Genomic DNA, 576,716 nt, shown 5'->3' with positions numbered 1-576,716 from the left:
AACTTATATCTGTGTCCATGCCCTCGAACGAAAAAGCAAAATAAATTTCACACAATGTTGGCGCGACGGAATCTCCCTGAAATATTTAGCTTTGTTGTTTTAATAACTACGCTATGTAGATAGCATCTGGTACTGAGTACTGACTAACTTGATATGTAGAGTTTAGGGGGGTGGCTATACCGGTTGCGATCATGATGTTGACGATGGCGACACCAACAGGTTGTGACACGTAGTGAGTAGAGACGTTAGGACGAGAACAAAGGTGCCTATAGCCAAATGACATTATTGACGTAAGCGTTTTAAACGATAAATAAATAATACAAGCAGTAGTTATTAAAAGAAGGAAAGCATGTGATTGACCAGCAATGCGCACGTGAATTAATTTTGCGGGAATAAACAGCAGTATAGAAAAATACAAATAATTAAGATCCAATGCATATGACGGAATCCGCGTTATGCGAAGGTGGTGCGAAGGTTATTCAGGTGGTGCGCATTAAGTGCAGTACAGCTAACGCCGACTACTACAGTGTTGTCTACATTCAATTTAGGCAACACACGATCTCACGCAATATTTATGTTTATCCAGCATTCGCACGGGGCTCCCAACAATTAGGTTAGAGAGGATTCGTTCGCTGCAGAATCAGCGATAAAATAGTGGAAACTTCGAATACATGTAGGTGAGTGTTACGCCGATCGATGTTACATAGCCTTGCAACGGTATAGAGAAGAAAAACGAGTGACCGAGAAAAGAAGATCAACAGTTTGTGGATGCTCCAAAATTAAACGGAGCAAGCAAGCGGTGGCCGAACTGTCGCCTTGTGCTACAGGCAGCAGCGCGTACTACAGGGCATGCGCAAAAGTAATCGGCCATGGCCCCATGGGATATGCTTTTGACCACTGCCTCATCGACGGCTCACGCGAAGGAGCTCCAAGGGTCGACTCCAGATCAGCTAGATGGATGGATGTTATGAGCGTCCCCTTTGGAACGGGGTGGTGGGTTGCGCCACCAAGCTCTTGCTATTATACTGCCTAATGTCCTACATAAGTTAAACAATGAAAAAAGAGAACAAAATACTATGAACTACCACGCCCAAATTTTTTGATCGCCTATTGCGATGTGTGTTTTTGTACGTCTCCGTCTTTTGTTGTTTCCTTATTGCGCTTACACCCACCACCTATCGGCGGGAAGCAACAGTTGCCACAATCATTTGCCCCCTGCTAGCCCAAGCACGGTTAAAGAAATACGACTTGGTGTACTAGAAGCACTGCAATGACTCCTCGTGTGACAAACGATCCGCGTTCCAGGCGATTAAGATACTAGGCAAGAGCAATGCCCAGATTGCACGCGAAATAATTCAAGCGTATCATATAAATAAGACCGGTGGATACTGTATCAGTGACAATTCCAATAAGTTTTACTATACGGAGACGAGTCGTGCTTGACAAGCGGTTGGCCCGTTAGGTTATATGCACTTGTGAACTCATTGTTGCGTCCTGCTCCTGTGAAATCTTCGTCTTTATACATAACTGGTATTTGTCCTGAGTAACATAGCTGGAAGTTACCGCACGGGTTGAGGTTACGGTTTCTTTCGTTGACTTCGTTATTCGTTAGTTGTATACATGTTATTATACGGAAGCTATGTTATACATCAACACAGTCAGTCAGTCAGTCGCTCGGTCGGTCTACGCCAACACAGTGACCCAAGTGATCAGCTTTGTACACCAGTGACCCAAGTTGCCGAATATTCTGTGCCGCTGAGAGTGTGTTGGTGGTCGTGATGCCGTCGCGGTCATTGCACCGTCGTCATTACAGCGTTGTCTTCCGATTCTCGTCACACCATCGCCGTCGTGCACTCGTTGTCATACCATCGTCGTCACGCCATCGCCGCCATATCATTGTTCTCATACCGTTGTCATTCCATCCCCGTCATCGCATAGTCGTCATAGAGTCATCATCATGCGTCCGTTGTCATACCGTCATCCTGATGCCCTTGCGATCCTTCCATCGATAATTCGATGGTCTCCAAGTTCGTCATTCAACACTTGCCGCGCCGTCGTCGTCACACAGTTGTCGCCGTGCTATAATCGTCATTCCGTCACCGTCACGCTGACCTTTGTTATGCGAAGCATACTACTAGAGCTCAACCCAGCTCCTCAAGCGCGGCGGTGTCGCCTTCAATGACCTTTGACCCCATGCCATATCACGTGACACCGTGACGTCACGACAGAGGAGAAACGGGGCTCCAACTCGCGCCGTCGCTCGCGGCGTCGCCTTCAAGGCTGACCACGTGACACCGTGACGTCGCGACAGAGGAGAAACGGGGCTCCAACTCGCGCCGTCGCTCGCGGCGTCGCGGCGGTATATAAGCAGCTGCGCTTGTTTCTAGGTGGCTTTGGCTCAACTCTTCCAAGATGGGCTGGGTGGGAATCGAACCAGGGTCTCCGGAGTGTGAGACGGAGACGCTACCATTGAGCCACGAGTACGATGCTTCAAAGCGGTACAAAAGCGCCTCTAGTGAATGCGGTGTTGCCTTAGAAACGAGCTGTTTCTAAGGCTCAGGCGTGCGTCGTTTGCTCAGGAGCACATTTCGCTGCCGCGCCGATCGCTGCGTTGCTCGACGCTCACCGCGTCCAATGCGGGGCGTGTAGTTGCTGCGCCGTAGCCCATTGTCTTACACCCCTTGGCGGGTCGACGGGAACGCTGTCGCGTTCCACTCTTGAAGGCGAAGCAGAGTAACGCATGAGTTGTTTCTTCGTCTAGCCGAACCAAATGCAGCCAAGCAACAGCAGTTCACCAGGCTAAACAGTGGTTCAACAACTAAAATAAAGGCTAGTATGCTTCGCATCCTGGGCTTAACCTTAGCTAAGCCACAGCCATTTTATGCGAAGCATATTACGAGGGCTCAACCCAGCTCCTCAGGCGCGGCGGTGACCATGAAATCACGTGACACCGTGACGTCACGACAGAGGAGAAGTGGCTTTGGCTCAACTCTTGCAAGACGGGCTGGGTGGGAATCGAACCAGGGTCTCCGGAGTGTGGGACGGAGACGCTACCACTGAGCCACGAGTACAACGCTTCAAAGCGGTACAAAAGCGCCTCTAGTGAATGCGGTGTTGCCTTAGAAACGCGCTGTTTCTAAGGCGTGCGTCTCTTGCTCAGGCGCACATTTCGTTGCCGCGCCGAACGCTGCTTTGCTCGACGCTCACCGCGTCCAATGCGGGGCGCGTAGTCGCTGCCCTGTAGCCCATTGTCTTACACCCCTTGGCGGGTCGACGGGAACGCTGTCGCGTTCCACTCTTGAAGGCGAAGAAGTAATGCATGAGTTGTTTCTTCGTCTAGCCGAACCAAATATAGCCAAGCAACAGCAGTTCACCAGGCTAAACAGTGGTTCAACAACTAAAATAAAGGCTAGTATGCTTCGCATCCTGGGCTTAACATTACCTAAACCACAGCCATTTTTTTACCATCGTCATCACTTCAGACACATCGCCCCATGATATTCATACGGCCTTCTTTGTTCTATCGACGTCATTCATTCTTCGTCGTGTTATAGTGATCATAACCAGAGTCATGGAATCTTGCATATGACGCCATCGTGATGGCGTTCTCTTCATTGCGTCACCGTCAGGCAGTCGCTGTCAAGCATCCGGTGTCATACCGCAGTCTTCGCGCTGTCCTCTTCGTATACTCGTCATCATTCCATGGTCCCGAACGCGGTCATCGTCACGCTATGGTCGTTTTACCATCGTCGCCATTTAGAATCGTAATTTCATTGACCCCGTGCGTCGTCGTCATACGGCCCTTCTTGTTACATGGATGTCATTTCTTCTTCGCCATTTTATTGTCGGCGCTAGGTCGTTGCCACACAGTCATCATCATGTCGTCATGCTCTAGGGTGATCTAGGGAAGTGAGTGTCGTAGTAAAATGAGTTCATATAAATCAAGCAATGCAAGTCTTAGAATGACGATTATTGATTTATGATAAACTTCCCTTCCGTGAAACGGTGTGTCGGTACATTGCTTGAAGGGTAATTGCGTTAGCATTGACAGTCGTCGTCAATGTTAACTTTTTTTATTAGAGGCGTTTTTCTTTGATTGTATGCGTGGATTTTCATTTATTGGGTGCATATTCTACGGCTATGGTCACTTTCTGTGCATTTTATTTGAGTGTTAGCTCCCACCACTGTTATAATCCCAGTAAGGGATTGACAGCATCTTCAAATACAAGTAAAAGAGAAAAAATGCTTGCTTTGCGTCTTCATTTTAATTACGTGCCACTTTTGTTTAAAACACTGAACGAAAGCTTATGGGCCTTATAGTTACGCAGAAATCGCCGCAAAGTTCTCCGAACATCTGGAAATAGTGTTAGAACTCATTTTCCGGCTTAAACTTCGAACAACGCGGTAAACGTTTTTCCTCCCACCAACTAAAACCTTTGAGGCCGAACGTTTGCCCAGCCTTCTTAAGGCACAGCGCGGGTAAACCCATTGCCGCTTTCGAAGCTCCTCCTAATTAGCACTGTACTCGAAGTCTACATAACGATGGCCTTTCGTCGAATGCGTATAACGGCCACCGACCAACCTACGAATGTTTTACGCGGACTCCTTGATAATTGGTTCATAACAAGTCGGCAACTGGGGTTTCGAAACACGTCAAATATTTGTTGGATGGATGGATGGATACAACTTTCTTGTACGTCCGGCAAGGTTTAACGCGACCCGGGCTCAGGTCTCCCATGGAGGAACGTCAAGGCCCTGCCTCAACGCCGCCTCACGGGCTTGCTGGACTGCCCACGTCTGGATTCCGAGGTCTGAGCTGCGCAGAGCGGCGGCCCACCTCGACGACAGGGTCTCCGGAGTAACTGCCATCCCTCCTATAACTACATTGCACTCCCACAGCATGTGTTTGAGTGTTGCTGGTCCTTCCTGGCACAATTTGCACGTGTCGTCCTGATGCTTATCTGGGAAGATGCGTTTGAGACGGAATGGATTAGGGAACGTGTTTGTCTGGAGTTGTCGCCAGGCGACGGCCTGCCTCCTGTTCAATTTGGGACTCGGCGGGGGGTATATCCTTCTGGCGTTCAAATATGCACTGGTGATGTCGTTGTATCTTGTGAGCCTGTCCCGTTCTGCTCGAGAAGCGTTCGCTATCGTGCGAGAGGCGTTTCCCTGTTCGGCGCGGCGGGTCATGTCTCGCGCCGTCCGGTGCGCCGTCTCGTTTAGGTTCGGGAGCGCGTCGCCTTCCGTGGTGACGTGCGCGGGGAACCATATGATCCTCGAGTTCGCGGTTTTGGATCTGCCCGCTTTGGCCAGAATGGACATGGCTTCCTTGGAAATTCGACCTTTGGCATAATTCCTTACTGCCGTTTGCGAGTCACTTAGTACGACTTCGCATTCCTGTTCTGTGAGGGCTAGCGCAATCGCTACTTCCTCCGCTATTTCTGAGTGTTTGGTGTATACACTACATGTGGTTCTGAATTTTGATTCTGCGTCTATGACTACGGCGGCGTATGTTTGGCCGTTCGCATATTCGGCTGCGTCGACAAAGCGCGCGTTTCTGTCCCTGCCGAATGAACGGAGCAGAGCCTCGGCTCTTGCCTTTCGTCTACCTCGGTTGTAATCGGGGTGCACGTTTCTTGGGATGGTTGCCACCGTAATGGTCTCTCTGATTTTGTTGGGGATTGGCATTTTCTGGCCGTGCTGGTTGTGGTACGTTATGCCGAGCGTGTTCATAATGTGTCTTCCCGTCGTGGTGGTCGACAGGCGTTCGAGCTGCGAGATGCGTTGTGCTTCGGCTATTTCTTCTATGGTGTTGTATATGCCCAGCTGAGTCAGGAGCTCGGTGCTCGTCGATTCCGGTAGGCCCAGGGCTATCTTGTACGTTTTCCTTATGAGCGTGTTAATCTTGTTCTTTTCCGCGACGTGCCAGTTGTGGTAGGCGGCTACATAGGCGATGTGGCTGACAACGAATGAGTGGATCAGTCGAATGACGTTGTCTTCCTTCATGCCCGCGTGTCTATTGGTTATTCTCTTTATGAGTCTCGTGGCGCTGATGACTTTGCCTTCGATCTTCCTCACGGTTTCACCGTTAGCTCCGTTGGCCTCAATGATCATTCCGAGGATTTTGATCTTGTTCACTTTGGGGATTGCGTTTCCGTCTTGGGTGTACAGGCGGATTTCCTCGTACTCCCGGGGTCCTGTGTAGCTCTTTGGTGGCATGCCTCTGCGCGTGGGCCGGTAAAGGAGTAGTTCGGACTTGCTCGGGGAGCATTTGAGGCCCGTTCCTTGGAGGTACTCTTCCACTTTGTTAATGGCCGTTTGTAGTGCGTGTTCAATTTGCCCATCACTGCCGCGGTCTGCCCATATCGTTATATCGTCTGCATATATAGCGTGGTGGATTCCTTCGATTTCGCGTAGTTTGCTGGGGAGACCCAGCATGACTAAGTTGAAAAGGAGCGGAGATATAACTGAGCCCTGGGGGGTACCTCCACTTCCCTGGGCTCGTTCTTCGGACTCGAGGTCGCCAACCGTAAGGGTGGCTTTGCGATCGTTCAGAAAGTCCCTCACGTAGTTGTAGGACCTTTCCCCCAGGTTCAGATTAGACACTTGTTTAAGGATCGACTCGTGAGCGACGTTGTCGAATGCTTTCTCCAGGTCTAGTCCTAGGATGGCTCTGGTGTTTCTTGTCTTGTCGTCAAGGATCTGGTTCTTTAGTTGTAACATGACGTCCTGCGTGGACAGGCGGGATCGGAAGCCTATCATGGTGTGGGGGTAGGCTTCCGTCTCTTCTAGATGGCTGTTGATACGGTTCAGGAAGGCGTGTTCCAAGACCTTACCCACGCACGACGTGAGAGAGATTGGGCGTAGGTTCTCCAAACTCAACGGCTTTCCGTGCTTGGGTATGAAGATAGCCTTGGACCTCTTCCACTGCTCCGGGATGCGGCCTTCTCTCCAGCACTTGTTCATATAGCCCGTGAGTTTGGTAACAGATTTGTCGTCCAGGTTTTTGAGCGTTTTGTTGTTAACCCTGTCCGGTCCTGGGGCTGACTTGCTGTTGAGTCCTTGGAGTGCCGTTCTGATTTCCGCCTCACTATTTGTGAGCATCATTTGTTTCTTCTCCAACAAGCTGGCTGCATTGCTCTCTTTTTTTTTTGCTTTGCCCCCCATAAACTGTTTCCGTGTGGGTGTTTCAATTAACATATTTCATCGGAAGGCAAGAGGGAGCTTGAAAGCTTTGCCGGGAGCGGTCTACATTAAATCGTATGCACAAAGCCCACGTGAACTCCAGCCATCGTACAAGTGGACGGGTTCGCAGTTTCACACGTAAGCTGTTCTGCGCGATATAATTTTTTTACAACAATTGAAGCGTCTAAGTTCTTTAATAACGGCGCTTGAGTTGAAGCTCTACCTCTGAGTCAACTCCAATCTCTCTGTTCAGATACACATTAAACGTAGAGATGCTCAAGGAAGACAACCACTGAACGAACGTGAATGAGTAACGCCACATTAAAGACTACGCTAAGCACTAGCCAAAGCGCGAAGCCGGCTTTTAATTTAGACTTCTATTTCCTTGTTTCTTTCAAAATAATGGCCAGCAATTGACGAGTCTAAGAAAAATGTAAAAACAGAGCGCAGGAATTTATAACACGGTTTCGGAAATTAAAAGCGCAAAACACACAAGGATGAAGGAAAAGAAGAAGACGACAGCACCAGTGTCGTGTTCTTATTCTCCTTCGTACTCGTCTGTTTTGCGCGGTTAATTTCCGAAACCTGAATCGCCACCAACTCGCCCAGTTTTCTCATCTAGTTTCATAACACTGAAATAAAATCAAACAGCACATTTTCGTCGACTGCATTTGTTCGAGCCCCTGAAGCGATTAAATTCGCTCCATAGGAGTTGAGAGGTTGCGTGAAATTGATGCAACGTCCATGGTCCTGCAAAAAGTCCTACGCACCAATTCGCAATCGATTTTAGAGCGGTGTAGAATCGATCACATTTGCTCGTTTTAGGTGGTCGTTTCCTTTTTCTTAGACGGAATTAAACGCAGGAGGAGTCACCTTTTGCTGGCGATAGGTAAACGTTAGCGCTTGGATTATAATACACGATGTAAAGTTGTAATTGTGTGAACACTGCCACACTTGTAATACATAATTAAAACCGAAGAACGCGTATCAACACTAAGACCCTTAACTGTCATCAGAAGTTTCGAAAAATTGACAAAAAGTGTGGATTTTTAATAAACCGACATTTACTACGCCATTCTTTTTCTAAAAAGATATGATACCTGGAATACTTATAGCGCGTTTTCTGCTCTAGTTGAAAAAAAAGTTGCAAATTGTATTGTGTATTTTTTTACTTGTGTGCGCAAACTACAAGGTCGTGTAACCTTTGTAATGACGAGTTTTACTCGTCATCCGCTGTTAAGGAGCTGAACGTATCTCTCGGAAAGTTGCCGTTGCAAGAAAGCAAGCGGATATGTTTGGGGCAAGCAAGTTCGTTGCAGATACACTAATGCGACAATTATCACCCTAATTGATGCAGCCAGTAATTATCGAAAATTCCAGCACCTTCGAATGAGCCTTGAACGACTTTCCTTGGTTTGTGGTGAAGTACTTTTGGTGGCCATAAGTATAACACTTTGACGAGTATAAAAATTTGATGTGCATCAAGAAAACAGTATCCTTGGTCAAGGGGTCAGGAAGAGTATTCATTCGCGGTGAGTGAGTGAGTGAGTGAAACAACTTTATTTTGTCCACTATAGACGCAAGTAAACTCCACGCCACCTGGCTAGGCCCACTCGGGGACCATCAGGTGGAACCTGACGGCCCTGTCGCGAGTTTTTCACATTACTATTTTTTTTTCACTCAGCCTCATACTGGGTGAACTTCTGCACTCTTACGATATTACTTCCAGATGATGGGCATCGGCCCTGTTTGAACGGTCACGCGACGGTTACAGTGGCTACATTTGACGATACAGAAGGCACATGGTGCCGCGCAAAGGGAACACTTTTATTCCAACTGTTGCAGCACGTTGGAATCAACTGGACACTTCTACAAATTTGTTGCAATTGCGTATTGGTGCGGCGCATTGTACGCCCGATCGCGCGAGGAATCGTACCATTGGTCGTCTGCTCGACTCTGCCGTAGGCGTAGTCATCTGCTCGACTCGGCCGTAGGCGTAGTAGTCTGCTCGACTCGGCCGTAGGCATAGTCGTCTGCTCGACTCTGCCGTAGGCGTAGTCATCTGCTCGAGTCTGCCGTAGGCGTAGTCATCTGCTCAACTCGGCCGTAGGCGTAGTAGTCTGCTCGACTCGGCCTACGGCATAGTCGTCTGCTCGACTCTGCCGTAGGCGGTCGAGATCGCTTTCGTACCTACGCGGTTGGCGTGAAAAGAGGGCGAAATCGCGGGCCTGACGTGATTGCGCGTGAATTCCAGTGGTACGCAAGACCATTTGGACGACAGCCATGGTATGCATACGGACAGAAACAATGCTGACAACTCTTATCTAAGTTTTACTTGAGGTAACGTTGCATCTGTCCTTTATTTGACGCACTATTACTCACACACAATAGCGCAATAGCATAATTGCCCAATAGCGTTTGTGCAAGCGCTATTAATGCCGCATATCATCTGTCTACGCGGCCCGCGAAACGACTGCGGGGTTTGACAATGGAGCAGGTTACGACAAAGCCGTGACGAGCGAACGCTGGGGGTAAAGCATGGCGTCTGGTCGGCCATTCGTTCTGCCGGTTGCCGCAATCGACGGCAAAAAGTGCAAATGCTAAGTGTGCGTCGGATTACTGGTGCTAATTACTCACACAAATTACGCCTTTGTCCGCGTGCTGTAATGTAATCTCCGTCTACCACTTGTGGCGTTTTCTGTCATTGCGCAGTCCAACAAACCGCGTTAGCGTACAAAGAACGACTGACGGGGTTCCCGACACCGGCGTAAAAAGCAATCGATAAACACCTTACATGGTGAACGCGTCATTTTGGAAGGCCCGGCGAAGTTGCGACAGACGTTTCCTGATGCACAGATTCCAGCCTCGTTTCCGTGATGTTATCAGAGGCACTCACTCCCAAACTCAATATGAAGGCACTCCATTAGACAAAACCTGCTAGAACTGGGGCGGAGGGCATCTCTCCTTTCCTTTTTTTTATAGCGAAGCTGTAGACTTCCACCGTCCAAGGAAATTTTCGTGTCGTTGTAGGCTTGGTAAGCAAAAAACTCCCCGTACGTGGGCCAATCTTGGAGATAGTGCAATGCCGTGCCGGTCCGTGGCGGAGGTGAAGCAGGCGTTAAGCAGACCCCATACGTGAGCCGATCCCGAAGACAGTGCAATGCCGGGCCGACCCGCGGCGGAGCTGCAGTTCCCCATTAAGGGGACCACATATACAGCTTCGTTGGTCATCCTTATACACAGAGTGAAAGGGTACTGAGGTTTTTTTTGACAACACTGAATTATCGTGTTTTCCCTGGATCAGACCGTTGGTTACTGCAATTAACCGCAGCAGATCGTGAATGACCGCGGAAGCGTATACTGTTTGTTTCCTAATAGCATTGTACGCAACATGTTATGGTCATTGTTCAGTATACCTGACTCTGTGCACTTACTTGGTTGTTCAAAAGTCAAAGTAAGAAGTAATGTTACAACTTTACTACCACCATCACAAACAACGGAGGACGACACAGACAGCAATAAAGAAAAAAAATATATTCAGTTACACTTATTGGCAGTAATGCTGAATTATTAATGATAAGTTTTTGAGAAGCTAGACGTTGCTTCCCGACCACTTAACCTTTTTTGCTCGCTCGCTCGCTCACTCACTCACTCACTCACTCACTCACTCACTCACTCACTCACTCACTCACTCACTCACTCACTCACTCACTCACTCACTCACTCACTCACTCACTCACTCACTCACTCACTCACTCACTCACTCACTCACTCACTCACTCACTCACTCACTCACTCACTCACTCACTCACTCACTCACTCACTCACTCACTCACTCACTCACTCACTCACTCACTCACTCACTCACTCACTCACTCACTCACTCACTCACTCACTCACTCACTCACTCACTCACTCACTCACTCACTCACTCACTCACTCACTCACTCACTCACTCACTCACTCACTCACTCACTCACTCACTCACTCACTCACTCACTCACTCACTCACTCACTCACCGACCGACCGACCGACCGACCGACTCACTCATTCACTCACTCACTCACTCACTCACTCACTCACTCACTCACTCACTCACTCACTCACTCACTCACTCACTCACTCACTCACTCACTCACTCACTCACTCACTCACTCACTCACTCACTCACTGGAGAAACCCTGGAGGTTAATCACCATTTCGCTTGCTCGCTTCGATGGAAACAAACTCCATAGAAAGCCAGAAACTTAATGGACTGGCACACACCTCGCTTATGTACACTCTGAAGGACGTAACTGTCACTCTGGCGCTATAGAAATTATTATACGAGGTTACTATTTATGAACTCCATATTTTGTTTCTCTCTAGGTATGGCTTTTTAAATCTTGTATGTAGCCCTGATGCGCAAAGTTTTATTTTACCTGCTGTATTTTTTTCCTTTCTTTCTTTCTTTCTTTTTCCTTTTTTGCACGTTCGATTGTGGCCGCTATGTTGCGTTGTAGCGCTTGAATTGCAAACTTTCTGCTTCTTATAAAACATAATGAATCCTCCCAGCTGCTTACTTTGATTTAGTGGTTTTGGAACTGCCCTAAACGGCCCCAACGTATTTTTTTTTTCACGCATCGCCTTCACAGTGCTGAATTTCGCTTTCCCTAAATAAACCTCACCATACCGTATCATTCTCAGTAGCAGCAGCACTCAAACTACTGGAGAACTCGGTAACGTTGGTGGTTGCGTCCCATTTCGTATTGATCTCAAGCAACCTTCATGCGATAGTCAAAAAGAAGACATGAAGAGACCCCGATTTTCCGGCCCCAAGGTTAGATTGTCGCAATAACCTCTCACTTACCAGCTTCACCTGAGTTCACGCAAAACAGAAAGAAAAAAAAATAAGAAAGCAAACCGAAACCTAAACGTCCAGCTTTGAAGTGGTCATAGCAGTGCGAGGATAAGCTTCACCGAATGACATATTTTCATCGCAAATCCTTTGAGCAAGAGAGACCTACAAAGACGGTCCTGGAGGAACGGACTTAAGCGAGTGTGCTAGAAAGAAAAGAAAAGCCTCAAGAAGAACACGACTGAAGGGACACCGGACGCAACAATCCTGCGTTTTTTTTTTGTTCATTCCGGGTTCTTATGCTTTAAGCTCTTGCTGCTTCTCTTCCTGTTCACTCCATTTTGTAAGACCGTCTTTTCAGCATTTTGATTTCGCAGCTGGGACCTGCATCAAGTTTTTTGTGCGTTTTTTGTGCGTCTTTTGTGCACCATTCACCTTGAAGAAGATCTTGGGACCATGGCCTCACATGTCGCAGCTGCAAAAGGCCACAAAGGCTCTGCTGCGATATTTGAAGGCTACTGGACTGAGTCTGTCATCCGGACTGAGTGACCGAACGATATCCCCAGTAGACTTTCTCTTCTTCTTCTAATCTTTTTGTCCCCTTTTCCCTTTCCCCAGTGTAGGGTAGCCAACCGGGCTCAGTCCTGGTTAACCTCCCTACCTTTCCTTTATCATTTGCTCTCTCTCTTTGTGCGTGTTTTCCACTATCGTTTCCGTCCTTGAGAGCATGTCTGAGACGTTCTCTTTACGCCTTTTGCTGAATTTGTTAGACCAGCATCCCGTATTTCGCCCGAAACTTCGCAAACGAGCCTGATTACACTAGATGATTTGAGCATCACGTGTAATATGTTTATTTTATGTTACTGCGTTAACTTTTGCTGCTTTCTACCCGTCCGCGTTGCAATCATTCCTTGACTTTACACCAGAATGCGGAAAGACGTGCAAAGCAGCGTAGCTACGAGTGGACAAGGAGGGTCCCATGCGGCTGAGTGATTGATTGATTGATTCATTGATTGATTGATTGATTGGCGCACTCGTCCATTGATTGATTGTTGCTTTGATTGATTTGTGCATTCCTTATTTGTTTCATGGTTTCCAAATACCTGAAGTTGCACACGGCCAAGGAGGAATTTAGGGGAAATTTGTTTTCATAGATGAAAAAAAAAACTAACTACGCAGATCTTACGCACATTTCTGGGATCTCTGTGACAAGACGCTTTCTTTGAAGCGGTAAATAAATGCTCGAATACTGTTCCTACTACGCTGCTCGTTCTGCAGAAAAACGTTTCAGCGCCCGCCCCGCAAATCAGCAAGAGGCGCAAAGGCCACGCTCATAGGGGGTCGGCATTCTGACTCATCAACACACTCGCGCTTACACACTCATCTCTTTCAATACACGAAGCTCGGTGCGAGTGAGTGGAGAAGGCCGTAAGTAGACGCGACTGTGGTTACGAGAACCCACGAGTGCGAGCTAACCTGAGTACCAACGTTAGTTAGTGCCGCTCAGTGTGATTGTACGTGAGTATTAACGTGATGGAGAAGGTACGTGTGAGTATGCGCTGACCTGAGTATCGAGGTGAATGAGTGCCTCTGAGCGGGACTGGACTTTAATATGATCACGTGCGTGTACCAATGCCCCCCTCGACTCCACCCCCCATCCCCTCCCTCCCACGCAACCAATAAACACGACCGCTCATTGCACCGTCTCTGGGATCATCAATATAATACAAAATTGGTCGAGTTGTTGTTGGTTTCATTATCCTCACACTGTGAAAAAAAGTGAAGTGAAAGAGAGAGACAAGACAGCGCCATCAACTAAATCTTTCCAACTTTATTGATAGAAAATACTGATAAGAAAGTATTTCTCACTAGCCGAAGCAACCGAAGTCTTGGGTTCACCCCTACTTTTGTTGAATAAACATGAGATCAGGAATACGGCGTATCAGATAATTCCTAAATGCTAACCGCACCGTAATGTTTTGTCACTGTAGCATAATACGAAAGTTGACATTGAAGCAAAATGTATGAAACAAAACGCTTGAGATTTTGAAACTTTCGCTCCGGCAGTCGTGTTTGGCGTCCTAAGGGAACTTCGTTGGCGTTTTCTCACATGCTTACTAAAGATTGTTGCTTTTGGTGGGGTGTTCTTGAAGACATAGCGCACAGGGCTATTGGTAGCATTTTTCAGAAGTCATACAATCGAAAGTTTTCAAGAGGCGCGAGGGATCTGGGGATCAACCTTCTGTGGTTGCTTAGTGGCTCTGGTGTTGGGCTAATAAGCACGAGGTCTCGGGATCGAATCAGCTGACATAAGGATATATATAATGGACAGAACTGAACATACTATCAGGAACGGAGGAAGCTTAAAAGCAGTGAAGAAGAAAGAAGGAATAGGCAAGCATCAGACGTATGCGTTAAGCGACAAAGCCGGCAATATCATTACTAATATGGATGAGATATTTCAAGTGGCTGAGGACTTCTATAGACATTTATACAGTACCAGTGGCACCCACGGAGATAATGGAAGAGAGAATAGTCTAGAGAAATTCGAAATCTTACAAGTAACGCCGGAAGAAGTAAAGAAAACCTTGGAATCTATGCAAAGGGGGAAGGCAGCTGGGGAGGATCACGTAACAGCAGATTTGTTGACGGATGGTGGGCAGATTGTTCTAGAGAAACTGGCTACCCTGTATAGGCAATGCCTCATGACCGCGAGCGTAGTGGCATCTTGGAAAAACGCTAACATAATCCTAATCCATAAGAAAGGGGAAACCAATGACTTGACAAATTATAGACCGATCAGCTTACTGTCCGCTGCCTACAGAGTATTTACTAAGGCAATCGCAAATAGAATCAGGAGCACCTTTGACTTCTGTCAACCAAAGGACCAGTCAGGATTCCGTAAAGGCTACTTAACAACAAACCATATCCACAATACCGATCAGGTGATAGAGAAATGTTCGGAATAAAACCAATCCTTGTATATAGCTTTCATTTATTACGAGAAAGCCTTTGATTCAGTCGAAACCTCAGCAGTCACGGAGGAATTATAGAATCAGGGTGTAGAGCCGTATGTAATAATACTGAAAGATATCAATAGTGGCTCAACAGCCACCGTAGTTCTACATAAAGAAAGCAACAAAATCCCAATGAAGAAAGACATGAGGCAGGGAGATACAATCTCTTCAATGCTATTCACAGCGTGTTTACAGGAGGTATTCGGAGACCTGGATTGGGAAGAATTGGGGAGACGAGTTAAGGGAGAATATCTTAGTAACTTGCGACTCGCTGATGATGTTGCCTTGTTTAGTAACTCAGGGGACCAATTGCAATGCACGCTCACTGATCTGGAGAGACAAAGCAGAAGGGTGGGTCTAAACATTAATCGGCTGAAAACTAAAGTAGTGTTTAAGTGTCTCGAAAGAGAACAGCAGTTTATGATAGGTAGCGAGGCACTGGAAGTGGTAAGGAAATACGTCTACTTAGGGCAGGTTGTGACCGCGGATGCGGATCATGAGACTGAAATAATCAGAAGAATAAGAATGGGCAGGGGTGTGTTCGGCAGACATTCTCAGTTCATGAACAGCAGGTTGCCATTATCCCTCAAGAGAAAAGTGTATAACAGCTGTGTGTTACCAGTACTCACATACGGGGCAGAAACCTGGAGCCTTACGAAAAGGGTTCCACTTAAATTGAGGATGACGCAACGAGCTGTGGAAAGAAGAATGATGGGTGTAACCTTAATGGACAAGAAAAGAGTAGATTGGGTGAGGGAACAAATGCGAGGTATTGACATCCGTGCTGAAATCAAGAAAAAAAATGGGCATGGGCAGGACATGTAATGAGGAGGGAAGATAACCGATGACCGTGAAGGGTTACGGACTGGATTCCAAGGGACGGGAAGCGTAGCAGGGGGCGGCAGAAAGTTAGGTGGGCGGATCAGATTAAGAGGTTTGCAGGTAGAACATGGCCATGATTAGTATATGACCGGGGTAGATGGAGAAGTAAGGGAGAGGCCTTTGCCCTGCAGTGGGCGAAACCAGGCTGATTACATATATATATATATATATATATATATATATATATATATATATATATATATATGTATATATATATATATATGTATTGTCGCGAAGCACTTTGAGCAGTAAGCGTTCGCAACTAGAACGTTGGAGCAGCGAGAGGTAGTGTAGCCGACCGAGCACCGAAACAAGGTTGTTCTTTCTCGTCGTCGTTGTCTCTCTCCTAGCCACAGCCCCACTGCTCCCTATTTTACAGTACAATTATCTCCCCCGCGGAAAAGGAAGCCGTCCCGGCGACCTACGGGTAGGACAGCACAGGCGGATCATAGTAGGGCTTGAGGCGCTGGGCATGCACAATTTCGCGTCCACGGCGGCGATGATCCAAAGGTAGCTCGAGGGGTTCCACAATATAGTTGACTGGAGACGTTTGTTTGATCCAAGGAGGTTATATAAAAACTGCTGGAGTGGAGGTCTCCTATACTGGCCAATGGGCTCAGGTGAAGCCGGTGGCGGCCATCTTGCGGGGGGCAAGAAGCGGCTTGCCAAGCGCATCGCAGCGTTGTTCTCCGCCTTTTCCAGTGGTTTTTATTTGTTTAACGGATTTTAAAGTTCCAGTGAAACACTGTGGGCTATGAGGAGAGCTGCATTGGAGGTCTGGGGATCGATTTAGACCTCCTGAATTTTTTTAACGCTCACTAATATCCGAGTATAAGGGCGTTTTTCCATTTCATCGGCACCAACATGCGGCTGCTGCAACCGGGATAGAGCCCGTGACCTGGGGATCAGGATATGTCTTAGCCAAGACCCACTGCAGCATGTTTTACAGGCCGTAAAGTAAAATGAATTCGTACAGTATTTAGCGTTTATTCATCCTCTTTATGCACTCTCTTGAAATGTAGAAATTGAACAATCTTGAAAGTTTTCATAAAGAAATGCAATTCAAAGCACAAGAAATAGCAACGCATGCAACAAATCTAAGTCACTAATAAGTGCAGCATTTTGAGAAGGCAAAATGAGAAACAGAACTTCCAGTGCTATTGAAAATAAGAACATATACTGCATTAAATAAGAAACCTGACTTTCACACTGATACAGGGAACTTATGTTCATCAAAGCAACAGACACCATTAAGTTCGTAGTGTTTGTGTCCAGCTAACACATAAAGAGCAAAGGATCGAAGGACCAACATTAATTCTGGTGAGTTACACAATGAGGTTACACAACATCACCAGCAACATGAAATTCGAAGATCAAACCATTTGTATTTTGGCAAACATATAGTGTTTTTTGGCTGAAAGAAGGCAAGACATGATTTAATAGCAAATTAATATAACACACGCGCAAGTAGCAAAACAAAAGAAAGTAGTAGAATTCGTGAAGTGCTATACTGAGCTGGAGACTAAACAGCACATCATTACCCCTTCAGAAGGCACAGTTATGCATGGCTTGCATGAAGCCACATATCCAAATGACACAACCTCGTCACAAACATTTGTTTGGCAAATACAAACAGTGGTACTATTCGCTGTTAATGCCATGACTGATGCTAAATACTGAATTTTCCTTGATTCTTAAATGTGATTAGCCTTGAAAGTACAGATCTCACTTTGTCCTTTGTAATACACCTATTCCTCTCTTTTGTTATGTGATGAATCCTGATCTTAATGTACAGCTCCAGTACATCTTTGCACAGGCTGTAGACATGATTGTCCAATGGATCGTAGTCCATGAGATGCTGATTCAACTGAGAAAACCAATTTTTCTCTGGCGACAAGCTCAACACTTCCAGTACTAGGTGCTTTGTTTTCAAATGAATTGTCTGAATGCTTTCAGATTCCGCTTGCAACCGACGGAGCCCCTTCTTTGCATTTCACAAAGTGAGATCACATCCTTTGAAGGTGACGCAAGCCCACCTCGGTTCTTTTGTTTCACCAGCGCTGGTTGTTCTTCAGCATAAACAGCTGTAATACACTGATCACAGGTACTTTTTGCAGCAACTTTTCGAGCGACAAACCCTGCAATGTAGGGTACCACTGAACTCACAAATGGAGAGAGGCTTTCAGGGTAGTCAACTCGATGCGTGTAGTCATGGTCCTCAGCTTGTAGTATGGAATGCCTTTGAATCCCAGTGACATCTGTAGTTGCATTGTCCTGATATGCAATAACAGACGCGCCCAAGACAGACACAACGTCTTGTGAACATTTTCCAGATTCGGAGGACTTCACTTCCGTCTGCAGAAGAAGACGCTTGTAGGAAGCCATAAACTGGGCTGCTGTCGGATTATTATTGAAGCCGCCTCGCCCTCTGATACAGCCAAAAAAGGTCTCTGCATGATCTTGGCTCATCTTGTGAGTCAGCAAGTACTTCAAAGGGCCTCTATGAATAAACTCATCAAAAATGTTCTCGGTGCTTTGCATGCATATTAGAAAGCCCAGAAATCCTGTTTTCTTAACACCTTCTAGAACATGCCGTCCTGCTGGGTCCTTGAGAGCGCCAATATACGCTCGAGCATCGGAAAAAAATGCCTTCCAACAGGATTCATTTTGAGTTCTCAAAGGCGCCTTGTAGGACTTCGCCAAGGGATTCCTGGAATTCAGAATGTCAAACAAATGGTCGAACAACCTCACAAACCTAGCTGTAGCAGCGGCACCTCTGAACTGCGGGAGCTTCAGTACCTGCTCACAAAAGTCTAGAGCGTCGGCGACCGAAGCACTCAGCGCTTGGACAGCCAGACGCACCTTCATTTTTTGTTTCGCCCACTCGAGGTGCATTCTTGTTAGCTTATTGCCCAGCCTCAGGCCTTCTTCCCGTTGCAAGGCGTCTAGAGCTTTTATATAAGCCCACTTCACAAACTGCCCTTCATCATCGACAAGATGGCTCACAGTTGCTAACGAGTTTCTGATTAACTTGATCATATGGCATGCGTCTAACATGATATGCACTTTTTTAGAAGAACCATTAGGGCCTTCAAAGCATGTGGAAAAGTGCTCACCACCAAGGCGAAGCGTAGCGCCCAAACTTGCAGCCATGCTAAAATTAGATGATGCACCATCAAATGTCAGAGAGATGACCTCAACCCCAACAGAAGACAATTTTTCAATGCACTGTTTTGTGAGTTCAGCTCTCTCCGAGCCTGTGAGAGAGTCAATCAGAAAATACCCTACAGGTATCTTAAGCCGCATGTTAACTCCAACGAGCACATGGACACAAGCATTCCGTGCTTCAGGAAGGCTGTCATCTTCGAAACCCGTGCCGAAATCGACGTACCCTACCACTCGGTCACCGACCAACTCAACATGCTTTCGTAGCGCCATATCGTCCACAATGAGTGCACAGTAGAGGACTTCAGATCTGGTTCGCACAAGATTCTCTAGAAAAGAGAATGCTTCAGCTGTGAAGCCCGGTTGTCCATCAACAGATCGATACCACTCGCGGAGTGTGCGTTGCGATGGTAGAGCATTATTGAACTTTGATCGGACGTATTCGTAAGCTGCTCGTGAGTAAAAATGCAGAGTAAGGGCAAATGTGCGCAATGCTGGAGGGAATTTCCCTTTCTTTTCGACTCCTGCTCTGTACAGGAGTTGTTGTATGTCACTTGAGAATGCGGCGCCAAATACTTCAGCCCCTTCATCAGATAGAAGTTTTCTTTCTTTGATTGTTCTTATAATCTCCAGGGCTGTCTCATTTCTTTTCTGTAATCTTCGTTTGGTTTGCTGCAGAAGTTTGATCTTTTTCTTTAGGTGCACTGTTTCTTCTTCAGAGGCATATAATCTACCCTTAAGCCATTCCTTGCTAGGCGAAGGTAGAGCAGCCCCTTCATCTTCATCAGGTGCTGCAGGTTCTTTCTCATCCTCATTGCATGGAGGGTCTCGGGACTTTGGTGGTGGCCGTTTCCTTTTAACCTGGAATATGAAATTTCGCTTTATTCTAGTTCAAGGCAATGCAAATCTGCAGTCTTGTTAAATGCAATCGGAGTTAAATGGGAAGGATAGTGCTAACATGCAGTGTCACTGACAAGTACCTTGTAGGCAATGACTACATAAACAAAACAGTTTTACTGTGACGCCAACAGAAATCACATTCTAATATTTTTTTTCGCGAATTCGCATCCCGCAAACTTTTGTCTACGACTGTACTGCTTGCACATCAACTTTTCGAGAAACACTCGCACGCTAACATACCTTGGCATCAGTAGCGCCATGCACGGCAAGATACAATGACCTGGAACACATAGGCTAACGACACTGAACAACTATCGGGATCTTCGCGCCAAGCACAAAGAGCCGAGGCACAAGTTCACTAAAGACACAAGTTCACTAACGGTCAACATGCATCTCCTAGCGTCGTTTGGATTCTCTGACAATAATATTCACGCGCGGCTCCGACAGCCCACTATGTTTTAATAGAAAGCAGCAACTGTCTTGAGCATTTATCATGCTTACCGGCGCCTGTAGTCGCTCCGGGAACGCGGGAAACACTGCCGGTACTGTGCCTGGGCGCAGCCGCGTCGTTTGTCCGGTCCGGTCAAAGCATTCCGGAGTAAAATGAACCGAACACAAGCGGTCTACGTCTTTTGATTTCCAGCCTTCACGACGAACAGCACGTTCCCAAAGTGCACGCACCTCAGCATCCTTTGGAAACCTAGCAGTAAAGACATTAACGGTTAAGGGCGCGCCTTTGGGCGCTCGCATGCGCGCCGCAATGCAAGGAGCACGGCAGCACGACAGGTCAGAATCAGCTTTCACGTGCGCAACTTACTTGTGAAATGTGACTCCTGGCGTTATCTTCACACGGTTTGTGCAACCGTAAGCCACGCATGGGCCAACCATGCTTGTTCCGGTGGTGTTGCGTGCTGTGCATGTGAATAAGCAGCACTTCTTCGTGTACACATGTACCAACACATCCACACACTGGGCGCGCGCTGCCGAGAATGGCTCGCTTTCTGCCCCCCGCAAGATGGCGTCGCGGCGGCTTCACTTGACGGGCGCCCCCTCCACTCCAGCAATTTTCTTTAACCTCCTTGGTTTGATCACGCGGTATGGGCCTTGGTACTTCGACGCGAGTTTCGGTGACAGTCCGGTGGTAGAGGCTGGAACCCAAAGCCACACTAGCGAGCCAGGAGCATAGGATACAGGAGCATTGGAACTATCTCGATGGTGCTTCTGGCGTTGCTGGTCTGCTGATGTAAATATACGGGAAAGCTTGCGACACTCTTCTGCGTGTGCAGCAGCTTCGGATAGGGTAGTTGTTTCCGTGGAGTCAGGGCGGTACGGAAGGATAGTATCCATTGTGGAAAAAGGTTCGCGTCCGTACAGGAGAAAGAAGGGCGAAAATCCTGTGGTAGTCTGCGTGGCGGTGTTGTAAGCGTAGGTCAGAAAAGGTAGAACATGGTCCCATTTGGTTTGGTTGGATGCAACGTACATGGCCAGCATGTCACCAAGAGTGCGATTAAAGCGCTCGGTCATGCCATTAGTCTGCGGATGATACGCAGTAGTGGTGCGATGAATGATGCGGCATTCTTTGAGGAGAGCCTCGATGACGTCGGAGAGGAAGACGCGGCCTCTGTCACTGAGTAATTCCCTGGGAGCTCCGTGGCGAAGGATGATGTGGCGCAGGAGAAACCAGGCGACGTCACGTGCAGAAGCGCTGGACAAAGGGGAAGTTTCCGCATAGCGCGTAAGATGGTCGATGGCCACGATTACCCAGTGATTGCCATCTGATGTGGTTGGCAGAGGTCCGTAAATGTCGATGCCTACTCGATCAAAAGCACGTGCTGGGCAAGGCAAAGGCTGCAATGGGGCGGTTGAACGACGAGGAGGATCTTTACGGCGTTGGCAAACCAAACAGGAGCGGACATAATGATGGATGAATCGATACATCCCCCGCCAGTAGTAACGAAGGCGTAGACGCGCGTATGTCTTCAGTACCCCTGCATGTGCGCACTGGGGATCGTCGTGGAACGCTGCGCAAATATCCGAACGCAGGTGTCGCGGGATGACAAGCAACCATTTGCGGCCGTCCGGGAGGTAGTTGCGACGGTACAGGAGCCCGTCGCGAATGGAGAAGTGATGTGCTTGGCGACGTAATGCGCGATTGTTAGTGGGTGTTGATGGGCTGGACAAAAAACGCAGCATGGACACAATCCATGGGTCTTTCTTCTGCTCCAGAAGAATGTCCGTGGCAGCAAGGGAAGACTCGGACAATGAGGCTTTCGGGAAGCGAGCCTCGTATGTTAGTGGCGAACGAGACAAGGCATCCGCATCCGAATGTTTTCGGCCAGAACGATACAGTACGCGAATGTCATACTCCTGCAGTCGAAGGGCCCATCGAGCAAGACGACCGGACGGTTCTTTTAAGGATGACAGCCAGCACAGCGAATGGTGATCAGTTATGACGTCAAACGGGCGGCCATAAAGATACGGACGGAATTTGGTTATGGCCCAAATTATAGCGAGGCATTCCTTTTCTGTGACAGAATAGTTCGATTCAGGTTTAGTGAGTGCACGACTGGCGAAGGCAACGACGTACTCATCGAAGCCGGCCTTTCTCTGAGCGAGAACGGCCCCAAGGCCAACGCCACTGGCATCCGTGTGTATTTCAGTTGGAGCGCTGGGGTCGAAGTGGCGCAGGATTGGTGGTGACGTCAAGAGACGACGCAGCTTTGTGAAGGCGGCATCGCAATCCCGTGACCAGGTTGAAAGGTTGTGGCCACCATGAAGAAGCCGCGTTAAAGGTGCAATTATAGTGGCAAAATTGCGGATGAAACGGCGAAAGTAGGACGCTAATCCAATGAAGCTGCGCAGTTCTTTCAAAGTCGTTGGTCGGGGAAACTGGGCAACAGCTTGTAGTTTCGCCGGATCAGGAAGTACACCTTCTTTCGACACGACATGGCCGAGGATGACCAGCTGCCGGGCAGCGAAGTGGCACTTCTTCAAGTTAAGCTGGAGGCCAGCATCGGCGATGCACTTTAGGACGCGTTCAAGTCGAAGTAAGTGGGAAGGAAAGTCCGGTGAAAAGATAACGATGTCGTCCAGATAACACAGGCATATCTGCCATTTGAGGCCGCGCAAGATGTTGTCCATCATTCTTTCAAATGTGGCAGGCGCATTACACAGGCCAAATGGCATCACGGTGAATTCAAATAAACCCTCAGGTGTGATGAAGGCCGTTTTCGGACGGTCTGACTCAGCCACTCGCACTTGCCAGTACCCGGATCGTAAGTCTAAGGATGAGTAGAATTCAGCGCCTTGGAGACAGTCTAGCGCATCGTCAATGCGGGGTAGCGGATAAACGTCCTTGCGAGTGATCTTATTAAGTCGCCGGTAGTCCACGCAAAAGCGAATTGTGCCATCTTTCTTTTTTTACCAGCACTACAGGAGAAGCCCAGGGACTGTGCGAAGGTTGTATGACACCGCGTTGGAGCATGTCTGCAACTTGCTCAGCGATCACGCTACGCTCCGTGGCGGATACACGATACGGTCTGTGGCGTAAAGGCGCATGGTTGCCGGTGTCGATGTGATGGACAACAGTGGAAGTACGGCCTAAGCGAGATTGTTGTAGGTCGAATGACGTGCGAAAGCGGTCAAGAAGATGGACGATCTGGGCGTGCTGCGCTGGAGTGAGGTTGGGATCAATACTCTGGTAAAATGTTGGGTCACACGGCGGCGTGGGAGGAGAAACTTGAAGGGCCAGAGCGTCAACCGGAGGAGAAGCCGGGTCGTCAGGCACATCGTAAAGGAAGCGTGGTTCGATTTCGTCGGCATAACCAAGACACTCATTGTGGAGCAGCCTGGCAGGGCAAGGGAACAGGTTCGATACATAAAGTGCGCTCGAACCTTGTCGAATGGCAAGAAGGGCAAAAGGAAGCAAGAAAGGATGGCGGCGAGCAACAAGCGGAGACGGCGTGAAAAGAACTGTGGAGTCGGAAAACCCAATGCAGGAAACGGGTACAAGTGCGGCAGAGTATGGAGGAATCTCGGTGTCGGCGGTGACGAACACACGACTGGAAGTGTCATCAGTATCTTCAAAAACGTTGGTGCTGAATGGCGACAGCGCGAGTTCAGCACGGGCACAATCTATAACGGCATGATGAGAGGACAGAAAGTCCCATCCTAAAATCATGGCATGGGAGCAGCGAGGCAGAACAACGAACTCAATATGGTATAAAGCGCCGCTAATAACAACACGCACGGTACACTTCCCTAAGGGTTCAATCGGCGCAGCGCTAGCTGTACGTAATGAAATGGCTGAATAAGTCGTCGCGACTTTTCTAAGGGTAACACGAAGCTGGTCCGAAATCACTGATATTGCTGCTCCCGTGTCTACAAGCGCATGAACGGCAATGTCTTCTGCATAAACTTCAAGGACGTTCGCAGGAAATAAATGAGGGCTTGAGGAGTTCGCTGAGATCGCAGTTCTTGCCTCTGGAACTGCGGTCCTTAGTTTTCCTCTCGGATAGCTTCAGGACGACGGATAAGCGGCGACAGAGAACGCCGACGGGGAGACGGAGACCGACGGGTATTGAAGGGTCGGGAAAGAGGAGACGAGGCTTCGAAGGGCTGAGCGGCAGTAGCAGAACGGGACGGAGAGCCGAAACCGTTACTTTGTGCCCTCGGAGAATCCGAAGGATACCATCCACGCCGGCGGCAAAGCCGTGCTACATGCCCAGGTAGGCCACACGAATAACAGATAGGCCGATTGTCATGGGTGCGCCATGGATTGAGAACAGCGGGCGTAGACTGTTGGAAATATTGGCGAGGTGGGCGCACGGGCTGCTGTGGCGGCCAGTAGCTGCTTGGGGGGGCAGGAGAATATGTTGCAGCTGCTTGCGGAGGTGAGGGAAAGGCGCTGGTAAGTCTGGATTGATTACCTGCAGAAGGAGGCCTTGGATTGGCGACAACGGCAGCGTACGTAAGTGGCACAGGCGTACGAGGCGGCTGATGAGCAAGTGGTACTGCGTTAGCGACTTGCTCCTGTATCAGGTGACGGAGATCTGGAGACAAGCGCGGCTCTGAGGCTGAAGCGACTGGCAGAAGAGAGAGTTGGCGCGCCACCTCTTCTCGGACAAATTGCTTGATGCTGTCGAAAAGGTCTGAAGTGCAAGGAGTAGAAGTGACGCCATCACTCAGAGCTGAAAGCGCGACGTCCGGAGCAAGAGCTCGGCGCGTAGAAAGCCGCTGTTTGCGCAGCTCCTCATAGCTCTGGCAAAGCGTTATGATGTAGTTGACCGTCTGAGGATTCCTTGCCAAGAGCATTTGGAAGGCGTCGTCTTCTATGCCTTTCAAGATGTTCTTGACCTTGCCATCTTCGGTCATATCAGGGTCTATACGCCGGCAGATGTCAACTACATCTTCAATGTAGCTCGTAAAGGTTTCGCCTTTTTGTTGGGCACGACAGCGAAGCTGCTGTTCAGCCCGAAGTTTGCGCACAGCAGGGCGACCGAATACCTCTTGAAGTGCCGTTCGGAATGCTGACCAGGTGGAAAAGTCAGCCTCATGGTTGCGGAACCAAAGATGGGCGACCCCGGAAAGGTAGAAAGGGACGTAGCCAAGCTTGTCTGCATCAGACCATTTGTTGTGGGCACTCACTCGGTTGTATGATGACAGCCAGTCCTCTACGTCATGATCGTCAGTTCCATTGAATATGGGTGGATCCCGTTGGCGTGGCGCACCAGGACAGATGACTGGAGGCGGTGCCATGGGTGGCGCGGTAGTGCTAGTCTCCTCAGGCATGGGAGATGTGACAGGGATCGTCCGGCTTCGGAGTTCCAGGTTGGCAAGAAGTCCAGCACCTTCCACCAAATGTCGCGAAGCACTTTGAGCAGTAAGCGTTCGCAACTAGAACGTTGGAGCAGCGAGAGGTAGTGTAGCCGACCGAGCACCGAAACAAGGTTGTTCTTTCTCGTCGTCGTTGTCTCTCTCCTAGCCACAGCCCCACTGCTCCCTATTTTACAGTACAATATATATATATATATATATATATATATATATATATATATATATATATATATATATATATATATATATATATTAGGCGTAATGGGTTTGCGTATTGAATATCTCCCACCTTTCTTTCCATGCAAAAGTTCATGTAAGAGGCACCGTGTTTTGTCATTTTGTCACCGCACCGGTGTTTCCCGCATAATAGCATGCCCCTATTAACTGTACACGGATGCTGCTTTAAATTTTCAGTTAATTTTGCAAATATGCATGCGAAAATATGTATTCAGTTGTCTTCTTCCAGATAGTATTTTTATATTCTGTAAACTGTGGAAAGTGTAATCTTTACTTTCTTCACAATGATCTAACAGTTTTGTCAATACTTATTTGTCAGAAGTAAACAGTTTGACCTGTTTCAAGGTACGCACGCTCATTTTATTTGCAAGTAAGCAGAATGTGTTTGCCCAAGCTACGATTTGCCAAATTGTTGTGTATTTGTAGAAGAGTCCAAGACCCCGCCAGGTATTGCTCGCCTGTTGTGTCGTCCTCCCCTTGGACCATCTCGGAAGAAAGAAATAATAAATAACGTTAAACATATGTATGAAGCGACATTGTTTGTACATTATTTATGCTGCGATTGATTGTTTCATTACGGAAGGCATATTTTCACTCACTCGCGCTAAAGCCCCTGCATCCACGCGCCACCGCCGCTTTCTTAAGTAGCGACAACCTTTGTTGTGCGCCGCCTTTTCTCCTCACACCAAATCCGGTTCCGGTATTTCCGGTTCCGGCATTTCCGGCTTAGAGATTTCCGGTTTCGGTGTTTCCGCTTCCTGGAGTTCCGCTGCGGGAATTTCCGCTTCGGCTGCTGTTAGACGATGGTGAGACGCCTGCGCGTGCTTAGTAGAGCTGTGGCAGTAACCATAAGAATAATGGAAAGGGGACAAGCTGTTGTATTCTGCTGAAGTAGTAGTTCGCGGTCGCTGTTTTCCAAATGCACGAAAAACGGCAGTGGTCTCCAAGCGCCCAGGCACAACATTCCATTGTACGTTTCTCGCTCATGCCGCAACCGGTCGTAGGTTGACGCGAAGCAGCGAACACGAGCAGATCGCTGGTTACAATTGGCGGTGGTTCTTGGATGGAACCGCATTCACAGTTTCAACCGCAGCTGGTGCAATTAAAACCTCTCCAGCGACGCGAAAGTAAACTACGCTAAAAAACAAAACGTCACTTCCACTCGGAACAGTTCCGCTTGGCACCGGAAGCGAAGGGGGTGAGTGGGAGAGGAGCGTGGAGGAGGAGGGCAGGTTGGCGGTACTTAACCTGGTCGGCGGAAACGTGTATGGAGGGGCTTTAACTGGCGCTACCTCTGTCGGTCAAAATAAACCAAAATGCCCCGACCAACGCACAAAGTACCCCTGGAATTCTTCAAACCAAGGCTAAGCTTTATGAATGACCAAGAAAGAGAGGAATATTACAGTGGTGTTGATGAATCGCAAGTTTCCGGTTTGTTGCCCTGCACTGCGGTCGGATAAAGGGGTTTGAATGGAGTGAGAAGGAGAAAAAGAAGGAAGCACTGCAAATCTTCACAGTCCAATGAATGGCAAAAAAATAATATTTTCACTGGACTCCGGGATTTCCCCGTTTGGATACCGTGTAACGTTTATGTTCTAGGATTATCTCTTCCAACAGAGCTCACTGGTCCAGCTTGTTTAGCACAGCGCTGAGTCAGCGTCACAGCAGAAAATACTGCGGAAACTGGCACAAAATGTGACTGATAGTTTCCGCTTCACCGCAATACTCCCATGCTGCGGTGTCGGTTATTCTCATGCGTAATTCGCAGGCTTTGGTGAATGCCAGCCCAAACCATAGTTTGAATATAAAGGTCACGTCTCTTTGGTGAAAATCCCGACCGTAGGCAAAGATCAGGAATGGGGTCGGGTATATCTAAAGTTGAACGTATTTCATGCAGTCAAATAGCGTGCTCTGGTATGCAAATACACGAAGTTTTCGTGCAGCGTTTGTCCTTAAGAGGAAGCTTTAGCTCGGGCCCAACTTTGAGGAATGTGAAATCGTGACGATCGCAAGCAAGGCGAACGTACCATGTCGGCTCCTTCGCACCGAACTGCATTTGACTCGCTGGCATGTGAGACGCCTAATGACTTGCCCAATTAGGCCGTCGCAAAATTTTGCAACATCCAAGTAGGCACCGGTTCCTGCAGCGCAAGGTCATTCACATTCAAAGCTCAGATCGATGTTGCTGCGACGTCGTTATAGGACCGACGCAAATGACTGGCGGACTCACTGTTGCTTGCCGTTATCGCTTCCGCCGCAGCTGCAGCTTTTACAGCAACTCGTTCAGGGGTAGGGAGCACCGCTGACCTCTGCGGGAGCTGCTGAGAATAGCGTCACGTGATCCGACGGGTAGTACGTTGCATCGCGGGAAATAAATTAATCGGATAGTACTACGACGCGATCTGAAGAGCTGGTCATGTGTTAAGTAAAGATTTATTTGTGCACTTAGAGATCTCGTGGTTGATTACATGTCACACTATAAATACAGAAACAAGAAAACTTGTGAAACTTCAATAAATTTATTCAACCATTGACTAAGTGTATATCGAGGAACCGTAACCAGATGAAACAGAATTCTGTAGAGTGAATTTCGCAATGTAGTCATATTGCAGAGCCGGTTCGTGATAAATCACAACCTAGAATTCGTATTTGCCGATTTGCCCGCGTTTGGTGACGCTATTCCCAACATTGCATTATCTCTCTTCATTCACGAAGCGGCCGACAGGTACTCCCTGTCGGCCCCAACTTGGGAGACGCCCGCTGCGTGCCAAGGGCGTCCTGAAGGACCATGATAAAGTTTTCCAGTCCAGTCTGGTCTCTTCATTTTTAAGTCACATAGCTGTGAATAGGATGCGTCCGTAGTTTAAGACTGTTCAGTGTTCATCAGTGTCTGTGAAACGAAAGATGGAAGACATTATAAAAAAAACAGAAAAAGAAACTCAGTTCCTCATTCCGCCCTCTCGTGACTCTAAAGCGAGAGCATTACGGTATTCCATAAATAAATGAATAACTACTGACGTCTGTTATACGTTTCTTGTACCTCATGTTCGTGCAAGAGCTTTTATGAAATAACGTACACCTGGCTGTCTACAAGCCAGCGAAGTGCCCTAAAGTAAACCGAAGCTGAGGAGCACGACTGCATTTAGTTCGTTGCTTCTCACCATGATGTATATACGCCACACATATGGCATTACAGGTGAAACTCGATTTAACGAAGTGATGACCGCATTCGTGTTGTTTCGGTAAATCGGGAAGTTCGGAAAATCGAGTAAGAGATTTTTCGGTCCTCCGAAATCTAAAATTGTAACGTAGCGACACCCAAAAGGCACCACCGCATTGTATTTGCCGCTAACCGACGTCTGTGCGTGTAAAAAGTACGCGAGGACGGCTCAAATACCACCGCCTCCAGCGCCATCTGGTGCGCAAGAGCGCTAGTACCCGCCGTGGTTGCTCAGAGGCTATGGTGTTAGGCTGCTGAGCACGAGGTCGCGGGATCGAATCCTGGCCACGGCGGCCGCATTTCGATGGGGGCGAAATGCGACAACACCTGTGTACTTAGATTTAGGTGCACGTTAAGGAACCCCAGGTGGTCAAAATTTCCGGAGTCCTCCACTACGGCGTGCCTCATAATCAGAAAGTGGTTTTGGCACGTAAAACCCCATATATTATTATTATTTAGAACGCTAGTGATGGCGGAGTCCGTTGCTCCATGCATGGGCACGGCATTTAGCTTCGTCAAAATAAAGCTAGGGCCGTGACCTGGGTGCATAGATGTCTTAACGCGACAGCGTTAGAGTGCACGCTAGAAGAAAAAAACCCGTCTGCGTGAAAATTAGAAATCACAGCTTTTTTTACACTAATTTATTTCTGGAAAAGCTTCGTTGAACCCGGTTTGATGCGAGATAGTTTCGTTAATTCGGGTTGACGACAACGTAGAAGCCTATGGGTACTTTCCGGGGAATGGATATTCCTTCGTTAGATAGGGAACTTTGTAAAATCGAATTTCGTTAGATCGAGCTTTCACTGTATAATAATCCTTACAGCCATCACCCTAAAACTAACTGCATCCTGACAATACCCAGCGTTACATGGGAGTTTTTCGAGTCTTCAGACTTGCTTTAATTAAAGCAGTATAATTCACCGTGACGTTTTCTTTATCGTTCGAGTGCGCAGTCTGAAGATAACTAGGTCCGCAAATTACGGCTTCGGGAAAATGCTCGTCATACTCTCGATTACCTAGGTGAAAACACTCCCGCCTAAATTCAGTGGTATATTAAATATTATTCCATCCAAACCCTATGCTTCGGTAATATCGAATCAGCTCAAAGCTCGGAGCCTTGATACCTGCTGCCTTGTCATTCGTGTTTTCTGATGCCGTTGGTAAGCTATGAGAAATCATTTTTCGCCCAACAACACGTTTCAAGGAGCTGTAAAAAAAATGACTGTGGCTTAGCTAAGGTTAAGCCCAGGATGCGAAGCATACTAGCCTTTATTTTAACGCGACAGCGTTAAGGAGCCCGTGTCGCAGAAAAGCCGGTGTCGTCGGCGTCGGCTCAGGCGTGCGTCGCTTGCTCAGGCGCACATTTCGTTGTCGCGCCGAACGCTGCGTTGCTCGACGCTCACCGCGTCCGATGCGGGGCGCGTAGTCGCTGCGCCGTAGCAAAGCCACCTAGAAACGGTCTCTGTAGCACGCCGCAACCTTCGCTTCTCATTCCAACGAGCAGCTCTGTCTCCAGGAGGCATCTCACCTCGTGAGTGTCTAGCAGAGGCAAGCGCAGCTGCTTATATACCGCCGCGACGCCGCGAGCGACGGCGCGAGTTGGAGCTCCGTTTCTCTTCTGTCGTGACGTCACGGTGTCACGTGGTCAGCCTTGAAGGCGACGCCGCGAGCGACGGCTCGAGTTGGAGCCCCGTTTCTCCTCTGTCGTGACGTCACGGTGTCACGTGGTATTGAAGGCGACACCGCCGCGCCTGAGGAGCTGGGTTGAGCTCTAGTAATATGCTACGCATAATAAAGGTGACCACGTAGCAGATAGGAGTGAGAGGATGAAAGTGCAGAGGTGGAGATGACAGGGTTGTGGTTATGCGCCACGAAGTTGAGGGGGCGTTACCGCTTGACGTTGCAAGGAGGACAGGCACGGTTTGGGGGACATTGGCGGCGTCAGCATTAGTTGGAGGTGCCTCCCGAAAAAGCGTTCAACGCAAACGAGTGAAGAAGAGAAGCAAGGCGCACGGCAAAGAACATCAGGTGGTCAAAATTATTCCACATGCTCTCCGAGATATTAAGCACATGTTCGATATGTCGGAAGCCATGAAGCAACTTATTTGGTTACGGTGCGCATATTTGCATGCAGTGGATTCAGTCCTACCCAGTTCAGTCGGGCAGTGGCAAGGAAAGAAACCAGGTGAAATGGCCTTTCGGTAAAGTGAGACGACCTATTAGCGGTTTCATTACACTTCATTGTGCTGAGAGTAGTAACAGATGGTCATTTTGCTGAAAGCAGCATTATCCTTGATAGGTTCGCATGTTCCACCAGAGGAGCGGTTTTTCTGTGCTTCTGATGCCCCCAGCCAATGTTTAACTTCCGCGTGTGCATTCTGCACGTTATGCAAGTGTCTTCATAAAAAGAAAGATCTGGGAATTTCGACTGTAGGCAAAGGCAATATTTATTTATTTTGTGATCATGTTCAATCACAAAGAGAATGCTGCATTTTTTGTTTAATTCCCGAAGCCGACACTTCGAGCGTAGTGCTCCTGCATGTTACTTTTACGAAAATTGCCTACACAAATGTTTCAGTCTGACTTCAAGGCGAAGTGAAGCTGCAAGAGTACTGCTCAATGGGCAATTCGAATTTTCGCCAGAGTCAATTCATTAGGTGATTGACATTATTTTGCTGCTATTCCCCTTTTGATGCCGGTCCTTCTGTCTTTCTATTTCTTCACGTTTCCTTTCGCCAGACAGGGTAACAATTCAGATATTATTAATGCGATAGAATTATGTGCCCCATCATGCGAAAATCCGTCGGCGTATCTGGCGAGAACGAAAGATGGCACAAAAAATGGCCGATGGCACAAAGAGCAAAATCAGGTCGCGAAATGCTCGGATTGAAGTCAGAATTCTCAGGGAGGGTTCTGTAAACCAAGTAAACTAATGGCTTCAAAAGAGAAAATCTGGTAAACTTCAACCAGGCTGGGGAATCGAGCACGGGCCTCCTGGTGCGAGACTATAGCACGATTCTATATAGCACCATTCTCGTTGACGAAACGCGTGCCTAGTGCGTGCGTCATTGGACACGTGGCCACGCAGCCAATGGGAAGCAGGTGGCGCCACGTCACGAGCTTGTAAAATCAGCGTACAAATCAGAAAGCATTAACCTGCAATTGAACGGCGCAGAGCAGTCCTTCAGGTTATGAACTCCTCGCGGGAAAAGCGAGCGCATTGAGAGACTTGGCGTGTTTTGATTTGTCCTTAGCGAGGGGGGCGTTAAAAGGCATGCGAGAGCTTGCGCGGACAAGAAATGCACGGAAAAAAATTGTTCTGCTAAGCGTTGGGTCCGGCTATTAGACCGGCGCTGTGACCAGAGCAAGTGGTTTTACTGAGAACAGTTCATTACAATTTTGTAATTTAATGCGCATGGTCGTTCTCTAATGACCTTCTATTTTGTGTACGTCGGCTGCGATTATTGCATTTCTGCATGGCCAACATCCCATATGGACCCGTCATATTCGGTAGTATTGACCTTAAATGTGCGGAGTAATTATTTTCTTTCATTTTCAATCCTCTACATGAATAATCGACCTAGAATATATTTGTTACAACTAAATATTTATTTATGCCAGAGGGGGATTTAAACACGCTCGTAAAAATTGGTAAACCTTTACAGCCGTAGGAAGTACGTGATAGAAAATGCCGCACAGCCTGGCGAGCTCAAAGTAGTGGTCGATTCTTTCGGTGCACTTTGGTTATCATGGCAAGTAAAAAGTTTCAACAATCGAACACGCTCTTTGATCTCATAAAGGGGAAGAATGTCGATATATCCAAGCTGTGCGTTGTTTCATTGGCCATGTCTAATCTTCAGCAAAACTTACTTTTCAGAGCGTGCCGCAATAAACGATTCCGCCTCAGAATATTATCTCGCCCCTTGTACACCATGCCTATCCGGCCTGCACAGTTCGAAGCTACGTAGTAATTAGGGGGAGATATAGCTCTAAGCAAAAGACAAGTATACAACGTCACAGACGATGACTCAATTTGGTTTTGCTAATTAGGACATACTAGCCCAAACCGCTACCCATTTACACCATAAATTATCTATGGGCTGGAAATATCAATTACGTAAGCGCTGGGAAGTTAAATGAAATATTCAGGATTAACTGAAAAATGAAATTTCTTGGAATTACATTTGATCGCGTTCGGTTTACTGGTATTCTTTTCTTGCGTTGCAACAAATGTTATCATGTTTTCTTGTGCCAACCTATTATAAGAGAACGCATATGCAAGCCAAATACCGATTCTTTTTGTACAATACTTTAGTATCATGAATCACGCTAAATAATAGCTCTGCTGAAAGCAATGCTCTCATGACACAATCTCGCAGCACTTTTGATCTTTTGCAAGTTGTTTTTGAAATACTTGAAATACTTTTGAAATGAGATACTGCTTGTTTCTTTTGTGGTCACGCATGCTTTCTTTCGGATGCGGGAAAGAAATAAGAATGCGGGGCTTCAATCGCTTACACTTAGTCGCTAAAATTACGTTTTTATTCGCAAGTCAAACAAGATTTATTGCTTTGAAACACGAAAGTCTGTTCCGAAGGCATCGCGAGAGACTTAATTCCTGTCATTGTGAAGGATTATTGCGATTGCCGGTGCGCAAATTGTGCTGCAGTGCCTAATGCGAACAAGGGCTTCAGACAAAAGCTGAGCTCTTTTGCCGAATGAATAAGTCACGAAAACCTCGCGGGCTTAAGCGTCGTGAAAGCTCGGTAACAAACGAAGTGCTCTTTACAGGCGGGAACGGTTCCATCAGACACCGGTCAAGGTCGCCCAAACGCGAGGGCTCACAATCCTCGCTGGGCTCGGAAGGCACGTTCAAAAACGTTGTTTGCGTTGTCTTTTTCTCTATCGCTTCGTCCTTGTTTGTGCATGTCAACTTGGACTCGAAGAAAGCTCAGTACTGTGCCTTCGTGCAAGAGCTATGCGTGCCTCTGGTGCAGGCCTCGTTAGCCGAGCATCTCTCTAGCTTTCCTGGAGCGACCGAGTTAGCTCTTCGTTCGCAGTTCGGAGTAAAAGAAGAAGAGAAACAGGGGAGCTTTGTAGAAAGCGAACGAGTTCTTAGTGAAGCGAGATTACTTTGTAGAGTAGTTCTTCTTGCGCATAAAAAAGAAAGAAGAGAATGCAATAACGAACACAGCTACACACACTGCAGATAGAGGAACAGGAAAAGGGAGCGTAATTGGATATGCCTCGTGGAATAGGAAAAGGTCGAAAGATCACACATCGGGCCGGATCCAGACGGCAAAAATGGCGATCTCTTAGGGTAGGCGTCGGGACGCGTAACGCGCAATGGTAGATGGGCAGACGAACGATTGCCGAGACAGACGAGTGCGGATGGAACAGAAGGCAACGAAACGAGTAAACACGAGAAGAATTCGGCTTGAGGGCGAGGGATCGGAGCTGGTGGGGGCTTGCCTTCGCGGAACTGATTGCCTCAAGCTGCCGCATGTAAACGACGGTGCTGGGCAAGTTAAGGCCAGATGGGGGCACCACTTCTTCCTGGATTACTGCCACCTGGGGGCAATATGCGCGTCGTCGTGGCCATTGGGGTGCGAGTGATCGACATAAGGACCGCACACGTAATTCACAGAATCGAACCTCGTTCGGCGGACAGCGTCGCAGCTTCGCTACTTGTCAGGAATAAAACGTTATGCAAATCTGTGCCAATGTTCCTCTCGTTATTGCTTTGTTTTCTGAGAGGTGGCGCCTTCTGTGACTCATGTCCTCCTGTTTTTTTTTATTGAAATGAACATTAGGAGAGGTTGGCGCCTTTATGGCGGTACCGGCTGCTCCTTGTCACTTGCCAAAGGAAACAAATTTGCGCAAAAAGGGAGAACAGTGACACAAAATATGACACTCAGCAGAACACCAGATGAATAAAAAAATATGCAGTTCTTGCATGGATGAATCGCGAAGTTTTGTCCGCGAGCTTAGTACACATACGTATATATAAAGTCAGATATTTTGAACAGCCGAAACACACAACACACGTAATTACACCGCAAGCACAGAGTAGAATTATACGTATTGCGTAAAAAATAGCTATCGCCGCATAATTCAATTTTGAACCCAGAACAACATTTATGTTACTAATTTAGCGTATTAGGATCACTTGAAAGTTAATATTTCCCCAAAATGTTGGTGTCGTATTAAAAGCTTTTTCAGAGCAAGAAGCCTCTCTTTTTTGAAGGGCCGCAGTTGGCCATGGGCCAAGTATCTTTTTTAGAGTGAATGGTCTTCTGTCTAAAAGCAGCAAATTTGCTTGCAGTACCCTTCTTTGTGGATAGTATTTATTGCACTCGAGGAGGAGATGATGCACATCTTAGTCTGAATGGCCACAACAATACTGCGGACTAGAGGCACGTTTTTATCCTGTATAAAAAGTGTTTCGTAAATACAGTAGCAAGCCGCAGGTGGTGCACCGATGTTTCAAATTTTATGCTGTCTCTTAGATTTTCCGGCATTGATAGGTTTATACTTGGGTCTATAAAGTATAACTCCGAGTTCTTACATTGCTGAACTCGGAGTTTACTGAACTCGGAGTTTACTCCGAGTTCTTACATTGCTGGGAAGAAGAAGACGACGAATCTGCTGCTAGCCTGTCTGAGTAGCTCTGCCTACATTTATCGTTATTTTCTGGTAATATTACTGGTCAGAACGGTTCAAGACGTCTGTCGACTCGAAAAGGTACCTTCCGTATCGGAGACCGACGGGTGCTGCCCCACCCGCCGCCTCACAAGGTGCTAGAAGGAACCAAGCTGGCACCGACGAGCACCCCGCCATGACCTCCCAAGGGCCGACACCGGGTCAGAAACGCCAGCTGGTTTGTACAAGCCAGCCTGACTGCAAGCGACAAGACACTGGTGAATCTGAGGACGAGTCAACTATCATCGACGACGACAACGTGGCAAACCCTTCAGACCTGGACATGGACGAGGGTGGTTTCCGAATTGTGCGCCATCGTAAAGACAGGGCGGAGGGCATTCCAGTGTTAATCACTGCAGCATCCGAAAGAGATGATTTAAGGCAAGTAAACCCTATTGTCCTGTATTCTGAGCTTGAAAGGATTCTCGGTGGAGCACCAGTGAAGAGCCACTTCACAGCACAGGGTGCATTGCTCTTAGATGTAGAGACAGAAGGACAAGCCAACGTCCTTCTAGAGACCAAGAAAATCGGCGGCATAGTCATATCTGCCCGTGTCCCACACAGTTACATGAAAAATACGTGCATTGTTAGAGGAGTCCCTAAATGGTACTCGGATGAAGCGCTACTCACCTACCTGAGACCTCAGGGCGTGTTCCATGCAAGAAGAATCATCCGTCGGGTCCAAACCTCGTCATGTGAGTGGGAGTCAAGGCGCACTAACACGGTGGTTCTCACATTTGCTCCAAATACTGAACGCCCGGAGAAGATCAACCTTGGTTTCACAAGACACGAGCTTGTCGACTACGTGGAGACACCACCACGCTGTTTTAAGTGTCAGCGCTTCGGACATATCGCTAAGTACTGTCGTGGGGAACAGAGGTGCAAGCGCTGTGGGGGACCTCATGACTTTAAGACGTGTGCTAGTAAAGACAACTTTGTGTGTGCAAATTGCGGCGGTGATCATCCTGCTAGCTACGGTCGATGCCCTGCGCGGACAGCTGCTCAGCGAAGAAATAAGTTGTTTGTTCTGGGTCCAAAGAGTGCAAGCGCGCCATCGAACACGAAGAAGACATCCAGAGCGCCACAACTGCCTGGTTTGGAAACAGAATACGCATCCCACTTCCCGCGTCTCACACCGATAAATGAAGTTACTGAGCCAACGCAAACGGTCTCAGCGGCTGAGAAACCTGTTCGAAAAGAGCCCGAAAAACGCACCTATGCGGCCGCAGTAAACCGACCTCAAGTTCCACTTGGCAACAGTCAGCAGGAAAACTGCCAGCATGTGATACGCGCTTTGTTCACGGCACTACGTTCCCACGTTGCGAAGATGCCTGCTAGTTCGACAAAGGATATGCTGGAAGCAGTGCTGGCTCTTGAGTCAGTAATACTCTGCTCTACTTCCACATACACTCAGTAGCATAATGGCAATGTCTCGCCCACTTGGTCCATTCCGTCGTCCAAAAGTGCCCTTAATAATGCAATGGAACTGCGCCGGTATTCTACAGCGTCTTTCTGAACTCAGCCTTTTCCTTCGAGACATACCTATACCGATTCTAGCACTCTCGGAGGCCGGTCTCCCAAATGGAAGGACGATCCCAGGGTACATCAGACATGGAAATCCGAGTATACTATCATTTGCGAATGGAAGTGCGATGATATACATCAGGCGAGAAATACCTCACGTCACCTTACCAGTGCAAGACCTTTGTTCTACCTTCTTGGAAGTCGCCGCTGTGCAAGTGTGCCTAGGAAAACGAAAACTCAGTGTGGTGTCGGTGTACATAAGTCCGCGCAGGAAGGTCTCCATGGAGGCGTTCATAAAGGACCTTTGCATTCGTTGCCCCTCTCCTATAATAATCTGTGGCGACTTTAACGCACATCATTCGCTTTGGGGAGATAAGACTGCAGATTCCCGAGGCAAGGAACTTGTCACAGCCGCGGATGCTGCTGACTTATGTATCGCGAACGATGGCAAACCGACTTTCTTCAGGCCACCAGATTCATGGAGTGCCATAGACCTCGTTATCCATTCTCCAGACCTTGTCGTATCGTCAACAACGGCCCCAGACAGGATGGGCAGTGACCACTTTCCGATCTTCACGAACATCACCGGATTTCACACTGCTGGACGACAATTCTGTGCTGTGACGCGCTGGGACACATACAGAGAAGCATTGGACGAATCCCCTGGTGAGCTGTTCGCAGATATGCTGCGGAGCAAAAGAGTGGCTACCTCAATGTTGAAACTGCCAGATCATTTCCCTACTCCTGATTTGAAACTAAAGAACCTCTGCGCAGCGCGTAGGAGAGTGGAGCGGAAACTAATGAGAAACACAGGCAATCCATCTGCGAAAACTGAATTCAACAGGATAAACGCTGTCATCCGTCGTCACACAAAAAGGTTAAGACGAGTTCAATGGGCTGCTTTCTGTGAGAGTTTATCGGCGTTTACTCCCATGACAAGGATATGGGGAGTAATGAATAGCCTATCCGGAAAGATTCGCCTGCCCAGGCCATTCGAAGCACTGGCTTTAAAGCAAGGAAAAGATTTGCAAACCCTTGCAGAAGATTTTGCAGACGTCTACACATCTGGCAGATCAGCAGGAGTATCGAACCCTCTATTGTCTGAAGCATCGCATACCATGGATACGCCGTTCACCTTTCGTGAGTTGAATTTGGCGCTTAGCAAATTAAGAAGACGCTGTGCTGTGGGTCCCGATTCGATCAGCAATCAGATGCTGACAAATCTGCCATATGAGCGAAAACAAGCACTTCTGGACATATTTAATCACGTCTGGAGCACAGGAGAGATCCCAGAAGCATGGAAGACAGCATGGGTGGTGCCAGTGCTCAAGTCGGGAAAGGATCCTGCAAACCTCACCTCATACCGGCCAGTATCACTAACATCATGCGCATCAAAGTTGATGGAAAGACTAATATGTACGAGGTTAACATGGTATCTCGAGCAAGGAAATAGACTGCCATCATGTATGATTGGATTTCGTCCACGGTTGAGTGCCCAGGACAGTGTCTTGGATCTACTGAGCCATATCGAGCACCATCGCGCAGACGGCCTTTCCACACTCGCCATCTTTATGGACGTTGCCAAGGCATACGACTGTGTGCTTCATACAGGCATCATCAACGGACTCCGAGCCATGGGCGTCTCGGGAAATGCTCTTCGATTCGTCCATGAATTTCTCAGGGATCGATGTGTCCAAGTTAAGCTCGGAAGTATGATGAGTGACAAGCGAAGAATTTCCCTCGGCGTCCCACAAGGAAGTGTCCTATCCCCCTTGCTTTTTAACGTTGCCATGGCCAGCCTTCCAAATGCCCTGAAAGTAGGTCGGACGGCAGTTAAAATGTCCATCTACGCAGATGACATCTGCATTTGGATCTCGGGGTACCAGCACAAACGTTTGGCCCGAATAGCCCAGGCCGCAATCTCCACTATCGATCGCCACTTATCGACGCTTGGCCTATCTTTATCAGCAGAAAAATCGGCCTTCATGCTTTTCCCGGGAGTGAGACGCAAGTCGACACGTCTGACGCTGAATATCAGAGGGCATTCAATTCTTCGTGCAACTCATGTTCGATTCCTGGGCGTCACCATCGACAACAAGCTGCTATGGCGTGGTGCGGTCGAAAGTGTTGTGGCTGCATCAGTGCAAAGAATCAACGCACTTCGTCGATTGGCAGGTATACGTTGGGGTAACAATCCTATATCCATGCTTAAACTGAACGCCGCACTGATAACAAGCCGCATTCTCTATCAGCTCCCTCTGATATCACCGTCATCGAGTCAATTCGAGCGCTTGGAGGCAGTGCACAGAAAGGGACTTCGCTTGGCGATGGGAGTTCCAACGGCGGCTTCAAACAAGAAAGTCACTAATGAGGCAGAGTCTCTTCCACTCCGCCTCTTGGCATCTCAGGCCTTGCTGACGCAGCTATTAAGGCTGGGCGAGTCACGGGCAGGCACGGCGCTTCTCCGGCGGCTAAGAGCAAGAACTCGCTCACATTTCCATGCGGCGCTGAACACCTTCCGATTTTTAGGATTGGAATGGCCTAAACGAAGTCGCCTTGACCCGCCATGGTCTTTTCCGGACGTTACCTGCAGCCTCAATGTACCCCACCTACCGACGAAACGCACCATTTCAACTGCCGAAGCCAAGTTCACTGTGCTGGACCACTTGAGCACTGTGTTTCAAAGCCATCTACAAGTGTACACAGACGGTTCGGTGCGCGCACAAACAGATAGCTGTGCAGCGGCATTCTGCATACCATCCCTTGATGTGTCATGGTCTGGCCGACTGGATCGCGTAGTTTCCTCTACAACAGTCGAAAGTGCCGCAATCACCGCGGCTTTGCGGAAACTACGGGCCTTTTCTGCACGAGATGTCGTGGTGCTGACGGATTCCAAGTCAGCATTGCAGAGATTACATCGGGGCCTACCTCTAGAGAAATTTACAAGGCAGTCTCTGGCACTGATCGACGACCTAACGAGCAAAGGATTTAACATAAGGTTTCAGTGGATTCCATCACACGTAGGAATTGATGGGAACGAGGAAGCTGACGCTCTGGCACGCCTAGCGCTGACATCTGTCCCAAAAGTGAAAGCTCCAAAAGCTTTTCGAAACCCTAAGGGTGCAATCCGCCTTCACTTTAGAGAGATGTTCAAGAATCCACACGAATCCTGTGTGACTCATGGATTTACACGTGAACAAGCGACGCTTTTATACCGCATCAGGACCGACTCCGCGTACACCCCAGCTTGGTTATTCAAGACTGGGCTTCGCGCTTCCCCACTCTGTGTTTTCTGTGGTGACATTGGCGACATCGAACATTTCATTTGGCTGTGCCCTCAGTTTGACACGGAACGAAAAGTAATGGTCGACAACCTACAAAAAAGCGGTCTCACGCACAGGACCTTTGAAGATGTTGTTTTCCCCGGAGGGCCCGCGGCATTGAGGAAGAGAGCGCAACGACTTCTGATAGCCTTCCTGCGAGACACGGGGCTCATCGACACCTGGTGACACACCACTGATCTGAACTCGAAGGAGGATCAGGCGGAACAATTGCCGGCTATGTATGCCAGGCTAACCCCGCCTGCTTCAACATCACCACCACCACCACCACCACCTTCTTACATTGCTGGTCAAACCAGTTACCTTTGCTGAGACGACAGGAAATCTGTCTCAGGATCAGACAGGCTTCACTACGCCATAGGGGAAGATTGGTTGTCTCTGCGTTATTGTGCACTCGATTCGCAGCTGCGTCCACTGCAGTATTACCAGGAATATGGCAATGTCCAGGTATCCACTCAAATGCAATCACGTCGTTCATTGTGCTTGCTTTTGTATATTTTTGGGCGCCTCATACACTAGCAAAGTGTTCAAAGGAATTTTCTTATTGCTCTGTAGTAATGTGAGAGCGGCTTGCAAATCGCTAAAGATAACCCATTTTTGCGAATGCTTTTCTGAGGTTATGAAACGCATGAGGCGCAGAATTGCAAACAGTTCTGCCATGGTGGAAGATGTCTCTCGGGATAATTTAAATGTTTACTCCAGCGCTAAATGGGGAATGACGAATGCTGAAGTCAAGGAATTCGCGTCATGAACCATCTGTATAAACGTGGATGTACGGAGGATATAATGAGTAAATTTGGAAGAGTGCCAGTTGCGGTGCGGCTACCATGAACATGTCTCTATTAGATATAATCCAGTCGACTGATAATTATATATTAAGACTTGTTAACATCCAAGTAGGGAAACTAACATCGACTTTGCAAAATTCGAATCTCTGTAATGATATTTTATGTTCTTGAACAACATCGTGAATTTTGCTTTTGTTTCTTTCGGTAAGCGCGAGGTTTAATGGATGCTCTTCGTGTTGGGTTAAGATGCAACAAATATGTCGGCATGTTTCAGCCATTCGTATGACTGGGAATGGTGGGAGACGGGCTTTAGCCATTACTAGATAACTCGAGCTAGCCTGCGGAACACCAGCTTCTTATATCACTGTGTTTGTGGGAAGTGGTGCTTTCAATCTGAGCACCGGGTCGTGGCTTCGACACCTGGCTGCTGTCGCACTTGAGCTGGGGGGAAATGCAAAGAAGAAAGTCTGGTCTAGTAAAACTACGAGTGAAAGTAAATACGTGTCTGCCAGATAATTACCAGCCGGAGAGGGCATAATTTTCACAAGTTATCGAATAAAAACACAGGATGCAAACTTTTCCAAGAGTGTGTCTCATGCGGCCCATCGTAAAAGATTAGATTATGGGGTTTTACGTGCCAAAACCACTTTATGATCATGAGGCACGCCGTAGTGGAGGACTCCGGAAATTTCGACCACCTGGGGTTCTTTAACGTGCGCCTAAATCTAAGCACACGTGTGTTTTAGCATTTCGCCCCCATCAAAATGCGGCCGCCGTTGCCGGGATTCGATCCCGCGACCTCGTGCTCAGCAGCCCAACACCATAGCCACTGAGCAACTACGGCGGGTCCAATGTAGAAGGGCGAAGTGTGCGGCACGACTGCCTCGCGCGCCGGGAGATCTCGAGAGGCGGAGCTTGGGGGACGCGTGGCCGCGTATCACAGCACCCACCGCAGACAGACCTCCGCTCATGTAGCGCTTTGTTTCCAATATGGCAATGGTTGACGCGCCTGCCGCAAGCCTCATCGATGGCGACATCGTTGAACAGACGATGGCGCTCTACTCTGGCACCATATCGTAGTGGTCGCCGCCGCAAAGCACGTGTAGCACGGCACTACGTTTTACAGCGAAGCTGTTAGCTTCTACTTAGAGGAGGTTGTCGTGTCCGTCAGCAAGAAAAAAAAGGAAAAAAAAACAGCAACAACAACAACTTGAATCGAAAAAAGTCCATACCTTTTTTTTGGAATCAGCCATACGACACGCAGCTCAGTATTCATTTCAATAAGGAAAAGCACAAAACAAGCGTAAAAACCGCGTGACCGATGATAAGGCGCCTGTGAAGAAAGCGAAGCCCGGTGCTTTTCCCCGCATGTGTTTTCCGCTAAAGATTACGGTTGCATAAGCTGCTTTTGTGGGAAAGAGGCCACAGCGGCATACGAGTCAGTGAGTGACGTCACCAAACCTCATAAATAAATGGGAGACCTGCCTAGCCACTCATTCAGTTCATTACAAGACAGCCATGGGCAGACCACGCAAATACTGCCGGAGAGCAGCGTCGATACGATGAGCATCGAAGAGCTCAAAATCGTAATGCTCAATAACGGCAAATGCTATAGGCAGAAAAATAAAAACGTTCCATATCCCCATCGACGACGTTTGAGATGTTTTCAAGCAGCTTCGTTGGCCATCCACCTTCGCAGGGTCGGGATGGCGAGCCAGTTTTTTTTTTCTTACGTTCTCGCCATACCCTCCTCCCACGCTTTCCGCCCCATGGTTCCACTGCTTCCTCCTCCTCCGCGTTTATGCGTTGCATATTGCAATCACTCAGTTCAGCCCTTGGGCGCGACCGGGCAGCCACCATTGAGGGTATGAGCCATTTTTCATTGCTGCGCGTCTCATATGTGGGTCTATTCTCTTTTAAGTTTGCTATGTTTGTTATTAAGTTGCTTCTATTTTTATGCGTTGCATACTGCAATCACTCAGTTCAGCCCTTGGGCGCAGCCGGGCAGCCACCACTGACCTTCAGCGCAACCACGTGACGTGACGTCACGACAGCCGAAGGAAAAGCTGGGCCCCAACTCGAGGAATATGCAACGCATTCTTGGCTTAACCAAGCTAAGCCTGGCCATTTTTTCTCCTTGCGCTGTCTTCGCTATCGCCACCTTTCATCTCCTGCAGCAATCCGCATTCGCTCCTTAATGTTTCGCTGTGCTCGTTCCCTCGGTTACCGCGAGGACGCTGATGCTCAAAGCTAGAACGTGCACCCTGAAAGCTACGCTCTAAAAATGCACTACAGCAACATTTCTTTCATTTGCCAAGCACAATAATGGTAGTAAAGATGAGTTTGCTGGGGATATCGTCAGAGTGCGCGCGGTTTTCTTTGCAGTTGCTTATCTCTTAAGACAGGAAAGTCTTGGTTTCACGGGCACCAGTATAGGCGTCACAAATAATGACAACCAAGAATTCTGTTTTATATGAAAATTACCCAGTGGGCAGCTTTCGCACTAACTATACTTATTTATTTCCACAGTATCGTAACATTAAAATAAGAACAACGAAATGCGATAGGCTGCTTTGTGTTCTACTGTGAAAAAACAAAAGAAATTATACCATTCCGATACCACTAGAAGATAGCTCTAATGTCCGTTTCGCAACACATGGCCCTTCCACTGCTCGACTTACCGGGGGAAAGAATATGCGTAAATTAGCATCAGATAGCGCTTTCCATGTCTCGAGCTTACGGTAGCCCGGACACCCATCCACGAAGCGCGAGCACCGTTACCTTCTAAGTAATACCACGCTACTCGACCACCCGGATACCGAGGGTGTGGTATACGGTTATCTGGGGAAGCCGGTCGGTGTCCTGTGAACGCATTCCTGAGCATGTGAGACACTCGGCAGCTGTCGCGTCTCATTCAACGCTGATTTGCGCAGACCTTTCGCTCTTCACGCCAACTATCCTGTGAACACAGGAAGGGAATGAAACAAAATAAAAAAGAGACAAGAACAATACGCTCTTCCGGAAGAAACGCGGAATCCAGCAACGGGTCACGAGAGAAACGTTTATTAGACGAAACAGTGTCCCGAGCGAGGCTGGGTATCACCCTAAGGTGGGAGGGCTCCTTAGTCCAGGAACCCTCTGGCTTCGACTGCCCTCTTAGCCCTGGCGACGAGTTGTCGTTGGTCTTCCAGGTCCCCGAGGGTTAGCTAAGAAGGAAAAAAAAAATGGCGCGGGGTGTCCCGAGACAAAGCACGCGGAATCCGAGATTCCGCGGGAATGAGTCAGCACGTGAACAACGAGGAACGAGCGCGCGCGAGGCTTGGGCCCCAAGACGGAAAAGACAAATGAAAACAAACGCGCGCAAACACACAAAGCACGGTACCTGACACCCGATATACCGGCGTTTCGCCACATCACACGTCACGTCTCTTGATGTAGAGTTATGCGACGGTTCGTCCTCGCGCAGGCGTGAAAGTTCGAACGAAGGCAGGGGCCAATCATGAGGCGACGAAAACGTTGCGTAACGGGGATTCCCGCAACGTCACGTGTTGTCCGGCTAGGGTTTCAAGTGACGCGTCGCGGGATGCCGCAGCCGAGTCGGTCAGCGGCCTCGAATTTGCCTAATCCGGCGCGTGGTCATCCCTCCCACACTTCCAGTGACCTTCGTTACCTTTAATGCATAACGAAAAATATAGATTAAAAATAAAGTCAGGAGAACAGTGAACGGCATTTCGCGCAATTTTTTTTTCTGAACAGAACCGAAACAAGAATTCTTGGTTATAGTGGAGGCGCGCTAGCGTGCGAGTTAATGAAAGCTTTATGCATCACAAAGAATGAGGGGTCTTGTATTCTGTGACATCTGTAATGCTGCGCTGCACAGTGGTAAAAGCTTGTAGGAAAAGGAATATCCAGTAGATCGAACGGCTTGCAATATAAATACAGCGCAGCTTTGTGTGAGTGCGTAAATTGTTATTATTTGCTTCGAAAACACGTATGCGCTAGACAGGAAAAGGAAAGCGAGGAGCAGCCTGGCAACTGCCACCTGAAGGGACGTAGCACCGGCCTAGTCTTAAGAAAGAAGTAGAAAGAAACACTAGAAATGGAAGATAGGAATAGGGCAAGGGAAGAGGAAAGAAAGGTCGAGTCGACAAACAAATATCAATCAGGCAGAACACGCACAGTCTATAAGGAGTCGAACTACGCGTGTGCACACACACGCGCACACAAGCGCGGACGCACATAAATCATGCCAAGCCGTTTGTTAAGCGGAGTGGCTGACTACGTGCACCGGGTAGGACGAACGCCCTGAAGGTATTATAGTTTCAGAGGCCGCATGCGCATAGGTACGTAGCGCTGTTCGATTCAATTCTATCCACAAAAAGAGTCGAGGCATGGTATATTAATAATGATGGAAGTGCGTGTGTGAGTCAGCCTTCGATTACCTTACATAAGGAAGAGATCAATTGCCTTAACAGTTGTCTCTCACGTAGACCGGCACGTGTACCCGACTGACAAGTGGTGCTACCATTCCAGAGCATACGCAGATGAGTTTTGTGTCTTCTTTCTGTTTTTTGCCTCAGTGATACCTTCAGTTGATAGTCGGCGTCCGTGTTGTCCCCTCTCTTGTGACCGTGTCTGCACGCTTTACCCTTTTTTTTCATTATGAAAATGTGCGCCGCTTCTAGTGTACTCTTGATGAAATGAGCGCTACGAATACGCGGACGAAAGAACACATGTACGACAGACAAGGAAATTTCATTCTTTCATTCATTCTTTCATTCTTTCGTCCGCGTATTCGTAGCGCTCATTTCATCAAGTATGCATAACCAACTCACCCACATCAAGCTTCTACTAGTGTACTCTTATGGAAGCGCACTCGTAAAACAGGCGGCATCCCTGTGGCAGTAACCAGAGAGCAGCTCCTTGTCAATTTTTTTTATCATCTCTCTGTTGCCGACTTCTTTACTCCTTGCCGTGGGGGATGGGTAACGGACATGTGTTTCCTCGCCAAAACAGCAACACCCACAATGTGGGTGAGACGGAAAAAAAAACAAAGCTTCACTTTAAAGCGGTCCTCAGCAAATCGTATAAAATTCTATGAGTGGTAATATAAACATTACGCTACCATGGCCAATTGCCTCCCGAGTAGCCGACAGCGGACGGCGATCAACTTGAGAGCCGTAGCTCAGCCAACTGCGCCTTTAACTTCAATGCGGTATCTTTGGTTAGCAAGAAGCCCTTGTTTTCAGTTTTATTTATGAGATGTATCAGTTTCATTAGGAAGAGAAGGAGTGAAGTCTGGCTGTGCTCCTAATTAGCGTAAATAAAGAAATATCACTTGAAAACAACACACTGATTGTTCATTTCTCCAACTGTAATTTTGCAAAACGAAAAATCAAAGCAACCTGTATTTCGATATGATTTGCTAAAAGATTAACTAGTGAGCACATGGTTAAAGGCCTCCAGGATGATAAACAGTAAGCAGGTGTCCTCCACACTAGCGTTTCTCACATTCCATATGTTGCTTTGGCGTTATTAAGCCACATAAATATATAAATATCAAGCAAGTCAGTCTTTAAGCAACATGAATCCACGATTTTTTTCACTTGGGAGTATTCACCCTCTATTTTTCTACCTAATTAATTAAGATGTCTGCTAATGAATCATTCATCAATCGTTCAGTGAATGTCGAGTTTGTGAGCGATTATGAAGACGCTTGTAAGAGGCATATATTTATGAAGTTTTTTCATTCTCTCGTCCGCGCAATCAATCAATACATCTCTCACAAATCTAGATAGGAATGTCAAATCTAGAAATGTCAACGTCAACGAATCCCCACCCCCCCTCCACCCGGTAGCATCCCTTGCATTTCAATGATGAGTTCACTTCTTGCGTCGTGCATTCTTTGCGAACAGCGAGAAAGATATACAAAGACAACTGCTGCAGCTCCTCCAAAACAATCCTAAACAACTTGAAGCCTCGAGCCTTCCCTTCCATTGCAACTCTAAATAGAACCTCGATAAAGTCTGGCGTTCATCGTTGCGTGTACCGTAGGCGCCAACGTTATGGTCTGTATGTAGGAAGTTCCTGATGAATAAATTACGACGAGCACCGTATCGGACCATCGATTCCAAACGGGAATTCCCCGAAAGCGAATTAAAATGCACACGTCGCGGCCTAGCGTATGAAGCAGCCGACGAGCCGCAATCAGCCAAGAAACAAAGCATTAAAAAAAAACAAGGAAAGAAAGAAAGAAAGAAGAAAAAAAGGATGAAGGTGCCACAAGGAGTTACACTGAACTTCGCTAGTCACGCTATACTAGATGCACTCATTTGAAACCCGTTTGTTAGTCTTGCAGTACAAATTGCCTTTCGACAACTCTACCTAATGAGAAAAAAAAGAAGAGGAAGACAGAGACGCAATTCCGATTGTCAGCGACGCTGGAATGCACGTCCCCAGCCGGTGCGCGAGTTTTAGGCATCTTGCTCCGTGATTATGCATATTATTTCAAATTAAGCCATTCGTGCGAACATCAGGACACATAATAAAGCAATGAAGGGGGCTAGTTGGTGAACGTTCATGGTTATATTGCGCTCAGTCTTACAAACACGATATTAAGGAAGGACAGGACGTGGACGGACGTAGCGCAAACTACCAACTGTCTAATACTGTTAAAGAACGCGCTTATATACGCTTGTACATGCGCTTGTATATAAGCGCTCTCTTTAACAGTGTTAAACAGTTGGTAGTTTGCGCTACGTCCGTCCACGTCCTGTCCTTCCTTAATATCGTGTTTGTAAGACTGAGTGCAGTATAACCATGAATGCGGACATAGTGCAGCCGGCCTTGATTCGCAACACGCATTATATACGCTCGTATATGCGCTTGTATATGAGCGCTCTCTTTAACAGTATTAAACAGTTGGTAATTTGCGCTACGTCCGTCCCCGTCCTGTCCTTCCTTAATATCACATTTGTAAAACTGAGTGCAGTATAACCATGAATGCGGACATAGTGCAGCCGGCCTTGATTCGCAACACGCATTATATACGCTCGTATATGCGCTTGTATATGAGCGCTCTCTTTAACAGTATTAAACAGTTGGTAATTTGCGCTACGTCCGTCCCCGTCCTGTCCTTCCTTAATATCACATTTGTAAAACTGAGTGCAGTATAACCATGAATGCGGACATAGTGCAGCCGGCCTTGATTCGCAACACGCATTATATACGCTCGTATATGCGCTTGTATATGAGCGCTCTCTTTAACAGTATTAAACAGTTGGTAGTTTGCGCTACGTCCGTCCCCGTCCTGTCCTTCCTTAATATCACATTTGTAAAACTGAGTGCAGTATAACCATGAATGCGGACATAGTGCAGCCGGCCTTGATTCGCAACACGCATTATATACGCTCGTATATGCGCTTGTATATGAGCGCTCTCTTTAACAGTATTAAACAGTTGGTAATTTGCGCTACGTCCGTCCCCGTCCTGTCCTTCCTTAATATCACATTTGTAAAACTGAGTGCAGTATAACCATGAATGCGGACATAGTGCAGCCGGCCTTGATTCGCAACACGCATTATATACGCTCGTATATGCGCTTGTATATGAGCGCTCTCTTTAACAGTATTAAACAGTTGGTAATTTGCGCTACGTCCGTCCCCGTCCTGTCCTTCCTTAATATCGTGTTTGTAAGACTGAGTGCAGTATAACCATGAATGCGGACATAGTGCAGCCGGCCTTGATTCGCAACACGCATTATATACGCTCGTATATGCGCTTGTATATGAGCGCTCTCTTTAACAGTATTAAACAGTTGGTAATTTGCGCTACGTCCGTCCACGTCCTGTCCTTCCTTAATATCGTGTTTGTAAGACTGAGTGCAGTATAACCATGAATGCGGACATAGTGCAGCCGGCCTTGATTCGCAACACGCATTATATACGCTCGTATATGCGCTTGTATATGAGCGCTCTCTTTAACAGTATTAAACAGTTGGTAATTTGCGCTACGTCCGTCCCCGTCCTGTCCTTCCTTAATATCACATTTGTAAAACTGAGTGCAGTATAACCATGAATGCGGACATAGTGCAGCCGGCCTTGATTCGCAACACGCATTATATACGCTCGTATATGCGCTTGTATATGAGCGCTCTCTTTAACAGTATTAAACAGTTGGTAATTTGCGCTACGTCCGTCCCCGTCCTGTCCTTCCTTGATATCGCGTTTGTAAAACTGAGCGCAATATGACCCATGAAAGCGGACATAGTGCAGCCGGCCTTGATTCGCAACACGCATTATATACGCTCGTATATGCGCTTGTATATGAGCGCTCTCTTTAACAGTATTAAACAGTTGGTAATTTGCGCTACGTCCGTCCCCGTCCTGTCCTTCCTTAATATCACATTTGTAAAACTGAGTGCAGTATAACCATGAATGCGGACATAGTGCAGCCGGCCTTGATTCGCAACACGCATTATATACGCTCGTATATGCGCTTGTATATGAGCGCTCTCTTTAACAGTATTAAACAGTTGGTAATTTGCGCTACGTCCGTCCCCGTCCTGTCCTTCCTTGATATCGCGTTTGTAAAACTGAGCGCAATATGACCCATGAAAGCGGACATAGTGCAGCCGGCCTTGATTCGCAACACGCATTATATACGCTCGTATATGCGCTTGTATATGAGCGCTCTCTTTAACAGTATTAAACAGTTGGTAATTTGCGCTACGTCCGTCCCCGTCCTGTCCTTCCTTGATATCGCGTTTGTAAAACTGAGCGCAATATGACCCATGAAAGCGGACATAGTGCAGCCGGCCTTGATTCGCAACACGCATTATATACGCTCGTATATGCGCTTGTATATGAGCGCTCTCTTTAACAGTATTAAACAGTTGGTAATTTGCGCTACGTCCGTCCCCGTCCTGTCCTTCCTTGATATCGCGTTTGTAAAACTGAGCGCAATATGACCCATGAAAGCGGACATAGTGCAGCCGGCCTTGATTCGCAACACGCATTATATACGCTCGTATATGCGCTTGTATATGAGCGCTCTCTTTAACAGTATTAAACAGTTGGTAATTTGCGCTACGTCCGTCCCCGTCCTGTCCTTCCTTGATATCGCGTTTGTAAAACTGAGCGCAATATGACCCATGAAAGCGGACATAGTGCAGCCGGCCTTGATTCGCAACACGCATTATATACGCTCGTATATGCGCTTGTATATGAGCGCTCTCTTTAACAGTATTAAACAGTTGGTAATTTGCGCTACGTCCGTCCCCGTCCTGTCCTTCCTTGATATCGCGTTTGTAAAACTGAGCGCAATATGACCCATGAAAGCGGACATAGTGCAGCCGGCCTTGATTCGCAACACGCATTATATACGCTCGTATATGCGCTTGTATATGAGCGCTCTCTTTAACAGTATTAAACAGTTGGTAATTTGCGCTACGTCCGTCCCCGTCCTGTCCTTCCTTGATATCGCGTTTGTAAAACTGAGCGCAATATGACCCATGAAAGCGGACATAGTGCAGCCGGCCTTGATTCGCAACACGCATTATATACGCTCGTATATGCGCTTGTATATGAGCGCTCTCTTTAACAGTATTAAACAGTTGGTAATTTGCGCTACGTCCGTCCCCGTCCTGTCCTTCCTTGATATCGCGTTTGTAAAACTGAGCGCAATATGACCCATGAAAGCGGACATAGTGCAGCCGGCCTTGATTCGCAACACGCATTATATACGCTCGTATATGCGCTTGTATATGAGCGCTCTCTTTAACAGTATTAAACAGTTGGTAATTTGCGCTACGTCCGTCCCCGTCCTGTCCTTCCTTGATATCGCGTTTGTAAAACTGAGCGCAATATGACCCATGAAAGCGGACATAGTGCAGCCGGCCTTGATTCGCAACACGCATTATATACGCTCGTATATGCGCTTGTATATGAGCGCTCTCTTTAACAGTATTAAACAGTTGGTAATTTGCGCTACGTCCGTCCCCGTCCTGTCCTTCCTTGATATCGCGTTTGTAAAACTGAGCGCAATATGACCCATGAAAGCGGACATAGTGCAGCCGGCCTTGATTCGCAACACGCATTATATACGCTCGTATATGCGCTTGTATATGAGCGCTCTCTTTAACAGTATTAAACAGTTGGTAATTTGCGCTACGTCCGTCCCCGTCCTGTCCTTCCTTGATATCGCGTTTGTAAAACTGAGCGCAATATGACCCATGAAAGCGGACATAGTGCAGCCGGCCTTGATTCGCAACACGCATTATATACGCTCGTATATGCGCTTGTATATGAGCGCTCTCTTTAACAGTATTAAACAGTTGGTAATTTGCGCTACGTCCGTCCCCGTCCTGTCCTTCCTTGATATCGCGTTTGTAAAACTGAGCGCAATATGACCCATGAAAGCGGACATAGTGCAGCCGGCCTTGATTCGCAACACGCATTATATACGCTCGTATATGCGCTTGTATATGAGCGCTCTCTTTAACAGTATTAAACAGTTGGTAATTTGCGCTACGTCCGTCCCCGTCCTGTCCTTCCTTGATATCGCGTTTGTAAAACTGAGCGCAATATGACCCATGAAAGCGGACATAGTGCAGCCGGCCTTGATTCGCAACACGCATTATATACGCTCGTATATGCGCTTGTATATGAGCGCTCTCTTTAACAGTATTAAACAGTTGGTAATTTGCGCTACGTCCGTCCCCGTCCTGTCCTTCCTTGATATCGCGTTTGTAAAACTGAGCGCAATATGACCCATGAAAGCGGACATAGTGCAGCCGGCCTTGATTCGCAACACGCATTATATACGCTCGTATATGCGCTTGTATATGAGCGCTCTCTTTAACAGTATTAAACAGTTGGTAATTTGCGCTACGTCCGTCCCCGTCCTGTCCTTCCTTGATATCGCGTTTGTAAAACTGAGCGCAATATGACCCATGAAAGCGGACATAGTGCAGCCGGCCTTAATTCGCAACACGCAGCAGGCGCTCGCACCGTTCCTCGCGAGCGCGAGACCTCGACAAACTCTGTCGTTCGTTTTGCATAATCCGACGTGCAGCCTCTCTTCTCGCGTGCCGCTTCCTGCCCCGATGTTCTCGGCTGCACTTCGTTTGACGTCGGTACACGACGATGGCCAATATTCTGCCGGAACTTCACTCAGTTTTGTAAGAACGGCGCGGGGCGATCGACGCCGCAACGGTCTGTCGGCACGTGCAGACAGCGTGGGCGCGGGCTCGTACATTTCGTGGGAGCTTGTACGGTGCACTGCATCACGGTAGGAACGCCTTTGCGGGCTGCGTGACAGTGCCCACAGAAACAGTTTGTGTGTACGCGCGTGTGTGTGTAGTTTCTTTTTTTTTAATCCTTCTCCCTCTCACCTATCGCTTCCCCTTTCCCCTCCCCCAGTACAGGGTAGCCAACCAGAGATATAACCTCCCTGTCTTTCCTTTGCCTTTCTCTCTCTCTCTCTTTCACTATTCGACATGTTGCGCGTGACGTCGAAGCTTCGGCGGAGAGAAAACCGAGGCCTGCGATTGCGTTTCACGTTGCGCAAGGTGAGGGTTGGCGTGTAGTTGCCTTGTGGGCGAAACGGACACGTGACGGAAGCAGGAGGCGAAGGGAGAAGGATCGTGATTAGAGAGAGCGTGCTGGAGGCATAGGTGAACACGCTACTGGTTGCTTAGCACCAGGTTGATTAAAATTGAAGCACGTGCCTTCGTGTCGCCGTTTTATTTCTTTTTTTTTCAGCACGCGTCGACATCGCGCACGCGCGTTCCTGTCGTTCACGTGCAGCCGTAATTGCCAGGTAAGTAGCGCCTGAATAAAAGGGAACAAAGAATTTCTTCATATCCCTTCCGGTCAGGACTACTGATAGGCGGTCGATAAATTTACTAAATTTACATACCTCATTTGAAGGAGCAGTGGACTCAATTACAAGAAAGTCGGGGCGCCAGGGTGGTTTCGTGTGCATTTTCCATTACAGAGGGTTTAGACAGCTGTCGCAATTGCGGCGCGAATGGATGTTGTTGAGCAGTTAGTCATGCCGCGTTTCTTTTCACAGAAAAAAAGTTGAGACCCCATCTTGAAGCTCGAGCGCAAGTTAAGCAGTGGAAGCAAGCGTTACGAGAGAGAAAGGAAGATTATTTCGCCACTGATGACAGAACGAACGCGTGTAGGAAATTCCATCAAACATGGTACAGTTTCTTCAGCAAAGAAATCATCCGAAACTGTACGTAGGGCACTGAAGTGAAATTAAAGGCCAAGTGCGCATCAAGTTTCTCTTCGACAAAATTTGTTATTAATGAGCAGTATGTTGCTCTGAGGCAATCTTGTCAAAGCTGCAGACACGATAATTCCATTGTTTTCTTGTTGACGGCATTTAAACAACACCTAAGACGACGACGCATGCCCCTCCATGGTAGTTGTCGGTATATGACCTACGTACCAGCATGGGACCTCCGAGAGTTTTCAGCGCGCCGCGGGCGCCGCCTCTTCTCGGAGGCCACGCCAAGAAGCCGCACTTTCTGGGTCATGCGTCATTTCCGGTGAGCGGAGTCTGCACCACCTTCCGACAAATGCTGCGGCTTTGAGACGTTCGCCGAGCGTCCGTTGTAATTTGTGACCAAAAGAGATACGTGAATAAAGCCAGTGAGAGGTCGGCATTTCGTACGAGCATTTCAATTGCTCGGGGCTGCCGTATTCCGTGCTCTTTCGTGAAGTTTTGCCGTTTTACTTGTAGTGCTCAAACGTCGCGATTAGGGCCATTTGCAGTATGGAAGTATCGAGGAAGTAGCGAAGGCACTCACCTCGGTAACTTAGTGGCTACGGCGTCACATTGCTGTGTGTCTCTCGGGATTGATCCGGTCCGCGGCGGCCGCATTTGGCTGGGGGTGAAAAGAAAAAAAAAAACACTCCTGTATTTGCATTTCAGCGCACCGTAAAGAACCGAAAGTGGCTAAACTAATCCTAATTTCACCGCTACAACCGGCTTCCTATTCAGATCATGGTCTCGGCACGTGAAACCTGAAAATGTAATTATATTTAGTAGTGAAAACTGGCTCACATAGCCGGTACCATCGCAGATACTGGACACAACACCACAGGGCAGACGCAGGCCCTTGGGATACCTTCACACACTCTCGCATATCTTGCGCCCCAGTTGCCGTCGCCCGAACAAGGCCAACTGTTGACGTTGTACCCGTCCGTCATATGTACCGCGAATCCCATTGTATTTCTGTGCGTTGCGTTTCTCGTCAGCGTTGTGACTTTGAATGCGGCGTTATTGGACCCTTACTAGGCGGGACAGATCGCATAGCGTTTTGAAAGACAAAAACCGTTGGGCCCTGTAACATCATGCATCCATGATTTACAAAGCAAAGCAGGCGTTACTTTGTGAAATGTACTTGCCTTAGCGTCCGATTAAGGGCGGGATGGGTATCCCGCGTGTTCGCACTGCTTATGCTTGACTCCTCTGCCTTTCTTTATTTTATTTTATTTATCCGCGCTTGTTCTGCGTAGGGTAAAAAAAAACTAACTGGACATTTGCTGCACTATCAGTCAAATAGCGCTTATTTCAAGATAATAGGTTGAAAATAGGTTCAAAATAATGACGCTTACTATGCGGCCCGATTATGTGCGGCTCACAGCGTAACCGGCCCCTAGTTAGGCCACCCGCGACTATGCGGCCCGTTCTGTTAGCTGGGCTTTCCTATGCGGTACAAAAGCTTTAAAAACAGGGCCGTGTGAATTTGAGACTCTGCATTGGTCCCACTTGCGCATGCAGTGTAAATAGAACAATAATATGTGATGGAAAAATTCATAATAGCGATGCGTACCACGTGAACCGCCGTGTGAAGAGGTCATTTTTGTGCGGTGGAAATGTCGAATACATCGGCCCGTGCCCAAAGACCCGCTTATAAGCTGCACTTCGTATAAGCGGCTACTTCCGCTCCCCCTCCCCTCGTTTTCTTAAGTGAAACAAATATTTCTGCTCGATTCTTTTCTATGCCACTCTTATCGTTCACTCTTTCCTTATCCTCTTTCCTTATCGGAATGGCCAACAGCCCACTTTGTGACTTCTGCGGGTGCAATGAAACAATCGAGCATCTTTTTTGTGAGTGCTCTCGTTTTAACCCACAAAGAGCAGTCCTGTCAGCCACCCTAGGTAAACTGGACAAGCACCCAATGTCAGCAAACAAGACCCTTGGAAACTGGCCTATACGCGAACATCAGAGCGATCTGCTGTGAAGGCGCTGCTGCGATACTTGAAAGACACGGGACTTTCTGACAAATTGTGACTGTACACTGTGTGACCTAGGACTGTACCGTGACACTGCGTAAGACTAGAAACGCCTTTGCCGGCTGCGTGACAGTGCCCACAGAGACAGTTCATGTGTACGTGCGTGTGTGTGTTTAGGTTTTTCTTTTTTTATCCGTCTCTCTCTCACCTCTTGCATCCCCTTGCCCCTCCCCCAGTACAGGGTAGCCAACCGGAGGTAATCTCGTGTTAACCTCCCCGTCTCTGCTTTGTCTTTCTGTCTCTCTTATCGTTTCCGCGAGGTGGAGACACCATATCTCAAATGCATTCCGTGAGCGCTCAAACATTCAACTTCCTCTGAGTCTTTCGCAATACCCGGTCCTATATTCGGTTGCAGCCACCGGTTACTGACGGTGGTTAATGACGCTTACTATGCGGTCCGATTACGTGCGGCTCACAGTGTAACGGGGCCCTAGTTAGGCCACCCGCGACTATGCGGCCCGTTCTGTTAGCGGTTCTGTTCGGTTGAGCGGAATGCCCTGCGCATTCCGCTCATAATGCGGGTGGAGCTTCACTCTGACTGCTGAATGAGCGCGAAAAGTTTAAAAAGGAATGGCATCCGAAAAAAAGAAAAGAAGCACCCATACAAAATCGTGGCCCTGCAGTCGACAGGCTTCTGCGGCTGTTTTGCATGGACTAGGTGTTCATCTTCCCGGAAACGCATTCCCGTGAATTCACGTGAATTCACGGTCATTTATCCCGATCTCCGCGCGCGCACTCTACGAAAGTAGATGCGCGGCTGCGCTCTGATAAAAAAAAAGAAAAAAAAGCTTGCAACCTTCTGGAACTTAGCTTGTCTCTCAACTATAGAACCATTATCCGTATTGTACGAGTTTACAGGTCCGCACGAAAGTAATTGGAACGTAAGAGCTCTGGCTGAAATGCGCCCAGTTGTCGTCGAGCAGCATCATGGCTGCCAGAGGGCATTGAGACGCAGCTGCTATGATCTCCGGCCTCCACACATGCGCAATAGAATTGCCTGCTTCGCCTCCGATGCTGTAGGACGGCTTTCAGAGTAATGTTTGGCCGCAGCTACCGTGTTCCAATTACTTTTGACCGCGTCTGTCTTTTCCGTACGGCATATGTGCCTTTTTTTTTGGGGGGGGGGGGGGGGGGCGTGACATGTATTTGTCTTGAAAGAAAAGAAGCTATGGCAGAACGTTGAATGAAGGAAGTGTATGCGAGATTCGTCGTGACTATTCTTTGAGGGAAAGGTAAAGACTCGAAGCGTGTAGAAATTCTAGTGGCGTTAGTTAAACTCCATGCCTTCCGCGTTTTTTTTTTTCATTGTTAAGCATATGTGGACCTTTAAGAGAGTTTTAAATAGGTTTTCGTAACTGTATTACTACTCATTTAGGACAGCACGTAATTATTAACATTCTTCAGTATGTTTCCGAGCCGTTGAATAGCGATCCTAAAGAGAACCACAGCATTTATTTACTGTATTATTTTGTGCGTATTTACTAATTTCTCATTCAAACATAAACGCCACAGAATATTTAAAGTGCGTTGTACTCAGGCCACTGTGACTAACGAAATATGCGCATGCGTAGTGACTTAAAAAAAAAAGAAGCCTTGCAGTTGGGACGCCCGCTGGCTAAGCACGATGTTGGTGCAACTGGGACTCCGCACCTGAAAATTTCACAAATGCTGCAAAATACGAGACGGGCTGTGTCTGGCGGATTCATCCCTTCGCACGATGCCATTTGCGTAACGCATTATAAGCCATCCGTCGGCACAGAGGGGAGAAAAAGAACTTCAGCAGGGCCTGCCTCTTTCCATAATTCAGAGAAACTTAGAACCCCAACCACTTCGTGCAGCGTTTTTAAGCTAAATGAAAAGCACTAAGTGTGCTAACTTCAACGTACGCCCACTCCGCTTTGGAAATGTGCTTCTTTTGAGCCGAAACAACAATCGTCGAATTAGCACCGCGTGCTTGCATCCGCGCTCATGCATTATAGGAGTGACGTTTTTTTTTTCTTTTTTTTAAAGAGACGCTTCACCGGTAGCAATTCTGAAACTTACCCAGGGCATGGGGTTGGGTTACGCAATGACACCGTGACAACGATGGGGCGGTGACGAAGTCACTGACAAACAGGTTTTTGTCACAGTCCTCCTTTCTGTATCTTTGACATAATGACAAAAAAAAATAAAGATTGATTTATACCCCTTACGTGAACGAAAAATTAGGCGCGTCGCCCGCGCCAGCTCGGAATATAGGACCGGGCATTGCGAAAGACTGAGAGGAAGTTGACTGTTTGAGTGCTTACGGAATGCATTTGAAATATGGTGTGATCACCTTGCGTAAACAGCGAAAGCAAACTCCGCTGGCAGGTTACGCAATAAGGGTGCAACTCGGCGCCTGTTGGCGCAGCATTTATTCGAATCAATGTAGATTAAGTACACGAGCCTCTACATACGGACATGCCAGACAGAAGCTTACGAGGAAGCTTTAGCTCGGCTGCTCCTATATAAATACATGTAAAAGGAGAATTCGTTTTTCTCGGCAACCACTGCACCAAATTTGGTGAGGTTTGTTACATTTAAAAGAAAAGCTTAAAATCTGGTGACTGTTGGTTTCTAATTTACAATTTAAGTCCTCAATTTTTTATAAAAATTGTCAAAAAATGATAATTTTCAACAAAGGAAACTATAACGTTTACAACTCTGTAGCTCAGCAAGGAATAACGGTGATGCAATTCTGTGAGTTGCATCTGGTAGCACATCTAAATCGGACAAAAGTAATGTGTTACACATGAATATCAAGGGAAAACGCGGGGAATGCGGGAGATGGAAATTCAAGACGATGAGCAAAACGTGAACAAAGTGAATGCAGGAGCCAACGTTTCGACAAGTGGACTTGTCTTCTTCAAGGCAATGAATATCAAGAAATTTAGTAATATCGAAATACAGCTATTGCAGAGCCCTTGTAAACAACGTAACAAAATCACGTAAGATATAAAATGACGTATTGAAATTGTCCGCTTTGAATGATCTAATGGATGTCGTTTACAGAACTGCGATATCTGTTCTTGATGCAGAGCTATGAATTTGCAAACTTCGTGCTTCTATTTTTTTCGAACTTCCGAATTTTCGAAAAAGACATTTAACAATATTCAGGACCTAGATAGAAATTAAGCTTGTAACAGTCACTAGAATTTAACTCTCTCTCTCAAATGCAACAAATTTAATTGAAATCGGTCCAAGGGTTATCTCAGAAAAACGTTCTTGCGTTTTACATGTATTTGAATGGGCCACGTCGGAGTTGGGTCCGAGCTAGAGCTTCCTCCCAAGGGGAAGCTTTAGCTCCGCCTCCACAGCAACCGGGCGCCGCAGCCAATCGGCAACTTTAGCAGCAGACGAAGTGCACGCGACCACTAGGTGGACTCTCGCAGAATACCTGCCCTGGCTTGTGGACGGCCAGCTGCTCGGCGGAACCCATCTTTCTTCCAGATGGCTTGAAACTCGTCTTCACTACAAAATATGCGTATTTGTCCGTATCCATACTAACAAATTGCCGTGTGTGCCTGCTGGGCTTCGCCACGCAGACACCAAGCTTCTGTCTCTGATAAACAAGTTGTTGAGCGCAAGGGGGCGCCATACCTTGGTGGATACGCTTTATAAGCATCTGTCAGTGCTTGACTTTGCGCAGCCGGTTCTCGATTCTCGATGTTCTTGATCCTCGAGTCTCGATTACGCCATACTATCCATAGGAGATCTGCGCGCCCGATAAGACAATAGCCTTATCGCGTCTCGCCTAACGAGCACTATGTAATCGGGAAAGAAGTGAGTGACATGGTGAAAAATGGAATAATACAAGAGTCCGCATGTCCTTTGTATACTACGTTCATACTAGTCCGAAAGAAAGATGATAACTGGAGATTCTGCGTCGACTATCGCCGATTAAAAGCCATGACCACGAAGGATGACTATCCACTTCCTGGGATTGATGATGCAATTCATTACCATCATTCGGGCTCTTATTTTTCTTCAATGGACGTACGCTTAGTATATTCGCAAATCTCAATGGACCACGCAGACAAAGAAAACAGTCTTCATAACCCCGGATACATTATTTGAATTCAATCTGATGCCATTGGGGTTGTGAAACGCTCCAGCAAACTTGGAAAGGTGCATTCACACCATTCTGCATGGGTTAAAGAGAAATATCTGCATATCTGTATGTGCTATCTTGTTGACGTCGTTATGTTCGGGCGCTCATTCAATGAGTGCAATGCGCACATGGATATTGTTTTAGACAGCAGTAAAAACGCTGGCCTGGTTCTTAACTCCAAGAAATGTGACTCTGGTGACCATGAAACCCTTGCGCTGGGTCATCTTGTTGACAAGGATGGTAGCCGGTCTGATGCCCTCAAGACGGTAGATGTTGAGGCATTCATTGCACCGCAATCAGGGAAACAACTTCGTAGTTTTCTGCGCCTTTGCTCTTACTTTCGCCGATTCATTCCTGACTTTGCTGGTGCCGCCTGTCCTCTGATAAGACATCTGCATAGAGGCGTGTGGTTTGAGTGGACACCTGAGTGCCATTCTGTATTTCGCCAGTTGAAGCACAGAGGCGGCGAAGGCGCTTTTGTGCTTCTTGGGGACGACAGGCATGTGTGAACGTCTGCGACTATTAATGCAATGTCTATTCGACCACACGCGTCAGCAATCACCGCTAATTTCCTTCCCTCTTCTCTCTATCCCTGTCATCTTTGTTTTCCCCTTTCCCATTCCCTCGGTGTAGGGTAGCCAACCGGACGTTATTCTGATTACCCTCCCTGCCTTCTGCTTTTCTCTTTCCTCCCCTGAAGTTCCTGTTTTCCTGTCGACCTATCCATCGCCACTCCAATCCTACAGCACCGACATAAATCCACACAGATGCTAGTGGCGTTGATCTGGGTGCCGTTTTGGTCCAATGCTATGACTACGGTAAGCACGTGATTGCTTATCCAAGCCGTTCGTGAAGCAAACCTGAATGCAATCACACGGTGACAGAGCATGGATGGCTCGTTGTAATATTTGAGGTATATTGATCGCCTTCTCATTTGTACAGACCCCCATTCGTAGTCGTCAGAAACCACCAATTCATGCGCTGGCTCGTGAACATTCGCGACTCTTGTGGTCGCCTTGCGGGCTGGGCTTTGAGGGTGTAGGAATATAACTTGACTGTTTCCGGCAAGAGTGGCCGAAAACAAGCTGCCGCAGACTGTCTTTCCTGTATGCCGCTTACCACGACGGAGTGCGACGCAGGCAATTTTAATCATCTCGTTGCCTCTGTGGCACCCGATTATTCAGATATCGATGTGCTCAATAGTGAACAACGGACCGATAACAAGCTGGAGACCCTCTTCACTTCAATTTGTTCTGTTGCAACAAGCAGCTACTGTGTACCAGATGCTCTCATGTACAAAATGGACTCCTCAAACACGGGTGCATACTTCTTTCTAGTGGTGCCGGAGCGTCCACGGCCAGAAATTGTTCGGGCTATGCACAATGACTCTACCTCCGGCCACTTCGGCATTTATCGCATTCGAGATTGCTTTGACTGGTCTCGGATGCGACATTCAGTAGAGTTGAATGTGGCCAGCTGCAAGCACTGCCAACGTCTGAAAAGTCCAACCACTGCGTCACCTGTTTCTCCTACAACTTGTGGCCCCTCCCACCTTGCCCATTCAGCAAGTTGGAATTGATATTTTATGCGCTTTTCCTCAGTCATCTCAGGGGAACCACTGGATAATTGTCTGCGCCGACTACGTCATGCGCTACTGGGAGACAGCAGCCATACCATCAGCCACTACCACCGTAAGTATAGCTCTTTGTACCTCACGTTATTGTTCTGCGACATGGACCGACCTTGCGGTATTATAAGTGACCGGGCACGCAGATTCACAGGGGATATCATGGAAGAGTTTGCACGTTTGTGTAACTCGCACCTCCGATACTCGATGCCGTATCATCCACAAACAAATGGCCTCACTGAGCACACTAATCAAACGATCACCAATATGCTTTCTATGTATGTTGCGTCCGATCCCAAGAATTGGGTTGAATTTCTGCCGTTCCTCACTTGCGCATACAACACATATAGAATGAGGAAAGGGCCACAGCCCTTTCCTCCTTCTATATGCTCGCCTGCTTGGTATACGCTTGACACTGTCCTCCCTTTTTACCGCCACGACAATCGCACTGTAGCCAACATACTATGGCTCGCTGAAGAGGCTCGGCAACTTGCGCGTCTGCGGTCTTTGGCTTTGCAAGAAATCTCTAAAGCACGCTACGAAGTACGACATCGGCCTGTTGTAAATCACTGTGGTGATCTCCTTTAGCTTTGGACCCCCCCAAGGAAGCGCGGTTAGAGTCAAAAGCAGCTGGTAAACTACGATGGACCGTAAATTGTCGTCGGCAAACAGATAGAGAGATGGAGAGAGAAAGAGAGAGCAAATGATAAATGAAAGGTAGGGAGGTTAACCAGGACTGAGCCCAGTTGGTCACCCTACACTGGGGAAAGAGAAAAGGGGACGGAAAGATTAAAAGAAGAAAAGAAAGTCCTCTCGGGATATCATTCGGTCACTCAGTCCGGGTCACAGACGCTGACTCAATGCGGTAGCTTTCAAATATCACAGCAGCGCTTTTGTATCCTTTTGTAGCTGCGATGTGCGAGGCCAGGGTCCCAAGATCTTGTTCAAGGTGAACGGTTTTCTAGCTAACTATTTCAGAGCTGTGCAGAGGCCATGTTTTTCATTTTCAAAACATGGGCAGTCTTTTGAAATTTTGTTTTGAAGAGCCCTTTGAAGATCTCTCATCTTGTCGTCGACAAGATCGGCGAAGTGAACTATACTGTCGCGCGCCTCCCGGACACTGATAGACGCTCTGCTGGGACACAAGTCGCGCATATTCCCAGGCCGAAATCGCACACGTCACCACAAGTCAGTTGACTCGCCCAGTGAATTTTGTCGGTGAGAAGAGGTATGTAGAGTCTAGTATGTAGGTATGTAGGGACGTGAAGGTCGGCAGGAAAATAAGAGGAGAAGGACGACTGTACCATGGCCATTCCCGCTTTTCGAAACCTGCAGTTCCTGCTGTTCAAGGCCTAAATAGGCCTGTTTTCCGAGCACAAGACAGCGCTAAACAGCGGGACGAAAAGAGGGACACAGACCACAGCGCTGAACAACAGGAAGAATGCGCACACAGGCCTGTGGTCTGTGTACCTCTCTTCGTCCTTTTGTTTAGCGCTATTTTCTGCTCGTAATCATGAACCAGCCAGCCCAAATGACTACTCTTGTGAAGCATTTGAACCTCGTGCTCGTTACGCTATTACTGGCGGCTACTCTGCTCGACTGTAATCAATACGGGATTGGTTATATTCGCATGGCATAGCCCACCTTTTTTCTTTATAAACACGGTGCATAATAGCTAGATGCATGATAGATGCATGATACAACGGCGCCTATGATTCTCATGAGTGTGTGTGTGTGTGTGTGTGTGTGTGTGCGTGTGTGTGTGTTTGTGTGTGTGTGTGTGTTTGTGTGTGTGTGCGGGCGTGCGTGTGTGCGAGCGTGTGTGCGTGTGCAAGCGTGTGTGCGTGTGTGCGTGCGTGCGTACATTAAATCAGCTTCGCAACGAGCCCAAGAGCAACGGGTTCCGCACAAGACAATAAAAAACCCGAAAAAAATGTGGTGCCTTTCGGTTGCGCCTAGCAACAGTTTTATAAGTAACTACACAGCCTTGGATTGTTACTGTTGCATTATAATTGCATGTGCGCAGATGCAGCAAAAATTTAGAATTGACTTCAATGCAAAACATACGCAGCTGCAGGGAAGTTAGCCGCTATGAGACATTTTCTACGAAATTCGTTCACTGACATGAAGACAACGAAAAGGGACAAAAAATGGAAGGTGCGGAATAGAATCCAAGCCTGACCATAGGAATTTCATCAGAATTTGTTTCCACAGAGCTTCCGTGAAGTCTTTTTCATGCGTGATAATAGGAAAAACCTCGAAGAGAAGCCACCGAAAAAGGAGCCCAAGGTGATATTTAAATTAAATGCGCCGTCCGCTAAGGCACCAGAATATCTGAAAAGACAGCTTCACAAGTAAATGTCCCTCTAATGAACATACCATTAACTGCCCTGCATTGAAAAGGACGAGTGAACAAAGATGTGCGGTATTCGAGTCCCTAGCAACTGCTCCGACTAAGAAAAATATATCAATTGGAAGACGCAGCTTGAGCTGCCTTAAAACATAAAACAAGAGAAAGATAATTATCGAAGGCGTTAAGGTCCGCAAGGAAATAACGGACGTTGAAGAAAGTCGAACGGGAGGTGCGCGGAAAAACTGATTGTAGGAAAAAAGTGACGGTCGATTCGAGTTTTGCGACAGCAAGGGCAGCGCGAAGCAAGCCAGCCTCTATCTCGAAGATTTAGAAGATAGGGACAGCTTCGTTCGTACTTGACAGGTCTTGTCTTTCCGCTGGTTCGTTTAATTACTTTCGAAAGCCGCAGCTTCAAAAAAAAGAAGACAAACGAAAGAAAAAACGAGTAAGATAGATAGAGCGAAAACATTCTCGATAGCTCATGAAAAAGAAAAAGAAAAGGAAGAACTGCCAGAGCATGCTACAAGGATGCGCCTGGTGAATGACAATTAAGGAAGAGAAATAACATACCAAGCAAAGGAAGGACAACACACAAGGTCGATTCAAATAGGTCGCGAAGCTTCGGATGAAAAGCGGTTCAGTACAGATTGTCATCGACATCAGCATGGGGGGTTATGGGAGCAGCGATTGAAGTGCGACTATGTTTGGAGGGAGCAAACATTGGGAAAGAAAAACACGTTTTTTATTCAAACGAGACGCAGTTAGATTCATTCAACGAAAATAAAATTCCTAGCCAATTTTATATATTCGTGATGAGTTAAGAAAATACGTTTAATTTTATTATTATTAATAAATGCATTTCTTTTCAGCGCCCATCGCTACAGGGGGCGTTGACGCCACTATCACTCGCAGTGCAATGCACGTCTTGAAATGGGCAGAAAGGCGCACTCGTATCACCTGTTGAAATACGCCCCCTTCACGATTTGTGCTTTCTTGCTTGTCGAAGTTTGTCTGAATTTGGTGACGCGGGTAGCTTCATTGCTTCTTAATCTGTTCAGTCAAAAGTAGTGAGTTACGACCGCCAGATAATTGTGTAGTTGTTTTCGTGCGACTGCGCTGGCCGACGGGCTTGGTATCCGACAATAGGATCAGCACTCTACACCTAAAGCTTTCATCGGCCTCCAAAGAAAGTATGTTCTGTGCAGGGATGCAATTTCGACAGCCGTACGGCTGGCCTTTTCCTGCATCGCTTTCCACGTTGAAATCTCGAAACGCACATCAAGTCTAATGGCGGGGCATTTGAATATATAGCTCCAAAGGAAGAACAACAAAACAAATTTCGCGCCTTCGAAAACAAAATGACGTCACTTCTGCTTTTAACGGACATGGCGTCACGTTATTTTTTCTTCCACCGGAAGTGTTCCCACCACATACAGATGGCGCTAAGCCTTATGAACCGGCGATGGACCGCCATGTATTGAACGTATGGGCTCCTATGGAAGCTTCGCTACCAGGTAAATATACCTTGCAACACAGATAAACCGCGTGACACGAATAGATAAAAGGAAACAGGGAGAACGAACCATAATGCTCAGAGACGACTATAGGCAAGCTCCTCGAGGTCATCTACGCAGCAATAATCGCGATTCGGAGGGCAGCGCAAGATTATCTAAAATCCTAGCAGAAAGGAAAGGGAAGTTTATGTTGTCTGCTTCTATGGCTATCGAGATTGCTTGGATATTGTGAAGCAGCCAGATGGTGATACGCCCTTTTATCGCGGATAAATAAAAATGAAAACCTCGACAAGATAAACCCGGAATAAAAGAAACAAAAATGTAGCAGAGGTACCGGAGTCCACAATTATAAAAGCAAAGCCACCCGGACAAAAACAATGCCAAAGAAAAAAAATGAATTTAACAGAAATGATGGCACTACGACCAAGCTAACAATTCTTATTGCAAAATCTTGATAAAAAAAGAAGGGTTGTGGAAGTAGGGTGTCTTTGTTCCTGAATTTCGGAAGACGAGAAGGGGTGCGGTTCCGGCAGGGGACCACGGAGGAAACAAAAGCGCGTTGTTTCCATTACGTCGTTCATTCGTAGATTGCAACCCTGTGTGTCTGGGGTGACTTTTTCTATCCCACCCCCACGTGGTGCACTGTTCTTTTGTTTTCTCTCTCTCCCTCTCTCACTTTCTCCTTTTTTTCTTACTGCGTGATTCTCGCGATGACCGCAGCTCTGTTTTCAAGAAAACTACTTTAGCTGAGAAGCTTCTATCTAAATACGAGGTAACGAAGGAACTGTAGTTCTCGGGAACTACAACACCGAAATAGATGACATTTGTTGCATTTAAGAGGAAACGCTGGCATGCAGTCACTGTAGACCGGATTTGATCAATTTAGCCATACAGTTTTATACGAGAATTGAATTTGCAAAACTGAAAAAAATTTCTAGTACCAAGTTTCCAACTTTGCAGCAGCTCATGAGAATGTGCACAGCGCAAGCACGGACAGAGGACGGAAATGCACGATAAACATTCCGTGCACAAAGATTATAGAAAGACTCAAAGATTATAGATGCTCTTTTTGTTTTGGCAAATATGTTTCAGTAGCTACAATTTTGATTACGTGAGTCTATGTATGTGCACGTGGTGTTACCCGAAAAGAAAGATCCGATGGAAGCTGGCGCTTGTATCAGTCGTGCCCTTCCATTCCTCGTCCGCTTTCCCGCACTGCGGCTCCTCATAGAGAACCAGCTGGCCCGGTCCCACACCTTGCTTCGGTAATTTAGTGAAAAACTCGGCATTAAGAGTCTTTCACGAACCTGTCAAGGGTTCGTGCCTTCTTCCAAACCGATACATTTGCACGCTTCAGATATCCGGTGGGAGGATGCGAGTCCAGGTGCAACCAAATCAGGAACGCTCGCTGAGCTTCAGCGAGAAACTCTCGCACCCGAAAACGCATTGCACTTCCTGGTACTGCATTTACCTACCACATGACTCTTGCAATGAACCATTGGCTCTTTGTCTCAGCGGCTGCAAAGACTAAGTCGGGGGTCAGTGAGTAACACCGCAGAGGGTGCAAAGAATGTCTGGATCTAGACAGTCCGCCACTGGAAACTGAACCTGGTAGCGTTTCACAAGCGTACCCGCTCGATTGAGGATGCCCAAGAAGGGTTCTTTGAGGAATTATCAGCCATTGTCAGATATATCATTTGCCTCAGTGAGGTTACAGAACTGATGAGGCTTGTGAAGTGCTTACTAACACATCTACTAAGGGCCTATTACTGGCGCTACTGCTACAGAGGTCTTCCATATAATAGGGAATACGGGTAAGATTTCTAATTCGCAACATGGACGAACTTTAAAGCAATAATGAAAAGGCATCAGCCAATGTAACGAAGCTACATATGAGATATAGGTTAAAGGTAGTCAAGGCTACGCTCCAAGGCTTTGTCATGGTGATGATGAAATAGAACAGGTTTATCAGGATGCTGAATTAGCAATGACTAAGCCGAAAATAGTATTCTGGAGTCATGGGTGACTTCAATACGAATGTGGGTAAAAAGCAGGCTGGACTACAAGCAATCATCAATTACGGCATGTACTCTAAGAATAGTAGCGGAGAGATGTTGGTACAGTTAGAGGAAGGAAATCGGCTCCGAATAATGAATGCCTTCTCTCGGAAGTGCAATAGCAGGAAGTGAGCCTGTAAAAGTCATAATGGGGAAGCAAGAAATGAAATAGATTTGATACTCTGTGCAGACCCCAGCAGAGTACAGGATGCAGAAGTGTTAGGTAGGGTAAAGGGAAGTGATCACAGGTTAGTTAAGTCTATAATTGTCCTCAATTTGAAACGGGACAGTCACGATTTGTAAAGAAAGCCAACCGAGACGAGGTCAATCTAAAAGCTGATAAATTCAGGCTAGTGCTCGCAAACAAATGTCCAACTTTACAGCAGGAAGATGAAGATAGCATACAGACATTTAATGAAACCATATCCAGGAGGACTTCAGAATCAGCCATTGAACTTGCAGGTAATGCACCAAGGCAGCAAGTAGACAAGTTCTCTCAAGTAACAATGGGCCTAGTAAAGAAACGACCAAGCATGAAAGTGTGTAGATGAAGAGATCAGATAGAATTCGCTGAAATGTCAAAGATGATTAATATAACAAAGGAAGGTATATTTGAAAGCATAACGTCAGAAACATATAGAAGGCAGTAAAAAAATCCACGCAGAATCTCCTCTGGAAGTTGTGTAAGTGATGGGTAAGCATTGCACAGTACTGACATGGTGTTTCGCGGTAGAAGGCTGGTGTGTTTCGTATAGTTGCGACAACGACCGCGAAAGAACCGTGAAACGGAGAAACGCGGTTGCAACACCAAAGTGTTAAATGAGGCCTGCACGAGACGATGTAGAAGAGGCGAGTAGAAGCAATGTTCACTGGTGTTACCGATAGACCACAGCGGATCTGGACCTGGGATGAAATGACGAGGGAGATGGAGCAACTGAAGGGAGTATATGCAAAGTTTATTTGGTGCACTGAACCGCTATGAATCGTGATCAACCGTGTTCCGGGGGCGGCCACGCCTGGAGGGGCCTGTCGGCCCGTATCTTGAAAGCGATGGGCGATGCCGACAGATAGTGCCCACTGCCGATAGGTCTTCGCGCTGTCTTCTCGCCGCTTGCTTAGCGTTGAGGAGAGACGTGTGGGCCGGAATCTTGAAAGCGATCGACGAAGGCGGCAGAGTGCGGCATGTGCTGAAAGCACCGTGAGCGCTGTGTTCTCACCGTTTTGTTGGCGTTTAAGCTCGAGGCCGCACACTGGTGGATTCACTCGCTACTGCTAAGTTGAAAGCGATCGTCTTACGAAACGGGCGGACGGTTTTTCTGTTTGGTAAGCATAGAAATGCTCGTGCATTTAAACCCGTGACATGAAATCCGTGACAAGGAAACTTGCAATGGGACAGCACAAGATGTATGCAGTGAATTATAAGCAGGGTACTGTCGTAAGCAAATTTGATTATATATTAAAAGTACCAGAACGCTCATAAAGTCAAATGCAGAGTACCCACAGCAGCCACGCATGCTTATTAGGAAGTAGTGTATAACAGGATACTAAAACCTAATGTGTAACTAGCGATGAGGTTAAAAGGGCTTTGCAACACATGTCCCGGTGCAAAGCGGTAGGAGAAGATGGAGCAACAGTGAAAATAATAAAAGATGGAGGAGAAACTATGCTCGAAAACCCTCCGGACATTTATACGCAATGCCTCACGACTACGAGTGTATCAGAGAATTGGAAGAATGCCAACATTATAATAATGCATAAGACTGGAGACGTTAATCATTTAAAGAATTGTAGGCTAATTAGCTTGCGCTCACACCATTGTATTAAACATTCATCAAGGTAACTTGAAATAGAATCAGGGCAATATTTGACTTCAGTCAACCAAGGGAGCAGGCTGGCTTTAGGAAGGGTTTATCTACAATGGATCGCATCTATGTCATAAATCAGGTAATTGAGAAATCAGCGGACCACAACCAGTACGTCCATATGGCTTTCATAAATTACGAAAAGCCATTTAATTCAGTAGAGATACCAGCAATCATGGAGGCATGGCGTAATCAATGAGCACAGGAAGCATACCTAATATTTGAGGAAACATGTATAAAGACTGCACAGCTAACTAATTCTCCACAGGAAAAGAAGAAAAATATTGATCAAGAAACGAGCCAGGAAAGGAGACGCAACCTCACCAATGCCATTCACTGCACGATTCGTAGAGTTATTCAAGCCTTTAGACTGTGAAGGCTTAGGTGTGAGGATCAATAGTGACTACCTCAACAACCGTCCGCGTTCCGAAGACACTGCCCTACTCAGCAAAGATAAGGATGAATTGCCGCAGGCTATTGACGAATTTAGCCCAAAAAGTGCAAGAGTCGGATTACAGATTATTATGCAGAAGGGGACAAAAGTAGTGTTCAATAGGCTAGGAGGAGACCTAGCATTCTTTATTGATAGTCAGCTGCACAAAATTACGTTTATCTAGGCCGATTACCCAATGGCGACCCGGACCGTGAGAAGGAAACCTACAGAAGAAAGAAAGATGGGTTCAAGCACATTCGGCTGCCCTTGCGAAATCATGACTGGCAATTAACTGCTATGCTAGACAACAAGGATGTCCAATCTTTGTATTTAACTACTTCAAACACATGGGGCCGAAACTTGGAGGTTAACAAGGAAGCTTAGAAGTTAGAGACTGTACAACGAAGATAGGAAATTAAAATGGCAGGCGTAACTTTATGAGACAAGAAGGTAGCGGTGCGGATTAGAGATTAAGAAGCGGTGGCCGATATACTAATTGACATATCCAAAAAAAAGAAATGTAGCTGGCCAGGCCATGCAAGGCATAGGACACATGGCCGATTAGGACACCCGATAGCCGGAGAAATGTTCTGTCAAGGATAAAGAATGGATACCAAGGGTGCCAGAAGGGGGCATGTATGTATGTATGTATGTATGTATGTATGTATGTATGTATGTATGTATGTATGTATGTATGTATGTATGTATGTATGTATGTATGTATGTATGTATGTATGTATGTATGTATGTATGTATGTATGTATGTATGTATGTATGCATGCATGCATGCATGTATGTATGTATGTATGCATGTATGCATGTATGTATGTATGTATGTATGCATGTATGTATGTATGTATGTATGTATGTATGTATGTATGCATGTATGCATGCATGCATGCATGCATGCATGCATGTATGTATGCATGTATGTATGTATGTATGTATGTATGTATGATCTCAACACTGTATATTACTCGCCTGACCTCAACAATGCCACATTGCCATTTGTTGGGCGTGTTGGTAAACTTAAAGCATATTTAGCGCCAGCAAACAAGGACGGAAGGGAGACGACATGGAACAACCTTAACAACATGGAATTCGAATTCAAACTTCAAGCATCTCCTAGCAACGCGCTTCGTGAAGGCAGCGCTCACTCTCCCAGTTGCGCAGCGAATCAGCTCTCCCGCTGAAAGCGACGATCCACGAAAACTGATCCTTCGACGGCGCAAATAACGGGCGTGTCGGCCGCTATAGGTTAAGCACGCAAGTCATATACAGGGGGATCTTTCGCAAAGTTAACTTCTAGAAAGTTCAGGGTAGTGCATTCCTCCACCCTTGGCCAAGATTCTCGCGTTGTGAAACGGTGCTCGGAACGCATGCCTCGAGCAATGAATTGCAGGGTTCCCTGCTATGTTCAGGCGCGGCCAGCGAGCACCGAGAACTTCGGCTTACTGCAATAAAGATCGACGTGACGTTCAACAGACAAGCCTATTCCGATGACGTAATGGCGCGATAGATGTCATTACGGCATTCCAATAAAGATTAAAATCAACCTACGGCAACTATATTTGCTGTTTTCCCATTGGTGTATCTTCGCATTTGCGTACAGCATAGCAGTAGCGTACAAGCGAACAGCGAAGGCCTGACGACGCAATCGGAGCCGAAACGCAAGATCCGCAGGACGATTGGTGGCCGTCCTGAGTGCGAAAGAGCATAAAGTTGCATCAGCTATATGGGACATTGCTTTGCAATCTCGGGGCAAATGTATTTAAGTTATGCAACCATGTCTGGAATGCAAAGGGCAGTGCTTCTGGGAAGCGCGCAATTTTGGCCGCTACCCAGAAACCACATTCTCGAATTCAGTGAGAAGCATGGCCTACATTATTGTGCAAGGCACGCTGATGCCACGCCAATATAGACAGCCCAGTTCAAACGGACTGCGAAAGTGAGAATTGCGATGGTTTGGTGCTTCGCGGTCTCGGTGCTGAGAATTCTTGCTGGAGATTTCGAGTAAGGTGCGCATCATAACAACATCTTAGCTCCAACAGCGGTGGCTGTATCTGCAACCATTTCTTTTGTAGATGGAAGGTTCGCCCTAAAACACGAATCCCATAAAGAAACAGGTCGGATGGTGAACTCTGTTGTCCGTTGCCTTATTTTCAGTGACTGGGGATGTTACGTCGTTTCATTGTGCAGTCGGTATCAAACGTTTTGATATTACGGGATCTGAGAAAGCATTGAATTTCGGAGCGGTTTTCCACCATGCGTTAAGTGCAACTGTGTGTTCGTGTGCGCGTGAAATCGTACACCATGTTAAGCTAGTTAAGGCATTCAACTGGTTGAGGCCTCACCTAGCCTAAGGTGTTCATTCCAGGCATATTTCTGCACGTTGTGTGGTGCGGGACATGGGACACGAGAAAAAAAAAATGAGGACAAGCGCTTTCTGTGTCGCCTGCCACGCTTAGCCTTGTCCCACACAGCCTCATGGAAAACCACTAGCCCAAACCATAAGCCTTCTAAATTTTGTGCAAACTTCTGCAAAAAAAAAAATGGAGGACGCTTAAGTTTCACCTTTAAGAGTGGAACGCGAAAACATTCAAAGATCCCTGACTGCTTCTCACGCTTCCCGGCAACTGCAGCGTATGTATATGCACGAAGGCGGGCTTTCGGGTAGAAACGCGGCCACTTGCGTGCACCGCGATGCGGCGAAGGCGAGCATTTCAAGGCAAGTGTTTCAAGGAAACAGGATTGCCGCTCCGTGGCCCCCGACATATTCACGCGCCGGCGCGCGCAAATGGTGGATGCCGTGGCCGGTCTATGATAGTAGAAACGCTGGAAAAAGGATTTTGAGTTTTTGCGAAACAGAATTATGTTTTCTCGTATATTCAAATTACAGTCCGACGCTATCATGTCTGTAGGTTGTGTGTAAGCCATACTTTACAATTTTTCTGCCGCATTTTAGCTTGAGAAATTCAATTAGTTCAGTAACTTCCTTGCGCCACATGGATGGTCTGGGTATGGGTGGTTCGAAAATCTGGACACCGGACGCCGGACTTTCTGCGACACGCGGCCTTTAACGCTGTCGCGTTAAAATTGTGCATTGGTTTATTCGAGCCATTAAATATTCAAGTTTCCATTGGAACCCGAGTTCTGAACACATTTGAAGCCGACGTTGCAACATAAACGTAGATAGTTTTATACTGTATCACTGTATAGATGACCGTGCTTGCAGCTGCTGCGTCCCTGTACGTACACAGTGACTCCGCGAGCTCTTATTGACGTTTCTGAAGAAGAATCATATTAAAGCTTCTAGAAAAATTTCAAGAGTGTCGAAGTCGGAAATTAGGTTCACAATTCAGCAAAGATTATAGGGTCCGGTTCAAACACGTAATCTTGGCTGGGAAGGAAGCAAAGAGAAAAGCAGAACGCAGGGAAGCTAATCAGAATAACTTTTGGTTGGATGCCCTACATCGGGGAAATGGGAAAGGGGAAAACAAAGGGGACAGGGAAAGAGAGGATGGAAGGAGAGAACGAAATTAGCGGTGAGTTCGCTGACGCGTGTGGTCTAATAGTAATTGCACTGTCACAGACGTTCACACAAGCCCGTCGTCCTGAAGAAGCACAAGAGTGCCTTCACCGCTTTATGGGCCGACGCTCAGACGACGAAGCGCAGACGTTTTGGTGTTGGTGAACTCGAACGGGAATCTACCTGGCTGGGCGTCCTTTTCTTCATTTCGTTATGTCGCCAAGGCCATGGATATACACCGAGGGTAGGTTGCCCTTCACGCGGCTTATGTTACCCCCCGTATTCTCAATGTGCCATGACTCCAGCAGTAGCCTTTTCCACGAGTTCGTCTCTGTTCGAAGGATTTGGGTTTCCTGGAAAGCAATATTGTGGTCGGCTTCTTCAGAGTATTTGGCGATGCGATGCGTATACGGTTGAATGTTCTGACGCGTTCTGGTGTTGTCTGATTCTTTCTTTTGGATTTTTGGTTTCCCCGACGTACGGCACTGGACAGTCGGCACAGCTGATTTTGTATTCGACGCCTTGAGGTTTTTCTTTTGGTGAACGATCTTTTGGTTTAGGGAAGAGGATATTGAAAGTGGTTATTGGTTTGTGCGCCACCATGAGGCCTTTTTTTTTCAACACTCGGCTGAGCGCTTCGCTTGTACCTCTGACGTACGGCATGGACACTCGTTTCTGGGGTTGGGGAGAAGCGACGGCTGAAGGTCCCGTAGTGTGTTTCTTGTTTTTTCTTGTCGGCTTGTTTTTCGAATGAAGTAATCTGTGTAGCCATTCCTTTTAGGTTCGTTGAAAACCGTTCTCATTTCTTTCTTTTGATCCGATTCTGATGAGGAATGAGTTTCGGCTCTTTTGAATGAAGAATTTACAACAGACGCCTTGCACTTTGTCGGATGGTCGGATTGGAAGCGAAGATAACGGACCGTGTGGATTAGTTTTTGGTAGATTCAAAATTTTAAAATGCCGTATGTTCGTGTAACTTGTACATCTAAGAATGGGAGCGATCCGTTCTGTTCGCGCTCATACGTGAACTGTATATCCGGGTCTATGGAGTTTAAGTGACTCTGCAGGTTTTCGACTTGGTCCGTCTTCACGATGCAGGAGCAACCAACCACGTACCAGAGGAAGACTTTCGGTTTCGGGGAAAAAGTACTTAGAGCTCTCTCCTCGATACTCTCCATATTCAAGTTAGCCATGGCAACGGAAATTGAGGCCCCTATAGGAGTTCCTTTAACCTGTCTGTAGTAGCTGCCTCGGAACGTAAAATAGGTACTGGGCAGGCACAGTCCGAGAAGGCGGCAGATCTCGTCTGCACTAGGGGGGGGTCTCTTGCTGAGTGTATCATCGCGTTCCATGGCATACGTAGTTGCGGAAATAACCAACCTGATGGGTACTCTGGTGAACAGAGAGATTATATCAAAAGAGACTAGTAATTCATCATCATCTTCGATACGTACCTTTGATGTGAGTTTGATGAAATTATCGGAGTCATGCACGTGGGATGCTTCCTTCCGGTCAGCGGTGATTAATCTGGTGCAAGTAAGTGGATAGTGATCACAGTGGGGAATCCAAAATGTCTACGATTGGTCGTAAGGGGATTCCGGGTTTATGAAGCTTTGGCAAGCCATAGAAAGCTGGGGTGCATCCATTCGTACACATTAATTTTTGGTAGAGATTTGGAGAATTTAGATGGCTGCGGAATATTTCAACCAGCACCTTATTCAGCACCGATTGGGTTCTCGTAGTTGGGTCCTTCTTTAGTTTCTCGTAATCTTGGCTGTCAAGTAGGGCGGACGCCTTTTCCTGTATGTTCGAAACAACGGTTGAGTTTAACAATGATTGTATTTTCTTTTAGTGTTCTCAGTGCGCTTATTTCATCGGAAGATAAGTTGCGTTCTGTTCTGCGGTTGTTATTGGACCTTATTATGCCGATTGCTTTTAGTCTGACCTGTTCCAGCACTTTGGGGTCCAGTTGCTGCATGCCGCTCTCAAGGACGGCGATCATCTTGGGGAGGGGTGGGTTGTCTGTGGTAACATTGAATTTGGGACCTTCTGCCAGGATTGAAGTTTCTTCCATCGTGAGCTTCCTCGAGGATAAATTGGTTACTGTGTGTTTGTTTAACACTCCTGATTTCTCGGTTTCGTCGATCAGGGAAAATAATTTCTTATGATTAGGGAAGAGAATTGGGCAGACAAATTCACTTATTTGGTTAGAGTCAGTCTGAAACTCCTAATCAATTTCCCAGCCAAACAGGCAACTCTGTCGAAATGTTTAGCTCAAACCAGTGGTGTACGATCTGTTGTAATCTTTCACAGAGGCCTACAGGCAGCACTTTCCACCACCTGCAAAGTCTGGATCGTAGGCTATACACGTTCATGCAGTGTTTGACGTCTCCTACGGCACATGCGGCTAGATCGTTTGCTGCTTCGTGGTATGGAGAAGAATACTTGATCCTTATTCTGTGCTCTTGTGCCCGTTTTAATAACCTGGCACTCCGGAAATCCAGCCCATTTTCACAGACTAGTGTCTTCGTGTGTTTAAAACATTCAGCCTTGACGAGATCGATAATGCCGTTTGTGCCTTCCTTACCAGATTTAGCCGCGATCGTCCTTGTGCACTCATTAATGGAAATAAGGAAAGCTTGCGTTCGTTTGACTCATCCTTCCACCTTCTTGCACTCTGCGAAACCCAAAATAAGTTACTTCTAACGGGATGCTTGAATATTCGGGGTTTGTCATAACGTCTGTGGATTGCTTGAATTAAACTTTACTCACCTGGAAGAAGTGGCGTGTGCGTATATAATTGCTGACATCGTTTATCGTGCCAAGCAATGTGGACCACACGAGGAATTTCTTATATGCGTTGCAGAAACCGTCATCTTCGCCTGATCCAGGAGTGTCGTGGTACAGATGAAGAATCCTTTGAACAATAGTTGGTGGTGCATGATGCTTTCCATTGATAGACTGGAGATCTTCTGTACCTTCCTACAGCTTAATATGATTGATTACTGCTGGATTCCTGCTTGATTCGTGTACACGTAATCTTGATAGTGCATCAGCATCAGTGACGAGAAGGCAAGGACGGCGCGAAATTACCGGTGCGAGATAGTTGACCCATCTGGAAATGCGGACTCTTGCCTGAATCATGCTAAGAAGTTCAGTCAGTTCTTGACGGTCAGTGAAAAGCATAAATTTGGCACATTCCAAGTAAGTACAAAAGTACTGACAGCTTTTAAGAGGGACAGAGCTTCCTTTTCTGAGGTAGAGTAATTGATTTCAGCGGGATTCAGCGTATAGCTATAGTAACCACTCAACGTAATGTTTCATTTGATCAGCTTGTTTTGAGGGTTTCCGGTATAGAACTACACTGGTAGCACAGTGTGATGCGTCAGCGTTCAGCACGAAAGGGAGAGAAAAATCGGGTGTTCGCAAGATGGGCTGCGACAATATTAGTTTTACCAGCCCAGAATTGGCCCAATCGCACTACTCTACCCTTGAATAGACACATCTTTCTGGGTTAAATAAGTGAGGCACCTTGTTCTCAGTGCACCGTCTTTGATAAACGCCCTGAAGTGCCCTACTAGGCCAAGGAAAACACACAGGAATGCACGGTATAAGATAATACCAGCTTGGAGATTCTCTCTACCGATTATTGCTTGGTGCTTTTAGTGTGTCTGTTAAGAACCCCGCAATGAAATACTACTTTATCTTGAAAGAACGCACTTTTCTTGAAGTTGACTACTTCAGTCGGGCAAGGTTGAGAGTGCGAAGAACTTTTCAAAGATGGCTACGGTGCTCCCCCTTTGTCTTTGAGTAGATGATGATGTCCATGCAAACATTGCAAAACGTGCCCATGTAAGGCTTCAGAACTTCGGCCACAATCTTCTGAAATCACGCAGGGGAGTTTTTTTCTTTAACCAAATGGTTGGCGGTTGTACACAAACAAGTCACATGGGGTTATGAATGCGATGTAGTTTTTCTCTTGTTCACTTAGTGGAAGCTGCCAAAGGCCCTTGCAGAGATGTATTCGTGAAAAAAAAAGGGCAACCACCAGTTTTATCAATGATGGCATCAATTCGCGTGTTGAATAAGATATCAATTCAGTTTGACGAGTGCGACTCCGGTAGTCAGTACAGAGACGGAATATTCCCGTCTTCTTTTGGTGCAGTAGTTATAGGAGAAGCAAATGCGGATGCAGAAGGCCGGGTGAGACCTGTATTTGATCGCTGGAAGATAGCTGCCAATGTATGCAAGCTCTGGGTACTTTGCCTTGATGTCTTCCTGGTTGAAAATCTGCCTTGACACGCTAGTATCAATCGTCACTTACAGCGCATACATAGACGGAGGACAAAAAGGACGACGAAGACAAGCGCTTGTCTTCGTCGTCCTTTTTGTGACATGCACAAGACATGCTTTTTGAGACATGCACAACGCTTCAGCGCTGTGCATGTCTCGGTTGGCCAACGGCCAGAGTTAGCTCGGTTACAGTGTTCTAGAAGCCTGTAGCATAGAAAAAGGATTTCTATATGCCTGTAGCTCGGTCATATGCTCGGTCGCTCTGTTCAGCAGGCTCCGTAATCCGCATTTCATCGCTACCCATCATACGTCACCTTTTTTGTGCTAGTGTGCTATGACGCCAATATTTTTGTTCCTCCGCAGTCGCGTCATGTAACAGCCGCGATAGCGATGGGTCTCGACCACGAGAAGGAGCTTTTAGTGACTTTTTGGAGCTGAATTAAAATTATTTTCGAATGTTTGCAGCGTCCAATACCTCGTTGTGGGTGTCCTTGCCTACAGAAGCAGCCTACAACAAGCGTTTTATAGCCTCAAATTTTGGTCAAATTTCAACCCTTTTAACCCTCAACCCTTTTAACAACCACTTCAATTCACACGTCCGCGTCAAGAGCACTAAGATTACGCATGCATTTACCGACACCTAAAAATGTTATAAAAGCCTTACATACTTGTCCATGTTTGTAGAAAATGCGTTATTTCAACCACACGGTATTTAGTTGCTATCTTTCCGCTTGCCATGCACGCAACTATAAATTTTCCCAGGAGCACTAGCCTTCTATGACATTTCGTCGATTGCAGACAGATGTAGCCGCAATCTGCGGTAAAGTGCGTGGATTTGTGTAAACAGTCATCGTAATGCAACGTGTTGCAACCGTAAATCTGGTGAACGTTCTAAGTTCTGCTTTGCTTTCAGCCAGATATGCAGTGCTTCGATGACGGCTGATAATGCGCTGCGGTGTTTGCACTTTAATGTTTCGAGCCGTAATTGCATTCGCACAGCAAAGCACCGGCCGTTAAACCTCCCGAATGAATTGATTTACTAATGGTGTGTAAAAGTAAGCTCTAGCTGGCATCAACTGTCACTTTCAGATTGAAATACACGTGAAACGCATAGGCAACGACTCGGTGAGACAGCCACGATGAAAGAACCGCCGGTCCGATTTGAATAAAAAATTGCCGCATTCGAGAAAAAAAAAGGCAAATTTTAGCGACTTCGAAAAGTAAATTTTTCAATTAGCGTCCGAGTTCTTTTTACAGAAGTTCGCTAAAATCAGAGTCCAAAAAAATTGTAGTACGAAATGTATAATTTCGTATCTATGCAGCAGAAACAGATATCGCGGATCTGTGAACTGCCTACGTTAGAGCAACTCAAGCAAGTAAGCGTGGCATATAATTTAAGGTTTACGTGAAACTGTTGAAATGTTAACAAGGGTTTTTCAAAATTCCTACTCCTGAAATGGTGGCAAGTTTCACAGCGGCGAATAATATAACAATTCTCTCTGCCTTATTTGTATTATCAGGTTCAGTTGATAGAATTGTGCTGTTTTTTTTTATTGTCATGTTGAGGTGTTTGCAATATCGCACATTGAAAATAATGATCCAAAATATAAGAAGTAAATTGAAAAACCCTGCTTTCAAGAGGTACTATATTCGCGTTTCCTTATTTTATCGCAACAAACCTCACTCAACTTGGGTCAGTCTTTTCCGAGAAAAACAATTTATGCCTTCGCATCTACTGCACTAAGGTAAAGTACCGCCCCAACTTCCCAAAAGGGCAGAGTGGTTATACACACGTCGCAGTCTATGGCCTCGAATTAATTTTAACCGCCTGTGGTTCCTTGACGTGAACTAAATCTGAATACAGGAGCGTTTTCTCATTTTTTAGCCCCATCAAAACGCGTCCCCCACGACATGGAATTACAACGCACGATCACGTGTTTTGCAGAAGAAATGCCGCAGCCAGTAAGCCACCACTATGGATGGGTCCCCTCCGAATTGGGTACCGAAGCCAGCGCAATAAAAAAAAAAAGCTCTAGTGTAAGCATTGCGCAATAACTCATCACAACTCGAGCCCACAAGCGTTGCCGTTACAACATCGTGCTGCTCTAGATCTTCTCGTGTTCCATCCGCTGCGACGCAACAGTAAGGCGAAAGTAAGCCGCTCGTATCGGCACATTAGTTTCGCCATATCTGTTGCAAGACTCTATTACCATACTATTTTCCGTACATACCTCCGATATGCAAGTTTGCCTTTGAGACAAAAAATAAAAATAAAATTGGGATTGTTAGCAACTGAAAAATTTATCCATAAGCTATAAGCAAGCAAAACACTCTAATGCGGTCGCAATGCAAAGCGTAATGACGGCCCAACAGCCACATTCGCTCAGCCAATTGTTGCGTGCTGACGTACAAATGGCGGTGGAATCAAAGAAGGACAGCCGGAATACATTCAGTCGCAACTCTCTTCATCATATTATGGAGTACATCTGAGAACCCCATTCTTTCGAATGTGAACCACTAATGAGACATGTTTCCGAGTTTCTTGGTACGTCGGTCCGGTGGCATGATTTAATCTGGACGATTGTAATTGAAGTGTCAGTGAGCGCAACTCTTGTTCGTAATTAAACGATCAATCGCGAAATAAAACCTTCACGCGAAACGTTGCCTCATAGGTATCCCTAATCCCAACGTGCCTTTTAACTGAATAGAACATCTTTTAGTGTTTACATATTTATGTTGATATCGTTAAGAACGTGAAGCAATAGGGTAGGAATTTTAGACAGCGCCAAAGAAGTTGGAGAGGCAACTTCTTATTCCCTCTACTAGAATTACGCACTCAATATACCAGGTACGTTCGAAAAGTTAGTCTCGTCATTTTTTTTTTTTTTTGAGGAGAAGATGGTGCACCATGGGCCGGTATATTGTAGCGATGCCTTTTCCGATTCTATGCTTTTTCAGGCTTTCCGCGCTTGGCCAGTGGTCAGAGCGACGATCTGCCCACATTATCACCGGGATCAGGCGGCCGTGTGTGGTGGACGATAAGAATAGCATAGAATAAGGCATAAGGCATCGCTACAAAATAGCAGGTGGAACAAACAATCGCCATAAGAATCCACGCCCGTTGCTGGTTCAACGACGGAACTAGCATCGGCGGAGGAGGAATGACGCATGCGCAGAGCACCAAAGAAGAGAGAGAGAATAGCAGCAGACCTGTGGTGCCCCAGGTTATTCGAGTACAAGTCACGATGGCAGAGAGATGTGTGCTGACAACGTGGTTGCCAACGGAAGTGCGTGCTGTTATCCGATATGAATGGGCGCCTGCTGCCTGCATTGAAGGCCGTACTCTTGGGACGTCACTTCCGAAACGACGCTGGGGGTGGAGCAGGCCGCGCGACGATTCCTTGCATCGCAGGGCATGGAGTTTTACCAGAGTGGTTTCTTCAAACTGATTGAAAGCTAAAAACAAATGTCTCAACGTCTGTGTCGACTATGTGGAAAAATAGTGCGAGTTGTATAGTTCGTGATGCCATGGCGATTTTCTTTTTTTGGCAGGAAAGCTTTTTTCTGAAACCCGCCGTGGTTGCTCAGTCCCTATGGTGTTGGGCTGCTGAGCCCAACACCATAGCGACTGATCAATCATGGCGGTTTCAAAAAGCAGCTTTCTTGCCAAAAAAAAAAAAAAAATTCGCCATGGCATCACGAATTATGCAACTCGCACCATAGATATAGGTTGCGGGATCGAATCCCGGCCACGGTCGCCGCATTTTGATGGGGGCGAAATGCGAAAACACCCGTGGTACTTAGATTTAAGTGCACGTTAAAAAACCCCAGGTTGTCGAAATTTCCGGAGTCCTCCACTACGGCGTGCCTCATAATCAAAAAGTGGTTTTGGCACGTAAAACACCCTAATTAGGTAAATTCAATTAATTCCTTCTTAATATGAATGACAAAACTTAATTTCGGAACGTCCCTCGTACAAAACCAAACCAAATACATTTTTCAAGGAATCAAATGTGCAACGGCCAGCACACAGTCACAGTATAGCCACCATATGCGAAACTATTTCCCAGCGTCTTTGAAACTTTCACGATACCGTGCGACAACGTGCATTCATATCTAAAAGTTATCACAGAAGACAGCGTTGCTGCATCATATTACCATTCAGAAAACATTTCAACCTACTATTTTTGCTGCCTGTAGGTCAGGCAGACCCTGTATGATGTAGAGCGAGTGACCATAGCGCGACTTCGCCGCACTTGTCGTCACAAGAAGCGACGCGACCGATGCAGCAGCGTGAACATGCATGGTGACCAAACAAATCTGCACTCACAGCTTTCGCCAAGGGATCCCGTCTGCTGGCTCAGTCAAAATTTGAAGTGACGCGCACACCACACCTCGGACAAACGCGCAAGGAAATAAGAGAACTCGCAAAGAACCACTGCGCTCAAGTGAGTAACGCCGTTCCGCACGACACCTTAGAAGTGCAGAGACTTGCTCAGGCTGGCTATCTCGTGCGCTAAAAGCACTGGCCGGTAGACGTCATCAAGACAGCTACACCTGGTAGCGAAGCTTCCAGAGAAGCCCACACCAAGGTCTATCAAAACAGGTCGCGTAGCTTCGGGTGAAAAGTGGTTCAAAACGAATGGTCACAGGCATCAGCAAGAGTGGCTGTGGGAGGAGCGATTGAAGCGCGACTGTGTTTGGAGGCAACGAACAGGAAAGAAAAAAAAAACGTTTTTTTGATTGAAGTGAAACACAGAATCATTCAACGAAATTAAAATTCCGATCGATTTTATATATGCGTGACGAGTAACGAAGAAAGTACAACTCTATTTTGTTTTATTATTATCAACAAATACCTTTTTACAGCTCCAATCGTAAGAGGGCGTTGACGCCGCTGTCACTTGCAATGCAATGCGACACTTCAAGTGTGCGGAAAGGCACGCTCCCGAAGTTCACCTGTCACAATACGCCCCCCCCCCCTTCACACACACACACACATGTGCTGTTTTGCTTGTCGACGTTTCTCTGAATTTGAGGACGCGGGTAGATTCATCGTTTCTTAGGCTGTTCAGTCAAAAGTAAGGAGATACGAGCACCAGATAATGGTTTCCTGTAGTTGCTATAAAGTTTTATTTAAAGTGTTAAAGTAGATGTTTAGTTAAAAACAGAAGTGACGAAATTTTGTTCTAGAAGGCGCGAAATTTGTTTTGGTGGCGTGTCATGAGAGCTGTACATTCAAATGCCTCGCCATTCGACCTGATGGGCGTTTCTAGGTTTTAGCGCGGAAACCAATGCGGAAAATGCCACCTGTACGGGTGTCGAAATCGGCACCCTGCACAGAACATACTTTCTTTGGAGGCGTACGAAAGATTTAGGTGTAGAGGGCTGGTCCTATCGTCGGACGCCAAGCCCGTCGGTCTGCGCAATCGCACGAAAAAAAAAGTAAACAATTACTTGGTGGTCGTAATTCAGTAATTTTCACTGAACAGGTTAAGAAACGATGAAACAACCCTCACCACCAAATTCAGACAAAAGTCGACAAGCAAAACAGCACAACCCCTCAAGGCCACGAGAGCCCTTGAATAAATAAAATTGGAGGCTTATCAAGGTTTATCAACCTTAGCGTATTTTTAGCGTTTGGAGGCATCTTGACCGCATACACGCCCGGCGCAAAGACGCTGGCGTGGTTGCGGGCACAGAGACTGACGCGACGGCGGGTGCGCGCCGCTTCATCCCTGGCATGACGTCACATATCACGTGATGCAGCGATGGTGGCGCCGCCGCCGCGTCGCGCGCGACAGCGCGAACCGAAGCGTGGAGGCCTCCACCGGGCGACGTCCGACGGTGCGATATGAGGCCCCATCTGCAGCCGGTGTGACGTCATCACGTGACGTCACATCATGTGATCTCACTTCAGGGTCAATGGTGGCCACCGCCGGGAGGTGACCGACGGCGCGATATGAGGCCCCATCTGCAGCCGGTGTGACGTCATCACGTGACGTCATGTCACGTGACCTACTTGAAGGTCACTTGAAGGTCAATGGTGGCCACCGCCGGGCGTCGCGCGAAGGCCCGAAACCTACGTTAATATGCTTCGCATAAAATTAAAAAAATGAAACGTGGAACAGGGGGCGTATTGTAACAGGCGAACTTTGCGAACGCTTCTTCCTGCACACTTCGAGAGCTGCCTTACATTCATGCTGCAATACATGATGTCTCTGGCAATAAATTTTGACACACTTTTCCTTCCAATCTTTCGACCAATTTGAATCGACCTTGGCTGCAGCTTGTAACCTGTTACCAAACATAAAGTCATTTGCTTGATATGCTCTTTATCAGCTTTGCCGAAGCCAGCTTCATTCCCTCAACTGCGATAGGAACATTCGGCCAAAATTGTTTACGAAGCGCAGGTTCTACAAGAAACTCAAATTGTGTCTTCGCTAAGGCATTGCGTTTCCAATGTACTGCATCGGTGCTCAAACGCTTCACTACGCACCGAAACATTGAGTTCGAGGCGGCTAACAGTGCTATTTGAGACGACTGCGACAGCGAGGCAACCCCAGAACGCGTCATCTGTCACGGTGCCCGCTACAGCTACCACGGAGAGTGGGTCGTGATAGCGTTGGTGTGCGTTGACCACCGGCCGCTTCCTGATCGGAGATTAATGGAATACCGGCCAATAACGCTACTCCCACCACAAGGCTAACTAGGTGCAACGGAAGTTTCTTGGTTCAAATTACCCAGTCGAGCGACTTTTGACAATTTCTTGTTCTCTTTTGGTGTTTGTGTGTGTGTGCCTGTTAATTAATAATGATGTTTTACGTGCCAAAGCCACTTCTTGATTATGAGGCAAGCCGTAGTGGAGGACTCCGGAAATTTCGACCACCTGGGGTTCTTTTAACGTGCACCTAAATCTAAGTACACGGGTGTTTTCGCATTTCGTCGCCATCGAAATGCGGCCGCCGTGGCCGGGATTCGATCCCGCGACCTCGTGCTCAGGAGCCCAACACCATAGCCACTGAGCAACCACGGCGGGTGCGTGTGTGCGTGTGTGTGCATGTGTGTTTTTGTGCGTGCATGTATGTGCGTGTGTGCGTGTGTGTGCGCGTGCGTGTGCGTGCGTATGTGTGTGTGTTTGGGCGAGCGCGTATGTGCGTGTGTGTGAAATACTTATTTCCGAATGTAATTTCTTCCTAATTATTCGATAATCATATGTGCGAAAGCCGCCGACTAAAGTGGGCATTTGCGACATCATCGAGTAAATGGGCGCTATATCTATCTCTGTCTGCGATTTAAATATTTGTCTTTCTGTCTCCATTTACCCCTCCTCTAGTGTAGGAGAGAAAATTAGATGTTCGGCTTTCTGTAAACCTACCTGTCCTTTCGCATCTCAGTTATCTCTCTCTCTCTCTGATTTCGAGGCCACATGGGCCCAAGCTTCGCTGGAAATAAGTTCTCTTTTATTTTATCGCAAACACCACGCCTGTACAGTTTTTTGCGTCGATATGACACGAGAGTTACTATGAAAAAGACGATTAATAAGCTTACGCTTTATAGCCGAGCGTAAGCCGTAATTTACCGTGCCAATAACGTCCACCGCCTCCTCGAGCAATCCGCCGGCCCTAACCATCGAAATCGCGCCATCTGCTACTGATGTGAAGTCGCGTGAACATTACCTTTCTTCCCTAGACAGGCATCGCACATCATTTCGTCCTCGTAATGAAGACATCCCACAGCTGCTGGGAGACGCGGCCTTGCTCATGTCATCCGCCACTCCTTACACTCGTCTAAACTCATACGAGCTTCGCGTCAAATAAATTCCGATGTTTCATTGAATGTGCGTATTGTTCCTTTCTCTCTCTCTCTCTATCTATCTATCTATCTATCTATCTATCTATCTATCTATCTATCTATCTATCTATCTATCTATCTATCTATCTATCTATCTATCTATCTATCTATCTATCTATCTATCTGTCTGTCTGTCTGTCTGTCTGTCTGTCTGTCTGTCTGTCTGTCTGTCTGTCTGTCTGTCTGTCTGTCTGTCTGTCTGTCTATCTATCTATCTATCTATCTATCTATCTATCTATCTATCTATCTATCTATCTATCTATCTATCTATCTATCTATCTAGCTATCTATCTATCTTCTTGCTTGGTGTCCATAATATGCGTTCCCAGTATTACCGACTAACAAGGGGGCTTTCGTCCAGGTTTGTCACCGGTGCACCGTCATGTCGGGATAATGCTGACATCTCCTTCAAGTCACTGTCCTCTTGTGTAACAAGTCTCGCGCAGGCGGCATTCCAACGGAAGAAAGCCGCTGGTCTCGCTCACTTAAGAGCGCACGCCACTTCCAGAGCCGCATTCTCCATCGATCGATTTCCTGGAACGCGTGTATACTCTTGCTTGACGCAGGCCTCCAGCCCGGCGCGTCACTGCGGAGATGCGCATGCGCACATGAGAAACACGTTACGATGAAGCTTAACAATATTCAATGGTATCATACGAGCACTCACCTACGGGTCAGAAACCTGGAGGCTTACGAAAAGGGTTCTACTCAAATTGAGGATGGCGCAACGAGCTATGGAAAGAAGAATGATAGGTGTAACGTTAAGGGATAAGGAAAGAGCAGATTGGGTGAGGCAACAAACGCGAGTTAATGACATCTTAGTTGAAATCAAGAAGAATAAATGGGCATGGGCAGGACATGTAATGAGGAGGGAAGATAACCGATGGTCATTAAGGGTTACGGACTGGATTCCAAGGGAAGGGAAGCGTAGCAGGGGACGGCAGAAAGTTAGGTGGGCGGATGAGATTAAGAAGTTTGCAGGGACGACATGGCCACAATTAGTACATGACCGGGGTTGTTGGAGAAATATGGGAGAGGCCTTTGCCCTGCAGTGGGCGTAACCAGGCTGATGATGATGATGATGATGATGATGATGATGATGATCATACGAGGGCGTATGAGAGCACGTCCCCATGCTGCATGGGAACATACGCGTCATTTTATGGGATACCACAAGCTCATGTAATCGTAGAGGGGTTGCCCATATATTATGTGGGTACACACGGGTTCTTATGTGGGACTCCGTTACGCGCACATGAGAACATTGGACGTGGGGCTTACGGGTTTTCATTGCGATAGAAAATATGCGGACGCTTGAGGCACATTCGTGCCGTCACCGCTGGTGCCACCACTGTCGCGTTGTGTCGCTTTCGATTGCGCATGCGCTGATTGCGCGCGGAAGGTTAGAGAGCCTCCGGAGACAAAAAGTACATTTGGCTGCTAAAACGACGAAGAGATGCGATCGCACCGTCAACGACGCTACGCTCCATCGGCTCCGCCTTCCGCTGTTAATATAGCCGCACTTGAACGTACTCTGATTGATGTGTGGCCGTGATTCGAGTTTCATATACCATTTATATCATTATACATCATTGTGTCCTTGGGCCGGTCTAGTGGTAGTGGTGGTTGCGCAGTAGCAGGCTGGCATGCTCGGCCAGCGAATGTTCCACCGGTCTTCTTGATATTTACTGTTCGATTAACCAGGAAGAAATTGAGGACGCTTAGGAGGAAGCTTTAGCTCGGGCCCAACTCCGACGCGGCCTATTCAAACACATGTTAAATGCAGAAACGTTTTTCTGAGATAACCCCTGGACCGATATTAAGGAAATGTGTTGCATTTCAAAGAGAAAGCTAACTTATAGTGAGTGACTTTTGGAAGTGGTATTTTGATTTAGGACCTGAATTTTGTCAAAATATTTTTCAAAAGTTCGAAAGTTTGAAAAAAACATAGAAGCACGAAGTTTAGAAAATAATATCTCTGCAACTAAAACAGGTATCACCATTATGTAAACGCCACCCATTAGAGCATTCAAGCTGGACAAAATTGATATGCTAATTTATACCTTACGTGAATTTTTTTACGTTGTGTACAAGGATTCTGCAGATACTGCATTTCCATTTACTAAATTTTTTTACATTCATGTGTAACATATATATTCTGTCCGGTTTAGATTTACTATTAGACGGGATTCAGAGAATTATGATACCTTTTATCATTGCAAAGTTAACGAGTTGTAAACGTGATTGTTTAGGTTTCTGAAAATTTGCAATTTTGCCCATTTTTATAAAGAATTGACAACTTAAATAAAGAAGAATCCAAGAAACCATCACTAGACATTACGTTCTTTGTTTTAAGTGGAACAAACCTCGTCAAATTCGGCGCGCCGGTTGCCGAGAAAAATGAATTCTCCATTTACCTGTATTCAGATAGGAGCACCCGCGCTAGAGCTTTCTCTTAAGCTTCACCTTAAAGAGTCGAACTCGATGTCATTCACATATTCCTGACTGTTTCTTCCACTTCCCGACGGCTGCAGCGTATGTAACCGTAACCTTTGCGGACAAACGCTGGCGGCGAACGCTGCGCACCAAGGCTATAGCGGGTGAGTTTCTGGTAGAAACGCGGCCTCTTGCGACGACCGCGCATGCGCGGAGGCGAGCGTCACCTGGACGGTGTTATTGCATGGAACCGAGCGCAGCGCGCCGCTCCACGATTGGTAGAAGCGCTGGAAAGGCCGTCTACGTTTGAGATTCCGCGTAGCAGAATTACGCTTTCTAGTATATTCAAATTACAATCCGACGCTATCGCGTCAGTAGAGACATTTAGCTTGTACGCTATCCCGGTAAACGGGAGCGGTTTGGGCGGTTTACCGGATGGTCGGGGCGTAAACGTGAGCGGTGAAGCCGCCTGGTGTTGTAGAGCTCAACCGGACAAACGCATAGCTAAAACTGCAGTAACTCACCATATCCTGCTTCGCCACTCGTGCAAATTTTTGGCAGTGGCGTAATTGGGAACACGATTACGCCACTGTCGAAAATTTACGCCAGCAGCTAAGCAGAATACAGTAATTAACTCTGTGTATGTGTGGTTGAGCTTTGCGCCACCAGCTGGCGCCACCGATCGGGCCGCTCACCTTGACGCCCCCGCTAAACCGGAAAACCGCCCGCGCTTGCCCGAATACCGGACACGCTAAAGGTCTCTAATAGGTTGCGTTTAGGTTCGGTTTTGCGTGAATGAGACGATGCAAACACGTATTTCTCTCATCAATCAATCTCCATGCGACCTGCATATTTAATTACTTTGTTTAACGCAAAACGACAGACGCAAGAAAGACGACAGGACAGGAGAGCCTCGTGCTGTCGTCCTTCTTGTGTCCGTTGTTTTGCGCTACACAAAGTAATTATGGATTCGCACCAAGTAGCCCGCTAATGCATTGTGTTGCATATTTAACTTTGTTTGAAAGCGAAGAAGTGTTTCCTATTCGATGTTAGTTTCATTTCTCCAATGTTAGTGCGCGATTCTGTTCGGATAGCGGACTGGAAAATTTTATTGGGGTCCTGGAGGACGCACTCGGCGCGCAGAGGGCGTCTCCCACTTAGGGACTGACAGGGAGTTCCTGGCGGCCACTTCGCGGGCCTGCTGGACGGCCCATTGCTGGTGGGCCAGTAGTGAGCTTCTGAGGGAGTTCTCCCACTTCTCCGAGGTAGTAGAGTCGGGAAGAGCGCCTCTACACTTCCGGATAATATGTGCTAGAGTGTCACCGCGTCTCCGCACGAGGGCCACGTGTCGCTGGGGTCCTCGTCGGGATGGAAAACGTGTAATTTGGCGGTGTTTGGATACATGTGCGTCGGTAGTAAGCATAGTGTTAGCGCCTACAGCCTGTTAAGTTTGGGGTGTGGTGGCGGAAAATTGTCATCACAACTTCCTTAAAGAAAGGGAAGACATTATGCAGAATCTATCGAGGATAATTGTTAATGTAAGCAAGTAACCGAATGCTTCTACGTAGTTGTCAGATTTTTTTTATGGGTTATACGGTTTGAGGCCGTGTACATGTAGCAGTGACGATATGTAAGTAGCGCTTGTTCACTTTATTGCGTAATTCCGCAGAGAACGGAGCAGTTGAATATAGCGTACCTTCAGCGGCAGTATAGGTGACTATACATATGAAGCGATCGTTCATAGCGCAATCGCTCTTCCAAGGCGAAACGAGCCCTGCGACTCGGCTGCGCGACAGAGCTCGTGCCCTTGCCATCGGTGCCTCTGTGTCGGCCGTGAACAAGTGCGTATGGCTGCTGGGCCGGTTTTGGTTCCGTCGGTGTTCCGTCGCGGTTTTCCCGCGTGACCTAGTGAAGTTGTCGAAAGTTGTAATACTTGGCCATTTCGTCTGAACCTGCAAAATAATACAGTAGAATGACGTGATCTCGCGAAGAAACAAATGGTTTCTTCCCCTAATTGGTGTTGCTTTTTGGTATAATTTTCTCTGATCGCTTGAACCACTTCAGCTGGCATTCCGTTCCTTTTCTGCCGGAATTCGCTGCAAGCGCACACGCCATTCCCGTGCACAGTGCGCTGCGAGGTTTTGTTTCTGCACCAGATAGCGTTGCGACAGCGTAAAGTACGATCAATCAGGTTATCCAACACTGCTGCTGACTACACCTTCTGGACGAAAAACGTGCGACGACACGCGCCTTCCTTCGTGAGCACCAAGTGGGAAGTGGCAAAGCGGCAACACAATGCAATTTTTTTCTTCCAATACATGGGAAGGGGTCAACAGCACGTCCGAAGGGAGCAACACCTCTCCAACAAATCACATGTGATCTCGTTCAATGAGTTGGCACGATGTACGGATCTTTGCGACAATCAGCTGTGTTTTTCATGGCAGTCGCTTCTGGCTGTTTGTGGATCTTGGACGACGTCTGCTGAACACGCCCTTTTTAAGAGTTTTCTCGTGGGAGTTCTAGGAACGTCGTTGTCGTCACGATCACGCACCAGCGTCTGGTGAAGACACCCTCCTTTGCAGCAAGTCTCCGAAAAAAAAATGCAATGATGTTGACACCGGCTAGCTGCTGTAGAAGACTAGGCATTTGCGGCTTTCGCAATGAAGACGCGCCCTTATGCTGGAATGTCGTACTTGCCAGATCATAAAATACTTACGCTGGCAGGCAGCTTCATTAGAATCCTGTTCCTGTCACTAATAGAATGTTACGTAATAGTTGGCTGCACGGCCTGGAATATCTCCTCTGGCCATTGCTGCCGACCATTTGGCAGGGAGGGATTGGATGACGACTAGACTGATGGCTCGGTTTGCCGCAACCAACTGAGAGCTCCAAACACTTCCAACCGTCTCTCCACAACTGACGCAGACGAGTCCAGTCGTTCTCGGCAACAAAGAACCAGCGGCGCTTTTAAATTCAAGTGACTCGCAATAAGGAAGCGACAATAGACACAACAAAAATCACTCGAGCATTCACAACGAGTACAACAAGGCGAAGTAGCAGTTTTCTTTCTATAATGTCTGTGATAAAAAAGAAATTGTAGCGGCGTTCGCTAACAGCAAAAAGATGTTGAAAACGTTGGCTTCGCAGATTGTAGGCTTATAGAAAGGACAAGTCGCACGAATAGCGCGACAACGCAGCCATATTCTTCTGCGTGGGATGTCGAGGTGACTATCTCGTTTCGCCACCCGAGAGTCAGCAGGAAAGTAATGTATGCATACTGCTTGCGAGCTCAGTAAACAAGCGTGGGCGCCCTGAAGACGTTGTCACTGTACATTCGCCTTCGCCACATCCAAACTCGGAAAAGCCGACGCCACACAAAGAAACTCTGCGCGCTGTCGCAACTGTCGCGCCGCATATGCGAAACGCACGCAAGAGACAGCTGCGACAATCTGGCCCGTATTCAAGTTCCGCAGCGACAGTTTGACGGAGCCGGCGAAGCTTCACCGATCCGGTTGCGTTCGAGGGAATCTCGCAGACTCTCCTTGCCATGAATGGAAAGGATCTCCGCAACGATTTGCTGCGCGAACCGGGTTGCAACATTTGGAATATTTTCTCAAACTCTGTCAGCTTCGTGATGGGGTTACTGCCGAGTACCGGCGATTCATCGTTTCGCAAAATATAGGGCTATTTACTCTCCGAGGCAATCTTTTTCGAACCGACCGCTAGATGATTCCGCCGCACCAACCACACCTACATAGTTTTGCTTTCTTATGTTTTTCTTCTTTTCTTTCCTCGTTGCATTTTATTTTTCGCTCTCTACTCCGAAACTCAACATCAGTTCTGTACAAAGTACATTCGTTATTTCGAAAGGAGAGAGAGAGAGAGAGAAAATAATGCAGAGAAAGGCAGGGAGGTTAACCAGAGGTAGTTCCGGTTGGCTACCCAGCGCAGGGGGAAGGGTTAAGGGGGATAAAAAGAGAAACAGAGTGGAAGGGGGAGATAGAAAGAAAGGGAGACAAGCACGAACAAAGCGCGTACACTACATAGCGGTAGGGGGCGGCATTCTTAGAGTCTGTCGTGAAGCCCCGTAGACCGCAAGAACCTTAATAGCGCGAGTAAGGCCTTCAACGCGGATGTTCTTTGGGAGCATTGGCCTAAAGCTTTTAGTTATGAAAGTGAGCGATTGTCCAACTGGTCCAGCACTCTGCACATCACTTGTCTCTCAGCACAGCATCGCGAAAGGAGGTGTTTCGAAAGAAGGTATACAAAAGACAGTGCAGATTGCTGCAAGGATGGCGATTATGCAACTAAACCACCACCCGCATCACAGATTTCACTTGCCTACTTCCTTCTTTATGCACTTTGTATCTTCAGGCCAGTATCTCCTCATCCTACTTTTTTTTAACTGGTACAGTGAGCATCATCCTTACGTAGGGGATGAGAACGGCGGCCTCCGGGGTGCGCCTGAGTGAGCCAGCGACGTCTAAGGGTATAATTGCTGGGCAAAAAAAAAAAAAAAAAAATTGGCATACTTCTCTTTTGTGCGTGAATTATTTTAACACTGTGTAATTCCTCATCTGTTTATATGCTCGCCGAAGTCTACATCACGGCCATTTGTATGCGTTTGTGACTTTTTTTACGAACTCGTTCTGGTGCAAATTGCATTTGACTTTTGTACTGTTATGTCCACGGGCGTATGCTGTGGATTTCTGACCGTATGAAACGATTTCGCTTCGTTTTCCTACACATTTTTTATATTGTTGTTTCCGTTATGAGTAAAGGAGTAGCCGTCGCCATTATAAGGTGACTACGTCTCTTTCCTTTATATTCATTTGTATAAAGAAATTGCTGGGCCCGAGATTAGATGCGCCTGGGAATGTGTGGCCACCCTTACCGACAAGCCTTGCTCTCTGATCGCCCGCGGAAGTGGACGATCAGCCGAGCGTCAGTGAGAAGGCACATTTCTTGAACGTAACCGCAGTGTCTGCTCGCGTTGCGTCGCTTCACGCGAAAGCGAAGCTGCGGCGGAAGCAGGCATACCAGTGGCTAGACCTAATCTTTCGCTCCAGCGGGCGGTGAAAGGGCAAGGGTTGTTGGTAAGTGTGGACAAGCGTGCCCAGACGGATCGAATCCCGGGCCCCAGCAACTACCGTTACACGTCGCTGACTGGTTCCGCAGCGCCCTGGCGGGCGCCCATCACGCGCTCCACACAGGTGTGTCGCGCGCTGTACATTGATTCTCTCCCGTATGACGGACGCCTTTGCAAGCTAGAATCTTATTACCGTCCACTTCAATATACGGGAGGAATCCGTTCCGGTCCAGCAATAACTCTGGCAAAAAGCAAATTGCGATGTGGTTATTCAGAGTGTAAGGAGGGCCGGTTCCTGTTTGCATTGAAAGAGTCCGTTTTGTGCAAGAACAGTGGCCTTTCGGAAAAAACCTGCATGATGTTCAATGACGCGTTTGGAAAGTTCGAAATGAAATGTACGTCGCGATCGACGAACATGTTCCTTTTTTCTTTGTTTATTGTTATTACCGACATACTTGCTGTTGCAACAGTCGAAAATACGATCAAGCTATCCGGCAAGCTTGATGGACTTTTTTTGAGGACCAGCGCCATCCGCCGAGCCTGGTGGCGAGTTCCTCTTCACAGTGATTCGCGGTCGAAGGTGCTTACACGGAAACAAAGAGGCGAGCTTGCGCAAAAAAAAAAGAAGCGGAAAAGCGCCAGAAGGAGCAGCAATGTATAGGCATACAGAGAAGTAGCGAAGAGGTTGGAATAAAGTAAATATAGTTCGCGATGATTCCATGGGCGCTGCCATCTTGGGGTACTAGCGCGTCTTGGAGCTGCGCAAGCAGGAAACGTGACAGCACGATAGGAGCGTTTAGCACTTAGCGAAAAATCGATAACGGCGGTATACAGTACGCAGCTATTATTATTACTATTATTACTGTTTCTTTCTTTGTTTTTTTTTGCTTTGTTTGTGCACTGTACTTTATCGCTCTTTACCTTAGGTTTCAATGTCATTTTTACTTATTTCGAAGAAAGTAAGTTTTTGTGGCTGAGCCTTGTTATTATTATTATTATTATTATTATTATTATTATTATCATTACGACTATTATTATTATTTGTTTTGAAAGACACAGGAAGCGCAAGGAGAAGCAACTTTGTCCTGCCAGGAATTGATTGCAGACTCACGGACAAATGAAAAACTTATCATCATGTCAAAATAAACAAAGAATAAAACTAGGGCACCTAAGCCCTTCTTAGGAGTTGTGAATCGCGAAAGCGTTATGGTACAGTTCAAATGGCAATGCGAGTTCATGTGCCGTTTGCAGACGCCGGCTTTCTCGCTCAATGAGAAATTTGGCGCCTTCGCATCGAAAAAGCAATATTCGTACTCATGGCACTGTAAGATAAAGCAGTTCACGTCAGACTGCCCCGTCAAGTGCATGTACAGGGAACGTTCTTTAAAACTGTAAATGTTCCACCGACTTAAGTACCAATACTTTTATGAAATTGTGTCCATATATTTTCATTCGTCGTTCAGTTCGCATACGGGTTCGAGTATGGCAAAGGAGTCGAGCGAATAATTATCGAGGCAGACCATGGAACTTCATAATGAATTTCCGCATTGCTGCGTCAATATTTTGCTTCCTGCAAAACACAAGCAGCAAATTTATAGAGGACGAGGGCCGTGAATTCGTGGCTTAGGACAAGGCTAGCGCAGAATAAAGGGGCTTTGTGAGGCGGTGCTCCTTCGAGACAAAGCCATTTTGATAGTTTCCGGCTAACTCTATTATCTTCACAGCTTGCACCGAGGGTACGTTGAGCGAATACTGGACACGCGTGCCACTACAGGGCGCATATCTGCAGATAATCCGCGCATTGTACGGATCCGAGGGTCCTTGGGCGCGGGGAAGGATTAGCCGGCTTAATTAACCGCTCCGCCGCCCCGAGCGGACGATGCGAGAGCCCCTCTTATCACTTGAGCCCATACCCGCACCTGACACCCGCAAACACTTCGGAGTTTAATGCTAGTGTGGAGAACGAAAAACAAACCGGATGTGCGAAAGTGTCATGCTCTAAACGGCACAAGTGGCCTCATGTTTAGCGTTCACGCGTTCATTCATTGCAAATGTCAGTCAGGCGAATCGTGGGATTGGTGGCGTGTTGTAAATGGCGCATTTTGGCTAATGTTGAGTGTTCGGACGTTTACTCTTTGTTAGTAGTTGGCTGACTGACTGGCTAATTAATTGACTGATTGATTGATTGATACATTGATTGATTGATTCCATAATTCATTGCTGAGATCGACAGGAGATTGGTATCCAAAGTCATGTGTTATTAACGGCACATTTCAGGTCATATTCAACGCTTCTTAATTCATTAGTTCTTTTAACCTAACGACGGGAACCCCCCTCTCGTATCTGCGGATTATGGAGAGTTACAGGCTCCAAACGGCCCATTATGGCTCTTGTTCAGCGTTCTTGTATAGTTCATTTTTTGATTGAATATTTCACCTAATGCCGAGCCATTGAAGGCCTAGAGATGGACACCTAGAATTTAACATGTATGCAGCAGTCGTGCATCATTGGCGATGCAACCAAGAGGTCGAGTCCTTGCCCTGCGGATTATGCCGATGACAATTCAGTTATGTTATATCGACGTTGAAGCAGCCTTTATTTAGGCGACACAGAAATTTCAGAGGGGAGCAGCGGTTTGGTGGTGGTGAAGGCGGTGGGAGTGTTGCAGCAGGCACGGTTAGCCTGGCACACATGACAGGCAATTCTTCCGCCTGAGCCTCCTATGAGTATGACTATGCGTGTCACCAGGCATCGAAGAGCGCCGTGTCTCGCACGAAGTCAATCAGCCGTTGCACTCGCTTCTTGATTGCCGTGGGCCCTCCGGGGAAAACAACCTCTTCCCCGGTCCCGTACGAAAGACCACTCTTTTGCAGGCTGTCGAGCGTCGCTTTTCTTTCTGTGTCGAACTGCGGCCATAGCCAAATGGAAAGTTCAATGCCGCTGCTGCTCTTGCATGCATCTCTCTGACACCACCTTGGCAAACTGGGTGTGTGCAACTGGCTATGTGCCACCGGTTGTGCGCCACTCTACAATCACAGACACGACCCTTTGAATTTCTTCGACGCTCAGCGGAATTGAACCCGCACCATGCATGATCCCTGCGGCACCGCCGCTAGGTGGCGCAAAGTGTGCAGTGGAAGGTACGAGAGAAGAGCCTAGCTGCATACATGTTTCGGTGTCGGCAATGCTGGCTGTAACTACGTTGCTTCAATGCAAACTGAATTAACGTCGACATTCATCGTGAGAAGGCTGTTGCAGTAACTTGAATTTATATACTTCCATTGTGGCTTCTCTTCTTGACGTAGGTCTATTCCACGACATTAAGGCATGCAGGTTGACTTGATCATATTGAGATCAAATATTGATACACTCAGAAAGAAAGGACACATTTTGTTAGTTGACTGGTAAACCTGTTCAGTTCAGCTCAATAAAGCAATGGCGTCCTCATTTTGTCACATGCATTTTCTTCGTTGAGTCCATGAGCTCCCCTGATAACGGTAAATTTAGAGGTTGCATAGATTGTAAAACCTTAGACTGTGAAGGTTATACAGCAGCGTGCGTACAGCAGCTTGCCTCATAGCTATGTAAACCCTATTTTCTTTATAGGGCTCATGACGTTAACAGATAGTTTTAGATTTGCGCCTCCGAAGTTACTGTACGCAAACTGTCGGTAGCACAAAAGAACGCCAAAGCTCCCCAAGAGAACGCAAGTGGAGAGTGGGGCTATGCGTGCGAAAAAAAAAACGCTTGGGTGTGCCAAACCGAACATTTCATAACTCCCTTCGGTCTGTTGCGGAAAATAGATTGTGGACGGGTTATTTCCAAAAGTCTTCAGACATCGGTCCACCAACAATAGAAGACCCGGGCCTATGCCTGACGGCTATCTATGAACTTGGCAGATAGGCTTGCATTGCTTTTGCATTGATTGTGTCATGATGCATATGACAAAACACTATACGAAAAGTATATCACCTCTCTCTGTCATCCTTGTTTTCCCGTTTCCCATTCTTGCATTGTAGGGTAGCCAACCGGACATTATTTTGGTTAGCCTCCCTTCCTTCTGCTTTTCTCTTTCCTTCCTTCCTTCTACAGAGCTCACTTTCTGAGTTTTTTAAGATACAGTCTACCTGTACTGAACAACACCTGCAAAACAAATATTCGTGTTCTGCAGGCAGCACAAGCCCAAGCACTCAGAGTTTGTCTTGGTTTGCCCAGATGCACGTCAACTGAGGCAACTATTGCGATTGCTCGGGACCAGCCAATGCATACTCACATCATGGTGGAAGCCCTGAGAACGCATATCAGACATTTTGCACGTGCCCCCTATCACCACCTTGCAACACTACCTTCAGACAGGCACCAAGCATCATTCTCTAAAGCTATCGTCAAGTACAACGACAAACTTCCCTCGGGCTTCACCGCTGCATCTAAACCATCGATAGCCCCTTGGTGCCATGTCAGCCCCACAGTCCATCTCAGCGTACCAGGAATTGGGAAAAAGTCTGAGCTGTCGTCGCCTGTGCTGAAACAACTGTCTCTGCTTCTTCTGCACGAGAGGTACGCGGACAGTGCACATATTTATACAGATGGTTCCACAAACATCCAGTGTTCGTCCGGTGCTGTGATAGTCCCAGCAAGAGGTATTACCATAAGCTTTAGGACTGACCACCCAATGACATCTACACCTGCGGAACTAGCTGCTCTTCGCGCTGCACTTTGTTTCGTCAATCGGGAACCACCTCGACAACGGTCAATTTTCAGTGACTCAAAGGCAGCCCTACAATCTGTGCTATCAGCTCTGCGTCGTGGGCCATTCGGACAGCTCGTGTTCGCTATTAGATGCCTGCTTCATACATCACATGAGAAAGGACATTACGTGACGTTTCAGTGGCTGCCAAGTCACTGCGGCGTCATAGGAAATGAAGACGCCGATGAAGCCGCTCGGACAGCTCTTGAAGACTTTCACGGTCCGACACTTTCACGGTCCACTTTCACGGTCCGACGCAGCCAGCAGACTTCAAGTGATTGCACGGGAGATCACGCTCTCTCCGTGGTGCACACCAAGCAGCCAGACCAACCGCAGCAATCATCAACCCGACCTGCCCTCATTGATGCATCTCTGTATGCCAACTGGACTCCGCCGAAGTGAGGCCACCCTGCTTTATCGCTTATGGCTAGGGGCGGCCTTCACGAAATCCTGCTCGTTTCGCATTGGAATGGCCGACAACGCTATCTGCAATGCCTGTCTTTGCGAGGAGACGCTGGAACACATTCTGTGCGACTCTCCTGAATATAATGTTCAGAGACAGTCCATGGCGTCCGTTCTAGCGCACCTGGACAATAGACCATGGTCAGTTGCAACCATTTTCACATATCGCCGGCAGAAGACATCGCAGCTGAAGGCGACGAAGGGACTACTTCGGCTTATGAAGGATACGGGCTTGGACAAGCGGCTGGGACATTGATGTCACGTACCGCGCAGGAGTGACGGACTGTAACTGATGATGTGTTTGCTGTGTTATGTGCTCTCTCTCTCTCCTCCCATCTTTCATCCCCCCCATCCCGCTCCCATGTGTAGGGTAGCAAACCGGTTAGGCTGAACCGGTTAACCTCCCTGCCTTCCTTCTCCACTTTTTCTTTCCTTCCTTTCATTTCTTCCTGTATTGACTGTGTAAATTCTTATTGTGAGGTGTCAAACTGCTTCATTTGAGAAAAAGAAATAAACATGACCACTTCCTTACAGTCGAACAGCCTTTATTTATGTATGGAAGCAGCGTATTTTTTTTTATTCATAGCAATGTAGTCGCGGGCGGGGTCATTTTCACTGAAGCGACACACAAGTTCAACAAGAGTCTGCCAAGAACACATGAGCAAGGAAGAAACTGTGGCTTCACGACATCAAAAAAGAAAGCAAGAAAAACGTCGATGCAAGCTCGTCAAGACACAAAGATCACCTCGAAACCACAAAATCACAGATGTCGCACATTGAAAAAATGTCTAGCCTATATTTTACAACATCCAACAGCGTCCTTTTGTATCGACGCACCATTAAAGTAAGCAGAACAAAGAGCTTAATTGAGGAACCAGGGATATAGAGTGTTCCATTCATAGATGAAAACAAACCCTCGGCTTTTGTGTTTATGTGAGTACAGATTACATTCGGAAATACATTTGTTCTGAAGAAGTCTGACGACATGACGACATGTTGAAGAGCGCGCCTGCATGACGTGAAATCCTGAAGCGCGTTGACTAGCTTTACAGGGAGCTGACTAGCTTTGTGTCGGGACAACTGGCCAGTTGCACGCGAATTTCGCACCGAAATTTCGCTGATTTCCGCCATATTGTGGGCCGTTCAAGTAGAATTTTTCCATGTGGCCTAGTCACGTGGGTTGGTAACTCCATGAAACCTAGTACTACGAATTCATGGCGCAGTTAGGAACGAGAAATTCGAGGTGATTATACCAACCCCAAAACGCTCTTCCTTTTTTATAAAAAAAAAGAATTCCTTGCAAGCATTTTTTTTACTGAGGTGACCACTGCACTTCTTTTTTTTGTCAGACATCGAGTTCCTAAGTTCCTACATTCTTTGAAAGAGCTGACTGGGAATAACAAAGCATCTCTTAACATCTGGAGAGAAAAATATATATATTGGGAGATCAAACGAAAGCTTTGCGTCATGCATATGATAAAACACTACGTGAAAAGCATATCACCTTCATTTGTAGTTACGGGGCGAATAATGCATACAAACGACTCCTTGACGGCTATGTTTGCATTTCAAAAATAAATGTCCCTGAGAGCCGAACGGAAACGGAGATTCGGATGACACATGACGCCAATCCTTAGTAATCCGTAAACCATCCTTCTTGGGAGCCAGCTCACGTGTTTATTTGTCAAATGGTGCGCTGGTCAAGATGCGTCGTTTCGGTGGCAGGGAACCGTACGACTTTCGTTCAGCGAAATTTCAGACCTCAGTAAACAAAATAAACAGGGTACTAGGAGGCTGCAAAGGCCAACCAAGACGCTCGCCCAAATATGTCTGTGTATTCGAGTGACACGAAGACCTCAGTTTGCGGTGAAACTTTATTTTGATTACTACGCTTCAGGAATCTTACGTCACGCTTTCCACGACGCCATTCGTCAGCCCCTGGCTCTTCAACCTTAGGTGTCGTCAACGCATCTGTCGCATTAGGCGTCTCTCTTCCTTTCGTTTTCGTGATCGTGCTTTGAGATTGTCTCACGAGCGTCTCATCCACGAATACTGCTTTGTTATTTGGAAAAGAACTGTCCATCGTGTGGTCATGCCACCGCCTCCCGCCTATGCGCCAAGGTGCATTAATGAACAGACGATGTGTTCGCAATCGTATTTGGTGCCACGTGGAGCCGAAACTTCATCGAAGTTTTGTCAAAACTTCGCAGCCGACCGCACGAAGCCACACAGGTAACCGTAATTCGACAAGAGGACCGTTCTTGATTGGCAAAGAATCACAAATAGTGCTCTTCAACTCCACCAATGGGAAAAATTTATACCAATTTCGCGGTCGGACGAGATATACAAGTTTATAAGCCGAAAAACTCATCTGCACTGGTGCCACCTCATCTGTTGTAGAAAAAAGCTTGAAGTATGCAGTTGCTTCTGTTCACCACTTTCAGTCTACGGTTTCTCGCTAACATTGTTAGCACGTATTTTGGCTCGAAGCTTAAAACTGGTTAAGGGAATGATCAGTGTGTTATTGAAATTTTTGCAACTGGTGTGGTTAAAGAGCTTCATGGGCACGTTCACAGCCTGGGTAAAAGAGTTACGGAAAGAGCTGACGTTCAGAACAAATAACGCTTAAAGACACAGCCAAGCAGACATGAACATCAAGCATTTACAGAGAGTGAAGAAAATGCCAGAAAAATCACATTGAAAGCTCGATAGATGGCGGTCATTCCACAGTCAAGAACACAGGAGTTGCATCAGGGGGACTAGTTAAAGAGTTCGTATGCATCACCATCGGCACAAACGTCACCTCACTGATTTACGCCACAAATTCCGAAGAGTGCATACGAATAATATTAAGCTGGATGGGAGCCTCAGTCACACCTAAAGATCGAACCTCACCGCATTCTCATCGAACTAGTTCAGTTAAGTGTCCTTATTTGACGTTGTACCTCAGTTTATGCATTTCCCTCGCCTACTGAGCTGCAGCTGAACATGTAGATATAATATCGTATCAGAACAACATTTAGATGAGAGCAATTTCTCGGTATCTCACTGATTCTGTTCCAGGGCTTTTAATGAGTACTTTCTTTCTAAATGCTTCTTTCTACGCCTCCATTCCCTTGCCTCAGCGTAGGGAAGCCCATTCTCCCTTCTTTTCAAGGTCCACTGCGATTCTAATTGCTTACGTTCCCACTAGGGTGACTACTGAAGTGTTATCTACTTGTAGATACTATTATGACGCTAAGATATTTAATTAACGACTTGATAGCCAAATTATCTTTCGAACTCGATTTCGAAACTTGAGACAAGGTTCTGCCTAGTTACAGAGATTTGATACCACCACGATAGTGTGACTGTGTTGTCTCAGTACCTATGGCACTTTCCGGTTGCGCGCAAAGTCCCAAATTCAAGTCCAGGCTGGGGAGGCCGGATGTCAGTTGAGAATGAATGCATAAAACAAATTTCGAATGCGTAGGTTTATGTGCTCGTTAGTAAGTGGCAGGTGGTCAAAAATTTTTTTTCCATAGACCTTTCCGGTGACATCTGCAACGACATCAGTGTTGCTTAGGGACGAGACACCTAAGTATTCAATCAATAAATAAATTATCGACCTGCCTGTTATCTTTAATATAGAAGCTGTGGTTCTGGTTTACGTGCGACTGAGGAAAGCAGTGAGGTCAGAGAAATAACAGTAAAAAAAAAGGAAACGAAGCATTTCGCGTAGGCACGTTGTGAAAGCGTTGTCGGTTTCGTTTGGCACCAGTATTTGCAGTAACGCCCGCAAAATGTTGCTTAAGCTGGCAAGGTGCCCGTCCGCCACTCTATCAGCACTCAGTCCCAAGTGTCCAACGAACAGCGTTAGAAGTAATCCATCCGCAGTGCCCTAAACAAGTTTAGCGATACCGGTTGCATGGACACCTCCAATCGCTCGGCACAATTTTTTTCCCCTTCGTGACAGTCTTTTTAACTGCGTAGAGTATGGTACGATGTGTCGGAGCTCGTTTAGCTGTGATTTTCATTACCTTGATCTCACGCAGAACCACAAGTATCTAAAAAGCCCCTGGGTGCAATGGCTTTATAACGAAATTCCTTAGATGAATCGTCATTGATAACTATAGTTTCACGGAGACGGCATGGGCGAAGCATTACGTGCTGGCGCTTTCCAGGGCTTGTGTGGGGCAAAAATTAGGGTCGTTACTAACTTACGTTGCTTGCAGATGCGGACAAGAAATAACTCGGACACAAAAACGAAGCGGGTGCGTATACAGCAGAAAAATGCGCTAGGAGGGCACGGTAGAAAAAAAAACATACCAACGTCAGTTATTCGGTAAGGTTAGTTCTTTCGGCACTGATCACGCAGATATTTCGGAAATGCGGTGGTTATACGGATAAGAACGCCTTCTGACGCTGAGAAATGCGCCTCCGGGCGCCAGGTATGCTAAGCAGGAAGAAAGCGTAATGACAGACGTGGTTAGAAAAGTGCGTAGTACTTCATTACATTCTACTTCAATATGAGGATAAGTATAATAAATGGTGTGTTTGCTAGGTGGCAGATTGTGTTGTTGGCATTAATTAAAGGATGTAACTAGCTTGGGCAAGCACATAGGTGTGACAACGAAAGCAAAAAAAAAGGAATTGCGCAGATGTGGTTAGGCAGTGTTGAACGCTAATCTATACTTGTGATAGCAAAACTTTTCGCGGTTTACGGCATTTAGTTGTCTGTTTCCAAACATACGTTCGTACGAAATTCCTAAATTACCACGCGTGCCTCAATGTTCATACCGGAGCCAATGTTTCTACGCTGCTTTCGTGGCTGCTGAGTTTGCTTCAGCGTGCGTGCTCAAAAAAGCCGTCTATTAAAGCGGTAGACTGATTCTGCATTAAAACTGCTACCTTGTATTGGCCTCCCAAAGTATACAATTAGTACCACTATGTCTCACTTTCGGGCATATCATGCATAATTAGCTGCGGCGTCGAGACGAATCTCAAGGCTGGTCCATGCTGCGCCATCAGACATCCACTAGGAATACGATGTTTCATTCCTTACGCGCACTGGCAAATTTTATTATGCCGGCGAAATACGACGCCTGAGTGGAAATTCAGGTGTTCCGACGGAGAAAGCTACGTCGCAAATGCCGAAAAACACAATGCAGCAGTGCTAGCATTGTGTTTGAAATTGAAACCAGACGCTGACCAGACTGTGGTCTCGCGTCTGTTCCCGTTCTCATTAACAATTGCACAATTCATCATCTTGAGCACGGGCACAGTGCGACGGTCCTCTGGGTTAGAATGTCCCTGACACGAGAGGGCATTGCGCGACACAGGAACTGTCAGCGTTCGTGAACGGCACTGCTGGATCCCAGGTCAGGGTTGTGTCGCAGTCATCGCTCTATCTGCACCGTCACACTGGCGGTAGGGTGCTTGTTCTTCGCTTGCGCTGAGCTTCTTAGGTTGCGACCACAAGAAACTTGTAACACCGCCTTTCTCGAGTGCAAGTCCGTCACAATGGAACTGCTCGGCATAAAGTACACGTAGGCGATTACCTGCTGAATCGCCATGCTCAAACAGTAAACGTGGTCAGACCTTGTAGACGGCATAGACTAAGACAACGAGTTACTCGAACTCCGTAGTTTATGTTAGTCTTATCGTCGGGGAAACATGAGTCCAGGATCCCAGCTTGCTCCAGACACAGCACCGAATCAGAGACATATATGGAACTTTACGGCTCTAATCAACTGCATGATGCAGCCATCTTGGTGATGCAGAGCCGCCAGTGTTCATGAAGCGAGTCTTTATTCCCTTTGGCTTTCCATAGGCTGCGGATTCGAACCGACGACGTCATTACGAGTTGAATGCTCACGTCGCTGCGCCGACCGTCATTGTTAGACTACTGTATTGCACGGGGGTGCGGCAGTTCCTGCCTCTTGTGCAACCCACGGTTTGCTGAATTGTTCAAGGCTTTGCCATGACGTCGTTTTGGCGGCCTCGGAGTCTCCTGAAGCCGGACGGCAGTTCGTCGGCATTCATCCTGGTCAAAGCGTTCCCCTTGATGACAGAGATGCGGATGCTTCGCTTCCCTGCAAATCTATGTACAGTTCCGAACAACTGCACCGGCAGCGAAATGTCACAGTCACTGCACTCAAGCGCCAGTCCAGAAGATGAGTTCACGCAGAGAAACACTAGCGACGACCTCCACGTAGCTATGACACCGCGCAGCTGTTCCTCTTGAGCAGCGTCTTGTCCTTGATGGTCGGGCTGGTCGGGTAGACGGGGAGAGAGCGACGCCTCTTGTTCACGGCGGCCGGGTTCAGGTCGTAGGGGATCTTGGCCTGGACCAGGAGTTCCTTGAAGATGGCCAACACGTTGATGTTCTCCTTGGCCGAGGACTCGACGAAGCCGTGCTCCCAGTCGATGGAGATGATGGTCTCGGCCACCTCTCGCCTGACGCGGCGCATGGTGGCGGGCAGGTCGCACTTGTTGCCCACCACGACCACGGGCGCCTTGGCAGACCGCAGCTCGACGATCTGGTCGTGGATGCGGCGCGCCTCTTCGAACGACTCCGGGTCGTCGATGGCGTAAACGAGCACGAACGCGTCGGCCGTGGTAATGGCCAGCCGCCTCATGGCCGGGAACGGGTAGCTGCCGCTCGTGTCCACGATATCTAGCGTGAGGGAGGCCCCGTTCAGCTCGTATTCGCCCGTGTGGAACTGCGCCAGGGAAAAAGAAGAAAACAAACAAAGAAACAAATGAAGTAGTTAAGCTTGGATCAAGCTGGCTTGTTCGTGCAGGTTCGAACACCTGCATGAAACACCTTGCATTTGGAACACGGAGCCTTAAAGGATCAGTGATAATATCAACAATCAGTTCTTCGAACATTCCCAAGATTGATAACAGTTTGAAAAATAGTATTTGGTCTTACACGCGACGAAATCATTTATTTAAAAACGCCACAGGGTGTGAAAATGTGTCTTTGCAGGAAACGTCACAGTTGAACGACGTCAACACTTTCTTGGAAAGTAATTTCTTGTTTTCCCAAGAGCCCCTAACGATAGCTCTGTGTAGGATTCGGTTACACAAGATGTGTGACAATTTTTTCCTTTCGTAACAAAAAACTCCAACTATGCGCAGGCAACTTCGAGACTCAACACTAGCATGTCGAAACGAAACAAACGCACGCAAGCACAACACTGACTAGCAAGTTAAACATTTATCGACGTCCGCCCTCTTTGGGCTCATTGAAATGGACGGACAACTCGTGTGATGGCCACACTTTACTCAGTATAGGGGAAGTGGTGCATCAATGATTGTTTAGGTTGTGCCTTGCGGATCTGCCCTTGCTTTGTACGAGTGTCCAGGATCGATCCTTGATCGCAAACTGACCTATGTTTCTGTAAGTGCAAGCTTCGCAAGCCATCCAGTCCGAATGACCGCACTGAATAGTCCCGGGCAGACAAGTGTATAAATGGCGGTCAGTTCACGGTGCTAGTGATGCCAGTCAAGAACATATTGAATTACTTTCAATCTTCACATCCTGCGCGGTGTCATTTAGGGGTGGTATTACCATACGTAATTAATGTCATTCTTATGTCACTCCACAGCTCTGATTCAATGCCGAAGTTGAGACTCGTCACGGCCAAATGATGGAAATAACACTGGGCAGCAAAGAGGTGCGTCAGAAAGTAGGCATAGATGTTCGGCAGTGAGCCTGAACACTTAAGATTCAAGAATATAAATCACACTCCCACACTTTAAGCCTTCCACTTTAACCGAGTGCACTTCAGTGACGCGATAACCACTAAAGGGGTACAAGAGAAGAACGCTGATTTCAACTCTGTTATTAAATAACTTCTACTATAGTAAATCAATCACGAAGAGAAGACCTTTCAAGCCCGCATGAGCGCAAGTCGAAAGGCGGAAGGCCAACGCACCACGAAGCTCGCTCAAAAAGTACCCCGTGACGCCAACAAATTTGGTTGCGTCTGTCCAGGCATTGTTAACCTCCTATCACTAATTACTGATCGCGTTGTAGTATAGAGAATCCATAAGCTGAACTGGGTAAGCTTCCAGAACTTTTGCTACCCCCCTATGACACAAAAAGGGCAAATAGATTGACATCCATGACGTCATCTTGACGTGCCGGCGCTCAGAAGTCGACCCAAACTTCATAAAAAAGAAATGCACTAGAAATACACACATACACACACACACACATACATACATACATACATACATACATACATACATACATACATACATACATACATACATACATACATACATACATACATACATACATACATACATACATACATACATACATACATACATACATACATACATACATACATACATACATACATACATACATACATACATACATACATACATACATACATACATACATACATACATACATACATACATACATACATACATACATACATACATACATACACGCATATTGTTACGGGGAGTATTCATTCAATAGTAAACGGCTAGCACTTGGCTAGTGGAGACTGAAGAGGACATACAGGTTTTAGCAGCTCTTGCAGTCCGACATGACCGACTCTGACCCACACCCACTACAACGTCCTTGTCTGCGTGACAGTTCGTGAGAATATTGTCGCGATGCCGAACAGGATGTGCAGACAAGAGACGATGACGAAGAAGTGTTGTTGCTGGGGCGTTTCAGCCGCCATGTTCTAGCGTCAGCTGGTGCGTTCAGCATTAGCCTTGCGTAAACAACAGTCGTCCTTGTATCCGCCTCGCAATTACATATATATATATATATATATATATATATATATATATATATATATATATATATATATATATACGCAGGAAAGAGACGACGAACTTTTTGGAAGACTTCTTTTACTTAACGTTTTCGGCTGGTGGACCAGCCTTCGTCAGAGTACAGTAACGCATGTACAACACATACACAGCTTTAAAGGCACCGTATCACGAGCAGAGGGCGCGCTATCTACACTGACTAGACCATACACTGCGCATCATAAATCATTATCATTGCACATTATAAATGATTATCGATGACACGCATTATGGAATATACAAAAAATGAAATGCAGATGTGTTCACGATACAATACATACAAACATGACTCTCAAATAAGTGCCAGTGGTTACAATGGTTATGTGTAGTGAAAACAGAATGACTTACACATGCAGATACAAAGGCGTGATGTTTAGCGCATGGCATTTCTAAGTGCAACCTCGAATTATCTAAAAATTGATATGTTAACGTACAACTTCGAGCCACAGCGACATACGTCAAAAAGCCACATGTAAAATAGGAGACAGAAAAAAGCGCTGAAATCATGTGTGTACACTGCGTGGGAAGTGTATGTTTGTGCTCAATCTAAAGTTAGACAGGTTAGTTTTCCTTTGTTTTCATTTATTCCAGACGAGACAGTGTTAAATTTGTGAATCAGGTAAGATTCGCGAAGCTCGCGGTCATGGTTGGTGCGGAATCCAGATTCGAGTATTGTTACTTTGAGATTATTAAATGAGTGGCCCGGCATGTTAACATGTTTCGAGAGTGGTAGATTTGGTTGGGATTTGGCATGTGACCTGTGGTTGTTAAAACGGATCCTGAAAGGTGTTTCAGTCTGGCCTATGTATTGCATGTGGCAAGTGCCGCACTCGAGCAAGTAAACTACGTTATATGAATCACAGTTGAAACTGCCTTTAATAGTGAACATGAATTGGCTGGCTGTACTGGTGGCAGTCAATGTAGGCGTTATATGAGCGCAGACTTTGCAACGTGGTTTATTGCAGCGGCTGCAACCGGTCGGGTTAGAAGTGGCGATTTTTGAGGACGTTAGTATGTCACCTATGTTTTTAGAACGTCTATACACGACACGAGGTGGCTCAGGAAAAATGGCTTTTAACCTGTCGCTTTGGGTAAGAATGTTATAGTGTTTGCGGAGTATGCCTGAGACCTTAGGGTTAGATGCGGAATGTGTGAGTATCAAATTAGCCGACTGGGAGCCACTGGGCTTGTTTCTGCCTTTAAGAAAGTCCATCCGGTCATATCCTGCCGCTCGGTGTATCGCGTCATCGATCATCTTCTCTGGATATTTACGGTTGAGAAGTTTCTTTTTGAGTTCCTGGCAACAAGAGTTAAAATCGCCTTCTTCGGAACATATGCGCTTAAAGCGCTGTGCCTGGCTATATGGAATCGCAGTCTTACAATGACGCACGTGGCTGCTTTCAAAATGAAGAAATTGATGATTATCAGTTGGCTTTTTGTAGAGTTTTGTGATTAGGCGTCCATCGGCAATGGTAATCGTGACGTCAAGGAAGTCTACAGATGACAGTGAGTAATGATGTGTGAATTTGATAGCGGGGTGTGCCTGGTTGAATGACGCAATGAAGTTTAGGAGTTCCGTTTCGCTATGCGTCCAAATACAAAATATATCGTCGATGTAGCGCTTAAAGTAATAATCTCAAAGTAACAATACTCGAATCTGGATTCCGCACCAACCATGACCGCGAGCTTCGCGAATCTTACCTGATTCACAAATTTAACACTGTCTCGTCTGGAATAAATGAAAACAAAGGAAAACTAACCTGTCTAACTTTAGATTGAGCACAAACATACACTTCCCACGCAGTGTACACACATGATTTCAGCGCTTTTTTCTGTCTCCTATTTTACATGTGGCTTTTTGACGTATGTCGCTGTGGGTCGAAGTTGTACGTTAACATATCAATTTTTAGATAATTCGAGGTTGCACTTAGAAATGCCATGCGCTAAACATCACGCCTTTGTATCTGCATGTGTAAGTCATTCTGTTTTCACTACACATAACCATTGTAACCACTGGCACTTATTTGAGAGTCATGTTTGTATGTATTGTATCGTGAACACATCTGCATTTCATTTTTTGTATATTCCATAATGCGTGTCATCGATAATCATTTATAATGTGCAATGATAATGATTTATGATGCGCAGTGTATGGTCTAGTCAGTGTAGATAGCGCGCCCTCTGCTCGTGATACGGTGCCTTTAAAGCTGTGTATGTGTTGTACATGCGTTACTGTACTCTGACGAAGGCTGGTCCACCAGCCGAAAACGTTAAGTAAAAGAAGTCTTCCAAAAAGTTCGTCGTCTCTTTCCTGCGTATGCTACGTCGGGTCCTGCGTGCTGAACTTTGAAGAAAACCCCTATATATATATATATATATATATATATATATATATATATATATATATATATATATATATATATATATATATATATATATATATAGATAGATAGATAGATAGATAGATAGATAGATAGATAGATAGATAGATAGATAGATAGATAGATAGATAGATAGAGAGAGAGAGAAAGAGATAAGTTTTCCCGTCATTTCCTCCACTACTAATAACTCCTATGCATGGGAATTATGTTTTGAAAAACATACTTTGCAAGTGGACATAGTCCGTCGCGCTGCTGCTCAATTATACAGCGTCCCGAAGCGCTGTAGACGTGAGCAAACGTACCTGGCGATTCATTCGTCGCACGCCTGTGCTCCCCCTCAAAGTCAGGAGTGCAGTCAAAACACAGCGAACTTTCCAAGCAAACACGGCGATTCACTGGGATGATTCACATCGCGCCGACGTGTCGGTCGGCCGACGTTCGGCCGTTACTCATCCACATCAGGTGGCCCGGCAACAGCTGTGCCCCGTCGGCGCCCTTCGATAAGCCTGTTGCATCAGGACAAGGCAGGGAGGCACCGAAATATCTCATCCAGGACAGTGATTCGCTTGGAAAGCGACAGGTCGAACAGTCGTAACGCGCGACAGAATACATATTTACGCATCACCGGCGACAGCGTGGGGAAGTTTCGGGGCGACGGCGTAAATACGCGACTGAGGGGTTGAACTGAAAGCTGGACGTGGACTAAACGTGACTCGGCATTTACTTGCACGCATACTGTACGTGTTACGTCATTTCTCGGGATCTATTCCTAGGTTATCATGCTTGATATGTTCTGCTCTGCTTTGTGTGCGTAGGTATTAGATTTTTCAGTTGCATATGCGCTTTCGTCAGCCCATATAACCGCCTCGTATCTGTCTTTCGGTGCGTCCGTCACAATATATATACGCGAAGGAAAGGAAGCGTGGACGACCATGTTCTACGTTTAAAATAAGGGAAGTACCAACTTTAATACCGCATTGCTTATGAAAGGCATCGCTAATTTATGCTTTGGTACTGCGGAACCACAGACTCTGCTTGAATCCATTATCTACACGAGAGAATGGGTGCCAATTCAAGTCACCGTCATTAAAAAACCGTCGCCGGTTGAACATTAACCATTCGATTACGACGTCTTTTATGTTAGTGTACTGGGTTCACCTTTTATGGATAAGAGAAAGGCCCGAGTGGAACAGCGCTCTGGAATAATGGTGTGCCCCGTGGAGTCTTTATATGTCCCCGAAGCTCCATAGATGAGCTGATTCATTCCTACTTGCGCAAGAAAGTTTCGTCTGTATTTGTACTGGTCGTCAGTCATCTTGTCTGAAGCCTCTTGCGCGTAATGTGGGCCTCAGAGATGGCTGGTCGAAACCATCGCTTGTTTTACCACGCTATGCATAGACACTGACCTTGCGAATGTGCCTTTCTCTGAAGCGTCTTGTATGTTGCGTCTCATCGGGCAAAATAATTTTTCAAAACGACAAAACGATTGCAACGTGTACGCGGAGATCTCCGAGGCAATAAACGTCACTAGGCGATTGCAGGCTAGGTGGAGCTAAGTACCGCGCAGCAGCGTCTTCGCCAAAGCTGGTGACAACTATGCACCACTAGTGGAAGCTGCTACGCATGCGCATAAAGCGGCTATTCATGAGCGGGCGAACGTAGATCAGCAGCACCGTGTGCAGCTGAGACTTTTAACTCGCAATCGCTTCTGCTTTCAGTCTCAATTATGTGCGGATAGCTTTTACATCGCCGTGTTTAGCTCGCACCAAAATTCGCGCGCAGCACGCAAGTACTCGAACCCGTCGTCTCCCGCGGAGAAGAACGCCGCAGACGTTTAGCCGAAGCGTGGGGAAATGGCTCACGGGAAATTTCGACACCTCGCAAACTAGGTCAATGAAAGAAAACACACGCAGAGACAAGCGCGACTTGTTTCAGCCTAGCTGATAACAAAGCTGCCCGTGCGCCTGTAGTATCGAGCCAATTCTTGGAATTACATGAACCCATAGTGCGTGTCACAATCAGTTTGACCCGATGGTGTTGACGACACAAGATAGACCCCGGCCATTATTCGGGAAGAGGTGATTCCTTCTCGACTTTCGCAATGCAACGTCTCGTCGATGTTTCGGAGAAGCACCGTCGTTGCAACGCTGCAGCTGTCAACTCAATCACTTCCGCGAAGGAAAACCCTGTAGCCATCGACGCCTCGTCTGCGTCCCGACATATGTTTGTTTGTTTGTTTGTTTGTTTGCTTTACTGTTTCTTTAATCCTTCTTGGCCACTCGTCTGCCTCGGCAACCATTCGTCTAGAACTCGATCTGTTCCTATTCGTCACGACTCCTTTTTTATTACACATTGATCAATCTTCGCTGACTAGATCAGCGAGAACTTGTGATCTTTCGACCTTTTCCGATTCCTAAAGCCATATCTAATTAGCTTCTTTTTTGTGTCTACATTTAGTACGTCGCTTGCTTTTTTTTGTTCTCGCTTTTCTTAGCTTTTCTCGCGCAAAAAGAGCGTCTCGATATTTCTCGGTTCATCCCAATGTCTTCAACACGTTCTTTCATCTCGCCGGCTTTATGTGGGAAAAGCGTAAGCGTTCAACCTTTCTAGATTGAGAGAGCGATATCGAATTATCTTGCCCCTTTGTTATCTGATATACATTCAGTCTCCCTCACATTTCGCCTTGTTAATTTTTGTTTTCATGATAAGGAAGACGCTCTCGACAAAGTAGACACTCACTACATTAGACAGGCGATCGCACTCTATAAAACTCTGTTTTTTTTTCTCGTTAAGCAAAGAAAGAGTAAAGTGGCTCGGTCGCTTGAGAAAAACCAAAGGAAAAGCTCGGCTAACAAGGCCCGCATCAGAGGCACGCGACGTTCCCCTTGCGCGACTGCGTATGAGAGAGGCGTTGTCCGCCCAAGTTTCTAAATACCAAAGTGCAAAAAGCCAATGTAACCGACACCCTCCACATTGTTTGAACGTGCCTTTGGAAGCGATAGAGGATCGTCCACTGTAACCGTTGCGCGGCCTTGACCGGTATCTTATGGAAGCCCGCTCAGGGAGCTTCGTTTGCTATTCAGCTATCGCGATGCCTAAGCCCTCGCCATTTTCATTACTCATTCATTTCGCAGAGGCGCTCGGGAAAGCACTTATTTATTTTCACTTACCCTTTTGCTCGTACGAAACGGTGCACATCATTCCCAAGGAATATCGATAATCCTTGACAAGGACAGAAAATAGCGAAATATAGAGGGCCCCGGCTTAGCCTTCGAATTTCGAGTTGATGGATCTTTTTGCGTGACAAGAAGAGCGAAACAAAAGGCGTGTAATGAAATATAAATAAGTATAACCCCGTCATCCTATTGTGTTTTATACGCACGAAAATGACCACGAAGGCTATGAAAGAAAAGATGGCATGGCATATTGTTTCGTGGGAAGAACTTCTCTACAGGTGGCCAAGGTAGTTACCCGACAGTGTAACATGACAGCAGTTTTTAATTCTACGGGCCCAACTATTGAGCCCTATTGATGTGTATAGCCAAAACCGGCGTGAACTTGTGCATCTTATCCCTTATGGTCATTACGCAAACGTGAGCAAAGCAAAACAAGAGATATCAATATTTGTCGTCATTGCATTTCCTCAGGTAAATCAGCCCAAGACGAAATTAAAGAGTCTGTAGCTACCCGGCAAAAGCAGCCAAAAAAGAAAAGAAAACACGCACAAACAAACGTAGCCTCTACGAATGGACCCTCAATAGCTCATTTCACTTCGCAGCGCTTGCTAAATCAAGCTCCGCTAGCGAGGTATACGCTGACTGAAATGTCATTTTAACGTATCTCCAGCCAGAAGGTCGTTTATTACGTAACACCGCATCATACAGCTTACGTACGTGGGCGCCAGAAAGTGAGAGGGCGCACACGCAATGCGAGTTGTTTGTTTCTAGGCGCTTCTTGAAGTTTAACCTCACCAAACCTTGGCTAATGAAAGCGACCGAAGCTTAGATGTAGTAGTGCCTTAGTCCCCCTAGAATGAAGAGGGTCCAACACCGCAGAAGTTTTTGACTGCTCGAGATTACGAAACTTAACTAAGAGGACCTACAGACACTGACAGCGCAAAAAAAAGGAAATGTACCACATATTCTGCGAACTGTTGCCATAGCTGAAAGGCTGGTTGGTTTCCCCAAGGTCTCGTTTTAGATTTCTCCCATTGCTTACTCTTGTGATCCTTTAATTCATGGCGCTAACGCGTTGCCTAACAATGTCTTTCTCGTTCTTCTGCCTACCTCATCAAGCCTTTCGAACCGAATCTTTCGATGACACTTTGTTAAATTAATTTTGTATTCGCTCATAAAGCTCTCTGAGCTCCGCACTTGGCCAAATATTTTTAGTCTGCCCTCATGAAGAATTGTGTTCGACCAACATTTTGGCTTCTCCCTCGGCATTCTGGTCCTGATCGTTTACGAAGTAAAAAAAGACAAAAAACTATTGCCCAGCTTCGAAAAGAGGAACGTCGAATAAACATGTTCATTTGAGTGCTGTAGTGCTTCGGTATTGGAAACGAATGCCCATCAAATGTAAATAAATAAAGTCATAAAATAATATAAAAGGATAAGGAAAGCCTGAAAACACACTATGCTTTCTTGCTCCATTGCCCGGTGCCTCCTCTACATAACCGTTATTTGATTTCACACCTCAAGGACATGTACTCAAATCATGAAGCTTATGTTTGCGCGCTGGCTTATTATTATTTTTTTTCGGCCCCGGCATTGTTCTTTGCAAACACCGAGACGCGCACCCACAAACACACACTCTCTCATACTGAGACACCCACTAACGCATATCGCAGAAAGCGCAGTGCGCTCTTCAAAGCAACACGTAACTAGTATTCAAGCAAACATAACTTGTGCATTGGAGCTGCACTGGCGATAATGTGACCGCAGCGGTGACTGGTCAGGCAGAAAAACCTTTCAGGCTCTGTATAAAAACTGAGCTGAAATCAGCGCTTACGGTGTAAGTTGGCGTTTTATTTAATAGCACACAATTCCGTACAATAGGTCACAAAAACTGACCATACTCTAGAGCTTCGACCATCTAGTACACACATAACGTACGACACGGTCCATTCTGTACGCATGCTTGATACCACATTTGGGACGTAAACGTACAGTTTGGTCCACTGCAGCGCCCACTGGCCGAAAGGTCGCATACTGTTCCACTGGAGCCACACTGGTCCAGTATACCGTGTCATACCCCTCTCGTCTGTACACTGTAGTGCACGTACACCTCTGTTCGTTATTGTGTGTGTACGCGACTTCGTGTTGCATCTACCTCGACGCCCGCATCCTTTCCTAAGCGTGGCCGCAACGTAAACCGATGTGCCCCGAGAGAGACTGAGGCGTCTGTTTAGGCATGTTCGTAGAGCATGAATGGTGGTGGTGGTGATGGTAAGAACTTTATTAACAATCCGGCAAATTCGTGGCCTGGGCCTAGGCCGACCCCGAGGAGGTCCGGAGATCCTGTCTCCTCGCCGCCTCAGGGACTTGCTGGATAGTTGATTTTCGAGGTTTCAGCTGCGCAACGCGGCCGTCAATCGCGCCGCAGCTTCATCGGGGGAAACTGCATTTTCTTTGCATATAATTTCACATTCCCAGAGAATGTGTCTAAGAGATGCGTGAGCCCTGCCGCATAGTTTGCAGTTATCATCTGAGTAGATGTTCGGATGTATCCTTCTGAGATGGACGGGGTTGGGGAAGGTCTTTGTTTGTAGCTGCCTCCAGCCTACTTGAGAAATCCAGCAACCTAAGAGCATGAATGCAGCTTTTTTTTTGCGCACAAGAGAAGGACGAACGAGAGGCCGAGACACACGAGCACTCACGTGCCTCAGCCTCTTCATCGTCCTCGTCTTGTGCGCGAAAAAACTGCACCCGAGAAAGACACGTGCCGTCCATCCTCTTGCCGCTCACCGCGCGCCAGCCACGCGCCAATCGGATTAAAGCGCAAGCACGAGACATTTACGAGATTCGCATGACAGCTTGTTTGTTTGGCCCGCCCGCCTCTTCTCGAACAGTTTTTTTTTCCCATCCTGCGCCGGCCTTTTTTTCATTTTCCCCGCGTTTCATCCCTAATACGCGCAGGCCGGGGCGAAATCCCCCTTAAATTTATTTCGGCACTTTCGTTCACCCTGACCTAAACGTCACGCAGAGTTGTCACAGAAATGCAAAAGTAACATAGAGAGCGGGCACCTAAGTGTTTTGTTTGCCTCGGCCGTAGAGCGACAAATTACAGAGGGGGAGGGGAGGCAGTCGCTAGAATAAAACGTCAGCGCCTTTCGTTCGGCGCCCCGATGTACAGCCAGAGCCGTGCCTGGGTACGAGGACATAACTCGTACGCTGCCGCACAAACACGACACGCCGAAACCACTGACCCAGTTTTCACGCAGCTGTGCAGTCCCCTCCTGGGGCTTTTGTTTGCCTCCCTTCCACGGCACGTGGCGCGATCATTCGCTTGCAGAAAAAACTGCGATAAGAGATGGGGGGGGGGGGGGGGGGGACACGCAGCGATGACGCCAACAGTCGTACAGCCCTAGAGTCGAGAGCGCGCTAGGACGGTAGACGTCGAGAAGAAGGCGAACGACGTCGGCAGAAGAGTGTCGCACGAACGTCCCCAAGAGCACTCTATTTAACCACGTCGCTGAGGCGAAGAAGTTTGAGTGCTTTCTTTCTTCCCCCTCCCCCCCCCCCCCCCCCCTTTCGGGTGCTCGGTAAACTTGCGCGGGGCGCATTTCGTGAAAAGCACACGTGGTCGCTGACGTTTCTGTGACACTGGAAACGAAGACAAGCGAACGCACAAGAGAGAGAGAGAGAGAGAGGAAAGGGGAAAGGCAGGGAGGTTAACCAGAGGGGAAGATCCTGTTTGTTACCCTACGCTAGGGAGAGAGGGGAGCGGGAGGCAAAGTGATAACAAAGTAGCGATAAAGAAAGCGAGGAGCATAGACATACAATTACAGTCGGTCACTGTCGCAGGAAGCAGCTTGTGGAATGCTAGAGGGGCCGGTGGGAACACGGGCTGTGAGCTGGTTATTGCTGAGTGCATCTACGCGTCTATTAGACCCTGTAAAGCACACTTTGTTTTTCGTCACCCAGAAGCGGGTTTCGTGTAGCAGGGGCCGACGACCGAAGACGACGGGTGGGAGTGAAAGAGCTGCAAATGGCGTTAACGCAGCGGTGAAAGATGGGGGGGGGGGGGGGGGGGAAACCACCGAATCACCTTTACGTGTCGTTCGAGTTCCTTAATTCGTCGGTATAACCGCTGGGGAGGAGGTGTGCTATATAAGGCTTGCATACAGGCCCCAGTTGCGTGCACACAACACACGACGCACTCGTTCGCTCGCACGCACTGACGCACGCACATAACACATGCGTGCGCGGCCACACCGCTCACGGCATGTACGGTACTCGGCGATTGAAATTAAATTAGATTATCGGGTTTTACGTGCCAAAACCACTTTCTGATAATGAGGCAAGGCGTAGTGGGGGACTCCGGGAATTTCGACCACCCGGGTTTCTCTAACGTGCACCTGAATCTAAGTACACGGGTGTTTTCGCATTTCGCCCCCATCGAAATGCGGCCGCCGTGCCCGGGATTCAATCCCGCGACCTCGTGCTTAGCAGCCAGTACTCGGCCAAGGAAACGCGACAGTCGGGGGAAGTCGCTTACGATGGCGATTTCTATAGGCGCACGTGGAAGCCAGGTGTTGCATTGTGGTATACCGCGAGGGTGAGCGTAACTAACTTTTTTTGCTTTTTTTTTAGCAGTATAGGGGGTGTCTGAGACCCGACGTCTATGACGTATTTCCTGCACCCGACGAGATCGCTCCCCACGCGTTAAACAGGCCAACGCGTCGCCATTCAAGATCGGCATTTTAAATCCAGTGAAATCTGCACACCGGGCACCCATTACTGCTTCTGGTTGCAGGTGTAGGGTAGCCAACCGGGCACGCACTTAGTTAACCTCCATACCTTTCCCTCTTCGTTTCTTCCTTCGTTTCTTTCTTTCTTTCTTTCTTTCTTTCTTTCTTTCTTTCTTTCTTTCTTTCTTTCTTTCTTTCTTTCTTTCTGGATGCAGGCGAAAGGGTTGTGGCCGTCGCAACCACAGGCTGCGATTGTCGCGACTTTGCCACTGTCGCGTTTCGTTCTGCCAGCACTCTGCCTGTTCACCTTTCGTACAATGGATCTGAAGCAAGAGGGAATTTTTTAGGGAGTGCTCCCACAGCACGCTTCCCGTTACGAAGGGACATCGGGACGTGGGCTGTCCGCAAGTAGTGAGTAGAATTTGATCAGGAAGTATCCCCGGGGGAAAACGAGAAAGATGCAATGAAAGCAATGTCTGCTTGTTCTCTTTTTTTGCAAATACACGTATCGCGTTAGGCACTCACGCGGTCAACGTCATTATCATTCCATCTCGCTCTTCTACGTACCTCCAACCCCGCTTCCCCACCCTCCGGCCTTTTCTACCTTTATGTTTTTTGCCCCTCAATATTATTGCGCTATATCTACCCGAGCGAAATGATTACACTATAGGCACTCGCATCCGTCGGCCGACCCTCAGGCCTGCGATATGTAATTCAAGGATAATAATGACAGCTGGCACTTGTGGCGGTAGTCGAAGGACCTTTCGGTCCCGCAGAGCCATTACCGCACTGTCAGCGAGCACACTCGAACGTAACCCGCGTTACTTAGCGTTAGAAACGTTCCGCGAGGTTATCAGCAACGGCCAATCCACCCGATCAGGTCACGGCGCAATCTCGCAGTACCACACGTTAAGTGGCAGGCAAACAGCTCCACTTACCCGCCGAGGTTGCTGAGTGGCTATGGTGTTGGGCTGCTGAGCATGAGGTCGCGGGATCGAATCCCGGCCACGGCAGCCGCATTTCGATGGGGGCGAAATGCGAAAACACCCGTGTGCTTAGATTTAGGTGCACGTTAAAGAACCCCAGGTGGTCAAAATTTCCGGAGTCCTCCACTACGGCGTGCCTCATAATCAGAAAGTAGTTTTGGCACGTAAAACCCCAAATATTATTATTATTATACAGCGCCACTTATGCCTGTAGGCTACGCGGTATTCTGGGCGTATTTTCTGGGCTACAGCACCTCGCCGAGAATCATAAAGGGAGCACACACTGAGGGGGCAAGGAAGGGAGACGGTGACCTTGCCTTTATTATTTACGCGAGTATCCGGACACGGAGTTGCGTGCGTGTGCTGCGGGTCGTGCTATACTGACTCGCTCGTCGGTCTCGAATCACGCATGAGAGGCGGAGTTCCGTCTGTGACTCACTTCACGGAGCGTCGGCAAACGTGCCTGCAATAACATGTTCACCTTCACTTGATGCCGCAATAAGAGGAGCCCGGTTCGGTTGCGTGACGGCGGCAGTCCGGCCTTTTGAGAATGGAAAAAATATGTTTGCCACCAGAAAAGAAAATAGAGAGGTTGTGGGCGATAGGTAGCGAAGTGCACATAAGAGTGACCTAGCTGTATAGAAAGAAAATACAGTAGACGGCTTTTGTTAGGAACTTTACAGTTGGAAGCCCTCTACTGTCTCTATCTATCTATCTATCTATCTATCTATCTATCTATCTATCTATCTATCTATCTATCTATCTATCTATCTATCTATCTATCTATCTATCTATCTATCTATCTATCTATCTATCTATCTATCTATCTATCTATCTGTCTGTCTGTCTGTCTGTCTGTCTGTCTGTCTGTCTGTCTGTCTGTCTGTCTGTCTGTCTGTCTGTCTGTCTGTCTGTCTGTCTGTCTGTCTGTCTGTCTGTCTGTCTGTCTATCTATCTATCTATCTATCTATCTATCTATCTATCTATCTATCTATCTATCTATCTATCTATCTATCTATCTATCTATCTATCTATCTATCTATCCATCCATCCATCCATCCATCCATCCATCCATCCATCCATCCATCCATCCATCCATCCATCCATCCATCCATCCATCCATCCATCTATCTATCTATCTATCTATCTATCTATCTATCTATCTATCTATCTATCTATCTATCTATCTATCTATCTATCTATCTATCTATCTATCTATCTATCTATCTATCTATCTATCTATCTATCTATCTATCTATCTATCTATCTATCTATCTATTTTTCTCTCTGTGTTTGTCTGTCTATCTGTGTTTGTTTGTGCGTCTGTGTTTGTGCGCTTCTCAAAACGCACTATGCGCCAATAACACACGTGGCACCGAGCTAGAAATAACGTACTCAGTTGGATAATCCACCCGCCCTGTTTCCAAGGGAATGCTCATACCGTCCGTCCATCCACATCCGTCTATCGCGCACGGCTCGTGCTCGTGGGAGAGCAGGCGAGGAGAGACAGAGAGGCCACTCGGAGCGCTCACCTCTTCGACGGTGGCGAAGTAGTCGACGGGGAACTCGTCGTACAGGAACTGGTGCACGATGGCCGTCTTGCCCACTCGGGCGGCTCCGAGCACCACGACCCGGTACTGGTCCTTGGCCGGGTGGTGGTGGTGGTGGTGGCTGTGCGCGTCTTCGTGCGGGGGCTGCAGCGCCGATAGCGACGGTACCTGGCCCGTGCTCGGCATGGCGATTCTGGGCCGCCGGTGAGCCCGATTACCAGCGACGGGGAGGACGACGACGGGGTCGGCAAGTGCCGGATTAGGCGGACTCCTTGTCAGACGCGGCCTCGAGGACAGTTAGGTGCACCTGCGTAGAAGCGTCGAAGGGAAATGGCGAGATTAACGGGATGTTGGGTACGTACGGTGCGTGCCCAGAATGGGCTCACAAAGCATTCTTGATTCTCCACAAGGGGAACATAGTGCGCTGCGCGATACGCAAGACCAACAGCACAGTACGTACGAAGAAGAAGAAGAAACTTTAGTAAAGAACAGTCCGGCAGCTCTTGATATGGTGGCCTCAGGTGACGGCTCGAAACTATTTTTTTTTGCTGTAGAAAATAGACCAATGCGCAAGATGAGGCACTGTCTAGCTCAATCTCTCCAGGGCAATTACATGAATGTAGTTACGGGAATTGTCACGCAGTTTATTTTTGTGTTAACGTTGAGAGAAAAACGTGGCGGACGATGCCTGAAATTAACGATTAGGCAAATCCATAAGGAACCTTTAAAGCTAAGTCCAAAGACAGCAAAAACAGGGTGTTCGACGTTGCCACGACGGATGGCACCCCGGTACCCTTGCAGTAGAATTCCCGACATGCCTTTTTTTCTTTTGGCGTTGTCGCAGACAATACCCGATTTGGTTTTCATTGTGTACGAAACTGGCAAACAACCGCGATCGCTGTATTAAACTCATGAAAAATGCTGCTTCGCTGCAAACTTTAGGCGCGAACGAGCCTGTGATTTTTTCGAGAGGGACTAATCTGCATTTGGCGCTTATGTTTATTCAACGCTGAGCAGTGCATCTCAGCCATCCGCCGCGGTTTCGTAGTAGCTATGGCGCTGCACTGCCGGTCTAGACGTCTTGGGTTCAATCGCGGCCACGCCCTCTGCATTTAACTTGGCGAAATGCAATGAAACAAATTTAAGTGCACTTAGGCGCACGCTGTACAAACCTAGGTAGTCATAATTGAATAAACAAATTAATTATTGATCAATAAATTATTTACCTATTCTTAATTAATTAATTAATTATTTAATCATTACTTCGTGCATGAATAAGGTTATTATTAATAATAGACAAGATACAGTACAAGCGAAAACTATTCAGGAGGATGTCCCGAGGTCAAAGACTGTAATGGCACCTCCTGTACAGCGTATAAGTAAAAATATAAACAACAGTTGCAACGAAAAGTGTAAAATATTTTTAAAATATAGCAAACATAGTATTGGTTTAGGTTTGGCAGTGCTAATACAAATCAGCTGTAGACATGCTAGTACAAAAGTGTGATAATTATTATTACATGCGACTAATTACAGAACTATAACGCTATTATGAAAGTAAATGGATAATCAGACATAACCAAATGAACCATTAAGGCGTGCCTCGTAATTACACAATTATTACACTATTAAATTACACGATTAAAATTATATATTAGTGATGTTTAGCTGATAATTAGCGACTAATGATACCAGAGTTCATACGGTCAAAACCCTTGAGGTGAAGGCTAACCGGTTGCCTTGGCTTCAAACTACGCTCAAGCTTAAAGGCGGTGAACCCACTCATTCGCTCCCCCCTCCCCCCCCCTCCCCTTTTTTAGCGCCCTTTCTGGTTCTGCAAGCCTCCGGTCACGGTAGGCGCGGTCGTCCCACTAGTGAATAGGCGTAATTTACTAATCCCCAGCTTCGCATGGAAATTTCTCCTCCGTGTTCGTAGGAGGCACCCGGGAGTAAACACCCTCTGTCGGAGATTCACGCTAGGTTATAAAGAAAATAAAAAAAAGCAAAAGGAGAGCAAAAAAAAAACTTCACAATCATTCTTCAATCATTGGCTAAGCGGGAAGCGACAAATCGAATTTTTTTCACGACTTTCTTTTTTGTTCCTTCTTTTAAGCACTCGTGACTGTCTCACGTCTTCTAGCGAACTGCTTGCCCGAACGGATTCACCCGCCGTGGTTGCTCAGTGGCTATGGTGTTGGGCTGCTGAGCACGAGGCCGCGGGATCGAATCCCGGCCACGGCGGCCGCATTTCGATGGGGGCGAAATGCGAAAACACCCGTGTGCTTAGATTTAGGTGCACGTTAACCCATTGAGGGTCGACGCCGTAAATATACGGCGCCGCGAACAGGTCCGAAAATGGTCGATGCCGTATATTTACGGCGCCGTCTGTACGTTTAAAACGCGCGCTAATTTCCTCACTTTTTCTTGCCTGGCATGTGGTGCTACTATGTGGGAATACATGAAATTTTTTTCTCGCGTCTCTCTCTTTCAGTTTTCGTTCTATACTTCTTTCTTGCTCCGGCGCGTCTGCTACCGCTCGCGCATTGGCGCGCTCGCGGGCGCGCGGCGGTTAGTTTCGGTTTTGTTCCGCACGCGGTTTCGGCTTCTTTTGCTCGCAAAACTGATGGCTATCTCGTTCTTGTCACTCAAAGCGTGACCGCCTGTTACTCGCTCGGTTGTTGCTCACAGGGGTCTGCATACGAAGGATGCCGCCGTGCATGCGTTTCCTTTTTTGGCCCTTTATTCCGAAGTTGCCTCCCACGTCTGCTCAAGGAAGCAGTACCCAGAGGAGGTGCCATGTCTGCGCCAACACCACTCGGCAGCAAAAATATCGCTAGGACAGACTGATCCCTCAGGACCTAAATAAAGTCCTTCATACCATACAAGGTACATGCGCGCTGAGTGCAACAAACCGCTCTGCGTGGAGCCATGCTTCAAGAACTACCACACGCTGAAGAAGTATTAGTGCAAAAGGAACATTTGAGACTTGCAATAAATTTCGTGTGCGCATTCTTCTTGTGTATTTTTCTCGTGTGCACATTGTGTATAACAATGCGCCAATTTTTTGAAAATCTTATAACTTTATTTGCTATTTTTATTGTTTTTCTTGAATAAACAGTCCATATATGCTAACGCCAAACATTTTTTTCTCACTTAACGGTCACCCTAGAAAAATTACAGTAATTTTTTTTAGAAATAGCTCCCTCTGAAGAATTTAAATGTGCAATAAAAAAAATCGACCCTGAGTGGTCGCATGTGGCGAAAAAAATCGACCCTCAAAGGCTTAAAGAACCCCAGGTGGTCAAAATTTCCGGAGTCCTCCACTACGGCGTGGCTCGTAATCAGAAAGTGGTTTTGGCACGTAAAACCCCAAATATTATTATTATTATTATTATCACTTCTCCCGTCGTCGTCCTCCACTAATACAAGCACATCGCGGCGCGGAGGAGCCAGCGAGAGACGCGGTCCTCGTTTGGCAACACTTGGAACCACATAACAAACAAAACGAACAAAACAGTGAACGAAGCTGAGAGACTTGGCCTTCGTAGACTGCCACAGCTCAAGGTTCTTATCGCGTAGCGCATCGGCGCCTGTAGCGGGAGGCGAGGGAATACCCTCGCGTTCCTAATGACCCACTTTCAGCGCAGCCGGTGAAAGACAAAAAAAAAAAAAAAAAGAAAAGACAGCAACGCCGCTTTCCCACCTGGCAAGGGCATTGCAGTGTAGCCATACCCCGCTTACGCAGCGGAAACGGCTCGAGGCTATCGTATTTCATTGACTTCGCTTGCGCGTTGTCGAAGGGAAACGGCTGCTCCCAACACCTGCCGAACTTGCAACGTTGGATTCAGACTGGGATGCATAGCGCAAAAAATTACGCAGGGACAAGCAGAACACAGGACGACTTGACGACAGGCTTGTCCCTGCGCAATTTTTTTGCGCTATGTATCCCAGTCTGAATGCATCCCACCAACACGCCCAAACTTCTTTCCCTGCTAAAGTGCAACGTTGGCTCACCGAGTCGTTTCGGGCCGCGTTCTTTGCCGAGGCTCGAATTATTTATGCGCTTTCGGTTCGCGCGTGCTCGTTCCATGTGGCACGTGCAGGGCGTGATGGGGTGCGAGAACGTTCGAGACTTTGGAATAACGAATCCAAAGTTGCCGCCCCATTCGATTCGGTCTTCGAAGATTTAATGGTCGCCATTCGGTAAATGAGGATATCTTTTTTTTTTCGAATACTTTCCGAATGTTCGAGATCGTCACACGCACGCGCGATGAAACACAAAAAATCAGTGGTTTTTACAAACGTACGAAAAAAAAAAATTGCGTCCCTGCACCCTATAAACAGTAGACATAAAACACGAGAAGTTCGTTACGTAAGTCCTGGAGGCTACGTTTCTGTGAGAGTCACAATTACGCGTCTATAAAGCGATCATTAGCATTTCCCGAAAAAGCTTTTGTGTATGCGAAGAAGCTTCTTATTTTTTTTTATAGTGTTCTTTCTTAGGGGGTTACGATGAACAACGCATCACACCGCGCAAATGTTGGAACGGAAACGTGCTAACGTTGTGGTCATACTAGGATGCGAAGATAATTTTATAATAAATGTGGAAAGCCGCCTGCTCATTATTTTTAAAACTTAAAAAAAATCTGTTCCATATTCGGTTTCATTCGACGCGGTGGCCTGCACTATTCGATTAGTCTTTGATTCGGTCTCGAGAATCACTATACGCACACTTTTATAAGAGTGGTCTATATGTGCGCCCTAGATTACTGGAATAAGTAGCAAAAGCACGGGGGGGGGGGGGGGGGGGAGAGGACGTTCACAAAGACGTGATTAATCATTGCTACTTGATAAACTCTAAACGCATCACATAGCTAAGCTGACCCTCCCCCATCACCTATTCCTCCCCTATCATCCCCGTTCTACGAAGACGAGAGGGCGATTTATGACATTTCCATTTTTTCTGTCACCATTTCTCATTTTCTTCGGAAAAGCCATGTTAAAAGCGCTGTTTACAGAATGTAATATTTTTTTTGCCGACATTCTTTCTCTGGGGGCTTCCTCACTTGGGCACTACCACAGGGATTTGTGCTTGGTCGCGTAGAAATTACGGCTTGCTTCAATAAGATTTTCGTGATAACTTGTTGGTATATAAAGTCACCAGACATTTTGCTTGGCGCAAATATCTGTTTTCTTAAGCAATATTTACGCGTTGTTTCTTATTCCACGCGACTCTTGGCCGATTCGCCAAAGTGGGTATGGCCCATGTGTGAAGGAAAGCGAAACCAAACGAAACCTAACAGAATTGTGATTTGCTCGTGTTGATTAGCTCCGACAAAAAAAGAAGAAAAAAGAAGAAAAGAGGTTGTGTCCTAAAAATTTTGTCATGCCGAAACGAAAAGAAAAAAAATTTCCTACGCAATAGTGAATATATGGTGAAACATAGTGAACGTTACTTAATCATAGCTAAAATCTGTCACACTGAATAAATAACCGACTGGAACTACACAATCAAGAAATACAATACATTTCGCACTAGCATTAAAAACAGTTCGATAATAGATGCGCTATATATGCGGGGAATATGAACAGAGTCTAAGACGGCAACGTATGCACAACGCTCAATGCAGAATCGGCCAACGAATGAGCAAGAGCGAAAAGGCAAAGGTAAGACATAGAGGTCAACAAGAGACACATCCAGTTTGTTACCCTATGTAGAGGTATTTAAGTTGAGGGATGGAAAAGCAAAAAGAAAAAGAAAAGATGGAGATAACATGGAGGGTGCCACTTCGTACGGAAGTGCACCCCTAAACTACAGTAACTCACGTTGGCCTTTTGGACTGCAGGAACTGGAGTTACTGGCCGTATCGCTACCAGGGCACGTGCGCCATGTGGCCCCCGTGCAAGTAGGTTTCTAACCGAGGACGACTACGAATACGGGGGGATCTCTACGTGGTGGGGATGCAAAAGACGCCGGCCACCGTAGCGAGGCACAGATGTAGAGGAAAGGTATAACAAATACACATAACAGTACGAATGGCCTCGAGGCCATAACCCGACAGCGCTGACGCAATGGTGCGTCGAGCGCCATCTTGGGGGTGGGCTTTGAAAGAGATAGATAGATAGATAGATAGATAGATAGATAGATAGATAGATAGATAGATAGATAGATAGATAGATAGATAGATAGATAGATAGATAGATAGATAGATAGATAGATAGATAGATAGATAGATAGATAGATAGATAGACAGACAGACAGACAGATAGATAGATAGATAGATAGATAGATAGATAGATAGATAGATAGATAGATAGATAGATAGATAGATAGATAGATAGATAGATAGATAGATAGATAGATAGATAGATAGATAGATAGATAGATAGATAGATAGATAGATAGACAGACAGATAGATAGATAGATAGATAGATAGATAGATAGATAGATAGATAGATAGATAGATAGATAGATAGATAGATAGATAGATAGATAGATAGATAGATAGATAGATAGATAGATAGATAGATAGATAGATAGATAGATAGACAGATAGATAGATAGATAGATAGATAGATAGATAGATAGATAGATAGATAGATAGATAGATAGATAGATAGATAGATAGATAGATAGATAGATAGATCAAATGATAAATGGAACGTAGGGAGGTTAACCAGGACTGAGCCCTGTTGGCTACCCTACACTGGGGAAAGGAAAAAGGTGGTCGAAAAGTTTAAAAGAAGAAGAGAAAGTCCACTGGGGATATCATTCAGTCCGGATCACAGATGGTGACTCAATCCGGTAGCTTTCAAATATCGCAGCAGCACTTTTGTTGCTTTTTGTAGCTGCGATATGCGAGGCCATGGTCTCAAGATCTCGTTCAAGGTGAACGGTTTTCTATCTAACTGATTGAGAGCTGTGCAGAGGTCGTGTCTTTCATGAATCTAGCCTGGGGATGAGGAAACATGCACGTCGATTCCCCCGTGTGTGTCTGCTCTCTTTTCCCGTAACCTCACCCGGGCGCAGGAAGTAACTCTTCGGAGCCTTGGGTCTGTAGTAGCCCTAAGATCATCGGTCATCTGTGCTTGGCGGTGACCGAGGGTGTCAGGGCTACTGCACCATCGATTCCCGCAAGAACGTCAGACACTCGATCGACACCGGCCTTTGGATGTGTCCCGCCACGGCCGCTGGGACACAAAGGCTGGACTGAATCCAGATCCCACAGTAAAAAATTACGACCGTTGGGTGAGGGACAACAAGTTTGCAAATACGCTGCTGCAGTTCTTGCACAATGCATGCAGACCTGGAAGCTTTCATTTAACTTTCTGTATGCCTCGCGGCTAATCCTCTCGAATGAAAAAAAAAAGGAAAGGAATTACGAACCTAGAAGGGAACGAAAGAAACTAACGTCATACAAGTTGCGGAGAACGATTCACAGGGGAAACCATTGGCGTCAATGCACGCAAGAAGATCGCGTGTGGCGCTGGAAACTGGTTACTGTTTTGGGGGAGACTCTTTCCTTAAGGTCGCGCTAATCGACGATTTCTTGAAGGTGATTTCTAGTTTGTGCAGAACAAGGACGCAGCAAACAACCTACAACCCAAATGTTGTTTGCGCTGGTCAAGAGTATTGGCCTGTTCCGCTAGAGCTAAAGGTCATCGCGTACTTTCGAATATACTGAAGCTATCAGGTGTCTATTGTACCCCGTGAATCATCTGCGTATGAACATAGGGGAAAGAGCAAGGACAATGATATTTCTTGAACTTTACAAAGCCGTAAATACAATTCTGTTTTTATTGGCTTGAGATACAGGCACTCCGTGTAAAGCTTGCTTTACAAGGTGTAGAAAAGTGGGTATCGTAAAGTGCACTCTTAGAGCAAACGTCTCCTTTGTGATACGCGACTGTGTCCTAAGCGTCGCATTTCTGGCACATTGTCCAGAAAAAAGAAATGAAAACTGTTTACACGAAGAATTAAACAGACACTTAAGAATGAAAAAGTGGTCTAAAGCTTCATGTCATACCTGAAATATGATCTACGATAGAATTTTGATTTTGTGTTGTAGTTAGCCATCAACCGGTGCTGTTAACGCAGTGCTGTTATTGCGTGATCACCCAGAAATATACGAATGAACAACTTATCAACCATCGCTTTACAATATTATCGCCTCTACGTGGTTACGGCAGGCAAGATCAAAAAAAAAAAGAACGCGCGCTTGCTGTTAACACTAACCTATGGCATGTGGGTGGACAAGAGGTGATCATCATCATCAGCAGCAGCAGCAGCAACACCTTATTTTATGTCCACTGCAGGGCGAAGGCCTCTCCCTGCGATCTCCAATTACCCCTGTCCTGCGCTAACGGATTCCAACTGGCACCGGCAAATTTCCAAATTTCGTCGTACTACCTAGTCTTCTGCCGTCCTCTACTGAGCTTCCCTTCTCTTGGTACCCATTCTGTCACCCTAATAGTCCAACAATTATCTAATCTGCGCATTACATGACCTGCCTAGCGCTATCTTTTTCCCTTGGTGTCTATTAGAATATCGTCTAAGAGGTGATGTGGTCAGAATATAGAATATCGTCATAAGAGCTGATATCTGTCGGCAACTAGGACTGCCAACTGAAACCTCCGACGAAACCATCGCTTACTGCTAGATTGCATTCCATAACCACAGCTTATCAGGACAGGCCGGCATGCAGAATGTAACGGCACACTTGCATGAGGACCCTCTCCGATCAATACCCCCGTTCCAACCTTATCGGCGACAACTGTAGCAAAAAGCGATGCCCTAACCGGCAGAGCTAAATCTGCGGTCTGTTCTTGTTCGACGAACAGGGCTGCAGAATAACCTGACGGACGCATTAAGACACTGCTCACTTGCTTGCTCTGAGCGTCGGCACCGACCTTCCCTAGAGCAAGATGCGGCAGCCGTACAATATAGGTCACCGCCTCCGCCACAGATGTGCGATCGCAAGTGGCGACCTTCCGAGCTTCGTTCGCGCTCAAGCGCATGAATAAGCAAAATAATAATAATGCTTTCACTACACATTACCTGTTCTTTTGCTTAACCAAGGAAGCGTCGGCGATGGTGGCAAACGAATAGATGTCGTGCTCTGTCCGCGAGTTGTTCGCTGCGCGTTATTTGGCTTCCTGCCCACGCGAGAAGGTCGCGTACGGCCGAGCGCCTAACTGACCGCGCGTTATTTTTGTATCTTCCTCGCTCTAACTAAATCGTCGATCGTTGTAGCTATTGGAACGTCGATATTACGCCGCTCTGTTAAAATACTAAAGGGCGCTGTTGCATTAGAAGCACTGCGCGTGAAGCCGCAGTCGAGTGCTAAGGGAAACATAAGATCAACGTTCCGTCCTACATTACATTTGCGATATGACACGAGGGCTTAGATAGACTAACTTCCAGGCCACATGGTGTCCGTTTAACGTGTCGGGTGGACGACTTCTATTTTTTTTTTCACTTTCTCGGTGAAGTTTAAAAAGCACCCGCCGTGGTTGCTCAGTGGCTATGGTGTTGGGCTGCTGAGCACGAGGTCGCGGGATCGAATCCCGGCCACGGCGGCCGCATTTCAATGGGGGCGAAATGCGAAAACACCCGTGTGCTTAGATTTAGGTGCACGTTAAAGAACCCCAGGTGGTCGAAATTTCCGTAGTTCTCCACTACGGCGTGCCTCATAATCAGAAAGTGGTTTTGGCACGTTAAACCCCATAATTTTTTAAGTTTAAAAAGCGTGACACTTAGGAGACTAAACTGTTACCACTTACAATCCAGACGGGAACATCGCTAAGTACGATGTTTACAAAGACACACTAAAAACGACGTGTAGGGCTGGCGTCGATTTTTACGTGCCTTTGTCTTTGTACTTAGCATTGTTTCAGCTTTAATGTGAATAACCAACTTGCCGATACCTTCACGATACGGGACGTGCAAGTAAGGGGACGTGAATGTATGGAGACGTGTCTGTCACGGGACCTGCCTGACTAGACGCGCTAACTACGGAGTTCATTATAGGCGATATGCAAGAGAACGAGAACACCAGCGACGAACAAGGAAGCAACGTGTGGCTTCGCAAGTGTATTCGTTCTGTTGCGCAATGTGCAGTGAATCCGAGTCGCCGCGCCTCCATTCCCACTTTTCAACCCGCGCCCAGTATTGCGAGCAACACAGACTCGGAGATTGGCGGCGCGTACTTGCGCGCATCTCGGAAGACGCAGAAAGTAAACGGGGCAGCGGATGAAGAGGGCCTTGCGTGAAAACATGAAGTGGTCCGTGAACAGATGGCGCTGTTATTAAAGGATCAAGCAAGCGATATCGTGGTTTGCGCTGTGATAGTAGGCTGCCGTCTCTCGTAGTAGGCTCTCATAAAGGCTAGTAGGCATAGTAGGCTCTCTAGTAGGCATACGCATAGTAGGCTCTCTGCCGTCCCTCATAGCTCAAGCCATACGGAACATCAAGACTCTTGCAATCCTTCTGATTAGGACGAAATTACTGTTTCGGCTTGTATAGATATAAAAAAAAAGTGTTCTGAACACGATGGAAAACAACTTCGGATAAAAGAAAACAGCAAGCTGTCTATTTTTTTTTAGCCTTTCTCAATGCGGCTACCTAGGTTGCACGGAAGGCGGTCTTGTAGTTGAGCAGGGTTGGGCCAATATAGCGCCACACTCACCGGACATTGGCCATACTTATAAAAGTACAACGACCATACACTAGCCGTCAATGGCCATCATATAGACGGCCGTACATTGTGCTGCCCATACAAATAGTCAGTAAAACGACGACACATTAGCCACAATAGCGCCTAAAAGGCTTGGACGTATCCAGGACAAACATGAACGCTGCGCTGCTTTCTGACTGTACCGACCAACTAAACCAAAAAGACTGCATCCAGGAGTCCACATGGGTCTGTTCACCATGCATCACCCCATATATATTGCCAGTACGCCGCCCACACGATAACCATATATTGAATATTATCGGTTCCGTTAACGTTGGGCCAACATTGGTCTACCTTTTCCATGCTGCTAGAGTGTATATTCCTTGGATTGCGAACACATCCTCTGATCCATGACGCTCGTTTATGCTAGCCTACAATCAGCGGCGCAATTCTACGCCCAAAGCCTTCTCTATCTCACACGAGCAGCTGTCACTGTGGTTCATTAAAACGCGAAATGCTCAAAAAAAAGAGAGAGAAAAAAAAAAGATCAACGCTGCGCGCGCTCTAACACCTGTTGTGGGGTGCACACACCGTTCCGCAGAGGCATCGGTGTAGTTGGCACAGTGCGTAGAGCCCTGTGCTCGTCGTTTGTGGTGCGCACTGGGGCGGATTTGGCCTCAGCCTGTGCCACAAAGTACGGTGCACATTTCGCCACAAAATAGAAAACTAACAGACCCCCCCCCCCCCCCCCCCCCTGCCCCCGCCCTTCGGTTAAACAGTTTTCGATACTGGCTAGATAAGGCCTCCCACATGGCGGAAAGGAGCTTCATCTATAAGGCTCGTTTAATAAACTATGGCATCACAATGCGCGTTCTCTTCGTTCTGTCACAGATCGGTTGCTGCGCACAGACTTGCGCGGCAAATTCCTCGCCTGCTCCACCTATACCTGTTTCTTAGCGAAATTAAAGTTAAGTAAATGAATAAACTATCAAACCATTCGGTCCTGGAGAAAATTGCATTAATGAAGACATGGGAGAGACAGATTTAAATCAATATTCGACTCTTTTTTTTTCACCTATACGTAAATTTTAGATGCACTCAGCGGTCTTGAAGTATACACGTAGAGGAAAGGGCACACATAGGAACGTGAATCGCAGGTACTTATTAAGATTCACAGCTTAGTTGACCTCTTCCCTCAGAAAGGGGTAAGCTAATCTCGCTCCTCGTTACATGTCAGACTGTGTGCTTGCCCGATACCTTTCTTTTATGTTTTGTTTGCCTATTGAACATAAATAAAGGAAGAGACTTAGTGAGCGTAATTTGTGGCGACTACTCCTTTTCACATAGTAATAACATTGGAAATAAGAATACTGTAAGCTAAAGACAAACATCCCAGGTTCATCAAGCTGGAGCAAAGTGAACTAAATATAGTAAACGGAATGCGCATTTAGTCCGAGACAGGTTGCCTCACACGCCGACAAAACGCGGGGAGAAGTTGCATCACACGCGATATAGAGCACCGAACAGACACAGGAGCCCGCAATACAGTCCCACAACTATTGTTTGTTTGTTTTTGTGCATGTCTTTAATAATAGCGACAGTATGAAAAGTCTGGCTACTTAAGAGAGAACCATACTGAAATTGTAGCTAAATGCAAAAAGAGAAAGCATGCACACTAAACGAGACGGCAACAAAGATGAAAAAAAAAGTCAGTCTCTGACATGCACTTGGAGTAAATTAAACTCCCACCACTGAATAAGTGCATGACACCAATTTATAACCATCGTTACATATATGCCCAATTCCCAATCGGAGCGTTACATGCGCGGAAACTCAACATACTCGCTGCCCACGAAGAAAGATCCGTGTTCACAACAACGGGCGTAGGAAGCGGATAACTCAGCGCGATATCAAATTGATCTCCGGAGACAACCAGCATTTCGAAGCCCACTCCACCGTTCCGCACCCTTCTTCCCAAGCTTCACTTAATAATAATAATATATGGGGTTTTACGTGCCAAAACCACTTTCTGATTATGAGGCACGCCGTAGTGGAGGACTCCGGAAATTTAGACCACATGGGATTCTTTAACGTGCGCCTAAATCTAAGCACACGGGTGTTTTCGCATTTCGCCCCCATCGAAATGCGGCCGCCGTGGCCGAGATTCGATCCCGCGACCAAGCTTCACTTACCCGCGCAACCTCCGAAGGCGACTTGCTACTGTGCACTTAGCAGGTTGCTGCTCCTCAGACGCTGTGAGAAGAAGGCAGGGCCAGAACGAAACGAACCACGCTCAGAGAGCCCCAGGAGCCCCCGCCGACATCGACTGCAGTGCTTCAGCCGATCGCCCTTCGCTGCTGCCCGATGACACCGACTACTGCGACTTCAACGCGCGCGTGCGAAAAGTACGGCGGCACACAGCAGCGGGCCCCCTCCCCCTCTTCGCACTCTCCCTCTTCCTCCTTCCTCTCTTCCCCGGGGCCAGGCGTCGAACGCAGGCGCCGAGCACGTGGCTCGGGACCGAGGGCCGGTGACGTAGGTCGGCCGCGCCGGGTCAACAGCAGCAGCAGTAGCTGCAGCTGCGCCGACAAAGACGGGTAAGAGAAAAGAAAAAAAAGAGAAAAGAAGGGTGTGGAGGGGAAAGACACAATGGAGGCTGTGAGAAAACGGACAGCTTCTGGTATAAGCGCGTGTAACAGTGCCGACGCGCATAAATAAGCTGATCCTGGCTTTTTTTCTTCTTCTTTTTTTCTCCCTCCTTTTTTTATAGCGCGAGAAAGGAAATGAAGATGATAACAAATGCAGAGAGGGAGGGCGACGAAGGGAAAGACAGGACATCGAGCCAAGATAACGAAGGAGCAAAATGTTCGCTGTGAATACGAGATAGATATGTGTGCGAGAGCGGGGGCATGCACCGCTGAACTAGGCCAGACCATACTAATGTTTGTGTATTCGTGCCTTCTCCAATCTATCTATCTATCTATCTATCTATCTATCTATCTATCTATCTATCTATCTATCTATCTATCTATCTATCTATCTATCTATCTATCTATCTATCTATCTATCTATCTATCTATCTATCTATCTATCTATCTATCTATCTATCTGCCTGCCTGCCTGCCTGCCTGCCTGCCTGCCTGCCTGTCTGTCTGTCTGTCTGGCTGGCTGGCTGGCTGGCTGGCTACCGATTACCTACCCACCTATCTAGGCATCTTTCTAGCTGCCTGGCTATGTTGCTGTCCATCTGATAAACAAAAGATGTTCAAAAAAGGTGCAAAGAGAAAGGGAGAAGAAGAAAGAAAGAAGAAGCCAAGCAATTCTGAGTGCGCCATAGCGAGATACAGAGAAACAACGGTAGAGAGAGAGAGAGAGAGAATCGGAAACAGTCCGCATCTGAGCACCGCTTTCGAGTCGCATATAGAGGCCACGAAAACAGCCAGCTGCGCAGGCGTCTCAGCTGCTTCTATCATCGACGGCTTTTCTTTCCTTCTCGTTCCTTTGCCGACTCTCTTTCTTAACATTTGCCTTCCTTTTGAAACATTTCGGCGTTATTTCACTGTTCCCTTTTTCGCTTTTTCTTCTTTCTTTTCTTGCTGTCTTTTTTTTTTTCATTCTTCGTCGATCGCAGCTGCGGCAGCCGCAGGGCGTTGTTTCTCGCCCTTCCCTCCTCGCCTCCGCTTCGTCCTCGCTGGCTTCTAGAAAAAAAAAAGGGACTTACGATTCGTCGCCGCACTTGGCCTTACCGGGTGGCTCGAGGAGCGCTGGCTCCTCCGTCTCTATACTAACACGCTACTGTGCCCGGCAGTACTAGAGTACGTTAACCCTGCTTTCTCTGGGAAGTGCCCACTGTGTGGTTACGCGTTCTCGGACGTTTTCCATGTGGTGTGGGCTTGCCCTTCTAACCCGGCTTACCCTCCCCCCCTCCACCCCCCACCCACTTGAGAGAGCTGGGAGGCTGCCCTGCTCGGCTGCTCTACCTTAGAGAGCCAAAAAGAGCTCTTGTGGCTTGAGCCTGAGCTACCGCGGAGGTCACAGGGGCCCCGGACTAGGGACCCCTCCTAGATTTTGTAAGTGGCCGGTCCTTAAGATAGTCCTCAACTCCGTCTATAAATAAGTCAAACAAATGTTTACCACGACCACCCACAGCTGAAAGAGTCGTACGCATATGAAACGCGCGTCCTCCTCAAGCTGGGTTCGGATCTCCACAAACGAAGCGCAATTTCGACACAGCAATCGCGTGCTTATTTATACTTCCTGCTTCTTTTTTTCTTTCAGCACAGACGCGGGTAAGAACAATGTTCTCGAAGAGCAGGTAGAAGGGTCGCGTTGGCACAGCGGCTTCCACCCGAAACTCCGTATGGCACTGGGCGTACGGCATTCCCGCCGCTCTTCCTTAAAATAGCGAATTACCTTGCACACGTGCTCGTTCCTATGCCTGACGTCGCCTGACCTCAGAAGCCCACACAAGTAGTCCTGTTTCACTTTCATTCTCTCTTTGGCTTTCGTTCTTTTGTTCATTCTTTAGATCTTTTTTATGCGAATAATGGAGAAGCGGGACTGTCGGCAGGTGGGCATGTGTTGTTTGTTTGAAACTCCCCCACTCAGGAAAGAACAAAATACGTAAAATGACGACGCTATAAAGCGAAATTCTCTTGTATCGTGGAAGCTGTGCTCGTTGTGACGTCAAAGAAGGGTACGACTTGTGCGCTTTTAGGTGGAGGACTGCGCATAGAAAAACCGCTCCCTCGAACTTATTTTTCTTCTAAAGTTTTCAGCGAAGACAGCTGAATAAGGACCGGCCAATTCTTCTTTGTGCTCTGGAGTCAGGTATACGTAACGACTCTCGTCAATCCTCGCATTGACGTCACAAGTGGAATAACACTCGGTATTGCGCATAATATAGGTTCCCGGTCGCTATTCTGGACATTCCGCCATTTTCTTCGCTGCGTGACGTAGACACGACGCGAATAAAATGGCGCTGATGGCCCCATTTTGCTTTCGTGACAAGACGCCAACTTGACGTTATGCCTAAAAAACTGAAATGAAGGGACTGAACGTAAGGTTCTCGGTAAAGCAAAACAGTTTTCCTCCGCAGTAAAAACAAAGCAGCTATATCAAAGCGCATGATTATTCCGTCGAAAAACGCTTCTCGCTTCCGTCGTCTGCTGTGTACAAGCAGTCGTCTGCTTCATTAGTTAGGATGGGTGTACCCGGGAAACGGAATGAGTAATCGTATGTTGGCAACACGCTTGTTTTGTTCTTTGAGTCAAGATACGAGACCTACCAGTGGTGATGCGCGCATGTTCTATGCCACGTTATCGCTATGTCGCGCAACGCAAGTGACTCAGCCCGACTCGCCTGGCTGAGAAACGGCCGAATATCACCGATAGCGTTGTGCGCGCCAGAAATATCCGCTAGCGCGATGCAAGCGCCGGCGCTGCCATCTCTTGTTCAGTTCGCTGGTTATTCGCATCGCGGGAGGAAACTTCAAGGCGCCGCCTTGCGTACATCCCTTTCTATGAATTAAAAAGACACCGTTGTCATAACTTCTGATTGTGCGAAAAGGCATTAATCTTCATTACAATGCAAACGCAGCAGTGAAAAGTGGACAACACTGCAGAAAGTTTGCTATGTTGAAACAATATCATTTCGTATAGATGCGTTCTTTTAAAAAATGATGGACCAAAACACACATGCCAACACCACCCGAGAGCGATGCTAATACTATGAGCGCGCGTTATGAACAAAAGGTTTTCGGGGAAAATGTGGCGATACGCATTCCTCTCGGCCGCCATTGCATATGGCTGCTCATTAGCATATTTCGAGCAGCTCGTCACACCACAAATTATGGCGGAAGATCTCTGCAATGGCTGCCCAGCGTAACGTCACGCAACGTCAAATTGACGTTTATGAAACGGTCCTTCCTGTGACAATCCCCACAGCATATTCCTCCAGCCAATCAGCAAGCTCGGATAGCAGCTGTCTTGGATTGCCACCACATATTCGCGAAATTGCAGTTGCATTGCACTGGCTTCTGTACGCTACGGCTCACTTTCTTTTTGAAGCGTTAATGTCGCAATATAGCTGCCAAGGACCCAAAAAACAAATGTATTAGTCGATAAAATTTGCAGCTCCACGTCACGTTTCGTCATCTTGATGAAAAGGCAAAATTGCATTTCGCAACACTTCCGTTTCCCGGCACAAATTTCAAGGCACGTGAGCTCTCCACAGCCAATCAGAGAGTCAACATGGCGGATAATGGTGGCCGTGCAGCCGCCATGCGTGTCGAGAATAGCGCCCCGGCCACGATGACAAAAACAAGTCAAACATTTGAATTCATCTTAGTTTCGTCATGGAATCATTTCGTGTATCTATGGCGGTAGGGGATACAATAGAACTTGGGTAATCTTCGGTTCTCACAGTTAAGGTTTTTCGATTTCAGTTGCAATCGTTCTCTTTCTCTGTATACCTTAATTATTTAAACATGGAGCTTTCGGATTGAAAGCAATGGTTCGATGTCGAAAGTCGTATTCGATGTTCTTCTTTTCGTTTGATATCAACTCTTTCATGACTGCGAACGGTTATACCAGGGCCTGGTGCATGGTAGTTGTGAAAAACTAGTTGTTGAAGCAGTGGTAGGCTAAAGTTATTCGGGAATCCAACGGTAAAGTTGGAAAGAAGCATGGCCCCGGTTATTACGACGCACTTATAGAGAACGCCAGAATCCCAAGTGAAAAAGTAAGACATCAACAGGGATAATTACAAGAAAAGTGCACTTATGACGCGCAAGCGCTACCCTCAGCTCAGAGAGTGTCCCCGCGGTGGTACACCGATTTAGGTCTTTGCGATAGACCGCACAGAGTGAGAAAGAGTCTAATAGTCTTGAGGCCAAATATAGTTTAAAGTGCCGACGAATAGGCAAGTGTAAGTGTTGCTCAATCAAGACCTATACGCCAGGTTTTGAGTGAGTTTAACGATATACATGACAGTTCTGTCGTCACGACCACAAAAATGTCTCCTACTGATGGATCACTCGCTTCTTCTCGTCCATTTCCCGCCACCCGGGGCCGTAGTTTGTAAAAACATCGTGACGTGTGCATGTATGTGTGTGCGTGTGTGTGTGCGCGTGCGTGTGTGTTTGGGGCAGAATAAAGTAACGAAGTTAGGTGGCTTCACCTTCAACCCTCTGCTCGACCTGATCAGCCAGATCAAGGGAAGCGCTCATGATGCCATTGTTAGCACGAGTTCGCTACGCGCATGCGCATTGGAGTTCTCGCTCTGTAGATTGCGCGCATACCACGACTTAGTGCGCACACACCTGATCTGAGCGGAACGTACAGTTGAACGGGAAACTTAAACCTACTCTAATTCGTTGATTGGACGCCGACCGAAGACGACGACGGTCTCGTCTCCTTGCGTCATCGCGGTGCGACCACTGTCGCCCTGCGGTCGGGGCGTTCCCTCAATGGCGGCAGCGTTTTGAGACGCCTGGTTCCAGCCGGGGCGCTGTTTCTCCAACGGCGCAACCACGAGCGATTGTGTCGCGCCCGCTTCGCCGTGCCACGTCGCCCGCGGGTATTGTTAGAAACACAACGCGAGGAGCTGTGTATCTTTGTATCGCGTACGCGACTTCGTCATTTAGCGCCGCGACATAAGTACACGTTACTTAGCACGTACAATGTGTTCTTGGAAAGTTTATATGCCTTGAATAAATTGCTGCGTCGCATGCAAGTAGCACATCCGGAACTGTTCTTTCTTCCTTTCTTTATTTCTTACATTTTCTTTCTTTTTCTAGATAATAAAATAAGCATGATGATAGACAACATTTTATGCGCGTTAGTCATCGTCCCTTTACGACCCCTTTTGGGCATGACTTTTTACTCCGCACCAAAGGCTCCGCAAAAAGGTTGAATCGTGTGCAAAGGCAAAGCGGAAGGCCAAAGCTGATATTCAAAAGTTCTCATCGTCGACCGTGTCGACGACGCTTCTTATTAGGCTCAGCTTTTAGGGCATCACTTGCGTCTTTCGATGTGCAATCTCCTTGAGCTGCGCCCACAACATCCGTGTTTGACGTCATTAAATGGCATCTTAAAAAAGAAAGAAACGAGTCATTTGCTCGCCAGTAGAAATGCACATAAAATGTTAGTGATATTTTTTATACCGAATACGAAAAGTCTTTTTCGCGAAAGCTTCAGAAGGTGCGAAGGGTATAATGTTGATAGGCGATTTGACAATCAAAACAATGACTGCCCTCAGACGGAGCCCGTATTATTCAATAACTCTTGAAATTGCAGAGTGTCTCGACCATGCAAGTAGAAGTGCCCGCACTATCACTTTGCAGTGGACACCTGCACACTGTGACGTCATAAGGAAGGAATAGGCAGAGGAAGAAGCGAAAACTGTTTTAAATAACACTTATTAGGTACTCTGCGTTCTCACGAACAGGTACAAACGCCCTACTTCGTTGCGCAATACGCAATTCTACGTTAGAGCACTGGAACCAAGCAGATCGACGACACAAGCGAGTGCATAAGCTGGACCCAGAAATGAAATTCCGCATGCCTCACAAGCTCAAAAGAAGCTAAACATGTATGATGCACCGGATTTCACCTCGGTGTCGCATTCACCAAGAGTTATAGACACCTGACAGGTCGCAGTAATACCAGCCCAAACTGTGAACACTGTCAGGTGCCAGAAGCACCTGATCACGTATTCTGAGTTTATCCCACGGGCGCGCACGAACGACAGCGACTGCTCTCTTCCATGCAAATGTCTGTAAGAGGTCGCTATCAGACGAGTTTCTTTTGGGTCCTTGGCCTGATGCAGACAACGCAGCTTTGATTACAAGTGCCGGTATAGGTTTTCTCTATGCCACCAGGCTCGATTCACGGCTTTAGAGATACCACCACGTTGTGAAATTGTGTGCACCCGCCTCCTCCTCATATAATAATAATAATAATAATAATAATAATAATAATAATAATAATAATAATAATAATAATAATAATAATAATAATAATAATAATTCCTCAGCCCGCTCTGTCAGCCAGACCTAAACCGTTAACAGTGACGAGTAACCATAATATGAAAAGCTTAACTGTATATGAAGCTCATGAACTTGGCTGGTACGCAGTCATAAACGCAAGCCCGCTCAAGAACTACAATACCTAAGCGCTCTAAGCGCCGAACAGCCGCTGACTAGGTACTGCTCTTGAGTGAGTGAGGCGAGTCAGTGAATTGAGTGAGAGAGGTAACTGAGTGTGTCCATTGAATGGATGAGATGACCGAGTGATGTGACCGAGTGAGGTGACTGAGTGATGTGACTGAGTGAGGTGACCAAGTGAGAAGACCGAGTGATGTGACCGAGTGATGTGACTGAGTGAGGTGACTGAGTGAGGTGACCGAGTGATGTGACTGAGTGATGTGACTGAGTCAGGTGACTGAGTGAGGTGACCAAGTGAGAAGACCGAGTGATGTGATCGAATGAGGTAACTGAGTGAGGTGACTGAGCTAGGTGACCGAGTGAGATTACTGAGTGATGTGACTGAGTGATGTGACTGAGTCAGGTAACTGAGTGAGGTGACCAAGTGAGAAGACCGAGTGATGTCATCGAGTGAGGTAACTGAGTGAGGTGATTAAGCGAGGTGACCGAGCGAGATGACTGAGTGATGTGACTGAGTGATGTGACTGAGTGAGGTGACCGAGTGATGTGACTAAGTGATGTGAAATCTCGTGGGTAATCGATCAGTGAGCCACGACAATCATTTCTAATCCCTCAAACAAGTAGGGACATGTTTATTGTTTCATTTAACTGACAGCAATGACTTTGATGATGATGACGATGACGACGATGATGATGATGACGGTGATGAATGATTTTGAACCAGCCTGCAATTCGAGTGCTGCCGCAGGTTTTCTTTGTGCCGTGGAGGCAGCTGATGACGTCATGGCAATCCACCACCATTATCATCATCATCATCAGCCTGGCTACGGCCACTGCAGGTTAAAGGCCTCTCCCATACTTCTCCAACTACCCCGGTCATGCACTAATTGTGGCCATGTTGCCCCTGCAAACTTCTTAATCTCATCCGCCCACCTAACTTTCTGACACCCCCTGCTACACTTCCATTCTCTTGGAATCCAGTCCGTAACCCTTAATGGCCATAGGTTATCTTCCATCCTCATTAAATTCCCTGCCCATGCCCATTTAATTTTCTTGATTTCAACTAAGATGTCATTAACTCGCGTTTGTTCCCTCACCCAATCTGCTCTCTTCCTATCCCTTAACGTTACAACCACCATTCTTATTTCCATAGCTCGTTGCGTCGTCCTCAATTTAAGTAGAACCCTATTCGTAAGCCTCCAGGTTTCTGCCCCGTACGTGAGTACTGGTAAGACACAGCTGTTACACACTTTTCTCTTGAGGGATAATGGCAAGCTGCTGTTCATGATCTGAGAATGCCTGCCAAACGCATCATATAAACTATATGGCGGTTATATAGGTTTATACAGATTATATGACGATCCATAAAAACAGTGCTGTAGATACAGGTGTTGATTAATGGCGGACACCTGCTTTCGTAGTTTGATTAAAAAATGCAATGGCCGTGTTGCAGCGAAGTCGGAAAGACTGCTGCGACAGGTCGCAAACGATGAATGCAAACGAAAGACTGCAGACTGGGTCGTAAGATACGCCGTTCTGCAAAACTTCTAAAGAAAATGTCCATGCACCCTAAACATAAGTATACGAATGGAAGGAAGGAAAAAGTGGAGAAGGAAAGGCAGGGAGGTTAACCAGTTTAGCTTAACCGGTTTGCTACCCTACACATGGGAGCGGGATGGGGGGGGATGAAAGAACGATTTTGCATATCTGTATGGACCTTCGGTGGGAAAAGCTTGTGCGTAAATTGAAACGTAGCTTTGAAAGTGGAGGGCCTGTGTAGAAGGGCTGGAGATGCAAGCTCCGACGTAGTCATCGTCATCACTGCAATTAACTGCACTGCAGGACTGGAGGCGCTCGCAATGCTTTTGTTCGTACCAGTCTTCTGTACAAACGCTGTCATGGGTAGTTGCATTCATAATCTTTCCCAGCCAACTTAATAAATAACAATTACAGGAGGCGGGTTCTAATAGCTGAATATAGGTGAGTCGTACTCGAAGCATAACCACTTTGCTAAAAAAATATACTTGGTGTGTTCTACCACCTACAAAAAAGATGCAAACTCTCTATGTGCCGCGAATTGAGCCGATGTTGCAGGGAAAAAAATATTTCGTTCTGTATTCGTATACACTGTCAGAAACACGGAATACATGACTGCGACAGCAATACAATCTGGCTGAAACTTTTTAGCGTACAGCTCGGAAATGGAGCACGCCAGAGTTTTCTGTGAAAGGGGTATCTTGATGCTTTCGGAGCACTTGCTGACTTCCATTCTGCGATTGCAACAGTCCTCCTGAAGTCAATGGTTCAAATTTAATTTGAAATGTTTTCACAATATATATATATATATATATATATATATATATATATATATATATATATATATATATATATATATATATATATATATATATATATATAAACACACACACACACACACACATATATATATATATATGTATATATATATATATATATATATATATATATATATATGTATGTATGCATGTATGTATGTATGTATGTATGTATGTATTACTCCATAAACGTCTGCGCGTTGTTTAAGACCAACACCCATATATTCTATCCGGCAATTAAAAAGGTAGATCTTTCCTGTTTTCTTCAAATTGAGGCAGCAAAATAAAGTGCTCCATCGGCGGCACCTTCCAGCTCCACCTACAACGCCTCTGCCGCATACGCTACCCTTTCTAAATGCTTTCCCAAAGTTTGCGGAAAAAAGCTTTCTCTCGTTCTGAAAGGCTGACGACCTTCCGCGCCTCTTGGAACGAGAGGGGACTAAGGAAACGGCACCCAGCAGAAACGCTACGAGAATAACTTCCAAGGAAAGTGTTATTTGCTAGCCCTGTGTTTGTTTTTCAAGCTGTGTTTGTTTTTCAATCCCCGTTTCTTAACGGGGATTGTTCTAGTGCCCCTCCCCCATCCCCCATCCCCCTTTTTTTTCGCTCTGCAATGTTCAACTCGACATTGGCCGCACCTGTTACACCGCCGCGGAGAAGGCACCAAACTGCAGCCTGCTTTGAGAGCAACCGTTACTAGCACTTTTGTTTTCACGCTCCCCTGCAAGGGAAGGATGCCCTCTAGAAATGGGTTATTCGAAACCTTTGTGACAAGCCATGACACGACTATGCGCGCAGTGTGAATCGGACCGCGAGGAAGAAAAAAGGAAGACGTTGAGAGATTCGCAATGCACTCGGAGATATAACTTTAGGGAGACAGATGTGGGGAAGAAGGGCGTAGAGAAAGAGAACCTTATGGGAGTGAGATCTATAGAAAGGGAGGTGCACGGGCCGAGAAATTTAGGAAGATGCAGGGCACATGAATGACAATTTAGGGAGACTAGCATAAAAACGAGGAGACATGCACACAGAGAGAAAACCAGTGAAGCGAACACGACAGATGCTTGTTTCTTGCAGACAACAGGAAATGAGGGTGGAAGACAGTGCTGTCCCTTTTGGGGAGGTCTCGTTCCCTAAAATAGAACGGGTGGCAATGCTAGTGAAAAAGTGAAAGGAAAAACGAAAGCTCGACCGGTCGCAAAAAAAGAAGGGAAGCTGAATGTACCCTCTTTTCCTTCTCTTTGAAGGGAAGCACTGAGGAAATTATGCTTCTGCCTCTTTACGGAAAAGAAAAAGAGTTTCCGAGAGCGTAAAAACTGCTGCAGGGTAGAAACGGGGAGAGCAGAAATGGGCAAGCTACAGGGAGGCCGGGGCGCTTGAGAAGCCGAGACAATACATGTCGATAGCCTAGACACTCCAGAGAGAAACCGGTGGGAGGAACGGCAGAAATGGGGAGGAGACTCTAAGGAAAAAGAGGGATTGGGCGTGGAAGGAAAATCCCAGAGATAGTGCAAGCGCTGCCAGACAGTGCCGCTGTGGACCACGATAAACGTCTTTTCCCTGCTTCCCGTAAGGGAAAGGTTGCCTACCTCCTTTCTTGCCTTCTGGGGGAATTTTTTCCCCTTCTTAGACGGTGCGGTTCCTGGGCAGGAGTCAGCAGACGCGCGAGACGCGTAAATTACGTGGCCTCCCTCGAGAGCGAAAGGAAGCGACGAAGCAGGTGGGTGCAGTGCGCCACCTGGCCGCAGTGCGTCTTGACAGGATTGACGGCCAGAGGTATTAATAGCTGCTGGTAGCGGCGTCAAGCTGTCCTGCGGGTTGTGCGCAATTAGTATGCACGCGGACGTTGAGCAAAGCGAGAGCAAGGAAAATAATAGTTTTGCGGAGTGTGTGCGTGTGTGTGTGGCGCCGAACCGGAAGGTCGAGAAGGGCCTCTGCTCGGAAGGGCGGGTTGTTTTTCCTTAACCTCGGTCGGGCAGACCGGCGAGACGGAATCGAGCGATATAGCGCCGTCAATTTCGCGAGCGATGCCGCTAATGGAAATTGAGTGGTAGACGCACCGCTTGGGGTGAGGGGGTGTATACACGGGAGGACTCCCCGGATCTGTGTTTGAACGCACACTTCCTCGCTTTGTCTGAGGTGGGGGAGGGGAGTTCCCGCGGGGAATCCACTTGTCCCTCCTCACCGCTGTCCAGACACGTATCCCGTGGCGGGCGGGTATCGACTGAGAGAAGTGGTTCTTGAGGGGAAGGAGAAAAGGCTAGCGCTATTTTGTGCAACCCATGCGAGAGCACGGCTCAGCGCCAACAGGGTGGAGGGGATGGGGTTGAAAGAGGAAGAGGGTAGGAGGGAGAAAGGTAAAGTTACCGGCGCTAAATGTGATTTAGGATTGCGAGACGACAAGCTGCGATGGGTGCGCTTAGCTTCGACTCTAATAAAAAAGAACATTGTGCTAGCTGCTACCTCTGGGGGAATATAAGTGCGTGACCAGTTGGTGACTACATTCCCGGTAGCATTTGTGCATCCCCAACGAAAGGCGCTCTCTCTAATCAGGCGGAAGCGGGATATGTCTGCTGGACTGCTCCGTCGAGGGGCATAAGTACCCTCCCAGGTGGAGTCTTAAATGTAGCGCAAGAACTTTTAAAATGCCGCTCTTCTGTCGGGGCTACGTTGGCTAACGTTTGTCTTGAGTAAGCCAGCTGGATTGTATTTTAGTAAAGACTAGTGCCACGACACTGTCATTACCGTCGTCTGCTCCAGTTGCGCCTCCTGTTCGGTGAGTTTGTGAGCGTGTGTGTTTGTGTGCGTCGTCATGTATGAGGGCACGCGTAAGTGCATGTGTGTGTGTATGTACGAGTGGTTCCGCTTAGACTCCAGTGCTCCAAGAACAGGAACTGATGTTTGCCTCTTGCCTCCCTGATTTCACTTCTTTCTTTTTCTCGTCACCACCAGAAGACCTCGATCGCACTACCGCAAAATAGCGCGTCTTTATTACATTTGGCATATCAGCACATTTCTTCAAACGTGAGTGTGCAAGCTTAAATATAGCCCGGCGCTTTATTCCCCCCCCCCCCCCCCCCTTTTTGAAAAACATTTCTGGCACGCTCAAGTTTTGTGCACGTAGAAAGGAAGCGGGAACCGGAGCCGCATTATGTAAATGAAGCCCGCGCCGCTTGCTCACTTCAACCTTGCACGCTATCTCGTGTTTCCACGCTGCGCGCCAAACTGAGGGATCGTTTCGAGAGTCGTGCTACCCCTGATTGAGCAGCCTGGCGAGTAATGCCACAATATTTCACTGCGGACGGGTTAGGATGCGAGAAACGTACAAGAAAACTTTCCGCTCAGTTGAAGAGTCCAGTCATTACGCCAAAAAAGAAAAAGCCTCTTTAAAGTTTGCAACGCCTTTCACTGCAGCGACAGACCAAACTCCTTCGTCCCGTTTTCCGGGCTTTCAAATCCACTCTCATAAAAACACGCTTAGAAAAATCAATGAAACATTTTGAATAGATAGAGTAGCGTTTCAATACACTTATTTTCTTTAATTGTGCGGCAACAAGCATGTCGCCTAGACGATAAAATGAAGGTCGTATTCCCGTTTATTGAATGCCAAGCGAAAAGCTCCTGCGCCGGACTGAAACGTCTGTGTGACGTGACGTCACTGATTACAAAGTGCTGCCACCTATATGTGCTATTTTGCCTCTGTATACGTGAATCTTGCGAAGTTCAGTTTGTGGTCTCTTTTGAATGGTAGCGTAGTTCCTCGTTATCTATGAGACAATATCTAGCCCTGGCAAACGCCATAAAAGAAACCGTGACATGAAGGGCAGCTTGTATAGGAATGCCAAGGCGGTGTCGTCCCTTGTCTTTCATTCTTGCGATTCTTCTCTTTCAGAAATACTTCTTTTTCGGTAAAGTGAATGGCCTTTTTTCTTTTGCTGCAAAAGAGTACTTTTTTATAATATGGCTCAACTCATTTCTTGCTGTAGTATACCTTTGAGAATGGCATTGTGCGTCGCTTTTCTTTGTAATTTCTTTTTAAGCTATCGCTTCAAGTTGGAGGTAGTTTATCACCTCTAGCAAAAGAAACACCACGGAAAGTACATTACAGGCGCAGTGCTCACACAAGAAAGAATAACTCGGCAGGTACATCGCATCGTTCCAGCACACTATCACGACGGAACATGAAAGGAAGGCCTGTACAGCAGAAATCGAAAAAATATATATAAATTCTCGTACGATAGACCAGCATCCTTTCGGTATAGCGAAAAAATAATCTGACGTGAAAAGCAGTTGAAATGCTTTTACCGATTCTGAACAAAAGCTTCGAATACGCTGCAATTGACCGCAGCATTATTAATTTTAATTATGGGGTTTTACGTGCCAAAATCACTTTCTGATTATGAGGCACGCCGTAGTGGAGGACTCCGGAAATTTCGACCACGTGAGGTTCTTTAACGTGCACCTAAATCTAAGTACACGGGTGTTTTCGCATTTCGCCCCCATCAAAATGCGGTTGCCGTGGCCGGGATTCGATCCCGCGACCTCGTGCTCAGCAGCCAAACACCATAGCCACTGAGCAACCACGGCGGGTAAGCAGCATTATTGTTTGGCACAATTCCAGCTGGACACTGACGCCATTCTTACGGTAAACGTCCGCAGTGTTTCTAATGGCGATCCACAATTTGACCTTCAAAAGGAACGGTTGAGGCTCTGAGAGAGAGAGAGAGGGGCCTCGATTCGTGACATCAATTTCCAATTCGGCCTCTCCTCACTGCCGATGACAGCACTGGACGTACGCCTCTAACGATTAGGGCACAACGACGATGTGGGTAATTTCGACTGTCAGTAGGCGATAGCTGTCTCGACTCGAAGCCGAAACTGAAGAAAATGCCTTTACAGAGACAGACGTCTTCTATTCTTCGCCTCAACAATCGCTGCTGCGTATCCGTGCGCCCAGTGGTCGAGCAGGCCTTACCGGTTTATGGCAAATGTTCGTATTACTTTCCTTCGGCCCTTCCCCCTCCCCTGCTCCATTACTACGCATTTCCCCCCTTATCCTGAGCCGGAAGGAAGTCATTTGCAATAGCACTCTGTGCAGTGTCGTCTCCTTCTCCAGCAGTGCCGCTACTAATGGCGTGGGCGGAAACCTTAATGTCAAGCGTAAGTGACGTTCTGTGCTCGAAAAACTTTCTTCTTTATTTTCCCCCCGCTCCTTTCGGAGTCGCACCCGTCTCTGTCCAGCTACTACGAGTAAACCGTAATGCACTGGAATCGTCGCCCACTGCCGTGAAGCCTACAGTTCTCCCCTAATATCGGGGTAAGACCGATGTTTGGGTGCCTAGGCAAAGTTCTCGCACCAATACGCACAGATGCCACTGATTCCTGACAAACGGAAGGAGTGACAGAAAGCGTCATTAGCATCGGCATCAACAGTCGCTTGCCTTCAGGCGGTACGGTATCCCATCGGCTGGCGTCGATAAGTCTGACCTAGAAAACTGATAAAGACGTAGCACCGATTGTGTTTTTTTTTAAATCACAAGCCGTAGTCCCTTGAAGCCCGTGTAGATATGAATGCCTCTTCCCGAAAACTTCTATTGGCCGTGTAATGCCCAAAGCCGCCACCACCATCATCCACCTACTTCGTTGTGTTCCTGCAAATTTACTAACTTCACATCACCTATCGTCGGCTGTCACTCATTTGCGATTCTTTTTTTTTTTGCATCCAGTCCCTTATACCGCTGATCACAGATTAAGCGTCCTGCGTTGGCCACCCAACCTTGTGTCAACGCTGGACATCACATTCAACTTTCCTTTTCGCGCCGTTTAACACTAAAGAGAGACACCGAGTCAGCCTTGGCACAAGTTACAAAACTCTTATTTTCCTTAATTTGGAGCAAGTGTTTTGGTTGCCAGGGGAGCAAGGGAAGGGATAATTTGACTTTGTTGAACTTCAAGCCAGTGTGTCAGACGGAAATCGTAAGTTTGTTAAGGAAACGAGATCCGGCGGTAAGTTTGCAAGACACCCACGTGTAGACGAGAAGGAAAAAAAATTCTAAGCTGATTACCCCGTGCTACCGACGTCAGCGTGCATTTCGTGTAACAGCCAATAAAGTAATCCAAATAAGTGCAGCAAAGCAAATTAGTTTTTTTTTTGCTGGGTAATATGGTGCCTTTATTTAGACATCCAACCCTAATTCTGCTAACATAGGTAATTGCAACCCTATTGCTTTCCGGCATGCCTTGTAATTTGGCCACCTTGTTTTCATCGCAAGACACATTAGCCTGGGCACGTAAACACCCGAAGCTAGATCTATGTTTGCCTGTCCAGTACGCTCTCCCCGACTGCCTTGTTGTCCTCCCGGCAATCACGACAGCAGCCTTCTGGCGACACTGACGCAAACGCCTTTCTCTCTTTCGATAACAGTCCGTGTCCCTCAGTAACCTTCGCGGTATCGTTCTACCATGGGCTGCAAGCAAGTCTTCGTGCACTACTGAGGGACAAAATTGCTGGCACCAGTGACCCATAGATAGCAATCACGAAGCATTTGCCACGTCAGAATGAGTTATTAACTGCGGCTCCAGCCACGTACTGAGAAGGAATATTCAGTGTAAACGCTGCTCGGACTCCAAGATGGATGAGTGCCCGGACAAAATGCGTGCGTACGATACGACTTGTACCGACACATCACGCGCTGTACAGTCTCTTTGTTATTGTTCAGATTGTACGGCAAAGGCACATTGTACGCTCTCTCCAGGTCAACCTATACCCTGCCTCGTGCGTGTGCATATTTATAGAGGTACCTTTAATTGGAAAGGAATCATTTCTCAGTTTGCTATGTTGGAATCAATCCGCAACAATTTATTTGCTTGATTAAACTTATGGAACGGAAAAAGAAGTCTACTCGTGATCGAAACGATGCTTCGAAATTTTTATTTTTATTCTATTTTTGATTCACAACTCTTCTTTAATTCTACGGATTTGCTTCAAACCCGCCATTAAAAAGCATATTAAATTTATAAAAAAACGATCAATTATATTGTTCACATTCGGGAACCATGCATCCGTAAAGGTGTTGGTTATCAACCAACAGGATGAACAGACGTGAGGTTTAGGGAGCTCATATTCTGGTCTATCTAATAAGCACGATCACGGAAACACGCGGTCTCAATTCAGAGCTCACCCCCAAAGGAAGCAAGAACGCTGTTGTTCATTTATAAACATTACCGCGATAAGACCGCACAAAGTCTGGCTTGATGTATGCGTCCCTCTGAATAGCCACCGCCGTCTCTTTAGCTTGCAGAACACCCGGTCTGGATTTAGTCGAGAACGAGGACAAAAAAGAAAGACGTTCAAAAAGATAAGCGTGCTCCAAAGGCGGCGCCAATCACGCTGATCCCCGGGAAAATGGGGAGCGAAGGCGGGTACGAGAGAACCTCTTGTTCCGGGGTCTATTTCGGGAAAGCCTCCTCCTTTCCTTTCGTAGTTGTATGCATTCCCTATTTCTCTCCACACGTGTTTGCCCAGATCCAGGAATAGCGCCGGAGGCGTCGTGCCTTCGACTCCGGCGCTTGGGTGACGTGTGCGCGTGCAGAGAGAAGGCTCAGCTCCGGGGGAGGTGGCGCTGGGAGAGGGAGGAGCAGAGGGTCGTGAAACGGGGAGGGTGGGGAAGGAGGGGGAGCTCGGGAGAAGTTAATTGATTCCGGCCACGTGGTAGAGGAGGTCGCACAGGTTCAAGCTGCTTCGAGAGCGGGTTGACCGTTCGCCACGTCTTCTTTAATCACATTCTCTGGCTCCACGAAAGAAAGGTGCGAAAGAGGGAACACGGGAGGAAAGAGGGAACGCGGGAGCCAGAAACAGTCGGCGAACTTCTGTTTTTGTGTTTTGTTTTGTCGACAGAGTTTGCGCGAGCAAAGTTTGGACATGTAGGCGTGCAAGAACTGCCGAAGCTATAGCGAATGAACCTCTGGCGTCCGTGTGCTACCCCGCGCGCGACCTATAAGCACCATTGTTGACGCTCGTACGAATGCTGGTGTTAACAGCGCAATTAGACGGAGCAGACGAGACGAGCAGACGATACCACGAGCGCTGAAAGCCAGCGCTCGTGGTGCCGTCTGCTCGTCTCGTTGTCCCCGGTCTAGTTCCCCTGTTAAAACCAGATTGGAGAACCAACAAGCCGAAGCTACTGTTCTAGCATAGGAATGGTCGCGTAGAACTAGCGTTCCGTTAGATATTCGACCGAAGAAGACAACTCGTGGTTAGTCATATGTGCTCCTGGTTAACTATTTCGTAAACTTGCACGAACCGATAGGTAAAAGAAGTTTGGACATTGTTGGACAAGAAGTTTGGACATTGTTGAAGGTTCTTTGTATAGTGACGATAGCGGGACATGACGATGATTTTCGATCGTATCTGAACGCTGGTCCTGTAATTGTTGGCTAGATTTAGCAGTGAAATCTAACGCAACTAATCATCACCTAAAGCTGCGCCACGTTTTTTTTTACATATTAGAACGGTAGAATTGGAAGCCGTGCGAATCGGTGCCCGTTCATCTTCGGAAGAACTCAGGCATCGCGATCACCAAGCACGGAAGATAATTGATGCTAATTATGCGGAAAAGTCCAGACATCAAATTATTCAGACAATATCTGTCACCTGTCGTCGGGCTACGACCATGCTGAAAGTACGCGCGCTCATCGACCATCTCCTGACAGATTATACGTTCACCGAGACGTCTCATGACGGCGGTCATTCACAGCTGTCTCTGACATTGCTGTGGAGCCTAAAATAAATGTTTTATTTTTTTAATTGTCACCGTGTGATGGGTTCATCTTCAGTGCGTTGTGATCGGTGTGAAGACGAACAGTTGTACGGCAATAAATCACGCGCTTCACGTAGAATCTAAAACATGCCTTGAATCTGTATAACCGTCTTTTGTTGTGCTGTATAACCGCTGCGCGCACTTACGCCACCACCTCGAGTAGCATTAAATTACCCGCTTCACGGAGAATCCAAGGTATGCGTTGAAACTGCATAACTTTCCTCTGGTTTCGAGTTAGCGGAGCCACTCGAGCAATAAAAAAAAACAGAAATAAAAACGAGGAGGAATGAGTAAAGCGAGAGAACTTGCTCCGCAAGGCTGCAAGCAGCACGTGCTTTAGTGCCGCTCACGTGATTCCATTCACGCGTGTGGTCAATTCGGCTTAGAGCAGCCTCGAACGGCCGTGAACGATTCCATACGGCTTCAGCAAATGGTTACGAAAGGAAAAAAGAATTGTTACGTCAACCATACCGCGTTTCGCTCTCTCCCTTGGAGGGCCGCACGAATCAGCGGCACAGAAAGCCGGCGAAAAGCACGTGGACGCCAGAGAGAGAGAAAGGGAGAGAAAGAAGGGAAGAAGGAAAGACAGGGAGGTTAACCAGAGTGAGTCCAGTTTGCAACCCTACACGTGGCGAGGGGAATGGGGAGTGAAAGAGAGAGAGAGAAAACGTGAGTCCATACCGCACTTTCAGATGCAGTAAGTTATGCGTAGGATGTCTATGGTCGGGCACTCGAGTGTGTTGCCTTCAGGTAGTGGAGAGAGAGAGAGAATGAAGAGTAAAGGCAGGGAGGTTAACCAGATATGAGTCTCCGGTTTGCTACCCTACACTGGGGATGGGGGATAGGGGTTAAAAAGATGACAGAGAGGAAAACGCTGAAAAAAGGAAAAAAAATACGCACACATGGAGACACACACACAAACGGCGTTCCAGTTAAAGTCGTTCGCACAGGCCGTGAGGTAGTGAAGAAGCGCTCGAACTGCTTTCCGGGCTAATCAACGGTGAGGCCAGGCTCCCAAGATCCTTGGTTCTGTAAATGGCCTCTCGTACAGTCTATTTCATCGAAGTGGATCCGAGGCCGTAGCAACGCGGTATGTTTTAACAAATTTTACGCGCCTCGTCGGGAAGGACGCGACCGTTACTGGTCTTTCAAAAAAAAAAACCGCAAAGAGTGACGTTCATTTCGCGGAGCACTTTTTTATTTTGCCGTTTTTAAGGAAAGCTTAGAGATTAGCCTGTGTCATTCAACGTGTCAACCATTGTCGATAAACCGGTAAACCAAATCAGATGTCGACGACAGAAGCAACGCCAGTAGCCACATAGCCTAACACTCTTTTTCAACTGCCTTCACTCGTCAGAAAAATTGAACATGTGGAACAGAGGAAGACAGGACGAAAAAAGCAGACAGGACGACAGTGCTGGTGCCCTGCATTCTGTGTTCATTCATCATTTATCACCAACTAGCGAAAGAAGATAGAGAGAAAAAGAACTTCAACTGCACTCAAACGATTGTCGCAGCTTGTGTTGTTACACCGTCATATAGCCAGGACGTAAACTGTCTTCGCAATTCTAGTTTGCGTTCGTTAAAGCTTTCTAATAACGTTCATTAAAAACTCATTACAAGCCGCATTAGGAGTGCGTACCGCCGATGTCGAGGGTGAATTTCAGCGGCGTTCGAAACGGGATAACACTTGTCGTTTCTGGAGTGGGCTAGGAAAGAGAGAAAGATCTTTAGCGAAACATAATTTTTTTTTCACTCGCGGGCGACCCAATAGGCAAAGATGTCGACCTTCGGCGTAAGGGAATAAAATGCCATACGTAAATAAATGTTCACGTCACTGATGTCAAACTTCCGAGTTGGACGGAAAGGCCGGAAACTGCGTGTTGTCCCTCGATTTCTGAAGTGAAGCAATGCGAACACACAGCTAGGCTAAGCTCGACAATTACCGCTATCGTTATCCGCTCGTATACGAGAACATTCTTTATGCCCTCTGCGTTACGACACTAATGCTTACTTTTAAGCACTCCAACCGTACGAGCAATAACGCCGAGTCAAATTCAAAATAAACCATAATATCACCTTGGTGGCACAGTCAAATTTCCACGGATGACCAATGCCCGAAGTGAGATGCGATCAGGAGAGAATAACAGTTCCTAGTGAATGCGCCAGTTAAAGTTTACTGCGACAACTACTTCACTCAATAACGACTTGATTAAAAAGTTATAGTTTTGGCACTGTTCGATTCTTTGCCCTCGCTACAACATGACAGCGTTTCACAGAAAACGGGGATTGCGGCGAGCTGAGAAGGGTGGTAACCTTTTGTCGCGTTTCATAAAAATTATGCTTCTATACTGCAGCTGTAATCGGAGAGAAAGAGCAAGTATTGGTGGGCTATGCGCTCAAACGTGCGGCGCATCGTGGACACGGTCTTCTCATATACATGTAGTCTTGTCCTCCTAGCTCATCTTATTCTTACTTCCTCCGAACTGGTGGGCAAACTGGAAGAAGGAAATCTCGAGCAGTGGTTTGTTAGTGTCTCTTTCTCCCTCTCTTTATTTTCACATTTAGGTATTTCCGGTTCAGAATGTCGGTACAATACTGTCTAAATGTAAAAGCCGTCTGTCGCCTTCACTGCCGTCTGCTTCTCTATCCCGCTCCCGTAGGCTCTTCCACGAGCCGCCTTCTGCAGACTACTCCAAAATAAAACGAAGCGAAATAAATAAACAATAAAAAAGCACTGGAAGAAAGGGCGCAAGAAATCTCTGTGAATTCCTTTCTAACTTTAGGTGCAGTGCGTGCACTACCTTGGAGTTCTCGAGACTAGAAGACCCTGAATAAATATCGTGAGACATTAAGAATTCCGACTGCCAGAAGAGATGGTGGAAGCTCCGCCGCAAAGCTTGTTTCCCGAAACGGCCCCACAGCGCTTCCGCCATGTGGCGTCGTGTGAGACCGGACTCTTAAAGTGCTACCGCGGAAGGCATGCTTCAGGGTATCTTGATTTCCTCTTGTTTTGCTTTTTCCCCGTTATTTCCCCGACTTCTAAGGCACTCTTTTCCAACCTGAAGGGATCCTTCATCCTGGTAGCTGCCGTTCATTCCAGTATGCTCTTTTTTTCAGTATCGCCGCTACAGCGAAGAACGGAAGTATAATCTCAATATCTGCCTATGACCGAAATACTCTTGCTGTCTATTACTCAATATTTCTTAAGTGCATTAAGGGCACTTCAGCAGTGAGTAAAACGCCCCCTGTTCGGCGCGTGGTTTTAGGAAAACACGTGTACGACTTGACGACATTTATTATACTTTAGCCTGCTCTTGATTAGTTCTTTGATATGCAACTGGGAGTTGTCTCTTGTTTTAGGCATTGATATGGAGAAATTTCTTTTCGAATCCGACGAGCTGTATTGAACTCCAGTCGATCCCTCAGGTGGTTTTAAAGACTGCCACCGACAGCGAGATCCCACGACTGTACACAGAGGAACGACGTATACTGTGGATACCACTTTGACATGGTAATTCCGAATACCGATCATTCCATTTCGATATATTAACCTATATTTGTTTCGTTGAGAATGCAGGATTTCCGCATTACTGGGACGAATGCCGCCGCAAGCAACTGCAACATTTTCCAGCGGTAGGAGCTTCTTTTTTTATGTAATGAGTGCGCTTCATGAACTACGCCAGGGCACTCTTTCCTTTAGCTAAGCAAAGAAAAGGAAAAAGATAGTCTAATTTGTTTACAGTAACAAACAAGATAACATAATCGAAAACAAAATAATAGACCATCCAGTAGTGCAGCAGATTTGCTACTATACATCGCACAGTGTTAAGGCGTACACATTGTGCAGCGAGAAATATGCAGACACTCTAAAACTGTTAACAGAAACACGTGATGGGACGCTGTGATCGTGACGCTTATTCTTTTTTTTCCTCTCTCTCTCTCTCTCGTGCATGAATAAATTAGGAGATATTCGCACCAAGATCTGTTATGTCAGCTGCTCCTTTTTCGAGTCGAAAACGCGCGCATATATCATAAATGAAAGAGCGCAACAAACTTAAAAAAATAAAAATAAAACATGGTAAAATTAAATAACCAGAAGTGTTCTTAAGACCAAACTTAGCAGTTAAAAAAATCGCAGTCCAAACCACCGCGAACTCTACAAGCGTACTCACAACGCACAATCCGCAAGAAATAAACGCACTGTTCGAACTTGCACATTGTGAAAAAAAAAATGTAGACAGCCTAAAATTTTTAACAAGGACACGTCGTGGGGCATTGTCGCCTTAATGGTTTCTCCCCTGTGCATGACTCAATTAGGAGATATTTGCACCCAGAGCTATTATGTCAGCTGCTCCTTCTCGTGTCAGAAAAGTGCATGTATATCACAAATCAAAGAACACACCACAAGCAAAAAGAGAAAGAAAAATATTGTAAAATTAAATAAGCAAATGTTTTCTAAGGACAAAAATTATACAGTTAAAAATAAACATAATCCAAACCCCCGTAAGCGCTGCAAATGCACCCCGAACGCAAAATCCACAAGAAATGATAAATGTTTCATATACTATTTTCATGTGCGCTTGTATCTAGTGAGCGTGAAAATCGTGACCGGGTAAACCTTCATATGCAAATCATATCTCAACGCTGGCTGACGGCACGATTTGCCTGCAGTAGTTATTTTGGACGAACAAGTACGTTGAATTCTGAACAGCCGCGAGTCACAAACGCGCTTCTTCTGGAATTCGTTTTACTGGCTTCATGGACATTGCGGTCCCTAAAGAATGACGGATTGTTATCATCATGGAGTTGAACGTACGCACGAAAGATTCACCTTTGCTAATGTCGTACATAATATTCAGATGCATATAAGCAAAAAAAAGGAACAGAAAAGCAACAGTGTAGGCGTTTGTATCTGCATATCTGTATCTGTATATTATCATAATCATTATCCTACATTGATCGATGCTCATCTTCAGTGCGTGGGATTATCACTCATCGGGTGTGTAACTTTGGTGGTTCGTTGCCGAGTTACTCGGGCCAGATAAACGTCGTTCCAACAGAGACGTCATAACAGAATCTTTACAGGGACCTTTGTAAGGCTACGAGAGACGCCGCAGCGGAGGTCTCCGTATTAGTTATAACTACCTGGGATTCTTTAACGACCATATATAAATATAAGAACCCGATTGTGTTTGCACATCACCGCCATCGATATGTGAAAAGCATGGCCAGGAATCGAATTCGTGCACTGGCACTAGAAGTCCCTAGAAGATGACTCATCGGCAGCGGATGGGGAAAAATATACAGCATAGGGAGTGTTCCCCATATCGGGAGGGAGAGCTAGTGACTCAGCTAAAGGAACACCAAAACAAAGAAACAAAAGAAAACCTAAAAGCTTGATCAGTAAATTACGCTTAGGCGATAAAAAGCGGCTACACCTATCACACCCAGTGGCTTCGTTTCTTTTGAGTGTGACTGCGCTTGTAACACTAAACCTTATAACGCGATCCCGTGTAGCATGCACATACGGGCGGTCTATGCACATCGGTATCTGCTAGATATACGGGATCCCACCCCTCCACTTTATGCATTTTATACCGATTTTCCTTGTTTTTGTAACATCTCTTTTCTAATATCTTTTATTTCCCTTACCCCCTTTCCCCAGTACGGGGTAGCCAGCCGGGCTGAAAACTGGCTAACCTCCCTGTCTCTCCATCTATTTCTCCTCCTCCTCTTCAACCGATAGCTTTCCACAATTCTAGAGCTTAAGTTAGTTGTGAACGCCTTTGTCAGTATTGCTTTTAACGAGAGTGAGGAAACTCATACGTTTAGTCCCAAAAACGAACAAATGCATATGCATCAAAATTTCGTTAAGTCGTCCGCACTACAGCTACTAGACTAAACAGGCCACGATATAGAAATATATTTTGAAGCTTCCATGCTAGTTATGTGTAGTGTTTGCGCTGAATATTGCGAGCAAATTGAACGGACGCACAATGGATGAGGATATATGCGCATTGTCGTCCCGCTCGCACGCATATTTCTTCACATGTCGTCTGCACTGGCCACTACGTTGAACGAAAACAGCATACCCGGGCATGGAACTCGTTTGTTTATTTGTTCATTGTTTGCTTGTTTGTGTATGCGGTCGTAGCTAACCCTGATCAACAAATTCTGAAAAAAAAAGAAATTGTTTCTCTCATTGAGTTGTTCGCATGTGTATTGACCAACCTAATACTTTTCGACTGTCACGATACAAGAAGCCCTATGTCGTCCTAAATTTGCAGTTTTCCTGATAGCACACGACTGGCAGTCCTAAACACGAGACGGCAGTTTTTCGTTGAAGAGCCCTTTCAGACGGTATACCGGGATCTGTAGAGGCGCAATGCACGGCTACGCCGCTCTGCTTCCAACAAGTCGTAATTACACTCCGCTTCTGAATACATTATTTGCCCACCGTGGGGCTTCATTGAAAAGGCCCTTCCAGCACTTCGACAAAGACGTCCGCACAACCATGCATAACGCGCAGGGATACAGGCGCTTATTCGCTTTTCTTTAAATCCGATATAGCTATCTCTACTAGCGCTTTTCTTTGGGAATTCGTCTGACAAGCTTTCGAAATTCTTGTTGCTAGGAGACCTCAAAAGAAATGAGAAACTATACGGGTGATCGAAATGAGGTCCTTCTTACGTATTCGGTTGAACAGTGGTATTGTCCAGCAGCGTTCCATTTCTTTTGAGGAGCCGTTGCGCGTTTTGGTTTACGAGATGGCAGGGGCATTTTCGAAAGCTAAGGCTAACAGTGAAAGTAATGTTTGGTACGGAAACTCGCAAAAACGCGTTCACTCGCAATGTGGAACGCAGCGTTCGAGTACGCAGACTGTCGGCTTCTTCGTAAACGCCGTCGTCTGCTATTCGTCTGGAATTCGTTTGCTACGGCGAAGCCCCAGCGTTTCCAAAACGAAGCCCACCTCGAGTACACGTAGTGAGAAGCCAAAGCGCAATCCCCGCGCGAGGCGACCTTTGTGGGAAAGAAATGAAAGCATCGTTAACCTTGCGTTTCTCCCTGCACAAGACGCCGTCTCCTTATTAATTTTTTTTTAACAGGTTCGCGTCCACTTCTTTCGTTTTCCTTCCGACAACTCCGGAATCTGTGAACACGGCTATTGAGAAAGGAAGCGAAAAAAAAAAGAAGAACCAGCAGACGAGGCGATCGATTTGTGAGACGTGCTGGAAGTTTGAATGGAACAGACGGCACCTAGAGCAAACTTTGTGGTGCGTCTGCTCAGCACCGACTACACCACACTCTTACTTTTTTGCAAAAACTCGCCGGCCCAAGGAAACGCGTCATTTTCTGGTTATTTTCTTTCCCGAAACTTATAACCGAGACCACGTTAACGAGCGAGTCGAAGTCTAAACACTCGAAATGAGTCGCCCGAACAAAAGCAGAATGAGCCGGTCGGTGCTCGTGAGAAACATAAACCAACAAAAAATAAACACCAAACCCGATTCAAGCACACTTCGTCTCACCCTGTGTTCTTCGTGAAAAGGACAATTACAGAAACTCGGGAGAGGTCATAGTTCAACACCATTCGACCATGTACTGGCAAATGCAAGCGCTACTCCTTTTCTATGGAGTGCTGAGCCGACACGATTAAGCGTAACTCACGCACAAAGAACCAATCAAGCAGAATGAAATTTTCTTTCTTGGAAGAGGCGCTGTAATAAAGGCAGCTTGGAGACCTTCACGTCGTCACTATTGAAGAAAGCAATGCTTCAAGACTGTAGGTTTATCGCCATTTTTTTCCCCTTACTTTAGAGTGAGGCGTGATGGATTCTTCGATCTCGCATTATAAATGAATTGAATGAAAGGTTAAAGGACGGATCTGCAGCTATATTTTCAAACAATAAATAAATGGATGAGTACTCGCAAGCAAGAACACTGGTTACGAAATTAAAAAAGAAAGATTGTTTAATTTTCGGTTTGTTATTGTTTTTGTAACATCGCACTTTAGACGCGCACGTGCCCCCACCGATAGATTAGAATCTTCGAGTCGGCGTCTTTCAATGCAAATAACAGAAGCGACGACAGCAGACTACGCAATCGAGCGTCTGCAGAGTGTACGCAAAAATCGTCGCGAACGTTACGAGGTCGCTTACCTCGGCCAGTTCGATCTGGCGTTAGAAAAAAAAAAAAAACTTGCGTCATTTGCGTCAAAGACAGAACATGTCTGCTGTCCGGTGCCCTCTCTCCGAGGTTATTTTCCCCGCAGGAAAAAAAAAGAAAGAAAGTAAACCATTTGGCATCGCTACAAGAAAGACGAGAGAGGAAAAATGTAAAATAAAACCCGACTAGCGCAACAAAGTCGGAACGTTGACTAAGGAGGTCAAACCTGTTAGGCCACACATGGATCTGATGCTCTGTCTACATGATTAGGGTTCCCAGCTTCATCTCCTATGTGACACTAGGCAGTTCTCGCCGGTTGTCTGTTTTAGACGTCTGCTGCACAATACGTTCAAAAGACGATGCCGTCTGGCGGAGTCAACGACTCATCACGAATCCTGGAGTGCTTGGATTCACGCCTCTTTCTTTGGGGTGCGGCTTTCTCTCAGAGATCGCTCTCATCGTCATTAGTTTGGCGCCCTACCAAAGTTAATTTGTGTGTTTTTTTCTTTTCATTAGGCCGCCGGATATTTTTCTGGTGTTTACGTCCTTGCTCATGCGTCACAAACGCGTCAGGAAGGTGACAAATGTTTTATGCTGCCTCCCCTACCGTGGCCAGGACTCCGTGCAGGCCGTCGGTACGCTCTTATCTGGGGCAACATTATCAATTTACATTCAACCCTAACCGCCGTGGTTGGTTAGCGCCTATAGTGTTGCGCTGCTGAACACGATGTCACGGCATCGAATCTCGGCCACGGCGGCCGCATTTCGATTGGGGCTAAAACACCCGTGTACTGAGATTTAGGTGCACGTTGATGAACCCCAGGTAGCCGAAATTTCCGGAGTCCTCCACTACGGCACGCCTCATAATCAGAAAGTGGTAGTGGCACGCAAAACCCCATAATTTTTTTTTACATTCAACCATGTGCAACGTTCCTTTTTCCTTCCTTTCTGTACTTGCCTGTCTCGCGGGAAGCTAGAAGAACTCCACGTGGCTGTCTTTGGTGTTTTGTTGTAATAAACTGCCTTGCGTCTGTCAATATCTTCTTTATTAAGCTTGCTCTCAGTTTACCATGCCATACCTGAGCTAACGTGAGTTGACGGCGGTCCTTACTTCTAGCTTGCTGGTAGATAAAAAAGTAACATCTGCGCGAAAGGATTTGCGTCGTCTGTTAGGAAACTCGTAGCAGACGACAGTATGCTAATGGCATACTTTGTTTTTTGCACTTGATTTGCCACGTGGCATAACGTTATAATGGAGCTCAATTTATGCATGCAGGCCCGTGTCGTGGAGGTACTGCAACAAATACTTGTAGAATGTGTTGTCCATACTTAATCTTTCATAGTCTTCAGCTTGATCCCTGTCACTATGACATACTCATCACCCATGATTTCTAGGAGGCAGCATTTGTATGTGCGGTTAGTGGCTATCGCATGCGGTGAATGTGTGTGGTGGTGCGAGTGCTTTTCAGTTGTGAGGAATGCCAACGACCCGGTCATTTCTTATAAATACGGGTCACTTCGGAATGACGCTTGGGGTCAGTGATTTTCTTGTACAGTTGCAGAAACTACTCTCCATGGGCAGTACGGATCTCTACGCAAACGCAGCAACAGCGACAGTTTTACTCGCAAATTACTCCTTTACGCGGTAATTCAGAGGCGCTGAAATTGCCCCTAATGTGGGAAAGAACCGATACGAAAAAAGCGTTTCGATTGTTTTCGCTGCTTTTCTTTTCAAGCTTATGCATCAATTGTTGCCTCAGGAGGTTATACGCAATCAATCAACCACCTTCCTCGGCGCATGTCGTTATCTCCCGAATATTTATGTAGACGAATTGCGTAAATGTTGGCATCCGACAATTCAGCGTTCAGATAAAAAAAAAAACTACTTCGCCATCTTTACGCTGAGAACTTTGCATTATAAACACACGCACAGCTGAATCTCACTTATGACGATATTTACTTCAATTTTCCTAGATTCCGCAAAGAAATAGCGAACTATAAACATTGAGTATTGGGCACATGTAAATTAGAATGACAAAACTACGATGAAAAACACAGCAATCATTCGTGCCTCAGCATGCAGGCAGTAATGTCCGGAATGAATAAATAAAATAGATACCAGAAACCGAAACACCTGCAAGAACATACGCGCTCAGCGCTAGGGTTCCTAAGATAAGTCTCAAAGCGGCTGCACTTTTACAACATCATCGTATTATACAGGCGAATAAATCTTCACACCTTGCGACAGCGACAATTGTAGTTCACACCGGGGACTTCTGTCCTACAGCAAAGCCGCGGACTCGCCGTATTCTTTAACCGTGCACCAGAGCTATGTTTGGACATCTAGTGCCGTTGTTTGCCTTTCGGGCAGCCTTTGTCCAAGCCCCTGCGATTGTGGCCAGGGTATCGACCCTAGGCAAGTATAGCACCCGCACTGCTCAGGCACCGCCGAAGTCAGCGAATTCCGGCGAAAGAACTGCTATTTGCCAACCGTCGGCGTACATATGCATGCCTCCCCCCCCCCCCCCTTCCAGCTCTCACCCTACTTAGTTCGACCGTTCGTCGACTTACCCGGTAGCCATGTCCTGCAGTTTCTGAAAACCCAAACGTGTGTCCTGCGTCAACTTAAGAACCAGCGGTCAAGCTTCGTCGACTCTCCCCGAAGGTATACAGCGTACACGAGCATTGGGTGTCTCGAAACAGCAAAGCCGTTGACGGTTCCGCTGGCAGAGCCATGTTGCGCCATGTTTAGGGATTTAAAAGGGGGAGAGGAGTGAAAGAAGAGTGAAGCAACTAGTCTCGAGCTAGCGAATGCACGTGACGCTGAGGCCCGGTGCAACCCCTTTTGGGGAGCCTACCCAAGTGGCGCAATCCCTAAACGGCCATTGGGCAAGGGAATAAAAGGAGATAGGGGAGACAGGCAATGTCGGCGCCAAGCCAAACCTGAAGTGTCTTTGCGGCTCAATAAAAGTGGTCTTAGGAACCAGAAGGGAGTGAACGTGTCCCCAAGAAGAAGGTGCAGCCGTTGCCTTCTGAACATTTTTGAGGAAGTTGCGTAGCACGGGTACTCTTTAGGGAATAGGCGGTGAAGGAGGAAGGGGATGCCGCTTAGACTTCGCGGCAGTTAAGCTTGGAATCACCGAGTCAAGATAAGAAGGCAGCCTCTGCGTGACTAAAGGCTTAGGGGTTTAAATGGCGGAGGCAGTTTAGGTCTCCTCAACATATACAGGGTGCGTTGGAGAGGAGATTCCTTCCCTAAATTGGTAAGAGTACGACGCTGCAGCAGAAGGGAAATGGAGTGTGAAGAACTCGATGACAGCGCTACTTGTTGAATCCTGCGAGTAAAAAAAGGGGTAGACGAGAAATCACGGTTCTTTCTCTTTCGTTTCATTTACTGATTAATTTGCGTTTGAACGAACCATAGACTAACGTGAGCCTACTAACTGCCGTCTAAAAAAAAGAGAGACTTAGAGCGTCTTAGGAAATATCACGTGTTATTATTCTTGATTTTACCTATTTTATATTGACAATGTGCGAAGTTACTACCAGATACTCTTTAGCGACTCATGCTCATAGACAATCCCCAAACAATCCATTTGAAAGTTTGTAGAGCATGACTGAATAAAGCTCGTAGCTTTGTTAACGACATCTTCTGATAGCCAGCGTGTACGCCTTATGTAAACAACGGCCCGTTTATAATGACATAATTTTTATTTCAGAAATTATTATAATGATGATGACGAACGTGATCAACTATTTTGAAACGGAGTTGGGACATATGCCGTGAGGCTCGTCCCCTACGGCAACACCGTGTCCCCAACTTTATAGATATATAAAAATGTAAAGCGATCTGCAAAAGTTCCTAGTGAAGCTATCATTTGTCATATTCATATTTATAAAAGTATCTTCGGGAAAGTGCGATCACTGCTTTTCTGCATTGTGTTGTGTATTCAGAATCAATAACTTATCAAGGGGCATTTATGTGAATACCGAGCGCCACTAAGGAGCTTTCCCTCGTAGTTTCCCTAGTATTTGTGGAGAGCAACGTTACATTATTGCATTCGAAAAGGGTTCATCAAACGCTGCCACATTCATCTCGTCTCCCAGACTTCAAGTCCTTGTCGAAATGCTTGCTTCGAATTCACGAGTCAAAATGATTGTCATTCGAGGCATTGACGGCTTCCGCAGCAGACCTCGCCATGTCTTTCTGAACAATAGACTTATCGGTATTTCTTCTTTTTATATATCTAGGCTCATATTTCCACGGGCGCATCAGATATCAAGGGAAATCGATATCATGCGGGATAAAAAAAGAATAATAAAAGAGAGCCCGTTCCGCGAAGGCTAAGAAAAACATACCGAGACGAATTATATCGGCTCGTGCCGGTAAAGCAAATCTGACGGTGCGGAAATAGCACGTCTTGATATGCGAAGCGGACAGGCCGAGACACCTCCCGAAAGTAGTAGGCGTAACAGGACAGCAAGAATAACAAGACATTAAGAGCAACCTCACTGCACCATGACGTGGCAAAACACGTTTATAGGTCACGGTCTCCTTACTCCCGGAGCTGCCGTTGTTTATTTTTTTTTATCCCATCGCGGGCGTAGCCGGACGATGTCAGAGTTCCTGCCTAGATTCCGCCCATCCTAGAATTCTTAGTACCTGCTTGCTATGCAGCGAAAGCTTAGCAACGAGCTCGATGGTGACGTCACCGGGGGTATCGATCTGCACGCAACGTTGGACCTCGGCTCAAAGTTGTACAATTGTCTCTTGGCCAGACTGTGTATTTCCAATTCTTTCTTTTTTGCATTTTTCGTCGCCGTAGGGTTTCATCTTGCGTCATTCCGCCGCGAAGCAACAAAGCGCCGGTGTTATTTGCCGGCCGCATACTACGGGTGCTCAGAGCAGCTCGAGGTTCACCGACGACGATTGCGTCAACAATGCTCGACGTCCACGCAACAGAGGCAGCGACACGAGAGACTCTAGAATTCGCGTCTCGTTATCCGGCTTCTTCGGTTGCAGTGTTATGTCGCGCACGTGGGCGATCTGCTCCTTGCACTGTTGGAAAAAAATAAAAAAAACCAGACCATCGGTTAGCTATAGCACTGAAAGCGGATACACCGTAGAGTGAAGGTTCCTCGACGCTTGCTGTTCCTTAACAAAATAACAGTGCCGTTATGTCTGACGCACGTGGCGATCTTTGCGCTAACACTTGCGAAATAAGGAGATTTCGAGCCGAAAATTTTTTTCTTTTCTTCTTCCTCTTCTCTCCTGCATGTTTTAGAGGTAAGGAATAGGCCTGTCGAGGCCACGCGTGAGTGGGGCCTAATTACTTTCGTTAGTGAAGTCTTCGCGGGTTTCCGGATTCCGGCACAGTATAAACAACCAGACGGAGTGCGCCAAGAATGTGAGCCGCATTCTTGGTGGAGAGGAGAATCAGAGGTGAGCTGCCGCGTGAACTACAAGCTCACATCGAGGAATGTTGCTCGACCTAATTAGCATAGTGCAAAGCATCGGAATTAACGACGTTCTTTTTTACAAATTAGTCGTTCGATCCATAGCGTTCTTTTGGGTTTTAACGAATTCCGGGACATCTAGGGGTGGTAAGGCGACATTCGTCCACAAAGCAAGCGCTCATGAGAGAATGCTTTGATGAACGCTACTGAAAAAAATTGCCACCCGGTAAACCAACCCGAGTGATCATAATAACTGGTACGAACTTTTGGAACTAGAAAAACAATGCGCAACAGCACTCTCAGTTCCACTACTTAACATAAACATAAAGAACATAATGTAATGACATCCACCTTACCGCGGCTCAAATACTGAACAAATGCGAATGCGGCAAAAAAAAAAAAGGTAATTGGATGTCCCGACAATGTTATAATGACTCGGCGTGCTTGTTCTGACTCACTGCATTTTGTATATTCTCCCTTTCGCTTGCTCAAGCACCCCTAACATGCCAGATACGTGACAGGCACACTAAGCTTCGCAGCCAATAAGAAATATATATTTATATTATATATAAGCATACATCCGAGGCCGATAAGAGGAACACTATTCCCGAAGAAATTGCGCCCCTTACATTCCTAACTCGATTTGGTCTTGTTCGCACCAACGACCTTCGCGGTCGGTACAAGAATTCACCGAGCACAAACAAGCAAACGAACAATATATGTAAATGAGAAAGGGCACGAGAAAGATCCGCGAGGATGCGGCAAAACGTTAATGCGCCCTTCAAAGTCCGAATGCAGAAACGGCGGCCGGCATACGTGACAACGAAGATTTTACACGGTCACTGGAATTTTCGTAGCCACTGTGTTTCTATTTTTTTCTTTTTTTCCCTTTGTCTCTACTCTTGTGTTGTGCTGCGGTGGTAGGAAACTGCTTATCCGTGCATATATCCCACACCGTTCGGGGCTGGAAGCGGAGAGAAACACATCTTGCGGCGAGGAAAAGGACAGGAGGGATCAACGCAAAAGCCGGAAAGAACAATGACCCGCGAAGGTTTTTTCTTCCTTTCGTTATTTATCTATTTGTTTCCCTCTTTCAGGTATCGCAGAAAGACCTTCGAACATCGCCACAACACCATTTCCTCCAAGTTGCTGTTGTTTGTTTTGTGAGACATTTTATATCTTCTTGCACATTTTGTGTTTTCTTTTATGCCTTTTTTTGCATGTCCCCCTGGAGCGCTCTTTCGATTGGAAATGCGTGGCTTCTTGGCCTTGAAAAAGCGTGGTTTTGTTGTAAACAGTGGAACTCATACAGGTGCTTCTGAAAAGCGTTGAAAGTGCAAGAAAGAAAGAAAGAAAGAAAGAAAGAAAGAAAGAAAGAAAGAAAGAAAGAAAGAAAGGAAGAAAGAAAGAAAGAAAGAAAGAAAGAAAGAAAGAAAGAAAGAAAGAAAGAAAGAAAGAAAGAAACGTGCGGCAAACATGCTATCAATGATGACCCCGAGAAAGCCGACAACCTTCGAGGTCGGAAGGACGCTTACATGGGTCATGTGCGAGCGCCATTTCTAGATTATTTCCTTGGGCGAAGTGAGAACGCGGCAAATGGAGTGAGTGTCTGAAAATAACAGGATTCCAATGTGCTAAAATTTTCGTTTTGCCGTTGATTTTTTTTTTTACCCTGATTGTTCGGAGAACCGTCTAACACCATCTTCGAGTGGGAAGGACGGGCGGAGGCTGGGTGCGGTGTTTCGGTAAATGACAGAGGCCTGAAGGACATCAAGCGTTGTTGGTTCTTGCTGAGATATTGTTCCGGTCGTGGGACGCTAAGAGTGCGCGACAATGAAACGGCGCGGCCGTTCACTGTTCAATTATGAATTAAAAGAGCGATAAGCGCGTGACAGACAAACGTAAGTTGTACAAGAGAAAATTAGGCAGGTTAACCAGGTTGAGCCCAGTTAGTCAATTCCGCACTGGGAAAAGATTGACTCGTACTCGGACATTCTTGCGCCTTTCATGTTATGTACTGCGTAAAGGCAAATAAAAAATGGTTTCATCACGTAATAAACTTATTCTGCGTAAAACGCATAATAGTTATAGAAAATTAGGATTACGTTTTCTCGAATTCCCGACGACATTTACTCATTTCAGAAAATGAAAAGAAAATAATTAAGCACGTGTAGGGCTAAAGCTAAAATTATATTTCTTGAAGTAATTAACACGCCATGTTCAAAAACTCAACAATATTGAAAGGAATTGAAGGCTTGCCGTGTTAATTTCGTCAGCTTCTTTAAGAGCACGTGTATTATGACGATCTTCGTGATAAGGCTCTGAATATTCTAATGCTGTTTTTGTGACGGCTGGCGGTCTTAAGCAAGCTCTAATTTTTCTTCGATACACCAGATTTTAGTATTGCGCTAATACAGCAGGTACAAGCTGCGGTTTGCACCCGCTAGACATCGTTCTTCATATTCGGCTATGTATCACTGCTGTTGTATTCATAACACGTACTAATTGATTGATTGATTGATTGATTGATTGATTGATTAACTGAGTTATTGATTAATTGATTGATTGACTGATTGAATTACTGATTTACTGATAGAAAAAAATATATGGAGGAGCAACGAAGAAAACTTGAGCACTGTCGTGCCCACACCTGCCAAATCGTACATTGTTCAAAAGATCCACCAGCCGACGTGTGAGGCAAAAACGTGCCACTTTAATCGGCCACAGTTACGCAGAGAAAGATGAACTCGCCAACAATTCAACAGAGGGCAGCACACTTCAGGCGCACCTGTCATCGTGGCTTAGTGGTTAAGACGTGGCCGTGCTAAACACGGCGTCTCAGGTTCGGATGCCAGCCTCGGCTACAGCATTTTCACGGGATGAAATGAAAAAGAAAAAGGGGAACACCCCTGCACCTAAAGTTAGGCACACCGTAAGATAAAAAGATCACCTGTATGTCAAAATAATTTGGAATCCCCCATCTACGGTACGGCGTCCTATCTCAACGTGGTCTCCGCAAACTGCATTATGTAATTTATTACCCTGCTTGAAGTAAATTCGTTCGAAGCGTCCGGAAGAACAAGCTACTCGATTTGCGTATACGTCCAGTCGAAATTGCCTTGTCCTCATGTTGCCTTAATCGATGGTTTCCTTCTTTTACGTGTCCTCGCCAAGTGTTCATCACGTGACTTTAGCCTAGCCGATTCTCGTCGCGGGTATGAGCTTACGTTTTGTGGCGCACAGCAGCATAAACTGCGACGGTGACGCGTGAAGGATGTCACGCGTACACTCTAAGAAACGTTTACACCCTTTGAGTCGTATCATTGCCACACAACGATAACCGTCATCTGTCTTGCTTGAGTTTCCTTTCTTTAACGCTGCCAGTCCGGCACTTCCGAGTCACGAACGGCATGCGCGTTATCAGCATGACAGAGCATTCTCGACAGGAAAGTAGCGAGCGCAGCGTTTTCAAGAAAGTAAACGCAAGCAAGACAGATGACGATTATCGTTGTGCGGAAAATATGCACTACACAGGCTGCACATTTGTTTAAGAGTGTAGCCTGGCGCCTAAAAGCCATGCATGCGACCCGAGGGACACACAGACACAGAAAGAGACCCGCAGCTAAAAGAGAAAACAAAACAAAACAAAAAAATGGCTGTGGCTTAGGTAAGGTTAAGCCCAGGATGCGAAGCATACTAGCCTTTATTTTAGTTGTTGAACCACTGTTTAGCCTGGTGAACTGCTGTTGCTTGGCTATATTTGGTTCGGCTAGACGAAGAAACAACTCATGCATTACTCTGCTTCGCCTTGGACGCCCCGCATTGGACGCGGTGAGCGTCGAGCACCGCAGCGTTCGGCGCGGCAACGAAATGTGCGCCTGAGCAAGAGACGCACGCCTTAGAAACAGCTCGTTTCTAAGGCAACACCGCATTCACTAGAGGCGCTTTTGTACCGCTTTGAAGCATCGTACTCGTGGCTCAGTGGTAGCGTCTCCGTCTCACACTCCGGAGACCCTGGTTCAATTCCCACCCAGCCCATCTTGCAAGAGTTGAGCCAAAGCCACTTCTCCTCTGTCGTGACGTCACGGTGTCACGTGGTATTCAAGGCGACACCGCCGCGCCTGAGGAGCTGGGTTGAGCCCTCGTAATATGCTTCGCATAAAAAAAGAACACACGCAGAACGGATGCGAAAAACCGAATGAGCGGCAAGGGGCGTGTCGGTGAGTTGGACACAGTAAAAGGATTCGCGGAGAGCGGCAGGTACAGAACGGAGAAAATGACACTACACGACGAAGGACGTAAGGATTGAAATAAGCGTTGATAGAAAAACGAGTTCGGAAAGAAAAATCAGGAATGGCCAGTGAGGGGAGTACAAGAGAAAGTGAGAAGAGAAAAAGAGGCAGAGTGAAGCAAAATGAGGAAGGACGGAACAGATGCAAAAAATTAGCAAAATGACTGACCGAAGAAAGAAAGAGACAAAAAAGAAATGACGGATTAGGGAAGGAAGGAAAGGACAAGCAAAGAATGAACAAGAAGGAACGAAGGAAATAGAACTGAATGGAGGAAGAAGTAAACAAAAGACAATTACTCGGCAAACACAAAAGGGAGGATGAACGGGGCGGTAAATAAAGGAAAGCAGATAGAAAAAGTGAAATAGCATGGAAGAAAGAAAGAGCCTCTATACATACTCTTCTGTCGACTGGCAGTCTTCACGCCTGACTCGTCAAAAGACGGGAGAGCAGTGGAGAGGGGCGAAAGAAAAACAGGAGGGATCCCGTATCCTCGCCGGCTGTCGTCTGCTTGCGTGACGACGCCGCAGACGGGTGCCGTAATGGTTTTGTCTCGGCTAGTGATGGCTCTTTCTTTCTTTCTTTTTTCGCGCGCCACGCTTTTCCAACTGACAGACGGACCGTGCACGCACAAACACGCTTGCAGGAGCGTCACCGCGAGATGACCGGATACTTTCGCGTGATTAGGTAAGGGCAGGAAAGTGACCTCCGGCGTCTGTTACCGGGAGAGCGGGGGGGGGGGGGAGGGGGGGGACAAGCACTCTCAGCCCTACTTAGATAGATAGATAGATAGATAGTACTTTTATTCATGTCAATTCTCGTACACCAAAATCAGGCCTACCAAAGCCTCACCAAAGGCTTGAGTGGCAGCGCCTGGCAGACAGCGAACGTTAGCAAAACAAACGAAAGTAGAGATGTTGCAACGAACTCGACAAACAAACAAACAAAAAGAACAATTTAACAACTCATAGAGACAGATATTGAAACATAACAATTACAACAGCAAAAGGATGACAGTAATGCGAAATTAAGAGAGTAACACTCGATTAAATCATTATGGGGCAGGAAGTAATGCGGAGACATACCGCAAAATTTTTTTCAGGGTGTAATTTGTTCTCATGCGGAATACACTAGGTGGCATACTATTGAAACAGGCAGGTGCGTAGTATTGACGTGTGCGCTTTCCGTATCGGGTTGAGGAGCGAGGAATGCAGTAACGGTATTTTGGTCTTAAATCACGTGCAGGAACATATGGAGTGGTGAACTGACTGCACCAGAAATGTTTAAGCACAATAGTTTCTGTTTAAATAGTTTCTGTCGCTTCGAACGGCGAGTACCTGTACTTAAATTAAATTATGGGGTTTTACGTGCCAAAACCACTTTCTGATTATGAGGCACGACGTAGTGGAGGACTCCGGAAATTTCGACCACCTGGAGATCTTTCACGTGCACCTAAATCTAAGTACACGGGTGTTTCCGCATTTCGCCTCCATCGACATGCGGCCACCATGGCCGGGATTCAATCCCGCGACCTCATGCTCAGCAGCCTAAGACCATAGCCACTGAGCAACCACGGCGGCTGTACCTGTACTCCTGGAACACACTGCGAAGTCAGATAGGATTCGACCACGTGATTGGTTGGCATCATTCGTTCATTCTTCATTCAATGGATGAAGTACCTTTGAAAGGTAGCACTAACACCCAGAGAGAACACAAAAAAAAACAGACTCATATATACCCTGTATACCTGTGCGATACTTGAATCACACCTGAAAAACCCTTCATACTTGAATCAGCACAAAATTTTTGAAGATTACTAGTCTCGTCAGTGATTGAACTACTATTTTCGTTGATTCATTCACTAAGTAGTTCACACATTCGGTTGATTCACTATTTGTAGACTCGTTCGTTCGAGCATAGCTTGATTGATAGATTTACTGATACGTTCATATAGCGATCATTCAAGCGTTACGGTAAGCGGACCAGACATTGCACCGATTAAGTCCTTCGCACATATACTTAAATATTCACTTCTCTCGTTCGTTTACTAAACTCATTCGGTCCTTCGGTTGCTCAACTGATTTGTAATCTATTATTCAATCAGAGTACACTAGAATGCATAGTTCATTATTTATTGCTTTACTAACGGATTCTAACATCACTTTGAACTACGTTCATTAAATTGTGTGATAAATTATTTACTTTATTACCTCGGACTCCGCGTGCAACTTTGTGATGTGTAGTTCGCTCCCTGCTCCTTTTATTTCTCCTCCGTTATCTTTTCTTCTCTATCTTTACTTAGTCCGCAAGCTAGCCAATCGCCAGCCCACTTCTCTTAAACAAGCGAGACTTCCTTCTCATTAGCAAACTGCATTACTGCTTGCTACGGAAATTCAAGACTCCGTAATGAGCAGGGAAAGCCCGTCTCCTGAGAGACTTTCATTCGTCAACCTACAAACCCCAGTAGAGAAAGCTTCAAAGTTGGCCATTCTCCTGCCAGAATAAATAGATAAGTTCTATTTAAAAATTATAAAAATCAGTTTATTATCGTCCCGCTTGTGAAAGCCGTCTCGAACGACTCATGCCGCTAACCTCACTTCCTTGGCTTTTACCGAAAACCACGCACGGTTATGATAGTTCGGAGGTTTTCTCGATACCCAGCGTGCCTGGAAACCAATCCACAACCATCTGGTCAGCTGACCTCTTCTTTTTTTATTTCTTCGTTCCCTATTTCCTTCCCCATCTCCCCATTTGTCTTACTTCACTTTTCTCCCTTTGTACTCTATCTACTTCGCGTTATTGCTCCTTTCACTTCATTCTTTATCCATTCTCTTTCTGCATCCGTTTTTTTCCTCCATTCACTTCATTTATTTCCCTTGCTTTGTTATTAGATTTTTGTCTCTTTCCTTGCCTCCTTCTTCCCTTTATTTCTCTCTCGGTCGCAATACTTGTGCACATGCGCATGAGTGAATGGCCCCCTGCTCCGCAGGGAAAAGGTCATCTGCGGTTCGCTCGACTGAACTGTGCAATAGAAGTCCATCTCCGGCCCGGCGCTTCTGCTTATTTTTTTCGTGGCCATTTTTCGTTTACAGCCCTCCGCGCGGCAGTCTTCCTCTCCGGCCAATTTCGAAACCACCGGCCGACCGATCGACTCTCCACCGGGGACCTCACGAGAGAACCCCCGCGGACCGTGAGCGTTCGAGCGAACTTCGGATGCTACTCCCCCGCCCCCTCCCCCTCCCCATTCACTTCCGCTCTGTCGAACTGAGAGCTCTGCGAGGTGTGTAGTACGACGTGCTGTTAATGAGCGCCGTTGCCCCGTCACCATTGCGTCATTCGTGAGCCCAGGCTCGCCACCATTGTCTCGCCTGTGCACAATCCGTGATGACATGTAGGGCGCATTGAAAACGTCTACAGCTTTTCTTTTATGCGTTGCATATTGCAATCACTCAGTTCAGCCCTTGGGCGCGGCCGGGCAGCCACCATTCACCTTTAGCGCAACCACGTGACGTGACGTCACGACAGCCGGAGGAAAAGCTGGGCCCCAACTCGCGCAATGTGCAACGTATTCTTCGCTTAACCAAGCTAAGCCTGGCCATTTTTTTCTTTCTTCTTTACCGCGGCGAGTGAATTACAAAAAGAAAGTGAATCAAAAATGCAAAAAAGTGTTTTATTTCGAGCAGTTTCGGAGTGTCGCGAGGCCGTTCTGCGGGGAGTAATATTATAGCGTGTCGTCTGCTCAGTCGCCAGCGGACGAGAAACTCTGAGTGTCAGGCTAAGTGTAACCCCGGTTTTGCAAGCACTAATCTTTTTTTTGTTGTACTGTTCTTTTTGTATCTGTGTGTGACAACACTTACAACTCGAAATGGGAGTCGGCGACTGTAGCGAAGTTGGCTTGTCGGGCAATCATTAAACTTGCCTAACGCAACCTTTGGACAAGCGAGAAGAAAGCACTGACTGAAAGACAGCGCGTACTGTAAAAAGGGAAAAAAAGTTTATTTCGGGATCAGCTGCACCTTTTCTCTGTGTGTGTGTATATTCGGTACCCTCGCTCGAAGTGTGTATTGACTTCTCGTTTAATTGCGACGCCCGCGGTTATGTTATAATTGGATGGCCGGCCCCGAAACCGGATTTCGTTGCGGAAGGGAAGCAGTGCGCGTCTGTCATTTCTTCTCGAAAGGTCAAAAATTGTCATCCACCCGAATGTAGCAAGGAGCTGCAAAGCAAACCGGGTTTTCTCAGGGAGAAAGTTTCACAGTTGAAGCAATATCCTTGATGGTCCGATAATTTTCTTGGGAATGTTTCTTCAAACCGCGAGGACTCCTTTCTGCGAGATGCTTATTTCTTTGCAGCTTCACGTGGATTCGGATGAATGGAAACTTTCACCTTGTCTGAACTTTCCTCCACCTTGCAGGTTTCCGCACAACTTTTTCTGTGTCCATGTCCTGGCGTTGCGCTACGCTTGATTCAATGACTCCAAGCTGTGTTTGCAACTGTTCCTCCGTCTATCCTTTGCGTTAGTCCAACCATGGCAGACGCCATTGCTGTCGTCAAGGGCACGTCATCACCGAGTTGACACCCGCCGCGGTTGCTCAGTGGCTATGGTGATAGGCTGCAGAGCACGAGGTCGCGGGATTGAATCCCGGCCACGGCTGCCGCATTTCGATGGGGGCGAAATGCGAATACACCCGTGTACTTAGCTTTAGGTGCACGTTAAAGAACGCCAGGTGGTCGAAATTTCCGGAGTCCTCCACCACGTCGTGCCTCATAATCAGAAAGTGGTTTTGGCACGTAAAACCCCCATAATTAAATTTTTTTTCACCGAGTTGACGTCGCCAGGCGACCGTTTGTCGTCCTCAATTTCATGTTTGTTGCAGGTCGAAGGAAAGCGAAAAATGCTGATCGACACCTATAGTTAGGTACAGAGTGACTTCCTGTGGCGATGATGCAATCGGTGTTTAGTGACCGGGCGTATAGCAAGGGGATTTGAAGGCATCCAGCGAGGATTCTGCTTGCCACGATGGCTCTGAAGGCGGCGGGGGCGTCCATTCCTGAATTTCTGAGGCTACAAATTTTTTTTATTAGGGCAAGGGCATGATGGCGGTATCTTGTGAACCGAAAATAAAAAGTTGGCCTTGGCAACGTGTCGCCGTGTCCTGCAAGAGGTGATCATTGTGGCAGTCACTCAATAATTTGGTAATTGCTGCTCATTTTACGATGTTGGTGCAACCGATTAGAGCTAACCCATAACTCATAAAGACAACAATAACTCATAAGGATAAACCATTAAGGCTATCCTAAGGAGAAGCCATAATAGGATAACCCATTAGGGTTAACTTATAACGCGTAAGGATAAATCATACCCGATAAAGACAACACATATCGACTAACTCATAACGAAAAAGAAGGATAACCCATAGGAGATACGAGTTAACCCACAACGTATGCGCTAACCCACAATATGGGCAAGTTAACGCAAGTTAACCCACAATATGCGCCTCGGCGCTTCTCTCGCCTTTTGGATCGTCGTGGCTCGGCTCGACCGCGTGCCCTTGGCACTGACCTGGAAGAGCTGAGGAGGCGTGTCACGGACAACATCGAAGGGTGGTATCACTTCGTTCGGTCTGGCGCGCAAGAAGACTAGCTAGACTGACACCTTTTTTTTTTCTTTCACCATCGCCGTCAGGCGTCGTTCTCGTCTGCGTTGTTTCCACATCTCCGCCTCGCAACGGAGAATATCCGAGACGACGATTTCGCACGGTCGAATCGGCGATACAGGCGACATCACGTCTGACAGGCGCCGCGTATCATTAGCGGGTGTTGTTTGGCGTTTCCCCACGTGTGGCGATCTGACCTTGGCAGCCTCGCTAGAGGACGCTCAGTTTCGACTCTGGGCCACAATCGCGTCCGTAAGAACGACTTACTTATATACCTCGCAAGTGCAGCTTGTATGAACCACATGTACAGGAGCCAAGGGCCATATATGGCGGGGCCATATTTGCTCACCAACATATTATGTAAAAAAAAAAGTGACCACATGCAGTAGTGCTCTTCTTAACTTTGTTGTATTGATATACTATCTATCTATCTATCTATCTATCTATCTATCTATCTATCTATCTATCTATCTATCTATCTATCTATCTATCTATCTATCTATCTATCTATCTATCTATCTATCTATCTATCTATCTATCTATCTATCTATCTATCTATCTATCTATCTATCTATCTATCTATCTATCTATCTATCTGTCTATCTATCTATCTAGCTATCTATCTATCTATCTATCTATCTATCTATCTATCTATCTATCTATCTATCTATCTGTCTATCTATCTATCTATCTATCTATCTATCTATCTATCTATCTATCTATCTATCTATCTATCTATCTATCTATCTGTCTATCTATCTATCTGTCTGTCTATCTATCTATCTATCTATCTATCTATCTATCTATCTATCTATCTATCTATCTATCTATCTGTCTGTCTGTCTGCCTGCCTGCCTGCCTGCCTGCCTGCCTGCCTGCCTGCCTGCCTGCCTGCCTGCCTGTCTGCCTGCCTGCCTGCCTGCCTGCCTGCCTGCCTGCCTGTCTGCCTGCCTGCCTGCCTGCCTGCCTGTCTGCCTGCCTGCCTGCCTGCCTGTCTGTCTGTCTGTCTGTCTGTCTGTCTGTCTGTCTGTCTGTCTGTCTGTCTGTCTGTCTGTCTGTCTGTCTGTCTGTCTGTCTATCTAATTCTTACCATGCAGCTCACACTACCTGCGAAAAATGAAAGCGGCTTAAGGAACCCAAACTTTGATGTCCTGAAGGCAAAAGTGAATGACTAAGGTGCAGCAACATTATTACTACGCCACTGTGCTGCTTTCCGAAGGTCAAGAACGTTAAGCGCGTGACAGATCTCTGTTGTAACACGAAAGACAGTCAGTTATGGTAGATATAGCTGTTCGCTTGTCAAACTTTATCGTTAAATGCAAGCTTATGGCTCTACACTGCAGGCGGGTGCAGTACCGTCGTTATTTCTGTCTGCATGATTAACCTGCTTTTTCGTGTCAGAACACCGCATCACGCGTGAAAATCTCGCCGAAATCACCGATTTCAAATAATGCGTCAGTATATTCAGCAACATTTGGCGTTGCTATTTAGTGTGACCTATTCAACCTTCTTCTAGTCACATAACGACGGTGGTCTTTAGGAGGCGACAGTAATTATCCGCCAACCTTCCGCGGTACTGCTTAACATTGAAAAATGGCTTATCCTGTGGATAGACGTGCATCACCGTGAAGAGTCCTGGCATGTGGCAATCCTCCCTCTTCATTTAATACCTTCTTTAATTTAATACACTGGACTTTCTGACAGATTATGACTTCACTGTGTGACTCAGGATTGTACGGTGCACTGCATCACAGTAGGAACACCTTTGCGGGCTGCGTGACAGGGCCCACAGAAACAGTTTGTGTGTACGTGCGTGTGTGTGCAGTTTCTTTTTTTTTTCTTTAATCCATCTCCCTCTCACCTATCGCTTCCCCTTTCCCCTCCCCCAGTACAGGGTAGCCAACCGGAGATAATCTCTGGTTAACCTCCCTGTCTTTCCATTGCCTTTCTCTCTCTTCTTTGCTGCATTGCTCCACATACTGGAAACTTGCGCAAGCCCTACCTTCTACATTCTAAAATAGATAGATATCAGTCCATCCGGTTAAAATAATAAGGTTACGCTAGAATCCCCACAGCAGCAACCCCACTCTATTGACGGGTGAGAGAACTAATAGACTGTGGATAATGTTTCCATCTGTTCTCGAAAGGACAGCAAGAAAGGATCATGCCCGATGGCGGATGACCCCGAAGGGAAGCTTTCTACTGTTACTGCATGATTATGCCTCCTTAATGCTTTCTGCTGATTCAAGCAAGACCTTTACGGCCGTTAGTACGCTTACCTCATTGCTGACGCACATCCTACCCGGCTGCTTTGACCCCGTTTCCCTTATGCAAGGATCTAACAGGATTATCGGACCGTGAAGGAGACTCTAACACGTACGTGCGTGTGTCTCTGCACGCGTGGGTGACGCACGTCTGTGCCTACCTCAAAAGCAGTCTACGCCCGCTCATTCAACTTCCGTTCAAAGGCCTGTCAAAGGCAACTTTCCAGCGACCAGTACACGGCTGTTGCGCTTAATGCCATCGATACCGTAAGGGTAAAAAAGCAAACAAAAAGATTCGGCTCCACATTTTCGCAACGAAAAGCTTTTATCGCACGCTGCTTTGGAAAACTGACTACCGGAACCACGTGTCACTATAGGACGTAACCAACGGCAAAAAAAAAAGAAGGAAAGAAAGAGACTGCGAGGACTCAAAATGGCGGAGAGATTTGCCCCTATTTCAGCCACTCTTGCACCCTTAGCTGAAGTTGCAGACGACATTCCAAGTCGCAGTCGACGCGACCGAACGTCGTCTGCAACAACCAATCGGGACACTGCCTTGAGCGTGTCGCACTGCATGGTGCAACAAACGTGATCCGGCACTGCCACCGACAAAATTCAGTGCAGAAAAATTAAGGGGCAACAGGGGAGAGGAGGCTTCCTACCGACACTATCGACGTGAAACTTCTCCGAAGGGGACATTGGTATTTGGTGACCCAGTTTTGAATATGTCCTCTACCAACATTAGTGTTGAAAGTGAAACGCAGCGAAGCAGAGGCAAACTGTGAGTTTAGTCGTCTGCTTCTGCTGCCTGTACTATGCATGGTTTTCTTTATTTTGTTACACGCAGTTTGCGTATGGGAGCAAGAGCTTCCCCGCATTTTAGCTCGTAACCCCTCGAACTGGGTTAGCATGTACAAACTTTATTGCACCACTTTGGTCAAGAAAACAACATCGTGCTGTTTATTTCATGCATTTTCGCGTTGCCTTTCAAGTCTTCTGTCACTCCTCCCCACGTAGTCCAGACGTAAACATCATCCTCAACGCATTTCGAAAGAGAAGATACTATGAAAGAGACTCCTAACCTAAACTAGACGCCAGTCATACGCGATACGGCCTATGCGCCCCTAGGTTAACAAAGCAATGTTGGTAGCTCAAACATACCCGATCAATGAACGTGAATGTGGCTCTCTAAGTTCCCCATGCGAGGCCCACTCATACGGGAACGCGAATCCTGAAGATCCACGAAGAGCGTCCCATTTTTATTTTTTTAAAGCAACAGAACAGGTTGCGTCAAACATGCCCTCTGGGTTTCGACTGCAACTGCTTTCTTCCATACCGTACGAAGCCCGCTGTTGATCAAAACTCCGTGGTCTAAAATGCTGGAGTCGGAAAAGACAGGCCGATGTAACTTTAACCACACGTTGGATTCGCATTGAGATTGAGACATGCTTCGTGGCCCAAAAGCCATGCTGCACAGGTATGCTGGAGGTAAGGGAGAGATGAAGCTAGCATTCGTGTTTCTTTTATCAATATTGTTCTTCATGTCACTGTTTTTAAGCGAGGGCGTCGCTTGCGGCACCAAGATGATTTTTTTAGCGGCGGAATTACACGAAGAGTAGACGTTTTCATCAATTCGTTTGATATCCTAACGATGTCAACATCAGTGCGTACAAGTGCAGCAGTGGGAAGAAGAATCGATCCGACTTTAAGAGCTTCGAAAACACGTGGATCCTTTCTTATTATTTCCCTTTCTTATTATTTCTCTTCCTTATATGACAAGTGGACATGGGCAGGTAAAAAAAAAAGAAGTTCTTTACTTTTCTCTATCACGATTTTTCTTCTCTTTTTGTTGTCACTGCAAGGATCTTTCGAGGTGAGCTCTGCGAGAAACTACGCCATCCACGCAGCGCCTGAAAGTCCGAACCTAGCCAATACTGTCTCCCACTAAACAAACAGACGTCAGAAGCGTCCCGTGAGGACAATCCAGCAGGTAGCGCTACTCAAAACACACGTGTACAATGGTGGTCGTGTCCAAGCAAGCCTGCTTTCTCTCCCATCTTACCAGACATTCCTCTCTCTCCCACTTTCTCTTTATTTCACTCTGCTTTCTCTGTTTGCTACCTCTATCCCCCACTCCCTATATATTTCCGGAGCTTCCTATATATATCTCCCCGCGACCGTCCATCCATTCATTCTCTTCCTCCCATGTGAGTTCTATTTCCCAGAACTTCAGGCATCTTTCTCTTTTGGCTATCATCACTCCATCTTTCTCATTTTCCCATTCTGCTATCTCCATTGCATCTATCTATCTATCTATCTATCTATCTATCTATCTATCTATCTATCTATCTATCTATCTATCTATCTATCTATCTATCTATCTATCTATCTATCTATCTATCTATCTATCTATCTGTCTGTCTATCTGTCTATCTATCTGTCTATCTATCTGTCTATCTTTTTGCTGATAGATAGATAGATAGATAGATAGATAGATAGATAGATAGATAGATAGATAGATAGATAGATAGATAGATAGATAGATAGATAGATAGATAGATACACAGATACACAGAACACAGTATCTATCTATCTATCTATCTATCTATCTATCTATCTATCTATCTATCTATCTATCTATCTATCTATCTATCTATCTATCTATCTATCTATCTATCTATCTATCTATCTATCTATCTATCTGTCTGTCTGTCTGTCTGTCTGTCTGTCTGTCTGTCTGTCTGTCTGTCTGTCTGTCTGTCTGTCTGTCTGTCTGTCTGTCTGTCTGTCTGTCTGTCCGTCCGTCCGTCCGTCTGTCTGTCTCTGCCCCGATATAGACCTTTTTTATATTGCCACGTTGTAGTGGCGATGAAGAACACAGTAAGCGAAAAATATGAATCCTGAAACTAACTTATTTTTTTGTTATTGGGTGAACCAGTGCCCACAAAAGTCAGGTTACACTCGAACCACAACGATAGCGGTGAGCACAATCGGCGATCGTCGAAAAGCTGACCTGCGGGTCAAGCGCCCCGGTATCCGTGCACGACTCGTCGGAAGGTTCCAGCATAGTCGCTACTTCTCGCTTACCATCAAGAAAATACAACATTATTAGTGTCGCACAGGCAATCTGATTAGAACACGCACGACAAATAGAAGCAACGACACCGTTTCTCCGTCCCTCCATACATCTGTCTGTGACTGGTTATCTCCTCCCTTTCTCCTTTCCCTCCCAGTCCCTCTATCCAACTCTCCATGACTCGCTCTCTCCTCTACATGGCCTTTGTATCCCAGCTGTCTCTCCCTACATTCCTTGCCTTACTCTCTATCCCTCTGGCCTTCTCGCTCTCAGCTTTGTCACCTCTGTTCACCTTTCTACATATTGCCCTTTCTACATACTGCCCTCTCCTTTCTTGCACTCCCTGTCATCTCTCTTCTATCCCTCTACATATCTAGCCCCATGTGTCACTCATTTTCACTCTCCCTCTCACAATTCCTCTCGCCCCTTTCCTCTCCTCTCTCTTTTCTCTCTCACCCCTCTCTTGTTGACGTGGAAATGCGCGAGGAAGTATCTTTCGTTTTCTCTTTTCTTCCTGGGCTCCATGCATTTCGTCTTTTATACGTATTATAGTTATTTTTTTTTACTATTCTTACTCCTCTTGTTTGCGTGTTTACACGGGCAGGTGATGGGCGAACGATGTCATATTGACATCCCCCCCGCGTACGCTTGGCCGGATACACGAAGCGCGAGAAAGTCTCAAGGGCAATCTCGGTTCCTTCTCTCTTACCTCGCATTGACGTATAGTCTGGCACCTTTCGTGCACTTCGTCTTCGTTACCGACCTTTTTCTTTTCTTTTTTTCTTCGCGCTTCTCAAAGAGTGTAATGTCTAACGCCTCCGGGGTAAACAAATCAGGTGCCTGCGCTTCTAAGTGCTTCACGTTCGCCGACCTTCAGAAACCCGAGGTGTTTTGAACACCTCACCGCGCACGTGGACTTGACGTGTCTCTCTTACTACGGTAATCTTACTTTACTTCTATTTCATTCGCACTTCAGCTGACAGGCATTCACTTTCAAAAAAAAAAAACCGCCGTCAAGGCGCCTTGAAAACAACGTAAAGAAAGAATCTAAACGGTGACTCACCTTAACTGGATGTTTCTTTTTTTTAAATAAAAGCGTTTAAGAACTACGCACGGTAACAGCCTCAGGTTGCCGCATACTTCGTCGCCCGAGTGGAGCGTGCAATATGTAAAAGAATAGAACGTGTCATTGTTTCCTGTGGGTGTGTGTGTTTTTTTTATGTGGTCCCCTGTCGCAAGCTGAGGACAGATGTTCGAAACATCTGCAGTGCACGCAGCTACACGCGACTTGCAAGACCATTCCGGTGCCTTCCTCTTCTTTAATATATAGTTTTTAAATTGGTGTACGTTCGCCATTTTCGTTGCTGCGAAGTCAACGCTCGTCGATTGACCGTTGTCATGGATACGGTCGTATCCTAGGGCATCTGCCACGTCTGGCTAGCGTGCGAAGGAACAGGCTTAAAAAAAACCGAAGCTAACGTTAACGTAAAGAAAAAAAAAATGCAAGATGCAAAATACAAAACTTCATACAGACGTAAGCGCTTTGCTTCCAAATTTAGCACCCCTCCACCTGTTTCATGGTCCGCCCTTTATTACTCCCATCAACTCCCATATTCTATTTTTTGGATTAATTGTATTGTGCATGTCGGGCCGCTTATAGCAGGCTGAAATTACCTGTTTTAATGAGACACTCAATCTTCGCTTGCGGGAAACTAAGCCTAATTCCCGTGAAGCTAGGCGACGGTCACGGCGGCGTAATGGATATTTGTGTTCGTCTGCTGGCCTTCTGGCAGGAAAAAAGTGATCAAGTGTTATGGCTTCTTTTTCTATTGCTTCGTCTGTTCCATAACCTGGCATCAGCAAAACCACCTTTTACCCGTTGTATTTACTGTTCTTTAATTAAATGCTTATAACAGTGACTAAATAGTTTTTCGCTTTCCCCCCCCCCCCTTTTTTTTAGTGCTTGCGTATCTGCTGACCAAGGAAATAAGAGAAGTCCATGTTTATAAGGGAACGCCACAATTAACACTGTTTGAAAAACTGCGGTATGAATGAACTCTTCCATGCTTAGTTTTTGGCGGAACCTGTCAATATTGCTAATACACTATTAACATTGCGGGTGCACTAGACATTTGTGTATCAGAGAACAATAACTACGCGCAATCAATGCTGCTCTCATCCTTCCTCCCCCTCCTGCATATATTACGAGGCTTTTTCGAATATTTTTACGACGGAAAAGTAGCTTGCTGTTGGTAAGTGGTAAACATTCGACATTATCAAGAATCACCTCCTCGTGGGGCGCTCTCCTAGGACCGCAAAACTTTACTCAGGATATTCGTAGTTAAATACCTACTCGCCTCACTTAAACCGATCTGATAGATACAATAAAGAACGAAAAGCTACATTTTTATTGAATGTCTGTTGTGTGCATGTTGCTTATGCCTGCCTTAAAATAAGAACTTCGTAAAAAAAAAAAACTAGCTCTGTTCTTACACTTTCGTAATATTGAAGATACCTCGCAATTTTTTTTAGTTTCATCTATTACAACGTCTAAAGAAAAGAGACTTCAGAATTTCCTTCGCCTTTAAATTGTAATATTTTTGTTGCCTTTTCTGTACAGCTAGTTACAAAGAGAAAGAAAAATATGCAGTTAGTTGTCGCTCTAAGTTGGATAATATGCAAATCACATTTTTTCAGAACTGCCGAATACAAGCCGGTTCATTTAGAGAGACCTCAAAATAATACCGTTATGCTCGTCCACCTTAGATGTTTAAATAGATGCACATGACATCAATGTTATCTCCGCTATTTTTGTGTGTAGAAATATATATACTTCTAAGACATGTTTCGGGGAAAAGCGGCCGGGCAAGAAAGAACAACAATCGACTTAATTAAAGATGAAGGAGATGTTATGCTTCAAAAGCTTGCGGCTTTTTATATGGAATGCCTCACAAGCTTCCCAACTATCAGCTAGCTGGTAAACATTACACTAATTCATAAGAAGGGAGACGTTAAACAACTGCAGAACTACAAGGCATTTAGAATGCTTTCAGTATTGTATAAAATATTCACCAAGATAATTTGCATTAGGATCAGGGCGACACTTGACTCCAACCGACCAAGAGAACAGGCTGGCTTAAGGGAGAGATATTCTGCGATCTAGAGTATCCATGACATCAAACAGGTAAATGAGATATATGAAAAGTGCAATCAACCTCTCTATATGGTTTTGATAGATTATGAAAAGGGCATTTTCTTCAGTAGAAACACCACCAGTTATGAAGGCATTGCGTAATCAGCAAGTGCAGGAGGCATATGTGAATGTCTTGGGAAGAATCACGAAAAATGCGACAGCTAACTTTTGGTTCTTCACAAAAAAAGTAGAACATTACCTATCAAGAAATGGGTAAGGCAACGAGATACATTCTATCCAATGCTATTGACCACATTCCTAGAAGAAGTGTTAGAGCTATTAGGCTGGGAAGGCTTAGGTGAGGATCAACGGTGAATGTCTCGACACCCTTCGGTTTGCAGATGACATTGTCCTGCTCAGCAATACTGGAGTAGAAGCTTAGAGGTTAACAACGAAGCTCGAGAACTAGCTAAGTATGGACAGCGCAAAGAGAGAAGGCACGAGAAAATGTTCTGCGTAATGTTAAGATACATAAAAAATGGGTCTGGATAAGAGAGCAAGTGGAGGTAGTGAATAGTCCTGTCGACATTAAGAAAAAAAACATTATGGCTGGGCCGGCCAGCTAATACGTAGGCAGATAACCGGTGGACACTTACAGTTACGGAATGGGTGCCAAGGAAAGGGAAACGCAGTCGAGGACAGCAGAAAACAAAGTGGGGTGATAAATTTAGGCAATATGCAGGCGCAAATTGGAATGAGCAAGCGCAATACAGGGTTAATTGGAGATCGCTGGGATATGTCTTCGTCTTGCAGGGGCTATAAGAAGAGACTGATGATGAGGATGACATAATTGTAAACTTGATGAATAATTTAGCTGTTTGCTGTATTATTTACCGTTTGTTGTAAATCAAATGCAAAGACTTAATTCCCGAATTCAAGTTTCCGCTCCTAACTGTCACCACAATCTGTATCTTACTTCTAAATGTAATGTTTTCATTGAAGAATCATTCCGGCGTATGCCTAAATACAGTTTTCATATGCTTCGCATGGTGTTTGATTGGGAAGTCAAAGTCCGGGGCTGTCATACCTCGTTAAACTAGCCATTACATTTTGTCTGTTTGGTCTCGTAGCAGACGGACAATACTATTTGCTCCTGGATGCGGCATCGTCTGCTACTACACTTCGTCTGTTGTAAGATTAGCTCTTGCGCAACAAAGCATTATGTGTCTTTTTTGTCAGCCATTTCCCTCCTGGTACATTTACTCCAAAGAAATATTCTTAATGGGAACTACAGTTGCACTAGCTCATAATGATTTAACTTATATAACCTACATTCTCTAGTGGAATCTCACGTAGTAAACTCGCCAGACAATACTATCAAGTCAATTGCCGAAGCTGACGCAGTCTTCTGACGGTTTCCATTACGCCGGAGTAATGGACCTGCAATCTTCGTCCTATGACTTACGAAATAACGTACTGGCGATGGTGGTATTTTTCCCCCCTATGCATACTGTACTGGTGCGCGTTGCAAAGGTGGTAACGGTCTAAACGGGAATTGCACAAATGCTCTTTGAGTTACTGTATGCACTGTGTTGTGCATTCATCAGATACTATACAGAACATAAATCTTTCGAAAACTCTATTGTCCCGTCACGCATGTTTCAGATGTTCTCAACGCTTTCCGTTTCCAAGACACCGCTTTCGCGACAGATATAATTGGGCCATTCCATCTCAAGTGTACTCGGTGTTTTATCGACCATCTGCGATTCTGCTGAAAAAAATCATACTGTTTTACCTCAAAGTGCGAAGTAATTATTCAAGCGATTTTTCTTGAAAAAAAATTTCTAATGCCCTGAGGACGCTTTGAAGATTGCGCACACAAGTGAAACTATGCCAGGTAAAAAAATTTCTACAAAGTTATTGCTTTGACCTGTTACTGCGAATATTTTTTGAAATAGTCGCCAGACGGTGCTCTTTCGTGACTATTGTCGTTTATTACTTTTTGTTTTAACTTACATAATTTTTAGCCGTAAGGAAAAGTCGACAATTGCCCCTTTTTTAATATTTTTTATAAAAGAAAGTAACGTTTCCACGAGGAATATATTCACAATAGGGGCTTGGTATGTGTGTATACTAGATGATAAAAATATTCGTATAAGAAATAAAGCCTAAGCTTTTGCTTAATGTCATGGTAAATATGAAAAAAATTACGTTCTGACTCAATTTGTGGCTTCATTTTCGCAATGTAGCGTTCCAAGTAAAAATATGGCATAGTCGGCATCGGATAGTACGGTTTTCTGTCTATCCATGTACAAAGATTCAAAAGATTAAATTTTGTTTTAAGCGAGAAAAAAATTTTTGAACTGCACAATCACAAGGTTGCGCGGAGCATCTCTTTGCTTCGCCTTCACTGCATAGCACGTCGGCCGGTGTTTCAGTCTCGCTCATTTTACGCGCTTCTTCCTTTTCTTTTTGAAGACGAGGTCTTTTTTGGCGACTTCAGGTTGATTTTCGGTTCGTGGGGACTGAGTTTCTGGCCATTGTCATCTTGTAAGATTATGTATTTGCAGGCCTTCTAGTGCACGTAGGACAAAAAATAGGCGTCTGAGTTGAACTTGGAACGAAAAAGATGCAGAAAGTTAGTGCGCTACTATATACGGAGAAGTTACAATGCCTAATGGCGAAATAACTTTACATGTGCCCGTTCGCACAGCATGCGCCTAAAACCGGTACCGGTAGTGTGGCTCTACGAAAGATATGGGCCAATCCCGGAGAGATTGCTGTCTAAAATTTTTGGCTGATCCCAAAGGCAGTACACTATAGACAACAAACCACATGGTGCCCTAATGCGCCATGGAGGACACTTTCTTCGATGACCACCTCTAGATGTTGAGTCGTGTTCTTTTCTTTTTTTACCCAGCGCTTCGTTTGCAAATATTTACGATTCCCAAAATAAAACATCACAAATAGAAAATACGTTCTCATGGCGGCTTTATTTCGCACGGCATTATTTCAAACTTACTTTGATATAACTTATATACCTGCCCGTCTTGTCTCCGTTCGCGTGTAGCCTTCCACTGTAAGCACAGTTCACTTCGATACTCGAATTATTTCTGTGGTTGAATAGGATGTAACCCCAGCGAGAATTGAAGTCGGTGAGAAGGGCTTAAAGTGATGAAACTTCCGTGTGCCTTTTATAGTAGTCACTTTGCTGAATTGCGGGGACAGCACAATTTTTCTTTTTTGAACAGTTTCCTTCGAAACCCAAAGAATAGTTATTAGTTAGTTATCCCTTGGATACTCTCCTTCGCCCACGTGAACAGCTGGTGTGGGGTCATGATTTGGTCACGAATTGGCCTCTGAAGACTTGCTCGGGCTGCTAGCCGTTTCACGGTGCCGCCAAGACCGTCACAGGCACTCTTGCCATGAGCTGTAGCATAAAAATTCCATTCTGCACCAATTCCGAAGTCATCTTCGTGATTGCAGAGGTTCACAAGGTTCCTTTTGTTTTTGTACTGTGCTGGAACTGCGTCAGAAAAGTAGAGGATTTTTCGTAGATGTGGCAACTGTTGCTTAAGTACTGTCACAACTTCTGCCTAGAACGCGGACACTACAACGGCGTCGTGCTCTGTACAGTCAGAAATGACAACGTAATCAAGCCGGCCAGTGGCCTTTTTCGTTGTTTTAGGTTTAGCAGAACGCAACAAATCGCCTGTTCGTTGAATAAAGCCACAGTTCTGGTTCCTGTTCTGGCGCGTTTGTAGTGACTGGTGGCATGTTGATCGAATTTATTTCACCGTATTTTTTAAAAATTACACGTTATAACTTCTCCGTATATAGTAGCGCACTAACTTTCTGCATCTTTTTCCTTCCAAGTTCAACTCAGACGCCTATTTTTTGTCCTACGTGCACTAGAAGGCCTGCAAATACATAATCTTACAAGATGACAATGGCCAGAAACTCAGTCCCCACGAACCGCAAATCAACCTGAAGTCGCCAAAAAAGACCTCGTCTTCAAAAAGAAAAGGAAGAAGCGCGTAAAATGAGCGAGACTGAAACACCGGCCGACGTGCTATGCAGTGAAGGCGAAGCAAAGAGATGCTCCGCGCAACCTTGTGATTGTGCAGTTCAAAAATTTTTTTCTCGCTTAAAACAAAATTTAATCTTTTGAATCTTTGTACATAGATAGACAGAAAACCATACTATCCGATGCCGACTATGGCATATTTTTACTTGGAACGCTACATTGCGAAAATGAAGCCACAAATTGAGTCAGAACGTAATTTTTTTCATATTTACCATGACATTAAGCAAAAGCTTAGGCTTTATTTCTTATACGAATATTTTTATCATCTAGTATACACACATACCAAGCCCCTATTGTGAATATATTCCTCGTGGAAACGTTACTTTGTTTTATAAAAAATGTTAAAAAAGGGGCAATTGTCGACTTTTCCTTACGGCTAAAAATTATGTAAGTTAAAACAAAAAGTAATAAACGACAATAGTCACGAAAGAGCACCGTCTGGCGACTATTTCAAAAAATATTCGCAGTAACAGGTCAAAGCAACAACTTTGTAGAAATTTTTCTACCTGGCATAGTTTCACTTGTGTGCGCAATCTTCAAAGCGTCCTCAGGGCATTAGAAATTTTTTTTTCAAGAAAAATCGCTTGAATAATTACTTCGCACTTTGAGGTAAAACAGTATGATTTTTTTCAGCAGAATCGCAGATGGTCGATAAAACACCGAGTACACTTGAGATGGAATGACCCAATTACTTTGTGACATCTGAATAAAGCACAAGCATATTTAAACATTTCGAATATCAAGCGAGAAACATACGCATGGGCAAGCTCGTATATGCAGTAGTCGCCTTATAAAAACTGCCAAGCCAACCTGCAGCTGTCTGTAACAGCTGCTCTTCTAGAATCGTCGGTTCATGCATTCTCAAAGAAAATAGTTGTGCCACTGAGAATATTATGAGCGATATAGTATTTTATTCTACGTCAAGCTTCGGTAATATTCCCATACATTAGACGAGGAAGATATGTGACAAGAAGGTGGCCTTTAAACGCTAAAGGTTAGACCGGCAGTGACGTTTAAGTGAAAGTGCAAGGAGAAAAATAATATCACAATAATTTCCAAAATCAGTCTAACGGGAAGGAACCAGCGCGCACGCCTAACGTGTCACTCTTTGTTTGGAGTCACACTTAGAAGATCAATTTGATTAACTGGAGTAGTTACCTATAATAGAGGGCTCTGGAGGCTCCTTCGCACTTGCAGGGAAGACGTTGTTGCAGGAATGGTGACGTACACCGCGGAATTTCATTCCGAAGTTACAGGACGATGTCCGTGCGGCATTCCACTTGCTCCAACATACGGGTGCCCGACAACGTTTTCTTGCCTTTTCAAGCAAGGGCTTTTAATGTGCTCGGAGTCGCCATGTTTCTCTCTTCATCTTCGGCCATATCAATTTACCGCAAAAGTAAAAGAAAAAAGGTTTTTCCTTTGTTTCCTAATCCAACACAACGCAAAATTTCTTTAACTTCTTCAAGCACGCAAGTTCATCTAGCAACTTTGCCCACTGTGGGGGGGCTACGCCTCATACCTTCCTAAAACTACGAATGTGCGCCACACTTTGAGTGAAGTTGTCTCGAAATTGCGCTTGCCCTGTCACAGATATCACGAATGAACGTTTAAGTTAGCCACCTAAATTACCACTGATAATGTACTCGTGAACGTCTTTCATCATCATCATCATCATCATCATATTCCTAATTACGCCCACTGCAGGACAAAGGCCTTTCCCATATTTCTCCAACTACCCCGATCATGTGCTAATTGTGGCCATGTTGTCCCTGCGAACTTCTCAATCTCAGTCGCCCACCTAACTTTCTGCCGCCCTCTGCCGCCCGCCCTGTTTCATCACTGCGGATCAACCCAAAGCAACAACAACAACAACAAAAAAAGCCATCTATTTTTTTTTCACTACAACATTTGAACGTCTTCAATAGCATGAGTCCTTTAACAAACAGAATAGCTTTCTCGAGGAGTGCAATTATTCGCTCACTCTGGCAATCGTTGTCGATGGTTTCCGATACATTTATTTTGCTCCATGTAACTGGTAAGAGACACGTCGCGCAGCTTTATTGAAACAAAAATTTTGACTCGCTATCCAGGCCCTGTGAATGAGGATGTCCAACGAAGCTGTTGCAAAACCACGTCTACACCTGCTGAGGGAATTATGCAATGCTTTAGCAATGGTTCGGGTGAAAGTGGAAATGTGTGCTGGTCTGTGGGTTGTATGGGTGGTTTCATTGAACCTATGCATTGTTCGCTTCACTTCGCTGGGCGCTTCCAACCTCTGGCTTCCGGGGTACTATACATTGCATTTTTTGCTTGCTCACCGGGGTACGAGCCATTGCCTTTTTGCTTGCTCACGAGGGGTACGAGCCATTGCTGATGCTGATAGATGCTTGTTCCGAGCTCGTTCTTTATTGGAACGTGCGCTGTTTTGTACTTTGTATGCGTGATTACAATGAACGTATGCGCAGTTCGCCTCCCTTTGCTGAGTGCTAGTGCCATCTGCATTACGAGGGAGGATGAGCCATTGTATTTTTGAGGGGGCGGGGGTGGGGGACGGGTATGAGTCATTGCTGATGGCGATAATTTCTGCGATTCCGAGAGGGCAACAGCTTCGCTATAAAAGAAACGCGCACGAGATTGGAGGCGGCGACTATCGTGATGCAAAATTACAGCCCAGATATTGAGTACCGCACCGTTCAACGCTGTCTCCATCGGTCGGCTTCACAAAAATGCGCTTTGAACGAGAAGCAGTCTTCTTGCGCTCAAGGCGTCATTTAAGGGAGACTGACGCAATGTAATTGCGTCAGTCTGATGTAATTACCCGGCATCCAGCTGAAGTGACGAAAGATTACGAAACAAAATGACGCGCACGATCTGAACTAACAAAGAAAAAAAACTGTTCATTTTCTCCAGACCTGTTCAGGCGGAAAGCTGAGGCGACGTTGGCATTATCTCTCGCTCGGTATCTCTTCGCCTCGCCTAGCGCTAACGTACTCGGATAGACTTCATCGGTTGACGTGCAATTTAGCCACCAGAAGCCATTCATCTTTGGCGGACTGTCAGGTGACGAATACACAATGCGGCGCCGTAAAAAAGGTCCCCCCCCCCCCCGCCTCGCGACCAAGTAGGTAGTGAATAATAATTGCTTAACATGATCCTGCATTTACTCGAGGCGCGGTTGCGAAAGAGAGAGACCTCTAAAACAAAAAGAGGCAGCCATTTTATGAAAGGCTTCGGGAACTATGATGACGAAAAAAAAAAACGAAAAGACTTCAATATGGCTAGACTTACTATAACATGCGCTGTCCCGAAATGATTTCTATTTGAGCACTCCTCATAGTAGGAGTTTCGAAATATGGTATCACTGACGGTGAATCTGTATGCTTAACAAGGAAAGAAACCTTACTTCAGCAAAAAAAAGAGAGATAACTACTACACTCACTAGGTTTATATAAAGCAACACGAGCAGTCTTTCGGGCAAACGCCTTCCATACTACTGCAAAAAAAGAATATAGAAAAAAGACAGCAACAAATTATGGATTTCCAGATGGAATAGGGTTTATATTACGACACGCGAGACTGATAAAAAAGCCATCTTTTTTTGCGTGTGCTCTTCCATCTGGAAACTTGTAAGGAAATAATTCCTCTTCGCAGAAGCTCTATAATATAGATTAAGAAAGGAGATTCGCGAAGCATTGCGTTTCCCGGGCTAACTTTCAGACCTAGCTCTAAAGTTAGCCTCCCAGGTTAGCTTTATAGTGGCCTCTAAGAAGCCTAAATTTTTCAAGCATTTGTAAGAAAAAGAGGGCATTTCCGCGATTGTTTTTTAATGCGATCATCATCATTTGACCTATTGAGGTACCTTGAACCTATCTATCTATCTATCTATCTATCTATCTATCTATCTATCTATCTATCTATCTATCTATCTATCTATCTATCTATCTATCTATCTATCTATCTATCTATCTATCTATCTATCTATCTATCTATCTATCTATCTATCTATCTATCTATCTATCTATCTATCTATCTATCTATCTATCTATCTATCTATCTATCTATCTATCTATCTATATATCTATCTATCTATCTATCTATCTATCTATCTATCTATCTATCTATTGATCCATTCATCCATCCATCCATCCATCCTGTTTGCATCTATGTGCCTATCAAAAGCTTTCCAAAAACTGGACAATCGGCCGCTTTCTGTGGGAGTGCTGCTGGAACACCGCCGCCATCGCCCGTCGGCCCATAAAGTGGTGAAGGCGCTTTTGTGCTCCTTAAGGACGACGGGTTTGTGCGACCATCTGTGACTATTAATGCAATTTCCGCAAGACCACACACGTCAGCGAACTCACCGCAATTTCCTTCTTTTCTTCCCTCCTCTCTCTCCCTGTTATCTTTATTTTTCTCCTCTCCCATTCCCCCGGTGTAGGGTAGCCAACCGGACGTCACTATGGTTAACCTCTCTGCCATCTACTTATCTCTTTCCCTCCCCTCCTCCATTTCTTTTTTTACCTACCCGTTTTCCCGTCTCTCCTTGGGTTCTCGGTTACTGGATAATCAATGGTCGAATACGTAACGCATCGTGCTGCTGCCATGCTGATGTAACGGGGTTTGAAACCAATCATGGGACCAAATTGAATCATTGAGCATGTGGCAACGTTCATACGCGTACCCCTGTAGACGCGGGGCCGGTTACGTACCGCTGTTTGAAGAAACTCTTTTGGCGCCAACTTGGTGTACCGAGCATGCGGCGCTCGGTCTGTTCTGGTGTCGAACGACCCTCTCTGAGGCCAGCTTGGGTCTACGGCACCTAATGTTTCTTGCCTTGAAAAAAAAAAAGATCCACTCGTCGCAACGTGGGCTCATGCTTTTACCGCGTTCTCGTTTTGCTCATCGTCTCTGATTTCCATCTCCCGTCTTCACCTTGTTTTTCCAACTTTTTTTTTCTGTAGTCGTTCCACAAAACTTTGCGTAAGCACGTAGAATTCGCGGCAGGTCACCCGATAGCTCGAAATCAGTGATGACATTTTGATAAGCGTGTGATGTTTACGAGATGTCGGGACCTTTAATATACTCCTTTCTCCAAATAAACGCGTCAAAGTAAACACACACATGCGAAAAAAATCACATATGAAACACACCGTAGGATAAACTAAGCGTATAAGTAAAAACACAATCTAAGTGCATAAGTAAAAAACACAATCTTAAAAATAATCCACCGTGCTATAGGTTATAGACCGCTCGCAAAAAAAGTGTCACATGGGCTAATTCTGCGAAAACGGCTATCGAGGTGCTTGCAGCGCAGAAGGGGAGAAAATGGTCTCGCTCGCAACAGCATTTCTGCGTCCCGTTTTATCGGCGCTCCAACGGGCTTTTATAATTTTTCTTCCCCTTTTTTATGCCCGGAATGTAGTGAGCCATCGCCTCATTGACTTCAGCATAGTGCACTGAACTATACTGCCTAAGGGAAAGCCTGGTCTGCCCCGTTTCCGGCGTCTACCTGTGCTTGATTGAAATCGTCTGCTCGAAAGAAAATGGGCAGCTGAGCCGCCATTTTGTAACGCGACCCTTGCAGACCCACACTCCTATTTCTGGTTAAGGTAGAGTGTTAGCAATTATAGTTTTTTTTTTAGTTGTCCGTCGTACAACTTGCCTCGCAGATGCAATGCATTTCATTGAAAAGAAAGTTCTTTCTTTTATTTTGAGAAGGGCAAATTGTGACTGCACATATTGTTAGACATCAAATTTTCCTTTACGCTGCATTTTATTTACTAATTCTTCGGAGGCCGGTGGCCACCATTACCACAAAACAGGCCGAGGTTATGCTCCTATAGTCCTACGTGCGTGTAACGGTTGGCACGCCAAGTGTATTAACCTCCCTATACACACTAACATGCCGGTCAGTGCAAAGTCTAAAGCGTTTTCATTAATGAATCAAGTGTTCATGGCAACCTATGCAAGGGTACATCACACAGCCCCAGTATTCTGTGTGAAACGAGAGAGAAAAAAACGGGCTGCGGCCTTTACGTTCGGGTTTCCTCGAAGTTTTAGCGATTGCATCATTATCTAATTACATGACCCCCCCAAAAAAAATTTACGCACCGTCTGTCGTCGTATACGTATAAACTAGTGCGAAAAGAGATCCCGTCTGGTTACTAGGCAACTGCAGTGGGAGCTGGAGCCACCTTCTGCTCGACAACGTACCAGAAGTATAGTGCTCTCTTCCAGAAGTAATCTATGTGGCTGTAGCAGACTAGCAGACGATAAAAGAAAGAATGAAAAGCATATTAAACAAAGCGTGACATGCAGGTCTTAAGATGCTTCAGGGTCATCCACAATAGAATTTAAGTTACACTAAAGACATCTCCGTCATAATAAACAGGACTCCATTTTCTGCTACGCAAATACGTGCAGATACACCACGAAAACTGAATTGCCCCGGTCAAGAATGTTTTGCATTTAAAGAATTTAAATAACGGTATAACAAGAGGGTACGAAGGCCGCGGTTCCCTCGAAGTCGCACATCCATAGTGCCATTCTGATTTAAAGAAAATTTACCCTGATCAATACTTTTCTCTTTGGGCTCTAATCCCTCCGTTTACGTTAATGAACATGTCATGCACCACTTTTATTTGTTTTATTCGCATTTTATTCTTGCACTACAGCGCAATTCTATTATCCAAGCTTTTTCGGCCTCCGAACGGTTCGATGGCTAGAGAAGCTTCATCATCAGGGTATTCCACCCAGTGAGCGTCAGTTGACCAGCGTCAACTTTGCATCCACTAGCGAAATCCAACGCAACGCCTCAATGGAGCAGCCAGCGTCCTTTCAATGCGACTGAAAGAGTACGCGACATCAAAATAATACTGACCAGAGAAACGACGACCCTTGCCATCACATGCTGTTCCGCTAGCTTAGCCCCTCAGCGCTCACAGGAAATGACGTCAACTAGCGTGTTAGGACAAGGATACATCCGAATTTCGTTTTTTAACTTCGATCTTATTTTTATTTACAGCCGTCGTACTTGGCGGTCTATTACGCTACCATATTATTTGTCAACTTAATATAACCACTTATATTATGGTGTTGGTATCATAATGTTGGTATTATAGCATAGGCATCCGGAAAGTTCCGCTTGTTGCGGTACCACCTCTCTTCAGGCTGGCCTGGCTACTTGTCGCTTCCAACCTCGACTTTTTTTCGCGTTATTTACCAAGTATCTTTCTCTATTCTGACCGTGCGACCAAGCCACACCAAGTTGCGCTGTCAATTCTCCGCTGAAGTGTCAACGCGACCACCGACACCTTTCGTGTGTGACCCTCTTGACCGTTTCGTCATTCGAAGTCAGCGACACCATTGAGAGAAAAACCAACAACGGAGCGCGTGACGAAACCGTATCCTGCGTCGAACTTATGCGCCGAAGTCGACAGCCTGCCGACGCACTTCTGCAAACCCTGGACGATAGTTCGACGCGCTCTAGTACCGTCCTACGACTTCCGGCGTGTCTGTTCTTGACCAACTGGCGTTAGTGATGTGACAGGATTACTGGACCGCTGTGAATCGGACGTGGAACCCCGCGGCCACGTCGGCAGCCCCGAGCGGCCGACGATGTTTCCCGAAAGACAGACACAAATAATTCGCTTCCAGCCCACTGACCGTTCCGAATTCAGTCAGGTGAGGACGAGAGCCTGCACGACCAGTGCAAGTTTTACATTAGATCAATTAGGTTAGATAGAAGATAAGATGAATAGATTGTATTGCATAGACAGATAAATCACATTAGATAAATACATTATATTATATAGACAGATAAATCAGATTAGATAAATAGATTGAATAAATTAAATTAAGAGATAGATAGATAGATAGATAGATAGATAGATAGATAGATAGATAGATAGATAGATAGATAGATAGATAGATAGATAGATAGATAGATAGATAGATAGATAGATAGATAGATAGATAGATAGATAGATAGATAGATAGATAGATAGATAGATAGATAGATAGATAGATAGATAGCGAAATGTCAATGAGTGCCTGACAGGTAACCAGCTCCCCTTATTTACGTCTCTCTCCTTCAGCAAACGAATTCGTGACTGACTTCGTCATCAGCCGCGTCGTCTATGCGGCACCGTACCCAACGTTCGGCAAAAAAAAAAAAAATGCCATGTATTATCCCACGAGCGCTCGAACAGGATATCGGCGTGCCATTCCCAACACCCAACGAAAAACTCTTAGAGTTTGGGCTACACAACACGCTTGACAAACTAATCGAGGCGCACACCACGGCCCAAATACGAAAGACTCGGACGGGGCGACACATTCTACGTGAACTAGACGCTCACTACGACGCGCAGCAGGGCACCAAACTCAGCGTTCCACTAGAGGCGAGGAGGAAACCTTCAAACTCCTCCACTGTCAAGGAACATGTACGCGGAGCACCACGAGGAGTGACGAGAGGCATGGCCGCGCCACATTGAACGCAAATACCGTGAACGTAGAGCGCGCGGCCTACGTTAGACGCCGCGGGATATGGAGTACGCAGAGAGATGGCCGTCGCAGAGGTAAACGCTTACGGAGAACCACCCCTCGCGAGCCGAATCGCTAAAACGAACAACCCCCGAAGTTGCGGATGAATCGGCCATAGCATTAGAGGTGGCCTCTCCGCCAAAGCTAGACTTCCTGGGGGGAGAAAACGTAAGCTAAATCGCTTCAACAGTCAAAGATTTGAAAAAGAGAGAGTGCCAAGAGAAAGTGTTCGAGACAAGAGGATTTGAAGCACGGCGTACGTGCTTATGAAAGCGAAGACTAATAAAAAAAATTATACTGGCATTGCACTTTTGCCTCCAACCACTTTACGCACGTGGACAAGAGAGAGAGAGAGAGAGAGAGAGAGACTCTTCAGTGCTACTGCGTGAACAACACGTGCGCCTCAGGTGAAGCTGAGCAATGGAACAGGGCGCGTGCGAAGGCAGACCCGGAGCGAAAGAGCAGTTTATTCTCGAGCACGGCGACATTCCGAGTTATCCAGTTAAAAGTAAAGACGAAACAAAACGAAACAAAACAAAAACACGACAGTCGCGTCTTAAATGCAATTTCGAGGCAGGAGGCTTGCCAGAAGGTCTCGACCTATATGTACACGTCCACCTTTCCTAGCAATAAGGCAACGCTCTGGACATCGTTTGCGACTGAGTTTTTCTTCTTTAACGTTCTTTTTTTTTCTAACGTGGCACGATTGTTTCCGGCGACGGAAACACCATCACCAAGGAGGAAGTTTTCGCAGCAGTTAAGGCATCGACCCGGAACACAGCAGCAGGCGCGGACAAGATTAGAAACGCCCTAATCCGAAACCTAAGTGATGAGGCGGTCACACAGCTGACGAACTTCCTCAATACACATTGGGAAGCGGGGACACTGCCAGAGGAATGGAAACATGCAGAAGTAGTTATGATCCCCAAGCCAGGGAAAAAGCTACTAGTAGAAAACCTACGGCCGATATCACTCACTTCGTGCCTTGGCAAGTTGTACGAGCGAATCGTGACAAGGAGGCTACAACAATACATGGAAGATGAAGATCTGTATCCCCACAGTATGTTCGGCTTTCGCACCAAATTATCAACCCAAGACGTCCTACTACAAATTAAAGAGGGGGTTCTAAGCAACATCCCCTACAACGGAGAAAACATAATAATGGCACTCGATGTCAAAGGGGCGTTCGACAACGTCAGCCACGCGTCCATCCTCAAGGGACTGGATGATCTCAACAGCGGAAGAAGAATCCACGGCTACGTGACAGCATTCCTATCAAACAGAACAGCCACGGTGGGGTTAGGAGACCTGCGGACAGACAAGTTCCACACGCCTAACAAAGGAACCCCGCAGGGATCCGTGATCTCACCGATCCTTTTCAACATTGCCATGATAGGGATAGCCCGGAAGCTGGAAGAAATCGACGGCATACATCACGCCATTTATGCCGACGATATCACCGTCTGGACTAACCAAGGCTCGCTCAGCCAAAAAGAAGAACGACTACAAGCCGCAGCAACATGCGTGGAAGAATGTGTTAGGGAAAGAGGCCTCGCCTGCTCCACGGAGAAATCAGAGCTCCTGAGAGTCAGAAGAGGAAAACGCTCGGAAGAACAAATCAGCGTCACCCTACAAGGACAACAGATACCAGAAAAAGAAGCCGTCAGGATTCTGGGAATGTGGGTGCAGAGCAATCAACGCTGCACACACACCATAAACCTACTCAAGCAAGCGACGGCACAGGTGGCACGTATGATCACCCGCGTCTCGCAAAAAAGAAGCGGCATGAAGGAGGAAGATACAGTCAAGCTGGTTAAGAGCCTCATAATCAGCCGGATTACGTACGCCCTCCCATATTACAACACAAAAAAAGGCGAACGGGACCAGGCCGACGCCATCATAAGAAAAGCGTTCAAAACAGCGCTTCACCTGCCGGCCAACACCTCGACAGAGAAGCTCCTGGCCCTCGGACTCCACAACACGTTCGAGGAGCTCAGAGAAGCACAATTAGGGTCGCAGCTACTCAGACTCCAGCAGACTACCACGGGCAGAAAGCTCCTAAAAAAACTGGGGCACAAAGAAATTGAAAGGCAAGAACAAAGAACGGCAAACCTACCCGATGTGTATCGCAGCACCATCAAGGTAGGGTCCCTACCAAGAAACATGGACCCAAATTTACACACAGCCAGGCGGAACGCTAGGGCAGAATATGTGGAAAAATACCTAGCAACAAAAGCGAACACGGTATACACGGACGCCGCGGTGTATCCTCGAGAACGACGGGAAACACAACAAAGAGTTGTCGCGGCAGTAATAGACTCGGACTATAGGGAAATCGCTTGCGCGTCGGCACGGGATTGTACGGTAACCGAGGGAGAGGAAATGGCTGTTGCTCTAGCAGCTGTGGAGGGCTACCGCACAAATAGATCCCTTATAATTCTAACCGACTCCAAGGAAGCATGCCGAAACTACATTAATGGCAGAATCGGTCAAAAAGCGCTCCAAATCTTCCTCCGCGCTGGCCAACAGAATAAACGCATCAGACACACCATCTTTTGGGTACCTGGGCACACTGAGATTGAGGGCAACCAAAGGGTTGATAGGATCGCTCGCGAGCATGCAAACCGAGCGGACCTAAATAGAGATCCTGAGGACTTCATGACAGTGATCCCAACGTACTCTGACATACTAAATTACCATAGAGGGACGAGAATCAGATATCCCCCGCCCCACAATACACTCACTCAACAACAGGCAGTTTACTGGCGAAAGCTGCAGACAGGAACTTTCCCAAATTTACATATACTATGCAAAATGTTCCCAAGTCAATACAGGGACACATGCCCATGGTGTGGTGCAATACCCACACTTTATCACATCACATGGGAGTGCAATACAAATAAGGAATTCCACAAAATAGAAAATCCGAGTGCGGAGCAGTGGGAGAGCGTGCTCTTCAGCGGCGACCCTAGCATCCAACGGAAGCTGGTGGATCATGCCCGACGAGCAGCCACGCTCAGTGGTGCCCTGGAATAGGGGCGCCAACCATGCAGGCCGGAGATCTTCATCAACCAATAGAAGATCAAGACATCCGGCACGACCGCTTAATTACTCTTTCTAGAGTAATAAAGTTTGCTTCCTTCCGGCGACGCGCGCGCGATATCATTTTTGCGCGCGTTTATGTCTCTACAAACAAGGCGACAGCATTCGCGTTTTGAATCTTGCAGCGTTATCTATTCATGCGCAGCGGCTAAGTGGACTGCCGGACGTTGAGAGGGAACACCATTTCGTTGCTGTTTCATATTTTCTTTGAGTGTGTTTTTAATCTTGCGCACGCGTGGCAACTGAGTGATAGAGAGAGAAAGATAATAAAATGCAGAGGATATGGTAGGGACAGTGAACTGAAAAATTCGTACAGTTGGCTACCCTACACAGAGCGAGGTCACGTGAAAAAAAAAAAGAAATATAAGAGACAGAAACAAAAGTTCGTCCGAACACATCATTTGAAGCGAATTATAGTACGCGTTCTCTGCCTTTCTGCATTGTGAGATTTAAAAAATACGTTATTTACAGTTCAAACAAAGAATCGCGCAATCGTAAATGGCGCAAAAAAAAAATAAAGCGAACAAGAGCAACGACACAAAACCGGACAGTCAATATCACCGTGTCTGGTCGCTCTGCGCGTATCGCGCCATTCCCCCCCCCTGCCCCCCCCCCCCTGCCCCCTCCCCCCCCCAAATTACAGCATCCAAAAGCAAACTCGCCCAGTTCGGCTTCTCTAAAAAGCGAACTGCCATTCTGGATTATGTGAATCGTCATCGAGATTTGCAACGAGGTGCGACAGCTCGTGATTATAACGACGAACGCTTCGTCGAATGTGTGGCAGTGCTTACTGGGACCCCCTCTCCTCCTCTTCTAGTCGATGTCACGCCGCAGCAGATCTGGCGTAATGTCGCTGAAGTGGAATCAGTGGGTTCGGTCCAGACCGCGGCTGATGCATTTCGGTGAGGTCGAAACGCAAAGAGAAAAATAATATTAATAAACGACCACGTACTTCGATTGAAGTGCGCGTTAATTAAAAAAAAGACTGGAAAGAAAAACGAAAGTGTTGAAAATTATTCGGAGATTCCCCCGAACGGCCAGCCTCATTCTCGTATTTTAGTTATCTGGCACGTAAAACTTGCAGAATTTATTTTTAAACAATTTCGCCCTTCACTGTGTAGCGGTCACCGCTACGCGGTGGCCCACGATAAGAGAGCGTACACGATAAAGACAATATTTAAGTGAACAGGCCGTGATAATATTAAAAAAAATATTGGGGAACCATCCCCCCTTGAGAAGGCGGTTGACCAGAGAAGGTGCTATGGGGGTATAAATTATGCTAGCACAGAGTTTTGTCGGTATGCAAGTGTACATTTAATTATGTACGTGTCATTCATTCGAAATGCAAAGAAATACGCAATCACTTGTTGTCTTGTCTCCTTTCTCTTTATCTTTATCTTGTCGCGCCAGTGACGACGGCCTTGTGGTCGCTGTGACACACCGCCAACGGCTGTGTGACAACGCCGGCTGGGTTCTCGGCTAGCGTCAAACCTACACGCGACCGTTGACGTCTCGTTCAAGCCCGAAGGCACGGAAGCCTAAAGACGCCCCAAAGACTCCGGTGTTGTCGACGCAGCTGCGACGGAGTGTCGTTTAGACGCAGGTGGTCATTAAGCCGAGCCCCGACGCCTGCGACCACATGCCGATTGACCGGGGCGCAGTCCATAGCAGTGCACGAAACAAAACACGTCTGTTCTTTGCTTCCAAAGCGAAAGCTTTACTGGCCGCGAACTAGCGATTTCGCCCTGGCGGTGCTCCGAGGAGGCACATGACGTCACAACGCGCACCTCGCCACAGATATTTCTCTCTCTCTCTCCCCAGTCACTACTGCGCATGCGCCACTAGTAGCACCGAGCCACAGGTGTTCCGCCACTGCGCAGCGCTCCGCCTTTCCACCGTCGCCGTTTGGTATGACGTCACTATGCGTTCCTCGTCCTTGCGCTCGCCTCCACTCGCTTCGACAGCTGAGTCGCATGCCTGATAACGTGTAGGAGTATTTAAAACAAGAGCTCGCGTGCGCCGCAACCACAGTTGAAGCAGCAGTATGGACGGCGACAATGCCGATAAGCAGGAGGAGGTCTGGAATCGACATCCGAACGAGATGAAGAGGAAACGAATCGCCCAGGAAATAGACGAACAGCGCGCCGAACGACTGGCTAAACGCCGCAATATAGCTAGACAACCAGACTAACCTGGACTTGCAACCAAGATTAACCAAGGCCAACTATGCTATGCCTTAGCTTTTGCTACGTATATCCTGGCATAGCCGAGCTAAGCCACTGCCATTTTTGTTTGGTAATTTGCGACAGAACATACTTCCTAGTTAATTAGCAGAATGAAACTTGGAAGGACTGGAGTTTTATTCTAGCGGACAAGCACGGGGCGTTCCGTTCCACACACCCTCCCCCCCCCCCCTTCCCGTAGAAGCCCATGTATACTGACAGCCGACGGGAATTCCTTAATATTTACTGTTTCACTGTGAACTACGCAATTATGAAAAGTGAATGAAACTCGGCGGAATGTTAGAGACCGACATTTTTTCATGGCATACACGACCAGATATGAATTCTCAATGTTCGAGAGCGCCAGTTAGTATTACTTTTTTTTTTTTTGCTCCGGAACGAATACCGGAAAATCCAGGCCCGCATAGCTTGGCGAAGTAACCTGTACGGTGTGAATTCCCGATGTGTAACACGCCTCAGAGCCATATAAAAATTCATGACGGCGGGAAGTACCCGGTTAAGTGAAACCAGACCTGCGGCAATCCTGCAATGCCACGTCGAAAGCAGACGCTGCAATAAATAATCGAATCCGGCCTCCTCGTGTGAATAACCCATAACCCCAGTTGCTGCATTGCGGCTAAACGCTCTTTAGGAGCGCAGTATCATATTACTTCATTTTGGGCATAGTACCTTACATTAAGATAATCAAACAGCGTTCGTTTCGTGTCACCTATTCGAAGAAATTTTCTCGTTTTCACAACGCCTCGAGGGGCATGACTTTTTAAATTAACAACTGCAATTGTGCGGAGAAGTCGCAGTAACGGTCCCGAAATAGTCTTTTTTTTTTGCAAGCACATGCTCATTCTATTTTTATAATTTATCTCCGTTTTCCAGGTACTGAAACCAACTCGTTTCCGCCGGATTTATGAAGGTGAGCGCTTCAGTCCTAAGCGAAATGGCATGAGTGGCCGCAAGACTGCACACATATTAATCAGATGGAGGAAACGAAACGGTTCAGGTTGAGCGTATAACCATTTCTTGGCATACGGAGAGGCAGACTTGCAAAAACGCGGACATGAGAAGGACGACCAGGATACAACACTTGTCCAGCACCTAACACATTACCTAACTAGTTATCACTTCACACAGCTTATCCTGCACCGAAACCTTAGGTCATGTCCGAAGCTTCCTTTTACCAGTAAGGAGCCAAGAACACGTCGTCTTAGCACGCTGACGATCACTTTTGTATCGCCGGTGACTTCATGCCTGAGAGCTCTTGAAAGCCACCCCTGTCGAAATTAGGGTTAACGGCGGAATAAAACAAAAATTGCCAGGCTTAGCTTGGTTAAGCCAAGAATGCGTTGCATATTGCGCGAGTTGCGGCCGAGCATTTCCTCCGGCTGTCGTGACGTCACGTCACGTGGTTGCGCTAAAGGTCAATGGTGGCTGCCCGGCCGCGCCTTAGGGCTGAACTGAGTGATTGCAATATGCAACGCATAAAAATAGAAGCAACTTAATAACAAACATAGCAAACTTAAAAGAGAATAGACCCACATATGAGACGCGCAGCAATGAACAATGGCTCATACCCTCAATGGTGGCTGCCCGGCCGCGCCCAAGGGCTAAACTGAGTGATTGCAATATGCAACGCATAAAAAATGGCTCATACCCTCAATGGTGGCTGCCCGGCCGCGCCCAAGGGCTGAACTGAGTGATTGCAATATGCAACGCATAAAACAGGAACAGCGCTACACAGGACGAGGTAGTAACGAGCACAGGACAGAGCTCTGTCTGCGCTCAGCGCTATTCAGCGTTATTTTCAGCGTTAGCTCAGCGTTACATCATCAGCGTTTCACCAGCTCAGCGTCATTTTCAGCGTTATTCTAAAGGTGAACCAACCAGCCCCATTGAATACACACTGCTAAGGGTTACCGGCCGTGGTCGGGAGTCGAACCGCGGACATCAAGCTCATCAGGGTTGAAAACGTCCTTTTTCTTCTCCCAGGCAGCAACGTGGCATCGAAATTATCTCTCTTCGATGACAATGACGGAAACACATACGCGTACCTACGCGTACTGTGATATATCAAGAGAGCCGCAGACATGTCCACCTGGCATTTAATCGAGAGAGCCACGAAATACGAGCTCTCCTTCGACCTGTCATTAAGGAGGTCCGTGCCGCAGACACCGGCAAACGCTGTCTTTACGACTCCATGCGGAGTGATCTTTTGTAACCGCAGCATCTGCGTCTGTGTGCTCTTTCTTTCTAGTTTTTTTTTAATAGGCCAGAGCTGTGTTGACGAAAACGCAGGGCGTCTTTTTTGAATGACACCCAGCACTGCCCCCTTCACTGGGACCATTTCGAAACACTTCAACGTTGTGACAGCTAGGCATCAGGTCATTACAGATAACGCTGCCAGAGAAAAAAAAAATTGAAAAAGAAAATTGAAACGTGCATTGTACACTGTAGAACGCTCAGTCTTTTAGTGCCCCCTAGATTCTCGGAAACCTGATAAGCTTACGTGAACGGTATAGCGGTTTTCTTAAAGTTGTTTAGAGAATTTTATTACAAGCTTGTGATTTCCGCCCGAGAAGATGTGTTTTTCTACGTTAACGATACAGAACTAGGTCATCCAGAACAAGCTTCCCCCGCTCTTTGATATTTCGCTTCAGCGAACTGCTACCGAGCGATGCGAAATCCATCTGTCAGTTTTATAACGCGAAATGGACCGACGTATCGCTTTCAGAATATGCGAGACGCATTCACAAGTGCCCGCGACGTGAAATAGGGGCAACAATAAGTACCTCTTCCAAACAGCTCTAAAACGTCTTCCCAGTTCTAAAAAAAAAGAAAATAAAGAAGGAAAGAAAATAAGTTACAGTGTTTCGGTGCGATCGAGCTTCAGAGAGGACCGAACGTCTCTCTTGTAAAGTGCAAAAGGGAGCAAATGGTTTGGGGCGCGAATGTCGATTTTTTTTTTCGCGCGCGACGCGGTCAGACCAGACAACGCCTCCGACGTCACTTGCCAAAGTTCGCGCAATACGTCACGGCTCACTGTCAGCTATAACACGTCATCGCACGCGAAGTGGGCAGCTACAGCTTCAAGCGCAAAGTTCGCTTCGACATTATTAACCGCCTTCCGGACATTTCCCTGTTCCGCGACGCTCCAAGTGGTCGACCTAAAGTGCTCTTCACACATTTATTTTTTTTTTGCTGATTTCTCTGCGCGTACTTTTTTGCGTTTCATTTCATCTCCCGAATTAACATTGCTGCGCGCCTTGGCCAGCCTGCAAAATCGTAACGACCACCCGCGAAAAAAAAGAAGAAAACAGAATGGGTCGCAGTTTATTTCGTGGCGTCATTAAAAAAAACTGCTTTTCTTTTTGTTTCATTGTTTTTCTTCTTTGCTCTGTTGTGGTCGCCGTCTGCACTTCTGTGAGCTGTCTGGTGGCGCCGCCTGTGTCGGGGCAGGCTTTGCGACGGGACAACAAAGCCATTTGATGGTGCGACGCCCGACGGGGTGGACGCGTCCCTTCTTCGACATTCGACCTCCTCTCCCCATTACTCCTTCCCCTTTCCCAAACAAACAAACACACACGCATGTCTTTTACGAAACTTCTGGCAAGCGCTCTCGCAGCATGTCGATGTTCAGGGCCGGCCTCCCTAACAACCTACTCACACACAAACTGCCGGCCTGGCAGTTTTACGACATCGCCCCTCACCCGTTTCTTTCGCTCGTGGATTTACGTTCGGTTTTACGTTTTATGCAGCTAAGCGCGGGGGTAGAGCAGCGTCGTCGAAACAGCGTCGCCAGCTGAGGTGCGGGTGCGTTTGCTCCTGTTGACACGGACACTGTAGCGAGAGCGTAAGCTCGCCAATCAGTCTCGGCGCTTCCGTAATGAGCCCCCCCGTAACTTTCGACGTCATCAGCACCACGCCTTTTTTTTTGTTCGATACATTGTTTCACGAACAAGCGAGAAAGGAGGGGTAATATACAAAAACTGTTGCCAGAGAAAAAAAAAAGACCGTGTTTTTCATGAAAGCAAACTCCCGAAATACGCAGCCCTTTCCGAACGACGCTAGTCTTCAACCCATACAAAAAAAAGGAGGCGAAGCGGATTTGGCGAGGCCAGTGGAAAAAATGAGCTCCTGGAAATAAAAGGACGCTGACATCGCACGGTGCCCAGGATTCGCCATACACGCAACAAAAACAAGCATTTTGACAGACGTAGCACGGCGCTATGATCTGGAAGGTAAATGTTCGATGGCGCGAAGCCGAACCCGCAGCCGGATTGTGCAAAGTAAAAAGCGCTTGCGTTGCCCGTAGCCTTAAATTTCGAGACAAGACAAAAAAAATGTTCACTTGTCGGCGATATATGTAATGCAATTTTTATATTTGTGCAACTGAGGATTCGACAGCACCTATGTCAACCGTGTGAGCGGATTGTTTACGGGGAGGACGTTGCACTGAACGACACGCTCGACTTTTTGGGTTGCAGTAAAAATTTGTGCGCCCGTCGGCAGCAAGCATGCATTGTAAAGAAGAATTTACATCCTTAAGGGTGTTTACCTGTCGCACTGGTGAACGCCGTTATCGTTAGGGCCTTGCAAAAAATTTATAGAGGACGACAACGGAGCTCTGACTAGAGGTGCCATGACAAAGAGTCGTAGTTGCAAAGTATGTATGTAAGTATGTAAGTATGCAAAGCCTGTCATGTGAGTGTGTATGTGTGTTTTTTTTTCACTGTTGTTTAATAACGAGTTACTGATGGCTCTGTCGCTGTCTGCCAGGCACTGCCGTTCAAGCCCACTGTGGCTTTGGCAGGCCCGATTCTTGCACTGTATGTTTCTGAAGTCATCAATAAAGTATTATTATTATTATTATTATTATTCTGACAGCCTTGGGCGCACAGAAATCTCCGACAGGAGAGTTTCAGGTCTCTCCCTCTGAAATTCTCTTGTAAGATATTTATGTGCGCCCAAGGCTGTAAGAATGATTACATTGAAACTACGTGTTTTTGTCACCGCACGTCTAGTTAGCGCTCCATTGTGGGCCTCTATAATTTTTTTTTCAAGGTCCTAACGCTAAGGCGACATAGGTGCGACATTAAAACATCCCCAAAGGCGCACACATTTTTACGCTGTGCTGGGATTATCGGCGTCTATAAAGACTGTAACGGGGCCTCCTTCGAAAGCACTTTGTCTAATCAAAAGCAGTCGCTGAAATCAAAAGATGCAGCATTGAATTCTCAGAAAAGAAGTATCTTTTGTGCAAAAGAGAAAAGAGAGCTAAGTACCACCACCTCTCTGCAAAAAAAAAATATACTTTCACGATCTGCTTACGTAATTCGTTTCGCTAAACTGGCATTTCCATGGAACGAAACACCAAAAACCGCAGAGATGAGAACAAGAGAAGGGTGTGCATTGCATCGATACTCACCAAGTGTATCGACAGTCAGATGAAGTCCTGCCCAAGAGTGATCCCAACAGCCGATGCACGTAGATGCAAAGCGGCCGCCTCAGGAAAGCAGTAGAGTTTTTCCAAGTTCACGGCTTCACACGTGCACGGGGAGCGAAAATTCTAGCGCCACAGCACCAGCAGACGACGAAGTGCTTCGGAAGCAGTGCGTTGCAGAAGACGCCGAAAGTCCTATACGTCTGCAGACACTCTCGATGCAGACGACATGAACGACATTGCGTGCTCGTGTTACGAGCTCACGCGAACAGCGTTCGGCAGAGCGCGCACGCAGCAAGCGCACACCGTGACCGTTGCGCGTCGCAGACCGATATCAAGTCGCTCACGCAGGCGCTGGCGCTTTTCTATCCGCCGCCATGCGCTCCCGGGAGCCGCTGGGAAAGCCCTGGAGAAAGGGAATCGTCTGGGCCACCGGGGGAGGGAAGCAGACGACGTGGCTCGGAATCAGATGGAGAGATACGCGGAGTGACCGAAGGAAGGGAGGGACTGAAGCCCGCAGTTATCCGAGAGGAGGAAGAAGGTGCGGCGAGGGCATCGCGTAGTCAGCAGCGGCCGGGGTTTGAGCGCGAGTCTTCAGTAGACGACTGGCGCCTCCCAGCGGCAATCGAGCGAAACCGCGACGGGCTTCCGCTGGCCTTCTCTTTACTAACCGTTTCTCACTGTCTCTCCTCTTCCTTATCTTTCTCGAACAAGACGTCCAGACGGCTGTTGCTCTCCCGGAGATTTGCACGCGTCACGTGACCTTTCACCGCGCTTTGTGGAGTGGGTGCGGGGCGGCGAAGGCGTGAAGGAGCAGTTGTTTGGCCTTGGCCTCTGGCGCGCCTCTTCGCTACGCAGGTGTGGCCGTTAGGTGTTCCCTCAGCTCGCCTGCAAACCGAAGCCCGTCGCATAGGTAGAGAGTGCGCGTTCCAGAACGAAGGCTGGAAGGAGAGGGTGTTGCACATAGCAATGGGAAAGGGAACTGGAAAGACAGTAGGTAGAGCTGTTGCCGGGGAAGCTCAGGTACCGGACTTAGTGTTTGGTCATTTTGCTCCACTGCGAAGTTTGGCGCCGGCCACATTTGCATTGTCTCCGGCGCTTTCGCACTGCAGCACATTTGTTCGGCAAATTAAGATGATTGCGCTCTACAGATCGTGTCAGAGCAAGTAAAAGCACGCCTTACGATTATTGCCTTCAGAAAGCGAGTGCGTTTCATCTTGTTCCTTTGGCGATGCCTTGACGGTGTAAAGCCCGCAATGCGGTCACCATGCAGAGAATTCGCTGGTGACGCACCCTTGTAAGGGTGCATTCCTGCAAGCAGCATCATGTTGCGGCGAAACCACTGCCACGTGAGGTAACAACCGTTGTTCGTCTGGATCGTCGAGAAAAATACAAAATGCCCTGAAATGCTCGGTAGCGATAATGTTAGAACGTAGCAATGAGATTAAGTTCCACAACCAGAAACGCTGCTAAGCATTTGAAGGAACGTAAATCGTGGCCATTATTAAAAAAAATTCCTACGGAACTCCAAAAGGTGACAATGCAGGTTCCCTGCTGAGTCAAAGCAGAATATCAGTTCTTGAAAATTGAACGATGATTAAATGCGTAAACAATCCTTCGGTTAGTGCGTCTGTAACTCGGTGAAGTTGCAACTTTTAAACTAAATTATAAAGAACCTTGCAGATTTTTTTTAGTTTCTATGCGTCTACTAATAAACTCTTCTGAGCTGTTTCAAAAAATTTGTTTTCTTGCTAAATACGTCCCATTATTTCATTTCATTTCGCACCTCTACGAAGACGCATTTGTCTTCTTGATTAGCTTCTACTGGAAATTAAGAACGTGAAATGTGCCTATAGGAGTTGTGGTCGTCAGGAGAGCTTGTAATTTGGATTAATGTTATAAAGAGACCCACTGCGTGTTATACTGGCCAATTTATAAAGTGTTTGTATATACAACCTGTACTGAATAATAATCAATAAATGCCTTGTATTTATTGGGGCTTGCAAGAATTTTGGAACACATTCATTGTGTTATAATATATTTAATCGCTGTCCCTTCTTGTGTGTGTCACACCAATGTTTAGTATCGCTTGTTGTATAAAGCCCAAGTATGCTCTTTCCGCGCGATTACCCGAAGAGAGAGACATTACTTCCACAAATCAAAGTGCACATTTCACAAATGAAAAAAAAATTCCCGCACATCCTGAACGTGTAACCATCCTCCTAATTTGTTCAATGTGGATCTGCCTGGAGAACTCGGCGGCTGCAATTGGTAAATTGCAATGTGTAACGTAAATTAACTAATTCAAAACGAATTTGCCAAAGTATGTAATTCCACAAGTACCTATTTTCATTTATCTACAAATTATTTTCGTCTGTGGCTTAGTAATGCAACTAAAGCTGTGGAACCATCTCACACGTCAAAGGCGACATTTACAAGTTCTCCTAACTCTCGTAAAAAAAGAAAGCTCATACAGCAGCAAACCATGCTCCTACTACAAGGGACGCTTGTCTTATCTTGAGTCCCAGAGAGGGGCGCGTACCACTATGGGGGATTGGCCAAGAAGCAGGCGGTTTTCCGTAAGGTTAGAAGTATAGAGAAACTATATTTGAATAGTAAAGCGGGGGACGATAGAACTGTAATTTAGATTTGCAATGAAAATATTGTTAAGAATCTTTATAAAATAATTAAGCAAGGCAGGCGCACAGAATTAGAAGACGAAGCGTGGCAGACAAAACGAAGCCTCCGCCTCTGGCGTGCGTCACCATTGCCGCTGGCAACGCACTTTGCCGTGCTACATTCCTTAAAAATTTTCACGATCTTCTCGCCCGGGCCAGTGTTTCTCCTTGAAAATAAGCTTTTCACTCGAAAACTCGGCGTTGAATATGCGCGGTCTTCTACAAACAGGCACCCTTGTCCTGAAGAAACGGCAACAACGATACCCGAGAAGCCTTACAAGAGCTTTTCGCGTATGCTTCGACGACACGAAAGCTGTTCCACAAGCGCCTTCCTGTGGCTTCGTCTAATTAGCATACAACGCTCGCTTCCAAGAAACACCTGCGCTGAAGAACATTTGTGGCTGAACAACTTTCCTTTTAAGCACATTGTGGTTTGAAACTTCTTCGCTTCTGAGCTCGTCTTGGAAGCGGAGCTCACGCTTCTATTTTTTGTGGCTACGCTCGAGGCAAAGCGCATTGCATTCAAACCTGGCTCAGGCACGCCGGTTCCTGCGCCCATTTCAACGCAAAGGTCTTTTCAGCGCACAAAGGTCACATTCGTTTTTCCTGGAGACCTTGAAAGAATTACTTGGATTGTCAAAATTAAACGCGCAAGCGTAATGTCGCTCAACTAAAACGGCTCACTTTCGTTTTCACCTCGCACACGAGGCCGTGGCAACAGTGTAATTCTGCTGCTTGCATTTGTTTCTCTTTCCTAACTTTTCCGCGTCTGTGTAGTCAGTGCCGATGCGAACGCAAAACGCATTCAAGGCACCCGGGTACGATACGAAAGCTGGAGTTCCTTATTGCTTCGCAACCCATACCGCGGGCTCGCCGAGAGTGAGTGAGTGAGTGAGTGACGAAACTTTGTTCTGAACGCCTGCAGAACGGTTAGCCTTCCCCTGATAGGGAGGCGTTACCGTGACGCGGCCATGACGTCTTCGCGGCGTGTGGCGCCTCTACTTCGACCGCGGCCGCACTATTCCCTTTGGTCGACCGCGCCTGCCCCTCCTTTGGGGTGGCAGCCTCCCTCCGGTTTCGCTCGGTCGTTGCCTTTCGAGGGCCGCCGAGATCTGCTGGACGGCCTGGGTTTGAACATCTTGGTCATAGCATCTCGTTGCGGCCTCGAGCCGCGGCGGGATCGTTGTTAGTGTTGCAGCTTCATGCGGATTCTTAGCACAGTCCCAAAGGATGTGAGCTGCAGTGGCTCTTTCCTTTCGGCACACACAACACAGATCACTTTCATAAACACTTGGACACACGTGCCTCATCAGCACCGGGGTGAATAACGACCCCGTTTGAAGTTGTCGGTATAAAACCGCCTCCTTACGGGTCAAGCCCGGATGAGGTGGCGGCATAGTCCTGCGCTCTAGTCGGTACCATTTCACAATTTCATTGTACGAAGTCATTTTGTCCTTGGTTTCCCACCACCACGACGGGTCGGCTGTAGTAGCAGCGGCACGGTTGGTTAGTCCTCGCGCCGCCGCGTTCGCCGTCTCGTTGTGGTTAGCGTTGCCGCGATCCGACACATCACTGCCCATGTGGGCCGGAAACCACTTTATCACCACACACCGACTTTCACTGGCGAGATCGACCACACGCAGCACACGCGCGGCTTCACCACACACCCTTGCTCTGGCGTAATTTTTCACTGCCGTCCTAGAATCACAGAGCACAGTCGTGCACTCGGGGTCGGCGATGGCCAAAGCAATGGCCACCTCCTCGGCTTGATGCGCCCCTCGAGTCCGCACACTCGCCGCTGTTCTAGTTGCACCGGTCGATGCCCCGACGACTGCAGCGGCGAATGCCTTTCTGTCATGGGGATACTCTGCCGCGTCCACAAACACGGCACCCCTGTCTTTGGCATGGAGATCGATGAGCGCCTTGGCCCTCGCCGCCCGCCGCTCTTTGTGGAACTCAGGGTTCATATTTCTTGGCACCGGACATACCCGTAGCCGTCTACTAATTGCGTCCGGTACAGGCACCTCTGTATTTTCGGGTCCCATTTCCTTTGGTCCCAGGCCTAGGTTACGCAGCACTTGTCTGCCCGTTCTTGTTTCTGATAGCCGCGCGAGCTGAGCGGTCCTCTGCGCCTCGGCGATTTCCTCCAGGGTGTTATGCACTCCCAAGGCCAGGAACTTGTCGGTGCTTGTGCAGTCGAGAAGTCCGAGTGCAGCCTTGTACGCTTTGCGTATGAGCGCATTTATCTTATTGCGTTCGCACTGCCTCCAGTTGTGGAAAGCAGCAACGTATCTAATGTGGCTTATAGCGAAGGATTCCACTAGCCGGGTGAGGCTTTCTTCCTTCATGCCTGCTGTTCTGTGCGACACCCTCTTAATGAGGCGGATGGCCGTGGTGACTTTGGCCGCCAGACGGTTGACCGTCTCGCCGTTGACTCGTTTGCGCTCAATCAGCATCCCCAGCACTCGGATCTTCTCGACAGCCGGGATCATGTGACCACCGCTCGTCTTGATCTTTATTGTGTCTTGCTCTCTCGCAGGCTCGTTGCCTTTCGTCTTCCTAGCTGTCCTTTTCGGAGGAACCACCAACAGCTCAGACTTGCTTGGGGAGCAGACGAGCCCAGACCCGTCCAGCTGCTCCTCGATAGCGTCAACCGCCTCTTGCAATGTATTCTCGATGTGTCCGTCGCTTCCTCCTGGGACCCAGAGCGTTATGTCGTCGGCATAGATGGTGTGTCGGACCCGCGCGACTCGTGAGAGGCGCTCGGCCACCCCTATCATTACGAGAGCGATTTTTATGCGAAGCATACTAGCCGCACAACCACGCTCTTCCTTGCTGCGCCGCGCGCGGCCGCGTAGCTACCATATGACGTCATAACAGCTGCAAAAGCGCAGGCTCAACTCGTGCGCTCGCTTGCGGCCGCGCAGCTACATAGCCGGGTCTCAGCTCGTGCGCTCGCCTGCATGAGTTGTTTCTTCGTCTAGCCGAACCAAATATAGCCGAGCAACAGCAGTTCACCAGGCTAAACAGTGGTTCAACAACTAAAATAAAGGCTAGTATGCTTCGCATCCTGGGCTTAACCTTAGCTAAGCCACAGCCATTTTTTTTCACGGCCTTTCTTCTGAACAGCGGGTATAATGTGTTTAGCCCCTCAGTGCGGCTTTGCAGCTGCGATTTCAAAACCTCCCCACCCCCAATTTTCTCTCTTTCTTCTTTTTTTTTGACAGGCTGGCGGCCACAACTCTCTCACCATATTTTATCTGCTCCGTTGCCCACAGGAACACTTTATACCGCTAGTTGCATATCTTTTAGGACTACAGTCTGGCGACTATACTACGTTAAGCGCTCAATGAACACAGCTGTGCTACGCAAAAAAGAAAAAAAGACTGCGAGGTGTAGGGAGCCCAATAATATGGAAAGGGCAACAAATATTCGAAAAATGTAGAATGCAAAGTGAAGAAACCTAAATTTAGGGAGGGTGTCTTACGTAAATTGTAGCGTTTCCACAATGGAAGCACTTGTCACTCCTCACTCTCTCTCTCCTCCCTCCCCCCCCCCACCCCTGTCTTCGCTTTCCAGCGTCCTGCTATCACGATTTAAGCTCTGGTGTTTTCAGTACCACGACCAGGATCTGAACTTGAGGCACTTTGCACTCGTTCCGACCACCCGTGGTATTTCATCGTCCAACCAAAGCGCGCTATTCGTCAGTATTTCATTTTCTTTTCTTTTTTTCGCATTACGCTTCCGTTCTAATGCGGCAGCCGTAGCGGAGATTCGCAGCCCCGACTCGGAGCTCAGCAGTGGAGCACAATAGTGACGGAGCTACCGCTAAGGGTCGAAGCATGTGTCTGCCGCAGCAAAAAAAAAAAAAAGAAAGAAAAAACATTGAGGACTCAGCGCATTGTAAATGGACTATTTGCGCAAACGGAGCAGGCAACAGATGAAGCCGCTGCCAGCTTCAGGTGCAGGTTACATTGTAAAGTAAAGTAAAGAAAGGGAAAAATTTGGAAGACCCCTCATAGTCGTCTTTAAGAGTGTAGTGCGGTAGCATTCAAAGATCCCCGACTGCTTCTCATGTTTCCCTGCTACTGCAGCTTGGGTGACCGCAATGCTTACCGGGAAACGCTGGCGGTGGACGCGGGGCACGAAGAAGAGCTTTCTGGTAGAAACGCCACCTCTTGTGTGGACCGATCCCGGAGGCTGTGCACAGCCGCACCAAAAAAACAAAACAGAAAAACCCACACACACACACCATTTTCAGGGTTCTGTTATTCTTTTGCACATTTAATAATTCAGTCTGACAAGAAAGAAGAAGTGGTTTAATGATTGGAAAATGTAGAGAGGTCGGCCGGAAAATGGAGCATCTGGCCTGCTACTCTACGTAAGGGATGGGGAAGAGGGGAAGAAAAAGGATCAGAATGGGGGATGATAATGGGGGATTTAACACAAAAGGCACGCGCTGTCGGTGCTTCGTTTCATGACATTTGTACGTGGGCTGTCATTCTTGAAATTCGGAGTACTAACTGTCAAGAATGCAAGACAAGGTATGAGCCACTTTGGTGATAGAATTCTGCGGCAACATATTCGCACATCATCATCGTCATCATCATCATCACCACCCTCACCATCATCATCATAATCACCCTGGTTACGCCCACTGCAGGGCAAAGGCCTCTCCCATACTTCTCCAACTACCCCGGTCATGTACTAATTGTGGCCATGTTGTCCCTGCAAACTTCTTGCATCTCATCCGCCCTCCTAACTTTCTGCCGCCCCCCTGCTACGCTTCCCTTCCCTTGGAATGCAGTCCGTAACCCTTAATGACCATCGGTTATCTTCCCTCCTAATTACATGTCCTGCCAATGTCCATTTCTTTTTCTTCATTTCAACTAAGATGTCATTAACTCGCGTTTGTTCCCTCACTCAATCTGCTCTTTCCTTATCCCTTAACGTTACACCTATCATTCTTCTTTCCATAACTCGTTGCGTCGTCCTCAATTTTTTTTTTTTTTTGGGTTTTACGTGCCAAAACCACTTTCTGATTATGAGGCACGCCGTAGTGGAGGACTCCGGAAATTTTGACCACCTGGGGTTCTTTAACGTGCACCTAAATCTAAGCACACGGGTGTTTTCGCATTTCGCCTCCATCGAAATGCGGCCGCCGTGGCCGGGATTCGATCCCGCGACCTCGTGCTCAGCAGCCCAACACCATAGCCACTGAGCAACCACGGCGGGTGTCCTCAATTTGAGTAGAACCCTTTTCGTAAGCCTCCAGGTTTCTGCCCCGTAGGTGAGTACTGGTAAGACACAGCTATTATACACTTTTCTCTTGAGGGATAATGGCAACCTGCTGTTCATGATCTGGGAATGCCTGCCAAACACGCCCCAGCCCATTCTTATGATTCTGATTATTTCAGTCTCATGATCCGGATCCGCGGTCACTACCTGTCCTAAGTAAATGTATTCCCTTACCACTTCCAGTACCTCGCTACCTATCGTAAATGGCTGTTCTCTTCCGAGACTATTAAACGTTACTTTAGTTTTCTGCAGATTCATTTTTAGCCCCACCCTACTGCTTTGTCTCTGTCGCACAGGCTGTGTGTCTCTAGTTGTCCTCACCTCGTTTCAACGGAACACGGCTAGAAATCGCCAGTCATCGCAAAAAACTCGTGTGGGATCTCCTTCGTGACATGGCGCTGGTTTCGTGGGAACGATAACTTTCACTTTCCCGTTTATAAGATTAAAACGAAATTATGTCCTTTGAGTTTAACGTCCTAAGGCAACACGCGGTCTACGAGAAACGCTATAGCAAGGAGGACTTCGAGTTGCGTCTAAATAAATTAACATCTTGAGCATCACGTCCTTGAACCTCGACCTGATCAGTATAGGCACGCCGTAGCGGCTGACTGAAGACCAAGTTTTGACCACCCGGGTGTTTAATATAACGGTGCACCTAAATCGAAGTGCTAGAGCGTTTCCACACGTCAATGAATCCACAGCGGGCATCGACACTTGGCGTTACTTGATTATATCAATTTTTTCGTTATCCTCTGGCGCCGTTCGAACGTCTGATACACCGAAGGGTTAACCTCGCGTGTCTGGATGAGCTATCGAAAACTTGTTCACTCGCTCTCAGTAGGACGTCCCGGCACCTCTCTTTACAGACCGCACTGAGCCGGCTGGACTCTAGTAGAACATTTGCTTCTAACGAAAACTTCTTCGAACCTTTGCACGTCGGACACTGGCACCGCAAGTCATTCGCGAACTAATAATGCAGGTCCCGAAGTCTGATTAACCGTTTCCCTGCTTACGCGCATCTCCCCGCTCCCTGTACACGGTGTTCCCCCTCTCTCTCTCTCTCTTTTCCTCCACCCCCTGTGTAGAGTAGGAGACGGGCTGCTATTCTGGTCGACCTTCGTACCTTTCCTCTCCTTGCTTTGTCTCTCTATATCTCTCTATCTTTAAATTTTTCCTTCCCTTTTCATTATTGCCGGGCAGTGCACCCTAGATTGGCCTTTCTGCCTTTCATTTTTCATTGTCTCGATGTGGTATGCTCGTCAGTGCTATTGGTTATAGAAAGCTTTACCCCAGGGTCAACTATGAACTTTATATTGAAATACATTTAAGCCACCTAAATGTCCTCATGAGACAGCCGCTAGACAGCGATCTGGAGAAACGTTCACTGCGTTCAAGAAAGAACGTTAAGGTATAACAACTGTAGAAAGCATCTTGACGATTTATGGCCGCATTCGTTTCACAGAAGTGATTTAAAATCGAAGAGCTGGCAAAAAAAAATAAACATGAAGCACGAAGTTTACAAATACGTAGCTCCGCACGAAAAGCAACCATCCCGGTTCTGGAAGCTGCACCGGTTGGCGCATCTAAAAAGGACAAACTGCGTACATCATATTACAACTTGAAAGTCCTAGAAAGCTTACGGGGGTTTTAGAAATATTTCTGCTCACATATTAGTGGTATATCTATGAGTGCACCAAATAAAATTTCTCAGCTTTAGACGTCACAATGGTAACAGTTTTCACAATATTTGCTAAAAGAGTTACTACCTCTTTTCTTTCTTCCACGTTTTGAGTTGTTAAAAGTGTTTGCAAATGTATATATATATATATATAATGACATCAAACAAAGGTTGGTCTGCTTACTAGAGTGACTAGATTTTAACTCTTCTCTTTTAAAAAAAGAATAAAAGCCTGATGCAATATTGTGAAGCGTATTCTAACAAAAACCTATTTCTAAGTTACGTGGGCACTCCAGAGCTAAGGCTTCCTCGCAATGCCCAATTACGAGCCTCTAATATGAAATTAACAAAGAAAAATGATGTTGAAACTGAACCAAGGTGCCGTTTTGTTGTTGTCCTTTTTACTTCATGTAATATAGAAGCACGTTTGATAAAGCCGATTCTTGCTCTTTTTTATTTTCTATTCCTTCACGTTATCATATTTTAATTATTTTTCAACGCACAGTTGAGAAGCCGGCAAAATGTTAGTTTCAAGCATTTTCAACAACACTGCAACGAATCAAATAAAATTCGTAAAACAGTGAGAAAAACAATGTCGAGCATTCTGTCGATTCCTGACTGAGAGAATTCTATTTTTTTTTTAACCTCATAGCGCCAGGTGATGCTATAGCGGATATTGAGGGTGAAGAATTGCACTGCAGTAGCCATTGCTTGGTCTGGTTCGGTTATTAATTTTTTTTTCTCCACGGACGACGGCATTGGTCGATGGAAAGTACTCAACATACTATCATAAATTTGACACATGTTTTGTTATTTCTAACCCAAGTTAATTTCAGAGCACATTACACCAATCGAAGGCAGTAGTTGAAAGAACTTAGGGTTTATCACTGTTCGCCGTCCGAATTCATTCTCGGTACGGTGGGGACATTCGTTTCCAATTCACCGCTTTCTTCCTTTTCCCCAGCGAATCTTAGACTGCCTCTAAATGCATCGCCGCCAAGAGGTTTCTTCCCTAATGTGGAATATTTTGCGTGACCGAAGAAGCGCGCTGTGCGATTGCATAATATGGGGAATACTTACAGCTACGCGTGGACGCACAAGTGCTGCACACTGAATATTTCTGGCCGCCTATCGTTTCTAAACTTCTTTTATGCTCATACTAGTGCGCGGAATCGTGAATGACTGGGGAAGAAAATCCGCGAGTTATGGTCTTTTCTTGGCACAAACGCACGGCGCTCGCAAGCCAGACGACTTAGCATTGCACTTGCTTTTATAATAATATTCAGAGTGTCACAACAATATTACGCAACGGGCCGACCTGCGACGGCACTTCTACATTTGAATATCTCAATATTCTACTCTCGAGTCATATATTCATTTGCATGTAAAGTTTTATTGCTGGCTCATATGTCGCTTTTTTTACTTGATATTATGCAAACCAGTGCCGTCGCCGGGGTTTTTCGTATTTAATGCCAGTCGTCTGCTATCTTGCTTCCGTAGCAGACGACGGAGAGCTAAGACCAATCTTTCTCAAGAGTGCGATCGTCTGTACCACGCGTACGTCGCTAGAGGAAGGCTTTTCTTTTTTTTTCAGAAAGATTTGGAATAAATTTGTTGCAGGCAGACGCCAGAGGCGAGAAAAACGGTTTAACGAGAATTCGATCATTATCTGCTCGAACAGTGCTTTGTTACACGTGCCAACGAACTCGGTAAATTGAGCTTATAGTTTTTTTGGACGTCTGTCGCGAGAAATCAAGCCACTTGAGGGCTTTTACTGTATCTTTCGTTGGAGAATACGTAGGAGATAGTTTGACAGGAAGTGACACTTTCTTGCTTTTTGAAGTAGCCCGCTATATACGGTTTCTGTTTCTTATCTAGGCCTTCGGAGCCTTACAAAACTACTTAGGATCTTCACAAAACTATTCTTTTACTACATCTTTCGTTGGGGAATACATAGGAGATAGTTTGAGAGGAAGTGACACTTTCTTCCTTTATGAAGTGGCCCGCCATCTACGGATTCTGTTTCTTATCTAGGCCTTCGGAGCCTTACAAAACTACTTAGGATCTTCACGGAATTATTAACCTGCTTTGATTCTCGCTTTTCGCAGATCACGTTATTTATTCTTATTCGCTGTTAGGACTGCGGATGGAGAAACTCATTACTGCAAAGAGAATGCAACAGTTCTCTATATTAAAGTTTAGCAGCGCGGACACCATCTGCATCCCCATATTCAACGTCTTCTCCATTATTTCTTTCAACACCCTTTCTCCTTCCCCCAACGCCTAGTAGCAGGTCAGAACATTGATTCAGGCCGACCTTCCAGCTTTTCTATCATAATAAATGCCTCTCTCTTTCTCTCTCTGGGCACATAAGAAGTTTCTATTGCGCAAGCACCTTCTTGTAAAGTCTTCAGAAGCCTTTCACTTTTTTTTTTTGAAAAATAAACTACTGAAAAAATCCTCTTGTGCCAATATTTAGCTGAAAGATATTGCACAAGTGACAATTGTTCAATCACCTGGGTCTCCAACGTCTACAGCAATTGACCAATCCCGCTCGTATGAGCCTGTGCCTATTCGATCTTACTAGGGCGTCTCACCTCCGTGAACGTCACTTCGCTAGTTCCGCATAGCTGCTGAACATTCCTTTTCGCGTATTGACGATGGCGTTGTCTCCGTCGCCAGGGTGTTCCGTTACTGAGAACATGGTGGCGGGTTTCGTACGACGCCACGGTTGCTTAAGAAGGTTGCTTAAGAAGGTGCCGCGCTGGGCTAGTTGACGCTTTACAGCATACCAGAGAAGAATCTCGCACTAACCCCCCCCCCCAAAAAAAAAAAGAAAAAATGAATACCCACATAGACGAGACAGGCATTGTTGCGGCCACTTTCCGATATAGCAGGCGTTTGCGTGAAAATTCTCGCGTAACGTGCTCATTGATAGTCACGTCGAAGAACCGTATTTCGTCAAAATTGATCGGGAGCATCTCCGCTGCGACGTCTATCACTTACGTCGCCGGGCCTACATCAATCATTTGTCGTTGTTGTTTTGTTTTTTTTGATGGGGGGAGAGGGGGAATTGCGTCTATGCAAAGCGTAAGCAGCACCCCCGAAAAATTGTGCAACGCGTAAAACGAGCAAATAAGAAAGCACGATGATCTTGCGAAATCGAGGCACGTGCAGACGATGTTTGACTTTCCAGTTGCTTCTCTCTTCGACTGCCATCTTACCTCCCTCCGCAAAAGTTAAAGAACCCGTCGTGTCAAGTACGTGGAGTGTGCACTTACTATGGAGTAATATAGGGGTGAAAATAGGGCAGGAGTTCGGGGAAAATATGCAAAATGCGCGCCCTCTGTTCGCGGAACTAGTCCACGCGTTGTCGAAATTGCGAATGTCTTGATTAGACAATTCACTGACGCGCGTCAAGGAAGTGCCTTCTTCTGAAAAGCGAAATTCCGCAAGCATTCTTAGGGTGACACTAGAATGAAGCAAGCAATAGAAAGAAAGTCGGTAGGAAAGGCAGACAGACAGGAAGAAGACAAAAATATCGGGCAGAAACCCATCTTACGCTAACTGTCGACGTCAATGCGATTGGCATTCAAGAAATGCTGCGAGATATCGCAGTGTTGAAGAGACCTTTCTTGGGCACCTGAAGTGGCAATTCTGAAAATCCCGTTCCTTCGACCTGGCTTTACTTTCCTCTCTCAATTGTCTCGACTGTAGAACCTTTTGACGACCCGCCGTGGTTCCTCAGTGGCTATGGTGTTACGCTGCTGAGCACGAGGTCGCGGGATTGAATCCCGGCCACGGCGGCCGCATTTCGATGGGGGCGAAATGCGAAAACACCCGTGTACTAAGATTTAGGTGCACGGTAAAGAACCCTAGGTGGTCGAAATTTCCGGAGTCCTCCACTACGGCGTCCCTCATAATCAGAAAGTGGTTTTGGCACGTAAAACCCCATAATGTAATTTTTAACCTTTTGACGGTGATTCCGTGGGCGCCGCCATGTTTAATCACGTGCTTGACGCCTCCAGTGGTTGCCTCGGCTGCCTCCGTTGCCTCTGCGTTTACAATGGGTGCGCATAACGCTAGTGCGGCTCCGCAGAACATTTGTTTTATGCGAAGCATATTACGAGGGCTCAACCCAGCTCCTCAGGCGCGGCGGTGACCATGAAATCACGTGACACCGTGACGTCACGACAGAGGAGAAGTGGCTTTGGCTCAACTCTTGCAAGACGGGCTGGGTGGGAATCGAACCAGGGTCTCCGGAGTGTGGGACGGAGACGCTACCACTGAGCCACGAGTACAACGCTTCAAAGCGGTACAAAAGCGCCTCTAGTGAATGCGGTGTTGCCTTAGAAACGCGCTGTTTCTAAGGCGTGCGTCTCTTGCTCAGGCGCACATTTCGTTGCCGCGCCGAACGCTGCTTTGCTCGACGCTCACCGCGTCCAATGCGGGGCGCGTAGTCGCTGCCCTGTAGCCCATTGTCTTACACCCCTTGGCGGGTCGACGGGAACGCTGTCGCGTTCCACTCTTGAAGGCGAAGAAGTAATGCATGAGTTGTTTCTTCGTCTAGCCGAACCAAATATAGCCAAGCAACAGCAGTTCACCAGGCTAAACAGTGGTTCAACAACTAAAATAAAGGCTAGTATGCTTCGCATCCTGGGCTTAACCTTACCTAAGCCACAGCCATTTTTTTGCGGTTATCATCGACAGTGACTGTGTGGACGACATGATGCCTTGGCCAGAGCTTCAGTGGATATGTAACCGCTGTCGTAGCTCACTACGTCTTGTGCAAAAGATGCAAGCCGAGTATACGGTGCTTGTACTAGAAGCGGGGCTGGAAATGTATGCCAGACGGTTTAAATTCGCTGCTTGCGAAGTAAATGAAGATCATTGTCTTTTGCTCTTCGTTTTTTTTTTCATTTGCCAATAACTTTGAAGCAGCGGCTTGCCGTTTATTTTTTTTTATTGGGAACGCTTCTTGGTGGAGTTACTATCCGATTCTTTATTTTCCGCCCAATCAATCCCGGGTGCGCTGAGTTTCGATAGATCTGTTCATGCTGCGCACAAGGCTCGGAGTGTAGCTGTACTTGACAATAGCTTGCAGCAAATAAGTATTATCGCTAGTCATTTGCTTACTTCTGCGGACCGTCGCGAAGTGTGCAGCGTCATGTGCTTTCGGTGTAGTCCGTCAACCAAGCTTCGGCGTATTGATTCGAGAGCGTACCCATGGACTTATTTTCAAGAATGATTAAGCAAAACAGTATGGTATGGTATGAGGAACTTTATTTGGTCCTAAAGGTCAACCATAGGCTGACGCGGGCCGCTCCCACGTTGGGACTGTCAGGCCGAGCCCTTCAGCCACATCGCGGGCCTTCTGGACTGCCCGTAATTGGTCAGAGAGTGATTCGCTATGTAGCATTTGCCGCCACCATTCTTCTTCCTTGTCGCAGTCTGTGAAGACCGCGGGGCACTGCCAAAGCATGTGGTCAAGAGTAATGATGCCATTGCACTTATTACAGTTGATTTGAGTTTCCCTCTCAGGATAGATCCTGTTAATAAAATATGGACTTGGGTATGTTCTAGTCTGTAGCAAACGTAATGTGACCGCTTGGGCTCTGCAAAGCTTACCGTGTGGCAATGGGTACTCCCTTCTGCTTAAATAATAATGCTTCGTGATTTCGTTATATGTTAATAATCGATCCCTGTGTTCCCCGGGTGAAGCGTAAGTTGCTCGGTCTTGAAGAGCACGGCTAGAAAGTCCTCGTGCTGCTTCATTTGCTACCTCATTGAGGTTGCACTTTTCTAAATTGAAGAAAGCTTTTATGCGCTACTGTGGTCCTTATTATAATGCGTTTAGCGGGAGTACATTCTTGTTTTGTACCTGTAGGTACCCGACGGCAGCACTTGCCTGCCTCGCACAGCGGCGACGGACGCTCGACTGTTTCACCAAAGCCGTGGCTGGGACGAGAGGTGCCCAGAGACCTGCGCAAATATCTGCAGGGCCCCATTTTGAGATGGGAACCCATACGAACAATCCAGGACGGGGTCGCGGTACATCTCTATGCTCATTAGAAGACCCAGTGAATTTGCGGCGGCACCGGGATTGGAAGTCAGGCAGCAGCAGCGGCAGCAGCAGCATCCAGACGTGCCACCAGTCGCGCGATGAGACATGCGCGCCGCGTAGAATCGACACATGCAAACTTTGCATTGTGATTGCGTTGTATTACGGCAGGTGTCCCTACATGTGGTAGTTGCATGCAGCTGGACGTGGTTAACTCAACTGGGCTAGGCGACTATTTGTCACGTACCCGTATACAAGTGGAAGTCAATAAATCATCATCGTCCTCATCCTCATCATCATCATCATCATCATAATCAACAGTGTCGTATCGTGTTATGGGTCATGGAATGTGATAATTCCACCACGTAGCCTCGATACCTGTGTTTACACTTCGGTGCACATTATTACCCTCGCAAGCTACGGACCGCTGCTGAAGACGCGAATCGCAGAATCGAAGAAAAACGTGCGGGTACAACCAGGCAACCTCAGGCTCAGCGAACCGCAGTGCAGAGAGCAGCATAAGCCGTAGCGCGACGTCGACGCCGGACGGACAGTTCAGACCGTTCTCGCGAAAGAGGACACGAAGAAAGACTTCGCCGCAAAGATGTGTGTGTGTGAGTGGTTTTAAAGGGGAAAAGGAAGAGATAAGTACAGCGCTGTTACTGCCTCGCGTGCGAGGGCACCTCCATGGCGCTGTACGGGTGAGGGGAAAGGGATAAAAAGGGTAGTGAAGAAAACAGAGTATAGAAGTGCACCGTAAAGATCCTCTAGTGCGTGCGCTTCCGAAAACGGAGCCCCTGTGCCGCCGCTCCTCCGGCTTTCGACGCTGTGACAGCGCTGGGTGCAAGCCGCGCAGTCTTGCGACAAATTTTCTTTCTTCCTCTTTTGTGAATGCCGTGTCGTCCTGTCGGCTTAGGCCAGCCCGAAGAGTTCGTGATTGTTCATCGAACGATCACAACCCAGCCGGTACAATGGTATTATAGTTCAACGTCGCCACTCTTTCGGTCGTGACGAGACTGCACACACCTGGGCTATACCGCCGGCAAAGAGCGAGATAGGACAACGGCAAGGCAGGTGGGCATGCCCGATTCTCGGAGGCGCTTAGCCATGCGTGACCGTATCTTTCGGTAGTGAGTGAGTGAGTGAGTGAGTGAGTGAGTGAGTGAGTGAGTGAGTGAGTGAGTGAGTGAGTGAGTGAGTGAGTGAGTGAGTGAGTGAGGTAACTTTATTTCGGTCCAGAGAATACGCAGGGGAGACCCCGCGCCACCCGGCTAGTCCCACGTAGGGACCGCCAAGCCGAGCTTGACGGCCCGATCGCGGGCACTCTGGACGGCCAGGTTTTGGTCGTTGAGTTCGGGGCTGCCCACGAGCGCAGCCCACCTATCCTCGCTGAGGGAGTAGCCGATGGCTTTACACTCCCACAACACATGTCAAGGATTTACTCTAGCACAATCCGCTCTTCAGCTTTAGAAACAGCGGGTGGAGTATCCGTTCGTTCACATCGCCAAGATAGCTAATATTGTGCCGTGCCCCAATATACTACACCTGGCTGCTTTAAAGGAACGATACAGTAAAATAGCAAATAATTTCTTTTTTTCGTAACTGATTGACCATTCCTTAAGTGGAAAGGGTTTGATTATTGCGAGCGGAAACGGGGAGTAAATGTTTCATGTTTTCTTTTTCCAGTTTCACGTCGGAATCAAAGCACCGGTCGGTCAGTGTGACGTCACGCATTTTAAGCTAATAATAATAATATATGGGGTTTTATGTGCCAAAACCACTTTCTGATTATGAGGCACGCCGTAGTGGGGGACTCCGGAAATTTTCACCACCTGGTGTTCTTTAACGTGCACCTAAATCTAAGAACACGGGTGTTTTCGCATTTCGCCCCCACCGAAATGCGGCCGCCGTGGCCAGGATTCGATCCCGCGACCTCGTGCTCAGCAGCCTAACACCATAGCCACTGTGCAACCACGGCGGGTGCGCATTTTAAGCTGGCGGAGGCTGTGGTTTTGTTGATGACGATTGTGACAGAGAGCAAGGTATGCATAATAGTGATGATAAATTAGCGACAAAGAAATGCAAAATGACTGTTTTTGTTCTTTCGGCAGTCCAGGACAATTGGAGTTTTATTTATGTTATAATGAAGATTCGTGCGAATCGTCGAGGAACACATATGTTTTTATGCTTTATTGTTGCGATTTAACTCCCCCTCCCCCCTCCTCGCCCTTTTTTGTATTGCAGTGTTGGCGCTGAGGGTGACGTAAATATAAATACCACACTAAATAATTTTTTTTTGTTCAAGCAACATCAGTGAATTGTCACAACAATTTACTCGAAGCAATAAAAAATACTTGCTGGGCTCATGATGGGCCACTATAAAAAGAAAACAACAAGAGTGTAATGGCTACATTCCTGAAAGAAAAGAAGAAGTTGAGAGAGAAAGAGAGAGAGAGAAACACGGGAACGCACAATACCTAGCTGCGAACCGATTTGCTGCTGTCATACGCGCAGATCGCACATTCTATGCGGGCTGCCCGGCTGAAGTAGAAAAGCGCCCAAAATAGAAGCTCTACGTAAAGCTCCCATCGTTTATTTCGCCTGAACTGACAGGCGTGACATTCACGCAGTTCAATTCTATCTTCGACTGCCCTCAGTTGAGCCAACGCGCTGATGCAGGTTGCTGCGTTCCTAGCACAATACGGGCCCGCGGCTTCAATTATCTCTCTCGCTGTTATACCTCTACACATGCGTATACAGTTACGCCGCTCTACAAAAAATTTGCCGCCAGAAAAGAAGATGCAGAACGGCGACTGAAATCGTCGAGTCAGCAAAGACGGTGCGATGCGGTATAGTGAAGTGCGTGCCTTCAGGTTTTCTTTTTTTTTTGCCCCTCCACTTTTGAGAAAGCAACTGAACTTCCAGACAGCCAAAAAGTGAGTCCAGTGACGTCAGCAACGTCTTTCTTCTGGTCCTTCGATTCGCCTACTTCTTTGTGTACTTCTCTAGCAGAGCTAGCGAGCGTGCTATGATCTCCCCTTCCCCCGGCTTCCATTGTAGCCCCTCGGGAGATTGGCAAACCTCCCACTCGTGCACAAATCTCGGGCATGAGAGCGCGGAATAGTTTCCCGATATCGTTTGCCCGGAACGTCGTGAAAGGTGTAGTTCTCAAAGGTTGAACGTTCCTCCGTACTGCGTTTGGCAGCTATTTTGGTCGGTGACGTGACCTTTAAGAATTTCGTGGTGTGGATATACTGTAAGTCTAAATACAAGTCAACTACATTCTGTTGGCCGCTTCTGCTAGTCGTTTAGGGGTCTAGTCGATGGCAGCGTGTATTATAGAGGTGAGTTTACCGTTTGCCTCCCCTAAAAAGAAGAAAAGAAAAACAGAATGCTTGGGTTCAAGTGGCATTGAAACGGGAAAATCGAGCTGCCGGGGTGTCAAAGACGTCGTGACGTCGCATTGCTAAACTCGAGGTTTGTGCTTTGTTCCCGGCCATGGCGGCCGCATTCCGACGAGGGCGAAATAAAATGAATGTTGGACGATGAAACGCACAATACTGCCAGTTCTTTTCCTTCGTTTATTTTCTTTATGCATAGCATTGTCGGTCTCATATAGCAGGCATATTTCCGTACGTTCCTGACTCGCATCCGCTCGGGCTTCTTGAATGAAAAAAAAATAATAATAAAAAACAAGAGTAGGTGATCATGCTGGGATTATAACTAGGGTCCCCACAATCACCAATGCCCGATGTGTTCTAACCACTAAGTTATAAATTCAGAGGCACGCGTATTTCTCTCTAGGCAACACGAACGAGCGCTTTGAAACGACTTGCGCGCGCTTCGCGCCACAAGACCAAAATTTGCTTACAGAATCGAGAGCACGTGCACAAAAAACACTTGCACGTGCTGTGCACGTGCTCTCATTATCTCGATCGCACATGCTGTCAAGGCAATGAGAGGACGTGGTTGTTTTTGGGAGGCCCGTACAAAACGTAGTGAAGGCGCGATACAAACGTCAAGCGAAAGCAAAGGGCCGAGTTGAGACACTAGAACTAGTTCGCATTAAATATACATGAAGGAACAAATAATCGCAGCGGATGCTCGGTATTGAACTCTAGCTACCCAGCACAGAGACTCGACGCTAAAACTGTTATACCACAAATGTACGCATGTCTGAACGGGTGCAACAAATTCGTGAAATTCAGCGCTTGAGATGAATAGCAAACATTTATTAATTTAAGTAACTGAACGCACGCATATTGTATACGATGACGAACAAAGAACTTACGGGACGCGTTCATCCGCAAAATTGCATTCCTAAATGTTAGGCATTGACATGACATGACAAGGACTTTATTTGAGTCTTGAGGGACTGAGATCTTGGGGAGCCAAAGCCGAAGGCTCCCGAAGATCAAGCCGGTGGCTCCGCCCATGACGGGACTGGGAGATGAAGTCCCGCCGCAATGTCGTGGGCCCTCTGGACATCCTGTGGTTGAATGTGAAGATTGCTGCTCTTGAGAGATTCCTGCCATTGTTATTTCGTGATGGGTGGAGAGGGGTTAAGGGCTGGGCACAGCCAGCGCATGTGTTGAAAAGAGCATGAGTCATAACCACATTTGGGGCCCGACTGTGAGTGGTCAGGATCTATCCTGTTAAGGGAACGAGGAGTGGGATACGAACGGGTTTGCAGAAGTCTAAGTGTGCTTGCCTGAGGTTTGTTCAGTTTGGGGTGAGGGGGTGGAAGTGTCCTCCTGCCCAGTCGATAATGGGAAACAATTTCGCGGAAAGTTCATAATGGATCTTTGTGGGTGTTGACATCGGTCCAAGCCTGGCTACCCGCGACAGTGCGGTACGTGAATTCGCGTGCTCCCTGATGGGCCTGCTCGTTAGGATTACATCCAAGCGGGTTAACTGAGCCGTCTAGATGGGCTGGGAACCACGAGAGCGGATATCCTCCTTCACTGCTTTCCCTAGTCCTTTGAAGTGCTTTAATCACAATACTGTTCACCTGTTCAGACACGCGGACGGACGAGAAGGACCTAACCGCCATGCGCGAGTCTGAGAAGACGACAGCGGGAACTTTTGAGCGGTGAAAAGCCCGAACGATAGCTGCTTGCTCCTCCACATGGGCAAACTTCGTATAAACAGTGGCTGCATTGACCAGGTTGGCCCCGGCATCTACCACCGAGACAGCGATCCTTTCCCCACTGTCATATCTGGTAGCATCGACAAAGAGGGCATATACTTTCTGCCGATTGATCTTTTTAAGGATGAACTTGGCTCTCGCGAATCTTCTACCCTTGTTATACACTGGATGGATGTCTCGCTGGACGGGTCAACCGTTAGGCGAGTTCTGGTTTCCCGGGTGAAGCTAACTTTGGTCGCCGGTTCATGTCGGGGTTGTATTCCCGCTTCTTCTAAAATCTTGATCCCTGGCTTAGTGGATGAAAGTCTTATTGTTTGAGCCGCTGTGTGAGATTCTATTAGCTTATCTATAATGCTATGGAATCCTAGCTCCAGCAGCTTCTCAATGCTTGTGGAATGTGGAACGCCGAGCATGCGCTTGAGGCCGGTTCTGATTAGGGAGCCTAGCATAATCTTTTCCGCTTTACCCCAAATAAGGTACGGCGCGACGTAGATAACATTACTCAGGAAGAAACCTGATAAGCTCTAAGCAAATTGTCCTTTTGAGACCACCTCTTTGATTTGAAACGCGGGTTACAAGTCTTAGGACATAACAAGCCTGTCCAGTGAGCCTGTTGAGGGCCGTCGAGTTACAGCCCTTGGCATCAATGAGGAGACCTAGAATCTTGACCGAGTCCGTCGTCGGTATGGGATGCTCATTTTCAGCTCGAATTTCTATCGGCAGAGTTTCCAGAGGCGCAAGCTTCCTGACCCCTTTTCTGGACTTGCGGTGTAACAGTAGCTCTGATTTAGCGCGGGAGAGTTCAAGGCCCGTGTTTGAAAGAAAGTCTTCGGTAGGCTCCAACGTGCTTTGTAAAGAGTTTTCGAGCATGGCTAGCGAACCGCCCGGCGCCCAGATCGTGCTATCGTCCACATAAATGGCGGGACCGACGTTCGGGACTGCAGCGAGGCGAGTGGAGAGTTTGTTCATGGCTATATTGAATAAGAGTGGGGAGAGGGCCGATTCCTGGGGGGTGCCGAAGGTGCCTAGTTTGGAGGGTCCTCCCGTGACAGTGCCTAGTCGGAGGTATGCCTTGCGATTCGCGAGGAGAGATCTGATGTAATCATGAAACCGCTGACACAAGTTAAGAGAGGAAATCTCCGTCAGGATGTGTTTATACGCACACTTGTCGAAGGCCTTGGTGAGGTTCAGTGCGAGGATCCCTCTCACATCGCGAGTAGGGTTATGAAAGATTGCTCTCTTAAGCAAAAGCATAGCGTCCTGTGTGGACAACGCCTGTCTAAAGCCGATTAGGTTGTGTCTAAAGAGCTCCTTGTTTTCAATATGTTCAGTGATCCTGATATGTATCGCGTGCTCCGCAACCTCGGCGATACATGATGTAAGGGAAACAGGCCGCAGATTATTTGTGTGTGGGGGTTTTCCTGGTTTGGGCATGAGTACAACTTTTGCGGTACGCCAGTCTACCGGGACCTGTCCAGTTTTCCCATACCTCATTGATTTCGGCCGTGACTATCTCGATTGCCCTATCGTCTAAGTTCCTGGGGAGTTTGTTCGTGATTCCATCAGGTGCCGGGTCTGATCTGCCATTTAGCTTGAAGAGAACGTGTCTAATCTCTGACACGGTGAAAGGTTCGTCTAGATTAGGTGCCGAGAATCCCGTGTAGGTTACTCGCTCTACCGGGCGATCCGCGTCTTTGGGGAGGGGGAGATAAGTATGTGCTAAGTTGTTGGCTAATTCCTCTGTCGGTGAGACCGATTGCGATTTGCTTCTTTATGAGCCTATATGTTGCAAGGCTAAGCGTGTCCTTAGACTGTTTATGATGGAGGAGACTTTTCAATAAGCTCCATTTGTTACCTCTTCGCGTACGCCCGTCCGTTTGGGTACACGTCAATCTCCTTTTTAAGAAGCGCGATTTTCGATCTGAGTCTACGATTAGGCTTTTGGGTCTTCTACCTGTCTGAGAGGGCGTGTTTGGCATCCAGAAGGTGAGCGAGTCGCGAATCCATTTTAGGAACTTCAAGATCCGTAATGATTTCTTTGGTTGCTCCTTTAACAGCCATGTTCAGATTGTCTTGCAGATCTGGACTGTTTCATTTCTGATTTTTCGAAAGAGGTCCCAGTCCACATACTCATTTCTAGCGGGTGGTCTGGGTTTGACACGAAACAGAATTTCAAGTATGTAATGGTCACTGCCTAGCCCCTCCTGGAGGTTGTCTCACGTGCCTTGGATACCTCGGAGAAAGGTGAGATCCGGGGTCGTATCTAGACTGACCGAATAACCGGATCCGGTGGAGAGCATTGGGTCTGTGACGAGTGTTAAGCCGAGCTCTGCAGCGTTGAAGGCCAAGTTCATTCCTTTTGTACTTTATTAACTACACCCCCATTCCGTATTGGGTGCGTTAAGGTCACCCGCAACAACGAGAAGCACGCTTCTCGCCGCTCTAGACACTGTGCCTAGTAATGTTTTGAAGACCCCTTTCCTGTCGGATGGTGCGCTGTAAACGTTGAGAATGAAAATGTTAGATTTGATTGTTCTGCTGGGTACGATCTCTATTAACTGGGCCCCTAGGCCCGCTTTGTACGCGCGGACCTCGTGCTCAACGAACGAGTTGTTTTTTCTTCTGATTAGGGTAGCGATACTTCTGCCCTTTTCTCTCGTGCATGCTATAGTGCGGTACACCGAGAAGGAAATTTCTGCTGTACATGGCGTTTCCTGTTACAATATAACTTGCGGCTTGTCCGCAATAGACTTCGTAAGCCGTCCCAATGGGGCCTTGCGCCTCTAGAAAAACTTGCGCAGTTCCAGTGCCAGATTTTGAGATTGCTGATATTCGCGTTCGTCACTTTGCCTACTGAGAATCATCAATTAGCCCTTTAGCCCCACTTTCGCGATTCGGGTTTGCCTGATTCTGCACTGTCGACACCATGAGCCTGGCTTTGGCTTGGGCCTTGGGTCTCTCTAGTTGAGTTAATCTGGTCTCCATCCCGCAGAGCATTTCCATCACGCGTCCTAGGGTCTTTTCTATGGAAGCTACCTTGCCTCTGCTGTTTATTTTGGCAGCGAGGATCGGTGGCGGTAGCTGTTAGGTGTTATTTCTGTTTGAATTCCTATGCGAACGGGCGCGAACGCGCGACCTTCATGGATTAATCTAGCGTTGTGGGAATGAGCCAATCCTCCCAAAATCAAGGCTCCAAAGAGTAATCAAGTGCGAAAATCTGACATTCGAAATCACTTTGCGTCGCTTTGGGTTCCACCGCATATGCCCTGCGTAACCAAGAGATTGCACCGAGAGGAAGCCACACTTCTATATAGACTAAGGACAGGATCCGCTAATACAGCGGCCTGGTTATTTAAAACGGGGCGAATCAATTCTCCGAACTGTACGGCATGCAACGAGACAGGAGACGTTAGGCACTTTTTGTGGTCCTGCCAACAATTCCAAGATGAAAGGGACACTCTCCTGAAAAATCTGCAAAACAAGGACCTTCCGCATGCGCGCCTGCAACACCTTATATTTCCCGAGGGATCAGTTATAGCCCGTAAAGAAACTTCACGTCTCCTCATCGAATTCTTAAGAGAGACTGGTTTGATGGACACACGGTGAAACCCTTCAGCGGTATTGTGCGAGATGCTCGGGCGGAGCAATTGCCGGCCTTGTTCGCCAGGCTAAACCCGCCTGTTGCTACAATTCACCACCACCACCACCACCACATTCTCTAGCAACAAGGAGAAATGTGCCGCGCGCCTCTCAACACACAGTTTAGCTGGTGCGCGTTTCTGTGGGCTTGAGCATGCGGTGCAGTCTAATTGAACATGTCTCCATGCTGACTATGAGTACTATTTTCTCTCCAAGGTCGACCATGGTGGCTAAGGGCCCATTCGTGACAGAAATGTGAATCACGTCCCTTGTCGAAATGCGCAACCTATATCACCTGCAAAGACATCAGTCCAAGGCTGGTGCTGAGCAGTTTAAAAAAAAACACAGCTACGTCTTGTACCGCGTTTCGTTCCGTGAGGGGTATTCCGAACTTGGAATATTTCGAAAGCAATTCTTGTTGTCCAGATTTCGGATGCAAGGCTGTCAGCTCTGTAACAAAAATGGCTGTGGCTTAGCTAAGGTTAAGCCCACGATGCGAAGCATACTAGCCTTTATTTTAACGCGACAGCGTTAAGGAGCTCGTGTCGCAGAAAAGCCGGTGTCGTCGGCGTCGGCTCAGGCGTGCGGCGCTTGCTCAGGCGCACATTTCGTTGTCGCGCCGAACGCTGCGTTGCTCGACGCTCACCGCGTCCGATGCGGGGGGCGACGCCGCGAGCGACGGCGTGAGTTGGAGCCCCGTTTCTCCTCTGTCGTGACGTCACGGTGACACGTGGTATTGAAGGCGACACCGCCGCGCCTGAGGAGCTGGGTTGCGCTCTAGTAATATGCATAAAAAAAAGCACCGACGTTTACGATATGCTCCCTAGAGTGAAATTGGAGCACAGCGGTATACGTGTTTTCATTTCGCGATATATTGGCGGGCGCGGACGATCTGTCCCGTGCGACATGTTGCAAATGGAGCGAAGTGTGTGACGCGACTGCCTCGCTAATCGGGAGATCACGAGAGGCGGCGCGTGGGGGACGCGCAGGCGCGATACGCGGCAGCCGCCGCAGACAGACCTCCACTCATGCGGCGCTTTGTTTCCGTGCAGATGGCACCCTACTCTGGCGCCACCTGCCGTGGTTGTTCAGTGGCTATGGCGTTAGGCTGCTGAGCACGAGGTCGCGGGATCGAATCCCGGCCACGGCGGCCGCATTTCCGATGGGGGCGAAATGCGAAAACGCCCGCGTACTTAGATTTAGGTGCCCGTTAAAGAACCCTCGGTGGTCGAAATTTCCGGAGCTCTCCACTACGGCGTGCCTCATAATCAGGAAGTGGTTGTGGCGCGTTAAACTTCATAATTGTTTTTTTTTTTGCTCTGGCGCCATCTCGTAGCCATCGTCGCCGCAAAGCCCATCTTGAGCGGCACGGCGCTTTCCTGCTCATTGTTTCGTCGTACCCTTGAACTAAATTATGGGGTTTTACGTGCCAAAACCACTTTCTGATCATGAGGCACGCCGTAGTGGAGGACTCCGGAAATTTAGACCACCTGGGGTTCTTTAACGTGCACCTAAATCTAAGCACACGGGTGTTTTCGCATTTCGCCCCCATCGAAATGCGGCTGCCGTGGCCGCGGGATTCGATCCCGCGGCCTCGTGCTCAGCAGCCTAACACCGTAGCCACTGAGCAACCGCGGCGGGTCCGTCATACCCTCCTGCTCCGCTTTCCTCCTTGCCCTCTCTTCGCTCTCGCCGCCTTTCATTTGGCACTCCGCTCCGCGTTCGCTCTTTCAGCCTTCGCTGCGCTGGTTCGCTCGGTTACGACGGACAACACCGACGTTAGCCGCGGGAACGGGCGCTTAAGGTTTGCGCTCTAAAACAAAGATGTAACCGCACAAGAGCACATGGCGCGCATAAGATACCCGCTGCACTTGTTGTGTGCTTCCCGTCAGAATGCATACATCGGCGCACGTCGCAGTGTGCTTTCTCAGGCGGAACGTGAAAGAACAAATTCCTTTGCAGCAACGCCATCCGGGAAGGCTGTATCAGATCTGAAGAGCGTTATCGAGATGTCCCTCGTGCACACCCTTCCTCGCTTGATAATGAGATAAACAACCCATTATTTATCATGCATCCTTACAAGTGCATTTTTCTCCGGGCGGATTTGTCTCTGTGAAACTGCAAGAGTAGCACAAGTGCTCCAAACATGCCTACCAAGACGTCATTGAAAATTCAAAATTGGCAGATGTGGATTGCGTTCATAATTAAGGTTGTGGCTATAGCATGCCCGAGCGCCGGTTAACTAATTTAATTATAATTGTGGAGTCTTACGTGCCAAATGCACAATCCAATTATGAGTCACACTGCACTAGGGAATTCAGGAATAACTAACTTAGGCCACCTGGGGTTTTTGTCGTGCATCCAAATATAGGCGCACGACCTTTCTTGCATTTGACCCCCCTCCTCCCTATAGAAGCACGTCCACCATGGCAGGGATTTGAACCCTTGACCTGGATCTGTGCAGCGCAACGCCATGTCCTGTGCTCGAGCCTACGGTTTATTCTGAACCCCGCGTGACGCGCTCAATAGCATGACATGTCTTTTCAAAATGTGTCATCTTGTACTGTCGCATTTCGGTCGAACATCTCCTTTCCTTGCGTTCACTGCATCGCCATGTAGGCAAAATTTTTGAGAGCCAACGCCGCTTAGATTGGCTGTCTCAGAGCCGCGCCAGATGATTGATGGGGTGCTTTAGCGAAAGAATTCATAGAAGGGATTGTGTTTTCTGTCGCTTTTTTTTTTCAGGCATTCCATGCGTCTTCGTGTGGCACAATAATTAGTGTCAGTTTGTTATAGATCGTTTCGGATATAAGCACACTGTTCTTCGGAAAAACAAAAAAACGATTTCAAAACGGGACAGTACACGCAACACAATTTCAAATCGTTCTCGGGTTTATGCCGAAACAGAGCTTGTTCGCCTAATGTGAGACGCTGATGGAAGAAGGACAGACCGATATTTTTTAACTTACATAGTATGCTTCGAGGAAATATAGAAAGCATTACGTCCTTTTTTTTCACAATGCTACTGAGATATGTTCTTTTACTCTTTTTATCAAATAGGTACCAAGGGTGGATGAAGCAGACCACTTGGTAAAGGAGTGAAAACACACGAGCTACTCTTAAGAGCGGAGCTCTTAGGCGTGCCCGTTCCTGGGTCGCGCGTCGGCGTCTTGTCTTGTCTTGTCTTGTCTTGTATCCTCAACAGTGGCGCGTACCCACTATGGCGGATCGGCAAAGAAGCAGGTGGTTTTCCTTACGCTTAGAAGTAAAGCGCAACTATATTTGAACAGTGGAGCGTGGGACGATAGAACTGTAACTTAGAAAGCGTCCCTCGGCGTAACCGCGTGAACGCACTCGTGCTCGCGTGTTCGTTGTCGTCTGCTTCTACAGCTGGCTCCGATGCCGCTCATCAGGTCAGCGTTCCCATACTGCCCTTCCCTCTGCGAAGGCGCTGACGTCACTGGTCCACTGCCAGTCGGTGCGGTGACTTCGGTCTCATGTTCTCTGCCTCAATATACCGCGAAGTGAAAACACATATTTTGCTGAGTTCAAATTTCGCATTAGGGAGTATGGTGATCGTCGGACAGTTTTTTTTTTTCTCTCCAAAGAGAACTCACACGGAATCTCACGCGACTTATAGAAATCCGCACGGAAGACGAACAAATGAAGGTGGTTTGCGCAGTGGCTGAGCAGGGCTTTTGGCTCCGTCACACGACTTGGGCGGTCGAGGTTACGACCCAGGGGAGCCTCCTGGGTGGATGGAGAGATGGATGGATGTTATGAGCGCCCCCTTTGGAACCGATTGGTGGGTTGCGCCACCAAGCTTTTGCTATTATACTGCCTGATGTGCTATTTACACTGCCTAATGCTATTACACTTCCCAAGGCGTTGTACCCCCTGGCGATGGTAGTTGTCAGCCTACTCCTTTTCCATTTCCTTTCGGTCTGTCTATATATTAAAGCGAAGCTTTTTTCTACGCGGTCCCTGCCATAGTTTCAAGACGTTGACTGTTTCACTTGGGTGCTGTTCCTACATCTATCTGGCTCAATAGCTCGCACGCCAGACGGCACAATCATCTGCAGCACTCGTAATGATGCCCATGCTGCTGGCGTTGTTTCTTACCAAAATTACCCAGTGATAAAATGAATGATACGTAAATATCCTCGTTTTAACAAACATACGTAAGTAAGGCGAAGCTTTTTAAACGCTTCATGTCTACTTTCCGAAACATTAGGCCACAATCCCACGCATACTTCTATCATGCCGACGCGACCAACATTTCGGAGAAGTGAAGAAGCGAGCGGTACGCTCAGAATAAATAAGACAATAGGAAGTAAGGCAAGACAGTATATCACGGCAAAAATCGTTTACACCGTCAACTGCGTTTGCCTGTCCCACGGGTAAAAGCCATACCTTTAGGGACTTGAAACAATTTATAGAAGACGAGAACGGAGCCCTAACCAGACGTGCGACGACAAGAGACGTACTTGAAAACTATGCAATCCGTTCTGACAGCCTTGGGAGCACAGAAATATCCGACAGGAGAATTTCGCTGGGACGAATATGAACCGTTATTTAACGCACTCCTTTATGTCGCCTGTCACAGCTGTCCTCACTTTTACTTGAAAGAAGAAGTCGGCAAGCACGATGCCATCATTGGTTCCCACCAGCAATTTGATATTACCCCTTAAACGGGAGGCCGTTAGTCATGCGACAAGTGAGCACCCTTTATACACCCATAAAGGTGTAAAAAAATTAGGGTGTATAGAAGGTGTCCGAATGGGTTGCACGAGCACACGTTAACAAATGCGCGCCTGACTGTTTCCTCGAGGCCGGAGACGCGGCAATAAAATGTCTAAGTTTATAGTCACACAGTCGTCAACATGCCGTCATGCCAATTGGCTGTCTTGGAAAGCTAAAGCTAGTACCATAACAGGGTGCGCCGTTACCGGAGACAGTGTGTGTCACACATGCCCGAAGCAATGAAAGTCTCAGAATGACTACTGCATGTTTTTAATAAAGGTGTTTCAACAATGCGCTGTGCCACTATATTGCGTGGCTGCTAATCGCATTACTGCCAATGGTCGTCGTGAGATACAATTCCTGCCGACACTTTTTTTTAACGATTGCCAACCATTTAGTATTATTACAACATCTAGGCGCTCATTGGTCATCATTAACCCTTGCGTCACAAAACAACCCACCACCACCACCACCACCGCCACCACCGCCATCATCACCACCACCACCACCACCACCACCACCACCACCACCACCACCACCACCACCACCACCACCACCACCACCACCACCACCACCACCACCATCATCATCATCATCATCATCATCAGCAGCAGCAGCAGCAGCAGCAGCAGCAGCAGCAGCAGCAGCAGCAGCAGCAGTATCATCATCATCATCATGATTTACATTACTTTACTGTCTGTAAAGTGCATATTGTCTGCAAGTCAAAACAGTTTAGTCATTCATGCTACATGCTTACGACTTTCAGAATTTAGGACTGCCGAGAATCATCGCGACGGCCCTGACATAAAAAAAAATTGAAGGGCGCATCTCAAAGCGCTGCGTCCTCCCCCCTCACACCCCCCAATAAGCTCATCTTAAATGCTTCCGAAAGTATGCTATGAAGTTCTCCGCGCCAAAGACCATCTGTAATTTTCGTACGGACTTCCTCATGCTTCATTGCCCAGGGTCGATGAAATGAAATACTTTGCTGCGTATTTCGACAAAGTGCCATGCTCCCCTTTCCACGCTAGATATATGAAACAACGAATGCTTCGCGCTCCTGAAGTTGTTTGTTGAACTTCGAATGACTTCCATTCCCCTGCTGTCGTTATAATACTTTATATTACTGTGCGCCGTGCTCTACTACAGTGCCTCGGTAATTTGGCGCGGAATGTGGGATCGGACTCTAACCTCGATGAGCCAGTCAAAATCAAATTTACAGCTCATATGAAGCACCGCTTTATATATATATATATATATATATATATATATATATATATATATATATATATATATATATATATATATATATGCGTGTGTGTGCGTGTGTGTGTGTGTAGTTCAATGCTTTTAGTTGGACCTCAAGTCTAACCTCGAAAGTGCAGACATATTTACATATTACATAAGACCCATGCTTCCTTTTAAAGGAGGTTCACAGAAATATACAACCGCCTGGATCATGAACAATATAGCGTACCGCGAAAAAAAGAAAGCATGTAGCATTCAGCGTTTTGTGCGCAGCCTTGTTGCAGTAGTCCCTGTGCTACGAATTCGTCTGCAAAGAACATATGGTAACAACTCTTCCAGTATTGATACATTGCAGCGTTAATTCCCTGTGTTCTGACCACGCGCAGATAATCATGTGCGTGAATAACTTTCCTTTAGGCTAGCATCATCGTTTTCTTTCTCCCTGTTTGTTTTTCTTCCTCAAATTTTATGAGTGCATCAGTACAAAGGCTCTGTAGCTGTTCGTTGGCAGCCCAAGAAATGTTTGATTGATTGATTGATCAATTATGTATAATTATTTATACAATTTTTTATAATTATTAATTATTTAAATAATTACTTCTTTTACTCACACGTTCTTATCCTAAACCTATAGGTCTTAATTGTTTACCGTTATTATTTTGTCTCTCTTTGCGCCAGTATGTACATCATGTTGTTGTATGTAACATAGAATAAAGATTGATTGACTGATTGATTCAATCATTAATTGGTAATAATTAGTTCCGAGGTGAATACATAGTTCCTTAAGCCTAAAGGAAACTTCTCGCTTTCTTCTATTACACTTCAAAACGAGATTAGGATAAACTATTACGCATGTCTGTGTCCAAACAACATTTAATAAGCTCCTTGACAATATTTCATTTCGGCAGGCACGCAAAGTACCTTGCAAAACACGAGGGAATCTTTCCGAACTTGTATTATTCGTATAACAATTGTTTGGATAGATTGCACCTTGTTTTGTTTTCTCATTAATTGTGAGCTTGACCTATGTCCTTCTTTTAACTTCTCAATTGTAGTGATCAGTGGCAGATGTTCTCGCAGCGATAATATTGCTGTCGTTTTGCTGCTTGCCGATGAGCTGTGCATGGTCATTCAGGTTACTTCTTGGCTTTGACCTTAGCGCTTAAAAACAATGCACGAGACCCAATGCATACAAAAAAAGCCAGCTGTGGCAGACAAAACAAATGAGGAACGGGAACAAACAAACGAGAAAGGTGACAAAGGTAAAAGGTGTGAAATCAAATTGATCGAAGAACACGTATATTTACACTCGTATAGAACACAGTAAATGAACTGTGAGATATCTCAATACAGCTAGAATACTGCATTGCTAGAATACAGCTAGAATACTGTATTGTGCAATCAACTGCCTTAAAGAGGAACAAGAAAGGCTTGACTTTACACGCATTTGTTTGAGAATTATAAGCTTAGATACATTTGAAAGAGCAAAAATATCAAAACTTCACAATTGTCGCTTGAAAATGGATGTCGTATGTCGGCTTCCAATTCAATAGTCATGACTACGATCAAATGCAACAAAACTGGCAACCACTAAATATTTTGTCGTTTTCTACGCGAAGACCAAGCAAGCTACAATATTTCCTCGCGTCCGGTGGAGCAAAGTTTCAACTGCCAATTATTACCTCGTACAGTACACAGGACTAAGCAAGCTACAAGTTGTACTTGAGCGATGGACTTCGGCGAATGGAGCGATGACATTAGCTGTCCATCGGTTAATCTGCTTGACAAGGAGTCGAAGTGTTTGGATGATTTAGTAGTCTGAGCACGTCAGAGAAACTATACAACACCTATGACTTTACTTTGACACGTTGCCTTTCGGTATCACATTTTACTCAATTCGATTGCCCATCTTTATCTAGTATGTATGCGTATATTGTAGGTTGGCGCACATGTTTTCTATCTCTTGACTGTATTTATATTTGCGCTGTTTTGAAATACCAGCAGTTTACAGCCCGTTCACAAGTTGTCCTTACCCGAGGCAGAGCAAACTTTCAACCAGAAAATATTGCCTCGTGCTAAACACAAGCCGAAGCAAGTTAGTTGCAAGTTGTCTTCACGTCAGGTAGCGTAAACTTTCAATCACCAGATATTGGCTCGCGCTGTACACCAACACCCAGCGAGTTAAAAGTTTTCCTTATATCAGAGCAAACTTTCAATGACATTTACGAGTAACAAGAGGCGAAACGAAGAAATATAACCCTCTGCACCCCACAATCAACGCGTTCTCCTGCTTACTAGAGCCCGTCTTTCTGTTCGACAGCATGTCATCCATCCTCCGGCTCTCTTCCTTGAAGGTCATCCAATTGCTTGAGTGTTTCCTTTCTGCGATACAAGTGTTTGTCTTTCTGATCATTCGAGCAAAATTTTATTCGCGCGTGTTTTTTTTTCTTCAATAACAAAGGGGTACCAGCGACAAATTATGGAAGCATACCGCAAGCGGACTAGAGACAGAAGAAAAATCCAAACTTGCCCATGTGCGTCGTTTGCCCGCTGAGACAGCAGACGACGCTGAAGGTTTTACATGTTTGTTTTCCCTCGTGACACGAAGATAGAGAATACAACTTGTTTATAACGAATGAAACTGATTAGTGCAACATCAAAAGACCTGGATTGCTGCTTTATTTATATTTTTTTAGCCCCCTGTGGTTAGTCATTCACTGAGTGTAGTACCATAGTTAGTACATAAGCCTGGAGGGTAAAAAAAGGCGCGAAATTTTCCAGTAAGACTTAATATTCACGGCAAGACGCAGAGTTCAAGTGGTCAACAGTGAACGAACAAAAGACACATCAAACTGAAGCAGACGGCTTCGAGGTTATATTCTAACTTAAGGGCAACGTCTTGACATGGTTGCCGTAATGAGGAAAATACCCTTGAAGACGTTTCTTAAGTCTTTCTTCTCTTGTTTGAACATTTCTGTGAGGTTTGTCATAGCCAGAGCAACAACTTGATGTTTCCCAGATGAAATGAATCCCAGTGTTGAAACGCTGGCTTCTAAAACTTGTCGGTTTCATTCCTGCATGTTTCATTTCGGTGAAACACACACACACACATGTATATATATATATATATATATATATATATATATATGAAGCTATCTGTTTGCCAGTCAATCAGCGCATACGTTCCCAAAAACCACGTGGCAGCGCTTCATTTATTTTTCACTTCATCTTCCTTTAGATGTATTGCAAGCTATTATCCTGAAATTCCGTTACAAGATACAAAAGAAGTGTAGTCTCAGCGCCCATTTTCTTCGGAGAATAATGCGTCTTTTGCTTTGCAATTTGCATACAAGGAACGTCAACAAAAGGTTCCCTTCGTTCCCGATCACAAACAACGCACCATATATTTAATCTCCCTAAAGAAGGAAAAAGAAAACCGCGTACAGCCAGGTTGTTTTCAAGTTTCAGGGGAACGTATGCTGCCGATGCTGCGCACTGTGGAAATATGGTCCTAAAAAAAAACAAGCAAAAGCACGCCGTTGTAATATCTGACGGCGAAGCACTATGATAAATAACTCCATCTCTCTCGCGACGCGGCTAGACCCATGTCGCCTAAAAGGTGACGAATTTCTGTTGGCAAGCATGCAGTGGTGGTCGCGGTTCCACATTTATGTGGTGCCACCACTGTTCTTTTCGCATGAACTCCCGCGCCGTGACAGTACTCCGTCTGTCAGGCGATTTCGTCTGCACTATTGCGTAAATTCAGCAACGTGCGAAGAATAAGGCACCCGTTACCTTTAAATAGCGTAAACCACCCCGGTGAGGGCGTAAACATTTCTCTTCGGCAAAGCGAGATGAAAAGGCCATTTAATGTGAAGTCTTCAAGCGGACATCTTTGCGTTACCATCTTTTTTCTTTTTTTCGCTCGCTCTGTTAGATGGCGAGGACAGAGTAGTCTGGTACTATATGCCACCGCTGTGTTTTCATTTGAACGCCGCATCGGGCCGTTCCCTCGGCCCTCCAATTTCGTCCGCGCTTTTCAGTAACCTTCATCTGCCTTTCGAGAATAAAGCACACGTCGACTTTTCAACGCTAAAATGTCCGGTAGCGGCGTCCTCGTTTCGCTCTACGGCTGGCGTAAAGTGGCCATCTTTCTTGGTTTTATTTTCCTTTTTTTTTTCGTTCGTCTGCTAGCAGGCATGCGCAGCGTCGTCTGCTGCTGCGCAGGTGCGTAGCAGACGACAGCCGAGCCGGCACCAGAGCGCGGTGTGCCGTGGTTATCCGCGAAGTGGCCGGGTATAGCCGGGGCCCCGGCAGGAAGCTTTCACCACTCGCGCACTCCATCTTCTTTCGCAACCACATGACCCAGCTGTCGCCACATATCGGGCGAGCAAGATGCAGGAAATAAAAAAAAACGTCAACAACATGCCGCTTTCATCTGTCTTGCTCAATCTTTGGTTGTTTCCTCTTCTAAGCCTTCCCTCAAGGACACGGAGAATCAAGAGCTTACGTCTTCTGCTTCTAGCGTGAGAACGCCGTCTGCTTTAGACGCGTGAAGGCTTGTTTATCATTCTAGTTGCCTCAGTGTTCTGATATTTTCAGATAAGTACGGTAATCAGCTTAACGAAAGCGAAATTCCAAACGGTGCAAAGAAGTGCCCTTCCGTGCCAAAAAGATACATTTACCGCTGCAAAGACGAAGCGAGAGGAAACAAAATATATATGCAGAACCAACGCACGTTTTCGAATACATGTGAAGCGAAATTTTTGCAAAGCAATTACATTAAAGGTTATAAAAACTGCAAATGCAACATCTATTTTAGAAGCTGCGTGAGGTGAAGATATCGTGAAGGTGTTCAATTAATGCTATATACAAATAAGTGCAATGTCTATAATTGTCCTTCTTTATTTTATTGCAGCGTGTAATCTCATGCCATGTTCATGCCGCCGCACATGCAATAACTTTAATGCTTTGCGACGCATATGTTTTGGCACTGCACTGCGCGCAATAATGTCAAAATGCAACCACCAGTTAATGTGGATATAAACTGAGAAACGTTGTTTATGTTTGAACCTTATCCGGAGAATAATTCTGTGCAAAGGTCTGTGAAGACAAACAACAATATACATGTAATATTCCCCTTTTATCACAGTACATATGTTTAAGTACTATTAATGCTTCCCTACCCCGGCGTCACTGTGCCACATGACAATCCTGGGTCATTTGTCAGGTATGGGCATCATAGGCAGCAGCCCGAGAATGGGACAGGCTAAATCTCAAAAAAGAATTCAAAGACACCATCCAGCAGCATGCAACGTTTCATTAAGATGGCAATATGCGCTACGTGTTTTATGTCGTCACGTACTGTATGATTACGCACTGCAGAGGCGGGCGAACTAGCCCGACATTGAAGATCAACATGCTGCTGTTATACAGGCCTCTGCACATACAACATTTCATTATGTAGGCTGCGAGATATTGACAGATGCGACACCGGAGTATACGGCTAGGCAAAGAAAAGGTTGCTTTGAAAGAAAACAGTGCGTTTGATCTCTCTAGCGGTAACTATGCCCTGTGGTAAACACCGCCTATGCAAAGAATAATTCCTTCCCGACTGTCTTGCTTGCTTCTCTTCTACTTCTTTTACTTGCGTCGCACTAACGCTTTTTTCCACCTTCGTCAATAAGATTTCCGCCGCGTCTGTTGCTGTAGATGCAAGCTTGCGTGATAGTAAACAACTCCAGGCAGCGTTTCGCTGCTTGCATTCGTCATCTTTGTGCATCGATCGTCGAGCTAGGCTAGGCATCGTGTAACGGCGTGTGTAAAGCTGACAAATAGCCCCCGTCCATCTTGAAGCTCGCAATATTCCTTGCCCCCCCCCCCCCCCCTCCCTTTTCTTTTCGCTTGCCGCGTTGCAAGAACTTGCGTGAATGTATTTCCTTGCCAGTCGGCAGCAGGACACGTCCGGTTCCAGACGAAAGCAAAGCTGCCGAACAGAAGTAAACGAAGTCGGCAAGCTCAAAGGAAGGACGAAAGAAAGAACGGAAGGAGAGTGAAATGGTGCGCCGCCTAGCGGATGGAGACGCAACAGGTTTCGCTAACAGGTGTAGCAGAAGAGCAGACGCGCACGAAACAAGCAGAAGACAGATCAGGTGGGGGCGAAGTGGAGGAAGCGGAAGAGGAGTGAAAGGAGGCGCCCCGCTGTGGACGGAAACGCCACGTAGCGCGCACTTTGTCACTCTCTCTCCTAGGCAGGAAACCGCGCTCCCTTTCTTCTTTTCCTCTCAACTATTCCCGGGGCAGCGAAGAAACCCAACCCACCGCTGCGCAACTAACGACCTTGACCGCTCAGGCCCAGCTATGGAAGTTCCTGATGATAGGTTTATTCCCTTTATTTTTTTTTTCCGCCCTTCAAATACCTGCAGATGTCCTGGTTTTAGACCTTCATTCCTCGGTACTCTATTCGAAACCGGGTCGCTGAAAAACGAGGAAGTGGTTTGGAACTGCGTCGTGGCTTTTCGCCAATCCGCGTAACTACCTCATTTTCTCTCTTTCTCTCTTTCTCTCTCTCTATTTCTCTTTGCCTGCAAGCAACAGGTCCTGGAAAAAAAGGCTCCTCCAGACCACCACGTAGCAGTCAGCAGCGGTAAGTAATGGACAAAATATATATATAATGCAACAACTGAAGAAAAGGAGACCGTGCTAGGTGCAGGTTCACCGTACAAGACCTCGCCATGTTGGTTATCGAACGGTTACTTTCTTGACAGATATCCGCTTACATGCCCGGCTCGGAGCCGCTTTCATAGAAATGCGCCGTCTGGACAGTATCGCCTACGTTGTTTGGATTCTGTGTAAACAAGTGTACATTAGGCGCGGATGACAGAGTCGATGTTGCTTTCTATTGCACCCCCACCGATTCCGATATGAAGCACCGAAGCCGAGCATAGCATTCGCGTCTTTATTGACAGTGAGTGCGTCGCAGAAACATCAGTTATTACGGAGTAAACAAGCTCCGTGTCCGCCCTATATGTAGGATGAATTTTTCTCTTTCGTTGTTGTCGGAACGCGATATCTTTGAATGGATGAACAGGAGGAGCGCAGTTACCGGTTTGTGAACGAAAATATGCATTACGTCGTGGCACAGTTGGTGCACGTGAGTGTGATGGTGAAATGATACGTTTACATCGGCAGTAACAACGCTGATGGGCTCACATTTTCCTCTCCCATCCACGGGTTTGCTCAGCCTGTAAACAACTATAGTCGTAAGTATCGATGCTTGATTCACGCTCTCTATTGAATTCTGCTTATTATTCGAAACATTTTGGCCTGACACGAATCACATTCTTCATAGCAAATCAACTTGCCTTGTAATCGGTCGCACTCATGAGGAAAAAAAAAAGATTGTCATCCACCCCTGAGTATACAATAAGCTACAATCAAAACGCAATACGGGTTTCTCAGAAAAAAAAAGCTTTCATTGCTGAGGATAAATTTGTCCTGTTGTGCGACTGCTATGGTGACCTAGTTCTTTCCTGGGAAGTGACTACCGAGCTAGCCAGACAAATATAGCAGATTCCAGAGCGAGGGAGAACTAATCAAAACTCCAAGCGCAGGAGCACTGACTGATGATGATGATGATGATGATGATGATGATGATGTATAATCTATTTCGGCATTACCTTCGAAAGCGTGCGACGGAATGTAGCCATGGAACTAAAGTGGTTTAGCTTCTATACATCTATTGCAGTTTATTTTATGCCTGTCCGTCCTGGATCTCCTCCTTTCTGCATTGAAACGTCGATCCCTCGCTATACTGCGCCGTTACCTGTGAGTTTAACGACGCCAGTTCTATCGAACCCTTCCCTGCTTTTTTTTTTTCACCGATGCTGTAAACATATCTTGCACATCTCTATCGCTGACCACTTATTATTGCTACTATTGCGCCGTCGCCGTCGCCATGAGTTCCATATAAAGTCCAAGGGCGATAACCTCGTCGACCCGCGCCGTGTGCTGTACGTGCGAGTATAAGCGCATGAGGTTGAGCCGACGATGGTCGCTCAATCTCGCGCGCGCATGGGAGGCTAGTGGGGAGAGAGGGGAGAGAGGGAGGAGAGGGCGTTCTACACGGATGGTGGCTGCGGTTGGCGTGGCCCCGCGGAGCTGTGCGGGCCTATCTTGAAATATTCAGAGACCTGGATTGGGAAGAAATGGGGATAAAAGTTAATGGAGAATACCTTAGTAACTTGCGATTCGCTGATGATATTGCCTTGCTTAGCAACTCAGGGGACCAACTGCAATGCATGCTCACTGACCTGGAGAGGCAAAGCAGAAGAGTGGGTCTAAAAATTAATCTGCAGAAAACTAAAGTAATGTTTAACAGTCTCGGAAGAGAACAGCAGTTTACAATAGGCAGCGAGGCACTGGAAGTCGTAAGGGAATACATCTACTTAGGGCAGGTAGTGACTGCGGATCCGGATCATGAGACAGAAATAATCAGAAGAATAAGAATGGGCTGGGGTGCGTTTGGCAGGCATTCTCAGATCATGAACAGCAGGTTGTCATTATCCTTCAAGAGAAAAGTGTATAATAGCTGTGTCCTACCAGTACTCACCTACTGGGCAGAAACCTGGAGGCTTACGAAAAGGGTTCTACTCAAATTGAGGACGACGCAACGAGCTATGGAAAGAGGAATGATAGGTGTAACGTTAAGGGATAAGAAAAGAGCAGATTGGGTCAGGGAACAAACGCGAGTTAATGACATCTTAGTTGAAATCAAGAAAAAGAAATGGGCATGGGCAGGACATGTAATGAGGAGGGAAGATAACCGATGGTCATTAAGGGTTACGGACTGGATTCCAAGGGAAGGGAAGCGTAGCAGGGGACGGCAGAAAGTTAGGCGGGCGGATGAGATTAAGAAGTTTGCAGGGACGGCATGGCCACAATTAGTACATGACCGGGGTTGTTGGAGAAGTATGGGAGAGGCCTTTGCCCTGCAGTGGGCGTAACCAGGATGATGATAATGATGATGATTATTATTATCTTGAAAACGATCTGCGATAGGGACAGGGTGCGTGGAGTGCTGATAGCTTCGTGTGCGCTATGTTCTCGCCGGTAAGTTCGCGTTGGAGAGAGACGCAGCACGATGGTAAATTCGCTCGGTGCTGCTGCCGCACTTTCACACTCCAGCATTTTTGCAGCGAGTGAGCGCGATCACCAAATGAGAGGTGTGTATGCTCGCTAGTCCGCGCGTACACCATGTTTGCTAATTTAGTAAGGAAGCGAATGTTTACAAGTTTACGCGGCTGAAAAAACTACTATCCTCACATCTTACAGCTGCCTACTAGTACGCAACCGTAATGAAGGCTTCGCTTTCGGGAAAACTGGGACTTTTTGCTTGCACCGCTTGTCTCCCCCAGCGTTTCTGGACGGGGGAACGTTCCCTATGGGCCTTGAGGGTGAATATCGGGGCATTTCATTACGATGCGCTAAGTCGTCTCTGGTCTTCTGCTGCAGCAGTCATGCTGCTCATCTTGTTTGGAATATTTGTTCCTCTATGCTTTTGTTATCAGGTCGCTAGGTCGGGCCTGGAATATGAAGGCCCAGCCTTTTGTGTTATTGTAAAGATTCATGGTTTCCTGATTTCTTTCCTGCCGTATATGTAAATCTCCAGGGTCTTTCGTGTTGTTTCCACCTTTTGCATCCAATTTACCGTGACTATTTCTGCCACTTTCTCATTCATTACTCCAGGTTGTATGCACACTTTCAGTTGCCTCGCATATTGTTGCCAGCGTTCCTGACCTTTTCCTCCATTCTGTGTCCCCGCTTTTGAGGTATAGGTGCTCGTGGACCTTAGCCACCCACTTATTTTCATCCATGTTCCTCAGTATTCCTTCAAAGCTAATTTTGCCTTGCGCTTCTCCGACTTCAAAAGAGGCAGAAGCCACGTCTGCCTACGCTCCCTCATTTGTCGTTTTACCGCACTGTCCTAAAGCCAACCCGCCTATCGATCTTTGGTTAACTTCCCACCCCAACATTATATCCGATTCTCAGCACAGAATGGCAATTTCGAACGTTAGTGTTGCGCCATTACTCCTTACTTTATTTCCCGCACGACCTCATATTCATTGTGTCACCAAATTGCTCTATGTTTTCTTATAGCTTCATTCTGCAAATTTTTTATATTCAGTAAGTATTGGTCGGTGCTTCAGCAAGTCTTCCCTTTGGTTGGGTATACGCCAAGGTATTCATATTGCTTGACTATGGGTAAGACTCGCTGTAGAATTGACACCACTTAATTACTCGTCTCTTCATTAAAGATCACAATTACCTATATTTCTGTGCCGAACTTAAGGCCTACATTTCTTGCTGCTTTGCCACACATATTCGACACATTCGCAAGTGTTTGGAAATCGCTTGCATTGTCCACCATTGGCAATACGTCGTCCGCATACATTAGTGCGGGGACCTTCTGTTGTACCCTCTGCCAATTACGAATGTAAGTTAAATCAAACCCTAATTTAGTGTTTTGCAGTTGTCTTTTGAGCTCCTTAACTTGAAGCGTGAACACAATGGAGGCAGAAAACAGCCTTGCTTCAGTCCTCGGCGAAGTTCTACGCCTTTTGCATTTCCTGTCTTCCCATACTTTCTACTCGATTGTCTACGTATCGCTAGCAGCTCGATGAAATCTTCACCTATGCTTTCGAGCTTCAGAATATCCCGTAATAATTTCCTGTCTACGTCGTCGTAGGCTCTCTTAATATCTAGAAATGCTATTCCTAAAGGTCCATTCTGAGCCAATGAAATCTTTATGCATTGAGTTACTACAAACATATTACGCTCTAAACGTCTTCCTGGTCTGAACTATTCTGTAGTCCCTCCAGTATATCAATTTTCTCCGCCCACTTCGACAGTTCTAATTTTATGGCTTGCATTGTCATTCTACAGATAAGCGACGTTACTATAACTGACCTGTAAGAGCTCGTCTTATCGTTATCATCTTTGTCTTTGAAGATGAAATTCACCTCACGTTAACGTCATCCAAACGGTATTTTTTTTTCTTTGTAATCCCTTGCTGCATGGCATTAATCAGCCATGCCTTGCTGTGTGGACTGAGCTGTGGATGCGCGCCTTCATAACTACTAGTAATACCGCCTGTACCCATTTATTTAACTCAATAATATCGCCTCCAAGGCAATCAATCAATAAGATATTTCTGTCTGTGCTAGCTCAATCTGCCCATAGGTGAGCTACTCCAACCACGTGTTTTTGCCCTCCCATGTGCAGCTAATCCAGGAATGCTCCTTAATTGTCTCTTTTAGTTTTTGCCACTCCGTACCTCGTCTAATTAGCGTGTCCACGTCTTCGCCTTTGCCTGACCCAGTGATTCTGTTTCAACCCTCCATTACGAAATCGCTAATAACAAGCGGCCGCTGCGAATCTCGTAGATGAGTTTCGGCCAATCGAGGCGTATACGCTTATAGTTTCGTCACTCAGCTGCTTTCGGATTTCCAGCAATTCGTCCTGCTTGCGACCACCGTGGATGCTTACGTAACAAATTTTGCCGGCCCTATGCCCATCATTTTGCGCGTTTTCGTAACTCCTATGGCTTTAATTCTGCTCCTCCTCCTGCCTGTGTGTATACGTTCAATGCTTATTCTACCTTCCCGACTACCTGGGAGCTGCCTAAAGCAGCTCTCTCTTTCACTCCCCATTCTCCTCCCCACGTGTAGGGAAGAAAAGTGGACTCAGTCTGGCTAACCTCCCTACCTTTCCTTCTCCCCCCCTCCCCCCCTCTCTCTCTCTCTCTCTCTCTCTCTCTCTAAAGCAGCTACTTTCGTGCTGCAAATCGACGCCCGGCTGGCATTGCTACACTACCACGAAATGTATCCCATCACGCACAAAAGCGCCTTCGCGCCTGTCGGTGTACTTCTCGGTTGATTTCAAAGACTGTGAAATCCATTTCCCCAGCCAGCGTCTAAGTCACCCTGTTGACTGCAAGCACTGCCCTTTCAATTCCATACACCTGCTGCCTCTCAACCTCTAGTGCCGTGCACAATGCCGTTCTGCACTTCCTTTGAAATGTTCCGCAGGTCGGCAACCACCACATCGCCATTTGTTTCGCGATCCCGCGTCCTTGCAATGCGTTATTCACTCCGCTCATTATCCCCACTAGATGCATGTCTTTCATTGTGGCCCTCATGTGTTGCTTGGCCTTATTGCTTGCATGGGGGGAGGTGAAGTGTCTGCTCTAGTAGGCACTGGCGCGCCACAAACTCACCGCCTGCCAAATACTCTGTGGACAGGTCAACAAATAAGAACGGCTGGAGGTCAGTTGGTGACCCCGACAGGCAAATACGCTGCAAAGGTTACTACAGATGAATCGGGCATTGTGGCGAGTGTCGTCATTTTGCTAGTTACCGCTCATCCTGTCCACTTCTTCATCACGTCCCGTCGGAAGCCGCGGTTCTTTCCCCCTTTAAACAAACCATTTTGCCAGATTTCTGCAAAGTGCTGATTTTAGGAATGGATTTTCTGTTTCATACATTTCAATGTTGCTATCGTTCAGGTTTTCTCCTCCAGGGAGCAGTGCCTGCCAATTTTTGCCGTCAAGGCGGCAGCATGGGCGCTCGTCGTCTTCTCTTGAAAATTTTCTTCTGGTCACTATATTGATGCCGTCTGCTCGCTTCGTGAACACTAAAATTACGTACAAAAGGAGAAATAAAAAGAATAAGTACGCATGATCATCATTTGATGTACTGGTCATTCCTTATGAAGGTGAATCATTCGAATTCGTGTTCGTGACCATATGATAGCATGACGCAATAGTGCGCATCATCTGGGTTATTTTTTTAGACGTTGTAAGTTTCGAATCTTTTTTCGCATTTCTTGCTGTCTCTTAGCTACAGGCATTCTGCATGCAATGTTGTTCGAGATTGCAGGAATCAGAAATACAGGCACGAATGTTTTTACAAAGCACGAACTAGGAACTCACGTTTGCATCTGTGACCGATGGGTACCATGACGCACTGATCGTTCTAACAGTTCGATTTTTTTCACAAATGTTCCTAGTTTCGATCCCTCTACTCTGAATCAACGCAGTCCATTTTCTTATAATGCGTTTAGCATTCTCTGGGAGCTCACCCAGATTTCGCGTGACTGTCTAATCGATTTACATGGGCCCACCCCGAAAACAATGCGGTATAAAACCGAGCCTAACCTGACTCGCAGGCGGAAGACGACCGGTACTACATCGAGCACCACTTTCTCAAAGAGCAATTCGAAACCATGTGCAGCGTCTGCAAATTAAATGAATAAATAATGCACTCAGCATACTCCACCTGCAAAACCCACAACATCACCTGTAGCACGTGATGCTACATTGTGGCTCATGTAAATATTTAAAAAAGTGTTTATGGGGCTTTACTTGCCAAAGCGACGATATGATTATGAGGCGCGCCGCAGTGGGGGACCCCTGAAAAAATGGACCACCTGGGGTTCTTTAACGTGCACGTAAAGCTAAGTACACGGGCGATTTCGTATTTCGCCCCCATCGCAATGCGGCCGCCGTGGCCGGGATTCGATCCCGCGACCTCGGGCTTAGCAGCCCAACGCCATAGCCACTAAGCAAATGCGGCGGGTAAATAAATACTTCTGGGAGCAGTCTACGCGCAATATTCGATAGCAACGTGAATTGCTTCTCCATAGATTTTTATAGTGAGAACGGCGAGGTTTGCTACAAGCGGCGATATAGATACGCGTTCAGCAAGCACGTAGTGAGAGTGATGAGCCTTTAATTTCAATACATTATGGTGCGATGCTACCAAAGAGTAGCATAACAAGTTCTCGTTTATCTATGAAATAAAGGAAGTAATTCTTGTCCAATGATTGACAACTGGTTCAGTAAGTGCAATGAGACAGCCATAAATATTTTCAGTTATTTCCACGATATATGAGAAAATATTGTCTCGGGCTCTACACAAGACGAAGCAAGTTGCAAGTTCTCCCGATGTCCCGATGTGAGGCAGGGCAAACATTTAATCACCAAATATTGCGTCGCACCACATATACACCAAGACCAAGCAAGTTGCCAGTTCTCTTCACGGCAGAGCAAACTTTTCATTACATTATGAGCAAGAAATAACAAAAAGAACAAAGAGTAGACTCCTCTTCAACTTTCCATCGACACCTTATCCTGTTTACCAGAGGCCGTGTTGTCGTCGAAAGCACGGACTCCTTTGGCTCTCCTTTTTAAAGGTAATCTCATTCTCAAGTGTCTCCGTTTCTTGGAACCACATTACTTTGTATTTCTTTTCATTTGGGCAAAATTAAATTGACGCCTGCGTTTCTTTTGAACAAAACGCGAGCAAAGAATAGATGAAAAACGGACTCCTGCATATGGCAAGCGGGATATAGAGGCAGACGAAAAATTCAAACTTCCAGACGTGTATCGTCTGCCAGGTAAGAAAACAGACGACGCTGAGAGTTTTTAACGCTTGTTTCCCATGGCTACACAAATACAAGGAATACAAATAGTTTTTATAGAATGACACCAATTCGTTCATGGTCTGGGAAGCTGCTATATATATTTTTCTCTTTCCAATGGGTAGGAGTTAGTCGACTGCACTGCGCTCCTCGATACCTCCACTTGAATTGAAATATTTGTTGCAAATGGCTTAAAGAAAACAAAGTACTCACAGCAAGATTGAGACTTCAAGTCATCAACAGTGTACGAACGAGATAACCCTCAAGCGGCGTGTTCAAAGGCAATGTTTCAGCAGTATATGGGGTGATCATTTTTAAGTTTTAGTGACTTTTTAAAAACTGCCTGTGACAGATGGCATAATTCTTCTCCTTTAGATGCATTATTCGAAGAGATGGGCATTACTGGGACGAGAAATCGAGACACATATTCAACTAATAAACGAACATGCACCAACTAACTGTTTAATTAGTTACGTTATCGCACATATTGCACTTAACGAATTGTAACTGGTGAGTAGGCAAGATGTATCTATTTGAATTTAATCTCCACGATTACAGCGCTTTCGAGACTTTATTTCCCAAAGAGTGTGGGCGTTCTCGTAATTTTGTGCTTCAATGTATAAACTAAAGCGTTTAGGTAAAGCAAAGTAATTGAAACAACATAGCACTTTTACGGCGAATTTTATGGTCCATATCTCCAAACGGGTCTAATTCTGGAAATTCTTTCCAAGTGGGCATGACTTGGAAACTCAGCGGCTACAATTGGTAAACTTCAATGTGGGCCGTAAACTATAAGTTGGGAAATTAACAAACGCATTTTTTTTGTTGATTGAATCTGAGTTTTTATGTCTTCTGCAAATAAGGTCTGCCACTCCGAAAAGTCTAGCCGAAGGGCTGGAATTGTGTTATCAGCATCAGGCAATTTTTCGAAAATTCCGGAAAACTGAAAAAAATATCATCCCGCATGTGGGAATTCGTAGGAAGCACAGAGTAAATGGCTTCAATCGAAACTGCATGCGTAAGGCGATAACAGGGGTTCGGATTCTACTTAACAGACGTTATTGTTTCGTCTGCTTTCAGACAACTTTAATTTATTATTTCTACATTTCAATTAAAGCAAATAACTTACGCTATGATTGCCTAGGTTTTATTGCCTGCAGGACTCGTACGATGGTGAACAGCAAAAATCAGGCCCACGGGTTGCTGTTCCCGTTCGTGTATAACACACCTTTTGGTGATATTTCTTTTATTTCTTTTCTTTAGTTTGTTTGAACTTTTAGTTCATTTGAAAGATGCGTTGGTCCTACTATAGATGTAACCTATTTTGACAAACGTCCTACTGCGTAGGTTCAAAGGAGCTTGTTACGTACCTCCACCCTTACAGCTTTTAGGGCTAGGTAGCTCACGAGATTCGGGAAAATGGGTAGGATCAGTACAGCAGAAAAATGCTACAGCATATATAGCGTTCCTGTTCATAGAAGAATTGGGCGTCCGTGAAAGCAGGCCTACAAGTGCACCATCTGTTTTCCACGCGAATGCTATAAAAAAAAATGAACTGCACAGATCTGCGTCCAGTTGGCTATCAAAAGAAAATAAAAAAAGCTTATACCTTTTGCGCGAGGCTATCGGCGCATCAATATTCGCGCCGTGTCAGAAAAACAGAAAGAATCACTTCTCTTTTTTTTTTCATTCACGAGGAACATTAGGAGACTACTGTCGCATCCCCAAAAAGCGCGAGGAGGCGCGAAGTACTCCAGTGAAGCAGCCACTCTCCCCCCGAAGCCGCTCCACTTCCCTCCGGCGCCAGGGGGCGCCACCGACACTCCCGTTTCGCAACCGCCACCCCCTCCTCGGCGTAATCGAAAACCTTTTGTGAACGATGTCGGCGCCGGCAAGCGAGCTGTTCAGCATGCGACGAGCGCTGGCGCGTTCAAACGGCGCCTGCTCGTGTAAAGCCACTCGTATAGAAATCCTAGAGCCTCACAATGCCGGAACTGCCGGTGTGTTCGCATTTATTTATAGTCCCGGGCAGCAACGCAAACTAACCGCCCGTGTCTCTTCCGGCAATCGATGCACGAGAAAGGACGGTAAGGCAACGGCTCGGCATCGACTGGAGGCTAGCTCGCTGCTACATGCCTCGCGCGCAACTATATGAGCTAACTTGCCTAGCAACAACTTTCATTTTTTTGTTGCTGTAAAGAGAAGAGAACGGACTTCCCGCTGCTGAGTGAAAATGCGTGTGCTGCACACAGACTCCGAGAGTGCTGGCATCTGAGCATGAATTTCGGGGGCCACGACAGGCAGTTGTGTCGCAAAAAAAAAGAAAAAAAAAGTTACGGGTTCTTTACGTGCCGAAACCACAATTTGATTACGAGGCACGCCGTAGTTGCAGGGCACCGGAATAATTTGGACCACCAGGGGTTCTTTAACGCGCACCTAAATGTAATTAGACATGTCTTTTCGCATTGCGGGCAGTTATGCAGCAGACCAAGACGATGTAGTGGGCGTCGCGTGAAAGTTGTTCTTGAGAAGAGGGCGGCATATTTGTGTGGTCGAGTTCTTCGTCTACATTGTTAACATGCACAGTGTGTTTCCAGGGAACGTCGTAGTGGAGGACTTGAGAGTAACTTTAACGACCTGCGGTTCTTTAACCAGCACCTATACACCTCAAAGAACACGATATTTTTTCTATTTTTCTTTCTTTGCTTGTTATTTTTTGTAGGTAGCCACTCCTAACATCGCGGTACCGGGCAGCTGGTTATCGAGCCACAATCGCATACGGCACAATCGCATAGACACAAACTTATAGTTCGCGTCAGAACGCACTGCAAAACACTTAAATGCTATCGAATCCTCAGATAGTAACCTGGCATGAGCTCTAGAGTAATGTTCTTTTTATCTTTTATTTTAACTTTGGCCTCGATGGAATTCTAGCCTCTATTGAAGTCCAGGACAACGGTGTCCAGGACACCGGTACGGGTGATTTCGTGCTGAGTACGGTATAACTACTTCGTCACTTAGCCAAGCTACTGCGGGCCCGTTGCACGGTGAATATGGTCGCCTAGTGAAGCCTAAAAAAGCAACGTAAAAAAAAAAAGAACGGTGATCGGCAGTTCTGCATTCCCAGCGCATTCGCATCCATAAAACCTCACGCGGCGCAAATTAGGCTTCAGGAAAGCCATCTGGGAGCAAGAGGCGACGCATTACACAGTGTTAGCATGCGGTATGTAGGTCAGCGGACCCTACGCCACTTCAATTAGTGCTCGTCGCCTCGTCCGGTTTCAGTGAGCCTCATCGGCAGTTGTTCCAGTTACCCAGATATTGCCTAATTGGGTGGCTGCGTAGTTTCCAGCGAGCCGCAGCGAAAGCCACCCGTCTGCTGAGACGTTGCCGATGGCGCAATATTCCTTCGGTTTAACGAGTGCTTCTTTATTATTATAGTTTCGGTTTTCTTATCTCTTCCTTCTTTCGTGACCCCGCTATGCGCCTCTCTCTGACACGGTTTATCGCAGTTTTCCTTATCACCGCTGTCTCGGTTCGGGCTTCGTTACATTTAGCAGCTTGCGCGTAACGAAGTTTGGCGCCTCGCTTCGTGATCGAAGTCATTAGCGCGACCTGGTTAGATAGCAGTTTATGGTGACTTGGACGTCTTATTCCAAACATCTCTTGAGATCTGACCCACGAACCTCTATAGTGCCTGTAGTACGGTTTAACGAATAAACTAACGCGAAGGAGGAAAAAAAAACAAGAACAACGAAGTGACCCGATAGTGACCTATTTTTTTTTTTTTTAAGAGGCAGCCGGTCGCAATTGGGCCACTTGAGCAATAACAAGCCCAGAGTATGTTCAGCGTGTTCCTAAACAAAATGCTCTACAATTTTGCAAGACCCGCCGTGGTTGCTCAGTGGCTATGGTGTTGGGCTGCTGAGCACGAGGTCGCGGGATCGCATCCCGGCCACGGCGGCCGCATTTCGATGGGGGCGAAATGCGAAAACACCCGTGTGCTTAGATTTAGGTGCACGCTAAAGAACTCCAGGTGGTCGAAATTTCCGGAGTCCTCCACTACGGCGTGCCTCATAATCAGAAAGTGGTTTTGGCACGTAAAACCCCAAATATTAAAAAAAAAATTTGCAACGGCTGACGCTGTGTCTCAGAGGCGACGGCATTCAGCGAATGAGGACGAGGTGGCCGGTTCGAATCCCAGGGGCGACGGGCGCCCGACGCAAGTCAACGCTTCCAAGTGGATGCGCCTTGCAAGCCCACCCGCTGCAGCTCGTAAACTGCGATATCTGCCGTTAGCTAATTATTTCAGAAGACAATTCGTGGATTTTTTTGTTTGTTAATTGGTTGAACGCGCGTTTCGATTTCTCGTCGCAGTAATGTCCGCTTTTGTGAATCATCCAATTCAAGGACTAGAATTATGTCATCTTCAACAGGCTATAGTGTTTCTAAACATTCCATAAATCTCAAAAATGATCACATTGATGTCTTCACCCTTCGGGTTATCGTGTTTGCCACTGCACGCAATACACTGCTACTGCACTGCAATATAGATTGAATCCGATAGCGACACGTGGAAAGAAGGATGGTTTTCTTCTCTCCAATTCTGTAGTTTTACGTCCGACAACTACGATGTGATTATGACGTATCGGGTAGTGCGGTACTCGGGAACAGTTTTGACCACCTGGGCTCTCTTAGGGTGGGTTTACGTTTAAGTACATGAGCGTTTCTCTCCCCCCCCCCCCCCCCCCTCTACCCCCATCTCGCCGCCTACGAAATTGCGGCTGCCGTGGTCGGGAAGTGAAACAGCGACCGCGTGCTTTGCAGCGTCGCACCACAGCTACTAAGCCACCCAGGCGGGTGAAACGAAAACCTTGGCAGAATCGCGTTTCCTCGTGGCCCTCATTTCTTTCTTTTTTTTTTTGCCGACGTCCCATCGCAGCGCTGCATTTGTGTTAAAAAATAGCAACATCACTTCGCATGTGGCAAGCCGCAGTGGTGCCTCCATGAATAAGCAATGCCGTTGTTTGCCTCGAGGTAGAATATGCGACAACCATTTGTGGCGGGCGCTGAACGCAAAAAAAAAAGAAGCTCGTATACCAACCTACTTTCATAACGTAAACAGCGTAACGGAACGCATCGTAAACTTCATCGCGCGCGTTCAAAAACCCCAAAGTGTTTCTGAGCTAGGAAGCGAGCGGGTGTTTTCCCTCTCACCTCCGCTGCCCTGTCCACCTATGCTTTGTCCTCCTTGTCGCGTACTTCTCCAGGAGGCACGCGAAGAACACCTCGTTTCCGCGAAAACGTGTTTACACCCTTTTTCTTGCTGCAGGGCACCGTGAACTATCGTTTGTCGACACTCCACGTGTTGCCGCCGTTCACAGTCTACAGGACGTGACATAAACTCGATTTCTCGCGACGGGCAAGCGAGAGGGCGAGACAGAGCGGGCGAGGGACTGCATCACAAGGACGTGCCTATATAGGAGGCGGATCGGTACTGATGACCTTCGCGGACGGGACAATCGACAACAGGAAGGAAGGAAAGAGAGAAAGCAAGGACAGGAATGGCAGGGAGGTCCACCAGAGGAGCACCCGGTTTGCTACCGTACACTGGGGGTGGGGGAAAGGGGAATAGAAAGAAGAAGAAAGGGAGAGAATAAACACTGAATGCGTGTGGGAGGGACACTATAAACGATCTCTTAAGCCGGTGCACTTCAAGTATTGCATACTAGTGCACGAATCGCTTTTCGTGCCAGTGACGGGTGTGGCCACGGTCCGAGTATCTTATACTCGGTGAACGGTCTCGAGTCCAGTCGGTTCAAAGTTGCCCGCAGAGAGAGGCGTTGTACAAGGAAGGAAACAGAAAAGCAGAAGGCAGCGAGGTTAACAAGAATAACGTCCGGTTGGCTACCCTAGCTAGGGGGAAAGGGAAAGGGGAAATCAAGGATAACCAGGAGAGAAAGGAGGGAACGAAAGGAGGAAAGGTCCCTGATGTGTGTGGACTAATAGTTATTGCACTAACAGTCACAGACGTTCACAGAACCACACACAATCGACAGTATTTAACCTGAAAACGTTACGTGTGCCACGCTGCTGGTGTCACAATGATGGAAGAAGAGGCACGAAAAGTCCGTTAAGGGGAATTCGATTCCAACATTATTTTTTATTTGTGGGTTCTCCATGCGCATTCCATGCTCGCGAAAGGTAGCGATTATGGCCTGCTGCAAACGACGAACGTGCTTATGAAAAAAAAAAAGAAAAATTGGTTTGCGAATGCAGGAGGTGGTTCAGGAGCCTCATTTTCCGAGCTTCGGCTACGGTCGTCTGTCATATTCAAGTTTATTGTCTTGCGGCGGGAAACCCCATTACGTAACGAGATTACGCATACATCATTCACGAAACTCCGGAGAAGGTTAGAAAAGGGCGTATAAAGGGCACAGAGACTTCGTGGTGTATTTTGCTTACCTACGGAAAAGATTCGCGTCATTTCTCTTCCTTTTTATATTTTTTCTGGGTGGCGTAACCTTGTGCACACATGAAAATAAAAAAAAAGTTACTGCAGTACACTCACTCCCTTTCACAGCACGCCTGGGATAATATATGGTCTGGCCTTCAACCAACGTCCGCCATAAATTCACGATATGGCAGCGCCTTCTCCACGAAACAATGCTCAGCCCTTTTATTCAAGCACGCGATTGTGCCTATCACTAAAGTTTCGGAAGATCCCAGGAAGAGAAAAAAGAGCTGCCCGTTTTTCTTTGCCTCCCGATTTTATCTCTGCTAGGTAACCGAGCAGCCATCGCATGGTTCTTCAAGTTTCGCGGAAAGACAACAAAAAGTTTAGTATGGAGACGCACCTTCGCCTATGTGCAGTTAGGTTCTTGAGGATCTCTGGATTGAGTAAGACGCTATTTTCTCGGCCCGGACATGCGCATTGGCATCATTAATATTCCGCAGTCTATGAACAGAGGATGAGGTCACTAAAGGCTTCGATGTTTTTTTGTTCCTCTCGTACGCCTGCGTCTCTTATCTCAATCGCCCAGTTCGTTGTTCATTTGTATTGTTCAGGGTGGAGGGCGCATGTATCGCATGAACTCTTCCAAGAGGTAAGGAGATGAACCATTGTTACGGGCATGGTTCTGACGTAATATCTTCGAACCTATATGGCCGACCTACGTCATCATTGACTGTCTTCCGGAATGACGTCAACCGTTGGGTCAATCGGCTGGGAATGTAGTAGGGGTGTGCGAATATTGAAATTTTCGAATACGAATCGAATACGAATAAGGCGAAAAACTGTCGTCGAATATCGAATCGAATATCGAATATATGTGTAGTATTAAAAAATTGCAAAACGAGGTAACAATAGCTTCATTACCCTTTTAAAAATAATATTGCATTTTACGAGGCTGCTTCAGGTTAAAGAGGCACTCATTATAGGTAATGCACTCAGGTAATGTCAGGTAATGCTCTGTCAGGTAAACGCTTGTTACAGATTATCACGAAGGAAAATATACTGCTCAACATGTTCAGAAAGTAAGGGCTCTCTATGCACTGTGACATTTGTCCAGGTAACATTTTCTAGGTGCATATTTTATTGCGCATACTTACAAAGCCCGAAAGTACATCATATATTGTTATGAAAGAGCCCTGGAATAAAGCTTGGTAAAAAAAGAAAAATCGAAGCTGATCATGTCTCACGGGCCTGATGCAGATAGACTAGAACAGAGCGTACGCATTCATAGTAAGGTTCGTTACAGCACTTAAGATCACAGTGCTGTAACGCTGTGTCGTCGTTTTGTACCTTTATTTGTCCCTGCTTTGTGTTGCGCTGTAACGAACGTTACTATGAATCCCAACAAACTGGCCCAACTTTCCATCTTGATGTAGAGCATACAGATAATGAGCGGATCATGTGAAGCTCTCAGTGAATAAACATGTTTTTAGGAGAATGTGGAGCAAGCATATAACTCGTTAATTGCTAAATTATTCACAGTCTGTCCGAATATTCGCCGTTTCGACCATTATTCTGCCGTCCTCGAATATTCGGGAATTTACGAATATGCATTTCTCGAATCGAATACGCTTCGAATAAGGAAAATAATCGATTCGTATTCGAAATTTCGAATATTCGCACACCCCTAGAATGTAGCTATGAAAAGTTGCGAAAGACATGATGAAGAAACGCCTGCGTCTCTGTGACATTGCTACTTATAGACGGAGATCTTGAGGTAACGGAAGATCTGCTGGAGTTCGCGAATAGTTGAAATTACGAAGAATACTAGCAGAATAATAATTGCAGTTACAAATTTTGCGTTGCACTTGAGATTCAAAAATTTGGAGTTCTGGTGGAAGGAAGGAAGCTTAGGAAGGAAAAGGGGAAGAAGGAAAGGAAGGCAGGTTAACCAGTTTAGCTCAACCGGCTTGGTACCTTATACATGGGAGCGGGTGGGTGGGGAATGAAAGATAGGGAGGAGAGAGAGAGATAGAGCACATAACAGAGCATACATATCGTCAGTTATAGTCCGTCACTATTGCGGGGTACGTGAAATCACTGTCACAGCCGCTAGTACAAGCCCGTTTCTTTCAAAAACCGAAGTAGTCCTTTCGTCACTTTCAGCTGCGATGTCTTCTGTCGGCGACATGTGAAAATCATTTCAATTGACAATGGTTTATGGAGTGTTGGTGGCGACCCAATAACAAATTACTACCTGAATTAACAGTGGTTAGGCGGGAGACGGGAAGGATGTTATTTCATTGCGCAATGCGTGTACGTGCGTACACGTAGGACAGTTTTGCATGGCGGGTGACGGTGGTAACAACTTTATGATTGCACAACCGAACAACACATGTCGAACAAACCTGAAAAAATAATGAAATAGAGTGCAACTAAATTTCGGATGGCGCTTACACATTGTTCACGGAAAGATCAAATAAGCGCACAGTATGCTGAAGAACGCACAATTTGTTCAGGCAGCGAAGTGAGCACAAAAGAAGTTAAAGAAGGAGGATATTGATTCAAGTGCAGTCGCTGGCCGTTTTGATCCAGGTCGAGTAAACAGAATCTACAAACATCGACAGCTGCGGAGCTGGCTGCTCTTTGTAGCGCACTGCGGTAAATTCGCAAGGAACCACCTCCCAAATGGAGTCATTTCAGAGGCTCCAAAGCCAGCTCTACATTGCTTGATTTCCGCCTTAAATCGTGAACCCTATGGACAACTACTTCTAAAAATCCGATAGCTTCTTTGTTGCCTCGACGAGCAAGGACACGACGTCACATGGCACTGGCTCCCTAGCCACAGTGGCCTAATTTGCAATGAACATGATAATAAAGTGGCTCGTTGTGCTCACGAAGACGGCGTGCAGGAACCAATCCCGCTGTCAAGAACAGATGTAGCAGCGAAACTTCGATCGCTACCGAATGATGCCACAAAATGGTTGTAAAACACACCTAGTTTCCAGCACAAACGTCTGCATCGACTGGGCCCGTCTTCAACTTCGTCCTGCATCTGGACCGTCACGACCCGAGACAGCATTACTACGTCGAATGTGGTTTGGCGTCGCTATAACAAAGTCCTTTGCTTTCCGCATCGAAAACGAAGGTACTGCCGCCTGTGACAGACGTGGCAGCGAGGAAACTATTGAACACCTTCTTTGCTGTTGTCCCCAATACAACGCACGCAGGCCGTCACACGTGACCTCGCTGGCCCGTCTTGACGACCAGCCGCTTTCGGGGCATACAGTCATGGAACTCCAGCTTATACATACCTGAAGGTAGACTAAACTCCGCGAGAAACGAGGACAGCGAAAGAAACACGCAGCACACCATGAGCGCAGTGTACTGCCAACTGTTTATTCATGAAATCCGAGCATAGACTATTTCAAGCAGGATCCCAGGCACACGACCACATCGTCACTCGCACTTGTGCAGGTAACATGAGAGAATGCTGCAGACTAACTGTAACACAGAGTGTACGGAATAAACATGCGTAAAAACAAAACGAACCAATTTGTTATGCGCACCAACATTGAGTGATCGAAAAGGAAAACGGCACATGTGAGGACAGTAAGCGAGGTGTAGGCAATAGGTGAGGGAATAGAAAAAGCGCGATGGTACCTGTAACACGTGGTTACAACAAGGTCAGCGCTAGTGGCATAAAAGGGACAAAAGATAACGAAGATGACAGAATGAAAAGACAACATTTATGTCCGCGTATTTCGCGCAGTTTAACCTACCTTCAAGTATGAACCAACTAGCCCTCAAGAACGTTCTACGAAAGTATACATACCACAAGTCTGCCAAGGCAATTTTGAAGTCTTTGTGTTCGACTGGCCTTTTAAAGAGATTACACTTCTCACGGATGGTGCCCGACCTTCCCTATTTTTCTTCTTTCAGGCCTTCTCCGCCGCTTTTCTCGCCTTTCATTTCCCCTTACCTTGCCTCCACCGCAGGGTAGCAAACCCGAACGTTCCTGGCTAACCTCCTTGCCTTTCCCACTCAATTGCTATCTCTCTCCAGAACACAAGTGCCACGGCGCACCACGTGCTATGTTTTGGAAGACGGCCACGCAGTATATATATATATATATATATATATATATATATATATATATATATATATATATATATATATATATAGTAACACCCCCACATATATATGGGGGTGTTGTATATATATGTATAACGCCCCATATATATATATATATATATATATATATATATATATATATATATATATATATATATATATATATATATATATATATATATATATATATATATATATATATATATCATCAGGCTAACTAATGTCCACTGGAGGACGAAGGCCTCTCCCAGCGATCTCCGATTACCCTTGTCCTGCGCCAACCGATACCATCTAGCGCCTGCGAATTTCTTAATTTTATCAACCTCCCTAGTCCTCTGCCGTCCTCGACTGCGCTGCTCTTCTCTTCTCTTGGCACCCATTCTGTATCCCTAATGGAACACCGGTTATCTAACCAACGCATTATTGACCTGCCCCACTCTCTTAACATCAATTAGAATATTGGCGATCCCTATTTACTGTCTGATTCACACCGCTTTTTTCATCTCAGCGTCACGCCTAACATCCTTCGTTCCATCGCTCTTTGCGCGGTTCTTAACTTGTTTTCGAGCTCCTTCGTAAGTCTCCAAGTTTCTACCCCATATGTCAGCACTAGCAGAAAGCCTTGATTGTACACGTTTCTGTTTGATGGCAATGGTAAGCGTCCAGTCAGGATCTGACAATGTCTGCCGAATGCACTCCAACCCTGTTTTATCCTTCCGTAAATTTCTTTCTGGTGATAGGGGCTCTTGTGCGTAATTGGCCGAGGTAAATGCACTCCTTCACGGGCTCTAGAGGCTGACTGGTGATCCGGAACTATTGTTACCTTGCCCAGCTCTTGATCATTGTTTGTTTTCTGCATCCTACTCTTCAATCCCACTCTAATACTCTCTCTGTTAAGGTCCTCAATAATTTGTTGTAACTCGTCCCCAGTGTTTCTGAACAAGACAATGTGATGTACAAATTGAAGGTTGCTAAGATATTAGCTGTTGATGCTTCTTCCTAAGCCTTCCTAGTTTATTAGATGGAATACTTCTTCCAGGCACGCAGTGCTCTTGTGATTAATTGGCCGAGGTAAATGTACTCCTTCACGGGCTCTAGAGGCTGACTGGTGATCCTGAACTATTGTTACCTTGCCCAGCTCTTGATCATTATCTTTGTTTTCTGCATCTTAATCTTCAGTCCCACTCTAATACTCTCTCTGTTAAGGTCCTCAACAATTTGTTGTAACTCGTCTTTAGTGTTTATGAACAAGACAATGTCATGTACAAATTGAAGGTTGCTGAGATATTAGCTGTTGATCCTTCTTCCTAAGCCTTCCTAGTTTAATAGATGGAATACTTCTTCCAGGCACGCAGCGAATAGCCTTGGAGAGGTTGTGTCTCCTTGTCTGACCACTTTCTTTCTAGGTGTCTTCCTAGTTTTCTCGTAGAGAATTAGGGTAGCTGAGAAATCTGTATATACTTTCCAAAATATTTACGTAAGCGCCCTGTACTCCTTGATAATGTTATGCCTCTATGACTCCTGGTATCTCTACTGAATCAAATGCCTTTTCGTAATCTATGAAAGCCAGATAGAGAGGCTGATTGTAGTCTGCGGATTTCTCGATTACCTGAGTTATGACATGGATGTGATCCATTGCAAAGTATCCCTTCCTGAAACCTGCATGTTCCTTTGGTTGAATAAAGTCCCGTGTTGTCCGTATTCTATTGGAGATTATCTTGGTGAATATTTTATATAATACTGGAAGTAAGCTAATGGGCCTGTAATCTTATCATTTTTGACATCTCCCTTTTTGTGGATTAGTTATAATGTTGGTATCCTTCCAAATCTGGGCCCTTGAAGCCGATAGACACCTCGTATAAAGGGCCGCTAGTTATTTCAAGCGCTATGTCTCATCCACCTTTGATTAACTCGACTGGTAGTCCATCTTCTCCTGCCGCTTTTCCCCGTTTCTTGTCTTGCAACGCCCTTCTAACTTCATCGCTAGTTATAGAATGAGCCTTTATGACATGTTGATTACTGCTTATAATGAAGATATCGTGGCTGCTTTGGGTACTGTACAGGTCAGTATAGAATTCTTCCGCTGTTTTTACTACACCTTCGAGTCAGTCGCAATACATATTGCGGCGGAATGGGGGTCTGCTCCGGATCATCGTCAGTTGCACTTCGCTCCTCAAGAGGCAGTACGTGTGTTCAGTGAGCTCCTGAACAGCAATTTGCAATGTGGAGAATGCGGTTTCAATAACCGATCCGGGATCTCAAAGAGACGCGACGTAACGCTACCGCGTTTCTCTACCATGTATCACTAAACCTTGAGCGAGAAAACTTTATTTCGAATCAGAGCGATTGGCGTCCGGTGAGTTAGTGGGCTGGGGCACCCGCCAAAGTTACGGCCAAGAGTTCTTGTCTCTCGGCGGCTTCCTTGACCCTCTGGATGGCCGAGAGTTGGTTTTCTAGGTTCGAGCTGAGCAGCGGTATCTGCCATCGCACGCGGAGGCTGTCGATAGAGGTATCGCTCTCATTATCGTGTATTAATTGCTGGCAATACCATAGCATGTGTTCCAGTGTGGCTCTGGTGCCATAAATCTTGCGTTATCTGCTGTATATATTTCTGGATAAATAGCTTGCCTTAGTGTGGGACTCTTGTATGATTTCGTTTATAGTTGTCGTCACTGGACAGCTTGCCATACATTGGGTTGTGGATGGGGTGGTGGATAAGTGCACCTTTATATCTTGTGATGGTTGGTGATGTCGTTGAAGCTGGTCATTCTGTCTTCCCATTCTCATACCTCGGGGGACCCTGTCGAGAGAGGTCTACGTTCGTCGCAGCTCGGCAAGTGAGTCTTCGAGCTACGTTGTGTGCTGCCGCGTTAGGATTCTCCTCTCCCGTTGAGTCGGGGGTGTGGGCTGGTATTCGTAGGATTTGGACGTGCCTGTCTTCCCTTATTAGTTTGCCTTTTCTGCGTATGTTTAGCGCCTCGGGTGAGGTACGGCTGTTCGCGAAGTTGCGTAGTGCCGTTTGCGAGTCGCTGATTGTGTATTATGCGTTTGTTTGTGTCATGGCTAACGGTATAGCCGCTTCCTCCACCGTTGTTTCGATGCGTGTCGTGTTTAGTCAAACTTGTACAGCATTGTCTATTGCTGTTAAGTACTGGTGCGACAAAGCTACGGTTGTTTTTGTAACGTGCAGCGTCTACACAGACCACGTCCTTGTCTCTTCCGTAGTTCTTAACCATGTCCCTTTGCCCTGTTCTTCTCCTGCCCTCGTTCTGTACAGGGTGCATATTCTTGGGTAGTGGGGGCTACCGTGAGTTTGTCCCCTATTTCCTTGGGTGTGTCCTGTTAGTCTCCTTCTTCTCTGTGGTAGTGGATGCCTAGTTTGTCTAGGATGCGTCTGTCTGTCGTCGTCTTGGAGGGGTGTTCATATTGTGCTTTACGTTGCACCTCTATGATGTCCTATAGCGAGTTTGCTGTTCCAGCACTAGGAGGCTCTCCGTGTTCGTGCTTAGCACGAGTACAATCGCTTGTTTCTATACCGTCCTGTTTAGGCTGTCTAGCTTCTTCTTTTCTGCAGAGTACCATCTGTGGTATGCTGCTGCATACGTTATCTGGCGCGTGTTCTTTCTTGTCCTCGTGCCTGTTGGTGATTCTCTTGATCAATCGAATCGTCTGAGAATCTTTGGCTTCAATTTTGCGAATGGTTTCTCCGTTGGTGCCCTTGGCTTCTATGATCATTCCTAACACTAAATCGTCCCTGAAGTTCTTTTCGGGCGCACGTCTGGTGCAATAAGCTCAGGTGCAATACTTGAACGACACGAGCCAAAACAAAAAGTGCACATCTGAACGATTGAGATCGTGCCTATCGAAAACCAGGACAGCGAGTTCCAGCCTTGCTGCATAGAACATTAGGTTGAGCTCATCTTATATGAACTCGTGCACTCATTCAAGTAATGCCATCGGTATGCCCTTAAACAAATGGTTTCCTTCATCTCAGTTTCGCGCTTCTTTTGATTTTGTAATGTCGCTGAAGGTTTACAGTGCAGAGAAGAACGTTTGGACAGGAACGGATGGAGGCAGTAGCACACCCTGTGGAGAGGTGCTTGCGAAAGCTTTCGTTAGCGTTCGGGTAGACGGATACATGGAACGAAGTCTTTATGTGTTGTCACAATGCCGAACTGCATATAACTGAACTCGAAAAAAGATCGCCTATATTGCGTCGAACAGCGGACAATGCAGACAAGGGCAAAGCAAGGAATTCTGCACAAGCATATTGCGTGCCGCTGTGTTGAAATGAGATGAGAGCCCTCGTCTCCATCTGCTTGTCGTCTGCTTGCTGTCTGCTTTCCATTTGTTTGTCATCTGCTTGCCTTCTGTTTGTCGTCGGCTTGTCTGCTTGTCTTATGCTTCTCATCTGCTAGTCGCCTTCAAAGTTCAATTCGGAGAGATTTTACAGGAAAAGTGGGCAAGAAGAATACGCGACGCTTAATGAAACGCTGGAATGTTTGCCTGACAGATGGCCTGGCATTTCTCCAGATATTGGTTCACAAATATGATATTCAGCGTGATAACAAATGGTCAGACAGAACAAACACACAGGAATACAAGTAGACACCCTAACTTTTTTCACGATGTCTCATTAAGTAAACGGCTTCTCCGCGCGAAACACACTGAGAAACGAGAATGGACACTCACTGTTTGTTCCTGTATGTCGCGCTGGGAAACGTTTAACCCTTGCGAAAATTAGTCCAACGACCAACTTTGGTGAACTTGGTTACTGAGCTTTGAAAAAACATTGAAGCGCTTTCTTTTATCTTTATTTGAAGTGCGCTGATTCACTGAAATATTTATTATGGATTGGAAATGTCGGCAACAAATACAATATGTCGCCGGCTAATCCAAATGGTTAAGTTACTAGGTGACTATATGATCAGGAGTCGTGAATTCAAACAACTTAGCTTTGTAGTCGTTGAACCGGCAAAAGTGGAGCAGTTTTTATATATATATATATATATATATATATATATATATATATATATATATATAGATAGATATATATGTATATATACATATATAGAACTGCTCCACTTTTGCCGGTTCAACGACTACATAGCTAAGTTGTTTGTCTATATATGTATATATACGTTACGAATAGGCTGACGTATGTACTGCAGAAAGTACTCTTGTAGTGTTTATAGGCCTTTCGCAGAGGTTTGAACGATAGTTTCAACAAAAATTGTGCATTGGCAGTTTTATAACACAAGGGACAGCCTAAATATCACCAAAGCAATACACGCGGAAACGCAAAATCACGCCGGTAAGAAGAAGTGTAGACAAAAAGAACATGAGGTAATGAATAAAGAAAACATGGAATGAATGGAAAAAAGGTTTAAGTTTTGCGTATACTATCATTATTTTCTCACTATTCCACAATACCTTAGTTCATTACTGTGCACGCGTTGCTACAAAGTTTAAGAAATTTTCGCTTGATAAAAGGGCGTTCATCATGTTCCTTTGGTGCTGTTTAAAAGAAGGAGGGCTGTGCCTTAATCACAGTAATAAAAGAAAACTGAAATGAATAAATGCAATCCCATTTTGCACCACGATGTACAGTGTGATATATGATGCGCCTGCGGCCAGTCGAATATACGAGAAGTGTGCATGGTTAAAGTACAATGTGGGGAAATGCGCGCAAAGCATAGCAGATTCTCTAATAAGTTGGCATATGAATATTATCAGCAAAAAGAGCAGTCGTGAAACTAGCTTGTGCATAAATACAGTAGGTATACATAGAAAACAGTGAACGCAAGTATAGTGAAATCGTGAGCATATGGGTTGACCCCCAACCCACATTGGTTCAACTGGTGCGTTATCAACTGCAAAGTACGTCTTTGTTGGCGTGTCCACGTGACAACGACGAGATAGCGTGTTATTTCAGTAGGATGGACTCTTCTTTCCCAAGAAGCAGTTGATCTAGGAAAAAAAGCAGCTGGGCTCCATGCCTTCTCCTTCAAAGCAAGGTCGATCTTCAAAATTTTGTTTTCCTTTTCCGTATAGACATCTCACCTAACTGCCACGCTTTAGCATGGTTGCATTGACACTGGCAGATTTGTCTCATTTGTGCATGTCATGATCAAAGATTTACGCGCGCGATTTTTTTCGTCTCTCGCCCTCCTCCCAATAGGGCCGTTCTCTACCCTATACTCGTCCCTCTGCGAAGTAGCATGCAGACGCCTACATAAACGTCGCAATATATTTTCGGATTTCGCTAAAACGATTTGTCTCTCTATCCCAAAGTATTATAATATGTAGAATTCGATGAACGCAGAACCATTGGCACGAATTACTAAGAATTACGCTACAGAGCATGTGCAAGCAATGGCATAGAGAACAAGAAGTTTCTGTATTCCAAAGTTCACTGGTGCAAGTAACGGGTGGGGATAGCAGTATAAAAAAATTACATAATGGCAGCTTGACTGGTCCCACCATATAAAATTTTAAAAATTATACCCAGGTAGACCAACGAAAAGCCAGGCAAATGCAAGAGCTCGAATTTCTCAAAATTCAGTGTCGATGAACAAGCCGTTGTTATGGAAGGATAAATTGTCCTCCTCCCGACTTCTTAATGAGACGTTCCATATGCACTGCGTAATTCCATATGTTGCCCACAAACTTTCGATAAAAAGCGAAAAGAAATCAAATGCAATATATACAGATTCCATTAGAATTGTATAGAAAATGCACGGAAATGTGGGAATAGCATACGAAATGTTTCAATAGTGGTGTAGTATAATTGTACTAAGAAAACCCATACGGGTGAGTCCGAATGAAAACTTAGCAGCTGAAGCCATTGTCCGGCGATTCAGCTCAAAGCCAACACCTATCTCTGGTGGTTACTGAACCATCTGAGCTAACGGGAGGCCTTAACACTGCAGAATGAAGGCAAATTAATCCGCAACTCCAAGCGCACTGGCAACGAACATGGCAAACCAGTTCCGCGGAAGCGCGCAAGGTCGAACAAAGTTCTTCAAAGGGAAAATCGAGAAACGAGATAAGTCGGGTGAATGGAAACTTTCGCTTCAATGAGACCACTCTCGCTTTCGCTTCTTCCACCTTGCGGCTTTCCGGAAAACTGATTTGGACAAAGTGCTGCAAAGTGAAAAAAGATATCCGCACTGAGCACGAAGTCACCTAATGAAGAGAATAATTCAATTGAGCGAAGTCGAACAAAACCTTCCGCAGCTCAAGAATCTTCAGATGGTGATGAGTGTGCGTCTTAATTCTCCTCAGCCTGTACTTTACTGACTTTTTTTCTTCTGAACGGTAAGTTGCTGCACTTCCACTCTGATTATTTGACAAAAGAAGACAGACAGAACGGACAGGAACTGCCTTCTGCTTCTGTCCGTATACTCGTAAAAGTGAACGTACTAGTCAGTAACAGGCTTACGGCTACAAATTAAGAGTGCGCTTTGTTCGATAGGTAGAGCAAAGGAATCGCTACCATCGAATGTACGTGATTAGCAAGCATGGTCGAGAAGAAAGGGAACTGAGGGGCCAAGATTTTCATTAATCACGTCATAAGAAGCCAGCAAAGAAGGACACCAAGGACAACACAGGGGACATTACTTGTACTTACTAATTGAATTAAAGAAATGAAAAGGTAATGGAAATGAAAGTGGATGAAAAAACAACTGGCTTCAGGTCGGATACGAGCCCACGCCTTTCGAATCCACTTTCTGGGGTATTTATGTTTCACGACTGCAATTAACCCTGGGAGTGTTAGCCAGTGCCACCACTCGCAGACGTTTGCGGCGGATATGGAAAATTTCTTCTGTCATAGGCGTCGCGAGCACATGATCTATTCTCCATCTATCGTGATCCATCTACCTTAATACCCAAGAAAGTGGATGGGAAAACGGCGCCGCGGTAGCTCAATTAGTGAAAGCATCGCACGCGTAATGAGAAGGCGTTGGCACGTATCCCACCTGCGGCTAGTTGTTCTTTGACCCACTTCCATTGCCATTAATCTATCATTTCTTTAATTCAATTAGTAAGTACAAGCAAGAAGTATTTTAATGATTGGAAAATGTAGAGAGGTCGGCCGGATATTGGAGCATCTGGCCTGCTACTCTACGTAAGGGAAGGGGAAGAAAAGGGTAACAATGGGGGATGATAATGGGAGGACCGAAGTGAAGGACACATTACCCCACTGGTATCACAGGCGTGAGTCCAGGCCCATGTCACCTAGAAAACGTGAAAATGCACGCATTGTTTCTGTCGTCTGCCAACTCTGTGGCCATGCGCCTAGCAAGAGGTCCTCCGACAGTGGTCCACTTTGTAAATGTTTCAAGCTATGTCCACTATGTTGCCTTTGATGTCTTTGTTTGTTGGCTTCTTATAATTAGCAAGCATGAAAGTTACAAGATACATGGTAACCAGCATCAACACCAGTTCGGCAGTAGTCCTACAGCATTTGAAGGGGAAACAGCTAACCTGGCTGACTATTTTGCCACTGATGCGATGAGGAAGGCCGACACGTCACTGGACAACATCGACATTAATTCCGAGCTGCCGAAACACAACCAGACAGCATTGCAGCGAGCTCTCACCTGAATTCATGGAGTGATTTGCAAGTTAGCTTAAGGTACGCCAGACTTCAACTGTGAGACACAGCATCATCATGTACGACGTCGCACGCCCAATATGCCAGCAGCCGTACAACATTTCGGCAAAAATAAACGCGAATGAATTCTTACGTAAATAAAAGATATGCTTGAGTACAGCGTCATCGAACCTTCTAAAAGCTTATGGTTGTCTCCGGTCGTTCAAGTCTAAAAGAAGGACGGAACGCTAGGCTTCTGTGCCCACTACTGGAAGCTCTACAACGTAACTAAACAGGACACGTATACACTTGCACGGATCGACGACTTGTTAGACAGGCATCGGCGCAATCAGTATTTGGTTTGTCACTCGATTTGAAAAGGGCGTGCTAGCAGATCGAAGTCACTAAACAAGATCAAGAAAAAAGTGCATTTTTTACTCCCAGTGGCCTCTAGGAATTTTGAAAGCTTCCTTCTGGCTTGTGTTCAGCCCCAGCAGGTTTCTAGTGACTAATGAACACAGTGCTCGTTGGACTGAAGTGGAATGCTTGTATCGTGTATCGTGATGGCATAGTACACCTTTTTTAAACGCTTGAGTAACATTTTCAGCGCCTGCTATATGTGCTAGAAGCAATCAGAATGGCTGGTCTCACGCTTAAACCAGAAAAGTGTCACTTTGGGTACGAAGAACTCGGTTTCCACTCACATGTCGCAAACGTCAAAAGAGTGCGACACGATCCCGATAGGCTTGTCGCGGTAGGAACATTTCCTTCTCCGACCGACAAGATGGCCGTGCGACGCTTCCTGGGCTTGCGTGCGTATAATCGCAATTTCATCGAAAACCTCTCAAAGATAGTGAAACCCCTGGCACTCATTACACGGGATCACACGCCATTAGCCTGGGCGAATGAGCAGCAGGCAGCCTTCCTTGAACTACGACAACGCAAACCCCACATGAAAAAAAAAAAAACTTCTTGCTAAGTTAGCGCTTCACCTGGAAGCCATCGTCTGCTGCAGCTCAAATAAAGCCCCCTTTCATCGCTTCAGTAAAACAAACCATCGTGTTATTTCGGTAACGAATGCGGGTATCAAGGTTCCTATGTATGCTTGAAAAAAAAATATACAAACAGTGGTACAAGCAGCGCAACCAGGCCAGCCGAGCTCTCAACACCGTTAAATACACACAGTGCTAGCTTCACAATTGCTTTCTCGAAAGATAAACCATCAAAAAGGTACAGGCGAAGCTGAGTAAATCATTAGGCGGGCACCGCCTGTAATTGGTATAGCGCAGCGCGGGGTCCTTCACGTGTTTACGGTCGAGGACCTTCACCTCTTGTCGCGATGATAAGTGCAACGAGCTTTGGGGAGCGGGAGAAGGGTTGTGCGTACAAGACCGGTGAGAATCCGCAGAGCGAACTTCTCACTCGCATTTCGTCAATTACCCCGCGCCGCGTCGGAGGTTCATTAACGAACTTCGCTAAATTGGCGTCTCGGAGCGCCCTCCAACATTCGAAGACAGGCCGTGCGACAAGAAACAAAGCGCCGGATTCTAAGGAAAGAAAAAAAAAGCACGTTGTATGGTTTTGCCCGGTGACGGACGGGAATAGAGTAGTGCCCCCTGGAGGAATTACGCGAGGAACACGAGTATAGCTACCACAAAAAAAATAATAATAAAGAAAGAACGAGGCATACGGCGCACGTTTGCTATTTTTTTTTGTGACACAACACACGCTGCCCCGCATGAAGGAGCGCCCTGTCAGGAGGGTGGTAGAATGTGGCAAGCGTTGCGACAAGCCGAAGAAATGTTTCGAAATTCCATTCCGAATTGAATCCAGTCGTTTTACGTGCGCAAAACCGGGATCTGTTTAAGAGGCGCGCCGTAGTAAGGGGCTCTGATTGACGAAATTCATGTTGGAAGCGACATTATAGGAGAGAAGGATGAAATAGCAAACAATCTCAACAATTTTTTCCAATGTGTATTTAACGTTACCAGAAACTACTGTGAGTTTAGAAGAAGCCTTACATATGCCCCCTACTGTTCCGATGGGAACACTTGAAATCGCCCAGCAAGGAATATTTCAGCAACCACTCACATTAGATACGAGAAAAACTAGCGGACCCGATAATATACCTGCAGTATTCCTCAAACGACACGCAGAATGGATGTCACATTATCTGACTATCATCTTTCGAAAATCTTATACAACTCGCTCTCCGCCGCAATACTGGCGCACCACATACGTGATACCTGTATTTAAAGGAGATAATCGAAGACAGGCAATAAATTACCGTCCAGTGTCATTTACTTCAGTTACTCGCAATGTCTTCGAACATATAATAGCAAAACACATACTCAGGTTTCTAGATCAGAACAATTTACTATATCCTTATCAACATGGGTTTAGGAACGGGTTATCAACTGTTACACAGTTAATAGAAACGATTCTTGATTTTGCGGGTGCAGTAGATTTAAGACAACATGTTGATGTGGTTTGCGTGGAATTTGCGAAAGCTTTTGATAAAGTAGCTCATGTCCAATTCATCTTCAAATTACGTAATGCAGGAATAAATGAATTTGTAATAAGGTGGATTGAATTATATTTAACAAACCGTACGCACGTAGTTAAACTGGATGCTTATGTATCAGATTCATTAGCTGTACTCTCAGGAGTGCCGCAATGCTCAGTATTGGGACCATTATTGTTTCTCCTCTATATCAATGACATCAGTAGCCTGGCAGAAATGGGTGTTCAGGTTAAGCTCTTCGCAGACGACTGCTTAGTTTACACCGCAATTACTAAACGAGACGACCAGCTTAAAATTCAGAAATGTTTGCAAAATTTAGACGATTGGTGTAGGAAATGGAAAATGGAAATATATTATCCCAAATCTACATATACACACATCAGAACAAATAAAACTATCTATTCTTTTTCCTATAGCATTGGAGGACATTTATTGAAAAATGCGCACCAGTTCAAGTATCTAGGGGTAACAATAACATGGAATTTGACATAGAACCAACATAAACATAACATCTGCATGACTGCCTATCAAAAGTTATACTTCGTGAGAAAAAAAAACTGGAACATGCATCACGTAATGTAAAACTGATTGCATACATCACCTTCATTAGGACGATACCAGAATATTCAGCCGCTGTTTGGAGTCCCCATCAAGTGACGCTTAAGAGAAAGTTGGAAACGATACAGAGACTGGCGGCGCGTTTCATTAGTTCGACGTACCGAAGGAAGGTACTTGGATCTTCTTGAGGTACGTAGAAAGAAATATAGGCTGAAGGTGCTTTATGAAATAATGCAGAATCAACTTAAGATTGATAAGCTCAAATATGTACACGCTCCAGGCAAAAGAAACCCGCGAACCAACCACGACTACGACATAAAGCCATACCGTACCAATAGCGATACATATCGATACTAATTTTTCCCGGATGCGATAGAAATGTGGAAGAAATTGCCAAACACTATTGTTAGCCTAAACGATGTCACCGACGTTGAAAATGCTGCTGAGGCGTACTTACGGGAGTTTTCAATTTAGTTTTGAAGTGGCAAAAGATATGTGCGAGCTGATGTTCGTTGTGCGTATTTTGATAAATGAAAGAAGTTTGCTGAACATCATTCAGGTGAACAATTTATTCACTGTGAATTTACGAGTGTTAAGCTACTTTACCTAAATTTACATTGTCCATATTTGATGTATGTAATGGTATTGTCCTCTCTGTTACGAACCTCTATGAGGGTTGACAGTACTAATAAATAAAAAATAAAAAAATTTGACAGATCGGGGTTCTCTAACGTACACTGAAATTGAAGTACAACAGGGCTCTTGCATTTCACTCCCCACAGAATTGCCGCCGCCATGTCCTGCGTCAAACCCGAGATCTCGAGCTAAGAAGCAACGCTCAGCTATAATTCACGCCAAGTACACGGGCATTCTATCCTTCGAGGCCTCCGCCTTACGCAATGTAACTTAAAGTCACAGGAGCATTACAGTTCTCGTCTATCGGTGGCAAAAATCATTGACTAACTAAGTATAGTAGGTCCAAGTTTAGTTCAAGTTCAATCCCCAATACATAGATTTACGTGCGCTACGTCATACAGAACTGTGCATGACTAGTTACCACAAATGCTGACCGAACTATGTATTCAATAAACAGAAAGTCCTTTAGGAACTTGTTTTGTTAAGGTAGATGACTTGCTTACAACGCTCAAAGTAACTTTTTTTAAAAGGGGCTCTTGTCCAAGCCCGCTAGATTTTTTTTAGTGTTTGTATAGATGCGCCTCCAGGGAGTAAGAACAGGTGGATTGAAACAATGGTATCTGCAGCCGCCGATATTCTATTTACTGTAGTGCCATTTCTTTGGGACAGTTGGCACGAAAACAGAGTATAGGGAACCTTTTGATCCTGAAATGCCATCGTCCGTCACTTTTATGAGCAGCTCATGTAACGTCCAGGATCTCCCACCGGTCTACAATTTGCCCTGTCGTGTTTCACGTGACTAAATCCTATGAATGCATACTTTATAATTTCATCACACTTATCACCTATGCGCTATCGTTTACTGCATATCTCTTCCGTTTACGCAAATCCTGTTGCTGCTATAGACCCTTGCCAGTTGCACAACTATACACATTACTCATTCTCCAGTTTTATCGCCCAATAAATTAGACTATAATATCAGTTGCACCTGTCCGATTTTCAATCCACATCGCCGTCTCATCATATAATTTTCATGCATATCATTTTACGCTCCGTCCCTAGTTCGAAAGCTCTTATCTTCTTCTTAAAATCTTTATATTCTTCGAATTTCCATCCAGCATGCTTGAAATGTTACGTGTTCTAATTCTTTAGTGGTTTGGAATACTTATGTCCCAACTGGGTCAAACTCTACCTTCTTTATAAAACTTCTCGAGGAAGCCTGATTAATATATATATATTTTAAGATTTGCAACGCGATTTCTCCGGTGAGTTTCGTAAGAGCTCAAACATTTCAATTTCTTTAAGTCTTTTCCAATAATCTGCTCTAATTCCCAGCTAAAGTGGGCGGCGCAAAAAATCCACCGCTCACTCGGCGACAGGTGAAATAAAAAGTGTAAAACCTCGATGACATTGCGCAACATTGCCATAACCCGAGTAACTTCGACATTCTCTTCCGTGAAGCTTTCAAAACGTGGTCCCCTTCAAACCCGAGCTCGGGTGGAACCGTGCGGAGCTAATTCGCCGTTTATTGTTTCGGTTCAAACATAGTAGGGCAGAGGGCATGTCGAAGTGTGAGCACTTCGGCTTGCTTAACGAGCATAAAATGTTGCAGAATAAGTTTGGACGCTGAGTTCGTCTGAGAGCAAAGAAAGACCACTTCCAGCTGAATATTTTTAATCCCATCTCTATAGATAGATGGTTGCTAATGGACTCAAGAGAGAGGACTAATCCGCAGACATGGTCCGCCGTCCCTATATTATGCAGAAATAAAATGTTTATCTACAGCAGTGTAGTTGTACTCGGCATCGTGTTAAGCCCGTGAGCCAAACCATTTTTTGAGGTAATTACATATGCACATATTTCACAAGTAAACGCTACCACAATATCCACAATAAATTTGAGATCACTTGAACGATATTGCGCGACAAAAAAAAAACGACACAGACTTGAGAGAAGACGACACACCTTGCGCAAGCTTTCAACTAAGTTTATTCTAAGATATTTTGCGGCGTTTTTGTCCAAACGTGGAATAGAGGATTATGCGGAATAGTACATAAATGTTTTAATTTCATTCGAAACGCAATTCGATGACTCGGACAGTTACGAAATGCTGTTATAAATTAAGTGCACTCGTAAAAGAGTTTCATCACACTTGCGAAAACTTATTCAAGAGTCTCCAAGACCGGGGTTGGGGGGGGGGGCACATGCTTAACTATGTAAGAAAAATAGAAAACCAAAGGAGGCGGGGAGATTACCCAATCACAAATTCTAGACGCTTCGAACTTCCTCGTACGTCTTCAAAGAATAATCGCCAAGAATCTCGCGTTTTACCCAATTTATTCAACGTTCTGTGGCTTCGCAACTTTCCTGTCACGAATAATACATGTTACGCTGATAAGGAGCGTGCCACTCCTGGACATTAAAGTGCCGGGCGTATAGGTTAAATAAAGGAACGATGTGCAATATACGGGGTTTTCAAACTGAAACTAACACTAATTTAATCAAACATTCGGCAGAACCCAGCTCAAGGTGACTTTTACGAGCAGCTCATGTAACGACCACGGCAGAATGAAAGCATCTCCGACAGGTCTACAATTTGCCCTGTCGTGCTTCGCGTGACTAAATCCTATGAATGCATACTTTCTAATTTCAACACACTTATCACCTATGCGCTATCGTTTACTGCATATCTCTTCCGTTTGCGCAAATCCTGTTGCTACTATAGACCCTTGCCAGTTGCACAACTATACACATTACTCATTCTCGCTACTGATTACTCATTACTCGCTATAGCGACACGACGTATTGGCACCATCGAAACGAGTCATGCAAGCGGTTTTTACGGAAGGCGGTACTCGTCTATCGCGCTTCCCTAAGCACCCTCGGCGCGATCTAGCGCCGACCCCGCGAAGTCTGTGCGTGGCCTCCAAAGTGCGTGGCGCGCCGATGAGTGGGAACGCCGACAAACACGTCACGTGGTATCGGTCTCCTCTCTCGCGCTTCTGTTGAAGGACAAGAAGAAGAGGAAGAAGAAGATGCTGACGATTATTTTAGAGGAAGCTTTACCTCGGGCCCAACTCCGGCGCGGCCTATTCAAACACATGTAAAACGCGAAAACGCTTTTGTGAGATAACCCCTTAACCGATTTTAATGAAATTTGTTGCATTTGAGAGATAAAACTAAATTCTAGTGAGGGCTGGAAGCGTAATTTAGATTTAGGGCCTAAATTTTGTAGAAAGAATATTTAAATATTCGGAAGTTCGGAAAATATCACCAACAAGAATCATATCGCATTCATATCGCAAGAATCATTGTGCAGCACGCTTATCACTGCTAAACAAAATTTATTATTACAATCCGGAATTAAAATGTGAACTTTTGTACGAACCTGCATATATATCATCTCGTACTGACCATCGGCATAAATTGAGTGTTTCACACTGTCGCACGAACCTATTTTTTTATTCATTTATTCCTAAAACTACCTATGAATGGAATCATCTGCCGGCCTCAATTGTTAACATGACCGATACATCTGCTTTTAGAACTACTATTGAAGAATACTTTTGTTAATCCGCATTTTCTAATTTTTTCCTTGTTATTATTATACCCTGTTATCTGCACATGCTATATATTTAGTTCCACTCCCTTCTGTAACGCCTTCGGGCCTTGAAGGTACAATAAATGAAATGAAATATATGCATATCATTTTATATATATAATATATCTGATACGATATATGATATGATATGATATGATATATATCATACCATATCATATAATCATATATGCAACAAGAATAGATATCGCGGTTCTGTCAACGGCATCCATTAGGTCGTTCAAAGCGGACAAGTTTGATACGCGAATTTATATCTTACTTGAATTTTTTACGTTGTGCACAAGGGTTCTGCAAAAGCTGCATTTCCATAATAATAACCTTTTAGAATTGATGTGTAACTTACAAATTTTGTCCACTTTCGATGTACTATTAGATGCAATTCACAGAATTGTGATATCATATTTCAGTGCTGAGTTACAGAGTTGTAAACGTAATATCTTTGTTTTCTTAAAATGTTGGATTCGTGCCAATTTTTAAAGAAAGAATTGACAAGCTAAATAAAAAATCCAAAACCAGCAGTCACTAGGCTATAAGTTTTCCTTTTAAATGCAACCAACCTCGTCAAATTTGGTGCAGTGGTTGCCGAGAAAAACAAGTTCCGCATTCGCATGTATTTAGATAGCAGCACCCGAGCCAAAGCTTCCCCTTAATGGCATCCCCTTTGAAAGAGGCCGGTGACAAATACTCACCTAGCCTGCTTGATTTAATCATGGCACGCTAGGTACGTCTTGGCTTCTTTCTGGACACACTGCGCCACCTAGTGGTGCCACCGAGAGGTACGCGTGTGGCCTCCAAGACCAGAAGCGCGGCGCGCCGGTCCAGGCGAACACGGAGGATCGTTCCCTCAATCGCTTGCAGCCCAACCAGTGGCACATCCTCGGTGACGCTATGGTTAGCGAAGGGCTCATTGAAGATCGACACATACTCAGTGTATACTCAGTGGTGCAGCTTGCTAAGGCATTGGCGCGAAAGACGCTCATTGAAAAAGCGGCACGCAGCCGCTTTTACAATGTGGCGCAGCCTGCTGAAGCGCCGGGTCGCGTCGTTCTCGAGGAACGCTGGTGACGTGGGTTCCACTCCGCTCAGCATCGGAGAAACTTGAGAGATCTTTTTTTTTTATAATTGTGGAGCGGCACTTGTCCGGTGTCGCCGGCCTAGTTAACCAAGTTGGCGTCAAAGACGCCCATTGAAGAGGGGCACGCCCGTACTGGTACATGCCACGTGAACAACGTCGGCACCAAAAGGGTTCCTGAAGGCCACCAATGACCGAGTGCCATGTGCCGAATGCGCCAAGTCGGCGTCAAAGAGTTTCATTGAACAGTGGTACATACTCGGCCGCGCATCTACAGTGGCCCGTGTCGGTGTGAAAGAGGATCGTTGAAGAGTGGCACGTATGTACGGAATTGCCGCCAAATCAGTGAACCATGTTGGCACGACTGTCGGTTTCGAAGCTTGATTCCTCAGTATGGGACCCAGACCCATCACGGGACCCAGACCCAGCACGGGACCCAGCCGTTCTAACACGAACTACCCAGTAACCCAGGTAGGAGGGAAAATTCTTACATTCAAGCCAAACCCCAGGAAAGTGCGCGGAGTATGCCCTAAAAATGGGAACTCATTAAAACGCGATGTTTCCACTCAAAATCTGCTGACAGAGGCAATTGATGTGTTTTGGCAGACACAATTTTCTTGAATAATGAGCGTCATTAGACGCATATATGAAAAAAAGAAAGCCCAAAAGAAAAGGATCCTTCGCCTACTTAACTTTGAGAGCACGTTAAGGAAACCGAGATAGTCGTAATTAATCACGCTGCCATCATCTATGCGCCTCTATTAGCCTCGCAGCTGTCTAGGGACTTTGAACGATGTGGAACAGTTGGCTGTTCACGTCCAGCATGCTACCCATCGTATCTTCAAGTTATATGTCATGCCATTTCACCTAAAACTACACTCTGCTCAAGCGCCCTTTTTATCACGATTTATTTCAGTTCGGTTCCACAAAAACGTATTTCGTCCGTCAAAACTGCGATTTAGACCATCTTCTCAACTTGAGACATGTTCAGACATGTTCCGTCACAAGGTATACGTATATGTACATTTGTCTACGCGAAGGGATTCTGCTAGCTCATTCCATTGGTTAAGGTGAAGAGGTTAAGGTAAGGTTAAGGTGTTAAGAGGAAAAGGTGAATCGAATCACGTACATGTTCAACGTGTCTTAACTTCACTTCCATGCCCTACGTAGTGCTGCTGAAAAGCGCTTCACCCCGCCGTGGTTGCTCAGTGGCTATGGTGTTGGGCTGCTGAGCACGAGGTCGCGGGATCGAATCCCGGCCACGGCGGCCGCATTTCGATGGGGGCGAAATGCGAAAACACCCGTGTGCTTGGATTTAGGTGCACGTTAAAGAACCCCAGGTGGTCGAAATTTCCGGAGTCCTCCACTACGGCGTGCCTCATAATCAAAAAGTGGTTTCGGCACGTAAAACCCCAATTATTATTATTATTATTAAAAGCGCTTCGCCGAAGACACTACCACCTTTGACCGGATGTTCGACGTTACGCGTTTTGCAAGCAATGTGCAAGACATATTTTTTTTTTTCGTGGTGCTCGTAGCCACTAATAAACACGTGCACGAACTTTAAGCCCGGAATTCATTTCTTGCCATGAAAGAACGCAATACGGTTTGGCTGACGGCACAACGAGACAGCAGACCTGTACGACCTTCAAGAATCGCAGCTGTGTTCGCTGCGAAACTCTGGCTTCTTTTTTATTTCTCTCGAGCAGGTGAAATAACACTTTTATTTGGCTGTAGTTAAACGACACAGTTGCCCGTGTACGACTCACTTGCTTGCAACCTTGTCCAAGTATGACGCTTTCGAGAGCTAGTTAAGAATTTTTTTTTTTTACGAACGTGTGACTTTATCTGCACAATTTACTTCACGAGAAGTTTGGCTTTAATGCCTTTCCCATTCTCACTAAACGTAATCATTAAGGGACTTATATTTGCCTAAGGGCGGCAGATTCAATTCTGTGCCGTTTTTAAGATGCACCTATAACGTTTATGTTTCGCAAAGGCCGCAATAAGGCCCGATGTCTTGAATACCACCCCCGCCTTGCCCATAACCTGCTTCTATATTTAAATAACTACAAACAAAGTGCGCAGTTAATATCGCTCAGAAAACCAAAAAACCTATTGCAAACGTGCTATAACGAACGCAACTGGTAAGAAAGAAAGTTTAGTAATTATTCTCAACGCTCTTAATAAAGTCGGAAATATTGAAGTTTCGCAACAGATTACAATTACAATTCCCCCGATTTCCGCCGAATTTAAACTCGTTGTCCTCCGCAGTTCTTTCCACATTCTTGGAAACAATGTCGATATGGTGGTGTGGTACTCTGGAGCGCTTGAAAAAGTAATGTTCTACAAAGAGTGTAATTACCATAGGATGATTAAACACTTGTCGTTCGTCAATCACAACATGCTTCCTATTTCAACTAAGTATAGGCAATGTTAGTCACATCGTTCGCCGAGGATACCGGAAAAACAAACTGCACGACTCGAACACAGACAAAAAATAAGAACGAGAACTCATTTAAATTTTGAAACTATGTAATTAACCCAGACACTTCGAAATGACATCACACGTCGTCCATTCTACGGTGTCCATATTACCGAAATATATTATGGCTGCCATTTGTAGTCTTCTCAGGTCAGTTGGGAAACTTTCTAAGCGCTTCACATAATGCATATAAAAGGCCGAGAAGGAGGGTTTGGAAAATTTCATGTAACCCCTTATCATTCCGAAAAACAATTGCCTGCTATCCACCGTTACATTTTCTGTATTTCATCAACTTATAAGCTTCGATAGTGATTAAGCTTTCCCGGAAAATTATCGAAACGAGAGCGTAATGTTTCTCGGTGCTGTAGCCGCACTAGTAGCTTCGTTGTAATTTATATAACTATGTCGCAAATATGCAGACCATCTAGTTGCTCTGCAAACAGAACCCGCTCGAGACGTAATCACACCAGCACGACATTCCCGTAATGCAGTTCCCAACACATTGCAAGCAAATTTTGTAAATGTTTGATAATTTAGTGACGGTCCATGTAATTCCTGACTCATGCGACCTACATTAAGAAACTATGCTATTATTTTTTATTTCGTTGAGGTGCAATTACCGGGCACACACGTGCTTGATTTCACCCCTCACGCACGGTGGTGGCTAGGCCTGAAAAAAAAAAAACAGCCAAATCAAGACACGTGCCAAACTTCACCATCAACGAACTGAAGCTAGAGCTACGCAATCAGCAGCGTATTCACCGATACTTACACAACACTCCCCCCCTAATCGGGACCGTGTTCCTTTCGCCCATGCTTGTTTCCCGCATCCTGTTCGGCCCTGGCATGTGCCTCCTTACCTTAGGCAACGCGAAAAGTGAATCACAAACCTAATTTTCTTCCCGCCGAAGCTCCGGCGTTGTTTCCAACACGAGCAATGTTAAACTGTTACGAAATGTAATGTAAGGCACCGCGGACCTCACCCGCGCTGCATACACGTGCCAATTCGTTGCGTCATCGATCACTTCGCCGGGTTCCTGCAAGCCGAGCGCAATTTTCATTCGAACGTTGGAAGCCTCGTGTGTCCACTGGCACGCGGCGTAGACGAGAAACAAGGGCAAGATGCAAGTCACCCGTGAGATGAGAATCGAACACGCGGGTTGCGCAAAAAAAAATAATTATTATAGAGGACGGCAGATTCGTGCACATCTCGAGCTTGTCGGAACGGTGCACGTGGTGGCACGTTTATCGATCAACGCCAATGGGCCAATCGGCCCGTTCGCTCGCACTGCCAAAATTTGAAACAATATCGATCATCTTCGGATAGAGGCGCCCGCAGGCGCGTCCAGTGTAGACACGCCAACTTCACTCGAGACCGAAATTGGGGCTCTTGCGTTTCTTTCTTTTTTTCTTTTTGTTTGTAGGGATTTCCCTCGAGGCATGCGTTGTAAAAGAAAAGAAAAAGTAAGAGGGTATCAAGTCACAGCGTGTCGTACTGCGTGACTGATGAAGTTGCGTGCGATTCCTCGTAACACCCGCAATACTTTAATTTTCGGTTAAGACTGCTCTTTAGCTGATTGCACCCAGTCGACTGTCCGTAGACATCGCACGCGCTGTGGATATTCGACCGTCCTTCGCGACCGAGATTGCGTCTCGTGTAAGGGTAAGTAAATAATGAAGTTGAGTGTAATTTATCGAGGCGTCTTCAAGCTTTATCCATTTTCAGCGGTATCGGGTCTCGTTCATTTAATTGGCTCATCGCGGTGAGCCGATGGCAACGTGCCGGAACCGGCAACGTACGTTTCTAATTTGACTTTCGGGGAATTCGAAGAGACAGGTGTCTGACACAATGTTCGTCGCACTCCTTCGGATTCTTCCCATATATAGCCTGTAAGCTTTAGGCGTGCGGTATGCGCAACGATGAACACGCGACTTCATCGAGGCTATTTTTAGTCCCCTGAGTGAAGATTCTAGAATTCCCTGATTTTAGGCGAGGAGCTGCAGCTGTTGCCTTTGTGTACGTTTTATAATAATAATAAAAATATTAATAATAATAACCTTTATTCATAGAAACAAGTGGTACAAAGTGTCAAGGCATTAGGAAAAAAGTTGCTACGGAAGCAACTTGACTGGTCCTAATAACCAGAAGGTCCAAAAGGCAGCAGACAGCAAGGAGCGAGAAAAAAAAAGAAGAAAATGAAAGGAAAAGAGGAACAACCAAAATGGAGAAAGGAAAGAGTAATGGCATGTAGTACATAGATCTCACTTAAACAATTTGCTTCACACATGAAAACAGCTCAGGAAAAACAAACAAATAGGTATATAGATACACAAAACTCTTAAGAAAAACATTAGGTACATGGTTAAACCCAATTAATTCATGGGGCAATAGAAATTATACAGGTCTCTGCCAGAACAATTTCCTACATCGATGGACGCAGATCTGAGATTACTCAGCAGAGTGGGGAGAGTGTAACAAGTCATTTGGTTACCATAGGTTGAACGCACATGCGGCACATGCCAGTATTCCGGGGACCTGGTGTTATAACATGGGATGTTGTGTTTTAATCTAGCCAGAGATGAAACAAGGCTTAAGTTCTGTTTGGTTTCATTTAGGTATCCAAAATTTGTTATAAGCGCGGGACCCAAGGTAGAAACAAAATTTAGGGGATGTGACCAGGGGGATGCATGGGTGCGGACATTCTTGATATTAATTGATTCATTGATTCATTGATTGATTGATGGGTGGATGGGTGGATGGATGGATGGATGGATGGATGGATGGATCGATGGACTGACCGATCGATTAGGCAGCGAGAGAATAATAACTCTTTATTAATGGAACAAAAGTTTAAAATAATACCAACGCATTCATTATCGCTTGCTAGCTCGGCACTCATTCATCCGTGGAATAAATGATTGACTTATCGGCAGTGCAATTGATAACGCAGACAAAAGAGGGAGAGTACTCTATAAGGGAAAGTCTGCATTTCTACATGAGTATGCGTAAAACCGGACGGGCTTTACATTTATTTATTTATTTATTTATTCATTTATTTATTTATTTATTTATTTATTTATTTGCTAGTGTAACGTTTAAAGCAACCCAGCGATAAAGATAGACGATATTGTGGAGGGACACTGAATTTCCCTTGATGGCCTCGGAGGTTTTCGACCTGCATTTACCACTTCGCCTCGCAGAAAAGTATACGAAAATTCGGATTATGTTTAATTGTGTTTGAGGAGTGATAGGTTTGATCCCTGACCAAGAACAGCGTGCCGATAGGGTTGTAGGTCCCAAGTTGGGCAACAGTGTCTGTTGGCTGCCAGATACATGCAAGTATAGTCCAGAGCTTGAACAGCGTCCCAGAAGGATGACGCAACCGCAATGCTGCTTCTTTGACACTGAATGTGCACGTGTTACCCTGATGAGTATCTGTATGAGTGGCTGCCTGTGCCTTGCGAGATTTTTCCGCAATGCTAAGGTAAAAAAGGAAATCTGCGGGTTTGTGTTTTCAATTACACGTGTTTGTATTTAGTTTTGAGGAGCATATGCGAGACTCCCCTGCTGCGCTCGCTTACGAAACCGAGACTTTTCTTGAGCTGTCGCCTTAACTAAGTACCTTCACTAACCAACGACACTACAGTGAAATGAAATGGCGCCGCCGGTTGGGCTGCTGTTCCCGAATTCCCCTTCGTCCAATGTGCGCATGTTGAGAAGACAATCGTCTTTAGAGCGTAACATTCACATTGTCGCATGTGCAATTTTTTTTTGTGTGTGTATGGGGGGGGGGGAGGGGGTATATTTCCTTTTCTCTCTCACCCAATTTGGTAGGTGCTTGCGTCTTGCTCAGTAAATACAAGCCCATTACTCGCTGGCCACTACCAGCATCCAGACGCGAATAAGTCGCCAAGGAGCCTCCTCCCTTGGATACTGTAATAACAACGCTCGCTTTGCCCACGGATGTAATTTTGGTCAACTTCAAGCTGATTTCATTCAACAATTTTCGTACGTGATTTTTCATTCAGTTATTTCTCAAAATTACCGGGGTTTCGTTTTCTTTTTTTTTTCTTAATAACTGAGCTTCTTTCCTAATACCATCCAAGTCTTGGCCGATTCCGCTTAGCGGCTAAGGGCCTCATCATATAAGAATAGGCAATCAAAAACCAAGCGACGGATAATGCGAAGAAAGCGTGCACTCAGTGTGGAAGGGACGCAGGACCCAAAGGAGTGTGAAGCGAAACCAAGAACGACACATGGTGAAGAACACGAGCGTTCTCTTGCACGCAAACGATGGATGGATGGATGGATGGATGAATCGATGTATGGATGGATGTTATGAGCGTCCCCTTTGGAACGGGGCGGTGGGTTGCGCCACGAAGCTCTTGGTGGCGCAAACGAAAGCGAAGTAAACGACGCCGACGCCGCCTGGCGGCCGAGAGCAACGAGAAGCGGGACGAGCGCCACCTTGCGCACAAACCAGGAGGCCAGGCGCCAACCGTTGGCGGCGTTGCGAGAGCAGCGCGCTTCGGCTGTGCGAACACGTACTTGGCCCTTGTTTGTACTTGTACTTGTGTACCTGTACTGCAGGAACAAGTACTATGCACCTCTTCGTTCTCGTACCTGTCTGTGCACTTGTGCTGTACGAGCAAGCAGCTTGAAAAGCAGACAAGTATACCGCGTGCGGGAGGTGTTCCTTTTGTTGTGCAGCGCCTGCGATATACGCTACCGTTCAAATCCAATGGGTCGCCGAAGGAGAAGCGCCACTCGTTTAAACTGATCGTTATCTTTTTTCTGAGGAAGAACTTCACGAGGATGGCTAGGTGGGCTAGTTGGCAAAGCATCTTAAAGGGATTAGCAGCGCACACAGACGGGGATAGAGTGAAGAACAACAGAACGCGACGCTAACGTCTCGAGCTTGGTTGTGTTCTGCCCGCGTGGAGGGATCGCCGGACAGCGTCAGCGCGTCTCGATTTTCGCGAAGCAATTGGCTTCGCGTAGCACAGCCTATGTCCTTTGGCTTGTCGAGATGGGCGTGTATTTTCCTGCGCTCTCGGATTCCATTTATTCGCAAAGAACTCCTTATAGAATATCACATTACGCTTTGCGACTTCTCTTTGTAGGACTACCTTACCACATCTAGGGCCACTGTGTACCTATTCCCAGATGGATATGTGCAACTGCAACGGAATGAGTACAGAAGCCTATAATGCATTTGGATGTGTGTCGTACATCTCTGTGGCACAGTGAACCTATCACCGACATTCTTTACTTGACAAGCGCCATAGATAGCCAGTGTCGTCGTGACGCTGAGAGCTAACAGCTACACCCGCCCGAGACCGTGCACGTCTCATTCCCGGTTCTTGCTACATCGCTAGCCCACAAAACAATATGTGCCTTCCACTGGTACTACTAAGATGGCGCGGAAACTTGGAGGTTAACAAAGAAGGTTGAGAAGAAGTTAAGGACCGTACAACGAGAGATGAAAAGAAATGCTAGACGCAACGTTAACACAAAGGAACATAGTAGTGCGAATGAGATAGTACGTGGGTGCAGCCGATACTATAGTTGTCAGTAGGAAGAAAAAAAATGATACCCAGACTGTAATGCGTAGGGCAGATAACCAGTGGACCATTAGGGTTGCAGAGTGGGTGCCAAGGGAGCGGAAGTGCAATCGAGGACGGCAAAGAATTAGGCGTGCGATGAAAGTAAAATAAAATGGCAGGTACAACATGGAATTGGTTACTGCAAGACTTCGATGATTATTAGACCAAAAGACTTCGATCAACTACCAAGCCACAACCACACGTCTACTTGATTTGTACCAAAGTTGATTCTTTTTCCTTACCCAAAGTGTAGGGTCGCAAGCAGGAAAGTCGTCAGGCTGACCTCCCTGTCTGTCCTCTCCTTGCCTTCTCTCTCTCTCTCTCGCCAACTTTGCTCACTCGGACGTTTGCTGAGTGCGTCATATCCGCAGCACACGCACGCGAGAATCTACCTGTTCGTAAAAAACACGCGCTCGTGCACCGGTTTTCAAGCGGCTACAAACGCTAGAACGGAACGGGCGAATAGTTATCAACCTTACGATTGTCTTCCGCGTCGCACCTCTCCCGGCCTACCACTCTCATCACCGCACGTTAGGGGTGCGTTAAAGAGTCCCAGCTGGTTACACTTAATCCGGCGTCCCCACTACACCATACCTCATAATCATATGTTGTCGTTATGGTGCTTAAAACCCCGGAATTTCATTTTAATTTCTATATCGCCCACCTTAAGCAAGAGGCACAGAAAAAATGTTTCATCTCGAGTTGCTCGCCTATTTTCGTTGGCCCAACCTTCTTCATGATTTTCAGCATGGCTACATGAGTAGGGAGAACCGCACAAGCGAGACAGCACTTGTAGCAAAAAAATAAGCAATAACAGAAGGCTTTACAATATGGCAGATGATTATGCAAATCTGTTTAGGTGTTTTTAAGGTGTTTTATCCGATAAAACATTCGTTATTGCTTCCCAAGCTTTACATATAAATGGTTCAGAAAAGAGCGTATGAGCTGGTCGAATGTTATCACACCAATCGCACAGCATGTACATATCAGCAATTCAACTTCTATACCTAAAGGAACAACAAGAACCGAAACTGAGGGCTTCAGTTTTGGTAATCACAATCGTACGAAACCAACAGATATTGTACCCAAGGAAAGCGTATAAGAAACCACAATTAACGCATTATGACCAGGATGTGGGTCCGGCTCCCACCAGCGTCAGGTTGATTTTCCGTCCCCTTTCATTTCTCTTTAGCTTATGATTTCTACACTTCAACTGAAACTACGAATAACTTCCGCTATTCTTTCCTTGGCTTCATTATCTCTTGACTTAATATACTTTCATACCCAACCTATTTGTGCAGCCTGGTCTGGTGCAGCCTGTGCAGCCTGGTATCAGCCTGGTTGCGCCCACTGCAGGGCAAAGGCCTCTCCCATACTTCTCCAACTACCCCGGTCATGTACTAATTGTGGCCACGTTGTCCCTGTAAACTTCTGAATCTCATCCGCCCACCTAACTTTCTGTCGCCCCCTGCTACGCTTCCCTTCCCTTGGAATCCAGTCCGTAACCCTTAATGACCATCGGTTATCTTCCCTCCTCATGACATGTCCTGCCCATGCCCATTTCTTTTTCTTGATTTCAACTAAGATGTCATTACCTCGAGTTTGTTCCCTCACCCAATCTGCTCTTTTCTTATTCCCTAACGTTACTCCTATCATTCCTCTTTCCATAGCTCTTTGCGTCGTCCTCAATTTACAATTGCCTCCTCCCAAATACGATTTATCTCACCTGTGAGAAACTCGATCGATGCGTTCTCTAGGTTTCTGAGAGCCTTGTTGGTAATGTGATCCGGGCCTGTTGCTGCGCCTACCATTGAGGTCGTGTAGGGCGCGGCGGATTTCACTGACTCTGAAAGGCTCGTCCAGCGTGGAGTTCGGCTTCCCTTTGTATACTGTGTATACCACCTCATCGACCACAGTGTTGAGCGGCATGTACTTCTTAGCCAGCATCTCCAGCACGTCCTCTTCTGAGGATGACTTCCTGGCTTCGTGGAGCGCTTTAGCGAGGACACTTCTCTGGTTTGACTTGGTGCCGGAGTCGTCGAGCAAGTGTTTGAGAAGATTCCACTTGCCTGCAGCGCGCATCTGCCTGTCGATTGAATTGCAAATTTCGTCCCATTGCTGCCTAGACAGGGCTTGGCAGTGGTGGAAACGCACATAAAGCGCTGCAGCATTTAAATGCGTTGGCGGATGAGATTTCCTTACCTGTAGGCTCCAGTAAACGAATTGTTGTGCTGCGCCTGCCATAAAGGGCTGAACGTAGCTAAGTTTACCCTGTCGTTAGACAGCAGGGGAATACGTTTTGTTGACGCGTGAAAATACCTTGTGGGGTCTTTTTCAAAGCATTTGACATTGAGTAAACGCATGGACTATCTAAAATCAAAAGTCTGCTGCGCTGAAGGCGCTGTAGCACGAAGACGTATTCCTATAATGACAGTAAAATCTAGCTTTAAAAGACAGTAATTTCTTCGCAGCTACAGTACTGTAATTTTCTCTGGGGTACGACAAGAACTATGAATATAAAGAAAAGTGGCATTTACTGCGGAAAAAAAAAAGATTCGTTGAGTAGCGGGCGTAAAATCGTACAGTACAACTTATTTACGCAATGTGACATTTCATCGGTGTTCCTATTACACAACTACAGACTTTCATTAAAGGGCTAGTCTTATATAAAGTATAACGATGTCGCAATGATAACTTTGCCGCAGTTACATTAAAATGCTTCCGCGCGACAGACACGACATGAAGAACTATGAGCCGTTCTCTCATCTCGAGTATATTAGACTACACCAGTCTAAGCATGTCGCGTTGCCAGTATACTGTTATGTAAGTTAAAACACGCTGGCGGGCTAGTTGGTTAGAATCCATGGTAGAGTGTACAAGCGCGACTTGGACGAGGACGAAGAAAGAAACAGATACACAGACACAGCGCTTCACTTTCAACTATATATTTTATTTTCGCACGCATCGATAAATATATACCGTGCGAGCGGAAACAAACGTGACAGCAAAAAAGAACATTGATTGGTACATTTGGTTGAACCGGACATGTGTGCAAGGCAAGGGAAAAAAAGGGGAAAAAAATCTACAATTGTCCCGAAGACAAGCCAAGGAATCGTATCTCCTTTTCCGAAAGTGATACCGAAGGTTTGCTTACGCACTTTTGCTGTAATTTTGCTATCTCGTGTGCCTCTACAATCTCCCTCGTCATCCTGCTATGAGCCTTATACAGAACGGAAGTGCTTTCAAACATGGGCTTGCAGGAACAATCTCGGCAGTGAATGCCCAAGTGACCCGAGATTACCTTATTGACATTGTATTGATGCTCCCTTAATCTATCGTTGATGCATCTGCCGGTTTGACCAATATACGTATTTCCGCATGAAAGTGGGATGGCATAGACGAGGGAGATTGTAGAGGCACACGAGATAGCAAAATTACAGCAAAAGTGCGTAAGCAAACCTTCGGTATCACTTTTGGAAAAGGAGATACGATTCCTTGGCTTGTCTTCGGGACAATTGTAGATTTTTTTCCCCTTTTTTTCCCTTGCCTTGCACACATGTCCGGTTCAACCAAATGTACCAATCAATGTTCTTTTTTGCTGTCACGTTTGTTTCCGCTCGCACGGTATATATTTATCGATGCGTGCGAAAATAAAATATATAGTTGAAAGTGAAGCGCTGTGTCTGTGTATCTGTTTCTTTCTTCGTCCTCGTCCAAGTCGCGCTTGTACACTCTACCATGTTATGTAAGACTGACAAAGTGAAGTACGATTTTATTTCTGAGGTATATTCAGTGCTGAAATTATTTTACTCCACATGACAGATAATTTTGAACGGTGTTTCCTGTCTCAGCGTTTTTTTTTATTTGCTCTAGTTGCTGCTGCTCTGTGTTTATTTTCATTTCTCACGGGTCACAGGTGGGTGGATGACGCCATGTTGAACCCATCGTAATGATTTGGTGTCTTCGGGGTGAGGACACGGGATCGAATCCCGGACGCGGTGGCCGTATTTGGCGGCGGCGAAATGCAAAAATGCCCGTGGCGTTCTGTAATGGGTACCTTTTAAATAATTCCAAGTGGTTAAAATTATTTTGGAGTTCCCCACTGCGACGAATCATAGTGTGGTTTTGGCATGTAAGACCACACAATTTAATCATTGCCTTCTTGTGATGTAGTACAAAAGTCGACATGCATACACGTTTTATTTTTGAACCTTCTCGTACAATTCATTTCTGTAGCTTTAGTATCTATCACATCAGTTAAATGTGATTGTCGGCGATGGCTTCTGCATGCTTTTCTCTTTTTTTATTCCCCTTGTGTTACGATGACTAGAAGGGATTCGTTTATGAGCGTCGTTATGTCCTACGCTGCTGTTATCACCTTGTATAGCACCGTAACCGTTTGTCAAGCTGATTACTCAGCCTTTATGGCGAATTGCCATTCCTGGCATTGTCAGACCAGTTTTATTTCGGCTATCTACAAACAATTTTCGTGGGACGAGCTCGAAGTTAGTGCAGCCTAAAAGTGCCCGCCTAACCTCGTTCAGGGCGCTCTCTTCAATAAAAAAATAGGTCCTTTAAAATTTCTTCGAATTGATAATTGTATCAAAAAATATAATTTGCATACTTGGATAGTCATCGCAGATGAGTTGTGCCAAAATTTTCAGTTGTGGCGTCTTCTTTCATGAAAAACGATATAATTTTGATTTGACACGTTTAATTGAATTTCGCCGTTTTACGTGTACTTGAACAAAAAAAAATCAGAGTTGAATCTGACGTAAAGTTTTCTCTGAAGACGGGGCAATAGAAGACAAGCGCAATGCGACTAATAACCCGCAACTGATGCTTAATTGGGGCAGACCGCACATACCGGACTTACTCACGTAACGCCAGCCCTGGTGTGAAGCCTACCACACTTTAGAGTGCGAGAATTCCGACAAAAAATTGCTTCATTACATGTCCCACGCATAGTCGCGTATACAGGTTAATTAACGCAAGCCCCCACAAGATCGCACTAGTCCATGTCCAAAAAATTAGTCGGCGACTGTGAAGCGGTAGCCTTTGCTTGAATATGTGCAAACTGCGCGTCTGAGAGCGGCTCGAGACTTGAGTGAGTAGCCCTCAACGTGCCTCGTGTAAGGCCGCTCCCGGCACGAATTCAGATAAGCAAGTGCGGAATTTACGGGAGTAAATGCGGCATATTTATTGATTTATTATTTATTTATTTGTTTATTTATTTATTTATTTACACACACTGCAGCCCCTGCTGGGGCTATAGCAGGAGTGGATAATACAATACAAGAAAGAAATACAATAGGCAACAAAGCTTAGGCGCAATGTTGAGGGAGTACAGACAAGAATACATTAAACGGCAGAGAACGGTTGGTTCCTGGTAGCGAATTCCATGTTTCAATTGTGAAGCGGCAATCCGCGCGTACTGAACACACAGTGCCCAAGTTGAAAGTAACAACGCAGTCATCCTAGCAATTTCGTGAACCAACGACATCAAGGTGGTTTTTCTAGAAACCATCGATAACGGCGGCGCAATGTTACGCATGTCTCTCTAATACAAGCATTCTCCTTCTTTCTGATGTATAAAGGTTCCAATTACCAGTGCGCAAGAGCGTCTCACCCACCGTGGTTGCTCAGTGGCTATGGTGTTGGGTTGCCGAGCACGAGGTCGCGGGATCGAATCCCGGCCACGGCGGCCGCATTTCGATGGGGGCGAAATGCGAAAACACCCGTGTGCTTAGACTTAGGTGCACGTTAAAGAACCCCAGGTGGTCCAAATATCCGGAGTCCTCCACTACGGCGTGCCTCACAATCAGAGAGTGGTTTTGGCACGTAGAACCCCATAATTCCATTCATTCAAGGGCGTCTCCAACCTTTCGCAGCCTTCTCGTTTCTGTTCGACCAAGAAAGGATTCGCGTGAAACGTCATTCGCCTTTCTCTTTGCTTCATTTACTGGTTATCTTTCGCTGGGCAACTTAGTGGTAGCCAAGGTCACTGTAACTGTGAGAGCGATGACCATGTGTTCGATTAGGCAAATTTGAGGCCGCTGACCGACTTGGCTGTGGCGTCCACAACGCGTCACTTGAACCCTGGCCGGACAACTCGCGAGGTCGCGGGAATCTGCGTTACGCAAGGTTTTCGTGGTCTTACGATCGGCATATCTTACTTAGTTCCGAACTTTCACGCCCCCGCGCGAACGACCCCTCTCGCCCAACTCGACATCAAGAGATGTGACGTGGGACGGGCTGATATATTGGTATCGGGTAACAGGTATTGTGTTAGTGTGTTTGCGCGAGTTTGTTTTTGTTATTTGTCTTTTTCCTTCTCGGGCCTAAGCCTCGCGCGCGAACATTCCTCGTCGCTGACACGCCGATTCAACCCGCAACTCGTCTTGGATCTCGCGGGTTTTGTCTCGGGAAACATCACGCCGGTTTTTTTATTCTCCGACTTCAATACAATATTAGATCGCGGATTCGTCGCGGAAGAGAATCCAGTTTTTTCTTTTTCACCTTCTTTGCATTTGTACGAGAGCTTGCGTGAAAATCCGAGAGATCTGCTCAAAGCAGCGTTAAAGAGATGCAACAGCTGTCGTCGGTCTCAGGTGCTCCGGATGGCGTTCAAAGGACAATGACCCCTTCCTGCAGCTAACTGTCTAAAGCCCACTCTCGCTATACACTGGCGGTCGCGTAAAACGGGATTACAAAGACAGGAACGGTTTTCCACGCCTGTGGCTGGGAGTTCCTGCCCCCGTAAGCTCGAGATGCGAAAAGGGCGGCGCTGTTTACCTAAACACAATTTCTCTCGACTCATGGAGTTCTCTCGGCTCATGGATTTCAGGGGCCACTAGGAAGAAACATTCCCCATAGAGAAATAAATTCAACAAGGGACACTCGGCGAAAACTGGCAACAGGAAAGAAACACGTCACGCCTAGTGTTAATCCCATCCGTTAGTTGACGCAAGCATCGGACAAAAAGAATGTGAAATGAACTTACAGACAACGTTTTATTTAATTCTTATTCTTTCCCGCTAAAACTAAAAAATGTTTTGCGTATAAGTGAACTTATACTTCGCGACCTGTTTTTCTTGCGTCACCTAGCAACAAGCTTGCGGCACGCCAGACGCACCATGTGATGCGTCATGCACCAGACGTGCCACCCAAGCGAGCGAGGCCGGCTGCGCATGTGAAGTTCGTCTGCTCGGCGACCCGTCTCTTTTAAATGTAGCCTGTTTGTTTTGTTCCCGGCATTTTCTTGCGTTCCTTCTACCTTTCGACACGGCACCACTGCACTATTCGACTACGGCGAGATGAGAAATCTTGTTGGAGAGTCTGCGACGCATTCCAAGCAAATTTAGGCTCGCGACACAAAACCGAGACTATAGTGACGCAGTTAGCCAATAACAGCTCGGCCGTTCTGGCGCAGTTAATCTGAGTTAATGACTCGTACTGGGAAATTTTTGCGATGCCTTCTATGAGCCCCAACGTTATTGTGACATATTTCTGTAGTTTTTGGGCACACTTGCCGCACCTGGCTATGCGATGCAGTTAGAGAAATGTAGCTCGACCGTAGTGACGGTTTCGCGTGTACTATATCTTACTGGGACAAGTTCGTGGCGCTTTTCCTGAGCCACCTCCACCCCCCCCCCCAAATAGTGTATTTGGCAATTTTTTGGGATACTTCTGAGGTACGCGCGCCCGGCCTGGCATTGTGCAACAGTTACCGAAAAGCAGCTCGGTTGTGTGCCGCAGTTTCGCATGCGCTGAATCTTACTGGGACAAGTTCGTGACGCATTCTCTGACCCGCAAAATTATAGCAATTAATTTCGTAACTTTTGGGATACCTTTGAGGTACGCTCGCCGCGCCTGAGGTTGTGAAGCAGTTATAAAAAAAAAATGCAAGCCGACCGTGGTCACAGTTAGTTTGGCGTGTACTGAATTTTAGTGGGTCAAGTTTGTGACGCTTATTATGGCGCAGCAACAACATATACCTTCTTTTAGCGCTCACGCTTGTCGAAAACACAACTTACAAGAGTGACAACAATGTTCACGTTTTGCTCAACACGGGAGTGTGTTGCTTGCTCTTGCAGGATGCGTAAAAGGTAATGCCGAGGAGCTCAAAAACCAAGAACTTGACAATTCTGTCTTTTGAGCGGCTGAAAGCAGTCTTTGCAATCACGAATTTGTCTTGAGTGTGACTAGAAGACATTCTGCGAGTGTGTAACTTGGTCTGGCTGAGAGCCTTTGTTGTGGCCACCTCTGTGAACTTGGCGTGCCATCGCGTCGACTGAGGCCAAGCTGTTTTGGAAACGCGAGGTGACCCGTGTATTTGTGCTCTTAAATAGCTGGAAATAATGCCCGGGAAGGGAGGGAAGCTTGAAAATAGGGTAATTTCTTCATATATTGTGGCAATGTTTTGGAGAACCATGTGTCTAAAGAATGTATGTAAAAGTGAATTTATCTGTAAAGCTGCCTATGCATTCACCACATACGCATGTTTCATCTCTACACACAGTACTCCTGTTAGATCAATATACCAAAGGGATGCATGCTTGTAATTTACTTTTTTACAGCTGGTGGCGTCTGGTGGAGGTTCGTACGGCAACGACTGCTGCTTACCTGGTGCCACAACTTTGGATGAATGCACAAAACGCCCGGTACGAGCATTTATATAGAGCAAAATAAACATTTCGTCATTTCAGAAGACGTCTTGCGCTTATGAAATTGCACGTGACACAGATTCAGTATAGGCTTGTAAAGATCATTCGCAATCATTTTTACTGAATAATAAAATGATTCCGCGCCAAGGCCACGAGTGGTTCTGCAGTATAAACGAAAAAGAGAAATAAATGCCGCGCCGATTAGCGGAGCCGGCGTGGCGTGTACCAGCTGGCGTTCAAAACGCTTGCGCCGAAAACAGAAACAGCAATATGCTAATCCCATCCGCTTGGTGCGCCAAAGTCGATTCGGCCACTGAGCTCTAGGGAGTGTCCGCTCTTGTTGAATTTCTTTCTGTATGCTTTCCCTGTGGTGCATGGTATAATTTCTCACAGTAAAACAGAGGGCCTATCTAGTTCGTATTGCTCCGTTTTTTTAATAATAACGAGGTGCGCACGCCTAAATATCAATAGATCACGCACAGTTTTGATCTAGAACGCTCCTAATACCAAAAGTGGCGCGCCGAAACTGAAGAGAAGGCCCAAACCATGGCTTTCGTGAATGCCACGTACGTCACCACTGCTGCTCATAAAGTCCGCATCACTCACATCGACTGCCCGAAGCCGGAGGAGCATTAGTGGTAGCACTCTGCGTTCCTTACAGATTTTAATCTATATGGGAGTGCACCTTCTTCAGAGTAGGTTTAGTGTTCTCGTATTGTAAACTACTTTCGCCCGGCCTTACGCAAACATGTTGCGTGCCCGTCGTCCAGCAGTCATCTTGCCACCGTCATCGTGCCGTCATCGTGTCGTCATTGTGTCGTCATTGTGCCGTCATTGTGTCGTCATTGTGTCGTCATCGTGCCGTCATTGTTGCCGTGATTGTGTCGTCATTGTGCCATCATTGTGCCGTCATCGTCATCGTGTCGTCATTGTGTCGTCATTATGTCGTCATCATGTCGTCATTGTGTCGCCATTGTGTCGTCATCGTGTCGTCATTGTGTCGTCATTGTGTCGTCATCGTCGTACCGTCGTAGTCGTCGTCACGCTCTCGTCGTCACAGTGTCATCGTTACACGACCACCACCATTCCAGAATTGTCATCTCACTGTCACCGTGTCGTCGCCTTCGTCACACCACCTTCGTCGTTCCGTCATTGTCCCTACGTCGCGATTCCGTCGTCGTCCCTTTGCAGTCACGATGCAGTCTTCGTCACGGCCACGTTTGACACACGGCGAGCAGGTGACACGGCAAAATTGCCCGGTACCGTGTATGTCGCACGCGTCCACTTTCTCCGGTATTTAAACTTGCGCGCTAGAGTTAACCCTGGGACTGTCGGCGTATTCGGCGGTGAGCTATTTGCTTTCGGCAACTGTTTCACGCTAGCCGACTTGACTGTTTGCATTTCGCCTCAGTGGAATTTAAAGACAGCGTCCATGTGCTGGACCGGTGACTTCGCGCGCAAGAGAACGTCGAATTCACTGCGTCAGCGCAGCGGGAATGGCTCACAGAGGAGATCGCGTCTCGCATAACAAAGCCACGAAAGCAACATTACCCAGATATCTACAGAATTCTTTAGTTCTAAGATGCAAAGAAACCGTGAGATGCTAAGATGCAAATAATCCGTGAGATGGTTCGCAGAACGCGGCCGATTCTTCGAATTGCGTGCACAGTTCTTGTCTCACTAATTCGCATGAAATACACATGGTAACGCGCATTTGACCCGTGGCTATTGTAAGGGAAGAAACGATGCAAGCATTTTTCCGACGTGCGCGATCTCACGTCTGAAACGCAGTCGATGATGTGAGGCAGCTCGATCTAATCAGTTCCATGAAGACAAGCCCTGCCGCCGTGAATGCCTCGCCTTCAATCCGATTTCTTTCCTTAGTCGCTCTTTTCCTTTCCTTCTCTTCCGCTTGTGTCTTTCGGCACTTCGTCTGCAGCTTCACCTTTGTTCACTGTGCGTAACGACGCCTTGCCTACATGATCTCCAATCTGGCCGACTGGCTCCGGTGCAATGTGTGCTCCTTCCCCCGTTCCCTATTCCTGGAAGCGTATCCAAGTACTTCCCTTGTTTATTTTCTCCAGTTTGTGTCTTCGTGTTCACTGTTGCTTTTGTTGTTTGCACGATAGTAACAACTTCTTGACATCGTATGCTCAGTGCCCTCGTTCACTTTGTGCAAAGCTCTCCTATTTATACAAAGAAAGCTGTATATGACTAACCTTCCATAGTATTTCGGCGTCCGGCCACAGGAACGGACTTAGGCCTTTCTAACAAACCTATACGAGTGCAATGCGGTGGTGCCGATGTCAAAATGCGCGCCAGATTATAACGCTCGCCGTGAACAATAGCTTGTCGCCAAAGCTACCGCAGTATATAAGCAGAAGTAACGACGCTGTTTTCAGCACCGACATCGATGGGGCGGACACCTAGTACGTGCACCCGAAGAACAGCATGCGCACGAGGAGCGGCGAAGAGAACAGCAACGAAAATGTAAACGGCGCCGGCGCGATATAGTTCGCGCACCCGAAGAACAACATGCGCACGAGGAGCGGCGATAAGAACAGCAGCGAGAATGTAAACGGCGCCGGGGCGAAACGACCACCGAGGAAGAACGTTACCGCGATGCTCGACGAACACGACAATCGCGGTGAGAACAAATGACGACTATTTCACTCTGTTAAGATGGAATCTGGACAGTAGAATGTGGAATGAAAGCTGACGACTGTCAAAGCTGTCAAACAAAACGCAAAGTGCTTTCGCTGCCATTCCGTCTTCACAGAGTGGAATGGTTGTCATTGTTCGTTCAAACTATGAAGAGCTCACTCAATCGCTTCAGATAAGGATGAAAATATGTTCGACTGACAAGGCCCTCACCGGAGGCATGCGAAATTCTTCTTCCGCGAGTGCACTTTACTGAGCCGTTTTCCCGTCCAAGTTGCCATATATTAAAACAAGAAAGAAGCATCCAAAAAAGAGGACAAGCTAAATATTGCTTAAATGTGCGTTGAAGCCCAACGAGGATTGTACGCTCTCGCCTTTGTGCGACCTTGATTGGTGTTTCATGGAATTCTTTCTACCTGTTAAGAATTTGCTATTGACCTTTCACGGTGGCTAAGCCCGCGATGCCGTCATCATTCATTCATTTACCAGAGCTAAGGAAACTAATTTTTTTTCTTTTCCCTCAGCCCTTTGTTCACATAAGGCAGCCCAGATTATGCGCCTTGGATTGCGATAATCCTCGACAAGGGCAGCACCGAGTGCCTCGCAAGGTCTGCAGAACTGCCTTAGAGTTTCGAAGCGATAAATCCTCTTGCTTGGCTAGCGAATGGAAAGAAAAGCTGTTTGACGGACTCTGTGTAAATGAAGCCTCGTACCTATCTTTCTTTAATTTGCAAGAGTAAACAAGAACACCGTCAGGACGTATAAATGACATTCAATTGAAGTCAAAGATTGTCTCTGCAAACGGCGAAAAAATGGCGTGGCTAGGTAGAGTCACGAAGTCATTGCTTGAATTTGAGCCCTTCGTCTTACGGGCACGTGGTTCAAGACATTCAAATATTCAAAATTAAGCAAGCGAAGACATAAAAGCTTGGCTTAAATGCGCTGTATTATAATAAAATAATCCTAGAAGGACCGTATAAGCTCGTCGTACTGCAACAAAAAATTGGCGAACTAAAAACAATCCCATCCAAATTTGAACAAACATCGTTTCTACAAACGAATTCTGAGCAGCTAATTTAATTTCGCAGCACTTACAAAACCTAGATCTCCTGGCAGTATGCGTGCTCATTGGAATCCAATTCTTTTCAATAATATTCCACGCAGTAGGTAATTTATTACGCAACTCCGTACCATACACACTCTATAGGCGGTGCATATAACGATCAATAGAGAACTCGGAGGGAGATTTGTGTTGCTTGCGCTTGTGGAAATAAGCTTCGCAAGAGAGTCGACGTCGCTAGTATAGAACAATGTGAGGCGCGAATAAATTAACTTCATTTTTATCCCGCTAAGATCAAAGAGCATGCTCGATTAATAAAAGAAAATGAGACATCCACCCAATCGTAGCAATTAGGACAAAGGAAGCCCGTTCGGATTCTCCGAAAGAAAAACTCGCCGTGGTCCGGGACTCGAACCCGGGACTACCGCTTTTCCGAGGCTGCCCCTCCACCATCTGAATGGCAGGGTGAAGTCGAACTTATCAACAACTAGAGGCAATGTTTTGGCAACAGTTTTGGTAACAACTTTTCCTCAACTGGGAGGCTTTTCTTTCGAGGAACCCGTATGGTTTTTTTTTTGTAGTAAGTACTAGGATTGGGTGGATGTCTCATTTTACCTTTATTAATTACTTCTGTCCACCATGCGGGTTTCCGCAAAGCTATTACGTCAGAAGCATGATCGATTGTTGAAAGTTTACCTTTCTCATAATGACCAAGAGAGAGAGAGAGAGGGAAAGGCAGGGAGGTTAACCAGAGATCCTCTCCAGTTGGTAACCCTGCGCTGGGGGATGGGCAAGGGGATGCGATAGGTGTGAGAGAGAAGGATAAAAAATTAAAAAAAAGAAAAGAAACACGCACGCATGCACACACACACACACACACACACACACACACACACACACACACACACACACACACACACACACACACACACACACGCACGCACACACACACGAACTGTTTCTGTGGGCACTGTCACACAGCCCGCAAAGGCGTTACTAGTGTTACGCAGTGTCACCGTACAATCCTACGTCACACAGTGTGCAGTCACAATTCGACAGCAAGTCCCGGGTCTTTTAAGTACCGCAGCAGCGCCTTCATAGCGGATCGCGCTGATGTTCACGTAGGACAGTTTCCAAGGTTCTCGTTTCCTGTCCCTGGGCACTTGTTCAGTTTGTCTAGGGTGGTTGAGAGGACTGCTCTTTGAGGATTGAAACGAGAGCCCTGACAAAGAAGGTACACGATTTTTAATTGCACCCGCAGAAGTCACAAAGTGGGCTGTTGGCCAATCCGATAAGAAAAGAGTACGCATTTGAAAATGCTACTCTAACCCATAAACGGACTAGAAGGGTGTAGTCACGTCGTGGAAGCTCGGGCTGAATACGGTGCTGTAAATTAGGGTCCAGGGTATGAAGGGTATGCGTGCACTTGTGAACTCGGATGAATTGCATTGAGCTAATGTCAGGTCACGCGCATGTGCAAAATGTTTTTTCGCTACGTCGGCTCTCCAAAGAGGAATGGCAACGCAGTTGACGCCATCATGGGCAGATCGGGCAGCTGCGTCTGCTCGATCATTGCCATGTATGCCAAAGGGACAAGGCAACCACTGATATTATATCGCGTCCTTTGTCAGCTACGCGATGGTGGACTCCTGATCTCTGCGATGAGCCGCTCATGTGATCCGCGGCGCACTGCTGAGAGTACACTCTGTAGGGCTGCCTTGGAGTCACAGAAGACTGACCATGCAAGGGGTTGTTCCTCCTTAATGAAATGAATAGCCGCACGGCAAGGCTACCAGTTCAGCAGCTGTCGTTGATGATACATGTGACGTTTTTAGTTGTACTTTAACGTCGTTTTAACGTAGCTGTTTTAACGTTTATCTTGTTGGTATCACCACAGCAGCAGCTGAAGTTGCAGATGTGATTGGAGCCATCGATGTAAACGTGTACGTGGCCACTGTGCACCTCATGTAAAAGTTCTAATGTGGCCTGCTTCAGGGCAAATGACGAAATATTAGCTTTCTTCATGATTCATGAGACGGTGAAGCGTATTTCGGGTCTGTGCAGGCACTATGAAGGTGAAGATGGTCTTGCTGCAGGCATGTAGTTCGATGGCAATTAGGTACGATTGGCAACAATTATACGACTGAAAGTTGCGTGTGGCCTCTCTGCGGGTAGAGCGGCAAGATGGCGAGAAGGTACTCGGGCAACGTGCCGAATATGCAGCCTGAGAGCGTCGGTTGCCAAGTACGTTGATATTGGGTGATCGTGAGCTGTGGCAATCGTTGCCGCTGTAGACGCACACCTCGGAAGACCGAGACACGCCCTTAGGGCTTGAGCTTGTAGTCCCTGGAGTATACTGGTTTATTTTGCCGGTTTTACCAAGCACAGGGAGACTGTATCTTGCGAAACCGAGGAAAAAACCGTTATAAAGATGCAGCATTGACCGCACCGATGTGCCCATGACTTTCTGCGGAGAAATTTGAAGAGATGCATTACTGTCATTAACCTCTTCTTTAGGTATCAAACGGGTGGGCTCCATGATAGGTCACGGTCGATAATTACCCCTAAAAAGCGGTATTTCTGTCCACTTGCAACTGCTTGTCCATTGACACTTACAGAGTAACGCTTCATTGCCTTCCGAGTGAATGTAACAAGGCAGCATTTCTCTGAAGACTGCTCTAAGTTCTGTTTTCGCAAGTAGAGTGATTTTAACGTAGCTGCCTTTTGTAGCCATGCTCGTACTTGCAGTCGGGTTACAGCAGACGCCCAAATGCAGAAGTCGTCTGCATAGATTGATACCTGAACTGTGTTGGGCAAGCATCTGACTAGGCCAACGAGCACTAGGTTGAATAGCGTCAGGCTCAACACTCCGCCTTGCTGTACTCCACAGAACGTTTGGTGCTGAGTCATGGCGCCATCCTCGGTCATCACGAAGAAATGCCTATTGGTCAAATAACTGCGTAGCCACTGAAAAGTGCGGCCACCGATTCTCGCTTCAATCAGCCTTTATAATGGCATAATGTGCTATGTTATCATCGGTGCCTTTTATGTCAAGGAATAATGCCGTAGTGGGTCGTTTCAGACGTTTTTGATGTTGAACAAACGTGATGAAATCGATGACATCAACTATGGATGGCATTAACTATGAGCGCCCACGCCAGAAGCCAGCCATAGCATCTGGGTAAATGTTGTAATTTTCCAGGCACCATTCCAGGCGCGGCAAAATCAGTCTTTCGGTGTTTTTCCCCTATGCGACTGGCCAGATTGATGGGGCGGTACGATGACAAATATAGCAGCGGTTTACCAGGTTTGAGAAGCGGAACCAAGCGGCTGCATTTCCATTCATGCGGAACCAAATGGTTCGCCAAGATTCGTTGTAGGGGTTTAGCAGCATCAGTCGTGCTCTCTGCCCAAGATTGGCGAGCGCCGCATAGGTAACGCCGTCCGGCCCAGGTGACGAAGAGCGCCTGCAAGACGCCAGTACCGCTTCGAGCTCCTCCACCAAAAACTTTAGATTCACGCAGGAATCCCGTGGCACAGGTGTGTCACATGGTGTATGTACGCGTTGAAGCAGCAAGCTAGCAAGTTTTGAGCAAAATTCTTCAGCAATGTCAATTTCGCTGCGACCTTGATGCAAAGCGAGGGATTTGAAAGGAACACGCTGTTGCGGTGATACGCAAAGACCAAGCCCGGTTCTCCATATTTGAGATAATCGCTGACGTGGATCCAATGACTACCAAAAACGTTTCCACCTTTGGGATTGTAGCGCATGAATGCGGCGTTGAATCTTCGTTTCCACCCATCTTGCCTCTCTGAGATCATTGATGGATTTAGTTCTCCTGTATCTTCTTTCCGCCCGCCGGCGAATTGCTCGTAGACGCTACAGTTCGGCTTCAAATTCTTCATATTTCAGGGAAAGCTGAAAACCACGCGTTGTCTCTTGCATGGCTTTCAAATTTCGTGTTCCAGACTTGAATGGTTCCCTTGCTGACATACTTCCTCCATGTGTGACCGAAACGCCAACCATTCAATTCGCCGGAGGGTCGTGGAGGGCCATTTAGATAGTCCCTTGATCTTCAGGTACGTCGGAATGTGGTCGCTTCCATGTTATTCGATGTGTGGAAACCATCTCACATTTCTTTCAAGACGCCGAGAAAGCAGGGTCAAGTCTAGGCAGCTGCTGTATGTAAGCCCGCGTAAATATGTCGGACTACCGTCGTTGAGGCATTAAAGGTCGTGCTGTGTGGCAAAGGATACTAGTCTCCTTCTGCTGGCGTCCACCTTCAAACTCCCCCATATCGGATGGTGAGCATTAAAATTTCCGGCAAAAATCGCAGGGTCGGGTACCGCTGATAGCACGTCGTGCAGTCGTTTAGAGTCGAAGCCAGTCGAAGGAGCAGTGTAAACAGCAACGAGTGTGAGCGTCAGCTTATACGTTTTCACAATTAAACCAACCTACTGGTTGTCGTCGTGAGGCGGGAATGGGTGAACCACGTTAGTCAGATCACATCTAATATATACAATTACCTTGCTCACATCACCACAAATAGAGGACATGAATGCCTCATAACCAGAAATGCGTATAACATTCTGCACGTTCGGTTCGCAAATTACGAGGATGGGAAAACAGTTTTCGAAGACAAACTGTCTAGAATCTTAAATTCTCGATATAAGACCACGGGCATTTCACTGCAATAGAGATGCTTTCTTGACTTCCTTGTGGAAGGGCAGCGAGGGGCGGGTCATGGTGCTATGCGATGCTTTCAAGTACTGGAGTCAGCGCGTCCAGTTCTTGCAGTGAGCTACGAGCAGCCAGAGTGTCCATGTTTGACAGTAGTAGACGCATGACATTCGTGAGCGATTGGAGCCTACCAATCACTTGTGAATCCTTGTCTCACATTTCGTCAACTGAAGTGACATTTGACTTTAAGTGGCGAGTGATGCGCTGTGGCTCTGGCGCGTAGCATGTCTTTGGCAGTGCTGGCCATACCTCACTTGATGAAGCAGGAATAGCATGGCCGCATTTTCGTTGACGTTCGTGCTCTTACTGGAGACAGGTGGAACAGGAGGCGCCGTTGCCGGACGAAACATTTCCCTTGAACCGGAAGGGGATTTCTTAGACTTTCGTTTCCACGAGCGATGTCGCCTTATCGCCGCAGAAGCATCTCTGTGCAATCATCCGTCTCTGTCCATTTTTCTCAAGATTTTCTGCTATTTCTTTAGGCGTGGACAGTCTTTTGAGGATGCAGCGTGCGAGCCTTCACAAATTGGGCGCTTGAGCTCTCTTGCACGGCAAGTGTCAGTGTCGTGTTGTTCGGAACATCGTGGGCATATCGTATTTCGGCAGACAGCACTCACGTGTACAATTCATTGACACCTTCTGCACTGAAGTGGTTTGGGTACGAAAGGTCATACCACATGCCCGAAAGTGGCCGACCTTTACACGTGATGGTAGGCAGTCATCTTTAAACACGAGCCTTACACAGGTCGACTTGCCAAGGCGCCGAGCTTGTAGTAAGGCAACACCATCTGTCGCAGGTTTGATTAAAATTGGCAGGTTGCTGTCGCTAATCGATGTGTCAGTATCATAAAGAACACCAGCCGTGGTTTCGTTGTCCTGCGGAATGAGGTAGTGGACGTTGATGTTGCCCAGGAGATCTGTCATCAAAGGATTGATTACGCTTCGGCTGTGGATATCAATAGCCAGGACGCTCTTTCGAGTATTGATTCTGATATGTTTGATTTCTCCTTGGACAAGAGCCTCCAGAGAAACGGAAATCGCTTGCCGATTAAGGGGGTTGAGGTTGTCGGCAGGTGCGTCCTGCACAAAAATAATTGTGTGCGCCGATGTCCTTAGCTGTTGCATGGCGGTAGACTTACTTGACGAAGACCGTCCGCTGATGTTTCTTCTCTTGGCCTTCCGGTGTACCACTCTTACGAAAGCCTTCAACATCTGCCGCGTCATCGCTTGAGCAGGAGTACAACACAGTGTCGTCACTGTCAACTTGACTAGGAGGGCAATTTCTCTTCCTCGGGCCAGTTCCTGCCGAAGCCGTCATGTCGCGTTGGCATTATGCCGACTCCACTTCCATTGCCGTGGCAATGGGAGCGGCGTCTCCCAGTAAAATGCGGGAAAAAGCAGAAAATACTGCAGCGCGAAGGAACAGTGGTCTTGACGAGAATCACTTCGTCCCTCATAATAACCAAGGTGCATTGTAAGAAGAAGAAGAAGAATTAGAAGAAGCAGAAGATGATGATGATGGTGGTGGTGGTGGCTTCATGTTATGGCTCATACCCACACTGGGGGATTGCTACAGCTACTTTCACTTCTTTAGATTCTATAAAATACCTTGCACCCCCTACTTGCCACGGCTCCATTTGGTCATTGCATTGGACGAGTTGTCAACCATCTCTTGCATGCATAAATATTTAATAATATACATGTTTTTTTCTGTTTCGGATAATAATGTAGACGCTGCAAGAAATTTTTTACAATTTTAAAGCCACCTAAATACTTATAAAATATTATCACACATTATCAAATACTTATAATGTGTCCCTATATGACTGCAACATTCCGTAAAGAAACAAACTTGTCTCACATGCACAATTCTCAACATTGATGAAAAACTCCACAAAATTTGAATTCAATTGTAATTTATAGCGGCGACTGGTGAGCAAGCCAATTTGATCTTGACGATGTGGAGCCACCGAGACGCTTGCGCTGCAGGCGGCCTTGCCTTGCTATTCATCCACAAATGTTGCTGACAGTAAATAGATGGCGACATTACTGGTGACTACAGCATTGAGGTAAACACAAGCATCCACCCAATGGCGTATCCTCGTTCCAACTGTAGTTGAGTTGCTTTCAACACTACGCGGAGGACAAATATTTTCGAAGATAAACAGAACACAAACTTACGAACAGTTGCACGTCGGCAAAGCGACGTCGAAATTCCTGACCACCAATACTATTGAAGGTTGCTACTTTGTGAAGCGTCTACCCTGCGGCGTTTCGGCCTCAGGATCACAAAGCCAACGCTTCATGGATTTATTGCTCGCTAGTCTGGCCGGAGTACGCGTCTATCCAGACAGCATTCTCATCATGTTTGCATCAAATTAAAGACATCTACTCCGGCTAAGAGCTGTTCTGCAGCGATTGCAGCAAGCGGGCATCAATGCAAACATGGAGAAATGCCCACTTGAAGTTCTGGAAGTGCACTTTCCGGGCTACAACGTGAGTGATGTAGGAGTTGGCCAACGCATGAAAAGGTTGAAGCCTTAACAAAGGCTCGAGAGCCGACAAACAAGTCAAAGGTACAATATTTTCTTTTAGCAGTGATAGCTATTTACGAACGAGAAAGCGTCCATCGCTGAACCTTTTCAGCATCTATTGATTCAAAACGCTAAGTGCAGATTGGAATCCCCGCACTCAGCTGCTTTCAACGGCCTAGACGACAAGCTGTCTGAGTGTACGACTCTTTCGCATTACGACGGCTCTCATCCACTGATGTCGAGCAGCGACGTTTTTCGTTGTGGGCTAAGAGCGCGCACTTGCACAGGGGGATACAAGATACAAGCGGACAAAAAGTACTTGTTCGCGTTTGTGTCGACACTCGGCCAGTATGAGGGAAAATATACTCCCAAAATGGACAGGGAGAAGGTGTTGCGAATGTGTTTCACCGTCACTAACTTTCGTAAGTACACTGGCGGTCGGCAAGCACTCACAGTAACTGTCTACAAACCACATTTCGGGAAAATATGTACTGTAGGAAGCAGACGCAGCAAGCTCCATCAGTGCGGGTGTTTCGCTGCCGCGTGATTTTGAGTGTGTACAACTGCGAGCTACTGTACCTGTAAAGAAGAAGATAGCAAAATGCAAGCTCGCTCAGCCGACTTCCACTTACTCAGGATCGTGATGAGCCGGTGGCACCAGGCGATGTCTTGATTGAAGGTCTGCGCAAACCACCACGAAGTGGTGAGAAGACAGCAGAGCTCACGGCGAAAGGTACCGCACTCTCTGAGGCATACAGGGGTCTGCAAATAGGATTTTGCTGCGTCATGGCGAGGCCCAGACATTCAACCCTAGAAATGTCAAGTTCAGAAGCCACCAACGCACAGAGGTTGCGCATTGTTGGAAACGCGGCTAAAGATTCTCGCAAAGAAGCTACAACTCTCCATCGCGTTAACCGCCGAGGAATGACTATCACGAAACGCGCCGCTTGCCGTCACTTGTGGTGGCTCACGTACCTTTTCGGCACTCATTTACGTCTATAACCGTTTTGTCCACGTCTCTTCAATAAGAGGAAAGCATTTAACGTTAACCAGCGGTCGGAACCAAAGCCACGCCACACGACTTCTTCAACAAAATTGGGACATGATGTAGCGAGCTGCCTCACGAATGCAGAGGGTGTGGGAACCAGCTCTTCAATGAACCTCTTTCACGTCAACTAGGGTGAAGAGGTATGAGCTTCTGGGTAAGCGTCAATGGGCATGTACCGCTCTTCAAAGAAAAAAATATCAGGAACACACGGGTTATTGCAATTTGGAAGCATCTGGGATGCGAATTTCGTGTAGGGTAGCAAACTGGACTCAGTCTGGTTAACCTCCTTGCATTGGAGCTTGAGTAAAAAAAAACAAAAAGGTCGTTAGGCTTCCAAGAAGACAATTAACTTCCTGAAGCCAAATAAAGTTGCCGTATACATTTCAGTAGAGGCTGCGCTTGCATATTAGCCCAAACTACCGCATGGCCCCCTAATTAAACAAAAGGGCTTGAAAAGAAATTTCAAAAGAAGCGATCGCCGCTGTTCGAGCTAGTCCAGCGAGCCGAATTCTTGGGCGTCGCCACCAGGTCGCTACAGCCGCTTCTTGTATCTCCAGGAGCCAGGCACTCCATATTAAACTCAAAGGCATTTCTCTGGCTACGAATCGCACGGAGGTCTACTGTATTCACGAGCGTGTTACGTAAGTGTGCCTGAGCAGCGGTGATGGCGTCTGCGGCGAGGACTGTGTAGTCGCCAGGCGCGGCTATGACTGCGAAAACAAGTAAGTGCGCTATTAAAAACAAATGTGTTGGCTCAAATGGCACATAGGAATAGCAAGCATTGCGCCCCGCCGGAAAAAAAAAAAGGTTTAGCGCCGTGTCTCCTAAGAGCTGTAGCTCGCCAAACTGAAGAAAAGAAAAATAATTGCGGTTCTTATACTAGTTCAGACCTCATTAAAGCTCTTGCTCATAGGTCCTTTAATATGAAATGAAAAAAAAAATGTTGTATGCCCGACTGAACATCTTGAAGGGGCAGCGCAATAATCCAAAGACAAAAGGCAGGAAACACACAGTACGACAGCGCCTGTACTCACAACTAACTTTATTAGAAGGCAAACACAAACTTAATTACTACAACCTATACCCCGTGCTGTCCGATTGATGTCGTCATTATCAGTGCAGAGAGAAAACGCAAAACCCTGTAATCTAATGCTACACTATGAAGCGGTTTGAAAATGCAAATTCGATGTCATGCAAATTTAATGAAGGCATGCTTACACAACGCGATGCTTCTTTTCTTTCTGATATGATACGCCTGAATAATCTCCCTCGAAGTCTGATTGCTATGCGCTGGAGGTATTGTGGTGTCATCGTAGGTTGGAGCACACCCATGATCAGAGCAATGTCGCGCGACATGTGAGTAGGCATTACCCGTTAGCCAGTGCCTATGCTCTGACAATCTAATGCTCAGGCATCGACCTGTCGGGCCGACATAGACGTGACTGTGGGGGAGATTACTGAGGCCTACTATACCATAAGCAAATCATCGCGTTGTGTAAGCATGCCTTCATTAAATTTGCATGACAGTGAACTTGCATTTTTAAACCGCTTCATAGTGTAGCATTAGATTATGGGGTTTCGCATTTTGCCTGTGCCTTGACAATGACGACATCGATTGGAGAGCACGTCGGTATAGGTTGTATAGTACTTAAGCTTGTGTATGCGTTCTAAAAAGTTAGTTTTGAATTCAGCGCTGTCCTGTGTGTTCCCTGCCTTTTGTCTTTGGATTCTTGCACTGCCCTTTAAGGTGTTCAACCAGTACCAACCTGCCCAAATGTCGATACATTTACAGCATGCTCGACTAACTAGTTCGAGAAGCTACAACAGAAAAAAGCTACGCAGCTGAAGAAAAATTGTGTGCGTCTGGCCCTGAGTTCGAACGGCGCAAACAAATGGCTTTCCGAGGGATCACACTGTACCGTCTGAGCTAACCAGGTCGATCGCAGAACGAGGATCAAATAACGAACAAATGGACGCAAAAAGAAAATAGAATAGATTAAATTAATTATGCGAGAAAACCAGCAAGACGAGAAAACTTCATCAAAGAGAAAAAAGCTCCCTCCACCACCTGGGCTCCAATAAAACCGGTCCACGTATTCTGTGCTCCTGTCTTAGATATATAAAGAATGAAGCCTTGCTCTGCTAGGCTCCAGGAAAAATGAAAGGGGCACTGCGATCACCCTGGAAAGGTTTTGAACTCCGGAGCAATGCAGTTATTTTTCTTCCAAGTTTTATTTTTCAGCCGTGAGTTGTACTATTTAACACGGGCAAATAATGTGGCTGTTTGGGATTGTTGCTTTGGCATAGCGGTGAATTGTAGCACAGATATATGCAACGACAGCAAAGACTAGAAAATAGAGGTGCGCTGAACGTAGAGTTCTCACAAGAAAGCATAGCTTGAGCAATGAGATGTCTTAAGAGAGGTCTCGCGACCTCCACTTAAACAGCGCAACACTCTTACCACAGAGCTACTGCAGTGGATTATGGGTTGGGCTTCACCTGACGACTATCCGTGACTAGCGCTTGATAAGCGTTTGCATATGCAGGGTGATAATTTTTTAAGCTCTATTGAATTTAAGATAAAAAAATGGCCTGTTGCAGAGGATGTACTTCTAGTCCTTGAACTGGATTATACAAAAAATTTGACACTACTTGCACGAGATGTAGAAACGCGCATTTAACTAGCTAATTACCAAAAAGGGCAATTAATTATCTTTTCAATTAATTGCTTTAGGGCACATATTGTGATTTACGAATTGTAGCTGGTGAGCTTGCGAGGTGATTTATGCACTTGGAATGAATTTCCAGAATGAGGCCAGTTTGGAGATATGCGTCATCAAACTTGCCGTAAAAAAACATTTTTTTTAACAAGACGCTATTTTATGCATCCAAGCGCGCAAGTAACTGGAACACCCATGCATACCGTTCCACATTTTGAGAAATATCTCGAAACTAGCGTAATCCTGGTTGCGTGTTGCAAGCTCACCGTATAGAATTCGTAGGTTCCAATATCTGCCGTAAAGTAAGTAATCAAGAAGTTAATTAGTGAATGCTCGGTATTATTTTAATTTGTGTTTCGAATTTTCGTGCTGGTAATGTCCACTCTTCCAATAATCCACCTTAAGGACAGTAAATGCCACAGGCGATTTTATTTAATTCCATAAAACTTAAAGATGATCATGCTATATATTATCCTTTCACTTGTTTCCTGGTTTTTCTGTTTTTACGCTAGTACGCAATCAACTAAGACATGCCTAAAGTCACAATTGAAACGTTAACGAGTAAATACCCACATTCTGAACTTCACCGGCGTACCACCTCACTAATTTCCTGTAACGCCATGTTGAATTTTACAGATCATTCTCAGCATGCCATTATTAGCAGCTGCAGCGGAGATTAAGGGTGTGGAGGTGCGATTCAAGCGCTAGAAGAACGACACCTAAAAGGTAAACGAAGGGCTGAGTCATCCTGTAATTTTACACCGATTCTCTTTAATGACGTCGGGGCAACGTCGTTATAAGCTTAAGAAATTGAATCCCGTGAGGCTCAAAGATCTGGCTCTCTGTTTTCAAATTAACTCGATTTGGGAGGTCCTATTGAGGCAAGCCATCCTGCGTCACACATGATTTCTAATGCTGTATTCCTGATTCCTGACGGTGCGTTTGTGCAGCCTACGTTCACACGAAGCAAATTTATCGTCCAGATAACTATTCTCGGTACCGCGACGATTCAGGTGTCTCCGCGAGTGTCTCAGGTGTCTCAACTAGTGAAATCCTCGCCCGGCTGTTGCGCTCGTTGGCGGAGGCGTTGTTCGGCGCGAAGATTTCGCACGGCCGGACGGCCAAATACCTCCACGAAAGCTGTCTTAATGTCATTCCATCTTGCAATAGTAGCCTCATGGTTTCGGACCCAGAGGTTGGTGGCATCCGCACGGCAAGAAAGCAAACCTTGGTGAGCTTTGTCAGATCGTCCAGTTAGTTCTGACTGCTCACCCGTTTGTACGACGAAAGTCAGTCGTCAACGTCAGTATCAGCTGTGCCACTCAACACATCTGGGTCTCGTTGACGAACTGCACCACAGGTAACTGGTCCAGTCGAATTGGGTCACTCACCAGCGTCGTCTGGCGTGGTCTTGGCCGTAGAGGTGGGCAGAGTGTGGCTTCGGAGTTCCAGGGCGAGGCGTTAGGATACCACGCACCTCCACCATATGTTACGAGGTTTATTGCCGCGTATCAGGTCAAATCAAATCAGTTTACTATTATTACATCTTATGTTAATTACAGCATATAAGTCATACATATGGTCGAACGCAAAGAGCAGTCCAGCAGTTCCAGCCAAACGACAGCGCGACCAAAAGCAAGAACACCGGCTTCCTCATTTCAAGAGCCGTGCGGCCGCAGTAACGTTTGTGCTATCTTCGTCATTACAGAATGAATGAATGAATGAATGAATGAATGAATGTGTGCAAGGGCAATGGGTGAGAACAAGTGTTCAGATACGGGCCGCCCAGAGACAACAAACTGTTGATTTTGAACGATAAGTTTCGAACACGAGTTATACAGCTTCTTCACAAAGAAGCACCACATGAATTTATGAAGATAATAAGCAGTGCGTCAAATGGTGTGATAAAGAAAAAAAACGAATCAGTAAATCAGCCCTATTGGAGTATCTGCTTGGTGGCTTGTACCGCAATGGAGATTGATACCCGTTGACTTTCATTGAATTTGCCCACGCAAGCATATGCTAAAGGTATGATTGAAAGCGGGGCACGTTGAAAGGGGCCAAAGGCGACACATAAAAAAAGGAGAATAGAGGTCATATTAGACGCTATGCCTGAATCTCGTGGTGCCATGAGGCCCCTTCCGGCAGGTACTCGGAAAGACTAGGGATGCTCGTCTATTGGGGCTTGCGAAAGAGGACGGGATAACGTGACAACTAAGCCCTTGACTGCTTATAGTAAAGGCAGCAAAATATACAAAACAAAACATCATCGGTGTGACCACGGTTAAAAAAGAAGTAGCGAAGACGTTATTGTGAACTGAGGTGGTCCAAAAGAGGCACAGCACGAGTTGAAAGTATGAGAATCTGCGACACGAAGAGCAATAAAAAAGAACAACTAAATGTAAAATAAAGAAAAGCAGAATTCTGGAGCGCCACATATCTCCGAATATTTTTTTGTTCTCGAGACTGTTTTTTTTGCTTCCAGCACATTTCTTCAATCCCAGTTCTGCAGGGCTTTTGTTAGCATACGTATTTCTTGCGGAGGCTTAACTCATTTCCGATGAAAAGCCGACATCGGACTTGGGATGATCGTCTATTGGAGCTTGCGAAAGAGGATGGGATAACGTGACAACTAAGCCCTCGACTGCTTAGGGTAAAGGCAGCAAAATATGCAAAACAAATTATATAATCGGTGTGACCACGGTTACAAAAAGAAGTAGCCAAGAGGTTATTGTGAACGGAGGTGATCCAAAAGAGGCACAGCATCAGTTGAAAGTATGAGAATCTGTGACACGAAGAGCAATAAAAAAGAACAACTAAATGTAAAAAGAAGAAAAGCAGCATTCTGGAGCGCCACATATCTCCTATTTTTTTTTTCTCGAGATTATTCTTTTCATTCCAGCACATTTCTTCAATCCCAGTCCTGCAGGGCTTTTGTTAGCTTACGTATTTCTTGCGGAGGCTTAACTCATTTCCGATGAGAAGCCGACAACGGACATATCTCCAAAATGGTATGACTGCCTGAAAAATGGATGATATAGGTTATAGCCTTCTATTTTTTTGCCTCTGTGAGTGTGTGTCTGTGTCAGAATTCACGATAAATGGGTCTGCAGAAGATTATTTTCACATTCTAACCATGACGTCGAAATATCTGGGTCTTCCTGTCCTTTTTACTATTGCACGGATTTTGTCTTTGAATTAAACAAAATGTTACGTAACGAGCAAAGTTACTGAGCCTTGCAGTACGTTTAGTGTGTCTGCAGACTGGGTATGATACTGAGAGATTCGGTTTCAAGTTTGAAGCTTGGAGTTTATCAAGGATTTTTGAAACATATAGGAGACTTTAGACACTATCCGAGGCCAACAAAGTTGTTTAAAGGGATGTGAACGATTCTGACGTCCTAGAAAAATTGAATGGCAAGTATATGAAACGAGAATACTTGCAAAACATATTTTTTGGAATAAAACTCAATTTGCAATAATACGTACATACAGTAAGACATCCGGTAATAAATGGTTACTAATAATCTAACTTTTGAGTTGTACAAGATTTTAAGAAAAAGAGCAAGCTAAAAGTTAATATGAAATAATTTTTTATATATACTTAGGGCATGAGTGAAGGAACGGATCGAGCTTTGAATTATTAGTGAGCCTGCTCCAAGTTCTAGCCGATCTGAATTATAAAATTTGGCGACCGAAATTAGTGCGTATATTAAGTAGCAAGAACCGATGACGGGACTTGCACTCGTAAGGAGAGGTGACTGACGAACGGTCACTCTCATGAAGTTCATATTACCAATGACTGTGTGCTATGGTATGCAAATTATTTTGCAACACAATTGTGTATTCTGTGTAATTTTCACGAAAATAAATGCGTTATTCCGGAAAGAAAGTGTGGAGCAACCATTCTAGGGGCCACTTGACGATTCCAAATAATGTTAAAACAGATTAGCAGCATAGGAGACGCACAGAATTGCCTCGTTAAGCAACGCAAGTTTGGAATTAAAGTCCTGCAACAAAACATGTCCATTAGAGGCTTAGAAGGAAAGAAAAAAAAGGGAAGAAATTATGAAGGAAAGAAGAGAGAGAAAGCGCTACAGAAAAACATTTATACAAGAAAACGACAACATGGTCTTTTTTTTGTACGCGTAGAACTTTGAAATATAGAACGGGAGCAGATAAAAAGAAATGCATCCAACTGAGAACAATAGAAAATGTGAACTCCACGATGGACAAGGTCGTGAGATGACCAGGACAGTGTACAGCAATGCGTGCGAATGAGGTACAGTGGCCAGGGATGCAAACGCGATACTAGGAGCGCGCGGCTGCGGACAATTTTTTTCTCGCTACTGTTCGGGACTGTTGTTTTTCAAGCTGATTGTTTTGTGGCATACTATACCGCCCCTTTACCCGCCGTGCTTGCTCAGTGGCTATGGTGTTGGGCTGCTGAGCACAAGGTCGCGGGATCGAATCCCGGCCACGGCGGCCGCATTTTGATGGGGGCGAAATGCGAAAACACCCGTGTACTTAGATTTAGGTGCACGTTAAATAGCCCTAGGTGGTCGAAATTTCCGGAGTCCCTCACTACGGCGTGCCTCGTAATCAGAAAGTGGTTTTCGCACGTAAAACCCCGTAATATTTTTATACCACCCCGCCCCCTTCGCCACCGGCCTCTCGCCTCCGCCCCCCCCCAAGCGATCACCCAGCGATCCCTGGTGGTACAGAAAGTCACGGCTGTCACGCTGTCCACGTGTCGCTTTTGAATCGGTGCACCGCATGCTTGCCAATGTTCTAGGTTTCGGGCTTCGGAAATAATTCTTCAACTGAAGCAAGGAAAGTCTGGTGATGTCTAAACATCAGTTTCTTTAACGCTTGAGGTTTTTGAGAAGACGGAACAAGTGAAACACGTTTGATGCTGATTATACCAATGAAAACGGCTGCCGTGCGTTCAATGATGCTTCGTTGTTTTTTTGTTGTGGCAGCTGCTGTTTTGTTCCGGCGCTTTATTTCGTGACATGAAAGCAGTTATGAAAGCGGCTTAATGATCGCTGAAACGTGTCGGTTTAAGGTCTGCTCATGTTCAGCGACAGGACGACGTCAGGACATGCTGAAGCTAAGCTTTAGTCGTTTTTTCTCAAGTGTCCGCTGTTCGCATTCTTGCTCGTTGCTGGAAATGAAGCGGCCCGTTTTACTGTATATTTGGAATCCACCTTTGCAGTGAATCTCAACTCATGACCTCTCGGTCCCTGACATTCAGTGCAGCTCGGCACCACCGCATATTGTACAGGGCGTTTTATGCGAAGCATATTACGAGGGCTCAACCCAGCTCCTCAGGCGCGGCGGTGACCATGAAATCACGTGACACCGTGACGTCACGACAGAGGAGAAGTGGCTTTGGCTCAACTCTTGCAAGATGGGCTGGGTGGGAATCGAACCAGGGTCTCCGGAGTGTGGGACGGAGACGCTACCACTGAGCCACGAGTACGACGCTTCAAAGCGCTACAAAAGCGCCTCTAGTGAATGCGGTGTCGCCTTAGAAACGAGCTGTTTCTAAGGCGTGCCGTCTCTTGCTCAGGCGCACATTTCGTTGCCGCGCCGAACGCTGCTTTGCTCGACGCTCACCGCGTCCAATGCGGGGCGCGTAGTCGCTGCCCTGTAGCCCATTGTCTTACACCCCTTGGCGGGTCGACGGGAACGCTGTCGCGTTCCACTCTTGAAGGCGAAGCAGTAATGCATGAGTTGTTTCTTCGTCTAGCCGAACCAAATATAGCCAAGCAACAGCAGTTCACCAGGCTAAACAGTGGTTCAACAACTAAAATAAAGGCTAGTATGCTTCGCATCTTGGGCTTAACCTTACCTAAGCCACAGCCATTTTTATGCGAAGCATATTACGAGAGCTCAACCCAGCTCCTCAGGCGCGGCGGTGTCGCCTTGAAACCACGTGACACCGTGACGTCACGACAGAGGAGAAGTGGCTTTGGCTCAACTCTTGCAAGACGGGCTGGGTGGGAATTGAACCAGGGTCTCCGGAGTGTGGGACGGAGACGCTACCACTGAGCCACGAGTACGATGCTTCAAAGCGGTACAAAAGCGCCTCTAGTGAATGCGGTGTTGCCTTAGAAACGAGCTGTTTCTAAGGCGTGCGTCTCTTGCTCAGGCGCACATTTCGTTGCCGCGCCGAACGCTGCTTTGCTCGACGCTCACCGCGTCCAATGCGGGGCGCGTAGTCGCTGCCCTGTAGCCCATGGTCTTACACCCCTTGGCGGGTCGACGGGAACGCTGTCGCGTTCCACTCTTGAAGGCGAAGCAGTAATGCATGAGATGTTTCTTCGTCTAGCCGAACCAAATATAGCCAAACAACAGCAGTTCACCAGGCTAAACAGTGGTTCAACAACTAAAATAAAGGCTAGTATGCTTCGCATCCTGGGCTTAACCTTACCTAAGCCACAGCCATTTTTTATTTTAGCTGCACGAAATTTATTAATAATTGCTTATTGCAGATAGCATAATTCTAACTCTTCATCTAAATTACTCGATGAGGCGGCCATTATTCGTTCAATAATTCAAAATTTTCAATTGGATGAGAACGTAATTAGACTAATGAAGTTCCTAATTAATTACCTTGTGCCACACGTTTAAATCCACTAATTATAGCCGCTGACTTTGCACGGCGTATCCGCTGGGAATGCATTCTCTGGACAGCACCAGTTTCGAAACAATAATTTTCAAAGCTTCCGACGAAATGTGTTGGCGTTCCAGTTACTTTCTTCAAGAAACCGCTGTTTCATGCATTGAAGCCCAAAAGCAACTGCAACATCAATGCATTTCGACAGACACTTTGAAAATTAATATCGCACAACTAATGCTGCCCGGCAGAGAATTCGTTCCAAGTCGATACGCCGTGCGAACTCAGCCGCTATAAATCGTAGATTTAGATGTGTGGGGTAAGGTAATTAATGAAAACGGTAATTATCGTAATTACGGTACTTATCCAATTGAAGATTTTGATTTCCCGTAGAAGTAATGACCGTCTCATCGAGTAATCTATATCGAGGCTTAGAATTGTACTGTCTGCTATGGGCAATCTTTAAAATCTTGGTGCAGCTGAAAAAAAATAAAGAAACACTCGGTATATTAAGGAAACTTCACAAGCCTAGAGCGTTCTTTTTTTTCTTTACCCCGAAAATATGCACATACTATGTAACAGCTCCTGGCGTATTTTCTTCTTTGCTGTGCCTAAGGATGCATCCTGTCGAATGGATTTCCTCAAAACATTTTTTTTAGCATTGGTTCCTACTTCGGGAATTGTAAATTGCGTACATGACTTAAGAATTAGCGGTTACCTCGGGAGCTGCCATCTAAGTACAGAGGATGAAGAAATCATTCATTTTAGCTTTCACTGTACTATATTCGATTAGGTTTATTGAATTCAGAATAAGAAGGTTAAGATACGCTCACGACCGGGAGCAGATTTTTTTTTTATTTGCGCTGCCACTATATATAACATGTCAATGAATATTACACCATGAAAAAGCTCTCAGACACTAAGTTTTCAACTTAGCGATAAATACCTATATCGCAATTATCGGAACTTCATCTATGTTCGAAGACGTCTTATCTGAAGCGGACATATTTGGTGCATTATACGAGGCGTGCTCTAAAGTATACGATTAATTTGCAAGCACGACTTTTTGCGAAGCCTTTGTAAGGGTTGAAAAAATATCGCGCAACCTCTAAACCTTTGCATTAGGTTTGTCTGCTATAGATACTCTAAAGTTTCCGACTTGTGAACAGCTTACATAATTTTTTTAAGCAACAATATTCCAAATTTGCAGAAGGAAACGTATGAGGTAATAAAGAAAATTTGCACATTCTCCAGCTGCTAGAAATTAACTTTGTGACATGCAACACATTTCATACTACTTTACTTGTATCTATAGACAGCATTTCCTCTTTTTGCATGTATTTGGAAAAAAAAAGGAAACCTGCGGTAAGGCTCTCAGGTAAAGCTTCTTATTAACTTAACTTTTTGTTCCTAGGGGTACCTGAATTGGAGATAAATATGAAAAAAGAACTAGAGGATGCAAAGAACAAGAGTATTGCCCACAGCACAATCTATCAATAGTACGACAGGGTTCGAGCTTCTTTTTCAAGGCGGCTAATCTTTAACGTCTTAAAGATGAATTAAATAATATTTGGAAAAATTTTACATAATATACTATATAACGATTATATATGTTACATTGATATCATCATGATATATAGTAATAATTATCGGTACTGAGGGCCAAACAACCACCAGTCCTACATGTTTTATATTTTCATATATTCGTAGCCTTTGTACACTCATTGGATGACTTCTATGTGAAGCACGATCTCTGTTTAATTCAATCACGAGGCTAGGACTTGTATGTAATTATTGTTTCACTCAGCTTCTCGCTGATTATTGTGAGAGCCTTGTTAGAAATATTTTGGTGTATACGATTTGTGGCACCATCTTATAATTATGTTAGCCCTAAGCGAACCATCATTCCATAACTATATAATCTGTTTGAGTGCCACACGGTTGAAATGAGTGAGTAAGTGAGGGAACAGAAAAAAAAAAACATCCAGTGATCGGTATCATTCTCTGACAACCAAGGAACCAACAATTACGGCAATAAGGCCCCTAAGCTGTGCTTTTCTTGAATGTCATCGGCATTCCCTCCATTCCTTCAGGATGACGCAAGCAAAGTGAAAACCACGCTTCTCATTTTTTAATGTTATCAACAACGAACGCAGTGAGTGGAGTCAGTTTTTTTTTTTTAAATAGGGAATAAAGAATGCAGCATGCAATGCACCTACCTATCCCCCCGACGCTCCCACGCTACTCACGCTAATTCGCAAATTATCAAAGTAACTAACAAACTGATTTCACTTTCATTCATAAAAAAACAAAGAACCTTTCGCCAGACGTCTTCTAAGTTCCGCCTAGGCAACCGCTTTAATTTCCAAATTGTGAGTCAGCTCTTGAGATGGCGCAACAATGCGGAAACAAGACCTGAATCTACGCATCAGCTCTCACGTGTTGCAACTTTCAGCGGAGCCTTCTAAACGAAGCGCTGCTGGAGGTAGCATTTATCGATAGCTAGTAGACCGGCGCTAAAGTCTGCGTCAGCATTTCTCGGCGCACGAAAGAGGCCTGTTTGATTGCGCAATGGCAGCGAAGGCAGCAAACCGTGGAAGGTGATTACACGAGGGCACACGGAAACGGGCGTAAGCTGTACTGGTAATTAGAGTCAGCCCCCACTCCCTACCGGATACACTAAGCAGCTACATCTTTTGCCGCAGACTGCGGCAACTGGCGCAACAAACTGGCGAGACAGCGCTGAGCCTTATTTCATTACATGCTTGCCGGCAGTTATCGCTCAATACGGCTTTGCCGTCAGCTGTACCGTCTTCAATCCCGCAGAGCGTCTGTGGACCGCGCCTGCAAATGAGCCTGGGTTTGCTCTAAAGCGGGTGTGAGATTTTAGTGCCTCGCTCCGCAGTAATAGTACGTTAATTATAATACAGATTCTAAGTTTCCTAGATTGAACTGAAGTTGTCGCTATTGTTCTTGCCAATATGCATGCTCTGACTGTCGTTCAATGAGTCTTATGTGGCGCTAGAATCTTCCACTCTTCTAGCCTGCTGCGTAGGTGCGCGTGGCATCTGAACCAGACGGGGCAGACTCGAGCAGACGACAAACGGCACACAATTCCCCTCGTGCAATTCGACGTAGGGAAAGCGTAGCACCACTAACTGCGTGCAACGACTTAAAAAAAAAAAGAGGTTTTTCACGCTCCAACAGTTTCGAACAGGATTGTTTCAATTGCATCGCACGTGGTATAGGGCACCGGGCCGCACGATGCTTCTTCGGTGTCCTTACATTTAGCCACCGTAACCGTCACATGACTGCTCAAAAAGCGGGGCACGTAATTCCCGCTGGATACCCAAAACATGCGAAATTATCCACTACACTAAACACTAAATTATACTTCTTTACTAGCATGTCTGCAGCTGATTTGTTTAGTACTGCCAAACCTAAAACAAGAGTAGGTTTGTTGTCTTTTGAATATTTTACACTATTTGTTGCAACTCTTGTTTATATTTTACTTATACAAGGCACAGGAGGTCCCATTACAGTCTTTAACCTCGGGACCTCCTCCTGTATATTATCGCCTTGTACTATATCTTGTCTATTAATAATAAAACCTCATTCATTCATTCATTCAAAAGCGGGGCACTTCCCGCTGCGGGGAAGTGCCATAAGCGGGGAAAGTACACCAATAAAGGCCCAAAAGTGGTTAAGTTCTTAAAAAGAAAGAAGTACATTTTGTTATATGATTTATTCTTCATCCTGTAAAACTGATCTTTCTGACTACCTGTCCAGTTCAGTTGGATGCAAAAATATGCTCGAAGATTGTAGAAAACAATAAGGGAAGCATCAGGTAGGTGCCACACCTACATTGCATTCTGCGAAGGAAATTAATGGTCGTCGCCGATTTTTAGGCGGCTCCGACCTGTATTGAAAATAACATTCCAGGTCAAGTAGACGCTCGTGTGCCTCCGTGCCCTCCTTAAAGAATCTGCTCAAGCTGCACGCTTAAAACAACATGTTTAACAACAAAATCTAACAGAAAATCTGGCTCCACTCACTCCGATCGTTGTTGATAATTCAAAAAAATGAGAAGCACGGTTTCCACTTCCTGAAGGAATAAAGGTAATGCCGATGACAATCAAGAAAAGCGCAGCTTAGGGGCCTCATTGCCATATTTGTCGGTGAAGTGGGTTACAAATACCATCAGATTGAAAATAAATCAATTTGAGGGTGCATTTTTGGCAAACGCGACTCGTAATTCTCAAACCAGCCTTTCTATAATATTCAGTCTTAGTTACGGCAAAACTTACGAGGTCTCAGATGTGAACGATGTTCGTGGAACCGGCTCAGCGAGAGCACAATGGGAATCAATCGTACACGCAGCTGACCCACATCTTTAGTACCATGTTAATTGAGTACCCTGAGCTTCCACGACCGCATCGACACCCTCATATACCGTCTCTGCCTCATAAATGCTTACGCAAAATCCTTTTTATTTCGAAGTAAGCATGCGTCCTCTCCAATTACGTTCGGGGGACCAAGATGATGCGGCCGTAGACTAATACTTCTGCACCTTCCCAGGCACATTACACAAAGACAGCGCAACGAACAACAAGCCCTTTTACTTCGTTAACATAGCACTTCTTCTACCTGCAAAATCGTTAGACCTACGGCCAGCAAGAGTACTGTAAGACAAAATTAAAGCACGTCAACCTTTATTTGAAGACGCTGATATTTGTGACGAATTATGGTTGTACTGCATCAGTGTGACATTGTGTCATTCATGTAAGGGGTGCAAGATAAGGCACCCAGGTGGTCATAATTATTACGCTGATCCCTCCTCTACGGCATTCCCCATAGCCAGATCGCGATTTTGGAATGTCGACACCACAATTTAAATTTTCTGATTCGTGCCTTGGAAGCAGATCCGTTCACTACAGACATCTGCGTACTTTGTTTCAACAAGGATGTTTCGAAAAAGCACTTTTACTCCTATAGTGTCATTACACGATCTTGCGTTTCATTTACGTCATCCCTAATGCAAGAAGGCATACATTTTAAACATAACTATATCCTATATTATGAACCAAGTGAAAAAGGTAGCTTGCCCTAGTAAAGGGAGCAACTCCTCTATTTATGTTCATCTCTATACATAAACACTCCATTTTGCCGCTAATTTGCCGATACTTGTCACAAAACTGGTGCTAGTAGCAACATCTCTGTAAGTGGACGTGTTTTCATAAATCACAGGCTTCATCACTCATATAACGTTTCTAATGTGATAAGCACAAAATATTTAGGAAACGTTAGCTAACTATAGCTCCGCCTTCTAGGCAAAATTATAGGATGCGAACTTGCGGTGATCTTATAAATTACGTCTTTAGCTCTCAATCCACACCCCTCTCATTCGAGCTAGGGTGGCATAATCGTGTTTTACTCTTCAGGCTTTTCTTGCCGATGGCATTGAGACTTGGAAAAAACAAAGAGAAAGACTTGGGATAGGCTTCCCCTAAATGTACAGCAGCACAGTGTTGTCAGGAGCCGAGCCTAACCTGGCTTCACGTTCGCTCGCTTTACTAAACTTGGCTCACGCTGGCCCCTATTACCTAACAGGTCCCACCCGACGTCCGACGTCGACCGAGTTCCAGTTCCACGATTGCTGGGACGGACGCAGCGCGCAGCCTTCCAAGGGCTTCGCCGTGAACGTGCTGTACTTTTTATCACGAGAGAAGACGATTGCGTTTTGGCTCCACTCCAATTGATCTCGAGGATACGGTCCCTGAATAGCGTCTCATTGGGGCTTCCGATCATCTAAGTACCGAAGTACAACTGCAGTTCATTTCGAACGTCTTCAATGATTCACGAAAAAAAAACGGCACGGAGAAGCTATATAAGTACTCGACCGTCTGCCGTACCTGAAGTGCTCCGTTCCTCGTTCGGTGGTAGAAGCCACGGTGTTCCTTTCTACAAAGAAGACTCCAGCTCTTGAAAAAATGGCCAGGCTTAGCTTGGTTAAGCCGAGAATGCGTTGCATATTGCGCGAGTTGGGGCCCAGCTTTTCCTCCGGCTGTCGTGACGTCGCGTCACGTGGTTGCGCTAAAGGTCAATGGTGACTGCCCGGCCGCGCCCAAGGGCTGAACTGAGTGATTGCAATATGCAACGCATAAAAATAGAAGCAACCTAATAACAAACATAGCAAACTTAAAAGGGAATAGACCCACATATGAGACGCGCAGCAATGAACAATGGCTCATACCCTCAATGGTGGCTGCCCGGCCGCGCCCAAGGGCTGAACTGAGTGATTGCAATATGCAACGAATAAAAGTGAGCGCTCCACAAAGCAATACCCAGGAAGCGAAGAGACGCTGAATTACACGACTGCGTAACTAAGCTCTCGTCGAAATATGAGGCACTGAATTTTTTTAGTGATGTTATTGTCAGTAGCGCACAATTATAGTAAAATGACACTGCGCTTACTGGATTTTTTTAAAGCGTTGGCTGTAAGTCGCTTTTCCAAGAAACTACCGCTCACTTGAACTCGGTCTTGATCCATGACGTAAGAACGCTCAAGTTTCACGTTTCACCACGCTCTTCCTGCATTGCGGAACGGTTCGTTAAAATTGCAGTGAAAAATGACGGCGTGTTTCGCAGTGCCAAAAAACTAAATTGTGGTAGTTCGTTCTTTGCCATGAAAAGTGGTTGACCGGTTTAGTGTGGTAGGAAATATACGCTCAGGTAGAATAGTTACTGCCTTAACGTGTACTAAAAAAACATTTCGGCTTCGTGGAATTCCTGAAATTTCTTACAATTGCAGATATTTATGATCTTCAAACGGCTAGTTTGAAAGGAAGCTTGATGAAACATTCTGGAACTGCTCAAAAAATACGTGCGAGTGGAACTAAAAGTTCACGAAGTTCAACGTGTCTTGGGGTGAATCATACAAAATTGGGCATTCACTTACCTTAATCACGGTATAGCTATCGCAGTTATAATTGCATGCGTACCCCCTTCTCTTTCGCAAAGGTGATATAAAGCCATCGTTTGCTATCAATACGGATATTCTAGTATTTTTTTATTTTGATTATTCTAGTGCTCACAGCGCGTCTGCAACAAAGTCCTTCTTTAAACTTCTTGATCTCTCTCGCACTAGAGCAACTGCCCGTCGCTGTCTTTCATCAAATTGTTTCTGCTAACCATGATCTCAAGAACACTTTCTGCTGCATCATGCTACATCTCATCATTTGTTGATCATCGTTTTAAAGTGCAAGGCCGAAGCTCCCACGCCAACTTGCACCTTCCTTCATTAACGCACTCATTTGTGCGTTCATTTCATTCATCTCAATGAAATCACCTCCCTTTCTTGATCACCACCAACCCACGGATTGATCGTTGGTCGAGAGTTACATCTGCGACCAATTACCAAAACTGCACCACTCTACGCTGTAGTGCTGCAATGGTAGTGAGAGTATTTCAAACAAATAGATAAACAATTATAAATAACCGATGAGTATTTCCTGGCCGGAAAAAAATTATGTGAGAAACTTCACAAAATGAACGAATTCAAGGGAGAATTCTGCGAAGGTCATGGCCCCTGTCAAATTACGTTCTAAGGACAACGCATGTGAAAAGCTGATATCGGGGGTGCTGATACCACCGGAGGCATGATATTTTTATGTCAACTTTCATTTTCCCTTTTCTTCAATAGTTTCTACATTTCAAACTCAACCGCAGTTAATTTCCTCTATGCTTTCTCTAGCATCCCCGTCTGTTGGCTTTTGCATGGTTGTGATTAACAAACGTGGAGCCCCTTGTTCTCCTTTTTTGTAGATTACTTCAGCAACACCACGTGGTTCAATTGTTATTAAGTACATAGCGAAATGCTCATGTGACTGGGAGACATGAAGGTAAGGATCAAAAACAGTAACAAAATTATCGCGAAAAGGGTTGTCGAGAATGAAGGGAGAGTCTTCGTTTGATATATTATTCCCAACAGGATAAGCTAAACTAATAGTGTTGTAGGCAGACTAATTGCAAGCCAAAAGAAAATTAGGATCACAAGTCAACATGGAAGGGAAGCTTACGTGGAGAAATCTTTTTTCTTCGCTAGTTTTAATGCATCCCCGTAAGTACGATTGACAATGTTGCAGTCGTTCCAATGAGCTTCAACAAACTAGTTGGAATGAAGAAATGTGAAATCTGCAGGTGCAAGTTGGGCAGCAGCTGGCGCAAGACAGGGTTAACTGGATACCTCAAGGAGAGGCCTTCGAACTGCAGTGGACATAAATATAGGCTGATTACGATGGTGATGGTGATGATCACAGTACGTCTTTGCCCAAGGTGCCTATACGCGGCAATACAGGAGCCGGCACATACCATGTCACCCAAGTTGTGCATATATTCACAAACGGATGTGACGAAGAAAGGACGAGGAACGTCAAGCCCCGCAGAAGACAAAATGGAGCTTCGCTTTAAAAGAAGGCTCTCACGAAAACTGTCGGTGTTTCGAAATCCTAGCTGGCGACTTTTGATGTGGTAATGCCAGCCGGTGTTTGTAAAACGTCTGCATTGGAGCACTGAGAGTTGTGGGCTTTCGATGAAAGGCTACTGGGAACGAGACATTTATCAGAGTGGTACTTAGGAGAACGTTCGAGAGCCTCTGTAAATTTGTCCCTCCTACGCGCAGACAGTTGGGCCCACGAAGCTTCAGTAAGCCGATGTAAATGACTGGGAAAATGCTAATTGCGTTGAGCAAACTTTAAACTTGAATACTAGTTCTAACCCTGTGTTCAGACGCTCGGAAAACTTCACGAAGATTTGCGAGCAATCACGGCATATTTATGCTTTCACTAGTTTTGGCGAAATTAGCCCGTAACAAAACAAAAACAAAACATTTTCAACCAAAAAAAAATTGAAAAGCGAGCTTAATTTTCATCCAGCAATATCCCTTCAGGTAGGGGACATTTTTTGAAAGAATATCTTGCAGACCCAATTCATCGAAAGTTTTTGGCCTGCGTTGCAAACAAACTTTTCTTTAATCATGGGGTTTTACGTGCCAAAACCACTTTCTGATTATGATGCACGCCATAGTGGAGGACTGCGGAAATTTCGACCACCTGGGGTTCGTTAACGTGCGCCTAAATCTAAACACACGGGTGTTTTCGCATTTCGCCCCCATAGAAATGAGGCCGCCGTGGCCAGGATTCGATCCCGCGACCTCGTGCTCAGCAGCCCAACACCATAGCCACTGAACAACCACGGCGGGTCGCAAACAAACTTTTATTTGCTTAGCTGTTTGAACGTTGAAAGTAGACACACGGAGCGTAATGCGACGACGGCGAGGCTTTTCTTTCGAGGAGCCCGTGTGGGTTTCCTTTGAAGCAATAGCTACGAGTGGGTGGATGTCTCGTTTTCCCTTAATTAATGAGACGATGGATTAGGCGAGAACGAGACAGTATGCAACGTTGCGTCCCGTCTCGTCCTTGCCTCTGTGATCGATCGGTTCCAAAAGGACTTCTTGGGCAAGTTGGGGCTTAGATTTCCTAGGTATACTTTGTGGCGCCAAATACGTTTCTTGAAAAGGGACAGAAGAAAGGGAGACAGTGAAGCGCCAACACTGCCTCCCTTGGCGCTTCACTGTCTCTCTTTCTTCTGTCCCTTTTCAAGGAATGTATTTTGCGCCACAAAGTATACCTAGGAGATCGATCGATTGAGCTCGGCGTGCTGCCAAGCGTGTCGCGAGAACCCCATGTCCAAAGGAATTCATTTTCCCAGAGTGCGCCAGGCAGTTCTACTTAATGGAACTGTACCACCTAACATGTTGATTGGCCTTACAATAAAAAACGTCATTGCGAGCCGGCTAACTACGTTTTCTTATCGGAAATGCCAGTGTTCATACGGACTCTCTTTGTGGCAGGCTAAATAGAAAACTTATGTCAATTGAAATATTTGATTACCATTGTAATTACGAAAAATCTCACTCCCACCGTGAGATGAAGCCAGAAAAGGAGTAAATACGAGAAAAAAAAAGAAAACAGGTGAAGATGCCGCTTTGATGCGACCAAACCTAACACCTCTTTAAGATTGAGTGCACCCAATTGACGATGACTGGAATCGGCTAACAGTTCTTCCTTTTGCGTGTTTGCTCTGGAGACCTGGAATCGATCATATCACGCGACTCCCTTACCTGTAGTCGACGCATTTGTTTGGCGTATACTAAGATACGCATGTCCTGATAGGCATTAGCGTAAGTTTTCGCGAACATGGTTGTCTCAGTCATGTTCTTTACGTTGTTTTAAATTGTTTTTAACGGCTTTGTCCGAGGTTCATTGGATGCAGCACGTTGTTCAATTTCTTGCCACAACAATCAGACGCACACTATACCGCGGCGCTCTCGTGTCGTCGCTCTTCAATACCACTAATACCAACTAATACCGCTAATACCACTAACACTAACACCTAACAGGTATGTCTTCGAGCCTGCACGCAAAGTTTTGACTCGGCCAACCGACTGGCACATCGTTCGTGGAAGCCGCCCAGAGGTGCTGGAGCCACTTGTTAATTGTCGTCTGTTCGCTTTGCAAAGTCACGCTGCACAATCTCTTCGCTGTTGGATTATATGCGTGTTCTATGGACAGTTGAGGGCGCGATGCCGAAAAAGTGCTGTGCGCGCCAGATTGTCCTGGGTAGATAACCGACGACCGAGAGTGTTGTGGTGTTCTCGTTTCGAAAACACGACAGCACTCGGGAACTCATGGATGAGCATCGTTTCCCGGAAAGATTTTAGGCCCACGTCCTAGACCAAGGCAAGTCTTTTTTTTTTACTTTTTTCTTTCTTGCAGCACAACACTTCTGAGGTTTCTCGTTCTCGCCACTAGTGGGCTCTCTATTACTGATGTCAGTGGTAGTTGCGTTCTCAATCTACTTCTCGGGAATTACCGTTGGTTTCTCGTAAATTACCGCCCGACACGTCGGATTCATTACGTCACAACGTTAACTATCTGAACACAAAAAAAAAAATCGGTCGCGGGAAGAAACCGTACCCGTCTGTTGCAAAGCCTTTCAAAAGTAAGCGAAGAATAAAAGTAACCTTGAAAATAAACGATCCGGAGTTGCGAGAATAACACCTAGTGTTTGCAAGAGCAAGCGGTGCGTCGACGATGTAGTAAGCCCATCATTCAAAGATTGTTACAGATTGTTCATAAAGACTTCAAAATTGTATGCCTTTTTGAAAAACATAGCCCGTATTTACTGGAAAATATTTTGGCGATGTAGCCGGAATATTAAAGACAGATGAGGCCAGTCGTCATATGTAGAAAAATGAATTGATATCGGGTAGTTATCTTGTATAGGTGATATGTAATTTCATGAAAGGAACTGATGTATTTGTTACAAGTTAGATGGGCTGTAAAGTAGTTTGGGGCTCTGAGATGTTGAAAAAAAAATCGTGAATTACCGGCAGCGATACAGAGCAACATGCCCAATTGATCGTTATAGATGCACCTCTTAACATACTGCTGTTTTCCTTTGTTCTTTCCTTTATAGTGACCATAATTATGGCGGATTTCTTTTTTGTTCTTAGCGAAGATGTATTTTTTATGAGCAGCGCTATGTATCCGGGGTGATCATTTTTTAAGATTTCTAATTTTTTGTAGGTATCGGATACAGCAGATGACATAAATCTTGTCCTTGAGCTAGATTATGAGATGAAGTGGACATCGCGAGAAGAAGTCGTAATATGATAAAAACCTTGAACAAGCAGATCTCCGCACTTGAGTCTATACCCTGCCATACAGGGACCTTACGCTGTATTCTTATGAACGTGCCCACAATGCGATTATTGCGCAACACTTCACCGCGTGATATGGGCTCGCGCAAGCGCACTATAGAGCTCACGCACAGTACACCCTCCCCCGCAACACACACGCACACACACACACACACACACACACACACGCACGCACGCACACGCACACACACACACCCACACACACACACACACACACACACACACACACACACACACACACACACACACACACACACACACACACACACACACACACACGGCAACGGGATGCAGGGTTGTCCAGCTCCAACTCTACGGACAAGCTGAAGCTGGCCAACCGAACGAAAACGGTAGGTAAAGCCGCTGGTCCCGTGGACGGAGGGGACTACCCACAGCAGCTCCGAGGGGTTATTTATGCGCTCGTGTGCTCTTCTGAATAATGTTTACTCTCTCCCTTACTAGCATGAGAAATGGAAACGCATGCTCAACTAATTAACATGTATTCACCCATTATCTGTTTAAATATTTAGGGCGAATATTGTATCTTACGAATTGTACCAGGTGAGTTCACAAGACGTGACTACTTGAAATCGATCTCCATTATGACTGCAATTTCGAGGTGTTATTTCCCAAAGTTTGGGACAAAATGCCTGGGTGTTCCGGTCACTTTGGCGCTTCAGTGCAATAAAAAAGTGTTTTGTGAAGAAGTAAGTGAAACAAGAGTGCATTTTCACGGCCTGTTCTACGGCGTCGTTTCGAAATGGGCGTCATTCTGGTAATTAATTCCAAGTGGACCTCGTCTTGCGGATCTCACGGGCTACAACTCATACATTTCGATGTGGTGGCCACGAAGTAACTAATTAGGAAGTGGATTAGTGTATTTCTAAACGAGTCGAATAATGCGTTTCGATTTCTCTTGCAAGTGATGGCCCCTTCTGCGGACAATCCACCTCGAGGACTAAATTAAGTTGTTTGCAACTAATGCTTCTTTTTAAATTCCGTTACAATTTAAAAACGATCCCCCCATATGCTATCGCGACGAAACGAAGCCTGAACAGTGGACCGCGTGGCTGTTGGCACGTGCTGCAACGTCAAACCGCGATCATCTATGCACGTGCATGGCGCGTTTAGGGCGTTGGCTACTACGACGTTCTCGTCTTTTCAACCTTGGCTCACCTTCGTTCGCATCTTGGACATCATGCCGCCGGAGCACTCCAAGACTACGCTCTATTACACTGTCTCTGTGCACTCATGCGGAACGACCGACGATGAGCATTGCGGAGAAGGAGTAATCAGAGGCTTGAAGCGCTCCGTCGACGTCATATTAAAAAAAACGAAAAACTAAGGTTAGCCAAGGTCGAAAGATAAGCGGAGTGGAGAACAGCTTTTGCGCGCCGATTATACTGCGTCTCCTCATATCTTATTTTTGGGGGTGGGGGGGGTAGGGGGAGGGGGCGGCGGCAGTACATTACACTCTCATAGCGAAATAAAACGAACACTCGCCAATGGAAAGACATGTATAAGAAAAAAAAAAACTTGATGTTTCGGGTCCAGTACGTGCCTCTTGATCACAATGAAGCAAGCGCAGTGGCTCTTGTTTAAGTATGAGAAGTATCATCTAATACTTAAAGGGACACTAAAGCGAAACAATAAATCAGTTTAGACTAATGAAGCATTGTTTGAGAACCCTGCAGGCAGTCATTTAACAAAAAAATAATTTGGTTATTACATGAGAAAATGAAGATCCAAGTATCAGTATTCGAATTTCGCGCCGAAACCCCAGCGCTGGTACGTCAGGGTGACGTCTGGGATTCCAAAGTATTGTTTTCGCATTTGGGCCGCGTAGGCTGAAAAAAGGTTCCCGAAACTTGCCATGTTTATATTTGGTTCCTTTAGAACACAATGTAGTCAATCTTTACCGCTATATACAATTAGTAGGCCCTAGAAGACGCCATCAAAATCCAAGACGTCACAGCCCCCAGGCGCGGGAACTTAAGTAGGCGTCGCCACCCGTATTTCGTTCTTACGCTTTCTCTGGCTTACCAAACGTCTTATTGTTGCAAGAGTGGTGTTTTTGGTGTTGTAGAACGGTAATTTACTGATGCAGGAGATATCATTGTTCACTTTAGTGTCCCTTTAAATACTTCTTAATACTGCTTAATACTTATATCTAAGAAGCATTGAGTAATACTTAAACAAGAGCCAATGCTCTTGCTTCATCGTGATCAAAGGTCCCGTACAGAGACCCGAGATGTCAAGTTTTGTTTTCCTATACATGTCTTTCCAACACCAAATGTTCCTTTTATTTCGCTATGCTCATTCCTCACAAGACGGGTTTCCGTCGAACTCTGGTTTATTACACCTTTGTGTCCGAGTAGGGTGAGTTCTTCAGGTGAAATTGCCGGTTTCCCTATTTGGGACGTCGTGCCGTACGAATATTTCTGCCTCGTTTGCCGTCGTTCCCCTTTGGGCGCCGAATCAGACACCGCCTCGAGGAGTGCGCCTCAGCGCATCGACATCGTGTAGTCTTGGCCTTGCTGCGCGCAGAGTGTGTACATTTTAATCAAGGTCTGCGACATGTATGCTTGGTGCAATGTACGGGATCTAAGAGTCCGCTAAAAGAAATATTTTCTCACTGTAATCTAAGTGTTTGCTGAAATGATACCCAGACGCATTTCTACACCTTTCAACTGTAGATGAGACCTTTAGCAGTCGCAATCAACAGTCGGTAAAACTGGCGCAAGCTAACGGGGAGCAATTTCTAAGGATTAATGCGGGTTCAGAAGCGGCAGTAGTACTGCGTATCATACAAAGGGGTCGGTAAGTGATAAAGGGCGTTTTCAGGGGAATTTTCATCTACATCCTTCCAAACATATTTTTCTGTATATAGTCGATAAAAAAACAACAGGAAAACAAACTCGCGTAGCATCGCTAACAACGAACTAAGCTCATTCTGGTATAGCCTGGTCATGAAAGCATGAAACGCAAGCAAAAAAGCACATCGGTAAAATGCACCTTTACTCTAACTTCAAAGCAGCATGCTTTCAGCGTTCCCGAGATGGAGACGGTTTTGTTACTCTCGGCTTATGATTAACACCGAACGATCTCGCGTGCCAATGCATGCCAAGAAAGAGAGGACTTGAGCATGGGCTGTTCAACTCGGGAAGGTTTCTTTGTTTGTTTTTTCAACCCACCTTGTCCTTAACCTTGGGCACTCGTGTATCTTAACCTGACTTGTGCTCGCTTCGCGTCTGTAACTTGTTGATGTTGACTACTTTAAACATGGGACACGCTCACGAGAAAGAATGGTCAAAGATCGAAGAAAAGTATGTCTAGCAACAAATAACTAAACCTGTTAGGACATTCCTGACACTTTACTTTCGATACATCCGCTTTATTTCTGCCTCTCACGGAGACAGCAGTCCCATGCGACGTCAGAACAAACTTTGGCCAGTATTGGACGATCGATAATTGTCGGTGAATGCGACAGCCTTACTATATGCCCAGAGCTGTATATATTTTCTGTACAGATCCCGGGACGTTAGATACGTCGCAAGGGCTGGAATATATGGGACAGAAGCTATCGTATGATGCGATTATTTAGGTGCTACGAAACAATCTACCTCCGGCATCACGCTGTGCGGCCAAGCAATTGTTCGCGGTCCCGCACAGCGAGGCAGTGGCCCAGTTTACTACTGCGACAGCTTCGCGCTTGTCCCGTTTGTACACCTCCTACATCATACAAACCGGCTCATTTCTTGCACACTGTGATGCACTCTTTCGCGCTCAACAAACCCCGAGCGCTTAGATATGGTTCGGTGTCTTTTGATCGCTCTTTGTGAAAATCTTCTTTCTATGAGGCAAGTTCTATGAGGAAAGTGTCAAAGTTAGACAACTGCAGCGTGGAGACAGCCTCCCGATTATGTTTTAAAGAAATGCCCCCCTGCTGGCTGGCGGGGTTGTGTTACTCTTCGGGCACAGTTGCCCGACGCCCAAGACATTCGGCCACGACCGCGCGCGTCTTTCTGTCAGCCAAAATGTCGCTGTTTGGAACATTTGAGGGGTGAGTGCCAGGCGCTATAGTTCCTCGCGATCTTGTGTTGTGGCAGCTAGTGCTTTAAGACGCTGTGTTTCGAGCGCACCGTCCTTGTAATTAGACCCGCACATTCTGTTAGACACTGGATACCACCAGCTTGGGTGACGTCCGTTTATAACGCTGTCGAATTAGCAGACACCCGCGTCGCCATAAATATGAAGGAACTATTCACGACGTCGTACTTGCGTTCCCTCGTAACTCGCCCTCGAAGTCAAGGATTGGGACATTTCTTTCAGTTTGTTCTGTCCCTCTCCATGTTTTACGGCATACGGAGCAAACACGGTAGTATAGCGGGTGCCTCACGTGACTTGCGGCAAAACTTGAAGAAATATGCGAGTGCCACGTGTAACTGGACGGAACCGAGGTAATGTTGTTTGCCTTCGCTTGGAGCAAGTCAGACTATACTTGTATTTCGCCTAATCGCATAATTAGTTATATTTATTAAACAACTGCTCAAAATATTATGAGGGAAAAGTTGTCAACAAAAAATTTCCGATCGATCTTTCGGTTGCCGTATACGTGCATGAAAGAGTTTTTTGCCTAGCATGAAAGAAGCCCGCAAAAGCACGCCAAATATGCAGCGTGACTATAGCCGCACGGTGCTGGGTGATAATTATGATATACGCAGAGAAGCAAGCGAGTCGCCTAAAGATCCTATACAATGCTACTCGGGGTAATAAAGGCATGATTCGCTTTAAGGGGTTGACATTTGTTGCATTGAGAATATCTCGATAGCATTTGTTGTTTCGTTGCGTATTCCTGTAGAGAAAATTGCTGCGATCTGATACACTTGCAAGGGCAGTAAAGGTATCAGCAGATTCGCCTTCAGCATATCAGCATATCCGCTATCAGCATATCAGCAGATTCGCCTTACGTGTGCTGTGTCAAGCGGCGCGAGGGCTGGCGAAGAAGTTGGCATGTACATTCGCGGACAGAATAAAATGGACCATGGGACCTCCGAAAACGTTCAATTCCCGAGCAGCCTGTAGCAGTTACCAGTAAAACTGCCCACGACAACGTTGTTAGCATATTCTAGTCGAGGTCCAAAATGCAAATACCAGATTGCGTTGTGAGGTTGCGGAGATATTCAGCTTTTTCTTAGATTTCATGGTCCATAATATTCTGTCCGCGACTGTACATCTTCCGATTACACCTGAAGGTGCACAGAAATGCACTTGTGCACCTGTGCCCCTTGCTCAGTGTTGAGGTCCTCACGGTGTGCACCAAGTTCTCATGCGACAGCCGGTTCGAACAACGAACGAGCCCCTAAACTGCGTCAGGCAAAAGCGCACGTTCATTGCATCGGCACGTCTGTACGGCTAGGATGAAATTCCCATCATGCGGCCACAAATGTGGGCGAAAGTGTCAGCGGAAGCTAGTCGCTTTCAAGCTGCTGCACGTCTTTTCACGATACACGAATAGCTGACTTTGAAACTGTTGTGGATGTTCTCTTCATAGAAGAGATCAAAATGCGGTAATAAAAAGCTTCACAATATGGCTGAGTATTAGCCAGCCATGCGGCTATCATGGGCGCGATGTTCAAAGCGTGTGTTCTTCTTTTTATGAACTAAATACAACATTCTTGTCCAGCAAAGAAACGCGGAGAGAGAATTTCACAAAAGGTACGAAAAAATAATGAGCAGGTCTATTTTTTAGAGCGCAGCTCTTTGGCGTCCGTTCCTGGGTTTCGCGTCGTCGTCGGCGTTGTCGTCGTCGGCGTCGGCCTCGTAACCAGCTCGCCGACGAATCTGCTGCTCCGCCGCCGCGCATGCGCGCTGTCGGCTCTCCGGGCGAGGGAGGATGATGGAAGGGAGGAGGAGGGCTGGCTACACAAATGACTCTTTGGCGTCCGTTCCTGGGTTTCGCGTCGTCGTCGGCGTCGGCCTCGTAACCAGCTCGCCGACGAATCTGCTCCGCCGCCGCGCATGCGCGCTGTCGGCTCTCCGGGCGAGGGAGGATGATGGAAGGGAGGAGGAGAGACTGTGGAGGAGGGCTGGCTACACAAATGGCTCTTTGGCGTCCGTTCCTGGGTTTCGCGTCGTCGTCGGCATTATCGTCGGCCTCGTAACCAGCCCCGCCCCCCTTTCATCCCCCCAGCGCTAGCAGCGACCGACTGATACCGCTTTCGTGAGTCCGCTACCGCACTCACGAAAGACGTCGTGCACTTCCTGCAACTCGCATTAACCGTCCATCGATCCACACCGATGTTAGTAGTGGGGGACTTTAATGTTGACATAAAGACAAACAGCAATTTCCTAACACTTATGCGGGAGAACATCCCGTTCCTCTCGCTCGTAACGCGTCCCACGGCTGTGACAACCTCGCGAGGCACTTGTATAGATCTCGTCTTTGAGAATCAAGCATTGGTGTACCAAGGCGAACATATATCAGTCTATTTCTCCGACCACAAAGCTTCCTTCATGACTGTCAAGAACTGTTAGTGGAGTCTTTGTTAAAGGAATACGTGTGAAAAATAAAAAAAAATTCTGTGATAGCGCATACATGTGTTGCTCGATTTCTTTGCCTCAATCTATCGAAAAGGTGAAACAGCTTATTTGCTGCGCTCAAATTTCGCATTAGGAAGTAACGTAATCGTCGGTAATTTTTTTTTGTACGTTCGACGTGCCGCTAGGTATACATCGCAATCGGCATCCTCGGCAGCTTTCCATTATTTATAGTCTCATTTTTCACTAATAACCTTCTTATTGCCAAGTGAATCTGATGCGCCGATGGCTTGTTTGCGTGCTTGTTTGTTTCTGATGTGCCAAAACAGAAATTTACCGCTGCGTTCAGTGCACTAATTACCCTGTTATTTCTTTATTTTTTCCTTCCTTCATGCCTGGTCGCATTTAACGACGTGACTATACTCCGTCTCATACATCAGGTGCAACACTGTGGAGGCTAGAAATACTTTTTGCAGTGGCTGCGTTCGCGCTTAGGTATAGTTCGGTGTCTTTTGACCGCTCTTTGTGAAAATCTTCTGTCTATGAGGTAAGGTCTGAATGACATTAAGAATTTGCTCTCAGAAGCAGACAAACCGTGGGCATACTTGGCTGCTAACACGTTGTTTTACATCAATTTGCTTATCATAGTTTTTTTTTTACTTGCATCCCGTCGCGGCAGCCTCACGTGCATGCTCGCGCGAGCAAACGCCGCTGGTGCCTGTAGCGAAGCATAGAAGGAACGCGCGGAGTGATAAAATTTGGAGCTTCCAATAGACGAAGCGCCAATAGTCACGGCACACAGGAAGGTATACAGATAGGACAAGACAGGACAGGACAGGAAGGAAATACAGACAGGACTGGTTGTAGTGGTGTATCCATAGTTGCGCTGGTATTGGCGTCACTGAAGATTATCTGGATATTTCTCCGCTGCCACCGTCATCCACAAGCTGTACCGTAGCAGTACTAAGGGCCTGACAACGCCTAAAGCTGCAGCAGCTGGATCCCCACCCCCACTTGGCAATCATGGCGGCGAAGACATCCATACAGCTTCAGAGGCTCGCAGAAAACGGCCGCAAACAGGGAGCACAAGCCCTGGTATCCCAGAAACGAGCAGCCGAGCACTCCCCAGAGAAGGCCCCCTCAGGGAAGCGTGACATTCCGGGCGACATCACCAACCTTCGCCTTAATGAACACCAAAGTTTGTGTGTTGGACTCCCACAATGGTCGTGGGTTCGAGTGCCTTAACTCTATTTTAATTAACTGTGCCTTAATTAACTTCCCCTAATTCACTCCGCTTAATCCACGCTGTCTTAACCGGCGTCGTGAACAGCCTCGATTGGTTCACTTGGGCTTCCTTGACTTTTTTGGACCATCGTGTGGTCGCGCTAACACCGCCTCATGAGTCATACCATGCGGTCGCCTTAATAATTAATTAGCACTAAGCAGCAACAGCTGATTACAACTAACAATCAGCTACTTACAGCTACTCATCAGCAACAGCTGAATAGTAGAGTGCAGTGGACGGCCGGGGCTGCTGCGGCCCTGGACTAAGGACACCACAGCGCACTCTGGGGCAGCATAGCAGCATTTTCACAGCTACGTGAAGTTTTTAAATCAATCTTTCAAACGAGAGACTATACAAACATTTAAAAGCGCATCGGTAAAAACACTTGCTGAGTACGTAAGTTGCGAAGTCGGAGTACCCGAGCTCCTTCGCCAACGCAGAGCTGCGCCCGCGTAGAGCTAGTTGCCGCCAGAGGGCGGGAGCACCTGCGGGGGAGCACCTGCGGAGCACCCTCTGGGGGAGCACCTGCGGTGCTCCCGCCCTCTGGCGGCAAAACAAGACATGGGGGCACCCGCGATGTACGGCGTCTATGGAGAGTTCAAAAACTGAACCTAGTCTAGTAGCGTTGGCAGCGGCGGCGGCGGCAGCAGCAGCCAACAAAGTTGGCTTAATCAAGCCGGGGCCCAAGAAGACTGTGCTTCGTTTATGGAACATTGAAGATGCTGCAGCAGCTGCCACACATAAGCCTGTCGCCAAGGCAGCCACTGCTACCACAGTGGCCGCCATGCCCCTGCCAGAAAAACCTACAAGCTCAGTAGAACCGCGGAAGCTTGTAGTATTGTATTCCTTCCTGTGTACTGTCAGTATTGTCGCTACATCTATTGAAAGCTACGCACCAACTAGCCCCACAGCGTGTTTTACTGCAACATTTGGAGGCCGAACTACGTGCGTAGCTTCCACAGTGTTGCACCTTACGTATGAAACGGAGTATGCACCGTCGCGGTTTCGGGATGGATGGATGGATGGATGGATGAAAAACTTTATTAGGGTCCTTTAGAGCGCACCCTAGCACGCAGCGGGCCGCTTCCACGTCAGGACAGAGAGGCCGAGTCTCTCCGCTGCGTCGCGGGCCCGTTGGACAGCCCATAACTGTTCTTCGAGGTTGGGGCTGTGTAGGACAGCATCCCAGCGTGAAGAAGTGTTACTTTCATCGCTGCGTAACGCGGGGCATCGCGGGGACGCCTTCTTTTCCAGCCACCGTCAGTGAACGCAGCGCCACCACATGGCGTAAGCCAGGACGTTAGCAGCGCCGTGATCTTCTTTCTCGCAGCCTTGGGGAACTTGTCGGATGCCCGAGGAGGTCGGCTGTCTGCAAAGCAAAGCCGGCGCTCCTTGGGCTCCCCGGAACCCTTCCCGTTGTGAGAGCAACGCAAACACACTTTCGGCAGACGACGGGGGAAGAAAGGGAGGGGTGCGTACCCATTTACTCGAAAAAAAAAAAGCATACTCCCAAGACAAGGCTCCAGCGAAACATCGGCCTGTCTTCCATTTACTTGTCGTGTATTCGACGTCAGGTGAAATCGTTTGTTGGCTCACTTGCTCAATGCTAAGAGCATCAGTCTGACCGCTTGCATTAGATTTTGTTCTTGGCTCCGTTCTGCGTCTCGCTGAAGTGCTTACAGCAATCCTGCAGTATGCGGGCCTGGATGAGACTGTAAATAACTTGTGGGCTATAGTGTTTGGGCACGTGTGCTTTGTCAATCTTTTGCTTTCATCCATTGTCGTCTAATAAACATTGAGTAGCACGAGAAGCCCTCTCACTGGGATAACGTCTCTGGTTATTAGGTTCCATATTTATCTTTGCCAGCTGCACGGCATCTGAGTGACTGATACTTGAACGGGAACATTTCCATTCTCGAGATTGTAGTGAGATGTCACAAAAGTAACGATCGATTCTAAGTCCTTTGGATATGGTTCCGCTGTTAAACCGAAGTTAGACATCTTGATTGTACGGAACCTGGTGGCCATTGAAGTGCTTTAACGATAAGAGTGGGTTGTACAGATGGAAACACACTGTGAGACAAAAGTTGGATACACAGGCGTAAAGTACCTGTTTCGATGGGTAGACTTATCATTGTTGACAGTAGCCTTGTCAATCTTTGCGTGTTAGTTTGAGGTGGTTACTATTGTATGTGGCACTATACCTCAGACAGGCTGGCCACTCTATTGCATATGTCACGGCTGCTGTAAGGCGATGGCCTCTACCACAGATATACGATTACTCTTGCCTTGCGACATCTGACACTGTCCTTAGTCTGCGGACATCCTAATGCCATCGTACCACCTAGTTACCTGCGATACCCTACTGCGCTTCCTTTCTCTTGGGCACCCATTCTGTAAATTCCACAGAACACCAGACCACGTAGCCTTACACACAACATGGTCTGCATGCCCAAGTCCATTTCTTCCTTTTCTTCTCAACTAAAACATCGGCTACCTCATTTCTTTCTCTTGCACGCAACGCTGCTTTCCTGTCCGTTGACGTTACGCCAATCGTTTTTCCGTTTCCATAAACAGCGCTGCTCATATGCCGGGCAGTTCATCTCCTCCCTCTAAATCCCGAACTTTAGCGTCACGCCTTTCAGTGCATCCCCGTCAGATCCTCGTCTGTTATTGTCATCGCACTGACCGGGGATCTCCGTGACACGGGCAGTCGACAAACCAATACCAGCTATCTTGTGCACCAAAAATATCTCTTCTTGTTACCGATTTCGGTCCTTAGTTCTTTCTCGGCCCCAAGCAAACAGATTGCAGGAATGCGTGTTGCTTCTTACCGTGAAACACCAAAGGGAATTCGAAGTATTCATTTCCTGTTATCCCGCTTCTGTCGTACGAGAATCTCGCCAATGTGTTTTTTTTTCTTCAGAACTGAAGTTCAAGTCTGCTCTGTTCATTATCGTCAATGCTTAGTGCTTATTGTTTTAGTTCACTATTCTTTCTTATCAATGTTTTGCGCCTTTCACTCCATCTTGCTTTTTTTTCGTCCTCATGCACACCACCAAGGAAATGGTACACATTATAGTTGTAATAATAATACTAGTAATTATTAGTAATGAATACTATCATTAACATTATTAGCAGTAGTAGTTGCAGTAATCCAATAATTTGAAGTTGGCGGCCTAACTTGAATCTTTGCGAAGTTGCCTATTCCATTGAGTTTCTTTGCGCCGTCTTAAATTGCAATTCGTATGCGTGCGTGCGTGCGTGCGTGCGTGTGTGTGTACGTGTGCGTGTGCGTGCGTGCGTGTGTGTGTACGTGTGCGTGTGCGTGCGTGCGTGCGTGCGTGCGTGCCAGCTGCTTCTTCGCCATCTTATGCAAGCGTTGTCACAGCCTGCCGGACGGCTTTAAACATCTACTTGCTCTTGTAACTCGCTTCTGATTTCGCAGAACCGTCTCTCCGGTGGAAACGCCGAGTTATTCTCTCCATCTTCGCCTGTCCCTGTCACTTCAGTTCTTTCCCACGTGCAGTCTCTGCTATCCATTTCATGCATCGACAAGTGCATTCCTTTGTCTCGTTCTCGTTTTTTCTCTATTGCCATTGCAAGTCTGGTTTTGTTTGGATGGTCTTAAGCGAGCAAGATACTGAGTGTGAGAGCGTGGGTGGGTGTACGTGTGTGCGATTAGGAGAGTGTATGGGTTTGCGTGTGTATATGTATTCATGTGTGTCTTCAGCGCTACGACCCATGCCCGCGTTCTCGTAAGTTGGATACTCAAGGAAATAGCGGTTGAAAGTGTTGGTGCTTGCGACGAACTCGACGTTTATAGCTTAGAAAAAATGCGTATAGGACTCTACGCCTTGCCTAGAAGCGTTCCACGTGTCACTTTCTGAGATGGCTTTTCCGAGCAAGCTCGTCCTCGCATCTATCTGGCTTTTAAGCGCATGGATTCAAGTTCTTTGCTTCGTGTTCCAGTTGCGTTGTCAGTCGCGCCGCTCTAGAAGCATAAAATAGCAAATAACAGCAAAATACTTCCAACGAATGACATATATAAAGTCGGTTGCCGCTGCCCTTTTCGTTTTGCCTAGCGTTTTTTCCCTCTTCAAGCTTCGTCATTGCAATGCGACTTCGCATGCACACTCCCACTGAGCTCCATCGGGATCTGGAGCAAGCGAGCTGCGGTGTCGGAAGGGATTTTCTTGCTCGTACGCTAATCCTGCCCCTGATTTGCGGTGACATATTGCCAAGGTCCGTATGTTTCGCGAGGGTGCTTGGGCAGGACCCGCAGCTTATCTCTCTTTCTCTCGTTTTCTTTTTCTATGCAGGCTTGTTTTTTTTTATCCTTGTGCTTTTATGTGTAATACAGAGAAGAAACGCACGTGTCACGGTCGGCGTGTCGCAAAACGCTTCTCTCTTTTTTTTTTTTTGCTGCTACGCTCGTTGACGGTGGGTTTCGTAACGCGCTCCTGACCGAAACGTTTACTTCTCGTAGGTTCCTTTTGCTTAAAGATAGACAGGCATTCGACGCGAAGCACGCTACTTGAAGTGTCTTGCGTAACAGCGGACCTTCCTTTCTGACCGTGAAAAGCATAGTCGCCATGTTCCGGCCCTTGGCTTAAGTTACTTGTTTGTGTCTTCCAGACCATGCTGTCTTTCTGACACGAAGCGGTCTTCAGACCATGCTGTCTTTCTGACACGAAGCGAAATAACAAACACTTCAGAGCTGCTACATTCGAGAAACGCTTCATTGAGATGAAACTATAGGCAACAACATGACGCTTTGTTGCAGGCTTCGTATTTGTAAGGCTTCAATGAGGCTTGGACGTGTTGACAACAGCGACAGCGCGCTAACACGTAAGGAATTCCAAATGATTTGGAAAGTGTTGCGCTAGCGGAAAGAGCTGAGAGGCCATGTGTGGTCTGTGTTTCGATCAAGGAGATGTAAATGATGGAGACGCCGTGACGAAACCGGATGTTACGAAACCGGAAGAAAGCGGTGTGCATCAGAGAGCGAACGAGTCTAGCTGATATTGTAGTTGACGTTCAGCAAATAAAAAAAATGGAGCTGTGCAGTCCATGTAATGCGTAGGGCAGATAGACGGTGGACCACTATAGTTACAGAATAGGTGCCAAGAGAAGGGAAGCGAAGTCGAGGAGGGAAGAAAATGATGTGGGATGATGAAACTTACAAGTGCAAGTTGGAAGTAGCTAGCGCAAGACCGGGGTAGTTGGTGATCGCAGGGAAAGGACTTCGTCTTGCAGTGGACATAAAAAAATAAGGTGCGGCTGCTGATGATGATATAAGCTTATGAGTTCCACTCCTACACTGAGTTAAATTCAATACCTTTTGTAAAGGGTGTTTGGTGAAAGTTCTTGCACCTGCACGGAAATTCTTTTAATAGTCTGCAATAATTTTTTTTAAAAGTACATATGGCTTTATTGGAGTCGTAGAGGGGAAGCAGCAGTAAAAGAAAACCTTACGTAACGATAGAGTTCGGGGAAGTGGAGGTACACCATTTGTGATTATGATATTAATTATTCACTCATGCAGAGTGCTTGAGAGTCATGAGTCATGAGAGTGCTTTATAAAACTGTAATCTCCTCTGCGTCAGTAGTGCTTCAAGATATAGATCTGAAGCACGTTTTCCAATTCCGTCCTTCAGTACATCCTATCTCCTCGTAGCGCGGGTTTCTGGCGCTACATTTTCTATCAGGATTGACAGCACGAACAAACCCAAAACCGCCCATGATGACATCCACATGAGTGACCACACGTCCTTTTCGTAGCCTCATTGTGTGGTCTGCGTTTATCTGCGTAACAAGTATGGTCAACACCTGAAGTATAATCTAGCCACCCAAGATTTCATATACAAACACTTTATGATAGCCTTGTCCCTTTACGACTCAAGTGTACCTATCGAGGAACCATATCTTTCCCTCCTCTATTGCGTTCCACCAAGCGCCACTCCCCAACTGCCCCTAGCGAGTCTCTTTAGGCCCATCGTTATCTAGGAAACGTTGTATATCTGAATCGTTTCTTTTCATTCCACTTCCTTGATGTCTCGGTTCCTGCTTCGTTTTGTCATCGTGTTATTCTCCCACTGTTGGACATTGCCCTTCTGTTGTGTGGTTGGCCACGGTGATCTAAAAAAAAATATGAAACCGCAATTCAGGCGCTCTTTTTTTTCTCTGCCGATACTTTTGCGTGTTCAGTCGTTCCCGGAACGACCGAACCTGGGGGTTAGGCACGTGGCAGCGGCTTGACGCGATCGGCCCTGAACCGGAGATCCCGGGCCGCGCGAGGACCCGGAGTGTGTAAGTAAATCCCAGCGATCGGACATGCGACAGTTGAGACAACCGGAAGAACAAATCAAGAAAAAGAAAGAAAAAAAAAGAGAAAGGAAGCTAACGAAATCGAAAGCTTAACATTTGTCAAACGGAGGAGCAGCTTCTGGCACTGGGTGACAGTAGGAGCGTGGCGTAGCAGAAAGAAAGGAAACGACATGAAATTCTGTAGAACGGTGAGAGCTAGCGCATCGAAAAATACGAATTCTCGTGTGGCCGAGGAAACGAAACGAAATCGATATTACTCCCGCGCTGCCGTGTGGGTTATATCGACGAACCCGACCTGTCTGCCTGTCTGTCGGCTCGTGGGTGCCCCGCCCCCACTGTTGCGGGTGTATTGTCGGACTCGGGAGTTCCGTAAAATAGTCGGGCACCGATGGACGGCTGTGGGTGTAATCCTACTCTCCAGTCGAAGAAGCCTTTTCGAAGCGCCGTTAGCGGATGGAGCAACGACTGCTTCGTTTAGGTGAAGTTAACACGTGGCAAGAATTTGGGCCGTTTATCCTTTTGTTTGCTTTTGCTTTTGCCTCCGCGCTTGCTTCAGCCTCCCCGCGTCAAGAATTTCCAACGGAAGTTACCCGCTTCGGATTCGTTTAGGGTTGAAGAGTGATTCGTGCTTCATGTTACCCAAACTGAGTATCTCCCATTGGAGATGCTCAGTGCTCTTTCGCTGTTGCCACAGCTCCTTCGCTCAATGCTCCTTCGCTGTTGCCACAGACTACAGACAGAGTGGTGGCGCTGGCTAACACTCCAAGGGTTCTACTAGGAAACATAAATACACAAGAAAGTGGATGGGGAAACGGCGCCGCGGTAGCTCAGTTGGTAGAGCATCGCACACGAAATGCGAAGGTTGTGGGCTCGTTCCCCACCCGAGGTAAGTTGCCTTTTCATCCACTTTCATTTCTATTAATTTATCGTTTCTTTACTTCATCTGTTACACACAAGTAATTTCCCCTATGTTGTCCTCGGTGCCACTGTTTGTTAGCTTCTTATGATATGACTAACAAAAATCGGGCCCCTCGGCTAACCGCCTTTCTGCTCGTATTTGCGGGAATAGTCCACTTTGAAAGGAGTGAAGTGAGACTTGCCGACGAGGCTTACCGGCTGTGTTGTTGCGCGGTTACGCTCAAGGTCGTGGGATCGAATCCCATCCGCGGTGGCGGCATTTCGATGTCGACGAGTTGCAAGAATGCCCTCTCCCCGTGCATTGGGAGCACGTTAAAGATTCCCTGGTGGTCAAAATTAATTCGGAGACACCCCCCTGGTGACATTAGGAACGTGGCGAAGCACAAAAAAAAAGAGAGGAAACGGCACAAAATTCTGTAGAACGGTGAGAGCTATAACGCACGAACGAATCTCTCTTCAAGCGTAGACGTATCCGAAGCGGGTAACTTCCATTGGAAATTCGTGGCGCGGGGAGGCTGAAGCAAGCGCGAAGGCAAAAGCAACACGGCCCATAATGAAATCTTGGTTTTGCCACATAGAACCCCCCAATACAATTCAGACGCGTGAGAAGGTTTGAAAGAACGACAGAGGTTCTTTTACGCTGGTCGAAATTCTAGCGTGGGAAATACAAAGGTCTCGAGCGTATCTGGGCGGGTTTATTTATTTAACACTACTGCAGGCCAATTGTTCGGCCCTAGCAGGAAGGGCATTTTCGGAATGACAAACAATAAATTGCAGCAATAAACTCGAAAACAGCAAAAGGGGAAAAATTGGCAAAAGTAACAACGCTAACACAATGGAGAAGCAATTTTGAGCAAAACAAAAAGAACCAAAATTGAGAGAAGAGCACTAAACCAGTAGGAAATACGTGCATTTATACAAATGCAAGTATCTATAGCTCACAAAAGAAACGTTCCCGTTCTGCCGAAAAGTCTTCGGCCTTGATAACACTTGGCGGCAACTCATAATTCACATTCAGTGCACTCTCGGTCAGAGGAACTCAAAGGCGCCGTGGTAAGGTGCTCGTCCAATCAGAGATTGATGGTACGAGAAGTGAGCAACAGAACGAAAACTGTGATATTGCTCACGCGCCCAAATTTAGAAGACACACAATTAACGAGTGGAACATCAACAAAATTAGGAGGAACATATAGAAAGGTGACCTTTATTAGATTGTCGCGACACAGAATGCTGTTTTATCGCACTTACTCGAGCTACTCTTCAAGTGCCGCTTGCCGGAGCTGTGCAACTGTTTGGGTTGTCAAAAAAAATCGACATTTCACATCGTTTTATCAAACATTGTTCTCCGGCTTCATATTGCTGATCTGAGGCAATTCAGCAAATTATTCAGGGCATTACCTGCAGTGCCATGTGCGAAGCTGATTCTTGTGGCTCCCATCCACAATTTCTTTTTAATCACTAGCAAGTAGGCGCGCATCGAGGTCATTCGTAAATATTGTTTCCAGGATGACAGTTCTCCAGATTTTCATGTCGTCATCGATGATGGCGATGTTAATGTGCAAAGGAACGAAATAATTTCTATAGCTCGTCCGCGACTTACTAAGCTACTGCGAAAAATGTTGTTAGCATAAATGAAGAAAAAAAATATGTCCTCCCTACAGTCGGCAAGCTTTACTTTTTTTTCTTTTACAGTGAGATGTCTCACGCAAATTTGTGCAGGGAATTCTCAATAAAACAACACATCCTTTCCCACGCGCATAGATAAATAAGAATGCGCAAGTACGCACATCTTCTTGAATTCTTGCATCTGCTCGTGCATATGTCAAAGCTCCTAGGATAATAAAATACAGTGCAATGATAAAGAACCACCAGAATCGCCGACACAGCTTCCCGAAAGTCACAACGGTGAGCAAAGTTGTTTGTGCAGTTCAAGGACTTCTGAAACACTGGGGCGCTTGTTTAATGTACTGCACGTAACTGCATAGTCACATCGATTTGGTCCCTTTCAGATGCTCCAATGAAGCTTGTTAATGGAAACGTTCTACCTGCTCTTGCTGCTGTTATGTATGGGCAAATTTCGTTCTTCTTTTTTTTAACCTTGCCAATATTTATTCATTTCGTAAAGAAAAAAAGGAAAGCAAACGTGATGCTTTCAACCAAAACTTTGCTCCCTGCTGTAGCTCGAATGTAGATTTGTTTTGTTGCGTTTGACAAATTTCACTGCAGTCCATCTAGCGATTGTTTAAAGGCGAACATTTGTGCCATTCGCAAGCATATAAATGTACATAAAGGTTGTTCCCGAGCTAAAATATCCTCCTGAATGATGTTACTCTCAGTGGAGCTTTGCCAGTTAATTTAATTTCTCATATTAGGCATAAAATAAAATAATGTTTTTCTGACAGTATTTCTCGGCGTAGAAGCTTGGCAAAGGCATCCAAAGCGGGCTTCTCATTGTGGGCGTTCTCTTACCTCGTGCGAAATGTGTTTATTCTTTTTTTTTTGTTTAAACGCATATAACTGACACCGTTCTTCGATGAAAGATAGAGTGACATGGATGAGTAGAGTAAGGTTATGGACTTTAAAAAAGATATGTTTACTGGGAGATGAAGGCGTAACGGGATTGAGCCGCAGAACAAGAAACGTCACTCAAGGCTACGCTGCGACGAGGGGAGTAGTCTTCGGAAAGGTTGCTGGCCTGACCTAGGGAACTCCCGTCGTAGAAACGCTGGCGTCACCAATATTCCTTGCGCAATCATTTTTTTTTGTTTATCCGCGATACAACGAAAGCCATAGCCCATGACATAGAACGATAAGAAATAGTAATTGTAGAAGTACTCAAAAGGCAAGAATCAAACAGTCTGCGACAACACTTCACAGTGCTCTGGTAATTTCTGGTTTCTAGAACGAAAATATCAATTCCCAGTCCTATCAATTCCCAATATAAAAATATCAATTCCCAGTCGCAAGGATCTCTTTCTCTCTCTTTCTTTTTTTATTTTTATTTTTGCCAAAGTGCCAACAATTATTGAATTTGGCTCCTCCTGCCATGACTATACACACTCGTTGACTTTTTCGGCAGGTCTCTCCTTGCTACCTCAAAACCTCTTGCGTGCACTAGACGTCCAGATGAAGTTTGCGCACTCGATTCGCGTGGTGCTCTTGCTGCTGAGTTCCGACATTAGACTGCCGTTTTCGTTAGTGACACATAATTAGCCTTGCCTGCCTTCGCCTGCGCTACTTGCCCGAAACGTCCTTCGGGCATCATTTAACTGTATTGTTTGTCGCGGGTGGATGCAATTGGCTCTCGCGTGCCACTGGCCACTTCGTCGCTTTCGTCTTGGTCCGACCGACAGTACTTATCTCTCTACGTTCCCGTGTCAGTTTTATCCTAATATGGTGTCGGCAGTTTATTCTTAAGGTACCTCTACACTTATATATTTCCTTCGCTATTTACAACCCGCACTATCAGGCAGGCACGGGTTGCGAAGCCTCAGGTGAGAGTTACAATAGCATATGTGGAAATCCATTTTTAAATATGCACTTTGTCTACACACAAAAATGCTACTACTACTGGTGATAGCACATTACTGCTACTGGGGCGCTACTATTACTTTTACGTATTGTTGCTACTACTCAAACTTGTACACGTTACTGAGAAAAAGGGTAACCGATTACAATTACACATACTTCATTTAAAAACGTTATTGATTTCAGTTACTAATTACTGCCCCGCTAATATAACTGACAACATGCTCAAAAGTAATTCATTACTTATAGGTGACTTTCCAGCGAACTTTTATTAACACTGCGCAGGCGAGGCAGATATGGACTCGCGCGTTCGCTGCGTCATCTGCATGTCCTTCGCACATTGTTTTTGTCAGTTATAGGGACATGCTGAGCACGAGGTCGTGGGATCGAATCCCGGCCACGGCGGCCGCATTTTGATGGGGGCGAAATGCGAAAACACCCGTGTGCTTAGATTTAGGTGCACGTTAAAGAACCCCAGGTGGTCAAAATTTCCGGAGTCCTCCACTACGGCGTGCCTCATAATCAGAAAGTGGTTTTGGCACGTAAAACCCCAAATATTATTATTAATATTACATGGACACTCCAGGCGGATTTCCGCCGTTGGCGTCGCCGTGAGGTTCCACATAAAGCCCACAGACGGTAAAATCGTCGCTGCGCACCACATGCTGCATGTGCGAGTGAAAGCGTGCGAGGGTGTGTCGGCTACCGCGGCTCCATCTCACCCGCCCGAAAGAGACTAAAGGGGGAAGGATGTGCGCCATCTCCGGTAGTGTGCGAGGCGTCGAACGTTGCGAGGCACCAGGAGAATGGAGACAGGGGGGGGGGGGCGGCAGCGCGGCGTTCTACTCGGGCCGCAACTGCGCATGTGGCGGCTGCACGTGGTCACGCAGCCCTATGTTGAGAGCGATCTCCGGCATGTGGCTTTGCATTGAAGCGATAGACAGCATGAATGTGGCTTCGCTCGCTGCAGCTGCCGCGTTTCCTAATGCCATCTGAAAGCGAGTTTTAGCGGTCGTCGAGTGAGATGGTGTTCATGGTTTCTGTGTGTTTCCTGCATGTTTTCTGTGTGTTTCCTGCATGTTTTCTGTGTGAGTGTGAGCGCGTTTGATAATTTAGTTAGTATCCTTATGTATCCGTAAGTTTATGCGGCCGACAAAGCTACTGTCCTGACTTCCTGTAGCTGTACGCTATTACGCGGTCGCAATTGATGCTTCGTATTTAGCGAGAAACTGCAACTTTTTGTAATCAACTGGAAGTAGTATTTATATGTATTATTGCCTACCCTTAAAAGATAAACATGCCCAGTGAGTGTGTTGCTCGAGTAGCGCGTTCAGATGTGGAAAGTGAGTATAGAAGTACTTAATGGAAATGGGTCGTGAACCAACTCTGTACCTTTCCGTGCAAGGGACTTTCAGTCTAGCTTTAGAAACACGGCGACATTTCGACTCCCCTCCCACTAAAAATGAAAAAAGGCAAAAAGGCATTTAAGACGGGTAACAAAAAGGCATTTTATGTGTCGACTCACTCATGGCACGGAAGTTTAGTTCGTGTGCAAAAATAAATTTTGTTTAAACAAAATGATCAATATACGGAAAGAATACTGCTGGTAACAACGAAAAATTGCTGTCACTGTTTAGTCGTAAAGAGTGAGGTTTTTCCCAGTTGAAGGGGGGGGGGGGGGGCGAGGCACCTTGCATTTTACGGGTCTAGTGGTCACTTCTCATCTAGGCCAGCAAAACAGGCGCTGTTTTCCAGTAAGCAGCAAGGCACGTTGCATGTTTGGCACATCTGCGCCGTCCTCGAAGGTTGGCATTTTTACTGCTGAAAGAATAGCACCGTAAACTGCACCCTTTCCGATGGTGCCTGAAATCGGAGAGTAAATATTAGAGTGCCTACAAAATGATTTTATTTTATCATCTTGGGCACCTCGCTGATGTTGCGCCCCAGGAAAGAAAACATCCCACTCATCTCGTTGGCGTGTACGATTCGCATAGCTCCTGCAGGGGTAGGCATTTCTCAGAAAGACCAACATCTGTGTCAAGGACTGCTTCAAGAAAAGGCTGAAGATGTCACTTCGACTTATTGTCGTCGTTCTGATCAGGCCAATGACAGTCCACTGTATCACAAATGCTTAAACGGTGGCGAATATCGCAGGAACGCCTCCATGGAGGCGCCTTCGCAGTCTTGAGAAAAACATAATCTTCACCAGTCCCTGTATCAGGAGCCTCCCTGACAGTTGCAAGGGCTTTTCCCGTGCCTGGTACTTCTTTGTGCGTTTTGAGTGGGCTATATCGCGAGCATGAATGTCAAAATCGCTGTCGTTTGATTTGACAATCCCTGCAAAACTGCCAGAACGCGATTGTATTTGCGCAAACTCATAATTCTAACCAGCAGGCAATAATGATAAAAGAAGCCCTGTAATACCTTTCAAACATGCTGGTCACTCCAGGTGACCCCCAGTTTCAGTAACGGGGAATACTTTAATAATTGGGTCTAGCACTGCACTTGATGCACTAGTTGAACTGTGCGTGCACAAAATACGCTATCCCACGCTTTAAACCTAGTAAGGAGAGAACTTGATTTTCTTTTCAGAAAAGACTTAAGTTTAAGACCGCATCACGTGATGGTGCTCGTCGCGGTAGGATAGAATGTTTGCCAGGCGTGATGTTGGAGTCCGAGGGCAGTGCACTCCCGCTCCTAAAGCATAGAGGAAACGTTAATGACTACGCCATTCAAAAGTCGACACGCTAGACTGGCACGCTTTAAGAAGAAAAAAATCCAGAAAAGGTGGTCACCTCAGGGGAGCACCGTTCCCGAATGAGTCAAAAGGGAGAGAGATTTCTTTTTCGAAATAAAGCCGAAATGTGGCACGTAGCTCACAAGCAGTGAGGATAAGTCGCTTGAGAAAATTCAGCGCTTGCCCAATGAAAATATCTTCATCTTTCGTCTAGTTTATAGCTTGCAGCGGAAGGACGGCCTCTTCATGCCTCGCTCCTCACCTTGACGTCACATCCGGTTTCCGCCCTGCTTGCCCGCCGCAAAGTAAGCTTTCTCGGCCCCGCAACGACGTTTCCTTAACACGTTTAAAATAAAAGAGCTTCTTCTAGGAACCACTTCCATTTCAGTTCGCCGGCAAATCGTACTCTACGGTAGGCGGAGGCATGCAATCATGCGACTCGCCGTTAAACGCGTTAACAAGCGCTCCGACTTCCTCCGTGCGGGTTCCTTCGTATTTTATTTTTATACTTAGCGATTCTCTCGGAATAAAAATAAACTGACATCGTTATGACCTCTGTTTGTTTCAATTCGTTGACATTGATATTTTTTTTATCTAAAAGAGCGCTCCGGAGTGAAATTCTAGGGTAGGTGCAACTTCCGTTGTCGCTGCGGCATTTCGGATACGTCTCTCGCGAAAACATATGAGGCATATGAAGCACATATGAGGCATGTGAAGCGGATAAAACATCAGAGCGCTGCGTGACTCATTACTGTGTCTTCCGAGCTAGCGCTTTTTATAAACCCCCTCTCCCCCCCCCTCCTCGAAAGAAAGTGACATGCAAACGTCGTGCTACAAGAAAAAACAAACTAAACGAATAAATTTCTGGTTCAGGCGTGAGAGTTGGTATACCTGTCGTATAAAAACGGCGAGTCTGATGTATTTCTCACATGCACGACGCCCTGGGTGTCCACCCTGCAAGTCGCGAATTGCTGAAGCCGACATCCACCACCTGGTGTGGGTTTGCCCTGCACTGAAACCGACGGGGCTCTGGCACCTCGCCGCAGCGGGACTCTCAACGCATAATCCGAGCGATTACACTGCGTGGACGCAGGGACCACATTATCGATCCCTCTTGGACTTCATTAGATCAGCAAATCTTTTTTTTCATTCATTTAATCATCCTTATTCAACCCCATACGATAACCTGTATGCCCTGAGGCATTTACCCTCGCATTAGAAAAAACAAGAACGGCGAGCCTCGGCAAGCACGCAGCGATGGCGATCGGTATAGTTTTGAATCTTTATTGGAGAAATTTGTAATCACTTTTTCGATTGCATATTTTGGTCGCCTGTGCCCCACTTTTGTGACTGGTGATGTGATCGGAACAGCTCTCCATAAAGAGCCTTCGAAGCGGCGTGAACAAGGCGTAGGTTGTGTAGCTGACTACGAGGCTACCGTCATTCCCGTGTCGCTCAAGTTTTGAAACGTCCAGACGTGGTTTACCTCGTCTGCATCGACGTGGCCCATACCGAGTGCAACATAATGAAGCAGCTGACAAAATTAAACCAAAAGAGACAAAACCGCAATGGCGGAACATGAGTGGAGCTATTAGAAGCACTGCACTTATCACAGTTGTGCAGTGCTCGAAAGCGGAAAGCCATAGCGGCAGTTCTAGTTCGCTTTCTTTTTAATGATATCTTACTCGAAGTCACTTCGTGATGGAGCTTTCAATTTGTGTTGTGCATTTATTCGACGTGAGAAGAAGACAAAATTGAAAGCAATGCTAGAAAGACAAAATAAGGTAATTGCACGATGCCACATGAATGTGGTACATTCATCGTACTCCAAAAAATTCCGTGTCTTGAAAAAGCATAAGACGAGGCTCACAGATGTATCTTTCTTTCAACCTTGCAATGAACGCTTCGTCTGCTTTTAATCGCTGTTTTTGTCGTCTGCGCACAGGTTAAACTGTAATACGTGCACCATCGGTGCGGTGACGATCAACAACGACCCAGGAATAGGTGTTTTGTTTCTAACACGGCCTTAAGCTTGCAGTAGAATCACTGTGACGCAGCGCTGGGGCTTTGGGTTTGTGGAAGAATGGGAACACACACTGCGTCGTGGATACTTTTTTGTCGTCAGGGAAACAGCTACCGATAAAGCAACGCACAATAAGAATGCAACGACAGGCTTTCCGGTCATAGGTAATTTTCTGCGCATACGGGAAGGAGCCTGCCAAGCGTTTACGCCATGCCAAGCGAATGTTAAAAAAAAAATAGTACAGTTCAGTTCATCCTGCACAAACACGAAGCACCTTCAATGCTTCGTGTTTATTTTTTTAGTTAACTATTCTTTCTTATCAATGTTCTGCGCCTTGCACTGCCTCTTGCTTTTTTTCGTCCTCTTGCACACAACCAAGGAAATGGTACAATTTATAGTTGTAATAATAATACTAGTATTAATATTAATGTATTAATAGTATTAATAGCCAGTAGTATTAATATTAAACCTCCTATATGAACACAACAATCAAACCCCGGCCCTCAGTCCCCAGCAGCTGCGCAGCAACTGACCACGGCGGCGGTCAGACCTGCGACGCAGCAGAGGGTGCTAAGAATCACTGGCTCCGGACAGGCCGCCATTGGAATATGAACCTGGCAACGTTTAACGCTAGAACGTTATCTAGTGAAGCGAGTCTAGCAGTGCTACTGGAGGAATTAGAGGGCACTAAATGGGATATAATAGGGCTCAGTGAAGTTAGGAGGCCAAAAGAAGCATATACAGTGCTAAAATGCGGGCACGTCCTGTGCTACCGGGGCTTAGCGGGGAGAAGAGAACTAGGAGTCGGATTCCTGATTAATAAGAATATAGCTGGTAACATACAGGAATTCTATAGCATTAACGAGAGGGTGGCAGGTCTTGTTGTGAAACTTAATAACAGGTACAAAATGAAGATTGTACAAGTCTACGCCCCTACATCCAGTCATGACGACCAGGAAGTCGAAAGCTTCTATGAAGACGTGGAATCGGCGATGCATAGAGTGAAAACCAAATACACTATAATAATGGGCGACTTTAATGCCAAGGTAGGCATGAAGCAGGCTGGAGACAAAGCAGTGGGGGAATATGGCATAGGCACTAGGAATAGCAGGGGAGAGTTATCAGTAGAGTTTGCGGAACAGAATAATATCAGGATAATGAATACCTTCTTCCGCAAGCGGGATAGCCGAAAGTGGACATGGAGGAGCCCGAACGGCGAGACAAGAAATGAAATAGACTTCATACTCTGCGCTAACCCTGGCATCATACAAGATGTGGACGTGCTCGGCAAGGTGCGCTGCAGTGACCACAGGATGGTAAGAACTCGAATTAGCCTAGACCTGAGAAGGGAACGGAAGAAACTGGTACATAAGAAGCCGATCAATGAGTTAGCGGTAAGAGGGAAAATAGAGGAATTCCAGATCAAGCTACAGAACAGGTACTCGGCTTTAACTCAGGAAGAGGACCTTGGTGTTGAAGCAATGAACGACAATCTTGTGGGCATCATTAAGGAGTGTGCAATGGAAGTCGGTGGCAACTCCGTTAGGCAGGATACCACTAAACTATCACAGGAGACGAAAAATCTGATCAACAAACGCCAATGTATGAAAGCCTCTAACCCTACAGCTAGAATAGAACTGGCAGAACTTTCGAAGTTAATCAACAAGCGTAAGACAGCTGACATCAGGAAGTATAATATGGATAGAATTGAACATGCTCTCAGGAACGGAGGAAGCCTAAAAACAGTGAAGAAGAAACTAGGAATCGGCAAGAATCAGATGTATGCGTTAAGAGACAAAGCCGGCAATATCATAACTAATATGGATGAGATAGTTTAAGTGGCTGAGGAGTTCTATAGAGATTTATACAGTACCAGTGGCACCCACGACGATATTGGAAGAGAAAATAGTCTAGAGGAATTCGAAATCCCGAAGGTAACGCCGGAAGAAGTAAAGAAAGCTTTAGGAGATATGCAAAGGGGGAAGGCAGCTGGGGAGGATCAGGTAACAGCAGATTTGTTGAAGGATGGTGGGCAGATTGTTCTAGAGAAACTGGCCACCCTGTATACGCAATGCCTCATGACCTCGAGCGTACCGGAATCTTGGAAGAACGCTAACATAATCCTAATCCATAAGAAAGGGGACGCCAAAGACTTGAAAAATTATAGACCGATCAGCTTACTGTCCGTTGCCTACAAAGTATTTACTAAGGTAATCGCAAATAGAATCAGGAACACCTTAGACTTCTGTCAACCGAAGGACCAGGCAGGATTCCGTAAAGGCTACTCAACAATAGACCATATTCACAGTATCAATCAAGTGATAGAGAAATGTGCAGAATATAACCAACCCTTATATATAGCTTTCATTGATTACGAGAAAGCGTTTGATTCAGTCGAAACCTCAGCAGTCATGGAGGCATTACGGAATCAGGGTGTAGATGAGCCATATGTAAAAATACTGGAAGATATATATAGCGGCTCCACAGCCACCGTAGTCCTCCACAAATAAAGCATCACAATCCCAATAAAGAAAGGCGTCAGACAGGGAGATACGATCTCTCCGATGCTATTCACAGCGTGTTTACAGGAGGTATTCAGAGACCTGGATTGGGAAGAATTGGGGATAAAAGTTAATTGTGAATACCTTAGTAACTTGCGATTCGCTGATGATATTGCCTTGCTTAGTAACTCAGGGGACCAACTGCAATGCATGCTGACTGACCTGCAGAGGCAAAGCAGAAGAGTGGGTCTAAAAATTAATCTGCACAAAACTAAAGTAATGTTTAACAGTGTCGGAAGAGAACAGCAATTTGCAATAGGCAGCCAGGCACTGGAAGTCGTAAGGGAATACATCTACTTAGGGCAGGTAGTGACGGCAGATCCGGATCATGAGACGGAAACAATCAGAAGAATAAGAATGGGCTGGGGTGCATTTGGCAGGCATTCTCAGATCATGAGCAGCAGGTTGCCATTATCCCTCAAGAGAAAAGTCTATAATAGCTGTGTCTTACCAGTACTGACCTACGGGGCAGAAACCTGGAGGCTTACGAAAAGGGTTCTACTCAAATTGAGGACGACGCAACGAGCTATGGAAAGAAGAATGATAGGTGTAACGTTAAAGGATAAGAAAAGAGCAGATTGGGTGAGGGAACAAACGCGAGTTAATGACATCTTAGTTGAAATCAAGAAAAAGAAATGGTCATGGGCAGGACATGTAATGAGGAGGCAGGATAACCGATGGTCATTAAGGGTTACGGACTGGATCCCAAGGGAAGGGAAGCGTAGCAGGGGGCGGCAGAAAGTTAGGTGGGCGGATGAGATTAAGAAGTTTGCAGGGATGGCATGGCCACAATTAGTACATGACCGGGGTTGTTGGAGAAGTATGGGGGAGGCCTTTGCCCTGCAGTGGGCGTAACCAGGCTGCTGCTGCTGCTGATGATGATTAATATTAATGATTACTATTAATAATATTATTAGGAGTAGTAGTTGCAGTAGTTGTAGTAATCCAAGAATTTTAAGTTGGCGGCCTAACTTGAATCTCGGCGAAGTTGCCTATTCCGTTGGTGTGTGTGTGTGTGTGTGTGTGTGTGTGTGTGTGTGTGTGTGTGTGTGTGTGTGTGTGTGTGTGTGTGTGTGTGTGTGTGTGTGTGTGTGTGTGTGTGTGTGTGTGTGTGTGTGTGTGTGTGTGTGTGTGTGTGTGTGTGTGTGTGTGTGTGTGTGTGTGTGTGTGTGTGTGTGTGTGTGTGTGTGTGTGTGTGTGTGTGTGTGTGTGTGTGTGTGTGTGTGTGTGTGTGTGTGTGTGTGTGTGTGTGTGTGTGTGTGTGTGTGTGTGTGTGTGTGTGTGTGTGTGTGTGTGTGTGTGTGTGTGTGTGTGTGTGTGTGTGTGTGTGTGTGTGTGTGTGTGTGTGTGTGTGTGTGTGTGTGTGTGTGTGTGTGTGTGTGTGTGTGTGTGTGTGTGTGTGTGTGTGTGTGTGTGTGTGTGTGTGTGTGTGTGTGTGTGTGTGTGTGTGTGTGTGTGTGTGTGTGTGTGTGTGTGTGTGTGTGTGTGTGTGTGTGTGTGTGTGTGTGTGTCTGTGTCTGTGTGTGTGTGTGTGTGTGTGTGTGTGTGTGTGTGTGTGTGTGTGTGTGTGTGTGTGTGTGTGTGTGTGTGTGTGTGTGTGTGTGTGTGTGTGTGTGTGTGTGTGTGTGTGTGTGTGTGTGTGTGTGTGTGTGTGTGTGCGCGCGCGTCTCTCTCTCCTGTGGAAGCGCCGAGTTATTATCTCCATCTCCGCCTGTCCCTCTCACTTCAGTTCTTTCCCACATGCAGTCTCCGCTATCAATTTCATGCATCGACAAATGCTTTCGGAGGCCTCGTTCTCTCTTTTTTTCTCTGTTGCAATTGCATGTCTGCTATTGTTTGGATGGCTTTGCGCGTGCAAGGTACTGAGTGTGAGAGCGTGGGTAGGTATACGTGGGTGCGAGTAGGGGAGCGTATAAGTTTGCGTGTGTATACGTATTTATGTGTGTCTTCAGCGCTACGACCCATGCACGCGTTCACGTAAGTTGGATACTCAAGGAAATAGCGCTTGAAAGTGTTGGTGCTTGCGACGAACTCGACGTTTATAGCTAAAAAAAAATGCGTATAGGACTCTACGCCTTGCCTAGAAGCATTCCAGGTGTCACTTTCTGCGATGGCTTTTCCGAGCAAGCTCGTCCTCGCATCTATCTGGCTTTTAAGCGCATGGATTCAAGTTCTTTGCTTCGTGTTCCGGTTGCGTTGTTAGTCGCGCCGCTCTAGAAGCATAAAGTAGCAAATAACTGCAAAATTCTTCCAACAAATGACATATATAAAGTCGGTTGCCGCTTCCCTTTTCGTTTTGCCTAGCGTTTTTTGCATTTCAAGCTTCGTCATTGCAATGCGACTTCGCATGCACTCTCCCATTGAGCTCCAGCGGGATCTGGAGCAAGCGAGCTGCGGTGTCGGAAGGGATTTTCTTGCTCGTACGCTAATCCTGCCCCTGATTTGCGGTGACACATTGCCAAGGTCCGTACGTTTCGCGAGGGTACATGGGCAGGACCCGCAGCTTCTCTCTCTTTCTCCATTTCTTTATCTTTGAGGCTTGTTTTTTTAGCCCTTGTGCTTTCATGTGTAATACAGAGAAGAAACGCACGTGTCATGGTCGGCGTGTCGCAAAACGCTTCCCTCTCTCTCTTTTTTTTTTTGGTACTAGGCTCATTGACGGTGGCTTTGGTAACGCGCTCCTGACCGAAACGTTTACTTCTCGTAGGTTCCGTTTGCTTGAGGAGACAGGCAGGCATTCCACGCGAAGCACTCCACTTGAAGTGTCTTGCGTAACAGGGGATCTTCCTTTCTGACCGTGAAAGGCATACTCGCCATGTTCCGGCCCTTGGCTTAAGTTACTCGTTTGTGTCTTCTACACCGTGCTGTCTTTCTGACACGAAGCGAAATAACAAGCACTTCAGAGCTGCTACATTCGAGATACGCTCCATTGAGATGAAACTATAGGCAACAAAATGACGCTTTGTTGCAGGCTTCATATTTCTAAGGCTTCAATCAGGCTTGGATGTGTTGACAACAGCGACAGTGCGCTAACACGTAACGAATTCGAAATGATTTGGAAAGTGTAGCGCTAGCGGAAAGAGACGAGAGGCCATGTGTGGTCTGCGTTTCGATCAAGGAGATGTAAATTATGGAGACGCCATGACGAAACCGGATGTTACGAAACCGGAAGAAAGCGGTGTGCATCAGAGAGCGAACGAGTCTAGCCAATAGTGTAGTTGACGTTCATCAAAAAAAAAAGAAGCTGTGCCGTTCATGTAATGCGTAGGGCAGATATATGGTGGACCACTATAGTTACATAGTTACAGAATGGGTGCCAAGAGGAGGGACGCGAAGTCGAGGAGGGAAGAAAATGATGTGGGATGGTGAAACTTACAAGGGCAAGTTGGAAGTAGCTAGCGCAAGGCCGGGGTAATTGGTGATCGCAGAGAAAGGACTTCGTCTTGCAGTGGACATAAAAAATAAGGTGGTGCTGCTGATGGCGATATAAGCTTATGACTTCCACTTTTACATTGACCTAAATTCAATACCTTTTCTAAAGGGTGTTTGCGGAAAGCTCATGCACCTGCACGGAAATTCTTTTAATCGTCTGCAATAATTTTTTAAAGGAACATGTGGCTTTATGGGAGTCGTAGTGTGAAAGCAGTAGTAAAAAAAAAAAAAAAAAAACCTTACGGAACGATAAATTTCGGGCAAGTTGAGGTACACCAATTGTGATTATGATATTAATTATTCAGGCATGTAGGTGCAAGTGCTTTATAAAACTCTAATCTCCTCTGCGGCAGTAGTGCTTCAAGATATACATCTCAAGGACGTTTTCCAATTCCGTCCTTCAGTACATCCTATCTCCTCGTGGCGCGGGTTTCTGGCGCTACATTTTCTATCAGGATTGACAGCACGAACAAACCCAAAACCGCCCATGATGACACCCACATGAATGACCACACGTCCTTTTCGTAGCCTCATTGTGTGGTCTGCGTTTATCTGCGTAACCAGTATGGTTAACACCTGAAGTATAATCTAGCCACCCAAGATTTCATATACAAACACTTTATGATAGCCTTGTCCCTTCACGATTCAAGTGTACCTATCGCGGGGCCAGTTCTTTCCCTCCTCTATTCCGTTCCACCAAGCGACACTCCCAACTGTCCCTAGCGAGTCTTTTCAGGCCTATCGTTATCTAGGAAACGTTGTATATCTGAATCGTTTCTTTTCATTCCACTTCTTTGATTTCTCAGTTCCTGCTTTGTTTTGTCATCGTGTTATTCTACCACTGTTGGACATTGCCCTTCTGTTGTGCGGTCGGCTACGGTGATCTAAAAAAAAGAGAAGAAATCGCAATTCAGGCGCTCTTTTTTTTCTCTGCCGATATTTTTTGGGTGTTGAGTCGTTCCCGGAACGACCGAACCGGGGGGTTAGGCACGTGGCCGTGGCTTGACGCGATCGGCCCTGAACCGGAGATCCCGGGCCGCGCGAGAATCCGGTGTGTGTAAGTAAATCCGAGCGATCGGACATGGGACAGTTGAGACAACCGGAAGAACAAACCAAGAAAAAGAAAGAAAAAGAAGAAAAGAGAAAGCAGACTAACGAATTGGAAACCTTAACATTTGTCAAATGGAGGAGCAGCTTCTGGCACTGGGTGACAGTAGGAGCGTGGCGTAGCAGAAAGAAAGGAAACGACGCGAAATTCTGTAGAACGGTGAGAGCTAGCGCTTCGAAAAATACGAATTCTCGTGTGGCCGAGGAAACGAAACGAAATCGATATTACTCCCGCGCTGCCGTGTGGGTTATATCGACGAACCCGACCTGTCTGCCTGTCTGTCGGCTCGTGGGTGCCCCGCCCCCACCGTTGCGGGTGTATTGTCGGACTCGGGAGTTCCGTAATATAGTCGGGCACCGATGGACGGCTGCCGGTGTAATCCTACTCTGCAGTCGAAGAAGCCTTTTCGAAGCGCCGTTAGCGGATGGAGCAACGACTGCTTCGTTTAGGTGAAGTTAACACGTGGCAAGAATTTGGGCCGTTTATCCTTTTGTTTGCTTTTGCTTTTGCCTCCGCGCTTGCTTCAGCCTCCCCGCGTCAAGAATTTCCAACGGAAGTTACCCGCTTCGGATTCGTTTAGGGTTGAAGAGTGATTCGTGCTTCATGTTACCCAAACTGAGTATCTCCCATTGGAGATACTCAGTGCTCTTTCGCTGTTGCCACAGCTCCTTCGCTCAATGCTCCTTCGCTGTTGCCACAGACTACAGACAGAGTGGTGGCGCTGGCTAACACTCCAAGGGTTCTACTAGGAAACATAAATACACAAGAAAGTGGATGGGGAAACGGCGCCGCGGTAGCTCAGTTGGTAGAGCATCGCACACGAAATGCGAAGGTTGTGGGCTCGTTCCCCACCCGAGGTAAGTTGCCTTTTCATCCACTTTCATTTCTATTAATTTATCGTTTCTTTACTTCATCTGTTACACACAAGTAATTTCCCCTATGTTGTCCTCGGTGCCACTGTTTGTTAGCTTCTTATGATATGACTAACAAAAATCGGGCCCCTCGGCTAACCGCCTTTCTGCTCGTATTTGCGGGAATAGTCCACTTTGAAAGGAGTGAAGTGAGACTTGCCGAGGAGGCTTACCGGCTGTGTTGTTGCGCGGTTACGCTCAAGGTAGTGGGATCGAGTGCCGTCCGTTGTGGCAGCATTTCGATGTCGACGAGTTGCAAGAACGCCCTCTCCCCGTGCATTGGGGGCACGTTAAAGATTCCCTGGTGGTCAAAATTAATTCGGAGACACCCCCCTGGTGACATTAGGAACGTGGCGAAGCACAAAAAAAAGAGAGGAAATGGCACAAAATTCTGTAGAACGGTGAGAGCTATAACGCACGAACGAATCTCTCTTCAAGCGTAGACGTATCCGAAGCGGGTAACTTCCATTGGAAATTCGTGGCGCGGGGAGGCTGAAGCAAGCGCGAAGGCAAAAGCAACACGGCCCATAATGAAATCTTGGTTTTGCCACATGGAACCCCCCCAATACAATTCAGACGCGTGAGAAGGTTTCAAAGAACGACAGAGGTTCTTTTACGCTGGTCGAAATTCTAGCGTGGGAAATACAAAGGTCTCGAGCGTATCTGGGCTGGTTTATTTATTTAACAATACTGCAGGCCAATTGTTCGGCCCTAGCAGGAAGGGCATTTTCGGAATGACAAACAATAAATTGCAGCAATAAACTCGAAAACAGCAAAAGGGGAAAAATTGGCAAAAGTAACAACGCTAACACAATGGAGAAGCAATTTTGAGCAAAACAAAAAGAACCAAAATTGAGAGAAGAGCACTAAACCAGTAGGAAATACGTGCATTTATACAAATGCAAGTATCTATAGCTCACAAAACTGCCGAAAAGTCTTCGGCCTTGATAACACTTGGCGGCAACTCATAATTCACATTCAGTGCACTCTCGGTCAGAGGAACTCAAAGGCGCCGTGGTAAGGTGCTCGTCCAATCAGAGATTGATGGTACGAGAAGTGAGCAACAGAACGAAAACTGTGATATTGCTCACGCGCCCAAATTTAGAAGACACACAATTAACGAGTGGAACATCAACAAAATTAGGAGGAAGATATAGAAAGGTGACCTTTATTAGATTGTCGCGACACAGAATGCTGTTTTATCGCACTTACTCGAGCTACCCTTCAAGTGCCGCTTGCCGGAGCTGTGCAACTGTTTGGGTTGTCAAAAAAAATCGACATTTCACATCGTTTTATCAAACATTGTTCTCCGGCTTCATATTGCTGATCTGAGGCAATTCAGCAAATTATTCAGGGCATTACCTGCAGTGCCATGTGCGAAGCTGATTCTTGTGGCTCCCATCCACAATTTCTTTTTAATCACTAGCAAGTAGGCGCGCATCGAGGTCATTCGTAAATATTCTTTCCAGGATGACAGTTCTCCAGATTTTCATGTCGTCATCGATGATGGCGATGTTAATGTGCAAAGGAACGAAATAATTTCTATAGCTCGTCCGCGACTTACTAAGCTACTGCGAAAAATGTTGTTAGCATAAATGAAGAAAAAAAATATGTCCTCCCTACAGTCGGCAAGCTTTACTTTTTTTTCTTTCACAGTGAGATGTCTCACGCAAATTTGTGCAGGGAATTCTCAATAAAACAACACATCCTTTCCCACGCGCATAGATAAATAAGAATGCGCAAGTACGCACATCTTCTTGAATTCTTGCATCTGCTCGTGCATGTGTCAAAGCTCCTAGGATAATAAAATGCAGTGCAATGATAAAGAACCACCAGAATCGCCGACACAGCTTCCCGAAAGTCACAACGGTGAGCAAAGTTGTTTGTGCAGTTCAAGGACTTCTGAAACACTGGGGCGCTTGTTTAATGTACTGCACGTAACTGCATAGTCACATCGATTTGGTCCCTTTCAGATGCTCCAATGAAGCTTGTTAATGGAAACGTTCTACCTGCTCTTGCTGCTGTTATGTATGGGCAAATTTCGTTCTTCTTTTTTTTAACCTTGCCAATATTTATTCATTTCGTAAAGAAAAAAAGGAAAGCAAACGTGATGCTTTCAACCAAAACTTTGCTCCCTGCTGTAGCTCGAATGTAGATTTGTTTTGTTGCGTTTGACAAATTTCACTGCAGTCCATCTAGCGATTGTTTAAAGGCGAACATTTGTGCCATTCGCAAGCATATAAATGTACATAAAGGTTGTTCCCGAGCTAAAATATCCTCCTGAATGATGTTACTCTCAGTGGAGCTTTGCCAGTTAATTTAATTTCTCATATTAGGCATAAAATAAAATAATGTTTTTCTGACAGTATTTCTCGGCGTAGAAGCTTGGCAAAGGCATCCAAAGCGGGCTTCTCATTGTGGGCGTTCTCTTACCTCGTGCGAAATGTGTTTATTCTTTTTTTTTGTTTAAACGCATATAACTGACACCGTTCTTCGATGAAAGATAGAGTGACATGGATGAGTAGAGTAAGGTTATGGACTTTAAAAAAGATATGTTTACTGGGAGATGAAGGCGTAACGGGATTGAGCCGCAGAACAAGAAACGTCACTCAAGGCTACGCTGCGACGAGGGGAGTAGTCTTCGGAAAGGTTGCTGGCCTGACCTAGGGAACTCCCGTCGTAGAAACGCTGGCGTCACCAATATTCCTTGCGCAATCATTTTTTTTTTGTTTATCCGCGATACAACGAAAGCCATAGCCCATGACATAGAACGATAAGAAATAGTAATTGTAGAAGTACTCAAAAGGCAATAATCAAATAGTCTGCGACAACACTTCACAGTGCTCTGGTAATTTCTGGTTTCTAGAACGAAAATATCAATTCCCAGTCCTATCAATTCCCAATATAAAAATATCAATTCCCAGTCGCAAGGATCTCTTTCTCTCTCTTTCTTTTTTTATTTTTATTTTTGCCAAAGTGCCAACAATTATTGAATTTGGCTCCTCCTGCCATGACCATACACACTCGTTGACTTTTTCGGCAGGTCTCTCCTTGCTACCTCAAAACCTCTTGCGTGCACTAGACGTCCAGATGAAGTTTGCGCACTCGATTCGCGTGGTGCTCTTGCTGCTGAGTTCCGACATTAGACTGCCGTTTTCGTTAGTGACACATAATTAGCCTTGCCTGCCTTCGCCTGCGCTACTTGCCCGAAACGTCCTTCGGGCATCATTTAACTGTATTGTTTGTCGCGGGTGGATGCAATTGGCTCTCGCGTGCCACTGGCCACTTCGTCGCTTTCGTCTTGGTCCGACCGACAGTACTTATCTCTCTACGTTCCCGTGTCAGTTTTATCCTAATATGATGTCGGCAGTTTATTCTTAAGGCACCTCTACACTTATATATTTCCTTCGCTATTTACAACCCGCACTATCAGGCAGGCACGGGTTGCGAAGCCTCAGGTGAGAGTTACAATAGCATATGTGGAAATCCATTTTTAAATATGCACTTTGTCTACACACAAAAATGCTACTACTACTGGTGATAGCACATTACTGCTACTGGGGCGCTACTATTATTTTACGTATTGTTGCTACTACTCACACGTTACTGAAAAAAGGGTAGCCAATTACAATTACACTCACTTCATTTAAAAACGTTATTGATTACAGTTACTAATAACCGCCCCGCGAAGGTAACTGACAAAATACTCAAGAGTAATTCATTCGTTCTAGGTTACTTTCCAGCGAACTTTTGTTAATACTGCGCAGGTGAGGCAGATATGGACTCGCGCGTTGGCTGCGTCATCTGCATGTCCTTCGCACATTGTTTTTGTCAGTTATAGGGACATGCTGAGCACGAGGTCGTGGGATCGAATCCCGGCCACGGCGGCCGCATTTTGATGGGGGCGAAATGCGAAAACACCCGTGTGCTTAGATTTAGGTGCACGTTAAAGAACCCCAGGTGGTCAAAATTTCCGGAGTCCTCCACTACGGCGTGCCTCATAATCAGAAAGTGGTTTTGGCACGTAAAACCCCAAATATTATTATTAATATTACATGGACACTCCAGGCGGATTTCCGCCGTTGGCGTCGCCGTGAGGTTCCACATAAAGCTCAAAGACGGTAAAATCGTCGCTGCGCGCAAATATGCTGCATGTGCGAGTGAAAGCGTGCGAGGGTGTGTCGGCTACCGCGGCTCAAACTCGCCCGCGCGAAAGAGACTATAGCGGGAAGGAAGTGCGCCGTCTCCGGTAGTGTGCGAGGCGTCGAACGTTGCGAGGCACCAGGAGAATGGAGAGAGGGGGGGGGGCGGCAGCGCGGCGTTCTACTCGGGCCGCAACTGCGCGTGTGGCGGCGTCACGTGGTCACGCAGCCCTATGTTGAGAGCGATCTCCGGCATGTGGCTTTGCATTGAAGCGATAGACAGCATGAATGTGGCTTCGCTCGCTGCAGCTGCCGCGTTTCCTAATGCCATCTGAAAGCGAGTTTTAGCGGTCGTCGAATGAGATGGTGTTCGTGTTTTCTGTGTTTTTCCAGCATGTTTTCTGTGTGAGTGTGAGCACGTTTGATAATTTAGTTAGTATGCTTATGTTTGCAAGTTTATGCGGCCGATAAAGCTACTGTCCTGACTTCCTGTAGCTGTCCGCTAGTACGCGGTCGCAATTGATGCTTCGACTTTAGCGAGAAACTGCAACTTTTTGTAATCAACTGGAAATAGTATTTATATGTATTATTGCCTACCCTTAAAAGATAAACATGCCATGTGAGTGTGTTGCTCGAGTAGCGCGTTTAGATGTGGAAAGTGAGTATAGAAGTATTTAATGGAAATGGGTCGTGAACCAACTCTGTACCTTTCTGTGCAAGGGACTTTCAGTCTAGCTTTAGAAACACGGCGACATTTCGACTCCCCTCCCACTAAAAAAGAAAAAAGGCAAAAAGGCATTTAAGGCAGGTAACAAAAAAGCATTTTATGGGTCGACTAATTCATGGCACGGAAGTTTATTTCGTGCGCAAAAATAAATTTTGTTGAAACCAAATGATCAATATCCGGAAAGAATACTGCTGGTAACAACAACAATTGCTGTCACTGTTTAGTCGTAAAGAGTGAGGTTGTTCCCAGTGGAAGGGGGGGGGGGGGGGCGAGGCACCTTGCACTTTACGGGTCTAGTGGTCACTTTTCATCTAGGCCAGCAAAACAGGCGCTGTTTTCCAGTAAGCAGCAAGCCACGTTGCATGTTTGGCGCATCTACGCCGTCCTCGAAGGTTGGCATTTTTACTGCTGAAAGCATAGCACCGTAAACTGCACCCTTTCAGATGGTGCTTGAAATCGGAGAGTAAATATTGGAGTGCCTACAAAATGATTTTATTTTATCATCTTGGGCACCTCGCTGATGTTGCGCCCCAGGAAAGAAAACATCCCACTCATCTCGTTGGCGTGTACGATTCGCATAGCTCCTGCTGGGGTAGGCATTTCTAAGAAAGACCAACATCTGTGTCAAGGCCTGCTTCAAGAAAAGGCTGAAGATGTCACTTCGACTTATTGTCGTCGTTCTGATCAGGCCAATGACAGTCCACTGTATCACAAATGCTTACACGGCGGCGAATATCGCAGGAACGCCTCCATGGAGGCGCCTTCGCAGTCTTGAGAAAAACATAATCTTCACCAGTCCCTGTATCAGGAGCCTACAGTTGCAAGGGCTTTTCCTGTGCCTGGTACTTCTTTGTGCGTTTTGAGTGGATTATATCGCAAGCATGAATTTCAAAATCGCTGTCGTTTGATTTGACAATCCCTGCAAAACTGCCAGAACGCGATTGTATTTGCACAAACTCACAATACTAACCAGCAGGCAATAATGATAAAAGAAGCCCTCTAATACAAACATGCTGGTCACTCCAGGTGACCCCCAGTTTCAGTAACGGGGCATACTTTAATAATGGGGTCTAGCACTTCACTTGATGCACTAGTTGAACTGTGCGTGCGCAAAATACGTTATCCCACGCTTTAAAGCTAGTAAGGGGAGAACTTGATTTTCTTTTCAGAAAAGACTTAAGTTTAAGACCGCATCACGTCATGGTGCTCATCGCGGTAGGATAGAATGTTTGCGAATAATAATATTTGGGGTTTTACGTGCCAAAACCACTTTCTGATTATGAGGCACGCCGTAGTGGAGGACTCCGGAAATTTTGACCACCTGGGGTTCTTTAACGTGCACCTAAATCTAAGCACACGGGTGTTTTCGCATTTCGCCCCCATCGAAATGCGGCCGCCGTGGCCGGGATTCGATCCCGCGACCTCGTGCTCAGCAGCCCAACACCATAGCCACTGAGCAACCACGGCGGGTAGAATGTTTGCGAGACGTGATGCTGGAGTCCGAGGGCAGTGCACTCCCGCTCATAAAGCATAGAGGAAACGTTAATGAGCACGCCATTCAAATGTCGACACGCTAGACTGGCACGCTTTAAGAAGAAAGAAAATCAAGAAAAGGTGGTCACCTCAGGGGAGCACCGTTCCCGAAGGAGTCAAAAGGGAGAGAGATTTCTTTTCCGAAATAAAGCCGAAATGTGGCACGTAGCTCACAAGCAGTGAGGATAAGTTGCTTGAGAAAATTCAGCGCTTGCCCAATGAAAATATCTTCATCTTTCGTCTTGTTTATAGCTTGCAGCGGAAGGACGGCCTCTTCATGCCTCGCTCCTCAGCTTGACGTCACAGCCGGTTTCCACCCTGCTTGCCCGCATTAAAGTAAGCTTTCTCGGCCTCGCAACGACGTCTCCTTAACACGTTTAAAATAAAAGAGCTTCTTCTAGGAACCACTTCCATTTGAGTTCGCCGGCAAATCGTACTCTATGGTAGGCGGAGGCATGCAATCATGCGACTCCCCGTTAAACGCGTTAACAAGCGCTCCGACTTCCTCCGAGCGGGTTCCTTCGTATTTTATTTTTATACTTAGCGATTCTCTTGGAATAAAAATAAACTGACATCGTTATGACCTCTGTTTGTTTCAATTCCTGACATTGATATTTTTTTAGCTAAAAGAGCGCTCCGGCGTGAAATTCTAGGGTAGGCGCAACTTCCGTTGTCGCTACGGCATTTCGGATACGTCTCTCGCGAAAACATATGAGGCTTATGAAGGGGATAAAACATGAGAGCGCTGCGTGTGTCATTACTGTCTTCCGAGCTAGCGCTTCTTATCATTTCGCCCCCCCCCCCCTCCCTCTCGAAAGAAAGTGAAATGCAAACGTCGCGTTAGTAGAAAAACAAAGGAAACGAATAAATTTCTGGTTCAGGCGCGAGAGTTGGTATACCTGTCGTGTAAAAACGGCGAGTCTGATGTATTTCGCACATGCATGGTGCCCTGGGTGTCCACTCTGCAAGTCGCGAAATGCTGAAGCCGACATCCACTGGCTGCTGCGGGTTCGCCCTGCACTGAAACCGACGTGCTGCAGCGGTGGCGTAGAGGTAGAACACCCGCCTCGCGTGCAAGAGATTCGTGGTTCGAATCCCGGTGCCGGCAATTTTCCGCCGGATTAAAAAAAAAACCGCGTGTTGATAAAATTGCACAAACAGGCCTGTAGTGTGACCTGATCCCGGTGACCAGAACCGGTAACGCACTCCCTCACCAGAGCAGGATTGGCCACCCTGGTGCAGTACTTGGCCATAACCTCCTTTATGAACACAACAATCAAACCCCGGCCCTCAGTCCCCAGCAGCTGCGCAGCAACTAACCACGGCGGCGGTCAGACCTGCGACGCAGCAGAGGGGGCTAAGAATCACTGGCTCCGGACAGGCCGCCATTGGAATATGAACCTGGCAACGTTTAACGCTAGAACGTTATCTAGTGAAGCGAGTCTAGCAGTGCTATTGGAGGAATTAGAGGGCAGTAAATGGGATATAATAGGGCTCAGTGAAGTTAGGAGGCCAAAAGAAGCATATACAGTGCTAAAAAGCGGGCACGTCCTGTGCTAGCGGGGCTTAGCGGAGAGAAGAGAACTAGGAGTCGGATTCCTGATTAACACGCATATAGCTGGTAACATACAGGAATTCTATAGCGTTAACGAGAGCGTGGCAGGTCTTGTTGTGAAACTTAATAAGAGGTACAAAATGAAGATTGTACAGGTCTACGCCCCTACATCCAGCCATGATGACCAGGAAGTCGAAAGCTTCTATGAAGACGTGGAATCGGCGATGGATAGAGTGAAAACCAAATACACCATACTAATGGGCGACTTTATTGCCAAGGTAGGCAAGAAGCAGGCTGGAGACAAAGCAGTGGGGGAATATGGCATAGGCACTAGGAATAGCAGGGGAGAGTTATTAGTACAGTTTCCGGAACAGAATAATATGAGGATAATGAATACCTTCTTCCGCAAGCGGGATAGCCGAAAGTGGACGTGGAGGAGCCCGAACGTCGAGACTAGAAATGAAATAGACTTTATACTCTGCGCTAACCCTGGCATCATACAAGATGTGGACGTGCTCGGCAAGGTGCACTGCAGTGACCATAGGATGGTAAGAACTCGAATTAGCCTAGACCTGAGAAGGGAACGGAAGAAACTGGTACATAAGAAGCCGATAAACGAGTTAGCGGTAAGAGGGAAAATACAGGAACTCCAGATCAAGCTACAGAACAGGTACTCAGCTTTAACTCACGAAGAGGACCTTAGTGTTGAAACAATGAACGACAATCTTGTGGGCATCATTAAGGTGTGTGCAGTGGAAGTCGGTGGCAACTCCGTTAGACAGGATACCAGTAAACTATCACAGGAGACGAAAGATCTGATCAAGAAACGCCAATGCATGAAAGCCTCTAACCCTACAGCTAGAATACAACTGGCAGAACTTTCGATGTTAATCAACAAGCGTAAGACAGCTGACATCAGGAAGTATAATATGGATAGAATTGAACATGCTCTCAGGAACGGAGGAAGCCTAAAAACAGTAAAGAAGAAACTAGGAATTGGCAAGAATCAGATGTATGCGTTAAGAGACAAAGCCGGCAATATCATCACTAATATGGATGAGATAGTTCAAGTGGCTGAGGAGTTCTATAGAGATTTATACAGTACCAGTGGCACCCACGCCGATAATGGAAGAGAAAGTAGACTAGAGGAATTCGAAATCCCAAAGGTAACGCCGGAAGAAGTAAAGAAAGCCTTAGGAGATATGCAAAGGTAGAAGGCAGCTGGGGAAGATCAGGTAACAGCAGATTTGTTGAAGGATGGTGGGCAGATTGTTCTAGAGAAACTGGCCACCCTGTATATGCAATGCCTCATGACCTCGAGCGTACCGGAATCTTGGAAGAACGCTAACATAATCCTAATCCATAAGAAAGGGGACGCCAAAGACTTGAAAAATTATAGACCGATCAGCTTACAGTCCGTTGCCTACAAAGTATTTACTAAGGTAATCGCAAATAGAATCAGGAACACCTTAGACTTCTGTCAAGCAAAGGACCAGGCAGGATTTCGTAAAGGCTACTTAACAATAGATCATATTCACACTATCAATCAGGTGATAGAGAAATGTGCGGAATATAACCAACCCTTATATATAGCTTTCATTGATTACGAGAAATCGTTTGATTCTGTCGAAACCTCAGCAGTCATGGAGGCATTACGGAATCAGGGTGTAGACGAGCCGTATGTAAAAATACTGAAAGATATCTATAGCGGCTCCACAGCCACCGTAGTCCTCCATAAAGAAAAGCAACAAAATCCCAATAAAGAAAGGCGTCAGACAGGGAGATACGATCTCTCCAATGCTATTCACGGCGTGTTTACAAGAGGTATTCAGAGACCTGGATTGGGAAGAATTGGGGATAAAAGTCAATGGAGAATACCTTAGTAACTTGCGATTCGCTGATGATATTGCCTTACTTAGTAACTCAGGGGACCAATTGCAATGCATGCTCACTGACCTGGAGAGGCAAAGCAGAAGAGTGAGTTTAAAAATTAATCTGCAGAAAACTAAAGTAATGTTTAACAGTCTCGGAAGAGAACAGCAACTTACAATAGGCAGCGAGGCACTGGAAGTAGTAAGGCAATACATCTACTTAGGGCAGGCAGTGACGGCAGATCCGGATGATGAGAGAGAAATTATCAGAAGAATAAGAATGGGCTGGGGGGGCGTTTGGCAGGCATTCTCAGATCATGAACAGCAGGTTGCCATTATCCCTCAAGAGGAAAGTGTATAATAGCTGCGTCTTACCAGTACTCACCTACGGGGCAGAAACCTGGAGGCTTACGGAAAGGGTTCTACTCAAATTGAGGACGACGCAACGAGCTATGGAAAGAAGAATGATAGGTGTAACGTTAAGGGATAAGAAAAGAGCAGAGTGGGTGAGGGAACAAACGCGAGTTAATGACATCTTAGTTGAAATCAAGAAAAAGAAATGGGCATGGGCAGGACATGTAATGAGGAGGGAGGATAACCGATGGTCATTAAGGGTTACGGACTGGATTTCAAGGGAAGGGAAGCGTAGCAGGGGGCGGCAGAAAGTTAGGTGGGCGGATGAGATTAAGAAGTTTGCAGCGACAGCATGGCCACAATTATTACATGACCGGGGTTGTTGGAGAAGTATGGGAGAGGCCTTTGCCCTGCAGTGGGCGTAACCAGGCTGATGATGATGATGATGATGATGATGATGATGAAACCGACGAGGCTCCGGCAACTCGCAGCAGCGGGACTCTCGCCGCATAATCCGATCGATTACACTGCTTGGGCGCAGGGACCACATCATCGATCCCTCTTGGACTTCATTAGGTCAGCAAATCTTTTTTCATACATTTAATCATCCTTATTCACTTCCATCCTCTACCTCTGTATGCCCTGAGGCATTTACCCTCGCATTAAAGAAAAAAAGACGAGCCGCGGCAAGCACGCGGCGATGGCGATCGGTATAGTTTTGAATCTTTATTGGAGAAATTTGTAATCACTTTTTCGATTGCATATTTTGGTCGCCTGTGCCCCACTTTTGTGACTGGTGATGTGATCGGAACAGCTCTCCATAAAGAGCCTTCGAAGCGGCGTGAACAAGGCGTAGGTTGTGTAGCTGACTACGGGGCTACCGTCATTCCCGTCTCGCTCAAGTTTTGAAACGTCCAGACGTGCTTTACCTCGTCTGCATCGACGTGGCCCATACCGAGTGCAACATAATAAAGCAGCAGACAAAATTCAACCAAAGAGACAAAACCGCAATGGCGGAACACGAGTGGAGCTATTAGAAGCACTGCACTTATCACAGTTGTGCAGTGCTTGAAAGCGGAAAGCCATAGCGGCAGTTCTAGTTCGCTTTCTTTTTAATGATATCTTACTCGAAGTCACTTCGTCATGGAGCTTTCAATTTGTGTTGTGCATTTATTCGACGTGAGAAGAAGACAAAATTGAAAGCAATGCTAGAGAGACAAAATAAGGTAATTGCACGATGCCACATGAATGTGGTACATTCATCGTACTCCAGAAAATTCTGTGTCTTGAAAAAGCATAAGGCGAAGCTGACAGGTGCATCTTCCTGTCAACCATGGGAGTTAGCGCTTTGTCTGCTTTTACTCGCTGTTATTGCCATCAACACGCAGGTTAAACTGTCCTACGTACACAATCGGTGCGGTGACGATCAACAACGATCCAGGAATAGGTGTTTTGTTTCTAACACGGCCTTAAGCTTCCCCTAGATTAACTATGGCGCAGCGCTAGGGCTTTGCGTTTGCGGAAGAATGAGAACATACACTGCGTAAGGGATACTTTTTTGGCTTCAGTGAAAACAGATACCCATAAAGCCATTCATAAAACAAATGCGACGACAGGCTTTCCTGTCATAGGTAATTTTCTGCGCATACGGGAAGAAGCAAGCCAAGCGTTTGCGTCGTGCAAAGCTAATGTGCAAAAAAAAGTACAGCTCAGTTCATCCTGCACAGTTAGCCGTGACAAGAACCATGACACGTTTTCTTCCCCTGCCCAGTCAATGTAATCTTTGTTCGTCAACAGCCCTTGGCTTCTTCTAGAAATTCACGCCTTCCTGTCCTTCACGAGAAAAGGGCCCTGTTCTCTCATGCTCCTGGGTGAGGTGTCTTACAGGGCGTAATATATGTGGCGTATTATGTTTTGGTGCCCTACTTTTGCCGGCATACGAAACATAAATGCAACCACAAAATTGACCAGACGCCTTTTTTATTAAACCGCCAGTGGGATAGCTGTTTCTGAAAGTTCTTTTTTCCTAACTGAGCTTCCTATTTTTGGTGGGAGAGAAATAACTGCTCCAGTATATCTTTCCCTGCATATTGCGAAGAAAAATATTGCCTGCACTTGTATTATAACGCCAAGTTTCTATAATATTTTTCTTGATGGGGAACGATCCCAGAGCCTTCGCATTTCGTGTGCGATGCCCTACCAATTGAGCTACCACGGCGCCGTTTCCCCATCCACTTTCATGGGTATTTATGTTTCCTAGTAGAACCCTGGGAGTGTTATTCAATGCCACCACTCTGTCTGTAGTCTGTGGCAACAGCGAAGGAGCATGTTCATTATTTATTTTGTCTTTGTCAATGGGAGATCCTCCGTTTGGGTAACATGAAGCACGAATCACTCTGCAAACCCAAACATATCCGAAGCGGGTAACTTCCATTGGAAACTCCCGGCGTGAGGAGGCTGTAGGAAGCGCGAAGGCAAAAGCAAAGCAAAAAGAAAAGCAGCCCCAATTCTAGCCGCGTGATAGCTTCACCTAAACGTAGCAGTCGTTGCTCCATCCGCTAACGGCGCTTCCAAAAGGCTACTTCGACTGGAGAGTAGGGTTACACCCACAGCCGTCCATCGGTGCCCGACTATATTACGGAACTCCCGAGTCTGACAATACACCCGCAACAGTGGGGGCGGGGCACCCACGAGCCGACAGGCAGGCAGACAGGTCGGGTTCGTCGATATAACCCACACGGCAGCGCGGGAGTAATATCGATTTCGTTTCGTTTCCTCGGCCACACGAGAATTCGTATTTTTCGAAGCGCTAGCTCTCACCGTTCTACAGAATTTCGTGCCGTTTCCTCTTTTTTTTTTGTACTTTGCGACATTCCTACTGTCACCTACTGGAAGAACCTGCTCCTCCGTTTGACAAATGTTAAGGTTTCCATTTCGTAAGTTCGCTTTTCTTTTTCTTTTCTTTTTTTTTCTTCATTTGTTCTCTTGGTTGCCTCAACTGTCGTATGTCCGATCGCCACGGATTTACTTACACTCCGGGTCCTCGTGCGGCCCGGGATCTCCGGTTCACGGCCGATCACGTCAAGCGGCTGCCACGTGTCTAACCCCCTGGTTCGGTCCTTCCGGGAACGACTCAACACCCAAGAAATATCGGCAGAGAAAAAAGGAGCGCCTGAATTGCGGTTTCTTCTTCCTCTTTTTTTTTTTTGTGCGCCGTAGCCAACCACACAACATAAGGGCAATATTCAACAGTGGTGGAATAAGACGATGACAAAACGAAGCAGGAACCGAGAAATCAAGGAAGTGGAATGAAAAGAAACGATTCAGATATACAACGTTTCCTAGATAACGATAGGCCTGAAGAGACTCGCTAGGGACAGTTGGGGAGTGTGGCTTGGTGGAATGGAATAGAGGAGGGAAAGATATGGTCCCTCGACAGGTACACTTGAGTCGTAAAGGGACAAGGCTATCATGAAGTGTTTGTATATGAAATCTTGGCTGGCTAGATTATACTTTAGGTGTTAACCATACTGGTTACGCATATAAACCCAGACCGCACAATGAGGCTACGAAAAGGAGGTGTGGTCATTCATGTGGATGTCATCATGGGCGGTTTTGGGTTTGTTCGTGCTGTCAATCATGATAGAAAATAAGTGCCATAAACGCACGCGACGAGTTCATTGGATGTACTGAAAGACGCAATTGGAAAACGTGCTTCAGATGTATGTGTTGAAGCACTACTGACGCAGAGGAGATTAGAGTTTTATAAGGCCCTCTCATCTACATGCGTGAATAATTAATATCATAATCACAAATGGCGTACCTCAACTTGCCCGAACTCTATCGTTACGTAAGGGTTTTTTTTTACTGTTGCTTTCACACTACGGCTCCCATAAAGCCACATGTTCCTTTAATAAATTATTGCAGACTATTAAAACAATTTCCGTGCAGGTGCAAGAGCTTTCAGCAAACACCCTTTACAAAAGGTATTGAATTTAACTCAATGTAGAAGTGGAACTCATAAACTTATATCATCATCAGCAGCCGCTCCTTATTTTTTATGTCCACTGCAGGACGATGTCCTTTCCCTGCGATCCCCAACTACCCCGGTCTTGCGCTGGCTACTTCCAACTTGCACTTGTAAGTTTCCTGATTTCATCATCACACCTCATTTTCTTCCCTCCTCGACTGCACTTCCCTTTTCTTGGCACCTGTTCTGTAACTCTAGTGGTCCACTGGTTATCTGCCCTACGCATTATATAGACTGCACAGCTCTATTTTTTTCTTAGCGTCAGCTATAATATCGGCTAGACTAATTTGCTCTCTCATGCACACCGCTTTCTTCCGGTTTCGCAACATTACGCCTAAAGTTTTTTTTTTTTAATTTCACCTTCACCACCCTATGCGTGCTCGTTAACTTGTTGCCTTATAGGTTTTCGTTATTGGGTCACGGCGTCTCCATTATTTACATCTCCTTGATCGAAACGCAGACCACACATGGCCTCTCGTCTCTTTCCGCCAGCGCAACGGTTTCCAAATCATTTCGAATTCGTTACGTGTTAGCGCACTGTCGCTGTTGTCAACACATCCAAGCTTCATTGAAGCCTCAGAAATACGAAGCCTGCAACAAAGCGCCATGTTGTTGCCTATAGTTTTATCACAATGAAACGTTTCTCAAATGTAGCAGCTCTGAAGTGCTTGTTATTTCGCCTCGTGTCAGAAAGACAGCATGGTCTGGAAGACAGAAGCAAGTAACTTAGGCCAAGGGCCGTAACATGGCGACTATGCCTTTCACGGTCAGAAAGGAGGATCCGCTGTTACGCAAGACACTTCAAGTGGCGTGCTTCGCGTGGAATGCCTGTCTATCTCTTCGGGCAGAGGAACGTGTTAGAAGTAAACGTCTCGGTCAGGAGCGCATTACGAAAGCCACCGACAACACGCGCAGCAGCAAAAAGAAAGAATAAAAAAAGAGAAGCGTTTTGCGACACGCCGACCGAGACATGTGCCTTGCTTCTCTATATTACACACAAAAGCACATGGATTTACCAAAAGAACAAAATTTTTAAAAACACGCTACAACATTTGTTTTTTATCAAACGCAACATTCGTGGTTAAAACGAGCTCACTAGGGGAGTTCATCATAGTGTGCGTGCTAGTAGTCTGTGGAGCCGTTTATCTCTTCAGACACGGCAGTCTTAGTTATTTCTAAGGTAGAGTATGCGCTTCATAAGTAATGGTTATGAAGAATGCCGTGCGCTGCACAATTCCCCAGTGGGGGAGTTTCTGCCCTATTTTTAAAGCGAAGCTATCTTTGCCTCTTAGACTTTCCGCTGCTGCTGCTGCTGCTGGTGCTGCTGCTGTAGTCTTGCACGCCGCTAACGCCGACCAAGTCGGGACGGGGTTGAGACGCGTGGTTGCGCCACAAGACCATAAAAGACATGCGCTGTCGGCGTTTGTTCGCATGGCATTTTTTTATGAGCTAATGTTCTCAAAATTCCGAAGAATAACATTGCAAAGAATGTAACACGAGGTTTGCGCCACGTAGAGGGCCTGCGTGGGTGTCTTCTTTTTCAAACAATTCCCTTGATCACGATCCGAATTCACTTTTTTCAGTAATTTGACGTTTGCGCGGCCGTCTCTGCGCACAAGGCGAGGCCTAAGAGAGCAGTTACAAAGCGTCCCGGCGTCATGGCACATTTTAACGCGATAGCGTTAAGGAGCTCGTGTCGCAGAAAAGCCGGTGTCGTCGGTGTCGGCGTGGGTGGCGTTGGCCGTGAGCGATAAATCCCAGCAGGTCCTTCATGAATAAAAAACAACTTCCAAGATGGGCTGGGTGGGAATCGAACCAGGGTCTCCGGAGTGTGAGACGGAGGCGCTACCACTGAGCCACGAGTTCCATGCTTCAAAGCGGTACAAACGCGCCTCTAGTGAATGCGGTGTTGCCTTAGAGGCGTGCGTCGCTTGCTCAGGCGCACATTTCGTTGCCGCGCCGACCGCTGCGTTGCTCGACGCTCACCGCGTCCGATGCGGGGCGCGTAATCGCTGCGCCGAAGCCCACTGTCTTACACTCCTTGGCGGGTCGACGGGAACGCTGTCGCGTTCCACTCTTGAAGGCGAAGCTTAAGCGTCCTCCAGTTTTTATAGGAACTTGGTAGACTTCCATGACGACACGTGCTGCGGCGCGCGTGAGCGTCGTCCGAGGAGAGTCCAAAGCTTTAGGTTAGGGGACGCATGCGGCTTGCGTATGCAAAAACTAGGGGCGATGGTACTGCGCATGCGCAGTACCATGGCCCCTAGCTTTTGCGTATGGATGCCGCTTTCGTCCCCTAATCTAAAAAATGGCTGTGGCTTAGCTAAGGTTAAGCCCAGGATGCGAAGCATACTAGCCTTTATTTTAACGCGACAGCGTTAAAGAGCTCGTGTCGCAGAAAAGCCGGTGTCGTCGGCGTCGGCTCAGGCGTGCGGCGCTGGCTCAGGCGCACATTTCGTTGTCGCGCCGAACGCCGCGTTGCTCGACGCTCACCGCGTCCGATCCGGGGCGCGTAGTCGCTGCGCCGTAGCAAAGCCACCTAGAAACAGTCTCTGTAGCACGCCGCAACCTTCGCTTCTCATTCCAACGAGCAGCTCTGTCTCCAGGAGGCATCTCACCTCGTGAGTGTCTAGCAGAGACAAGCGCAGCTGCTTATATACCGCCGCGACGCCGCGAGCGAGTGCGCAAGTTGGAGCCCCGTTTCTCCTCTGTCGTGACGTCACGGTGTCACGTGGTCAGCCTTGAAGGCGACGCTGCGAGCGACGGCGCGAGTTGGAGCCCCGTTTCTCCTCTGTCGTGACGTCACGGTGTCACGTGGTATTGAAGGAGACACCGCCGCGCCTGAGGATCTGGGCTGAGCTCTAGTAATATGCTTCGCATAAAACTATCGAATAGGTAGTTTCAGTTGGGCGTACGCAGCATCTCTGCGTATACGCAGGAAACCCACGGAGGCAACAGTGCGCATGCGCAGTACGCAAGAGCACGCACGGTCTCTTGCGTGCGCTCGCAGCTTTCCAAAAGCTGCGTAGCGTCCGCCGCGTGATCTGCGGCCGTTGCGGCATGTTCTCGCGCGTCCACGAGAGCGCACTTTTCTCGATGTGGCTCTTGCCGAAGATGTGCCTCCGGCTTCTGGATTGACTTCGTGGCGGCTGATATTGGCTGCGCAGTTTCAGGGGCTGGCATATTGGGGTGCTCAGTAGCACACTACCGGCTCCTCCGCGTGCAAATCAGCAATGCCCTTCTGAAATTTTGCGTCCGACCAACTATTGCCGTTTCGCGCGCGCGCGCTTCTCTCCGCACCCACGACCTCGCGCGCTGCGTACGTGGGTGGTTGTGGACGCCCCACTAAAGCTGCCCAATGATTCTGTGCCGGCGAAGCGCGCCAACGTAGCCTCTTCCCACATTTCGCTCGGGGATGTATTGAGAGGCTTCCCACAGACAGAGGCGAAATCCAGCTTAGAACGACAGAAAGCTGAGCTAGTTGGTAAGGATTCATAATGCAAAATAGAAGTGAGGCGTGCAGACAGGACACAAGAGTAGAGAAGTGGACAACACGAACGCCTAATGCAAAATAGAAGTGAGGCGTTCGTGTTGTCCACTTCTCTACACTTGTGTCCTGTCTGCACGCCTCACTTCTATTTTGCGAAATCCAGGTTGGCAGGCTAGTAGTGTTTTCGCCCTAAAAATCGAATTGTTTTCTAGCATCGTTCGGTGTGCATCAATTTTAACGCGCTAGCGTCAAGGGCCCCGTGTCTGAAGAAATCCCATCGTCAGCGTCGGACGTCGCTTGGCGAGAAATAATTCCGCACTACAAACACGCGGGCCCTGCGCGTAGCGCGGGGATGTTACTGAACTAAGTGAATTCCTCAAATTAACATGGGTAGAAAAGTCGTAAAGTGCGAGCTAAACACAACCTGCAGATATGATAGCGTCGGTGCTTAATTTCAACGTACCAGAAAACATAACCCTGTCACACGGAAACTGAAGCACAAGCTCATTTCCCGCATGGCACGGCGCACTGGGTTCCTTTCAACAACTCCGTCGCGCTGGCCTCCGCCAGGAAACAGCGGTTGCCGGGAAGCGTGACAAGCGGTCAGGGATCGCTGAAATCGCGTTCCACTCTTAGCTCTACTAGAGAGAGAGAAATAATGCAGAGAAAGGCAGGGAGGTTAACCAGAGGTAGTTCCGGTTGGCTACCCTGCGCAGGGGGAAAGGTTAAGGGGGATAAAAAGAGAAACAGAGTGGATGGGGGAGATGGAAAGAAAGGGAGACAAGCACGAACAAAGCGCGTACACTACAGAGCGATAGGGGACGGCATTCTTAGAGTCTGTCGTGAAGCCCCGTAGACCGCAAGAACCTTAATAGCTCGAGTAAGGCCTTCAACGCGGATGTTCTTTCCGAGCATTGGCCTAAAGCTTTTAGTTCTGAAATAGCTCTACTAGATTTCATGGACAGTTTTATGTAGGTAGCTGCTTGCGAAAGACATGCAGTGGCGATCGGCTCCTAGATTTCATGGACAGTTTTATGGAGCCAATCGCCACTGGGTGTCTTCCGCAAGTAGCTACCTACACACTATTCGGAAGTGTCTGCATAGCTACATTAGTTCATTTATTCAACATTTGTTTGGATTTATAAGTCTAAGTAATTTTTTTGCATAGCAATAACTTTTTCTGCACTCCACGCGTCTGCGCAGGCATGTCGTCACAAGTCAGCGCGACGTGGCGTTCCGAAACTTCGGCTCCGAAAGCGTAACATGGCGCAACGAGAAGAAACAGCGGCCTCGGAACGTCAGAATCACGGCGGCTTGAGGGTCGAAGGCACTGTAGTCGAGGGTAGAATCGGCGATCCGTCTGATAGCGGCACCAATGCGAGAGATGCAAGACAGAAATTTCTGGTCCCGATTTGTTTAAGACGCTGGTTGGAAGTTTTCACATTATTCCGGCCATTCGCAGCATTCGAAGGAGTTTTCGACATTTCTACGTGCGTAAAGAAAAAGTTTTAAATGTGTACTGCGTGGTGCTGTTTCTTTCTAGCATTCATATAAAAAATCATATGCAACTGACACCGATAGCTCCTATGAAATATAAAGCAGCTTCGATGTGCAGGTTGAAAAAGAACTCTTTTTTTTTTCTGGGAATTGTGTGTGCAAGCAATGCCTGCATTTTTACTAATCCACACTTCGTTCATTCAACCTGGCGATGACGGGTTAACAAACTGAGCAAATTTGTTTTCTACCGCATCATTACAAGTCTCAGCAGAAAATAAAATTTTCACCTGCTGCACAAATAAAAAGGTATTTTGATCCCTTTGTTTTCTTCAGGGAAATAGGACGTTATAACAAAAGTTACAAAGCAAAGAGTCATTAATAGTAATAACAAGTGATTTCTGTTATTGTCCACTAGGAAAGGTTGGTTATATTATCTGCTGTTTGGTTGACAGCTTAATGGCTGAACCCAGCAAAAGTTGGCCATAGAAGATGTCTGTGTGTTTCTTTTACGTAAAGCATATTGCATAAACACGACCTCATTCAGAACAAGTGGAAGCAAGCTTAACACATCTAGAGATTGTCATGGGCGTCGGCGCTGGCTTAGCAATTCTAGACGGATTCACCGACTCATTGCTCAGCGGAAAATTATCTCGTAACTACTGAGGCATAACTAAAGAGGAAACAATTGCGACTACGACGGCGCAGCAAGCCTCTGCATATTCGTGGACAAAGGAATCTACAAACACACTCAACATAGACGCTTTTAGATATGTGCCGATTTTTTTTATTAATTATGTCATCTGAAGAGCTGAAAACTTAAAAAAAAACTTTTTGTATTTCTCTCACTTTCAACACCTTTGTGTTCGGTCCACTTAGCCCTTAGTGTCAAAAGTCCAGAATTTCAACCAGTTTAAAATAGAAGGATGCAGCGGAACGGCTTTTTAAATTGTCGATGTCGGTTTCCTCGCGGACAACGAACAATGGCCGTGCGCCGCCACCGCCGACTAGAAACGACCACCGCGCCACTGCCGGTCGAAACCGACACGGCACACACCTCTCTTCCATACTGATGCAGTAATGAGAGTCTGCCACACCAAGCTGACGACAATGCCGGTTGCCAGAGCATATATATATATATATATATATATATATATATATATATATATATATATATATATATATATATATATATATATATATATATATATATATATATATTGAAAAAAATTCATATATCCAACCTGCTTATGTATTGTCGGCTCACAGGCATCTACAAAGCACATGGCATTAGAATGGTTAAGTATATTTCGCGTATTTCTGCCGTTGTTTAAGTGGAATTCGGAATGTGCCAGTGCGTGCGTTCTGTTCATTCAGCCATTCAATCGTTCGTTCGTTCGTTCGTTCGTTCGTTCGTTCGTTCGTTCGTTCGTTCGTTCGTTCGTTCGTTCGTTCGTTCGTTCGTTCGTTCGTTCGTTCGTTCGTTCGTTCGTTCGTTCGTTCGTTCGTTCGTTCGTTCGTTCGTTCGTTCGTTCGTTCGTTCGTTCGTTCGTTCGTTCGTTCGTTCGTTCGTTCGTTCGTTCGTTCATTGTTTTGTTCGCTCGTTCGTTCGTTCGTACATTCATTCATTCATTCATTCATTCATTCATTCATTCATTCATTCATTCATTCATTCATTCATTCATTCGCTCGTTCATTCATTAATTCATTCATTCATTCGTTGGTTCGTTCGTTCATTCATTCATTCATTCATTAGTTCGTTCGTTCGTTCATTCGTTCACTCGCTCACTCGTTACGTTCGTTCGTTCGGTCATTCGGGTTATTCGCTAACATCGCCGGTCATCATCGATGTTTCTGCACAATTGTTCCGTACCATTCTTCATTTGGTCGAGACGCGAATAACAAACATTTGCGTTTCATTCAAACTAGCATTGGCGGCCTCCCCAGGATATCTACAACGTGCGCATCAAACACTCGGAAGCAGGAAACCAAGCCAGTCTCTTTTTTTTATTTACTTTGCGCACGTGCCTCTTTTTTTGGTAACCTGGCACGCCAACACGCGCCAAAATGGGGCGTCTTCAACTTCGCATGGTGACCACGTGACCCCTGCTATAGGTTTCGCAAATAAAATCTAACGAACAAAGAAACAGTTCATACGTACCACAAACGAAACGAAGCGATTTGACACCCAAAAGTGCAGGAAAATAGAGCAGAAAGACAAACAAACGAACAAAAGGAAACAGGAAACGACCAACGAGAACAATAATCTACACACGTGGCCTCGCCCGCAGGGTTTCGGTTCTCGAGGGATGGATGGATGCTTTGAACGTTCCCGTTGAAGTGGGGTGGTGGGTTGCGCTCCGAAGCTCTTGTTATTGTATCGCGAATGTTCTACCTATCATTTTTTTTAACGAAAAGACACACATATACAAAGGCACACGTGCCGATCTTGTCGGTGTCGACAGTGCTGCCACGTCTGTAAGGACGCACACACGATATGGCAGGTCCTGTCTTTCGATTCTTATAAAGGTTCGCGTCCTCTTGTGATACCGCGCAAACTTATCACTCGTAACTTTGTTCTTTTTGTACGTACGTGAGCCCGTCAGTGCTCATCGCTTTGATCACGTACATTTTCGCCCGAACATAATGCCCTACACTTCCTTCACTTACGCGCCCAGATGCGGCGATCAAAAGAATCGTCTGCGGTGGCCTTCTGCACGAAGCTTCATTTGCGCAACAGTCTGCTCGTACAGACAGCCACGCCAGTTCACGGACGCGGTGTACAAATGAACGCGTACGTACTTATGCGCTCGAGCACACTGGAAAAGGCGAGAACAGTTCGCCGAATGCCTTCCACCCCCCCCCCCCCCCCCCCCCGGAGGCCTTCGAGGTGCCGGTGACGGCTCCTAACTTCCGGTACTGAGTGCTGTGCAAATCGACTCGAAGCAGTACTGCGTTGTTGTCGGGCGCCCGGGAAATTCCGCTCGCTCCTAATTAGGATTAGTCGCACCCTCGCGCGCTCCCCTTGTAGGTTGAAAACGACGGTGTCGCCAGCCTTTCCTTGATGAATCATGCGCGCTTGCCCCGTTATCGTACGTTAAAGTCAACAAACACTGTCGGCGCGTCGTATACGGATGACCTTCCCGCTCCGTTGAAGCGGAGGGGGGGGGGATTTATGAGAGGAGCATTAAGGCGTCTTACGTGTTTGCCGAAGATCGCCTTGAATAGAGAGAGAGAGATGCAAATGAGAGAAAGGCAGGGAGGTTAACCATAGTTAAAACCTCCGGTTTGCTACCCTGCACTAGGGGGAAGGGAAAGGGGAAGTAAAGACGGAAAGAAGAGCGTGACAAAAATAAAAGCGTGAAAAAAATATGAAAAGGGACGGAATGGGGTCATTATAGTCTTTCTAATAGGCGACTGCCACGTAAAAAGGTCAACAAAGCCTTGACCGACTTTAGGTGCGACGACAGTTCATGTCGGCATTCCAAGACTGACTGTTCTGAAAGGGGCCTGTCGTCAAGGCGTGCCAACGCGGTCGCTGGTGACAGCCGGTGCGCGCTGTATCGAGGGCAGTGGCAAAGCACGTGTTCGACAGTCTCCTCGCCGCCGCAGTGACTGCAAGCCGCGCTCTCGTCCATGATCACCTTAAACGTTCTGACAGCGCGATTGCGACGGATGACGGCAACCGAAATGAGCAAAAGGGTAAGAGAGCGTAAAAGCTGTCGCAGTAAAAATGTGGATGCGCAACGTAGGTGGTCACAGTTCCGCTATGCCCTTGACAAAGTAAGTGTTTCTATAAAGCGCCGTACGGTGAATAATTCGCAAAGCGCTAGACCAGAACTTTTTCCTTCGGCGGAGTACAATAAATCATTCTCCATGCCATCCCCGTTTCCATTGTCAGCACCGCTGTCTCTGCGAGGCTGCTTCTATCGTTGCATGCAGGCTCCTGCTGCACAAACAATATCTATAGCTTTACGCAAATTCGTTGGTCTACGCAGTAACGCTTGTCAAAACCACGGGCGATGTTGGACAGCCGGCTTCCCGCGAAATGCTCCGCGTATCATTGATTATTACAATTCGGAGCATCTGCATAATTATTTTCCCCCTATTAGTGCTCCTACAGTTGCTGTTTTACAGTTTTCGTCGATCGAGGCCGCAGTGGTACTAGCAACAACCGCAGGAGTAGTTCTAGGCTGTGATGTTTATGAAATTAGTGACGGTGGTGGTGGTAGTAGCGCCGACGGCTTTGAAGATTTGACAGCAAAGACACGTTAATTAAATTATTGCGTTTTACGTGCCAAGACCACGATCTCATTATGATGCACGCCGCAGTGGGGGACTCCGGAAATTTGGACCACTTGGGGTTCTTTACCGTGCACCTAAATCTAAATACACCGGTGCTTTCGTGTTCCGCCCCCATCGAAATGCGCCCGCCGTGGCCGGGATTCGATCCCGCGACCTAGTGCTCAGCAACACAACACCATAGCCACTGAGCAACCACGGCGGGTAAAAACAGCTTCCGACGGTAGGCTTGCGCTCCAGTCGCGTGCATTAAGTACTGCTATCGCGTTTGCTACGTCGGTCAAAATAAATACGTCACTTCGAAAGTGATGAAATTGATAAGCAGTAGTCGAACAAGGAATGTCGATGAGGCCAACGTTTTGTGAACAACATTGCCGAAGTGGTGTACCGGTAAATGTGTGGGGCCTAATGGTTTCAGCTCAGGAAATACACGGAAACAGCCATTTCGTTAGATATAATTTAGCAGTAAGCTACGACTCAGGCTTCACCTGCTCCATAGACATAGCGTTACACATTGCACAACCTCTGGTCATTTACACTGCATACAAAATGTGTACGCCCCACTCTCTGTCTCTCTCCCTACATATATATATATATATATATATATATATATATATATATATATATATATATATATATATATATATATATATATATATATATATATATATGGACACGAACGGACTGGTCTCATAGTTTTAGCACTAATATGCTTTTCGATGAGAAAATAATGTAACTAAGAGAATGTCGCTGACGAAGGGAGCAGCTGTCAGAAAAGTGAAATTTTTTGTAATCCACTACAAAGCATTGTAATGGATATAGTATTTATAGTATACTATTGCGTAACCTTAGACGGTGAACTTGTCATCATGTTGGTGTCTTCCTCGGACAGTGCATTCGGATGGGGAGGGTCAGTGCAGAAATAATATGGCGATAACTCATTAATCATTTCTGTACCTATCCGGGCCAGAGGCCTTCATTTTTAGTTTCTAGACACGCCGAGATATTGTGACACAAACGTAGTATAGCTTGCACAATAAATAGCGAAAAAAGAACCAACGCATTTGCTATATCCCTTAAGAGGGAGATAGATTTAGTTTTAAAAATATAGCCTAAATGTGCACTTAGCTTACAGCCAGTGAGTTAAGCCGTTTGAGAAACTTCAAAGGCAGTCCCATAAAAATCCTCTCTTTGTAAGTGTCAGTAACCATCTTTCTCCTTCTGATGTGTGTCCATACCATCCAAGTCTTTAAAGACATTCCCTTACGTCAGTGGGCGCTTGGCAACATATGCAACAATCTTTATTAAGCGATGTACTGGAACATTTCTGCAACATCGATGTGGGCCGGTGCATGCCATTGGTAGTGCCGTAATATCGTGCGTCTTGCCTCCCTAAATTTTTGTTGTCACCACCATTAATCCCGTTTTTTTCTTCCCGTTCTCATCTTTCCCCAGCGCAGAGTAGAAGGCTAGATCACTCTATAAGCTCAGACCCACATCTCTGCATATCCTTCCATAAAAATATCTCTTTATCTATCGTCCAATTGAGCTGGCAGTGGAAGCAGGCCCTCTTCATGTGTATGCACTCACACTAAGCCCCCATCCGGCATTCAAACGTTCCAAACGAAGCGAAGCACACTTCCTTAATTGGCATCGCAACAGCGCTTCCTGAACACAGAGAAAAGGATTAGGTCTTTCTACTGTTAGCCACGCTCATTTAAATCTCTCAGACAAACGCACTTTGCAACAGGCTCAGGCGTACAGACGATTCTCAGGAAGGTTAGAGTAAACAAACACTGCGAATTCTTATAAGCTGGCGCTGTTTCTTTTATTTTATTTTTCGGCTAAGTAATTCTCACGAAGTGCAAGGAAACACACACCGCGATGTTGCCGGCATGTTTAAAGTCATTGCATTTGCGGTTTCTGTAGTGAACGAGAGCACACGAGAGAAATTCTACGAGAGTTGCAACTTGCCTTGGTACGGCATTCTTGGGAACGTATACTTAACAGTGCAAAATAAAAAAAGAGGATGCAGTAGGTGAATAAATATGCAGCACTGCGTGAGCTTACCCTCATTGCGTTTTGTGTTAACGCAGTGTTATGAGCGAAATTTTCCTTACGCGCATTACCAGAAAATAATCTAAATGTATAAAGGTTCGGGTAAAACATGAAAGTTGATAGACGTGGCTTCCTTTCACAAAACCACGAATCTCGGCAAGCACGCGACAACGACAAATTAAATAGTTCTGTTTGTCGCGCATTTCTCGAAAGAATTTGTAGTTTATTTTTCCTCTGCGCGTTTTCTGTCGTCCTAGCCTTACGTTGCCGTATGGTAGCGCCAGTGGAACGGCGCTCTATAAATAGGCATCGATGCAGCATAAGGGGCAATGAACTATGCCTTGATTGTGTGTGTGTGACCAAGTGGTTGCGGTTATTACCGTCTCCCTCACATATTGAGCTGACCAGAAGTAGTCTGCGTTGTCAATATCGGCATGGCCTAATCTGATTGTACAGGAATAAAATACATCCAGGTTGACGGAAAACTAAAGCAATAAAGGTACTATGACAAAATACAAGCGGAGCTGACAGAAGCCTTTCGCTTATCGCAGCTTGCGTTTTGAAAATAGGATAGCCATTGTCACAGCATTATTTCTACCTTTTTAACCATTCTACTGGAAATCCCCTCTTTGTTGAGCCTTCTATTTCGATCCTAAATTTAACGTCCCTGAGAAGAAAAGAAAAACGAAAGGTGATTTAGAAAGACAAAAAGAAGTAATTCAAGGATGCCACACGAATGTGGTAAAGTCATTGCACCTGGAAATTCTGGGCATGGAAAAGCAGAAGGACAAGTTGACAGCGTCGTCTGCTTTTGGAATTCCGTTTTGTTTTTTTGACGTCCGTACATAGGTTAAACCCTCATGCGAGCACTGCAGGTGCGGTGACATTCGACGACGATGAAGAAGTAGGTCTTCTATTCCCGTACACGACCTTGGACTCGTCCTAGATTCACTATGGCTATATGAGTCAGCATAGGGGCTTCATGTTTGCACAAGACAGGGAACAGAGAGGGCACGTCGGAGACTCCTTCCTGGTGCGAGCCAGATCCAATATAGCTATAAAGCAATCAGCAATAAAAATACCGCGACAGGTTTCCCCTTCACGGCTATTTCTCTGCCAATACAGGAAAGATGAGCTCAGGCTCCCCATCTCGGTCGCAGCGAATACGCGATGTACACTAAAGACATCACCGCCACACTGCTCAATAACCGGTGGCAAGGACCATGACACCGTTTCTTCGTCTAGCGAAGAAACGTATTTCTCGTGCGTCAACATTTTCCCCTAGCCATCCTCGACTTCCTACCCTTATTCATGAGTAAACGACCCACTTTTTTCCCTAACGTTCAGAGGTAAGGTCAGGTTCTGGGACTAATTGAGCTGACCCAGTGGCAAGGTATTGGTGCCCTACTTTCATGAGCAGACGGAGCAGAATCGCAACAACAATGTAAACCACATTGCTCCATTATTATAGCATCCGAAGCACCACTCGGATTGCAAGCGTTCTTTTGTTTTAGTAACCGAGCCTCCACTTTTGGCGAGAGGGTATTATCTGTTCCAGCATGCTGTTCCCTTCTTATAAGGAGCGACAATCTAAGAATAAAGGCTTCCATGTACGCTCTACAACCAAAACACAATTTTCTTAACTGCGCCAGACAATTAAGCTTGCATATTTCCGTGATGTCAAGTGGTTTTGCGTGCTTGAAACGTCAGTTTTCTTTGCACAGTTCTGGCTTTAAGTCACTGGTTTTAGGACGCAACACGAACGCCTTGCCAAATCTTACGGGTGGTCGTAATACCAGTGCTCAGTCAAAAGCAATTGTTTGCTTTGAAAGAATGAGCATTTATTTTAAAATTATCTTAGAATGTGCATTAGCAGAGCAAAGTCCTTCAGCTGTGAACGGATTCCAGCTGGCTCGTCTCTCATTTAGAGGTGAAGGGCACTGGAACTGTGTTTCCGTAGGTAGGGCTTGTACAGAATTCTTAGGTTGTCGCCGACAATAGTGCCGAGAAAAATAGTAGCTGCAGTACAATTGCAATCCCAATTTTTTTTTTCCTTTTTCTCACCTGCACTTCGTGGATTTAATCTAGTGCCGACGACTACACAGGCAGACGACAAACTATTTGTGTCCGTCGTATCGCGTGACCTAGTTGCGCGAAGCAGGCTCTCTCCTAGGATGCGTTTCCATGGCGACCGGGTTCCATGTCGTCTGTTTTCCGCATCTGTCAGTAACCAGGGATGAAACCCTTATCCATTCGCCCGACGGAGACAGCTCGCCTCTCATTTGTAATGGTTCGTAAGAAGGCACGATACAAACAGGGTGGCATGGTTTGGACCTTCTTCGGCAATGCTCTGTCTTTTTCGTCATATTTGCTCCGCTCAAAAACGCGTCGCTTTCCACTGCTAGACTTGGTTGTTGTTCGGAGTTATATCCCTCCACTGATGCATGCCAACTTTCTCTCACATCTAAAGCGCTGGGCTCTCGGACCCGTAGAATTGCAAAGACAGTTCTGCCGAGCGTTAAACGCGGGTCGTCTACTGCACGAGCTTCGGTTCAAAGTCCAAAAGTCGGAACCAGACGACATCGCCTCGGGCTTTAGGCATTGTCGTCTGCTGAATGCAGCAGACTACATGTTTACCGAATTACCAACGAATGCTCGCTACCTGTGGCCGCCGGCGGAAAAGTGAGCGTGAAGTGTCTATCAAAACGCGATGACCTGAGCGAGGAACTGTAACAAATAATTGTGGCAAAAAGTGGCACATTTTATATGCCTGTGTTGGTCGCTTTGCTAGCATATACACGTATACAGAGAGCCAATTTAGTAGTAGTTCTGTGAACCAGAAAAACGATGCACTGAAAGTTTTAAAAAACTCGTGAGCAGACGAAGTATAATACACAGCTCTGTGTGCGTGCCGCATATTGTCGATTCTGCATTCGCTGAGGAAACGTGAAAAACCTCAGTGGTTATAAATACAATTAGGCTTACGCACTACCAGCCGTGATTATAATCAGCACTTCATTACCCTATACTCGCGGTACGGCAATAATGTTGTTTCGCTTACACGGTCGCAGAAGCTGCGGAACCTAGCTGTAATCGCGACTGAGATGCGTTGACCGTGTTATTGGCCTTTTCTTTGAATGTGTTCGCTGAGGCGTTCGCCATCAATCGTAAGCCAAAAATATGCGTCTTTCCGTTTCGTCCATGACATTAAGGAATGCTAAAATAAAAGGGATACGCTGTGTTGGGAATTTGCTACAACCAATTCTCTGGAGAACTTTACCCTGCAATTTTGAATAAGACAATGTCAATAAAATAAATCGATCTAGCTGTGGCATTTGGGATGAATGTGCGAAGTGGCATGTGGATGATGCCATGATTTAAAAGTAAACGCATACAGGTGTAATCAAGTTATATAGTGGTGAACTTAAGGATACTTAAGTAGCGCTAGTTTCATTCCATACACCAGAAAAATATGCAGTCCTTAACCAGCACTTATACAGAGGTTTGTACACGTGCTCTATACACGTTTAGAAAGCACGTGTACAGAGCTTAGTTTGCATTACATATACACGTGTTCGCCACGTCTATGTTGTCTGCAGTGGCGTGAGGGCGGCGTAAGGCGCTACTTGGCGAGAAAGGTGGTTGTTGTTGCCGACCGCTCCAGTGCAGCACATAAAGTAGCTGCTCCTATCTAAATACACGTAAAAGGAGAATTCATTTTTCTCCGCAACCACTGCACCGAATTTCACGAGCTTTGTTGCATTTGAAAGAACAACCTAACGTCTAGTGACTGTTGGTTTCAAATTATTGGCTTAGGTTGCCGATCTTTTAATAATTACTCGCACAAATGGCATATTTTCTGAAAACGGAACTATCAAGTTGAAAGCTCTGTAGCTGAGCGATGAAAGATGATACCACAATTATGGGAACTGCATCTAATAATACATCTAAAGCGGATAAAACTGATTTGTTACACATGAATTTCGAAAAATTCGGTAATATGAAAATACAACTTTTGCAGACCCCTTGTACACAACGTAACAAATTTACGTAAGCGACAAATTACACAAAGAATTTGTCCGTTTTAAATGAAATAATGGATGCCGTTTACAGGACCGCGATATCTCTTCTTGATGCAGAGCTATGAATTTATAAACTTCCTACGCTCATTTTTTTTCTAACTTTCGAATTTTTGAAATTTTTAAAACAAAATTCAAGCCCTAAATCCACATTTGCCTTCCAACAGTCACAAGAACTTAACTTTCTCTCTCAAACGCAACACATTTCATTAAAATCGGTCCAGGCGTTATCCCATAAAAACGTTTTTGCGTTTTACATGCATTTGAATAGGCCGCTTCAGAGTTGGGCCCGAGCTAAAGCTTCCACTTAAGGCCAAGCTACACGTAAGCTTGCCGGCGCGCGAAAAGTCGCACCCACGGGCGTTATACGTTTGCGGCGCCTCGCGAGGAATGGCAGTTCGAATCTATAAGATGAACGTCAGCGCGCGTCAACTTGGCTTGCATTTTCGCTTTCGTAGGCATAGTTTCGTATTCAGTGAGGCAGCCGGAGCATTGGTATTTGTCTGGAGAAGGTGTACAGTTTTAGAATATCGTTCGTCGCCTTACGTACGTCAAACTCGAGCATAGTTGCGGGACGTTTCGGTGTCCGCCCCTTCACTAGTTTAAGCTGCCGGAATGCAGACGCAAGGAACATGGAGGAAGGAAGAAGATAGGAGCGAGCATATCGCAATCCGATTGAAGCCAAACCTGTCGGCCCAACACATCATTGGAGGTCAAAGTGCGCGGTAGGTTTTAGTGTTCCCGCTTTGCAGGCAGAGCCACGGCAGTGCAGGTGAACAAGCGCGCACCGAATAAAAAACTACTGGCACAAATACGGGGTCGATTCTTGCCCCATGATCTCGACGTAGCAGGTCACCTGTTGGGCCATCACTGCGGCTTCACGGAGCATGGGCTCGCCAATGCTGGCTGCTTGACGTAATGCTTCCTCCTATATTTTGTTCTTCCTCCATGGCAAGAAAGACGTTATAAGGAAGGGTGCCATCGGGTTCATCGCGCCAAACATACCCAAGCCAAGACAATCCTTTAGCAACCATCCTGTTGTTGCAATAGAGTAAGCAAAAATTTATCCCAGCGATCACCGGTAGCGCACGAATCACCTGCCGCGATGCTGTCGAGTGTTGCGTTTCAATTTCTGAGCACTATACGTGTAGTTTGGCCTCAAGTGCAAGTTGATCGGCCCACAACTGGGTTTCGCATGAGCAGACTCATTTGCTTCGGCGCATTCGTATGGAAATTCCGACTGCCAACCATGTAAACGAGAGGAGTAGGCAATGAAGCGTACTTGCTTTTAAAAGTACACACCAGATACGACTGCTGGGAACCGAACGTCCCGGTAAATATTGATTCTTGCTCCGTCATCTCGACGCAAGGGTTCACGCATTGGGCCACTGCTGCGGCTTCTCGCAGCGTTCGCTCTACAAGGCGGGCTGCGTGATGTAATGCTTCCTCTTATCTTTTTCCTGCCTCCCTGGCAAGGAAGATGTTATAATGACAGGTTTGGAGGAAACAGCTTGTTAACGACGGTATACGCCTGGTACGCCTGATTGAAAGGCACTAAGGAAGGTACGCTATGACAAAGGCATGTAACAACTCCTACTCCGGTATCCTACAATCCAACATTCCACTTCGACTCAAGAAAGCTCATGGCATCGCCACCCCTAAACTGAAACACGCTGCACTCTATTGACCATCCGCGTCAATTCTTGAGAAGCGCAATGTCTTCTTTGGTCGAGGAGCTGCGCTGTACTCAACTCAGTGAGGAGTGTCCATTTTCGAAAAAGCGTTGGGATTCAAAGAAGACGGAAGGATTAATTGGACAGCCGTCGAGGTAAGCAAGAAACGACTAGAACATTGGTGGAAGAAAAGCATGGGAAGTGAATAATAAAACCGGAGCCATTGCAAGTGTGGATAACGGTGCAATATTGCGAAAGACGTTTTAAAAAATGGCTGTGGCTTAGGTAAGGTTAAGCCCAGGATGCGAAGCATACTAGCCTTTATTTTAGTTGTTGAACCACTGTTTAGCCTGGTGAACTGCTGTTGCTTGGCTATATTTGGTTCGGCTAGACGAAGAAACAACTCATGCATTACTTCTTCGCCTTCAAGAGTGGAACGCGACAGCGTTCCCGTCGACCCGCCAAGGGGTGTAAGACAATGGGCTACAGGGCAGCGACTACGCGCCCCGCATTGGACGCGGTGAGCGTCGAGCAAAGCAGCGTTCGGCGCGGCAACGAAATGTGCGCCTGAGCAAGAGACGCACGCCTTAGAAACAGCGCGTTTCTAAGGCAACACCGCATTCACTAGAGGCGCTTTTGTACCGCTTTGAAGCGTTGTACTCGTGGCTCAGTGGTAGCGTCTCCGTCCCACACTCCGGAGACCCTGGTTCGATTCCCACCCAGCCCGTCTTGCAAGAGTTGAGCCAAAGCCACTTCTCCTCTGTCGTGACGTCACGGTGTCACGTGATTTCATGGTCACCGCCGCGCCTGAGGAGCTGGGTTGAGCCCTCGTAATATGCTTCGCATAAAACCACAGTCAATATCGACACCAGATAGACAAAAAGATTGGATAGCAGTAGATGTGCTGAAACCTGATTAAATCGAGCCGGCCAAGAGACTAACAGTCCCCGCCACGTTTTTAAGGAGATGCCAACAAAACACCGTAATCGTCATCATCATAGAGTCGAGGAAGAACTTCCAGTCGAGAATGAGTGCCGCTGTACCGTTACCGCCGACGCAGGCTGGCCGCAGTCTCCAGAGACATGGTGCGCTGAGGGCTTCGGAAATCGAGGGAACACACCCTCGACGCTCAGCTGACTCGGCTCGGTGGCAGAACCGGGAGAGCGTTCCGGTGCTGGCGCGAGGGCTGTGCGCCCGGTGCGGTGTAGGCGCACGAGTCTTCTTGCTGAGTCACTGTACTGTGACGGAGACAGTGAGCGTCAAGCTAACGTTGCCGAATGTTTCGAAGGGTGCTGCACAAACACAGATGCCTTCCAGCCAGTCTCAACGCGTGCAAGATCGAGCTCCGATGCTCCTCCCGCCGCCGTGTTGCCTCTTCGTCGAACGAGCGTTGTGAAATTCACGGTGGCTGCCTGGGTACTGTTCCACATTACCAGCCGCAGTTTTTCTTTTTTTTTTCCTACTGCGTTGTGCCAAGTCGCACGCGCGTGTAGATAGAAGACCGACGCCAATCCTAGCTCTCGCGTTCAATTGCTCGCACTTCGTGCGATAATGCCGTCTTGGTTGTCTTGAAATATGTATTGTTGCTCTGCATATTTTTAAACATTTATTTTGCATGTTTGGCATCGTGCTGTTCGTTATTTTGAAGCTAGTTTTCTTTTACGGCGAAGCTGTCGGGCGGAGGCTTTGGATCCGAAGCTGCTGACGAAGTGCACGGGAACGAAGAAAACGATGAACTGCGCGAAACTTGACGACGATTGTTGCATTTCAGAGAAAGTGTTGAGATCTATTGACTGAAACAAGCGAATCGTTTATTGCGGTAGCAGTTACGTGGATACTGTAGGCGAGTTCCCGTCGTTGTCGTAGTCGTCAGCGTCTCCGAGATGTTCCGTCCAAGTGCGATAACTTTGCGGCGGTGCACCGTATGCTGTAGGTTCAAGCGAAACCTTCAAAGGGTGTGCTGCTATGAGTGAATGATTGCGAAGGGGAAGAAGCGCTATTTTCGGCAACCCTTTACGAACAGCAGGGCGCAGTGCCTTGGGGATTGTGGAAGGGAATAAAAGAAGAATGAAGAGACAAGTTCGAGGCATTCACAGAGCCCTGGGCTGTCAGCGTTAGCCAGGCCGCGTATTTCCCAAGTTACACGACAGCCCCGTGTACTCCAGGAACGTGAGAAGGTGCCTGAAGGCGGAGCAGGCTTTCTCCCTTTGCATAAGAGTGGGAAAGGCAGCTAGCTCCTCACGTGGGCTCTGTTCTGGAGGGCCACGGGGATCCCTCCTGAGCTCCCGCCTTTTCAACTGGGCGCCGGCGCCTCTCTCCTTTCTGCCGTTCCTGCAGGTCTCCGCCATCACATCCACATCTCCGAATACGCTGAAGGTCAGCCGAGAAGCAATTTGGTTTGATACGGTGGTGTCTTCTTGCAATGGCAAGGAGGTGAGAGGGGAGGAGAGGGAAGCGGGGGCGATGTGTGCGTGGTAGGTGAGGGAGGTATGCGGCAAGTTAGTGCTCATCTCCTATTCTGCTACAGCCGCGTTGGTTTTGCGCGGCCTCGTGCGTCGAATTCCGGAGGAAATCTGCGGTCCGAAGGCTGTAGCCGACCGGACACAGCTGATGGCTTCGTGTGCACTGCGTTCTCGCGCGCGTAGTTTGAGTTGAAACGCGAGGCGGCACGAAAGCGAATTCGCTCGCTGCTACTCTTCTTCACGTCAGCGTTCTGACAGCGAGTGTCCGCGGTTCTCGTTTGTGTTTGGCTTTGCGGGTCTGACAACGTCCTTGTTAATTTATTTAGTAAATGAATGTTAAAGTAGTCTGTGCAGCTGATAGAACATCTAACCTCACTTCGTACAGCCCTCTAATAACTTGCCAGCGCAACAAATGCTTCATCTGTCGGGTGAATCTGTAACTTTTTCAAAGTGAAGTTTTCTTTTGCCTATTGATGCGACTTTTCCACTATTGCTACTGCTGCTACGGTCCATGTCTTGTACGCTGCGTTAGGAGAGAGGTGGTTCAGAGTGCGTATATACACGGAAGGAGTGCTGCAGAGAGGAAACGTTAGGCGAGAAACTCGTTTGAACCTTTCCATCTCATCGCTACAATGCTCTGTGAAGCTCCTTGGGGGTCGCCACAATGGCCTTTCAACTGCTGCAGTTATGCGTGAGCCCCCGCAAAAGCGTTGCAGGAACTACAGCGCTTACCTTTGTACTAACGTGCCAACGTCGAGAGGTGAGGTAGCTTGAATGGCGGAGAGGAGGCAGGGAGAGAAGGCAGAACCGACGCATTCACGAAACGAGTCAATAACAGCCTTGATACTCTTTGCTCAGAGCTTGCGCACATGAAGTGAGGACGGGAGAGGTAAAAAGCAACGTAAGAAGGCAATGGGCGCGTTAAGTTAGCGCGCTCCGAACTCCAAGGGAGCACGCTCGAGTGCGCTCGAGTGCGACGCCTTCGGAGCTTAACTTAACGGCCATTTTCGCCGACTGTTTTCGGGTGCACGAACGTGCCGTCTGGCAAATGTTATGTTGCTTCCGCATCCGCTATTGCACTTCGCGCGCTTCTCGAAAATGGCCCCGCCGACCGTACTTCTGCAGCCCTTGTTTAGACGATGAAGAGGTAGAAGAACTTGACGCGCGGCGACGGAGGCAGCAGCAGCAGCTTACGATGCGATGCAAGCTCAATGCGCGCCAACACGTTGCCGATCTCGCCTGACAGCAGCTTCAGACGGCCGGCAGCGCGGCGGCGAGAGGAACGAGTGGGCAAGGAGAACGGACTTGCATTGGTGGAAAGAGTAGGAAAGACGTCATTTTTCCGGAAGCCGTAGCAGGTGCGCGCTCTCGCGCACCGTTTCCAGGATGGTGCGCGTAGAGCGCGCTCCGCAATCACGCACCGGAAGTCGCTTTTTAGTCGTTAAGCTTAAAAGAGCGCGCTCTGCTGGCTAGAGCGCGCTCGAGCGCCTTAACTTAACGCGCCCAATATAACGCTACTACTGCACACGGCAGCAGTTGTGGACAGACTGGATTCGGACAACTGACGTATGGCATGCGGAAGCGAAGCCGCATACAGCGACACTATCGCAAAGCCGCAACGTACAGACGACACTACCGAAGCGGCCGCCCATCAAACACACACTTCCGTAACTACCGTGGGAGCTTTGTGACAATGGCGCAGCTAGAGGATGCGGGTTCGATCCCGACCACGACAGTGGCATTTCCATGTGGGCGAAATGAAAAAAGAAAAGAGCATTCGTGTACCTAGGCTTAGGTTCGCGCCGTCGGATTCACGGCACTTCATGATCACATTGTGGAATTTGCACTTAAAATGCCATAACTTGTAACATTTCTACCACGACGCGATGTGCCGTGTGAGTTAAGCATATCGCTAACCTTGTTGCAGGCTATGAACAATGGCGTAAAATAAACCTCGAGCAAAGACGTCGGGCTGTGTGTGCTGTGTGCTGCGTAGAGAAACCCAAATAGCACACGCAAGTAACGCTTAACATCAAGTCACCACTTCGGTATGGTACTACATGGTGATGAACTTAAACATTCACTTTAAACACCACCGCCAATTATCGTTAATCGACGCACACTGCGGAAGAAAGCTTCACGCACATTGATTCCCATAGTGCTTGAGGTCCGCATAATATTTTGACTTATGTTGCAATTTAATTTTAATATTCTTTTATCATCGCAAACCGAAAAAAAATTCACTGACCATTACCAAACTCCCTAACGCGAAAGCTGAGCGCTGCTCTATGCGTGTTTTCATTTCGCGATGTTTTGCTCGCATGTAGAATCTGTCTCGTGCGGCGCACTGCAAACGGAGCGAAGTGTGCCGCAGCTGCATCGCTAATTGGGAGACCGCGAGAGGCAGCGCGCGGGCGACGCGTTGGTGCGATTGCAGCAGAGCTGCCGCAGACAGACCTTCGCAGTATACCTTCGCTCAATAGACGGCGCGCCACTATGGCGCCATTTCATAGCGGTCCTCACCGCAGAGCCTGTCTTGCGCAGCACTATAGTATTCTTCTCACGCTTTCCCCATACCCTGCCTTCGCGTTCCACCTTACGGTTCCGCTGCACCCTCCTCCTCCACTTCCCTCCTCGAGCTCTCTTCGCTATCGCCGTCTTTCCTCCTCTGCTGGGCTCCGCGTTTTTTTCTTTCATCCATCGCATGCGCTCGTTCGCTCGGTTACGCCGAGGGACGACGCCGACGCGAAACGCAGGAAGGGGCGGGCGCCCAAGAGCTGCGCTTCTAAAACATCCGCCTCCTTTCAGCCCTGTGAAAGTGGAAGTACAACGAAGCTGTTGCCGATGTTAGACAAGCCACAACCGGCGTTAGCCGACGTTAGACAAGCATCACCACCACAAGCGACGTATGTCGCGCGCGCACGCACGTGTGTGGAAGTGCAGCATAAGCGCTCATTCCTTCTGGTCGTCCGCCAGGCCCAACTGCCTTATTGAACTAACGCAATTTTTCTAATTGCGCCACAGAATTCGCAAAGTGCGACTTGCACACAAGCTGAAGGCATGATAGCTATCGGAATGCAGTTCGAATATACGAGAAAACATGTGTCGGTTGCGTGAAAACTCAACCAGCATGCCCTTTTCCAGCTGCCGTTTGAGGTCTGTCTGAGTGGCCGTGGCTGCTTGGTGGAGTTACGGCTTTTGGAGAGCGTTCGCCATAGTGTCGATTACGGTCGCAACCCGCGCTGTGCGACAGATGCAAGAGGGTAGAGCAGCCGCGCATCAAGGGCCGAGAGGCGTGGTGTGCCCACGTACGTCATCTGCACACGCACATGTGCGGAAGCGCAGCATACACCCTCAACCTTGTGGGTCTTCCGCCAAGTGGAAGTCCTTTAGTGAACTAGTTCAATTTTTCTACGTAAATTGCGCCAGATAATTCGTAATGTGCGATAATGTACGACTTACACACAAGCTCAGGCATGATAGCTTCGGATTGCTATTAGAACAGACGATAATGACGGCATTATCAAGGGTGATATCGCCTCAGACCGCAATGTGATGAAGCCAGCACGTCAAGCGTGACGTCACGCGATGACGTTTTCATCAACTGATGACGTCACCGAATGACGTCATGTGATGCCTCTTGGAGAAGCAGCGCACTGTGTGTGTGCTTCCCGCTTCTTTCCCAGTGACTCCGCGATCGGCTCAAATATTTGTAGAAGCACCACGCAGGCGGACACAAAAAATTCAGTAGAGTGTAAAACTGGACGAGTTGGTTGATGATCGTGGTAAAAGCAGATCAAAAGCAACGGCAACACAATACAAATAAATACACAGGACAGGCGCCAAGTCCGATGTTTGCGACTTGCAAGAGGCGAACAGCTTCGGAGTCAAAACTCAAGTATGAAATTGAAGCGCAATAATAAAAAAACAAACTTTCTTTAAAGTGCACCTAATATTAAATCCTAACCGGGCACAATAGATTTGTATGCACTGCTCCGAAACGTACGACTTGTAATTAGGGCTTTTCCGACATTCTCGTAGAGAGTTTACCAGTTTGACCTAAGCTGTATGTTGATGTATAAGTTCGTCTGATTGACATGCTCTGATAAATGCAGTTTACAATACAAAAATATCTTTCTTGGCGCATAGGTATGAATTTTGTAAACGCTGTCCTATTTTTTTTCAACTTTCCATTTGTGGCCATTTTAGTACAACATGCTGCCTGTTAACCGCAATAGTGCTTCTTGTAGTGACTAGAAATTAACTTTCCCCCTGCAACGCTACAACCTTCATTCGAATCGGTGCGCCGGCTATGCAATAATAAACATTTCCGTGTTCTGGAAGTATTTCAATAGAGAAATCGGTGTTGGCTGTGAGCTAAAGACTCCGGTTAACCCTAATCGGGGCCATCGTCCCTGCATCTCACACAAATCTGTTATGAATAAGTAGACGGGTCTTCGCTACCACTACCTCCAATCCGACCACAATCGCTTCCACCCAGAAGCACATTAGCGTAGCAGTGAGAATGCTCATTTGTGACTCTGAACTCTTACGAGCAGCGAACAGCTCTAAACAACAGGACGAAGACAGGGACACAGACCACAGCCCTCTCTTCGTCCTGTTGTTTAGCGCTGTTTACCGCTCGTAATAATGAACCGACCAGCACCAAATGCATACTGTTCTACGTTCTTCTCGCGAGAATCCTAGTTGACGATAGCCTTGAACGAGCGATGCGACCAGGAGGAAAATTGTTCCTTTCATAATGGCTGCCATGAGCGTAGTGGTCATCGGCGAGTCATCGAGATAGCAAAGTATACCACGATGCGGCTGTCCATTCTGACAACGACCACCTCGTGGCTCCTGGCAAACAGCTGATTATCCTAAGTCCAGGCATTTGATGCCACCAGAAACTTCGTTGCTCGTCCATGCTCTAGAAGTAAACTCGCTACCAGACACCCCGCCTTCATTTGCTGCGACTCACCCCTCGAGTTCATGGCCCTTTAAACAAGGACGTGCTGAGGCTCAGCCGCACGAGGATCAGGAATCGCGGACGTGTAATGCGATCGGCACTCGCAGAATTTCGTCGTGAGGCGTCGGTGATCGCGCAGTAATAATCACTTTCGAAAAACCGTCGCGTCTAAATAAAGACGCCACACTTCGTGTAAAGGCAATGAAGCCGGCAGTCAAAGCACTTTGCTCCGACCTCCAGGACGGGACGGGAAAAAAGGCCGGAATAACGGGAAGCAGACGACACGTTTAACGAACTCTCGATGCAGACGCGCATGCACAGTGGATAATAACTACAAGGTTTGAGAGCGGGTGAGCTGATGTTCCACGGCGCTGTGAAACACACCACACACCGGGACAAGGTCAAGGTCTTCTTGAATTACAGCGTGCGCTGTAACTGACAGTGACGCGGATGGCAGTTCACGCATACGAGCAGGAGCCAAGCCACTGAGACGATCGATGCCTCCCCGCTTTCGCCCGAACGAGGCAAATGCTGGTAAAGGCTGCCGACGCGCAAACCAAATAGTCCTGTGAAATTTTTAGACAGTCACTCGTCTGTAGCTCCGAACGTAAAAAAAAAAGAATGGAACAAAAACATGCGCTTAGTGTTCACTTACATAGAAATGCCACGCCATTCCGAGGTCTTTTCGCACCCTTCGAAGTGTCAAATGTCAAATCTCGGCTTAAGCATCGCGACAGTTCCGCCGCCGGCCAAGGGTCTAATTATTTGTACTCCACTTTGCTTTCGGATAGGACCTGTCCAAACTGTCCTCCTAAACGAGGCTTACGGTTATACTGTTATTACTTTGAGCATAAAAGTGTTCTAACCCCATCTCATATGGAGGACTGCCAAAAGTTTATAGTTTGTTTCGCCGGACCTTTTCAACTCGCTTATCGCTGCCGCGATAAACTTGTTATGATGCACGCGTGATTGCTGGGGATATGTTTAATGATATGATAATAATTATGATTATTACTATATCCTAAGCTCAATGCCCTCCGTGAATCACTACACTTTACGGGCACGTCAACAGACTCAAGATGTTGCAGTCTCGCTGCAAATCACAATGCCGAGTAATACGATGAATCAGTACATCTTATTGACATCACTGCACCCCAGTCGAAACTTCGCAGCAACAATCTGCTCCAGCAGGCATTCGCGTCCTACGCTTTTCTGCAGCAGACGACATACAAGCGCGGGCTACGTAATGAAACTGGTTGCTCAATTATTACACAACGAAGCGCATAGCTACAATTTATTACTTTCCGTTTATGACCCGACCCGAGGATGTGTTCTGTTATTTGGTTTAGCTCCCGTATCTCCCGAAGAAACGTATCCGGTGGCCTTTATATTTCGACGCAAGCAACTATTCTTGTTTCTCAAGGTTGCAGAAGACGGCAACAATTACCCAGAAGACGAAAATTGACGCCAGTCTCGGGTCGCGTGATCCATATGTGCGAATGGAGTCCTCTAGTAGCAGTTGTCATGGCCACCAGGACTCGAGTATGCTTGCCTCGTCTGCCGGGTGCTTCCAGAAACCGTCTGAAAACAATCTGTCCATGCTCCGGGGAGACGCTCATTTCTCCCTGGTAATAATTTGGTCTAAACGAACAACAAGAAGAAAGGTGTCGTGCGATGCATCACCCGCCCCCTTTCATTACTCTTTCTTTTTACCAGGAATTCTTATTTTTTTATTATCGGTCGAGCTATCGGATGAATCTCCTGGCAATTTTTTTTACTAAGGCCCTTTCTTTTCGCTTGAGCGCTGTTAGTGGTTTCCTCGGCACAATTTAGAATCACCTCACTTCCGGCCCCTCCGAAGATAAAGTTATTACATCCGTCATGATGCTGAAGTTTAAAATCGAGTTAGCCGGTGGTGAAACGCGAATCATTTAACATCCTAAACTGTGGTTCACTGAACTGAAGCCGATTGAAATGGCACTGCATACAGTCTATCGGCATTGCCATCAGCTCGGTCGTGTCGGCGTTATATTTACGACATTATGGATCAGCAGTTGCGGACCACACTTCCTGGTGGGGAACAAAAGTGTGAATGAGGCGTTGTACTGCGACAAGCTGCACGCAGTAGCTAGTATAATGAAGCGTTTCATTCGTATCTTTAGTTTTTGTTGCTCTAAGTATCGCGGATTCTCCTACGACATGATGGCTGGGGTTACGGAAAAGCAGAGCTTCTGGTTTTATAGCTCCTATTGGCTACACGTGCTCTAAAATCGGCAGTCTTTTTTAAAAATATACGTGTAAATTAGTTGAAAGATTGTGAAAACACAAGCAAGCGCTGCACACGGCTGATAATGTTTGAAGTGCTGAATTATGCAACGTTATCGTGGCTGTTAAACTAGGCCTATAGCCTACTACCGGATGCGACTCCACGATACCGTGTTTGGCATGGTCTAAAATACGCGATCGGATTTAGTTAACTGCCCATACAGCAAAAGGCTAAGACATATCTCTTTGCCTATACGAGCATCAAAGTACATAAAAGGGCTACATATATTTAGGCAGGGCTTATTTGCGCGCGCCAATTATACGAGGCTGCCTTAAGCTGCCCCTAATTCTTTTTTACGCCTCTTTCATCGCTTCTTTTACCACTGATGTCTTTCACTAGACCTCAGTTCAGGCGACGCAGACTAAGCAAATAAAGCGGGCATTATTCCTACGGTGTCTAAAGTCGTCTGCAGCTTCAGTAAACAGTTGGAGGCGGGATCACCTGCTCCACATCTCCGCATGCGTCTGGTGGACATCCGTATGTTTCTCTTTCTTATTCGGGAATGGTACTGCTTGACCGAGATGGAAAATACACACCACAAAGCGAAAGAACGTGAACAAAGCTTCTGTGCTCACGCTTTCTTCGTGTTCATTCTGTTTCGTGTTGTTCGTTTCCCGCCTCACGCAATAAGCATCCTTCTCTGATGATGAACCAGCCAGGACCTCAAGATCGTCTGCTCAACGATTTCTTTTCTTTTCTGATTGCCAGACCCATACGGCAATCGAGTTCATAACTTTTTCACATAGAATAAGCATCATTCTCTGATGATGAACCAGCCAGGACCTCAAGATCATCTGCTCAACGATTTCTTTTCTGATCGCCAGACCCATACGGCAACCGAGTTCGTAACTTCTTCACATACAGTAAGCATCATTCTCTGATGATGAACCAGCCAGGACCTCAAGATCGTCTGCTCAACGATTTCTTTTCTGTTCTGATTGCTAGACCCATACGGCAATCGAGTTCGGAAATTCTTCACATACAGTAAGCATCATTCTCTGATGATGAACCAGCCAGGACCTCAAGATCGTCTGCTCAACGATTTCTTTTCTGATTACCAGGCCCACTCAGCAATCGAGTTCGTAACTTTTTCACATACAATAAGCATCATTCTCTGATGATCAACCAGCCAGGACCTCAAGGTCGTCTGCTCAACGATTTTTCTTTTCTGATTACCAGACCACTCGGTAATCGAGTTCGTTACTTTTTCACATACAATAAGCATCATTCTCTGATGATGAACCAGCCAGGACTTCAAGATCGTCTGCTCAACGATTTCTTTTCTGTTCTGATTGCCAGACCCATACGGCAATCGAGTTCGGAACTTCTTCACATACAGTAAGCATCATTCTCTGATGATGAACCAGCCAGGACCTCAAGATCGTCTGCTCAACGATTTCTTTTCTGATTACCAGGCCCACTCAGCAATCGAGTTCGTAACTTTTTCACATACAATAAGCATCATTCTCTGATGATCAACCAGCCAGGACCTCAAGGTCGTCTGCTCAACGATTTTTCTTTTCTGATTACCAGACCACTCGGTAATCGAGTTCGTTACTTTTTCACATACAGGTGTGCGAAATATCGCTTCCACACCAGTGTTAAATAAAGGTTGCTGGTTTAGTTAGGACTAATGGAATGCGATCGCAGAAGGTCGGTGACCCCGCGGTAATATTCTCTCGCGAATGATGAAGCCATAGTCGAAATGAGAACGCGTTCATCCTCGAATAAAACAAAGAAGCCGGAAATCGGCGAGCTGCGCTTCGTTCTCAGAATGCCAAGAGAAAGCAGAACTTACGGGTTATTGAAAACTGCAGATGACGTCGCTGAAAAGGTGCCCCAAAATGTGAACACGAAGGCGCCTGGAATGCCACCTTGTATTTTCTTTTTGTCTGCGGGCGGAATGCTTTATAGATGAAAAACAGACGTCCCTGTCGAAACAGTATGTTTAAAGTTTCAGCAAATTCCGCCTCACAGGTATGCGGTGCGTTTTCCAAAATATTAATGTCTTCTCCCCGCATGACACGCTTTTCCGTCATTGATTATGGATAAGACTTTTTTAAAAAAAGAAAACATATTTCTTTCCACATTTTTTTTACTCAATACGTGGGGCACTGTAGTCATTTATTTATGCAAGATTTTCTTTTATCTCCTTGATGCTTCTTAATTAAACAATACAAAAATATTAACTCATTTTACAGGAAAAACGTACCGAAAGCTATGCGCACCAAGGAAATTGAACCAACCAGGTAATCAATGCTTGCAAATCTTTAACATCGTTAGCTGTACCCAGAATCAAAATGAAACCATTAATTGCAACTGCGATCACATAACTCCCTCGCGTTTTCACTTAAAGGGGTTACTGAAATGTTTGTAGGCTAGAACGTGAGAACGCCGGAAACGCGAACTCTCCAAAAAAAAAACGGGCCTATAATGCAAATTACGTTACTGAAGATTTCGGTTAAGGACACCCGGCTGAGCGTTTGCGCTTCAACGAATAGATTGTCTTTGTCGAAAACCATTCATCGTTACAGTAAGGAAGCAAGGAGCGCATTTTGCGCGAAAGGGAAGGATGTATCGCTTTCATTATTCTTGACGGCTCTTCGCAACGATAAATTGCCAACAACTCCGCTAAAGTTTCCAACTAGGTAATTTGAACTTTACGAAACTTCATCTGCAAATATAAATTTGAAAAGAGCGCCTCACTCGCGTGTCTGCAGTGGCGTCTCCTAAGGAACTGAAAAAAAAAGTAATAAAAGACGTAACTTGAGGAAGTACCAAGGCGGGACATCCTCGCGAGAGTCGGGCCTGTCTGCTAGCGCACTCAAGCTATCGGGTTCGTGGCTTGCCGACCTGAAAACGAAACAAATGAGCCATGTTTCTTTTGCACCATCGCTTGTGTCGGCAGTATCAGGTATTTCACAGGCAGCGCCGTACTCTTCTTTGTGCTTGAGGCCCCCCCACTCTTCGCGTCTTGTCCACCACAACCTACGCGTGGCACTTGCTGTCGCAGAGCTCAGTTTGCTAGGCACTGTTAACGCATGCCAGAAGACGTATCCTTGGGAAACTCTGTGCGAGTCTCGAAGGCTTTGTGTTTGGGTCTGTTGGCTGGCTCATTATAGCGGGCCAGAAGGCAAACAGAAAGCGACCTTGATTGTTGTTGTGGATTTGCTTCCGGCACTATAAGCAAAATGTGGTTGCTAAAGAGCCCGCTATCACACGCTTGTTGGTAAAATAACACACAACTCAATTGAACAGTATATGTGCAACAAAATTGATTAAAGCGTTTCACGAAGAACACAGATTGCATATTAAAAGTGTAAAAAAAAATGTTCCGTATTAAACCCATGTGTAATTTAGAAGCCACGTATGACGTTTGATAATGGGCTGGTAATGACGAGGCGTTGATTTGACAGCAGAGTACATTAAATGTAACCAGTAGGAGTATCTAAGTATTTCGTTAGTTGTACTCCCCTGATCTGGTTTGTAGAATACGGGGTTACGATTTTTCACCTTTCAGGAATTTTTAGTAATCGCCTGTGGCAGGTAGCATAATTGTTGTCCTTGAGCTGGATTACTAGAAGAGACGGACATTACTAGCACGAGAAACCGGAACACATACCCAACTAATCATCAAAAATTCACGAATCAAATACAAATCGAATAGTGCGGGAAGCGAATCCAATTAAACGTCGACTTTGTTTCGTATACTTCACGAATAATGTGCCCCCTTTTTATCATTACCATGAAAGATCTACAACCTGGTATTCCAAAAAGTTTGTTTCTTCAATGGAAATTACAAGGCGTGCTTTATTGAAAACCACTAAGTGAGCACAAGAAAAAAAAAATCACTAAACAGTTTGTTCGAAAACGCACGGCTCTTCAGGGCATAAGTATTCGTGCATTATAAGAACGTTTCACAAAACAGGCTCGTCGGCCAAATGACACCTATGTATATGTCTGCGGATAAATAAGAAATGCGCGCAGCGCAGAAGGTCTGTTTCAATACGCGAGGTCAACCGCGGCAGCAAAGAGCATCACAGATGGCAATGCTGCTTAGATTGAAGGGCAGTCCGATGCTCAACTCGAACGGAGCGAAATTTGCTACGATGTTCCTCAGGGCGTGCAATCGGGGCCAGCATCTCTCGTTGCAGCCCGTCTCCAGTGCTAAAACACCGCACGGGTCACTGCTTCCAGGATAACCCTGATGCACTATCCATCTCGTGCTCTCCCACTAACCCTTTCTGCTTCTCCGCTTTTTTCGCCCCCGAGATACGAACACACTCACGAGACAGAGTAAAAGAGAAGTGAAAGAAAAAAGAAAGTTTCGCATCATTGGTTTATTGCAAATATGGAAGGGGGCATGCAGCCTCTATCCCCTTTCTCCTCTTTTCCTCACGTCTTCGTCCAGAGAGGGCATTGAACTTCCCGGTCAAGCCCCCGAGGGCGCCTCGATCGCTTTCCCGGAAGAAAGACGCTCGACAACGTCCTCCGGGTCGCAGAGCAACTGGCCGTGTTGACGTGGCCGCGACGTTTTGCGTTATCAGTCGCTGGTGGCTTTTGCCGACGCGATGCCTCGTTCTTGCTTGCCGCTGGCTCGCCGCCAAGCTATTGCGTAACGAGGAGAGAATCGATCTTTCGTCGTCGGCGGCTGACTGCGCTAACACAATCGCGTCGACGCCGTCGATGCCCCGAAAGTTCTTCCTCTGTTACCCAGGGACGGGACTCCTGCGACAATCGCGCCATCTTGATACGAACGCAAATTCTCGCGCCAAACTGCGTCAAACGCAGAAGAAAAAAAAAAGTAACCGAAATTATCGCCACGCCGTGAGCCAGAACGGCTTCGGCTTGTGCTCGGCTCCGGCAGCGGCCGCGGAACAGCGTGCGGATTCATTCGCAAAAATAGAAAAAAAAGAAAAGTGGAGCCGTTCAGCTTTTGCGCGATGGCGCCTCCCGCATAGTTTCTCGCAATTTTTCACGCTTTGGGTAGCAAACTGCATGCTCGTCTGCTTGGCCTCCTTGCCTTTCTTTTCCTTGCTCTCTCTCTCTCTCCCTCCTCTCTCTCTCATCTTTCTCTCGCTTATAACAGTGCAATTGTCGGTGCTTCCAGCAAGTCACAGGTACTGCGTGGCCACTCCCGGCTGTAGTCGCTGCTGTCGGAACGGCTAGGACGGCTGTATTTAGAGAATTTAAAGTGTACGACGGTACGGTTGAGCGGGTTGAGCTAGCGGTGTCCTTTCCAGCTGAGACACAAAATAACGAAAACTAGGCAGAGGGCGCGGCGAGTGAGTTCACCGAATGGGTGTCACTGTGCCGTGGCCGGTATATAGCGTAAGAACTATTCAAATCTATCTTTATGCTCAGTACGGCGAGGCCTGTTCCGTCTCGACCTTTCGCGAAGGGTAACGGCGGATATGGAATAAAACAGATCGGAACACTTTTGCGTTATACCAGAAGGTCGAGCATTAGACACTTTGGAATCGCCCTGGTCCATTTATGTTGAAATCGCTTACAAAAAAGTGTTGCACTTTCGCCTGAAACGCGAAACATCAATTGCAATAGGAAAGTGGTAGAGGGCTATACGAAGTAAGTGTGTTAGTTTTGTCGGCAGTATAAACTTGTAAACTTTCGCTTACTAAATTAACAAACAGCGCCACGCAGGTACATGCAAACTCGAACACACTTCACTCGATCACCGCGATCACTGAATCTGACCCGTTACTTTCATCACTATGATCATCCCAATAATCATCATAACGTATGATATAAATTTCATAAGTAGGGGTAATCGCATTACCGTCGCCAAATCACCCCCAAAGGATGAATGCGCTGTCATGTTAAATACAAGATTTTAAAGCACCCTTGCATTAAGTACGCTTGCACATGCGGGCAAAATCGACATATCTTGTTCCGGGAGCAGCGTTTTCTCTTTCTTCTGTTTTTATTTTCTCTGCTTTCTGCGGCCGTACTTTTTTTTCTAGCAGATGCACGTTTGTTCAGGAACAGCTTTCTATTTAACGAATCACCGTATGGGTTGCAAAACGGTATAGGAGAAGGAAATTGTAACTTTGTGCGCCCAGGCTTTGCAGGTATTCAGCGCTTTTCGCTAATTTCTTGCCACCCTGAATAATTGTTGCCGACTTGTAAGCTGCAAAGTGCGCACTCATTGCCTTTAATTACTAACATATTCAACGTTTTCAAAGCTATGTGAACTAGTAAGAAAGCTACTGAAGTGTTATGACGTAGCCGTCGAGGTAGCCCAGTGGCTATGTCATTGCGCTGTTCAGCTCAACGTCCCGGGTTAAAACCCTGCCGCGAGGGCGACAGTTCGATGCAAAAACCCTCGTTTACCTCAGCTTAGGGGGCAAATTCCCAAGCGGTTAAAATTACCGTGTCTCGTGATCATGTCGCTGTTTTGAAAAGTAAAACCCCGAAATGATTTTTTTAAACCCGGGGTGTAGCAGAGAAACAAGAAAAAGAAACAGACTGCTTTTGTCCACTCTGTCTTCTTTAGCCACATACTTAGTGATCCGAAAACGCCTCCTCATCTTGAGCCTTCCCGAGCTGTATTCATGCCACCGTTTTATCATCTGGGAAAACAATCATCTCGCCGAAGCGACCCGTTCAATCTCTCTCGCACTGGCCACAAACACTACTACAAGAGCAAATGCGCTAGCCACCCACACATCACCCACGTAACCGCAAAAGTCAAGTCCGTGGTCTTGCTCATGCCTCGCCTTTGCAATTGAGTGCAGCGGAGACGACGATGGATTGCGTGGACTTCCTGGGGTGTCGCCCCCGGTTCTACCCGGGTTTGACCCAGATTACGCTACGTCGCGATGTCGCGCCAGTCGCACTTGCGACGCCAGCGCCGACACTGTGTAGTGGGCTTTTTTATCAGCCCCGCAGTAACGACAACTGCGGAAGGTGCCATGTGCGTCCACCCTGTGGGCATTGCCGATGCTACCTGTTCCGCAACGCGCTCGCATTTCATTCATACCGTCCCGTCAACCTGGCGTTGAGAAAAAAATAAATAAAAAGCCACTCTAATCGCAAAGGTGAGCTGATCATCTCTGATGTGCAGCTGCTGCGAACAGAGCTGTGGATTTTCGCCGGATCTGGAGATTTCAGGAGAAGTATCTGCTGGGAAGTTACTAGAATAATACAAATAGCCACAAACTACGCGTCCGCAGCCTCGTTATGCAACGTTGCAGATTCCGGGAACGAGCCTTCCTTCGAAACGGGGCGAAACTTATAACGTACTTAGGACGTATAACATATAACGTACTTATAACGTACTTAACGTACCTCACCGCCGAGCCTATGAGCGTAGCTTAGCTGCACAATTCACTCTCTCTCTCTTGTTCTCTCTGTGCGTGTACATGTGTATATGTGCGTGTGTGCTTCGTGCATGCATGCGTGTGTGCATGCGAGTATGTGTACTTGTTCCAATCAATGAACTGCAGTTGAGGCAATTCTGAGGCCACGAAACAAAACCGTATGGCCGTTATCCACACGTGTATGCTTAATCTTTTGTCTAGCGTTGCACACGTAGAGCGTGTGTGCGAACTTGGTGGCTCGTGCGGAAAAAATAAAATTAGGTTTCCTCATGTCCATTCTTTACACTACAACGCTACCTCCAATGAAAGATATGTGTAGCAAGAATCTCGCGTCGTCGGAAGCGATACGATTCGTGCTGATGAAACAGACGCACCTCTGAGGCGAATGCTCAGATATGCAGGTGGACACCGATGAGGAGCGCCGATGAAGTCAGCACTTTTCCTCTGAGGAGCGCGCGATGTTAGTGCAGCAGCGCGACTATCACCTCCAAACCAGGCGAAGACAAAGTTAAGCTCACGTGCAGGTAATAGCGCGAGAATAGCCGATCCCCCAGAGTGGGTTGCCCCATTTCACTAGGGAACAAGAACGAGAACACGCTAGCACACTTGACGTGAGCGGCCCCGGTGTCGGCCGCTCCTGAGATCCCGCTGCATCATGGCTGGCCAGCCTAAATAAACCGTGGCCCCGGTGGCAACCTCTTCGCGCCGCCTCCGAAAAACTGGTAACCTGAATGACCGAGCCCAGCCATGCCAGCGTCAACCCGCATTAGTACACTTGAACGTGAAGTCGTTGCTAAGTAACAAGCAGCAAAGGCCGTGGAAGCTCTCGCGATATGTGCCCTGGCCTTCCGCAGCTTTCATTGCTGCCCAGGCAAAGCCTGCGTACTCTCTTCACCGCAGTTTTGTGTTCGCATTTCTTGTCTATCGCATAGGAAGAGGCGAGAAACAAGCAAAAATAAAAGGCGCTTGAAAAAAAAAATGCCTAAGCTAATCTAACCCAACCATAACGCTATGATCTTATGACTTGGAATCGCTGGGAAGCAAGCACGTTGCTATACCTAGGGAACACAGGAAGAAGATAAATTCGGTGAAGTATAAGAAAATTCAGAAAACACAGGCACCGAAGCCCGTCGTAGTACGAAAAAAAGGAAGGTGCAAAGACAATGTTTCTAATTTTATGCGATTATGTGTGTGTGTGTGTGTGTGTGCTCAACACACAGACACACACACAAAATGTGCACATTTCGTGGCATACTGCAGTGTTTTCTCATTCAAGGCGTTTATCTTTTACAATTCATGAACTATCTTGTTTCTGTCGTGTCATCGGGGTGTACGAACAGGTTTATTTATTGACCAGGACACTAGCTGTGGTTCTGTGCCTATGGCGTTGAACCGCTAAGCCTGAAGTTGTTGAGTTGTTTCCCGGCTGCGGACGCTGAATCCTTAACGGGACTGAATAACAATTTTAAAAATTGGCAACATGCCACACTCGAGTAACTCGTGAAGGCGAAAGCATGCTGCAAACGTGGCAATGCATTAAGTTATACGATCGGAGGGGTCAGAGTTCTTGCACGACATAACGACCTGCAGTGTGGTGTAAGCTTATGGCGCTAGAGCTGGACCTCCTCAAGCACCCATGCGAACCCATGCTCGTAACTGTGCTTGGTGGTCCGACATTTAAAAATTCGGCCGGCCTTCTAGACTGCCTGCAATTTTTTAGAGCGCAGCTCTTTGGCGTCCGTTCCTGGGTTTCGCGTCGTCGTCGGCGTTGTCGGCCTCGTAACCAGCTCCGCCCCCCTTCGCTGGAGTGGGAGACGAAGGACGCGAGCCGCGAATGGCGGAGACCAATGAGAGCGGCCCCTTCAGTGACGTGCGCGCGCGATGCTGGTGTCATGCGGACCCTCCTTACGGCTCGATGCGCACTCGTGTCTGGTCTCAGCCGATCCGCTCGTTTCGTACTATCGTCTGCTCGCGCCACAGCTCTCGCCCGCGCCTGTTTGGTTCTGTTGGGTCGGTCTCGTTGGCGCTTGTTTTGGTTGTTATTTCGACAACAAACGGTTACAAATATCCCTCGAGGCCAGCGCACCTTCCACAACTTAATGCGGTGAGTGTAAGACTCGTATCTCCGCGAATCCCATTCATGCAAGTGCGACGACTGATGCACGGCGCAGGCCAATATGGCATTAAGGGCCCAGTTGTGAACGTCTTTGTGAACGTCTTTGAGAATCAAGCATTGGTGTAGCAAGTCGAACATATATCAGTCTATTTCTCCGACCACAAAGCTTCCTTCATGACTGTCAAGAACTGTTAGTGGAGTCTTTGTTAAAGGAATACGTGTGAAAAATAAAAAAAAAATTCTGTGATAGCGCATACATGTGTTGCTCGATTTCTTTGCCTCAATCTATCGAAAAGGTGAAACAGCTTATTTGCTGCGCTCGAATTTCGCATTAGGAAGTAACGTAATCGTCGGTAATTTTTTTTTAATTCCTGCCCATATAAGGCCGTTAGGTAATGCACTTGTTTCCTATATTTTTTTTTTCAGCCACGTCATTATACACTCTGGTATTTTTTTTTCTCTTTGTCTCAGGCAGACAAAGCTGCCCTGATATCTTTGATGCTTGATTTGCTTGTTTTCCCGCTTTCCTTATCTCCTTATTCCCAGACACCTCTCTTCCGCTCTACTTCCCCAAACCCTCCATTCATCGCGCAACCTCTCGACTTCTATTGCCCTCTGTCTTCAAACTACATCCATCTGCTGTTTCACACCACTTTTGTTCCTTCCTACCGACGTTTCTCTTATCCATTTATTTTATCCATCTACACCATGCATTTGTCTTATCCACTTGGTCTCCCTAATTTCGCTTAACTCCACGCATCCTTTACCCGTCCTAACTAAACCGTTGAGTGAAATAGCGCGCCTTCACTGCACTCTGGCGACCACGAGAAACTTCAGACTCGGCGTCTGATGCAATAAAACGGATCGTTTAACTCACTGTGCGGCTCCCTTCTATCCCGACTCGCGAGTTCAGGGCAGTCGATGGTCACTACCGGAGCTAGGCGCCTTTCCACTTTCCCCTCCAATTCTTGTTTCTCTCTCTCTCTCTCTATCCGTCTCCCGTGCGCGTTTAAGTGAATTCGCATCTCCTCCGATCGTTTTTCGTTCACTTCGCCAAATTTACCTCCCCACACAGTGTAGTCAGCCGGTCTTCACACTGTCTAGTGCTGCCTTTCTTTATAAAACTAGTCATTCTTTTCGCGCCCTCTGCAGTCATTCATAACTAACATCATTGTTCTTTCTTTTTCTTTTTTCATTTTTTTCATGTCTTCATCCTTCAGTAATCTTAGAGTAGTCGAGTGTGCGCAACAGTTTTTCTTCGATATACAGTATTGATTTGCCAAGCATAAAACCACCGCAGGTTCTCTACGGGCATTACCCGCGCTCTAGGTTTGCCTGCAGCTGCCGCGGTGAGGAAGAAGCGAAGGAAAAAAGAAACACACCGAGCCTTGGTGGCAGAGGCATATGGGGCATTGTTTAATGTTGCACAAAAGGCCGCGTATATTTCGCAAACATCGGACATTCTGGCCCCCTTTCGACGAGTACTTTCAACTGGAACAAACTGCGTAGGGATGGAAAGACAGACGCGCGACGATGTGGTCTGCATCACGGCTTTAAAATGCCACTGACGCAGCTCACCGATGCTGCATGGAATACAGTACACCATACTTATTATTTGAAGCGCATTGTTGGTTCGGTTGCCACCGGCGGGAAGTTGTTTATTCGTCACCCATTCAATTACCTTTACCAATACCACAGAATGAAGTGTGCTACACACAGAGTGCTGCTAGCACGGCTCAAAACTCACCATAGTATTGACGCAGTTCTCTCCTGCAGCAAAAAAAAAGAAAAAAAAACCGCCGTGGTTGGTCAGTGGCTATGGTGTTGGGCTACTGAGCACGAGGTCGCGGGATCGAATCCCGACCATGGCGGCCGCATTTGATGGGGGCGAAATGCGAAAACACCCGTGTACTTAGATTTAGGTGCACGTTAAAGTACCCCAGGTGGTCTAAATTTCCGGAGTCCCCCACTACGTCGTGCCTCATAATCAGAAAGTGGTTTTGGCACGTAAAGCCCCATAATTTAATTTTTTTTCCTGCAGCAAAGTCAGTGACAGATATGAAACGAAAACAAAATGGCACCCGAGTGCTCATGGAAAGTTAACTCGATGAAGTGCATCGGAAATAGAAAGTAGAAGTCAAGACATGCCGCGCCGTGAAGAGGCTGTGGTGTCAAACACTACATTTCATACAACTTATAATTGCAAACCAGCATTGTTTACGCGCAGCAGTCTTCTAATTAGCAGGCACTACAATGTGCTTCATAACTATCAGCACATATTGGTTTACACTGCTCACGCAAACGAGGCGTACAGCCAGAGCGGGTCCCATTTGTGTCTCTGTTGCTTCTCGTTTGAACGTTTCTCTATTTTGAGGCATGAAAGACATGCTTCGCATTTTCGCAACATTAAGTGGATGATTCAACAACATATCTTGGCATATATCATTACGAGTAATTATGATTATTGATTAATATTTACTGTTTGAAGACTGTTGCAAATCCTCGACTCGTACTCTGCCTATGCCTGGGAACTAATTTGCATCGTTCCATAAATATTCCAAGTTCTCTGTAGCCTCGACAGGTGCTTCACATCAAGCTTGAGCATTGACTTCAGGCTTTGGAGGCGTCGTGACCCCATTTCTTGTTTCATGCTCTAAGGCGCCTCAGGCATTCTGTATAATTGCTTCTCTATTGTTCCGTCTCCGAAACGGGATGACTCAGCTGAATGCCGCCAACATTCTCCGGAATGCCTCTTCGCCCAAGCGCTAAGAAATATAAAAATGCACACGCTTGCGTAAGCGTACACTCATGCGAGAATACACAAACATATGAATTGTCGCACGAAACACACTCGTACAGAAACAAACAGCCAACAGTGCAAAAATGAGCGCGGACGAATACGTACAGAGACAAGCTTACTCAGATGGGACCCTTTCAGTGTTCACAAACATAGGCCCTGGACGGCTTAAGGTTTTGCCCACTGACGCAAGTCGCCAAATTTGCCGGGCTAAGTAAGCAATGACGAGTAGCAGGAGTACGTTAAATCAGAATCCTGAAGCTCTTGAACCTACTTCCTCTGTACAAACCAAACTTTTGCAAGTCAAGTTTGCCCCAATTATATACCAAAATATATATAGGTAAGATTCTCGGGCATCCTGTGTCTCTACATTATTTGAAACTGAAAAAAAGAAATTTTCGGTACATTCAATAGAACTTAAAAAGACGTTTCTCTCATTTTCTTGTGACCACATGCTCGTCGCTATTTTTTTTGCAGGCGCATACTCATTTGCAAGCTCAAACACGTGCATACTCACACACAAGAATTGTTTCACGTGAAGCGACACGCGCAGCCACTGAACGACCACAGAAACACACATTCAGGCAAACCCTCGCAAGCACTACTTAAAATTAAATAGTATTATGGAGTTTTACGTGCCAAAACCACCTTCTCATTACGAGGCACGCCGTAGTGAAGGATTCCGGAAATTTCGAGCACCTGGAGTTCTTTAACCTGCACCTAAATCTAAGTACACATGCGTTTTCGCATTTCGCCCCCATCGAAATGCGGCCGCCGTAGCCAGGATTCGATCCTGCGACCTCGTTCTCAGCAACCCGACACCACAGCCACTGAGCAACCACGGCGGGTCCTCGCAAGCACTACAACGCGAACGCACGCGTGCACAAACCAAGCGCACACTGACCCGGAAACACACAAAAACACACTTGTTCACGCACAACCATACATGCGCCCAAAGCGAGACCACTGCACAGATACACGAATGACTGCACAATCGAGCAAAGCCTGAAAGACACCAGATGCAAGCGCCCGTACAGACAGACGTACGCTTGTTCCTATACAACCGCTTGTATTGAAATCAATACCAGATTATTCAAACACGACCATATAGCCACAAATCGCATGCAGCCTGCCTATGCGTCCGCCAACGAGCCTGCAATTCGAACGGCCCGAGCCCTATATGGCGGAGTATCCTTCGCACATCACGACCAAGGCATCGCACACACAAAGCACAAACCTGCCGATGTGGGTTAGCTGGATGGATGGATTGATGGATGGATGTTATGAGCGTCCGCTTTGGAATTGGCATATTAAGGTGGGTTTTCTTGTCTACTTTTCTTCCACCAATCTTCCAATCACCTCTTGCTAATCTCTATTGCGGAAATTTTGACTTTTACCCTGCTCTTGCTGAACCCAAGGGCTTCTAAGAGGCCACTGGTGCCTAAATCGACCGCTGGGCAGACATCTTCACTTTCCAATAAAACATGCTCCATCATTTCGCTAGCTTTACCGAAGCAAGCACATGCTTCTTCTTTCTTTTCATATACACATGAATACACAAATACGTGTACTGTCACACGAAACACACTCGTAAGGAAACAAATGGGTCATAGTGCGGGTCGCGTGCAGCTACTATGGCGATGCGCTGCTAAGCACGAGGTTCGCGGGTTCAAATCCAGGCCGGTGCAGTTGCGTTTCGATGGGGGCGAAACGCGAAAAACGTCCACGTCTCGTGCATTTGGGGAACCTTAAAGATCCCCCGGTGGTCAAACTTAATCCGCCATCCCCACTATGGCGTGCCTCGTAATCAAATCGTGGTTTTAGCACGTAAAACCCCAGAATTTGTTCGCGACGCGTAAGTATTGCCGTATAAAAGGAGAACATTCAAGAATAGACTGAAGATAGAAACAGACAACGATCGCTTGTTTGTCGATTAGAAAAACAACTTCACTCTGCTGTCCACTCTCACGTCGTCTTCAGAGCCTCCTTTCGACTGCCCTAAAAGGAAACCTTCCCCTTCCAAATGCCGTCGTCCCACACAGACCGTAATTATTGTCAGTGTCGTACCATTCGAAGGCGATGAATTATAGGCAATGCCTTGCTTTTTTTTATTCACGTACCCTGAAGGGGATTTTCAAGGCATTAAACAGGGGGCTTAAAACAAAAACAATGAACGAACATTATACATAGCACAACAAGAAAAACGCAAGAAAACATTCACGAGGTTTAATTCGTGAGGCGATGACAAACAGCCGCCAAGCGTGCTTGAGGTAATCAGGTAATCTATACATGCTTATAAGCATTCCCACACGCCCTCTTCTCAAAGCTCGGTTTAGAAGCGCTTTGCTCTATAAGCTCAGAAAGACATACACACGCACAAGTATATTTAAAAAAAACATGCCCCAAAGTGCTTTCTTTTCTTCCGTCCTGGAAACTTGCCAAGAGGCAGAACAGAATTTTTCGCTGGCTTGCTCTTTTCAGCCTTTGAATCGCTCCTTGCAAACTCAACAGTCCTACATTCGCACCTTCACAGCCTTCTCCAAGGTGCCTATTTGTATTGAACCTAAAATGGCAAACATGTCCCTTCTAGTGGAGAGGCCAGGAAAAGGACACTAAAAAGGAAGTAAAAATATAATAAACGTGAGGGCCTGCGCACATTTTCTCCGGTTGTTTATTTGTTGATTTAGATGGCAGTGACCGAGTCACATTATATCAGCTAAAGCCCCTCACCTGCTCGATGTAGCTCGTTTTACAGATCACAAATTTTTTACCGTTTTTTTATAATTCTTCAGTCTAGAATCGCAGTGACCTTTCCCGGTGATTTGCCCTTCCAACTCTTAATGATGATAATGATCACGTTCATGATTTTGCGAACTGTGCCACATAAACTATGTGGGGGAACGGCCAATAATCGAATTCTGTGAAGGATGTCGCTGCTAACGCTTTCTTTAGAACCTCAAGCTTCTAAACAATTCAAAAATAAAAAAAAGAATTATTCAGGGCAAACTTTGACAAAAGACGGGAAAGGGGACGAAAAGAGAGGAAAGTATAACAAGAATATATATAGTTGTAGGGCAGCTAAAGAAAAGAATAGGAATAACTTCGTTTGGTTCCAGTCGCCCGCGGTTTCAACAGTTCTCGTTTCTTTCCCAACTTCCTTGTTGTCACTGTGTGTGTATTGTGTACTTATTTCCGCGTAGCACCCGCCAAATGGATATCTGGGTCAACGACCTTAAATAAGAACACTCCCTCGTAAAACCGCACAGAAGTAACATAAAAATTGGGTGCAATAAAACTTGCCAACTTATCCTTTTCCGTAAATATAACGCACTTTAGGCTGCAGCATTTGTCGTAAATGTTCATCTTTAGGGTGTCGTCCAAGCTACCACTTTCATACTTCCGTGTTTTGTGGTTGTTAGAAATGGACTTCCTCTATCAAAAGCAACAATTGACACTCAGATTATTTCAGCGTTTATCTATAACGGGAAAATGTGGGTTTCATACGTATTTGAATTGAATGAATCGGAGTTGGCACCTACATGAAATTTTGCTTGAGAAGAAACTTAAGCTTGATGCTAGCTGCCATTTTCTTATTCACACAGAAGGTTAACGCTTGTAAATCTCATTAAAACATACTAAAGAAATTTGAATACGTTTTGTTGCATATAAACAAAAATGCCATCTATTGCCAATCGGAGCAACACTTTGCTACAAAGTTACGAACGTTTTACAGCTGCTGGTAGAACCAACACCACATAGACAGGACAAGGCCTGTTTATTGCCACCCATGACGTCATGCTACTGACCCGAATGCCATACAATGTGCCCTCGTGTGAGCCGCGGTGATACAGACGTCAGCGCTTTCGTCACACCAGCCTTGGCAATGAAAAGTTCAGGCCAGTAGCATGACGTCATGTATAAGAGTGAACACGTCTTGTGCAGGTAGAATAAGGCCCGTTTTCTTTTGGTGTTTTGTGTGTTTTGGCTGTGCTGGCAGAACTCGGTAAACTTGAGGAATGTTTAAGCACCATAAAGTTTCTTAAGTCTGCTCCACGAAGAGCGATAATTGCGCCAAATGTGTTCCTTTCTTTAAAACGTAATACTAAGATACTCATTAGTTTACGTGAAATGCTTTGGTATGTTGGTTTGTGTTGTGCAACAATTTCTTTTCTAAATTTTGCTTCGTATTGACTTGTATCGATCAGAGGGGTGAATAACAAATCGACATTGTTCATTCTGAATGTCCGAACCAATACTAGTAAAGAATTTTTAACGTAAGTTTAATAGCGCAGAATTACATTAGCAAATATTGTGCCTGCAACATTCCGAATATTTCCATTGCCCACAGTTCCTTTTTCTTTTTTTTTTGAAAATATGGTTCAACTACCTGCACGACCCAGTGCAGTGTGACTTCATTGTTTTTTTTAATTCAACAAGCCGTGCGAAGAATTCTTCACAAGGTGCCGTACAAATTGACATTTCTACACCGATATTTTACATAGAGGTTGGCGTCGCAGATATTATTAATGTTGAGGTGCCTTCGAGACCACCCCCTGACGACGAGCAGCTGCGTTTTGAAGTACCAACTTCTGGCATTTCATCCAAAGGTGACCGCAGGACATGGCAGACGAGGTGGAGAGAAGGAGGGGGTGGCAGTAGAAGCGAAGGACATTGTGCGTTTGGTAAACAGGAACTATATTAGCTTGTCGTGCACACATGCCGGCGTTGTTTACCACTGTGACCACCCGCGAATACACTCCTTGGAAAAGTAACACGAAATATGATCGATAAACAGCAGTGACAACGCTCACTGTGCACCTCGTTTTTCCGCCCATCGCCCCGAAAGGTCAAGTGACGTTGCTTTCTTAGCTCCCCCATATACAGTCTCTAACAACCTTGAGAAGAAGAGCAAGGGGCTTGCGTTGCGGCTACTGACGAGACTGAAGAACACCTTTACTGCAATATTATCCTACGGCGAAAAGAAGACAAGAAGAGGTCATGCCTGTTTGTTGGAAGAGGGCAAACAGGCGATGATGACATGCTCGAGCAAAAGGTGGGCGGGGTGCAAATATTGTGGTAGTGGTGTTCGAGAGACAGCCAAAGGAAAATTAAACGAAAGTAAGCACATCAAACGCACATTTTTGCATTGTGTGTGAAGCCAAGCTTAAGTAAAGTAGGTTCTCAAATGCGCTTACAACTAGCGGCAATAGGTAGAATTTCGTGTACTTTTATTCTATACAGTGGGTAATATCATGGAATATGTTTTCGTTTATCCACAACACAGGTCACAACTTTATTGTGTTATTTTTTCCCGTTCATGTGCTGTATTGTTCACAAGCTACGGCGAAACGCAAACTACAGAATCACGAGGATGCACAGTCGGAAATGTATACGCGCAGCATGGTCACATGAACGTAGGCGATTTATGATCGATGCTCGTCGAAGGCGGAATGGCGATGACGGGTGTATGCAGAGAAACCAGCGACATGCATCAAGCAACATTTAGGGGCGTTGCACTACTTGTGCCTCAGTGGGGATATACCCACTCCGCATAATTGGCCGACTTACGTCCGTATCACGGCGCGTGGGCAGGACTGAGTGGGCCCACCCAAGAGATAACGCCATACCGGGCCGACCCGGGGCGGAGGTAAAACAGGCTCCAAGCAACTCCCCCAACTTCCGGAATCCTGTTTAATATCTCGGGTCCTTATACTACCACCTAAATTCGGCGTTGTAAAAGAAGCAATATACAAATTCTATATTAGAACGTGCACTTAGTGTAGCGACTTGGCTTTCATGCGCTGTATTTGTTTTAAATCCTGTTTGACGAATAATGAGAGGGGGAAAGAGTGGCGACGGCGCCTGTGCACGTGGCCTGCACTTCTGAGGCTATGACGTCCCGCGCCGCATCGGATATATAGGCACGGCTGCAGCAGCATGCATGCGAGGTGCGGTGGCCAAGGCGGCGCTTTTGTCGGCTTAGTATGGCGCTGTATGAAAAAAAAGTATGATTTCAGATTGTACGCAGCCCTTGTATGCAGCCTAAATAGCTTCGCTGGTAATTCATCCCCATATGAATGTTACTGCCCCACAAACTTTCTCTAGAAAACGCGATATCACTTTATACACTCTGTAGAAACGCTGTATCACTCCACACAGCGTATTTTTCCGCTTTAGTTGAGGTATTTCTTTGCGATCATGCCGCGGTGTCCCAAGACAGACTGAGTAAAAGCTTAAGATTCTTACCTTACTCTAGCGTCCTCTTAACCACCGCCTTCGCCAGACTTTCACAAATTACCACATTGTGATAGAGATCATACAGCCCTTCAATGGAATCGTCACAATCGTTCATCTCTGTCGTGAAGTCAAAAGTATGCCACGCAGTCTTTCTCTTCATCCTCTCGTCACAGTTCCACCCGAGTCGCACGTTTTAGAAGCAACAGTGACTCTTTCCCACCCACGCTGAATTCGGTGAGGTGAAAACCTAGTCGGGAGAATTTGATTGTCGTTACCGCAGCTTTCACTTAACGGCGCTCAATCATATCTTGCTAGAATGTTATCTGCATCCATGCTTGCTCTCTCATACATGCCGAGAAAGGAATAAAGCTGGTCAGGACATGTAAATTGTATAGCACATAATTTGATCTCTTAGTCTAGCCGAGTCGTTGCCAAGAAACGGAAAGTGCAATGCACGCAAGCAGAAGCGTAGGCATAGTGAATGGATTTCGCGAATTCACATGCGTAGGATGGCGTCAGCTGGATCGAGAGTAGGGCAACGAGACATCGGTATAGCTAGCTCGAATATAACATCACGAGCGCAGCAAATCACCCTGCATTGGTTGACCAACATGGCGTGTAGGATAACGTCAGTGCAAACCAACTGTACAAGAAGGCTCTGTACTGCGGTGGACATAAATTAGAGGGACTAGCATGATGCTCATGACTTTAAAAAGAAAAATTTACATGCGTCCTGGGCAGCATACATGACCACTCTTTAACAACCTCCTTAGTGAGCGCTATCCAAATAAAGATAATACAATGCTTAGTTCTAGCAGGTTCTGCTTTCCTGTGACGCGTTATGTATGTGCGCTATTAATCCTGGCCCGCCATAGCTATAGCAGCGTGTTTTCTATGTGACAGGAAGTTTGAGCAACTCTGAACTCTTAGAGGTAGTGAGAAAAAACAGAAGTTATAAAGTTAGTGCCTGAGCTCTCTCTCAAGGCTAGCGTGAATCAGGGCAAAGACAGGGACGCTTCTTCCACACTTCAATACATGTTCCCAGTGAAGATTAGAAGATGTTTCAGGCGACACTTTCAGAACGCGAAGTTCGGCGAGCACGGTGACCTGCCTGGCGTTTTTTTTTTTTCGAGTTGCGAAGCCCTAGCTCTCGTAGCCTGCTTATGGCCAAAGCGGGCACGTTTGTTTAGAACTCTTTACGCTCGAGGGAATCTCAAGCTAACCAATGCCCTTTTCGTCGACAGAAGTTTTGGAGCTGGTAGAAACGATAATTGGCAGAAAATCTCTATAAGCCAGCTGCTAATAATCAGGCCACCGGGTCAAGGTAAAATATGGAGGACGCTGAAGCTTCGCCTTTAAGAGTGAAACCCAACAGCACTGAAAGATCCCTGAGTGTTTATCAGGCTTCCGGGCAACTGCAGCCTATGTAACCGCAATATTTACCGGAAAATGCTGGCGGCGAAGCCTATGCACGAAGGCGAGCTCTGTGCGTGTGTGTGTGTCTATGTCTTTTGATATATCCGCGCCACTCCTACAAGGACAAACCTCAAACGGAAGCTGGAAATCGCTACCACGTTAAAAGTGGTGTGTGTTTGAGTTTTCGTGAGTTCGTGTTTTCGCCGATGCCGGACGCCGGAATTTCGGCGACACGGGTCCCTTAACGCTATCCCGATATTACCCGAGGCGGCTACATGCTGAAACTTCACTCTGTTTCCACTAAGATTCAAGCAAATAAGTCTGCGTATTGTTTAGGGCTCGGAGAGCGGTGGATGACGGTCAGCTAGCAACGTCGCTCCGTGCGAAAACTCAGAAAGAAAAGGCAGAAGACGGCCGAACTAAGTTCCCATTATCACCAATATAAGATGTAACCAACGTTGTACGCGGGTAATATCTCGGTTATAGAATAACTCTCGAAAACAAAAACAATCTCAAGTTATCAATGTGCGGCCTAAGCTGGAACTCTCTATGACTTTGTGACCTACACACTGAATGATCCGAGATAGGCGTCTCCTTCAGTCTTATGTCTCTCCTATTTCCTCTGTGTTATCAGCATCAATTCTTGAGAATAAGAAAGTGCGCAAAAATATAGCGTTCATCTTCCCTTCGTTACTCATTCTACCCTCAGCGCCATCTCTGCATCAAAGCAAGAAAGAAGCTGAATCGTGGTCCACTGATGTGAAATGACCATTCACTGTACCTTTTTTTCGCTGTCATATTTCTGCTGAAATAAGGAGATTAATGTTACGAAATAAATGCACAAACTTGCTTCATTTTTAGCCCACCATGGTGCACAGAGAATACGGAAGGGGAAGTCGACAGATTTACGACACGATTTTTGCCCCATTTTGCAGTCATTCCATAAGGCGGGACTTACATTAAGGTCATTGACCTAGATTTTCCACAACTTTGAAAGAAAAGATTGCTAGCCACAACACCGTCACTGTGCCGTCGTATTGTAAGCAAGGCGAAGTGGAAAGTGAAATAAAGAAAAATGAGGTAAGTCACCACTTAAAGGGGTTGGGACACCAAATTTTGAGGCTATAAAAAGCATGTTGTAAGGTGCTTATGTATGCAAGGACACCCAGAACGAGGTATCGGACGCCGCAAACATTTCAAAATAATTTTAATTCAGCTTCAAAAAGTCATTAAAAACTCCTTCTCGTAGTCAAGACCCATCGCTAGCGCGGCAGCTACTACGTCACAGAGGAGGAACGAAAATATTGACGTCATAGCACACCAGCACAAAAACGTGACGTATGATGAGTAGCGATGAAATGCCGATTACGGAGCCTGCTGAGCCGAGCGACCGAGCATAACCTCCACTATGACCGAGTTACAGGCATATAGAAATCCTTTCTTAATGCAAAGAAGGGGTAAGGCGTGCAGACACAGACACAGGAGGAGAGAAGTGGACAACACGAACGCCGCACGGCGGCCCGCGAACGGTAAACTGCGTGCAGCGAGTTGCCGTGTTGACGGGCCTTTGCACGTTTGAGTGTAAAACAGTAGCCGGCCGACTCCGAAAGGGACCAGGATATGCGGCGTTCGTGTTGTCCGCTTCTCTCCTCGCATAGTCGCATAGTTCGGCAGCTCGGAGCGGTCTCTCCTTCGCTTGGCCTTTCTCAATGTGAAGGCCCGTCCACGTTACCGGCACGGAAACTTGCCGCACGCCGTTTGCCGTTCGCGGGCGTCCGTGCGACGGCGGTTTTGCTCCCGAACGGCCAGATTTCCTAGCTGTGGAGAGCACGGGCCCGGGACCCATTTGTGCGGCAGCCGTACGGCGAAGCGGCCAATCAGCGTCCGAGGAGTGGTCACTCTGTGCACCGACGGCAGCTTCACCGCCTCTGATCGTTCGGCGACGCCGATATCGTGGCTAGGCCTTTTCCGGCTCACTTCGAAGCTAAAGCTTACGGCGCTTCGGAATGAATCACCGACTCTCACAAGCCGCAATATTTTCTTACCGTTGTTGTCGCTCTTCGCAATAATTATAATAATCGCGGCATGCACTTCGAATCGCCAGTTGACCCCTGCTGGCAGAGCACGCGTATGCGCGAGCAGACGACGCAGCATAGTTTTACGTCACTATTTTTTGTGGCCCACGTGACCAAGCCATGTTGCGTTTCCTCCTCTGTGACGTCATAGCATCCCCCGGAGCCCAGAAACCGAAACCGAAATCGCTCGGTATAATAATGCTATTATTAAATTATTTATCGGATATATATGAATCCCGCTGGGTGTATTGTGCTCCCTGAAGCATGACGCAACGTTTGAATCAACAAACGCATGAACGAAAATTTTGATGTCTCCACCCCTTTAAAGAGCAAACGACATGGACAGTGGCATAAAAGACAAGGAAAGTTGTGTCATATGAAAGGAAAAAAAGTCAATTTGATGATGACAGCTCTTCCGCTTCTCATTCGACATAAATAGATCACCGATATCAATAGGGCTACACTATGCATTTTTGTGTGCAAACGCTTATAAAGAAGACAGATGCTTTGAGCTAGAAGCGAGAAAGACCACCTTAGATTATTGAGTTGAAACTGTAGTTAGCGCTCCAGTTCTTCTTTGGCTATAGCTTTAAGGCTTTCAAAATTGTTAAAAACTATCGAGAATGCTTCCTTTGTTTAAGCCAGGCAGTTCCTCTGTCGATGTCTTGGAGAGACCCGCCGTGGTTGCTCAGTGGCTATGGTGTTAGGCTGCTGAGCACGAAGTCGCGGGATCGAATCCCGGCCACAGCGCCCGCATTTCCATGTGGGTGAAATGCGAAAACACCCGTGTACTTAGATTTAGGTGCATGTTAAAGAACCGCAGGTGGTCGAAATTTCCGGAGTCCCCCACTACGGCGTGTCTCATAATCAGAGAGTGGCTTTGGCACGTAAAACCCCATAATTTAATTTTTTTAATGTCTTGGAGAAGGCCCGCGGTAAAGAGCGAAGTTTTTTTTGTTGCTGTTGTTCCTCTGCACACGTTGGCGTTGATGATAATGATGACCTTAAAATCTTTGGCGCATAGCCACTCACGGGGTGAGTCCAAGAATCGGGCAAATTTTTGCTTTAAGCAAATAAAATAAAAAATCCACCATTCTGATTAATAAATTCAAGCGAGTAAAATGCAAGACGATACAGTAAACAGTTACTTTAATAAAAGACGCAAAGAAATTGTGTATATATACTTATAAACGATGCAGTGAGGGAAATCGCACATACCCACCAATGACCAAGGATCCATTTCGTGGGAAAAAAAGCTTTTGTCTAGCAAGTACATCGACCAGCCATGGCCATTGTAGTCCTAGAATGAGGACACCACCCACTCGACCTCAAGAGCAACAACCTCGATGGCTCAAATAAATGTTTCTCTCTCTCTCTATCTCGATGAGCGTCTGAGGAAGTCGATGTCGTGAGGTGTTATTGGAACCTTGTTCTAGGGAAGTGTGTTCGTGTAAGGGGCATGAACGCGCCATTCTGCCTCACGAGCGCGAGACAGAGGAGCGTAAAGCTTTCTGCTATTGCGTTTGAAGTCTTTTGTAGACATTTTGGATAGGCTGCTCTGTTTCAGAGAGCTCGCCGTCTAGTTCCTGGAAGTTTTGGTTGTTCTCTGTCTCGGAAAGGGGAGGGCGGGGTCGTTGTTATATGTAAAGGTTTGCGTGTTCTGTATCTGAATGCGGTCTGGGCCGCGTTACAGGCTTGTTGTAGCGCTGGCGCTGGTCTGGACGTCCGTGATCGATGGTGCTTAAGAGTTTTGCTGCTCCTAGCGTGTCGTATTGGGCAGGAGCGATATTGAAAGGGAGAGAACCTGTTTATAAGAGTGAGCATGGCGTGCCCTTCGCCACAGAATAAATTTTCTAGACAGTGGGGGAAACTTTGAGAATTGCCGTTGAAGTATCTCGCGAAGAATATGAGACTGAACATTCGCGGACTATGCGAAGTGGGTGGTCACAAGATTCCTCCGGCAGTTCAAGCTCGCTAAAGCTATAGCAGATGCGTCGTGCTTTCATCGTTTGCTTGCACTATACCGTGCAACGATTGAAGCGTATATAAATTACTTCGCGAATCGTAAACAATATGTTGACTGAACTAACGTACATGGCTCACAGAGGCTCACGCAATGCTAGACAATCACGACAGCACAAACAGGGGACCGTAAAACACGAGGCGCTAGACACGGCACGACATAACACAGCGCAACACGAGAGCACGCAACACTGCTTAAATATTTCTCCTATACCTTAGCTTAGCAGAAGGAAGGAAGGAAGGAAAAAGTGGAGAAGGATTGACAGGCAGGTTAACCAGTTTAGCTTAACCGGTTTGCTACCCTACACATGGGAGAGGGATGGGGGAGATTAAAGATGGGGAAGGGGGAGAGGGAGCGAGAGCACATAGCACAGCACACACACAGCGTCCATAGGAGTCCATCAATCTATCATGGTACGTGATATCGCTGTCACAGCCGCTTGTCCAATCCCGTCAGTTTCAAAAACCGAACTAGTCCCTTCGTCGCCTTCACCTGCGATGTCTTCTGTCGGCGGCACGTGAAAATCGTGTCGCGGGACAATGGTCTAGTGTCAAGGTGCGCTAGAACAGATGCCAGGGACTGTCGCTGAACACTATATTCGGGACAGTCGCACAGAATGTGTTCCAGCGTCTCCTCGCAAAGACAGGCATTGCAGAGAGCATTGTCGTAAGCCTAGCAGACTTACTCGTTGCGCTTGTGCACCCGCTGCAATGGCATGGTGGCTTTGGCGTCGGGATGCTAAGCTCGAGGTTGTGGGTTAGATTCCGACTGTGCAGGTAGCATTTCAATGGAGACGACGTGCAAATAACCTAGTGTACACGTATTCACGTCTATAGCAAATAACCTCAGGTTGTCGAAACCATTCTGGAATGCCCCAGTACTGCACGTCTCCAAATCAGATCATGGATTTGATATAGAATTTAATCGCGATTGACTCGAAAGGCTATGTGTTTCAGCTTCTGAAGCATCGTTTCACAGATGGCAACTGAAATCGCTCGAGCGGTACCGCGGTCACCGTCAGATGCTAGACAGTTTTAAGAGACAAGCTTCAAGGTTGAGCGACGCGAATTAGACCCAAGAGATTTTCAGTTGCCATCTGTGAGACGATGCTTCAGAAGCTGAAACGCGTGAAGCTCATCAAGACTTGGACGGATCAAGGTGACACAAGGCTGGCGAAAGGAGGCTTAAGGACGTCGCTAGCAGACAGGGCTTGAAGACTGTGTTTTTAGCTCTAAACAAGACATAGACCCTGTGCAGGCACGTGAACACTGATAACAAACGATAACTATGCGAGAAACAATCAGTAGACAAGACATGCGCTGTGCCAGCAAGCGGTCGTGTATTGCATCTCTCTATCATGCGGCCGTGCCTGTATCAGGAAAACAGGACGATGCTTCGATGAGCAGGTGCATGCAATGAACACGCAGTCTCGCTCATGGCAAGCCCACCTTGTGGACATCTAGCGGCCGAATGCAGACAATGTCTACGCGAAGCTTATTTTCATCCAGTTTGCCTTTTCAATTTCAGTTCAATGCACGCAGAACTTTTCAATTTGTTTTCTGTTCACGTCCTACACTATCCGTTAATCCCGCGCTACGTTGCCGTAACAATGGCGAGGTTCTTTTTAGGAAAATAGCTTACATTTAGATTCTTTTTTTTTTAATTTCCAGCCTGCGTGTAACAGGACCAGGTATGGGGGAAAGACGCTTGTATTCCTTCCTTCATCTCTAAGCATCTTCAGTTCGTTAGCTAAGGGAGCGCCGAGCTTCTTTCCTACAGAGGTGGTTGACCTCCTCGTTACCGTTCCATGCATGGCTGCCGAAACAATTTCGAGATTGCGCCTGGCATCACGACTGCACTTTCGGTGCCATCCGCTTTCTTCCGACAAGAGACGGCAAAGACTCGGATGCCCCGAATAAGAAGAGATCTGGAATCGCGTAATCTTTAAGCCTCTCGTCTTGTCTCCTCAGGACGATTCCGTCGAAGCATGTAAGGGGCCCGGAGATGCGGCGGTCTCTAGATCCGAGCTTGATTACTCGTGCGCGTCCTCAGATGCATACAAACAGTACTGAGCGGAACAGGTAATCAAACTGCATACCAGGGACCTTTACACTCAACGAGCAATGAACTCGTCGTACATTAACATACCTTCGTATTTCTTTTTCTTTCCCAAGTACGAGTGAAAGCCTCTGACATGACGCAAAATTAGACAAGATGTCCAAAGGCAAATAAACTACAAGAACAAAACAAAAAGCGTTTTCCATTGCTTAGTTGCTTGATTGATTCGGCATCCTCGCCACTACTTTCAATAATTCAAACATTGGTAAGAGCAGATATTTGGGTGAGTTGGTGCAGACACACGATGGAAGCAAACAGTGTGGCTTGTGCGAAAGGATGAATTTCTGAGGTCTGCTGGAATTTTTTATTCTTGCACTGTGATAACTCTTCAGTAGCTTTTACAGAATCATTTAGTTGTGAGTTCAAGCGCTTCTGTGTCTTCCTTGCCTGCGTTCTGCGTAAACGTTGGGCTGTTTATATCCGTAATAAACTGGTAAGCTTGAAGTAGTTGAAAAGGGCATTTGGTTTTTTAGAAATAATGGCGTTCGTCAATAGTGGATGCTTTGTGCAAGAGCGTCGTCGCCATCAATAAGGCAAAGAAATGTGTTTTTATTTGAGTGTGTTTTTCTGTGAAAAGATTGATGGGCGTCATGAGTCGAAATGCAACAATACCAAACCTGCGTACACATCAGGACGCGTCACCTTGTAAAGGCATAAAATATATTGTTATCCCTTTATGAGTTAGAAATAAAATATACTGGGAGCCTTTCCATTTGCTTATTCTTATTCAGTGAAAAAACTCATTATTACTGTAGTCCCGGTGTGTCTCCCTTTTACGTCAATAATGTCTGCTTTAGCCTTGATAATTAAGCCTCGTATTTGCATAATGTCCTAGCAACCGTTTTTGCAAGAGGTTGCACGTGTATGCCACTTGTGCTCAAGATATGTAAAATTTTGACTCTTTGCTGCCCCTTTTTACACACTGCTACCACCCCTCAGATAGTAGTTTACAGGAGTTAATGACTGTCTAGAATACAAATAAATGAAATTTGTAGAGGCTAAAGCACCGCTGCATGCATTCAGCGTACAGTGGTACCAAAAGCCAGGTGATAGGTACCAGGTGATAGAGAAATGTGCGGAATATAACCAACCCTTATATATAGCTTTCATCGATTACGAGAAAGCGTTTGATTCAGTCGAAACCTCAGCAGTCATAGAGGCATTACGAAATCAAGGTGCAGACGAGCCATATGTAAAAATGCTGAAAATATCTACAGTGGCTCTACAGCCACCATAGTCGTCCATAAACAAAACAACAAAATCCCAATAAAGATAGGCGTCAGGCAGGAAGATACGACCTCTCCAATGCTATTCACAGCGTGTTTACAGGAGGTATTCAGAGACCTGGAGTGAGAAGAATTGGGGATAAGAGTTAACGGAGAATACCTTAGTAACTTGCGATTCGCTGATGATATTGCCTTGCTTAATAACTCAGGAGACCAATTGCATTGCATGTTCACTGACCTGGAGAGGCAAAGCAGAAAGGTGGATCTAAAAATAATCTGCAGAAAACTAAAGTAATGTTTAATAGTATCGGAAGAGAACAGCAGCTTAAGATATGTAGCGAGGCACTGGAAGTGGTAAGGGAATACATCTACTTGGGGTAGGTAGTGTTCGCGGATCCGGATGATGAGATTGAAATAATCAGAAAATAAGAATGGGCTGGGGTGCATTTGGTTAAGATCAGATCATGAACAGCAGGTTGCCATTACCCCTCAAGAGAAAAGTGTATAACAGCTTTGTCTTACCAGTACTCACGTACGCGGCAGAAACTTGGAGGCTTACGAAAAGGGTTCTACTCAAATTGAGGACGACGCAACGAGCTATGGAAAGAAGAATGATGGGTGTTGCGTTAAGGGATAAGAAAAGAGAAGGTTGGGTGAGGGAACAAACGTGAAGTAATGGCATCTTAGTTGAAATCAAGAAAAAGAAATGGGCATGGGCAGGACATGTAATAAGGAGGGAAAATAACCGATGGTCATTAAGGGTTACAGAGTGGATTCCTAGGGAAGGGAACCGTAGCAGGGGGCGCCAGAACGTTAGGTGGGCGGGCGAGATTAAGAAGTTTGCAGGGACAATATGGCCACAAATAGTACATGACCGGGGTAGTTGGAGAAGTATGGGAGAGGCCTTTCCCTTTCAGTGGGCGTAACCAGGCTGCTGCTGACGATGATGGTACAAAAGCTTATTCAGGCAGTGGGAGTTTTTCGCAAGTTTCCGTTGTATAAATTACTAAATTGCCAATCTTTTACTCCACATTAATACAGTTCCGTGCTCCGGCATTCAAGAAGATAATTAGTACTATTGTTTAGTTCGCAACCTACTGGCGAATAAAAAATCTTTCAGCTCGAAATGTTCCCTTGGTCTGCTCGCTGGTTCGTTACAGAATTTTCTTCAAGTTTACAGGCCTTTCTTTTGGTTTGTGCCATTATGTCGGCACTTCCTATAGACCTGTGCCACTGCGTTTCAAGTTTATGCAAATAAGACAACTGCAGAAAGCAGCGCCGTCGCACCGGCAGCCAGCCAAATTGATTTCGGCCTATTGTTGGCAACCCTGGTGTTATTGTTTAGGTTGCAGAATCCGGAAGAAGCCGCTTCGGGAAAAGCTGAAAGGCCTAGCTGAGGCTAAATTCGACAAAATGGATTCTGAAATTATATAAATCGGGTGGGGGGCAGGCGGAGGGGGCGAGGATAGAAGACGATGGGAAGAACATTCGGTCATTAGAACGGCAGAAAGAGGTGTTTAGAGACTAAAGGGGACCCGCAGTTTACAATAAGCAAGGAACCGTGAGAACAACACTGAAACGATTTGGTATGTCTCGTAAGTTTTTTTCAGCGACAGCTGGTTGCTCGCCAACTTGACAGATTAAAAGGAAGGAGAAGAGTAGTCTGGCGGCAACGCGTAGGCCACGGAGACAAATTTTGCTAACCAGCGCAGTCACTGTGCGGAAGTCTGCGAAAAAGTTTCTTCCTTTCAGAAAGTTTGAAACGGCTACAAGATGTGAAGTTTGGCTAATTAGAGAATTCATTCCGAAAATGGCAGCTACAAGAGAAACTCTCAAGAGAAGAAACATGTAGATGCTGCTGCATTTGAGCAGGTCCAGAATCATGCGGCCATTTTTTTGTTGGATAATTACAACCTATATACTGGTATAGGCTGAACTTCAATACAAATGAAATTTTAATAAGCCAGTGAAAGACAAGCACGGTAATATGGTCAGAAATTTCGACGATATCGTAAAGGCATGAGACGAATTTTTGACTGATATGTAGAGTAATCGCAGCAGCCACGCAACCTTGATCAGAAATAATGAGAAACAGGATGCAGAAACTCCACCTGTAACTAGCGATGGGTCTAGAAGGGCGTTGCAAGACATGTCTGCGAGAAAATTAGCAGCAAAAAAATGAAATAGCAGGTCATTCATTCAACCATAGAGAGTGCATTATGACTGAAAGCTTGGGACCCTTAAATTTATACACAACGCTTTTTGACTTCAAGTGTACCAGAGAGTAGGAAGAATGCTAACATTACACTAATCTATAAGGGGGAGGACGCTAAAGAATGGAAGAATTACAGGGCGATTTGAGGGACTTACTCCACGCATATTATAGCACATACATTGAAGTAATATGCAACAGAACGAGGGTGACGGTTGACCTCAAGGTACCAAGAGAACAGGTTGGCTTTAGGAAAGTGTATTCTACACTAAATCTAATCCATGCCATGAATAAGCATTGCCATTTGTCGGGCGTGTTGGTAAACCGACTTGAAAAGCATATATAACGCCACTGAACAAGGACAGAAGGGAGACCACACCACAATGCGCATTGTGCTGCAGTCTTCCTTTCGTCCTTGTTTGCTTGCGCTAAATATACTTTGCAAATCGTCAATCAGGTGATTTAAAAACATCTGCCGTGTAAACTAACCAAATATAGCTTTCATGTGTTGTGAAAAGGCATTTGAGTCAGCATAGATGCCAACACTAAGGGAGGCATTGCCTAACCAAGAAGCACAAGACGCATAAGCGAATATTTTAGGAAATCCATACGAAAACTCCACAGCCACTTTAATTCTTCGCAAGAAAAGTAGCAAACTGGCTATCAAGAAAGGGTCGAGGGAAAAAATATACAATCTCTCCTATGCTGGTTAGTGCATGCTTTAAGAAGGGGTCAAGCTGTCACACTAGGAAGGATAAGCAGTGATGATAAATGGTGAAAACCTCAGCAACCTGCGCGTTGCAAATGACATTGTCCTGTTTGCCACAACACTGGGGACAAATTGTAACACAGTTATTGAGGAGCTTAGCCGAGAAAGTGAAAAAATAGGTTTGGATGTACTAGACGAAGTAAATGTTGAATTGGCTGGCAAGCGAACGCTAATTCATCATCGGCAGTCAGCCACAGAATATGTGCAGGAGCTCATTTATCTAGGCCAATTACTCAGAGGGGACCTTGATCGTGAAAAGGAAATTCCCAGTAGAATAAAAATGCGCTGAAGCGTCATACGACAGCCATTACCAAACGATGGTCGACAGGTTATCGCTGTCGCTGAAAATAAAATAAAATGATGTACAATCATTGCATTGTGCATTACGTGCATTGCGTCTACAGTGCGCATCTGCATATTGGACAACGTGTATATAGTATCTCATTGTACCATAACATAATGACCCGCCACCTGCCTTTCCCTGTATTTCCCACTTCCCTTTTCCCCAGTGAGGAGTAGCAGGCTAGAGACACGCTCTCCAGGCCGACCTCTTCTCCTTTCTCTTCATTAAAATCTACTCCTCCTCCTTATCACCATTACCGTATTGTCGCAATGCCGTTGTCATCATTTCAGCTTGGTAATTGCCTTCGTCACAACGTCAACGTTTTGCGGTCGTCTACCCTCCAGCTCCTTCGTAAACTTCGTCACACCGTCGTCACATCTCCGTTGTCATTACTCATTCTCATGCCATTGTTGTCACTGCATTGCTGTCATAACGACGTTGCCATGTTGTTATCTTCACGCTATTGTCAACATTTCTTTGCTTAAATGGTAATCGTCATCCTCCCACCGTTCCCTCTGTCGCTGCCACTGTGCGTCACAACTCTTTCACCACACCGCCATCTTTGAGCCCTAATCGTCATACCCTCATCGTCATTTCATCAGCGTCAGTCTGTCCTCCACATTATATTCTCGCCATGCCATTGTGATCACTACGTCATCGTCACAGAGTCGCCGTCAAACCGTCAGGATCATTCCACCGACATCGGTTGTCGCAGTTAATGCACGATCATCAATCCATTGTCGTCATTCATCGGTTGAAACACCGTTGTCGTCACTCTGCGTCATCACTACGTATTCGTCATTCCACCTTCATAGTCTCATAATCTCCACGCTGTCATCTTCATACTGTTATTGTCCTTCAATCACATTTATACCAATGTCACTATGCTGCCGTCACCATAACATTCTAATCATTTTAGCAACGTCTTCCTGCTATCGCAATGTCATCGCAATTCTTCCAGCTCAGTCATTATCTTCGTCACACCATTCTCCTCATTCCGCCATCGTAATACCAATGTCATCATGGCATCGTGGTCGAGCCGCTGTACTTGTCGCATAGTTATTAAAAGCGTAATCATTTCTATGTCTACTCACTGAGGAAAACCGTCGCTGCCACGTGTTTTCCCTGCATAAAGAAAATGTATTATTAAAAAAGAAATCAACGAACCAGAAACAAATTGTACGGTTGCAAACATAAATTAGCAACAATGAGTTTGGAACCTGCGACTTCTTGATTGAAAGTCAGGTACCTTAGTCACTGCGCTGTCCATCCGCAATAAAAAAATACGGCGTGGAGGCCACTTGTCTATCGCGTTTCGCAACCGTAGCAAACATACAGAGCGTCAGTGGCATCACAGGTTGCGACAGAAACAACTCAGGCTGACATCTTCGACGAGCGAAAAACAACAGCAGGAGTTAATGGACGACGATGGCGACCAAGAGCTACACCAACAACAAGAGAAGAAAGGGGCTCATGCTACCCGATAGCGACGCTACTGGCAACATGACGCGGTCGTCTTATGCCGACCTATTTACCATCCCGGCGTTCCGACCGCGCATCTCCATTTCTCCATACGACTTTCGCGGTATTTGTCACCATTATACCAAACACAGTCGCATACGAGAACGAAAAGCAGGCCATTAGAAGCACATGCTTACGCTTGTTTTGAGATAAATCGCAGAGGAGTTTCTGCATGAATTTTTTTTTTGTGTCGCATTGATGAACATGGTCGCCGTGCCATCACCGCCGCACAATTTCAGTCACTTTGGCCTCCTCTTCCCACTTTGTTCACGCAGTCGCCGTCATCATGCCATTGTAATAACCTAAGCATCATCGACTTCTTGTCACGCCATTGTTGAAATTGCCGCTCTAACATTCCCACCATCACGCAGTTTTACCCGCCGTGGTTGCTCAGTGGCTATGGTGTTGGGCTGCTGAGCACGAGGTCGCGGGATGGAATCCCGGCCACGGCTGCCGCATTTCGATGGGGGCAAAATGCGAAAACACCCGTGTGCTTAGGATTAGGTGCACGTTAAAGAACCCCAGGTGGTCGAAATTTCCGGAGTCCTCCCCTACGGCGTGCCTCATAATCAGAAAGTGGTTTTGGCACGCAAAACCCCATAATTTAATTTAAATTTTCCATCACGCAGTTTTCGTCATGCCTTCCTCGTCATAGCAACGCCAACATTCCAGCATGAACATCGCGTTGCCATCACGAAGTCGTCACCCCAGCACTGACATCACTCGAGCGTCTTCAACCCCGCGGTCGTAATGCTACCCTCTAAGAATAGTTTACACCCTTTGAGCCGTATCTTGTCACACAACCATAAACGCCATCTGTCTTTTCCGCATCTCCTTTCTTTAAGGCTGCGAGCCCGGTACTTCACAGTAACGAACGGCATGTGCGTTATCAGCATGACACAGCATTCCCCACAGGAAAGTGGGGGGCGCGGCGTTTTCAAGAAAGGAAACGCAAGCAAGGCAGATGACGATTATTTGTTTTCTGGCAGGTATACACCCCAAAGGTTGTAAGCTTTTTCTAGAGTGTACCGTGGCCACATCATCACCTTCATCACGCCGTTGTTATGCCACGTCATCACTGCCTTGTCTTCATGCAGTCGTCATGGCGCTGTGGCTGCATTCCATTGTCGGCATTTTGGGGAATGATAGCGATCTCGTCAACTTATTGTCATCATGCCGTAGCCGTCATACAGTCATCATCATGCCATCTTAGTCGTTTCTTTGTCGTCATTCCCTCGGTGGTATGTGTGGGATGGGCATAACAGAGGGCAGCAACTTTGTGTGGAGTGGAGCAGTTCCCAGTGAAAACATGTCCCGACTGCGTCGTGCAATCGCTACATGCAAATTATCGATAAGCAGGAGCAGCGTTCTTCACAAACACTAATCCTTTTTACATCCTTTTTTACATAAAGTGATCTACTGTTCTTCAGGCAATATATTTTTAAGGAGAACAACCATGTTGATGAAAGGTACTTTAAAGGAACTCAACTCAAGGCTAAGGGCTAACCCTTTGATCATGCTGAATAACGTGGACAGTTAGCGTAAGGTGGCTAGCTACTGATTAAGACAGAAAATGCAAGTAATAAGAAATTCGCTGAATCCGGCGGTCACAACGCATGGGATCGGCATTTCTTTTCTTTTTACTTTCTTGGATTCCAGCCGCCATAAGCCGCCACCCAAAGACGTTGCATGCCAACGATAAGAATAAACTAACTATGGGCAGTTTTCCCCAAGATACGAAGTATTTTACCGATGTACTGAATGCTTGACGTACTGACCGATTATTGTGTATTATATTCATGAATCTGAAATAAATAGTAATATAGGCTAATAAACAGCAACAGGGTCCTCGATAGCCTTGCGTGTTACCAAATAAAAACGTGTTGGTAAGAGGAAAATGCTAAACAAATCTCAAGAAATCCAACATCGCCAGCTGTGCATATTTAGCGAGAAACGAAAAGATCAGCTTACTTCCTTACCAGCGAACAGATCTGAATTCCTTATTTGCATTGCCTTGCTTTCTGCGCTTTAAAATTTCACATGAGTGAATTCGCGTCTCCGAAAGGAGAATCCGAAAAAGCAAGTGATTATTTTTACATAAAGTGATCTACTGTTCTTCAGGCAATCAATTTTTAAGGAGAACAACCATGCTGATGAAAAGTGCATTAAAGGAACTCAACTCAAGGCTAAGGGCTAACCATTTCATCATGCTCAATAACGTGGACAGTTAGCGTAAGGTGGCTAGCTACTGATTAAGACAGAAATTGCAAGAGCCAGCTCCTCCGGCTGAGCGAATTTTAGTCTAAAAAAATCCTTTTCTTTGATTTGCCAACACCACGGAATAATTATGAGGCTTTCCGTAGTGGGCGACTCCGGATCAATTTTGGCCACCTATATTTTAACATGCACCAAATGTGCAATACACTGAAATTATTGCATTTCTTCGCTATCAAAATGAGGCCCCTAATGCTTGGGTTTGTTCCCATAGACTCGTGCTTAGCAGGGAAATACCATTGCTACTAAGCTACCAATGGCGGATCCTTTTATCGGAAGGGCTGTTTAGTTAATTTGAAGAGTTTTCAACATAGTTTATAGCGGAATTGAAGGCAGCATCTGGTGCCCTTGCGTAGGCCCAACTCTTACAGCGACAATAATTTTGCGCAGGCCAGCAGGGAAGTGGCGTGAAATGCCCGGATCAACACAAGAGAAGCCGTCACGTAAATGGGGAGGAAGATAACCAGGAATAGCGGACGAGGGCAGAAAAGAACAGTATTATAAAACACAAGATTCTTCGCCAATTAGAGTTGCCATAAGGCAGCTCCACTTTTAGCACCACCTGTTCGAGTTACGTTGCCAGAAATATAATGTTGTTTTCCGCCTTGCACAAGGTAATAACAGCGCAATTGTCCCTTCCGGTAACTGTACTCACACGAAAACCTACGAAGTAGCGCTTATAGTTACACTTACTGCCGCGACCAGGTCGTAGCAGTTTGACCCAGTCACGGTGAAGTTTCACACTCGGTAACTAAGAGTCTGGTAAACAAGTGGTCAGTGCTAACCAAGCAGACGGCAATACCGATCACCCAAAACCCCGTCGTCTGCTTGAGGCTGTCCGTGCAATTAGCCAGAGTCGGCGCCGTAAAATGCTGGTTGTTTTACTGCTGGAGCCTGTATATCTCTGCTTCCCAAATTAATAGCTCTAGAGGAGCAGCAATTTCGCTTCAGAATCTGGAAGCCACATGATTATGCAATCTTGTGAGCAAACTACAAAGGGTGCATGCATCACTCTAAATGAAATACACAAAAGCAGTTGTGGCGCACAAGTGGTAACTTGGCGCATAACTGAAAGGAAACTTTGGGTAGCTGACATAACAGAAAAAGGAAGTGGTGCAAAGTGATCAAGTCCGTAGCACACCCTCCAGCGTTTCATTGTCCCATCCCATTGACTACAAACTAGGAGCGACCCACTTCCTGGGGGTGAACGGATTAGGATTGTAGCCCGGAGTTCCCGACAGATGCAGAAAACAGACCACTTCGAGCACCGTCGCCATGGGAACCGGTCTCCGGCGATCTCACTTCATTTATTTGGGTCAAGCTGCAGAATGGAGAAGAAAGATAGTTGGCTGTCTGCTCTGTCCTCGTCGTCACTTTCGCTCAGCAAGAAACTAATAGTCACTTGCTTAAAGACATCGTCGCAAGCTGTTCTGAGTCTTTTTTTTTTAGGAAACAACAATTGAGCTTAGGGAATGCAGAAAAAAACATTTTTTTTTGCGAGGAAGCGCTTTCAAATCACTGGGCATTTCTTTGATAACCGAGTATACTGGGGTTAATAATATGACCCACAGACTTCAGTCGTCTGCTCGGGAATGTATGGTAGCTGTACCTACAGGGCCAGCCTTCGTTATGGCTGCTTATGCATCCAACTGGACTAGATGACCGGGAAGCAACGGAGAGAAAAGTAGGTCGTTTGTTCATGAATAACTACCAGGCAAAGACACTTAAATCATGTTGTAGGCCCGCAAGGAATATGTAGACTGGAGGAAAGAAAAAAAAAGGGGGGGGGGGATAAGGTGTTACGGTCTTTGTTGTGAGTTGTCTTGTAGCACGAGGGAGTGCGTCATTTATATTGCATGCTCACACTGGACACTCCGGAAACCTCCATCTGTCCTTCTCAGAACCTGCGGACATATTTCTTACTGGGAAACTACTCGCATCTTTTTTTTTTCACTTATGCAATGTATTTCCTCAGCGGCCCAAAAAGAAGGCTCTGCAACGCCATGTGTGTTCCATGTATGTTGAGCAAACACAAATGTCCTAGCGATTCAGTGTAGCCAACACACAACAAGCTCAAGACCATTTACGGAATACAGAATAGCTACATTTGGACCTACTGTTTATTATTTCCCTTGCTATCCGGAAAACCCGTTTGTTTACCAAATAAAAACTGGCCGAACGAAAATGGAAAGAGCGTGATGATTTGATTCCTTTCATAGAGTTTCTCACTATAACACCTAGAGGGAAATCTGGCTCCACCGCCTTCGAGTTTCCTAAGGGGCGGTGTGCCATCATGGGAATGGCGGTATATGTGTCTGCGAGGCTTGTGTTGGCTGGTGTTGTAAGAGGCTTCGTCTAAAACGCGGATATGGCTACACAAATAACGCTTTCTTAAAGTAACGTATTCATAAAATGTTTCCATTCACTCATGCTACATCTTCCAGCGAAGTTTACTTATCTACAATGCATAACCAATCTAAGGAAAGCAAGAACAGACGGCAAACTTTTTCAAAGCGAGCACGAATCTTGTCATCTATCCTCCAACTTTAGCGGCCCGCTGATACGTTTCGCGTTTCATATATTTGTACGCGCAATAACGAGTTCTCATAGTTAAACAAAACATGTTTTTGTGTAGGAATAAAGGTAAAACAGCTTTTTACATGCTGTTTTAGTAGAAAGTTAATCAATGTGGCAGACGGAACCGTGCTTGCCTGCCTCTACGAGAACGATGCCAATCCGAAGTCACAATATGCCGGCATTCCCATACATACACAGCGCAGCAGCGCCAGAATTTCCTCTAGGTAACATACTGAAACTTTGTATTTCCACTCATACGCAGCAAAACAAAGTTGGGAACCGCCATCGCTGTTTTCAGGACGCGCAGTTTTTTTGAAGTGCGGTGGAAATTAAGGCTCGATACTTTCTTACTAATGTTCTTGTTCGCGGCTGACTGGATTCACCTTTCATCGGTTTCCCTCTACTAGCTATTTACTATTCACGCCATTTCAGAGACCATGCGAGGCAACACGCATATTTTATCTTTTAAAAGCACGACCTAGACATGAGTCTCTGCAGCTATGCTCCACGGCCAAACTACGCCGCCGAGTTCTATGACGCTTACTCATCTGCGATGCATCTTGATAGAGCGCTGTTACATTACACTGGCAGTGGCAGCAGGTTTCAGCAGACGGCAAATTGCAAGTGCGGAGCCGCCGACAAATTCCGTCCAGCAGTACACGTTAAGCGGTGTCTTTATCGTCGCTTGTGCCTTCTGAGCTGATATATATATATATATATATATATATATATATATATATATATATATATATATATATATATATATATTAGTAGAATATTCATCAGACCCGATCTCACAATGACTGCTGACGGCAATGTGTGAACGTTCAACCAATATAGCGGCACAATGTATTGCCACCGTGTCAACGAGTTTTGTGTGAGGCGTGTACTGCAGCGGAACGCAACTTTCGCGATTCTTTAAGAAAACCCGGCGCCACCTAGTGGCGCCACCGCGAAGCCTGCGCGCCGTGGCAAATACTCCGTGACCCACGTTGGAGAGGGGTTCATTGAAGAGCCGCGCAAACTTGGACAAGAATGCCTTCACTATATTCTTCCATCTCTTCTTAATGGTTATAGTCTCAATAATTTTGATTTGTTTTCTTGTTCGCGCGAGGAGCGTCATACTATGTGTTTAAATAACATGGCTTGAGTTTACTTGTGTGCACGTATTGCTGTTTCGTGTATACTTTAGTGATTACTTGATATACTTATCTGTTTGTTTGCTTTTCGTACAAGTTCCAGTACTGCCGCCCTGCTGAACTTTAGGTTTGTAGACTTGTCAAGCTGCCCCGGTGTAGCTTTTTTCTGCAGCCCCTCCATCTGTATTGTAAGATGGGAAAAAAATTGAAAATTAAATTGAAATACCTAATGAATTCATGGTGCAGCTCGCTATAAGGCGTTGGCGTGAAAGAAGTTTTTTGAAAAAGCGGGACATGTACAGTGCTTTTCTGGCGCAGCCTTCTGAAGGGTCAGGTTGCTGTACCTGAGGAAGCCGTGTGACGTTGGCACAATTGCGCTCGGTGTCAGAGAAATTTAAGCCATCTACTTGTCACTTTAGAGTGGCACACTCCCAATGGCGGATACCGAAGTGCGCGTCAAATACTTTCATTCAGGGGCGGCACACTCCGACTGGCACATACTCAGTGACCCAAGACGCCACCAAAAAAGTAAATAGAAAAAGGCACCGGAATAGTCAAAGGCATCGAGAAAGTGGAATGTGCGCCGTACTCCAAGTGGGCGTTAAAGACACTCCTCGGGCCGCAATGCCTACCCAGGCCCGCATCTATGGCGACCATTGTCGTCGTGAAGGATTTCTCGTTGAAGAAACAGCACACACGTAGATCTTGCCGCATACTCAGCGACCCAAGTTCTTCAGACAGCGCTTGGCAAACAGCGTTGTAGACGTTACATCTTCCCGCAGCGTATTCTCTGTCCGACAATTCAATTATTTTGCGTAATTAAAGCTCTTTTTCCAGCTATTCATCCTATGTATCCTCTAACTGCAGCATACCTACAGCACATCATCTCTGCAGCCGCACGTTTTCTTCAGACCTTATTCCAGATACCTACATAAAGGCGTAACGCCATCTACAATTAGACACTGTTTTTCAATCGTAACTTCCTTTTTCCTGGCCAATGCACTCACTTCCGTCTCTCTATTTCTAGCTTCGCCAATGATGCTCGCTTTTCTCATACACGCTTGCCTTTTTTCTCGCGAACACTTGTGGACACGTACGCGGTAAATATTGCTTCTGTTACGTGTTCGTCCTTTCTGGCAGCGGTTGTCCTCTTCTTTCTAACCTTAACGCTCGGCTAACCAGGGCTACCCTTGACCTTCTTCGGCACACCCTTATCCTCCTCCTTCTTGGAGCACTAACAGAGACCATTCCCAGTAGCTGTGGCGCTTTGCTGTTTTGCACGAGGTCCACAGTTTGATACCTCACCGTTGCGGCTGCGTTCTAGTAGGTTAGATCGAAAGATGTGCACGTATTAACCATGAACGTTCCTTAAAGAATGTTCTGTGGTGAAGACGAATCTGGACCGTGTACAAGGGCGTTTCCCGTAGCCCCAGTGCTATCCATGCGCTACATAAGCTTAACCAAGTGAAGCCTATGAAACAATAATGAACTCAAACAGTCAGTGGAGCTAGCAATCACTTAGCCAGCCTCCCACTACCACCGTCTCCTTCCTCTTCACTTGCGGTTTCCTTTTGGCTTGCGCATGTTTCGGTCACATACGCGGAAACACTTTTCCCTTCCGCCAACCACAGCGATTCTGTCTTGCCTCTTATCTGGTGCAGTGGCTTTTTGCAAGGTACCAGTCCCCATTCTTGGTGGTTTATGTTGTTTTCTTCAGGCTCAGTTTCCTCCTCCTCCACATCTGGTCGGAATCGTTCCCGCGCGTTCTCGTAAACGCGAGCCATTTGTGGCAACGCATCACGGCGGTAGACCCCCCCCCCCCCCCCCCTACTTTTCTCGCAGCAGCCACCAACCACTCTCTCTAGATGGGTGCTACGTGGTCGGGAGCGCAAACCTTGCTAATGGCGTCACGTGATGGCGACGCGATTCTTCGCTCAGCCGCGCAGCGTGAGCTCTCCGGTCGGTTATTGTGGACAGCTTCGAGTGACACTGCCTACACTGCCGCGAATAGAAGGAAGGGCGTTCCAGCATTCGTGCAGCAAAGTATTCGGTAGAGTGACGCCAATAGTGCAGTGGTAGTTGAATTTCATGAAAACACTTTGTTGGAACATTCATTCATTCCTTTCTGCAAGGGACCCTTGATTATGGTGCGCTTTTCTCAGCACTAACGTTGCACAGAGTGTATGTGCGTGTGATCGACAGCAGCGGGCAGATAACAGTGGTACGAATCGTACCTAATTCAATGTGACAGACATCTAATAAGCAACAATTAGACCGGAAGTGCCATCATTTGCGTCCACTTTTGCTGAATACAAGAGATAGCGACCACTCATGTTATACTTAGTATGAGAGTGCAGTTGCTATAATAGATTCCTTTATTTGATAGTCATAATTACGGAGCACTTTAACTATATTGAAGACAGTCATATTCAAGACATTGGAGTGGCGATAACATTAACATTATGTTTTTCGTGACAGCCAATTGCTAGCAGCGCCCGACCTTACTGTCCGTATCGAATTAACGGCTAACGACAGAAATGGGCCGAAGTTGGTTGTAATTCATTGCAAGAAAAGGGGGGGGGGGAGGAGGGAGGCGTAACAGACAGAAACGCAAGTACAACGGGAACCTAGAAATCCCGTCTTTAATTCGTATGCCTGTATCCTAAGTGCATTGTATGCTCCATCAATGCTTTATTTTATGACTTAATTCGAGTCAGACATGTCAAACAACACTTTTTTAGGTCTCAGCATTCGTAATAAGTCGACAAACTTCATTCATTCGCCGGTTTCAGTTCTAGCATTCTAAGTCGTTCCTTTCGGTGATCAAGAGCTTGATCGGCTTATTTCATATTTATATTAATATTTGTGTTAGACTACTATAAGCAACAAGTAGTCCTTTCTTCCACTTTCATTTCCCTTTTCCGTTGCTCGTAGTGCGAATTTTATCGCCTCTTTATCTGACTCAGAATTATTGCCACGTCTAGATTAAAGAAACAGTTAACTTCTTCAATGTCCACTTGGTATCATTGCTTTTATGTTATTTCACTGAACCACAAGATATAGAAGGCAGGGTGTATGTATAACGTAACAAGCGGTATACTATATCCGGATTTGCTACATCAAAGCTCTGCTCTGAAGTGTGGTACGAACGCTTCTGAAAGCAGCTGCTTCCCTGCAGAGCTTTCCGAAGCGCGACAGGCCGCTTCCGAATCCCTGCTGAGAGCGCACAATGGAAGGCACAGTTGAGGGTCCGAAGCTGAATGCCTGGTTCCCTCTTGCCATGTCTCATTCCCTCTCCGTATTTCTGCCTCCTTCTTGTTCTTTCTTCGTTGTGCTATACATTTCCTCGCTTCTATCCCTAACGACCTCTGCATCATTCCCGACCCTTTGTTGTGTTCGTTACGGGCGCATTTTCACCCTGGTAGCAGAGATCCTCGGGTCACTGAACTCCGGAGAAGGCACTTCCTTGTATCCGGATTTACTGAAAGGCGCGGATGCATGAATAAGTGAATAGAAAACGGCCTCCTTTAACGTCGGTTGCTTTTCGTGAAAATCAACAACTGTTGCGGGCGGCGTTGTTTGTAAGCATGCATCAGAATGCTTGCGCTCAAGTAAACATGAACAACCGCAGATATACGCAGTAAAGTATCAGAAAGCATGTTTTTTTTTTCATAAACGTTGAGTTGCAGTTATGTTGGATGGAGTCGTAAAAGCACAGAGTGAGTAGTATAATACGAGCAGACGAACAACGGAGAGATCCGGATGAGCAGACGCCGTAGACGGGCCACCTTCTGGCGCATTTGCTCGAAAAGCACTCGCCACGTACCCGTGCGCCTATGAAAATTAAGCAAACGTGGTACGCACTCAAGCAAGGCTTCACGCGTACGTGCACGTATGCAAAAGTAGATGGTTCGCCGATGTAACAGACGTAGTTTGAAAAGTGGACCACATAGACTGTACGAAGCACTGTCGTCTGCAACACCAAACCGTGGTTGGGCATGTTGGGAGTGCAAGAAACAGCGCTTGTCTGGTATACCAGATGCTTTTGGTGTCATGTAACGGCCGACGCATTTAGTGCCCTGCGCAACCGAGTGTTCGTTACCGTCGTATGGTTGCGCCTGGTTTGGCATAACCAACATACTTTCAGTTCATTCCTAACTTTTATTGAACGAACCACTAGCACCGCTTTTCCACCTCTCTGATCATTATTTTCTTTCATTTCAGTTGTTCCTCTACGCTTATAAACCTACCAGTCATCTACATGTACACCATTACAACGAATATATCTTATCACTCCGTAATTACACATTTCTCTGCAGATACAAGGCATTGTACTATCCACATGGCAGATAAATTTTCCTGGGGTAGTTGCCAAATAATGCCTACGCTTTAAAAAGTTGGTGTTCCCGCAGCGTCGTAGTAGTGCTAGCGAATACCTGAAACTTGTCCAATATGCGTTGGGCGGGCTGGCTTTCGCTGGAGCATTCTTCCTGCGCCGTTTTTCTTAGATCAGAACCCAAAAGGGCTTCTTTCGCAGTTCTTCCGCAAAACAAGAGGAGGCACTTAGATAAAAGGCACGAACAATGTTTGAAAACACTGCAGGCAGCTTCCTTTAGCACTGCCACGAATAACTTTGACTTACAAACAGTTAATAAAATACATCGATGTAGCTACGGCAACTGCATAGAGTGTTATGTTAAGAGCAGGCCTTGCAATTATACCCGACTGCCACTTTGCTGCGGAATTGCTGGCGACGTACTTCTTCAGAGCGTAACAGTGTACGAATTCTCGTATTCCCAAACGATAATTGTGGACGATAATTGTGGACGATAATTGTGGACGATAATTGTGGACGATAATTGTGGATAAAATGTGGACGTTCTACGGAATATCAGTTCTCAGAGGGACACATAAGGGCAGTGGCGTAGCCAGAAATTTCGTTCGGGGGGGGGGGGGGGGGGGGGGCTCACATTGCAGCTCGGCCTCCTCCTAAGAGGAAAAATTAGGTCGGATGCTCCTATCTAAATACACGTAGAAGGAAAATTCGTTTTTCTCGGCAACCACTACACCAAATTTGATTATATTTGTTGCATTTAAAAGAAAAACTTAAATTCTAGTACCTGTTTGTTTCGAATTTTCGATTTATGTCGTCAATATTTTATTGAAAAGTGGCACAAATCGGAAAGTTTCAGAAAACGAAACAATTAAGTTTTTAAATCTGTAAATCAGCAATGAAAATTGATATCACAATGCCGTGAATTGCACATAATAGTACGGCTACAGCGGACAAAATTGATAAGTTACGCATGAGTCTAAAAAAATTAAGTATTATGGAAATACGGCTCTTGCAGAACCCTTGTACATAACCCAACCAATTCATGTAAGATACAAATAGACATATCCTGTTTGTCCGCTTTGAATGGTGTAGTGGGTGCCGTGTACAGAACCGCGATATCTGTTCTTGATGCAGAGCTCTTAATTTGTAAACTTCGTCCTATATTTTTTTCGAAGTTTTCAAAATATTTTAAACAAGGTTCCGGCCCTAAATCGAAATTCCGCTTCCAACAGACACTAGAATTTACTTTCCTCTCTCAAATGCAACAAATTTCATTAAAAGCGATTCAGGAGTTATCTCAGAAAAGCGTTTCTGCGTTTTACAGGTATCTGAATAGGCCGCGTCGGAGTTGCGCCCAAGCTAAGCTTCCTCTTAAATAATTTGCCTAGGGATCAAATACATGAATAATAACCTCATTGCCATTGCCAAAGATGCTGCAAACGAATTCTTGAACGCTACGCACCGTCAATACCAGTAAAATACGTATTTTTTCATAAAATATTATATTCGTATGTGCCAAAAATCGTGCCCAACATAGCTGATGTCAATGCTTCCATGTTTTTGTCTATTTAATAATAAACAAAATATCACATGAACTTTAGAACATCAGTTCGAAATGAGCAAAGCAGTGCATGTCGCTGATATGAAAAATGTAAAGGCCATGAAATGAAGAAGTTGTGGACAAATATTTCAATTAAACTTTGTCATTCAAGGTCCTTGTTTACATCCTTGTACATATGCAACGGCCAGTAAAAAATCTCAATGACGCTGCCATTTGTCCCACTGTATTACGCAGAAAAATCTAACACCGGTCGTGTATCGTGAGTAATTGCACCGAAATTATACTAGCAGCAGAGAGCACGTATCAGAAGCAGGAGTTCCGCAGAGTATACGAGGGCGAGTCAAATGAAGGTCAGCCCATGCAAATATATGACAAACGGGGCACTTTATTTAAAGTAGCCTCCATGACCATTTAGACATTTAGACATTTCTCTCATTGACTAACGAGTCGCGTAATTCCCGTCTCATAAAGCTCCTTGGGTTGCTGCTTCAAAACGTCTGCAACTGACTTTCACGTCATCGTCCGAGACGAATCTGGTTCCCATGAGCTGTTTTTTCGGTTGCCCCAAAATGTCGAAGTCGCAAGGCGACAGATCTGAGTTGTATGGCGGATATTGCAGCACTTCCCACTTGAACTTCGTCAGTTTTATATTAACCACATCAGCGGCTTAGAGATGGGCATTGTCGTAGAACAAGATGAACCCATTCGTCAATTTTTCACGTAGTTTGTTCTTGACTGCGACACGCAGGCGATCCGGCGTTTGACAATATCGTAAACAAGTGATAGACTCTCAAGTTTCAGTAAATTCTATCAGTAATGGCCCCTGACGATAGAAAAATAAAAGTCAACAACAGCTTTCCGGCGGAAATGGCGGCCTTTGCTTTCTTTGGGGGGTGGTGAATTCAAGTGTTTCCATTGTAAGCTTTGCCGTCGTGTTTCAGGCTCGTAGTCGTGGCGCCATGGTTCGTCCTCGAACACACTTGCAGACAAGAAATCGTCACCCTTATTGTAATACCGGATCAGATGAGTAAAGGCAGCGCCGAACTTCTCCGTATTCTGGTGAAGATTCAAAATCTTGGGCATCCATTGCGCACACAAGAGCCGGTAACCGAGATGTTCATGAATTATGGCGTCAACGGTGACGGTGAACCGAACCGTGACTGATGTTCACACGCTCTGTCAGTTCATCGATGCTTATCCTCCGTTCTTGTGTCATCAGCTCATCAACCTTTGCAATTTTGTTAGGGGTGATTGCACTATGGCTTTGTCCCAGTCTGGGATCGTCTTTGCAACTTTCACGTCCTTCTTTGAACCGTCTGCTCACACGCTTCACAGTGGCCAATGAAATGCAATGTTCAATCTACACGGCAGCCATACGATGAGTAATTTCTTTTCGGGAAACACCTTCAGCTGTCAAAAAGCTCACGGCACCACGCTGCTCAACTTCTGGAGCGTCCATTACGTCACGCAACCATGTTCAGCCAAGTTTATGAGTGCATTAAAGAGCATTTGTGCTCACACCTGCGTACCACTTTTGTAAATGAGAGATGCCTGCGTGGTACGCGAAGGCCTTGCAGATAATGAACAGAACCATCATTGCGCGGGGTGGGTAGGCTCAGTTTCACTTGACTCGCCCTCGTACACTAAAAATGCGAAGATACAATGTAATATACAAATGCTAAGATACAGCTTGATAAAGGGCAAAAAATTGCCACTGGAAACAAAGTTCACTGCACGTATAAACAAAACCTCGCAACAAGATATCTAAACATACGTATAAGTTTCCAATAAATCTACGTATCTAAGAAAAAGTCATGGTATATAATGTGTCAAACAAGGCAAATAAACATGTTGCGCAATCACAGATTCACAGAATCCTAGATCCCAACCCAATTCCATCCACTCCCCCCGATGTATCACGCGCGACGGAAGGCGCGGCGCGCTTGCTCCCCGCTTTTCTTCTTTGCGCACACAAGACTGAGCCACCATCATCGGCTCACCCATTTCCCCCCCCCCCCCCCCAACACACAGGCTTTCACTTGCACTAACAGCATGCGGCGCGCGGTCACGATGTTATCGCTCTTAGACTTTATGCGGAATGTGAGGGTGACGGCGACGGCAGGAATGCACCTAGAGTCTCCATATAATTGCTATCGCAATAATATAATCAGCATCCGGCAGCTGAAGCGTCCCATGGTCCATAACTTTCCGCAAAAGAAGTAACAATATAGGTAACAAAATAGAACTTTCACCATGCGACAACTCGCTGCACTGCAACATTTTTTTTTCCTTTTGTGGGGCGGGGGAACCGTAACGGAAAAAAATACGCAAAGGAAAGTATGTTGGTGGCAATCGAATGCCTACTTTGGGCAACTAATGTGGCTATTAAAGGAATATCGAAGAAAACACGAGACGCTTGGTTCACCAAGAACCATGTGAATACTGCTCAGTATCCTGCACTGGCGAGACAAGACTTTCTGGAGAGGTTGCGCTCAAGCGAACGCGGTGCAATCCGTCGAGTCCCCACATTGATGATGGCGAGCGACCATTGTTTATTTTTCTCGTCTGCTAGCTAGAAAGCGTCCAAAAACTCTGCCAGGTGAAAATGCACTCGGCCAGAGAAAACCGAAGGCGCACAGAAGTGCGCCGCGCGGTGGTCGGGGCAACACGAGAAAAACGCATGCGCTCTGGCTGGCTCTGGCAGCCCCCGGATAGGGGAGCGAGAACAACAAAATTGAAGAGGCTCAACGTGGTCTTCGCGATTAAAAGTCATAATACAAAAAATAAATAAGAACGTAGTTACCTTGGCTGGCTTTAGTGCCTTCACTGGATGCTTTGGCTCCGGTGAAAAAAAATTGATGTTTTTTATGTGACATGACGGCACGAATGAACCACCACAACGCTTCGTCTCATCGGGCCTCGCTGCGGGCTATGTCAACTTGTCTGATAGCGCGTTGATTTGGCTAGTCTCGTTGTATGGTCCGATGTGCGACTTTGGAAAAGTTAATGCACCTTTGGCGTCAAATATTTATGGGAACATTAAACTTACAAAGTTAGGCAATTGAAAATCTAAAGCACACGTTTGGAAATGTCAATGCACCTTTCAGATCAAAAGTTTATGAGACCTTTTGATTTGAGAACTTATGAGTGTAAATTCCGCAGCCTCCGCGAGATGCCGCGGCGAGCCTGTTCGCCATCAAAACGTCCTTGAAACTTAGTGCTCGGATGGGGCTGCTTGCGTTATGTGACTCCCGGTGCATGAGCGTTGCCGCGAAATCCAGCCCGAGTTCGCAATTTTTGCGGTGAGATGGCTTTTCGAGCATGAAAAATACGTTCTAGACAAAATCCAGAATGATTTTCTGCGCCGGGGGTTGCTTTGGTCGGCGGTGCATGGACAGCGCGAGAAGTTTCGTGGAGGGCTCAAGCCCCATAAGCCCCCCCCCCCCCCCCCCCTGGCTACGCCCCTGCATAAGGGTATAAGCGATCGCCCAGGTCGGACGGGCACACGATATATTTTGCAAGTGTAAGATAACATTTTGCTGCGCGGGCAGTAAATCGCATGAAATTTTTTTGTGTCAGTATTACCCTCACCTACCAGTCTTGGCACCACTGTGCTAACTGTTGTAAGTCGTTCTGCACCTGACTGCAATTGTTTCTGTTAGGAACTTGGCAATAAATACTGCCGACATCTGCAAAAAGTTGAATCTTTGATCTTATGTCGTTTAAATGTATAGTAAAAACAAGATTGCTCCCAAGAGTGAGCCCCGCGGAAGCCTAGAATCAACATGCTGCATCTCCGCGAAATCATTATTTATGAGAATGGCTTGACGTCTCTGCCGTAAGTTTTCTTGATTCCTGTTACGAGCCCTTGTTTGATTGCTTATTAGTTGATTTTATAAATCAAACGCTTGCGAACCACGTGGCCGAGAGCTTTCACAATTCCAATGAATATTGCATCCGCTTGTACAAGGTCTGGCAAGTTACGATGAATGTCATAAGATACTTGGAAAGATTGTGATTCTCATGATCGCGCTCTCTGAAACCAATGCTGATTAGAAGATAACATTTTGTCCCTTATCTAGTGCGTTCGAATAATTTGCGTACGACTGATATTATCCATATGGACCTGTAGTTTGTCGTGTTATTTTTGTCACCTAGCTGCTTTATAATATGTAAATACGAATCAAGTGCGCGACTTTCCAATCTTCCGGGACCTTAGTGGCGTCAACGGACTATCGGAAAATGAGGGCAAGTATTATTGATCTGCATTGTATAATAGTATTCAGCAATACTGTTCCTATGCCATCTGATGCTAGCACTGATATCGACGGTAGTCCTTCGATGGCTTTAAATTTGATTATGAATAATCATTATTTGAAAAGTACAGCCTGCCTCCGGGCTTAGGCAAGGAGAAACGACACGTCCTTGCAAGAGATGCCCAGGCCACTACACCGGTGAACACACCCTGCTACCGTCAAACCAGGTGACGTAAAAAACGTGGCACAGCGCCATCGCTGAACAAACCACCTAGCTGATGCTGGCAACGACACAACCGTTGCGCGAGATTGGATTTGATTGTAAAACTTTATTTGTCCAACAGACGTGCACCCAGATGACGGCCAGGAGTCCTTGGACCCTAGAGGCGGTTTCCGCCAGTCGGACGGTCTTCAGTTGAGTCTCCGGATCGGAGCTCAGTAATAAGGTCTCTCATTGTTCTAAAGACGTTATTCTTCCCTCAGAGGGAGCCTGTGGGCATTCCCACAGAATATGATTAAGATTAGCCCTGGCTTTACATAGCTTACACTGGCTGGATTACTGACCCGGGTAGTAGAGGCTGCATGACACCGGGCATGGAAACGAGTTGGTTTGCAGGCGACGCCTAGTGGAGGCCTGGCCCTTGTCTAAGGATATATCAGCCGGAGGATATTTAACGTGCCCTAGTCTGTAGTGTTGTGTGATCTCTCTGTGACACACTAAGCGGTCCTGCCCCGTGAAGCCTTCGGCTAGCCCACCAGCTCGGAATGCAAGTCCTCGTGCATACTCGTGGTCCGCCTCGTTCCCAGCGAGGGAGGCGTGCGCAGGTGCCCAGATTATTTCAATTTTCCTGCTATCTGCAGGTCTGCAGGATTCTGTTCGCCTCGGGAGAATAATAATATATGGGGTTTCACGTGCCAAAACCACTTTCTGATTATGAGGCACGCCGTAGTGAGGGACTCCGGAAAATTTGACCACCTGGGGTTCTTTAACATCACATCATCACATCACTTTATTACCTTAAAGACCCCGGTTTGGGGGTATTACATAAGGGGTGGGTTTACAAATCAAGGTTACAGAGAGTGATCTTCATGAGAAACAAATGTAGTCAAGTTGTCCGCAAAAGATGAAGAACACGTGATGGCTGCAATGTTCCGCGGAAGGCCATTCCAGTCCACTGCTGTGCGAAGAAAAAATGAGGCTGCAAAAGTAGTGGTGCGAGCACGTGCGCGTGCGATTGAGTAAGGATGGGACGTACGGGGGCATATGCGTGCCGGTGGGATGATATACGGTGCTTGATTGAGCGGACTGTGAAATAATTTGTGGAACAAACGTGCACCTAAATCTAAGTACACGGGTGTTTTTCGCATTTCGCCCCCATCGTCGCCTCGGGAGAGAAAACTTATGTTCAAAGGCTGGTTGCGTGCTCAGTTACGAACGCACCTCGCCAATAGGCTAGGCAAGACCACGTGTCATTTGCATCAGCAGAGAACGTCGGGCTGCCCCCGCGTGAAAAATGGTGACAGAACCACTGAAATCTAATCGCTCTATTACTGCCAAGTTTATATCGTCATTAGGCACTCCTTTAAGGACTAGAAAGCTACTACTGCGTGAAACGATCGCAAAGAGCTGTCAAAGAGACATCAAAGTAGAAGAAAGTGCTTGGCAGAAAATTTAGCGCGAAGTGTGCGAATGGGCGCAGTCTTTTTTTGTTGTTGTTGTTGTTTCTGGCTGCGTTTGCGCTTTTATTGCACTTGCAGAAGTCAATTTGTCACTCTGACGGTGAGCTTCACGAGAACCCGCTTGTAAACTGGCGTTCTTTGTAGATTTAGAGTGGAAAGCTGACGCTTTGAGTGATGCTACGGGTCACTGCAGCTAACTCTAAGAACAGGTTAGAATCCTGAGGAACATTTTCCCCTTATCGTCATAGCTAGCCTGGTCGACTGTTAAGGTTCTGCAATGCGACAGTGTGATATTGTTACTGGCTAAAGCTCGCTTGAATAGTGTTGTGTCGGCGATAGCGCACCAGCAGACCACTGTTACTGCGCATGTGCGCACAAGTGCTTATAATGTCGTGCTGTGCGCGCTAACCATTGATTCTTGATGTAACCAGAAGCCCGTAGGCTTCGGGCCATAGACACCGTTTTCCTGTTGGAACCTTTGCCTGATCACCCACTGACCGAGACATAACAAACAGCGATGACACAATCCTGGCAGTTTTGTAAGCAGAAAGGGGACGGTACATCGTAGGATGAGCGCTCATCGACCAACTGAGTCTGGCAAAGGCTGTCTCGACGGTACCGTTTCTCGACATTTAGGGTGATAACACGCTCGCTGTTCTACACACAAGGGGCACTCGCCATGTTAGCTTCGTGTGCGACCGATGCGACGCTGCGAATGGCGCTTCGCTAAAAACCCTAAACGAAATAAAATTAGTGCCTCCTCCTCCTCCTCTGACGTTGGTTTCCCCTACGCGGTGCTGAACAAGCAGACGCTCTCCGCGCGTCTCTTTTCAAAGAGAGAGAGACAGAATTCCTTTATTGAATTGGTGAAAAGGGGATAGGGGATTAGGAGCTTGATGGGTGGCACCCCAAGTCCAGGGCAATGTTATCGTGCGGAAACCTTGCCGAACACTACTAAAATATTATGTCGTCGTGTTCGTAAAGTCACAAGGTTTCCGAGGATACCAAATTCTTGGACCTATTCTCTCTTCAAAGCTAAACAAGCAGCGAGAACACAAAGCGCGAAGCTATATCAGCGGTCGGCACTCTTTGACGACATTGCAGATCGCTTTCAAGGTACGATCCGCGCACTGGTGCCGCCGCCCGAGTACATTTGGTCGCGGTTCATAACGGTTTGACGCGGATGAATAAGTCGCTTAAGAGCGATAACGGTTTGTAATGACCGGAACGTCGTCAGCACAACTGTTTGCCTGCTTGCCGTCACCACTTGGTAACGTGCGGCGGTACACTCAAAAGGTGCGGTTCGCATACATTCAAGCCGGGAAAGACAACGCCACGGAATGCATGACTGAGTCGAAAAATTAAAGCACGTGCGTTTGAAGACGACATGACTGAAGTCGGGCACGAAAGCTGCAAATGAACGCAGCGCGCTAACGTGCGACACTTTGCAAAGCGAAAAGCTAACGAAGCCGCGTAAAAGAGATGGCAGCATATTAGATTAGTGACGAGCGAATGACCGCCCGCTTACCTCACAGAGCCGGGACCATTGCGTCGGGTTGAAATCAGCCCGGGCCGATTCTTTGAAGCCAGACATTTCCTCCATGTCGCGTCTCGCTTGGCAGATGGAATACGGAATAGTCGCTTGCCGTCGCTTGCACCTGTGCTGCACCGGAGGGCACAGCAACCCGGCATCGTAAAGAGCGAACTACGCTACGAAAGGACGAAGGAGGCGCGAAACATGGCGCCTGCGTACTCCGTTCGCTATCTTTGACACCGCCATTACGGCAAAAGCAAAAAAAAAAATACAAGCAAGAAGGAAGCGTGAGAGAGCACGTGACGGCGTTCGGCCAATGGGAGGGCTGAGCGTTGATGGAAAGTGCAGGGGAGGAAGACAGCGGCACCCTTCGAAGGATGGCGCTACTTCTTATTTTTATTGAGTGGCTTTACGTTTCGGTAACGTCAGTCGGAAGTCGCCCCTTTGTCGCACGCTAATCTCGAGCTAGAATAGGTTCCTTTTCCTGCGTTTTCTGGCACTCTGACTTTGAGCTCGCATAGCCGGTGCCCCTCCAATTACTATGCGCATTTTTATAGCGAAAGCATTATTCTCGTGAGCCAGAAAAGGCGTCGTTGTCCGCAACAAGTGGTAACAAAACAATAATCGTCATCGCCATTATATCATCATCGTGCCTACAGTCAGTGCAGGAAGTAGGCGACTACAGTCGCCGCAACAAGTATACCATACAGTCGGCCATGCCACACAGTCCCTGCAGAATGAAAGCAGCACTTGAATGTGGATTAAGGTTGATTACGGTTGACATACATTAGAGCAAGGTGAATTAAGGCGGATTAAGGTGGATGGAGGTGCATTCAAGTGAAATAAGGTGGATTAAGACGGGTTAAAGCTGATGGAGGTCTGTACGAATTAGAGCAACGTGTATTAAAGTAGATTAAGGTTGGTACAAGTTATAGGAAGTTGCAATAAAGTATACTAAGATGGATTAAAGAGGATCAAGCTGGATTGATGTTGGTGCAAATCCCAGCAAGGTGGAATAAAGTGGATCATAGTGGGTTCAGTTCATTAGAAATCAGAGCAAGGTCGATCAAGGTAGTGTTGTGAAATCATACTGCTTTCGCATTGGGATCACTTAAGGATACTTACGTGTCTGTCATCTTTTTTCTCGATAGCGTTAGTTAAGAACTACCAGGAGTATTAGAAAGTCCAGGGGATTGTAGTTGGTGCTGCTGTTCTGAACTTCCAAACGCGCATGTATGCTTCACGCACCTTCTATAAAGGGCCACGAACATCGCTCTACTCGTAAACAGCAGTTACCCGAATGCATTCCTAGAAAACGCCATATGAAGTATCAGATAGGCAAGTTACGCAACATGAGTAAGGTACTTGCGCCGCAGTTGACATCTGATGGCAGCGATTGAGGCAAGAATAAGATAAAAACAGAAAGCGTGTGGTAATCGGGCTTCTTCAGTCAGACTCGGATGGAAGTTGGCAACAAGCCTAGATATACCAATAAGGGAGCATTAGTATTTCAGCGTACTCTGACTGGAGTGGTAGGAGAGAAAGATTTTGGGTCATTATTCTATAATTTTTTGAAACCTCAAACGCACGCAATGCAAGAGATAGACAAAGCTGCACCATTAATCAATCTGCCATATTTGTTCCTCACTTTTTCTTTTGTTTCTAAGACTGATGTCGTGCATAGTATGAAGAAAAAGAGAACGCCGACCAAAATGAGGTTCTAAAAATTTTTTATACGTTTCGGCTTCCACACGGAAGCCTTGTTCGCAGATGCGTGTGGAAGCCGAAGCGTATAAGAATTTTTAGACAACCCCAGCTTGATCAGCGTTCTGCGGTTTCTTCCTATTATGCCGTTACTTCCCGACTAGACGATATTTCGTCAAACTATTGATTTCACTGCTCTCGTGCGTTCATTCTACAAGCACCTAAGCCGCATACCTATCTTTGGAGGGCATCGCAAGAACACTCCTGCGCTGCTATTTGATTGCACATTAAAGAACCGAAGGTGGTTGGAAGCTCATCCCCAGCACTCTGCTATATGTCGTCATTCTAGCCGTATGTGCAGCTTCAGGATATTACAATTGAATAAACAAAAAGAAAAGATTTTTTTTTCAATCGCTTCTACTGCCTTGCGCAACTGATTGTATAAAATACTGGTGTTGTTACACGTGAACAATGCGTTCGTCTGCACAAGCCTTAAGAGGGAGCTTTAGCTCGGGTGCTCCCATCTGAATACATGTAAAAGTAGAATTGGCGTTTCCCGGCAACGAGGGCATCAAATTTTACGAGGTTTGTTGCATTTAAAAGAAAGCCTTAAAGTCTAGTGACCGTTGGTTTCGGATATTTTATTTAGGCTGTCAATGTTTTATTAAAAATTGGCGAAAATTGAAAATTTACACGAACAATACTATCAATTTACACCTCTAACTCAGCAACGAAAACTTATGATACGATTCCGTGAATTGCATCTAATAGTACCTATAAAGCGAACAAAATTGATATTTCACGCATGAATCTAAGAAAAAATTTCATTATGTGGCAATACAGCTTTTGCAGAACCCTTGTAAACAGCGTAACAAATGCACGTACGATTTAAAATGACATATCGAATTTGTGCGCTTTCAATGATCTAATGGCTTCTGTTTACAGAATCGCGATATCTGTTTCTTATGCCGAGCTATGAATCAGTAAACTTCATGCTTTTATGTTTTTCAAAGTTCCAAATTTTTGAAAAGTTTGTTTAACAAAATTCAGTACCTAAACCGAAATTCCGCTACCAACACTCACTAAAATTTAAATTTCTCTCTCGAATGCAACAAACTTCATTAGAATCGGTCCAGGGGTTATCTCAGAAAAACGTTCTTGCGTTTTACATTTATTTGAATAGGCCGCATCGGAGTTGGGCCTGAGCTAAAAGTTCCTTTTAAGCATTTATCAGAGAGGTAGTCACGAGCCCGCCGTCGCTCTTTTTCCACCCGTGTTAAGAACATATTGATCCAGTTTGTATACGCACACGGTTTGTGCGTATGTGCTTAGCGACTTTTACCAGTTGCTATACAAAGCATCCCCAAATGAAAGCTGTGCGGAACAAGCGTCATATGTTCAAGTTGCTATAATTTGTTTGATTTAGTATATTATTCTGTTTTGCGATAGGGTTATTCCGATCACGCAGTATCTTATATCAGCCTGACTAAGCAACCAGATTTTTGCGCAACTACATCTTGCTCCTAGCGACCACCCTCAGTGGACTTCCACAAATTAGTTTAGATTCAGTGGAACAGCATAAGCTCAGTCGGTGGCCTTTTTCGTCACTATATTTTTATATCAGTCGTAGCGTCAAAAGCATTCATGAAATGTTTTCTTCTTCCTCTCATCCCCATTCCACCTGACTATTGAGATTTAGGAGCCACAGTACTAACTTGTTCCAGCCATCGCAGGCTTCGACAAAGCGAACGGCTATTGTCCGCAGTATATCCATTTACTGTAACGTAAGCTACACCCGCGTTTGGCTCTCTAATCCATACCGAGGTATGAAGCAGGGTAGGACGTGCAAATAGTATCGCCGATATAACTGGCGACCTGCTGTTGTGCCAGAATGGGCGCCAAGACAAGGAAGGCACAGTTGAGAACGCCAGTGAACTGGGTGGTTGGGTAGTTTATTAAATTTGCGTGCGCAGCATAGTGTCAGCTGAGCCGAGAAAGGGGTAACGAGATATACAGCTTGCACGTGGCTTCGCCGACGTTGCTTCTGACCGTGACGGTTCTCCTAACAGCCAATGGGAAATTAGGCTCCACTTCGCTCCCACAGATGGCATATGGGGCCTTTCTGCAGCGAAGCCGTACGTTAGCTACCCTCCGGAGGTGGTCGATGTCCGTCCGTCTACGCGTAGCGTCGACTCGAAAAAAAATTTCGCCTCCACTTTCTCGCGAATGCTCTGTGCCTCTCAATCTAAACGTAGTTATGTCTTTAAAAAAAATGTCACACTGAAATTGGCCACTAAGAAGACTCTATCATTACGCCGAGTTTTATTTACTCATCATAAATAATTAGTTGACAGCGAAGTTGCAAGCGTTACAGAATTCCCCATCTGCTCTCAATACATGGTCGTCTACGGAGGGAGTATGGTTAAAGAAAGCGGCTGTAACTCTTGTTTCATCAAAACTATCCCGAAACAAATTTTACGTTATTTGGCAGCTAGGACGAGTCTAACATTACACCGAGTTTCATGTACTTTACTTGATTACGTAGTTCCAGTGAAGTTGAAAATATTGTGGAATTCCAGTCCGCCACGCGGTGCTACTTGCACACGTGACTACATCATGAAACGATAAGAATAAATTACTCCACATTCAAAAGATGTATTCGTTATCCTTGTCATTCAATAATAATAATAATAATAATAATAATAATAATAATAATAATAATAATAATAATAATAATAATAATAATAATAATAATAATAATAATAATAATGACGATGGTGATGATGATGATGACAATATCTATATGTACATAGATGCGTCGATTGAGGTAAAACACACCACAGCTTAGCTGCTCGTCCTTTCTCACAAAAAAAGAGCTGATGAATTTTTTGCTCAATGGCCCATTTGACACATTTCCATTAATAAACCGAAGCTCCGGAATTCACGCTTGACCTCCCAAGACGAGCGCGCAGCTGCCAAGATATAAGGACGCTTTTTCGATGCTTCAATAATTTTTTCGTTTTGTTTTTTTTAGTGAGGAGTCAGAAGCCTTCCAGGCCGCGCTTTCAGAACGCGAAGTGCCCGAAAACTCATGGCGGGCCGAGGAGGGAGCGGATGTTTTGTCCAGCATTCATTTCCCACGAAAGCATCTTAAAGTAACGGAGCGATTTCGTCAATAAAAGCACCAGAACTGAAAAAGAAAGGATGCTTGGGAGAAAAACGTTTTAAGTGCGAGGCTAATAACTAGGTAACCGGGTCAAGGTAATAATCGAGGCGTGCGCGTTTCAAGCTCGATTCTTTTTCAACTAAGGTTCAAGTAAAGAGGTACGCACGAGATCGTTGGAAGGCGGAGAGTTTTCGATAACGTTCAGTAAGCGGTGGTGCGTCGCGGCGAAAATTATACAGAAAAAAAAAATGCAAAAAACGCGTGACTTGAGTTGGCGCGTACCCTCACCCAAAGGTAAGCAACGGGACGTGCAAACAATATCGGGGCTAGAGAATGAGTGCCGAAAACGGCCAGTTAAAGGTTGTAGGTGTGCGGCAGTTGCTGGAAAGCTTCTTGAACTTGTGACCTACATACTGAATGATGAGGGAGGCTTCTCTGTTCAGCTTTGTATCGTTTGTACTTCCTGTGCAGCGTACGTCCTCTCCATCAGCATCAATTTGCGAGAACAGCACAGTGATTGAAAGGCGTTCGTTTGTCCACTCATTACTCTTGCCGTCCTCTGCGCTATGGTTGTGTCAAAGCACGGATGAAGTTCGGTCCTTCTGCATTGAATTGAAAGGACGGCTCACGGTCATTTTTGCTTCGTCATCACATATTTCTTCGGAAGTAAAGATATCAGCGTCACCAAATGAATGCAGCACTGGCTATACTCATAACATGCAATGACGTAAAGCGCACACGGACCGAGTGTTGACAGCTTTACGACCCGATTTTCATCCCATTTCGCAGTGGCTCCGGGAGACGGGGAGTTATATTGAGGTCATTGACCCAGTTTCCTTTGCGCGTAACGGTCAGTCACTTTGCAAGACATATGAAGGGAAAGAAATTGGCAGCCACAACACGTAGGCAAGGAAGACGAAGAAATGATAAAAAGAAAGAAGTAAGGTAAGGCCCAATCGGAAGAACAAGTGGCTTAGAAACGGGTCACGTCTTGAACAAGAAGAGAATAAAAACCATGGGGCATGGAAAGAAAAAAAAGTGGAAAGAACAAAATAATGACTAGAGCTGGTCCGGTTGGCATACGACATATATCGGTCACCGATATGAGACTCGTGAAATCGAAACAACAAGCAGCATGTTATATATATCACTTTTGCGTGCAAATACGGATAAAGAAGTTATATATGCTTTGCGGATGAGTCAAGAACTGTCGACTTGGACGTGGAAAAAAAGAAAACGGAAGCCAGCCGGGCCTTGTGATCCCCTTAATCCTTGGCTAGGTTCCACATTGTAAAATGAAGAAGTGTAGCGAATGCTTTGCCTGTTTGTGGCAGTTCGTTCTTGGGCCATCTTTTGGCGGAGGCCACAGCGGTGAAGACGAAGAATCCTACGAGCTCCACTTTGTCCGCTTCGCTCGATGAGCCTCTGAAGGGGAAGACGTCTGGCGATGTTATTGGAATCTAGTTCTCCGAGAGTCTGGCGGTGTTAAGGGGGAGGACGGACGGGCGATGTTGCATCGCAAGCGCTGGATAGATGAGCGCCGAGTTTTTCGTTTGCTTCGCCGGGGTCGGCGCGATCTACATGGAAGTTCTGGATCTTCTTTTTTTGGGAGGGGGGGGCGGGGTCTGTTTCAGAGGCCTGGCGTCGCTCGCGTGCAGGCCTGCGCGCTATGTCATGAATGTTTTCATAGGCGGCGCTGCGGGCGTATTGTGGTGCTGCTTGGGACATCTGTGATCAATGTTGCGTGGAGCTCCCACTGCTGCCGGCATGGAACTGGGTCGCCACGTCCATTTGGTGGGACGGATCCTAGAGGAGAGGCAGGAAGCGTGTTTATAAATGTCAACGGGGCGTGTCACATTGCTTTAAACACGACATGCATCGATATATTTTGCATACTGTAGGGAGGATTTTAGTTACGGTGGAAGAGGGATGTCGCACAGCAGGATGAAAGCGTTCTGCCCCCTCCAAGGCGCGTCCTCCTTTGAATGGTCCCTTCTTTAAAGGTCTCAGATATTCGAGTTTCCGATATGGCTAGAACACCCACGCTTTCTTCCAGGTGGTGAAAGTTATTGCCGGGTCCTCCACCACGGCGTGCCTAATATTCGTGTCGTGGTGCTCGTACGTCAGACCCCCCATGTTTACATGTAAACAGTAATTTATTCCCTTTATATTAGGACCAAGCCATGCTTAAGTTTGATAAAGCCTGTTGTCAGAAACGCACAATGATTCACGGTTGCTTCATTTAGTGGAAGTCAGAACATACCAGAGAGTTACCAGACGCACGAAAAAAAAGTCATGGACGTTACCGACGCGATGAAATCGACTCTTGATTGAAACGGTGTCAAGGGAATAGAAACAGAGCAAGATTATGACCGCCCGGCTGAGCCTGAAGGGAGGCGGGAGAACGGCTGGGCTGAACGATATCTCTCATTGCGTCATCACTCCGGTTCGCCAACAATGGACCGTGTCTGGAGTTTCTCAACACAGGCGGGGGGCGAGAAGAGAAATGTTGCGCAATTTGGCAATTTCGCACATAAGGTTGATCCGTAGAATCGGGTCGTTAAGGTTTAGGTTAGTGTTAGGTTTAGGCGAAGGTATGAGAAAAGAAAATAATCGGCAAGGAGGGTGGAGCTTTGGAGCATGAAAATAGCTGATGTTGCGGTACAGGGCAAGGAAAAAGAAGGCTGCTTGTTTATATTTTGTTTCCTCTTTCTCTTCCTTTTATTACGCTAGCTCACGACGTCTTCTTGAGCGAAAAATATGCGATTAGTAGTTTTACCGGCGCAAGTGCTTATGAAGTGGTCACCTGAGCTGTTCGTCTTCTGCTTTCGGTGTGCCAGTTCCGGTATTTTTTAGATCAACAATTTTAACTTTTTTTGTCACGCATCATAGGAAAGGCGTAGCCGGAACTCGTAAGAGGCGCCTTCGCTTAACATATATCTGTTAATAATATATACAATGCCAGGACACGGTAAGAAGAATATTTGAGCACGAAATAACAAATACATCTAGTAAATTGTAGCAAAACCTGTTGTTGTTAAATATATATATGTATATATATGTAAATATATATATATATATATATATATATATATATATATATATATATATATATATATATATATATATATATATATATATATATATATATATATATATATATAGTGGAGGTGGATAAATTTGGTGTTACTTCCTTGGCCCGTGTTTCCTGAACTTGACTAGGACTACACCACCAAGCAGCACCTCTAACAGGTTATTTTAGGGCGAGATTAAAGAAAAAACTATTCCAGCCGGAAGGGCCCAAGGGTTTGGATTGGCGTGACACGAGAATGGAAGAGAAGTGTCTTGTCCGGCTACAGAAGAAGAAACGAGAGCGTGCGTCAGTATCTGCTTCTCCTGCTTCTCTACATGATTAAGGCCGAGAACTTGCTTCAATCGTGAAGATGTCGGCACCATTCGACGGCTAAAGTTGCAAGGATTCCACCGATACCAAGTTTTCAACGGTGGGTGGACATTTTCCCAATCGCTCGAGGACCTTTCTGTGCGACCTCTGCCCGGCAGAGGCTTGGTGGGCGAGCTCAGCGCGGTTCCGCACGCTCAAGCCACGATGTCTACAGCTATGCAAATCACCGTTGACGGTGAGGATATCTCTCCCGACGAAGTCAATGAAAGCGCTGGGTGGACCACGGCATTACACAAACGAAAACCCATCATCCAGGACCCGCTCGGGCAGGGCGGCCCAGTCACCGACATGCGTCGTGGCGGGAATAAAAGCCAGGCTACGGCGAGTGTCAAGACACGGCTAACGACTGCTTCGAGATTGCCTCGCCTACCGAAAGAGCATGTTCGAATCATAATCCGTCCCCGTGGAGGACTGGACATCAAGAAGATGGGCCACTTCAGAGTTGCCCAAGCCCTCACTACCGCTGCTAGACTTACGGAGGCGGATACGGCGGAGGATATTATCTGTCCGAACGTGGTGCAAAACATATTGGTGGCAAGCACGCCATCAAAACGCAACGCCATGGCCTACGCCGATGTGAAAGCTTTACTCATTGGACAAGCAAGCTACGAAGTTAGTACATATATCGCGGCCCCCGAAAACTCATGCAAGGGAGTTATTCGTGACATTGATCCCACCATCGATCGAGAGGAGCTCAAACGCCTTATCATTCAACCCAAGAACCCAAGCGCCCTCGAGGTGAGACGAATCAAGAAGACAAGCACTGTAGTCATCCTGTTTGATGGACTCAAAGTCCCGGACTACGTAAAATGCGGTCCCAGTTTAATCAAATGCTCACTCTATCGCAGACAAACTGACGTTTGCTATGCATGTGGAAAGCTTGGCCATAGAGCTGACGTTTGCCCAGCCCCTGAAAATGCCATCTGCCGCGGCTGTGGTACGAGCAACCCGGACGATAAGCACGAATGTACACCGAAGTGCACCCTTTGCGGAGGCCCTCATCTCACGGCTGACAGATCCTGCAAGCAAAGGTTCCAAATTCCGTTTGTAGTTAGGCAACGGAGAAGAGAACGGCGCAACCGCGACCAATCCAAACAACCAACTGGGTCGCCAATGCCTCTCAAGCCGGCCCTCAGCAGCTCGCACAGATCCAGGAGCCGATCCCGAGACCCTGGCGGCGAGGATAGCGGCTACCAGGACCGTGTCCCTTCTAGGGGTCGCTCGACGGAACGCTCGTCTTCCAGAGGCCGCAAGGTCCTCGGGACCCGCTCCCGCTCCAGAGGCCACTCTCGTTCCAGGGGGCCTGCAGTTCAGATTCAGGAGCCTGCTCATCGTGGTACCACATGGGCTGACCGGGTCAAGGAATCACCGAAAAAGGTAACGGGGGGTCAATCGCCAGAGCAGGACAGGATTGCACAATTAGAAAGAGAAAATGCTTCGTTAAAATACGCTATGGAGCAGCTCAAAGCAGAAATTGCAGAGCTAAAGAAAGCCAGCAAGCGAGAGTCAGTTCAACCCAGTCAGGCCCCTGCAGTAGAAACGCCCATGGAGATCCCCGTAGCGGAACCGACTGCCAGCAAGCAAGCCAGCAAGCGAGAGTCAGTTCAACCCAGTGAGGCCTCTGCTGTAGAAACGCCCATGGAGATCCCCGTAGCGGAACCGACTGCCAATGGTTTACCCAAAAAGAGGGCGCTGGCAGTTCATGCCTCAGACAAGAGCGCCAGCGTTCGAAAATTAGAAAAAACGATAGATAAAATTGATGAATCCCTCGAAAAAGTCCAAATTGCTATTGACAAACTTGCGGAGGCGGTCAAAGCACTAGGAATCAGATGCGATAATCTGGAACGCCACGTTTCTACAATGGCTTCAGTTACACCGTTGGAAAAAGTGAATGACACCGACACTGAAAGGTCGGCAGCGGCTGCGCTCCGCAGCATTTTCTAATACTAGCTATCTACTACGTCCCACCATGGCGGCACATCACAAAGTAATTAACATCTGGCAGTGGAACTGTAGGGGATTCCATCGTAAAAGGAACGTCCTCCAACAGTTCATTCGGACCCACTCGGAAAAGCCACATGTAATATTATTACAAGAAACGCTCACGGATAAGGTCACCCTTCCAGGCTATAAATCGCATACCCAATATGCTGATGGGAAGAGGGGAATAAGCACATTAGTCTCGAACAAATGTGCGTTCATAGCCCACGATCTGAATCTGCAATCCAATAAGGTTGAACACTCGCTTGTTGAAATAATCCCCAGCGGACCATTCAAGAAAAGTATCTTTATACTTAACATATACAGTACTCCCAAAGACCTCAGGCAAAGATTCGCGGCAATTATTAACAGGGCTACAAGCAAGGCCAAGACATTTCCACTCCTGGTGGCCGGAGACTTCAACGCTCCGCATCCAGCATGGGGGTACCAACAAGCTAACCGCAAGGGCGTTGACCTATGGCAAACTACAGTCAATAATCACCTCACGCTTATAACAGATCCGGCTTTTCCGACCAGGATTGGCAACTCCTGCTCTAGGGATACCACACCCGATCTCTTTTTCATACGGAATGTGGAATCGGCATCTTGGTCCAACCTCCAAGTTGACCTTGGCAGTGATCACAACATCCTGGCCACCTGCGTCAACGTGAAAAGCGGGGACCTCAAAGAGTTCATTATTACAGATTGGGATTACTTTCGCAAGATTCGGGAAGAGCGAGCACAAACGCATGACTCAGCACTTAGCCTCGAGCAGTGGGCTGAACAGTTAAAGGAGGACATCAGCGCGGCGACAAAGAAAATCCAGACTGAACTGGAGGTGGACAGGATGGACAGCCGCCTCGCTCATCTTCTAGAAGCGAAGACGTCACTTTTGAAACGATGGAAAGGGCAGAAACTCAACCGAAGGCTCCGAAAAAAGATCGCGGAGCTCAACAGAACTATAGAAGATCACTGCCAAACCTTGAGCAGACAACAGTGGGATGAGGTCCGCAATTCTGTGGATGGCCAGATGAGAGTTGGAGCTAAATGGAACCTACTCAAGCATCTGCTGGATGATACCAATACCAAGTCAAACCAAAGACAAGTGATAGCGAAGGTTCTACACCAGGCATCACAATCAGAGACATTGCAGACCGTACTCGACAGATTAGCTCGCAAGTATCTGCCACTGGGCAACTCGAGTGACGAAGACTATCCCCCCTACAAAGGCTCATCTTGCCCCGAGCTAGATAACCCCTTCAAGGCATGCGAGGTAAGGGAAGCTCTCCAGCATCTAAATGGCAGGTCTGCCCCTGGTCCTGATGGCATCCCCAACCGCGCCCTCCGAAACCTGGACGACTGCTCTATAGAATGGTTGACAGAGGAGATTAATGGAATATGGGAACGAGGGGTTGTCCCGGAGTCCTGGAAAATGGCCTCGGTCATCCTCATTCCAAAGCCTGGAAGACCCCCGAGTCTCTCAAACCTCAGACCCATTTCCCTCACGTCCTGCGTGGGGAAAGTAGCGGAACATGTCATACACAATCGAATTTCTAAGCACATCGAGAAACAAGGATTGTTTCCGTACAACATGATCGGCTTTCGTCCGGCCCTGTCAACGCAAGACGTCATGAAACTCATCAAATGTCAAATCATTGACAACACCACAAGAGATATAAGAGGCATCCTAGGCTTAGACCTAGAGAAAGCCTTTGATAATGTATCCCATGCTCACATTCTGAACTCCATCTCAGAGCTCAATTTGGGAGACGCCTTCCACAGATACATCAGCACGTTCCTACGGGATCGCAAGGCCACGCTCAAAATCGGTGACCTCAAGTCCGACAATTTCAGTTTGGGCCCCAGAGGCACGCCACAAGGTGCGGTAGTCTCACCACTGCTTTTTAACATCGCCATGACGAAATTATCGCAAAGACTCTCCAACATAGAAGGGATCAGTCATACGCTCTACGCTGATGACATCACAATCTGGTGCACCGGAGGAAGCGAGGGAGCTGTTGAATTAGGCTTACAGGAGGCTGTAGATCAAACAGAGCTGTACCTGGAAAATACGGGGCTTAGATGCTCCCCGAGCAAGTCTGAGCTCCTCCTCTACAGGCCAGTCAGGAGAGGCCCCAAACCTAGAGGATGGAAACCGTTGTCTGAAATAAACATCAAACTCCACACTAAAAGCGGCTGTACCATCCCCAGCGTAGACACCATTCGGGTCCTTGGCATGTTCATCGAATCGAATGGCAGTAATAATACTACGCTCAACAAGCTGACAGCCAAGACTGAGAACATGATGAGACTCATCAACAGAGTCTCGAATAGGCATGGAGGCTTAAAGGAAGACAACCTCCTCCGGTTGTTCCACGCCTTCCTCATGAGTCATATTGTTTATGTGGCCGCCATGCACAACTGGTATAACTCCGAGAAAAAACGATTAAACACTCTCATCAGAAAAAGTATTAAAAAAGTACTAGGCATTCCGTTACGGGCGAGCACGGACCTCCTTATGCAACTAGGAGTGCACAACACCTTGGACGAGATAATCGAGGCCCAGGAGTCAGCCCAACTGGCCCGTCTATCCTGTACCCCGGCTGGAAAGAAGATCCTGGCAGTTCTTGGGATCAACCCTATCCTCATGGAAGAGCGGAAATATGAAATATCAGACAATCAAAGGAACAACATACGAGTTGCACCGTTTCCCCGTAATGTTCATCCTCGACACAACGTAGGCAGACGCAGGGCAAGAGCCCTCGCCCTCCTCAAGCGTACCAAAGACGATCCTTACTCGGCATGTTTTGTCGACGCAGCCCAATATGGACAGTCGTCTAACTTCGCCATTGCCCTCGTTGATCACAACGGACAGATAGTGAATGCGGCTTCCCTGAAGTGCTCAACACCAACCAGAGCGGAGCAGGTCGCAGTTGCTATAGCACTCCTAGACAACAGCAGATCACAAATATTCACTGATTCGAGATCGGCGGTCAGGGCTTTCGCTTCAGGATCCATCGCTGAGGAGGCTCACAAGATTCTCAAGAACAAGATAATCTCTCCGCACACCATCACGTGGTTTCCGGCTCACCTCGACCCCCAGCTTGACTCGTTTCCCAATCTTAATGACATTGCCCACTCCCAAGCGCGCGCACTAACCCACCGCGCGGGAGCAAGATTGAGCTCAGACTCTGGGGTTCTCGAGTTTCGGGACACTCTCACTACTTTCAGCGAAATTACTATGCACTATCACCTGGGTAGGAGGACTTACCCTCCCCCTCACTGCAAACTGGCTAGACCTCTGGCGTCCACTTTACGCATGCTTCAGACGCAGTGCTATCCGAACCTGGCCCTTTTTCACATGATCACTCCAGAGGCTTTCAGCTCTACTTGCCCCGACTGTGGGGCTGTTAGCAATCTCGAACACATGCTCTGGCGATGCCCCTCGTTACAGGGACCCAATCGCATCACAGAACAAGAGTGGAGCTCTGCCATCCGGAGCTCGGAATATGCACATCAAACTTGGGCTGTCCAGAGAGCCCACGATGCGGCGGTTAGGCTCGGCCTACCAGTCCCCACGTGGGAGCGGCCCGCAGCTCTGCCCTAGGGCAAAGCGTCTCAGGACCTTGCTATTAAAGTTCTTTGTCTGTCTGTCTGTCTGTTGTCCGGCTACAGGTGGAGGAGTCGGTTGTGGGCCAACGATTGTCTCCAGGAGGAGGAGGAGGAGGAAAAACTTTATTCTGGTCCTGTACAAGGTGTTGCCACCTGCCTGGCTAGTTCCATGTTGGGACCGGGAGGTCAAGCCTCCTAGCCCTATCACGGGCGTACTTGACAGCCAGGACTTGAGGGATATGATCAGGAGATCTGATCATTCCTAAAAACCGATTCCGGGAAATGCCAGGACCGAGCGACCCACACTCCCAGAGCAGATGTTCAAGCGTGCATATCTCCTTTTTGCATGCTTTGCATATTATTCATGTCTGCAATGTCATACCAGTTCTTTATTTGTGCAGGTGAATAATAAGACTCTGTCTGTAATTGCCTAAGTGTAACTGCTTGTGCTCTGTTTAGCCTATAGTGAGGGGGTGGAAACTGCCTCCTTCCCATGTAGTAATGTTTTGTAATTTCATTGTATGTAATGAGCGTATCTCTATGTAAGTTCTCCAATCCAGCAGAATCAAAACCATATGTAAAAGCGGCCCGGTCTGTAAGGTCGCGGGCGACGCTGTTGGCCGATTCATTTGGATTGATAGGAATGTCCTCAAGTGAACCAAGGTGTGCCGGGAACCAATAAATGTAACGTGTAACATTTGTTAGCATTTGGTTAATTATTCTAGCAGCCTGTGGGGCAATCTTTCCCCTATTGAAAGCTCTAATAGCTGTTTTCGAGTCACTGTATATTTCTGTGAATCTATCGTCTGTTAGTGCCAATGCAATGGCAACTTGTTCAGCGACTGCAGGTTTGCTAGTGTAGACCGCGGCGCAGTTGGTGCATTTGCCCTGATGATCCACAACCGCCGCCGCGAACTTTGTTCGATCCTTGTAGGCAGCCGAATCCACAAAGCAGGCTCCTCTGCCCCCTTTATCCATTTTCTTGATTAACGCCCTGGCTCGTGCAACTCTCCTGTTGATGTTATGTTTTTGGTGCATATTCCTGGGTAGCGGTGCGACAATTATGTTGTCTGCGAAATCTTGATGGACTTTAGTGTAATTTGCTGGATCCGTAATGGGGTTGATCATGATCTTGTCCAGTATTGATCTTCCCGTGCTGGTTGTAGATAATCTCGCTATTTGCGATGTTTCTTGGGCCTCCGCGATCTCCATGGTCGTGTTGTGTATTCCTAATTTGAGCAGTTTTGCAGTGCTGGTTCGAATTGGGAGCCCCAATGCGCTTTTAACAACCTTCTTGATCACTGCGTCAAGCTTCTTGAGTTGAAACTGCGTCCAATTGTACATGGCAGCGGCGTATGATATATGACAGAGTACGAAAGAGTTGATTAACTTGATGAGGTTATCTTCTTTCATGCCCTTGTGTCTTCCTGCCAGGCGTCTGATCATCCTGCACGCGTTATCCGTTTTAAGGGTGATTTTCTTGACCTCGGTATGGTTTCCACCGTTTGCATCAATGAAAAAGCCTAGTACCCTGATCACGTTGACTCTTGGTATATTGGCACCATTTTCTGTATGTAGGTGTATATTGCTTTCCGATAGAGGTTTCCAGCCCTTAGGCCTGCCCCCCTTTTCACGTCTATAAAGTAGTAACTCCGATTTGTGGGGGGAGCACCTGAGTCCAGTGGGCCTGAGGTATTCTTCCACCATCTTGATCGCTTCAGTCAGTGCGTCCTGTATCTGCCCTTCACTGCCACCAGCACACCATACAGTGAGATCGTCAGCATATATGGTATGGTCAATGCCCTTAATCTTGCCCTGCTTTCTGGACAGACCAATTATGCACAGGTTGAAAAGGACGGGAGAGATCACCGATCCTTGGGGGGTTCCTCGATCTCCGAGCTGAACCACTTCCGAGTTTGTGTCTCCGACCTTTATCTTCGCCGTGCGTGCTTCGAGAAAGGATTTGATGTATTTAAACATCCTCAACCCGAGTCCAATGTCTTCTATTGTTCTGAGGATGTACTCATGCTTGATTCTGTCGAACGCTTTTTCCTAGTCTAATCCCAATATCGCCTTAGTATTTCTAGAATATCCGTCGAGTAAGTGGTGTTTAATTTGCTTCATGGCATCCTGCTTGGAAAGTGCAGACCTAAAACCCAGCATGTTGTGAGTGTATATATTATTGTCTTCTAAGTGGTCTTTTAGCCTGTTAAGGATTGCGTGTTCAGCGACCTTCCCCACTCATGATGTAAGTGATATTGGCCTTAAGTTGTCCAAGCTTGGAGATTTACCCGGTTTGGGTATTAGTATAACCTGTGAAGTTTTCCATTCTTCTGGGACTTCGCCTGAGATCCATGCTTCATTAATGAAGTCTGTCAGCGATTCAATGGACGGCTCATCGAGATTTCTAAGTGATCTGTTTGTTACTCCATCAGGACCGGGGGCTGAATTTCGATTTAGTTCACTTAACACCCTCCGGATTTCGGATATGGTGAAGGGTTGGTCGAGTTCAGGTTGAGCGGCTCCCCTGTATTTTGATGGAAGTGGCTGGTCCTGCTCATTTCTAACTGGTAGGTATTTGTCAATTAGTTGTTTGGTAACTGTTTCGATGGGCTGATCCCTAAGGGCTACGTGTATAGCTCGGGCAAGGCTGTGTCTTTGGTTGGCTTTAGTGCCTTTTTCATCCAGCAGATGCTTGATCAATTTCCACGCCTTGCCGTTCCTGATTTGCCCATCGATTGACTCACAAAACTCGTCCCACTGTTGCTGGCAGAGGGTGTTACAGTATTGTTCGATTTGTTTGTTAAGGTCTGCGATTCTTTTTCTGAGCCTACGATTTAGCCTCTGTGCCCGCCACCTTCGGGTTATGGCTTCCTTGGCTTCTATTAAGTGGGCAAGTTTCGAGTCCATTGCCTCTACATTAGTATCTGTAACAATTCTTTTGGACGCTGTTTTGATATCCCTTCTGATGCCCTCACACCAGTCTCTGAGATTGAGTTTGGTGGTTTCTTTTCCGCTTTGGGCTCTTAATTTACGAAAAAGGTCCCAATCTACGACCTCGAATTCTCGAGTTCGGCCTTTCTCAACTTCCAGTGTGACTTCTATTACGTAATGATCGCTGCCAAAATTCATGTTTGTATTAGTCCATGAAACATGCTCTGTGTTCTTAATGAACGTAAGGTCAGGTGTGGTGTCTCTGCAGACAGAATTGCCAAGCCTTGTAGGATGTGTCTTATCCGTGACTAAGACCAGGTCTAGCTCATCCGCGTGATTCCACAGATTCCTGCCCTTGGCATTCGTCGTAACGTAGCCCCATAGCTCGTGGGCTGCATTGAAGTCTCCTAATATAATCAGAGGTCTACTTCCAGCTAAATTAGTAGCCTTTTCGAATAATCTCTTGAACTGGTGTTTCGGATTGCTGTAAATGTTGAGTACGAATAAGCTATTGTTCCTTTGATTTTTGTGTGAAGTTGGTACTACAACCTCAACCATGAGGTACTCTAGGTTTTTGTCTATGATGCCTAATTCATGTGGGATGTGTGTAAGCTGCTTATTTACAAGCACGTACAGGCCCCTACCGAACGTTTGGCACTCTATGGCTCTGTATCCAGTGAGTGTGACATCTCCATATCTTCTCTCTTGAAGTGCGATAATATCCGGTTTAGACTGAAGTGACCTAAGGTACTGCTGGATGATGGAACGTTTGTTATTGTACCCCCCGCAATTCCACTGCCATATTCGAAATTCCCTCTTATTGTGAGCCATATTGCATATTCATCTCCCCCGCCTGGGGAGTTAGTGTAGCTCTGAGGAATGACGAACCGCATTGTTCCCTTACGTCCATTGACATAGTCATAATTTCCAGGGTTTTAATTCTTTCGCCAAAAGCCTTCAGTCCCTCCTTAGGGTCATTCAGTGCCTTTTGTATATGGCCTACATTCATTGTCAACTGTGAGACGCTGTCCATAAGCATCTGCATGTTGTCTTTAAAAGACGCCAGCGCTTGTTTGACTTCCTCCATCTGTGTTTCAGTGTTCTTGAGTTTACTTTCAACAGCCCTACGCTTGGCTGACATTGGTCCTTCACCAGCAGGCGCCGGGACTGGGGCTTCTTGTCGTGTATTCAGAATCAGAATCAGAATCGGTTTTTATTGAGATCATTAGAATGATTACAAGTTGTTAATATTCAGGAGGAGGTCCCGGAGTCAAAGACTGCAATGGGACCTCCTTTACAAAGTAAACGTAATAAAACAAAAGTACAGCAGTTTTCAACACATTGTTAAAAAATTACAGGTTTTAGTATGAATACCATGATTGAAGAATTACATATGCATAAATGTCATGAAAAAAAGCTCTGTAACACAATCTCGTTCACAACTGATGAAGTAACTGCGTAGATGACCTGACGAACATAGTAGAATTTATTAACTCTAATGTATATGTGATACAAGAACAGAAACCTAACGGTATGGCAATGAAAATGAAATGAAGGGACCCTGAAAGAAATGTTATGAGTATGGACTAGGCATCAGTATTCGACTTAATGTAATCTTTTAGTTGTTTCTTGAATTCGTGAATTTTAAGTGTTTTTATGTAAATTGGTAGTGTGTTCCAAAATGCGATAGATGAAAAATGGACGCTCTTTTTGCCATAATTAGTATGGATTTTAGGTAAAATGAAGTTCCTATTTATTGCAAACCTGGTAATATTAGTATTTAATAGAGAAGACTGTGGTAACAAGCTACCGCGTCGTGTGTAATTGATTTGGCGGAACAAAAAGGTACCTAGATTATATTTAACGAGTTGTATGACTGTAAGAATGTGATTAGTTCGTAAAAGATATGAGGCGTTGTTATTATATGGGCTAAACGTAATTATCCTAATAGCCTGATTCTGTAGAATTTGCAATGAGTTTAAATGGGTTACGTAAGTGTTTCCCCAGCAAGTAACGCAGTAAATGATGTGGGAATGAATAAATGAAAAGTATAATGATAGTAATATTTGATGGTCAAATATGTTTCGTGCTTTTAGAAGTACCCTAATCCCGTAGGCAATCTTCTGTTTTAGTTTGGTTATGTGTTCAGTAAATTTAAGATGTTTGTCTACTTCTATACCAAGATAACTGCATGAAAAACTTGCAGTGATAGGACTTCCGCCTAATAAGATAGGAGGAATGGAGTGAAGTGTTCGTTGGTGGGAAGTGAATACAACAAATTTTGTTTTAGACGGGTTTATCTGTAGCTGGTTAGTTTGGCACCACTCCATCAGGCTGTGCAAGTCGCTATTAAGGTTAGATACTAAGGTTGTAATACATTTATTGGAATTAATAATAGTAGTATCATCTGCATAAAGTATACATTTCGAAAAGGACAGGCAGTTAGGCAGATCATTCACGTATAATAAAAACAAAAGCGGACCCAATATGGAACCCTGGGGCACACCAATATTAGTGAACATGGTTTTAGAATGAACGGCTGAAATGGTTACTACTTGCATTCTGTCTGTTAGGTAATCTTGTAGTAACAAGAGCGCTGGGCCGGTGATTCCCAATGATTCAAGCTTACGAAATAAGATGCGGTGATTTATTTTCTCAAACGCTTTGCTTAAATCTACAAACACTGACGCTGCATAATTCCCTTCATCGATAGCTAGTTTTAGTTGATCGGTTAGAGCAATGAGAGCCAGTTCGGTCGAGTAACCCGAGCGAAAGCCGTATTGGAATGGTGAGAGAATGTTAAATTTTGTAAGGTAATTAGTTAAACGTTTTTCTATTAGCTTTTCGATTACCTTACTAAAGAATGGTAATACACAGATGGGGCGATAATTGGAAATTAAAGAGCGGTCACCTTTCTTAAAAATTGGGGTGATCTTGCCTTGTTTTAGCTCTTGTGGGAAACTGCCTGATTTAAACATGACGTTGATTATGTCTGCAAGGACATCACTTATTAGGGGTGCAATTAATTTTATATGGGAAGGATGTAATTTATCGATGCCGGCGCCGGTTATTTTCATGTTGTTTATAATGTTTAGAACTTCCTGAGATGTAGTTGGAAATAAAAAGAAAGAATGTGGCAGGCGCTGGGGCACGGGATTGTCATGCGCAGGTGGCTGTAGCTCGCTGCTAAAGAAGAAATCAGCAAACGCATCAGCTATTTCTTTGGCGGTCTTGTATACCCTACCCTGATATGCAATTTCTGTTATAGCTTCGCGATTATTTGCCCTGTTTAAGAAGGAGTTAACAATTTCCCATTTCTTTTTTACGTTTTTATCGCATTCCAAAATTTTCCTTTCGTACCATGTTTTTCTAGCTTTTTTCAATGTGGCAGAAAGTTGGTTAGAAAACTTTTTGTACCGGATTGATAAATTCTTGTTAAATGGTTGTCGTTTGGTTTTCTTATAAAGATTATCCTTTTTGCGCATTAAAGCTAAGAGCTTATCTGTTATCCATGGATTTTGAGGGGACGCGTACTTCTTCTTGCATTTAACTTGAAGGGAATGACGATCAACACATGACTTAAGCATAGAGATAAACAGTGCAAATGCTTTTTGTGGATCATTTGTAGAAAAGATGGGGGACCAGTCAAGGTTTGACACGGCGTCAAGGAATGATTGTTTGTCTAATATAAACTTCGTGTACGTGATTTTTTCGGAGCCATGAGTGTAGTGAAAATTTAGAAATATAGGATAGTGATCAGTTATGTCGGTCATCATAACACCTGCGTCTGGTGGATATGCTAAATTTGATAATGCATGGTCAATTAATGTACCTATGGGGTGGTTAGCACATCGTGTCGGTATCTTAATTAAACATTCATAACCAAAGCTGTTAAAACAATCAGAATAATGTAAAGCATTAGTAGACGTACTATCAGCGAGGTTAATGTTGATGTCACCTATAATTATTACATTTTTGTTTTCATCTGCTAGTAGTCCCATGACTTTATGGAGAGCAGTACAGAAGTCTATTGCTGATGACGAGGGTGAACGATATATGCAACCAATTATTAGGTCTTTGTTGTCTATGTTGAGGAAGTCATTTTTAAGTTCAATCCAAACGTCTTCGCAATTAGTTACATTAAGTTTAAGATCGTTTCTTCGGTTGTAAGTAATATCTGAATAGATGTACAGCGCTGCGCCGCCATGGTTGCTGAACGGACGATTGGAGTATTCAGGAACAAAACTAGAAAAACAGAAAAGGTGTTTATCATGGTCGCTCAACCAAGTTTCAGATACTCCGATGATTGAAAATGGGAAGGTGAATGAAGAAACGAGATCGGAGAATTCATCGAAGTGCTTGCGCAGACTGCGCGCATTCAAGTGCAAGACAGATCGCTGATGATTTGAAAGAAGATTGTTTAACTGGTTAACTGTGAGATAGGTCGAAATTGTGAGATTTGCCTACGGGACAGGCGTGGCGCAAAGGTGGATTAGAGTTAGGTTATTACTGAAAGATCGGATTCGGTTGCGATGCGAAAGACGCGGCTTTCAGTTGTTTTCCGGGCCTTGATTTCAGTTGTCTTTCGGGCCTTTCAGTTGTCTTCCGGGCCTTGAGTGCTATCTTTGTTTTCTGCTTGTTTAGCCTCGCTTAAGAGTTTCCTTATTGCCGTCATCTCTCTAATCATGTTCTGATTCATTTCCCTTAGTTCTGCATTCTCTTTATTAAGTCTTTCTATTTCACGATCCTTACTTTGCTCTGGGGGTGGGTCACAAAGCATGGCACTTACCGGATCGGTACGCGCGTCGTCGGCCCAGATAAATCTTGTTTTATTGTTGTCCCGGTGAGGAGGCGTCTTGTCCGCTATGGCCGTTCCCTTGACTTTGTCGGCCCATGTGGATCCGTTGATTCCTTCCCCGGGTTTCGATGCAGCCTCTTGGCTCCGATCTCTTGATCCGGATCGCGCCCTTGATTGGGATCTGGATCTCGGTCGGGATCTGGACACGCTTCTTCCCCTGGAGCGTGAGCGACTGCGGGACCTGGACCTGCCGCGGGACCTTGAGCTTGGCAGCGTGTCGTTATTGTTCTTGTTGACGTTGGTTGCTAGTGCTCTTTCGTTTCTCCGTTTTCTGACCACGTATGGAGTTGTATAGCGCTGCTTACACACTTTGTCCGCAGTTGGGTGTGGGCCACCACACAGTTCACACCTGGGTTCGCACTGATTGTCTCCAATGGGTCCTGGAAAGAGTTCCTGAACAGCTGCACTAGGATAGCAGGGCGAGAGTTCGTAGGCATTTGAGACAAGGCTGATCCGCATTTGTCGCGTAGTTTGCGGACCATTTTTACAGAATGACGGGAGTTGTCCAGGTAGCCATGGCACTGTATGCACGCGGAAGGGCCGCTCCCACAAGATATGCAGCGATGGTTGTAGGTGAGGGGTCTTATCGAAGTAACCAGCGCGAACTAAAGCGAAGATACTGTACGTCGCTATGGAACTAGCCTAAGAAGGACGCTAGATAAAATGAACAAAGACGAAATATATGCCCGAGGCAGGGAAACGGAAAGAAAGGTTGTGTTGGTGGGGTGATTGGGGAACGGGTATGTGGATGTATCGGGAGAAATAGGGAACATAGATCTGCTAGGACGTTGCCAGATAACATTTATGACGTCTCGTGGATGCTTGCACAGAAAAAAGAACGTGGTGCAGTAGCAAGAGTTCTACAATGGTGATCCCAAAGGATAAATGAGGTGGAAGAATCATTGCGAAAGGAAAGCATCTGCAGAAGGAAAAAGATATCTATTATGTAATTGTGGGCGCTTAACAGGACGCCGAGTGAATGACCGGTCACGCACTGGGTCGCATGTACTTTATTGCAAGAGAGGCGCAGTTACAATACAGCGAGCAATTTGTGGCATGGTACGTGGAATGAACCGTGCGGGGCAAAGTGGCCATTACCTCGCTGAGGTGGTGGCGCTGTAGGGGCACCCACGGGTTCTGTGTGTTTGGGACGTATGAGGGGATTTGTAAGGGTGCGCCGGCAAGTTGCTGGTATTTTCTCTCCATATGTGTAGGCAGCTGTCTGTTCTCGGCGTTTGCTTCTCGGCCGAAAGGTTTTTGAAACAAGATCCATGGATAGAAACGAGGACTGTCAAGAAGTATTTACTAAAGTAGTGTTTGTTCTTGACGGGGCTAACCGAATGAAGATAGCTTCAGGGGCCAATCAGAGCTCACTGATGAACTGGCTATTGATTTCAAGCCGCTGTATTAATCACGACGTATGGCATGCGCTTACCGCTGTTTAGAAAATTTAATTTCAGAACAATAAAGTTGACATTCAATTTTAAGCAAAATGGTTAGAAAAATGGGGCAGATATAGCGCTCAGACACCATGCCTATAACGAAGAACCACTCTGCGCGTATTTGTGCGCACATAATGGACTCATGTAGGACGCCTATTGGATGCAAGGTGTTCAAAATTAAGCTTTATGGTTTTCTTAAAATTAGGCACTGAGAGGCGGGTGACGAGCACATGTGCAAATAAGTTATGTGACCAGGGGGACACAAAACGAGATAGTGATTGTCGCTTTCAGCAGCCCAATTAACTAAAATTCAATAATGAACTTTGTGTTGACTGTAAAAAAAGAATTATAGGGTTTCACGTGCCAAAACCACTTTCTGATTATGAGGCACGCCGTAGTGGAGGACTGCGGAAATTTTGACCACCTGGGGTTCTTTAACGTGCACCTAAATCTAAGCACACGGGTGTTTTCGCCCCCATCGAAATGCGGCCGCCGTGGCCGGGATTCCATCCATTTGTGTTGACTGCAGTAAGTCGGCATGTGTGTATTGAAAAGTTAGAGGCAGTCGTGTTTCTACACAATATCAGTTGGATGGATTCTTCTAGCGTGTCTCTGAGCTATCCGACTCCAAATTTTAATTGTCGTTCGCATAGTTCGCAGGATTGGCGCGAAGCCGCTCCCTGATGTGACGTGGCTGTTGCGTGTGGCGATTAGTTTGGCAACAGTGCGGAGGCATTGGCAAAGATGATTACCGTCCCCCTTCCCCTCTCGGCAGGCGAAATAAAAAAATCGAAGGAACCAAAACCGCTATCGTCGCTATGTAGATGACGCGTGAATGTGGTGGTTGTCATCATGGCGCGATTCCTAGCCCGCCAGCTCCAGGACTTTCTTCAGCAAACCGCGGGAGCCTGTAGGTCTGCTGAAAAATATTTTTTTATGTTTTTTTTGTCCTTACTTGTTAGAGCATTGCGCGCAGGCGTGAGTGGCCACATATACATGTGGGAATTTTCGCTTCTTGCAGTACGCCTTTCCCTAGGTGCTACAGTGTACCAAAAAGGAGGACGCGCTTATTAGCTCGGTTTGTCTCCAAGCGAGCTGCACACACGGCGACAGTGGACAAATGCTCCGGAATCAGCATTCTTCCGCTGCTTTCTCGTGGCGTCCATATCGCAGCGCTGAAGTCATCACCGGCAGGTTCGATATTTCAATCTCTCGTTGAGGGTTATCTTCTTATTTTTTCTCCTACGCTATTATATCACCTCCCCTTTTGCCATATACGGTATGTTGGCATCGGCATCGTCACTGATCTGCCTCGCGGGGCCCATGAGGATAGCAATAGGGGCTTGTTGGTACGGCATATCTTATTTTGTTATAGCGCAAGCTTGACAAGGACAATAAGAAGGCACATCTGACACACACAGCGCTGTGTGTGTCAGATGTGCCTTCTGTTGTCCTTGTCAAGCTTGCGCTATAACAAAATAAGATATGTCGCGGGGCCCGAACCGCTGGATCCTCGGCCCAACGTCACACGCTGGTGATCTCTCTAGGCTGCGGCGTCGACAGCGTAACGTTGTCTCTTTAGCTCCGCTTCGCGAATCAGCTCGACCGCATGAGCCGCCGGATCGGCCCGACAATATAGAATTTTACTGCGTCCGGTATTCCGGCAAGCGTGGGCGGTTTGCCGGATGAGCGGGGACGTAAACGTGAGCGGCCAGATTGGTGGCGCCGGCTGGTGGGGCAAAGCTCAACCTCATAAACACAGAGCTATTTACTATATTCTTCGTAGCTGCTGGTGTAAAGTTTCGACAGTGGCGTAATCATGCTCACAATTACGCCGCTGCCGTCAATTTGCACCAGAAGCGAAGCAGAATATAATAGGTTACTGCAATATTAGCACTGCGTTCGTCTGGTTGAGTTCTACGCCACCCGGCGTCGGGGGTGTAAACGCTCACGTTTACGCCCCCGACCATCCTACAATCCGCGGAAACCACCCCTGTATGCCGGAATAGCGGACAAGCTAAAGGTTCCTATTGTCGCTTGTGCCTTCGCATTGCGGGCGTTGCGGCCGAGACGAATTCTCTCCCGCTCCTGCTCTCGGCGCTGTTGCTCGTAAGCGAGCTGCTCCTCGGGAGAACAAATGATGCGTGGCCGTCCCATTGTGAAATGGGAGAAAGATGGCTGCACACGCGCTCTGCTGCGAGAGAGAAACAACGTCACTATCCACATAGTCAAAGACACGCCCCACATTCCGCCGGCGGGTTTCTGTGGTCGCACCGCGAGCGTTTCGCCTGGGCATGTAGAGCTTCGCTGTATAATAATAATTCCACCTAGCAAGAAAGTGGAAACGTAGATTGCGGGTGCTTTCTCAGCTTCAGTGACCATCGAATTGCTGCCGTCAAGAGCGATTGATTTGTGTCAAGAGATCGTGGGGGCGGTGATTCTGCTGCTGTTGTGATTGTAACTGAAATTATGAAATTCATAAGCCTTAAAACAAGATGGCACAGAAAATACTCACTGCAAAGCAAAAATTTCGACGAAGGAATTTTTGCATTCACTGGAAGACTTATAGCGTAAGTGACGAGTTCTTTCATGAAGGCACCATGACTGGTGACTAGGCTTCGATTTAAGAAAATGACGTCAAGGTTAGGTCGCAGATCACCGAGTGAAAATAGAAAAATAAGCCACAATAAGGACTATGCGGAAGAGCAAGGAAGGACTGGTGGTCTTGACACTATATATTTTTCAAATATATTTTTGCGGCAGTGCAATTTTTCACCGTGAGTTTAAAGATGAGTACGAAACTGTCAAAGCACCTTTCCATGCGGAGATTTTCTGGCGCCAGAGATATTGAACGTGTCACGTGTGACCGTGTTTGACGTTTCAATAGGTGGCGCTGAATTCTGCACTCGGAAATACAGCTGCGCATCCTGCAATGATAGCGTTGTAGTTTTCGGCACAAAGCTTCAGCGCTGTACTACAGCAGGCTCAAAACTCACGGTATTTAGAATGCTCCCTTTTAGTTTTCGTTTTGATATCTAACGAGAAACTCCTGCTGCATATGTTTCGGGGGTAGCGACAATTAAGAAAGAGATATCGCTGCTGATGAGCTTCGAAAAGAGACGACTTACAATGATGTTTTCTGCAATTTTGAAATTGTTATCATTTCCTATTCAGTTGCTCGTTTCACACCGCTGATGTCATGCATATCAACAAGAGATTTTTTATTCGTGTTCAGTTCTGTCATCTTTGTTAACTGTGTTATTTATCTCCCCCTGCCTATTTTTCGTACACCTATTATCAGTGTTTCTTGAGCTTCACCACATGCTACCATTACGCAACGCCTTTCTTTTCTTTCTTTTTTTTTGAGGCATGCAAGTTGTTCCTGAATAAAGCAAGAATAAAAATTGTAGATTAAGTTGCAGCAGTATGTTGCACCTTGTAATATTTGTAGGGCCCCAGGTTAATATAGAATGTACTCCGTACGAAATATTTTTGCGGAATAAAATTTTAAAATGTAGACAACGAATATTAAGGGGATAGACCAGACCCCATATAAATTGCTCTTAATACGCGGTTATGTTGCGTTGAATTTCTTCCTTTAATTATTTAGTGGAGAAGGAATTGTCGTGAGAGCTTTTGTAAACTGTAGCAACTACGCTTCATAAAGCCGCGTGTGGGAGTAGTTAGCTTCCGGAAAATTTCGATGTTTAAAATATCACTGCTTCTAATGTGACTAAGGTAAATTGCCTGAAGCTGAAAACTAACAACAATATATAACTGATCCTTTCAAACAATGTTACAAACTCGTGGTTGTACAGGCCATGGCGTCAAGATCGTGATTGAAATTTGGCACTGAGGTTTCTTTCTTTTTTTCCTTTTTTTAACATATCTCATCCAGCCGTTCTATTCACTATTTGCTTTCCTGTTCACCCTGCATCGAACAAGGGCCCTATAAAGCAGCAAGCCTACATTCTACAGACGCATTTTTTTTCTTGCCAGCAGTAAAATAACAAGGGGGAGAGGCTGCAATAGCTTCAGCATATGCATCAAGCGCCGCATTATGCAACGTCACCGACTCGTACGCAGTCGTAATTAATTACATCGATTGACTTATATCCCAACAAGCACACGGAATTCTCATTGGAACACGTCCTACCCGCAGAAGAACGTTTCGACTCATATGGACGTCAGGCCATGCAGGGGTCATTGGGAACATTTGGGTAATTGGGCTGCGCGCGACGCTGCCTGAGCAAGTATCAACTGGGAGAGTCACTGGCGTCGCCAATCTCTCTCTCGGCAACAAATCCCCGCACAGACCCAAACAGAACTACGGCCCCCAGAACCAGATCAAGAAATAACAGCTTCCCAATACGAACAAATGACTACTTACGGAGAAATCCTCCAATACTACCGAAGTACTCGCTATAAATATCCTCCACCGGACAAAACATTAAACAAACACGAAGCAACTACGTGGATACTTCTACAAACAAGCACCTTCCCCACGCCAATACTCATGCACGGAATGGACCCAGAGGCATACTTATCACACTGTAAGACATGCAATACACTACGTGCATGCCTCCATCCTATCATGTGGGCATGTCCATCCGCTCTAAACAATATCAGACGCACCGTCAACCACAATGGTAAAAAATAAAAATCCCACAGCAGTGGGACGCTATACTGCTCAGCGCATGCCCAGAAGACCAGCTCAGGACTGTCCGGCTGGCGGAGGATGCCGCTACAGTTCAAGGCCTGGCTTGCGTCTGAAGGAAAGGGGAGCTTTAGGAGGCTAGCGTCCCAGCCTATCCATGGCCCTTCCGAACCCAGAAAGGCCTTTTCAATAAATATGTTTTATCTCTCTCTATGTCTCTCTCACGTTGTAATTCGGTGAAAGTTAGAGTACGTGCTTTCTATCCGACAGCTATTTCAGTTGAAAGATGGAGAGTTAACACGTATGTAGCTTTGAGACGGGCCAAAAGCACGCGCTGACTGTCAATCGCGGTAGAGGGAGAGAGAAAGCTATTCAGTGAGGCAGGAGAACAATGGTTACATGAGCGTTTTGGGTCGGGGGGACGACACTGTCCAGATGAAGCATGGAAGTGGCGGATGAAAAGCCCTGGAATCAAATGCGGGCTGCGAAAAAGCCACTTCTGTACTCAGTCAAGCGCTACCCTCCCGAGAGTGGACAAATGATCCCAGGGTTCCCCTGGGAATCTGGGTCAGAACCGGGTCAAACAGGGAGCGCAGGGGAGGAGCAGGAGAAGCGGATGGCACACATCCCACTCACAACATTTATACAAAGCCAACACGGAGAACGACTCCGACAGTAGCAAGACCGTGGTCTCGCATCCGGGGACCATTCGTGTGTGTGTGCGTGTGCGTGTGCGCGTGTGCGTGTGCGTGCGTGTGTGTGTGTGTGTGTGTGTGTGTGTGTGTGTGTGTGTGTGTGTGTGTGTGTGTGTGTGTGTGCTGAAGCTCACGTGCTTGCGCGTGTGCGTCTGTGTGCCATTCTGTGGGAACGAGTCGCCTGCAAAGCTGATCTATGAGAGTATTGGGTTCATCCCGGATAGGAGAACTGTAAACGGGGGTGGAAGCGAGGGATGGTTGAGGAGGAGGGAACTGAGGAAGCCCGAACACGTGGAAAAGCGGGCGGGACAACGAGATTGAGGCAAAAAAAATTGCAATAAAATAACGTTAGATTTAGGTGCACGTTAAAGAGCCCCAGGTGGTCGAAATTTTCGGAGTCCTCCACTACGGCGTGCCTCGTAATCAGAAAGTGGTTTTTGCACGTAAAACCCCATAATTAATTTTTTTAAAAATAAGGAGCAGATCAGTTTCCCTAAATTCGATTATAAAACACCGGTCGGCATCTTTATAGTTCCTGGTTAAATACCTTCTGCATGGCAAGCGTAAAATAAAAGCACGAAAATTGTTTCGAAACGCAACAAAGACTGATAAAGTGAACTGATTCAAAGTCTTGCGCAAGTGTAGAATGAAGGCCGAGGAGAGAGTGAACAAGAAAAAGATACCGAGTCATAGAATGCGCACCGTTCACATGTATTACGCTCGAGATGCGTCCCACAACTATGTTATAATGGCATAACTAGGCAGCTACATATATATATATATATATATAGTCATATCATAAGAAGCCAACAAACACTGACACTAAGGACAACATAGTGGAAATTACTTGTGCTTAATAAATGAAATAAAGAAACGATAAACTAATGGAAATTAAAGTGGATGAAAAAACAACTTGCCGCAGGTGGGAACCGAACCCACAACCTTCGCATTTCGCGTGCGATGCTCTACCAATTGAGCTACCGCGGCGCCGTTTTCCCATCCACTTTCTTGGGTATTTATGTGTCCTAGTAGAACCCTGGGAGTGTTAGCCAGTGCCACCACTCACAGACCTTGGCGGCGGACGTGGAACGTCATTTTTGCCGCAGGCGTCACGAGAACGTGATCTTTTTAGGGTGAAAGCAACTGGTCAATAAACCCACATATGCTACCTGAAGGCATCAATGTCGCCGGATTCGAGACCCTCGTTATGTAATAACGAGAAGAAAGGGGGTTAACCGAGGGGCCCGATTTTTATTAGTCATATCATAAGAAGCCAACAAACACTGACACCAAGGACAACATAGTGGAAATTACTTGTGCTTAATAAATGAAATAAAGAAACGATAAACTAATGGAAATTAAAGTGGATGAAAAAACAACTTGCCGCAGGTGGGAACCGAACCCACAACCTTCGCATTTCGCGTGCGATGCTCTACCAATTGAGCTACCGCGGCGCCGTTTTCCCATCCACTTTCTTGGGTATTTATGTGTCCTAGTAGAACCCTGGGAGTGTTAGCCAGTGCCACCACTCACAGACCTTGGCGGCGGACGTGGAACGTCATTTTTGCCGCAGGCGTCACGACAACGTGATCTTTTTAGGGTGAAAGCAACTGGTCAATAAACGAAATGCGAAGGTTGTGGGTTCGGTTCCCACCTGCGGCAAGTTGTTTTTTCATCCACTTTAATTTCCATTAGTTTATCGTTTCTTTATTTCATTTATTAAGCACAAGTAATTTCCACTATGTTGTCCTTTGTGACAGTGTTTGTTGGCTTCTTATGATATGACTAATAAAAATCGGGCCCCTCGGTTAACCCCCTTTCTTCTCGTTATTACATAACGAGGGTCTCGAATCCGGCGACATTGATGCCTTCAGGTAGCATATGTGGGTTTATTGACCAGTTGCTTTCACCCTAAAAAGATCACGTTCTCGTGACGCCTGCGGCAAAAATGACGTTCCACGTCCGCCGCCAAGGTCTGTGAGTGGTGGCACTGGCTAACACTCACAGGGTTCTACTAGGACACATAAATACCCAAGAAAGTGGATGGGAAAACGGCGCCGCGGTAGCTCAATTGGTAGAGCATCGCACGCGAAATGCGAAGGTTGTGGGTTCGGTTCCCACCTGCGGCAAGTTGTTTTTTCATCCACTTTAATTTCCATTAGTTTATCGTTTCTTTATTTCATTTATTAAGCACAAGTAATTTCCACTATGTTGTCCTTTGTGTCAGTGTTTGTTGGCTTCTTATGATATGACTAATAAAAATCGGGCCCCTCGGTTAACCCCCTTTCTTCTTGTTATTACATAACGAGGGTCTCGAATCCGGCGACATTGATGCCTTCAGGTAGCATATGTGGGTTTATTGACCAGTTGCTTTCACCCTAAAAAGATCACGTTCTCGTGACGCCTGCGGCAAAAATGACGTTCCACGTCCGCCGCCAAGGTCTGTGAGTGGTGGCACTGGCTAACACTCCCAGGGTTCTACTAGGACACATAAATACCCAAGAAAGTGGATGGGAAAACGGCGCCGCGGTAGCTCAATTGGTAGAGCATCGCACGCGAAATGCGAAGGTTGTGGGTTCGGTTCCCACCTGCGGCAAGTTGTTTTTTCATCCACTTTAATTTCCATTAGTTTATCGTTTCTTTATTTCATTTATTAAGCACAAGTAATTTCCACTATGTTGTCCTTGGTGTCAGTGTTTGTTGGCTTCTTATGATATGACTAATAAAAATCGGGCCCCTCGGTTAACCCCCTTTCTTCTCGTTATTACATAACGAGGGTCTCGAATCCGGCGACATTGATGCCTTCAGGTAGCATATGTGGGTTTATTGACCAGTTGCTTTCACCCTAAAAAGATCACGTTCTCGTGACGCCTGCGGCAAAAATGACGTTCCACGTCCGCCGCCAAGGTCTGTGAGTGGTGGCACTGGCTAACACTCCCAGGGTTCTACTAGGACACATAAATATCCAAGAAAGTGGATGGGAAAACGGCGCCGCGGTAGCTCAATTGGTAGAGCATCGCACGCGAAATGCGAAGGTTGTGGGTTCGGTTCCCACCTGCGGCAAGTTGTTTTTTCATCCACTTTAATTTCCATTAGTTCATCGTTTCTTTATTTCATTTATTAAGCACAAGTAATTTCCACTATGTTGTCCTTGGTGTCAGTGTTTGTTGGCTTCTTATGATATGACTAATAAAAATCGGGCCCCTCGGTTAACCCCCTTTCTTCTCGTTATTACAAAACGAGGGTCTCGAATCCGGCGACATTGATGCCTTCAGGTAGCATATGTGGGTTTATTGACCAGTTGCTTTCACCCTAAAAAGATCACGTTCTCGTGACGCCTGCGGCAAAAATGACGTTCCACGTCCGCCGCCAAGGTCTGTGAGTGGTGGCACTGGCTAACACTCCCAGGGTTCTACTAGGACACAGAAATACCCAAGAAAGTGGATGGGAAAACGGCGCCGCGGTAGCTCAATTGGTAGAGCATCGCACGCGAAATGCGAAGGTTGTGGGTTCGGTTCCCACCTGCGGCAAGTTGTTTTTTCATCCACTTTAATTTCCATTAGTTTATCGTTTGTTTATTTCATTTATTAAGCACAAGTAACTTCCACTATGTTGTCCTTGGTGTCAGTGTTTGTTGGCTTCTAATGATATGACTAATAAAAATCGGGCCCCTCGGTTAACCCCCTTTCTTCTCGTTATTACATAACGAGGGTCTCGAATCCGGCGACATTGATGCCTTCAGGTAGCATATGTGGGTTTATTGACCAGTTGCTTTCACCCTAAAAAGATCACGTTCTCGTGACGCCTGCGGCAAAAATGACGTTCCACGTCCGCCGCCAAGGTCTGTGAGTGGTGGCACTGGCTAACACTCCCAGGGTTCTACTAGGAAACATAAATACCCAAGAAAGTGGATGGGAAAACGGCGCCGCGGTAGCTCAATTGGTAGAGCATCGCACGCGAAATGCGAAGGTTGTGGGTTCGGTTCCCACCTGCGGCAAGTTGTTTTTTCATCCGCTTTAATTTCCATTAGTTTATCGTTTCTTTATTTCATTTATTAAGCACAAGTAATTTCCACTATGTTGTCCTTGGTGTCAGTGTTTGTTGGCTTCTTATGATATGACTAATAAAAATCGGGCCCCTCGGTTAACCCCCTTTCTTCTCGTTATATATATATATATACAATTTTATAAGGAGAGATATATGGGGAGGACAATTTCATAGGGAGAGATATGCAACTCTCCCGTCGGATATTTCTGTGCGCCCCCAGCTGTCAGCATTACATAATTTTGAACGTCTGTCCTCATCGCACTTCTAGTTAGAGATCCTTCTTCGTGCTGTATTAATTTTTGTAAGTCCCTAACAGTACGGGTGTTATGAACGCGACAAGAAAACACCCTGAAGGGTGTAAGTATTTTACAGCATAATTACAATATTTCAGAAGTTTAATATTTATTAAGACTCATTATCTAATTAGGCAACATGAAAAAAAGACGATTTGAGCATCTCCAACGATGGCAGACAATATTACCTTGGTTATTTCCAGCTACGTGGCATTCGCATATTTTAACATAAAACTAAAGTTAGCCCAAGTACTCTGTATATACACGAGGTGTGTTTTTTTTTCTAGAAAATGCCATTTTTTTTTCAATATAGCTATGACAGGGAGACGCCTATTGTGTTCGCATACGAGCTCTACGGCGAGGCTGAAATGCTTTGCCCCTGCTTAAATTTCTATTTTTCTAAAAACTTTTCCTAATAATGCTTTTCCTATTAATGCTTCCTATTAGGTGGCGATTTGAAAGGCAGTCACATTTTAATGCGCCCTCATTTCTCAATCGATTCCTTTGCTGTCCCTGCCGTCTTAATGTTAATAGCTTTCTTTCTTTCTTTCTTTCTTTCGCTTGTTTTCATATTCAAACAAGCGTGTGGATGGCCGAACGACCACTTTCTCATTCAGAAGCACGTGCTTTTGCCGCAGAAATTTTTGGTGTCCAAAGCGAGGAGGTTGTTCTGAAGCTTTAAATTGGGTGGTTGCGGAGTTCGCTGTTTCGAATTTCTCAGCCGCTAATTTTTTTTTAATTTCCTTGAGATCTAATGCTCTCGAAATGTGATCAGCTTCCACGAGCGACACAAGTCTTGTTGCCGTACACTCAGAAACTTTTTGGTGACTCTTTAACTCAAGGGCCACATAGGCTGCGGTAAGTTTGCTTGTGCGGAAATGAAACAGTCGACGATTTCTTTTTTCACCTCGTTGAGGCGACTAATAATTCACTCCATTGAAAATTTACTTTAACCACATTTCTTGTGTGCTAATGATCATGAATGGCATACAAAGAGAACGGTCGAAAATATTTTTGGTTCTTTATTCAGTTGGTCTTGTCAATTTTACATAATGTGGACTCCACGCAAGAACATTTATACGGTATCGTCAGATATGAAGGCATCGGTTTATTTCATGTCGAGCGAACTTGCATCGAATCAATTTAAAGATATGCGCTGTGAATAACACACTAAAGATATAACAGTGTGAATAACATCGAAAGCATTCAAATGGATACCTAATATTGAGAACATTTTTGAAGTCCAACAAAAAAGGCGAAAAACAGAGAAAAGTAAAAACTTGGGGGCTCCCAACAATAAGGACAAGGCCTTGACCCTTCGACTCGGTCCGCTAAAACGCCTTACGCGTATTACTCAAAATTGCAGCTCAGGTCCAATGGAAAATGTTCGAAAAGAGATTGGGAATGCTTAAAATATGTTTCGTAAGCGTTCTTGCATGTACTATTTAAATGCGCACAATCGTGTGCCATGCGCATGGAACAAGGGGTTTACCATGGTATAAAAAGATAAATGAATTATGGAGTATTGTTCGCCAAAACCACTTTCTGGTTGCGAAGCATGCCATAGTGGGGGACTCCGGAATTTTGGACCACCTGGGGTCCTTTACCGTGCACCTAAATCTAAGTACACGGGTGTTTTCGCATTTCGCCCCTATCGAAATGCGGCCGTCGTGGCCGGGATTCGATCCCGCGACCTCGTGCTTAGCAGCCCAACTCCATAGCTACTAAGCAACCATGGCGGGTGTGTCACCATGGCCGAACGTTTGCGAAATCTGCCTTATTGTCACCATTTCCGTTTGCGTCAGTTTTTGTTATCGCCTTGACCATATCTATCGCATCCCTTTGCCCCTCCCCCAGTACAGGGCAACCAACCGGAGACAATCTCTGGTTAACCTCCCTGTCTTTGCCTCTCTCTCTCTTTCTCTCGTTTCTTCAGAAGCATGCGACGAACTTATTGTTCTTCGCCTCGTTGACCTCGATAAAACAACAAATTCTTATTTTACCAAAATGAATTAGTCTATTAGGGAAGGAAGGAAAACTTTATTTGGTCCTGCAAGTAGTGATAATTAATCACTAAGCGGGCCGCTCCCACGTCGGGACCGGAAGGCCAAGCCTCACGGCCACATCGTGAGCCTGCTGGACCGCCCAGAATTGTTCATCCAGGTCCGGGCTGCGAAGTGCAGCCTCCCACCTGGACGCATCCTTGATCGCCGAGTCTTCAATTCTTTCGCAAGACCAGAGCATGTGTTCGAGCGTGGCTAAAGCACCACAATCTTGGCAATAAGGCTCTGTATACGTCTCTGGAAAAGCGCGAAATTATTCGACTGCAGTTGAAACGTTCAGTTTGAAACGCGTTAGGTACTATGAAACGCGAATGCTGTTAACACAGTGGGCGTTCCCACTGGATGTGTCAATGACTTAAAGGACGGTGACTCCAAGCCGATGCGCGGGCGTCGCTCAGAAAATTGCCCTGTTACGCAACTCAAAAGCGGACCGTGCACTTTACAGGCCTTCAGAAAATGGCAGCAGTGGCGTGAACAGCACTGGATCATCCGCATGGACTGACAGCAATATCTTTTTGCTGCAGGTTTGGTAATCAGTTCGTTCTGATCATCCGTCTTCTATCCACATCCTGGGCCTACCTGCCACGTGCGGTCAAGTTTCGTCCTTCGGCCGCTACCCCGAGCAAAGCGCTGACCACAAGACGACACGTGCGGACTGTTCCTAGCTGCTGGTTTGCTGAAGCATTTTGACGTCATCAGCGAAAAGGCTACAAATACCGGGACCTTGTTGGACACCGACCAAATGGCAGCAGTGGCGTGAACAGCACTGGATCATCCGCATGGACTGACAGCAATATCTTTTTGCTGCAGGTTGGTGACATCTGTTTACTCCTTTGTAACTTCGTCACTACACTTGAAATTGTGCCACGCCACTGCTGCCATACGATAGCATACCAGTGTTTGTTGTAACTTACTGTTGTTTATCATGGCAAAAATAAGCAAAGAATTGGTTTCTGCCCTTGAGGACCTGAAGAGAGAAATTAGGATCGACCTCAAGAATTTGAAAGATTCTCTGGAACGAGACTTTCGAAATGAACTCGGAGAAATAAAAGCTAATCTAAAGTTTACTGATGACAAATTTGATGAGATGGTAACTAATCTGAAAGCAGTTCTAGAAGAAAATAAACGCTTGCGCACTGAAAATGACAACCTAAAGTCACGTTGTGATCAAATAGGAAGTCAAGCGAAATCTAACGAGTCTCGAATCATGGACTGCGAACAGTACTCGCGAAACGCCAATATAGAAATAAAAGGAATACCAGTGAATGCTAATGAAAAACTGACGGAAATCATGATGAAGCTTGGTGACTGTATTGGGGAACCCATATCACCGTCTGATATTGATGTGTGCCACCGGGTTTCAACACCAGGAAGCCAAACTGGAAAGAGTATTATTGTCCAGTTTGCACTCCGACGTAAACGAAATGCTGTGCTGGAGAAAGGAAGACGAAAGCGCCTAACGGCTAATGAACTTGGGTTTTCTGAATCTGTTCCCATTTACGTCAATGAGCACCTGTGTCCTGAAAGGAAGCGCCTCCTTGCGCAGGCAATCGCCAAAAAGCGTGAAACGAACTGGAAGTTTGTTTGGGTGCGTGATGGGCATATTTAAGCCCGCAAATCTGAAAATAGTGCCAGACTAAGGATCACTAGCTCGAATGATCTGAATAAAATAAGCTAAAAAAATCATGGATGCCCCCATAAGATGCATCGAACTTCCTTCTATCGCAGATCTAAATAGCGTTTACTGTGAAAATAGCGTTGGTGTTTTTCATATGAACTGTCGTTCTGTGTGCAACAAGACTGATGAAATACATAGCCTGTTTACTTCCCTTAATTTTTCATTCCATGCAATAATGTTTACTGAAACCTGGTACCACGATGATTCAACATACTTTGTGTTAGACAATTATACTCACTTCGCTAATAACAGGGAAACTCGAAGAGGTGGTGGTGTATCGCTGCAAATTGTGAATTCGCTTCCTGCAACAATACTTGAGAAATTCACGTTCTGCACTCCGGACTGTGAAGTGTTAACCGTTCAGAGCGACAAAAATATATTTTCTGTTGTCTACCGCCCTCCAGACGGAAAACATGAAAATTTTTTTTCATCGTTAGAAGCACTCTTTGATTATGTGTCTATAAATGAGCATGTGTTATACCTTTCCGGTGATATGAATATTGATATGCGAACCGCGTCACCAGAGCAGACAGAATTTGCTTCTTTATTTGATTCTTACGCTCTTGTGAATGTAATTACTGTTCCAACGCGCGTAACTTATTCCACTTCAACTACTTTAGATTTAATTATCACTAACAAAGATAAAAGCACTATAACTTCCGGAACTTTGATAACTGACATCAGTGATCATTTTCCAGTATTTTCCTTTATTGCTAATACCAACCCTAAACATGCTTCTAAATCACCGGTGTCTTATTATCGCTGCATTGATTCGAAATCCCTCGACACCTTTCGTAATGAAATATGTACAGCCAACCTTTCCCATATATTGTCGCTACCTGACGCAGATGTTGCGTACGATGCACTAATGATTGTGTTAAACCAAATACATCAAAACTGCTTTCCTTTAAAATGCTGTCGCAAACGAAAATCAAAGAAACCATGGATTACGAATGCCTTATTGAAAAAAATTGAAAGAAGAACGAAACTATATGCGCAATTCATTAAATCCAAGGATCCCGTGAAATTTTCTCAATATAAGAAATATCGCAATATCTTGAACAAAGAACTACGCCAAGCCAAGTACGAATACTTCAGCTATTCGTTATCAGATAATTCTAGCACGAACCCTCAGCATCGATGGCATGAACTAGGTAAACTGCTTGGACGTCGCTACAACAGTGGTCCAAACTACATTATGCACGAAGGTGCTGTGCTGACAGGGAAGGATCTCTCAAATGCTTTTAATGATTTCTTTGTGAATATCACAAATACAGCAAGCTCTCCTATTCATTCAGCAAACACGTCAATTCACCAAGCACCAGGAGTCTCGATGTCGATGTTTATGCCCCCTACAACCGAAAATGAAATAGTTTCTGTATTCAGAAATCTTAAAAACAGTAGGGCTTTAGATATTAACGGTTTTCAAATAAAACCTCTAAAGTATGTAATTGATTTGCTAGCCCCAATATTAACACACATATTCAACCTTTGTCTCAGTAGTGGAGTATTTCCTAAGCAGATGCAGATTGCAAAAGTTATCCTGATACACAAAGGAGGCGATACCTCTGAACTGTCAAATTATAGGCCAATTTCTATTCTACCGGTAATTTCTAAAGGCATAGAAAAAATTATTCACACGAGAATAACAAATTTTTTAGATAAGCATTCCGTTTTGTCGAATGATCAGTTCGGGTTCAGACCAAAAAGATCCACTGAGGTGGCACTGCTCAAGCAAAAGGAACTCATCATAAATGCATTTGAAGACAAGCTCCTTGTCCTCGGAATTTATATTGACTTTTCGAAAGCCTTTGATTTAATCAATCATGACTTGTTAGTAAATAAACTAAACCACTACGGTATAAGAGGGATTCCTAATTCTTTGATACGGTCATACCTTCAACATCGTAAACAAATTGTAGCACACAATGAAGCTCTGTCTGATGGCCAATACATAAGATCGGGCGTGCCGCAAGGCAGCATCTTAGGCCCTTTGTTGTTTTTAGTTTACTTAAATGATATATTTTACACTAAGCTACCGGTGAACCTTACTGCCTACGCTGATGACCTTACGGTGCTCATTACGGGTAGTAGAGAAAATGACTTATCCTCTAGAGGTAATGAGTTCTTGCAATACATGTGTCAGTGGTCGCAGGAAAATTACCTAAAGGTGAACACAAGCAAAACTAAAGCCATAGCATTTCGAGCGAAAAACAAAGTTGTAAAGGATATTATGCTTAAGTTTGAGAACAACTATATTGAAATCGTGCGTACTATCAAGTGTCTGGGAGTAACCTTCTCGGAATCGCTTAATTGGGATGCCCAAATTAATAACGTAAGATCAAAAATGAATAAAGTGAATGGGGTGCTATGTCGACAACGGTATGTGCTATCAACAAAAATTAAACTATTAATCTGCAATGCTTTCTCAGTTCCAATACTTAACTATTGCCACACTGTCTGGGGCACAAGTACGAAGCATAATTTATCCAAGATCACTCTTACCCAGAAACGTGCGATAAGATTAATTGCTAACATACCATGGTATGCCCACGCAGAAAGCTATTATTCCGAGTTTAGCATCATTCAAGTGCCTAATCTTTATGCCTTCAGATTAATTCTTATGTACAAGAATGCTATTAGAACAAACAACGCAGATATGTTGACACTGTTCAACCTTCAAAGCAATGTGCCCATTTACAATGTACGCCGTTGCACCACTTGGTCTACACCGTTTTGTCGGACTGTGTACCGATTTCAATCAAGCGCCTATAAACATCCCTGTTACCTTAACACACTTGAACGTAATAACATCTCCCTGGAAGAAATATCGAAAAATAAGTTAATTAGTGTTTTGCCGCTCCTGCACTAATGTATAGTGTTTCATTCTGTTTTTGTATGTCGCGCTATTGTTTCTTACGTCACACAATGTTAACAAATGCGCTAAGGCTGTTGTCGACTTTGTACGTATATTTTCTTACTGATCGCTACTGTATTTTTTGCCCTTGTAAGTTCACAAATTTCGCAATGTATTCCAATGTGTCTAGTATTTCTCTGCGTTTGTCATGAATAAGCTGCTTCTCGTCATACTGTCATGTGGGGCGTAATGGGGTTTTTTTCAAGCCGCTGCATGCGGCTTTTACCCTTACGCCCGCTCTCATTCTGTATTCTGTGGAAAGAGAGAAATAAAGATTATTATATTTAATATTGAGAAACGACGTAAGTTTACAACGAGCTTCATGTGACGCAATCACCTTCGTCCACGCACTTTATCCGGTCGTCTGGCAATGAGATCCAAGTGTATTTCAGGCGGGAGCTTAAAGTGAAACATTAATTTTTAGCACGTAACCGAAGTTACTAGCAGACTAAACGAGCTGTACCACTTACATGGGACTGACAGGAAAGAAACGGCGAGATGAATGAACTTTAGTTCGACGCGTATGTTGCAGGCACTCCTTGCGTCATGAATGGTGGCTGACTCTGTAATTGCAACAAGACCAGCAGTACATGCTCTCAGTATCTGTATTTTCTTCAATGACAAGAAAAAGTCTTTTCATGCAATGCTGATCCGGCTGGAGGTCGCAGCTTTTGCGAAGTGAAGATATTCGGACCGCGAACTTGACCTTCATCGGCTGAGAGATTCGCAAGAGTCATGCTGCTCTTCTTAAAGACGACTGAGTTGTGCAGCCGTCTTAAAGCATACATTGAGTGCTGCATGCTTTGAAATTTCTTTTTTCTTTCATTGCTTAATGCCCTTAATAACTTTTGAAAATGGAAAGATTTATGAAAACTTTAGCGCCTCACAACTGTGTAATTAAGGAATAAAATTGTCACAATCCTACAAACGTTCACAAGGCTACATGTAATGTGTGACGTAAACCGGGAAAGATAATATTCAATGCGCAAGACTCTGAAATATGCGAGTAGGTTCGACGTACGACTCTTGCAAAGCCCACGCAAAAATTGTAGGAATATTGCGCAAGCTTTAAAACTCATACATTGAACTTGATTGTTTCAGATATTTCAAAAGATGCAATCTTCGGAACCAGTGAAACCTGCTTGGTACAGTGTGATGAATTTTGTACGCATTTGGCTTGATTTATTTAGGCATAGCAATTTTTGCAAGCTTGCGGAAATTAGGAGTCTATGAATAAAAAAAATTGAGGACTTCGTAGTAAATTTTTCAGTTTTCTTTTTCGTAAATACAACAAATTTAATTGATATATATTCAACACTGGTCTAACATTTCATTTCACCCTTTCAAGTGCGCTTGAGTAGAAAAAAGTTGGAGTTGACTCCGAGAGAAGTTTGCTTTAAAACATTTATGCGAAACTGGAAACAACCGTAACGGCATGTGTTAAACTCTCGCATTGCAAGCTCATTGATGATGGTCAGAACGGTTTCGTTCAATGCTGGTTAGGACGTCGCAAACGGACGTCGACAGGCTCAGTATAACCAGAAATGTTTCTGAAGGCATCTCAGTGTTCGCAATCTCTCTTTTCTCGGGTAAGTAATTTCAGTGATGTACAGCCGTTCTGGTAGAGCACCGAGTGACGTTTCATGTTATTTGTCCGACCTGCGCTTGGCCGCTACGCTACGCCGAGTTACATTGTACCGTGATCACCACAATGAAGAGAAATATCATTGGCGAGTGGTAGGAGAGGAGGTTCGAACAGGAAGCCAACCAATGTCCGTAATAGGATTAGCTTTCGTTTGCTCGATTGTTCATTGCTTGCACTGGAAAGACTATCCAGTACCTCGCGCTGAACCGTGCACGAACGGGTCGTACACTGACTTGCGGCATTCGTTGCATTCCACGCACGAGCGTAGCATTTCGTGAATGCTCGCTCAGTAAGCGTATCGCAACAACATTCTGCTTACGATAAACACGGACAAATGGCAGACACTCGCAGCGCCTTACGTATGCGCGTGCTAATTATAACTTCTCGCACGCGGCTGAGCCAAAACAGTAGCTGAACTCTCAAGGAAGTAAGTTTTTTTTTTACGTCATGTTGACGCTCTGCTTGGAACTTCGCTGCATTAAATTCAATAATGCTGACGTCCTGTTTGCTATGTAAACAAACAAGGAGTAGCCCGGAAGCAAATGGTTCGGTACACTCGACAGCTCGTCGGGTGACAACGAACTTTCCTGGCACGGCCTTCTATTTACGGACAGAGCAAGACGGTTTTTTTTTTTTGTCGCAGGGTGCCAAGGGGTATATGCTCGACTCCTAACTGGCGGCGACTGTTGCATCCGAAGGGAGGCAGAATACGAAAGCGGTCGTCTATTGAGCATTATGCCTGATCCCGATAAAGAATTTTGAGGTCTTTGAAATTAACCTGTACCTTAAGGTTGAGACATGAATCCCGACACATATGTCGGAGCATATGTCGACCCGAAAGGCGGGGCATCGGTTGCCATGGCAAATTGGTACACATCTATGTGAAGTGAGGGTAGTAGTTTTATTGGCCTCATACGCTTCGCAACATTCGCTGACTAAGTGAACTAACAAGCATGATGTCAGCGCCCACAAGCAACTGCGAACACGTAACAGACGACGGGTGCGGACACTCGCTGTCGAAACGCTGACGTGAGCAATTGCGGCAGCGGCAGCGAGCGAAGTGTCCTTCGTGCTGTGTATGGCTTCAACGCAAACAGAGGCGAGGAAACAGGACGCACAGACACGAGCCGTCTGCAGACCGCTTAAGATACGGCGCGCGCAAAGTACGCAGTCGCTGGCAAGGTAGAAGCCGCGCCCACATCCCCGCCGCGCTGCCTCCCCACTTTCCTTCGTTTCGCGCGCGAGGTTGAAGCCCCGATCATCAGTTCCCCTTTCATTTCATTTCATTTACTGTACCCTCAGGGCCGAAGCATTACAGAGTGGAGTGGCAAAAAAAAAAACATTTCTGTGAAAAGATACTTATACACGGAGTTACATAATGTACCAATACAAATACTCTAATTAACAAATCAAATCAATACAAATCACCAAACTACAAAACAATGTAAAATGAGTAGATGATACAGGCAAGCACAAGCAAACAAGAGAAAAAAACGAGAAATAACATGAGGTAAAGAACTAATTAGTTACTGTTAAAGCATTTTTGAAATGTTGATGGTCTGTAATTTCTGCAGTAGTGGTAGGTAGGTGGTTCCGCTCTTCGCAAGTCGGGTCCACTCTTTGAGCCCGGTCGCGAAATGGGCAGTTGCCGCCGGAGCACAGCGCCACCCCCCTCTCCCTTCCTCCCTCCCTCCTATCACCCCGTAGCCTTTCGTACGACGGAATAATTTTAATAAATGGGGTTTTACGTGCCAAAACCACTTTCTGATTATGAGGCACGCCGTATTGGGGGACTCAGGAAATTTTTGACCACCTGGGGTTCTGTACCGTGCACCTAAATCTAAGCACACGGGTGCTTTCGCATTTCGCCCCCATCGAAATGTGGCCGCCGTGGCCGGGAATCGATCCCGCGACCTCGTGCTCAGCAGCCTAACACCATAGCCACTGAACAACCACGGCGGGTCGCACGACGGAAGACGGAGCGTTTGCTCCCCGCTTTCTTCCCTGGCGCGCGCCAGGTTGAGGCGCGCGCGAGGAAAGAAATTTAATAAAAAGTAAACAAGAAATAAAGTAAAAAAAATCTGTTCAGTGCAGTTGGCCATTCATTAACCGATCGATGTGCTTAAAGATGCATGCGAGCCGACATTACATGTGCTAGTTTTATGTGAAAAGTTAGTGTCTTAACTCATAGGATTATTATCTGCTATAGTCGTCAGCATGATATGGTCGCATTAGTCACTTCGCTGGCATTATTATATAACCTTCGCATATGTATGCTCAGAGGATGCTCACTGCAATATAATCATCATACTCACCGTGGGAACCATTATCTCCATCAGCATCAAGAAATGGTAAATTGTTAGCGGCTACATATTTTAGGTATATTTTAGGGCTATATTCATTAGAAAACTTCCTTTTCATAAGGTGAAAATTCAGTCTACATTTTCAAGTATTCCTATTCATACTGTACCAATGAATGACAATTGATGAGTGCCAGAGACACGCCACGTTAACTTGAATTATCATTAAAAATTGTCTACCCACTTTCACGCTGCGCTGCAGAGTAGCCGCCCACTGCTAATCCCCTCGCAGCTTCTGCATCGCTAAAGCTTTTATTTTAAGTACTCTGGAAATATTTAATCTTTCAGCGAAAGTGGCGACGTCATTCCCGCCCACGCTACCTGCCCTTGCAAAGTGGCCTTGGAGTAGTACAAACAATGGCGGTGCGTGCTCATGATTTCAGCGTATATTTGCATGAGCACTCGTCCGCTCCGGTTGCCTGGCAGGAAGCCAATTGAATTTAGACTGCCTGCCATCAGCGGCTTCAGGAAATATTGACATATAGGATGGGTGCCGCAGAGTGTCCCCCTACGTGACGTAATATATAGCTCGACCGACGCCTAGTGGGTGGGATTCACTTTTATTTTTCGCGCTTTCGCTCGTAATCGAGTGTCGGTACTATATACGCAGACGACTACTAGATCGTCAATTCAACCTACGTGGATAGTGAGATATATGAAGCTTCGTGCCTTTATTTACTTGCAAGTTAATGCCCCGTGTTCGCTAGAGAACTACTAGGCAGCAAAAAAAAAAAAAAGATTCACCTTTCGGCATCGTTGATTCATACAATAATAGGGCTTGGTGGAGAAGACGGCGACGCACTGAAGTTGTTTACCAATGCGTCCCGTGCGTACTAAATCAATAAAGCGATCGATCAAGCGCGGACACCCCGACGTCATAGGCCGGATCAACAAGTCGATCCTAACTACCACAAGTTATCGCGAAGTGATATTAGGAAAACGATGCAATCAGTCTCTGCATATGTTGCTCTATAAATAACAGAAGTAATGCCGAACTCTGCGCGTTGCACCGAAGAGTATGGCTCGTGTCACCCATCAGTAATGGACAACCTGTCGCGTGTTACCGAGTAGCCTAGAGTAGCTGAACTCGCTCATTGCGTGCGGCTGAACCATTCGTGAAGCTTCCAGCCACTACGCCGTCGCACGTGGTGCGATAAAACGCGGGCACTGAAGGAGTCGTTGTTCCTTTTGTGCTGATTTAACTCTCGCGGCCAGCGGAGCTCCCTCTGGACTGCATGGAAGTCATGGAGACGGAGCGTGCGTCGGACGCAACCGCTTTGTTGAACCACGCTTGAGTCGATTGCCGGCGGGAAGCGCGGAAAATACTTGTCTATCAGAGCTTCGGGAAAGTCCCACAGGAAGCGCTTGACTACCCGGTGTTGCGCTATCTTCTGGATCGGCTTACGTAGAGGGCAGTTTTGTGTCTACACACGGACACGATCCCTTAAGAGTACCCCTTAACAGTACCTTAACAGTACCCCTTAACAGTTTCGCTGTAATTATCTGTAAAGTTTGTTACGTCTCAGTGTTTCTTAATCAATTAATTAATTATGACGATGAACACGGGAGCACGACCCGCCGTGGTTGCTCAGTGGCTATGGTGTTAGGCTGCTGAGCACGAGGTCGCGGGATCGAATCCCGGCCACGGCGGCCGCATTTCGATTCGGGCGAAATGCGAAAACACCCGTGTACTCAGATTTAGGTGCACGTTAAAGAACCCCCAGGTGGTCAAAATTTCCGGAGTCCCCCACTACGGCGTGCCTCATAATCAGAAAGTGGTTTTGGCACGTAAAACCTTATATATTATTATTATTATTATTATTATTATTAACACGGGAGCCCGAGCGCGTTCGCGTAGAGGGACGCCAACGATCCAGTGGAAGAAGGCGGCGATGCTGGAGCCAATCCTGATGATGATAGCTTGGTGTTAACTCACGGACACGATGCTGGGGAAACTAGCCCTTAAGAGCTTCACTATCAAAGACTAGTGACGTCATTCTCCACGTCGTAAGCTGCCGTCGCCATGGCAGCTTGCATAACAGTAATCTTTAGCAGGAAATGAATGCGTGGAGCGCAACGTGCTTCGCATTCTTTTCAGCAGCGCCTTGTGATCAAAGATGTGGTTCTCATGCAATTGCTGTGACGAAGGTGCTAGCGCGAACAAGGGTAACGGAAACAGAGTTCGGACAGGGCAGAGTACTCTGTGCTGTCCCAGCCTTCTTGCGTTAGCCTTGTTCGTGCTAGCAACTATGTCCCTACGATTGCGCCAATACCAACTTGACTCATTCTCTTTGTTAGGTGGTCTGGATGCTTGGCCTTCTTCTGTATTGAAACGAGTGCTGTGCTGTATGTCATGGGCCTGATACCAAAAAAAATGAATGCACTTTTCGCTTCAATCGCTGGAGATTTTCTTTTTTATTCGCTGAAGATTTTTTTTCCCACGAGGACGCCGCGCGAAAAATCCCGACTAACTAGGGGCTAATAGCTTCGCTGTAATATGAAGCGAAATATTTCGCAAAGTTCACTTCATTTTTAATTATGGAAAGAAAAAGAAAATAGCATATTCACTTTTCTGTTTCATTGTGTTCAGCGCCAATAAAATATATAAAAGAAAAGAAAACAGGCTCGGACAACTTGAAGGGTTAACCGACTGGAAGTAAACAAAAGGGAGCTGAGAGGAAAGCTCCCGGAGAGAACGTTTTTATTATACCTCTTGGCAGCGCTTCCGGTTCCGACGCATTCACTTCCGGCATCTCCCTTCCCATACAAAAGAGCAAGCCTGTTTAGTAGTGGAGCAAAAGGACTAAGAAAAAGGCACCACGGTAAGCAGGCGGTAATAAAGAAATGAAAAAAAAAAGAACATAAGATAAAAACAGGGCTATGCTTCAAAGATACTATGAATGAGAAACTTGATACGAAGGCTAGTGTTCAGTTAAATAGAAAGAACTCTTGAAGGAAGTAGCTAAAGAAAAACGAAAAAATGTGGAACATCTAATATAGTGGGAAAAGGAGCCGCATTTCCTAATATCCACGATGCATCGTAGTCTGTGCCTACCAGCTCCTGAAGCAATCTATACTACCACGGCTGGCGCGCCGCCGCATCGCATAAACAACTTCTTCGGCGTCGTCGACAGAACAGTGTCAGCGAAGCGAGCCGCTGAGGAGACGCGGAAACACAACAGCCAAAGAACAAGGACTGAGACAGACATCTCGTCGTGCGAAAAGCAAAGCGGGCAGAGATCAACACACGAGCAGTCAACCTAGCCCACAAACAAGCTTAAAAAACTAAACAAACCTGGCAAAGAAAGCAAGCAGACGACATCTCTACTATCACATAAACAGACGACTACAGCTACCACATCCCCACCTCTACACTGCTCGGCACCCCGCCAAGATGCTTGAGGCCTCTTTGGTGCAGAAGAAAAGGTTCAATGCCCTTTCTTCCCGACGGAGGAAACAAGCAGCAGAGAAGGACCTACGCGTTGTTTTAGGAAGAGGCGTCGTGACACTTTCCCACATTGTGAATTTTTGAATTAATTTAGCATGCATTTACAAGAAAGAACCTCATTTATTTAACCTCCCTAAATGAAAGCTTTAGTTCGGAGTCAACTGCAATGTCGCCTATTCAAATATGTTTAAAACGCAGAAATGCTTTTACAAGTCCGCTCCCCCAGTGATTTTCTCAAAATTTGTTTCATTTGGGAAATGAAGTAAACTATAGTGACTGAAGTAAAGAGAAATATTTTGATTTAGGCATTGAAATGGTTTTAAAAAATTCTGAGAAATTTGGAAATCCATACCTCTGCATCGAAAACATATATCGTAGTTCTGAGAGCTGCATCAGCTGGAGAATCTAAAGCGTGCAGATTTTATATATGAGAATAAAGCATGCGTGAAGTGGCTGCAATTTTGACGAAGGTTTAGCAAGATCCTACTTACAAACTGGTAGTACATTTTATCTAGATCTTTATTAGGGGAGTTTTCTATGGTTTCGATGGACTTTAAATAAATGTATTATCGTTCTTTATTGCTGAGTTAGCTTTGTAAACTTTGTTACTTGGGTCTTTTTTCTTAATTCAAAAAATAAACTTGCTAAGAAAGCTTACAGCCAAAATTAAAATCTCTTTTGCACAGTTACTAGATTTTGACGCCTTGCTTTCAAACGACACAAACCTCTCCACGATTGGTATGGTGGTAGGAGAGGAAAAAAAACTACTTATTCGTTACCTTGTATTTAAATTTGGAGCCCGCCAGGTAAAGCTTCCTCTTAAGCTTTATTTGTTCTTTTTGATGACAAAAACGATAAATGCAGAAAACAGGTGTGCGCTCCTTTTATGCGTGGTATTTTAGCTGCGCTAATTTTCCACATCAGCAATGCATGGTGAAGTAGCCCAACAGTTAGATACTTCTTGGGGAAAGGGGGACTCCCGAAAAGGCCCATGAGTGCTAAACGCCCACGTGATCTCCGTGGTGTTTGAGTTATCTACAAGTATCGATAATCGCGTGTTAAATTGCGCGCATTGACAATTAGTGAGGCTCGTTGCGTTGATAGCAATAAATGTTTCCTTTTATCGCTTATGAAAACCAATTGCCATCCTTCATTAGTGTTCTATGCGCATTATCGTCATGCCTTACGTTCGAACAAAGAACATGCTTCTTTACCCCCTCTTTTTTCTTTCTCTGCGCGCGCAGCATCTTTCGGCATTCGCTAAGTTGTGCCGCTGTGCCCTGTTTTCATAGACAATATGCTTTCATTCATCCTATTTCCACTTGCGCTGCCTTTATTTTGTTTTCTTGTTTCTTTCGATGTGGGCCAATGTTGTACGGGTGCTCTTTATTGTCCAAACTAGCTTTCGTCATTTAGAGTACCTGTTCTTCAGTGACATTGGAAAAATTGAAAGAAAATTAAATTATGGGCTTTTACGTGCCAGAACCTCTTTCTGGTTATGAGGCACGCCGTAGTGGAGGACTCCGGAAATTTCGACCAGCTGGGGTTCTTTAAGGGGACAGGGTAGGTCCTATTCTAGCCATGCATTTTAGGCTATGTTCGTGACCCTTTTTCTCGTGATCTGCTGGGGTTAGAACATTAATCTTGGTGGCACTGTAATCAGCAATGCTAGGTAGTGTTACTGAACTAGGATTATTTCTTTTTAGAGATTAGAATTTTTGTTTTCATTTTTTTACAGGACCCACCTAATTTTAGAGCCAAAATCTGCAGTAAATAGTCTGTAAACAAAAATCCCCTACAAGAATATTTAAAATCCTAGTTCAGCAGACTTTCTGTAATGTTTGCTCAATATCTGGGAAATGTTATCGCCCTAGCGCTTGTAGTTTCTGAAAAAAAGGGTCAAATGCAGCAACATTTGGTGTTCTGAGATAATTGGCTTTGAAGTGGAAGAAAAAGCTTTATTGCAATGTAGGACTATAGAAACAAATTCTGGTGCATTTTTTCAATAGCCACCAGACTGGTAGTCCCCTCCATCGTCAACACTTCTTTTCTGTGCTAGCTGCCTTGTTTTCCGGGCCTCCTTAGTTACCAGTCGTGTAGCCCTCTCTGCAGAGTACAGTCGCCACCGGTCAACTTCGCGCAACTACTGGACTGTGAACCGTCCTGGAGAAACTCCGAATGACTTCAAAATGTCGCCTCGAGCAATGCTACGGTCATTAAAATTTAGCACAGCATCCATTGTCACTATTTTCAGCGTCTTGAGGCCAAGAAAGGCATTCTTCGGAGCCCGCTCCCATACAACCTTGTTGAACGCCTCATTCGCGTTCTGAGTTTTTCCATGGAGACAGTTCTGGAGAAGCTCAGGCTTTCAGAGCTGCTGAAACACCGGCGTTCTGCTTCGAGCGTTCCACCGAGCGCGAAAGCTTCGATGCAGACGCTCACGTGGTGGCCGCAGCGCCCACTCCTGGATTGTGTTGCGGAGAATTGGCGTCATTGGAGGTCGACTTATGCCGGTTTCCGTGGAAGAGAGGTTTTTCAAAGTACTTCTTTGGCTTCGTCATTGCGTTAACGCTAAATACCCAGCAACAAAGTTTAAATAAATTCGATTATCCGCGAAAACACGCAAAAGCACGAGCAAAACGCCCCGCGCTGCGAGTAATCCAGCTGCGTCTTAGGATTCGTTTGGCTAAGTGAAATATGCTAGCTAGGTTTTCACTGTTGGTAGATGAGTGACAGCCATTCCGCTAAACGTGACAAAAAATAGGCGGTGAAAAAAAATTTTTTTTCAGTTTAGGAGAGGCAAGGATCCCGAGCATGTGTCAAAGGGGGGCGTGGCTGGATGCTGCCTAGGTTTCGAAAAATGTTGATTTTGAGGTACATATTTCGCGTACGGGCAAATGAAACACTGGGCCATGTTAAGGAGAGAATAGAGATTTTAAGTTACACAAAAACAAAAAATCGATTTTTTTCGGAAAATTTGCCTACCCTGTTCCCTTAACGTGCACCTAAGTCTAAGCACACGGGTGTTTTCGCATTTCGCCCCAATCTAAGTGTGGCTGCCGTGGCCGGGATTCGATACCGCTACCTCGTGCTCAGCAGCTCAACACCATAGCCAGTGAGCAACCACGACGGGTTTTTTTAGACAATACGCTTTGATTCATCCTATTTTCACTTGCGCTACCTTTATTTTGTTTTTCTGTTTCTTTCTATGTGGGCCAATGTTGCATGGGTGCTCTTTATAGCCCAAACTCATTTTTCCGAGTACCTGATCTTCAGTGACATTGGAAAAATTGAGAAATCAATTGACATGTGGAGGATATTCGCCTCAAAGGGAGGAAAGGAAATGTCTATGAGACCTGCAGGCTTTGAAAATAACAATATCCACCCGAAGTTCTTTCAATCAACACGGACCCTACGATTAATATACGAGCTAACTGAGCACGCCATCACCGAGAAAGCGTCACCTGGCAGGTGACCTCAATTTTCTTTGTCTCTGCCCTTTTATTATTTCCGCCTTTCTTTGTTTCTTTTCATTTTCATAGCTATTGTTTTATTTCACAACGATGGAAACTATGGGGAAATGTAGAAAATTTTGCAAACTGCAATTGATAATTTTGTACCACGCCTTTTGCTTCGCTGTTGTGTCTGTTATTCATTATTGGCTGGCAGGTAGCTTTAAACATAAACCGAGTTTGAATGTTCTGAACATCAGTTACCTGAACCTTACCCATTCTTAGTAGGTACGTTGTGAAAAGGTATTGCGCTAATATAAATTTGTCTCTTCAACGTGCCGGTTATCTTGTGTTCGCAAAAGGGCGCTGTAAGTTTTCTCTAAGCTATTAGGAAGTTGTAATCATCAAGCCTCACGCTTTTGTTTTCTTTTGAGGAGTTTTAGGTATCGCGATTATTTCACAAATATAGAAACTGGCACTGAGCAAATATTATCTTACGTGAGTAATGTTTTATGGCAATAAATTTCATTAACAATATGTAAGGGTTTACCGATGTATGGCATTTCTGCATTGCAAAAGCACTGAAATTTAAATTGGAGGCTTTCTTTCCCAGCTTTTCTGGAACGTGACGATTACTACAGAAAGAATTGCTTTTCAGACTTTATAGGCTGACAAGGTAAACACGTTCATGCTGCAAAGTCTTCCGGGCCTCCCTATCCCCACGCGCCCTGTGAGACTCAACTAATCGAATTCACTAACGAGCTATTCACATACATAAACAATGGTTTCCCGATTGGTAGCATCTTTATTGACTTTGCCAAAGCCTTTGATCGCGTTCTCCACTCTAGGTTGATAGCCAAACTATCATCATTACATTTAGGCAGCCTTACAATATCATGGATAAGGAAATTCCTCACATCCCGCAAACAGTTTACGTTTACTGACAGTCATTCATTTTCCTCGGCCGATGTGTCATTTGGTGTACCTCAAGGTAGCATGCTCAAGGGTCCGTTATTGCTTCTCATCTGCATAAATTATTTGCCATCAAACATAACGTCAGCAATCAGATTATTTGGTGACGATTGTGTAGTTTATCGCTAAATTAAGACACCTGACAACCACATCGCTCTTCAAAAAGATCTAGATAAAATTACAAATGTTACTAATATGGTAAATGTCACTAAATACAGAAAAATACAAATTAATGACCATAAGCCGAGAGAAAACAAACTCTCTTTATACTTAGTCACTTAATAACAGTGCTGTCACTGCCAACCTTTTGTACAAATATCTCGGCATCCCTATTGCAACAAACGTATCATGGAAGGCCACATAAACATGCTACAGCAAAAGCATCTAGTACATTTGGTTACCTAAAACGAAACCTACGGGAAACACCTTCAGCCACTCGTGAAATAGCATAGAGAATCTTTGTTTGTCCTCAGCTCGAATTCGCTTCCGCCATGTGGTCGCCATATCAGGAATATTTAATAAATTCTCTAAAATATATTCAACACCGTGCCACACGTTTCATCGCGAAAGATTATTGTAGGCATTGTAGCGTTACAGCTATAAAGACATCACCATCCCTCCAATTTCTTGAATCTATAAGGACAGTAGCTCTGCTTTGCTTACTGCACGAAGTCACTCACAGTCAACACGCAACTACATTGCCCCTTTCCTGCCCATTTCGAACATCTCGCCGCTTATGTAACGCACACAGCTTCACACGTGTGTTTGGCCACACAAATGCATTTAACACATCCCTATTACCTGTGGCCATAGCAGCTTGGAACGATCTTCCAAGACACATTGTTGAAATTAATATTCTGGAATCATTTAGAGAAACATTAATAAAATGAGTTCATAGTCATGCGCACACGTTGTTTCATTTGTACAATGTGATTTAACTGTAGTCATTCTCGCTTCTTGCAAGCAGTTTATAGGTGTATACATGCGTTTTGCAGTTCTTTGCCAGGAGTTCGATCAGCCATGTACGTTTCTGATCGTCCAGAGTGTTGTTGTTCTTCGTTTGCTTGCAGTTAGAAGGAGTCTTTTTTTTTGTTCAACTGTTTGATTTGCTGTTAGGTATGTTCTCCTGTTTCCGCTACATGTTGTTACTCTACCTCCCTCACACAATACTCCAGTTGCAGCTTGTGATGTATATCTATAAATGAATAAAAATGCTAAGTGAGGTCTTCAAAGACCACAAGAGGTGAATTTCTGCCTGATTGGGCTTGTGTTCCTCCGCAACATAAATTTTTGTGAACGCCAGAGGCTGTTGAGAAGTTTGATCACATGGCACGCACCCAGAAATTGCCTGTCGGACAAGACCTATATCAAATATCCCCTTTTGAGTTGGCAATTTGACCTTAACACTATTGCATCTGCTACCACAAAAAGAGGAATCGAGGGGCCCGATTTTTGCAGCTAACAATCATATGAAGATAACAGACAATGAACACCAAAAAAAAACACAGGCGGAGTCACTTTTTGTGTCAATTCAAATATAGAAACGAAAAGGGAAATTAAAGCCCTGCGGAAGAACTATTGAGGCCGGTGGGATCTGCACCCACATCATCAAAGTGTGCGTGCGATGTTCTTTTCAACTGACCCACCATAGCGCAAGTGGCCAGTAGTTTTTTTTTTCCTGGCCTTTCGCGGTCGTCAGCGTGGTGGGGCAGGACTTTCGCCACAATGCTTTTTTATCGCTGTGATGACGGCCCATGTAGAGACCTAAAATAGGTTTGTTTCCTATGCAAAAGTTCAAACACATCAATAATATTTCGAAATTAATGAAAGGAAACTTATTTTTCAGAAACTTTTCAGCAATCGGGGTGAAACACCAGGCAGAAAACTTGGAGTGGCCTTCATCGCCCTCGAGCCACCTCTGGCTTCGTTTGAAGTTTTTAGAGGCAGAGCTCGCTATATTCGAATGATAGGTGTGCATGTTATTTGCTTTACTTCATGTGTGTGACAGCACAGAAGCCGGAAGCATTTCATTGGCCTGTTTTCTCGGGCTACGTTTTCAAATTATAAAGAGTGGGGCGCAAAAGCTCTCCTTCCTCGTCCTGCATTCTTGCTCAAAACCAACAAATGACGCTTGCTGCCTGTTATTCAGCGTTGGCCGAGTGCATTCAGCGAGAAACTTTGTGCTCAATACCAAACCCCAGCTAGAAAAAAAAATATGGCATGTTGTCCCTAGGCAACACACGCCAATATAGGATTACTTCAGCCTTACCGGGGAGTTCAACAGGAGGGACTATCCAGGCAAGAAGCACGGAGTGTTTAAGACATCTTGGGTTTTTCATTTATCACCTGAGATGCTATCTAGACACTGGGAAATTCAGCAATATTATGAAAGTCACCAGCTCCTCACTTTTTATGGGCTCACAGGGCTGCAAAATCCTATCTAGTTTCCTAAAGGCTCCAACATGGCACCCATCGAACATGGTCAAACTTAACAGCGTCCAGGATTGCTCCTCCCGTCGGAGGGGTTGGATATCCAATATTTAACTGATCTCACATCTGGCGTGTCGTCCGCTTTTACTGAACTCCGGACCCAGTTGCAGCACTCGAAAAGCCAAGTGAAATTAATAGATTTCCAGCGGTCCTCTTTTTTTTTCACGATGGATCCCAACCAGAGATTGGCGCAGATTTCGCCTCTTAGGAAAACGTTACGGTCAAGGCAATGACCCCATCCGACAGACGTTCATGAGTTCTGACTGAATTATCAACAACTACTCACCACTGGTGCGGAAACAAACATTCGCAAGCCCGTGTTCTGAGGTAAATTGGTTTCTGGCGGACTAAATTGGTCCCTGGCAGGAATTGAAGAGAGATGTTGCTGTGTCTGTGAGAGACACTAAATGCCAGAAAGAAGCGATAAGCGAAGGCACATGGCTTCTTCATCTCCTTGTCAATCGAGTGTGGGGTGCAGACATTTTCACATCTACAAGGAAGTCGCGGTCTTTGCCCGAATTGAAAACCGCAGCATGGAAGCATCGTTATTTGCTCCCACTCCTCTGTAGTTTCACCAAGAACTTACACAGCTCTAAAACAAGTGGGAATGGTCTGCGCACTGTTACGCTTCTTCAACCTCTATTGCGAGTTTGGTGGTCGAAATGATAGTTTTGTTTGTTTGCGCGCACTCAGCATCTGCCCATAATGAACTTAGCAGTATCGATAATTTCAGTATTGCAGAGACGCCATGATACTGTACAACATTCTACAAGTTGTGTAGAGTAGCGTTACAGTAATTACTAAGCCGTATCTGCAACTTGAGTAAAGATCCAAAGACTGAAGTGTTGGTTAACATCCTTCTCGAAAAAACAAAGAAGAAAAGACTATTATCACTTTGTCCGTCAATTCGCTACCCAGCCCTCTGGCTCGGAGATTCGCCTGCAAATACTCACACCAGGTAGTTTCCTTGTTTTCCTGTGAATGGTCAGGAGCTGTGTGTTATTGGTATGCTCGTGATGGGTAGTGTTCTGTTCACAAATGTTATTACATAGTGGGCGATGCCACATTTTTTTTCGTTTTAGCGCATTGCCTAATCGCTACTTCGCGGAAGTATCCAACACCCAGCAACCAAAAGAACATATACGGAAAAAATGACGGGTTAAAGGTGTGGTGACTACGAGGGAACAAGAAACTTTTCACAATAGGTGACAATGCAAACAGATTGCATGCAGTTACGAACGAAAATAAATTGATGCCCATGAAGTTTGTCCGCAGGTCCGTATTTGCGGATGTGCGAAACGATTATCTAATGGTAAATTATTATGTAACAAACTCGTGAATTTTAGCCATATTAGTATGTATTTATTTGCATAGAACATATAATATACAAGAAAACACACTTGGCGCTCAATCTACCCTTTCATTACCTCATGTCTATCACAAGAATGAAGCCACCGAATGAGGATTTCTGGATATATTTCTACATGACCCAGAGATGGTCAGTTGTTAATACCTAAGATAATCGGAATCATGCACTTGCTAATAATAAGTGCACTGCTAATCCCAAGTTAATTCGTTCGTCAGTTCTTTTAGCGATCAATAATTTAACAAAGTAAAGAACCGAGGACTGAGGCTAACAAAAACAGGTAAAATTACTCTGCTAGTTAAGCAGTCTATAGCCTTTCAAAATGATGAGTAATGTCAGTATATAGCACGAAGCAGATACCAACTCATTAACTCATTAGATATAACTGTCAGTCGCTGACGCTTCAAGAATATCAGTACACTGGTATCTCACTAAACGTCGAGAATTCTCGACAACTTTGATAGTGGCAGGACTGGTCGCATCTTGAGCTACTGATTATAGGCTCTTATATTTAAAAAATTACCGACGATTACGTTACTTCCTAATGCGAAATTTGGGCGCAGCAAATAAGCTGTTTCACCTTTTCGATAGATTGAGGCAAAGAAATCGAGCAACACATGTATGCGCTATTACAGATTTTTTTTTTATTTATCACACGTATTCCTTTAACAAAGACTCCACTAACAGTTCTTGACAGTCATGAAGGAAGCTTTGTGGTCGGAGAAATAGACTGATATATGTTCGACTTGGTACACTGATTGCCACCGCACAGGGGTTGCATTGGAGGAGGAGCGAAGAAAGGAATTAAGTTCGAGCCGGCGCTTTGACAACCGGAGACTCACAGGAAGAGGGGGGAGGGGGGCGGCGAGTACACCCAGCGGCAAACGATGGGGGCAGAAGCGCGCGCAGCAAGCGGACAACACGATAAAGGGAGGAGGGAAGAGACAGCAGCGACTGACTGATGCCGCTGACGCCGATAGTGAGTCAACCCCAGCTGCGGAGTTGGTTTCAGGGACAACGCCGCCGATGCCGACACAAACAATATGATACCCTCGCTTCCGCAGCGCTAAGAACCAGGTCTAGCCGTGGGAAGGTGGTCACATATTCGTCGACGTGCCGGGGCCTACGTGAAATAACCGGCGCGTCGGCAACTGAAGAGCACCCTATCCACCACACAAGAACAGGGGGGGGGGACCCTTTCCTCCTCTTTCTGCATGGCGGCGACGGTGTTCTATGCAGTCACGTTATCTTGACTCTCTAGCAGCGTCAGCGGCATCCAGCGGTATCAGTCGGTCGCTGCTAGCGCTGGGGGGATGAAAGGGGGGCGGAGCTGGTTACGAGGCCGACGACAACGCCGACGACGACGCGAAACCCAGGAACGGACGCCAAAGAGCTGCGCTCTAAAATATACGGCACAATTCAGTAAATTTAGCACCTCTAGGAAACGTGGAACGAACCATTTAAGAGGCGGCAAGGTAGTCGGCCTCGCTGTTACCATTGCCCGCTTGAGTCACATTGCCAGATTTTCCCCATCTTCAAACATCATGCAAAACACATAACTGCGGATTAGGGCATCTTAAGTAGTATGTATAACGAAACTAGAGAAGTAACTATTACCGTTTCATGTAGGTAATCTCACCACCACGTAATGCCGCTTCAAAAGGTAATTTGCAGCTCCGCCCCGCAGAAAGTCGTACTTTACAGCTGTTAAAATTCAGAACGTATCGTCTGCACTGGCAAGCCGATGACCCTACCAAGCACCCGAAGCACTCTCATCTGCTTCAGGCAGGATACACGACGAGCCATTCTTGGCACCGTAAATGGCCCGATGTTTTACGCCGAGATATCTCCGCTTATTCAATTAAGAGCTGCAAGCGCACACCACTTTCGCTTTAGAAAGAGAAAGATGATCCTACACCATGGCGAGCGAACTGCAAAGAACGCATGCGTGGCCTCAAATAGGACTCATAAAAGAAGACGTCCCGCACTGCTGGTAATTTGGCCATCACTAAAAGGGATGTCTGGGTAAGACCGTAAAACTACAGTACAAAACAAAAAAAGAAACGAAAAGCTGTGCAAGGTGGTCAAGCACTTCACAACTCCTCTACTGTTTCATCGTCTCGTCCGACTGAGTGCAAATTCAGAGCCACCCGTTTGCTGCGGGGGGGAAGGGGGGTAAGGGGATGGGGAGTGGGGAGTTGATCGTGATTGTTTCCCCAAGTTCCAGACAGAAGCAGAAAACCAAGCCCCTCGACTCCCGGTCGCCATGGGAATGGTTCTTGGACGATCCCGTCTCATGCATCTGGGTCACGCGACGCGGTGGCGACAAAAGAGTTAGTTGGCCGTCTGCTCTATTTTCGTCGTCTGCTCTCTCTCGTATGGAGACAAAGGGTGCTCCTGTGCTTTGCAAAGACAATAAGTGCAGTCTCTTTGCGTTCCCCCGGCAATGCAGCTGAGACGAAACAAAACGTCCTCTCTCCAAAAAAAGGACCTAATTTTGGTCAGACGGTTTAAGTTTGCTTAACTCCTCCCTGTTTAATAACTGAGCATCCCGGGGTTATTAATTCTACCCGAGGCGTGCGTGATGTGTTCGCAAATGTGGGCCATGAATACCTAGCTGAGCCAGACTTCATTATGGTTGCTGAGGTATACGGCTCGACTAGTTCATGGAAAAGTAAGCGAGATGAAAGTAGGTCACGTGTTCGTGAATAACGACCACGCCAACGTATGTAGGGCAAGCGATTTGCCACTAAGGAATGCGTAGGTTGGCGAGAACGAGAAAATGGATGTGGCAGTTCTTGCAACGAGTTGTCTTGCAGTGCGGCCCAGAGTCCTCAATTTACACCGTACGTTCGCGCAGGAGAGGCAGGGAACCTCGATTTATTCCCATCCGAATGTGCATCCACGTAGTTTACCGCAAAATTGTTCGTGTGGCCTTAGTTGTTGGTTTTTCAATTCCCTGTGGAGTATGTTTACCCTCTGTCAGGCAAGAAAAATAATTTGCTACGCAGCCTGTTTGCACGAAATTTTTAGGAACAACATTCCGAGTGATGCAGCGTGGCCACCCTGGAACGAGTTCAAGGCTATTTGAGAAATCTACCGCACCCGTTTGTCGAGCGTTCCTTCAATTTCACCATCGCCCTTGACTGACACACAGTGGAAGGCCAAGTTGCCGATGCCAAAACGAAAATAGAGACGAGAAGAAATTTTTCCAGCCGTGAGAAGTACGTCGCTAACCCTTCGCTTGCTACCTTGGAGGAGAGGTTTTTCGAAGCACGCGGAATAAATCATGCCTTATCTTCTCTTGTTGAAATGTTCGTTTCTTATTTTAGTTTTTAATTTTTTTTATTTTGCGTTCAAGATATTTTTAGCTGAAGTCACCCCAGAGACCATCGAATGCACATGCCTCTGACCTTTCTAAAGTACAATCGAGGCAGGAATGCCGAGAACTATGCCACAAGGGAATAGGATGCCAGGTTCAATCTCGTTCAGACATCAACAATGTGCTCGTGTATAGAGCGTAGTTCTATTCAAGCAGTAGGGGCGATGGTGTTAGTAGACTTCAAGAAGCAGAGGCGGAGCGGACGATAATTGTTTTCCGCAGCAGTGCCAGCTACACGATGTTTTCATTGTGATTTGTGCTGTTTGAGATTCGTAGTCTTTTTGGAAAATCTTGAGAGCGCTGTCAACTTTGGTCTGGCCCCTATTAGGTCTTTCGTTTCCTTTCCTGTTGCAGTTCGCGATAGGATTGCTATTCGGGCAGCTGTGGGCTCAAGAAAAATCAACGCTAGGAATAGAAACAGACGCGATTCCGAACTCTGAGCATCTGAATTCAAAACATTTACATATCCTTAGATGGAAAGGTACCAACATGAGAGTCTTGGCGATGCATGTTTGCTCAAGCAAGGGAAAGGAGCGAACTCTTGTTTGCTTTCTCAGCAGCTACCTTATTCTGTGCCATTCAAGACCAGTTGGGTGCCAGAAAAAGGGCGTCCCGTTCCCAACGTTTAAACAGACTCTGTTAGAATAAAAACATGTCTCTGTAATGATAAAGAGGGCAGAAGCCGAAGACATTGTCAGTACGAGCGCAGTGTGATCTTTTCAGTCAGATCAAAAACTATGATAACCTAACGATAAACGAGAAAGCCCTAGCACATTTTCCTAAAAGGACTCAGTAAATATGCGAAGCCGAAGGTAGAAATGTCATTTATTTTTAGATGGACTCAGGAAGACATTTACCAGTGTCACAGTGTAAGTTAATTCTTTCTCGTGATCAAGTTTCAGTTCATCTTACATGATAAGGTTACACATGGTGATTATGCGCAGCTCATTTCGCACGAACGGAACGAATACGTTGATAGAGACATGTACAGAACGGACCACAATGGCAAATACTGTCTGTCTGTTTGATAGCTGCCTATTTCCAACTGATAACCACATTGAACTTTCCAAAAACATTTAGTTGATTCGCGCTTGGCCCCGTTAGAACTATGCCCATTTTTTTTAACTTTGATGGGATGCCAGGGAATGTTGACGGGACCACAGATGCCTCAGCGCCCGTGTCTACTTTCGCGGAGACTGGCATTCCGTTAATAAACTCTTCAATGAACTTGGCAGTCGCGGAGTAATTTTTAATAACACCGACAAAGTGCAAGCCATTGTCTTTTTCAAGTGAAGGCAGTCCTACCTTGCGGGATGTGAATCCCTACTTTCGACACATCACGCTGAAGTGTTCCTCCACGTTGCAGTGGCAACACTTCGCTGCCTTCGCCGGGCACGCAAGCCTTGGATGCGACGTTTGCCAAGAACCAACTGAGCTTTGTCTTGAGTTGCCGTGCTTCCTACGTGGTGCGCGAGATGCTCGTTTCGAAGAGGTTGCGAAGACGCGCTTTTTTCTTTCGATAGCGACCACGTCTGCCACGGTTTCCGTTGTCGTAACGGATGAAACGACGTTGTTTTGCAACTGCTCCTGTTGCTCGTGTACTGTTTCTTTTTGACGTGCCTTGGGGACGGCGCTTGCCAGCATGTGGTCGGCATCCATTTGCACTGTTTCGAAAAGCTTCGTGTTCTTGAGGCAAACGGCAAAGCGGTGGTGAGTCATTCTCTCTTTGAAAGTGCCAAAGCCGCAACTGTCTGCAAGCAGTGGTGGCGGGCATCACCAGTCGAAGTGCAACTGCTGCGAACGACAGAAATCACCGCAACTTGCAAAGGATTCTTCGTACGAGAAGGAAATGGCAAGCAAATACGGGCACAAAAGAAACAAGAGAAGAAAAACGCCGACATTGAACTTCAAGGTAGAACAGTGGCATGAAAACTTTCGGCCGATCTAACATGCAATGTCGGAATTTGTAGGACGAAGAGGAGGAGAAGGAAGAGGGGGATTGCTTGGTGCATGCTGATATAGCCTTGCAAATGTCACCGACAACTGCTCCGCCAGAACGCCACCTATTCGCCATGTAGCAGTTTGAAACACTTCGCAGTCCTGCTAACAGCACCAGGTATCGTAAAAAAACCAACTATTCACGGATGCCAATATGTCGCCTGTTTTTACACCCCACGCTAACCCATGCCGCTCGCCATTCTCTTCCCCATCCTCTACCGCGGAGGCTTGTTAGGCGGAGCCGAAGCACCTCACTCCCAAATGTACAATGTGTTCGCGGGAACAAAATATCTCTTGCATTTGAGCGTGATGCCGTCTAGCACTTGAGTCAATCTAACAATTTCTTACGTTCTGCTTCTAATTCGGGGCACTTTAGCATGTAATGTTGAACGTCTGCACGAATTCGACAATGCACACACACGACGATGCTGGCCCACGTTATCTTTTTCACCTCCAGGTGGAGTTTGTGCTGCTCTTGTACATGGGAGAACTGCATCAGTTCTGTTGCGTCCTTTAATCACACAAGGTTGACGCGGCGGAGACCACAACGAACTGCAGTGGCTTAAGATGGTCTTCTTCGTGTCTTTGTTTACGTCCTGGGCGAGCCTTCATCGTTGGCTTGAACTGCAGCGCTTTGCACTCGGACTGTGCACGGCCTCGTTGCCTGCTAGGCCGATATGAAATGTACGCGAAGACAAGCTTTCGGGAAGCCGATAATCAAATGCTATCCAAATTCGCCCATTCGAATCGAGTGTTATTCGGAGTAAAGGAAAATGGTGCGGGCGCACGTTAAATCGCAGGCACCCATGATACGCAAATTTACACTCTCGCCAATCGTCTCAAAGAGCTACTTGGGGTTGGCACGATGCCAACGAGACAGAGCAATGGTTAGATAATTGGGATGCTGTGCGGGGAGACGCTGGTTCGATCGCATCGTCGGGCTCGTCACCAAATCATATTTTACGGCGAAGCTGTCAGCCTCTAGTTAGTCGGCATCTTTAGTGTCCGCGTTCGTTGGCAAAAAATGCGTGCTGATCCCGGAGGCTTATTTATTTATTTATTTATTTATTTATTTATTTATTTATTTAAGATACTTTCAAGCCCGAAGGCATTACAGAAAGGAGAGGTTACACAATGCCGGGCCGACTCACGGCGGAGGTGAAGCAGGCTTCAAACACTCAGCAAAGGGAAGCGAAAAGTACATACATTGTTTGCAGTCACGAATTATACGTCTACTTAGGGCAGGTAGTGAGCACGGATCCGGATCATGAGATTGAAATAATCAGGAGAATAAGAATGGGCTGGGGCGGGTTTGGCAGGCATTCCACTATCCCTCAAGAGAAAAGTGTATAACAGCTGTGTCTTACCAGTACTCACGTATGGGGCAGAAACCTGGAGCCTTACGAAAAAGGTTCTGCTTAAATTGAGGACGACGCAACGAGCTATGGAAAGAAGAATGATGGGTGTAACGTTAAGGGATAAGAAAAGAGCAGATTAGGTGAGGGAACAAACGCGGGTTAATGACATCTTAGTTGAAATCAAGAAAAAGAAATGGGGCATGACCAGGACATGTAATCAGGAGGGAAGAGAGCCGTTGGTCATTAAGGGTTACGGACTGGATTCCAAGGGAAGGGAAGCGTAGCAGGGGGTGGCAGAAAGTTAGGTGGGCGGATAACATTAAGAAGTTTGCAGGGACAACATGGCCACAATTAGCACATGACTGGGGTAGTTGGAGAAGTATGGGAGAGTCCTTTGCCCTGCAGTGGGCGTAACCAGGCTGATGACGATGATGATGATACGAGATACTGAGCAGCATTCGTTTCAATAAATAACAAGCACAAAACAAGCATTCGAATCCCCTAATTGATGATAAGGCGCTTGTGATAGCAATGCGAAATACGTAGCGCTCCCCGCATACCTTTCCCGGTAAAGATTACTGTTGCGCAAACTACTGCGGCGACGGCTGCTTGCGATGTGAGGAATGACGTCCCTAGCCTTTTGCATATAAAAGAACCAACCTAGCGACTCATTGCATTGTTGTTACTGCACCGATATGGGTAGGCAACACCTAGTTAGGACTCCCGAGAAGTAGCGTGAATACGAGGAGCAGCCAAAGGGGAAAAAAACGGCAATACGATCAGCGTTGGCGTGCTGTCAACATTAACATTCCCCACATCACTACCATTACTCGAAATTACTATTGCTGCGATTACTATAGAGCAATAACCCGCCGTGGTTGCTCAGTAGCTACGGTGTTGGGCTGCTGAGCACGAGGTCGCGGGATCGAATCCCGGCCACGGCGGCCGCATTTCGATGGGGGCGTAATGCGGAAACACCCGTGTGCTTAGATTTAGGTGCACGTTAAAGAACCGGCAGGTGGTTGAAATTTCCGGAGTCCTCCACTACGGCGTGCCTCATAATCAGAAAGTGGTTTTGGCACGTAAAACCCCATAATTTAATTTTTATAGAGCAATAAGGCGCTGCATTCAACTATCAGAAGTTCTAGTTGCGGTTTTCGACAGTTTATCTGGACGTCCACTTTCCCAGGGCCGGGATGACGAGTCAATTTTTTTTTTAGTGGTCTATCTTGATAAGGTCACCCCCATGCCGGGATTTATCTCGTTGATTCGGCAGACATTTCTAGATCGACGAGTGCGATTAACCATGAAGTTTAACGCAAATTATATCTGGCGACAGTGCAGACACTACTGCGGTAGGTATTTCTTGTTTCGCCACACTTCGGACCTTTGTACGATAACAGAGGAATGCACGACTGACAGTAGAATTAAGCCTCGCCCTTCGAGCATAGCTGCTCGTTGCTCTAACCGTTGGTCAGCGATTGCACGCATAGTTTTCTCGGGCCAAAGCCGACTAACGCCTTGAAGTAGTAAAGGCAAGGCGCAGAAGACCAGGACTCAGCAAGAAGAACACAAAGGACAGGACCGGCGCCAGGACAGGACCACCGACTGGACCGAACGACAGGACCGCTGACAGGACCGAACGACTGGCGCCGGTCCTGTCGTTTGTGTTCTTCTTCTTGAGTCCTGGTCTTCTGCGCCTTGCCTTTAATACTTCAAGCATGAACCAACTAGCCAAGCAAGAGTTTTACTAACGCATTGAGACGTTTAGTGCGTGCGTCAGGTGCAAGGCTCTCGTGTTGCTTCCTCGTGACTTCTCACGCTTTGAGTCTCTGTGTCAGAATGAACCATCCCCCATGACCGGTTCACATATCCCAGTGCTTTCCCCGTAGCCGCTAACGCTACGTAGAACCTGCGAGATGCTGTATGGTCTTCGTGATCAGTCCAGCTCAAAGTTGCTCTTAAAGTTCTAATGCTGGTTATGCAAATGCCATCGTCTTATTAACGCACACCAAGTGACGCAGCCGTAGGTACGCACTATTGTGTAACACGTAGTCACCGACGACACGTCACAACTCCTATTTGACTCGCTCGACCAGTGCCTGTGTCTAACTTAACAAATGGTACTTCACAAGTTCACTTCGAACGACTGGAGTGGAAGTCATCCCAGCGAGCCATCTACGTCGCACGAGCGTCGCTCCAGTTTTCTTGCTGCTGACGTCACACGCGCTAGCGTCAGATACATGGATCTTTGTCTCACACAGAGGCATTGATCCGCCTGGCAGAATCTGCTGCATTTTCATGTGTATGTAATCGTGTGGCGCCATCATATGGTGTATTCACAGCACGACATTGTATTTGCAAAAATAGCTTTTATATTCTATCGGATACGCGGTTTTCATGGAGGCAGTTATTCTTCCTGGAGCCAGGAAACACGGAGAAACATTAGGACCTCACATTACACCGCCTAAGCGGTGCTACACAGTACCCGTTACGAACACGTATGATTGGCTTAACAGTCTGTTGCCTGTGTAGGCATTGTGTGCATGCGTGCGTGTGCGTGCGTGCGCGTGCGTGCGCGTGCGTGCGTGTGTGTGTGTGTTTGCGCGTACGTGCGCGCACGTGCGTGTTTGTGTGTGTCAAAGGGACACTCATGTTGTTTTAATATGATATTGATTTAATATGATAAGACATTCTTTATACCCGAAGTTTCTATGTAGTGATGCTCTGCTCTGTAGTGTGCTACGCGCGCTTTCATAATGAAAAAAAGGAGAAGCGATACGCTTCTGTTTTGCGTTAAGCGAGTACTTTCATTTCTTTTTCTATCTTTCACAGCGCACTACAGCTGAACGCTTTATTGAACGCTTTATTGCATGTGTGCCCTGAACCTTTATTGCATGTGTGCAACTGAACGCTTTATTGCATGTGTGCCCACAACCGAGCTTATGGAGCCGAGCTTCAGGGCAAGTAACGCTGCAGATTCTCTTCGAATGCTTGCTGTTTGTACAAATTAAAGCGGTGATTCAAGTCTTGAGCTCAATCCATTCCTGCTTCGATCTACGCCGCATTTAGTAGTTGTGCTTCCGCTTACTGCTTCGCCCTTCTGTTATTTAATTATTTGCGTCTATCACTTTGTTGTCGCATATGTAAACCGCATTTTATCCTGAATCCGGAGGTCGTCGGGCAGTTGAACTCGGTTAATACACTCTCACCAAGGACCCAACCAACTCAACGGTGCGAGAGAACAAATAACTATTCGATGAATGAATGGCTTCCTTGAACTTCCGCGAAATTCTCTGGAAACGGGCCACTGCTACTCATGGCGCTGTGTGCAAGCGTGAAGGTGTACTCATGCGTTATTGTAAGCGCCAAAAACCACACACATATATACGTGTACAAACAAGAAAGAGAAACAAGTGTATTTAGGAACGTCAGAAGAGACCACATAGATGGCGTCATAAGAGCACGAAGCAGACGAATACGAGCAGACGGCGCGCAGACGAGCCGCCATTTGATGCATTTTTACTCGATTAGCACTCGCGACGAACACGTGATCAGATCAAAATAAAGCAAACAGCGTACACTGGTAGGCGAGTTCTCATGCGTACGCGCATGAGAACTATCTTTGATAGAGAATGAGAACTAATGTTCATATTGTTTAGCCATTTCCTCTTGATATGTTTTATCTGTGATATGAATGTCAATTTTGCGTCGAAAATTATGCCTAAAAATTTGTGTTCTGTTTTCACACTTATGTGGTGCCCATCTAGCACATTGTCGGGTTCTCGAATCAAGTCTCTTTTCCTTGAGAAAAGGATGCATGAGCCTTCGCTGGGATTTAGCCTAAAGTCAATTTCATTGGCCCACTTCAACACGTTGTTCAGACCAAGCCGCACTTGTCCTTCACAAATCGCGAGGTTACATGATATATACCCTAACTGTAAGTCAGTGACATATACACAGTAAAAGATACTTCGTGGAATGATTGAACGAGTTCATCTTCCCAATTAAAAGGGCCCAGCTGAGTACTTCGCTCTGCGGTACCCCAGTTTCCTGGATAAACGGCGTGGGAAAGGTACTGCAAACTTTAACACGGAATGCGCACTTTGACAAGTAACTCATGCACATAAAGGATATTTTTAAGAGGTCTCTTAAAATTCCAAACCACCAAATAGCTTCCTTTGGCTTTCCCATATCAAGTAAGAGGGACAGAAAAATTTGTCCGTGAACGAAGGACTAACGAATGTATACCTCAATCCTTATGAGATGATCAGTTGTGTATCGACCTTCTCGAAAGACATACTGAGAAGGGTTGAGCAATTTGTTTGTTTCAAGAACGTGTAATAATCGATGATTTATCATCTTCTCAAATAACTTAGAGGCAACTCTTTAATGCAGTAGGACGGTAACTTGTCACTAAGGATGGGTCCTTTCCGCGTCTCAAGACTCAATGGGTCTCTTCCGTGTTTAAGGGACTACAATAGCCTCTTTTCTTGCAAATTGAAGGTATCCTGCTGACCACATATTATTGTAAAGAGCAGTGCTAGCTGTGTGTAACATTAATCAGGTTTCATTAGCGTTAGAACAACCGGAAAGTGATCACTTCCGTAAGTGTTCTTTATGACGCTCCACTCGAGGTATGGCATGAGTGTACTTGACGCTATGCTTATGTCTATCGATAAGAAAGTCTTATGTGTGACGCTATAGAATGCTGGCTATTTCTTATTTAGGAGGCATGCATTTGTGGAACAAAGGAAATGTTCTAATGGACGACCCCTTGCATCACAACGTGACTCTCCCCACATCTATGGGCATTTGGAGCTCCTACCAGTACGTAAGGTTCAGGAAGTTCGTCGACAAGGTACTGAAATTGTGTTCTGTGAAGTTAACAGCTGGGAGGATAGTAATGGGAAGTAAAGGGTAGTAATATTGGCCGGCTTATTGAAAAGTGGTGCTCGGACAGCAACAGCTTCAAGGGAGGTTCAAAGTTTTAGTTGCTTGCTAGCCAACACTTTTATCTACTATTATAGCCACACCAACCGACGAGGCGGTCTTTTGGAAAAATGGCATAGTGTTAAAAGAGTTGCTCTGTGCATATTTTAGGTGTGTTTCCATAACACACAGCATTTATGGACTTAATTAGTGAAGAAATTCTTTAACCTCATCCAGAATGCATAGAAGTTCCTTACATTCCAGTGCAATATTTGTGTATTCATATTGTAAAAGAGATGTGTGCTGCGTGTGATGTAGAAGATACATCTTCACTTACAAAGCATCTCGGAGTTCAAGACGAAGAATGCCACCAGCCAATTTCGTAGCTTTGTAGCCGGCTCCTAAAGTCTCTCTCAGGCACTTCAAAACGAGGAAGAGAGAAATGGCTCTCCCTATCTTTCCTGGTTTTAAACTGTGTATGCCATGGTAGCAGGGAAAGTTTTTTTGGGGGGGGGACCAAAAAGCTGAAACACTTCTGTGCTCCCCCTTTTCTGCGGGTGATCGGGTAACGCGGGGATATAGCAACCCATACAAATAATTTATTTTCAGCAGGAACGCCAGCCACCTACCATGGAGCCCAACAAGGGGACGCTGTATGAGCTGTAAAAACAAGTCCCACAAACGCTAGCTCTACGTGCCCTCTATGACCAAATATGTATAACCAAGAGTGGTTATCTAGGGTAAACAGAGGGAAGGCGGGAGATGGAAATTCAAGACGATGAGCAAAAGGAGAACAAGGCGACAGCGGGAGCGAACATTTCGACAAGTGGCATTTCGACTTTTCAACGCCTTTTTTTCAAGGACTTGCTTTTTTCAAGACAAGTCCGTTGGTTCCCGCTTTCACCCTAATCTCTTGTTGCTCAAAAGTGGTTGATACAAAAGGTTAACCCTTGCCGTCAGGAATATTCGAAATAAACGGAAGAGAAAAGAAGACTGGAAAGAGTAAAAGTAAGGGGGAGAGGCGAAGGTTGAAGAGGGCAGGAAAAGGTGACTGCCGATTTCTTCCAGGTGGATCAGTCTAGAGGCGCCGTCTATGCGAAGCAGAGGCCAAAACCTGTGCTACCTGCGCCGGGGGGGGGGGGGGGGGGGGGGCTTAAAGGTCCGAACACACGGCATCAGCTGAACCTTCAGGATCCCCCTTTTCCCAGACACGGCTAAGCCGCGCACGGCTAAGCCGCGCACGGCTACACGTGGGAGGGTCCAACCCTCATGTGCTCGGGTGCATGGCGTTGCAACACACCAAACGTCTGCTGACGCCCCTGCGGGGTTCACATACACCTCAATAGTTGAATGGTGGCGTACTTTGGCTCGTAGGATTGGCGATGACGTTCTTAGTGTTCGCTGTGATGGTGGGTCACGAGCACACTTCACGATGTACGCAACGCTGCATGGCAGGAACCGTGGTGAGGATTTCTAGCAACAGAACCAGAAGTCAGACTACTGCACTTCTTGCCAATGAGCTCAGATGTACGCTTTATCTCGCCACTGTTGCAAACAAAAGACGTGCGTCTCTCGTGAAATTGAAGTCGGCAGTAGGGAGGAGAATTAAATGAGCAATATGCAATATTCTGGCGGAGACTAAATTGTAGAAATGGAATTGCGGAGCTTAAGCAATACAATGAATAGATAACTAGTTAATTATGGGGTTTTACGTGCCAAAACCACTCTGATTATGAGGCACGCCGTAGTGGAGGACTCCGGAACTTTTGACCACCTGGGGTTCTTTACGTGCACCTAAATCTAAGTACACGAGTGTTTTCGCATTTCGCCCCCATCGAAATGCAGCCCCCGTGGCCAATAGATAACTAGTTGTCGATTACGGCAACGGAATGAATGCAAAGGGAAGCAAACAAAGAAAAGCAATTTTGTGTGGCAGATCAGACCCAGTTATTAAATTTGTCAATTCGCAAGCACGCGGTGCATATAGCCTAATCTTAAGCAATGGTGACTGGTGCACAGTGACTGTGACTGTGCATTGTGACGATTCGTATGGTGACAAGGAGAAATTCTGATAACTGCGTTAACGGTTTATGATTTCCATTGCACTTAAGCGACGTAGACGCCCCTTGCGATGAGGAAATTGGTGAAGCCGTTAATCCGGAAATCACTAAGCTGGTGAAGGAGATACATGAAAAGGAAAGCTTTGAAATCACGCGATGGCAGCACAAAGGAACAAAGGAAAGACGAAAAAGACAAAGGGGCTTCAGAAACTTCAAGTGGTTCGAATTAGCAATTCATTCACCTTCGCTGTGCAACCTGCTAGCTTCCAGGTTAGCACAGGTGTATATCAACGCCGGGCATTTGTTGGTCGGGGCTCCATGCGCGGACCAAGAAGTATGTTCCTTGCACTTTCAAGCTTCCTTTCTAAAAAAGAAACAGGAAAAAAGAAACTCAGCTCGTATGCGCTTCCTTCGAAACCTTCATGCTAATATCGCCTCCGCTTTCGTGGAAACTACAAGAGAGCTAGGGGGAAAACACGTACCTGGTCATCACTTCCCTCCATCTGGTCCATCGTTCATTTCTTATGCTAAAATACGATAACGGACGACGGTGAAGGCCGCCCCGATACGACACGACATGAACACAAGGAAACAACTTTAATCGTAGAGAGTGAACACTTTAAATTGAGCGCCGAGGTGGGCAAGCGCTTTTGAGGGATGCGTTTGGGCAGCGAAGTTAGCGGGTCAGGAACGTGCCGTAGGAGCGAGGCATCCACAAAAGCGCTGCTTCAATGTGCGCTGCGAGCGAAACGCGTTTGAATAATTGATTGTTGCACTGGCCGCGCCGAAAGAACGCAGATTGCACAAACATGTTCTGCAACTGTGCGGCGCAGCGGCCTCTCCCGATGGCCGGATTCAACAGTGGCTTCGGGGGAGAACGCTACGCGACACGAAACACAAAAAGCAATACGACGGATGCGGTGCCAGCACGGCCTCGTTCCGTACCGTGGCCGTCGTTTCGAGTTAAGCGCTGTTCCGATTTAATGCGCCAGAATGTGCGGTGCCATTCACGCTTGGCTCAACAATGAAACACGATTCGCTAAAGACGCTGCTGGAAAAAGTTACCCCAGTGGCGCGTGTTAGTGTCGAGGTTCTTGTTTGACTGGTGTAGAGAATAAGTGTAGCCTGTTGCGTAACAAGTACACAGGCGTTCTCCCGGAATGGCTTCTATGGACAGAAAATGCAGCCTAACAAGTAGGGTTTATTGCAACATTTTTTTTTTCCTTTTTCGGTTTATCGCAATCGAAGTCCTTTGAGAGGAATGAAAATTTATTTGATAACTTTATATTGGCAATTTTTTCATTCTTCTGTAATTAGTGTAACCTGCATGTTTTCTTTTATGCTCCTTCGCCTGTGTTCTGTTCCGAGATTGCGCAGTCCTTTCCTTGTCGTTTATTCTTTATTGCCTGCCATCTTGCTGTTCCTGCCGTCTATGATCTCCTTGCTAAAGGATGGATCGATGGATGGATGGATGCTATGAGTGCCGCCTTCGAAACGAGGTGGTGGGTTGTGCCACCAAGCTCTTGTTATTTCATTGCCTAATCTCCCACCTATGTTTAAAAAAGAAAAAAAGAAAAGGAAAGAAAAAAGAGCAGGCAGGTCTAGCGCCCTTCTCGGTGGCAGTTGCCAACCTGTTCCTTCCCTATTTCCCTCTCTGTGAAATGTGCATTTTGACTTATAATAATAATAATAATAATAATAATAATAATAATAATAATAATAATAATAATAATAATAATAATAATAATAATGCCTTTTGCAGAAACAACTTTTTTCTACGGTGAAATTTGCGCCTCGGTAAAGCTTTTGCCTCCTTTCAGCTGGGCCAATGTGTACCAAAGTAGCGCTTATTTTCTGTGTTGCTCAAAAGGGAACCTAATCATTCGGAGCATCAAATCATATAACGCTGATAAGTAACTGTGTCTGTTTTTGCCCAAGAACTAAGAGAAACACTCTGGAATCCATGTCGAGCCGCCTTGTTTGCCGCAGTCAGGTTGATTGGCCGCTCGCAGTCGAAGAAAATGGACATTCTTCAGCCAAAAAAAGACAAAAGAAGAAGAAGAAGCCACGCGAACCTGTTGTAAGGGCGTTTTAGTTCTCACCCACCATACCACATGTGACTTCACTAGTAGAATTCAGCACAGCGAAGAATATACTACATTTGTGCAGCACAGTGGCGCTAATACAGCAAATAGGTATATTTCGGTAACTATCCCGCGAGCGCAAGCAACACATCTGTGCCACCTGTGGCTCGGCGTGGCATTCACAAACACCTACTCATTCCGCATTGGCATGGCCGACAATCCTGCTTTCGACAACTCTGGCCGCGAGGAGACGATCGAGCACCTCATCTATGACTGTCCCCGTTACAATGAGTCGAGAAAAGTGCTCGTGACCACACTCGAAAAACTCGACGGTCGCCCGTTCACAGAGAAAGAAGTTCTAGGACACCGCTTCAGACGGGTTTCGGCGCTCGAAGCTTTAAGCGCTCTGCTCAAGTTCTCAAGGGCTCGAGAGTTGTGCACGCAATTGAAGAAACAGCCGGCCTCATAAAACGTTTCGTAACGCTCACCGAGGGAGAGGAATCGAATGTTGGCAGGGGAGCTTTTTTTCTTCTTTCTCGGGTGTTAAAGAGGAAGTATTGAGGTTTTTCTGCCCACCTTTACATAATTTCATAATATTCAACAGCTTCTCAAAGCGGTGATTGCAGAAAGCTACCGAAACTTTATGTGATTTCTTTGCCGCAGCGCGTGATATCCAGGTGAATTATTGGGCCTTCCTTACATATATTATAAACGAGATGAAAAAGGGTAAACCGAGGGGCCCGATTTTTATTAGTAATATCAGAAGACGCCAGCACACACTGACACCAAGGGCAACATAGGGAAATTGCTTGTGCCTAATAAATAAATTAAATAAACGATGAATTAATGGAAATGAAAGTGGATGAAAAAACAACTTGCCGCATGTGGCGAGCTATCCAACAACTTTCGCATTACGTGAGCGATGCTTTACCGATTGAGCTACCGCGACACCATTTCAACATCCAATTTTTGGATATTTATGTTTCCTAGTAGAACCCTGGGAGTGTTAGCCAGCGCCACCACTCACAAACTTTAGCGGCGGATGTGTAACATCCTTTCTGCCGCAGGCGTCACCAGAGCGTGATCTTTTTGGCCGAAGGCAACCGGTCAATAAAGCCACACATGCTGCCTGAATAAACCAATGTTGCCGGATTCGAGACCCTCGGTATATAATAAAGGAAAAGAAAGGGGGGTTAACCGAGGGGCCCGATTTTTAGTAGTCATATCATAAGAAGTCAACAAACACTTACACCAAGGACAAGATATGGGAAATTACTTGCGCTGAATAAATAAAATAAACGATAAATATATTTGGACTGAAAGGGGATGAAAAAACAACTTGCCGCAGGTGGGGAACGATCCCACAACCTTCGCATTATGCGTTTGCTCAATTGGTAGTGCATCGGGCACGTAATTGGAGGGTTCGGAGATCATACCCAAAATGCGGCAAGTTGTTTTGTTTTTCATCCACTTTCAGTTCCATTACTTTATCGCGTTTATTTCATTTATCGAACTCAAGCAATTTCCCCCATGTTGTCCTTGGTGTCAGTGGTTCTTGAGTTCTTATGATACGACTTTATATATATATATATATATATATATATATATATATATATATATATATATATATATATATGTGTGTGTGTGTGTGTGTGTGTGTGTTTGTGTGTGTGTGTGTGTGTGTGTGTGTGTGTGTGTGTGTGTGTGTGTGTGTGTGTGTGTGTGTGTGTGTGTGTGTGTGTGTGTGTGTGTGTGTGCCAGTGTATGCATTGCAGAAGCTGCGACCGCGTATAGCATTTCCTAGAATTTCATATGGCCGAGAAAAGCCGCCTTTAAGTGCAAATCCGATCTAAGTGTTCTGCGCGCGCGAAGGCTAAACTTACGAAGCACTGGCGACTCACGCTGCCTCTCTCTCTATACGCTGTACCAGAAGCCCCAGCGGGGGGAATCCCGACATATTAGTCCTGGAAGCAATATAGGGGGGCCGCATTTCTCGGAACGTAGGCTGTGTGTTGACAGTCGTGCCCCTGTAAATCGGAAGTAGAAGTTTGTAGATGATGCAATTAGATTTCTCGAGCGGTTTGGCAAACAAGAAGTGAGTTAAAGCCTGGGTTGCGCTTGAATTTCACGAACCTATCTTTGGCGACGGCCGCAATGTCAGGGTGATTGTTGGCTGTCAGTGACGTAGCACTAGGGGCGCTATAATGTAAAACTATTCCAAACTTTTCTATTCCAATTTTGCTAACAGCCCTCCACGATTGGTCAAAAGCTTTTTTCGACCACCCCCTCCCTTCACCTGCCTCTCACGCGACGTCACGAAAACCGCGATAGCTTCCCATCTGATATGATGTGTACACACTGATTATGCATGACTTGACAGAAAAAAGAAAAACAGTTATTTCTGATTCGACCCCTTTTCGCCATTAGCCCTCGGCTATTGGTAAAAATTTTTCGGGCTGCACCCACTTCACCTGCGTGTCACGCGACGTCACAAAACCGCACAAACTCACCGCGTTAATGTGACGTGTACGCGATAAAGATGCATTAATATGCCGAACAAAACCGAAGTTTCTTCGGAATAGCCGCAGGCTGCCCCGTTCCGAAAGGAATAAAAGATGGCTGCCGCCGATCGCTGAGACGCTGGCTACTTGCACCTGCCGGAGAGCATGGGTGTACTTGTGTATAATAAAACTTCTTGCGTGGCCGTGTAACGTTTTCGAGCACTTTCGGCTGGCTTACCACCTCATTTCGCCAACTCTTCTTTCCTGAAGGTCAGTTTTAGCGTCATTCTTAGGCTACCGTTGCATGCCGCCGCGATTTTCGACCAGCCACCACAAGCTAAGTAAGGGAAAGTCGACCAACCGCAGACGCCGGCACCAACCTCTTCATCCGGTTATCAATTTTCAGTGCACTAGCTCTGCCACAGCGGATCCTTCTCCACTTGAGCGTTCTCGTCGCCTCTTGTCAGCCAATTAGATACGACAAGCCGCTCAGTGTAGGCAATGTTATTAATTTTTCAAGCAAACAAAAGTGACCTATGAAAGAGGAGAGTATTTTATTGGTCTGTACAGACAACCCTGTGGGTGACCTCCCGGTGCCTGCGTCGGTGGTTACGCAAATTTGATGTCAGGAGATCGGAATAGAAACATATTTGAATAGTTTTACGTTATAAGGCCCTAGGAAAGCAGACGTGATCTTTCGTTCAAAGAGATCTGTAATAAAAAAAGGAAAGCGCACAGGTGATGTAATATACCAAGGGATAATGTCAGACATTATGTAATGGCAGAAAGTAAAGCAAAAAAATGAAGATAAGAAAATGTATCGCCGCGCAATCAGTGATATTTTGGTGTTGCTACATGCGGTGTTACCACCGGAGACTTAGCTGGAATCTTTTTTGCTGACCATGAGCATCCAAAATTTGTTGTCACGAATATGCGTAACCATGATACAACAGTTCAGTCTCAAGAACAACGCGAATGGAAAACGCAACAATTCTTGAAGCCCTATTCAATGTCTTTCAAGGTAAACTGCACTGCTATAGGTTGGGAATGGGACGCATACCTCAACATGATGGTATCTTTTACTATATTTCATCGTAGCAAAGATAATCAATAAACAGATGCCTAGAAAAGTAAAAATCCCGCGGTATGAAGCGTTTTTTTTTCGCACTAGAAGGAGCAAAAGAATGAAATGTATCATTGAGTGTATAAAGGTATTAAAAGTTCGTCATCATGACTCGACAACCTTCATCTAATGAGTACTGCGCAACTAAATAAAAATGATAATTTGGAAAGAAACACGTGAATGTGTTGTACATAAGCTGATTCAAATCTGTTTCTAAGTAATTAGGACTGCGAGCTTGTGCAACAATAAACTGTAAAGTGAAAAACGAATTACTGCCAACTGACAGGGCTACTAACGTACCTTTGGGGGCTGTGCTCAATGACACACATTGCGAAGGATCTTTTCTGTCCCAGTTTGTGTGTGAGGCTGTGAACACCCGGGAGCATAAAAAAAAAATGAACAATTTTTGTTGAAACTCTTACCGCCAGTTATTTGGACCGCTACTCGCGAGGCACAAAGTGAGCTGCGTTACGAAAATAGGCACCGATGTGTACAACCATCAAAAAATGCAAGCACGCAAGTGAAGGAAAAAAGAAGGTCCCAACCGAAGAGGCGGGTAATATGGTAATGCAATGACGTTTGAGACCTCAAGAGAACTTGTCGAAATGATTTTGTGCCCAGCCAGTGTGGGGAAATTTTTAGGTTTGCGTAGCCAGCGTCGCGGAGGTCGACATGGTTTCACGTGCCCATGTATATATATATATATATTACTTTGCTGTAGCAGAGTATGATGATGGACAATGTGACGGCGGGATAACCGAGTGTGTTTTCCCTGTCCTATATCGTCACACAGGTGCTGTCTTCCATATTTCCAGAGTCCATCACTGTACCCACCTTTTTCAGAAGCAGCTGATGCCGCAGAAATTAAGAGAAAGAACATTGCCACTGGGCACACGCAAACGCGCAGAGAAACGACTCTAATACGCGGTAACTGAGAAGCAGTGTAACACAGGAAATGCGTCGAGTCTTGCTTTCCCCTTCATGCATACTTCTCTTTTTATTTCAATCTACTTATTTCACTTTGCACGTTGAAACGCCGTTTTGAATTCCGATATGTTAAATTTCGCGTTTTTCTAATAATTCTCCCGTTTGTCACCGGTCACGAGTGGTCGTGTGCTATCAGTGCATCTCTGCCATCAGTGTTCAGTACCCACATACAAGCTAAGGCTACCGTTTGAGGGTAAAAAAAGTCTCAGTTTTGCCTGAAAGGCGAAGCATCGACTGCGATAGTGAATCAGTGGACATCTATACGAAGTAAGGATAGTAGTTTCATCAGCCGTATTATGTAGAAAACATTCGCTCACTCACTGCATTAGCAAGCATGGTGTCAGGGCGAACATCACACTTGATGTCCGCGGACGTTCCCCGTCAAAACGCTGGCGTGAGCAAGAGTGGCAGTGTATAGCGAGCGAAGTGGAGTTATCTATGGCTTTAACGCAAACTGAGCGGCGAGAACAGACCACGCACAACGGTTTATCAACCGTCTGCAAATCGGTTTCCAAATACGGTGCGCGCGCACCTCTCGCCTACACGCAAAGTACGCCGTTGTTGGGGGGTAGAAGCCGCCCCCTCTCTCTCCCGCTCTGCCTCCCCGCTTTCCTCCCTTCCACACGCAAGATTGAGCCTCGATCGTCAGATGTCCTTGAGCCCGGCCGCGAAATACGTAGTTGCTGCCGGAGCAAAACGACGCCCCCGCTCTCCCTCTCCCCCACGGCCTTTAGCGCGACGTAAGACGGCGCGTATGCTCTCCGCTTTCCCCCCTGGAACGCGCCAGATAGAGCAGCAATAGCCAGCTCAGGCTCACACGATTTCACTCACTCGCACATTAAGCATACGTTGCGGTGACGATGGCATCGGCCATGGGCTTTCTACAGAATCTCCCGTTGACGGCGAAGGCAGAAATGCGCCTGGAGTGTTCATACCATTGCAATCGCGACAAAAAAGAGACATGCAAAATGGCAGTGCCAGCGGCATCGTGCAAAGGTGTCTAACGTAATACGTCGTAACGGGCTCATGTCATTTCGGACTGTGCGCTATTAGCACAAGAAACTCTAATAAGAGAAACTGCAGCAGTGAAACGAACATTGTGATGTTTTCTTCTGGTGCTCTTATTGCCTTAATTCTTTTTCAGTGCGCAAGACTTGGAAGAAAAAACCGTAAATGTGGGAAATATACTACCCCTGTGTTGATATTGTTGACGGTGATTAATTATTAAACTTTCTGCGGTATTCGTCGACTATATGATGACACGGCATCGAAACCCGATAGACCTGACGATTTTCCTCGGCGTAGTTTGGGATTCAGCGACATGAAAGCGCTTAAGTCGTACATCAAGTAGTATGCAAACGTAATTCAACGGGCAAGTTGAGCGGCAATATCGAGCATCTGTCATAGAGTCAGTGATGCATCGATGATGCAAATGAGCTGTGAAACGTCGATGGAATAGGCATAACTAAGGTACGCAGCAGGCGGCGATGGGGGTCAATGGTCTTTCTGCATAAAAGGCGCAGGAACCATTCTGAGCACTCGATCGAAAGGCAATGTCCTTGCAGAGCTCGTGACCCGAAAAGGGGGGGTTGTGCCTTGGGCGAAGAGATTCGCGCGAGCGCTGGTCAGCTAAAACCTTCAATATTTGCGTAAGAATATGTGACGGATAACCGGAGCTTGGCGCCTGGTAGGGTCAATCGCCTTTGTGCTATGTCAGACTTGATGTTTAAAAAATGAGAAATTTGAGGTTTCACAGGCCAACACCACGATCTCATTATGAAACACGCCTTAGCGGTGCACTACGAATTAATTTTGACCCCGTGGGGTTCTTTAATTTTCACCAAATGCACGGTATACACTAGCGTTCCTGCATTCGGCCCCATCGAAATGCGGCCGCCGTGGGACGTTACACTGTGGGTTCCGCCCCCTGTGGACCTTCTGGAAAAGCTCCCTTGGGCAGTGCATTTTGAGATGCAATGACGGTAACTACATTTCCTTCCCAGTTTCTATCTTTGAAATTTGAAGAAACACCTCAAGAACACCATAGGGGACAAAAGAGAGAACGGAGTGCTATGCTCTCTTCTGTCCCCTCTGGTGTCCTTGCACTGTTACTCAAACTTTAACGCAGATTTTACAAACAAACGCAATCTTACCGCCTTCTACGTTTGCGCGTTTCTTGTTCATAAATGGGCCATTTATTTGCCATTGTTCTAGCTGTGTGTGCTAATTTCACAGTAATCTTTTGTAGTTCCACGCTACTGCACGTAAACTGCGCCTATTTTATCACTTCTGTTCCTCGTCGGTGAGCAACAGCCTTCTACAAACGCCTTTGGTATGTGATGCAATTTTACTATATCGTTTGACTTCTGGTAAAGCGCGTTGTGGCAAGCTAGAACTTTTGTAAAATTCCGACATATGATGACATTATCGCTTTCCAATGGTCTCAACACTTGCCTTACAATGTTATAACCAATAAACCATATTGTTTTGCCTGCTCTGTGGTGCTTACTCTGGCTTTTTTTTACGTTTTCATAATAGCATTAACTAGCTTGACAAATAAGCTCTTCAGCAGTACCAATTATTAACAACAGGTTCTCTATTAATTTTTCTGCTAACGTCATATTGCAGTAAAACTGTGCACGCACATCTCTTATTAGGTCTAATTATTATTCTTCAACGAACAACACACATAAACAGTGCATTAGCTTTCAGGAATGTCACATGTCCATTCTCGCCTACCAGAACGAAGGGAGACAGAATCGGATCACGTGATACACAATCCTCAAGCGCAGATTGTTAACTATTTTGGAGCTCAAGTTAAAGGCCCTTCGTATACAATCCTTTCCTTTTTTTTCTAGTTGCTGCCAACTTCCCGTAAATAGGTAGGAAAAATTGTCAACTAACGGGCGCAAACATGAAAGACGTTGGTGAAGCGTCACCTGAAATCCTCTTAGGCGCGAGAAGAAAAAAAAAAGCTACCTAAGCCGTTTCGAGAATCAGCTCTCTCTCTAGCTTGCGATCATAGAAAATGCCAACTATGAAAAAAAAAGTTATGAGCACGCAGTAAGGGTTGAGGTTTACAAAATGTGGAATACAGAACCAATAATGTTCCAAGCCGAACCATGCAGCAAGTATGATTCATCGCTGTTTGTTTTGTTTTTCAATTGTCGATTTTTTTTTTGCGCCAAGCAGCAGTCGTGAAACGAACAGGCTAAAAAGGTGAAGTCATATCGAAACGAGAGTTCTCGCTCCAGATTTCTTGCAGGTTTGTGAGATATTGTGCTGTTTCTTTTCTGTTTCAAGCGTGAGCCAAGTTTGCTCGATGCACATCATCTACTTCGCTTCTAGGAGCGATAAAAAAAACTGCAACGCAATAGGCTGACAATAACATTGGAAACATTGTTGTCGTTGCACGAAATGTGCACGGAAGGAATCCGAGAAAGAATTGGGGCGGAACAGGCAATGACCGTAGCAAAGCGCAAGCATGGTGCGCGGCTCCAGTGATACGAAGCTCAAAATGCCGAGTGGTATAAAAAAAATTGTAAAGGATGGAAAATCGATTTGTGACAAGACGTAGCGAACTAATACAGATATCTAAAGCTAAAAAAGAAACACAAGAATACATCCATGTAAGAACAAACGTTTGCTCAACTGACAACACTGCCGGAAAGAAAAAAGAGAGAGAGAGAAAGAGGAACTGAAGGATGCCCTTCCTTCTCCGTTTGACGGTGTACCAGGAAGAGATTTTGATCATTAGAGGGCCTGATACGTTCGGTGAGACGGAAAGGAAGTACGTGGATGCATAAAAGCAGTCGGAAAATAACCCCCTGTGGCTTCTCTGGGAAGAAGGATGGAAGAGTAGCGCAAAACTAAATCGTCAACAAACAAGATCCTGTCGATGCCGGCTGCACTGGTGTAAGCTTGCCGAGAATTGAACAGAGCCCCTTGACGGTTCCCAGAAATCCGGGGCTCTGTCATGACGACGAAGGTGTACAGCGAAGTTATTGAGGGGACATGCCAAAAAATTTTGAACACTGGCCTTGCGAGCTATCTGTCAAACTTCACCCCAGTGCACCAGCTTACTCGGCGCGCAGCCTTTTCAGGGAAGATCATATATTTTTAGAAGGCTGAACGAATTTCAACGACTTTCAGTTAGCATCATCTATAGAACACGCCCTTTTGTTTACATGCGCATTCATGGCACTTACGTCATAAAGTCTTTGCTGCGTCATCGCAGAATTTTGGTCGGGATGGAAACGCTGCTATAAGGCAGAAGGAAAGTTACGAATAAATGCCCTAAGTGCACGTGCTTTAGATCACCTGAAAGAGCCATAGCTGGCGTTGACACGAAATGACATGAAATTGATTGCCCACTTCTTGAGCAATCCCTTCTACGCAGTGATTGTGTGCCGTAGTATGGCAATCGTCATCATAATCAATCCACGGCATTCATCTGAAAGTGGTAGCTCGTGCTGGAAATGGAGGAGTGTTCGTGCGATTTGGACCTAATACACAGAGAACCGCAGAGTTCGTCTTCATTCTTGAAACGCGCTCCTCAGGTCTTCACAAGAAGCAATAAAATAGTGCTAAGGATAAGCACCTTACTAGTGCAGAACACCAACCTGAAATTCGATTTGTTGACATATTTCTTTCAATTGCACGATCATTTGAGGAAAATAAGCTGAGTATAAAATTATGGGTTCGTTATTTTGATACAGCATGCGCGTTTGCCACAGGCTACACATTACACTGAGTGGAAACATGTCTAGGAGTACATCGTTACAACAAGTTGGCTCCAAATATCGCACGGAATGAGCATGTAAATCAAAGTCTTTGTGAAAAGTTCGCTGAAGCACATCCCGAAATAAAATGGCAACCCTGCAGCCTCGAAAAAGAATGTTCAATTGTTTCAAGTACATCGCACAAGCAACAGCTACTGGACGTCCCGAAAATTTCTCTTGAACGCAGCTAAGTCCCACAGGCAAGGTCTGAGAAAGTAACGTCAAGAATGTTTTTCTAGGTTGAGGCAGTGGAATTTTACGCGCATGATTTAATATAAGCTGTCCTGGCAGGCCAAAGCTTGTACAGCATTGGCCTGCAATGTAGAGTGGTGGTGGGAACAACATAGATATTAAACATCTGCAAATTTTGTTCTCGCGATACTTGGTAAAAACATACATTCGTCTTTGTTGCCCTTAAGGCCCTCACGGGAAGGGTATTACATAGGGGGGACAGCAATACTTTAATTATCAACGCTTTCCATATTAGTAGAAGCAACAAAAATACGTTGAGCAATAATAGAAAAAAACAATAATGAAAACGTAAAGGATAATACGAAAGGAAAGATGAACAAATGAACAATGAACAAAATGTTACTACACATTTCAATCACAGCGAAGTAAATCTTGGAATTTTTTGTGTCAGTTTCTGCGGTGATTTGCGGTGGCAAATTGTTCAACTGTATAATCGTGCGAGAAATTAATGAGCTGGCATGAGAGGATGGATGGCACTTTACGCGTTCAACTTTGAAAGAATGATCACGTCGTTAAAAGATCGCATGGGGTGACTGAAATAAATTGTTGTGAAGAGATTGGTGGTAATAAAGCTTACGGAAAAGTGTTAAACCAGCAAGTTTACGACGATACGATAGGTTTTCCAGTTCGGTAAGCTTTTTTAGTTCCGAAACGCTTTTATAGGACGAGCAGTCTGAAAAAATAAAACGAACAGCACAATTCTGGAAGTACTCGATGTTCGAGATAATGTAAGCCTGATGGGGTCCCAAATTGACGCAGCATATTCAATGTTAGGGTGTATTAGAGTAGCATAAGCAAGCTTTTTAAGAGCATAGGAGCGTGTTCCAGGTTAAGCTTAAGAAGACCAAGTGAGCGTTAGCAGACGGAAGGGTGAGGTCGATATGGGGATGCCCGTTTAAGCCACACTGAATGTGCGTATATATATATTCGAAGAAAAGAAAGGGCACACTTACGAAAATTGCATGTTTAACGTTTTAACGTGTCGGCCGTGGCACGGCCTTCGTCAGAATAAACAGAAAATTATTCTGACGAAGGCCGTGCTACGGCCGAAACGTTAAAGCATTAAACGTGCAATTTTCGCAAGTGTGCGCCTTCGTTTCTTCAACTACCTATGCACCGGACCTACAAAACTCCTTGAATTATATATATATATATATATATATATATATATATATATATATATATATATATATATATATATAACAATAGCAACTCTGCACAAGCACACCTGCAGGAATGGCCGATAATTGTTTTATTGGATTGACGGTTAATCATTAGTCGTTTTAAGAGTTCATCGATTTATTGCCTTCGATGTATGGTTTTCCATCGACTAATTGAATATTTGAAATTTCTTGCAGCGAACTTTTCAAAACGACGAAACACAATTATCTACTTTTGTAGGAACCTACTTCAATGTTTGAGAGGTGTAACCAAGTTTGAAACAGCAGAGTATCAACGCTAAATTATGGGAAATCTTCAACTTGTTAAAGACTTAACTTAGTTACCACTAGTGGCTTTTTATAGAAGTAACCACTATGTGCCATAAAATGACACATAGTGCAGAATCACATAGGAGACGCGGCACTGGTGAATCCCAGTACAGTACAGCTAAACAAGAAAAAAGAAAAATGACAAAAGTGAAAAACTAATTCTGCAAAAAGACGGAATCGCGAAAGGTACAAGGACGAGAAGCCTACACAGGACAAGTGCCACTTCTTTGCTTTCGTCTCGTCTTTGTTTCTCTCGTGATTCTGTCTTTCTTCTCAATTACCAACCAACCCGCCCGAGAAAACGTTCCGAAAAACGAAGTCCCTCTGAAACGAGGGAAGAAATTCCAAAATACACAGCGGAAAAGAAAAATTGCTGGTTCAGAATTTTATACCACGTGCTCTTTTCTACAGAGCGACGGAATGCCGATTGGCTGGGATATTCGGGTGAAACCGGCGCCTTCTTTGAGTGGCCACACAACCAGCATGCGAGAATAGACGCTCGGAAGCTGTAGATTTGCTGCGATGGACATGGACTCCATCAATATGTCCAAACCGGTCCGAATGCTGCGCCACGTCTTTAAAGGACTTGGGAGTGAGACGACGATCGATGACTGCGTTGCTGTGGTATGGTTTGAATTGCGAGGACGTTTGAGGACGTTGAATTGCGAGGACGCTCGGCTCGGTATCACTTGGGACGCAGAAAACAGTCGGCAGTCGCCGTAACACAGCCGCCCAGTCACTGCTCGGGCGCCATCATTCCAGTAACGATTTCGATAATTTTCGCGCCACTCCTGTGAAGCTCTTGAAAACGATTAATTGAACAGGTCTGATCGATCAAGTCGATTAAATGAATGGTGAACATCGACTAAGAATTAAGAACACTTAACCGATTAATCATTGATCGTTATTACCAACCCTACATGCGTAATAATAATAATAATAATAATAATAATAATAATAATAATAATAATAATAATAATAATAATAATAATAATAATAATAATAATAATAATAATAATAATTTATTTCTGCCTCACGAAATACAGACAGGGGTAGCTGCAGAAAAAGCTGTCATAAACAGATTGACTCGGCCGCAGCCCCGAAATACAAAGCGGCAGTGACAGGCAATATCATCGCAGACATGATGGCTTCATGGAAAATAAAATGCGTAATAGAACGAAGTAATGTAGAACCCAGCCACTGTATACAGCAAAATAGCTGCTCCGAGTGCCAGCGCAGTCAGCAGCCCGCTGCTCGACCACTCGAGGCTAGTCTGATTCGCGCTGTACGGTATGCTGGTACTGTCAAACAAGTCTATCCGTAAGAGCAAGCAGCGTCCTACGAGAGAGTCAGTCACGCAATGTGTCCGCAGATGACAGTTTGAACGCTTGTCAAAGCATACAGCGAAGGTCAATCTGTAGCAGCACGATAGTCGTGCTTTTACTACCATAAAGTATGTTTTTTTTTACCTGTACCTTGATTCTCATTACAGCTTCAAACTGGAAGTAGAATGCTGCAAACTACCACGTGCCGCCTAGTCAATTTGGGTACCCATAATAGACTAGGCGAGTTTGCTGGAGGCACATTGGGTCAGTCAGTGCCAATGCCTCCCCTCACCCCAAACGGCCTCTGCCACCTCACGCGGCTAGGATATTCGGTCCTACCCGGCCTTTGAGGATGAAAACCTCGACACGAACCTGTCGCCCGAGAAACGCGATGCATTAAATATTCATCCCTTGCCGCGTTATATGCACCGCGAGCACGACAGGAGACGGCACAAAGCACAGGTGTGGTATCTTAGCCACGTGATCGGGGATATCCCAGAACGGAATACTCTATAGAAAGATACAGCGTGCAGCGAAAATGGGTACACTTCAGTAGTATTGGCACCCACGGCTTGCTAGATCCTTCCGCAATGCGTGGTACGAATACCTTATAACGCTGAACTTCTAGGGTTTCTTCCGGTGATACAACGTGTCATTAGCGTCCACGGGGAAGTGCAAAATTTACCAGATTCCCCAAAAGGCGTGTCAGGCCTTCGTATCAGGACGCGGAATACCCGAGAACAACGCACCAAATCCTCAAACAGATTCCTCAAAACCAGATAAAACAACGCCCCGCCGCGTCCACCTACTTGGAAACCTGTTCATACCTCACTTCCTGGCAATGAATGCGCACATGCGGTCGACTGCGAAATTTGCATCCCAGGAGGCCCGGCGCGGACAGGCGGCCAGTCAGCCACTTGCATGCAGTTCCCGGCTCGCTTAAAGAGACATCTTCAGTCCCTTCCCACACGTGAACGTCGCGCTCAGAGCGCACCCCCACCGTTCTTCTCGCGATAGGAAGCAGTAGCTTTTGCGGCAGTAAACGACCAACACTTCCGCCAAATGGTAAATGTCCGAGTACATTCTATCCGCAACGCTATGCACACCACTGACGGGACTGTGGCATCAAGCCCACCGTCGTCCACGTCACGATAGAGTGGACTGCCAACCTCTTTCCTCCCCTGCCGGTTCTCCTCTAATCACTCTGTAAGAAAGAGTTTTGGGACGGTGCTCTACTCGGCGAAACCACCGAGGTCCGCCAGGCCCACCGGCCGGATGTGTCGCGCGGGTAATCCTAGGGACCCCGGAGTAGGGAGTTCATCCCTCGCTCCCATTTCCTCTCAATTCTCAATAAAACATGTCTGCAGCATAGTGGCGCAAAAACGCGTTCATCACTCAAGGATTCTGCAGGGCGTGCGTTGTAATGTGCGAGCGATCGCTTCCAATATCAAGCCAAGGTTGGTTCTGCAGGAACTTTTTATGCGCGTTAGTTTCTCCGTTGTGGCGCATGCTGAGGGATAATGTCAAACGTTTGCGGAGAAGTAGCTTAGAAAACACCTCTTCCGCATTCCAAAATGGCGAGATGTATTTCCGTATTCCTTAAAATTTTATTTCAACCTGTATGGCATCCGTAGCGCTTTCGGCAAATATTGTTGAGCCCAGAACATGTATTCATCTTTTATTGCGATCCAACTTATCGAAAACATTGGCCTAACTAACTTTTGTTGCCTCACATTTCTACTCTCTAAAGATTTTATGTGAACGCACAGTCCTTCTTAGGGATTGAAAATAAATTTAAGAAAATGCGAGGGGTATGAGTTAGCAGTAGATTGCATCTTTTTGAGGTCCAGTTTCCACGATTCCACACCCCGTTCACCTCAATGCAAAGTGGTGTTCAAGAAATCACTCGAGACATGTTTTGCCTCTTCGAGAAGCGAAGTGCAACTGACGTTACTTAGGAGCAAGCAGCCGTCGGTTACACTACACAGACGCCCACACACACGCTGTACTGAGCTATTGAATCCCCTCTCTGCCTCTACAAGGTGACCGACTGCCGACACTTCACAGACATTTTTGCCGCTTTGACAATCCTAATGCTAGCGCAGGAAAAAAAAGCTCCTTCTCCGCACTGTGGTCGACAAACGCCTAACACTCTACGCACCTTTGAGTGGACAACCACAAATTACTGAGCATTGCTTTCGTTTCTTGCCAACAGGAACTAGAATAGAGATCGTATTTAACATGAAAGATTTCTCGTAACTGACGCCTCATATTCAAACTGTCTGAGCCACGACTGGGGTGACCATGTCTGGGCTAAATTATTATTTTCAGTCGGCGCAGCCAAACGAAGTTTTAATAAGATTGCGGAACAAGTACACTTATATTGCGACAGCAGTTATGCGAACGCTGGAGGCGCATTCACACTGGTGGCGCTGCCATTGTCCTGCTGTCCCGATGCTTGGCTGTTGCGCAGCGCATCAGAGGTTCCCCAGAGACACGTATTGCGTTTTGATGCAAAAGCGACGAAACTAAGTGAACCGCACGGACAACGCTCCGCTAACAGACGCTTTGGTGGCGAAGCCAGGTGGAACACCTTCGAGGAATTGTAAAAGACTGGAAAAATTGTTTTAAAAAATTCACAGGATAATCTAGCTTTATTGAGTTGATTACAGATAGCATAATGTCGTAGATGACATTACGATTTACTGCCGTGTGCCGTAGTGAAAAGCAGATGACCTGGGAAAAGTATTCACGAGTAAGTCCTCCGCCCGATATGTGCAACAGGTTGTTCGAGTCTGTTTCAAAGAAAGGTGAGGATATCTTGTTTCTAGTGTCGTTGGATGTCTAGCTCAGTAGAAAACTTGCAAAAGCGATCACAGTGCTTTAAAGTGTGCTGCACTGCAGGCCTTAAATTGTGTAACGGAACCGTTCTCAAACTGTAAAGCTAGCTTGTCTGCGTGGTACGGCGGCAGCATAACGGTGGTGCGAAATATACGTACGCAGTGACGCTGTGTGTGTAACTCTCTTTTTGAAATCACAACGCATTCACGGATAACTTTTAAGAATTAAAATGACTGATAATTGTTCTGTCGTCGAACATTACGGTGATTTCAAGTTTCTAAAGAGCCCAGAAACGAATTTTACAACGTATACAATGAAAACTGTTGTGTACTTTACGAACTCTATAAACAATATTACTTTTAATTAGCAAGATCTGAGCGGTTTGCTACTCCCTGAAAAAGGCAATAGGAGAGGCTATTTAACGCTATTTTAGAGAGCAGCGGACTACACGCTCCGACATTTTTTAGGTTCGGGCAGTCAACTTTTGGAGCCAACGGACCCATCAAAGCCTTGTGACATCATTGTCACTGAGTTCGCAAAAATCATCAACTAGACAAGCAGCTTGTCTCAACACAACAACCACCGTACTAATTACAACGCCGCACCAGTCAACCGTAGAGTAGCAGATGAACAGGTTATAATAGCAACACCAACGGACAATGGTTGAACGAAACGGATATCTGCGCAGGTCATGAGTTCAGGTACATAGCGGATGAAACGTACTCATGGAGCCAGTCATTGGGTTCACGTTTTCCACTGGCCACTGTATTCGGCTTCCTCAAATGACATAGCTACGTGAATTAGTTTTGCCAACATTTTGTGATGGATAATAGGCGCAGAATATCTGTAACAAGATAGTTGCGGAGTGTTTCATAGACTACACTTGTGTTTTATCTTAGTCTTCGGGCTTTGACATGCGATCCAACGAAATCCATCTCTTTTTTTTTTTTTAGGATTCGTGGGAAGTGGCGCAGTGAGAATGTTGGAGGAAAGAGAAACCCGTGCAGCGCATTCGGGACGCATTCTTTAGCTATGCGCATCCACGTGGACGAGGGTTTGGAGAAGGAAAGTATCTGTGCTGCGATCGTGCATTGAAACTTAACCCTTCGGGACTTGGGGTTGAACGCACCTTAACAAAAAGCTCGACGCAGGACAACTCATATGAAGCGCTTAGGCTTAATTGCCACACGTAGTAGCGCTAGGCTAGTTCGAGGTGAAAGCATATATCGCAGTTAGGTTAACCGAATTAGTTTAAAGCATTAAAATGAAAATATTTGATATACAACTAGGAACTCGCGTGATATTTTTTTGCACAGTATAGGGACTCACAAACAAACTATTTGTATACTTCAGAGCGATATATTGCACATCAACCTTACCCCATTGCTGCTTTAGTATTCAGTGCAGCTTACACAACTGGGACATCTTTTTTTTTATTGCTCAGTTAGCGATTTGTAAAACTAATACTACAAATATAGGAAGGCTGGAGAGTGGGTTTGTGCGGTAATGATTATTACTCGAGTTTGTTTTTCTAAATTTTGCGATCATCAAGAGTTCTTGCGACAACATTTGACTGCCCGAATAAAATGTATGCGTCATACAATCACCACACTTCACGTTTTCATTTTAAGTGTAACAAATATCACCAAAATTGGTGAGGTGATAACTGAAGGAAAATTGACCCTCCTTAAACTACTGTGAAGGGGGATACGACCGAAGCTTGTGTTGACTCGTTTAATGCTCATGTCTTAATGTGTAGGAGTTTAGTGTAAACTTATTTATTTATTACTACAGCGTGTGATAAACTGCAACTTTGTGTAAGTGTAAGTGTAGCAGCATCACAACGCAACACTGATGACTTGCTTTCGTAACTATGGCCTGCTGCTTCGCGCTCCCTCAGCTCAGTATCCGCACCTCTTCGTTGTCGTAACGCCTCGGCTTCGCGTCTCCTCATGACGAGGTCGGCGCGTCGGCGACGAGCCCTTTCTCCAGCCAGTTGCCGGCGGCGTTCATCAAACGCCGCCTGTTCTTCGGCCGAACGTACGACGCGCGCCCGACCCTTCGCAGCTCCCGTAGTGTTCTGACGTCAGAAACACTCGTTCCTCTCAGGCTACCTAGACATATGAATCCTATTGGCGCAGAGAATGACGTCAATAGCGTGGCGGCGCAGCAGGATCCTCCATTCAATGGCTCTATCGCTTGTTTTATTTCTTTTAATAGCAATCCCAGCACCTGCGCAGCTCTGAGACCAGCTGGTTTCTTTTTGTTTTCTTTAGCAATACATCACTGGTGCAGGCTAGCGTGCGAAATGTACGCTTGAAAAAGACGCTTTCGCCGATGCCTGGTATTTAGACAGGAGCTCCCGAGCTGGAGATTCCGTTTAAATAATTGCTCTGGCCAATGAATTAGTTCTTTCACAAGACCGTGGCCTGAGGGCCACAATGATATAATGATCGTTCAAGGCGAAGCTGCAAGTGCTACTCGAAGAACAAGAGTACGTTATGTATGTGTTTTCGTGATGAATTGGTCCCATACTCCAACACGAGTCTGGCAAGTACGTTGCAGATGTTTAATGATGTGTAATTATGCATATTAATAGAAAACATGATAATCATGGCGATCACAAAAAAGTTTGTCGTATTTCTTGAAGAGGAAACGTCAGCTGGAAAGACATTATCTAAATACATCGGGAAGAAGAAAGTTCTTTCTGCGCAATGACTGCAGCAATTTTGATAAGGTTCGGTGCATTAAAAGAAAACAGCAACCGTAAGCCGATCTTTATGTAGGCTGTGAACTTTTCACAAAAATTGTTGAGCAACGATTAATTGAAAAAAAAGAAAACTAAAGCATCACGTTTTTAACTCGCTAGCTCTGTAGTAAATATTGATATCACAATTTTATAATCTGTGCCTATTAGGACATCTCGAACAGATATATTGAACGGTGTAAGATATCGAATACCGATTTGAAGTATGCAAGCGAATTGTGAGCTCGCAAGGTCCGTGATCATTTTTTTTGTCAACTTCTTTGCCGTGTGTGAGTGTCCGTTTGCGTGGTACCTTTGCTGCGCAACAATACAACATACTTGTTAGAAGCAAGTTTGCAAGACGCTCATAAACATTGTCACTATTTCACGCACAATTTAAATTCATATATTAAATTTGTTCGCGTTAGGTGTTCTAACATAAGCAGTCTTCAACCTTAACATAAGCAGCCTGCAACCTTAAGAAGGTGTAAACGTTGTGCTCCATGGTGTTTTAATCTTACCAAATTTCTGGAACTTACGCAACAGATCGCGGACCATTGACCACGGTTCTGATTACTGGAGTTACTACCTTTCGCTCTCTCTGAATTATCTATATATATATATATATATATATATATATATATATATATATATATATATATATATATATATATATATATATATATATATATATATATATATATATATGTGTGTGTTTTCTGAGTGACGAGAATGTGAACACTAGGTGCGCTGAGCATTATATATATATATATATATATTATATAGTAGATACAGATGTATTACAAGCACATACATTAAGCTCGTTAATGCAAGTTCTCAGCAGGAGTCTTGAACGATATATTTAGGTTTAACCCACATGTCAAGAATACTTTCACCTGCTGCATTTCGCTTAGTTCTTGGAGACATATTCTAACACTTCATTTGCTATTTATTTGTTCAAATCTAGTAAGAAAAAAAAACTAGGAATATTAAATGCAAGGTATTTCGCATCTTGGCATTTAAAGGGTTAAACTGAATTACGCCCATTGTGATGATGTGATCATGATATGTAAGGTTTTATGGTGCGAGGGCCAAGTATGGCCAAAGAGCGCCAGCTCGTCGTGATGAACATTTTTTCACGCCTTCTGTATTTACAGATGTTCTGACCTGTTAGAGCGTACTTTTCGAAACGCCTATAAAGTTTGCCCAATGTCCTGAAACAAAACATTGGGCACAGAGACGAAAATAAGGAGCACTAAATGAGTGACACGCAGCCAAGATATCGAGACCGGCAGTCAATATAGGACTATGCGAAGTGTGTCTTGGTGAAGCTTTCGAAAGCCTTACACGCCATTGATATCCACAGTGTTTCTATTGACCTGGGAGTAACATACGCCGCACAAAATCTATATTCATTCGGAAATGTGGATCGTACTATGCAAATACGTGTTGCAAGTCTGAGACTTCTATCTTAATTTTGAACTTTATTAATGATGACAAAATACTCAAGTTCTGCCTGCTCTCACCCAGACTTAGACGCGTTCTGCAACGGTTCGCGATACCCTCGTTGAAAGAATGTTGAGTGTTTGTCCACTGTCGACAAGTGCAGAGTGGCATTGAATTCATATTTCACGGGAAATGGTTACTGCAAGTTTGATGCGCAGTGAAAGTTTACTCAGCACGGGCGCGCAATTTTCGTTCTATAGAAGCTGTATGCGTGTATTTTGTCGTAGTTACGGAAGAAGCAAATGAATAACACAGTTTAAACTTATATTTTTTTAACCTCTACTTTCCCTCCTTGTGACCCGTTGAATCAACAAGCCTATACTGCATTCCATACATAGTCAACGTTGTGGAGGATTAGAGAGGCCTCTTGCAGTGGCTTCGTTCGCACTTGAATATAGTGCGATGTTTTTTGACCGCGATTGCGCGTAACTGTTTTTTATATAGGCTCAGTATTGAATGAAATAAGTTTTATTCCTTACAAACAAACACACTTTGTACACGGCTGCTAATGCATTGCTTTAGGTCATTTTTATTTTTGTTGTTCTTTTAGGGTCTTCTTATTTGCAACCCATTATGCTAGCAAACACTGTAGGCACGCAACGAAGCATGGACGGAACGCGCGGAGTGATAACCGATCTTGACCGAACTTATTGCGTAGCTTCCACAACGTTGACTGCTATGCGCGGAACGAAGTATGCTATAGGTAAGACAGTACAAAATATAAAGTAGCGCTCATTTCTCTGCATCTTCATTTTCTCCTCCGAATATGTCCCGTCAGGGTGCAGGTTAAAATTACGAGACAAATTGAATTTTTTTCGCATTTCGTCTGAACCTTAAGACACGCTTGGATAAAACACGTGCACAGTGATCAGAATACGTAAGAACTGTTATTTTGGAAATAAATCGGAACAATTTTCCATTAAAGAAACTAAGCTAAATTTGACGAAATGTTGACGACATATGTGGGGAGCGGTTAAGAGAGCTGCAAGGCAAAAGGCCCTGCGAATTTCGAGGGAACAAAATTTTCTCACATACAAGTCTTTTTCCAGCGACAGCACGCCTCATATGTCGAGTGTATACGCTACGAAAAAGAAAAGAAATAGATACAGATGACAGTAATCTCAAATGCTGATGCAGCGCAGCCGAGAGTGCTAAGAATCTGTGGACCCGCGAACAGGCCGCCAATGGAAACAGGCCCCAGCAACGTTTAACACCCACAATTCTCTCGAGTGAGACTAGCTTAGCAGGACTCTTTGAGGAGCTATCGTGCATTGTTTAAGATATCACTGGCCTTAGTGAGATTAGAAGAACTGGAGAGCCTTATGCAATGCTGACTAATGGGCATGTCCTATGCTATAGAGGACTCTCAGATAAGAAGCAAGATTCCTGATGCATAAGGGCATAGCAGATAGCGTTGACGAATTCTACAGCATTAACGAGAGGGTACCAGTAGTCGTACTAAACCTGATAAAAGGTATGGATTAAGGGTGCTACAAGCGTACGTTGCATACTCTAGTCATGATGATAATGAAGCAGATAAGCTTTAGGAAGATCTGGAACTAGCCATGAAAAAAGTGCAAACTCAGTATACTGTAGTAATGAGTAATTTCAATGCAAAAGTGGGGGAAAAGCAGGTTGGTGAACAAGCAATTGGCAACTACGGCGTCGATTCTAGAAACACTAGAGGAAATATGTTGGTAGAATTCACGGAAAGGAATAAGCTGCGAATAATGAACATGTTCTTCAGGAAGCGTAGGACAAGAAGTGGACCTGGAAAAGCTCTAATGGTTAAGCAAGAAATAAAATTGATTTCGTGCTTTCTGTCAATCCCCGCATAGTGCGGGATGTAGAAGTGTTAGGTAGGGTAAATTGCAGTGATCATAGCTTAGTCATGGCTATATTTCACATCAATTTGAACACAAAATGAGTAAGATTCGTCAAGAAGAAATAGGTCAACTTAGATGCAGTAAGGTTAAAAGCAGACAAATTTAGGCTGGTACTTGTAAGCAAATATGCTGCCTTAGAACAGAGAGATGATGATGATGACAGAGGTAATGAATGTGACCGTAACTAGGCTGGCTTCAGAGCTGAAGTGGGAGGCAAGGCACTAAGGCGACCAGTAGGCAAGCTCACCCGAGTGACAACAGACCTAATAAAGAAATGAAAAAGACTGAAAGTGCCCAACTCAAGAAATAAGATACAATTCGCAGAACTGTCAAAACTGATCATCAAGGAGAAAGTAAGGGATATTCAAAATTATAGCGCGAGGAAGACTGAGGAAGCAGTAAAATATGGATGCAGATTGAAATAAGTCGGGAGCGAATTTGGCATAGGACAGGCGGAGTTGTACGTGCTGAAATGTAAGCACCGTATTATCAGCAATCTCGAAGATATAGTAACAAGCATTAGAAGAATTCTATACTGGTCTGTAAAATACCCAGAGCAGCCACGATACCTTCATTCGAAGTACCAATGAACAGGTTACAGACATTCCTTCTATAACTAGCGATGAGGTCACAGAGGCCTTGCAAGACATGAAACGAGGAAGTGCGGTAGCAGAACGTGGACTACCAGTCGATTCAATGAAATATGGGGGAGACATAATGCTTCAAAAACTGGCGGCCTTTTGTGCGAACTCTCTATCGATTTCAAGGGTCCTAGAGAAATGGAAGAATGCCATAATTATACTAATTCACAAAAAGGGAGAAGTGGAACAATTGAAAAAAATACGCCCATTAGTTTACTTCCAGTATTATATAAAATATTCGCCAAGACAATCTCCAATAGAATAAGGCAAAATTAGACTACAGTCAACCAAGGGAACAGGCTGGTTTGAGGAAGGGATACTCTACAATAGATCACATCCATGTCATCAATCAGGTATTGGAGAAATCCGCGGATACAATCAGCCTCTTTATATGGCTTTCATAGATTACGAAAAGGCATTTGATTCAGTAGAGATATCAGCATTCATAAAGGCATTACCTAATCAAAGAATACAGGAGGCTTACGTAAATATCTTGGAAAATATCTACAAAGATTCCACCGCTCCCTTAATACTCACAAGAAAAGTTGAAGAATATCTATAACGAAAGAAATCAGACAGGGAGACACAATCTCTCTAATGCTAGTCACTACATGCTTGGAAGAAAGTTCAAGTTATTAAATTGGGACGGCTTACGAGTAAGGGTCAAAGGCGAACATCTGAGCAACCTTCGGTTTGTAGGTGACTGTCCTGTTCAGCAGCACTGGGCACGAGGTACAAGAATTGATTGAGGACCCTAACAGAGAAAGTGTACAAGTGGGGTTGAAGAATATTATGTAGAAAACAAAGATAATGATCAGTAGGCTGGCAAGGGAACAAAAGATCAGGATCGCCAGTCAGCCTCCAGAGTGCGCGAAGTAATACGTTTAAGTGGGTTGCAAGACATGAAACGAGGAAGTGCGGCAGGAGAACGTGGACTACCAGTCCACGTTCATCATGATCGTGATCATGATCATATGGAGGAAATTTACGATAGAATAAATATGGGTTGGAGCGCATACGGCAGACATTATCAGATCCTGACTGTAACCTTACCATTATCCCTAAAAAGAAAGGTGCACGATCGGTGCATTCTATCTGTGCTAACATATGGGACAGAAATTTGGAGAGTGACAAACAAGCTTCAGATCAAGTTAAGGACCACGCAAAGAACGATGGAACGAAGAATGACAGGCGTAACGTTAAGAGACAGGAAGATAGCGGTGTGCATGAGAGAGCAAACAAGGATAGTCGATATTCTAATTGACATTAAAAGAGAGAGAGAGAGAAAATAATGCAAAGAAAGGCAGGGGTGTTAACCAGAGGTACTTCCGGTTGGCTACCCTGCGCAGGGGGAAGGGTTAAGAGGGAGGAAAAGGGAAACAGAGTAGAAGGGGGAGATAGAAAGAAATGGAGACAAGCACGAACAAAGCGCGTACACTACAGAGTGGTAGGGGGCGGCATTCTTAGAGTCTGTCGTGAAGCCCCGTAGACAGCAAGAACCTTAATAGCAGGAGTAAGGCCTTCAACGCGGATGTTCTTTCGGAGCATTGGCCTAAAGCTTTTAGTTCTGAAAGTGGACGATTGTCCAACTGGTCTAGTACTCTGCACATCACTTGTCTCTTAGCACTGTATCGCGGGCAGACACAGATAATGTGTGCGAGCATCTCGTCGATGTTACATGTGTCGCACGTGGGGCTGTTGGCAATTCCAATCAGGAAAGCATATGAGTTCGTAAAGGCAACGCCTAGCCACCGACGGTAGAGCATGGTCTGTTCACGTCATGGTAATCCAGGCGGGAAGTGCATCCGTATGTACGGAGACAACGAACGTAACCGACACATGGTGAAAACATTTGAGTCCCACAGGGGCAAAGTACACTCACGGGACATCAATCGCAACTCAGCCGCAGCGTCTGTTCGCGAAAACGGAATCAAGACATGTTGACCACTTTCATGTGGAGATCGGGTGGCTTCGTCGGCGTGGTCATTCCCGCTGATGTTATAATGTCCTGGAAGCCACTGAAAGATTATGTTGTGTCCCTTGTCATAGATTTGCTGATATATGTGCCGAATTTCTGAGGCCAGTTGTTCATTCGGTCCGTGGCGCATTGGGCTTCGTATGCACTGAAGGGCTGCCTTGGAGTCACTAAAGACTGTCCATTGTTGCGGCGGCTTCTGCTTAATGAAATCAAGTGCAGCGCGGAGCACCGCGAGTTCGGCACGAGTCGATGGGGTCACACATGAAGTTCTTAATTTGATTTCCTCAGATTGTGCCAGGATGACGACTGCAGCAGCAGAGCTGTTGAGTTTTACTGAACCATCTGTGTATACATGTTGGCGGAATCTGTGCACGTTGTGAACGTTCTCCAAAGTTGCTTGCTTCAAAGGTTGCAATGGTGCTCCAGCTTTCATTCTGATTCCTGGAATTGCCGGTTGAACTTGCGGCCGGTGCAGACACCACAATGGATCTGACAATCGTGTAGCGGGCGTAAATTCTGGTGGCAAGTATGACCGATGTCCTACAATAGTTTTAGCAAAAGTTGAAAGTGGCCTTTTTGCTGGCAAGCAGGCAAGATAGTGTGAGGGAATCCGAGTCAGGTGTTGGATGTGCGCTCTCAGGACATAAACATTAATGTATACTGTCAAAGGAGCGTCTCTGGCTATGGCCACTGTCGCAATCGATGACGTTGTTTGGGAAGACCGAGAAAAGAAAGAAATGGAGCTGGGCAGGTCATGTAATGCGTATAAGCTGGATAATCGCTGAACCATTAGGCTTACAGATTGGGTGCGAATAGAAGGGAAACGCAGTAGAGGACGGCAGAAGACTAGGTGGGGTTGATGAAATTAAGAAATTCGCAGGCGCAAGGTGGAATCGGTTGGTGCAGTACAGGGGCAATTGCAGATCGCAGGGAGAGGCCTCGGTCCTTGCAGTGGACTTAATATAGGCTGCTGCTAATGATGCATGAAATATAGCGAATCTGTTTAAGCGAGTTCTTACATTTTCTTTTCGTTGCGTATACTAGAGGGGCTGGCTGTTCCTAGTGAATGAGCTCTTCAGCATTGTACGCGTAATGCGTAGACGTGGGATCGTTCCCCACCAGCGGCCAGTCGGTTTTTCGTCCACTTTAATTGTCAATATTTTTATGATTTCTTTAATTCAATTACTAAGTACAAGTAATTTCCCCTATGTGCTCCTTGGCGTCTTCATTTGTTGGCTTCTCATCATGTGGACAGGTGATTTAAAGAAATTTTGAAGCTTTTCGCTGAAACACCCGATATATGCTTAAGTGCAATCAATGTTTATCACAGGTATGACAGGCAACAGATACAGCTGAAGATGTACAACCATGCAGTTTGGAAAAAAAATATCATTAGGCATTTGCCGCCTAAACAAACGGGGTCATTATTTTACGGCAAATACATTATAAAATATCATGAAGATAAAAAAAACAGCAGACACCCGTTGGAATGAACGTAAACCGAGGCTAGAAATGTCGTTTGAAATGCTTCAATTGAACGCAAGGCGAAGAAACACACGATTACTTCAATTTTCCGCGATTCCAATGTCACGGCGTTTAAGTCGAGAGGCTACGGCTCTACAACGTCTGTACGATTAACTCTGCTTCACGCACCCTCGCACAAGCGATTTGGCGCCCATGAAAACGCGTTCGAAATGACTTGTTAGAGTAACCATTTCCTAATGCATTATCGATCAACAATTTACCAGAGCTGATTATTCAAAAACAAGTTTACTCGCATTTAGCCACGTAATGAAAAGAAACCTCATTCGCCTGGCAAAGAACTATCTCCCGTATTTCCACATCACAATGCATTATTTGAATAGATATCAATGCACATGTGGCAGTTGTAACGGCAGCAGGGAGTCACAAGTGAAAGGCACAAAAGACATTGGCTGCCTCCACTGAAACCACTAGTATACACAAGGCCAGGAAGCCTTGCTTGTCAGTAATGCGTCTCATAAAATCAATTTAATGCGAAACCATTATAAGCCATTACGCTGTTTTATTTTTCAGACATAGGCCCTGGACGGCTTCCGGTTTCGCTCACCGACCTAGCCTGCTAAATGTAGCGAGTAAGAAAAAAAAGGAATTGGTGGCAATATCCAGTAGCAGAACTGCGTTAAAATCTAAGCATGTAGACATTGAATACTTTTCCTGTGTATATAACAAAAATTTTACAGGTCAAGTTTGCCGTAAGTTACACGAAAAACTTTCGTGTGTGAGTCTTGAGGCCTAACGCGCATGTTTTCAAGGTCATTGCGACGCGATGAATGACCTTGAAAGACATGGCGCAATAGAGCTTTGTGTGTGAAAGATACCAACGTCCATGTAGTAAAGTAGTCCTTATGCCTTCTTTCATGGTAACATGGTAGAGCCCGTAATTCAGTCAACAAAAAAGAAACAAAAAGAAAACGTCATGCAGGGTCCATCATGTTCCTAAGTTATTCTCCTGCTTGGTCTCTCTGCTTTCCTTTAGGCCAAATGTTTTGCAGCGACGATCCCAAATCCTTCTTGCCAAACTACGAAGATTCAATGTCTTGTGCTGTCTTTTTTTATTTTTTTTTTTCGTTGCTGTGTCTGACGTACTGCGAATTCTAGAGCCATCACCGTGTGACTGATTTCATAGCCATTTTCTAACTCCGTCGAATTTGTACATCTCTTTATTAACATTACTTGTAGATGGGCTCTTAGCGTATTACGGAAGCATACCAGGAAATCTGCGGCTCTGAATTTTAATGTTAGAAAAGCGCATTTCGCGATGTGGAATAATGAAATTTTACGTAACCAGCACCGTAGCTGCTCTGCAAGTACTTTCCTACAAATAGAAAAAAGAAAGCTGCTGTATGCAGCCTCTAAAGATAATTCTTTAATTTCGTCGTAATAATTCGCAGGTGTTGCAATTGAACCTGAATTTCTGTTCTCTCCACTATGTGCCTAATGCGGAAAAACATGTGACATCACCGAGCATACACACAAAATTATTAGCAGCAAATAAATGACAGACACAAATTTTAATGAAGTGCCGCTTATGAGGCCTTATAAAAAAGCGAAAGAAAAGAAAATTGAATCTGTTATATAATAGCGGCGCATATCGCGCACGAAGGCGTGGTACAGCTCATGCAACAATACCTTTCGAAGCTTCAGTTTTAGCATTTCGAACAATGTGACGAGAAACTGACAAACATTGTCTTATCAGGCCGTGCTGACCGACACACATTTCCCACTTGACGGTATTAAATGAGCCTAATTTTGCAACGGGCAAGTGACTGGCGACATATTACCAACTAATATTCGAATCCACATGTGACGAGGCTTAAAGACAGTTATCTTATTTTCCCTCGCGTTGTTCATGACTGCACCATCTCTTCCCCTGGTTTTCGAAGTACGTCACAGCGCTTTAACCACATCTCAGTGCCTCCAGATTGTAGGTGGCATATCGGCTCTCTTTCCCCTATGTTCGCTATTTTTTTTAACTGAAGTCTGAACTGTTTCTTTGTTATTCTCATTTCTGATAATCTTGCCTCACTGTCATCGAGGCGCAGGCCTCTGCCATTCCGCGATATCGCCACCAGGACATCCGGGACGCTGCCCGTTCAACTGCATCTGCTGCTTCGCGGAACGGCGATGCCTGCAACCAAGGGCGCTTGGCAATGCGTTGTAGCCACCCGTCCGTGTGATTCCGATACGCCTTGCGCAAACTTCCCTGGAAATGCGAGCGACAAGCAAAAACACGTGGTGCAGCGAGGTGGGGTCATTTTCCCGCTAATCTGTATTTCTTGAAGGCTTCGTCTCAGAGCTCACTGCAATGGGCTCGAACCTCGCTGTAGAGAGAGAGAGATAGAGAGAAAGAAAAGAGCTGCTAATCATCGTGTCTTGATTCCTGGAGGCAACCCAGGGGGCGTCAGACCGTAGTACGGTGAACACCTGTTCGCCGATAAGTGAGGTCGTTGACGCGCTGCAGCTAACGCTGACGGCGCGCTCACTCCATAGATAGGGCTTGTTGCCGCATGTAGTTGGTTCAATGACCGATGATGGTGGCATGCCGTTGGACAATAGAAGTTGCCATTGGACAACAGAAGTTTAAGAAAAAAAATACCAGCATACTTTTGTTCTCGTTCCTTAGACGGTATGGTAGCTACATAATTCACACTTTGAATCTCAGTGTAGTTTCGTGGCACAGAACCAAAGGTCGAACTTACAGATCACGTTGATACTATCAACTTACTATGAAAGAGACGAATAAGTGAAAGCCTGGGTGGCAACTCATGGCACGTCTTCGGTAGCAGGAGATGGCAGTGCATGCCACAGTTAGAGGACGCACGGAAGTCTCAAATTGAAGCCATATCTCCGAATTTTATTGAAATTACACTGAATCATGTGTAAACAATCGCGCTAGAAATTCGAAACATGCGCTCCAGTCGCATCGCTTTGTCATAGCGCGTTTCTGTATAGCTTAGGGCAGCATAAGCAAGCATTCGTGACGCCCAGTTGCACATAGCATGAAATTAAACTTCCGTTTTTTTTTTCTTCATTTTCACGAGGCAGAGTCTATTCGCAGATTCCGCGAGCGCCTGCCTGTCTTTTTTTTTTGCGCTTTCGCAAAGACCAACAGAGGCAAAAAGTATGCAGATCCCAGGCATTGTCAGAGTCAGTGTTATGTGATATATTTTGTCAGCCAACCGGCTACAGAACACACTTTCGAGTAGCGCAAAGCGTCCCCAAAACGATCACTGCTTTAAAGCGAATAGTTTGACTTGCCTATTTCGCCCGTTTTCGGGGTGGGTGGATGGTTGGAGGTTGCTGAACCCTCACGTCTGAGACGAAGGTGCCGATGCATGCAGAGGAGAGCACACGCTGTCTCGCGAGAGCTTAGGCGGCGTCACTTAGTCGAAGCGTGCGAGAGGAACCGCCCAGCTCTCCTCCCCCACGTCCTCACGAGGGAAGAACGAGATGAACTTGCATGCTCTCGATTTGATACGGGAGTTTGTGTATATGTGTAGTGAGGCCCCGAAAGCCAGTGGTAAGATTAACGATCACTCGCGCACTTCATTTTACGCAGTCTATGGCAGAACGGAAAGGACCACGTGCTCTCGCTATGCGACGTGGCGCACACATCTTACATTTGATTAAGCTACAGATGAAGGTGGGTCCGAGTGAAGTACGTATATAAGCAAAAGCGACATATTCTTTTTTATATTTTTTTGTAAGCCATCGTGGCCTAATCGCTAGAGCATCGGACTGTTGAGCTGCGGAGCTGAGGTTCAATGCCACCGTAAGGCACGCCAGTTCCTTTTTTTTTTATTGGAGAGACTCGAAACACTGCGAAGTAGCTACCTACTCACGAACCTACCTACGACAAACTTCCTGCTATGATCCAAATGATGCCGTGCAATAACAAACCTTGAGAAACATACAAATTTTGTAGTGCATGGAAATGAAACAGATGATCTGTGACAGGACGGGGACTTTAGAAGCTTTTGCAGACTACTACGCAAAACCTCCACAAGGAAATGCTTACTTGTAATTCCACTTTTCTTCCCCCCATCCCGCACCTTAGATCCAGTGACGCAAGCCAGAGGCAATATCCAACACGCAATGGACGACTTGGTAACTAATGCAGCCCTACCCTTTAAACCTTTCCCTCTCTTTGCCCTCCCCCTCCCCCCCTCCGCTCCGTGTCTAGTAGTTCTCCGTTCGTTCTGCACGCGATCGCACGAAATACCGACTCGTCTCGCCTTGGGTTTCACACCTTTCACTTCCTGACCTTAAACTATTGCGACATGGCGTCGTGGTTCTCATCTGAAAACTCGTAATGCAGTCGGACCCCCGCTCCTCCCCCAGCCCACCGGCACTCCTTTTCAAACACTCATCCCAATAGCTGCAATGTCGCCGCCCCTAGCCATCGCACACTATTGCCTTCACAGCATGACATAAGGGTGAACGACCTTGGATGTCGCCGTCGTCTTATTTCTGGACGTGCCGCACGCGCAAGCTCTCATCTTCCCCTACTTCCTCCTGTTTCCCTCCAAGCTACCGAGTTTCCTTTTCTTTTCTCTGTCCGGTTCGTAAAGCAATCCCATAACCCCGCTGTACTTGCTCTCACCTATTCCAGTAAAGCGCACTACCCGCAGCTTCCTCTCTCACACCCCCCACTCTCCCGCTCTCTCTCCCCCTCTATTCGCAACCCACGCGTGTTTCAGCGTGAGCGATGAGTCGTGAGAGGGAGATAAGATCCCGGCACCGCGGTGGTCCGGTTTCCTCAGCGCCGCCGAGAGGACGTGCGTTTCCGGACAGTGTTCCTCCATCTATCGGCCCCTTGCGGAAAATGACGGCTACGGCAATGTCCGCTTTGAATAATCGCGTGTATCCACACGCTCTAACGAATCATCGGTTACTTTCCAGACCCATTGTTCGTTCACCGTGCGTCCCGTCTTTTGCCCTTCTTCCTCTGTTTTTTTTTTGTATTCGTGGCATGTGATGGAAGACATCGTCAACGGGCAAATGTGAGTGAAACGCCGACCCGGGAGGGTATTGCCCCATTCGAACGCCGATTGGCGCTCCCACCAGAGACGTTGTGATTGATGCTTTCGTAGTCGAGACGAGAGCAGGGGTCAGAACTTCTTGCCTGTATTAGCTTCACCAGTTGTTTGGTTTCTTATCTCACCCTGAGGCTCATGGGTAGGCGTTCTCGTATCGTTAAGAGAGCGCCGAACAAGAGCAGCTGAGATTGGTTCCTTTGCGGAAATAAGCGCACAGCCCGGCTCAGACTATGCTTTATGAAGCGCATCGCAGATAGAACGTGTTTGCCCCGATGGCCGATGCGATGCCAAAGCTCACGATTGAGAGAGAATAACCTAGTAGTAAACCCTGCTTTATGCACGGATAAGCATTTCTATCTAATTCCAACAACCGAGCTACAGGATATTTTACGACTTCAGCTGTATGATAAGCCATCGCTCATTTGCTTCCGCTCTGATATCAGATCGAGGGGCATGATTGAATCAGCGGCCACATAGGGACGTTCAAAGTACTTACTCTTGTTGCGATAGCAATTATATGGACACTAGAGGCGCATTTATGGTGTTGGCGTCGGCATAGCCGCGAGGTTCCGTACAAAGTGCAAAGGCTGACGCACACTAGGCCGACCCGACACCGATATCGGTCTGCCGACTGTCGGCGACAGCGTTTTTTACCTTCGCGTCGGCACTTCTGTCACACTGTACCGACGCCGACCTCTTCGCCGACCGTCGGACGATTGTCGGCGTCGGCACAGTGTGACAGAGGCGTCGACACGAAGGAAAAATAGTGAGCCATTCCACTCTGTGAAGGTGGTTACCAACGAAGCTGTTTAGCACACGACACGTACGTGATGCGTTTTTTTCAACAAAGATACGAACTAACTTATTATCTATCAGGACAACACTTGCGATAGCAAATTAGTGGACAGCTATCCAAAGTGAGGATAGTAGTTTTATAGGCCCAATACACTTGTAAACAAAGGCATACTAAATAAATTACCAAGCTTGGTGTAACACCCGCACAAGCCAGCATGAACACACCTCATTGAATGACCGTGGAAACTCGCTGTCAAAACGCTGCAGTGAGGAAATGCGGCAGCAGCAGCGAGCGAATTGACCTTCTTGCTGCCACAAGCACCAATGCGAACTACGCCGCGAAATCACAGCGCAGCGAGGACTCTGTATCCGTCGTAGGTGGCTTTCAGGATGCAGCGGACCGGCGGGGTGCGCGCGGCCACCCGGGCCGGCCGGAGTGGAACACCTCCCGTCTTCCCCAGATGCCTTCCGCGCGGCGGAAGGTGGCGCGCGGCGGAAGGCAGCGCGCGGCGGAAGGCGGCGCGCGGCGGAAGGCGGCGCGCTTCCCCCCCACTCCCCCCCGCCCCCGCTTTCCGCCGTTGCGTGCGCGAAATTTAGCCGCCATCGCCAGCTCACCCTCTCAAGGTTCCACTCGCGCATACAACAAAGCGCGCGGCGACGATTCTACCGCCCTTGGGACTTTTCGGGGAAAATCATGGCGACGCCGACGGCAGAAGGGAGCCTGGAGTGTCCATATAATTGCTATCGCAATTATGAACTTTATGAATATTCTCGCTGTATTGAAATACTCGATAGTCCATTCCCTGTGTTCTATACAACTGTGAACAGTCGTGTTCCATAATTATCTCATCATTTACTGCAGCCTTCTCACTTTCTACTCCCCCGTTTGATGGGCTAACTCACATCGTTTTGTCTACAACATTTGTCGTTTCTCTACACAGTGTATTTTCTGTTACTCTGGAAGTGCTCCAGTACAAGGGCTTCCTACCTGCTACTGGGCACTTAGTAAACGTTTGATTGAATGTTAATATTATTAAAAAATTAGATTATGGAGTTTTACGTGCCAAAACCACTTTCTGATTACGAGGCACGCCGTAGTGGAGGACTCCGGAAATTTCGACCAGCTGGGGTTCTTTAACGCGCACCTTGATCTAAGTACACGGGTGCTTTCGCATTTCGCCCCCATCGGTGTTTATACTATTGTTGTGATTATTTCTATTGTCATTTTATGTATACTGCTTGCAGGTAAGCAGTTAATATACAATATCTTGTATCTAGCCATAGAAGTTGCTTAACAATCCGCAAACAAGAAAACAGTTAAAGAAAGCATAAAGGTTATGTCTCTGTGATGTGCAGTCTGGCTTTCATCAGAACTACCAAGAAAAATAGTCGGTGTCAATCAAACCGCAGGACCTTAGTTAATAGACACACTTTATCGCTTTGCGCACTCCTCTTTCGAATATTTCCTTCAGCTTCCCACATTCTCAGGACGCAGGAGGAAGCGAAAGCGCACTGCCCGGTACTCCTAGCTGGCAATGCAACACCCTCGTTCGTTACTGGGAACAAATTGCCATCATGGGTGATAGTAACTGCCACTAATCACGGGCCCGAGCTCAGCGGCTTCGATCCCCATTAATTGTTAGTAATGAGGAGGCGCCCGTAATTAGTTCCGGTGTCGCCGCCGTGCGCAAAATGTTTTGCTCGTCACAGAGTAATGAAGAAGATGTGGGAAGGTGAGGTGGGGGGGGGCGCTGACCTTCGTAGAAACAGCCTTGAAAGCACCGGAGCTTTGTTTGATCAGCCCCAGCTCCAATACGTGTCCAGAAAGACTCTCGCCACTCTTTTATTGTTCACCGAACAGTCGAAAAAAATACTTTAGACGAAAGAATGGCACCGATAACTATTTGAATATTTCAAGAAGTACTAGAAACAAATAGTATAGGACGCATTTTCTTGTAGCGTCGCAGAATACCCGGCAAAAGAATGAATTAAGAAAGGGAGTTCAACGCTACCCGTCACGACTAAAATGAGCGAGCAAGTAAACTCCACGCCAGAAGCCGATGCTTACACATAGGGCTGCGTCAGGAGCTAATGAACGCAAGCTTCCTGGTTAAACGAAGGCTCAGGTTTGAGGCACCACTTCGTCGTCCCCGATCTTAATCAAATTAACATGCCACATTGTCATGAGCATTTATTTGTCTTCTAAGACTGGTAAGTGTGGTGAGGGCAGTGGATGCGGAGCACTGAAAGAAACTTCCCCTCCAATTTCTAAATTCATCTCTTAAAGCAAGAAATCACGCATGCAAGGAAGTACTGAAAAAATGTTGTATGCCGGACACAATACAAAACGCGACCGACTTTCGCAATTGTTACTCTCAATATGCCCATTCGCAAAGGCAGTTGCACATCATAAACATTCTGTTACGCGATGTCATTGTCACATGACGATATTCTGTCAAAAACTCGTCGCGTACAGCAGCGTTGCTGATGCCCGGAAGTTCTCCAGAAGAGTGATTTCCGAAACACTCGCTTCAGAGTAGGGTTGTCTGCTAGAGTTTCAAAAATGAAAAGTATGTAGTTTACGAGGCGGAAAAATATCGAATGAAGTTCAAGTTTAGCAACTGGGAAAATCTGCATTTTGATGTGTGACCGGTTCATTTGTGCCAGTCGAACGTTGTATCTGCTCGTTGTTGCAGCAATACCTGTTTTGGTTGCTTGGTTTCATCAGGCAATCGGGGCATAACGTGGAACTTCCACGTTTAAGGAAAGACATACCATATAATACGTACATATTTTTTGCATTGTTCTGCGCATTCTCGTTCTCTGCACTTGTCTAGCCTATCCACTATGAAGAATGACTTCTTGGAGGTGGAATGCTCATGAGAAAGATAAGAGCTTTGGCACAGTTGGTCAAATTTTTAGGAGAATGTGTTTCTCCTTAAGTTTCTCTCCACATGTGGGAAGCCCGGCGTAGCCTGCTGAAGCGTTGGAAAAGGCAAAGATTAAATCGCAAGCTCAAGAGGCGAATAGCACTACTCACACAAGAGGCTGCGGAATACGCTACCACACTATGCCGAGAGAATTGGCTATCCCTCTGCGACAGCTTGAGAGGAAGACTGAGTACTTCCAAGACGTGGAAGTTATTGATGTATTTAATCAACCCGGCCAGCAGCAAAACGGAATCCCACCACAATATGGCCCGAGTAATTCACCAATTTCCTGGAAATGAGGCGGACCTCCTTTTGGCTCTCAAAGCCCAGTACTTCCCCACACAGCCATCGGAGCCTCTGCCACCCTACACCGGCACCCCTAACGAGCTCCTAGATGAGGACATTCATCTACATGAGGTAACAGCGGCGATAATGGGCTTGAGACGCCACACAGCCCCGGGAATGGACCAAATTACCAATAAGGCACTCGTAAATCTTGACAGCCCCTCGCTACTAGAGCTTACCGCTCATCTTAATGAAGTATGAAGGAAAGGAAACCTTCCCGAGGACTGGAAAATAGCCGAGGTTCGTCTGATACCGAAGCCAGGCAAGCCACCAGCCATTGAGAACCTACGACCGATCTCCCTCACTTCGTGTGTAGGCAAGCTCCTAGAGCACATCGTTCTCAATCGGTTACAGCCATTCCTGGAGGACTCGGGGAAACTTCCAACAACGATGATAGGATTCCGTCCACACCTCTCAACTCAAGACATCCTACTTCAGATGAAAGAGGAGGTGATTGTACCAGCGACACGCAACTCCCCCGCGGCTATCCTCGCCTTAGATCTTAAAGGGGCGTTCGATAACGTGAAGCACACAGCAATCTTACAGAGGCTAAACGCGCTGGGCTGTGGGGCCAGGACGTACTCCTATATCAGAGATTTCCTCTCAGATAGAAAAGCCATCCTAAAGGTCGGGGACAAAGCCACAAACCCCTTCCTACTGGGCGGGCGCGGCACACCACAGGGCGCAGTGTTATCCCCTCTCCTTTTCAATATCGCCCTAATAGGCCTACCGCCGCTCCTCGATAACATCCCAGGGATCCGGCATGGCCTATATGCTGACGACATTACCATCTGGTCGTCCACAGGGTCCATCGGGGAAATGGAGAACCGCTTGCAGGAAGCTGCAGACGTGGTGAGCGACTATGCTAAGTCATGCGGGCTCAGCTGCGCCCCCGAAAAGTCGGAGCTACTCCTGGTCTCACCGCGAAAGAAGCACAGATGCGACTCGCCCACTACCAACATACAGCTGGAGGGACACACCATCGTTCCGTCTCGGAGCGTAAAGATATTGGGAATGGTTTTCCAGTCGGATCGCACCAATACAATATTAATTCAAAAGATTAAGACTACAACAGCCCAAGTTACGCACATGATCCGGCGAATAACAACCAAGACAAGAGGCATGGGGGAGGCGGACACGCTTCGGCTTGTCCAAGCCTTCGTCGTGTCTCGAATAACTTACGCTATTCCGTACGCACTACTCAACGAGACGGAACTCAAGAAAATCAACACAATGATCAGAAAGGCATATAAGCAGGCGATGGGTCTGCCAATCAGTACGTCCACAGAACGCCTACTACGACTAGGTGTGCACAACACGGCCGAGGAGCTGATCGAGGCACATTTATCCAGTCAGCGAACAAGGCTGGCGATTACGGAAGCCGGGAGGTCCATTCTCTTACGCCTGGGGCTCTCTGCCCCTATGAGCCATCCGCCGCCTCAGACTGTGAGCTTACCCCATGCCATCCGGAGAAAAATCACCGTACGTCCTCTGCCTCGCAACATGCACCCAGTGCACCAGGCAGAGCGAAGGGGGGTCCGCGCCCTGGCCATACACAAGCGATACGGAACTTTACCCTCTACAGCCTACACTGACGCGGCTTCTTACTCCAGACGCGCAGCCACAACAGCCACCGTAGTCGTCAACACAGAACATCGGAGCAGCATTTCGCTCACACGAAACAATCCCCTCCAAGCCGAGGAAGCGGCCATAGCCCTCGCTCTCTCCCAAACAGAGGTTGAAGTCATAGTGACCGACTCCCAACAGGCGTGCCGCAACTTTGCTAGCCGCAGAATTCATGCCACTACACTCCGGATCATCAATGAAAAGCCGCCAACGAGATCAGTCATGATCATCTGGGCGCCAGCTCATCAAGGCATTCCTGGCAACGAGGTCGCCAACCACGTGGCTCGAGATCTGACCCACCCAGCCGACGCCGAGGAATCTGAACCCGAGCGCATGCACCCTCTAGTCTCTTACCAAGACATCACACAACACTACAAGCTAACCCGCAGAACATATGCACCCCCACACAAGTCACTACCTAGAGAGCAGGAGCGATTCCTCCGGGCTCTACAGGTCAATACATTCCCCCACCCAACCAGGAATCACCTCATAGACCCTACAAAATTCTCTCCGCAATGCCGCTTCTGCGCAGAGCCCGGGTCCCTCAGGCACATAGTAGGAGGTTGCAGAGCGGCACCATTAAATCATCCGAACCCTTACCCCACTAACGAGCTTTGGGAGAGAGCCTTGGCCAGCTCCGACCTCGAGGATCAGCAACGGCTGATTGCGAGGGCCCAGGACGCGGCCCGAGCTCAAGGCATTCTGGACTGAGGACGCCTCTCCCTAGCTGCTTCACCTAATAAATATGTTTATTCTCTCTCTCTCTCTCTCCATTTTTTTTTTCTATATTGGGTATGTTTCCAGCCTCTTTTCGTGCACCGACGCCAAAAACATTGCCGTCTGGAAATGTGCGCAGATCCCGAAGTTAGACCTAGTGCTGGTGTTACGGTGCTCCCAGTGGTATTGCCACTGATGGTGCCAGTGGATAATAGAGTACTACTGTGCAGACGGTGGAGACGGGGGTACCGCTGCGCGGCAGGCACCAGAGGTAACGGTGCTATCGGCAATGGTGGAGCAAGTGGTACGGAAGAGCGTGATCGCAATCTCGCCCTTTGACAACTAGCGACGCTGTGGTTTCAGACACTCCGTAACTCCCAGAAAAAAAATATCGTAATGGAAAAGCGCTGCAAAAACGGAGACATAGGAAGAACACAGGACAATTAACTGTTAGCATAACACAACAAGCTCATAACACGACAAGCTCTTAGCTGTTGCACCATGAACAGGAATCATAGATTCGTAATCCTGTATTGTCTTAAACCTGTCCTCGGTGGTCTTCCTCTGAGCGAAAGTGCCCATGACAGCGAAATGCTTTTCAACCACTGGCACGTGCATTAATTGGTTCACCGAAGAAAAAAAAAACGGCAAACATACGATGTATTATATCCACTTCCTTTGCTAAAACGGGAATTAGACTGTGCAGTAACCTGTGTTCCCTTTGTGTGGCGACCATTTTCTCTGCCAGTAATGATTACCTTCGCGGAAAATCAGTCACCAGAAGGTCAATAATGATTTTCCCGACCGCTGACATAGCTGGCCCCAGCTTCACTAACGCATTTACCGTAATATTGCACCAATCAGCTCTACTGGCTCCGGTGCTCCAAAGCAGCAAGTAATTTGGGCACCCTGCAAAGAAATATCGGTGGCACAATTCAATCACGCTCCTCCAATGATCAGCTTGATTGATTTATTGATTGGTTGGTTGAATGCGCTTACCTCCATATTCACCTCATCGACAATCCTTGAGGCTGTAGCTGAGGGCACCGGAATAGCGTGGCACATTGAGCCTTGTGTACGTATCCAAGCATACGCAGATGAGAATTTTTACATGCTTCCCGCATCGCCATGTCCCCAGGGCAGACGGAAGCCGAACCCTTGACCTTGTGCTTAGCAGCAGGGCGCCTTAGCCGCTGGGCCATCGGTGTAATCCTGACGAACGGCTAATGAGCCAGCACGTGAAACACGCATGCGGGCGGATACACAAACACAGGGCGATTAATTGAAGGAGACAGAGAAATTAGAAAAGAACACCGGAACGAGGGTGATCATCCCGATCACTGAGCGGAAGGACGGGGAATGAGCGGAGATTACCCGCTGCTAGAACGAGAATGCGAATGGAGGGTACACGGGCGAGGAACGGTAGGGGGCCATCTTCCTGACAGGCCCGTTTCCGCACTTTTGTAACATGGCGGTGAGCTTCTGTGGCTCGTTATTGAGCACATCAGGCTCGGCTAATTGTAGCCCGCAATTAGCGGCGTGAGCTTGCGGCTGCTTCCTTCGGCTCCCTGTGATGGCGCAACGACTAGAGGGACCGGTTTCCTCATTGCGACCGCGCGTGGCTAATAATCCAGGCGATGGATCTCAGTGTCGTTGTCCTTCCCGTGCCGTGTGCGCGTGGCGCTTGATGGGGCCATTCAGGGAGGCTTGTGGCTGCCGCCGAGAGAGAGAGAGAGACAGAAGAAAGGGGAAAGGCAGGGACGTTAGCCAGAGGGGAAGATCCGGTTTGCTACCCCATGTTGGGAAGAGAGGGGATGGGAGAGGGAAAGGTGACAAGAAAGAAGAGATGGAGAAAGAAAGCGAGCACAGACACACAGTCGCAAGATCCGGTTTGCTACCCTATGTTGGGGAGAGAGGGGATGGGAGAGGGGAAGGTGACAAGAAAGAAGAGATGGAGAAAGAAAGCGAGCACAGACACACAGTCGCAGTCGGTCGTTGTCCCTGCGTACAGTCGGCGCGCAGCACAGTAGCACTTGTAGCACTGTAAATATCACTTCAGGCTACCAGCCACTTATCCAATTCTGTTGTCTTTGAAAGCTGCAACAGAGGGCCGGTGGCGGCCGCCGCCAAGGTAGACATTACGGGTAGTGAGAACAGTGGCGTAAGTTCGATTGAGACAAAACAAATTGAGTGTGTACGTTTCCTTGCACCATCTAGAGCTTAAAGAGAAAGTTGTCCACGGTAAACTCCTTACGCAGTCCCCGGGGGAGTTTGCGTTGTCCTGCATTCTCTTCCTATGACGCATGTATGATACGCGTGTGGAGGCTTAGAAGGTCTCGAAATAAGCGGCGCAGGCTTGGAAGTAAGAGCGACGAGGCGAAGTGCAGAAACCGTCAACGGTACGCTCAACGGCGTGTGTGCTGGAACCGGATCACCATTCTGCCTTCCATTCACATGGCCGTTGAGCGCGGAACTTAAGTTCAAGTAGAAGTTGAAGTTTATTTGGACACCAGGAGAAAGAAAAAAAAGAACAGATAAAAGTAGCATTGAGCTGAGAGAGAGAGGGATCATCATCATCATCATCATCATCGGCCTGATTACGCCCACTGCAGGGCAAAGGCTTCTCCCATACATCTTCAACTACCCCGGTCATGTACTAATTGTGGCCATGTTGTCCCTGCAAACTTCTTAATCTCATCCGCCCACCTAACTTTCTGCCGCCCTCAGCTACGCTTCCCTTCCCTCCTTGGAATCCATTCCGTAACTCTTAATAACCATCGGTTATCTTTCCTCCTCATTACGTGTCCTGCACACGCCCATTTCTTTTTCTTGATTTCAACTAAGATATCATTATCTCGCGTTTGTTCCCTCACTCAATCTTCCCTTTTCTATCCCTTAACGTTACACCTATCATTCTTCTTTCAATAGCTCGTTGTGTCGTCCTCAATTTAAGTAGAACCCTTTTCGTAAGCCTCCAGGTTTATGCCCCGTACGTGAGTACTGGAAAGACACAGCTGTTATAAACTTTTCTCTTGAGGGATAATGGCAATCTGCTGCTCATGATCTGAGGATGCCTGCCAAACGCACTCCAGCCTATTCTTATTCTTCTGATTATTTCAGTCTCATGATCCGGATCCGCAGTCACTACCTGTCCTAAGTAGATGTATTCCCTTACAACTTCCAGTGCCTCACTACCTATCGTAAACTGATGTTCCCTTCCGAGGCTGTTAGACAATACTTTAGTTTTCTGCAGATTAATTTTCAGACCCACCCTTCTGCTTTGCCTCTCCAGGGCCGGTATTTTGTAGCGATGCCTTTTCCTATTCTATGCTTTTTCAGGCTTTTCGCGCTTGGCCAGTGGTCAGAGCGACGGTCTGCCCACATTATCAACGGAATCAGGCGGCCGTGTGTGGTGGATGATAAGAATAGCATAGAATAAGGCATAAGGCATCGCTACAAAATAGCGGCCCAGGTCAGTGAGCATGCATTGCAATCGGTCTCCTGAGTTACTAAGCAAGGCTATATCATCAGCGAATCGCAAGTTGCTAAAGTATCCTCCATCAACTTTTAGCCCCAATTCTTCGGACTCCAGGTCTCTAAATACCTCCTGTAAACACGCTGTGAATAGCATTGGGGAGATTGTATCTCCCTGTCTGACACCTTTCGTTATTGGGATTTTGTTCCTTTTTTGTGGAGGACTACGGTGGCTGTAGAGCCGCTATAGTATTTTTACATATGGCTCATCTATGCCCTGATTCCGTAATGCCGCCATGACTGCTGAGGTTTCGACTGAATCAAACGCTTTCTCGTAGTCAATGAAAGCTATATATAAAGGTTGGTTATATTCCGCACATTTTTCTATCACATGATTGATAGTGTGAATATGGTCTATTGTTGAGTAGCCTTTACGGAATCCTGCCTGGTCCTTTGGTTGACGGAAGTCTAAGGTGTTCCTGATTCTATTTGCAATTACCTTAGTAAATACATTGTAGGCAATGGACAGTAAGCTGATCGGTCTTTCAAGTCTTTGGCGTCCCCTTTCTTATGGATTAGGATTATGTTAGCGTTTTTCCAAGATTCCGGTACGCTCGAAGTCATGAAGCATTGCGTATACAGGGTGGCCAGTTTCTCTAGAACAATCTGACCTCCATTCTTCAACAAATCTGCCGTTACCTGATCCTCTCCAGCTGCCTTCCCCCTTTGCGTAGCTCCCAAGTCGTTCTTTACCTCTTCCGGCATTACTTGTGGGATTTCAAGTTCCTCTAGACTATTCTCTCTCACCTTATCGTCGTGGGTGTTACTGGTACTGTATAAATGTCAATAGAACTCCTCAGCCACTTTAACTATCTCATGCTTAGTTGTAATGATATTGCCGGCTTTGTCTCTTAACGCATACATCTTATTCTTGCCAATTCCTAGTTTCTTCTGCACTGCTTTTAGGCTTCCTCCGTTCCTGAGAGCATGTTCAATTCTATCCATATTATACTTCCTTATGTCAGCTGTCTTACGCTTGTTGATTAACTTCGAAAGTTCTGCCAGTTCTATCCTAGCTGTAAGGTTAGAGGCTTTCATACATTGGCGTTTCTTGATCACATCCTTCGCCTCCTGCGATAGCTCACTGGTATCCTGCCTAACGGAGTTACCAGCGACTTCTATTGCACACTCCTTAATGATGCCCACAAGACTGTCGTTCATTGCTTCAACACTAAGGTCTTCTTCCTGAGCTAAAGCCGAATACCTGTTCTGTAACTTGATCTGGAATTCGTCTATTGTCCCTCTTACCGCTAACTCATTTGCTCAGCTTCTTATGTACCAGTTTCTTTCGTTCCCTCCTCAGGTCTAGGCTAATTCGAGTTCTTACCATCCTATGGTCACTGCAGCGCACCTTGCTGAGCACGTCCACATCTTGTATGAAAGCAGCGTTAGCGCAGAGTATGAAGTCTATTTCATTTCTAGTCTCGCCGGTCAGGCTCCTCCACGTCCACTTTTGGCTATCCCGCTTGTGGAAAAAGGTATTCATTATCCGCGTATTATTCTGTTCCGCAAACTCGACTAATAACTCTCCCCTGCTATTCCTAGTGCCTATGCCATTTTCCCCCACTGCCTTGTCTCCAGCCTGCTTCTTGCCTACCTTGGCATTGAAGTCTCCCATCAGTATAGTGTATTTTGTTTTGACTTTGCCCATCACCAAATCCACGCCTTCATAGAAGCTTTCGACTTCCTGCTCATCATGACAGGATGTAGGGGCGAAGACCTGTGCAACCTTCATTTTGTCCCTCTCATTGAGTTCCAGAACAAGACCTGCCACCCTCTCGTTAATGCTATAGAATTCCTGTATGTTACCAGCTATATTATTATGAATCAGGGATCCGACTCCTAGTTCTCGTCTCTCCGCTAAGCCCCTGTATCACAGGACGTGCGCGCTTTTTAGCAATATGCTTCTGTTGGCCGCCTAACTTCATTGAGCGCTATTATATCCCATTTACTGCCCTCTAATTCGTCCAATAGCACTGGTAGACTTGCCTCACTAGATAACGTTCTAGCGTTAAACGTTGCCAGGTTCATATTCCAATGGCGGCCTGTCCAGAGCCAGGGATTCTTTTCAACCTAAAGAGCGATCATTTCAACCTAAAGGCAGAAAGACATTTCCATGGTAATTGCGGTTGTCTACCCTCTACGGCTAGAAGGGATAGAGGGATAAAGAGAGAGAGATAGAGAGCGGAAGGGGAGAGAAAGAGTGTAAAAGAGTGATATGAGCAAGAACAGGCCTGGAGGGACAGGATGTTGACGACTTGCTCTAGCTCTATGAACACCCCAGTGCTAATAACAGGTGGGACCCAATGATTATGCTCGCCAATGTCATCTTTTATCTCGGCGGCACCCCACGCGTGTGGCACCAAACGCATGACGACGAGATAACCAGTTGGGACAGTTTCAAAGAAAAGTTACGGGAATGGCTCGGCGACCCCATTGGGCGCAAGGTAGCCACAAGAAAGGCTCTTACGTCTCGTGTTCAATCATCTACGGAGCCGTACATTTCCTACATCCTCGACGTCTTGGCTCTATGCCGCAAAGCTGGCAATATGTCCGAAGCAGATAAAGTGGCTCATGTGCTAAAAGGCATCGCCGACGACGCCTTCAATTTTCTTGTTTTCGGCAAGGTCTCGACTATCGACGGCATGTAAAACAATGCCGTCACCTTGAACAAGAAAGCCGCCGTATCTCACACCACATTACGTGGCTACCCAACAGTGGTGTTACGTCGACATGTGAGGGTCCACCGCGTAAGACCAACATCTGTAACGACGTCACCCGTATTGTTCGCCGCGAACTCGAGGCCGCCTGTTCGCCAGCTTTCTCCACGACGTCTCCCGATCCGCCATAAACCACCATTGCGCTGACAGGAATTTGAGAACGTGGGTCTGAACTCCGTGTGTAACACGATTCAACCCAGCGTTCCCCAGTTCTCTAGCGGCCTTCCTCGTCCCTGGCAGTCCTTTTCTGCCGCATCTCGCCGCAACCCATATGAATGACGTACCCCTGAGGACAGGCCGATCTGCTTCCAATGCTGTCGCATCGGCCACGTCGCTCATCACTACCGCAACCGATGGCCACCACCTCCTCGGAAATACGGCGCCGCTTATTCCCACACCTTTGGACCTTCTATTTCCTATGCCACCCGCCATGAACCCACTGCCGCTGATGCTCCTGCTCCGAACTTTCGCTACAGCCGCTCGTCCTCACCTCGACGCCATCTGTATCGTTCACCCCAACCCCGTCGCTTAATTCTCTTTACCTCCTATCGCCTCCCGGATCCAGCTGGAAAACTAGGCACTGCCGCTTCTAGAGAGAGAGAGAGAAACATTTATTTCAATTCGGCCCCCTGTCCGGGGCTACTGGGAGTTAGGGTGGTTGTGAGAGGCTGCCAGAAACGGGGGCGAAGGTGCGACGTTGGTGGCGTCGACTCTTGATAGGGCTGGGTCCGCTTCTTGGGGTACTGCAATCCCAAGCGCCATGGTGAGCTCCGTTAACGCGGCCACATTACGTGGTGTTGGGTCAGCCAGCCACTCCTCTAATGTGTGTGGTCTTTTTGGTAGCGTCCTAAGTATAGACTGAAGTGCGTGTTGACTTCCCGGGCAGTACCAGAGTGTATGGGGTGTATTGGGATATCCTCCACAATGTGTGCACTTGGGGGAGCCGTCTTTTCCATCTATGTAGTGTAAAATGTTTTGTGTGGGTAGGCAGTGTGTTTGGGCTTGGCGCCAAGTGGCAGCGGCCTCGCGTGCTGAGGAGTGTGGGGGAGCTGGAAGAGTAGTATCTTGTTCATGCCATTCCTCTAATTTTAGGCGGCGCATGTTTGAAGATATTTGTTTTAACTCAGTAGAACTGGGTGCGTCTGTCCACTGACGAGGAGGTCCCGGAATATTTGCGCGGGATAGAGCGTGGGCCTTTTCGTTTCCCTCGATGTTACAGTGGCTAGGTACCCATTGAATAGGGATGTGGTGTGCAGGATTATTCGTCGTATATCGATGCAGGTTTTCACGGATGGGGTTGGGCAGATTTCCGGTGAGGAACGCTCGGCATGCTGCTTGACTGTCTGTGCGAATGAGGATGCTGGTGTGTGTGTGCTGCGGTGCTGTGACTGCTTCAGTTATTGCCACTATTTCAGCCGTTACTTGGCTAGGGAGGCCTGCGTACAGGCCTTGGATATACGCATTGGTCGCGGCGTTGTATGTTGCCGTGGGGTGTGTTGTGGGGTCTGTACCCGGGGATGCGTCGGTGTAGTACAGAGTGGTGTCCGGGGGATTATGTTGGGTGCATTTTGCGCGTGCTCGTCTTCTTCTTTGGTCTGTTTGCGGGTCCATGTTTCGGGGAATCGGCAACGTGTGAATGTTGTTAAGCGTTTGCCACGGTGGAGGTGGCAGCGTTATTTCAGGCATGTTGTCTTAAGAATGTCCGAGATCTTTAAGCAGCGCTTGACCTTGGTGTGATCGTTTTAATCTATTTATTTGTGATTCTGTGTGGACGTCCAATAGTCTGCTAAGATTGGGAAGTATGTCGGTTTGGCTTATTCTGTGATTTGGCGCGTATCTTGGAAGTCCTAATGTGATTTCAGCGAGTTGCCTGTGCAGGTTATCCAGTTTCGTGCGCTGCGTTTTTGTGAGGTGAAGGTATGGCAGCTGGTATAGAGTAGTGGATACTGCAAATGCTGTGACTATTCTGCATAGATGGTGCTCGCGAATTCCTTTGTTTCTCCGTGTGATGCGGTATAGTAGTTGTTTAAATTGGTGAAGTTTTTGTGTAGTTTTTTGCATCCAAGTGTCGGCCTTGCCATCATCTTGGATGTAGAATCCGAGAATGCGAATTGTTTTGCGTCTTGGAATTGGTTCATTTTCAATTCGGAGATGGATGAGGTTACGGTAGTGGTTTGCTGAGTGACCTCTTTGGTTCGTAACTACGATATATTCTGATTTTTCCGGTGAGATGGAAAGACCAATTTCTTTGAGATGGGAGTCGATGACGTTGATCGCTTGTTGTAGTGTGCTTCCGATGTCACCTGGAGACCCTATATGTGCCCATAGTGTAATGTCGTCTGCATAGATGCTGTATCCTAGGTCAGGTACGTTTTGCAGCTGCGCGCTGACACTCTCCAAGGCCGCTTCTAGAGGTGAAGCTGCGTTGTCGATCCTGCCCTCAAATCCCCTGCTCACGTTGCCTACGAACCGAAACCTTCTTGACGTTGTCGTTGACGGCTATCCTGTCACGGCACTCATTGATACAGGAGCACATATTTCTACTATGAGTGCTGCCTTCCGACGACGACTGAACAAGCTCCTCACCCCATCGTCCGCACGCGGCATCGGCGTTGCGCACGGCGGTACTGTGCCTATCATCGGCATGTGTCCGGCACGTGTCAGCATCGCCAGCCCCCACACTCCTGTCTTTTTCACCATAATTGCCCAGTGCCCCCACGACCTCATTCTCGGCCTCGATTCTCTCAGCGCATTCTGCTCTTATTGACTGCTCGGCCAGTACCCTTCGCCTTGAGTTGCCGATTCTCGCAGAACCTTCTGACGCACCCCACTGCCGCTTTCGCCCCACCGGCTTTCTTCGCCTGCCGGTCCACAGCCTACATTGAACCGTTGTCTTTCCCACAAGTTCCTGAGGGCGAGTACCTCGTCACTCCTCTGCTCGACATTCCCATACAGTATGACGTTGCCGTGACTCACAGTATACTTGCTATTACTGCTAACCGCACTCGCATGCCTCTCTGCAACTTTGGATTGGAAAAGCAAATTCTGCCGCAAGGTCCTTGCCACCGTTAATTGTCTCGGCGACCAATACGTGCCAGCGTTATCGACCGATGGTTCTCGCGAGCTTAGCATGCCCCTCGCACCAGCTTCGGGCGCCGATCCGAACATAAAGAAAATGATTGCGACGGACCTGCCCTCTGCGCAGGCTGAAGACCTTTGCCAAGTATTCTCATCCTACCGAGATATTTTCGACTTCGACGACCGCCCTTTAGGCCAGACGCTCGCGGTCAACCATCGGATTCTTAATGGCCATGCTACGCCAGTTCATCGACGACCGTATCGCGTTTCTGCGTCGGAACGCCGAGTAATTCAAAATGAAGTGAACAAAATGCTAGATAAAAACATCATTGAACCTTCTCCGAGTCCCTGGGTGTCACTTGTGGTGTTGGTTAAGAAGAAGGATGGCACGTGACGCTTCTGTGTAGACTAACGTCATCTGAACAACATTACTAAGAATGACGTCTACCCGCTTCCACGTATAGTCGACGCCCTTGACTGCCTGCACGGTTCCAGCTATTTCTCGTCTATTGATCTTCGTTCAGGATACTGGAAGATTGCTGTTGACGATATGCAAAGAGAAAAAAAACGCGTTCATCACACCTGATGGCGTACACCAATTTAAGGTAATGCCGCTTGGATTATGCAACGCCCCTGTCACCTTTTAGCGTATGATTGACTCCTTTCTACAAGGTTTCAAATGGTCCACATGCCTCTGCTACCTCGACGATGACAGCATCGTCTCGTCAACGTTTGACACTGCGTCCAACAACTGTACTTGATGTATTTCACAAGGAAAGCTGCAACTCGCCCAAATGTCATTATGGCCACCAACAAATTAATTTTCTGGGCCATCTCGTTGACGCTTCCGGACTACAGCCTGATCTCGATAAAACTCGCACTGTCTGAAAGTTTCCATTTCCGAAGACAGCCGCAGACGTTCGAAGTTCTGTAGAGCTATGCTCATACTTCCGTCGTTTCGTTCCAGATATTGCAGCAATTGCTGGACCCCTCACTAACCTTTTGAAAAAAGGCGTACAATTCTCGTGGGGTACTGCAGAAGCCGCCGCCTTCTCTCGTCTCATCACTCTTGTAACCTCACCACCCATTTTCGCTCACTAGGACCCTGATGCCCCTACAGAATTGCGTACAGATGCCAGCGGTCATGGCGCAGGTGCCGTCTTAGCCCAGCGTCAGCGTGGTCAGGATCACGTTATTGCTTATGCGAGCCGCCTCCTAGCACCATCGGAGCGCAACCATTCCATTACGGAACGAGAATGCCTTGCTGTCGTCTGGGTGGTTGCGAAGTTCTGTCCTTACCTTTACGGTCGCCCTTTTTCCGTAGTCACTGACCATCAAGCTCTCTGCTGGCTCTCATCGCTAAAAGATCCTACAGGCCGGCTTGGTCGATGGGCATTGTGGCTGCAAGAATTTTCGTATTCCCTGGTGTACAAGTCTGGCCGCCTGCACCAAGATGCTGACAGCTTGTCTCATTGCCCAGTTGACGACTCCTCTAATATTGCCAGCGCTTCTTGCGTATTCTCTGTATCACAGCTGCTTCATTTCGCCGACGAGCAACGCCTTGACGCCTACATCAGAGCACTCATCGACCATTTAGAACACTCTCCGGCCGATGCTGCTCTACGCCTCTTCGTCCACTGCGACGGTACTCTCTAGCGTCATAACCTTCATCTGGACGGCTCTGAGTTCCTACTTGTAATACCTTAACACCTCCGCTCCACCGTTATTGAAGAGCTTTACGACGCAGCAACGGCAGGTCATCTCGGCGTATCTCGAACCTATGACTGTGTACGCCGCCGTTTTTCTGGCCGGGCTTGCCCGTTCCGTACGACGTTACGTCGCCGCTTGTGAACTCTGCCAACGACGCAAGAAGCCTTCCCAGCCCCCCTCTGCTTACCTGCAGCCGCCTGACATCCCTGCCCTGCCCTTCCATCTTGTCGGCTTAGATCTCGTCCCATTTCCGGAATCTACATCAGGAGACAAGAGGGTTGCAGTCGCGGCGGACTACGCGTCCCGCTACGCCGTAACCCGTGCTCTCAGGACCGTTGCGCAACTGATGTTGCGGACTTCCTCCTACATGATATCATTTTGATGCACGGTGCTTCGCGTAAATTTCTAACAGACCGTGGCCGTACGTTCTTGGCCAAAGGAATTGACGACATCATGCGTGGCTGCTCAATACAGCATAAATTTGCCACCTCCTACCACCCCCAAACGAACGGCCTCACTGAGCGTTCGAACCGCACCCTCACACACATGCTATCCAAATACGTTTCCGGCGACCACCGTGACTGGGACCTGGCTCTACCTTCCATTACATTTGCGTACAACTCTTCTGGTCTAGAAACTGCTGGCTTTTCCCCGTTTCACCTCTTGTATGGCCGCGAACCGACGCTACCACTGGACACCGTGCTTCCGTCCACCACAGCTCCAACTAGCGATTATGCCCGTGATGCCATAGGGCATGCTGACCATGCTTGCCAACTTGCGCGCGCTCGTCTACAAGAGTCTCAAGACAAACAGAAGCAACGTTGCGATCTCCGTCACCATTTTGTCCATTTTGTGCCCAGCACCCTCGTGTTGCTTTGGTCACCATCGCGTAAAGTTTGCCTTTGTGAAAAACTGCTTTCCTGTTACACAGGCCCATATCGCGTGCTCCGCAAAGTGACTGAGGTCACCTATGAAATCGTTCTACCCACTACGTCCTCCGCTGTGACAACTAGTGACATTGTTCACGTCGCCTGACTCAAGCCGTACAGCTCTCCGCGCGCCTTGGATATTTAACAGCACCATGACGGCGCTTTTGTCGCGGGGGAAATAGTATTACGATATCATCGCCCGATGCTCAAAAGACGAACCACCGCGAGAATCACGATGAAGTTGGTCGGTGCCCCTGGCGCGAGCGAGTGCCGGCCTGGCTGTCTGGCTCCAATATAAATAGCCTCTTTCTTCTATGTCTTTCAACACGTAATAGTTTTTAAGTTTCCTGGAAACTACTATACAAAGTTGCAATATCGCCCGAAAAGTGAAGCATATATTGTGATAGCAACTTACTACAGAGGTACACCAAGTAAAGATACTATCGTTTGCTAATTAAATTCACAAGCACGGTGTCACGCGTGCAAAGACAGACACTTCTCACTCGATGACCACGAGCACTCGTTCTTAAAACACTGGCATAAGAAAGCGTGGCAGCCGCAGCGACCGAATTGACTTTCGTGCTGCCTCTTGTTTCAATGCTCTAGTGCGCGTTGAAAGAAGAACACAGCCCCTTGAAGCGCTGAGAACACAGCGCGCACGACGCTATCAGCACTCTGTTCACCTACAACCTGTCTCCCATTGGACATATCGCTTGCAAAACGGAACCCGCGTGGCCGCGCTTAGCCGTGCCACTCATAGCCGCCGCCAGAGCAGAACGCCCCCTCCCAAACCGTCCCTCCCCTCCCCGGTGCCTATCGCACCGTGAAAGGCAGCGCACTTCCTCCCCGTCTTCCTGCCTTGCGCTTGCGAGGTTGAGTCACCGTCCTTGTCTCAGCTTCGCTTGCTTTCATTCGCCCCCACAGCACATGGCGTGTGGCCACGATGGTATCGCACTTGTACTCCATAGAGAACATCACGGCGACACCGACGACGCCGAACACGGCAGTGCAAGTCCGTCTTGAGTGTCCATGCATTGCGATCGCAATAAATTTATGTCATGTCATTTGTCATGACTGCGACTGTTGGTCTCGAAATTGTGGGAGCAGTTACTCTTTGGGTCAATGGCGCATTGCGTTTTGTGTGCTTCGGAGGACTTACAGTAGCAGCAAACTGTTCATTGTTTCAGCGGCTCTTGGCTAATGAGTTAAACTGCAGCATAAAAGGCAGCAAGCTCTACACCTCGATGTCTCCAGATTTCGCCAGGATGATGCATGCAGCTGCAGAGCTGTAGAGTTTCGACGAGCCATCGCTGCAGATATGGTGCCAGATTTCGTACACATTGAAAAGATCTTCCAAGGTAGCTTGCTCTAAAGCTTGAAATCACGCTCCAGTTTTCCTTAAGATACGCAGAAGTGTAAATTTCATTTGGGTCTGCTGCAGACACCACAATGGTGCCGAGAGTCACGTAGCAGGCGTGAATTCTGTTAGCAAGTAGGCCTGATGTCTTGCGATGCAATTGGCAATTAAATGTTGACTGTGGACTCATTGCTAGCATGAAGGTGGACGGAAGCGGAGTCAGGTTCAGAATGCGCGCTCTCAGTATACATGTAGCTATGTAGACTGCCCTACGAAAATCCCCGACAATCGCCACTGTCACGAATAAGTGTGTTGCTTGGTAGACTGATACACATTCTGAGCACTTCGGCTTGCACACTCTGGAGTCTCTGCACACTCTGGAGCCGTGATCTAAAGTGCCGAACACGCGCTGAAGCCAGAGGCAACACAAAAGCGTGGGCTCACAGCAGTCGACGCTCGCCATCACGCCAGCACTGGGGCAGCGAGTGTTCGTGGTCATCGAGTGTTCGTGGTCATCGAGAGAGGCCGGCTTACGTTTACCACTGCGCGCCTGAAGGCCGGCTCATTGATTTATTGGCAAGCGAATGTTCACTGCCTGTTATACTGCTTATAAAGCTGCGAAGCTTACTTCGTGCACTTCTCTCAAACTTTGCTGTCGCTCTGAGTGGTTATGCCTTTCGGAGGACACTGCGACTCTTATATTTTTTCTCTTCTTTTTTTTTGCTACAAACGCGCCTAACGTGCAATCTTCTCTCATTTTTCAGTTCTTCGCGACACAGTGCATTCTGATGAGGAACGCGGTGCCAGCAGCCACTCGTTTAATGAGTGAGTGTTTAAATCGTATGTATGATCTTACATACTCCTACACATCACTTACAGCCTTGTGGATGTAGCATACACATATTGCACTGCACATTTACACTGCATGCAACATGTACGCCTAAATTACAGACTAAAAGTCGTCGTATAACAAACAGGAAACGCTCTCATACTAACACTGAGGGAAACAGCTCCTATGAGTTAAGGTAATGCGCTCGCAAAATTTGCTCCATTTTTAGCGCTTCCAAGGTACATTTACCCCTGTTTCAGCTTAAAGATATGGTGCGAAACCAATCTTAAGTCTCTACGGCAAATATTTAAGGGAATTCGGTTGCCGAAGGACTCAATGTAACGAATTCACTCCCCCCCCCCCCCTTTCTTTTCGGTGGATCTTTCTATATTGACAAGTCGACCACGCGCTTTGCCTTATAAGGCATGTCACACTTTATACTGTCTTACACCATAGCTTCTTAGAAGAGCCCAATATCCCCGTTACTAAGAAGTTTGCCAGCACTGGCTCACTGGACAAGCTTGCGTCACCTAACTACATTTACCGCGATCGCAACAAATGTCCCTTCGTAGAACTTTATTCCGTTCCCTCTCGCTCTCATGACGGCCACCCAGTGGTATGCACGTATTTCCTTTTTTTATCAGCCGGCGTCTTCCGAAATGTGCTGTCCTTGTACGTCACTGCACTGCTGAAAGCAAACGCGAAAACATAGGAAAGGCAAAAAGACAAATCCAAGACAAGATCCCGTAATGACTCTGATCTTTGCACAAGTGCCACGGTGGCAACTGTCGCAATATTTCTCGTCGCCGTGTCAACGCTTGTCTAGTGTGCCACGTGGTCCGTCTTTATTGCGGAGCGTCGAAGACACCAGCACAAACCGAATTCCAAGAGTGCAGCGAGAAATTTCGCAATTCATTGCTCGACGCGCGCATGTCAAGGTGTCAGTTTCACAACGCAAGAAACCTTGGGTATGGGGTCAATGAATGTGCCACTTTCAACTTTCTGCAACGTTATCTGGTGATTCGCGGAATGCACTATGAGGGACGTTGCCTCTGTATGTGGCTTGCGAGCTGTGCAAATAGCGACAAGCATCGGCAAGGCGAGTTCTCGGCAAAAAAAGTTTTGAGACTCCTCACTTCGAGCCACAAAGTTGATTCGCAATGTCATCTAACTGATTTGGAAACGGCTAAGCGAGGCGTGCCGCTACAGATTATTCGATGGTCAAAACTGAATTTCATCAAGTGATTTTTTTTTCTTTACACAATACTGCAGGCCAGTAATTTGGCCCTTGCAGGAGTGGCTACAAAGGATACATACAATGTAACGAAGACCAACAACAACAAAAATCAAGAGAACACGAAGACCATAGCAATGTTCAACCATCTGAGTTTACAATGTGAGGCTGGAGTACCTTCGTAAAGGCGGTGGATTCAAAAATCTTTCGGGGCAAGGAATTCCATTCAGACACTTTTCGGGGGAGAAAAGTAATTGTGTGTG

The 576,716-nt window shown here is 46.2% G+C and overlaps 1 protein-coding gene across 11 annotated transcripts; it reads right to left on the bottom strand.

Annotated features, from left to right (window-relative positions):
* Positions 1–98,863: 98,863 nt before the first annotated feature.
* Positions 98,864–453,211, bottom strand: LOC135898583 (GTP-binding protein Rhes-like). 11 transcript variants are annotated; one of them, XM_070523651.1, is made up of 6 exons: positions 452,950–453,211; positions 307,425–307,554; positions 213,262–213,345; positions 206,453–207,408; positions 119,976–120,300; positions 98,864–105,039 (listed from the first exon to the last, which is right to left on the bottom strand). In XM_070523651.1, the coding sequence occupies exons 5-6, from the start codon at positions 120,177–120,179 to the stop codon at positions 104,533–104,535; spliced, it is 711 nt and encodes a 236-aa protein (XP_070379752.1). In that variant the 5' UTR covers positions 120,180–120,300; positions 206,453–207,408; positions 213,262–213,345; positions 307,425–307,554; positions 452,950–453,211; the 3' UTR covers positions 98,864–104,532. The 11 variants fall into 11 exon arrangements, with proteins under 11 accessions (XP_070379752.1, XP_070379753.1, XP_070379754.1 ...); XM_070523652.1 differs by having other exon boundaries at positions 206,453–207,355; XM_070523653.1 differs by having other exon boundaries at positions 213,262–213,322.
* Between the last annotated feature and the right edge of the window lie 123,505 nt (positions 453,212–576,716).

Source organism: Dermacentor albipictus, chromosome 8 (assembly GCF_038994185.2).
Source record: "Dermacentor albipictus isolate Rhodes 1998 colony chromosome 8, USDA_Dalb.pri_finalv2, whole genome shotgun sequence".
Classification (NCBI taxonomy): domain Eukaryota; kingdom Metazoa; phylum Arthropoda; class Arachnida; order Ixodida; family Ixodidae; genus Dermacentor; species Dermacentor albipictus.
This window is presented reverse-complemented; position numbering and strand designations above follow the sequence as displayed.

Bases quoted from the DNA above. Each gene is read 5' to 3' on its own strand.
- LOC135898583 (XM_070523651.1), bottom strand. From the start codon at position 120,179: ATGCCGAGCACGGGCCAGGTACCGTCGCTATCGGCGCTGCAGCCCCCG. The intron at 105,040-119,975 runs GTGAGCGCTCCG...TCCCTGGCGCAG, and splicing joins ACTTCGCCACCGTCGAAGAG to TTCCACACGGGCGAATACGA.